Source organism: Schistocerca americana, chromosome 1, assembly GCF_021461395.2.
Source record: "Schistocerca americana isolate TAMUIC-IGC-003095 chromosome 1, iqSchAmer2.1, whole genome shotgun sequence".
NCBI lineage: Eukaryota > Metazoa > Arthropoda > Insecta > Orthoptera > Acrididae > Schistocerca > Schistocerca americana.
In genome coordinates, this window is record NC_060119.1 from 1,075,101,611 (window position 1) to 1,075,678,326 (window position 576,716).

General features: G+C 41.2%; 5 protein-coding genes across 7 annotated transcripts; 1 reads left to right on the forward strand and 4 right to left on the reverse strand.

Moving 5' to 3' along the window:
- Positions 1–12,610: 12,610 nt before the first annotated feature.
- On the reverse strand, positions 12,611–25,143 carry LOC124617465 (U8 snoRNA-decapping enzyme-like). The gene is made up of 3 exons (XM_047145265.1): positions 24,636–25,143; positions 16,742–17,008; positions 12,611–12,946 (listed from the first exon to the last, which is right to left on the reverse strand). Exons 1-3 carry the CDS (start codon positions 24,843–24,845, stop codon positions 12,761–12,763), a joined length of 663 nt encoding a protein of 220 aa, XP_047001221.1. The 5' UTR covers positions 24,846–25,143; the 3' UTR covers positions 12,611–12,760.
- A 52-nt stretch (positions 25,144–25,195) lies between these two features.
- On the forward strand, positions 25,196–140,655 carry LOC124617449 (formylglycine-generating enzyme). The gene is made up of 5 exons (XM_047145264.1): positions 25,196–26,149; positions 93,773–93,944; positions 104,781–104,964; positions 111,532–111,732; positions 139,790–140,655. The coding sequence occupies exons 1-4, from the start codon at positions 25,579–25,581 to the stop codon at positions 111,706–111,708; spliced, it is 1,104 nt and encodes a 367-aa protein (XP_047001220.1). The 5' UTR covers positions 25,196–25,578; the 3' UTR covers positions 111,709–111,732; positions 139,790–140,655.
- A 47,709-nt stretch (positions 140,656–188,364) lies between these two features.
- Positions 188,365–189,213, reverse strand: LOC124596412 (histone-lysine N-methyltransferase SETMAR). The gene has a single exon (XM_047135546.1). The coding sequence runs from the start codon at positions 189,211–189,213 to the stop codon at positions 188,365–188,367; it is 849 nt and encodes a 282-aa protein (XP_046991502.1).
- LOC124617482 (traB domain-containing protein) lies at positions 189,213–305,408 on the reverse strand. Of its 3 annotated transcripts, XM_047145267.1 has the most exons (9): positions 304,860–305,408; positions 261,612–261,835; positions 261,361–261,475; positions 231,918–232,054; positions 224,901–225,040; positions 214,244–214,410; positions 211,567–211,817; positions 211,167–211,169; positions 201,344–201,354 (listed from the first exon to the last, which is right to left on the reverse strand). In XM_047145267.1, exons 1-8 carry the CDS (start codon positions 305,152–305,154, stop codon positions 211,167–211,169), a joined length of 1,332 nt encoding a protein of 443 aa, XP_047001223.1. In that variant the 5' UTR covers positions 305,155–305,408; the 3' UTR covers positions 201,344–201,354. The 3 variants fall into 3 exon arrangements, with proteins under 3 accessions (XP_047001222.1, XP_047001224.1, XP_047001223.1); XM_047145266.1 differs by lacking the exons at positions 201,344–201,354; positions 211,167–211,169 and adding an exon at positions 189,213–189,425; XM_047145268.1 differs by lacking the exons at positions 201,344–201,354; positions 211,167–211,169; positions 304,860–305,408 and adding exons at positions 189,213–189,425; positions 263,422–263,554.
- Positions 305,409–340,101: 34,693 nt separating this feature from the next.
- On the reverse strand, positions 340,102–456,255 carry LOC124549874 (S-phase kinase-associated protein 2). The gene is made up of 9 exons (XM_047125272.1): positions 456,132–456,255; positions 455,758–455,929; positions 449,592–449,781; positions 404,974–405,197; positions 400,980–401,073; positions 366,899–367,079; positions 358,985–359,112; positions 346,788–346,947; positions 340,102–341,252 (listed from the first exon to the last, which is right to left on the reverse strand). Exons 1-9 carry the CDS (start codon positions 456,221–456,223, stop codon positions 341,066–341,068), a joined length of 1,428 nt encoding a protein of 475 aa, XP_046981228.1. The 5' UTR covers positions 456,224–456,255; the 3' UTR covers positions 340,102–341,065.
- Positions 456,256–576,716: the final 120,461 nt, after the last annotated feature.

The following is a 576,716-nucleotide window of genomic DNA, read 5'->3' on the forward strand; positions in this document are numbered from 1 at the left end:
TGGTTTCAAAATGGGGTATCATTTTCATCAAGGCCATTATCATTATCAGAGTCATATACGCTTCCATGAACCTCATCAGAGCAGAAGTTATCATCAATTACATTTAAATCTAAAGAGGAATCTTTGGGATTGTAAGCTGTTTCACCATCCAATGCAGGACATAGTCACTGGAGTCACTTATTGAGGTAGTAGTTCAGATAGTGGTGTAGTACCACTTCATCTAATGTTGTACTTCATTTTTGTTTTCTTGTTACTGCAGCCCAGTAGTAGATGGATCCATTTATAACTAAACGTGCAGTGAAACATGATTACAGTGGCGCCCAGCCATAATTATTAAAGAAGACGAACAATAATGTATAAACAATATTTTGCTACATACTTTAAATCAGCTACTCTTGCCTGCTAGCACTAACAAATGATGATATATGTCTTTTCAAGCAGGTATTCTTGCCTGCTAACATTAAAAAAATGATGGTTTTTATACTTCACTGTCTAATAAGTGACATGTTTTCTGTAGTGTTTGGTGCTTACAGAGTGGAGTAAAACAATCGGGACACGAGGTGATCCTAACAACTGAAAACCAGCACAAAGAAGTGTTATCAGGTCACCGGTGGGCCAAACAGAAGCAATAACACATGTATTTGAATTCTTTATTTATAGCGAATAAAAATATATCTTAGAGACTTCTACAGCTTATAATTTCAGATAATAATTTTGGGATGTCATTGAAATTCATGCCGTTAGGGTGGAAAGAATTGCATCAGATAACTCGCGGGCTGAGCTGCAGGGAACGTATTATGTGCAAAATTTTCTCCCTTTTGCCACCCCTATTCTCCATAAAATTACCCTCCTGCTTGCAATGAATTGCAGCTAACTTTATTTCATGTTCTGAATAACTTGCTCTTTTCAAACTTAAGGTAGACATTTTTCCAGATCAATTTTTAGTGTTCCACATTTCTCAAATACTTAATGGCAGTCTTCTTTTTGTGACAGTACCTTTTTTTTCAATTTAACTCTTTCAATGAGACAGAATATCTAAAGACAAAAACAAGTGATCTGCTAATGGGAATACAATTTCAATCTTGGTTGTATCTCTGCCAAACAACAGTCCAGGAACTTACAGAATATTATTAAAACACCGATATTTTGCCTGTTACTTCCATCAGTTACCAGTTGTACAAGGGGCAGTCAAATGGAAAAGAGACAGATGGAAAAAAAGTGTGTAAAATGTTTCTTATTTCAAAATTAATCGCCAGAACTGTTAATACACTTATTGCACTGTGAGACAAGGCAGTCAATGCATTCATGGAAAAATTTTTGTGGTTGTATATGCAACCATGATTGTACCCAGACATGCACCTCTTCACCTGAAGCAAATCGATGGCCTAGAACGTTTCTCTTCAGGGCGCCAAAAATATGGAAATCGCATGGGGAGGGATCGGTGTCATATGAGGATCAAAAATTCTGCAGCATAGTCAATATTCAAAACATATGGGCCTTTCTACATGTTGCAAAAATTGTTTTGAGTACACTGCAGAAGTTTCACTGGGAAACGCTCACGCATCCTCCATACAGTCCCAATCTCTCCCCATGTGATTTCTCTACTTCTGGAGCCCTGAAGTGAGACATTCCTGGCTGTTGATTTGCTTCAGATGGAGAATTCCATGCCTGGGTACAATCTTGGCCCCATAGGCAACAGCAAACATTTTTTCACGAAGGCCATTACCATCTTGTTTCAAAGTGAGATAGCTGTATTAACAGTTATGACAATCACTTTTGAAATAATAAACAGTTAACTTACTTTTTTCCATCTGTCTCATTTCCATTTGAGTGCCACTTATACATACTCATATCCTGAAAGATCAGCAGTTTTCATTTCACTATATATAATGGAAGCAACTTCACTGGATGACTTTTTAGTTTGTTCTTCACTAAAGCTATACACTGAAACAGTTTCAGAGTTTGAAAAAATAATCCATTGATAAACTCTTAAAGCATTCAAAGTTGTGCCTTAAATAGCAGGCAACTAAATCAGGTACTTTTGTAAGCACAAGATTCTTTTGGCATCCTAATGGAAAGAGGACACACACTGGTAGTTTTTCACTCAGATACTTGAAAAATACTAGTGCTTGTTTATTGTGCAGTTGCAATTTCATTTTGACATCAAACTGTTCACGGGCAGTGCTGCAAAATGGTTCAAGTCATACCTTGCTAACAGGAAACAAAGGGTGTCAGTGCAAGGGACTAGTGAATTAAGTCATCAGTCATCATCAGAATGGGAAGAAATTACATGTGGTGTCCCACAAGGATCCATCTTAGGGCCATTGCTTTTTCTTGTGTACATTAATGATCTCTCATCAGTTACACTGCCAGAAGCAGAGTTCATTTTGTTTGCAGATGACACAAGTATTGCAATAAATAGTATGTCGAGTGTAGTTCTAGAGAGATCTGCTAATGATATTTTCATGGATATTAATAAATGGTTTAAAGCCAACTCACTGACATTAAACTTTGAAAAGACTCACTACATGCAATTCAGAACCTGTAAGAGGTTTCCACCCAGCATATGCATAAAGTATGAAGAAGAGCAGATAGAAGAGGTTGACAGTCTTAAATTCATGGAATTACAACTTGATAATAAATTCAGTTGGGAGGAGCACACCACAGAACTGTAGAAACGCCTTAACAAATCTGTACTTGCAATTCGAGTGTTAGCAGACATAGGCGACATGAAAAAGCTTGCATACTTTCATTCCATAATGTCATATGGTATAATATTTTGGGGTAAATCTTCAAGTCAAACAAAAGTTTTCAGAGTCCAAAAGCGTGTAATACGTATTATTTGTGGAGTAAATTCACGGATGTCCTGTAGAAACCTCTTCAAAGAACTGGGTATACTAGCTACTGCCTCTCAGAATATTTACTCCTTAATGAAATTTGTCCTAAATAAGATATCTCTTTTTCCAACAAACAGCTCAGTTCATACATACAGTACCAGGAACAAAAAAGATCTGCACAATGACTTAAAAGCACTTACTTTAGTTCAAAAAGGGGTCCACTACTCAGGAACATTCATCTTTAATAATTTGCCAGCAAACATAAAAAAATTTAGTTACAAATAAAGATCAGTTTAAAAGGAGCCTGAAAGACTTACTAGTGGCCAACTCCTCCTACTGCACTGACAAATTTTTTAATAGAAACAAATGATGCACGGTAAGTGCAATTTTACATTGGAGGCACGACTTTGGCCTCTTCTGCAGATTTTAACTAAGTGGTCTCAGCTTCTCATGTGCAACAGAAGAGAAAGAAGAAATTGAATGTAAATACTGCTGACACAAAACTTACCATGTGCACATTGTAAATGATGCTCTTGAGAGTTAGAGTGAGTCCATACTAGAATCATCAGAAGAAATGTCTGCTGCATCACGACTAGCTTCTAAAATCAAACGCACTTCATCTTTAGTTAGCTTTTCACTATCAGTTTGTAAACGGTAAAGACATGAAACAAACTGAAGGTGGAGTCTGCGCTCAACCTCATTCTTAGCGAGACTGCATCCGCATTAATGACTACATGTGGTGGTGGAGCTGATTCAAACTTTCAAAACTGCCACATTGTCATTGTCAGAGACATACATCTAACTTTTTCATGGAATGACAGCATTAAATCCTGATGTCACAACAATCACATGGTCTATTACTTATATTTTGCATCTGGGATGTGATACATGTATGTATTTTGGTGTGCAGAATCCAAATATACATTTCAAAATGTTCTAGCACGTACCATTTTTGAGTTTTTAAAGGTTTATTATTTTTCGTATTCAGTATTTTGGTTTTTGCTGTTCTGTTTTGATGTTTAATTGTTTGTTTTAGTTTGCAGAGGAGAGCTAGAAGATCTACAAATAGTCAGTAAATGGTTGGTGTGGTAATCCAGTGGTGTGAAAGAGATTGTCAGTGAGTGTTTACTGTGAAAGATAGTGCAAACATCTTGTGTTTAAAACTTACACTAAGAAAAATGGCAACTAGCAAATCCCATTGCTTTCTAAACCACCCTGACAACTTTTGTTATGTGTGTGGGAAATTCACTCCAAAAGCCCAAAGAAAAACAATCAATGACTTGGTTAAGAGGGCATATAAATTGTACTTTTATTGTCCTGTTGGTGATCAAGATAAACATTTTGCACCTCTTACTGCCTGCATAACCTGTACTACAATCTTAACTGTGTGGTTGAAAGGAAAACACCAAGCCATGCTATTTGCTGTTTCGGTGGTGTAGTGTGAGCCTAATGACCATTATTCAGACTGTTACTTCTGTCTTACAAATACATCAGGATGTTGTTGTTGTTGTTGTGGTCTTCAGTCCTGAGACTGGTTTGATGCAGCTCTCCATGCTACTCTATCCTGTGCAAGCTTCTTCATCTCCCAGTACCTACTGCAACCTAGATCCCTCTGAATCTGCTTAGTGTATTCATCTCTTGGTCTCCCTCTACGATTTTTACCCTCCACGCTGCCCTCCAATACTAAATTGGCGATCCCTTGATGCCTGAGAACATGTCCCACCAACCGATCCCTTCTTCTAGTCAAGTTGTGCCACAAACTCCTCTTCTCCCCAATTCTATTCAGTACCTCCTGATTAGTTATGTGATCTACCCATCTTATCTTCAGCGTTCTTCTGTAGCACCACATTTCGAAAGCTTCTATTCTCTTCTTGACCAAACTATTTATCGTCCATGTTTCACTTCCATACATGGCTACACTCCATACAATTACTTTCAGAAACGACTTCCTGACACTTAAATCTATACTTGATGTTAACAAATTTCTCTTCTTTAGAAACGCTTTCCTTGCCATTGCCAATCTACATTTTATATCCTCTCTACTTTGACCATCATCAGTTATTTTGCTCCCCAAATAGCAAAACTCCATTACTTCTTTGTCTCCTTTCCTAATCTAATTCCCTCAGCATCACCTGAGTTAATTCGACTACATTCCATAATCCTCGTTTTGCTTTTGTTGATGTTCACCTTGTATCTTCCTTTCAAGACACTGTCCATTCCATCCAGCTGCTCTTCCAGGTTCTTTGCTGTCTCTGACAGAATTACAATGTCATTGGCGAACTTCAAAGTTTTAATTTCTTCTCCATGGATTTTAATTCCTACTCCGAATTTTTCTTTTGTTTCCTTTACTGCTTGTTCAATATACAGATTGAATAACATTGGGGAAAGGCTACAACCCTGTCTCACTCCCTTCCCAACCACTGCTTCCCTTTCGTGTCCTGCAACTCTTAAAACTGCTTTCTGGTTCCTGCACAAATTGCAAATAGCCTTTCGCTCCCTGTATTTTACCCCTGCCACCTTCAGAATTTGAAACAGAGTATTCCAGTCAACATTGTCAAAAGCTTTCTCTAAGTCTACAAGTGCTAGAAACGGAGGTTTGCCTTTCCTTAATCTATTTTCTAAGATAAGTCGTAGGGTCAGTATTGCCTCACATGTTCCAATATTTCTATGGGATAAAAACTGATCTTCCCCCGAGGTCGGCTTCTACCAGTTTTTCCATTCGTCTGTAAAGAATTCACATTAGTATTTTGCAGCCGTGGCTTATTAAACTGATAGTTCAGGATATTCAAGCAAAACTAGACATAAAATAAAGTATCCAAATGTATCTTCAGTGCATTTGCCTGTGTCCCATGATAAGGGTTTGCCTGTTTCTGTCTGTATCTTGAAAGCCACGGAACCAGACACCATGTCAAGTGAATCAGAAAGTATTGAACATATAGAAGAGTACTGTCCTCAATATCATGACGCTGCACCTGCCCTCAATATCATGACACTTCGCCTCAGCTCTTTAATTAAAAGGAACTGAACGATTTGGTTCATGATCTAAAACTTTCGAAACAGCAAGCTGAACTCTCGGGGTCGAGACTGCAACAACGGAACCTTCTAGCTCTACGGACAAAAATTTCCTGTTTCAGATCAACAGGTGCTTCCCTTGCTCAATATTTCGATATGCAGAATTCAGTCTGTATATGTAGGGATGTCAATGGTCTGATGATGCAGCTAGGTGTAGAACTTAATCCACAGGAGTGGCGACTATTTATTGACTCCAGTTAAACCAGCTTGAAAGCAGTACTACTGCATAATGGCAACGCATTCCCATCGGTACTGTAGCGACGCTCCCGCACGCTAATTCAAGCTCGCCGGTGTGTGTGTGTGTTTGTGTGCTGTGCGCGTGTGTCAGTGCAGTGCTGTGCGGTTGTAATTACGTTACGCGACGTTTGTGTAGTTCCGCGCCCAGCCTCTAGAGGTGCTGTGTTTTCTAGCTTTTATATATGTTCTGTTATTATCATTATTATTCCTTGTTTTTTGAGTTAGTGAGTAGTTCCGTGCCTCCTGACTTGTGTGGACGAGTACTGTTTCCTCTCCTAACTACGGAAGTTTCCAAGGATTAAGGATCCTCTGTATAGGCCGGAAGCAAATTTTATAGCTCCGATCTGTCCAGGCATGCCGGGCGTCGTCAGGTACGCGCCCGCAATAAAGATATTGTTGCTCAACTGAAGGTCTTCATTCTTCTGAATCACGTTAAGTAAAGGTCAGACAGCCACCAGTTTAGCTGAACCCGACAAGTGGTGACCCCGACGTGATTCAAGCAGAGCCCGACGTGATTCAAGCAGAGCCCGACGTGATTCAAGCAGAGACCGACGTGATTAAGAAGAAGCAGCCGTGAGCTACGTAAGTAACGAGCACATAATGACCAAACAGCAGGCCGTCTCCAGGATTGCAGTCCATTTGCCGCCGTTCTGGCCCGACAACCCGGTACTCTGGTTCGCGCAGGCAGAGGCAAGTTTTAGCTGCGCTGGAATAACGGTCGAAGCAACTAAATTTGCGCTTATTGTGAGCCAACTCGACCAACGTTATGCAGCCGAGGTGCAGGACATAATCACAGCACCGCCCGAGGCTGGAGCTTTTGCCAGGCTAAAATCAGAGTTGATTCGACGGGTGGCCGTGTCGCAAGAGGACCGGATACGTCAGGTTCTGACACAGGAAGAAATTGGCGACAGGAAGCCTTCTCAATACCTGCGACATCTACGCAGCAAAGTTGACACCGTTACTGTGCCAGACAGTCTGCTCAGAACGCTGTGGAGCAGTAGGTTGCCACCGCAAATAAAAGCCATAATCGCCTCACAAACGGACATGCTGCTGGATGACGTGGCGCAGCTAGCAGACTGGATTCAGGACGCGATCACACCGGCTCCGGTCAGCGTAGTTGCGGCATTGGATAACAGTGCAAACAGTACCGCGTCTGTAGCACGAGCCGACCATGATACTCTCGCTGCCAAGGATGAGCTTTTGTGCGCCCAGGTCAGTGCGCTGCTGGCACGTGACGACGACAATAATAGAAGAAGCCGATACAGACGGCAGCGTTCGAGAAGCAGATCTTCCGGCGGTACTACCACTCCGCAAGGCGAGGTACCATTGTGCTGGTACCACCGATGATTCGGCAATCAGGCAAGGAAGTGCACATCGCCATGCTCGCACCCAAAGGCCACCGGCGGTCGACAATAGGCGCAACCGACTGCCAGTTATCTTCCAAGCGCCTGTTCGTTACCGATAGGAGTTCCGGCGTTAAGTTTTTAATAGACACTGGGTCGGACCTGAGTATCATACCACGAACAGCCATACATCGTTGCCAGCCGCCAACTGCCTTCCGTCTGACGGCCGCCAACAATTCTTCCATCGCAACATATGGCACACAGAGGATGGAGCGTAATCTCGGCCTACGTCGCGCGTACGAGTGGAATTTTACAGTGGCTGACGTCACAGAGGCGATCGTCGGGGCTGATCTCCTCGCACACTACCACCTGCTGCCGGATGTCGCGAACGCACGCTTGGTAGACAGCGTCACTGGCTTAGCAGTCACGGATTTCCGTCGCAACACCGCAACGCACAGTGACAAGTTGGTCCATGCTACGGAGGGTGAGTACACTGAATTACTGCTTAACTATCCGAACTTGACCAGGCCGCCCGGCGCTCCCAGGTTCATACCACATGACACGGTGCATCACATTCAAACGACTGATGGTCCCCCAGTAGCATGCCGACCTAGGCATCTCGCTCCGGACCGATTGAAGATAGCGAAGGCAGAATTTGACGCCATGATTCGCGAGGGCATAATGCGGCCATCTAAGAGCCCGTGGTCCTCCGCATTACATCTTGTTCCGAAGAAGGGTGGAGCTTGGCGCCCATGCGGTGACTACCGTGCGCTTAACGCGCGAACAGTGCCGGACAGATATCCCGTTACGTTACTGAGGGATTATAATCACGCTTTACATGGTGCCACAGTGTTCACAGTTCTGGACTGCGCTAAAGCGTATACACAGATTCCAGTGGCCAATGACGACATTCCAAAGACTGCAATAATAACGCCTTTCGGTTTATTTGAAAGCAAATTTATGACTTTCAGTTTACGCAATGCCGCTCAGACCTGGCCAAGGTTTATAGACTCGGTTCTCTAGGGGCTGCTGTTCTGTTTCGCCTACCTGGACGATGTGTTAGTGTTCTCTGCTGACCGCGATCAACACCGACAACATCTGTGAGAGATTTTCGAGCGATTGGAGTGTTATGGTGTCGTCTTGAACGTGGATAAGTGTGTTTTTGGGCAGTCAGAGGTGACATTTCTTGGCCATAAGATTTCTGCTGAAGGCTCTCTTCCTCTGTCCGAGAAGGTGGACGCTATCTTGCAGCTACCCCGACCAACTACGATCAAAGAATTACGTCGTTTTTTGGGGATGCTCAATTTTTATCGACGACACCTTCCTCACGCTGCAGAGCTGCAGGAACCTTTGACGGCGGCATTATCAGGCCCTAAAGTAAATAGCAAGTCTCTGATAGAGTGGACAGAGGACATGTGTTCTGCGTTCGAGGCAACAAAGAGGAGCATGGCCGACGCGGCGCTTCTCACACACCCACGGCTCGACGCGCCATTAGCAATTGTCGTAGATGTGAGCCAGACGGCGATCGGTGCCGCATTACAACAATGGTCCGACAACGCATGGCAGCCACAGGCGTATTATTCCCACAAGCTTTCACCTGCACAGAGAAAATGGAGGACATATGACCGTGAGCTCCTGGCAGTATACCAGGCAGTGAAATATTTTCGCCCCCAAGTGGAAGCGCGAATTTTCACGATATATACAGACCACAAGCCACTCACGTTCGCCTTCCGTCGGAGTAGTGTCAACTGCTCTCCCCGTCAATTTCATCACCTTGAGTTCGTGGTCCAGTTTACTACCGACATTAGACATATTTCTGGGATCGACAACATTGTTGCGGATTGCCTTTCACGGATCAGCAGTGTTTCCAGTACCATAGACTTTCCTGCACTGGCACAGGCACAGAGAGACGACGAAGAACTCCTTGCCTATGTTAAAGACACGGCTTCCGCATTGCAACTGAAACTCGTTGATGTTCCGGGGGAAGATACACAGCTATACTGCGAGTTTCTCGTGGCCGACCTCGTCCCTTTCTGACGCCGGCTTTTAGAAGACAAGCCTTTGATATAGTACATGGATTGTGTCATCCCGGGGTACGCCCAACATTCCGCCTAGTATCGCAACGTTTCGTGTGGCCAGGCATGCAAAAAGACTGCCACGAGTGGGTCCAATCTTGTCTTCAGTGCCAACGCTGCAAGATTAACCGCCATGTACACGCACCGATCGGCGATTTTCCGGATACCACCGCCCGCTTTGCCCACGTTCATTTAGATGTAGTCGGACCACTTCCACCTTCGAACGGGCAAAGATATCTGTTTACAATGATCGACCGTTTTACACGTTGGCCGGAGGCAGTGCTGGTGGATAATATCACAGCAGACACATTAGCTTCCGTTTTTGCAATGATTTGGTTGGCAAGATTTGGATGCCCACTACATATTACCACTGACCGCGGACGGCAATTTGAATCAGACCTGTTCTCACAGCTGGCCAAGTTTTGTGGTTACACTCACCAGAAGACCACAAGTTATCACCCAGCAAGCAACGGAATGATCGAACGCTGGCACCGTTGTTTGAAGGCCGCGCTGATGTGCCACAAAGAAACCCGGACAACCGCACTACCAGTGGTCTTGTTAGGCTTACGGACGACTTTCAAACCAGACCTGGGATCGACAGCGGCAGAATTGGTTTATGGAGAAACACTGCGCCTTCCTGGTGACTTTGTAGACGCTGATGCCACAGAGACAGTTGCTACTGGCCAGCCGGATTTCTTGCGATGATTGAGGGACCATGTATCAAAGACTTGCCCTCCGAAAGCCACACGTCATGGCAAGCCGCCCACTTTCGTGCACCAGGACCTGGAACAATGTCGTCACGTCATGCTCCGCACTGAGGGCATTAAACCGCCTCTACAAGCTCCTTATTCTGGTCCATATGAAGTGCTACGGCGCAGTGCCCACACCATGGATATCCTAGTGAACGGCAAAACCACGACTGTTGCGTTGAATCGGGTTAAACCTGCGTATGTTTTTCCTGACACCCCACTAGCGGCACCTCGTCGTAGGCATCCATCTACCGCTGTTCCAGACAATGACGCCACATCTCTGGTGCCGGCTCTTCAACATCTGCCGCCCAACGCAGCACAACATCCGCCTCCTGACATTGTTCCTCCTCCTCCGACGAGGACGACCCGTTCTGGACGTCGAATGCACTTTCCGGCGCGGTATTTCGACTCCGACGTTCCGCTTCCGCCCGGGGGGGCTGATGTAGCGACGCTCCCGCGCGCTAATTCAAGCTCGCCGGTGTGTGTGTGTTTGTGTGCTGTGCGTGTGTGTCAGTGCAGTGCTGTGCGGTTGTAATTACTTTACGCGACGTTTGTGTAGTTCCGCGCCCGGCCTCTAGAGGTGCTGTGTTTTCTAGCTTTTATATATGTTCTGTTATTATTATTATTATTATTCCTTGTTTTTTGAGTTAGTGAGTAGTTCCGTGCCTCCTGACGTATGTGGACGAGTACTGTTTCCTCTCCTAACTACGGAAGTTTCCGAGGATTAAGGATCCTCTGTATAGGCCGGAAGCAAATTTTATAGCTCCGATCTGTCCAGGCATGCCGGGCGTCGTCAGGTACGCGCCCGCAATAAAGATATTGTTGCTCAACTGAAGGTCTTCATTCTTCTGAATCACGTTAAGCAAAGGTCGGACAGCCACCAGTTTAGCTGAACCCAACAGTACCTTTGGCTTACGCAGTAGACATGAAAAAAGTTACGAAACCATGTCTTTGCTGCTAGAGGCAATCAAATATAAGGATCATGAATGGCAGCTTTGCTGAGATTTAAAAGTTGTTTCACTCCTTATAGGATAGGCTGGATTCATGAAATACTGCTGCATTTTGTGCCTTTGGAACAGTTGTGACGCCAAGAATCACTATGCAGTCCAGGAATGACCTATAAGGAAGTCATATGTTCCTGGAAAACGTAAATGTGAACAATACTCCATTGGTTGAGGCCGATAAAATCACTTTGCCTCCCCTTCATATCAGGTTTGGCCTTATCAAGAACTCTGTAAAAGCCCTGGGTAATGAAGGTGAGGCTTTCAATTGCTTAAAAGAAATGTTTCCCAAATTAAGTGAGGCAAAGCTGAAACAGGGTGTATTTGTTGGACCACAAATAAGAAAATTTCTGAAAGATCCAGCCTTTGATACCAAACTCACAGATATCCAATTAGGTGCTTGGTCTTCTTTTAAAGCAACTGTGAAGGGCTTTTTGGGTAACAGACAAAAACTATGTTACCATTGTGAATGAACCGTTGAACAACTATAAGAACACGGGGTGTAGAATGTCGCTTAAAATTCACTTTTTACATTCTCACCTTGATTTCTCCCCAGAAAATTTGGGAGCCGTAAGCAATGAGCATGGAGAACACTTTCACCAAGACATTCTTACCATGGAACACCGTTACCAAGGCCATTAGAACCCTTCGATGATGGGTGACTACTGCTGGGATCTTGTTAGGGAGAGTGATGAAACGACAAACAAAATAAGAGCTCTGTCGTCGTATTTTTAAAAAACCAAAGACAATTAAAGGTGAAAATATCTTCTGAACTAATTTGGACATTTTATTGGCATCATGCCCATGTATACATACAAAGCAGTATTGATTTCAAACGTTCTAAATGTGTATTTTTTTTATTTAAATGTGTAAATTTTCACTATTACCATTTTTTATTCTGCTGTGTATCTAGGAAATGTGATGTCATAGAGAACCCGATTTTACCAGTGTATTTCGCACCCCAAAATTAGGTAAATCCATCCATTTACAAACCAGATGCAGAAAAGAAGTTTAAATTTGTTAACTAGTGTTATTGTTCTATGGTTGAAGGAAGTTTGAAGTACACACTTACAGGCTTCTTTCAACACTAACAATAAGTTTCAAACTAAAACACTATGGTCCCAGGAAAACCTACTCTGGCCACCAGAGCAGGAAGGTTTGTCACCCACATGCGTATAGCAGAAAAATTCTAATGTCACCGACATATGACTGAAATGGCAGTCAAAGGCTTAAAATAATCTGTACATTACTGGGTTCACATCTACAGGAGACAACGTTTATTAGTTTAGCATGATATAACAGTCAAATATATTTATTAATCTTTATAAATACATAACAATATATGAACAATAACTTCTCATGTCACAGTTCACGGAATGTATAATTAAATCACATAATATTTCACTGTAGAATGGGATCTAAATAAATATCACATGGAATGATAAATCATGCAGAAACAGGTTTAGCATTAACTGCATTCTGTATCTCCTCCTCTGTCATCAAGCCCAGATGATGCAGAGAGTATAGCAACTGCTGTTTAGAGTTGCCACAAAATTTATTATTAAGAAAATTTGGAAATCCCCTATAACCATCACCCATTGTGTATAATGGTACTCGCAGAGTTCCAAGCACCTAATGCAACAGAAACAAGATTAACTAAAGTACACAGTATTGCACACTTAAGAGTGAAATGTTCTAATAAGCATGAATGAGTTGTATTACATGTGCTCTACACAGGTTTCAATGTGTAACTAAACCAACAATAATTACAGTAGAACTAAATTCAGGTTTATCAGATTGAAAATATGATGTTCATTCTATGAAAGGGGGGGGGGGGGGGGTTGGTCTTGTTAGAATCTAACAGTAAACCTTGAGTGGCAAATTATTGTATTTATTGTATCACACAAAATACTGCTGCAAATAACATTACTAGATTACTAGCTATTTCTACATACAGTATGCATTTCAAATCTTTAAGAATAATAATCACACATTTTTTTAATATGAAAGAAACAAAACAATGAAACTAATCCTGTATTACTGTGTGAGGGTAACACTATTCCTGCATACAAGTATGAAACCAGACACAAAATGATTTGTATTTTACAGACCAAATGTTCGTAGCTATTGTGCAATACGCTTAAATATATGAATGTATCTAAAAACAAAGATGATGAGACTTACCAAACAAAAGTGCTGGCAGGTCGATAGACACACAAACAAACACAAACATACACACAAAATTCAAGCTTTCGCAACAAACAGTTGCTTCATCAGGAAAGAGGGAAGGAGAGGGAAAGACGAAAGGATGTGGGTTTTAAGGGAGAGGGTAAGGAGTCATTCCAATCCCGGGAGCGGAAAGACTTACCTTAGGGGGCAAAAAGGACAGGTATACACTCGCACACATGCACATATCCATCCGCACATACACAGACACAAGCAGACATTTTCCCTCTATTATATAAATATATGAATGCCAAGATGACTTGACCAACAATGTATGTTTATACATGAGCATACTATCTTTTTTTTCATGTCTACATATTTATTTCTCGATGTAGTTACTCTGGCAGTAAAAACACTTCTCCCAATGAGAGACCAGTCTGTTGATGCCATCAATGTAGGATGTTGGACTTTGCTGACAGAGCCACAACCTCACCGCTGCTTGCACCACTTCATCATTATCAAAGTGAAGTGCTCAAAGGTGTTATTTAAGTTTTGGAAACAGATGAAAATCAAACTGGGCCAATTCAGGACTGTAAGGAGAATGGTTGTTGACAGTGGACCCAAGATGTTGGATTGTTGCAGTGCTCATATGTGATCCAGCATTATTATGCTGAAAAGAGGGTGCGCCATGTACGGACGAACTCTTCGATTCGAAACCTGATCACAGCACTCTGTTTCACATGCACCAACATAATTATGTTACACATTGCTTTGTTACCCTCTAATGACAGAGGGCTGCAAATACGAGGGCAGTTCAATAAGTAACGCAACACATTTTTTTTTCTCGGCCAATTTTGGTTGAAAAAACCGGAAATTTCTTGTGGAATATTTTCAAACATTCCCGCTTCGTCTCGTATAGTTTCATTGACTTCCGACAGGTGGCAGCGCTGTACGGAGCTGTTAAAATGGCGTCTGTAACGGATGTGCGTTGCAAACAATGGGCAGTGATCGAGTTTCTTTTGGCGGAAAACCAGGGCATCTCAGATATTCATAGGCGCTTGCAGAATGTCTACGGTGATCTGGCAATGGACAAAAGCACGGTGAGTCATTGGGCAAAGCGTGTGTCATCATCGCCGCAAGGTCAAGCAAGACTGTCTGATCTCCCGCGTGCGGGCCGGCCGTGCACAGCTGTGACTCCTGCAATGGCGGAGCGTGCGAACACACTCGTTCGAGATGATCGACGGATCTCCATCAAACAACTCAGTGCTCAACTTGACATCTCTGTTGGTAGTGCTGTCACAATTGTTCACCAGTTGGGATATTCAAAAGTTTGTTCCCGCTGGGTCCCTCGTTGTCTAACCGAACACCATAAAGAGCAAAGGAGAACCATCTGTGCGGAATTGCTTGCTCGTCACGTGGCTGAGGGTGACAATTTCTTGTCAAAGATTGTTACAGGCGATGAAACATGGGTTCATCACTTCGAACCTGAAACAAAACGGCAATCAATGGAGTGGCGCCACACCCACTCCCCTACCAAGAAAAAGTTTAAAGCCATGTCCTCAGCCGGTAAAGTCATGGTTACAGTCTTCTGGGACGCTGAAGGGGTTATTCTGTTCGATGTCCTTCCCCATGGTCAAACGATCAACTCTGAAGTGTATTGTGCTACTCTTCAGAAATTGAAGAAACGACTTCAGCGTGTTCGTAGGCACAAAAATCTGAACGAACTTCTCCTTCTTCATGACAACGCAAGACCTCACACAAGTCTTCGCACCCGAGAGGAGCTCACAAAACTTCAGTGGACTGTTCTTCCTCATGCACCCTACAGCCCCGATCTCGCACTGTCGGATTTCCATATGTTTGGCTCAATGAAGGACGCAATCCGTGGGAGGCACTACGCAGATGATGAGGAAGTTATTGATGCAGTACGACGTTGGCTCCGACATCGACCAGTGGAATGGTACCGTGCAGGCATACAGGCCCTCATTTCAAGGTGGCGTAAGGCCGTAGCATTGAATGGAGATTACGTTGAAAAATAGTGTTGTGTAGCTAAAAGATTGGGGAATAACCTGGTGTATTTCAATGCTGAATAAAACAACCCCTGTTTCAGAAAAAAAATGTGTTGCATTACTTATTGAACTGCCCTCGTATGTAGACATGAAGAATAAACATGTACAATGTTAATAATTGTTTTATTTAAAAAGTTTTAAGAGTTTTTCATACACAAAATTGGGAGGCATTACTTTTCAGCATGCCCTTGTACCACCACCACCACCACCACCACCACCACCACCACTATACATTAGCAGTGTTGGGTAGGTTCCCATCTGTGATTACACACACTATTTAAGCCATTGAAAATATGCTCTATGTAAATCGCTCTTTGCTTGGGACTGGGATTGCAGCAATTTATGTTACAACCTAGTCTGTATCATACTGACAACATGGTCGAGCCACTTAATCTGGTATGCTTGGAACCCACTTTTCCCACATTTTTCACTTCTCACTCTGTCTTTTAAGTTTATTCTGTTCTGGAATGCAATAATCTGATCTGTGCTCTACTCATACTTTTACACTTAAATTGCAAATACGGTTGTCCAAATACCAATATATATAAGGCCTGTTTCCTGTCCTAATGCTTTATTACTGCTTAAAATTTTTGCTCTTGAAAGACTCTTTTCAGCTGCCTAAATCCCTGATAAATTTCTATTGTTTCTATATATTTTGCACAAGTGTAACTTAATTTTGATGAGTTTCGATTGGAATAAACTTTTTATTGCACTGACTAAATCATTTAGAAATTGATAATTGTATATTTGCCAAAGCATGTGTCTTACGACTTTGTCTTTAGTTCTTCAGGGTCAAAAATAGCTAAATTCTTTTATGCTCTCTATAATCATTTACCTGTGATTTGTGTGTAATGACAATTTCAATCCTGTTTACGACTATCGACTGCTAAACACTCTAATGTATATTGAGATGTTACCTTTACTCCTTCCATTATTTGTATTTTCTCCAGGACTTTCCAGCAGCATAGTTACGTAATGTAATTTGGATAAAATGTCCCTGAGAAAATTTTATCCAGTTATGCTGCTGTTTAAGCCTCTGGTGACATATACCCTAACTTTTCACGATATTACACACACATGTTAATCATATGTCAACACGGATTGCGACAATGTGCACCCTATTTCCCCAGCAGTGTGTCAAGCGGATTTATTAAGCACTGTAGCTTTAAGAATGCCAAGTAAAAAATGGTCTTACCTCTGTGCCATAATCATGTGCAAATACAGAATTTTTTTCAATATGAAAAAGTTCATCCATTGTAACTTCCACAGCATAGAAGTTTAATACCAATTTTGTACTTTTATTCCAATGAGAAACTATGTGGTTTTCATCTTTTATTAAATTTCTTGTAGGAGAGATATTCATTTCTTCAACTAATTCTCTATTCAGTCCTGTAATAACATCTTCTCCTTCATCTATGAGTCCTCCAGGAAAGCCAATATATCCATCGAATCGCATCTGCATCTGCAGAAGAAGTGAAAATACTAAAGCAAAAGAATTTTAAGGGCAGAGTATAATGTGCGTAGAATGTTCAGAACAATTATATTATCACATGAAATTTATGAGCTGTGACCAGATAAGCAAAAACATCCGGGATAACTTCATATTTTTCCTGCATTTCTTTGAAAGTTCAATAAATCATAAATAAACCTACTTTCACACTACACAAGTTACTATACGGCATATAAATCCACTATCTTCCTCCTTTGCCACACCATTCACAGGTGCCAGGTGCTACTGCATCGGCATTAATCTCTACAACTTTAACATTGTAGCTATCACACTGTATGCATATAGAGAGAGTAATATGTTGTTAAATCCCCTTTGGAGACATGGTTGTGGAACTTTACAAGTACTTGTCAACATGGTGGACATCATCTTTGCAATGTTTTCCATACTGGAGCATCTCTGTAATGTAACACGACAAATCATACAAACCAGTCACAAACAGGACAGTATTTCTTCAACCTTTTTCTTCCTTTCAAATTTCTAAGTCTTATTAATTTGAAAAAGGATAATGGACAAACAAATAAAATTCAAAATTGAGTCACATGTGTCTTAAACTATATCTTATGCAAGAAGGTAATGCTTCAATAGAATTTGTGTAATGAAAAAAATTCACATTTACGTTTCGGTACAAGATTCATGAAGGCATTACTTCAACAACGTATGAAGGTATTTTCATCCACTGAATCCTCTTTCAATGTCAACATTTCATGGGAAATCCAGTGGCAGGAGTCATCAGAACACAACAAACTTCTAGTTGAGAACCCTTCAATGTGGGTATACAAGGACTTTATCTCCCACCATGTCAATGGAGGATTGTGAATTGGATTCAAACCAATCAAGGCAGATGTGGTTATCTACTGCTCATGTGAGGATGGACTAGTTCTGTAAACCATGACTGTGGTGCCACTTTACAGCCAATCCTCGGTATTGTAGCCAACTCTTCTCTTTGAGTGAACAAAGGAAAAATAATGGACATTCACCATGCACTGGATGATGCAACTGAATGGCTCAGGGAATTAGATATGGAGATCACAGATTCAAGACTTCAAATAAGACAACAGTTTTATACCTTCTAAAGAATATCTACACATGGTTACAATTTAATCATCACAGGAATAGGAGGTAGTCCAAAACAGAAAACAAAAAACAAATAATTGAGAAATGAATTTACCAGTACTGACAAATTCAGTTAAGATTGATGGAAAGTAAATCTCGGTACAATACTAACATTCTCCTCCACATTTTGCTATAGCACCAGTTTCAGTCACTTAAGCCACAACAAGTCTGTCACAAAGATGTGATGTAATTTAGCTACCAACACTGCAATGCCTCTGCCTTCTTGCTGAGTTAGTAATATTTCAACTCTGGTGCCTCAACTGAATATGGTGTTGTGTAATTGCCCGGCGTCAAAACAACAGTTCCTGTTGAATCAGCAAGCAGCCCCTGATGTAATAATGTTTGTTCAGCTGTGGTATGACTTGCTTATGTGGCCTCTTGCATTAACTGTGGAAAGTGCCTTAATTTTACTCAGCTGTGCCCAATCAACTATCTTCAGTGCCACAAAACTATTCCACATGGTGTGCAAGATATACGAGACAACTGAAATACCCTCAGACTTAAAAAAAAAAGTGCCCAAGGGGCGGGTGTTGGCAGGTGTGAATATCACCAAACCAACAGTTTAAATAAGTCACAGCTGCAAAATACTAACACCAATTGTTCACAGTAGAATGGAAAATGAGAGAAGCTGGTCTAAGGAAAGATCAGTTTGGATTCTGGAGAAATGTTGGAACATGCAAGGCAACACTGACAATTTGACTGATCTTACCCGATAAACTGAATAAAGGCACACTTGGATTTAGAGAAAGCTTTTGAAATGTTGACTGGAATACGCTCTTTGAAATTCTCAAGGTAGCAGGGATAAAATTATAAGGGACAAAAGGTTATCTACAACTTGAGCAAAAACCAGACATTGGTTAGTAGCCAAAGGCCATGAAAGGAAGGCAGTGGGTGAGACGGGAAGGAAGCAGGCTGCAGTCTATCCCCCATGTTATTCAATATGTACCCTGAGACAGCAATAAGGAAACCAAGAAGAAATTTGAAACGGGAATTAAAATTCATGGTGGAAGAATAGAAACTTTTAAGACTTGCCGATGACATTCTAATTCTGTCAGAGATGGTAAATGGCTCTTGAAATTTCAGCTGAATGAAATGAAAAGTGTTTTTGAAAGAAATTATAAGATGAAAGTCAACAAAAGTGCAGCAAGAGTAAAGGAATGTATTTGAATTAAATCAACCAATGCTGACAAAATCAGGTTATAAAATGAGCCCCTAAAAGTGATGCATCAGTTCTGCTATTTGGACAGCAAATTACTGAATTAGGGGGGATATACAGATGGTCAATAGCAAAAATGCATTTTTGAAAAATAAACATTTACGAACCAGGTTTTAAATAGTGAAGACATTTCCAGGGGCAGATGTGGACTCCAACCACAATATATTGGTTATAACCTGCAGATTAAAACTGAAGAAACTGCAAAAAGGTGGGAATAAACTGAAAGAAACAGATGTTGTACAGAATTTCAAGGAGAGCATAAGGGAACAATTGACAGGAATGGGGGAAAGAAATACAGTAGAAGAAGAATGGATAGCTTTGAGGGAAGAAGTAGTGAAGGCAGCAGAGGATCAAGTAGCTAAAAAGACAAGGGCTAGTAGAAATCCTTGGGTAACAGAAGAAATATTGAATTTAATTGATGAAAGGAGAAAATATAAAAATGCAGTAAATGAAGCAGGCAAAAATGAATATAAATGTCTGAAAAATGAGACTGACAGGAAGTGCAAAATTGCTAGGCAGGGATGGCTAGAGGACTAATGTAAGGATGTACAGGCTTATCTCACTAGGGGTAAGATAGATACTGATTACAGGTAAATTAAAGAGACCTTTGGAGAAAAAAGAGCCACTTGTATGAATATCAAGGGCTCAGATGGAAACCCAATTCTAAGCAAAGAAGGGAAAGCATAAAGGTGGAAGGAGTATATATAGGGTCTGTACAAGGGCAATGTACTTGAGGACAATATTATGGAAATGGAATAGGAAGTAGATGAAGATGAAATGGGAGATATGATACTGCGTGAAGAGTTTGACAAAGCACTGAGAGACCTAAGTTGAAACAAGGCCCCGGGTGTAGACAACATTCCATTAGAACTACTGATAGCCTTGGGAGAGCCAGTCCTAACAAAACTCTACCATCTGGTGAGCAAGATGTGTGAGACAGGTGAAATACCCTCACACTTCAAAAAGAATATAATAATTCCAATCCCAAAGAAAGCAGAAGTTGACAGATGTGAAAATTACCGAACTATCAGTTTAATAAGTCACGGCTGCAGAATACTAACACGACTTCTTGGCAGACGAATGGAAAAACTGGTAGAAGCCGACCTCGGGGAAGAGCAGTTTGGATTCCGTAGAAATATCGGAACATGTGAGGCAATACTGACCTTATGACTTATCTTAGAAGCTAGATTAAGGAAAGGCAAATCTATGTTTCTAGCATTTGTAGAGAGAAAGCTTTTGACAATGTTGACTGGAATACTCTCATTCAAATTCTAAAGGTGGCAGGGGTAAAATACAGGGAGCGAAAGGCTATTTACAATTTGTGCAGAAACCAGATGGCAGTTATAAGAGTCGAGGGGCATAAAAGGGAAGCAGTGGTTGGGAAGGGAGCGAGACAGGATTGTAGCCTCTCCCCGATGTTATTCAATCAGTATATTGAGCAAGCAGCAAAAGGAAACAAAAGACAAATTCGGAGCAGGAATTAAAATGAATGGAGAAGAAATAAAAGCTTTGAGGATTGCCGATGACATTGTAACTCTGTCAGAGATAGCAAAGGACTTAGAAGAGCAGCTGAACGGAGTGGACAGTGTATGGAAAGGAGGATATAAGATGAACATTAACAAAAGCAAAACGAGGATAATGGAATATAGTCAAATTAATTTGATTGATGTTGGGGGAACTAGATTAGGAAATGAGACACTTGAAGTAGTAAAGGAGTTTTGATATTTGGGGAGTAAAATAACTAATGATGGTCGAAGTAGAGAGGATATAAAATGTAGACTGGCAATGGCAAGGAAAGCGTTTCTGAAGAAGAAAAAATTTGTTAACATGAAGAAAAAATTTGTTAACATCGAGTATAGATTTAAGTGTCAGAAAGCCGTTTCTGAAAGTATTTGTATGGAGTGTGGCCATGTATGGAAGTGAAACATGGACGACAAATAGTTTGAACAAGAAGAGAATAGAAGCTTTCGAAATGTGGTGCTACAGAAGAATGCTGAAGATTAGATGGGTAGATCACATAACTAATCAGGAGGTATTGAACAGAATTGGGGAGAAGAGGAGTTCGTGGCACAACTTGACTAGAAGACGGGATCGGTTGGTAGGACATGTTCTCAGGCATCAAGGGATCACCAATTTAGTATTGGAGGGCAGTGTGGAAGGTAAAAATCGTAGAGGGAGACCAAGAGATGTATACACTAAGCAGATTCAGAAGGATGTAAGTTGCAGTAGGTACTGGAAGATGAAGCTTGCACAGGAGAGAGTAGCATGGAGAGTTGCATCAAACCAGTCTCAGGACTGAAGACCACAAGAACAACAAACATATGTTTACACTAATTATAAGTTTACATGTTAGGAGGTATTTTCTGGTGTGTAGCTTTATGGCGTACAGGATGTTTCAGAAGTGATGGCCAATATTCAGGGATATGAAAGGAATTATCATGCGAAATAAAAAATGTGAACTAAACATGGGCTCTAAACTGCATACCTTAAGAGCTACGAGCAACTCTTGATCTTCAATACTGTGAAACAAATCTCTTTGACTGCTCTTTGAACGCACACTCTTTGCTTTCCATATTTTTGGAAGTGGTAGTATGGACCATAATAAGAAAAAATGCCCAGTAAATATGTGTTCTAAACTGCATACCTCAAAAGTTATGAGCACTTGTTCATTAGAATAGTTGTGCTTCAAAGCAGTGGAGATGAACAAGTGCTCATAGTTCTTAAGGTATGCATTTTAGAGCACATGCTGACTTGGCTTTTTTATTTCGAATGATCATTTGTGTCATATTCCTGAATATTGACCATTACTTCTGAAACACTGTATAAAAAGTTCCCAGACAAAAAAAGAACAGAAGCTTTTGAAACATAGTGTTACAGTAGATTGCTGAACATTGGATGGGTAGACTAAATTACAAATTAAGAGGTACTGAATCAAATTAGAGGTAAAAGAAGTGCATGGTACACCTTGACTAAAAGAAGGGATTGCTTGACCACACACATCTTGTAACATCACGGAATGAAAATTAAGTTTGATAAAGGAAAAAGATATGTGGAGAGTAAAAGTTGCAGAGGAAGGCCAAGGATTGATTCTAGTAATCAAATTTAAGTGGAAGTTGGTTGCAGTACTTATGCAGACATTAAGAGACTTGCACAGGACAGACTAGTGTGGAGTGTTGCATCAAACCAGTTTTTACATGAGAGATACAACTCTCTCTCTTCTTCTTCTTTAAAAACGAGATCACCTTCACTTTTAGCCATAACTGTCTTACTGTGAAACTTGTTGTCATACAGGTCTACAAACTAAAAAAAAAAATTTAAATGATGTGATGTTCGCTTTTAGTGCAGTAAAATAGTTACTGATAAAAGTGAACATGACATCATTTAAACAACTTGCAGAGGTTGCGGACCCGTATTACAAGAAGTTGATACACACAACAACTATACAGTGCATCTTCTACTTACTATGGAGTCTAAGATTTAGTAAAAACAATAACAGGTGTAGCAGAAAAAAACATACAGTTTACACTTGTTCATAAAGATCAGAATACAGGAGATAATTTACAAGCAGAGACAGACAGACAGACAGACAGAGAGATAACATTTTCACTAACTGCCAGTATACAGAGACTAATCTATATCAGCAACTATTAAATAAATGTACTGATTAAGGCAGAACATTACATAATATTGAGGATGCAGAAGCACATGAAGACTGTCTCATGAAATTTCCAGGCCATTCCCACTACATAAGTCATGGAGTACATGCACACAGTGCAGAAAGGGTCTAGAACAGGCAATACACTGTTCTTTATCTTTACATGAATGGCCAATCTACTGCAACACAAGTATGTAAGTCAATTTTAAAGAGATGTAGCAGCAACATATGCTTGCTCTGAATGCACTCTAACGCAACATCTCTATTGTTAACATTGCAACAATCTTGCTGTTAATGCATGTGTTGATAATAGTAAAAGTGAGCTGAAGTCGTGGACAGCATGCTGTGTTTGGTGAAAACCATTTGGATTGTAGTGGACCTCATTCTAGCCATTCAGGTAAGATACAGTGCTCCTAACTTACAACTGAATGAGGTTCTGCCCAGTGATTCTCCTATGTTAAGAGGGACCCACCACAGAGTTTACTTGAAGCCTGCTGTTTATTTCACCCGATGAAATGAATGTGTTTCATATGGACACTCTGGTTTTACTGATACTGTGACTGATTAATGGTGTGAGCACACCATGCTGGTGTTCAGGTGTTCAGCTGAGTTGCACAATATTATGACGACTAACTCAGCCATTATCTTCAGATGTGGTGAATTGTGCTATTATGTATTCTTGCTATCTTGGACTCCAGTAATAGCACATGAAAGAAACAGCAGAGTCAGTCATCAAAATACTGTGCATAAAATGGAAACTACAACTCAGCTGAACATCTGGCATAACACCATCAATGTGTTACATATTTCACAACTCTGCATAATTTCTGACATCTTCCCTATATTTATGAGCATGTGAGTTTTGATTGTCTTGGTCACTGCATTTACTTAATGTGCGTGTCAGCCACAGTATTTTGATTTATTATCCAAGCTTCTACACCTGCATCTGGTATTAACTGAAGCATTAAATACCACGTTACACAGTCACAACAAAACAGCAGTCCTTTATCCCAACATAGACCACTAGGTGAGCTTTATCTTCACAGTCTCTATGAAGAAAATCTGTAGTTCCCACATTATTTTCTTTACAAGGTTCTATCCAATCTATGATCTTTTTAAAGCATCTACATCCTACTAGCCAAACGAAAAAGTGAAAATTTATACCAAGCGTCCCTTTGCAAGAATGATGTGCTATGATATTCTGAAATGATATGGATCATACATACTAACGTGCGATATTTGAAATCATATTAATACTTGTTCCATAGAACATGTGCATGACATTGGTGTCAGTTTAACAGTGTGAATCCTATGGTCATATAGTAACCACCTTCTTTTTTAGTGAAACTAGTTTCCTAGCACCTGACTAAAACTTTATGTACAACTGTGGGCATGTGACCTTTCACTTTATTGTTCTACACTTTGTTACTTCCAGGTATGTGTGTGTGAAACCTGAATGTTGACACAACTAAAATAAGTTTTTGTCTGTTTTAACCTTCGTGACGTGCCCAAGTTGGTTACCAGTCGGAGACACACGGTGAAATGGGTACCTTGTCCTGAGAAACCTACCCTATAGAGTTATTCTGTGTACTTACCAAAACTGCAGCCCTAGCGCTGTATAAATCAAAGATCCGCTGCGTGTGTGTACAGTATATCATACAGTGAGCAGCCTGTGTACACGTAGCATACTTGGATTCCTTTAGATTCTCCTTAGTGAGAACAGCGTAATCCGTCGTACTAGAAATCCTTCCGAAATATTCTGTATCTTCAAGATGTCCCCATGACCCATCGCCAGTTTCTGTCATTTCTGTTTCTAAATAAATATTTTTCCAAATAAAAGTTCAGTGTAAACTCAAAGCTGACAATGTTTAACGTTGTCACATTTCAACTGTTCGTTCGACGCTCAGAACTTATTCTTCAGCTGGTCACTGAAATTAAACGTTGCTGAAACATGAAGCAGTTACACAGCTGGAAAAAACTACATGTCCGAGGAAAAAATTAATCAGGAATTGTATATACACATCCTGTGCCAGTCACTTATTTTACAACCAAAGCAGAATACGACAATACGCAGCTGTTCCAAAGATTCCATGAATAAGTGCTGTGTATTCATTTCTACCAAAAATATATGAAACTAAATATCTCTGATTTTAAATGTCCTGCAAGTAGTGATTTTCTGACAGAATCAGCTGTAAAGTAATGGAAACAATATTACCATCATTATACGCATGTAAAATTCAATTTGAAGAAGCAAAGAACCGTATTTCTTTCTTTCTGGGAAAACGAGATTTTCTTATCAATACATCAGTTGTGATAATTTTACGATATCGTAGATTCCGACGTTGTTTTCTACCTGTAGTTCCCTGCTGGCACAGACACAAACAAGGTTGGCTGGGGGAGTGACGGACGTGAAGTACTGAATAATTGAGTTTGCTACAATTAAGAACCCGGGGAATTTGAACTTACTCGGGTTGAGCCTTGCGTGTTTCGTACTTATCAGCGTCTGTTGGTCGATATTTCTTAATTAATACGGCAGTAATGTTTTGTAAATGGGTGATGTTCGTGTTAGTTTTGTCTTTCCATCTCATCCAGTTATGTGAAAGTGAAATAGATGTACAGAAGGATACTGACACTGGAAGTTGCGGTTGCGGATCAGCTGACAGAAAGACAATTAAGAATTTGGAAAGGTCTGACAATAGCTTGGATGCATCTGAAATGGATGCAAGAGAGAAATATTTTGCAGCGTCGAATGTGCAGTCACCATACCCCAGAACAAATAATATGGTATTTATTAAAGGTGGAAGTTTTACCATGGGTACTAATAAGCCACTGTTTGTAGCCGACGGAGAAGGCCCAGCTAGGGAAGTGAAGATCGATGATTTTTTCATGGATGTTCACGAAGTTAGTAATGCAGAGTTTGAATTGTTCGTTAATAGCACAGGGCACAAGACAGAAGCGGAATCTTTCGGTGACTCCTTTGTATTTGAGTCATTACTGAGTGAAGATACAAAATCAAAAATAACACAGGCAGTCGCTGCTGCACCTTGGTGGCTCCCCGTGAAGGGCTGCAATTGGCGCCACCCTGAAGGTCCAGATTCGGATATAAGAGGTACGTTTTACTAAATTTTATGTATCAGATACGTAAATACAACTTCGCGCTACATCTGTCTCTCTCTCTCTGCATTGTTTGTGTTGTGCTTATTCTACTTATGGTATAATTTGTAGCACAGATTTGTAGAAAATTGCGAAATATTAACAAATCTCCTCAAACTTTGCTGTAGCATCTTCCTGTTGGAGATTCCAGCATTCAAGTAGGTCTGCATCATATAGTCTTAAGAGCTTTAAACTTAGATTGGTGTCACTTATGAAATAAGCTTCACTATGGCCTGCGTAGTTGCGCAGTATCTAGCTCTTTCATCTGAAGCTGCTTTGGAAACTACTACCCTAGTTGAATCATTTATTTCAGCTGCTTTTGAGGAAAGTGGAGATTCTAGTGCTGGACCTGTTGTCAGTGATTGTTTCATTTTCTTGTTGGAAATTTTCAGTTGCTGTGTTTGGTGGTGAAAGTGGTATGGTCATGCTATGCTTGTCCTTAACAGCCTTCACTGAATTAAAGATTTCTCAACTAATGAATGATTTTCCGAGTTTATTTCTGTGAAGCCCATGCTCTGGTAAAATGACTTCTCTCTGTAGATGGTATGTCCACATATGTGGCATTTGGGAGGCTTCAGCAGATTTTCTCAAATTTCCTATTGGTAACTTGCCAATTCATGTCACATGTGCGCAAACAGAAAGAGAACTGAATTTTGACAATACTTGTTTTGTATTTCTCTTACTTTTTTGAATGTAGGTTGTGATGACATACTGATCTGTAGTGTAACCCAATGTCTAGGTAAAGTTGAAAGTTGACACTTTGACTGTGAATTAACAAAGCCTTATGCCTTATGGAATGCTTCGATCAGCCCTGTTTGGGTACTATTACTGATAATGATATATGTAATATAGATTCCGCAATTATAATAAAATGGAGGGTGTCTTGTAGATGATCATTACTCTGTTGCAAATACTAAAAAGATTGTAGCGGCTTGATAATAGCTGTTGTGTGTAAATAAGTCAAAACACGCAATTTCATTTGACTACAACATATCTAATCAATCACGCGGATCAGTAAGAAAGTCAAAAGCCCAACATAGAAGCCCAAAATAATTTTAAGATGGAGCAACCACATAAATCTCAATGTAAGATAGTGCTTATGGTCGCGGAATACTCTTTTATGGAGGCATAATTCCTTGGAAGAATCTTAAAGAAATATAATTCATTCAAATAGCAGTGACTTTAACTCTAATTGACTGATTCTTAAGACTAATTGCCTGTGTGTGAAGTTGGGTTAGTGGAAGAAATAAATAATATTCAGAGAGAAGCTGTGCAATTTCATTAGACCCAGAATCCAGATTTTTCCTTCTTTGTTGTCCCATCTGCTCCCTTACTTTCCTCAGAAATAATATTGCTCATTTAATCCACAGTCCATGTATAGCTATGTTGCTGGCCTTGTTTTATTGGCCTTTTTCCTATTTTCAGATCTATAGACTATATCCAGGTCGTATTGCATTGTATTTGGATGTATAAATGAAATGAGAAGGGGATCTGTATAGTTATTTACTGTCACATCTCCCGCAGATACACATTTTTGACCGTAATTACCATATACTTCTCATATTTTCTAGCAGCATTCCACCCTGTTTCAGTTACCATTGTAAGGAATCGTTTGATCAGGCTTCCATGTGCTCATGGCTGTTCAGACATCTCGTACCTACAAATTTAGTAGATCTGTATGTCTTCAGCTGAGTGCTTCAGGTGAGACATATTATTCAGAAATAATTTCAAAATATGAAATGTTTCTTCACTATTGGAAACGAATGAAATACATTGGTAGAATAATACAGACTGAATCCTGACAGAAAATCAATATTTTTTGGGACAAGTGATTTATGTTTTCTACAAACATGACCAATTATACAGACAAATAAATATTTTATCCCATTTAATGTTGATGTAAGAACTTTCAACATTGACATGGCATACACTTTTAGGCATAGGCTTCAATAATATGTGTTTGTTGCCATACCGTGAATGAAAAACATTCTTGTAGGTAGTTGATGTCAAAAAAGAAACCAGTAAAAAAATCAAAAAATTGATAATGCATTGAAAAGATCATATCGACCAACTTTGTACTTACAAATTTATGTCGTTATTGTGGAACTGTAGACAAACACTTTAGTTTTCTTTATGTACACTGATCAGGGAAATCCATTGACGTAAGTGACTTTAGTAAAGAGAAAACTGTTTGCTATTCGTGAGTTTAGAAGAGCAAAGGGCACTGGCTTTTTTGGAATAAGGCATTTGAATCCTGAAATTCTATGTTTATCCTTTACTTTACAGAAAATAAATGTTTCCTGAACATTTTAATGCTCTAATTCACAATTTCCTTGTTGGAAGACACATAATGGTGCCCCTTTTGGTGAATTTTACTAGAGCTGAAAGTGCAATAAAGTTGAGAATGGCTTGGACTATTACACAGTGTGCCACAGGTCAACTTAAAGAGACTTCAATGAGGAGAGTGAAAATACACTAATGAACCGAAGCACTGTTCCATACTTCATTTGACTTCGCTTGCTTAAGTTTGCTGTAAATGTAATCTACATTGATGCCCTTACTCACTTACATTTTCAGAAACTACAAATTCAACTTTGAACTTATTACAAGTGTCGGTCATTTATATAATCAGTGATTTTAAATTTGTTATATTCTGATTTACATATTTTCATGTGTTTTTTCTGCATTTAATTGTTAAAGCACATCAGCACAAAATACCTTTCTGTATTGGCCATAACATTGTGCATTTCTCGCACTGAGAACTTATCACTGTTTCTTACTCTGCTCTGATGACACTATTATTTGGTACATATCAATGTTCTCCCTCTCCTCCCCTTCCCCCCCTTTTCCCCTTGGGACAGTGAAGTTTCCCAGTTGACATTCGTGTTTGACTGATCTTTGCTTTTGCATGGCCATGCTACAACGCCATACTTGACAAGGCGCACCTAATAATACACCATAATACAGCTACAGAGTCCAGTTTGACACTTTTATCTTAGGTGATGCTCAATAGTTTTGTACTCTATAGCAAAAAAACAGTTGCACATTTTGAACACTAAAGCTGCCTGTTTCCCAGAATGTCATAAAAGTTTACTCATGCTCGTTTCATCTGTGTTTCAAAACATTTTGGAATGCAATCGCATTGTGGTCAAACAGTGTTCTGCTGCATAGGACTGCTTTTTACTTTTATTGCGTGTCAGTTCTATGCTTCATTGTGTGCAATATCAGATTCCTTCATTGTGCACGATATCAGAGTCCCTCTTATCTTTTTACTCATTACGTCTCTTTTAATGACAGATTGATTACAAATTCTGCGATTCCATCACCCATTTCTCTCTATTGTCATCAACAGCACAAACACAACACTATGCTCTGTGTTCACCCAACTGTTACCTATATTTCAGATGCAAATTCACTTCTTGTGAAGGAAAGGTGTGTGAACTTCTGCAAGAACGAAAAACTTTCCAGTTAATGGGTGAACTTATACTTCCAGACCTCACATTTAACAAAGCCATATAACTTTTTTAACTTTGTACAGTAACAAAAATAATGTATAATGAAAGCTTACTGGTTTTGTCATCTGTATAATGCAATAGTTTCATACCCAAACGCATGACAGAAAATATTAGACAATAAGTTTTTGTTGTAACAATATGTCTTGTATATGAATTTATTATTGTGAATGTGAAATATGAATCTGTAACTGAAATGAAAACTTAAGTAGTATTGAAGCAGTTAGGTCATGTGCAGTAGAATTCTGATAATCATCATTGTGATTGTTTTCAATATTAATAAAACTGTAATCTTCACACTTTGTAGCATACCATTTCCTAGCCGTCCCTGTGTGCTTGTTCTGTGGCTATTGATGTGCTACAGGGTCATATTACAATATCTTGAGAAAGGGGTTTCTGTTTAGCCACATGTTGATAGGTTGGTCATTCCGTAATCATCCAAAACATGTAGTGGTCTGGGCATAGGAGGCCAGTTTGAGGTTTAATGAGTTCCCAATTATGATCTGTATATTTCAACACCTATTTCAGAGAAACTTATGAATGTCTTGGAAGGCAGTTGCACCTTGTGTAAGTGGCAGTAGGAAATGTACAATGAAAATATATACACTGTGCTCCTAATTCTGTGAGACTGAAAATCCTAAATGTTGGCTAATTTCATGGAGCGGTTTGGAGTTTGGACAGTCAGCCGGCAGCCCTTGTGGGGCCTCTGGCACAGAGTTTGTGTGTTAAAGTGGTTATTGCTTTGGAAGTCCAGAATTGATCTTTTATGATCAGCATGGCTACTTTTCTAGCTTAAAAAAAGCCTACACAGTGTTCAAAACTGGTTTCCCATACATGGAAATGAAATTCAGCTTAGGCGCTTTCCTATTTTGTCCGACAAGTGCTGTGATTTAATGAACATAGATTTATTCACTGGGAAGAGGCTTCATAGCATGGCATGAAGCCATTAGCTACTTAGAGGTGGTGTTCAGTCAATGAGACTTTGCAAGGGTTACTCGAAGCAAATAAATTATATATGTTTTGATGGAAAATTTAAGTGTGGTATCTTTGTGTGACTTTTACCCTGTTGTCTTTGAATGGTATTTCTGTTTCTGTGTGAGGATATTTTATTGGTGAAAGTTGTTAGGAGCTAATTGGAGGCAGTGTGTGAACTGTTACTAGTGTATATTTTCCATTCTAGTGGTGGGTCTCCAAATTTTTCTGTAAGTAGTTGAATCGCGCAGGGCTTTTAATTATTGACATTGGAGTGATGAGAAGTTTAACCCTGCTTCGTGGATCAGAGTGATGCTGGCAACCATCATTCAGGCTGATTCTTCGTCTGTAGCACTACAGAGTATTAATCGGAAGGTGCCAGTAAACATTTCCAATGAGATCTGTGAAGCAGTAGATTGCGTAATTTGCCCACAAGTGATTAATCAGCAAGAGTGCAAAGATTTTAGGTGCGGCCAAAAATGTGAATCCACACAGTGCTACAGAAGCCCCGAGGCATGAATAAAAGGAATGCTTCAGTTTACGGTATAATCACTGGGAAAGCACAAAACACCCTCTTGGAACACATCACTGTGGTTTTCCTGTAAGCCTCATGAGACACTTACAGTTGAGATGTATACCATATTATGTTGAAGGAAATGAAACCTTCTGCAGCAATAAATGGCTCTGTTTACGAAATAGTGTAGAAATCAGCACTGTAAGGCTCATCATTGACCTTCTCCAAGTCACTTTATTTAGTCACACAAAAATTATGATCTAAAGATTGGAGGATATGGAAACCTAACTTGTAACAACTATCTGACAGATGCTAAATAAAATTAATTGTGTATTTCAGGAGTTCATCCAAGGTGTTGATTTCATTTTCATACACAATATTTAGAGAAGTTACCCAGTCATCTTCTTTAGGCACTGTGCTTCATTATGTGTACTCACCGCTTGGAGACTGGTGGTCTTCGCATTCCAGTCAGTTTATTCATTCATCCTGGAGGAACGTTTAGTTTGAGAATGGGCTTCCCTGGATAGTGATGAGAGGCATTCAGACATCTGTTCACAATAACAACCTAAAACATAACTGACCCTTCCTGTTGAACCTGTGGGACTGCTTGCCTGAGATGTGCATTGGTGATGCTCACACTCTTCTGTGGTCGCCATTAGGTTTTAGATAGAGCCTGCACCCATCAGTGAAAACTCTATTGATCTAGATTGCTTTCCAGGTGTTCCTTTTCTCTGTGCACCAGGCACAGCAGCATATGTTTGTAATGGATACATATAGGTCAAATTGATCATGTGAGGACAGTTGCCTACTATCTAGATTGATGCAACCATCCCAGTTGCCTCCAAGAAGTCAGTGCATAGTTCTGTTGTATTCTCCTCAGAGTAAATATGAGTCATAAGTTGTAGGTAGCAGGCACCAATTAGTGTTGTTGACTGAGGATGAGACAGACCTTCATGTTTTAGTATCAGGATTGTATATTTGGATGGTGTCACTGGTGTACACCACTTCGGTGGAAAACGTCCCATAGTGACAACCTAGACAAGTCACTGTCCCATTCACAGTTGGATTCAAAGCTCGCTCTGCTGCGGTGCACTGAGAGTGCAGGTTTACTTCCACTTCTCTTACATTTAAGTGACAATATGCAACAATTTCCTTTCATCAAACGAACATTGAAAAAGAGTTTTCCAATCAAAAAATGCTAACTATACAAATTATGAGGGTGATGTAAAACTTACTTTGTGCAGTTTGTGTGTGCTATATGACATTTAGTGTTAATAGATCTTCAAAAGTTAATTACATAAGTGGCTCCACTAGAAGTGAATTAGTGATTCCAAATTCTTGCGTGCAATTGAAGTTGTGCTGTCTTATTACATCCCAACACTAAGATCAGGGTTTGGTCACGCTTTTGCACTAAATCTATCCATCAGTGAGACATGAAGATAAATTAAATGAAAATTCTTGGTAGAGGCCAATATTACCATTACCACTTAACATTAAGCTAAAGTTTTACTTGTAAGTAAAGTCAATATAATTTAAAGTTTTCCCAGAGAGATACTGAAGTTAGAACTGGGAGAGGGGAGGTGAGATACCTACATCTTCTTCACTGAGGTCTTATTCCAACAATCACAAACTTAGCTGCATCCCACTCCCACACTAGCTCACTACAAAATTTTAGGATATTTAGCTAATCAAATTGAATATCTCTTCAGCATAAATGGCAATTTGTCCTTTGAAATTTAACGATATGTCTCATACACTCTGTACTATGCAGCCATCACATGTTGTAAGAATATCATTATCAATAAAATGTCAAATACCATCCTTAGTCGTTATCCTACTAAAACGATACTCTTCCAGTATCTGTTAGCCACATTTGGAAACACTGAAACTGGGTTTTCCACAATTTCTAGATTTTCACGGTATAGGTCAGTCAGTTTATTGACCAACGTGGTATTCCAACCTAACACCTGGGTTATTTGTTGAATTTATTCTCCATGTACTAGAAGTTTCCTGCTATTGTTGTTAAAACTGATAGCTAATTTCAGCATGTTAGACAACTGTACTATGGCATGCTGTCTTTATGTTGCCATCATATAGCAAGCATACTTAAACACATACATCCACATCTAATGAATGACTACATAGCCTAAGAATTATCCTATGTGCCTTGGTGTACTGAACATTTACATGTTTTGTAAGAAGTTATTTATTATCTTTCAAAATGAAAATGTGTTTAAGTTTTCACCCATAACGACCATTTCACTTGAGATCAGTGGAAGGGTGCATTAGTGTGTTTATTTCTCTCTGTAAATATGTATCGTGTATTCTTGTTTTTCTGGCATGTTCTACATCCTGGAGAATCTCTTCACTGTGGATCTGTTGGAACAAAAAGTAAATCTAATCTATACTCTGCTAACAACTGTGAAGTGAATGGCTTAGGGCATATCTCATTGTATCAGTTCTTAGGGGGTTTCTCTTGTTGCACTCTAGCATAGAATGCAGCAAGGATGATTGTTTAAATGGCTGCGTGTGCACTGTAATAAGTCTAATCGTGTCTTCTTGATCCCTGTGCGAGCAATACATATATTTCTAGAATAATCGCTCAAAGTTGATTCTAGAAACTTTACAAGTAGGTTTTCATGGGATAGTTTGAATCTATCTTAAAGTGTCTGCCAGTTCAGAGCTTTCAGCATCCTTGTGACTCACACCTATGGGTCAGTCAAACCTGTGACCATTCATGCTACCCTTCTTTGTACCCATTCAATATCACCTTTTAGTTCTATTGGTACATGTCCCACACACTTGAGCAATATTCTGGGATGGGTCGCATGAGTGATTTGTCAGCAATCTCCTTTATAGACTAACTGCATTTCCCTAGTATTCTACCAATGAACTACAATCAGCAACCTGCTTTACCTGTGACTGAAACTATGTATATTCCATTTCATATCCCTACAACTTGTTAGACCCAGGTATTTGTGTGAGTTGACCGATTCCACCTGGGACTCATTGATATCACAATCATTGGATATTATGTATTTTTTCATTTTGTGAAGTGCACAATTTTACATTTCTGAACATTCAGAGCAAGATTTCAGTGTTTGATACCTTATCAAGGAGTGAGCGAATATTTGTGCCGCTTCCTGCAGACGGTACTTTGATCTACAAAAAGTATGAAGTTACTATTAATATTGTCTGCTGGTCATTAATATCTAATATGATCAGCAAGGGTTCCACCACGCTTCTGTGGAACATCATCTAAGGCAGTGGTTCCCAACAGGTGGACCACGGACCCCCAGGGGTCCGCGAGCTATGCCAGAGGGGTCCGCAAGATGCTATTAGAATAAAAAATATATTAAACATACTTCGTATGATAACAGATTTTTTTTGTTTTGGCCGCTTCATGCATGAGCAGAGCTTTAGCGAATGCTAACTTCTGACTCTTAATTTGGCTTTTTTAGGTGCTTGATACTGTGATGTGACAAGGTACCAATCATGAGGGGGTCCTTGAGAAAATTTTGTTGGGAAGCACTGATCTAAGGTAACATCCTGTGTTATCTCCACCAAGAAATCCCCATCCAGTCACAAATCTCACTTGATACTCCTTATAATTTTACTTAAGGTAGATGTTATATGAGAAAAGCACGAGTTGGATTTCACAGGATTGATGTTTTTGGAATCCATGCTGTTTGGTGTGTAAGATGCCGTTTTATTATGTTTGAGCTCAGAATATGTTCTATGATTATACAACAATTGGATGTCAAGGATATTAGACTGTAGTTCTGTAGATTTCATTTGCTGCCCTTCTTGTAGGTGGATGTGACCTGTGCTTTCTTCCAACCATTGGGCACAGTTTTTTGTTAGAGAAATCTTCGGCATAGTAGGGTTAAAAAAGGAGCTAACTTGGCTACAAATTTGGTAGAGAATCTGATAGGGGTCCCATCAGATCCTGGCACCTCATTCAGTTTTAACGATTTCACTTGTTTCTCAGCGCCACTGGCACTAATATCTGTGTCATTCATATTTGCAGTGGTACGGGAATTAATTTGAGGCACTGCTCCTGGGTTTTCCTTTGCAAAGGATCATTTGAAAACAGAGTTAAGCATTCCTGGGTTTTCCGTTTCAGTTCCTGTCTCGTCCATGAATGTTTGGATACTGATTTTGGTACTGCTAACAGCCTTTACATACAACCATAATGTCATTCTGGTTTTGTGAAAGATCTTTCAATAATATCTTGCTATGGTAGTTGTTGAGGGCTTCATGAATTGCCCTCTTGGCAGCCAAACACATTTCATTCTCTCTCTAGCCATATGATTTGTTTTACACCTACTGCACAGTACTCTCCATTTCTTTAGAAGTTTCTTTACAGAAATTGTATCATGAACATGTTCTGCGGGGCACATGTCTACACAGTGCACAATCAACTATTCCTTTAAACTTGAGCCATTGTTTCTCTACATGCTTCTGCCCTGAGCTAAAAGTTTAAAGTTCCTCATTGAGATATGGCACTACTGCTTCTTCATCTACTTTACTGAAGGTTTGAATTCAACTTGTTTTAATTTCCTTGTGTGCTTTGGTGATAGTTGTTACTACAACTACTTCAGAGGCACAAATACAAGTTTCGGTGTTGACATTGTCATAGAAGTCAGGCCTATTTGTTGGCCAGAGACTCAATATATTTTCATCAAGTGTGAGATTCTGCTCTACCTGTTCTAGGGAGTTGTCAGAGAAGGCATTGAGTAATGTTTTGTCATAACCACCACTAACAAAACTGTAACTATCCCAATAGGTTGTTCAGTGTTTTAAGTCATCTCTGATGACTGCAATATGATTTGGGAACTTGAGCATAGGTTTCCTTTAAAGTTTTTGGTTACACGTGGGGAATCAGTGCGGATGTTGATAGAAGGATACAATTATAAGTGTGTGCCCACCCTTGATAATAAACCTTGCAACTTCAATTTACGAGTATATGTTGATGGGTTTCAGTTTCTCTGTAACAAATACACCACCTTGTTTTCCCTTTAGGCTATCCTTCTGATACACATGTAATCCCCCCCCCCTCCCCCTTTCCTCCTCCCAAAAAAACCATTACTGTTAATTTCTGGTGTTAACCAGCTTTCTTACTACTTCCCAGGAAGTTTGTTTCAGCCAAGCTTCTGACAGAACCTTCAGTCTCTGGTTCAAGCCTTCCCACTCAACTCAGAACCAGGACACACGGTCTGTTGTGAGAACAATGCTGCCGATTGAGAGCTTCGTGAAAAGTGCAAGGCTGGTCTTCTCAACCATCTCTGCTTGTCAGTGGAGTGATCCAAGTATGACTTTGTAGCCCAGAAGACAGGTATTGTTGGTACCGAAGTGTGCCACAGTTTGCAGTTGGTTGCACACTGTTCCCTGAAAGGCTGCCCTAGTAGCATTTCCGACTTGTTGAATGAGACCTCCAGGCATAGAAACTAAATGCACATTGTGTTCCTTATCATCCCTTCCTGCCATTTCCCAAAGGGATACCGTTAAAGTTTTATTCTCGTGAAAAAGCTTGCACCCTCCCTCGAGCAGTATACACCGGAGGAGTTATTGATTGGTTTAAAAGAAGGTGGGAAGGGACCAAACTGCTAGGTCATCTGTCCCACTGAAGAAGTGAACAATCACATATTCACCAATGAAATCTTCTTGGGTCATTAACCGGTCGGCGAAGATGAACAAGTGTTAATAGCCCTTATGGTATGCATTTCAGAGCCATGTTTACTAGACATATTTTCCTTGTTTGAGTGTAAGGAATTTGGCCATAAAGGTTGTCTTGTCTCTTTTTGGGACCGGGGGGGGGGGGGGGGGGGGACAAAATACTCGCGCTCATGAGGGCGAATCAGGTTTGTATGAAATATTGAAATTACCTGTTATTGCATTGCAATTATTTTCTCGCCCAGAGACCGAGGTTAGTTTGCTGTTAGTATGCGCAGTAGCAAATGTTTTGTAATGGAAGTTGGCGCCTAAACACCTGGAAATCATATACATTAAGATGTGTATAGAAGAATATAAGTGAGATATAATAGATATATAGGATGAACAGAACGTTCGTAGTACCGATCCCTGTCGTAGTCTTGAAAGCATTCTCTTCAAAGATGACTTTATTGTTCCACGGGTAAGACGATTCTTGATGGCTGCTTTGATAATGCGTAAACCGCGTAGCGTACTCTGAAAAATTTAGCTGTCTCATTCTTAAAAATAATGAATCAGAGCTGATAGTATAAAACAGTAATGTATGTTATTCACGTAAGCTACTGAACCACTTCATCATGCTACTCGAAAAATTTAGCTGTTTCATTTTTAAAAGTAATCTCATAACACTGCTGTGTGTTGCTTAACTAGGAGTCGAGCCACTTCAATGCGTTATTGGGAAAAATAGCTGTTTCATTTTGAATAGCAAGGCTGACAATATCAAAACAAACACCCAACGCGTTATCTGAGAGTATAATTGTTTCATTATTACTTGTAACTGACAGTATCATACTTTGAAGCAATCAAGAACAGGCGAAATGATAGTTTGGTGATTATGTAAAGTTAGTCACACGCAATGGTCAGTCTGCGCACATCACACGTGGAAGTTCGATGTTCAAACTAAATTGCACAAATGTGTGTGCCCACACGCAAATAACTTAGACAGTCGTCACGTTAATCGCGAAGTAAATAATATCTGAAAACTGCCTCTAACTCTTTGTTCGCATTTTGTTTATTTATTTATTGTATGACTTGGTGCAAGCACGGGCTGCAGATGATTTTTCTACATTACGAGTTAGTGTGCCAAACTCAAGTATCTTTAGATAGTATGTAAGCGCTCATCGCAGAAGATTCATTTCTTGGCAGGACCAGCAGCAAATTGTAACTGTGTGGTGTGGGCACAAAGATCTTTTGCACAGGTAATTACTCTGACACCTGGAGAGATGTATGGTTGCGAGTGGACAGGCCATATGTCGTATTATAGTTAATCACTGTAGATTTTGAAGTATTGTCTGCTGTTTAGAAAAGTCAGACTGGCACGTACCGAATAAGTTGTTGATTCTGTTGAGTCAGTCAGAAAGAAAAGGTGTTTAGGCTTAATTAACATCGTCCGCGCCATCCGTCAGCATTTCGCCAGCTATGAGGTCGATAAATTTTCAGTAATTACCCTCTTCCACTATACTGCGCTCATCGCAGGAATAAACCTGATGTAAACATTACACGAAGTATTTACACTAAATATTTGTCGTAATCTCATTGGATTTCATTTTACGTGAAGCGGAAGCCAAGCTGTTTCGAGAACGGTGAAGTACGATCATAGAAATCCCTTTTATGCTGTACGTTACGTACACAACGACTGAGCTGTAACACGTGACAACGGCTTTGCTGGCACGGGACAGGACAGGCCATCCAGCTGGTCCAACTAACTTGCAGTGATGTGAGCAGCTGCAGTTGAGACGTAAAAAAAGACGAACAGAGAAACAGTATAGCTTCGAATTTCATTTAATTTTCAAACAGATTGAAAGAATATTCAGCAAATTTCCAGCAATACCAACGCTTCTCTGCGGACCCGACGTAAAGCATAACACGCTCTCCTTCTTAGCGAAAATAGTACCTGTAATTAAAAACGAGAGTAATGAAAATTCCTAACTTAAACACACGGTAATTTTTCTGCGCGAGCTGTGTGTGACTCAAGGGATTTGATCGTATAGTTAAATATTGAAGCTACTGAATGTATTACTTACAGTCAGTCGTCTGGTGATTCTGAACTCTTCCATATCAGAATCCAAAAAATATATTTCAGTACTGGAACTGTTACACGCCACGTTGATAACGAGTCGATCAACAATAAAATCCTCGAAGCTATCCACGCATCACATTTGCCCCCCCCCCCCTCCCCCCACATTCCTTTTATGAAGTCCCGTTCTGTATCGCGCCAGCGTTCGGTAATGACGTGTTACAAGGCTTCGCGCATTAGTTCCAATACGTCTGGCACCTTATGTGCATTATTATTTCTCGCGACAAATCCCCCACCTTGGCTCCATATAATTTCTTTTGGGTTCAAGCTGCAATGGTACTGTGGCAACTGTAAAAATGCAGCATTTGTATGATGCCCGATGCCGTGAAACTTTCTACGACGCATACTCAGGCTCGTGTGACACCACTTCTGGGTATAAAACAATGGATATAGTTGAAATAAAGAACATCTGATTGTTCATTTTTGTCTTTAAAAATTTAATTTATGTTTTCTTAATTTAAATAATCTTGGATATCAAGAATGTATACTTGCAATGGAAGCTGGAATTTTGCGTTTAGTATGTAATTAGAAAGAATAATACATGTATTTTTCTTTTTAACGAGCGGTTGATTAGACACCTGTTAATTAGCATATATTTCATGAAGTTAATATTTAAAAGGTGTAGGTATCCCGAATTGAACGAAAAAAAGAAAACTAATTCGAGATTTGAACCAGCGACCAAGGAACTATCGCAGATTATACGAGGGTCGGTCAAAAAGTAATGCCTCCCATTTTTTTTCTACTTAAAGAAATTAAGTTAAGTGAAAAATTTGAATTTGGCGCCATTCCTCAAACCTTCTTCTGCAATCCACTGCAGTAGTAACTTTCTGTGTCAACAGGTGGCAGCACAGCAGAAGTTTGTAAGATGGCCGACATCGATGTTCGTTTGAGACATCGTTGTGTGATTGAATTCTTGAATGCAGAAGGTGAAACGCCCATACGCATTCATGAAAGACTGAAGAAGGTGTATGGTGTTGTGACAGTGGATGTCAGCACTGTTAGACGATGGGTTCGTCGTTGTAAGGAAGCTGAAGGGCAAACACCGTTGACTGACGAAATGCGGAGCGGCAGGCCGGTGAGTGCAGTGACTCCACACAACATTCAGCAAGTTGATGACATCATTCGTGGTGACCGTCGGGTGACTGCAGATGAAGTGTGTCGCATTATTTCTCTTAGTAAAGGCAGTGTGATCACGATTATTAAACAATTGGGGTACTCAAAAGTTTGTGCACGGTGGGTTCCAAGAATGTTAACTGATCAGAATAAAGAGGCAAGGAAAACAATAGCCTCCCAACACTTGCAGCGCTTCCGTTTGGAGGGAGATGAGTTTCTGAAAAAAATTGTGACCGGGGACGAAACATGGGTGCATTTTTTTGAACCCGAATCAAAGAGGCAGTCAATGGAGTGGCGTCACACAAGCTCGCCGAGGAAGAAAAAATTCAAAACTGTGCGATCGGCAGGGAAAGTTATGGCAACAGTTTTCTGGGATACAGAGGGTGTGATTCTGGTTGATTTTTTGGAGCAGGGATGCACAATAAATTCTGTTCAATACGTCACAACCCTCAACAAACTTAAAGCACGTCTTCAGCGAGTTCGCCCAACAAAATCAATGGCAGATGTTCTTCTTTTGCATGACAATGCAAGACCACACACCAGTCGTCACACCTCTGACGAGATTGTCAAAATTGGATGGGAAGTTTTGCCTCATCCCCCATACAGCCCTGACCTGGCACCATCAGACTTCCACCTGTTCGGGCCACTAAAAGAAGCTCATCGTGGGATTCATTTTGAAGATGAGGAGGCCGTCAAAACATCCGTGCGTCAATGGCTTAGGAAGCAGAGCTGTGATTTTTACTGAGCTGGGATACATGCCCTTGTTCAAAGATGGACCAAAACTGTAGAGATGGGCGGAGATTACATTGAAAAATGACAAAATGATCCTCAATGTTGTGGTTTTCAACCTATGTAATTGCATTTAAATTTCCTGACAATTAAACGTAGAAAAAAAAATAGGAGGCATTACTTTTTGACTGACCCTCGTAAGTCTGTTGCACTATCGATTCAATTGCGCATAGAGTTTACAAACCCCCCCCATAAAAAAAGGCACTCTGAAAACTTCATCGCTGATTTTTTTTTTCTGTAAACTTGCGAAAAACTTTGAGAATAATCTGGTTCTTGTCACATTTCAAAGATGTACCACACGCGCCATAATCACAATTCAACAGCCCAGAGATTGCTACTGTACATGATTTTTGAAATATAAACTACATCGCTAAAGTATGATTGAGTAAAACGTTTATGGCTGTTAAGACATTAGAATATCTTTGTTTCATTTACCGTAAAACAGTAACAACATATCTAATAAATAAATAGGAGGTATTGCCAAGAGCGTAACACCACTGTGCTACGGCTGTTGACCAATCATTGTGGTTTGTGCTTGTTTGCGTCGGTTTCATTCGTGAGATGAACAAAATATCAAAGTATAGATATTCTCGTTCACCACGGTAGCTCCGTTTTTGATTTCCACTTGTTAATGTGGAAAAGATTTCCTCTATGGATTTATCGAACATGTTTAACCAAGAAATCTAACGTATTATATTTCATCCATGCCGTACCCAGGTAAATTCGCAGTCAGTTAATTGATATCCTCTTCTTTAATTCCGATACTGCTGACACGTTAGATTACATAAAAAACCACTCCTGGTACAACTTTTGGGACAAATAATTTCAGCCAATTTTTTGGCAGCACTTTTCCTCATATTCTTATGTCCGAAATTCGTTTAGGTGCAATACACCCAACGTACGAGGGCAGTTCAATAAGTAATGCAACACATTTTTTTTTCTCGGCCAATTTTGGTTGAAAAAACCGGAAATTTCTTGTGGAATATTTTCAAACATTCCCGCTTCGTCTCGTATAGTTTCATTGACTTCCGACAGGTGGCAGCGCTGTACGGAGCTGTTAAAATGGCGTCTGTAACGGATGTGCGTTGCAAACAATGGGCAGTGATCGAGTTTCTTTTGGCGGAAAACCAGGGCATCTCAGATATTCATAGGCGCTTGCAGAATGTCTACGGCGATCTGGCAATGGACAAAAGCACGGCGAGTCGTTGGGCAAAGCGTGTGTCATCATCGCCGCAAGGTCAAGCAAGACTGTCTGATCTCCCGCGTGCGAGCCGGCCGTGCACAGCTGTGACTCCTGCAATGGGGGAGCGTGCGAACACACTCGTTCGAGATGATCGATGGATCTACATCAAACAACTCAGTGCTCAACTTGACATCTCTGTTGGTAGTGCTGTCACAATTGTTCACCAGTTGGGATATTCAAAGGTTTGTTCCCGCTGGGTCCCTCGTTGTCTAACCGAACACCATAAAGAGCAAAGGAGAACCATCTGTGCGGAATTGCTTGCTCGTCATGTGACTGAGGGTGACAATTTCTTGTCAAAGATTGTTACAGGTGATGAAACATGGGTTCATCACTTCGAACCTCCCCCCTGCAGGTCCGGGGATTAGAATAGGCCCGAGGTATTCCTGCCTGTCATAAGAGGCGACTAAAAGGAGTCCCTCCCCCTCAAGGGGGTAGTTAGCGCCTGCGTCCGGAGACGGACGGTTCCACGACCTCTATTTGCGGTCATTTTGCTTTTTCACTTCTCGTTTCTTCCTTCCTTTGGTTGGTTCCTTTCTTTGCTCTTCTCCATCTCACTGTCTTCCTTACTCTTTCCCTTGTCTTCTTCTCCTTGCCTTCTCATTGCCTTCTTCTCCTTGCCTTCTCTGGTCTCCGCCTCGGCGTTTGAGACAGTCTGTCCTCTCTCTCCCTCTCTCTCTTCTTTTTCCTCTTCTTCCTTCCTCCCTGTGCGCGCCTGAAGGCCGACCCACGCGTTCCCACGCGTAGCCGGTGATGGGGTAACGCGTAATTCCCCACCCTGGGTAGACATGTAAGGCACGCACGTACCCCCTGGTAAAGGCCAGGCCCAGGGAGGGGTGATTGCCTGACACCAGCCCCTTCATCAGCTTCTGCTAAGACGAAGACCCAGAAGTCAGATGCACGGGCCTTCAAGAAGGAACCGTCCCGTGCAGACTTCCTACGTACCTCGACCTCCCAGCCATCGACCGGTACTTCCACCAAATGTCCTTCCAAGAAGGCTCATAGGAAGCACAGTTCTCGTTCTCCGCCATGGCGCATTTCTTCTCCTGCGCCACCCAGCGGTTGCCGCCCCAGGTCATCATCCGTTTCGCCTGGCCGCACCGCTGGTAGCCGAACATCTGGCCGTTCACCGGCGGAGGAAGCTCCCCCTCCCGGCCATCTTACCAAGATGGCCGATGAACCTATAGAACCAATGGACGATGACTGTCCGCCTACTGATAGCGGCGGCAGTGCTCGCTCGAAGCCAGGCCCTCAGCGGCCTTCGTGGTGACCCCTTCTTTCATCTTCCTTTTCTTCTTACGATGGCACTTATTCACTGGAATATTCGCAGCATTCGCTCCAACCGAGAGGACTTGAAGTTGCTGCTCCGCTTGCACCGTCCGCTCGTCGTAGCCCTCCAGGAAACGAAGCTACGCCCATGCGATCAAATTGCCTTGGCACACTACACCTCTGTGCGTTTTGACCTACCCCCTCTGGTAGGTATCCCGGCTCATGGAGGGGTTATGTTGCTGGTCCGGGATGATATTTACTACGATCCCATCACGTTGCACACCGGCCTGCAGGCAGTTGCCATCCGCATTACTCTCCCCACTTTTACATTTTCCATTTGTACCGTTTACACTCCATCGTCGTCTGCCGTCACCAGGGCAGACATGATGCAACTTATTGCTCAGCTATCTGCACCATTTTTGTTAACTGGAGACTTCAATGCCCACCATCCCCTTTGGGGCTCTCCAGCATCCTGCCCGAGGGGCTCCCTGTTAGCAGACCTTTTCAACCAGCTCAAACTTGTCTGCCTCAATACTGGCGCCCCTACTTTTCTTTCGGACACATCTCACACCTATTCCCATGTAGACCTCTCTATATGTACTCCCCAACTTGCACGCCGGTTTGAGTGGTATGCACTTTCTGATACATATTCGAGTGACCACTTCCCGTGTGTTATCCATCTCCTGCAGCATACCCCCTCTCCGTGCTCATCTAGTTGGACCATCTCCAAAGCAGACTGGGGGCTCTTCTCTTCCAGGGCGACCTTTCAGGATCAAACCTTCACAAGCTGCGATCGTCAGGTCGCACACCTCACGGAAGTCATTCTCACTGCTGCCGAATATTCCATCCCTCACCCTACTTCTTCTCCACGTCGCGTACCGGTCCCCTGGTGGACCGCAGCATGTAGAGACGCTTTACGTGCTCGTCGACGTGCTTTACGCACCTTTAAACGCCACCCTACAGTGGCGAATTGTATCAATTATAAACGATTACGTGCACAGTGTCGTCGTATTATTAAAGAAAGCAAGAAAGCCAGCTGGGCTGCTTTCACAAGCACCTTCAACAGTTTTACTCCTTCTTCTGTTGTCTGGGGTAGCCTGCGCCGGCTATCTGGGACTAAGGTCCACTCACCAGTTTCTGGCTTGACAGTCGCGAATGACGTCCTCGTGGCCCCTGAGGCTGTCTCCAATGCCTTCGGCCGCTTTTTCAAAAAAAATGGTTCAAATGGCTCTGAGCACTATGCGACTTAACTTCTGAAGTCATCAGTCGCCTAGAACTTAGAACTAATTAAACCTAACTAACCTAAGGACATCACACACATCCATGCCCGAGGCAGGATTCGAACCTGCGACCGCAGCGGTCACGTGGTTCCAGACTGAAGCGCCTTTAACCGCACGGCCACACCGGCCGGCGGCCGCTTTTTCGCAGAGGTTTCGAGCTCCGCTCATTACCACCCTGCCTTCCTCCCCCGCAAACAGGCAGAGGAGGCTAGGCCACCTAACTTCCGCTCCTCGAATCGTGAAAGTTATAATGCCCCATTCACCATGCGGGAACTCGAAAACGCACTTGGCCGATCACGGTCCTCCGCTCCAGGGCCTGATTCTATTCATATTCAGATGCTGAAGAACCTTTCTCCTGCGGGTAAAGGTTTTCTTCTTCGTACTTACAATCGCATCTGGATTGAGGGACATGTTCCCGCATGCTGGCGCGAGTCTATTGTTGTCCCAACCCCTAAGCCGGGGAAGGACAAGCACTTGCCTTCCAGTTATCAACCCATCTCGCTTACCAGCTGTGTCTGTAAAGTGATAGAGCGAATGGTTAACTCCCGTTTGGTTTGGCTGCTCGAGTCTCGACGCCTACTTACCAATGTACAATGTGGATTTCGTAGGCGCCGCTCTGCTGTTGACCATCTGGTTACTTTGTCGACCTTCAGTATGAATAATTTCTTGTGGAAGCGCCCGACCGTGGCTGTGTTCTTTGATTTGGAGAAGGCTTACGACACCTGTTGGAGGGCGGGCATTCTCCGCACCATGCATACATGGGGCCTTCGCGTTCGCCTCCCTCTTTTTATTCGTTCCTTTTTAATGGATCGACAGTTCAGGGTACGTGTGGGTTCTGTCCTGTCAGACACCTTTTGCCAGGAGAATGGGGTGCCACAGGGCTCAGTTTTCAGCGTCGCTCTCGTCGCCATAGCGATCAATCCAATAATGGATTGCCTCCCAGCTGATGTATCAGGCTCCCTTTTCGTGGACGATTTTACCATCTATTGCAGTGCGCAGCATACGTGTTTCCTGGAGCGCTGTCTTCAGCGTTCTCTTGACCGTCTTTACTCCTGGAGTGTCGCCAATGGCTTCCGTTTTTCTGCCGAGAAGACGGTCTGTATTAACTTCTGGCGCTACAAAGAGTTTCTCCCACCATCCTTACGACTCGGTCCCGTTGCTCTCCCATTCGTGGAGACAACAAAATTTTTAGGTCTTACATTTGACAGGAAACTTAGCTGGTCTCCACATGTGTCATATTTGGCTGCCCGTTGTACCCGTTATCTAAATATCCTCCGTGTTCTCAGTGGTATGTCGTGGGGAGCGGATCGAACCGTCCTACTTCGCCTATATCGGTCGATCGTCTGCTCCAAGCTGGATTATGGGAGCTTCGTATACTCCTCTGCACGGCCATCCATCTTACGCCGCCTCAACTCCATACAACATCGGGGTTTACGACTTGCGATCGGAGCGTTTTATACTAGTCCCGTCGAGAGTCTTCATGCTGACGCTGGTGAATTGCCACTCACCTACCGGCGCGATATACTGCTTTGTCGGTATGCCTGTCGGCTACTGGCAATGCCCGACCACCCGTCTTATAGTTCCTTTTTTGATGACTCTCTCGACCGTCAATACGGGTTGTATGTCTCTGCCCTGCTACCCCCTGGAGTTCGCTTTCGTCGCCTCCTTCAACACCTTAATTTTTCACTCCCTGCAACCTTTCGAGTGGGCGAGAGCCACACGCCACCTTGGCTCCAGGCTCAGGTTCGCGTCCACCTTGACCTCTGCTCGCTCCCAAAGGAGGTTACCCCCGGTTCAGTCTACCACTCCCGTTTTGTCGAACTTCGTTCAAAGTTAATTAATATGAGCTTCATTTATACAGATGACGGGGTCGGGTGTTCTTTTATTGTCGGGGCACAAAGTTTCAAATACCAGCTCCATGGCCATTGTTCGGTCTTCACAGCTGAGCTCTTTGCCCTCTACCAGGCTGTTCTTTACATCTGCCGCCACCGACATTCTGCTTGTCATCTGCTCCGATTCCCTGAGCGCCATCCAGAGCCTCAGTGATCCGTACCCGGTTCACCCTTTCGTGCACCGGATCCAACGCTCTCTTCAGCAGCTGGTGGATGTCGGTTCTCCGGTTAGCTTTATGTGGGTTCCTGGCCATGTGGGAACGAAGCTGCAGATGCTGCGGCCAAGGCTGCGGTCCTCCAGCCTCGGACAGCTTCTTGTTGTGTCCCTTCGTCAGATTGTAGCAGGGTCATTTGTCAGCGCATTTTATCGCTGTGGCATGCCGATTGGGCTGTACTTACAGACAACAAGCTTCGGGCTTTGAAACCTCTTCCCGTGGCTTGGACGTCCTCCTCACGCCCTTCTCGGCGGGAGGAGGTAGCTTTGGCCTGGTTACGAATTGGACACTGCCGGTTCAGCCATTGCCATCTGCTGACGACTGCGCCAGCGCCGTTCTGCCCATGTGGGCAATTGCTGACGGTCCGCCACATTTTAACGTCCTGTCTGAATTTTAACACACTGCGTCTTGATCTTGGCCTGCCATGTACTCTAGATGCCATTTTAGCGGATGACCCACGAGCAGCTGCTCGCGTTCTTCATTTTATCAACTTGACAACCCTCTCTAAGGACATTTGATTATGCTGTTTTTTTTAATCCTATGCCTGTCCGTCTGTCTTTTATCGTGTTTTCCGTTTCGTTGCTGTTATAAACTTGCGACTCGCGGTGCATTCCTAACGTAGTCTGGGTGCTAATGACCGTTGAAGTTGTGCGCCCTAAAACCACAAAAAAAAAAAAACTTCGAACCTGAAACAAAACGGCAATCAATGGGGTGGCGCCACACCCACTCCCCTACCAAGAAAAAGTTTAAAGCCATACCCTCAGCCGATAAAGTCATGGTTACAGTCTTCTGGGACGCTTGTTTCGCTTGCTATGAGTTCCATTATTTTTTTTCGTTTCTGCGTGGAATCCTCAGAGAAATGCCTTTTGGAAATGAAATGAAATGATCGTATGGCATTGTTGGCCGGGAGGCCCCATGCGGGGAAGTTCGGCCTCCGTAAACCTCTTTAGTTGACGCCACTTTGGCGACTTGCGAGCCAATGATGATGGGACTTACTTAGGTAGATTTCAATGTACAGTCCAGACGTCTGTGACGTGCAGCTGTTGGGACCTGTAAGATGACAATCTTGATGGAGTGCTTTACGGTGAACAAATTTGGATGGACTGTTAAACAGCCTGCACAGAAACAGCTTGATGAGTCGATGCTACCCTCTCGATTTAAATGTATGAGGAATGACGAAGACAACAGCAAAATGACGACTTTGGAAGGAGATTAGATACTGCCTCGTGATCCTTTTGCAAAGTAGTCGTGTTACCCCAGGGATATGTGATTTAGAAGCACTCTGGTCTGAGTTGAAGCTGGTCTGATTTAAGCTCTGTCGAAATATAACACTGGCCACGTGTCTCGCAAAAATCCTTGCGGTTCCCACAGACTTATTGATGTTACAATGCCAGATAAGTCTTTCATCTAGACTGTTGCGCCTGCAATTACTGAAAACGCTGTTCTCCCATCTACGAGAATAAAGTTTTAATTATCAGCTAGAAAAAAATAAAGTTACGTGAAATCACACAATGGAAAATCCAGTATGGAATAATGACAGTATTATGAAAAGGATACATTGCTCACCATGTAGTAGAATGTTGAGTTGCAGACAGGCACAACAAAAAGATTGCTAAACAAGTAAGCTTTCAGCTAAAAGGTCTTTTTCTGAAGTATAAAAGCAAAGAAACACGCACACGTACGTTCGCCGTTTCTGGCTGCCGAGGCCAGACCCTTAATTTTTGTTTTGTTTACAGATATATTTGTGCTCTTCTTGTGCACAGTGAAATCCCACCGCCACAGCACTGTAAGACGCCGCCATGAAGCCAAAATGGCATAGCCCGCTAGAAAAGTGGAGTATCGAACTGTAAGTCGTTTTCGGCAGCAGCAGAAGAGTTGGAGCAGTGTAGGGCTAACCCAAACGACTAAAGAAATTCTCTCTCTCTCTCTCTCTCTCTCTCTCTCTCTCTCTCTCTCTCTCTCTCTCTCTGTGTGTGTGTGTGTGTGTGTGTGTGTGTGTGTGTGTGTGTGTGTGTGTGTAAAAAACAATTTCTGAGTCTTATTTCATAGATAAGAACGTGATTGTTCAGTGTTGAAAATCTTGGTGAGGTTTTAGAAAGCACATCCATTCATAAATGTATAGGCCAGGAAGCGGCATTTTTCAAATCCATTTAAGTTTTTCTGTGAGGAACTCCTTTTATAATATTCTGTTAGCCCTTTTTTTAAAAGTATGAAAGTATCTTACGCCATACCCGTACTTTCCCCTTGAAGTTAACTCCGTTATCTAAAGAAACTGTTCATATATGCATAATAGACACACAACAATGATTCACTGCTGCAGCAGTCCCGAAGCATTCTTCCGTACATTTACTTAGTTTTTTGTCTTAATCCATCCATATGATTAGAAATCTTGCGTATAACATTTGCTCAATAGTGCAGTTCCATAACTCAAATTACTTTTGATATCACTGATATTCATCCATACCCTTCATTATTTCTGGACAAAGCGTTAGCCCTGAACTATTTTCCCGCCTCATTCATTCTCATAGAGACTGTCTTACATAGATCATCCTCCGTTCATCCTTGTAGAGGGTGAGTCATGTAAGACATAAAACCCCTTTAATTTCGTGAAAGGTGTCACGTGTCGAAATGCAGGTTATTTGGAAATGTTAGAGCGTCAAGGGGCTCATATTATTCTTTTTGTTTCTAACGCGGGTATCAAAGGAGATACTAAAGTAAGTTAGTTCTTTTTATAAATGGAACCGTATACGTTTTATAACTGCATTCGGTAGCTCTCGAGAAGACACAGTGATATACCTTTTGTTAATGTTGACGTTTAAACCAGTTGTAGAAAAATTTGCGAAGTATGATAAAATTTGACAGCACGGCGGCCGGAATCACCATTAGCGGTGCAAACAATGCCAATCGGAGCTCTCGTGCTACGCTTTCAGAATGGCAACACAGTTGCCTGTTTACTTGTCTGCACTTCAGGCCGCTCATTTCTGCTTCAACATTCGTTGCAAAAAATGGTTCAAATGGCTCTAAGCACTATGGGACTTAACATCTGAGGTCATCAGTCCCTTAGACTTAGAACTACTTAACCCAAACTAACCTAAGGACATCACGCACATCCATGGCCGAGGCAGGATTCGAACCTGCGACCGCACCAGCCGCGTGGTTCCAGACTGAAGGGCCTAGAACCACTCGGCCACCGCGGCCGGCCATTCGTTGCCTGCAGACATGTATGCCAATAAGCAGAGGCTGGATATACTACTTTTATATGGTGAGTATAAAAGAAATGTTATAAAAACGGTACAGCGGTATAGGGCTATCTATCCGAATTATTAAGACGCTCGTGTGGACAGGCTGCTTGAACGTCAAAAAGAGGACAAGAAAGAAGACTGCAGCTGACACGAGAACGCGAACAAGCTGTTCTGGCTCCGACGCTAATGAATCCATGAATCCGCACAGCAGTGGTTAGAGGCATATTAACAAGGAATCAGCCAGACAGAATTTCCATCCATGTCGTCTGTCACTGCATCGGGCACTCGACTACCGTGATTTCGAACGTCGTTCAGAATTTTGTTGATTTGCCCCTCAGCAACCAAGAGACGACCCTACGTTTTTCCAACGTGTCCTCTTTACCGATCAAGCAATGTTTACTATCCGAGCTTATGTAAATTTGCGTAACATGCACTATTAGGCAGCTGAAAATCCACACTGGCTTTGTCAGGTGCAACATCAACCTCCGTGGAGCGAAACATACTGTATGGTGTGGCATCGTAGGAAACTACGTTGTGGGACCTTATTTCATCTCAGGCGTCCTAAATGGCCATTCGTATATACATTGACGAACATTCTGCTGATTCTTGTAGCATAGGTACCGCTGGATGTTTGACAGTTAAGTGGCTGCAACACGACGGTTGCCCAACCCTCTCGTCCCGTGTTGCAACGCAAATACTGAATGAGAACTTTCCTGGACTTTGGATAGTACGAAATTCTGTTGTTAAATGGCCTACGAGGTCTCCCGATTTGACACTTCTTGATTTCTTTCTTTTGGGAGCACTCATAGATGCTGTCTATTACGAAGCCTCAACTACGTCACACGGCATGGGTCGTCGAACTGCCATTGCATCGTTTACCATATCTACTTTAATTACATCTGTAAGTGTGTCTTTCAGACCATGGTAAACAATAAAGGATAAAGTCAATTTTTTGGAAGACAAAATGTATTTTCTGTGATTCGGGTGGTTACCAAATAATTGTTAGTAAATTGTTTATTGAATTTAAGTGTTTACGAAATTTCATTGCAATGTCGAATAAGTGCCAATTAGCATGGATTCCGGAAACATCGATCATGTGAAACCTAACTCGCCCTTTGCTTACACGACATTCAGAAAGCTGTGAATCAAGACAGACGGATAGATGCAGTATTTTTTGATTTCCGAAAAGTATATAACTCAGTACCACACCTACGCTTATTGTCAAAAGTACGATCGTATGGGGTATCAAGCGAAATTAGTGATCGAAAACTTTTTTAATAGCGACGACGCAGCATGTTATATTGGATGGAGAGCGATCGTCAGATGTGTACTGGGACCCTTGCTGTTTAGTTGTATATATCACCTTGCAGACAATTTTAACAGCAACCTCAGGCTTCTTACAGATGATGCAGTTATCTATAATGAAGTACTGTCTGAAATAAGCTGCATAAATATTCAGTCGGGCCTTGATAAGATTTCAAAGTGGCGCAAAGATTGGCAACTTGCTTTAATTGTTCAAAAATGTAAAATTGTGCACTTCACAAAACGAAAAAAACATAGTACCCTATGACTATAGTATCAGTTAGTCACAGTTGGAATCGGCCAACTCATACAAATACCTGAAATGATCACATAAGCTAAGTTGCGGGTAAAGCAGGCGCTAGAATTCGATTGATTGGTAGAATACTTGGGAATTGCAAACAGTCTACAAAAGAGATCGCTGACAAATAAGTCGTGCTACTGGTTCTACAATATTGCTCAAGTGTGTGGAACCCTTACCCAATAGGACTAACACAGGACATTGAACATACACAGAGAAGGGCAGCGGGAATGGTCACATTTAGTTTGATCTCATAGATACTGAAGAAACTGAACTGGCGGACCCTTGAAGATGGATTTAAACTTTCTGAGAAAGTTACTAACAAAGTTTCAAGAATCGGCTTTAAATGTAAGTCTAGAAAAATACCACAACCCCCTATATATCGCTCGGATAGGGATCGTGAAGATAAGATTAGAATAATTACAGTATGCACAAAGGCATTCAAGCAATCATTCTTCCCGCACTCCATACGTGAATGTAATGGGAAGAAACCCTAATGACTGGTACATTGGGACGTACCCTCTGCCATGCGATAGTTTGCGGAGTATAGATGTGGGTTCGATAAGCATATATGTCATCTGCTGTAGAGTGGTTTAGCAGATCATTCACACAGCGCGGTCAGAAACAGTCTGAAGAGCTTGTAAGAGTGTTGCAGGGGAGGTTGTGTTGAGGAATAATTGTTAAGAAAAAAATTCGATACGTTGCGCGGTTGTTTCAGAGTTATGTAGCTTTGAAGTAAGCTAATCAGGTCGTCGCGCGCGCAAATTCAAGTGCGGTAGTCTGTCAGGCAGAGGCGGTGCTGCCAAACGCGTTCTACAACAAACGCAGCTTTTGCTCGCATAGCTTAAATTTATCACTTCAGAAAAAGGCACAGTTTAACTGGTAACTAGCATTTAAACAAATGGTAACTGATAGATCCACAGATGACTGTGCAGTACCGCATTTTGGCTCGTGTAAGTTTTAGAATTTGCACGCCCAACGACCTTATTGGCTAACTTCAATGCGAAAAAACTGAAATAGCGCAACGTTTCGAATTTTTCTTAACAATTATTTCTCAGCACAACCTCCTTTACAAGCTTTTCAGACTGTTTCTAACCACCTTCTATATACCAAGAGGACCAACAGAAGGCCTAGCACGGAACCCTGGGACACTCCACAGCTAACACTACTTTTTTTAAAAATTTATTTGAAAGGTATTCCCTGCCTCGATGACATATTTGTACTCTCCTCCTATTAGAAAGATAAAACTTGAACCATTTGCAGGCAAATCTCTGAATCCCACAATAAACTAATTTTCGTAGGAGTAAGGCATGGCTGATTATCTCAAATGCCTTGGATAAATCTAAAAATAGCCAGTTGATAAGTCATTCCTCTTGAAGGCAGTTAGGACCATTGTCTTTAAATAGGACTGCTGTTTCTGTTGATCTGTTCTTCCTAAACCCATTCTCAGCATTTTCTTTTGATTATTACCTTAGGCTTTTAGACATTACTTTTTGATTATTTTAGAATGCTTATCAATAGTGTCACTGGTCTACAGTTATTTACGTTTGATGTACTGTCTTTTACTAGGGATAGTTTTAGTTTTGTTCGAAACACCCTTGCACCGGGGGAAGTATTAATGGTGTCAGGAAGCTGAGGATTTGTACTGGTTTTATTGCCTTGTCTTATTTGGCTGAGAGACTCCGAGGGATGGATTCAGTCGCTTAACTGGAAGTGTTTTTCATCCTTCACAATAGGGGTACCCAAGGCCAGGTGAAACGACGATTACAAGAGCATAGAAGTGTCTGGGAAGGCAAGCTTAGAGTCAGTGAACAGAAGTTACGAGACTCACGACATGGCAGATAACTAGTCAGCAAAAAGCCCTCTCCAGAGAAAACAAGCCATGATGAACAAGATAAGGCGCGAATAACAGCTAAATCACTAGAGTTGCAATTCCAGATTCTCGTAGTGGACGATGACGAGGGTGACAGGCAGGAATCTATAACCCTTTGAACGGAACATCGGTCTGAGATACCGCCATAGTTGACATTAACAATGCTAACGGCGCTGCATTGTTCGTGAGGGTGGGGAGAAGCCCAGTAATCTTCAGTCGGGTCCCGAACCGCAGCTGGCCAACAACGTATTGTCGGCGCATGCATTGTTTTCAAGTAAGTAGAATTTTTGTTACGTATTGTCGGTCTGTGAGACCGTGTTCCGAAAAAATGCATTCCCCTCCCGGTCTGACAGACCGGGTGTTCCTAAAAGTGTCAAATTTTTGCCGGTCTCCCAGACCGGTGTTCCTAAAAGTATCACGCATTTGTCGGTCTGTATGACCGATGTTCCACTCTTTGAACTCTTCTGTTTTCTGTGTAGCAACATTTCATCTATTTGATTGAAATTTTTGCCACCACACGATGCTTAATACTTTTGTGTTCATAGAAGAACGAGAAAAAAGTGTAACAACTCGTATTTAACGTTTTAATTTTTCCTCTTTCCGTTTTTCACAGACATTCTCCAATTTACCGCGCAAACTTATTACAGCGATAGAATTATCCCCATTAAATTTCGTTAAAACTCATTTTTCCCTTTTTCCTTGCAGGTTTACAATGGAAGGTCCGAAATATGTTTCAAATCGGTCGAAAAGAATTGTAGCCCTTGCACGCTCTCAAAATTACCTTGAAGAATCAGACTCGGAAGTGGATTCAGATGAATCATGCATTCCAGATGAGGACCTTACTATCCAAGATCCTCGCAATGAAACAGATAATGACGATGACTCTCCCAATGATGATGATCGCGATGATGAAACTATTCGAGAAATATTTGAAGTCGAAAATACCGCAGTTCGCGAAGAAACTGGAGAGCAACCACAGTCTGACATAACTTCTGGTGGAAGCAGACTAATCACTCCACAGAAGCCTGCTGATGTTGCTAGCTCATCTACGCGTTCTGATGACACTCTAGATGAGAGTCGTCTTCCAGTTTCTTACTACGGAAGAAACAAGTGTTTCACATGGTCATCAACTCCTGTTCGCTCTAAGACGCGAACAGCAGCATCCAATATAATAAAGGTACGGCTATCAAAGATACAAGGGCCTGCTCTTACCGTGGGGAAAAACCCACTCCCAGGTGAAGTGTGGCGCCTTTTGTTTACTGACGACATGATTGAGACGATTGTAAAGCATACTAATGAAAAGTTGGCCAAAATTCGTTCTGTTATTGAACTAAAAGAAAGTGTAGCTTACAGAGACACTACTGTGCAGGAAGTGAACGCTGTGATTGGAGTCACAGTTCTTTGCAGCATATTCAAATCTGCGAGGGAGCCTATGACCTCGCTGTTTTCCACTTCGGTCTTGGGGAGGCCAATTTTTCGATCAATAATAACAGAAAAGCGATTAGGAATATTGCTTAGGGCATTTAGATTCGATGACTCGAGCACGAGGGAACAGAGGGAAAAATATGACCCAGCTGCTGCCATTACAGACATATTTAATAAGTTTATTTGGAACTGCCAACAAATTTATAGCCCTGGAGCGCATTTGACAGTTGATGAAACTTTGGTGCCTTTCAGAGGGAGGGTTAAATTTCGTATATATATGCCGAATAAACCGGCTAAATATGGCATTAAGGTCATGGGTCTGGCAGATGCACACAATGCATATATTTACAATGCCTACATCTACTCCGGCAAAGGCTGTGATGGAGCCACACTTTCTACAGCAGAAAAGAAAAAGAGCATTCCCACGCAGTCTGTAATCCGCCTATCTAAAGGGCTGTATGGCACAAACAGAAATATTAGTTGCGACAATTGGTTTTGTTCTGTGGAACTTGCCCAGGAGCTACTAGCTCACAATTTGACATTAGTTGGGACACTAAAAAGAAACAGACCCCAGATACCAGCAGAATTTCAAGCAAGAAGCGATCGTGAAATTGGGTCCAGCCTTTATGGCTTTACGAAAGAAATGACTCTGCTTTCTTATGTCCCAAAAAGGAATAAGGCAGTCCTACTTCTTTCGTCAATGCATCATTCCAATTACACTGACGTTTCAAATGATAAACCTGAAATCATATCTTTTTATAACGCCACAAAAAGTGGAATAGACACGCTAGATATGAAGTGCAGTGTTTATTCTACTAATCGCAAAACAAGAAGGTGGCCGTTGGCTATTTTTTACCACATGGTGGCCATGGCTGGATCAAACGCAAGTATACTTTATGGACTTTTTGGAGAGAAGAAAACCGTATCACGTTTTGATTTCCTGAAAAGAGTTTCTCTATATTTGGTCTACGATTTCGTAAAATCCCGACTGGCAATCTCCAATCTGCCTCAAGAGCTACAAAGTATTATTTCATCTTTAGAAGAAGAGGCAGCAAAAGAAAAGCAAATCGTTAGCCAACGGAATAAATTTGTTGTTCGAGTTGATGAGTGTCCGACGGACACACTTGGTAAAAGAAAAACCTGTCGATTTTGTCCATATCAAAAAAAGAGGAAAACTGCCTACAAGTGTATTTCTTGCGAAGAACCAACGTGCTTGGAGTGTTCACGAAAAGTGTGCAAGACTTGTGCAATTAAAAATAAAAGTTAAATTTTTTCTTTGCATTACATTTTAGTATTCATTTTCTTTGTGTTGTAACTATAATAATGTAAAAAAAAAGTATTTCTAAAGGAGTAATGTGTAAACAACAAAACACTGCAAATTAAAGTTTTTCCTAGTAATAAACTTGAATTTACTGGTATTTTAACAAATATTATGGTTCAAAAACCTATTATTATGTTTAATTACACCTTAAAGAGAGAGAGAAGCAACGTAGAAGTGCGGAAAAGTCATAAAAATAGAGAAAAATACACTTTAAATGTCCTAGCGGTCTAGCAGACCGATGTTCCATCTTACCGCCGAGTAAAAGATGTTCCGGTTAGAGGGATAAGAACCGGATGCGTGGCGCAGATGAGGGGCGATGGTCCCATTAGTGAGCCAGCAGTTTATGCCCTAAACAAGCGCGAAGGTAATCAGAAATCCCCTGATCATTTCTCTGCTTAAACACCTCCCTCCATGCGCTTTAATGTATCTGACACGCGTTTACCATACTTGTCTGAAGCTGACCTACTTCCCCTCGGCGTGGAAAAATGGGCGAAGGTTTTTACTGTCTCCGATCCTAATAGAAACCTACTCGTTCTAGAAAAGTATCGTCCCGTCTTCCTGCTAACAGGCAACAGCAAAATCTGAACAAACAACCCTTACTCCTTTTCGAAAATTCCTCACAAACTACAACAACACTAAACCTAAGCAAATTTTGTTACTGAGCGGAGCATTCCATTACCCTACAAACCTACTTTTGGTTAAAGGCTAGGCCAAGGAGAGTGTGTTTGCACGTACGGCATACCTAAACAGGTCAGCAGTAATTTTACACTTTGCGCTGACGACACTGCGCTCAAAAAGAGCCATCGAAACCCTCTTTTCATCCGTATAAAACTTATGTAACATTTGGAATATATAACCCAGTGGTGCAATATTTGGAAAATAAAATTACACACAATCGAGTAGAAACTCACTGACCGCCAACTCTCCACCGGTGACGGGATTTGGCTTGGCGTGATTCGGTAACATTAGCTCACTGGGCAAAATATTAGTCAACCTCTAGAATACAACGGTCGCTCTGAGGTGCTGTAGATTTTGTAGAACTGGTACTACCTGGTCTTGTGACCCTCCACCGTTGACGTACATCACGGCGGTACACGAGGTCTGTTCAGAAAAATACCTGAACATTCGTAATTTCATGCCAGTGGTGTTTTGCAGCGAAATGCGGTTGGCATCCTTGCGCATACCTGTGTTTAATGTGTAACTGCCGAAAGTTTCATTGTTGTAAGTCTGTTAGTTATTGTTCAGTGCCGTATTGAATAGAATGTTGTGTCGCACAGTTTGCGAATCTCGAGATGGCAGAGTTAGAGGAGCAAAGCGTGTGCACTAAATTTTGCGTGAAACTCGGGGAAAACCATGACAGACACAGACCAAATGATGCAGGAACCCTACGGTGATGAGACATTAAGCCGCACTCGGTGTTACGAATGGCTCACACTGTTTAAAAGTGGCCGGACGTAAGTTAAAGATTACCCTTGTCCATGACGCCCTTTGACGTCTACCGACGAAGCTCGTATCAGGAACGCCAATGAAATTCTGCATGCCAATCGAAGATTGATTGTCGGAGAGATTGCAGAAGAATATAACATTTCAATTGGACCATCTCATGAAATCCTGACACAGCGTCTTGGAATGCATCGTGTTGCCTCCAAATTCGTCCCACGGCTCGTGAATCAAGACCAGGAAGACCTTCGCCTCGCAATATGTGAAGAACTTTCAGATCGCGCAGTTGAAAACCGAGATGTTTCTTAAGAAAATCATAACTGGTGATGAGACAAAGGTTAGGTCTTCAGAATGGGTTGGGAAAGGTCAGGTCAAAGCGATGCTGATAGTTTTCTTTGACTTTGAAGGATTAGTTCATAGTCAATTCGTGTCACAGGGGCAAACTATTAATTGATGGTACTACCGGGATGTGTTGCGACACCTGTAAGAAAATGTGAGAAGGAAACAGCCTGAAATGTGGCGAGACAATTCGTGGCTCTTGTATGATATTCATCCCTACTGGTGCGTGACTATTGCACATAAAACGAAATCACTGTGCTGCCTCATATTCCGTACTCTCCAGACCTGGCCCCTGCGGACTTTTGTTTATTTACAAAGTTGAAAACCCTGTAGAAAGGACGAAGACCTGCAACGACGAGATAAAAGAAAATCCGATGACGATGCTTCGCGCGATCCAGCAAGAGGCGTACCAAGACTGCTTCCGGAAGCGGAAACGGCGTTCGGAGAGGCTGGAGGAAAGTATTTCGGACATCATGCACAATAAGTAAAAGGTAAGCGCCGAAAAATTTTGTGGAGAAAGTTCCGGAACTTTTTGAATAGACCTCGTATAGTGTTTGTCAGTCAGTTGTGTGGAGTCAGTAAGATGGGTCGACGTGGAGATCTAACAGAATTCCAGAAAGGAGCTATCGTGTTATGACGTACTCATGACCATATCGGAAATGAAAGTGCAGATTTGTTGCTGTATCAACACGGAGTGTTCAGCTTTTGTAGAAGGTATGATATACCTCTCCCCTGTCCATGTAATACTAGTTAAGAACAGAAGGCGTAAAAAGCTACTAACCGACAGGGAGCGGAGTGGAATGTTATAGTGTTTCAGTGACAAGAATTGCTGCCGTCAGTGAAAGCAGGCCCGTCTCAACCAGAAACAGCGAACATCGTACCTCGCCGAAGACCATTGGTCCATTTCCGAAAACAGGTGAATGTATCGTGGAACGTTATCCCACAAGACGACGCCTGACGTCTGTGATCGTCTTATACTGCATTTTAGCTACAGCAGCATATGCGAGATATTGAAACTTTTGTTTAAGACAGCCTATTTACAGATGTAGGACCTTGGCTTTATTACAATATATAGTACCCAATCCTTAATTTGTGTTAAATCATTGTTCCATAGTGTTGGATTTTCATTTTCCAACATTTTTTTTTTTTTTTTTTTCCAACAACAGACCATGTTGTTGACGGAAGCAGAGATGGGTACACGCACAGTGATGAGAAAGACCAGACTCCCACTTGAAATAACCGGACAGAGAATGTACAAATTCTTGGTGGCGTTTGTTATTGCCCGCCATTTCATTGTCTCCAACAGTCATACATACCAGTGAGAAGCAATAACACCAGACACACGAACCCGTAGAGAATAAAAAATTCGATGCGTGTGTTTGAATGAAGACACACTTCCTCTCCTCCTTTACCCCCACTCATAATTTCCGTTAGAAGTTAATAGACCGTTACTTCGGTACCTATTCGTCAAAGAAACTAAAAAAATCTAAAATGCCACTAAGTCTGTACTTCATCAGTTTATTTATAGCGGAAAATATAAACTGAAAAACGTCAATTCTTATCTAGATAGGCAGCAACTAGCTATTGGACAGGTACAAATCGAATTAAAACAGATTGAGGCAGTGCATGAGTAGTAAGAGAAAGTTGCTGAGACGTGAGCAGACAGCGTTGACAAAACTGGAACTGAACAACGCACCTGCCTGCAGATAGGTAACATTTCTGACGACCTAAAGCAAACACAATCAGTAGTTGCCTGTATTCAAATTGGTGAAATTACGAAAGAAGTTGACGACAAATACAAGTCAGCTTTATAACAAAGAAATTAAGTAGGTAACCATTGGAATGCAGTAACCAAGACTTGTCGTATACGTGTGTTCCATTATGAGCCATCTGTTCAGGTTCTTCTCATTTTCCAGCACTATGGTATTTTAGAGCCTGCTTGTACTCTGTTCTGGACAAAAGAGGCTGAAGTGCTTTCAGTACTAAGACGAAATCAGCTACAAAGGTAATTAAAACATATTGGCGATTCTGTTTTGTTATTTGGTGAGCGTTTCGCAACTGTTCAGTGTGGAGTACAACACTTTTGTGATTTGACGACGTAAAATGAGAAAACACCTCAATGTTTTGTCCGCCAATAATTTACACGCATTGCAACTTATTCGCTCGCTTATTAATATCTGTTGATCCTTCGGTAGCTGTTACACCGATGCGGCTCTGAAAAACCAGAAAGAGATTTTCACCTATTTAATGCATGACGCCACTCCCAGCAGATCCTTCTGAACTTGACCACAAACCGCACAAAATTTTAATGGCGGTCGCATCTCTTAGGCATAAAGCGATAGTGCAAAGACAGGACAAATGTAATAGAAGTTAGTATTTTGTGCAAACGCTCATTTATTTGACATTACTACTAAACAGATTTTCACACGGACTAGGCATACTAACCGTCTTGTAATTCAACTTCGGGTCACACAAACGGCATAAGTATTGGTTTCGACTTATTATCAAATCAGCCGTCGTCACATGATTTGAATACATTATGTTATAAATCCTCAACACACTTGTGTGACGTGAGACTGTAATATATAATTAAAAAGTTTATTTCCTAAATAAATGCAAAGTCCTAAATAATTTGCTCGTTTGGTGTTTTCAGTGTGATATCCAAATATGGATAACCATGAGCTTGGGATGTCAATTACTAGTACAAGAATAATTGAAAAGAGAGCTGATGGCACTGCGGCTCTGAGAGAGAGAATTCCTACGCCTTTGTCCGCGCATTCTCTCCATGAGTTGCGACCACATGGACTTGGATGAAAATTCCTTCAGCATAAGCGTTGCAATGTTGTTATTGGTTAAAGTGCGCCCACGTACACACATAGTTAAGGAGACTTTGTCGTGGTCAGTTGACTAGCTGTTATGGAAAGCTTGATCTATAAGGAAGACTCCTTCTGAACAAAAAGCAGTTTCTCGCCTCTTAGCTGTGAAACCAGCAACTGCGTCACGCTCCAGATGTGTTCAGCTCTCTCTCAATCTGAGTGTCTAGTCTTGGGCGGGCTACTTCCTTCCACGACTCTCAGCTTCATTCTGTTGTAGCGTCCACGAACCGTTGTCGATTATGAAATCATTTATACAGCTCATTTTCGGAAGCTTATTAACTATTCCCAAAAACGTTTCTGAGTGGAGCGATCATTTACAACCCAATGAATATTTATTTTGTTTGCGACACTGTAATGTGGCAGTAAAAACCAGTAGTCGTGCGGTTGTAGCCGCGCGGTATTGGGCGCCTTGCACGGTTCGCGCGGCTCACCCCCGTCGGAGATTCGAGCCCTCCCTTGGACGTGTGTGTGTGTGTGTGTGTGTGTGTGTGTGTGTGTTGTCCTTCGCGTAAGTTAGTTTTAGTTAGATTAAGTAGTGTGTAAGTCTAGGGACCGATGACCTTAGCAGTTTGGTCCCATAGTGTTTACCACAAATTTCCAGTTTCCAAAAAAAATAGATAGCAGCATGTGTGGATCAAGGGTCGCCACGTCCTCTCTTGGGGGTGGCCTGGCAGAAAAAGCAAAGCAATTTCTTTCTCTTTGCTTTGTATCTCTGGGTCTTGGGGGTCCAAAAAATATTCCCCTGTGGATTGCACTTTTCGCCCTTAGTTCACTCAGCTTGCCATACCGTATGGAACAGACTTCGTTCTCTTTACTATTATACCAATTAAAATTTGCAAGAGGCCCCATTCAAATGATCTGCTTAAAATTTCAACGAATTTCCAGTTTAAGAATGTGGATATTAAAATAGAAGTAATGTGCAAGCACTTATAGATTTCATCAAAGTGCTTTTGAGCAACATAAACTATAACCCTTTCTCCATATTAATTGTAACTGTATGTATGTCTTAAGTTTTCAAGCTGATAGTTGTTCATCCTTCTGATGGTATGTTAGCGTGTTTGTCACAGTGAGCAATAGCTAATGTGATCGAAAATATGATCACCACAACTGGGAATTGACCACATTCATAGAAGCTGTTGAGGGCAGAATGTTAAACAACTTTAACCAGGACATCAGGTTCAATTACCTCTAGTGTGACACGAAAGGTGACACAGTCCCACTAACATGGGGAGGGCGTGGGATGCGTCTTACTGATTAAGGCTCAATCTGTGTGAGTAGAAGGAAGTGTATGACCCTACGAAGTTCATAAAATATTCTGAGTGGGCCGTAGGAAAAGAGAAAACGCTCTTGTGAGCGATGTTTGAATTACAGTTGTATAGCTAGTGGTGTGGTGCAGCCGTAAAGCGTACAGAGTGATAATTCAGTGGCTAAATTAGATTACCTCTATTACCCAATTTTTTTATTCATTGTATTTTACTCCTTGCAGTGTCCAACTATGAGTTAGAATACTCAAATATAGTTGAGCAGTTCAGTTTATACACATAAAATAAATATGTACAATTTACAATTAATTATGATTACTTTAATTCCAATAATGAATACAGTTAAACAGGAAATTGTTTTTAAATGTTTCGTTCCTGACAGTTGATGACTGCCGCTGTTTTCCAAGATATTGTAACAGACTCTTCAGTTGTGAACAGCATTTCATTAAGTGTCTGCAGTGCTTTTTGTAAAATTTTATTTTATTGGATAATGGAAATCAAGCTAGTATTTTCTACCAGAGAAGTGACTGGTGAAAACATCCCAACTAAAACTTTTGATGAAGATTTAAAAAAAATGATCAGTGCTTTTTGTTAATGTGTATTTGATTTATAAAGAAGGCCTCATACCTGACAATTCTTATGTCTTCGTGTGTCCTGCAGCAATAGCTATAGGTCAAGCAATTGTAGATCAGGTTATTGAAGTTATGGCTGATAATTTCACAGTAAATGATAAAGAGTTAATATTATACACCGACCCTGATCAACAAAATCTTTATGGTGATGTGTATAGATTTTCTCATTCTCTCTTTCTCTCTGCGCCGACAAGCACTTCTGCTAATATGCAGTCCTATTTTATTTGTAACTGGTTCTTCTCCAAGTACACATGCAAACAATGATGATTATGATCCATACAACTATTCTTCTCATTCTATGGTGCCCCTGGCCGATAATAATAAAGTGGTCAGTTTTACTGATGCTCATCCAAAATGGAAGTTCCAGTCACAAAAATCATAATTCCCAGTCATAAAAAAGATTATCTTCAGATGCAGAGGAAAGAAATAAAACAAAGTGGAACTAGAAATGTCAAAATATCATTAATAAGTTCCAAAACATGGGAAAGATTTCAGAATGCACGAGGCTATTCGGAACAAGTGACGATGACAAGAGAATGTTACAATAGTGGGCAAAGGCAGTCGCATTCCCATATTTATCAGAAAAAGTTCAGTTTATTGCTAGTGATACAATCAACAGGGGTAGTTCAGCCATATTTGTTCTTAGAACCGTAGCAAATATTGGGGAGAGAGAAATCAGAAAGTTGACATATTTTTGCTTATTTTCATTCAGTAATGAAGAAGGTCTTCATTTCCCAAAAACGAGCTGTACGAATAATATATGGTGCTCACTCACAATCATCTTGTTGACATCTGTTTAAGGATTTGGGCATTCTTGCTACTGCTTCACAGTATACTTATTCCCTCATGAACTTTGTTGTAAATAATCCACTCTAGTTAAAAAGGAACAATGAGGTACATGATTACAATACTAGAAGGAAAATCGACTTTCATTACTCAACATTAAGGTTGTCTCTATCACGGAAAGGGGTGCATGATGCTGCAACAAAAAATTTTTACCACTTACCCAGTGATATAAAATGTCTAACAGACAGCAAGGTAAAATTTGAAAATAAATTGAAAATGTTTCTCCTTGATAACTCCTTCTGTTCTGTAGATGAATTGCTATGTTTGTAATGTGTAAAAGGTGGTGGGTTGGAATTGCTAACTCAATCTGTATATCTTGTTTTCATTTCGCTGGGTGGAGGGGCAATAATTATATGGTGATGTTTAGAGTACAAATAGATGTACAAATTAATTTGTAATATGAATATAAAATGACTCATTCCACATCATGATGATTTATTGTGCACAATGATCCCTGGAACATGAAAGTAACTAACCAACCAACCAACCTTATGATGTAGAAGGCTTACTGACCATGTCAGTCAGTAATCCTTCTTCTGCAACTATGTTTCCATCATCAACTACAATAGTGTTTTTGACAAGCTCCAAGTGATCAGTCGTACTTCTGTTCACATCTAGTTCAGTGAGAATAATGCAACTTTTAAGGAGCAACTATAGTACATTACCTTTATTCAAAGTTCTGAGTGTTCCAGCACGAGTCCTTATTTCCGGTCCTGATCTTGGGCATAATGTTCAGGGTCTCATAAACTCTAGCTCATCCCTTGATTCATTTTCTTATTCTCATAAAATGCTCTAAAATCTTCTGCAGACACACACTTACATGGTTCTATGTGCAACTTATACTTTTGACCAGCTTCACATTCAGGTCCAACTGTCGTACGATCTCCAAATATTTCTGGAATTCAGTTCCCACACTTCACAAAAGGAGATTCATTGCTAGCATTATCTGGGTGGCATTGTAAGATATCACAGTTAACAGAATACAGTCCACATTTCTTAAACCCATTCATTAAATTTTTAGACGGTGTCTGTTCACCTGACTGCAAAGTCTTCGCCAGTAGGTCACTAAATGTGCCCTTTGCAAGACATTGTTTCTTCTTTTCTTCTGGAGTCTTTCTCACTGAGAAAGAACTTTTCCAGTTTATCTTCAGGGAAGAAAGATATGCCACATCTAGAGGCTGCTGGAGATGAGTAGCGTTTGGTGGCAGGTAAATGAACTTAATGTTGTTTTTCTCACACAGCTCCAAAGTTATTATTGAGATGTGAGAAGAGAGTTTATCTCCATTAATTAGTCTCCTTCCTTCCTTCCTTCTTTCTTTAAGGCAAAGGGGAGGAAGTGAGTTTGAAACCAACTGTAAAGTCGGACACACACTGTTCTAGCCATCCACTCTCTGACATCTTCATTCGTGTTTGATGAGATGAATTATAAATCTAATCAGTCCATTTTTGCCTACCTTTAAAATCAAGATGCAGAGGAAGGAATTCTACATTCCCACAGAACATGGCAGTAAAGTATGATTTTGAGGTTTCTCAGTTTTCTCATGTCTGCCAAAACAAGAGCTTTCCTTTCACTGGTATGTTATGAAACCCTGTTACATCAAAATTGCAAACATTTTCAGCAGGAACAAATATGCCTTTCCCCAATCACATCCAGGCATCTTTTACAGGGGTTGAGATATGATTTAATTATGCACCTCTTAAGTCAAGCACTGATATTGGAAAAGCGTGTCACTGACTGATGCAGTGTTCTACAAAAGATCTTTCTTCAGTCTCTGTAAAAACGGTGGGCCTTCCAACTTAGCAGATGTGCTTGATTCTCAATTTGTTCACAGTGGTTTGTGTTGGAATGTCGTATTTCCTTGCAGCTTCTCTCTGACCAATTTGTCCAGAAGTAATTTCTTCTAATATCGACCTCAGGGTTTCATTCGAATATCAGGTTTTTGTGCCATATTCCTGAGTACCTGGTTTGGAATTTCCTGCCATCCCATGGTCTGTAGAAGAATAACATAGTAAGCCTACTGTACTATTTATCTTCATGGATTAATGGCGGCTTATAATAAATATTTAAATTTATGTAATACTAAAACTACAGTAATTTTCGAATCATTTAGAAGAGTGATATCAGAAGTTGTGCAGTTGTCCGCTTGTGATATCAGAAGTTGTGCGGTTGTCTGCTCAGTTTTCTCAATTTAAATATTATAGTATCTTGATCTATTATTCTAATTTTAGTTTAGTAAACATTGTACTAAGATCCTGGTAACTTTGTACCTGTACAGTGTTATCCTAAAATGAGCATGACTCTGCAAGTAGCTATATCATACCGGTTACATTGATACAGCAAATAATAATTTCAGATCAGATTACCTCACTATAAACTGAAAGAAATATTTGAGAATGAAACATTATGAGCAAGGTCATTATTTGTACTTACAATCACAAATTGAAATCGCTATTGTCAGAAGCACTCTTTCAGAACAGCAGCAAAGCCAAAGGGCTTATTGGAAGGTGGAGAGATAGTTTAAATACAAACTATAAATCACAGAGATACTAAAATTCTTATTTTTACTACAAAATGACGCCAATAGGTGGATCACCAACCATTTGAAACCCAAGTAGTATGTGGTACAAAGATACCCTGAACTGTAAAACATTACCCTGATTATCAAAATATCCACGGGTATGCTGCCGGTCTATAGTGTCCAATGGGCACAATATTTCGGCGATCATACATGTCGCCATCATCAGGTGAACTGACGGACTGAGCTCCTGTGGACGTGCCGGCACGGAGATCCGTACGCTAATGCTGCTCAGAGGGAACTGGGTTCGGTCGCGGCGGCGGCCGATTTAAATACCCTCCGCCCGCGGCGCGCTCCCTCCGCCGTCCGCGCCCCGCGCCACGGTCGCGCGGTGGAACAGATTGCGACGGCGTCTGAGATGACGTCGGTGTGATGGCTCTGTCCGCCGTGGTCGTCACAACTATACGTTTGCTCGATTTACTCTTGATTAACCCGATCGCTGGTTCCCAAGCCTTGCTAAGATTATAGCCACAGTCACGGTTTATGAGGCCGTCATTGGTGCGAATTTCGATGGCCTCTCTAACAACGCTGTCCCAGTATCTCGACGTCTGTACCAGAATCCTCGTGCGGTCATACTCCATGGCGTGATTTTCCGACAAACAATGTTCTGCGACCGCCGACTTGCTCGGATACATCAGTCGCGTGTGCCTCTGCTGTTCACGGCATCGATCCTCGACGGTACGCATCGTCTGACCAATATATGACTTGCCACATTGACACGAAATCTGGTACACGCCTGCCTTCCTCAAACCGAGGTCATCTTTGGCGCTCCCCACCAGTGCACGAGTTTTATTTGGAGGACAAAACACAGTTCCGACCCGGTGTTCCTTCAGAATGCGGGCTTGGGAACCAGCGATCTGGTTAATCAAGAGTAAATCGAGCAAACGTATAGTTGTGACGACCACGGCTGACAGAGCCATCACACCGACGTCATCTCAGACACCGTCGCAATCTGTTCCACCGCGCGACCGTGGCGCGGGGCAGTCGAGTTGTGGCAGCCGTAGCGCGCAGGTCACTGTTGCACGCGGCGCTCAGCTCCTGCGGGAGAGTCAGCGAGGAGATCGTACTGTGCGCGGGTGGCAAATTGTCGTGTTGCTGTTTTAACGGCAAAAAAAGCAAATTGTCAAACCTAGCGCGCAGTATGGTTAAGATGAGCAGCGTGGGACGTGATGTCGCAAGAGGCGGCAATTCGGCGACAGAAGAAGCAGCTTCCCCCGCTCCCGCCCTGTACATCAAATGCAGGGAGGTCGAGTGGGTGGAACTCTATGATGAGATGGGGCGGAGCTGCGATAAGGAGGTCGTCGTTGAGTCCGTTGACTCCGACGAAACCATCAAGCTCCAGGCCGCTGACTGGAACGACTACGGGGCCCTGAAGGTCCTTGTGGCCGCTCACACGGTGGACGCCCCGGGAAGAGGTGCGATGGGTGCGATGAGTAAAAAGACCCGTCACAAAGAAGTCACCAAGGCGCTCCTGAGGGGCCTGCCTTGGATCCTCACGGAGCGAGCGGTAAAAGAGGGACTGCGCCGCCAAGGTTTTGTTGAGGCAACCGTCAGGTTGCACAACAAAACCAATAGGAAGAAACCGCCTCTGTTTATTGTCGCCACACCAGCGGCGGACAATGGCGGGGGCATTCTTGACATCCGGAAGCTCTTGGGCTTCCACGTGCAGCCGGAGACTCTCCCCCCCCACCTGGACACGAAGCCACAGTGCTTCAAGTGCCAGGAGGAAGGACATGTGGCAAAACACTGCCGCAACGCCGCCAGGTGCGTCAAGTGCGGACGTCACCATGACACCCGCACCTGTACCAGCACCAAAGACGTCAAACCGACGTGCGCCCGCTGCGGCGGTGAGCACGTCGCCAGCTGGCGCGGATGTCAGGCCTTCAACGGCTGAAATCCCGCCACTGCAAAGGAGACGGCGCCCCAGACAAAGAGGCGACGCCGCAGGAGAAGGAGGCGACAACGTTCTGCAGCCGCGGCGAACAACAGAGGGACGGAGGAAACAGCGAGAGGAGGAGGCAACGCCGCGGGAACAACGGCGGCAACCGGAGGAAACTCGACGACGGCCACCGCTCACGTGCGGCCGCCTTCCCCCGCCACCTGTGGCAAGGGTGGTGGAGGGGGGCGGCGGCACGACGCAGCAGGTGGGAAGACGGCGGCGACAGCTGGTCCCGACATCGAGTCGGCCCTCCGAGAGGCGGAAACACGATTCCGCATGGTTCTCCATGCAGAGATGGAGGCCGCCTGCCTCACCCTCCGTGAATCCCTCCGCCACGACACCACCAAGGAGACGCAGGCGCTGCAGACGGATGAGCTGCATAAAGACGACCAGGCCACACAAACGGCCTGGCCGAAGAAGTTGACCATCGGTCGAGCCATACAGGTCTCGTCAGAAGGCACGGGAGCACTGGGAGCACGTCAGGACCAAAGCGTCCAAACCAAGGAGTTCGTCAACCACTGGAAAACCCTAGTGGACAGCGAAATCCTGGACGACACCATCCCAAACTTGACCGACTGAGATGAACACCAAATGAGCTTCCTGCAAAGCAGGGAGCTCATAAGAAGAAAGGAGGAAGCCCTAGAAGAGCAGTTCCGAAGACAGAGAGACGAGCAAGAGGCGGAGCGTGACAGAAGACGCGAAGCCCGCCGTGATCGCCAGCGGCAACGCTGGCAACACGGAAAATAAAGAGAAGGCAAGACACAAGCAGTTCTGGCCGGGTTTTGCAGGTTTTCCTTGGCCGCTAAGGTAAATACCGGAACTGTCCCCTATAAACTCCTGCAAATAAATTCCCAATTGGGAGAAATGCCCCCCCCCCCCCCCCCCCCCTTCCTTGCACCCCAGCAAAAAAGAATAAACAGAGCCAAAGCAGAATAACCAAACCAAATGGCTGAAAAGAGCATCGCGCGCTCTCAAGCAGCCCGCCCTTCTCCATCTGAGAAGGGAATGAAAAGTGCAAAAAAAAAAAAAAAAAAAGGCGACCGAACCCAGTTCCCTCTGAGCAGCCATAGCGTACGGATCTCCGTGCCGGCACGTTCACAGGAGCTCAGTCCGTCAGTTCACCTGATGATGGCGACATGTATGATCGCCGAAATATTGTGCCCGTTGGACACTATAGACCGGCAGCATACCCGTGGATTTTTTTGATTATCAAATACGCCGGGAGAAACTCAAGAATCACATTACCCTGATTGATTGTACCTGGGTAAAAACCTAAAAATTAACATTCTGTAAAACAGTGGAAAATCACCAAATTCGTCAGCAGAAATGATGTTTCAAGTTTGAAAGAACGAATGGAAGCGCTTGAGAAGTTTTGTGTACAGACAAGACTTAATTCCAGACTTAAACCTTGATTATGTAATTAACACTGACGGCAATACGAATCAATATGTAACAGGACGCTGGTTTGGAATGGTGCGAAAACCATTTCGGTAAAAAAAAAAAAAAAAAAAAAAAAAAAAAAAAAAAAAAAACCCCTCCATATCTCGAACACCACGTAGCACAGAACAGTTCAGTTCAACTGCTTCAGGTAAACTGCAACCGTTTGTATCTTTTTGCGTGCAAGAGCCTGGCAATAAATTTGACCTTCAAGTTGCTGTTACCATCAAGAAATTATAAGAATATAAGAACATTGTCGGCACTTGTTGCAAGTTGGCGAAACTAAAAGGACAGATTTACGAAAAAATTTTGGAAACATCGTTAAAACTGTGTTACTAGCAACAAATTCCTTCTATCGGTCCCCTCCCCCCAGGGCACTCATGATTCTTTTGTGAGTCTGTGCTTGGCTACCACAGGGCACCAGCCTGTGCAGCATTACTTCCTTTCTGTGTGGCAAACTTATGCTTCCACTATCCTCCCCTCCCCCCACTCCCTCCCACCCCACCCCACCCCCAGTGTTTTCTAGAACTTTTCACTAAATAAATTGTTCGGTTTGACCTGCCACCAATATTCAAAATTCTCCAGAAGTGTGGATTGTGCAGTAAATTTCGTCCAATGCGGTGTATGCTCCACATTTGTGCCTTTCTATCTTCGCATCCTTACTTTTAATAAGGTAGTAAATCCAGAACCCAGCAAAGTAGCCATCCTGTTGGGGGGGACGGGGGTCATCAAGTACTTGCACAATGGTAGTCCCTTGATCACACAGGGATCGTACTGTTGGTGCCAGAGTTGAAAACTCCCCACGTATGCCAAGAAATATGTGCCTGTCATGACAGGGGCACGGGAACTTCGAGCAGTGGATTACTGGCCAGGTAGCCGTTGCTGAGACTGAATGATGCCCACAGGGAGACACCCATAGGAATTGGGTGGCACCATGGTGAATGAGCCACAGGTGAAGTTATCTTCTGCTGTTGGCCTTATGGCCCCCGCAGTCTCTATGAAAGCAAAGTCCTCATTTAATGTAGAGTGGTACAACCCTAAAATGTTCCCTTCCCTGGCTATGCCATGTGAGGAACTCAGGGTTGAGTGGCAAACAGAGAAATGCTCCACCCAATACTTAGTTTGCACAAGGACTGATGGGAATTTCTTCCTGGTCGCAAAACCCTTTTTCTTTGTTGAGAATAAAGAAGACAAGTTTGGTGAAATCTCTAAAATGAAAAGTGAGTCAATTTTGACAAAAGCAGCATCCCTTGCCCAGTAACAGCTGGGTGACATACCAGTGACTGTCACTCCCCATAATAGGCCAAATACAGTCCAGGAAATCATTTTCCACCAAGATCTTCTCTTGCAACCTGATAATGAGCTATGTGCCAACTTGTCCGTCATGTCCATATAGGACCAAAGGACAATAGGGTTGCTGCTGGTGCCTTCATCTTGGCCTTGCAGGGTGATTTATAGCCTGAAAAGGTCAAGGTGGTGGTATACTGATTTGATGTGAAACCATATGTCCCACTCACCCCCACTCCTCTCCCCCCACATCATGCGTTTTTTTAGCATTCGAAATTCCAGTTCATGTCTTCACATTGCAATGTTAGCCCAATCTGTAGAGATTGTGGATGACTGCTGTGTGCGAATGCTCCTTCTACTGTTCCCCCAGTATGTGTCATCTGTCGAAAGCACTCATACCAGATCGCACTGTTTTCCAGAGAGAGAATACAATGCAAGAATATAAGACTCTGGACAAACTAACTTGTCAAGAGGCCAAGTAGTAGTCCAAGCAGTTGCACCCAGCATGTACAATGGTGTCCTACGCTACAGCTTTGACGGCGTTGCCCCCTTTGGCAATGGTACTCACACTCAGTACACCTGCTGCAGTGGGCCCTCAGAGCTGCTCGACCATGCCTGCCCCTATGATAATTGGGGACTCTCCTCTTGCTACTTCCCCCACACCTACTTTGGGATTGTTGGCTTCCCATTCATCAGGGACTTTGGTCCCCACCTCCCAGCCAGAGACAAACCACCTTCTTCCAGCTTCTCTAGCCAGGAAAGGGTCCCTCAGGACACTTCCTTCCAAGGTTTCTGCCAGTCTGAAGTGTACACCAGCCAGTGGCTGAAGGAGCCACAGACTGCTGGTCCCAGGGCTTCGTGATCATCATCCTTACCTGGAACTTATTTTGAGCAGCCCTCGCAATCATCCCAATTCTCTAGGGAGAGGAGATATAAAAAGAAGTCAAGGAGGAGATTCCCTGATGGCCCCCACTCCGTGATCAAGGCAGAGATTCTGGTGGCCTCTGATGTCCCAGGTCGCACGACACAAGGGAACCCAGAACCAGTGTGTGTTGTCATACCCTGTAACAAGTGGTAGCAGATGACCCTAGGGCATAACCTGCATCTGTGGTCCCTTTACGGCCTCACAGCACATCAATGACATAATTCTCCAGTGGAATCGTAGCGGTTTTTTCTTCCACTTGGCCGAACTGTGACATCTTTTAAGCACCTCCCCTGCCTTCTGCATTGCCCTTCAGAAGACTGGTTTTCGGAAACATAGACCCTGGCCCCTCATGGATACCAGTGATGATATAAGAATTGTGCTAACTATGACAGGGGGTCCAGCAAAGTTTGCACATATATTCTGGACACTCTGTATAGGAAACTCATGCCTCGTAGTACACTTTTTGAGGCTGTGGCTGGGGGGAAAAGGCATTTCAGAATATTACCATACGTAAGTTTTACCTTCCTGCTGATGGTGACATGTTTCAGAACATATCATTTGCATTGGTTTCTCAGCTACCCCCATCTTTCCTAATGTTGGGTGATTTCAAGGCCCATAACTCTGTGTGAGGTGGAACAGCGACCATTGGCCACGGAAAGACCATGGAAACTTGGTGGCACAACTTGACCTTTGTGTCTTGAATACTGGTGCCTTCACATGCTTCATTGTGGCACACATATCTTCCTTGGCAATTGACCTTTCTATCTGCAGCCCTTGTCTTCTCCCATCCATCCACAGGAGTGTCTATGATGACCTGTGTGGTAGTGACTACTTCCCAATCTTCTTGTCCCTCCCTCAGTGTCACTGCCCTGGATGCCTGCTGAGATAGGTTCTCAGCAGTGTTAACTGAGGTGCTTTTGCCTCTGCTGTCACCTTTGGCTCCCTGCCCCATGGTGATATCGATGACACAGACCAAAATACAACTACAGCCGTTCTTTCAACAGTTGATTTAGCGATCCCTGGTTCCTTGGGATCACCCCGATGGAAGACAGTGCCTTGGTGGCAGTCAGAAATTGCAGAGGCCATTAAAGATTGTAGGCAGGCTCTCCAATGCCATAAGTGGCATCGGTTGATGGTGCACCTTACTACCTTTAAGTGGCTCTGTGCCTGGGTGCACCACCTAATAAAATGACTGAAGCAAGAATGCTGGGAGTGGTACATTTCAACAATCAGACGACGTACCTCTCCTTCACAGGTTTGGGCTAAGGCAAGATGTCTCTGTGGATACCAAACACCTGTAAGTGTATCTGGTATTACCTTGAATGGTGCTGTCTACACTGATCCAGAGGCAGTTGCAGAACTTTCTGCTCTGCATAATGCTCGAGTCTCTGCGTCTGAGAATTATCAACCAGCATTTTGTGTCCTAAAACAGTGGGTGGAGCGAAAACAGTTATCTTTCACTACATGTCGTCTGGAGCCATATAATGCTCCATTCAGCGAATGAGAACTCATCATTGCCGTAGCCCACTGCCCTGATACAGCCCCAGGGCCAGACTGCATCCACAACCAAACACTCAAGGCAAGAAAGCATCATCATTCCATTACTTAAAGTGGGTAAGCACTATCTAGAAATGGACAGTTACCTTACATGAGTGGAGTCTAGAGCTTCTTGTCTCGTTGTATTTTTCAGGTTCAAGTTGGTGGCTCCCACAGTTCTCCCCACATCCAAGAGAAGGGGTCCCGGAAGGCTCAGTACTGAGTGTCCATCTCTTTCTTGTAGCAGCAGCTGTGGTGTCCTCAGTGTCACCCTCCTCGTATACAGACAACTTTTGCCTCTACTATTGCTCCTCTAATGTGAGTGTCACTGAACGTTGACTGCAAGGTGTCGCATGAAAGGCTGAGGAATAGACCCTTGCACACAGCTTTTGGATTTCACTGTACCGCTTACCCACAACCAGAATTTTACCTTGATAACCAACTACTCAATTTGGTAGAGACTTACACTTTTTATGGCTGGGCTTCAATGCTCGGTTGACATTGATTCCTCTTTTGCTAGCTTAAGGGGAAGTGCCGGCTGCACCTTGATACCCTTCACTGCCTGAGTAACTCCAGCTGGGATGCAGATTGTATTATCCTTCTGCAGTGTTACAAAGGCCTGATACAATCTTGTCTTGATAATGGGAGCTGGCATACAATTCGGTATCACTCTCAGCATTTCGGATACTGGATCCAATACACTAATGCAAGGTTCGATTCGTGACCAGGAACATTTCAAACTATCCCTGTGAACAGCTTACTCATGGAGGCTGGGATCCCTCCACTGCAGTTCAGGTGCCAACAACTGCTTGCCATTTATGCTACACAAGTTCGTAGCTCCCCTAAGCATCCAAACTACCATCTCCTCTTTCCAAACATGGAAATCCATCTCCACAATGGCGGCCCAGATTATAGATTATGGCCACATCCACACTTGGTCCTTCATCTCTGAATACTAGTTGTTTCCTCTACCAGTTCTCCTCAAGGTGCACCCACATACAACCTCCATGGTGCATCCCTCAGCCACAACTTTGTCTTGATCTATCATAAGGTCCGAAAGACTCAGTTAATCCCAAGGCCCTCTGCCACCAATTTTTTCTGTCCTTGGTGCATCCTGGGGTTCAGACAAAATCTAATGGCTCAGTGGTTGCTGGTCACATAGACTTTGCTTAAACTCATGCAGAACATGCTGAACTGCGTTCCTTGCCGAATGATTGTAGTGTTTTCACTGTGCAGTTAGTAGCTATCTCTTGTGCTCTTCAGCATATCCGTTCCCACACCAGATGTGCTTCGACTCCAGCCTTCTGCAAGCTCTCAACAAGTGTTACCCTTGCCATCCCTTGGTCGTGGCTATACAGGCTTCTCTGTATGCCCTTGAGCGATATGGACACTTAGTAACCCTTGTGTATCCCTGGGCCACTTTAGGATCCAGGGAATGAACTCGCTGATAGCTTAGCCAAACTGGCTACCAGTAAACTGACTCTTGAGATTGGTATTCTGGGAACAGATCACTGATCAGTATTATGCCGTCAAGTTTTAGGGATCTGGAATAAGGAATGACTCACTCTGACTTCACCAAACCACAGGTGATAAAGAAAACTACAAATCTGTGGAGGTTTCCGTGCAGTCCTCTCACAAGAACTCTACTGTCCTCTGCCGGCTCTGCGTCAGCCATACTTGTCTGGCTGATGGTCATATCCTTCGTCATGAGGATCCACCCATTATTGTTGTGGTTCCCATTTGACAGTGGTTCACATTTTGATGGGCTGTCCCAGCTTAGCCAGCCTGTTAATCTCCCTGACTTGCTACCCCTGGTGTTACAAGATTATGCCTCAGTGGCTCACTTAGTTTTACATTTTATTTGTGAAAGGCCTTTTACTGCTCTCTTTAAAGGAGGGCCACTTAACGTTATCGACCAATTGTGGAGTTGACAGAGCACTCTGTTGCCTCCTCTGTCCAGACCAGGCTGTGGCTGTGTGGGCTTGGTGGTCCAGCCCGGTCCTAATCATACCTGCTCTTTTCCTCTTCTTCCCTCCTCCCCCATGGTCTGTTAGACTCGTTCATCTTTTGTCTCTCTCTGCTTGTCTTGCTCTGTTCGTGCTGCTAGTCTTTCCTAGGCAGTTTCTCAGGGGGATACCTCTGGTAAGTGGCAGGGGGGTGGGGGATATATGTCCCCTCATTGCACTCTGCTTTTGGGGTCTTCCGGCTGCTTCCTAGATGGGGCACCTCACCTGCCTTTTTTCCTATGTCTTCCTTTCTCCTCTTTGTTCCTTATCTAGTCTTCATTGACATTTGGGTTTCCTTCCCCTGGGTTTTGTACAGTAGGCCATCTCTGATGCACAGCTATGTAGAACTATCTGTTAGAGGAAAAAAGGACTGATGACCTAGTAGTTTGTTCTCTTTAATCATACAACCAACCAATACAGAGATAAAAGCCGTTATAGATGCAGCAATAAGGAACAGCTCAGTATGCATTACCGTTGAAGAGGAGTGGACATCTCTAAAAAGGGCAATCACAGAAGTTGGAAAGAAAAACATAGGTGCAAAGAAGGTAACTGTGAAGAAATGATGGGTAACAGTAGAAATATTTCAGCTGATTGATGAAAGAAGGAAGAACAAAAATGTTAAAGGAAATTCAGGAACGCAGAAATAGGAGTCACTGAGGACTGAAATAAATAGGAAGTGCAGGGAAACTAAGGTGAAATGGCTGCACGAAAAATATGAAGAAATTGAAAAAGAATTGATTGTTGGAAGGACTGATTCAGCATATAGGACAGTCAAAACAGCCTTCGGTGAAATTAAAAGCCAAGAAGGGAACTTTAAGAGTGCAATAGGAATTCCACTGTTAAATGTAAAGGAGAGAACGGATAGGTGGAAAGAGTACATTGAAAGTCCATATGAGGCGGAGGACTTGTCAGACAATGTGATAGAAGAAGAAACATTGGTCTGTAGAAAACATATAGGATCCAGTATTAGTCAGAATTTAAAAGAGCTTCGCAGGATTTAAGATCAAATAAGGCAGAAGGAATAGATAACATTCCACTGGAATTTCTAACATCATTGGGGGAAGTGGCAACAAAACGACTTTCCACATTGATCTGTAGAATCTGAGAGACTGGCGATATGCCATGACTTTAGGAAAAAAATCATCCACGCCATTCCAAAGATAGCAAGAGCCGACAGATGGGAGAATTATCGCTCAATCAGCGTAACAGCTCATGCATCCAAGTTAATAACAAGAATAATATACAGAAGTATGGAAAAGAAAATTGAGGATCTGTTTGCTGATGATCAGTTAAGCTATAGGAAAGGTAAAGGCACCACAGAGACAGTTATGATGTTGCAGTTGACAATAGAAACAAGACTGAAGGAAAAATAAAGACACATTCATAGGGTTTGTCGGCCTGGAAAAAGCATTCGACAATATTGAATACTGCAAGATGTTTGATATTCTGAGGAAAGGAGGGTTAAGCTATAGGCAAAGAGGGGTAATGTATGGTATGTACTAAAAGAACCAAGAGGGAACAATAAGATTGGGAGACCAGACCACAAACCAAGTGCTCAGGCTAAAAAGTGTGTAAGACAGGTATGTGGTCTTTTGCCCCTACTATTGATTCTATACATCAAAGAAGCAATGTGTAGACATAAAAGACACATTCAGGTGCGAGATTAAAATTGAACGTGAAAGGATATCAATAAGATTCACATAAGATTCACTGATGACATTGCTATCTTCAGTACAAGAATTGCAGGATCTGTTAAATGGAATGAACAGTCTAATGAGTACAGAATATGGATTGAGAGTAAATCAATGAACAATGAAAGTAATGAGAAGTAGCAGAAATGAATCAACTAGAAACTTAACATCAGAATTGGGGATGATACAGATGAAGTGGAGGAATTCTGTTATCTAGGCAACAAAATAACCCATGAAAGACAGAGCAAGGAGAACATAAAGAGCAGACTAGCACTGGCAGAGTGGGGCATTCCTGGTCAAGAGAAGTCTGTTAATATCAAACATAGGTCTTAATTTCAGGAAAAAAATTGAGACTGTACACTTGGAGTATAGCATTGTATGATAGTGAAACGGGGACTGTGGGAAAACCGGAACAGAAGAGAATCAAAGCATTTGAGATGTGTTGCTACAGAAGAATATTGGAAATTAGGTGGACTGATAACGTAAGGACCAAGGAGTTCCTCCACAGAATTTGTGAGGAAAGGAATATATGGAAAACACTAACAAGAAGAAGGGACAGGATGACAGGACACCTGTTAAGGTATCGGGGAATAACTTCCATGGTACTAGGAGGAGCTGTTGAGGGTAAAAACTGTAGGGGAGCATGGAGATTGGCATATATCCAGCAAATAATTGAGCATGTAGGTTGCAAGTGCTACTCAGGTGGAAAGGTTGGCACAGGAGACGATTTTGTGGTGGGCCCTGTGAAACTAGTCAGAAGGCTGATGACTGAAAAAGCTTTTAGATGTCTCTTGCTTTCATTGGAATCTGAATGAAGAAACCTAGCAGAGCTTTATGTGGTACAAACTAATTAGTAGACTATGTTCAGAACTGTAATACTCACGTGTGCTTGCTCCTCTCTTCTTTGCAAGAGTTATAGCTTGCACACTATACCCTAGACCAACATTTCTCAAATGCCTCCTTTGACGGAACACAGTGGGCTCTTGGTGTTCTGATGGAATGCCTTGTTGATTTTGAGGGGTTCATGAAATTTTACAAAATCGTAAAAAACTGTTTTCTTCCATGATTACTTCACTTTTAAACCATAACTAATCACACAGAACAAACAATAAAAAAAATTAAAAAATAAGAATCTTGTTTTATTCAGTATTTTCTTGAATTTTAAGCTATAGCTAAATACGCAGAAATCGTGATAGAAGTTTTATAAAAATTTAGTATCGTGGCAATGTCAAAAAAAACATGATATTAATACTTTTTCAGCCTTGCTCTTGACATTCGTTGGTGATTAGTTTCCCCGTAGTTCTACTTTATTAATCCATATTGTGTATGTTTTACAAAATTGCATAAGAGTTTTTAAGCATATGATTTGCTGAACTCTGGTATGCTGTGCATTATTACCAACTTGCGCAACAGGATTGTTAACGGAGACAATTTTGCGATTTACGCTCCCATCCCTGCTGTTTCGCAGTAGTATATCCCTTAACTCATGAGATGACACTTCTGTAACATATAGTAAGAGAGGGGGTCTATAGAACCCATATGTTTAAACCAAGGTTTAAGGCACAAGTCAGTTGAAATTTTTAATTTGTTGTATAACACTTATTTTTACAATTATTTAAGTATTGTTTCAATGCCCCTTGTTTAATTTCTGCATTAAATGAAGCCTGCAGCATTTTGCTATGTACCACACAAAATCACATACCGTACATTGCAGTTTTTTAAATAGTACACATAAATGGACTGTTCAAACTCGGCATAGGTAAAACTGACACATTCCTGCTGATACATTCTGTATGATACAGTACCTTACTGAAGAAAACAGGTTCGTAGTTCATGAGGCGCTGGCAAGAAAATTCTAACACCTATGTGTAACACGTATCAGCAACAAACAAAAAATGCAATAATGCAACCGACAGCAAAACATTGTTGGGATGTCAGTCTAAGGAGGGTAGGGGAGTGTCAAAGCATTCCATCACAACTGACCTTGAGTGAGTACAAAAATTTTCACACAGTGTGTGAGACCACACCTCGTGAGTTGAGGGATGTTTATCATGTTTCATTCAATTTCTGTAAATTATCATTTATGCTGAGTCACTGAAAAATTTTCTATTTTATCACCAGTTTTCATAAGAATGTTGAAGTGGGTTGTTCAGTAATCGCCTTTACAGTTTTAAACTTTTATTTCAAGAAAGAGTTTGTGGACACATTAGTGCGATATGGTATTTTCTGTGAGAGTGTCAAGACACGAAAAAAATTCCAAAGATGCAGAATCCAATGATTTCATCTCACTTTCCTTTATACATATAGACAATGAGGTGACAAAAGTCATGGGATACCTCCTAATATCATGTCGCATCTCCTTTTGCCCGATGTATTGCAGCAACTTGATGCGGAAACGGGCCCAACAAGTTGTTGGAAGTCCCCTGCAGAAATATTGAGCCATGCTGCCTCTATAGCTGCCCATAATTGCAATAGTGTTGTCGGTGCAGGGTTTTGTGCATGAACTGGCCTCTCGATTATGCCCTAGAAATGTCTGATGGGATTCATTTTGGGTGTGATCTGGGTGACCAAATCATTCACTCAAATTGTCCTAAATGTTCCTCAAACCAGTCGCGAACAATTGTGGCCTGGTGACATGGTGATGGAACATGAAGTCCATGAATGGCTGAAAATGGGCACCAAGTAAGCGAACATACCCATTTCCAGTCAATGATCGGTTCAGTTGTACCAAAGGACCCAGTTCATTCAGACCGAGCGAGGTGGCGCAGTGGTTAACACACTGGACTTGCATTCAGGAGGACGATGGTTCAATCCCGTCTCCAGCCATCCTGATTTAGGTTTTCCGTGATTTCCCTAAATCGTTTCAGGCAAATGCTGGGATGGTTCCTTTGAAAGGGCACAGCTGATTTCCTTCCCAATCCTTCCCTAACCTGAGCTTGCACTCCATCTCTAATGACCTCGTTGTCGACGGGACGTTTAACACTAACCACCACCACCACCACCACCACCACCCAGTCCATTCCCTGTAGACACACCCACACCATTATTGAGTCACTAGTAGCTTGCACATTACCTTGCTGACAACCTGGGTCCTTGGCGTTGTTGGGTCTGCACCACACTCGAACCTCAGTCAGCTCTTGCCAACTGAAATTGGGACTCATTTGGATAGGCTGCAGTTTTCCAGCTGTTTAGGGTCCAACCAATATTGACATGAGCCCAGGAGAGACACTGCAGACGATGTTATCCTGTTAGCAAGGGCACTCATGTCATTTGTCTGCTGGCATAACCCATTAGTGCCAAATTTTGCTCCACTATTCTAATGGATAAGTTTGTCATATATCTAACATTGATTTCTGCAGGCCGGCGCTACAGTTTGGAACCGCGCGACCGCTACGGTCGCAGGTTTAAGTAGTTCTAAGTTCTAGGGGACTGATGGCCTCAGAAGTTAAGTCCCATAGTGCTCAGAACCATTTGATTTCTGCAGTTATTTTGTGCAGTGTCGCTTGTTCGTTGCCACTGACAAATTTACACAAACGCAGCTCCTCTCGGTCATTAAGTGAAGGCCATCAGCCTGTGCATTGCCCCTGGTGAAAGGTAATGCCTGATATGTGGCACTCGTGGCACATTCCTGATGCTGTGGTTCATGGAATATTGAACTCCCTAATGATTTCCAAAATGGAATGTCCAATGCGTCTAGCTCCAACCACCATTCTGTGTTCAAAGTTTCTTAATTCCTGTCCTGTGACTATAATTATTTCAGAAACCTTTTCACCTGAATCACCTGAGTACAAATGACAGCTCCAACAATGTACTACCCTTTTATAGCTTGTGTATGTGATAATACCACTGTTTGTGTATGTGCAGATCACTGTTCCATGCCTTTTTGTCACCTCAGTGTACTGGGCAATGGTTTAATGTTTTTGGTTAATTGAAAATACAAATTAATGATGCAGTTGTTTTGTTTAATGTATGTTGTTCCATACTAGCCACATTTCCTTCACGTAACCAGTTCCCAACTTTACACATCTGATTGTTGTGGGTGTTCTTTCAGTGGTCCCCTGCTCAACAACAAGTAAAAACAGCTGATAGGACACGAAAGGCACTACATAATAGGTGCACAGTGTGAAACCAGCAAAGCATATCACAACATAATTTTCAACCTCCATGAGACTGTACAAAAGTAGCCAGTGCAAGGTAGGTTCCATAAGTTTTCAGCCTGACCTTGAATATGAGTGTGAAGATTAAAATCCCTTGGAGGATAGTTAATGATACCTGTCAGTAGATGTGCACCTGAATTATAGCCCACTGCTAGCCTCAGTAGAATGGTGACACTCGTTCGAGTAAGACAGTATATGCTGTGCTATTGCAGTGGATGAAATTGAGTATTATGCAGTGATAAAGTTCCTGACAAAAGAAGGATTTTTCACCAGCTAAAATCAAAGTCCACTTACATAGTATTTATGGCGATGCTCTCCCTTCATACTCCACAGTGAAGGAATGGTCTAAACAGTTTCCTCTAGGTGGATAGAGCATTGCTGATAATTCATGTGTCGGTCGACCTGTTGCGGTGGTGACTAAGGAAACCATCTCTGTTGTCAAAAGTGAAGTTCTGTGTGACAAATGATTGAAACTCAAGGAAATGCAGTAAGGTTAGACTTACATAAAACAATTGTGTTTTGGCTCGTGCATGATTACTTGCACATGAAAAAGGTCAATGCAAGATGGGTGCCTAGACTTCTCTGCTGTGCAAAAGGAGCAGCATGTGAGTTGTTGCACCAAGTTTTTTGAGCTGTGCCGTGACAACCAGAAATAAGTACTGGAATCCATTGTTACAGGGGAGGAAACTATGTTTCTTTATTATGATCCTCTATCCAAAAGAGAATCTTTTGAATGGCATAAACCAGGCGAAGCTCCGCCAAGAAAGGCGAAGGTGACTCGGTACACAAAGGGGCCATGACAACAATCTTCTGGGATTCCAGTGGAATTCTCTTACTTGATATCAAAGAAAGGAATGCCATTGTGAATGCACAATATTATGCTCCACTTCTGCACAAATTACTCCATCAAACTAGAGAGGCAACAAAGGTTGTCACATGGTGTTCATCTCCCCATGACAATGCACCCCAGCACAGTGGCAGTTGTGAAGGCTGCTATAAAGGAATATTGCTTCCAGGAGATTGACTACCCACACTATAGTCCAGATCTAGCCCAAACTGAAGAAAGATCTTTGAGGAATGAAATTTGATGAAGACGAAGAAGAAGAAGAAGAAGAAAGCTGCCGTAATGGTACATTTTGCCGATAAACAATCACACATACACACACACACACACACACACACACACACACACACACACACACACACTCTAAATGGGTGAGCCTCAAATCTGTCCGTGCTAGACAGTCACAAGTATACAACACAGTGCCGATCTACCCTTCAGGACCTCGTGACCAACCAGGCAATACAGCTTTTTTTACAGCTGTTAAGATTAGTTTGGCCATGTATGCAGCCTCCGAAGGGGGGAGGTAATTTGGTTATCGAGCAGGACAACATACATCCGTTGATAGGAAATTGACGTGCACTTTGAATAGGAAAACATATGTCCTTCGATAGGAAAACACTTGTGGGATATGGTGAAGTGGGAATTCAGTTGGTCTCCACAACCTGCAAGAACCATTGCTGAATTGTAAATAAAGGTGCAAGATGGTTGGGACAGTCCATAAATACTAACTTTTCGGTTCAGAGATATAGGTGTCAAAAGTGGGCTCCGCACCAGTGGACTACTTATGGAAAGTGAAGCTACTGGGAATCAAATACTGAAGTGGCCAGAATGTTCCGTCTAGAATATTCATGAATACTCTTGAATATTTAATTATTCTGTCACAGTGAAGATACTTTCCAGCTCAGAAGGGTATCCAGGAGGAATGGGGAATCACATATGTCAGTATAGTGTTGGAAATTGTTTAGAGCAGATCAAGGAAAACTGAAAGTGAGAATAGGTGAAATAAATTCAAGTGAAATTTATTTGTGTAAGATAGTGAATGCTGAATTGAGTGGACTTTTGTGTGTTTATTTTTATGAATTTGTGTTATCTGGAATGTTCTGAGGAAGAAAATAATAAAAAAAAAGAGAAAGCTAAACAGGTTTTCTGGCCAGTGTGGCCGTGCGGTTCTAGGTGCTTCAGTTTGGAACCGTGTGACCGCTACGGTCGCAGTTTCGAATCCTGCCTCGGGCATGGATGTGTGTGATGTCCTTAGGTTAGTTAGGTTTACGTAGTTTTAAATTCTAGGGGACTGATGACGTCAGAAGTTAAGTCCCATAGTGCTCAGAGCCATTTGAAGCATTTGAACCTAAACAGGTCTTTTCAACTAATATATCCGATAAATCAGCATTCATTGAAGTAACAACAGTTGTATTCGTTCAATGGTATTCTAATGTTAATTTTTGTTTGAATGTAATGTTCATGCTTACTAAAGCTGATGTATAAGGGGCATTCAAAAACAAACAAGTCGGAGGCATAACTACAGTAACCACTGCCCATATGCTAGAAGTATTGACCCCGACTGTTGAGACACAAGGCAGTGAATGGCTCTCTCATAAAATTCCCGGGGCTCTGATGTTAACCAGTTCCGCATGTACAGCTGGACATCGTTGTGAGAGGTGAATCGTTTGCCCCTCAGAGCCTTTTTAAGGGGACCAGAAATGGCATAATCACAGGGAGAGAGGTCTGTACTGTATGGAGTGTGGCCGAGAACCTCCCATTTGAATTTCTGCAGGAATGCCACGACTGTGTTGGCCGTATGAGGCTTTGCATTGTTGTGGAGCAGAATGACACCACGGGTGAGATTGCCTGGGCATTCACTGTTGTCCCATGCTGCAGGAAGTGAATCAGAAGGGGGCCATCTTGATCAACGAAGAAGTCGGCATAGCCTTTCCTGCACTCATGTGGGTGACCTTGTCTTTTTTTGGTAGTGGTGACCCTGGATGCTTCCACTGGAGACTTTGTCATTTTGATTCTGGTTTGAAGTGATGACACCATGACTCATCTCTAGCCTCCACTCGTGCCAGGAACGCATTCCCTTCCTGAACATAGGGCTGCAGATGAGCAAGACAGTGGGCTATTTGACATGCTTCCTGGTGTGGTTGAACACTATGGAGCACCCATTGGGCACTCACTTTGGACATGTGCAGTCGTTCCTTCATGATGGTGTGAACACTTCCGATGCTAAATCCGACTACGGCGGCTATGGCTTTCACTGTCACCCAGCAGTCCTGGGCAATGAGTGCATCCACCAGCTGGATGATGTCATCGGTAATGCAGTGTGATGCTAGAGACATGTACATCATCAGCTGCCCTGAAGCGCTTGTGCCACACCTTGACCCTGGCAAGGGACATGCATTGTTTGCCGTAAACTTCTGACATTCATCGATGAATGTCCGTTCCTCCTACTCTTCCACTGTCAGAAAATGAATAACACCTCTATGCTCTTCTTTTGACACCTACATGTCATTGTTCGCAATGCAACTGGCAGTGTTGAACGATTGATGCATGCTGCTGCTAGCTGTGTGTAGTCACGTGGCATGCACGCATGCCCTCTAGCGACGAACTGTGAACTTCCACACTGTGGTCGGAACCACACCTCATTAAACACGCCACAATATTATCGTCCTGTCACTGGTTTTGCACATTCCAGACTCCAGCTCTTTCTTTTTGAACGCCCCTAATACATTCAAAGATAGACATTCATATAATATACCATTATGCACATGTGATAATATCAGGAAAATGTTTACTGGTTTGCTTTTCATGTGAGAATAGTACTGCAGCTCTTTATTGTTGAAATTTGTTGCAATAATGTTTAATGTTGGAAATTATAATTTTTGTGTTAATTGTCTAGCAACATTGCTAAGTTTCTTCCAGTAGCACTTACCAGGGATATTTCCTCCTTAATTAACCAACAAATTGCTTCAGTCAGAGCAAAGGAACTTTCTGTATTCGGTAAAAAGGAGCAGCTCCTTTCCATTCACAATCATGCATATATTTGGTATTATACACGAAGACTAGTCTTGAGTTGCTACCTTCTTGTAGATGCACTGCTACCTCCTTGTTAATTTGACGACCAGTGATTCTACGTTCTAAGCATCTGATTACATTAATTCTTATTATGTCTCTATTGACTGTTTATTTTGAGTAAAGTGACTGAATCTCTGCTGTACCTGTCAGTAGTTTTCCTGTTCTTTCATTCTCCTGCAGGCTATGGAATGTGACTGACTTGTTAGTAAAGTGTGGTATTTGTGTATCACTTGTGTGTGTGTGTGTGTAGTATGCTACAGCAACAGATTATTTTTTTCAGTAGAAATTCTCTTAAGAATGAGGACGGCTATTCTTGGATTTGGTGCAGCATCATTGTTACAGAATCATCCAGTCATTCATTTCGTTTCATTGTTGTTGCTGAGGGTTTTCGGGAAATGCACACACATTGAGCCAGTTCCCTGAAGGCTTAACAATTTGATGTTGTTGTTGTGGTCTTCAGTCCAGAGACTGGTTTGATGCAGCTCTCTCTGCTACTCTATCCTGTGCAAGCTTCTTCATATCCCAGTACCTACTACAACCTACATCCTTCTGAATCTGCTTAGTGTATTCATCTCTTGGTCTCCCTCTACGATTTTTACCCTCCATGCTGCCCTCCAATGCTAAATTTGTGATCCCTTGATGCCTCAAAACATGTCCTACCAACCGATCCCGTCTTCTAGTCAAGCTGTGCCACAAACTTCTCTTCTCCCCAATCCTATTCAATACCTCCTCATTAGTTACGTGATCTACCCACCTTATCTTCAGCATTCTTCTGTAGCACCACATTTAGAAAGATTCTATTCTCTTCTTGTCCAAACTATTTATCGTCCATGTTTCACTTCCATACATGGCTACACTCCATACAAATACTTTCAGAAACGACTTCCTGACACTTAAATCTATGCTCGATGTTAACAAATGTCTCTTCTTCAGAAACACTTTCCTTGCCATTGCCAATCTACATTTTATATCTCTCTACTTTGACCATCATCAGTTATTTTGCTCCCCAAATAGCAAAACTCCATTACTTCTTTGTCCCCTTTCCTAATCTAATTCCCTCAGCATCACCTGAGTTAATTTGACTACATTCCATAATCCTCGTTTTGCTTTTGTTGATGTTCACCTTGTATCTTCCTTTCAAGACACTGTCCATTCCATTCAGCTGCTCTTCCAGGTTCTTTGCTGTCTCTGACAGAATTACAATGTCATTGGCGAACTTCAAAGTTTTAATTTCTTCTCCATGGATTTTAATTCCTACTCCGAATTTTTCTTTTGTTTCCTTTACTGCTTGTTCAATATACAGATTGAATAACATTGGGGAAAGGCTACAACCCTGTCTCACTCCCTTCCCAACCACTGCTTCCCTTTCGTGTCCTGCAACTCTTAAAACTGCTTTCTGGTTCCTGCACAAATTGCAAATAGCCTTTCGCTCCCTGTATTTTACCCCTGCCACCTTCAGAATTTGAAACAGAGTATTCCAGTCAACATTGTCAAAAGCTTTCTCTAAGTCTACAAGTGCTAGAAACGGAGGTTTGCCTTTCCTTAATCTATTTTCTAAGATAAGTCATAGGGTCAGTATTGTCTCTCGTGTTCCACCATTTCTACGGAATCCAAACTGATCTTTTCCGAGGTCGGCTTCCACCAGTTTTTCCATTCTTCTTCTGTAAAGAATTCGTGTTAGTATTTTACAGCCGTGACTTATTAAACTGATAGTTCGGTAATTTTCACATCCGTCAACCCCTGCTTTCTTCGGCTTTGGAATTATTATATTCTTTTTGTATCTGAGGGCATTTTGCCTGTCTCATACATCTTGCTCACCAGATGGTAGAGTTACGTCAGGACTGGCTCTCCCAAGGCTATCAGTAGTTCTAATGGAATGCTGTCTACTCCCGGGATCTTGTTTCAACTTAGGTCTTTCAGTGCTCTATCAAACTCTTCGTGCAGTATCATATCTCCTATTTCATCTTCATCTACATTCTCTTCCTTTTCTATAATATTGTCCTCAAGAACATCACCCTTTTATAGACCCTCTATATACTCCTTCCACCTTTCTGCTTTCCCTTCCTTGCTTAGAACTGGGTTTTCATCTGAGCTCTTGATATTCGTGCAAGTAGTTCTCTTTTCTCCAAAGGTCTCTTTAATTTTCCTGTAGGCAGTATCTATCTTACCTCTAGTGATATACACCTCTACATCCTTACATTTGTCCTCTAATCATCCATGCTTAGCTATTTTGCACTTCCTGTAGATCTCATTTTTGAGACGTTTGTATTCCTTTTTGCCTGCTTCTTCTTCTTCTTCTTCTTCTTCGCGGATGGATCACTTAGGACAACGCGTAATCAACATTTGTTGGCCTTCCTTTTCGCCCAGTATTCCTTCATAAACAACGAATGGGCTAGCTTTCGTTGCGTAGACCATGTACGTCGGTTAATTTTTCTCTCTTCTTCCTCAAAACCCCGTGTGTTTGTGATTTTTCTGATTTCATTTCTGTCATGTAGATTTGGAGACCCTAATTCTCTCAGGTCTTTTTCCGTCTGTTTGTACCAGTTCGGTCTTGTAGTTTTGTTCTTTAAAAATGTATGGATTTTGTGCGTTAACCTGTTTGAGTCCATTCTTTCTAAGTGCCCCATGAATTGGATTCTTCTCATGCGCATTGTGTCTGTTATTTTGGAGATATTTTTATATATTTCTGCATTGGGTTTTGGATAATGTACCCCATCTTTAGTTCTTGGTCCTAGGATTTTCCTCACTATCTTACGTTCTTTCACTTCTAATTCCTCTTTTAGTGTTCTGTGTTGAAGGTTTAGTGTCTCAGATGCGTAGAGAGCTTCGGGTCTAATTACTGTTGTGTAGTGTCGTATTTTGCAGTTCCACGTGAGACTCTTTTTGTTGTAAATGTTTTTTGTTAATTGAAATGCCGTCTCCATTTTCTGGACTCGTGATCTGACAGATTTCTTTTCATTACAATTTTCTGCAATCCATTCACCTAAATATATAAATTCTTTTACTCGAGAGATGTAGTTATTACCAATTTTGAGATCAGAAGGTGCATCTTTGACGTCAGTCATAAATTTTGTTTTTTCAAATGAAATTTGTAATCCTATTTTAGCTGCCTGTTCTTGTAATAATTCTAGCTGTTTCTGTGCATCAGTAATGTCTTGGGCGATCAGTGCCATGTCATCAGCAAATGCTAAAGAGTGTAATTCTATGCCCTTGTGTCTTGGTCCCAGTCTGTGTGCTGGTGCACCTGCTTTTTTCCATTCTCTAACAACTTTTTCAAGAGCACAATTGAAGAGCGCTGGGGACAGTACATCCCCTTGTCGTACTCCTGTGTCTATTTCAAATTCTGTGCTCAATTCTCCCATAAATTTTACTTTGGATTTGGTCTCTGTGAGTGTTTCTTTTATGATGTTTGTTGTCTTTTGATCTAGTCCAAATTCTGCTAATACTTCAAAAAGAGATTCTCGGTCTATACTGTCATATGATTTTTTAAAGTCGACAAACGTGATGACATAACTTTTGTTTGAAGTACTATGTAAATATTTTACTGTTTTTTTCAAGTTAAGGATTTGTTCTACGCAAGATCGACCTTTTCTGAACCCACCTTGGTATTCGCCTAGTTTTGAATCCAGCTGAGGTTCTGTGCGGTGTAGTAGGGCTCTAGACAGAATTTTGTATGTTATTGACAATAAAGAGATTCCACGATAGTTGTTGGGGTCTGTTTTACTTCCTTTTTTGTACAGAGGATGTATGATTGCAGTCTTCCAATCTGTGGGGATTTTTTCAGTTTTCCAGATTTCATGTATAATTTCTTTGAGTTTTGCAATAAGATTTCCTCCTGCATTTTTCCATAATTCTGCGGTGATTTGGTCTTCTCCTGATGCTTTGTTATTTTTCAGTGACTGAATTATCTCTCTAATCTCTTGTAAACTTGGTGGCTTTGAGTCTGGGTTTCGTTGTGTACGATGGAACTCAAATTTTTCTGCAGGCTTTTCACAATTCAGTAATTTAGAAAAGTATTTTGCAAGAATTTCACAGTTTTCGGTGTTGGTATGAGCAATTTCCCCATGGTCATTTTTGAACTGGAGTGATGGAGGAGAGTACTTTGTTAATTTTTGTTTGAATACTCTGTAGAAATTTCGGGAGTTGTTTTTTTTTTAAATCATTTTCTATGTCTTGCAATTTTTTGTCTTCATGTTGTTTACGAACTGTTCGTATTGCTTTTGTGACTGTTTTCCTGGTAACTTTGAGATCTTCCAGCGTCTTTTGATTTTTGTTGCACATCCAATTTTGCCACGCCTGTTGTCTGAGATTTATCAGTTGGTCACACTCATCTGTCCACCATGGGTGTTTACGTGTTCTTGTTTGTGGTGCTACAGTTTCAGCTGCATTTAAAAGTCCTGCTTGCAGTTGTTGCCAATTTTGTGGTTTTAAATTTTGCATTTCTTTTGTAAATTGTTCATTGCCATTTATCTTTTGTACATCATATTTACGGTGTGGAGATTTCTTAGTGAATTTTCTTTTTTCTGGAATGACATCTAGGGAGAATTTTGTTGGGTAATGGTCGGAATCTAGGTCTAGTCCATTAAGGACTTTAAGTTTCATGATTTCTACTGTATTTACGCGGGAGATCATTACATGATCCAACTGATATTCACCTAGTCATGGATTAGGTGAGATCCAAGTTTTCATTTTCGAGGCTCTTTTCTTGAAAAATGTTGATTTGAAAAATAGGTCATGGTTTTTGCAGATTTCAATGAGTCGCATGCCATTCCGGTTGGTCTGTGTATGCCCTGACCATTTACCTACCCAATATCGATATTTCTTTTCTTTACCAATTTGTGCATTGAAATCGCACATAAGGATTTTGACATGGTTATTTGGGATTTTTTGGAGAATATCATCTAATTGGTTCCAGAATTCTTCTACTTCTTCTATTTTGTTTTTGTTAGTGATGTTAGTTGGTGCATGTCCATTGATTAGGGTGTATATCTTATTAGCTGATTTTATTGTCGTCGTGGAGAGCCAACCCGAGTAAGATTTGAAAGTTGCGACTGAATCAAGTATTGATGTATCTACTATAAGTTCAGTTCCAAATTGTGGACAATTTGCCATGGCTCGTTTTCCAGGTTTTCCTTCGTATATCCTGTATCCTTCTGAATCACAAGGATTTTCATCTGTTTATCGTGATTCCTGAAATGCAATAATTTTGATTTTACGTTCTCTGGATTTGTCCAGGATGTTTTTTAGTTTTCCCATTTTTAAGAGAGAATTTACATTAAATGTCATTAGCCAAATTCTAGATTTTGGTTTGATTTTGTTATTACGGGCTTTTGAGGTACTCAGATTTACCTCCATGCACACTTCTGTGGTCTCCCCAGAATCCGAATAGACCACTTGCGGTTTTTCAACCGTGGGATTTGACCCACTGGGGTAATTTGTCTTTGAAGGTGCTGTATCCATGTTGATTTAATTGGACTGGGTTTGTGACTGAAATGGAGATTTCAGTCTGGTAAAGCTCAGAGTTCCACTTCTGAGTTTTATAGATCAGCCGCCACTAACATGTGGAACAGACGCTGTAGGGTTACCGCCACTAACCTGCTTCATTTACTGCATTTTTATATTTTCTCCTTTCATCAATTAAATTCAGTATCTCTTCTGTTACCCAAGGATTTCTACTAGCCCTCATCTTTGTACCTACTTGATCCTCTGCTGCCTTCACTATTTCATCTCTCAAAGCTACCCATTCTTCTTCTACTGTATTTCTTTCCCCCATTCTTGTCAATCCTTCCCTAATGCTCTCCCTGAAACTCTCTACAACCTCTGGTTTAGTCAGTTTATCCAGGTCCCATCTTCTCAAATTCCCACCTTTTTGCAGTTTCTTCAGTTTTAATCTACAGATCATAACCAATAGATTGTGTTCAGCGCCCACATCTGCCCCTGGAAATGTCTTACTGGTTAAAACCTGGTTTCTAAATCTCTGTCTGACCATTAAATAATCTATTTGAAACCTGTCAGTATCTCCAGGCTTCTTCCATGGATACAACCTTCTTGTATGATTCTTGAACCAAGTGTCAGCTATGATTAAGTTGTGCTCTGTGCAAAATTCTACCAGGCGGCTTCCTCTTTCATTCCTCACTCCCTTCCATATTCACGTACTAAGTTTCCTTCTCTTCCTTTTCCTACTATAGAGTTCCAATCACACATGACTATTAAATTTTCATCTCCCTTCACTATCTGAATAATTTCTTTTATCTCATCATTTATTTAATCAATCTCTTAATCATCTGCAGAGATAGTCGGCATATAAACTTGTACTACTGTGGTAGGTGTGGGTTTTGTATCTATCTTGGCCTGACAAAAAGGTTGAAATGTTAGAGCAGGAGGTTCTCTAACAGTAATATGGTACCAAAAGTTTCTCTTTGCAGATGTCACAAAAAAAAAAAAAAAAAAAAAAGAAAAATTACAGATGGCCACACTCAAGTTTCAGATTTGAAGGTAATCCCTTCAAAAGGCAAGGAAACTTAAAAACAGCAAACTTGATGAAAAATGTATGGAATTCTGCAACCAGCACAATTTGAATAAATCATTTTGATGATTAGTCTGTATTATTCTTTAGAATTAAGCAATAAGTGTACAGCAAAATATGATACACCCAGTTGAAGAGGAGATCTTTGCTGTAGCAACATTTTATGTAATGCCATTGGGTGAATGTGTTTGTCAAGAGATGGCGTGATGGTATTCCCAGTTGCACCAACTGAGTTAATGGCTTCACAGCAATTTCCTTATTTCTGGAGAACTGTTTCTGCAATTCATGATGTATTCCTCCTGATCAGCACAATGAGCAGTTATCCAATTTCTTTGCTTCACAAAGTTGCCACAGGATGAAAGAGGTGCACAGAGGGCAGTGTCTTGCAGTATGCACAGTATTCTGGTGTTGGCAGCATTATGAACAGGACTTGTAAACATCAAGGACATGATGTATCCTGGGCAGGTGCATGTTGTCACCATCAGCACCATGATTTTGACTGGAGAACGAATAGTCAGATCATCACATGTGACATTGCTGTTGAACTGTTGATAAGCAAAGGTACTGTGCATCGCATAATCCATGAAAAGCTTTGTTATCGTAAAGTCGTGTACAGTGGGTGCCCAAATATCTTTCAGAAAATCAGAAGATGGCAAGAATGGGTGCCTGCCAGATCCATCTGTTGAGATTTGTGGAACAAGAAATGAATTGCGTTGCTTACGTTGGGGCATGTGATGAAACATGCTGTCATTACTTTGACCCTGCCTCCAAACGGATTAACATGAAGTGGTGGCACCCCAGCTCTTCTCATCCAGGAAAGCCCACTCTCCCCTGAAGGCCAGAAAATGCTCAGTTTCCTTTTCGGTGAAGAAGGACTTATACCCACAACTGACTAAAACAGGATGCAACATTTGACACATGAGCAGTTTTGCAACATGTTGCTCAGGCTGAAACAGGCCATTAAGGACAGGCTCAGGGGAAAGCTCTCAAATGTAATATCGCTTCTCCAGGACAACACTAAGCTGCGTGTACCAAGGACGACCCTTGAGCTCTTCCCAAAATTTTGTTGGGAGGTCCTTGAAAGTCCTCCTTGCATGTCTGTTTTCTCCCCATGTGACTTGGGTATCTTGTACCCATTAAAACAATAGGGTCAGAGGTTCACCTGTGAATAGGAAGTGCAGGACACCATGGAAAACTGGATCCATCACCAACCCAGAAGTTTTTATACTGAAGTCATCCACTCAACTCACTCCCGAATTGCTGTGATCTGCGTACCAGTGTCAGTGGCCATTATGTATAGGTGAAATGTTCCACATGAACGGTAGTTATAATATTGTTAGTAAAATTTCTTTACAAATAACTGTAGTCACCTTTTCATTTTGGGAGACCATATATATCGATTTGGTCAACTTGCATCACTTTTATTCGTTGTGACAAAACTGCTGGATTCAGAAGATTACCTTCCATATATGTTGAATTATATTTTGATTGGCAGGTAACAATTAAAATCATTGTTATATGATATCAAGGAAGCATCGAGAGTGAAAATGGCAGGGGATGGGGTTGGCATATGGGAGGCTATTGCTTTTAATACTCAGACAGCAAAGAAATCACAGCCAAGTGGCAGCTTTCTTGTGGCCACTTGTTTATTCCATTTCACATGAGTATTTTAGAGCATCTTCCTGTTATAAAAACATGGATACTTGGACTGGAAAGTCTGAAAATCACATAACCCATGATGCATAACCACCCTTTTTTGTCATTTTTGTTAGGACATTTAACTGTGGCCCCTCTTATTTTCCACTTCTGCCTGCAGTCTCACAAAATCAGTTGGAAAATCTTGGATGACACACAGTCCATTATAGTTCTCATTTAGCTTACAGAATTATTCAGCCTAAATCCCTAATTTATTTATTTATTTATTTATTTTTTAATTTTCAAGAAACGGGTACTTCTAAAGAACTAATGAACAGGAGAGAAATCGTAAGCTTAGACAAAATTTACCTGATGTTTATATACACCCACTGAGTTGTATAGCTTGGGGACACACATCATGCATATGCATGTGTATTGTGATTGATGCTTTTATTTCTAGTTTTAGTGCTTCATTCTTAGAAGTAATTTTCAGTTTGTATGTTTCAGACCGTATGGATCATCCGGTGATCCATGTGTCCTGGAATGATGCTTCAAAATACTGTTCTTGGGCACAGAAAAGATTACCAACTGAAGCTGAGTGGGAATACGCCTGCCGTGCTGGACTCAACAATCGTTTATATCCTTGGGGCAACAAGATTCAGCCTCATGGTGAGCATCGGTAAGTACCAAGCTGTTTTTGTATGTCTGTAATGAAAGGAAAGAAAATGTAACTGTTGTGCTGTTAGTGAAGATAAATCATCTCCTTCTTTGCAGTGTAAAGGCATTGTATTGTTATTTGTCTGTGTGTAATTTTTCATGGTGAACATTTCATGAGCGAGTTACTGAGCCACAGTCAGAGATGAAAAAACAAGACAGCTGGGTTCTCTGAAGAAGAGATCTGTTGGACAGAAAGTGGGCACATATTGTGTAATGGTAAGAAAAGAGCTGTATGAAAAAATACAAAGATATTCATTACCCTTTGGCTCTTTCTGTACGAATGGAGTGGGGAAGGTAGCTACCATTAACCATATTATACAGCTTGTATTCTGTTTACTGTCAAACAGTAATCTACAGCTTACCAACATAGAAAAAGTTGAAAAATACCAAATTAAAGGTTTATCATCATTTGAGAAATTTGTTGTAGTTAATACTGCATTGCAGTATATCCAAGATTTCTGTATACTTGTGTTCCATAGATTCTGAAATTAATGGGTTATTTGTGGAAGGTCATACAGAGTAGCTAACATGTCACTTTCCAATACTGTAGAAGACTTGACACCTGTAAATGTTTGTGGCAAAGTGCAAAGGTGCTCCTATCATTCCCTACAATGTACTTGTTTCCCGGTTTCCGTTGTTTTTTGTTTCTCCAGTCTCCATATTGCAAATCTCTACTTCGCTTTCCTTCATCTACATCCTGTTTCCATGGCCTGTTTATCTTTTTGTGAAGGTATCCACTGCCATATATGTTTCAGCCACCTTGTACAATCCATCTTTTAAAGATGCCCATACCAAAGTAGCCTTTTTGTTTCAGTTGTGTATATGATAGTCTCTAACTGCAATTTCCCTCCATATTTCCACATTTCTTATGTGATCCAAGCTTGATATTCATCTAACTACTTCCCCAGTAGTCTATTTCTGTTGCAGGAACCTTTGTTTATATCTTTTATTAATTTCCCAGATTTCTGACACATATATTGCAGTACTTTCCGTAGTTGTATGGTATATTACTTTTTTAATTTTGATTGTTAGTTTTTGTTCCATGAAATAGAATTTAACTGTCTGATTGTCTTCTTGCCTTGTTCAACTTCATTTGCGTTCTTTCCACCAACAGATAATGTTACTCCAAGATATTTAAAAGATTGACTTCTTTTTTTGCCAGTTTCCAAATCCATTGCGTCATTTTTTCCCCAGTGCAAGATATTCAGTTTTAGCAAGATTTATTGAACAACTTTTTTAAAGAACCATCATCTATGGTATTAGCTCCTCACAGGAATACCCTCTAGAGTCTGAAAGTATAGAATGGGACGAGTTTGTTTTTCAGTGTCCCATGTTACTTGGAGCATATTTCCACTAAGATCCACTTGTAAATGGACTCTTTGCTCATGCATGTGTCACTTAATGTTACTGTATGTTTGGTGCACTTTGGGCAAAATAATTCTATTCATGGAGAGATCACCAAAGAGTTAAAATGATTCTCATGGTTATACCCCCAAGGGAATTTTAATTCTCATCATGCATACTAGTTTTCTATTTAGTTCACAGAGGTGTCAACAGTTCAAGACTCATTCTGTCAAAACACGTATGTACGATGAACTGAAGCTATACAGTGTACTTAAGTTGAGCAATAGTGTTATCTTCCTTCGTAGACAATTTTGCTTGTGCATTTTGCCCTTCTATACGTTCTGATTAAAAAGTTGGTAATAATTGTCATTTTACTGACATTTCAAATCTGAGTGCACCTACAATAACAAGAAACCTATAGAAAAATCTGCGAAAATTAATATTAATCAGAGTGAGTTGATTATTGTGCAACTATTTGGCTACGTTGAAAAACAGAGGTGATATGCATGATATGGTGAACCATATAATGAATGTCATTCATCCAGTCATTGAAACATTCATCTTCACAATAGTAAACACGGTCTCCCGTGGTAGAATGCTGAACTATGCTCGACAGCTGAAGGCAAGATGATCACATATTGTTTCCAAAGAGCCCTGCATATTAGTATTTCTTCATGATTTACTACTACTACTCCTCCAGTTCCAGAGACTTAATTAAGGACATGTTTCAAGCATCTGACTTGAAAAACTCTAGCATGTAAAACAATGTACCAGGCTCCTGGCAAAGATGTAGTAGTCTTTTATTGACACATAGTGAAGCATTACCCAGTGACATGGAGAGACAAAGATTTTTTTTAACAGTTGAATAAGCTAGTTAGTCTAGCTTTGTTGGTATTAAAATATTAAATCATTGTGCACAAGTAATTATCATTGGATAAAAACCATTCTTTGGAGATAATTCTCTCATAAATCTCATGTTAGCAACATTAACAGCACCTGCCTACTTATGACCTGTATAACTGTCATGTGTTGTGCTGCATATATACAAGTGTGATTTTCTTTCTTCTTAAATGCAAGTAATAATTTTAAATAATTGTTTCTGCTGAAATGAAACTTCTAATTAACAGCAGACTTAACTTATTTTTCAGCAGAAACTCGTAACAGGTGGGGCCCCTTTTAACAAAGGGTCTTAGTGATCCTATCTTTTCCAGCCTCCATCAACCAATCACTCTTTCGTTCCTGAAGAAGGAATGCATTGTTCTGAAAGTTCAAAGTATTATCTTCTGTTTTAATTGTTTGTGTGATCAGTACTGGGAATTGTGCCTCCTGGAGGAAGGTACTGGCTAGCTTTTCTGACTCCTGCTGATTTTAGTAATTTTCTTTGTTGTACAGCACATTCATTTTCATCACATTACAGAATCATTGTTAATAATTCCTCTGTTAAATTAGGAATGAGATTTAAAAATATGAACTATAAACACACATTGTTTCAGACATCATAGAATAATTTATATTTACAGAATAATTTACATATTTGGGTTAACATTTTGTTCAGTCCATTATTTTAAACAAATGGAAAAAATTAATTGATAAAATATTGAAATACTCATGAATAGATTATGCAGATGTGAGTTAGCAGTGAAGCATATAGGAATGAAAAATTAATTTCAACATGCCTCATACTTCATTGTGTGACGACTCCTCCACTCGTGTTGCTTGTGCTGTATTGATGTTTGTATGTTACATTTTAATGGAATGTATTTGTGAACAAAATAGCAGCTCCTAGCCTACCTGTGAAGTTGATCTCTCATTTAGCTGAGACTCAGAAATGTAAGTTATGTGCAGCATTTGTACTTTTCACAGGCAGCTGTGGAGAAGATTTTACTGGTTTAACACATTGGCTAGATTACCCAGTTTCCTCAGAGCAACCAGTAGGCATAGTAGTTATACATAATTAACTGAATTTTCTCACATTATTGTTAGGGAGATTCTAATAATTTTGCTGTTGAGCACCCAAAAGTCCCAAACCAATATTGGTTTAATGTTAAATGTTACAGGAAAGTACTTGTTGAATGTGACTACATAAAAGTTAAAAGAGACCACTCACCAAAAGACAGAAGCATTGAGTTGTTGATAGGCACACACAAAAGGAGGAAAATCTGCTAGCTTTCGGACTTATCCTTTGATTAGCTGGAGTTCACACACATGTGCCTATGCCCCTACATGATGCAGGCTATACTTCAAAGTCCAGAACTAGCAAGTGTCCTTTGGTCTGCCATTATGTATGTTTCAGTGACACTGCTTAATAATAAGTATGTATAATTTTGTTTTGAATCATCCACATTTATACTCGTGTGAACATTAACCCGAATGGTAACATTTATTCTTTTCTTTTTCCTGTGTAATTAGCCTGTAAATGTATGTAGCTTGGTTGATACTGATGTATTATAAGAGAAAATAATATTTATGTAATCAGGTCACCTTGCTTTTTGAAGATGTGGAAGTAGCCAGTAATATTTAACTAATGAACACAATTGTTGCTACTACTTTTTATCTGGGAACAATATGTTGCTTAGCTAGAGTGTCAAAATTCAGTTCAATTAAAGAGCAATTGGATAAAAACAAATGGTATGTAGATGGGAAAGATAGTCCTCAAAACTCATTCACATGTACTGGCATGTACCAGCATGCTCATATTCTAATGAGAAGGTAGACGACATCTACTGACAGTTACAGAAGATGATAAATAACAGCAAATCTCACTGCAAGAAGACAATGGGGGATTCTAAAATGAAAACTAAACTAAAAACAAATTTTACAGTCGAAAACTTCTGGCAAGAAATGTTGTGCTCATGCAATAGATCCTTGGAAACAGCTAAATGAATCTTAAAATGAGGTGGTTGTTGTTGTCGTCAGTCATGAGACTGGTTTGATGCAGCTCTCCATGCTACTCTCTCCTGTGCAAGCTTCATCTCCCAGTACCTACTGCAACCTACATCCTTCTGAATCTGCTTAGTGTATTCATCTCTTGGTCTCCCTCTATGATTTTTAGCCTCCACGCTGCCCTCCAATCCCTTGATGCCTCAGAACATGTCCTACCAACTGGTCCCTTCTTCTTGTTAAGTTGTGCCACAATCTCCTCTTCTCCCCAGTTCTATTCAATACCTCCTCATCAGTTATGTGATCTACCCATCTAATCTTCAGCATTCTTCTGTAGCACCACATTTCAAAAGCTTCTATTCTCTTCTTGTCTAAACTATTTATTGTCCATGTTTCACTTCCAGACATGGCTATGCTCCATACAAATACTTTCAGAAACGACTTCCTGCCACTTATATCAATACTCGATGTCAACAAATTTCTCTTCTACAGAAACGCTTTCCTTGCCATTGCCAGTCTACTTTTGATATCCTCTCTACTTCGACCATCATCAGTTACTTTGCTCCCCAAATAGCAAAACTCTTTTACTACTTTAAGTGTCCCATTTCCTAATCTAATTGCCTCAGCATCACCTGACTTAATTTGACTACATTCCATTATCCTCGTTTTGCTTTTGTTGATGTTCATCTTATATCCTCCTTTCAAGACACTATCCATTCCGTTCAACTGCTCTTCCAAGTCCTTTGCTGTCTCTGACAGAATTACAATGTCATCTTCTCCATGGATTTTAACACCTACTCTGAATTTTTCTTCTGTTTCCTTCACTGCTTGCTCAATATACAGATTGAATAACATCGGTGATAGGCTAAAACCCTGTCTCACTCCCTTCCCAACCGCTGCTGCCCTTTCATGCCCGTCGACTCTTATAATTGCCATCTGGTTTCTGTACAAATTGTAAATAGCCTTTCGCTCTCTGTATTTTACCCCTGCCACCTTCAAAATTTGAAAGAGAGTATTCCAGTCAACATTGTCAAAAGCTTTCTCTAAGTCTACAAACGCTAGAAACGTAGGTTTGCCTTTCCTTAATCTAGCTTCTAAGATAAGTCATAGGGTCAGTATTGCCTCACATGTTCCAATATTTCTACGGAATCCAAACTGATCTTCGCCGAGGTCGGCTTCTACCAGTTTTTCCATTCTTCTGTAAAGAATTCGCGTTAGTATTTTGCATGCGTGACTTATTAAGCTGATAGTTAGGTAATTTTCACATCTGTCAGCACCTGCTTTCTTTGGGATTGGAATTATTATATTCTTCTTTAAGTCTGAGGGTATTTCGCCTGTCTCATACATTTTGCTCACCAGATGGTAGAGTTTTGTCAGGACTGGCTCTCCCAAGGCCGTCAGTAGTTCTAATGGAATGTTGTCTACTCCCGGGGCCTTGTTTCGACTCAGGTTTTTCAGTGCTATGTCAAATTCTTCAAGCAGTATCGTATCTCCCATTTCATCTTCATCTACATCCTCTTCCATTTCCATAATATTGTCCTCAAGTACATTGCCCTTGTATAGACCCTCTATATACTCCTTCCACCTTTCTGCTTTCCCTTCTTTGCCTAGAACTGGGTTTCCATCTGAGCTCTTGATATTCACACAAGTGGCTCTCTTTCCTCCAAAGGTCTCTTTAATTTTCCTGTAGGCAGTATCTATCTTACCCCTAGTGAGATAAGCCTCTACATCCTTACATTTGTCCTCTAGCCATCCCTGCTTAGCCATTTTGCACTTCCTGTCAATCTCATTTTTGAGACGTTTGTATTCCTTTTTGCCTGCTTCATTTACTGCATTTTTATATTTTCTCCTTTTCATCAATTACATTCAATATTTCTTCTGTTACCCAAGGATTTCTACTAGCCCTCATCTTTTTACCTATTTGATCCTCTGCTGCATTCACAACTTCATCCCTCGCAGCTACTCATTCTTCTTCTACTGTATTTCTTTCCCCCATTTGTGACAATTGTTCCCTTAGGCTCTCCCTGAAGCTTTGTACAACCTCTGGTTTAGTCAGTTTATTCAGGTCGCATCTCCTTAAATTCCCACCTTTTTGCAGTTTCTTCAGTTTTAATCTACAGTTCATAACCAATAGATTGTGGTCAGAGTCCACATCTGCCCCTGGAAATGTCTTACTGGTTAAAACCTGGTTCCTAAATCTCTGACTGACCATTAAATAATCTATTTGAAACCTGTCAGTATCTCCAGGCTTCTTCCATGGATACAACCTTCTTGTATGATTCTTGAACCAAGTGTCAGCTATGATTAAGTTGTGCTCTGTGCAAAATTCTACCAGGCGGCTTCCTCTTTCATTCCTCACTCCCTTCCATATTCACGTACTACGTTTCCTTCTCTTCCTTTTCCTACTATAGAGTTCCAATCACACATGACTATTAAATTTTCATCTCCCTTCACTATCTGAATAATTTCTTTTATTTCATCATGCATTTCTTCAATTTCTTCGTCATCTGCAGAGCTAGTTGGCATATAAACTTGTACTACTGTAGTAGGCATGGGCTTCGTGTCTATCTTGGCCACAATAATGCGTTCACTATGCTGTTTGTAGTAGCTTACCCCCACGCCTATTTTTTTATTCATTATTAAACCTACTCCTGCATTACCCCTATTTGATTTTGTACTTATAACCCTGTATTCGCCTGACCAAAAGTCTTGTTCCTCCTGCCATCTAACTTCACTAATTCCCACTATATCTAACTTTAACCTATCCATTTACCTTTTCAAATTTTCTGACCTACCTACCTGATTAAGGGATCTGACATCCCGCGCTCCGATCCGTAGAACACCAGTTTTCTTTCTCCTGATAACGACGTCCTCCTGAGTAGTCCCCGCCCAGAGATCCAAATGGGAGACTATTTTACCTCTGGAATATTTTACGCAAGAGGATGCCATCATCATTTAACCATACAGTAAAGCTGCATGCCCTCGGGAAAAATTACGGCTGTAGTTTCCCCTTGCTTTCAGCTGTTCGCAGTACCAGCACAGCAAGGCCGTTTTGGTTAATGTTACAAGGCCAGATCAGTCAATCGTCCAGACTGTTGCCCCTGCAACTACCGAATAGGCTGCTGCCCCTCTTCAGGAACCACACGTTTGTCTGGCCTCTCCACAGATACCCCTCTGTTGTGGTTGCACCTATGGTACGGCTATCTGTATCGCTGAGGCACACAAGCCTCCCCACCAACGGCAAGGGCCATGGCTCTTTGGGGTACCCTAAAGAAAATGTTTGTATAATTCAAGAAATGAATCAGAAATACAGGCATTTAATAATTAAAATATTGACATGTGTCATTCAAAGTATGGAGAAAAGAGAGACATTTGTAGGTGATGGAGTTTTGGTAGAATCGATGCTGGAACAAATTCATACAACAGGCTACTATACTAATCGGTCTCCTATCTGTGATGCACAAAAATTCTTAAAATGGTCACTAAGCACATAGGAAAAAATTGGATTTTTAGTCTGTAAAAGGAACAAGATGATTTCAGAGTTAGATACAGCAGAAATTACCATTTACAAGCCATTACCAGAGTTATGGATTGGAACAATCAGTACAAATTACCACTTCATCTGAAATTCATAGGTTTTGAGAACGTTTGTGATTCACTTTGAACAAAATCTGTAGAGAAGACCTTTTAGGAACGAGCTATTAATTAAAAATTGGAAGAGGAATCAGCAAGGAGGTTCTCTATCCCCCAAAAGTATACTCAGCAGTCTTTTTAAATTCATGAGTTAATAATCAATAAAGGTATTCATGTTAATGGATCATATCTGAAACACCTTTCTTTGCTGATGATATTGTACTGTTTGGCTCAAGTGCAAGTAAACTTAAGCATCAGATAAAAAAAGTGATAGAGCAAGTTTGAAAATTAGTTATAATAAACTAAAATAATGTACAGTGATCAGATCAAAAAGAAAATAGTAGAATTTTATAATAACTGGGTGGACAGAAAAAGAAAAATAGGGGTGCTGAGCAAGTAACGAGGACATTGTTTGGCATTGCCAAGAGCAACAGGACAATGAACAAGTGGATCATGGAACAGACTTGAGTTGAAGACATAATTATAATTGTAATGAAAATGAAGTGGATCTTTGTAGGAAATGTGACTCTTTGAGCTATGCAAAAGTATGGCAGTTACTTCAGATGAAATCTGAGGGTATTCTGTTTATTGTATGACACATAATATACACAAAGTAATAAGGCCAGTGTTCAACTAAAATTAAGATACAGAAAAAAACTTTAAAGTGACATTTTAGTTCACATCCACTGAAAGATGTCATGCGTGATATTGCTGAATCTTCTTTCTCACAATGTGCCGTTTCCACCTGCTTTTAATTGTTTTGGTTGTTGTCTTTGGTGTTGACGTACTGTGTTTCTACACTGGGTGAAAAATGGGGTTGTGGATTCCGACGCTGACTACTACAAATTATGTAGCCGATAGGTGCACAGTTATGTTTCATTGTACTTTAATTTTCACTTTGCACATCCCCCAATACTACATAGTTATATGGCCAGTGCACAATTATTTAGCCTTCGATAAGCCTCATTATTAGTTTGCAGGCGAAACCCCCACATACTGCTACAATAGTTTCCTGTTCAACATCTACAAGCAGTAAAAGTCTAACCACAAAGTTCACAGTTGTTGAAGAACACTCAGGTACATATGGAGCAGACACTGTCATTGTTTTTACACATGGCCTAATTGTTTAACACTTGTTCCACAGTTAACACGAAGCATTGTTGTTGTTCTAATCAGCACAGGTTACTTGTCTGTAACTCGGCCATGGACTGACTGTATCGTGACCAAAAATTGGGCCCTTACATATCATCACAATAATCGGTGCTGAAACTACACATTGTTTACAGAAATTACAATTAACAAATATAGTTACACAAAAAATACTTTTGACAAAACTGTTAATTACTTTGGAATTAATGAAGGGCTGGTTTTGCTGACATGTTTTTGAATAGAGCTAAGTAGATACATTAAGATTACTAGTGCTCCGTCTTCCAAATAATTACAGTCATTACAGAATTTATATTTGTTTATACATCAACAATAGAATTTAAGTTATGAAATAGTTACTGATTTCACCCTATGAGTGGCCTATCGGGACCATCTGACCACAGTGTCATCCTCGGTGGAGGATGGGTATAGGAGGGGCATGGCGTCAGCACACTGCTCTCCCGGTCGTAAGATGGTATTCTTGACCGAAGCCGCCACTGTTTGGTTGAGTAGCTCCTCAATTGGCTGCACGAGGCTGAGTGCACTCTGAAACTAACTAGGAATAACCAAAATAAATTAGAATATCAAATACATACATAAAACTAAGTGCAAAATTAGGTCTGGTGTTATATTCTTTATCACTGAGGGCCAATCTTTCTCTTTCATGAAAATGCAGATAATGCTCATGTATGTTAATAGTAAATAGTCAAAAATGAAAAAAATGAATTTTAAGGAGGTAGATGTCAAAACAAGAAGGGAATTAAAAATATCCCAGCTTGCTTCGTCACAACATGGATACCTCCTGATGGAGACATTCGAAGATAAGTGCAACACTCTGATTTTCAGTTCCACAGCCAAAGGCAGCTGATAGTTGAAAATCACATTTTACTGATGAGGCAACACAGCATCCCTGGTTTGGGTATAATTTACTGAGTCTGGGAAAATGCAAAAAATACTCAAAATTCAGTGTATAAATGGTCATGGTTGTTGCACAGAGAGTATGAAGTCCTGGAGTGTCATGCTGCAACATTTACTAGCATTAAAAATGTGCTCACAGACAATTGAAACTATGACTTATTTATTCCCAATGTGTCAACTTAATCTTCTCTGCAATCCGTTACATACTCTAAACTTCAGTTATTTTAGATGAGTTGCTGGTCGGTCTGCACTTCCCACTACCAAGTTTTGTACAGGGGCCATTGATTTCTGCTTAGTGCAGTTGATTTTTTTTTCATATATTCCACAGTTTGGCACTCCTGTTCTTAAACCATGTGGCATACAATAAATGCCATGTAATTGGCATAAATCAGACATAACATGTCATTTAAACATGAATTCTGTCAAATTTGTTTACTGGATTTCAGTCTCTATGGTTAATACTGCTATAAATTTCTGTGGAGTTATGGGGCAGTCTTTCTGACCTGATCTAGTGGTACGTGTCATTGAAGTCACATCAGCTGCTACTAACTACTGCATTTATTCTCGATGCTGTGACAATCTATCTTCCTTGTGAATCTCCATTTTTTTAATGAATTTTATTAGCTTTCACACCTTGAGCTTGGAGCAGCCATGTTTATACCAATACAATTTATAATTTTTCCAGATATGCACAGTAGTACTATCTACATTCTACACGGTGTTCCTTGCAAGACTGCCAACTTACGGGATTGTTGCATGATATTAGAAACTTTTATTACAAATACCCTCTTTGTCATTGGTCTTCCTGTTATGAACATTTGTATTTACACAAATTACAGTTAAACTGTAAAAAATGGGTATTAAAATAATGTTCCAGGGTAAATATCTGGCAGGGGGAATTTCCAGAGCACAATACTGGGGATGATGGATATGTCAGCACTGCACCTGTTACAGCATTCCCACCAAATGCTTATGGACTACACAACATTATTGGGAATGTATGGGAATGGACAGCAGATTGGTGGCAAACAAAACATTCCACAGAACCGGCCACAAATCCAGTAAGTTCTGTGAACTAGATAAGATTATGAAACATTTCAATAGGATATGTCATTTTGCTATATTTTATGTTTATAATTTTTTGTTTCATAATGACGTTATGTATGCCCAAACATCAAAGTCTTCAGCACTCTGTGTAGCAAAATGCACACACAAGTCACTTGTAGTTGAGCGTGTTGATGTCCTCCTTTCAGATGTTACTCTAGCATAATCCAAGCAACACGTAATGTTATGATCTGAACAGTATAAGGTTTTTTAATCTTCCAGTAATTTCTTGTGCTTTCTAGCAGGTTTATTAAAGTACACAGGGATTTAGTGCTCTTCATAATTATCTTGAAATAATTTCTAATTTTATAGATAATTACAAAATGGTTTTCGTTATTTTACATTTTTACACATGTCTAATAGTTTTGACATACATGTGATGTAGGTGGTTCTGTCACTATCTGTCTGCTTATTAATTATGTTCCTTTGGTGTTATTGGAAGAATACCTGCTGGTTATCACCTTAGCTGACCTATTACTTTATGTAGTTGTCAGATTATATTCTTTATGTTAGTATTTTAGTGATACCTTATTTGACAGATAATCCAGCGATATTGTATGGTTACAGCCAGTTCTGTTTATCATTGCTGTTATGTAGATATTGATCATTGCTACTGTTATATTTTTTCTTCTTCTTTGTGTTATATCTGTATCTACATACTTCCTTTTTTATAGTTCTACATATTTTTTAACTTTTGAGTATCAGCAATATAAGGAAAAGATAAGATCACTGCTTACCATGAAGATGCCATGGTAAGCTGCTGACAGGCACAATGAAAAGACCTTACACACTGGCGTTTACCCAAAGACTTTGTCAGAACAGAACACACACACACACACACACACACACACACACACACACACACACACACACACCTTCATTCACACAAAGAAGCACACCTCATGCACAAATGACCACCATCTCCATTGGCTCGGACTCGACTGCAACTTTCACATAGAATGAAAGCAGCAATCTGGGAAGGGGAAGGGATAGCAGCATATGGGTAGATAATACAGAACAAGCTACCCAAATTTTACATACAGTGCCTAAAGGGCCAGTAATAAACATGCTGGAAGAGATGGAAATCTGTTTACATACATTCATACACCCAGAGAGAATACTGAATGAGCAAATTGAACTTAAACACAAACAAAACATAGGAAATTTCATAAAAATTATGTCAGGACAGTGGATAGATACATAGAAACAAATAATATCAAACAGCCAGAGATTGAATTATCCCTAAATTCACAGCAAGATGCAGATTAAAATAAGTGATACTGTAACCATAAAGCATTGTTGGGAAACGTGTCAACAAGCAGAAAAAAAAGATGCACCTGCAAAAATTAAAAAGGACATATTGCACAAAAATTACAAGAAAGAAATGTTTAATTTCATTTGTAATTTATTACAAATGAATAAGTAGGACTAAACATAGCGTCTATCAAAACTTGTCCACAAAAATAGATTACAGTGACAATATCTACCAGTCTCATGTGGACATGCAAGTAATAAGTAAAGTAAGTAATAAAAAAATAGGACTAACAAAATTTGTAAATAACATACAGGAAAAGGAGAAATATAACAGTAGTAATTGCTGGATTATGTCAAATAAGCGGTCACAAAAATACTAATACAAAAAGATAATTTGGCAACTGCATAAAGTAATAATATAATTGTATGGACAAAAACATCTACTCACCAAGTGGAAGCAGAACACACACATAAATGATGGTTATAACTAGGCAAGTTTTCAGTTCCATTGGCTCCTTCTGAAGCAGGATGGTTGAAGGGGAAGGAAGAGGGGCAGAGGAAAAGAACTGGAGAGGGGTAGATTTTGGGAAATTCACCCAGAACCCCAGGTCAGGAGAGACTTACCAGATGGGATGATAAGATCAATAAGTTTTGATAGATGCTATGTTTAGTCCTACTTATTCATTTGTAATCAATTACAAATAAAATTAAACATTTCTTTCTTGTAATTTTTGTGCTATATGTCCTTTTTAATTTTTGCAGGTGCATCTTTTTTCTGCTTGTTGACAAGTTTCCCAACAATGCTTTATGGTTACAGTCACATTTATTTTAATCTGCATCTGACTAAAAGAACATATTTGACAAGCAAATAGATGTGACCGAATCACTGATATCACATGGATATCAAAACCATTGCATGTTTGTAAAAATATATAATAATGAAAACTATTTAGTAATTACCTATAAAATTAAAAATGGATGAAAATCAATGTGGGTTTAGGCCTCTTAGAGGTTGTCAGGACCAGATCTTTAGCTTACGGCAAATAATGAAGTAGTGTTATGAATGGAACAGGGAATTGTATCTACGCTTTATAGATCTAGAAAAGGCATATGACCGGGTTCCTAGGAGGAAGTTATTGTCTGTTCTATGAGATTATGGAATAGGAGGCAAACTTTTGCAACCAATTAAAGGCCTTTACATGGATAGTCAGGCAGCAGTTAGAGTTGATGGTAAATTGAGTTCATGGTTCATAGTAGTTTCAGGGGTAAGACAAGGCTGCAGCCTGTCTCCACTGTTGTTCATATTATATATGGATCATATGTTGAAAACAATAGACTGGCTGGGTGAGATTAAGATGTGTGAACACAAAATAAGCAGTCTTGCATATGCGGATGACTTAGTTGTGATGGCAGATTTGATTGAAAGTTTTCAAAGTAATATTTCAGAGCTAGATCAGAAATGTAAGGACCATGGTATGAAGATTAGCATCTCCAAAACGAAAGTAATGTCAGTGGGAAAGAGATATAAACAGATTGAGTGCCAAATAGGAGGAACAAAGTTAGAACAGGTGGACAGTTTCAAGTACTTAGGATGCATATTCTCACAGGATGGCAACATAGTGAAAGAACTGGAAGCGAGGTGTAGCAAAGCTAATGCAGTGAGTGCTCAGCTACGATCTACTCTCTTCTGCAAGAAAGAAGTCAGTACCAAGACTAAGTTATCTGTGCACCGTTCAATCTTTCGACCAACTTTGTTGTATGGGTGGATTCAGGGTACCTTATCAATACGGTTGAGGTAACGGATATGAAAGTAGCTAGGATGATTGCAGGTATTAGTAGATGGGAACAATGGCAGGAGGGTGTCCACAATGAGGAAATCAAAGAAAAACTGGAAGTGAACTCTATAGATGTAGCGGTCAGGGCGAACAGGCTTAGATGGTGGGGTCATGTTACACGAATGGGAGAAGCAAGGTTACCCAAGAGACTCATGGGTTCAGCTGTAGAGGGCAGGAGGAGTCAGAACAGACCAAGGAGAAGGTACTTGGATTCGGTTAAGAATGATTTTGAAATAATAGGCTTAACATCAGAAGAGGCACCAATGTTAGCACGGAATAGGGGATCATGGAGGAATTTTATAAAGGGGACTATGCTCCAGACTGAACGCTGAAAGGCATAATCAGTCTTAAATGATGATGATGATGATGATTAGAAATAATGTACCAAAATTATTTACCCTGACTTATAGATAACTTGATGATGGCAGCTCAGCTGAAATAGGCCTACTATAAAAAAAAAGGGGGGGGGAAGAGAGAGAGAGAGAGAGAGAGAGAGAGAGAGAGAGAGAGAGAGAGAGAGAGAGAGAAGTCAAACTTAGCAGCGTACTTTGACTTATAATTATTACAATGTTCTTAAGTATATAATGTATCTACAATGTCCTTGACTATATATAACTCAGAAGAGATTTGGGCAAATGCAGCACATGTGTATGTATACTGCTACTTTTTCTAAGTTGGTTGGACGCTGTTCAAGGGAGAAGCACATTTGACATGCTGACAACACAACCTGACACTAGTCTTTTTGATTCAGTGGTTGTAGTTAGAATTTTCTGACCACGAAGCTATTATAACATAATTGATCACTGGTCATGAACACAAAGTTGATGACGGTAAGAATCTATTTCTGCAATTAGGGCAACAAGGAAAGAACTGCTTGAGCAGCCAACAGCAGACATTAGTACTAGCAGAGGCTTCAACAACAACTAGTAATGATAGTTCAGTCAATTTGAGTATGTACAGGACTGTAGTAATCTGTTACCATCCTTTTAAAATGTGATATAAAACATTGGCAAAGGAGTGTGGCTATAACAAAACTCATAAAGACTTCTTTGCACTTGAATTTTTCAATAAAACAATGGAAATTTTTCAGTAATCTGTATTGTCTGTGATGACCCAAGGTCTTCCCATTCTATACTCTACCCGAGCGAGGTGGCGCAGTGGTTAGCACACTGGACTCGCATTCGGGAGGACGACGGTTCAATCCCGTCTCCAGCCATCCTGATTTAGGTTTTCCGTGATTTCCCTAAATCGTTTCAGGCAAATGCCGGGATGGTTCCTTTGAAAGGGCACGGCCGATTTCCTTCCCCATCCTTCACTAACCCGAGCTTGCGCTCCGTCTCTAATGACCTCGTTGTCGACGGGACGTTAAAACAACACTAACCTAAAAATTCTATACTCTAGTGCTGTGATTGTGGCACTTAAGGTGAACCCACATATTATTACAGGTGACTGCACAGGTCAAAAATGAGGCATGTTCCCTTTTGAAACAGTTGAGTAAAAATTGGCAGAAGTAAACTGTTTGACCTCGAGTTTTTCAGTAAGCTGTCTTGATACCCACTTTCCAAAGTTCGTTGTTGATGATTTGAAAGTCAGAACAATGACTGATGTCGAAAGAGATACTACCATATTGTTGGTATCTTATCTATCCACTAAAACTATCTTTTGAGGTTGCTGAATCTTTTGGACCATGGTGGACATTGACAGTTGTCCGCTCCCTCTTCATCTGTTGCACTTATTGAGCCACTTTCAAACACCCTGATCCACAAATGAAAACTTTCTGTGACATGACACTATTCCTGTATTATTCTGAAAGTCTTCAGAGAATTTCAGCTCCTTTCAGATCATGGTTGAATGGAAGAGTGAGCTGATGAGCTGAGTCAGCCAGAGTTCAACATTGGTCTTTGGTTGAGTCTGATTGGTAGGGTTGGTGGCAAAATAGTGTTGCCACTGTGGGGACTGGGAGAAGGAGGGAAGGTCTTTAACATCCTGCATGACTGAATTTGGGAGGGAGAGGTGAGGCCATAAAAGGACCGATGATTCTGTGGGGCTAAGGCTTTTGGAGGAAAGGTTCACAACTGGGTTTCAGGTCTGTTTAGCTTCTGTATTCTGTGGGGTGGTTAGAGGGAGTTTTTGAAGGAGGGGTAAATGTAGTTGGCTATGGAGGATGGCTTGGTGAGGGGGGGGGGGGGGGAGGGGGGAGGGGTTGGGCATTATTGTAGAGAGGTGATGGATAGTGATAGTCCATGATGTGAATAGAAGGTGAACAGGTTGGAGAGTTTTTTGAGGTGGCATAGTGCCTGCTGCTCTAGTTCCTGGAAGGCAAGAGTTTGTGTGAGATATTATTCCAGGAATTTTGTATTGCATAACAGGTGAATTTTAAGACTGGATAGGTGGTATCGCAAGGTGGTTTGCAGCTGATTGACATGGTTTTGCAGGACTATGTTAGGTCTCACAGAATCTGAACAGATGGAGGTCGTTGTGGAAGGAAGGGGAGCAGCAGGAGATGGGTGATTGGATGGTAAGTCCATTTGGAGGGGTTCCATAAGCCAAGCAACCGTGCAGGAACAATATGTGGGACTGGGTTCTGGCTAGGCATAAGGAAACTTTTCTGAATTGACACAGATGGAAGGAGCAAGGATCCATGCTGGATGATACAAACACTTAAAAATATGTAAATATCATATAAATACAGGTGAAAAAATCACAGAACTATGCCAAAATATGTGGTAAAAATCACAAAAAGGATGGAACAGGTGATATATATGGGGAAACAAGATGAAACCTGTGAGAGTAGACAGATAATGAAAGGTGAAAACCAACCGAAATTGACGTGAAAATGCAATGAGACAAAAAAGTAAAAAAAATAAAAAGATTATATTGTGGGTCGCAGGCCTATGGATGGATAAGGGTGGGGGAGTTGGGAGAAGAGGTAAAAGGTTGGATGGCACAGGAAGGTATGGAAAATAAAACACAAAAATACTTGAGAATGATGCAGGAAGAATGATCAGTTTGAAAATCTCAGATTAATGATATTGGCAGGAGTAGAGTGGGACATTCTGGCCTCAGCAATCAGATTTTGTGGGCGTGTGGGTGTGTGTGTGTGTGTGTGTGTGTGTGTGTGTGTGTGTGTGTGTCGAGAGAGAGAGAGAGAGAGAGAGAGAGAGAGAGAGAGAGAGAGAGAGAGAGAGAGAGGGGGGGGAGGGGGAAGGGGGAGTGTGTTTTGTCTAATGTCACTGAAGGCCTTTCTTGCCAAAAGCTAACTTATTTGATTGTCTTTTTGTTGCACCTATCCGTAACTCAACATCTCCACTATATGGTGAGCAGCAGTCTATCGTTTTCATGATATTGTCACTAATAAATCTAGTGGTTATAATATTGAAAGTCTGTTCATACACAGTGTCTTCTATTAACTGGTTATGGATTCCACTTTTTCAGACGGGTCCTGAGTCAGGAACTGACAAAGTGAAAAAAGGTGGTTCATATATGTGCCACCACAGTTATTGCTTCAGATACAGATGTGCAGCACGGAGCCAGAACACTCCGGATAGTTCTGCTGGTAACCTCGGATTTCGCTGTGCTGCAACCGCACTACCTGAATACTTAAAACACTAATGCTTAAAAATGTTGCTACAAAAGGTAAGAAAAGTGTTAGATTTTAGAGGCTAGCATATTAGTACTTCTAATTAATTGAGAGATAGTATTGTTAGCTGGTACTTAACTTCAGTTGTAAAATGTTTATTACCAATTATGGACACATTTAAATTAAAAGGGACACGTTATATAGCTTTCAGAAATAATGATTTCTTCACTCGGGAAGGGAGAAGAGGGGTATGTTGTGGAAGTTTAAAAAGGAAGGGATGGTTACTCAGACCCCAGGATGAGAGAAACCTGCCTCAGGTGGATGGATCTCTTTCAACCTGAGGCCTGACGACTTGCCCTGCCTTTCTAAACTCCCCCAACAGATCCCTCTCTCCACTTTGATGACAAAACTATTAGTTCTGCTGGCTACGTAGTGTGTTGCCCTTACTTTCTTATTCGTCTATAAGTGACACAGTACCTTTCACTTCCTGAAATTAAGTAATTCATTGTCACAAATTATTAGTTCCCTCAGCTGAATTTTCCTTGGTTACTATCAGTGTTTTCTTCCATACATCAGTTTTTAAATAATCTGGGAGGAAATGTGATAGCTCACTGAAGAGTAGAAATGTTGAGTCGTCGAAAAGCATGCAAACAAAAATACTAACTTCACTATCTTTCAGACAAATCTTCTTTTTTGAGCTAGAGTACAGGCACATACTAAGTTCCGCCACCACCTCCCCCCCCCCCCCCCCTCCCACTTATGCCAGCTGACTTCACAATGCAGGAATTGCAGTAAGGCAGGTAGACTTGTGTGCGAGGGTTTGTGCCCCAGATGGAATGGGTGGGGGGGGGGGGGGGGGGGGGGGGAGAAACAGGCAGGGAGTGAGGGGGAGGACTGGGAAAGGGTGTCTGGTGAGGCGAATCGGAGGGAGGCAGCAGAAGTATGAGAATGGAATGTGGAAAGGAGAAGCAGTATGTGCACGAGTTACAAACGCAACACCTGGGCACCATAGCCGATGAATTTGTGCATCAGACAATGACAATGACACAGAAGACTGTTCAGAAGAGGGTGTGACTGCAAAGGGTTAGTAGAGATTGTGGCCAGTATTACGGCAATTAAGTATGTGTTACAAACCTGCCTGACTCGGTCCCTTGCAATCAGGATCCACCCCTACTGGCCCACATATCACCTCTGTTAACGTTCCAAACTTTCCTAACCTCGACCATTGCCTCCCGTCATTCCCCAAATCCCTCAGCAAGGAAATAAACGTGATGTCTGCAGAAAGAACTGCAATCCACCTAAAAACTGACCCCGATCTTATAATCCTACCTGCTGACAAAGACTCCACCACTGTGGGTATGAAATGCAGGAATTACACAATGTAGGGACTCGGCCAGCTGTCAAATATATCCACCTACAAGGTCTGTCTCAGTAATCCAGCAGGATCTGCAGCCCTTCCTCAAATCCTTAGGTCCAACTCAGAACACTCCCCTGAGTTTCTTTCTCTTTCCCCATGCCCCCCCCCTCCCCCCCCTCCCCCCCCCCCCACCCCCCCACCACCACCACCAGTACTTGCACTCCTACCGTCTACATGCTTTCTGACATTCATAAACCTAGTTACTATGCGCAGAGAGAGAATCTCTGCACTTGTGGGCCAACACCATCTGTGTGTTATCCGTGTATGTGACACAACATGCTGTGGACCATTAGCGAGTGCATTGCTGAAAACCACCTACAACAGATAGTTCAGAACCTCACTCATGATGGAAATATATTACAGCTAACAACAACAAATAAACCAGAGCTCTTTGAAAATGTCCACATCGAAACTGGTATAGGTGATCAAGAGGCAGTTGTAGCAACAATGATTACCTAAGAACAAAGGACAATTAAAACACTTAGAAAGATTAATGTATTCTGTAACAACAATATGAAAAAGGTAGATTGCTAGTCACCACATAGAGAAGTCATTGAGTCACAGAAAGATACAATGAAATGACTGCTAACTTTAAAGCACACTTGAAACTTTTGGCACAGTGCAGGATCATGTAGAGGTACTCAGGCTCAAGTTTAAAAGAATAATGGACTATGCACTGTATAGATAAGTTCCCAGTAGAACAGTTTATTTTGGGAGAGGGCCCTCCGTGGCATACACTCACTGTAGTGAAACTTCTAAATGAATTGAGAATACTGCAAAATAGGTGTAAAATAAAGCAAAAGGCTATAAATAGAGAAATACTGAATGAAATGTGTTTGGCAGTCAAGAGAGCAGTGATTGAAGCCTTTAGTGACTGCCATAGCAGAATACTGTTGGAAGGTCTCTCACAAAATCCTAAAAATTCTGATCGCATGTAAAAGGTATTAGTGGCACCAAAGTTAGTGCCCAATCACTCACGGATGAGACAGGAATTGAAACTGATTGTCGCAGAGCAAAAGGAGAAATATTTAACTCTATTTTTAAGTGTTCTCTTAGAAAGAAAAAACTCAGTAGTATTGCCATAATTTAATTGTTGTACCTCTGAAAGATGAGTGAGAAAGATATTAGTGTCAGTGGTGTTGAGAAACAGCTGAAATTGATAAAACAGAAGCCCGAGAGTGTGATGGAATCCCTGTCTGATTTATACTCTATGTGCTATTGAAATAGTCCCTCCTCTAACCTCAATCTATTGTAGATCCTGTGAACAAAAATCTGTGCTCATTAGTTGGAAGAACGCACAGGTTACACCTGTCTACAAGATGGGTAGTAGAAGCTATCTGCAAAGCAACTGTCCAACATCCTTGGCATCCTTTTCTTGTAGAATCTTAGGACATATTCTGAGTTCAGACATAACCAGGTATCTCGAACAGAATGACCTTCTCCATGCTACCAGCATGGATTCTGAAACATTGACCATGTGAAAACAAACTTGCACTTTTCTTACATAATATACTAAAACCCATAGATCAAGGAAGTCGTGAAGATGCAGTATTCTTGATTTCTGAAAAGCATTTGGCTCAGTGCCACATCTACACTTTTCATCAAAAGTATCAAGCAATATTTGTTATCAGAATGATGATTTCTTAGTATGGAGGAGACAGCATATTATCTTGGATAGAGAGTGGTGAATATATGCAGACGTAACTTCGGGAGTGGCCCAGGGACATGTTTTGAGTCCATTACCATTCTTGTTATATATTAATGACCTTGTGGACAACATTAATAGTAACCTTGGTTTTTTTTGCTGATGATGCAGTTATCTATAATGAAGTACTGTGTGAAGAAGCTTTATAAATATTGAGCAATTTAAAATATAAAATATTTACTCATCAATCAGTGGCAGGAGAACATACATATATAAAAAAAGGGAGAAGGAAGAGAGGTGAGGGAAAAGGACGGGAGAGGTTTAGGAAAAAAGGGCAGAGTTCAGAAAAGTCGCCCAGAACCCTGGGTCAAGGGAAAATTGCCAGACAGGATGCCCTCTTCATCCTGAGAAAGCCTATTTACAACATTTACAGAGCCAGCCTTAAACAATGGCTCTAGTAACATGCTACACCCCCCTGCTTATGGCTCATACAGGGATTGTGAGGACAAGATTATATTAATTACAGTGTGTATAGAGGCATTCAGTCAGTCATTCTTCCCGTGCTCCATTCCCAGATGGAATGGGAAAAAGCTCTGGTAACTGGTACAATTGGGTTGTACTCTCTGCCTTTCATTCCAGTGGTTTGCAGAATATAAGATGCAGATTTCGCATTCCTGGTGTAAATGACACGAATCATTTCTTCCACTGACAATCTGCAGTTCCTGTTCTTTTAGCACCCGATGCTCTGCTTGTCACTATCATAGCCACCGCCCTCTACACCGGGCTGAGCCCTTAGTTACAGGCTCTTAGGTGGAGCCACTAGAAAAGACATTTCTCAATAATGGATTACAGGATTTTAATTATCAGGACACATTTTGAATATTTCCCATATGAATTTACATAATGACAGTCAATGGTTTGGAACTGTTGATATCAACTGATGTTTTTTGAACAGGTAGTAGTTAATGCTGCATGTGGAATGCTAGTTAAGCTCTATGTAGCAGAGGTTGGTGGGGATGGCATAGGTAACCTCCTGAAGAATCGTTCACTTCAGTCCCAGCAGTCTCTCTCAATGGAAAGGCCTCATATAATGCAACAAAGTATGATCCCAATATGTTCCTTTACCTGGCTACAACATAGGAGGAATGCAATGCAGGACTAGACAACAAGGAGAAAAATCCCCCCCCCCCCCCCCCCCAAGTCCTTGGCCTGTACTTGGAGCGACAGGGACATCTTTTCAGCCACAAAGCCTTTATTTTTTGTTGAACACATTGAAGACAAATATGGGGAAGTTGCAACCATCTCCATCTCTCTAAGATGAGTAGAAGTTCCTTCCTGATTAAAACGTCATCTCCTGCACAGTCACGGGCACTGCTCTCTTGTGAAAAGTTAGGTTACATTCCCATGACTGTCACTCCCCCCAAGGGTCTTGATAAGGTCCAGAGCACCATCTTTCACCATGATCTTCTTTTGAAATCTGATGGTGAGCTGCTGGCCAACTTAAGAGTGACAGGATGTGCATTTCACCTGTTGTGAAATTTCCTGGCGGATTAAAACTGTGTAAGGCAAAGGTCCCAAATTTGTCTTGGTTCAGCACACAGTTTTAATGTACCAGGAAGTTTCATATCTGCGCACTCTCCTTTGCCGAGTGAAAATTTAATTCTGGATTCATACATAGTGCCCATAGGGGAGCAAGGGAGAACAGAATTGCTACTGAGGCCATCATCTTAGCTTTCGAGGGTGATACATTGTCTGTGAAAGTCAAGGTGATGGTGTACCGGTGTGACATGAAACCAATGTTCTTCCTCCTAAGAGATGCTTCAGGTGTATGAAGTTCATAAGGAGGAAAGCTACCCCAACAGAGAAGTCGGCAATGTAAGATGTAGCGTTCGATGGTTAGATTGTGTCATTTATATGAGACTAAGACACTCATACTTTATTTTTCTTTTGCTTCTTGATTTGTGAGCTTTTCCAGACATCTTAGAAGACATCTACCCAGTGCATTACTACCCCTGTCTGCAGGAATTATGGTCATCCTTTTCATGTGATCATTCCTTGTGCTGCTCTTCCCCTACCAAGTGAATTGGCGCATTGGGGAGGACGACGGTTCAAACCCGTCTCCGGCCATCCTGATTTAGGTTTTCCATGATTTCCCTAAATCATTTCAGGCAAACGCTGGGATGGTTCCTTTGAAAGGGCACGGCCGATTTCTTTCTCCATCCTTCCCTAATCCGAGCTTGTGCTCCGTCTCTAATGACCTCGTTGTCGATGGGACATTAAACACTAATCTCCTCCTCCTCCTCCTCTTCCCCCTGTGTAAACTGTAGCATGCTCTATCCTGCTCACTATATTGCTCCACTTTTAAACAGAAGAAATTCCGAGAATATAAGACCCTGGAAAAGCTCACAAATCAAGAAGCAAAAGAAAAAAAAGTATGAGTGTCTTAGTCTCATATAAATGACACAATCTAACCAATCTAACGCTACATCTTACATTGTCGACTTCTCTGTCGGTGGTGCTTTCTTCTGTTGCATCTCTTAAAGTGGGCCCTCAGAGCTGCCCCCTAATACCTGCCCTCCAAGCAGTTGGGCCGCCTCCTAGTGCTTCCATCCCACCCCCTTCGAGAACATTGGTCCCCCACCTAGTGCTTCCATCGCACCCCCTTCGGGAGCATTGGCCCCCCACTTGCCAGGGACACCAGTCCCCATCCCGCAGCCATAGGGGTCTCATCCTCCTCCGGTTTCTCTAACTAGGAAGAGGTCCCTTGGCACTCTTCCTTCCATGGTTCCCGTTGGGCCATAGCCAGATGCCAGACTGTGGCTGAAGACCATTGGACTTCTCGTTCTTCCTCTGTCACTGAAACCAATTCAGGGAAACTTTACAAGTCCTTATCTTCGAGGAGGAGGAGGAGGAGGAGGAGGAGGAGGACAGAAGGACAGAAGGAACCCTTCTAAGACAAAGGAAACTCCAGTGACTCCCATGCCACCAGACTCTGCATGTACTCCTCCTGTGCTCAAGATGGAGGTCCTGGTGGCCCCTGAGACACCAGATCTCCACAGCCAATGTGCCATAGAGCCTATGTTAATGGATCCCTGATGTCTCAACCAGAGGCAGCACATAACACTGCATCACAACCTGCCTCCCTCCCCTCCGCCCAGTTGTTTCATGCTCCCACAGTGTTCAGTCAGTCTGAAATGGGTTTTTCAACCATCTGGCTGAGCTACTGCAGCTATTAAGCACCCTGCATTCTGTATTGGCATTCAGGAAAAGTGGTTTCCAGCAACTCAGAACCCTGCCCTTTGTGGATACCAATGTTATTTTAAGAATCATAGCAACTAAGAGGGTATCAGGTGCTGGAATGTATATAGTGACCTTGTGTGTCTTGATACAGCTTTGGAGGCTGTGGCTGTTCAAGCAAGGGCACTTCACGATTTTACCATCTGTAATGTTTATCTCCCTCCTGATAATGTTGTGTCCTAGGATGTACTGTCTGCATTACTCTCTCAGCTCCCCTCACCTTCCCTAGTCTTTGGTGGTTTCAACACCCATAACCCTATGTTGGGTGGAATAATGAATATTGCCCATGGTAAAGACATTGAAAATTTAATGGCACAGATTGATCTCTGTCTCTTGAACTCTGGTGCCTCCCCACACTTCAGTGTGGCACATGGAACTTATTCGGGCATTGATCTCTGCTTTTGCAGCCCTGGTCTTCTACCATCTATCCACTGGAGAGTTCACGGTGTCCATTGTGGTTGTGACTACTTCCGGATCTTCCCGTGTCTCCCTCAGCATTTCCCTCCTGGACTCCCACCCAGATGAGTTCTCTGTAATGCTGACTGGGGTGGATTCACCTCTGCTGTCATCTTTAGCTCCCAATTGCAAGGCAGTATCGATGGTGGCTATAGAGCAAACAGCAGCAGCATTCTTTTGGCAGTCAGCCAAGCAGTTCCCTCTCCCTCGGGATCATGACCGCTTGGCAGTCTTCCGTGCATGCTTCTTGCAAGAAATCCACCATCCTCTGTCGACTCAGCATTGTCCACATGTGGCCGACCCATGGCCGTATTCCCTGACATGAGGATCTCCCTCACAGCCGATGCAGAGCTCACCTGACGAAGGCCCACTTACTCGTAGACTGCCCTAATTTGGCTGCTTTGAGGCCGCATCTTAATCTTCGTGACACACTACCTCTGGTGCTAGCAGACAGTGCCAGAGTGGCTGGCCTGTTGTTTCACCTGCAAAGGTGATTTCTATTCATCCCTGTGATGTAGGGCTTTTTGATCTCCTTGACTATCTGAGGGATTGGTGGGGCACCCATCATATGGGGCCCTGGTGATCCCTTAGCGGCCCTTGCTTGGTGGCCCAGCCTGGCCTCTACCGTTCCTACCCTTTTATTCTCTGTATTCTTTTTCATTTCTTGGTTTTAGCATAAACAGTGTGGATTGAACTCGACCTAAACTTAAACATCTCGTGTTTGGAATTGAAAACCCAAAAAACATTAAGCATATAGCAAAGCTAATATTTGCAGCATTAAATATCTCTCCAGATGCAGCTTTTAGTGTGACTTGTTTTGATAAAGTGTCGGGAAATGTGACACTGGGAGAGTTTTCTTATCTTGGTGTTAGCTTTTGGTGCTATTTAGTAGTTGATAATAAAACGGTGGTGACAAACCAATGTGGAACATAGCCCAAGATCTAGTTTAGTTCCAATCGATAAATACTGCAACCTTCCCCAGTATGGATGCAACGAGCTGTGCCTGCTCTGAAGTAACATCCCCAGTGCCCAAGGCCTTGCACTATTTCCAACATCCGACTCCTACAACTACAACTACTTCATTCCTGGTCACCATGACCAACTATGTCCTTACCCACAATTGTTTCTCCCCATCATCTACAAATGAATTCGTGCCACAGCAATGGACATTTGCAAGGCACCTTTGTATGACAACCTATTCATGGGTCATCTAGAGGAATCCTTCTTAACCACGCAGAATCCCAAACCACTCACCTGGTTCAGATTCATTGATAACATCTTCATGATCTGGACTGATAACACTCTGTTGACATTCCTCCAGAACTTGCTCCCCCAGTTGCTCCGCCTGGTACTCTGCAGCCCAACAAGGATGGCTGCATTAGTACCTCTGTCGCCATCACATTTCTCAATCATGAGCAGTACCTCCATTGTGACAGCCGCCACCCATTCCACTCCACACTAAAAGTGCCCACCCATCCAGCCTAGCCACCCATGGCCATCACATCTATAGTGATGAGCAGTCCCTCACCAGAGGTGCCAAGGGTTTTGCTAAGGCCTTCACAGACTGCAGTTACCTTCCCAACATTGCCCAGAAACAGGTCCCCTGTGCCTTGTCTCACCAGTCACCTACCATCCCTCACATACCCATTGACCAGCAACAAAGGAGCAGTCCACTCATGACTCAATACCACCGTGGACTGGAGCAACTGAATCACGTTCTCCGCCAGGACTTTGATCATCTCTCACCCTGTCCTGAAGTAAAAAACATCCTCCCCACAGTAGTAGTCCACTGCCTGCACAACCTATGCAATATCATTGTTTGTTCCTGCTCCAAGCCTTTTCCTCATGGCTCATGTCCCAGAAGTAATCCTAGATGGAAGACGTGTCTCATACATCCTCCAACTACCACCTGCTCTAGTCCTGTCACTGGCCACCCTCCTACCCCATCAAAAGCAGGGCCATCTGTGAAAACATCCATATGATACACTAACATAATTGCTACTACCCTGCTGCATTGTATGTGGGCGTGACAACTGACAGGCTGTATATCTCCATGAATGGCCAATACCAAGAGACAGCAGGACCATCCAGTTGCTGAACATGTCACCCAACATAATGTGCTTCACTTTAATGACTGCTTAACAGCCTGTGCCATCTGGATTCTTTCCACCAACACCAGCTTCACTGATCTACACAGGTGGGAACTCTTCCAACAATATGTCCTTCATTACTGTAACCCTTCCTGGCCTCTACCTTTGCTAGTCTCTGCCCTCCACCTGGATATCCCCTTCCTTGCCCCCACTCTAGCACTACACATGCCTTCTGTCCCACCAGTACCCCTACATTTCTTCTTCTGTTTTCTACTCTTCTTGCATCTCTCCTTTTCCACTTCTCAGACCAGAGACAAGGGTTATGCCTTATCAATGATAATTTGTTTGAAATCTGACAGGAATTGAGTCAGTTCCATCTGCGTGCTTCACCTTGTCCTCCGTATCCCGACAAGGATGGTTGCATCAATACTTTTCTCCACAGCAAACCTACCAACCAGTAGCAGTGACCCTTGCATATTTGGAGTCAGCTACCTTGAGAAAGGCAATTTCTCACAGCAGCATATAAAGCTGAATATCTTCAGTTGGTCAAACATAAAACTGCTCATGAGTTGACTGGAGGCATGTAGTGTGGTCTGATGAATTGTGATTTTGCCTATCTTCAAATGGTGCAAGGTGCAGAGAACACTGACAGCCCAATGACGTATTTAACCTACAGTATGTGGAGAGTGTAATTCAGGCTGGAGCAGTTCTGTAACCTTTCAGAGGTGTTTTTCATGCCATGACTTGAGCTCACTCATTCAGGTTACTGTAACACAAACCGGAAGATTATTTCAGTATTCTCAGTGACTGCATGTTGGCCTTCCTTTTCTATATATCTTCACGATGATTATGCTGTGGACACACTAATAAATTTCCAACTCATTTCTCCAACTAACAAATGTTGTATTTCATGACATTTTGGGGGTTCTATCAAGATGACGTTGACTTCTTGCTATAATATTTCAGCCAGCAATGGTTGTCAGCTGAAGTATCATTGCAAGAAGTCGACGTCATCTGGCTGCAGTCGTGAAACTTCATGGGATGCTCTTTACACCAGGAAAATTTCAAGAATCACATCAGATACTTCTTAGGGAAGGAAATGGCATCACACGTATACAGTGGTTGGCTAAGTTACATAAAAGCGAGTGAGATTTTTAAATTCTTTGTGTTTTTTACTGAAGAACTAGGACAATCACCTCATTCAGAAGTTTGCCAGAATGACACATTTTAGCAAGACCACCAGTGTGAAGTTCATCACATGTATGGCAAGCGTAGCACTAGTGAGGGAGAGGATTCATTTTACTCACCCTAAACTGGATACCATTAAAAAAAAAAAAAAAAAAAAAAAAACTTTTTTATGTGCTCCTGGAGATTGTTGCCAGTCTCCTATCTCTCTCCTGGGAATGGTTCGATGGGATGATCTGGGTAAAATTGGACTAGGTCTTTATGAAGTCTACTTCAAGACAATCTTCAAAGTTTGCACACATGTCGGTAACATTACTGCAAGGAGAGGTTTTGGACAGTGTGATGTCTGTTGGTGCTTGGGAAAGGCTTGAACTTTGTGCCTACACCTAGAACCTTGCCTTTAACTGATTTCATTAGTGCTGTTAGACAGTGTTGCTGCAGAAGAAGTAAGAAATGATACGCATTATGCACTTACAAAAGCTCCACCTCAGAAGACTAACGTTTCCTCCATGTAAAGGCCTGCACTATGCAAGCTACAAGCAAAGCCTTAAGCGTTTATCCTTCCAGCGGATAAGGGAAACGCTGCTCTGTTGTTACCATGTGAGATCGATGACCATAGAACTCTGTTCTACCAAGGTTATACGGTCATCCAAGGAGTCACAAAGATCATCTTCCGTTACGTCTTATTGTGAGCAATATTGACTCATTGACGTATGACTTGACTTGACATCTTGTGTCTTTACTGAGACCTTAGGTGGGGATGTGCTTGCATCATATTCACAGCTCTGGTGACTTTATTAATAGACTGAAGTCACTTTGCCTCAGTGAATTAGTCTGATTAGTGAGCTCTGATGTTACTGGGTGACAAATATCGAAGTATATGAAGGGAAAAGAAAGACATAAATTAGTTACAATCTGGGCCACGCACACAATTTATTCAACATGTAACTGTCACTACAGATATTCAGATTTAAGTTATGACATGTTTGATATGCCTGCCATCATTGGCGATGATGATGATGATGATGATGATGATGATGATGATGATGATGATGATGTTGTGGTCTTAAGTCCTGAGACTGGTTTGATGCAGCTCTCCATGCTACTCTATCCTGTGCAAGCTGCTTCATCTCCCAGTACCTACTGCAACCTACATCCTTCTGAATCTGTTTAGTGTATTCATCTCTTGGTCTCAGTCTACGATTTTTACTCTCCAAGCTGCCCTCCAATACTAAATTGGTGATCCCTTGATGCCTCGGAGCATGTCCTACCAACCGATCCCTTCTTCTAAGTCGGGTTGTGCCACAAGCTCCTCTTCTCCCCAATTCTATTCAATACCTCCTCATTAGTTATGTGATCTACCCATCTAATCTTCAGCATTCTTCTGTAGCACCACATTTCAAAAGCTTCTATTCTCTTCTTGTCCGAACTATTTATTGTTCATGTTTCACCTACATACATAGCTACATTCCATACAAATACTCTCAGAAACGACTTCCTGACACTTAAATCTATACTCGATGTTAACAAATTTCTCTTCTTCAGAAATGCTTTCCTTGCCATTGCCAGTCTACATTTTATATCCTCTCTACTTCGACCATCATCAGTTATTTTGTTCCCCAAATAGCAAAAATCCTGTACTACTTTGTCTTATTCCCTAATCTAATTCCCTCAGCATCACCCGAGTTAACTCTACAACATTAAATTATCCTCGTTTTGCTTTAGTTGATGTTCATCTTATATCCTCCTTTCAAGACACTATCCATTCCGTTCAACTGCTCTTCCAAGTCCTTTGCTGTCTCTGACAGAATCACAATGTCATCGGCGAACCTCAAAGTTTTCATTTCTTCTCCATGGATTTTAATACCTACTCTGAACTTTTCTTTTGTTTCCTTTATTGCTTGCTCGATATACAGATTGAATAACATCAGGGAGAGGCTACAACCCTGTCTCACTCCCATCCCTTTCATATCCTTCGACTCTCACAATTGCCATCTGGTTTCTGTACAAATTGTAAATAGCCTTTTGCTCCTGTATTTTACCCCCGCCACCTTCAGAATTTGAAAGAGTATTCCAGTCGACATTGTCAAAAGCTTTCTCTAAGTCTACAATTGCTAGAAACGTAGGTTTGCCTTTCCTTAATCTTTCTTCTAAGATGGAATTATTATATTCTTCTTGAAGTCTGAAGGTGTTTTGCCTGTCTCATACATCTTGCTCACCAGATGGTAGAGTTTTGTCAGGCCTGGCTCTCCCAAGGCAGTTAGTAGTTCTAATGGAATGTTGTCTACTCCCGTGGCCTTGTTTTGACTTAGGTCTTTCAGTGCTCTGGCGAACTCTTCACGCAGTATCATATCTCTGATTTCATCTTCATCTACAGCCAATGATGTGGCACAGACAAATAGCAAAATTCTCCATGACCCGCTGGAGTGTTGGTACATCGATGCCGTCAATGACCTCCTGAATGGTTTTTTCAGCTCAGCAATGGTTTTGGAGTTATTGCTGTACACCTTGTCTTTAATATAGTCCCACAAAAAGGAATCACGTGTGTTCAGATCCAGAAAATATGGCGGCCAATCGAGACCCATGCCAGTGACCTCTGGGTACACAGAGCCAGACTGCACTTCCCAAAGTGGTCCTCCAATACATCAAACACTTTACTGCCTTGATGGGATTGAGGTCTGTCTTGCATGAATCACATCTTGTTGAAATCACTGTCACTTTGGGTAATGGGGGTGAAATCATCTTCCAAAACCTTCATGTACTGTTTGGTAGTCACCGTGCCATCGAGGAATATCACACCAATTATTCCGTGACTGGACATTGCTCACCACTTTGTCACCTGATGAGTGTGAAGAGACATCTCGATCACAAAATGCAGGTTCTCAGTCCCCCAGGTGCGTCAATTTTGCTTATTGATGAACCTATCCAAATGAAAGTGGGCTTCGTCGCTAAACCATACCGTATTCACATAAGTCCTGTTTGTCAATTTTGTGGACAATAGCATTGGCAAAACACAACCGCTGTTCCATTGCCCTGAGGCTTAATGGCTGATGGTTTGAATTTTGTGTGGGAAGAGATGCAGGTCTTCAACAACAATTTGTCACAGTGTCTCACAGTTGGTTCCTACCTGTTGTGCAGCTTGTCTGATCAATTTCCTGGGGCTGGTTTGAACACAGCACGTGTCTTCTCAGTTTTTTCAGACATTTTCACTGTTTCTGGATGATCAACATTGCCGACACTGTCATCATGAACACTACCCATCATCTCAAGCTTGCGAATCAAAGTCTCGATTGTCAGCATACTTGGACTGATTGTCTTCAACTTGAACTCGGTTGCAAACTTCCTTTGAGTAACAGTTAGGCTGTTATTGCTTGCATAGTAGGCCTTCACAAAGTCTATATGCTCAGGCATACTGCACTGTGACATTTTCAAGTGCAAATGGCCAAAAACAACAAGGCATGTGCACATGTGCATAGTAATTCCCATCATGTGTCGTGGCCAACCGCACAGTTTGAACATCCTAATGCAAACCATTCAGAAGTTATGACAGTTTTATTTCATATAGTTCAATAATTTTCACCCTGTATCTCACTCTTTATTAGAGTCCCTCTCATGGACGCATTGTCATCTCATCAGCAGTAAGTTCAAAGCTGATATAACAACTATATTTCATCATACTCTTTCCTAAACCTACTCTTTACTAAACAGTGAATATTTTGAACAAATTGAGTGTGTTGCCATGGGTAGTCCTCTCTCCCCTCTGGTAGCCAACTTCTGGAAGGCTTTGAGGAGAGGGCACTTCATTCGGCAGAACTTAATGTAAAAGTCTTCTGATGACATGTAGATGATATTTTGGAAATAAAAAAATACAGCACGTACCTGGTTGCCTTGATCCAAAGCATTCAGTACGTCATGTGAGAAAAGTGCAAGTTGAATTTCACATTATCAATGTTTTCACAGAGGAGATCATTCAGTTAGAGTACCTCATTATGTTTGAACGCGGAATATGTTCTGAGATTCTTCAACAAATAGTCATTAAGGATATTGGATGGTAGTTTTGTGGATCACATCTACTACCCTTCTTGTAGACATGTGTGACCTGTGCCTTTTTCCAAGAACTGGACATGGTTTTTTGTTCGAGGGATCTGTGACATACTATAGTTAGAAGAGGAGCTAATTCAGCTGCAAATTTACTACAGAATGTGACAGGGATTCCAACGTGCTCTGGAGCTTTGTTCAATATTTTTTTTTTTTTTTTTTTTTTTTTTTTTGTGTGTGTGTGTGTGTGTGTGTGTGTGTGTGTGTGTGTGTGTGTGTGTGTGTGTGTGTGTAATCTAGCAAGTCACATGGAACACCCCAGAGCCTCTGCTGCTGAGGTGCCTTGCAGTGTACCCGACATGGGGACCTGCACTCATCACAAAGTGAGTGGCATGTGGTAATGCATTCACATCCCTTGAGGCAGAGTGTCAGTGTCGAGGCTGGCTGATTGGCCTCGCCCATACACCCTGTGAATGGACAGGTGGCCAATCCTTCAGCATGGTCTGAGCAGTCACACAGAGAGGGGTTTTCTAGTTATTGGCAACTCCAGTGCCAGGCACATTATGAAGCCCTTTAAGGAAATACCAACCAGGGCCAAAAATAAATTCAATGTACTCTTAGTACATCTGCCTGGGGACCTCATCCGAGTTGTGGATGAGGCACTGCCTGTAGCTGTCGAGCATGCATGTTGCAATTGTCTGCAAGTTGTGGCTCACATGGGCACCAGTGACGTGTTCCTAGCAGAGCATCCACGGAGTGTGTGACATTCTCCTTATCTATAGTCTGTAGTTGCACTCTGTTTTGAAGAATCTTAGTCTCATATGTAGTTGAACTGAAATGGTATCCTGAAAACTGGGGCCATGTAGGGTAGATCCAAATAATGTAGAGTGGATGTGAAATAAGTTTTAAAGTGATACATCCCAATATATTTGCACTCTAGCCAAGTTGGTGGCCAGTTCTGGTTTCACATTTCACAGTTTCTACAGGTAAACAAAAGTGCATGTCCTCCCTAAAGGTACGTAAGGAAGGAGAGTCATCTGATTTCTAGAACAGGTTACAGTTTTAGTTGAAAAGCAGATCAAAATAATGTCACACCAGAAACTGTAACCCCGGCATGAAACTCAAATTTGCAATTCATTAGTACTTTTTAAGTTGAGCATTTACTAGGTTGCCTTAGATTTTAAGATGCCAAGGTATTACACAGTTTCATATTCTTTGCAGGCACACTTTTTGCACACTTACATGAAGATGCAGAGTTCACCTTAATCGATACAAAATTGTGAGCACCAGGCTAGCAGTATTTAGACTTTCTTATCCCTGTACATGGCTAATGTGGTAGACGCGGGGGCACTGGTGTGATGTGTATATGTAATAAAACCTTGGAATTCTGTTGGGTTAGTTTCTACTATTTGGCATGGACTCAAAGAATTTACTACTGTTTTTTTATAAAAAATGTTTCAGGTTAATAATCCACAAAAGTATACAGAGCATTATTATTATGCATCATCGGAAATCCCCTATTTATAAGTATGGCATCCATCTTGCAACAAATATTTCATGATAAAATTATTCAAAATGTTAATTACTGACTGAATTAAGTAGCAAGTGGTGATGTCAGATCCAGAAAAAATCAACAATAAGATTATGTTGTCAAAGTTCAGAATCTTGCAGTCATTAAAGCAAAATGGTGATTGAAATTTTGAGGGTCTGTCTGTTTAATATGAATTATTTTGTGATTTAATTAATTTCAGATAATTCTAAGTACATTCTCAGAAAGTTGGAATCATCTGCTTTCGAAAGAGCGATAATGATACCTTCTCTGCTGCTTATTTGCTCACAGTGTTTCTCCTGTAATCTGACTTTGTTGTAAATTTTATTAGGTGTCACTTTTAATTATTCAGGCTCACAGGAAAACCAATTGCATTGTTATACTCATGCAGATAAATATAAACAAATGAGCTATAAGTTTGAATGAGATTTGCTGTAAATAACAATTTTACATGTATATTAAAAGTCCACCTGCATTAGATATAGAATGAGAAGGCAGGGGGAAAGGGTGGGGAGGGGAGGGGGCGACTCTAGTTGTTCTTGGGAGCAGGAAACATAACAGATGGGCTAAACCACAACTTATTACATATCAAGAGCACATGTATTTTTTTTAGGCTATGCAGTAGTTTTGGATTCTCCAGTGAACACTCACCAGTCGAAATGCAGAGTGAAATCAGGTCAGCTAGAAAATAAAGACACTTCAACTATGAAAATTTTAACAGAAGCTATCAAAGTATTCATAAGAAAGTTCCTGAATTTACTGTCTTCAGGAAGGATGTCATGTCCAAATTATTCTTGGAACTGAGAGCTGGCTGAAATCCAAAGTAGAAAGCTCTGAAACATTTAGTGAGGCATGGAATGTATATTGTAAAGACAGAGTAGATGCCACAGGAAGGTCATTGCATTTGACAAAAATATTGTGTCTGTCAAGGTCGAAATCGAGTCTGCCTTAAGTTACCTGAATGCGTGTAACAGTTCTAGGGAAACTCAAGGTAATTATCAGACATTTTTACCAGCCCTCTGATTCTACCATGGCAGTTCTCAAATATTCAAAAAAAGTCTACATTCAGTAGTGGCAAAATACCGAACTCATACAGTATTAGTCACCATAAAATAAGGGAAATCATTGCTCACACGGAAAGATTTAAGTTTTTTTTTCTCCTGCATGCTGTTAGAGAGTGGAATAACAGAGAATTATTGCAAAGGAGGTTCAGTGACGCTCTGCCAGACACTTATATGTGATTAGCATAGTAGCCATGTAGATAGAGGTGGAGATGTAGTTGGAGGCAACTTTCACTTATCATGTGTAGGCTGGGACATCTAAGGATTCATTGCAGATGGTACAGACAGACAGTCTTGCGAAGTACTTCTGAACACAGTTTTCTGAAAACGCTCTTGAGCAGAAAGTTCAGCGGCCTACCCACAATGAAAATATTTTATATCTTGTAGCTACAAACAGTTCTGACCTTATCAGCAATGTTAGTATAGAGACAAGGATTAGTGACCACATCTTCAGAGGGACAATGGTTACTAAATCTATCAAAAAGGCTAGGAGAGCATTTTTGCTAGAAAGAGCAGATAAGCAGTTGTTAGCGTCTTACTTAGACAGTGAATGAACATCATATATTTCCAATATGAGAGGTTTAATGACAGAATTCGGAAAATGCTGAGGGAACAGAGACTGTTGCACACTTGATTTAATAAAAGGACACGCAAATGATGATGGTCAAAAGTTAACAGAAATTTGTGTATCTGTAAAAAGATTGATGCGCGAAGCATACAGCTACTACCACTGTCGTACATTAGCAAAAGATGTTGCCAAGAACTCGAAAAATTCTGGTCCTACATAAAGTTTCTAAGTGGGTCAAAGGCTTCCATCCAGTCATTCGTTGACCACTCTGGTGTAGCAATAGAAGACACCAAAAGGGTAGAGGAAGATTTAAATTTTGCATTCAAGGGAGCATTGGTGCAAGAGGCTCTTACAAGCTTACTGTCATTTGACTGTCACACAGACACCTGTATGGAGGACATCACAATAGGCATCCCTGGCTTCCAGTTTGGTTTTACAGAGAGTGCTCTGTCATTGGCTCCTTATTTAAATTGCATTTATTGTGAATCTGTCCCCCAGCATGAAGTCCCAAGATTAAGGAAAAAAGTACAGGTGACTCCTGTACATAATAAGGATAAAATAATGGATTTGCAAGTTTGTATACTAATATCCTTAACAACAAATTGCTGCAGAATTCTTGAATGTATTCTCAGTTCAGATACAATAATGTTACTTGAGACAGAAGAGCCTGTGTCCACAAATCAGCACAGCTTTAGATAACATCAGTCATGCAAACTCAATTTCCTTGTTCCTTGCATGATAATCTGTGAGCCATAGATGAAGGAAAGGCAGAGTCTATATTCTTAGATTTCCGGAATGTGTTTGACACAGTGCCCCTCTACATATCATTAACAAAGATGCTTGGGGGAATATGCCTTTGATATATGAGTGGCTTCAAGCTTCATAAGCACACAATTTAGTACATGCCTCAACGACAAGCATTCATCAGAGAAAATATATTGTCTGGAGTGCCCCAAGGAAGTGTGACAGGACTGCTCTTATTTTCAGTATACATAAATGAACTGATGGGCAAGGCAAGCAGCAATCTTTGGCAGTATGCTAATGATGCTGTGGTGCACAGGAAGGTGTCATAGTTGAATTACTGGAGGGGGATACAGGATTACTTAGACAGAATTTCTAGTTGGTGTGGTGAATGGCAGCTAGCATTAAATGTATTAAAAATGTAAGTTAATGCAGATGAGTAGGAAAACAATCCTGTAATGTTCAAGTATGGCATTAGTAGTGTGCTGCACGACACACGCATCGATTAAATATCTCGGCATGACATGGGAAAGTGATACAAAATGGAATGAACACAGGATGGTAATGGGGAAGGCGAATAGCAGACTCTGGTTTCTTGGGAGATTTGCTAAAAAATGTAGTTATTCATAAAGGAGACCACATATAGAACATCAGTGCAACCCATGCTTGAGTACTACTTGAGTGAGTGTTTGGTATCCCCACCAGTTCAGATTAAAGTAAGACAACAAAGCAATTCAGAGGTGGGCTGCTGGATGTGTTATTGGTTGGTTCAGTCAAATTCTCCAATGTGTGTTTCACCTAAGGTCCATGAAGATAAGAGAAATCAGGAATTTATGGAGGCATGTAGAGAATTGGTATGCCCTTGCTCTGTTTGCAATGAAACACACAAAGAAATGACTAATAGTAGTTTCAGGTACCAAATTAATGATTTCTTCTTGCCGTAGTATTTTTCCTTTCCACATATTATCTACTTCAGTCATCATCAATTATTTTACTACCCAAATAGCAAAATTCATCGTCTGCTTTCAGTGTGCCATTTCTTAATCCAATTTCATCAGCATAGACACTATCCAATCCCTTCGACTGCTCTTCAGAGCCCAGAACCATGTGACAGAATGTTATCAGCAAACGCCAAAGTTTTTGTTTCTCTTCCATGAACACAATTCCTTTTCCAAATTTCTCCTTGGGTTTCTTTAGTGCTTGCTTAGTATGTAGATTGAATAACATGATGGCTAGGCCACAACCTTGTCTCACTCCCATCTCAACTACTACTTCCCTTTCATGTCCTTAGGCTCTTGTAACTGTAATCTTGCTTCTGTACAAGTTGTAAATAACCTTTTGCTTTTTGTATTCTATCCCTACTAACTTCAAAGTTTCTAAGAATGTGGTTCAGTTAAGTGTCAATAGCCTTCTCTAAAACAGTAAGTATTATGAAAGTAGGTTTGTGGAGGTTAACTGCTGTTTTGGGGGTGGCATTATGTGGGGCCAACGTACACCACTGGTGGTCAAGGAAGGCACTGTAATGGCTGTATTATACGTGAATGCCATCCTCCAACCAATTGTGCAAGTATATTGGCAGCGTATTGGCGAGGCATTTGTCTTCATAGACAACAATTCACATCCCCATAATGCACATCTTGTGAATGACTTCCTTCAGAGTAACGACATCACTCAACTAGAGTGGCCAGCATGTTCTCCAGGCATGAACCCTATCAAACATGCCTGGGATAGATTGAAAAGGGCTGTTTATGGATGACATGACCCACCAACCTCTCTGAGGGATCTACACCATATTGCCATTGAGGAGTGGAACAATCTGGACCAGCAGTGCCTTGCGGATACTATGCCACGAAGAATACAGGCATACTTCAATGCAAGAGGACCTGCTACTGGGTATTAGAGGTATTGGTGTGTACAGAAATCTGGACCACTGCTTCTGAAGGTCTCACTGTATGTTGGTACAACATGCAATGTGTGGTTTTCATGAGCAATAAAAGGAGCGGAAGTGATGTGTATGTTGATCTCTCTTCCATTTTTCTGTACAGGTTTTGGAACTCTTGGAACAGAGGTGATGCTAAACTCTTTTTGATGTGTGTATGATGATGATTTCAATTTGATTCCCTTATATGGATCCATGATATATTACTTACGCCTTTTCCCTTCTTCCCTTAGTACAGGTTTGCACTCTGAAATTTTGTTATAAATACAGCTACTCCTCTTTTCTCCATAGGTCTTGTTAATTTTACTATAAATGGCATCTGACTTTCCCCTCATCATGCATGGTTCCACAGACTTTCATTTGCCCTCTAGCCATTCCTACTTAGCCATTTTACATTTTCTGTCATTCAATTTTCGACTTTTGTATTCCCTTTTGCCTGCCTCATTTGCTGCAGCCTTGCATTTCTTCCTTTCATCATTTAAACCCAGTATCTCTTGTGTTATCTAAGGATTTCTATTAGGCCTTGTCTCTTTATCTATGTGATCCTCTGTTGCTTTCATTATTTCATCTCATAAAGCTGCCCCTTCATCTTCTGTTGTATTCCTTTTCTCGGTTTTAGTCTCTTCCTTGTAAACTTTCAACAACCTGTGAAGATTCTATCAAATCTAGAGGTCCCTTCTCCTTAAATTCCTACCTTTTTGCAGTTTCTGTAGTTTTAACCTGAAGTTCATAACCAATAAATTATGGTTGGAGTCCGCATCAATTCCTGAAAATGTCTTACAGTTTAAAATCTAGTTTCAAAATTTGTCTTGATGTTATATAATAAGTCTGAAATCTTCCAGTGTCACAAGTCTGTTCCACATAAGACCGCCTTCTTTTGTGATTCTTAAACCAAGTGTTAGCAATTATTTAAGTTAAGTTCTGTGCAAAATTCTGTGTAGCAGCTTTCTCTTTCATTTTCTCCACGTTTTGCAGCTTTTTCGTCTCTTTCTTTTCTTAGTATTGAATTCCAGCTCCCTATCACAATTACATTTTCATCTCCCTTATCTGTGTGAATCATTTCCTTTGTTCAGCATACATTATTTCAATGTCTTCATCATCTGCAGATCTAGTTGGCATATAAACTAGCACTTCTGGGGTGGGTGTTGGCTTTGTGTCTGTTTTGGCTATGATAATTCATGGACTCTTCTGTTCACAGTAGCTCACCTGCATTCTTATTTTCTTATTCATTATCAGGGCTACATCTGCGTTACTCCAATTTGATTTTGTGTTGATAGCTGTGACTGACCTGACCAGAAGTCAATTCTTCCTGCAGCTGCTTGTAACCTCAACCTATCCATCTCCCTTTCTAAATTGTCTAACCTACCTACTGATTAAGGGAACTGATATTCACATTCTCTTCTGTAGAATGCTGGTTCTTGTTTTTCCTGATGACTACATCCTGCTGAGTAGTCCCCACCCAGAGATCAAAATGGAGGGTATATTTTAACCAAGAAGATTCCATCATCATGAAGGTGTGCAGTAGAGGTGCAATTTCACAAGAAATATACTGGCAGTAGTTTAACCTTGCTTTCAGTCTTTCACAGTACCAACATAACAAGGCCTTGTTGGCTAAAGTTACAAGGCCGGATCAGCCATTCATTGCCTCCCTCTTCAGGGACCACAGGCTAGCCTGGCCTCTCCACAGATACCTCTGTTGTGTTTCCACTTACAGTACAGCTGTCTATATCACTGAGGCACGCAAGCCACCCACTTCAGAAAGGTCCGTGGTTCGTGAGCGTGGGCAGTACATTTTATTAAAATGTGTGATGGCTAATAATATCTAACCTAAGGCGAAGCATCCACATACTACAAGAGGAAAAACTGGAATGCAACTGATGACACAACAAACATATACAGTGTAAAGGAAAAACAGTTGAAGCTTTAATTTTTAGTATGTCCTAATTGTCATTCAGCAGAAAGAGACTCAGGAACTATACTGTAATTACTCATGGAAATTTTTCCATTAATAAATTTCTAAAATTATTAAGATGAAACAAATGCAAGTGATGATGTAGGGAGAGAGAAAAGATAAAAGCCATCACAGAGCGAACAGAAAGAGAAGATCTGCAGATGTTGGATGTAGTGAATGCTGTATTAGAAATGAAAAATGGCAAAGCTCCTCGAGTAGATGCCATCACAGAGGAAATGGTCAAAGCCGCAGGACTACAGAAATTTGGTGGTTGTCTAGAATAATTAGGATAGTATGGACATGTGGAAAGATTCCTCATGATTGGACAAAGGCAATTATTGTACCTATCTTTAAGAAGGGCAACAACATGCTCTGTGAGAATTACAGCAGAATAGCACTGTTGTGCCAATGCATGAAGATTTATGGAAAGACAATTTTACAGAAAATCAGAAATAAGATAGAACCACAATTAAGAGAACAACAATAATCCATGTGGAAGATATACTGTAGATGCCATATTTACAGCCAAACAAGTTGTAGAAAGGAAATGGGAAATTGAGAAAGACATTGTAGTTGCATTCATAGATGTAAAAAAGGCTTTAGACATTGTTTGAAGGGAAGAGATATGGCGAGGTGGTAAGTAGATTAAAATTGTCAAAAGGAATCTTTATGGAAACTCCAGGTTGGAATATCGACAATATAATGAAAAAGTTAGATGGCTACTCACTGTAAAGATGACACATTGAGTTGCAGGCAGCACAGTGGAAAGACTGTTACACACCTAGCTTTTGTTTTGGTGAAAGTCTTCTTCAGAAAAGGGAAAAACACATGCCAGCTGCCCTCATGCGTGCCACACACACACACACACACACACACACACACACACACACACACACAAAAGCAAGCACACCTCACACACATATGACAGCCACCTCTGGCAGTTCGGACTCGTCTGAGCTTCCGATGGTGAGTAGTAATCTAACTTTTTCCTTACCTTGTTGAAAAAAATCATAATTGTTTAGAATGGACACAGAGGTTTGATGGTTTGGCAACGAAGTGTGCACACACCAGTTCTTTCTAATATAATCATGGACAGTATCATAAGGAAAGTTCGCAAAGAGTCAACGGCCGATGATATGGAAAGAAAATCTAAATCTACATCTACAGCCATAATCCGCAAGACACCTGACTGTCTGTGGGGAGGGTACCTTGAGTACCTCTATTGGTTCTCCCTTCTATTCCAGTCTTGTATTGTTTGTGGAAAGAAAGATTGTTGGTATGCCTCTGTGTGGGCTTTAATCTCTCTGATTTTATCCTCATGGTCTCTTCACAAGATATATGTAGAAGGGAGCAATATACTGCTTGACTCCTTGGTGAAGATATGTTCTCAAAGCTTCAACAAAAGCCTGTACCGAGCTATTGAGCTTCTCTCATGCAGAGTCTTCCACTGGAGTTTATCTATCATCTCCGTAACGCTTTCGCGATTGCTAAATGATCCAGTAACAAAGTGTGCTGCTCTCCGTTGGATCTTCTCTCTCTCTTCTATCAACCCTATCTGGTACGGATCCCACACCGGTGAGCAGTATTCAAGCGGTGAGCGAACAAGTGTACTGTAACCTACTTCCTTTGTTTTTGGACTGCATTTCCTTAGGATTCTTCCAATGAATCTCAGTCTGGCATCTGCTCTACCGATGATTAATTTTATATGGTCATTCCATTTTAAATCACTCCTAATGCCTACTCCCAGATAATTTATGGAATTAACTGCTTCCAGTTGCTGACCTGTTATATTGTAGCTAAATGATAAAGGATCTTTCTTTCTGCATATTCGCAGCACATTACACTTGTCTACACTGAGATTCAGTTGCCATTCCCTGCATGATGCGTCAATTCGTTACAGATCCTCCTGAATTTCAGTACAATTTTCCATTGTGACAACCTCTCAATATACTACAGCATCATCCGCAAAAAGCTTCAGTGAACTTCCAATGTTATCCACAAGGTCATTTATATATATTTTGAATAGCAACACTCCCCTGCGGCACACCTGAAAACAATCTTACAAGAGTAGAAATAGGAAGAAAACTTTGTACGTGGTAGAAAGTAATTGAAGAAGCAGGCATGGAAATAAGCTCAATGAAAAGTGAAGTAAAGAAAACCAGCAGGAAAAATGAAGGCTGCAACTTGGAGTGGAAAAATTATTGAAGAAGTAGGTACTTTCAAGTATATAGGAAATAAATTAACCAAGAAAGGAAACATCAAGGATGCAGTTTCAGAGAGAATAGAAAATTGTTCATGTTTTTTTTTATTATGTATCGGACATAATTAGAAATTGGAAAATATTTGCCAAAGGAAAGATCATGTTATAAATGTCATTTGGCAATTTTGATCTGTGGATCAGAATATCGGACTTGGACAAAGAAAGATCTGAGTGGAATACAAGCAACAGAGGTGCAGTCTTTGAGGGATCCTGAGTAAGATGAGGAGGGGTAGGATAAGCAATGAAACATTATGCAGATCAAGCACCTAAAATAAACTGTGGAGAGAAACACGCTGAAATGGTTTGGCCACATCAAAAGACTGTGACCAGAAAGACTTTCAATAAGAGCCATAGAATGGACAGAATCTGGACAAAGACCAATCGTAAAACCACAAACAAGATACAGAGACCATGTGAATGATGATCTGAACCAAAGAGGACTGCAATGGGAGGAGATGCTGAATGATAGACAGTGAGAGAAATCGGAAGCTTGGAAAAGACTCTGTGAATGACCTGTGTAAGCAGAAACATTTCAGGAAGAAGAAGAAGAAGAGGAAGATTATGATTAGTTGAATTTTTTGAATAATTTGCAAATATCAATGACCATTATTCTAAACGTGTCAAGATAAAATTGACAAAGCAGTCTGTCTTCTCAACAACTTCCACTTACAAAAGTTAAAGACAAATAATTCGTGTTAAACAGCATTTCTTATCTTACATTTTGGCATGGAATATCTACATGTAATCATTTTATTCAGATAGTGAAGGGAGACGAAAATTTAATAGTCATGGGGGACTGGAACTCAATAGTAGGAAAAGAAAGAGAAGGAAACGTATTAGGTGAATATGGAATGGGAGTAAGGAATGAGAGAGGAAGCTGTCTGCTAGAATTTTGCACAGAGCATAACTTAATCATAGCTAACACTTCATTCACGAATCATAAAAGAAGGTTGTATACATGGAAGAAGCCTGGAGATACTGGAAGGTCACATATAGATTACCGGTATATAATGGTAAGACAGAGATTCAGGAACCAAGTTTTAAATTGTAAGACATTTCCAGGGGCAGATGTGGACTCTGACCACAATCTATTGGTTATGATCTGTAGATTAAAACTGAAGAAACTGCAAAAAGGTGGGAATTTGAGAAGATGGGACCCAGATAAACTGACTAAACCGGAGGTTGTAGAGAGTTTCAGGGAGAGCATTAGGGAAGGATTGATAAGAATGGGGGAATGAAATACAGTAGAAGAAGAATGGGGAGCTTTGAGTGATGAAATAGTGAAGGTAGCAGAGGATCAAGTAGGTAAAAAGACAAAGGCTAATAGAAATCATTGGGTAACAGAAGAGATATTGAATTTGATTGATGAAAAGAGAAAGTATAAAAATGCAGTAAATGAAGCAGGCAAAAAGGAATACAAACGTCTCAAAAATGAGATCGACAGGAAGTGCAAAATGGCTAAGCAGAGATGGCTAGAGGAGAAATGTAAGGATGCAGAGGTGCATATCACTAGGGGCAAGATAGATATTGCCTACAGGAAAATTAAAGAGACCTTTGGAGAAAAGAGAACCACTTGCATGAATATCAAGAGCTGAGATGGAAACCCAGTACTAAGCAAAGAAGGGAAAGCAGAAAGGCGAAAAGAGTATATAGAGGGTCTATAAAAGGGTGATGTTCTTGAGGACAATATTATAGAAAAGGAAGAGAATGTAGATGAAGATGAAATAGGAGGTATGATACTGTGTGAAGAGTTTGACAGAGCGCTGAAAGACCTAAGTCGAAACAAGGCCCCAGGAGTAGACAGCATTCAATTACAACTACTGATAGCCTTGGGAGAGCCAGCCCTGACAAAACTCTACCATCTGGTGAGCAAGATGTATGAGACAGACGAAATGCCCTCAGACTTAAAGAAGAATATAATAATTCCAATCCCAAAAAAAGCAGGTGTTGACAGGTGTGAAAATTACTGAACTATCAGTTTAATAAGCCACGGCTGCAAAATACTAACACAAATTCTTTACAGATGAATGGAAAAACTGGTAGAAGCCAATCTTGGGGAAGATCAGTTTGGATTCCGTGGAAATGTTGGAACACGTGAGGCAGTTCTGACTCTATGACTTATCTTAGAAAATAGATTAAGGAAAGGCAAACCTACGTTCCTAGCATTTGTAGACTTAGAGAAAGCTTTTGACAATGTTGACAGGAGTACTCTCTTTCAAATCCTGAAGGTGGCATGGGTAAAATACAGAGAGTGAAAGGCTATTTACAATTTGTACCGAAACCAGATGGCAGTTGTAAGAGTCGACGGGCATGAAAGGGCAGCAGTGGTTGGGAAGTCGAGGGGCATGAAAGGGCAGCAGTGGTTGGGAAGGGAGTGAGACAGGGTTATAGCCTATCCCCGATGTTATTCAATCTGTATATTGAGCAAGCAGTAAAGGAGACAAAAGAATAATTCGGATTAGGAATTGAAATCCATGGAGAAGAAATAAAAACTTTGAGGTTCGCATATGACATTGCAATTCTGTCAGAGACAGCAAAGGACTTGGAAGAGCAGTTGAACGGAATGGACAGTCTTGAAAGGAGGATATAAGATGAACGTAAACAAAAGCAAAATGAGGATAATGGTATGTAGTCAAATTAAATCGGGTGATGCTGCAGGAATTAGATTAGGAAATGAAACGCTTAAAGTATTAAAGGAGTTTTGCTCTTTGGGGAACAAAATAACTGATAATGGTTGAAGTAGAGAGAGTACGAAATGTAGACTGGCAATGGCAAGGAAAGCGTTTCTGAAGAAGAGAAATTTGTTAACATCAAGTATAGATTTAAGAGTTAGGAAGTCGTTTCTGAAAGTATTTGTATGGGGTGTAGCCATGTATAGAAGTAAAATGTGGACGATAAATAGATTAGACAAGAAGAGAATAGAAGCTTTTGAAATGTGGTGCTACAGAAGAATGCTGAAGATTATATGGGTAGATCACATAACTAATGAGGAGGTATTGAATAGAATTAAGGAGAAGAGGAGTTTGTAGCTCAACCTGACTAGAAGAAGGGATCGGTTGGTAGTACATGTTCTGAGGCATCAAGGGATCACCAATTTAGTATTGGAGGGCAGCATGGAGAGTAAAAATCATAGAGGGAGACCAAGGGATGAATACACTAAACAGATTCAGAAGGATGTAGGTTGCAGTAGGTACTGGGAGATGAAGCAGCTTGCACAGGATAGAGTAGCATGGAGAGCTGCATCAAACCAGTCTCTGGATTGAAGACCACAACAACAACAACAATCATTTTATTATAACTGATTCATCATAACAGTTTTTACACTAATATGGTCTGCAGTGGATATTGCTATGAAACATTCTTTGCTGCATCAACACCCCTCTTTCTTTAGCCTCCTCTGTACACAGTAGTCAGTCACATGTAACATAAAACCAATCGTTATGAATATTTCACTGCACTTCTTTAGCAGTTATACAAAAATATTCTTTTACACTCTTTATTTCATTTTATGTTTACAGCCAAAGTTCACTTTGTTGGAAACAATTATCATGTTTACTCTTGCAAATTTGAACGTGGAATGTATGTATACTTGCAATATATACTAAAGTAAAAGTACAGTTCACCATCCTCATCCTGAAGCAGCAAGTGTAGGAACTTTCACTTACATGTCTGTCAGCCTTGTAGCAGTTATTGTTTTGTTGGCTGGTAAATAGTTGGGCCCTTGTGTCAGAAATAATATAAGGTATTCACTTGTCACTTTTAAAAATTTGATGTATTTGCCCAAAAGTGTAATTTTATTCGCTCCTGGGCAAAATGTTCCACACTGAGTAGTATTAAAACACATGACCCTGTAGGCACACACATTGCTTAATGTTGTGCTATTAATAGGTTCTCATAGTTCTGTTGTGTGTTTCAGATGGAGTTTAGAACCAGACGGGCACCGCACAGGGCAGTGGACTTAAGTGAATGTTACGTACTTAATATTCGGACATGTGATGGCATATATTTTTGTATGTGGTTTATAGATGTTTAGCTTTGATATTGGGATTTTTGTTTTCTGGTTGAGTCCAGTTTTTATTGTAACGATGAGAATGGTGTGTAGATATGATTTGGGTTATGCTCTCTCACAGCTTAAGAAACAATGCAACAGGGACCAACAAGGAGGGAACGATACGTAACTTCTGCAATGCAGGAAGTGACCACTATGGAAAACCGTGCTTTTCTCTGTATGTATGTATGTATGTATGGTATGCATGTATTTATGTATGGAATACCAAGAACGTTTGGCCTGTAATTATGAAATGCCACTCATGAAACTAAACTAAATAGTGCACTACAATACTCAATAGTAACTATCAGTCTTATGCCATTGAAGTGCCTTCTGAAAGTGAACGTTTTAAATTTTGTTTGACTGTGACAAAGAAGGCCACTGCAGGTGAAATTTGTATCTGCATAAACACACACACACACACACACACACACACACACACACACACACACACACAGACAGAGAGAGAGAGAGAGAGAGAGAGAGAGAGAGAGATTGCAAGAGTTCCATCAGTGTATTCATGTTGAAAGGGTTATTTCTCTAAGACAATAAATGAAAATCCTGCCACATCTAGAATTCTCAAATTCTGTAGCAGAAAATGATGTATATGTATTTTATTGGTTGATGTTCCTTGGTATATATTGTACTTAAAAGTTTATGTTCCTGATACAAAGTCTTCCAGACGTATATGTATGTTCATTTGTTATGAAAAAATAAAATATTATTGTATGCCATGCTATTTCTTTTACATGTTCTAAGTAAAATTAAGCTTAACACAAATGACACCAAATCAGCCAAGATAAATGTTGATTTTTCAATACATATGAAATACAATTTAGTCCTGACATTCTTACATTACCAGGAAAAATCTTAATCATTTCAAATCGGAGACACACATTGTTCAATTCAGAGGAAACATGGCTATATTTCCTGACCATGGGGGTATAATAAGGAAAGTTGTTACGGCTTGAACCCAATGTCCGCCATGTTAGTTGCACCCAAACATTAACGTCTGATGGAAGTGTTTGGATCGAAAAATGGCAGCTTGTGTCATTTACAGGTGTATTAATCTTTCTACTTTTAGCCTAAAGTCTATAGGAATCACACAGCATTTGTAAGTGGACTCATTCAAACAATATTTGCTTTTAACAATCTAGGGAAAGACAGATTGCTAGTTACTGTAAAGAAGACATGTCAAGTTGCAGACAGGCACAATTAATACACTAACATATAACTTTTGGCCGAAAGATGTGAGTGTCTTTATTTGTACTTGTCTACAACTTGACATGTCTTCTTTACAGTAAGTATCAATCTGCCTTTTCCTATATTGTTGATATTCCCACCTGGAGCTTCCATTGTTTGATATTTGCTTTTATGTAGATAAATTTTGGTTGTGCTGTTTGCTTTTACTCTAATGGTTTTATTTATGTCATCTGACTTGAAATATCCTACCAGTGCAGCTCAGATAGCTCTCTCTGAGAAGAAGATTGAAACAGATCAAACATAACAAAATATGTTTTTAGCATTTTCAGGAAGAGATCGTAGCCCTAACATCAGTTTCATCAGTCTGTATTAAGGAAAAATGATGGTTTATGAAAGCGGCCTTTTCACATCACGTACTTGTCTTCTTGGTAATTCACAATGTATAACAAAAAAAAGTTACATTTTCAAGGCAAAATGTGCCATATTATCATATCAAATATATATTCAAGACCAGAAAAACTCTAGAAATGTCTTCCTCAAGCTGTGCTATTCACAAAAGCACTTTAACATTTTCTATTTGAAACAAATGTTGTGTGCACATGACAGAAATTAAGAATAAAGCAATAGTAAACAGTAGTCTGCTAGTTTTGGTGCTTCTAACATGGCAGCATCAGCATCAAAGCAACGTACAGCGTAATTTTGTAGCACCATCTCCCCTTATTATAACTCTGTGGTCTTTACTATCCTGTCCCACATCATCATCATCATCATCATCATCATCATCATCATCGTCGAGCAGAAATACATCTATGTTGTCAAGGTGATGTAAACAGCATTCAAATTTTGCTGATAGTTTTTGTTTAAGTGTCATTCAAGCTTTCAGTGAGGAGAAATAGTTTTTTAAGTGTGTTTTGGTCTGTCCCGAACTTTTATTGTGGAGCAAGGAAATGTGACAGCGTAGCTTAGCCTATCTGAATAGGCAGATTACTTAGCAGCACACACTGATGTGTATGAGTAGTTGTAGGGAAGGCAGCCAGAATAACACTACCTCCAAAACACCACAACTAGCAAGAAGTACAGTTGAAGATAATAGTATTCCAACATTCGATATCAAGAGCCTGCCTATCAGCTTCTGGTAACACCACCAAAACAGCACCAGGAATGACTGTAGTCTGGTCAACTGAAGAATGGGACACAAAACATTATCTTTGACTAACAACATCATATTTCAAGTCATAGATGATAATATCCTTATTTCTGAGTCATGGAGAATAAACTGTTATCATGGGAAATGAAGCATCAAATTGTAAGTTTAATAATGAATAATTCAATAATGAATGTGGCACTGAAAGAAACAAATTGTGTGTGTGTTTTGTTGTTGGTTGTTGTTTTAAAGAATTTATGTAAATGTTTTAATTTATTGGTTGTCATTTGATCTGGTAGTGAGTGTTTGTAGTATTTTAGGTAATACTTTATAAATTTTAAATTTCATTTTGAGCAGTTTTCAGATATTTGGGGTGAATGAATAAGGAACAACCTGACTGGCATAGGTACGTTATCTATAGTTCGTTTTTTACAAATATCATGATTAACTGCTGAATTTGTTCGATGCTGTGTGGCCACTGATGAGTGTGTCATCATGGTGCACTAATGATTTATATGTTTGTAGATGTACCAAGAGAGATTGTGGACTTCCTTTAGAAGCAAACATGGTTTGAAAAATTTAAGGTGGCTTTGAGAGACATTACGAAAATTACTTATTGTTGATGCATGAGGTATCCTGTGCAGTTGTGTGTGCATGAATGCCAGTGGGTGTACTGTAATCGACAAGTACTCATTTTGTCGAGAAGCATGTGGGCAGCATTTGAAGTACAGTGGGTCTTTGGGGGGTGCGTGACAATGTAGAAATTTATGAGGCTGCTTTTGGGAAAACCAAGTATCGAAGGGCCAGCCTGCAGTGGAGTTTCGGGTTTGGGGGATGTTATTTCGGGGCAGAAAGTTCTGAAGCTATGTTAAAGTTTTTTTATTTTAATTTTATTGTTTTCTGTTGTTATTGGGTTTGTTGGTGTTTAATATTTTGGGTAATAGTGGTTCTGCATTATTTAGTTGACCGACATAGGTTAACTGTATTACAGAACACCCATGTTGGAGTTGTCATCTTATTAATTTTGCATAAAACTGTATCCTGTTTTTCATTTGATGTATATGGGTCAATTGAAAACCAGGATACAACTGATTGCGTCTGTTGTTGTTTCTGATAGGGATACAGAATAGGATTGTCATTCTTTCAGTATATGGATCCGCCTGTCACAGAATGCAATAGGACCGCTCCCTTGGCAACACATGTTGATTTCTTTTGTGAAGTGACCGTTGGTGTAAAGGGTTAAACAGTTTGAAGTTTTCTGTATGATGGCTATTGAGAAGAAAGACTGCGTACTGCTGGTAAGTTGTATTATCAGCACGGCAGCAATAGCAGTGCTGCAATGTGAGAATATCCCAAACAGAAACAGTTGCGAAGAAGCCCCATATCAGAATGTGATGATGAAATTGAAGGAGAAGGTGATTTATGAGTGCAACAGGGAGAGGGAGTCAGCGCATTCCCACTGCAGTTGTTGATGAAGACACTGCAGCTATAGCCAACCATGCAGCATGTGCCTCAAATTCTGCATCCAGTGCTCGAGCTGTGTCACCGGTATTGTCCCTCCACTGATCAGCAAGTTGAAAGATTTTATGGCACATTTTACACTCGTATCCCTAAAAGATTCGTAATGTGCACCATATGAAGCCTCAAGGTAGGCTACAATGCAGTGACTTTGCCTTTTGCTTTTTGGCATGCATGGAAATGGACGACGGGGGGGGGGGGGGGGGGGGGCAAATAAAGGTGGCACTCTCATCTCTACACAAGATGGTTTGCCTTGCACTGCCAAGGGAAGAAGGTACACATTTTGTTTCATTACTATGTGAAGACAATGTTTTTCCACCATGTATTTACAATGGAGATAAATTGTAGGCATTATAAGCAAATGGGTCATACTGCCGATAAGTGTTGGGCTGCTTGTTGCACCTATTGTAGAGAGATCCAGATGGGGGCCCATTTTACTGAAGTGGGTGCCATAGCCATTAAGCCATACAGTAAAGCTGCAGTCCATCAGAAAAAAAAAAAAACAAATACAGTTTTGTACGTAAATATGTTTAAATGCCAAACGTAACTGGGTGTAAATATGTAATTCCAACATTTTGTCAGTAATAGGACCAGCAACTCAAATGTGATTATTATTTATTCAAGTTTCTGTCACAGTAGCATCAAATTTCTTGATGGTGACTGGTTTTAAACAGTAACATTCATTCTCAGACCACTACCTAATTTCAAGTGTTTGTTAGAGCTTACTTCTACTGATACTGTTGCAAGACGTCTTCATAAAACAGAGCAGCATGATAAATGTGGTATGATCATAATACAGAAGCAGTGCATTCAAGGGACTAGGTTTTACTGAAGGGCAGCACTAGTAGTGGTAACTTCTGTGACACTACAGCACTACTTGTTTTTCTGCTGTGGGGATAGCCTTGTGGTGACAGAGCTGGAAGAACTTACAATTATTTCAAAGGTTATTTAGTAAGAGTTATGCATTTATGTTTACGTATCTGAGGTAAAGGTAGCCTTATTTTCTTATTCATTTATTGGTAAATGAAAAGTATAAAGTTAAAAAATAGGTATTTATGTAACATAAGGAATGTTATGTGTTCAGTTGTTTTTGTCTGCCACAGCAGAAAGTCTTGTGAAGCTGGCTCAGTAACAGAGTCTAGAATCAAAGTTAAACAGCTGTCAAACTGAAGAAAGGCCTAAAGTTTAAAGTTGTAGGTTGAAATTTTGTTTGCTTTTGTTACTTACCTGAGGCTCTATGGCTTTATTACCTGTTTATTGAATGAGTAGTTAAAGATAAAGGAGAGGTCGTAAATTACAGGATGACCAAAGTAAGTAGCACCTACAGTTGTCAAGTGTCAGCTGACAGGTTAAGGGGATACAGTGGCAGTCTTGCACTGTCTTTGCAAACCGATATCTCTGTCATTTTTTGTTCAATCTCACTGAAGTTTTGCATGCTTATGTATAGGGATCCAATATACTCTAAGTAATTTTTACAGACTTGCTAATAAAATTTTAATGCTGTGAGAAAATTTTGAATTTTTTGTTATGTTGTTATTTTAAGATACACCTTTTCATTATTTCCCCGCAAACTGAACAAATTTTTTCCATGGTAAAGTAATCTACACTAATAAATGTACAATTAAGTGCAGTAACTTTTCAATAAATTATTTCTGTTATATTCCATGATTTTTGGATTTGAACATTTTTTATGGACAAATTTTCCATTTATTATCAACCATAAAACTGTTTACAATGTCTAGATTAAAATTTTGTACCACTTAAACATTGCATCCATGCAAAAGAATAGGTGTGCCAAATTTCATCGAAATCCATCCAATAGTTTCTGATATGTGTGTGTTTCCTGAAAGGAGAAAACCTTAAGTTGCTGAAACATCATTTGAAAGTTTGGGTGAAATATTTTAAAGTTTTTTTAACACCACCTTAGCTAATACTGACCATATCCATATTCCAGTTCTTCCTCATCATCCTCTGCTGCTTTTTTAGTTCCTCTGCTCCTTTACCTAGCAATGTTTCCTATATTTTGTACTGAAGTCTCCACTTTCATAGTTCATAGTTCATTGATGATCTGCAGTTATCTGCTCAGTGAAGACTCCAGGTGTAAAGCCCAACATGCCAAAGATGTGAAATCTTGCCACGATTGCAGCTTCCAGAGTAAAAATTTTCATTACAAATTGGAAACAAACACAGTCTTTGGACATCTATTCCAAATAAGAGTATTGAAACATTCTTTTGGGTCCTGTGTTTTTGCCTGCAGACATTTTTCTAGCAGTTCTGGTGAAGCCAGTGCTCGAAAAGTTAGTTTTATGGCTATTCCAACCTCATCAAGAAGGTTATTTTTGTGAATTTTTATGACTGTAAGCTTCCCACTTTCCTTGCTTTTTTAGACACTTGCACCATTCATTAGAACATAGGCCTTGTTGAGGTGTTGTGTCTGTCAACAAGTAGTGAAACCAAATGGCCCATACTGCCTTCCTCATACTATCAAAATCTATGGGGTTATTTCTAATTGCAGCACCGTAATAGACTTGCAGGCTGTCAATTCTCTTCTTTGTTAGTCTGTTTTTACCTCCCAATGGCTTTCTGTGCTTTAGTAGATTGCCTTTATTGTCTACCATATTCTGAATATGGCCTAAGCACTCTAGTTTTTCAATAGTGCAGTCTTTTCTGCAGGGCTGACTCAACTACATTCTTGAAAGCACTTAAGTCTCCATCTCCTAAATACAAACATCTTTGTGAGCTTCTTGCCATTCTGTTTTTTTACCTGCATCATTATATTTCGTGTGCAAGGGATATGCAGAACAATATTTAGACACCGCGTGTAAGTCTACTACTTTTCCTGTGTCAGCACTAATGACTGTTGAAAATCCATGTGGTGAAGTATGGCCCCTCTTCATCCAGGATCTGTCACAGGGGACTGCTATATCTTTGATATTAATGGCATCACAATTTTGTTTAATTGTGTAAGCAGTAATAGGGGTGAAAATATGTGCATGCAGATATATTCCAGAGAAATGTTGAATTCCCATTGTAAAACATCTCCCTGGACAGAAAATTTAAAAAATACCAGAAATGATGTATCAGATGAAATCTAGACCTCTGCCTCACAGCCAGGATTTTATATGGGGACACAAAATAAAAACTCGAAGGTAAAACACAAAAATATGAACTTTATTCTTTTTCACCAAAATGTGCAATCACTAACTAGTAAAACAAGTGAAATCCAAATTGTATTAGAAAACAAATTAAAAAGTATCTCATTACTGTGTCTCACAGAACATTTGCTTGATTAGGACAAGTTACATATTGTGTCCCTACCTAACTTTGTGCTAGGTGGTTATTTCTGTAGAAAAATTCTTGAACATGTTGGCAGTTGTATATTCATAAGACATAATATAAACTTTGTAAATATAAAATTTCCTGTTGAAATAGTGAAAGAAAAAGATGTAGAGCTATCAGGAGTTGACATAGTAGACATTAAACTAGCTGTTATTTGTTTATACAGAGCTCCAACTGGTGACATATCTCTATCAGAAGGGGTGTTCCCAGAAAAATTGAAGATAGCAAAAGTAAAACCCGTGTTCAAGAAAGGGATAAGTACAGGCCAATCTTACTGTTATCTGGTTTTTCCAAAATAATTGAAAAAATCTATTATAAAAGACTAATCAGTTTCATAGAAAAGAATAATTATTTCTCAAATACTAAACATGGATTCCGAAAATCTAAATCTACTGAGACACCTATCTGTGCACTCCTAAATGAAGCCTTAAATGCAATAGACAATAAAGAACATACCTCAGCCATATTTCTAGACCCCTCTAAAGCATTCAATCTCATCAGTCACAACATCTTGCTTTAGAAACTTGAATCTGTAGGTATTAGGGGCCCGGCCTGTGAATGGATAAAATCATATTTCCAAAACAGAGTGCAATTTGTTGAGCTTACTATCCAAGAAGGGAACAAGATAAAGTCCTACTGCTCAGAAAAGCAGAGCATCAAGTATGGTGTACCCCAAGGCTCCATTCTAGGACCAGTTCTGTTTCTACTCTTTGTAAGTGACTTGGAACCGACTATCCCATGCCATAATTACATAAAATTTGTGGATGACACAAATGTGATAATAAAAGGAAGGACCAAAGAAGAATTGCTACATGGGATTAAAAATTGTACCACCCACATTAAAGACTGGTTTTCTAGAAACAACTTAGTAATAAACACAGAAAAGACAGTTATAATTCATAAACACACAGTGCAAAATAAATGTCCACTAGCACCAGACATAGAGTTGTTTACTAGAACCCTCGAAAATGTAAGCTGTACAAATTTTTTTGGGATATGGATCCAAGAAGATCTAAGATGGGTCCAACATGCAAAATACATTACAAATAAATTAAATACCATCAAAATACACTATCAAAATTCTTTCTGATTGCACATCAAAAGAGACAGTAAAAGATGTATACTTCGCCCAGGCAGAATCCTTACTGTGATATGGCATAATCTTTTGGGGAAACGCATCTGCTAGCAAAAGTTGTTTTATATGCCAAAAGAGAATTGTAAGAGCCATAGAAAATGCTGCTTCAAGAAGCTCATGCAAGCCCTTATTCAAGAAACTACATATCCTTCCACTACCATGTTCGTACATTTTACAGGTAATCATATTTGTAAGGAAAATCTTAGAAAATAGTAACAATCTTGTGTCAACTAACCCCAGAATCCACCTGTATAACACAAGGAGAAAGCAGGACGTACATGTTCAACATGGACACACATGATGCTAAAACAGAATGGACCACTGCAAACAGGAAACAGACTATACAATAAGCTACCTACAAACATTAAAACAATAAAAGACACTTCAAAATTTAAAACTGCTGTCCATAAATATTTATTGAAAAAATGTTGTTATAGTATAGATGAATATCTTGAAACATAAAAAAATTATTGCCAGATACTTAAAAAACATTGAATTACTTGGGTTAAATATAACATATGAAAGCTGAACCTTCAGTTGTGATAATATTAAGCCTAAATCAATGTAAATATTCTTGTATGACTTAAAAACATGCATTGTAAATCACAATGCCTTTTCCAATATCCTACTGTATACCTTGTACAACAAAGAATCAAAAGGACCAATAAAAATGTAATGTAAGATTACGGTTGGGTTTGTATGACTCTTTGTGTGGGAGGTTACCTATCAGTCAGTAGAAGCTGTGTGGAGATATGACAATAGGAGGACATACATATAATAACAACAACTCTATTTCCTACCTTCATGCTAATATTAGTAGTATGTTAAGATCAATTTTCAGGAACTGTACAGGTGAAGCCAAGACAGGTCCTTTCTGTAGGGTATGCTGAACATTCATCATCTTCCAGCATCTTAGTGAAGAACTCATCATGGAGGGGATCCTGGGATGGCAGAGGATATGGGATTCTCTGTTTGGGGCTGTATCATCATTCTTTCTTTGATCCTAACAAAACTGTTCTTAAATTTCTTTACTTACTTCTCCAACAAGAGTACCTATTCTGTCGTCCCTCTTTAGCCACATTCGTACATTTCTTTAGCTGAAACCGTTTTCTTCTGCAGACCACAAAGTGGTATTTGCAATCTACCAGAGTAAGAAAGCAGGTAGAGCTAGCACATGCGCAATGACCAAAGACATACGTTGTTAAGGGAGTCGGACATTATGTTTGTGGTTCATGGCATATTGGCAACGTCATGTGGACAGGAAAGAAAACCAGTCCATAAGAGGAGGATGACATGCTAACATGCAAGCGAAAAAGAAATAATTTGACACATCAATTATTTTGCCACTGCACCAAAGACTATGGTTCTCTGGTTAAAGCCCACTAATGAATTGTTTAACAGCTGATGCCTAAAAATAATACAAAAGATTAGAATTGTATCTTATGAGAGAGTGCTAGTGAATAAGTGATTTGAGTACTTGAAATAAAAAGGTTATGTTTACTAATATATTATGTTGAGAGACATAAATTGAAGGATTGATGATCTATTAAGTAGATGACAAGTCCATATAAATGTTGGAAAGATTAAATAAGACAACCTTTATCTGTTGGAAGGTGAAGACTTCTCAATGTTAGTAAAAGTGTAGAATGAATGTAGGAAGAATAACATGAAAGAAAGCTTATTATTAGATGATTTAATAGAATATATATATAAGTTATGGGCATTGCCAGAAGCAAATGTAAAAATGTACAAAAGGTGTTGGGAAACAATGATTTGGAATGACTGTGTAGAGTCGATAGGCTACAGAGAAAGATAAGGGTCAGAGGCTGAGCATATTGGTAAAGACATAAGATGGACATACTCAATCTTATGTAGGTATAGGAGGGGGGGAGGACAGTTGAGCCTAGAAAAGGGATGACCCTTGGTCAGGTGAATCTGTAGAGAGAATGACCTCAATCCCCCACCCCAATTAAATTTGAGAAATGTTACTGTGATCATTTAATTCGATTAATTAAAAGCAAAGTAAGTGCAGCTACCTTTAAATAAGAGTACTGTAATAATAATATAACTTGATATAACAGCACAAAATTCTCTCATGTTCTTAAAAATTGAAAGGGAACAATACAAGTACAAAATAATGGGATGATAGTGCAAAGGGAATCAGATACAAATAGAGCAATAAATTGCAAAATGAGAAAGTCGTTTACAAGATTATAGTATCCAATGCAAAACTGTATGGTTGAATAGACATACACCCATATTTTGAATGAAGTGAGTGGAGTGTGAAAAGAAGCCATTAAAGAGGCCTTCTACCTTTCAACTAAGCAAGCTGAATTACATGATAGATCTTTTTTCCAAAGTGAAAGTGCAAAAGGAAGAGCTGAATTCTCATAAATTCTGAAAAAAAGGGGGACGTAAGAAATGGTGAGTCAAAACATATGTTACAAATGGAAGGAATAGTAAATGTGGTGGGGATTTTTGTAATACTGTGTGGTTATACGAGGACTATCTAGAAAGTTTTGGTCTACTGCAACAGTATGCAGTGCTACAGCCACCATCTTGAAGCCATAACGTTCCTAGACTCATAACGCATCCAGCGGTGGTAGCGTGTGGTCTGTGTCTCTGCTGCTTTGCATTCTGTGAAGTGTTAAAATATGCACCGCAATAGAAAATCCTGCCACTTGGGAGGTGCGTTTTGTGATTAGTTTTTGGTGGCAAAAAGACTGCAGCAACTTTCGTGACATGTACAGAAAAGAAATACTGAGTGAGGCAATGGTGCACTGATTTTAAAAATGGTCCTATAAATGTTCACAACGAGAACCACAGTGGCAGGCCTAGCCTTGTGACTGATGAACTAGTGATGAAAATTATCAATAAAATTAATGAAAGTTTTTGTTTCACAATTACAGAACTTTCATAACATTTTCTCCAAGTTTCTTGGAGTTTGCTGTGTGAAATTGTGGTGGAGAAGCTCCGTTACCACAAATTTTGTGATAGGTGGGTTTCCGAAATTCTAATGGAAGACCACAAGAAACAGACTGGCTGCAGCATTGACATTCCTCAAATAAATGGCAACAAAGTTATCGATTGTATTATAACAGGGGACAAGACTTGGGTGAAGGAAGTTAATTGTGAGACAAAAAGGCATTTGGTGGAATGGGACACACAAATTCTTCCAGGAAACGAAGGAAGCCTTTGCAAATGCTGTTGGCAAGAAAGATCATGGCTAGTGTGTTTTGGGACTCAAAGGGTGATTCTCGTTGATTTCCTTGAACATGACACAACAGTTATCTCGGAGAGGTATTGTCAAATACTGACAATACAAAATGGGCATCGGAGAAAACTTAGCACAGAAGTTTTGTTTTTTCACAATGCATATCCACACACAGCCCATCGTATCTGAGAGTTCCTATGGGGTTTTGGACGGGAGATGTTTGATTATTCACTATACAGCCTAGATTTGGTTCCATGCAACTATCACCTCTTGCCAGCTATGAAGACATGACTCACTACACAGCATTTGATACTGATGCCGAACTGCATGCTGGTACAGACCAATGGTTGCAATTTCAGGCGACAGATTTCTATAGAGACAGTATTAAAAAACTTGTCATGGTATGATAAGTACAGTACCTCAATTTGAATAGCAGTTGTGTAGAAAAATAGCTTAAGAGTGTACCTTTCAAGCGTATATAACAAAATTTGTTTCTTTTTTCCATATTATTACTTTTTTGTTTCAAATCATGTTACCCTCTAGATGGCCTGTGTAACAAAAGTGCAGCTACTTGTGGAGGTTCAGCGTGGGCTTTAACTATAATATGGCTGTCAAACTTGGTAGATATGCTAATGCGTTAATGTGGTATCGATTTATGCTGGAAAAAAAAGGTTCCAATTTTGCTCACCATGTGCAAATATGGTGCATGACGTGTGTTATCCACACTGTCATTTGACAGGCCACTCCATGAGTGAACAGTATGGCTACTAAGAAAAAGACGTGTCATTAGTAAAACTATTTAATGTAAATGGCAGCAATTACAGTGCTGCATTGAGAGAGTATTGCTGACTAAAGGGTCTGAGGAGGTGCCCAATGTCATTAAACATGGGTGAGTTTGGTGTGGCACCCGGAAGAGGAAGGCGCCCAATCCTGGTGGAAGTCATTGATGAGATTGTTGTTGCTATAACTGACCATGCAACTCGTACCCTGAGTAGTGCTAGTGCTTGTGCCATGTCACGAGAATTGTCTATTCCATGGTCAACTGTATGGAAATTTTTGCAGTCTATTTTTCACTGGTACCCATACAAGATCCACAGTGCAGCAACTGTAATCTTACGAGCTGCAGCAATGCATGTTCTAAATTTTCTCTTTGGCTTTTGGCACAGATCGACACTGATGACATGTGGCTGAGCAATATTCTGAGGAGCGACGAGACTCATTTTACACTGCAGGGTGCAGTGAATACATAAAACTGCCAAATTTGGGGTACTGTTAAACCACACATTGTGCACAAAGAGCCTTGTGCCATTCCAATTGCCATATGTGACTGTGTGGTGTGGATTGATATGCACCTTTATTTTTGGTCCACTCTTCTTTGAACAGAGTACACCCGGAGGGTCTATCAGGTGTACTGTGACATCTCACGTTATCAAGATCTTGTACAATATGTGTTTCCCACTTTGGAACAGTGCAACTGTGTGGGAACTTTTGTTCTCATGCAAGATGGGGAACACCTTACGTCACTCACCCAGTGAAAGATCTGCTTAATGCAACCTTCCATGAAGGTGTTATCTCCAGACGTTTTCCAGGTGCATGGCCTGCAACATCACCTGATCTATGAGTTTTGGTTCTGGAGATGTCTAAAAGAATGCAATTACCAGGGACATGCTCAGTCTTTAGCTGAACTGAACCCCAGTACACAGGAACACATTGCTCAATTGCACTGGAGCTTCTGCGAGCAACTGTTGATCACGCCATTTTATGGACGCAGCATTTCATCATCTCCAGTGCTCATACTGAACAAATTGTGTAAGTGGCAGTTAGGCATAATGTACATTTTATTACTTTCTCACTTGTTTGACTTTTTCTGCCCATGTCCTGTTCCTATCCATTACATGTGGAAACATTTCTATATATCTTTCTTGCTTTCACAATGGCGGATTTTCATATCTTAGTCAAAATTGGAATGAATTTTTTTCCCGTGTAAATAGACATTAACATATGTAACAAGTTCTGCTGTAATACAATAGTTTAGCCCAGACTGGATCTCCGTGACCAGCTGCATTTTAATTACAGCCACCTGATGTGTACAGATAAAAGTAGAGAGACTGTGGTTGATGAAACTTCCCTGGCAGATTAAAACTGAAACCTTTGCCTTTCATGGGCAAGTGCTCTACCAACTGAGCTACCCTAGCATGACTAAGAGCTTTAAGTCTACTGTACCAGTACCTCATCTTCTGCCTTCCAAAATTCACAGAAGCTCTCCTATGGACAGTAACCATCAAATTTATCCTGGTAAACCTAATGTTCATTCATTACAAAGACTGAAATAAAAGAAATATGTTTATGTATGTTTTTGGTTGTTTAGAGAAATAAAAATGAGTATGGTCTTAAAGGACCTTAAATGCCCAGTGGAAAATCCTGGATGGAATGTAACAATTGTTGCATTTTTAAATGCAGACAGAATATTATGATGATGGTAATCAAATGAAAGTAAAAACTATTGTTACTTAGTGAATAATTTTCAGTGTTATGCGGTGTTGCAGTTAGTCAAGTAAGCTGAGTTACACAACACCTTTTGTCTCAGTATCTGCATTAGGCTGATGAAAGATGTCTGTGAAAAAGGGGAACGTAGTTGTTATCCTGCTGGGTACTCTCTAGTTTGCCTTATCTGCAGATCTGATGTAAAAGACATCAGCTCAGAACATCGACAAGGCATGACAGAGTGTGTGCCTCTCCACCTGCTGTGGAGGCCTGTGTATGCTTTGATGTCACAACTTGGCTCTGCCCTGGAAGATACGGAGTGAACACCACGAACAATGACATCAATGCCTGAACAACTGAAGGTCATAAACAAGAACTGCCATTCAAGCAATCTGTTCTGAAATGTCAAACAAGTGGACAGGACATGTTCTGATCTGTTTGGAGCTACGAGTTGTAACTGAAGCACTACAGGAAAACTTTCTGTGTAAAATATAGAAGATTTACCGCTAAATAGTTAACGTCATTTAGTAGCTTGAATACACTCCTGGAAATGGAAAAAAGAACACATTGACACCGTTGTGTCAGACGCACCATACTTGCTCCGGACACTGCGAGAGGGCTGTACAAGCAATGATCACACGCACGGCACAGCGGACACACCAGGAACCGCGGTGTTGGCAGTCGAATGGCGCTAGCTGCGCAGCATTTGTGCACCGCCGCTGTCAGTGTCAGCCAGTTTGCCGTGGCATACGGAGCTCCATCGCAGTCTTTAACACTGGTAGCATGCCGCGACAGCGTGGACGTGAACCGTATGTGCAGTTGACGGACTTTGAGCGAGGGCGTATAGTGGGCATGCGGGAGGCCGTGTGGACGTACCGCCGAATTGCTCAACACGTGGGGCGTGAGGTCTCCACAGTACATCGATGTTGTCGCCAGTGGTCGGCGGAAGGTGCACGTGCCCGTCGACCTGGGACCGGACCGCAGCGACGCACGGATGCACGCCAAGACCGTAGGATCCTACGCAGTGCCGTAGGGGACCGCACCGCCACTTCCCAGCAAATTAGGGACACTGTTGCTCCTGGGGTATCGGCGAGGACCATTCGCAACCGTCTCCATGAAGCTGGGCTACGGTCCCGCACACCGTTAGGCCGTCTTCCGCTCACGCCCCAACATCGTGCAGCCCGCCTCCAGTGGTGTCGCGACAGGCGTGAATGGAGGGACGAATGGAGACGTGTCGTCTTCAGCGATGAGAGTCGCTTCTGCCTTGGTGCCAATGATGGTCGTATGCGTGTTTGGCGCCGTGCAGGTGAGCGCCACAATCAGGACTGCATACGACCGAGGCACACAGGGCCAACACCCGGCATCATGGTGTGGGGAGCGATCTCCTACACTGGCCGTACACCACTGGTGATCGTCGAGGGGACACTGAATAGTGCACGGTACATCCAAACCGTCATCGAACCCATCGTTCTACCATTCCTAGACCGGCAAGGGAACTTGCTGTTCCAACAGGACAATGCACGTCCGCATGTATCCCGTGCCACCCAACGTGCTCTAGAAGGTGTAAGTCAACTACCCTGGCCAGCAAGGTCTCCGGATCTGTCCCCCATTGAGCATGTTTGGGACTGGATGAAGCGTCGTCTCACGCGGTCTGCACGTCCAGCACGAACGCTGGTCCAACTGAGGCGCCAGGTGGAAATGGCATGGCAAGCCGTTCCACAGGACTACATCCAGCATCTCTACGATCGTCTCCATGGGAGAATAGCAGCCTGCATTGCTGCGAAAGGTGGATATACACTGTACTAGTGCCGACATTGTGCATGCTCTGTTGCCTGTGTCTATGTGCCTGTGGTTCTGTCAGTGTGATCATGTGATGTATCTGACCCCAGGAATGTGTCAATAAAGTTTCCCCTTCCTGGGACAATGAATTCACGGTGTTCTTATTTCAATTTCCAGGAGTGTAGATCGGAGCTGTCTTATAGCACCTGCCCGAACTGCCAAGTCTCGTGCCATGGTCTAATGACACTTAGCAGGTCTACTACAGCGAATAACTTCAAGACTAATTGTAAGTCCAGACATATGCATGATCTGGCAACACTGTAGGATGTGGAATTGTCTGGAGGAAGTGTTGTCTTCTTCTTGAGTTGTTATTGTGCTTTATCAGTTAGTGGTAAATGTTGCACAGTGTAGACACAGACTCAGGAGTGGGTACCCTCCTTCCTCTAGTTTTTAAACTGTATTTCAGCTATCTGGTAAAACTATCAACCTGATGGACCTTCATTTCACTTCCTAACCCATTAATAATAGCGAAAACTTCTACAAACAATTCCATAAAATGGCTTATGGCTGCTTCAAGGTCAGAATAGACACTATATTGTTGATGATTAATTTCTCTCTTATGTTTACTGTTGTGTCCAATAAATTAACTAAAAAGCCATAAAATGGATTTTACTACTGCAAATGAATTACAATTTGCCACAACAACCTTAAGGACAAAAGTCTATTTCAATGAAACATGAAGTATCTGTACCACACGCAAGACTATATTGATACAAATTAACTAAGGTATTACTCATTTTGAGCTTTGAAACAGTCTGTGTTTACTTGGTATCCTGTGTCATACTTAAGTAGTATGGAAATGTGGCTTTTCATAAATAAATAGTATGTTCACAAAAACCAAAAATTATGTCAATAGAAGCAGAAAGAGGCATTATCAAGTGTGCAGTATCATAATTTTTCGGTGTTACACTATGAGGTACTGGATGTAGCTCAATGACTTTTGGTGAAGTTTCCAGAAGATTTCCGTATTGATTTTCAGTGTGCCGCTTCTAGCTCTTTAAGATAATAACTAAAAACCTGGCCTTCAGTGAGACTGGGACCATGATCCAAAGCAGCCTCCACTTTACAAGTGACCACATTACCTCAAATCTAGTGAAGAGCTGCAGTATTTGTCTCTTACTTATTATCCCAATGGTTGCTAGCACAGATAAATCACAACTTGAAAGATGAGATTAGTCACAATATGCAGATGGAATGACTTTCCTGGACTGAAAACCATAAACTGATGCTCTTATGTCACACCTTATGTGAAAATTACAGTGATTGTTCAATCGAAATATCACAAAAAATCAAGTGAATTTAACAGGATAATTCTGTGCCATCCAGGACGTAACTTGTTCCATGCCAAACTTATTCTGCATTGTTGCCAAGATACAATTACACTACCAGCGGGAAGAATACCAACGATGAGTTCCTTGAGTGAGATTGTAAGTGACAACAACTTGCATATTAAAGATATGGCTGCTGAGGATCAGAATACCAGAATTATATATCACTTAGTTTTATTCCAATTTCTTTTACTAGGTTTAAGGACTAGAGTGCAGTTACTACAAGACTATAATGTTCCCTTGTTTTTCTAGTAATGCTCAGGTGCAACTAACTCTAACTGTAACAATTATTTTTGTTTTTCTGTTGTAAGTGTACTGAAAACAGATGGGATTCACATTTTTGGAGCATTCCAGTGGTTATACTGTAAACTTTATGAACAGGTAACATTTTGTTTGATTATTATAGACTTTGGATATACTTTTCTCAAGAGTGCTGTCATTGTCAGTACCCTCAAAACAGAGGAGCACAAATGAAGAGATAACAAAGCAGAGTTGATGGCAAAATGTAGACATCTATAGAGTGACTTGTAAGCTCTGAATAACATAAAGTTCCAAATAAAGAAAGGCTACTATGCATAAAAACCATACACCATGACCGAAAAAGCGGGCTCAGAAAAAGTAGAGAAAATCACACCTGCTTATGTGAAAGCACAAGCAGTTGTCATCAGGAACACAGAATGATGACAATTATGTCTAGAATAAATCATTGAAGAGCAAAAGTGTCGTACAGTTTATAAATACTGGAAGAATGACAAAAATCATGTACTCTTTTTGATTACAATATTACCACTTCTGATGCTTTGTCAATAAAAGCAGAGTGTCTGAGTTGAAGAGCTTTTCAAGGTGCAGCATATGTAAGACAGATAGAACCTAACTGTGCATGGTGCTAATTTTCTATGCAGCGCTTCACAGTCAGATGAATTTTCTTAACAAAGAACGTTTATACCGTGTGAGCACAATACATAAGAAAAATCTGAAAAGAAAGTGGGCCTGGAGAAGCTTTGATGGCATGGTTAAGAATGAAACACGCTACACCCTCACACTGAAAAACTGAACATGCTCAGATGTGTCAGTCATAAATCATTTCAACAATCGAAATGACAAAAGGCTAGACAGAGCCAGGATCCATATTAACACTCAGCTCAAGAGAAAGTGTATGATGGAAAGGAAAATCCAGACTATAATAAATGAGCTGAAAGAGAGAAGAAGTGAGTTCAGGCAATGCATGGATAAGCAACTACCAACAGAAAAGTTAGATGGAGCTGAATGAACTCTTGACGGAAATTACCATCAGTATTCAAACAGCAGTAAAAAGGTCAGTGCACTCCGAAAACAGATAGATCCAAGATTCAGCCTCGAAACAGAACACTTAAAGAAGAAAGGTGAAACACTGGCAGAGACACACCCAAATAAAGAAACTTCAACAAAAATGTAAGGAAGCTGATCAGAAGAGATCAGTGAATGTAAAACACAAGGCTGATCAAGGAGACCATCAAAATAAATATGAAAGTGAGAGTCCTTCATTCCAAACAACAAAAAGACATTCAGAATGGCCAAGGGGAAGTTTTTACTGAATGACATGAAATTAAAAAAATTGTTGCGTACAATCATCAGAAGCTCTACAGACAATCATTTTTAAGCCAAAGCCTGCATGTTGAATTATGAAGAGTTGTTATGGATGTGGGATTGGAAGAACTGGAACCTATCAATGAAAATGAAATGGAAACAACTCAAGAATTGTAAGGCATTAGGAGAAGATCCCATCATGAGCGAGATGCTTAAAATTTGGAGGAGAGATAAAGAAGCATTTCTAATTCTATTAAATATATACTTCGAGGAAGGGAAGATTCCAGAAGCACGGAAAAATGCAGAAGCCGTTCTCCTCTTCAAAGAAGTTGCCAGCACAAACATGGAGACTTACATCTATATTTTACAAATGCTAGTAAAAATTATTACAAACCATCGGAGTCTGAAATTTAACATTTACCAGCCAGTCAAACAGGTGGGACTGACAAAATGATTCAGAACTATTGATAATATCCAAGCAGGCTTCACACTGATAGAGAAATATACAGAGGATAATGCCCCACATCACATCACATCACATCGCATTTACAGACTACCAGAATTCGTTCAACATAATTGAAACCTGGGCAGCATTCAGACGAGGAAAAACAAGTGCTCATACAGGGCAGGGTTACAACACCCTGAGCAGATTGAGGTCTTATCAGGATCCTGACAGGGAACCACCTACTACCACAGCCGTCACATTACACCTTGATAATTCTTATGCAAATAGCATGGTCACCTAGAGGCATCATTCATATAAGCCATTAGCGAGTAAAACTTAAAAACACTCTACACTGACTGTGAAGCGCTGCACACTTTGCTTTTCTTGACAATCCACAGAAGTAGTAATATTGTAATCATTATGAGCAGATGTCTTTCAGGATTTATAGACCGAATGACAATTTTGGTAAATGATGACATATTCTAGATACTATTGTCTGCATTCTCTGTTCCTTGTTCCAAGTTCTGGTGATGACTGCTTTTCCTTTCATGTTAGTAGTTTTGATTTTCTCCACTCCTCTCTGAGCTTGCTTTTTCAGTCTTAGTTTATGGTTTCCATGCACAGTAGACTTTCCTGTTTTGGAACTTTATGTTATTCATAGCTTACACAGTCACTCTGTAGACTCAGTAGCAGCTCATATGTATAAATTCTGAGTGTTCACAAATTTTTAAATTCAGATGCATATGAGTGTGTGAAATCAATGGCATCTCCTGTGTAACTGTTTACTTATCAGCATATTTATACAACTTCAGCCACTGTCAATAATAATAATAATAATAATAAACCCCGTGGAGACCTGGGAAAAGAATAGGCCTCCGGTATGTTCTGCCAGTCATAAAAGGCGATGAAAAGGACAAACCACTAATAGGGCTAACCCCCCTTTTAGTGTGATTAGTTGGTTCAGGACAGAACTAATGAAGCCTCAGACAAACACTGTCATGGTCGGGGACGACGCTTAAACCCTATGCCCGTCCACAATGGTAACGACACTGCTAGCCACACGGAAAATGATTTAAATCCAAATAGAGGTGTTTTGCAGGACATGATTCCTGCAACCACCCTAGAAGGAAAACAAAGACAGAGGATGAGATGGTCAGATGAAGTTAACCGACACCTCATGTTCTGTTATTACCAGGCAACAAACTTAGGAACCAACACAACTGGATACAGATCACAAGTATACACAACATTTATTACCAGATACCCAGAATTAAAATTTTTAACAGAACAAAGACTAGCTGATCATATCCGTGTAATAATCAAAAATAACAGGATACCCCAGTCAGAATTAGGAAACATCAAACAACAAGTACAACAAATACTGGAACAAAATAATGTACAGTCAGAAGAAGAAAATACAGTAATGGACTCAAACATCCCAGAGCAAACAAACCAAGAACAACACGCATCAATTAAACAATCAGAGGAAAACGAAATCTTAAGACAGCCACCAGAACAAGCACAAATAGAACACGAAGTGACACACATGTTAGATATAGAAGAAAAATTTCAGCTGACAAATATAGAATACATAGACCCCCAAATAACCCACAAGTCGAAACAATAATAACAACTATCAACACAATCACACACAACAAAATAAATGAAAATACAACTATGGAAGAGTTACAATTACTGGTTTATATAGGAGCACTCACTACACTAAATATACACACTAGGCAGAGATCAGAACCAACCAACACACAGAAGAAACCCACAAAACCAGCATGGCAACACAGGCTACAGATCAGAATAGAAAATCTGAGAAAAGACATTGGACAGCTAACACAATTTTTAAGACATGAAATATCAGACAAAAAATGAAAAAGGTTAGGTAAAATCTCACAACAAAAAACGACAGAGCAATTAGATGAAAAGAATCAGAAATTACAAGCATTTGCCAAACGACTTAGAAGATACAAAAAAAGTGAAAATAGAAGGAAACAAAACCAAACATTCAACACAAACCAAAAGAAATTTTACCAGACAATAGATAACACACACATTAAAATAGACAATCCACCAAACATAAAAGACATGGAACACTTCTGGAGCAACATATGGTTGAACCTGGTACAACATAACAGACATGCACGGTGGATACAAGCAGAAACAGACACATACAAGATGATACCACAAATGCCTGAAGTGATAATCTTGCAACACGAAGTCACCCAAGCAATTAATTCTACGCACAATTGGAAAGCCCCTGGAAAAGATAAAATAGTAAATTTCTGGCTAAAGAAGTTCACCTAACACATTCACATCTAACTAAATTATTTAACAGTTACATTGCAGACCCATACACATTCCCTGATACACTTACACATGGAATAACCTATCTGAAACCTAAAGATCAAGCAGACACAGCAAACCCAGCTAAATATCGCCCCATAACATGCCTACCAACAATATACAAAATATTAACTTCAGTCATTACACAGAAATTAATGACACATACAACTCAGAACAAAATTATAAATGAAGAACAAAAAGGCTGCTGCAAAGGAGCACGAGAATGTAAAGAGCAACTGATAATAGATGCAGAGGTGACATATCAAGCTAAAACTAAACAAAGGTCGCTACACTACGCATACATTGATTACCAAAAAGCTTTTGATAGTGTACCCCACTCATGGTTACTACAGATATTGGAAATATACGAAGTAGATCCTAAATTGATACAGTTCCTACACATAGTAATGAAAAATTGGAAAACCACACTTAATATTCAAACAAATTCAAATAATATCACATCATAGCCAATACAGATTAAGCGTGGAATATACCAAGGAGACTCATTAAGCCCTTTCTGGTTCTGCCTTGCTCTGAACCCACTCTGAACTAAATAATACAAATTATGGATATAATATTACTGGAACATACCAACACAAAATCACACATTTGCCATACATGGATGATCTAAAACTACTGGCAGCAACAAATCAACAACTCAACCAATTACTAAAGGTAACAAAGTATTCAGCAACGATATAAATATGGCTTTCGGAACAGACAAATGTAAGAAAAATAGCATAGTCAAGGGAAAACACACTAAACAAGAAGATTACTTATTGGATAACCACAGCGATTGTGCATAGAAGCAATGGAAAAAACAGATGCCTATAAATAACTAGGATACAGGCAAAAAATAGGAATAGATAATACAAATATTAAAGAAGAACTAAAAGAAAAATATAGACAAAGACTAACAAGAATACTGAAAACAGAACTGAGAGCAAGAAACAAGACAAAAGCTATAAATACTTATGCTATACCAAGATTGACCTATCCATTTGGAGTAGTGAAATGGAGTAACACAGAACTAGAAGCACTCAATACACTTATATGATCACAATGCCACAAATATAGAATACATCACATACATTCAGCAACAGAAACATTCACATTAAGCAGAAAGGAAGGAGGAAGGGGATTTATCGACATAAAAAACCTACATTATGGACAGGTAGACAATTTAAGAAAATTTTTTATAGAACGAGCAAAAACTAGCAAAATACACAAAGCAATCACTCATATAAATACATCGGCTACACCATTGCAATTTCATAACCACTTCTACAACCCTTTAGATCACATAACATCAACAGATACAAAGAAAGTAAATTGGAGAAAGAAAACACTACATGGCAAGCACCCGTATCATCTAACACAGTCACACATCAATCAAGAAGCATCCAACACATGGCTAAGAAAAGGCAATATATACAGTGAAACGAAAGGATTCATGATTGCAATACAGGATCAAACAAGAAACACCAGATATTACAGCAAGCATATCATTAAAGATCCCAATACCACAACAGATAAATGCAGACTTTGCAAACAACAAATAGAAACAGTAGATCACATCACAAGCAGATGTACAATACTAGCAAATACAGAATACACCAGAAGACATGACAATGTAGCAAAAATAATTCATCAACAACTTGCCAAACAACATAAACTAATAAAACAACACATTCCCACATACAAGTATGCACCACAAAATGTACTGGAGAATGATGAATACAAATTATACTGGAACAGAACCATTATAACAGATAAAACAACAACACATAACAAACCTGACATCATACTCACCAATAAAAAGAAGAAATTAACACAACTAATCGAAATATCCATACCCAATACAACAAATATACAGAAGAAAACAGGAGAAAAAATTGAAAAATACATCCAACTGGCTGAGGAAGTCAAGGACATGTCACATCAGGATAAAGTTGACATTATACCAATTATACTATCAACTACAGAGTAATACCACACAATATCCACCAGTACATCAACGCAATACAGCTACATACAAATATATATATATACAACTACAAAAATCTGTAATTATTGATACATGTTTAATTACCCGAAAGTTCCTAAATGCAATGTAACACATACCGTACAGTTAAAAGGAAGTCACGCTTGATCAAGGTCCATGTCACTTTCCATTTTTAACCAGACATAATGTCTGAGAAAGGAAAGAAATAATAATAATAATATGCTAAACTATGGAATTTTGTTGTTTTGTATGTAATTAAGTACAGTTTATGGTAAGAACGAAATAATGTTTTAACTTACACTACTATCTGTTTCACATTTTTGTGTTATGTGGAAGTTTCTGTGCTTTTTTTGTTTTGTCGGGCAAATGTACAAGATCCGTAACACATACATTAGTTAATTAATTAACTTCTGGACTGAAAATCAGACATTCTTATGTTGCACTCACACTGCAACTTATGCTTATTATACAGTTCTTTGTTTAATGTTCACTTGTAGTCACACTTTTTTGATTTCGTGACTTTCTCAGACATCAGGTCTGGTTTGAGTGGCCCTAATTCCTTCCCAGCTAACTTTTCAGTTTTATTTTTTTTTTGTTTTTTTGTTTTTTAGAGCGGAGAGCGCTTAAAACAGATTCAACAGAGTTCCGGTTGATGCTACACAAAAAAGCTGATTCCTGCACAGCAAACAACCAACTCCAAACACAAACTGCAATTTGCAGAAATGATTAAATTCTAGTAGTACTATCTACTAAAAAGGTCAATTGAGTACAATACAAATGAGTTGCTGATAGCCATAAGGGCCAAAAGCACATCGTCTTTGACCCCACATTTAAGTGAATATCAGAGAAGGCAGTGAGACAGCTTTTCAAGAATGTTCATATATACGTACAACATGGGCCTACAGTACAGGTAAACCTGACACATACCATAAGATCAACAGATGTCAGAAGCAGGAATGCATGAATAAATGCTACAGTCTCACAATTGACAATGATGTGCTTCATGGTTCTCTGCACCTCTAGTGATAAAATCCAAAACTTAATATACTTATATCCCAACCAAAATACTACAAAATAAGTTTTTTTTCTATCAGTACAACTATAACATATATTAATGTTCGATCTAATTTTACTATATAGTGAGTGAATTGGCATATTTGATGAATGTGCTACCATCTAGTGGGATTTATGCCAAGCAAATGGCAATGAAAGTCTGCTGCAGTGTGCTACCACCTAGTGTCACTGACATAAACCAGTACTGTGTGGTTAGGGGCTAGCTGTGCACACTGGGAACTGTGCATGTTGTTTATCAAATCAGAATGTATTTGGCCCATAAGGCAATTACATCATGCCAGTTGCACATGTGGAAAAGCTCCTTCAAACATGCACAACTGATGACATGCTCGTGATCCTGATGCCAAGTTTCACTGCGTCTAGAGGAACAATGTAACACAGAGTGGTAAATTTGCTGCTGTGTATTTCAGATTACCACATCTCTGTTGCTTTTAACAGCACTGCAGAGAAAAATAACCAATAAATCCAAAAGGTGTCGAAAGTTAGGTTGTTCAAATGTTCTTATACAACAGTTGTCACAGGCTATGTTGATATCTTTTCATTTGTGCTCCTGTGTTTCGGAGATAGTGCCAACGACAGTGTTCTTAAGAAAATTATTTACAAAGTCTATAATGGTAAAGAAAAGTGTTGTCTACTCATAATGTTTACAACATAACAACTGGAATGCTCCAAAAATTTGAATCCCGTATTAAGAAAAGCTTTTCAGTATGCTTAAGACAGAAAAACAAAAATAATTGTTGCAGTTATTGATTTAGTTTGCAGTCAGTGCAGCAGAGTATTACTATAAATATCTTTACAATTAATATTAGTATTATTACAGTAACTGTACTCTAGTCCTTAAACTTAGTTACACAAACTGAGACTAAAACTTAGTGACAAACAATTTTGGTATTCTGACCCTTTGCAGCTGAGTCTTTGAGATGCAAGTTGTTGTCACTTACAGGCCTGCTCAAGGAAGGCGCTGGTTGATATTCTTCCTGCTGGTAGTGTAACTGAATCCTGACAAGAACACAGAATGAGTTTAACAACATTGTAACCGAGTTACTTCATGGATGGCACAGAACTGTCCTGTTAAATTCACTTGATTTTTCATGATATATCCATTGAATAATCACTGTGATTTTCACTTAAGGTGTGACATAAGATTATCAGTTTATCGTTTCAGTCCAGGAAAGTCGTTCCATCTGCAGACTGCGACTAGTCTAGTTTTTCAAATCGCGACTTATCTGTCCTGGCCACCTCTGCGATGATAAGTGAGAGATGAATATTGCAGTTGTTCATTTGATTTGAGGTAACATGGCCACTTGCAAATTGAAGGCTGCTTTGGCTCATGGTTCCAATTTCACTGAAGGCCAGGTTTTTAGCCATTACTTTACAGAGTTACAAGCAGCACACTGAAAATCAATAAGGAAACCTTCAGAAAACTTCAACCAAAGTCATTGTGCTACGTCCAGAACCTCACAGTGTAACGGCGAAAAATTATGATACTGCACAATTGATAATGCCTCTTTCTGCTTCTGCTGACATAATTTTTGGTTTTTGTGAACACACAATTTTATTTATGAAAAGCCACATTTCCACACTACTTAAGTATAATGCATTCATGACGGTACAGTCTTGCTTGTGGTAAAGATAATTCATGTTTCATTAAAACAGACTTTTATTGCAAGGTTATCATGGTGAATTGTATTTAATTTGCATTAGTACAACACATTTAAACATTTAGATGTGAGGTATGAGTTCACAATCAATCTCCTGGATTGGTTTGTTTGTGAAATCAGCAGAGTGCAGTATGGTGAAGAAGTACCATGAAAGTAGTTTTGTTGGTCATTTTTCTTAGAATGAGACTGAAAGGTGTCCCAGTTGCTGTCAACTTTTTCATGTAAGGCATGTGGCTGGTGTAGGCGAGTAAACTCTTGAGTGTGGACTATTCTGACCCCGAAGCAGCCACAGGCTGTTTTGCTGAATTGTTTGTGGAAGTTTTTGCTATTACTGGTGGGTTAGACAGTGTTGCCAAAATCTGCAATAGACTGCACTTTGAATTGTGAGGGGCAGTTGGTTTTATAGGCTACCTTAAGTGAACAACTATGACATAGTCTCTGTGCAGCCAAGTTTTATGCGTAAGACTGTACATTGCTAATGGTACAAAGTCTGACATTTAACTGTTTCATCATAAGTAAGACATTTAACTGTTTCATCATAAGTAATAGGATCATAGAAGTTTAAAGTAGTCCAGCAATTGATACATCTATATGTTGAATAGCATTTTTACAGCACTGAAATCAAAACGTCTTCTCTCTCAGCAAGAATTATGAACTTATAAACTGTACAAACTGATGTTTGTATCTGTCATGCTTCATCATTCTCATGCTACCATTCTTTTCCAGTCTTCTCTCAAATTACACAGAATTAAGAAATGATAGTTGCAGGAATACAAGCATGGCGACTGAGGGGAAATTTGTCACTCATAATGCAGTGCACAATTTTTTTGATGCATTTACAAAAATATAGCCTTTACAGCATTTTTATTTAAATATTATCTCCCTTCTACAGAAATAAAAATAACTTAGTCCAGGTTAAGTACCAAGATACAGTTCTGACTCCATACTTTCTACTACTAATACCCGAAAAGTTAGTTTCTTATGTTATTTATCCAGTACTATAATTTGCAAAGCTAGAAATATATGAATTTTGCCTGCTGTGAACTGTACTGCAGGCACAGGGTGCTGTCTTATCCTAGAGCTTTACAGGCACTGTACACTGTCAAATCACTGTTTGCTGTGTGACTGCAACACTAGATGACAGGTCTTGAATTCGTGGCTTCAAGAATTCCATGCTCATTGTAGCAATGCTGTGCTGTTTCATATTTTAACTCCCAATTCACACCTGTCAGAAACAGTTCCTTACATAGGAAAATTTTGTCATTTGCCTCTTGTTAGTTATTTGTTTAGAGGTAATCATTTTGTGCTGTTGAATTTCCATTAGAATTTGATAACAAAAAAATTTCGAGTCAGAAATAGTTCTATCACATATTTACATTGTCAGCATATGACTTCGATTATTTTTCTTGTATCTACTTATACAATAAGCAACAGAACATATAATTTCAAAAAATGAAGTCTATTCGTTAATGATGTAATGGGTGTCTCATTACTGAATGTAAACTAGTCCAAATAGAACTGATGTAATGTTTAAGAGACTATTAGTAGAAGTTAGTTTCAAAAGATAATTTTCTTAGTAAATTAAATAATCATATGGCATTATTGCCTGGGAGACCCCACCAGGGACTGTTTGGCCCACTGGTGCAAATCTGTGTAGCTGCATAAAAGTACTGGAAAGTGTCACTTTATAACCACGGGAAGATCACTTCCAGAGGGCAATGCTACCTCATGAATCCAGACAAATTGCTCTCACATAAATTTAGCAGCACAAAAAGTGGTGGCAGTAAATCGTAGCCACAGTCCAGCACCAGTGCAGCCCTGCCAGAAATAAAATGCTACATGTCATTTTTTTCCATCTTACGTTGAGAATACACAGTAAGGAATTAATACTTGAAATATTAGGCACAAGTGGTCTTGTCTCTATTGTAGACCTTTTCCAAGTTGACATAAATGCTTTTCTGCAAATAAAACCATGTTATTAGCTATTGATATACTAACTATACCTTTAACAGGGAAAGTTTTGCTGTAGTCACTGTAACTGGATGGTCAACCTGTAGGCTTTCTGAGTAAAGGGGTAGAGGTTTGATTCCATGTTAAATTGGAATAGTTTTTTTCTCTCTCTATTTCTTCGCTGCAGTAAGAGACATGTACCACTGAAAAATATCCCTCTGTTACAATGATAGGCAGTTCATTTTCCATGCTAAGAGGGACAGTTTTAGACTGTGAATAAACTTGTGGTACAAAGTATTACAAAACTGATGACAACATTTGCTGACTTTGCAAGGAAGTTATGATAATACCAGGTGTTTGAAAATGAATATTGGAGTTTTAAGACTTTGTAGCATTTATTATATTCAGCTTACAGTTATAAATAATACACCAAAAGAAAGAGCAACTCAAAACAGTTTTTCTTACAAGTATTCAATGTGAGCACCTTTCGTTTGTTACATTGCACACATTGAGTTGATAGGCGAATTCTTCCCAGACCTTGATTAGTGTATCTGGAGTAGTTGTTGCAACAACATCTTCAATCCTGTTTCTTACGTCGGGTAGATCAGCTGGTAGCAGAGGCACAAACACATGGTCCCTTAACTCCCATAGTTAAAAATCACATGCCGTCAGATCGGGTGAATGTGGGCACAAAAAACATTCACGTTAGTGGGGTCTCGTTTCAACTGTGCCATATCATGGGGATTTGCTGGCCACCAGATGCATACATTGTATGTGTTTACATTTCTACTTAGGTGAAATGTCGATTCACCAATGAAGAGAAAATGACCCAGAAAATCTTCATCATCATGCAGCACCATTTTGTTTGCAAAGATGGCTCATACACTATGGCCTGTAGGCTTTAGAGCTTGTTACAAATGCAAATGAGAAGCATCTAGTTGTAAGCATTGCCTTAAAAGTCTTCACACAGACATCACAATAATTGCTAATTCACGACTAGCCTTCCAAACTGATTTCTTGAGGCTATGCATGAAAGACTTCCTCACTCATTCAGAATGTTATTCGGTCACTCCTGGCCATCTTGTACTCTTCCCTTTGAAAACACAGCTGGTGTCTTCTGACTGATGATACCATCTACAGATGTTGTTATCACTTGGAGGATTAGAATGGAACTTAATAAGGAAAGCATGGTGCACTGCAACAACATTGCTAAGCTGTAAAACCTAAAAACTTTCTGTTCACTAGTTGCTAGTTTTGTTATTAGCACTTTCTAAAGGAAGACGCAGGAAACAGTGCATGCACACAGGTATAGGCATTGCTCTTTCATTTGATGTATTATTTATAGTTGTAAGTTGAATGTAATATATGCTACAAAGCCTTAAGAGCTCAATAACACCTGGTATAACAGGAATAAATTAATCCCTCACAGTCTAGCTCCACATCTTCATTCAACAGGAATCGTCAACCCTTCAAGGCATTTTTAAGGGACCGAAGGTGTGATAAACCCATGGAGAGAAATCAGGCTTGAATGTCCCACTTGTAATCCGTAATGACTGAGGCTGGCCTCCCAGATCGACCGGCATTTTACATCGAATCACGACCAGCACAGAATTTTGTATACCATTCCACAATGATAGATGTGAACAAAGCTGACCATCCAGTCTATACAACAGCAAAAGCATGAACACTGAGGGAGGATCTATTACGATTCTAATACTGAATTATGGTGAGGGGAGGCTACACTCACCAATTTCAATGCAGTTAAAAACAGTGATTGGCAACCACTCAAAAGCAAGTCTTTTAATAGGGTTGAGGACACTGGGCCTTAGTTTTTGGGAGAAAAAAATAGCAGTGCTTATCATTTCATATTATTATCCAGGCTGTTTCTTCCTGGACTTTGTATTGACAATGTGTCAACTGACAAATGACATAAAAGCATGGACTTTTACTTTGCATTATAGTTGCTGGAAGAGGAACATGGATTATATTGATGAAAACACTTGCATTAACAATTAGTTACTGATTAAAAACTGCCTGAAGGATAAATACAAAAGTAAAACGCATTAAGATTATATGTAGCTGCAGAGTATTTTATCCCTACCTACATTATAAACGTTTCTGTTAGAAGCCCACAGTGTCCAGAATCAGTACGCCAATCGGGCAAAATTGCTGTGAGCGCTGGGGCAATCATCTCACCGATACACCAGAGTGAAGACACCAATTTAGTAAAACACCATGTCCTGCTGAGTGAACAAGTCCTAACTGTCTTCTGTACATCCTCATCCGACAGGAAACATTGAGCCTTCAAGGCCTATTTAAGAGACTAAAGGTGTGATAAACACACGGGGAGAAACCAGGTCTGTAGGGTACGTGCTCGACTGTCCCACTTGTTATCTGTAATGAGTGAGACCTGCCTCCCAGATCAAATGGTGCCTTACATCAAATCACAAACAGCACAGAACTTGACACACCATTCCACAATGAAGGTTTTTGATGGATGTGCTACTCCGTACACATTCTTCATTCTCTGATGGATATCTACCGGTGTGTGTCCTTTGGTAACCAAGAAAAGAATAAGCCAGTAAGTAATCACAGTGCCGACTTCCATATAATAGTACTAGAATGCTCCAATGTGATGACTGTTGACCTAGGGGCCTAAATGCTAGTGGACAAGGCTGGAGAAACTAAACTACTTAACTTCTTTGTAGGACCAATATACTGAAATGGGAAAATCATCCAGGAGCAATTTGTCACATCAGACATTACCCCAAATGCAGTGGCAGTATTCTGCTGCAATGGCTGACAGTTTAACAAGGCGAGTTATGTCTGTGGTGGCACCATTTGTTCTGTAACAGCCAGTTAAAGTGCAGGTTTGTCAAACACTTGGAGCATCCTACTTTGGGAGTCCAGCTATACCGTATTCACAAGTCATGCCCCATCATCAACAATAGACTACTTGTGACTGCTTCATTGCTCTTGTGAAGGAAGGAAATTTTACAGTGATGGAGGGAACTGGAGAATCAAGTAGGCACTGATTTGAAAGTAGTTAAGTTTTGCAATACCACTTTAGCTTGTTTCAATGTCATGACTTAAAAATCCTTTTCTGCACCTGAAATCCGACAACTGACATGGATAAATTTTTTATTTATTTATTTATTTATTTATCCTGTGGATCACATATTGTACAAAGTACACATGATATAAGACAAGTAATTTTTCTTAACAAATATGTAGTTTGGAGAAAAAAAATAGGCAATGGACTGCCATTTAAAAAAATGTACATAAAATTGTTCGTTGATGAATATAGTAACTTCACATACAGAGAATACAAACAATTTACATGGGGAACTAAGAAACATGTAGGCAATGTAGTGCTACTTTAAATTTACACAAATAATCACTGAGATTACAGAATAGTGAAAATGTCAACTGGAAACACAACAGAAGGACAATGTCATTTAATTTAAAAACTACATTAAACATGAAATTAACACTGAGATTTCACAGACAATTAAGTCTTAATACTAATAGAATGTGTACTTGTACATTCAAAAGCGAGTTGAAAAATTTTGGGAAGTGAAACTGAAACATAGTTGTGTATAGTAGAAATTAGGTTATTATTTTGCCTACAGAATGTTTTACTCTAATCACAGTATTTTACAAAGGAACTTTATAATTTTTCATTTCCAGGAATTCTTGTACTGAATAGAAACACTGCTTTGTCAGAAATGCCTTTAGTTTATTTTTAAATATTGGATCTGGAGCAGTTTTTATTTGTTCTGGAATTTTATTGTGTAATACGACACCCAGATGAATGATATATTTTTGGTATGATGATGTCCTTGAAAAAATTTGATGGATATTAGATTGCCCTCTGGTATAATGAGCATGTATATCATTGTTTCGGATTAATTTGCCTGTTCTTGAGAGGTATTCACTGGTGAATAGGATTGTTTCTTGAATGAATAGGGATGGGATGCTTAGAACATTAAGTTTTATAAATTGACATTTACAGGATTCCAGCTTTTTGAGGCCACAGATTATCCTCAGTGCTCCTTTTTGTAGTTTAAATATATTTGTTCTGTGAGTTGAATTTCCACAAAAGATGATTCCATAGCGGAGCAATGAGTGGAACTGCGCATGGTATGGTTGCATTAGTGTGGATTTACTTGTAGTAGATTTTAGTATTCTTAGTCCATAGCACAATGATGAGAGTTTCTTTGATAAGTTGTTTATATGTGTGTCCCACTTTAAATTTTGTTGGACCCATAGACCCAAAAATTTTGTTGCATTTACATTTTCAATTTTATCGTTATTTAACTTTACTTGGATAGTTTTTTGACTGGATGTGGGAATTAGATGGAAGTTGATACATACAGTTTTCCCACTATTAACAATTAGGCCATTTTTGTTAAACCACTCAGAAAGTTTTTCCATAGAGTTATCAGATATTGTCTGAAGGGATTCAGGGCTAGATCCAGTCAACACTATGCTTGTATCATCAGCAAACAGGATAGTTTTTTGTGGGCTCATACGTTCAACAAGATCATCTATCTAAATGAGGAAAAGTAATGGCCCTAGAACAGAACCCTGGGGAACACCATATCTTATTGTTCTTTCCTCCGAGAGGAAAACTGTGTTATTTATTTTATTCTGTACATTAATATCGTATTGAAGTGATACCTTCTGTCTGCGGTTTTGTAGGTAAGAGCATAGCCAGTTGTGAGCCACACCTCTTATTCCTCTTCTTTCCAATTTAGCAAGCAGTATTTTATGATCTAGTACGTCAAAGGCTTTAGAGAGATCTAAGAAGATACCTGCAGCTGTATTATGTTGGTCAATTGATTTCAGTATGTGGTCCAACAGTTCAAAAATTGCTGTCTGGGTGGATAAAGATTTACGAAAACCATGTTGTTGAATGCTGATTGGTGCGTGGTTTTTTATGAAATTTATAAGCCTGTCATAAAAAAAGTTTTTCCAGGATTTTTGAAAAGATGCTTAATATGGATAATGGTCTATAATTGGATACTAAATCAGGGGAACCTTTCTTTAGTAATGGTGAGACTTTAGCTATTTTGAGAGCATCTGGAAAAATGCCAGTTTTTAATGATTGGTTGTAGATGGTTGATAATGGCTTTACTATATGGGGAGCACACACCTTTAATATGAGGTCAGGTACTTCATCATAGCCACTAGAGATTTTATTGCGTAACAATTTTATTGTGTTCATAATTTCATTAGGGTTTGTTTCATAAACAAACATTGTAGCATTAGTGCTGTTTGACGTATTGGTGGAATTGAAGAACGATACCTTGCAGTTTGGCTGAATGAGATCTTCTGCTAGTGAGGTGAAATATTCATTGAACTTGTTTACAACTGTGTATGGATCTGTGACCTTGGAGTCATTAAGTGTTAGAGAAATGTTTTCCTTTTTAGGTGTTGAACTACAAGTTTCTTTTTTAATAACTTTCCACATAGCTTTCATTTTGTTTGAAGAGTTTCTTATGAAATTGTCATTCCATAAACGTTTTGCCTGTCTAATCACTCTAAGATAAGTTTTTTTGTAGGCTTTACAATAGTCAGAAAATTCTTCAGTGACTCTGTATTTTTTGGAGCAATATTGGAGAAATCTGTTTCTCTCACTAGAAATTTTGATTCCTTTTGTTACCCATGACTTTCTATTTTGATTGCTTGAAGTTTTTGTTTCAAAAGGAAATGCTGTATTAAAGTAATAAAGGAAGGTGTTATGGAAGCTTAAGAACATATTATCAACAGTTGTTTGCATGTAAACACTGACCCAATTTTCCTTAGCTAATAGGAAGTTAAAAATCCTAATATTGCCATCTGAAAAGTTTCTTATTTGAAATACTTTTTTGGGGCTGATTTTACTATTTTCCATGTCAACGCTCAGTAGCTGAGCATCATGGTCACTGTATCCCATGCTCAGTACTTCGCCAGTGAATTTGTAACCAGTATCAGTTATGAAGATTTGATCAATTATTGAATCAGTATGCTCTGTTGATCTTATTGGAGAGTGTATTGTGGGGATCATATTAAAGGATTTGGTCATGTTTAACAAATCAAGTTTAGCATTACTGTTTTTTGATAAATCAATGTTAAAATCGCCACAAAGTATTATTCTCATATTTAATGAGCCGACACTATTCAGCAGAACTTCTAATTTGGTCATAAAATTTGGAATATTACTACTTGGTGCTCTGTATACATTTATAATTATATAATTTAGTTCAGGAAGCTTAACCATAGAAACCTCAAATTCCTTATCTTCAGATAATGCAATCTGTTCATTTAGGCCTACCTCACTGAATTTTATCTGGTCCTTTACAAATATAGCAGTACCGCCATGTGTGGAGAAATTCCTACAATAGAAGCTTGTTAATGAGTACCTTGGAATAGAGGTTGACTGAATGTCTTCTTTAGACAGCCAGCGTTCGGTAATACATATTACATCTGGATTTATTTGAGACTGAAGCAACACTTCCAGCATTTGAATCTTCTTTCTGAATGACTGGACAGTATGGTGTAATACAAGAAATGATGAACTTTGTGACTTTTCAGTTAAGGGTTTAATTAATTTCTTTTCTAAAGGTATTTCGGACACAGCACTTACCCTAAAAAATTGGCCGAGATTTTATTTTGTGTGTGGCTTCTTGCACACAATTTTCAGTAGCAGAGATGGTTTTGAGTGGTTGACACAGTTCTGCTTCCATCAAAGCTTCTGTTTTTGGCCTAAACCATTTTGTAATTTGTGGTTGTTTGGCGATCTTGATACTTGGGGCTGATTTCTTCAGGATATGATTTCGGAGTTTTTCTACTATTTGGTCTTTTCCTACCATATTTAAATGTAGTCCATGAGCAGTATGAAATCTTCTTCCTAAATTGTATGTATCAATCATCTCTACGTTATGAAATGTAGAACATATTTCTGATATCAGTTTGTTTGCAATGCAAATTTCTTGGTTGACACGGGACCAGGAAGGCAAATCATAACGATGAGGAATGTTAACAATGAGTACATTTGTATGTAATAGGTTGTTTAAGCATTCCTTCATTTCTTTTGCAAACCCTTTTGTTTCATTCCTATATATATCGTTTGAACCACCTAGAAGCACGACAAAATCACAATTACTTAAGTGAGATACATCAGTAGAGTTTGTTAGTTTATTTACCTCACAAAACTGCGCTCCTGGCTTCACAAAACCTGTTACCATTAAATTACATTTATCTTTCAATAGTGCTGAAATTCCACGTCCATGACTGTCACCAAGCACACAAATTTTTTTGTTCATCACAGTTTTCGGGCTAGAAGGTTTTGAAACGTGTTTTTGCTGTGTAGATATATTCTGTTTTTGCACATTCGGTAACCTTTTTTGATAACTATGAACCTGTGTTAACTTTCGGTCTTGGGAGCAAGTTTATTGTATGCAGCAGAAGTTTGTTTTTCACAATGACCATCGTTTTGTAGTAGGATATCGAATTTGTTTTTTTGAGCTATTACTGAAGAAGGAACGCTATTTACGATATCTGCACACTTTATTTTACACGGACTCTGTTGTGTAGGTTCCACATTTTTCACAGATGTGTGCTGAGTGTCAATAAGGCAACACACTCTCAATATTACAAATATCTTTTACACTTATGAACAGTGCTGTACACACTGTAAGGTGTTTGGCTCCTACATAACACAATGAGCAATTCAAATTTCAGTAGCTACCAATTTTTGTCCAGTCAAATACACATCAGATCTGGGTAATTCACTTCACTAGCTACAGTTCCTTTTTTTTCCTTTCCTCCAAAAGTCACATCTGAATCTATACCCCATAAGTGACCTTATGGTGTGGTGGAGCGTACTTTTAGTAACACTATATTTTCTTCCCTTTCTTGTTCCACTCATGAGCAGCATGTGGGAAAAATGACTGTGGGTAAAATTCTGTATGACTTTCTTATTATAATTTTCCAATGGGTACGTGGGAGAAAGTAACATGCTGCCCAGCCCTTCTTGGAATGTAAGCTCTCAAACTTCCAACAGTAAACCTCTCTTGTGATGTCTGCACTTAACTTTGTTGGGCACATGTTACTCTCTCCCACTGAGTAAACAACCCTGTGACGAAATGTGCCGCTCTGCACTGGAGTTTCTCTCTGTCTCTCTCTTTTTAATAAAGAGAACAATACTAAAGAATCGGTCCTACAAATCTTTTGTAAGTCACTTTGTTTGTGTATGAATTACTTTACTTGAAGATACTCCCAACAGATCACAGCTCAGTATCAGGTTTCCCTACTATTTGTTTTATGTGGTCAAGCCAGATGGTTACTCCAAAGTATTTTACAGCAGTTGTGTTACCAGTAATTTGTCTCCAACAGTGTAACTAAATGTATCACTTCAACTATTTATGCACAACATGTTATACTTATTTACATTCAGTCCACCAGTCATCAAGCTCCTGCAGGTCATCCTACCTTTCACCAGTCTTAAGGCATTGAAGCCTTCCTATAGACAACAGCATTGACCCCAAATAGCGTCCAACATTATGCACTACAATCCTACATCATTAATATAAATTGCAAACAGTAGCAGCCTGGTAACAACTCCCTACAGGTATCTCATCCAGAACTGTTGCCAGTTGAGTAGTTTTAGTTGATTTTCTGTTCCACAATTGCTTAGCTCAATACCTACCACTACAGCTCTCATGCAGTAATCGAAAGGAGGAACTGTATTACACCATTTTACGGCAAAATAAATTCAAGTGACCACATCCAGTATTTCGACCTTTTCTGTTTCATCCTGTTTCGGTGAACTTATGCCTCAACAGTGAGGATATTGAGTGTAGAATGACTTCACACATTGTCATTGTTATTGTTAAGGTAGGTTATGTGCAGATCTACTTTGTTGCCAGAGCCATCAATTCATTGCCCACATGTCCAGATACTCATAAAAATACCACCACCTTCCCTAAATGAGCCATGTGAAAAATAGAATTCTTGACTGGATTCTGTGGTGAGTGCGACACTGGATGGCTTCCAGTATATCTAGTGTCCAGATACTCATAAAAATACCACCACCTTCCCTAAATGTGCCATGTGAAAATAGAACTCATGACTGGATTCTGTGCTGAGTGCAACACTGGATGGCTTCCAGTATATCTAGTGAATTGGAACAAATGAGAATTTGTAGTCCAAATACATCTAATCAACTTCACTGCCTTGATGCATCAAAGACATTGAATTCATTTGGAATGTTGATGATGAGGACACAACAGGTACGAATCACAGAGAAGCTGAGGTTGCTCCCCACATACATGCAGCACTCAAAGTTGCCACTTGAAGTTGAAGTGCTGGTATGGTAGATATGATGTACATGTACAGACAAATAAATGATTACAATTTCAGAAAAAAACTAGATGATTTATTCAAGAGAAAGAACTTAAAAAACTGAACAAGTTTATGAAATGTTGATCCGCCTCTGGCCATTATGTAAGCACTCATTTGGCTTGGCATTGACTGATAAAGAGTTGCTAGATGTCCTCCCAACAGATATCGTACCATATTACTTCCAATTGGCAAGTTAGATAATCAAAATCCCGAGCTGGTTGGAGGGGCCTGCCCATAATGCTCCAAACATTGTTAATTGGGGAGAGGTCAGATGACCTTGTTGATCAAGGTGTGGTTTGGCAAGCACAAAAACAAGCACTCTTGCTGTGTGCGGGCGGGCATTACCTTGCTGAAATATAAGTCCAGGATGGCTTGCCATGAAGGGCAACAAAAGGAGGTGTAGAACATTGTAGATGAACCACCAAAACTTGCTGTAAATGACAATCCGAGGGTCCTGCTGTGAAAAAAAAAAAAATGACACTGCAGCCAATCACTCCTGGTTGTCGGACTGTATGGCAGGCATCACTTAGGTCGGTAACTCACTGCTCTGTGGCATCTCCGGATATGTCTTCACTTCTCATTGGGGCTCAGATTGGGATTCCATGTCAACAATGTGTCTGGAGATGCTCCAGACAGTGGTGGCATACAACTTGATTGTTGGCTGCCATATGACCCAATAATCAGGAGTGATGGTCTGGGTGCCACTTCTTTTCATAGCAGCACCATTACTGCACAGTGGTACATCCACAATGTTCTATGCCCCCTTTTTATTACCCTTCATGGCAAGCCATCCTGGTCTTACATTTCAGAAAGATAATGCCCATCCCCACATGGCTTGAGTTTCTAATGCCTGTCTTTAGGAGAACAACCAACAACTCTATCAATAGGTGCCAAGCTGAGTAATGCTTCCATACGGACAGAAGATGGACCAAAGCATTATTGACTTGACCAGCTTGTGAAGCTCTTTCTCTTGAAAAAATCATGCAATTTTTCTGAAACCAATTTTTTTTCTTCTCCTCTACATGTTCATCACATCCACCAACTTCTGCCCATTCAGATAATGCCTTCATAGTTCATCATTTGAATGTACTTTATAAAATTTAACTCGAAAATGTGACTTGAGCTACCTTACCATTACAGTGCAGCAGATTAAAAATAGCTCTCCAACCCATAGAATCTTGGGTGTCAGTTGTCTCCACCATTGATGATGAACTGAGAACCTGTCCAAACAAAGAGCCATGTCTTGCTTCACCAAAATGCAGATTACTTTATAGTGTGGGTGATTAACAAGTTCTTTTCTTGGTGTTATGAGGTTCTTTCCCAAGTTCTATGGTCAACAAGATGCCTTGGTGGTTTCACATCAGCAAGAACCTGTCTCATAATGAAGAACTCCTTCCAAATGGCTAGCAGCAGCACACAGGCAGGGTATCTGACTGGTTCTATATGCACCTGTTGACAAACTAGCTCCTCGCGGAAGTTAATTTCAATAAGTTGTCTCTTATAAACAAAAGCATTTCTTGTCAAATGCTTGGCCCTGAAACCTCACTGAACTATTCATTTTCAGAATGGCGTTTCTCTTGAACTGTGAATGTAAATGCATCTTGAGCATTGGAATATGGACATTTATGTTTCTTTGGTTACAACCTATAATTAGTGTATATTGCCCACTCCTTCAAGCTTTTAATAAGTCAACTCCAGGGCTATGAAGAGCAAAATTGTCGATGAAGTGGGTTCTTCTACATGATGAAACTGAAAGTGATAATGCTTAGGATGGTCCCCTGACAAACACTGTGTCCTTGCTTAAACCTGTCTGACTGTTAGAAAAATAGCGCTGAGGCAAGAGCAACAATACAATGATTAGGAGATGGTCACTAAAGCTCCAACAGTGGAGCTGTATAATGATATGCATCAAAATGGTAACATAGATTTTCTCAACATTGAAAAACATCTATTGTAAGATATTGGCTTTTGTGGGAACGTTGGGTAGGCTAATAGCTTTCTTCCATATACTGCTGTGAAGAATGAGGGTGGTTTCTTTTATTGGCCTTGTAAGGTGCCAAAACATGGTGTAATGTATTTTATTGTGACAATGCACGACATAACAAGCCGTGATTCAAATGTCAAACAGGCAGTTTTAGAAATACTTGTCGTCGTTATAATCCGAATAGCCTTTCTTGTCTAGTATCTGTGGTATCAGGAGGATTAATCCTTGCTTGTGTTGACAACAATTCAGTCACATGTCCATCACTGTCTGCTGAATGTCTCTCTCACTGGATGGACAATCCATGGCATCTTACACCTGTAAACTAGGCACCACCCCAGAAATCATCCTTATTGGTCTCCTACACACGTGTAAAACTTTGTTGTACAGTTGATGGTGTTGAACCAGCTCATTCTTCTTAATAATTCATGGCATTTTGCTATAGCTACATGAAAAGCTGTGATTACTGAGCATAAATTGTACAGCTTCCTTTCCGTTACTACTCGATCCATTTGATGTGCCTGGTTTGGCAAGTGGTTATCCTTTTCTCACTGAGTAGTGACAGTAATAGCAGGAGAGCACATCAAGAGACTGATGACACACGTTACACACTATTATGTTGCTTGCAATGCCTGACCTCACAGCAGCAATAAAGTGTGTGTCCTGCACTGTGTTTAGAATGCATAGTTATACCTTTATACACTCAACTGCTTGACTAACAAATAGCATGTTTAGTGGATAAAAATCTCTATTAAGAAGAAATAGTCAAGATAGTTTGGATCGTTGGTGGTTAATGGAGTAAACAGTCAGGCTTTTAATTAGATGACGCAATGTTCCAGATGTTGAGTTGAGAGTACATCATTCGATCCTTGTAAGAGAACCAGTGCAGCAGGGTCCAATGGCTTAAGACTTAACTTTATTATTTTCTGTGGAAATTTTCATTTTGCTGCCGATGACTTTTTTTTAACTGTATGTGGGATGAAATGTATGCCTTGGTTTTTGTTTTCTGAAGCACTTTCTACTAACAATGTAGGCAAGTGTTTGCCTAAGGTCACAGACAATGGGACTAATTTATCTTTGGAGCCATACTTGCAGTTTCAGGTACAGGTGTCAGTGTCACCTGCATATCATTATGTATAGAGCCTTATCTTTTATGTCAATTTCTTCCACTGTTGCTGCAAGACAGGTTGTATTGGTAGTTACCTGTAATGCTTTGCATTCCCTCCACACACTGAATAGTCTTGATTCCGTAATTTTCTGTACACCTAACTAAACCAAGCATGTGCTGCTCCAAAAATGGTAATTATCATTACAATTGACACTAGTCAGCACAGACTAGCGTGAACATGTTTTGTTCGTCCTTTACATGTCAGTAGGGATGGGAAAAATCAATTGGTTAAAATTGATACCAGTGTTTTCGTTCTGAATAACTGATATTTTTTAGTATTTGTTTGGATTTGGTCATAAAAGGTGCTCCTCTTTTTTTACTAGAGCTGGGGGAAAAACACCAGCATATCAACTTGTCAGAGCAGCAGTGTTAAATCTTTTGTTTTTAAATAATACTAAAAAAATGAATAATCTTTATTCATGAAAAATTCCCACCACTTTGAAATATTTGATTATTGTAGAAAATGGGAAAAGTGATCAGCACTATTTTAATAGAAGGCCTATGATTAGAAACCAGTGACAAACACTATCTAAGAATTGGTACATCATTGCAGTGACAATAATTTACCTGTTGCCATGTAGTGTAGCCTATTAGACGGTAAATGTGAATGAATTGCCACCACCTGGTATATTTGGTGTTTTTTATTAGCACCCTCGGACATCTGTTGTGTTGCAGAATGGTACTACCCGTAGATTGGAAGTGTTTTATGTAATGTGTTAGCAATGAAGTACAGTGAAACCTCGCATAGTGAGCACAATTTGACCCAGAATCTTATTCGTGCTGTGAAACACTCATTAAGCGAAACAACTTATCCTGTATAAATTAACGTAAAATGCGATAATGTGTTCCATGCAGTATTTTGTGCTTTATTAGTCACAATACATAACTAATTCTTATTTTACTACGATTATCTATAGTCATTTATTTCTGCAAACACTTCAGTACTTGCTGAAAATACAACACAGCATTACCATCAAATAAATTTGTAGTGTGCATAGCCACTGCTTTAATGGGGCGATGATTTTCGGTGTATGATGCAACTGATTCCCACGCTTTCGGCATTTCTCTTATTGCGTCATAAGACTACTGCTTTGCTTTCACCACCTCCTCTTCTGAAGAACTCTCCACAACTTCCTGCAGTGAAACACACTACAGCTCTATCAGCTCTTCGGCGGTCATTTCTTGCTGTGATCTCCCACAGGCTCATCGATATCATTGTTATCCACTTCTAGTCCCACACTCTCGGTCAAAGACACAATATCACTGACTTTCCACAGGTACTAACTCAAATGCCTCAGAGTCACATTCGACAACACACTCCAGCCAAAGCTTCTTCCAAGCAGAAGTGCAAGTTCTCTTGGTAACCCCTTCCTACATCTTTTTGATCATCTTAGCGCAGGCAATGACACTGAAGTGGTATTTCCAAAACTCTCTGACAGTGAGATTGGTAGCTACAGTCAACTCAAAGCAAAGCTCGAAGAGTCCTTTGGTGTAGAGTTTCTTAAAGTTAGTAATCTGCTGATCCATAGGCTGGAGTATCAGAGTGGTGTTGTGAGGCAGAAATTGGACCTGGATGAATTGAAATTCTTCAAGGGGTTGGTCTTGTAGGCCTGGAGAACGGACACAATAATTGTCTGTATCAAGCAAGACATGGAGTGGCAGATTCATCTCAAGCAAATATTTTTTTCACTGAACGATCAAACACTTCATTGATCCAATCTCAAAAAAGATCACATGTCATTAAAGCCTTGTAGCTGGACCTCCACATCACATTTAACCTGCTCTTCTAGACTTCACTTCTTGAAGGCATGTGGAGTTTCTGAATGGTAACAAGCAGCGGTTTAATTTTCAAATTGCCCCTTACACCAGCACAGAATAGCAGCATGAGACACATCTTTCATTGGCTTGTAACAGGGCAATGCATTCTCCTCTGCTATAAACATACGCTTTGGCCGAATTTTCCAGGAAAGATCCGCCTCATCACAATTAAAAACCTGTTGCAGCAGATAACACCTAGAATGTATGAGCATCTTGAAGATGATGATAAAGTTCTCTGCTGCCTTCGTGTTGGAGCAGGCTGCCTTGCTGCGATTCTCCAGTGAAATTCCTTCTCACATGTGATGTTCTTGTCAATAGTGTCACCTTGCAATAACTTTTCATTTACCTATATATGGATCAACCTTTCGACATCGTTCAGAATACGAAACTGTTGTTTGGATACTCTTGTCACTCCCTTTGAAGCACCCATCTCCTTAATATTGTCCTTGTTCTTGAGGATAGTGCAAATAGTTAATACAACTGATTGTATGTGCTTGCTAAATCAGAGATGAAAAGTATCGGTGTAACCGAAAACCACTTGTTTCAATGATAACAACCATCCTAACATATAACAGTAGTATGACCTACCTATTGAGAATAGATTAGTGCTTGCTCATGGTGTAGCACTTCTATTTGACAAAAAATGGCTCTGAGCACTATGGGACTCAACTTCTGAGGTCTTCTATTTGACAAGCAGCGATTCATATGCACATTATAATTATTGTATATGGAGTTTTTAACACTGTGTTCCTGATTCCAATGATTTAGTTAACTTGCTTCCACAGTTCTCTATATCATTCTATCCAACCATCATTTCATGTTGTGGATTTTGGGCAGTCAACTTCTCCTTCCCCTTGTTGCCTTTTCTCTCTATTCTCTAAGGAACCTTCTGAACTGTATGCAAGTGATACCGGGGATCAAAATGTGCACTCACTTTGTTTTGTACACTGTTAAACTCAGATACAAACAAATTAGAGACACTTACCTAGTAGCATGTAGCTCCACTTTTACTCCAAAGATGTTGGCAGTAAGCAGTAACAAAGACTATACAACACAGTGAAAGTGTTTGGGAGCCATCTTGATCCATCAATGCTAAACTGTAGTCCACAACTAAATGACAGTTGTCAGAGCAACCTTCAAGTCACCAGAAATTGTTAAAATTGACTGATGAAAATTCCAAGTTGGGGGAAGTGTACTGACTTGCTGAATAATTGATTGAGGGAGGTTATAGGACTAAATGGTGAGGTCGTTAGTCGTGTGATTCGAAAGTTACTTGCACAAGATAGAGGTCTGCTAAAAGTGGGTGGATCCTGTCAGAGGGGTCAAAGGAGTTAATTTCTGAGAGCAGTAGTGGGCCAGATGTCATTCCACTTTTGGACAAGAGAAATCTGATGTGTACCTGCACATTTGCACCTCGAATCATGAAAGGGATTGGGGGTACGCATGTACCTCTCTAGCCAAATGGTCAACCAGTTCATTCCCTGGGATGCCAACATGGTTTGGGACCCAGAGGAAGACAATGGATGGGTGGCACAGACACGGGCACACCGAAGGTCATGGATAGCAGAGACCAAAGGGTGATGACAACAGCAACAGTCCATAGTCTGCAAGCTACTCACTGAGTCGCTATATATTGAAACACTGTGGAGGGAGGCTTGAGAAACAAAATGGAGGGACCTGTTCATGGCCAGCAGTTCTGCTATGAACACACTGCAGAAATAAATGGTGTTCATGCCAGTAGGAGATGTAAAAGAGTATCCCGCTTATCTATCATTTTAGACCATCAGTGCAGAAGGTTGTAGCACCCAGGAACACTTCACGGATGGAATTTATAAGACACTGGAATAGCATAGGAGCGACAGAGACCTTAGGACCCTGGGATAGGTCGGTCCTAAACTGTGATTGAGGCACTATCCAAGGGGGGTGCAGGAGGAAATACACAGGGCTCATTCCAGTGAGTGGAGATACCCTAACGGAGGGAAGTGAGTTGCATTCCGAGCTGCATTTCAACCGGCAATCCCACCCGAGAGCGGGTATCAGGAAAGAGGCATCCGTCATTTGCAAACAGGACAAGGTGCATGGGATGATCAGTGTATTGTTGAATGGCAACTGAGTAAGAAACCAAGAGTTAGCTCTGTCGTATTTATAGAGGAGGAATCCCCACTTCTATGAAGAGACTGGCGGCAGGACTAGTGCGAAAGACACCAATAGGCAGATGCACCGCTTATGATGATCAGGGTCAAGTAGTTTCAGAGTGGAAGGAGCTGCCGGGCCATAAACCTGACAAAGATAATCTAGTCTGGACAAAACAGGAACATGATACAGTTGGAGAAGAGTGGCTAGGTCTGCGCCCCAAGATGTGTGGGCCATGAGGCGGAGAGCATTAAGCTTCTGCGTGTGGGTAGTCTTCAGGTGGTGAATATGGGGCAGCCACGTGAGCTTTTCATCAAAACTAAGGCCGAAGAAATGAGACTGTCCTACATCATCTAGGCACTGGTTGTCTTAATAAAGTTCCGCATCAGAGTATGCTGTGGGTCGACGGTAAAAATGCATAACCTGGGTTTTGGAGGGAGAAAACAGGAAGCCATGGGAGAGGACCCACATAGAGGCCCATCAGACAGCGCCTTGAAGCTGCATCGGATGCAAAATTCACGGACATACAATGTCTGAGCAACCAGAGGCACAACAGAGGTTACAAGACCATTGATGGCAATGAGGAAGAGTGTGACACTTAACACACAACCCTGTGGCATACTGTTCTCCTGGATCCAAGGACTACTGAGTGAAATGCCAACTCAAAGCCAGAAGAGCCAGTGCGATAAAACTTGGAAGGGGAGGGGGGGAGGCGAAAGCCCCGGTCATGGAGAGTAACTAAAATATGATGGTGCCAAGCAGTGTCATATGCCTTATGTAGGTCAAAGAAGAAAACAACAAGGTGCCGGTAATTAGTACAAGCCTCTTGGATTGCTTGTTTCCAATCAGAGTAAATTGTCAGTTGTGGATTGTCCTTCCCAGAAGCCACACTGATACAGGGACAAAAGGCCCCAAGATTCGAGTACCCAATATAATTTAAAGATAACCACCCTCTCAAGCAATTTACAAAGTACATTGGTCAGGCTAATTGGGTAGTAGGAGTTGAGAGACGTTGGGTTCTATGCCGACCTACGGACGGGGAAAGCTACCCTGTCTCGCCATTGCAATGGGAAGGCATCTGTGAGCCAAATGCAGTTGAAGACGCTGAGGACATGTTGCCACTGGAGGAGGAGGAGGAGGAGGAGGAGGAGGAGGAGGAGGAGGAGGAGGAGGAGAGGTTCTTTGAGGGGAAGGGACAGGAGTCACTGGGGGGAGTGGGGGGGGGGGGTGAGGGAGGAAACGAAGGGCAGCAGGACGGGGGAGGACTGAGGAAAAGGTAGATGAGATATTCACAGGGTGAAGTCTGTCAAACTTCTTCCAGGCCTCAAAATCGCCGAGAGGGTCAAGGATCTTTATTTCCTGGATTCTTTTTTCCTTGGTATATGCTGGACACATTGAGGACCAGAGTAGTTTATGCAGTTACATGGTCGGGTACAAGGGCTCCCCCCATGAAGAGGGTGGCCACGGCCACCACAAATGGGAGTGGCACTGTATTGTGACGGCATGTGGCCAAACTTGAGGCAACAGAAGCAATGAGAGGTGGAATGTATGGTTTGACATCCCATATGTACACCAATAACCTTGACCTTCTCGGGCAGGGTGCCTCCCTCAAGTGTCAGAATGAAATCACCGATGTCTACATGATGGTCCTTAGGGCGTCTCTGGAAATGGCAGACAAAACAAATGCCATGTTGTTCCAGATTAGCTGTAAGTTCATCATCAGACTGGAGAAGAAGTTCCCTATGAAAAATAACACTGAGTCATACCGAGAGACTTGTGAGGAGTGAGATTCATTGGCACATATTCCAAATGGTCAGAAGGCACGGAGGGAGGCTCACTAACTGGCAGAAGTTGTCTTTATAATGAAGGAGCTAGATTTCATCTTGCTTAAGGACTCAAACTCGTCCTTGACATTTCCACAAAGAAACGGGGTTTGGTGGTGGCAAAAGTCTCCCTTTCATTTCTGGTACAGAACAGGAACTGCGGAAAGCATTTAGCCCCAAGCCAGCGGTCCTGGCCCTCCTCCCAGTGGTGTCCAAGAGGGGAAAAGCCGGGAAGGCAGAAACAGGAACACAGACAGAACTTTTCCTAGGAAGAGGTGCAGCTGTGGAAGAGTGGCCAGAGAATTTTAACACCTTTCATGTGCCAAATGTTTGTCCTGATTCCACCCACTCAGAACAGGGCTCGCCTAGTGGGTGCCATCCAACCACAGCAACCGGGCAAGACAGTCGTTGCTGGGAGTTCCGCTCCCTGAAAAGATGGGCAACCACTCCTAAGCTTGCACGAGGCGTCCAAGGCGCAGGCAATAGCAGTGTGATTCCTATGTGTCGGGGGAGGGGGCAGCCAGATGGGTACATAACAGCCCCACTACTGGATGGCTACTGAGCTGGTGGCCTAGGTGAAAGGGTTATGGCAGGGAGGGAGGGGAAAAGGGAGATGAACCCACACCAAAGGTACTAGGGAAGGAGCTCTTCCCCATCTGGCTCACACAACAGATTTCAAATCTAGATATGGAGATCTAAACCCTGAGGGGGACCAAAATGGGCAGGCCAAAAAGGAGGAAGAAAAGCAAACAAACCAAAACTGCAAGACAAAGCAAAGTCAGGAAGATAGCTGGGCCTATATAAATAACATCACCATCACAAAGATAGGAAGGGCAAAGGTGAAGGAATAAAAATACAGGGAGGGAGAAGGAAAGGGAATGTAAGCCAGCCCAGACAAGAAGAAAGGCTGTAAGGACCCATGTACTCACAAAAGAGTTGGGGGACTCGGAAGGAGGGAGGGGGGGGGGGGGGGGGGGTCTTGCTGAAGGAACGGGTTACTTCGCAGGATGCAATTGGATCCATGGGATCTGATAGTTTCTGATGGTGACAGATAGTGGTAGACATTACCAAGGGTTCTATCTATTAGTAAGTAAACATTTGATGTATGAAAATACCTCCATGCCCTACCTCTGTTGGCAAAAAGGGCATACAACCTTAACATAGTTTCCAACATATTTGTACCCTGACACAGATGTGTACTAATGTTTAACAGGACATATCTCTAAAAATGGCCCTTTCCCACTTTCGAATCCTCCAATAGTGTGTTTCAGCACCCACACTAACTCTGTGCACTGTCAGAATAAGTATGCAGTGGTAAAAATGTGTGTGTACTTAAATTGCACATGATACTTGCTGCACTTGACTGTCACATGAACTTACAGTGAAACATCCCAGTTACATGGCATGGGAATACCCGTTTCCCTGTAATGACAAGCTCTCTCTCTCTCTCTCTCTCTCTCACACACACACACACACACACACGCACGCACGCACGCACATCACAATCCTGTCAAATACAAAGTTGCTATGGTTCAATGTCAGGAAAATTGCTAAAAAATCCTCTTAACTCTATTCTCAGAAATTTGAAAATATGTAAAATAAAAGGCCATTCATTGATTGTACATGTATATAAAATATAGCTTCATGACTATTTTATATATAAAAGAGCTGCTGTACTCTATTATACAAATTTGCATTAACTGATACTTCATATTTAACAGTAGCAGCAGTTTGCACCATTATTCCAGAGATACACTGAAATTGTCAACAATCTTAACACATTACAATAACAGTACATTCCCTCATTCTTAATGATCTAATGAACTACATTTAAAACTTAAATCCACATAAGTGTATGTATATTACATTTTCACTCTAAATACAACAAAGCATCATATGGAAGATACTTTTTACAATTAATAGAACCACAAAGGCAAAGTTTGTTGCTCTTTACATTACATTCAGCACTGCTGTTACCTCCATAATCAAATGTTATTTCTTCACCAGGCTGTATCACATCTGCAGCAAAGATACCAATTTTAGGAATTAGTGTGTTTGTTCTCACTGGGATGACAACTGAATTCGGCTGACAAGAATGATTGATATAACGGCCAATGTTTCCAATCACTGTAGGGTCAACACAGGTTTTTAACAAATTACCATTGGCTAAATGTTCATTCAAAACAAATATATAGTTCATGTCACTGTCACTTTGTGACTGTGCTCTACGTTTTGCTTCCTCTATTCCTATTATTTCTCCAGCATATTCACAGATAAATGAACCTACAGCAATTTTCTTTGTTGTCCTGAGTCCCATACCTTTCCCATTACCTGTCATACATATCTCCAGACCATCCGCTGGACCAAGTTGACAAATTCTATTTCCACATCTGGACTGACGTCCACAAAGACACAAGGAGTTGCACTCCATAATACAACCAACAATCCTCTCTGGCAACAAGCACCCGTTTCCATCATAGCTTCTGTTGTAAGATCTTATACATTCACAATCCAATTCTGAAACACAAATACCATTTCTGCAGCTGCATCCCACAGCATATTGTGTTTCAAAGTCTTCAATATTAGCTCCTGGGCCTGGTATGTTACATGGTGTATAAATTAGACCTTCAATGGGATGGTTGTAATTGTCAGCCACATTTTCTTCATCTCCAGTTAGGATCTCACTGTCCACTGAGCTAGATAAAACATTGTCACACATAATCATAAAATGTCCACTTTATTTATTTTAAAAACATCATAATTTTCATTGTCAATATGTGTAGAAGCATTTCTCACACACATGCCACTTTGTGTGGTGTTGATAAAACAGTTTCGTTCATATGAACAAATTTTTAAAATATCAGCACTGCTTTTTGTAAAAAAATAGAATCATACAACTATTAATTTGCCTTCATTGCCATCTTCTCATCACTGTAAAAGAAAAGAAATAAACCTGATATTAGAAAAATGAGGCTACGTTATGCAGCACTATAATGAGTGTGCAACAAAACAGCACTTAATCGAACATACATGCATATTACACGCAAAGAGTAGCTGAAGCAAAATTGTCAGTGTACTTTGACAGTAATAATTAATTTATCTTACAGTAGATAACTGAACAACTGTAATAGTTAACATTTTCTGCATAACAGATGAAATGAGACAGTGTTGTTAGTTTACCTGAAAAGGTACATGGCAATACAAAGTACAGCCATTCAGAAATGCCACAGAAAACATGCAGCAAATAGCTGTTGGAAAGGATAGCAGCAACTATGAATATACAGGGCATTTCAAAAAGAATGACTCAATTTTGGACCGCAATAATTATGAAACACAGGATGTGCTGGCACAAAAATGTGAACTGTTTGAATGGGTGTGGCCTAGAGTTTCAGAAAATCGGTGTTAGATGTCAGTCAATACATCTTCTCAGTTTGCAGTCAGTCAGAAGTAAGACGGTGTCTTATCTCACAGAAGGAGTTGATTGTGTTGCAGCTTGCAAAGACTGAATCAGTAATTTCGGTCCAGTGTGTTTTTTGTTGGTGTTTTGGCACTGATACACCTGCACCCAAAAACATTTCTTTGGTATCACCAATTTGCATAGACCAGATGCTTATGCAAAGGCCGACCTTTCACTTCTGATGAGATGGTGGAAAGAATTCCTTTCTTTTTTGAGGAAACTGCAGTGACTGGTATAAACTACCTTTAAATGATGCAGAACTGACTTTTTCCACAACTTCAGAACGACTATGCTGACATTAATTTTACAACAGGATGGAGCTCCACCACACTGACACAACAAAGTACACGAGTTTCTCAACGACACACTGCCTCAACGCTGTGTGTGGTGCACGGGTCTCCACGACACTGCCCTGCATTCTTGGCCTCCAAGATCGTGAGGCATGACCCCATGCAATTTTTTTCTCTTTGGGATATGTGACAAAAAGTGTGTTCATCTCTCCTTCACCTGATGACGTAAAAGAAGTGAAGAACAGAACAACAACAAGGGCCAAAACTTGTGTAAATGCAGATACCTTGTGTGAAGTTTATGATGAATTTAGTTATCATCTAGATGTTGTTCATGCTACTGTTGGTGGACACACAGAGCATTTGTGATAGCTTAGTTTAAACTTTTAAGGTTTTGTGAGAATTTCACAATTGATCTCATGTTTGTAGTATGTTTCTATCAATAAATATGGAGTTTTGAAATTAGGTCATTCTTTTTGAAACACCCTTTGCATTCAGGACCACGGCCATATCACAAGTCTACAACAAAAGAACATGAATAAAGAGCAACTGTGTCATAATTATCATTAAATAACACAATTAACACTGTGAGACCTGATAATTATTACTGTAATTATTACAAGTCAAGGAACTTGGTGCTTGACCCATGAGAAAACTTCTTGCAGTAACTAACAATCAAACAATTTTTAAGAATTGTGTGTTGTTTAAGCTGAATAAACTTTAAAAATTTTCCCAACAAATGAGCTACATAAGTTTACATTTTGTAGCTTTGGACCAAAATAACACAGTGAACCCATTTATTAAATGCCTCACCAAATTACATGAATCTTAATGAAACACAAAGAACAATAACGACAATGTGACTATGTAAGATGTTAATTCAAAATTATTGACTGCAAGCAGAAAATGGTGTATGAGCTGCTTACAATCTGCTGTCAGGAAGCATCCCAATATTTGTAGGAATGATATGGGAAAACACACAAATTTTGTAAGATAGGTGAGTAGTAAACCACAGTAGTCATTGGTTCTGTGCTAGAAAAACTTGCAAATATTTCAACATTAGGAAAAATATTAAAATGTAAATACACAAAATGACAAGATAAAATCATAATAGTACAATGACATTAACATTTTGGCACTTCCCCAAGAAAAAGGTTTGCCCTCTAAGCCCTACAATATAAACATCTAGACCCATACACACACAACTATATTTTGATCCACCATTACAAAGTGGTACATCAACATCTAGCTCTATACTCTGAAAACCACCGAAGAGTGCATGGCAGAGGATACAACGCATTGTGAATTACTTTAACAAACAAGCAATGTGGTGATATGTTGCCAAGCAGACTAGCTAAACAGTAAAAATTCTAACCCCTGATGTTAGGAAACTTGAAAAATAACACACAACATAAAACAAATGTGTATCTACAAGTTATATAGTTTGTGTGCAAATATCTTTACACTAAAAAGGGGGGGGGGGGGGGGGGACAATCTTCGTGCCCAAATGTACGAATGGGAAGCGTGAAACAGAGTTGCTGAATAACTTGTGTGTGTGTGTGTGTGTGTGTGTGTGTGTGTGTGTGTGTGTGTGTGTGTGTGGGGGGGGGGGGGGGGGGGGGGGGGGGGGGGGAGAGAGAGAGAGAGAGATGACAAACTGGTGCAGAATTGATATTATTCAACTGAAGAGGTCATGAAAGATGATTGAAAATTTGAGAAGGAGAAAACACATACTTATGATTACAGCTTGTCATTTTAATTGAAATCATGAACTGTGTATCAGTTACGTATCCAGTACAGTATATCATATTAACGATATTTTAGGGGGAAAAAACATTACACCAATTTTTGTGTTTTGACGAGTCTATTGTACATTAAAGTCAATTCTTGCATGAGACAATAAACTTCCGATATACTGTAATAGGAAATAACTAAAACTGAGACTGCAATTTGATAAACAGTAAATGAATGTAAAAGCACTGGATAAACGAGACTTAATAAATTTGTCTTGAGTTTAGCGACAACGTTCACTTTATCGTAGTATCATGTACTAAAGCAACTTAACATTTAACAGACCGCTTTTACAAGAAGAAGCGTGAGTACTGTGGCGTTAAACAACGATTCATTAACAGTAGTCTTGTGTTATTATTCTACAGTTTTTTTTGGTTTTTTTTAATTGAACTCCACATTTCTGTGATTGACTTCGCCGCCAGCACACACCACTGTACACGATAACTGGCGGGTGTGCAGGTGTGAAAAAGCAAATATGCAGAAGTTGCGAGTCTCCTACTATACATGACATTTCAGTGTTGATTTTACTCCCTGTAGCGGTTGTGTACCGTATATTCCACGCTGAATACAAACGTAATTATTTACTTATTTCACATGGTTTTGATGACATTATGGTTACGCACATTCAAATCATATATACCGCTCAGTAATTGGGAAACACGGTTTTACTGTGTAGTACTGTAAACTTCAGTCTTAGTCCAGACGAAAGCAACGCAAGACACCTCCTCGTCCGAATGATCTGTCAACTTGAACACTGAAGATAAAGACGGCGAAACAGCTGATTTATAAGAGTGGAATATCTTTGAAGTGAGCATTCAAATGCGCAGAATAGATTTCGTGTTCGTTCGAAAATGCCAATACACATTGGCCGGCCTCGATCGTTTTTTCGCGGTAACTGCGGTTTTTTCATGGAGGTAAAAGAAGGACAGAGGTGGGTGGCACTACACACTTAAAAGTGTGTACACGACTTCGACCAATATCTATGGTCGAAAGTACACGACGATACACCGCGATCGATACTGGTTAGCGCCACAGCCATCTAGCGGTTAGACGGGTGAAACTACGAACATAAAGCAGACACATCATCCGAGCGCCAGAATCAAGAGCAGTTCTGAACTGCTGTCAATCAGCGCATGCACACTTGCGCAGAAGGGGGAACCGGAGTGTTTTCCGCTAATTATTTGCTTATTGTTCGGTGACTAGTGGCAATTTTCAGATTTCTTTCCACTGGTTGCTTCGTATTCTAGAAATGGAATAGAGTTAACAGGCTTTTAGGGGTGTAATTAAGACATACACCAAGGGAAGGTGTATATATGACCCGCTGTATCATAATAAAATAATTTATGAGTAATATGCATATAAGGTTACACGGTGATTTTTGATTTGTATCGCAATGCCTTAGCTTACGAAACATCATGTTTAATTTGATTGCATCTCTTGCTTTATTGCCGGCCGGAGTGGCCGAGCGGTTCAAGGCGCTACAGTCTGGAACCGCACGACCGCTACGGTCGCAGGTTCGAATCCTGCCTCGGGCGTGGATGTGTGTGATGTCCTTAGGTTAGTTAGGTTCAAGTAGTTCTAAGTTCTAGGGGACTTACGAACACAGCAGTTGAGTCCCATAGTGCTCAGAGCCATTTGAACCATTTGATCTTGCTTTATTTCAGCATGCCAGGGACGAGAAACTGGCAATGATAGGCGAGAAAGTCCGTGCAGTTACGCACAGTGCTCAAATGGATCTAAGCACTATGGGACTTAACTTATGAGGTCATCAGTCCCCTAGACTTAGAACTACTTAAACCTAACTAACCTAAGGACATCCCACACATCAACAGACGAGGACTGCAAAACTCTGAGTAGTACTCTGAAAAATAACACAGGTGCACCTTTAAGTAATGGTCCTTAAGGAGTTGCAAACCACTGCAATGCAACATCCACAACAACTTTTGAAATGGGCTGTGCTATTCTGTGGCTGAAAGTCAGATATTGCCCAGTCGACAGGAAACAATGTTACACCCAGCCCGCAACACAACAGGGCACGTACCGGTATTTTATCAGTGATCTAGGCTGGTATGATAACGAGACATATAAACGTGTGATTTAATTGTTACTTTTGAGAAGCCGAGGTAACCTCCCTTATGACTGTGTCACACTTGCTAATTCCATCTTCTATCATAGACAGCAGGATATCGAAACAGGCCATGACCAGTGGTGGCTCGTGAGAATACATTCTAGGCGTTCACAAATTTTTAGATTCAGAAAAATTTGACAGAGTGAAATTAATAGCATACGCTGTACAAGGGTTATGCTACGCTTACCACAAAATTTATAAATCTGCAGCCACTGCCAACTACAACAACATTAATAATAATAATAATTATAATAAGATGCAGCTGGCTGCTGTGGACGAGCGGTTCTACGCGCTTCAGTCTGGAACCGCGCTGCTGCTACGGTAGCAGGACCGAATCCTGCCTCGGACATGGATGTGTGTGATGTCCTTAGATTAGGTCTAGGGGACTGATGACCTCAGATTTTAAGTCCCATAGTGCTTAGAGCCATATAATACGATGCATAACTTCTCTGAGAAAAGAGTTGTTTGGTGGAATTTTGTTGTTTTGTATATAATTATGTACACTTCGGGGCAATAACGAAATAATGCGTAAGCTTTCACAACCGGCCGTTCCGGATTTTAGCGTAAGTAGGAGTTTTTGTGCTTTTCTATTTTTTCGGACAAATATGCAAGATCCCTAAGAGATGTATTAGTCCACGAATTTACTTCCGGACTGAAAAATCAGATAATTTAACGCTGCACCCATACAACAACTTGAGCACGGCTCGTCCTCAAAGCTGTACTTTTCTGTTACCATTTAAAATAGATTCAACATAGTTCATGTTAACACTTCACATGAAAGCCAATTACCGCCCAGTAAACAACCAACTCCAAACACAAATTGCCGCCGGCCGGAGTGGTCGTGCGGTTCTAGGCGCTACAGTCTGGAGCCGAGCGACCGATACGGTCGCAGGTTCGAATCCTGCCTCTGGCATGGATGTGTGTGGTGTCCTTAGGTTAGTTAGGGTTAATTAGTTCTAAGTTCTAGGCGACTGATGACCTCAGAAGTTAAGTCGCATAGTGCTCAGAGCCATTTGAACCATTTTGAACCACAAGTTGCCGTTTGTGGAAATGGTTAAACTCAAGTAGCAATGTCTACCAACATGGTCACTTGATTAGAATACAAATGAGACGCTGAGATTCATATGGGTCTAAGGCACACCGCTGTCAGTCCCACAATTAAGTGAATATCAGAGAAACCATTGATACAGCTTTTCGTGAATTTTCATGTATGCAATGTGGACCCACAGCACAGATAAATCTGACTCACCATAAGATCAACAGATTTCAGAAGCATGAATAAATCCTACAGTCTTACAATGGACGGTGATGTGCTTTACGCCCCAATGTTTCTCACAAGGGAAACTCCCACGCACCCCCTTCAGATTTAGTGGGAAGAAGTCTCGATAGCCCGTCTGAAACTGGACGAAGATCAAGCATGAAAACAGGAAGACAGTGTACTGAATAACACCAGGTGATCAAAAAGTCAGTATAAATTTGAAAACTGAATAAATCACGGAATAATGTAGATAGAGAGGTACAAATTTACACACATGCTTGGAATGACATGGGGTTTTATTAGAAACAAAAAAACACAAAAGTTAAAACATGTCCGACAGATGGCGCTTGATCTGATCAGAATAGCAATAATTAGCATAACAAAGAAATGGAAATGCTCAATATGTCCACCATCATTCCTCAACAATAGCTGTAGTTGAGGAATGATGATGTGAACAGCGCTGTAAAGCATGCCCGGAGTTATGGTGAGGCATTGGCGTCGGACGTTGTCTTTCAGCATCCGTAGAGCACAATACACTTGCGTCTTCAGGTAACCCCAAAGCCAACAATCGCACGGACTGAGCTCTGGGGACCTGGGAGGCCAAGCATGACGAAAGTGGTGGCTGAGCATACGATCATCACCAAACGACGCGCGCAAGAGATCTTTCACGCGTCTAGCAATAAGGGGTGGAGCGCCATCCTGCATAAACATCGTAGTTCCAGCAGGTGTTTATCAGTCAGGCTGGGGATGATGTGATTCTGTAACATATCGGCGTACCTCTCACCCGTCACGGTAGCAGTTACTGATGTTTTGCTGTCCAGCGCCATCTGTCGGACATTTTGTGAACTTTTTTTTTTTGTTCCAATAAAATGTCATTCCAAGCATGTGTGTCAATTTTTACCTCTCCATCTACATTATTCCGTCGTTTATTAAGTTTTCAAATTTATACTGACTTTTTGATCACCCGGTATAAAAAAATAGAAACAGTGAACAGTCCCAGTTAACAATTGCTATATTAAGCCCGAATTCAGAGGCGTGTCATCACGGTGTTGTACAGTGAATCGGGCTAGCCGTGTTCAAAAATCCTTTGTGCCATATGTTTTTATTTTATTTTTCTTTCACAACATTATGAACTGTCCGTCCGGTCACTGAAATGTCTGTTCTCTTCCTGTAGTCTTGGCAGTTGTCAAGCTACACACTGGTAACAAAATATGAGTCATGTGGTACGAATAGGTTACCGTCGCAAGTAAATATGGTTCAAATGGCTCTGAGCACTATGGGACTTAACATCTGTGGTCATCAGTCCCCTAGAACTTAGAACTACTTAAACCTAACTAACCTAAGGACATCACACACAAGACCGTAGCAGTCGCGCGGTTCCGGACTGCGCGCCTAGAACCGCTAGACCACTACGCCGGCGCAAGTAAATGTGATGAATGGTGAGAGCAGGCGAGATACCACATAGACATCACACAGAAATGAAAACAACGAATAAACGGATGTAAACTATGTTACAACAAAGGAATTCAAGAGTCAAAACTTCAAACTTTGACAGAACACAGATAAAGTGTGTGATTGATAAACGGTTGCGTTCATTTTTTTGCAGCTTGTGTTTTCATCAGTTCCTTGGGAGTGATCATCACATTCATACGAACACCTAAAGCGAGCAAGGAGGCATACCTCACTCACCAGGAGTGCAAATCAGTTCCATCAGTAAGTGTTTCCTATCATATGACACACGTACTGTCACTAATGCTGTGTATGACACATCAGGCGTGTTTACCGGTGGAGGATGCGGTTGAGTTTTCACCAACAGCTTGTGATCCTCATTCAAAAGCCACTTTTCTTTTCGGCTGCTAACAGAGCAGTTGTGCAGAATGAACTGTCATTATAGGTCCCTTCCTTACACCTCGCTTTCGCAAACGGACGACACAGACCAAAATTTGAATACAGCGAACAACGGAAAAAAATTGGTACCCTGGGTATTTGATCACGAGTCGCCTGCTTAGTAGTCGAATACCGTGTGAGCTTGCTCATATTGACTGCTTTTCCTTGGACCATTCACAAGTTTTTCTTTTTTCCAGTACACCTTCTTCCTGTTTTCATACTTGACCTGTGTTCAGGTTTTGACCTGCTGTCCACTGGGCCCTCTTACCACAAAATCGGAGGGGGTGCGATTTATAGTTCCCCTTGTCAGCGACTCAAGTAGATTACAACTCATTCAGAAACCTACAAAATGTGTTTACTGTCAGTACAACTTTAACATATCCTGACGACCAATTTGATTTTACAGCAGTATGTAACAAGCGAATTTGCGGATCTGAAGTGTATGCTATCATCTAGCAGTATTCATGCCGAGCTAACGGGAATAAGTCTGTCGCAGTGTGCTACCTACCACCTGGTGGCACTGACATACACTTGAGTGGCAACGGCTAGCTGTGCACATCGTGAGCCGTGCACGTTGTGTTGCGCATGTGCAAAAACTCCCTAAAACGTGCACAACTGAGGGTGTGCTTGCGACACTGTTGCCAAATTTCATGGAGTCTTGGCGCGGTGTATATTAAGTACTATATCTTTCAGATTGCAGCGTCTATGTTGCGATTAACATCGTTCAAAGAAAAATAACAAATAAATCCGCTAAGTGTCGGAAGTTTGGGTGCTCTTATAAAATGGTTCCGAGCATTATGGGAATTTACTTCTGAGGTCATCAGTCCCCTAGAACTTAGAACTACTTAAAACTAACGAACCTAAGGACATCACACACATCCATGCCCGAGGCAGGATTAGAACCTGCGACCATAGCGGTCGCGCGGTTCCAGACTGTAGCGCCTAGAACCGCTCGGCCACTCCGTGCTCTTACAAAGCAGCTGCCACTGGCCATGTTCGTCCTCACGAAGTTCCGAAATTCTTGCGGATCTTCGGGCTTCACGGAAATAATGTCAACGGATGAAGTTCCAATATGTCACATGGTCTCCCTTGTGTTTCGTGCGGTAGAAAGAACGGCTTTACAAAAGATATACAGGTCTATTTGCTTTTTGCGCGTTATTACCATCTACTGCGCATGTGCGCCAGGTGCATCCCGCGTGGACGGTGTAATATGTCAATGTGAAAACCGACGTGTGTTATTGATACGCCCGCTTCGAGCGCTGGTGCATAGGTGTACGGTTTAGGCGCATCGTGTATAGCTCAAGGTGGCCGATGAAACCGACCAGTTTTCGTCCAAAAAAGAGCTGGTAGAGTAAATTCCTTTGTCAGAAAAGGGGAGGGGAGGCGAAGACGGGCATTTGCCGCCTTTCGGCCGGTCGGCGATGACAGAATCGACCCGCACGCCCTGCAATCTTTCTCAAACGATTTTACAGGACCTAATCGGTAAAAAATTTCATTTTTGCTTTACCTGTAGCTTTACACGTCAGGTTCATTATGATGTGCCCATCACTTCGTTAATGCTCATAGTTATTGGGACATTTATGTGGAAGTAAGACACTTCACGAAATTCGAGGATGTTTGCAATGAAAAATAGGGGTCGCTATGATTTTACATCTGGTGGATATTATGTAATATGTTGCTGCGTATGCTGTCATATTGAATTTTTCTTTAGACTTAGTTGGAGGTTTCTATCTGTCATCAATCTTGAGAAAATTGATCTGACGTAGCTCACCGCGTCAGCGATAAAGCCAGAATGAAATATCCACAACATTCCTCTATTTCATAAAAGGTTTGAGATATCGAAATGAGATTTTGGCAAATGACAGCACACAAATGGGACAGTATTTTCCTGTATGGTTATCATGCAAAACGTCATTATCTACCGTATTATTCCACTAACTACCGACTTTTCCGATGAAAGAATGTAATTTTTATGGGCCACCGATAGCTCGTGAAACGAGAAATACTATGGGTTTTGGAACAATGTAAGTGAAGTCATTACAAGTTTATTTTGTCCCTAGAATGCCCTTTTTCATAAGATGCTCACCTTACTTTTCCTCAGTTCGTCACTTATTAAACTTAATAAATCACTGTTTCAGAATTCTCTCGCAATTGCGTCTGCGCAACACTTTTGTGGGTAAGACTGTGTAAACTTCGGTGAGCTTTGGCGAAAGATACTAATTTAAATATGGCGACATGATAAATGTGTAGGTTTTACTCAAAACTCCCCACTCTTGACTCTTCTCTGAAAGTTACAAATGGTTAACAAACCAGGCGTAAATAAATAGCTGAATTTTCGCGGTATTCTTTTTAGGTACTAATCAAAGAAGAGGTGACAAATCATTCTGAATGGTCACCATGCAAGTGTGGGCGTGGAGAGGCCCCGTTCAATATTTACCAAAAATGTGAGTGTAGGCTTCAGTTTAGAACAGCTTTTCCCGAACAGCGCTCTGAGCGTGGCCCCCCCCCCCCCCCCCCCCCCCGCCCTCGCAGCACTGATGCTCTCGCGTCGCGCGCTTCCCCAGCCGACTGCGCATCTTAGCGGCCACGGCATTTTGCGCGCACTGTAATAGGGGCTTATTATGATGCATTCACGCTTGTCGTCACGTAACCGTCGGTTTTCGAGCGTCGACGTACAGAAGAATTCCTGAGCATTCACTCTACATTTCGCAGTTCATGATAGATCGTCATAAGATGCCGAAATTTAGATAAAGCAGCTTGCAGTGATTGCTGTTGCACTTGATGATGAGGAACAAAAAAAAAAAAAAAAAAAAAAAAAAAAAAAAAAAAAAAAAAAAAAAAAAAAAAAAAAGACTGTGAAGAAGAGTTCCATAGTCTTTACAAGGAGCTGGAAAAAAAGGGGTCATCATTCTATAAATATATATATGAATTTCTAAACAAGTTTTTTTTACCTTTAAGCAAGAAACAAATAAAAATTACTAAGAGAAGTTCAAGATTTAGGCGTCCAGTATCATCACAGCAGAAGTTGACTGTTTGCCTATGATATGTCTACATGGGCAGTTTACTGAACTAAAAGACCGAACGAGGTGGCGCAGTGGTTAGCACAGTAGACTTGCACTCCGGAGGACGGCGGCTCAATCCCGCGACCGGCCACCCTGATAAAGGTTTTCCGTAATTTTCCTAAAGCGCGTCACGCAAACGCGGGGATGGTTCCTTTGAAAGGGCACGGTCGCCTTCCCTCCCCATTCGTCCCTAATCCAACGAGACCGATGACTTCGCTGTTTGGTCTCTTGAACCAAATCGATCCTGAACTAAAACAAACATGCAGGTGCTACTCCGTCAAGTGTGAATCCAACTTTACGCTGCACGTTGTTTTGAAGCCAGAGTGGTCGGAGCCTGCCGCCAGTTTAAGTAGCCCGTAACATTAGCAGACTACTGTTTACGATCGCTGCTTGTTCACTATTTCAGTTGTGTGAGCACAATCGTTTTAAATACTGAAAATCATAGAGTTTACTTGAATAACGTACTGTCAGGACGGCAATTTCGAACGTTTATTTTATTTTATTTTACAGTGTGTATTTGCTGTAGTAATGCGACACATTTGGCCACTTTAACGTAGTGTAATTTGTTTTTTGCTGCTATATTTCGGATAACTAGAAACGTAAGGAAGTGATGCGAGTAGCATGCTTTCGTAGGCCATTTAATTCCACTTTAACTGTATTTTTATCGACAGCAAATGAAACTGGAACTCCGAAACCAATGCTTGTTTGCCTGCTGGTATCGGTACTGCTTCTTGTTCGTTAAATTTTTCAGCTTTCAACTCGTATGCACATTTTGAGTGTTCACGTTTGCAGAAAACTTACCTACATGTTCTTTGCTAGCCCATAACCGTGTGCAATGAGGAAACAAGCAAGGGATTCTATCGTATCTTGTGCATGCCAAAAGTGAATGATTACTGAAATGTCAAAGAAACAGAACTACATGCGATAAAGAGTTCTCGTTTTATTAGATTGTCAGTATATTAGTCTCGCTGTAGTTTACTCATCTTCTCACTTCGAAATCTTACCTAAGATGCGTCATTCAGCGTGTGTCCAATAATAGCAACTTACAGGTTTGAAAACGATAGAATTTTTTAAGTATCTTCCACCGTTACTGGATGCTATAAATGTAATTAAGGGACTGGTCTCAAACGCTTAAAACCCCTTAATGTGGATATTTTGCTTTAACATGTATGTGAGCAACTTTTTGGTAATGATAGCCTAATCTGTGTAAGATGTAGGCCTACCTACACAAGAGTAGCCTATTTGCTTTTTTCCCGGGATAGGGATATTTCTCCGCAGTAACTCTGCAAGATTTTCAGGAATAACAAAACACAGTATAACTAGAATGTACGTCTACTTTGGTCATCTGCTTGATTTTTCTTTTGAATTTCACTATGAGGAGTTCAAAGTATTTAACTCTATACCATGCTTTGTAATATGGCAATAGTTAGTTCATGTTCCATGAATCATTTTCAAGATAAATCGTAGTGATATGGAACGAGCCATGATAAACTGGCAATTTTTTTTAATAAATGTTTCCATGCTGATCGTATATTAGTTTTTACATTTTTTTAAAATTAAAGACAGACAGATATTAGTAATTTCTACCCATCACCTTTTACACATTAATAGATAATCTTAAGCAGCATAGGAGTTATCAGGGAGATACGTTTTCAGTTTAGTTTCGAATTTTACTTTGCTGTGTGTCAGGCATTTTATGTCAATGAGTAAGTGATCAGAACTTTTGGTTGCAGCATTGTGAACTCCTGTTTGCGCTACAGATAACGTTAATGTGGTGTAATGAATGTCATTTTTTTTCTTCTAGTATTGCAATTACGCACATCGCTGTTCCTGTTGAAGTGCACTGGATTACTTACAACATACAACAAAGTTCAGGAAGGAATAACTATATTCTGAAATGGATGGATTGCTAATCACACACCGAGCACGGGGCAGGCACACGAAAAGACAGTGCATATGAATTTCCAGCCAAAGCCTTCTTCCGAAAGGAAGCACAGCACACTTACACATTCAATCACACCTATTAAACTCATGTACACATGACCGCAGTCTCCAGCTGTTCTAGCCAGAATCTTTTTTCAATTGGGAGGAAGAGTGAACAATGAATAACAGTTATCGGCGAGCGGAATTTAGGCCATCAGATGCTGCCCCAACAATCAGCGCGGTTGCGTAGCCTATGTTATGCAGGGACGAAACCATTGATACAGTGTGGCCCAAATGTCGGAGCATTTGCGACTTGGAAGGCATGAAAGACATATGAAAGAAAGGACACTGAGTAAAGTAAGGCAGATCTAAAGTCAAATGAAAGAAATAAAACCATTACAATAAAAATTCACTTCTACAAAAGGAAATATTGCTTTAATTGCAATACTTACGAATGAAATGTGATTCCTTTATACTTTAGACTGAACCAGCGTCTCCACAAAAGCACCCAACACCTCAGAGTGACGTCACGGAAAAGTATCACCGCGGTGAACCTAATGTTTTGGGCTATTAAGACGGTAGGCGTCGGCTTCAAGTTTGTGACGTAATGGCTCGTCCCTTCTTTTTTAATTGCCATGTCCCCCCCACCCCCCCCCCACCCCCCGCAAGAAGATTCTCAGCTCTTTTACGCGGAATTGCACATATGTAGGGATCGCTTGTATATTAGAAAAGGAAGACAGAAAAGCGAGAAAAGTCACTACAGAAAAGTCTCATTCAATTAAGAATTACTAAAGAGAACAGAATGTTACTAGCTGCCATCACACCCCACAAAAAAGGTTTATTTAGGCTTAAGTTTAGCTTCCACTCAAGTGCAGTTTTTTGTGCAATTTTATCAGTACCTTTCCCTTCAAGATTTATGGGTTTTCTTTACATTTTTTGTTTTTGGTTTTTGTAGTTCACATACCTTATTTGTACTTCGGTTCGCTGGTGAAACTACATAAATATTGACCACTGATGCTTGTAAATCTGTTTACATACAATTCTGAGAGCTACTTATCAATAAATAAGGCTGCCACAAACACATATTTAAACAAATAACCCTAATACATTACTTGATGTACACTTCACAAAAAAAAACATTTTGTACTGCTGCTGTGTCTGAAGGTTTCAGCCATTTCTTTATAAAACGTTAAATACAAATAACTTTCTCTTAATAAACTGTTTTAATAATCAACGGTCTTAGCGGCAGAAGAGGAAGCAGTATATTTCCCAATAGCGTTGAGAGTGGAAGAACCGAGGGGAGCAAACTCCATGATGAAATCATATTAAACCCAGGTGCAACGGTTCCCGTATCGGGCGGCTTTCTGGTCAGCGTCTGATTCCATGTTAGGGACGGCTGTTCTAGTTACTTCAGGTCTCGCCAACTTGGTTATATTTTTGGGTAGGGTTTCTAAACCCGCGCAACTACCATGATGGCACAACGTACGGAAACTAGTACACCAGCTGGTTCAATCCGGGGCCAAAATTTTGGTTCAAGTAGGGCAATGGATTCTGTGGGCCCTACACCATCATGGTTGGATCAGTCGGAGGATCCATCACTTAGCAAACTCACAACGAAGGAGAAACATTTCCTTGGTACACTTAACGTGAACACCCTATTGAAAATTGGAAAACAAAAGGAACTGATCAAAGTACTTGATGAATACAAAATCAAACTTCTAGCAAGCCAAGAAACAAGATTCACAACAGATGAAGTGTCAGCTATGGGCAATTGCAGGATATAGAAAGGTCGACCAGCTAACAAAGTTAAGAAAACAGAGAAAACGAAGAATGCAGCGTTAATCCTTGGAACTGCCTCCTTCATTCATAATTCTATAACTGAATCTATAATAGAGTTCATACCTCCATCCCCTAGACTGTCTATAGTAACTCTTGCAAGTGGAAACAAATTATTCACCATACTCAATGCCCATGCGCCAATCAATGAAGACAATAGAAAGAACCCAGAGAAGGTAGAAGAATTTTGGTCACAACTCGAAGAAGAACTGTTCAGAACCCCAGACAAGCATGTCAAGATCCTCATGGAGGACTTCAATGCACAGATTGGAAAAAAGAGAAATTTCCGGAGCATTATGGGCAAATATGTAGCTCACAGAAGGACAAACAGAAATGGTGAAAGATTGATTGATGTTTGTGAATCATTTGGAATGAAAATTACGTTCGCCCAGTTTAAGACGGCTCCAAAGCAGATGGAAAAATGGCGATCACCCAATCCCATGTTAGAAGAATTTCAGATTGATCATGTAGCGACTACCAGCCCGAAGGAAATAATGAACGGCAAAGTGCAGAAAGTTGCTAATTTTGATTCCGACCATTATCTGACAAGGGTCAAAGTGAAACAAATCCCTGGCAATCGGAGAAAGAAAACCCTCAGAATACAGAAGTACAGAATTGAAGAACTGAAAATCAGTGAAGAAATAGTTGTGAAGTATCAGTATAATCTTGACACGTTAAACTCCAACGAGTGGAATAAAATGGCTCAAAAGATTCAGGAAGCAGCGAAACAAACAATTTTCCTTGCTAAGAAAAAGAAATATCCATGGTGGGATGATGAATGTGAAGATGCCCTACCGAAGCGTTCTGAAGCTTGGCACAAGTGGAATTCTACCAAACAGAACTTCGAAGAATTTAAAACCCAAAGGAGGAGGACAGAAAAAGTATTTAGGAACACCAAACGAAGGTTTAAAAGAGATCAATTAAAGGAGCTAGAAGAGAATTTCCAGAAGAACAACACCAGAAGCTTCTATCTGACACTTAAATCAAAACTAAAGAGGTTACTCATCACCCAACATCTGTTTCAAAATTGATCAGGGCAAATTGATTATGAACAACAAACAGAATTGTGAACACTTGGCTAGATACTTCAAAGAGTTGCTCAGCTGTGACCCACCACCAGACAAATTAAACTTCCAGAAACCATAAAACAAACTTCCTGATTCCACCCCACCAGATAAAAAGGAAATACGAAAGATCATCAGGGGCTTGAAAAATAACAAAGTGTCTGGCAAAGATTCAATTGTTGCAGAACTTTAGAAGTAAGCAGGAGACAGTTTCCCGGAACGACGACTTGAAAGACTTTCAAAAAATCTGACTCATGGGAGAGATCCCAGACGAATGGAGAGATGCTGCCATCCATCCACTGCACAAGAAAGGAGACAAATCCAAAGTCAGGAGATCAACAATTAGGTGAATATCAAGCCGGCTTTAAGACAGGAAGATCGTGTGCACAGCAGATCTTTACCATCAAAACCTTAATCAAAACAAAGACACTAGCAGTTGATAAAGTTATAATGACATTTGTGGATTTTAAAGAATCGTACGAGTTTGTTGATAGAGACACATTAATAGAAGTGCTGAAAGAATTTAGGATTGGTGATAGAACAACGAGGCTTATTCAGCAAACACTAACAAACACCCGATCACAAATTAAAGTTTTAGAACTGTCAGAGCCCTTTGAAATCAAAACAGGTTTGAGACTAGGAGACGGTCTCTCTCCGATCTTGTTCAACTGTGTTTTACAAAAGTTATCAGGGAATGGCGAAAAGAGTGTTCAACTTTCCAAATAGAATTAGGCTAGGCCGCAAACAGTCTGGGCTTACATTTGAATGCCTCGCGTTTGCAGATCATACATTGTTTTTTGCAGAGAATCAGCAAATTGCAACTAAACAGACTGAAGTCCTCAAGGAAACAGCAGTGAAAGCACGATTGCAAATATCTTTTGAGAAGACACAATATATGAACATAAATGCCACTGATCCAGTCTGGACAATGAGGACCAAGTATGACGACATCAAAAAGAGTTCAAAAGTTCAAGTACCAGATTTGGACTCCAAACAACAATGAAAAGGCAGCAATTGAAGAACGGGCAAGAAAAATGGAAATAGCATTCAGATTGTGTCAGAACACATAGAAATCTAAATCACTCTCATACCAGGCCAAATTCCAACACTACAGCACAGTCGTCAAACCTGAATGTTTATATGCATCTGAGACAACAACCAGGAAGGTACTTTCAGACTTGGAAAAGAAAGAAAGGTAATTCCTTGGAAAGATTCTTGGGCCCAGAAAAATATCTAATGAATATCAAGAACTTCATCAACGACTTGAAAATATCACCACCACAATGAAGAAAAGAAGACTGTCTTTCTATGGACATATTAAAAGAATGGTATCAGAGAGGCTCGCCAACAAGGTTCTTCTCTTCCAGGAGAACAGGAAGACAAAAGTTCCATGGGTGAATGAAGTGCACTGGGATCTAGAAAAATGCGGGATCACGGCAGAAGAAATTGTGAAAAGGCACATCTTTAGGGAAAAGGTTGCGGAGATGAAGGATTTCTTCGAGGAGAAAACGAGGAAGAACAGAGTATTCTCGGCAGAAGAACGTGCACGAGTGAGCCAACGGATGAAGGAGTACTGGCGAAAGAGGAAGAAAGAGAACTTTAGAAAGTGAGGGAAGTTGTGTAAACGTAGCCCATAGATGGCTGTAACGAAAATAAATAAATAATAACCTATCAGACACTTCCCGCAGTGCTTTTTTCAGTTCAAGTTGCAGCCATGTTGCAAACCATTTCACTGTAAAATATTAAATTCGATTCCGGTATGTATCAAAATCCACTTTATAAATGTAGCAGAGGGCAAGTAATTTAATGTCTTACAATTCAGACTGCTGCCTCACTGCTTCTATGGATCTTTCACCATTCATTATAACAAATTTTAACGAAAGGTAACAATTTATCACAAATAACAAAAGTAACGAATTACAACTGATATCAACAAGGAAAAGCACGACGAAATGAAGTATGGACATGTGCGCATTATTATGTATCGGCAAAGGTTATTAAAAGGTACGTTAGGTCCGAAGCGAAGCGGATTCCGATTGGCTGGCATACTGACGTCACTATAGGACCAAAGCGAGGCAGCGGCTATTAAGCACAAGTAACTCGTTATAACTGCAATGAGTAGCACAAAATTATTTAAAACAGCTAATTTACCTGTTTAATTATTAATAGTGGGTAAAGAGTGCCACTGCTGGGATTCTCTCTTTTGTGTTGCTGCCTTTTGTTATTTTCAGCTTCATATTGAGGAAGCGCATACGAAAGGAAAACCTTCTTCTGACATATAGTTTGAGAATTTCGGATGAAAAATCGGCATATTTGGTTTGGACAGCAGCACAGATTTGTTTCACCACATTTTTTTCCTTCGAAATACTTCGCAAACCGTTGAATACATTAAAAATGTGTTCAAACTGCGACCCTCTACGCAGCCAGTCACCTGTCGGTATTGTACGCTCACCATGAGGTGCAACTTTAATACAGCCAAAATGTTCCACAGCTATGGCATAAGGCCTTAAAATATCACTATATGGTGTACCCAGTGTGTCGCCCACTATGCGCAATGTAGTCATCCATTTATCTGAATCCTTCTGCAGAGCAGTCAGATCCATCTCTGACATCTGATTCTTTTGGTGCAGGTAGTAGAGGAACAGTAATACCCTGCAGTTCTCTTTCACCACCTACCTTTTCTAGTGCGTCGCTCATACTGGGCAAAATTCCTCTGAACTGATGTGACACCAAAAGTCCATCACTGTCATCTGCCTCTAACGAAGTTTCATTCTCATGAGTATTGTGCCCCAAGAGTAGCAGTCGTAATCGATGTTGTTGGGGAAGGATTCAAGTGGAAACTCGGCTACAGCTAGAACTTAAACACCTGCCGTGTGATGTTTGGGTGATTATAGTTATACAGAAAAATTATGTCTCGTCGACTTCTGTTTCTGTAAAGCTTCACGACTTTAGAGATCTACAGCTATGATTAAGTCAATGTTTCGACTAATATGTGCATGCTGTTTTTTACGTCATGAAGAGAACGCAATCCGCCCACAGAAGCTCACTGACAACATAAGAGCTTGCCTTCGAATTAGTATTACTCAAAAAATGGTAGCACACGTTGATCCTTTAAAATAATAACTGACATTCTGCGTTTTTATGTATAACATTTAAATAAAATGGTAGTCATCATAAGACTCCAATAGTCGTAAGAAATACCACCTTATTTAGCTGCCCCCTCCCCCCCCTCCTGCCCACGGCTCTTTGCATCATCAAAATATTAAGAGAGATATTCACCATTTGGATTTGCAGCTACTTGTGCTTACCGTGTTTGCAGTTAAAATTGTAGGATGTAAGGTCCGCCAGTTATGCAAAACACCGTTTTTTCCAAGTTCCCAAACATGTTTCAGCACAAAGCGTAATTGTCAAACAATTACACTGGGTTTTGGTGAAGTGCAAAGTGTTGTTACGACGTTATTTCTGAAAATACGTGTTATATTTACATGTTGCTGAGACTAAACGGCTTGCCACACGAAAACATGACAAGATACCTGTAATAAATAATACACAGATGATCCTGAAAAATATTGCACACCAAGTGTAAAGATTAAATAAAATGGAAACCCACTGATGATAGCACAGTGGTGCTGAAACATGTTTGGGAACTTGCAAAAAAAAAATTGTGTTTCGCAGAAGTGGTGGACCTTACATCCTACAATATTAAAAAGAGATGTTGAATTTCATTGCCATTTCTCATTATGTTGAATTTCACTGCAATTTCTCGTTAATATAACAGTCTTAAAAATAAATTTGCCACGAAACACGTTGACGAGCCATCCCTATGCGGTACGTGGTTACTCACTGCAGTGGTGTGAGAGCGAGCCAGCTTGCACAAGTAGCTGGGCTGAATTATTAGACTTCTTAGTGTTCCTGTACCTGTGAAAGCCGGTTAGCCCGGCAAGAACCCCGAGTTCCTCCTTTAATGTGAGAATCGGATTTTTAACACACCTCAAAGTACGGACCTACTCGAAATCTGTTTTGCTGAATTTATTTAACGTTGTGGAGGCGTACGTCAATAAACCTTCAGTGACTCATTCAGAATACGTGTGAAAGACAAACACAAAGCTTAGTGTAAGATACTCTGAACGCCTAAAGCACTGAAAAGTGGAAACATATACGTGCACATTTGCAAATTACTTCATGTAACAGAATCACCACGCTATAACAAATCCCGACCATACTGCCGGTAAGCAGTAACAATAATTTATAGACTGTTGATGTCTACCTACCACAACGCAAAAAGATCCACTGCAGTAACTTCAAGCAAACGTAAGCCATCCTTGGCACTTGAACAAATTATTTTTCCGCGTTATAATCCACACCTAAAATTTCTGATAAAGATTTTACCCACTTGAGGTTTCCAATAAACCTGGTATTTTGTCCATAGATTTCTAACTTTATGTCAATTATGATTTTTTATGCTCAGGATGCCACAAAGTCCGACTTTGAGTAAACTTATCAGTTTCGTTTTGGAAAAAAATTAAAAATAAATTCTATTTCTTGGGTTGGCGATCTCCGTCGTCAGTTTGTGGCAGGGTCAAGGAGGTTAGGTTAGGTTAGAATCTGTTATTCATAAGACGTATAGGTCAGATTTTAACCTCCAAAGGTGCGATTGATACCACGATGCCTTTGTGATTGGAGAAGAGTGCTTCAGTGCGGCGTTTGCTATAAAAAAGATACCGAATGCATGTAAACAAGTTATATCTGCTTCGAAAAGATCGTCGCGAGTACTGTACGTTGTCATCAGTTATTGGAATTAGGCGACAAATTTTATGAAAATGAGGTGAGGAGGGAAACGCCTTCATGCAAGGGTTAAAGCAGTGGCTGAAATGCAATTATTGTAGCTCAGTAGACTCAGAACTGTAAAAGTTTCATTCAATGGCTACAGTGGTTCCTGAAATACAGGGAAGCAAAGTCACTAAATTTAACATTGTTGGGATAGGGCCCTCCAACCCCCCTTAAATATTCAAACATAAAACTGTATATTTCATAAGAAAAGTAATACCCTATGTCTGTAATATCAATGAGTCATCCTATATCTGTAATATCAATGAGTCACTGTTGCCCGTCTCATATATTTACCTGGGTGTGACAGTTTGCAGGGATACAAAATGGAATGATCAAAAAGGCTCAGTCGTGGGTAAAGCAGGTAGTAGTCTTTGGTTTATTTGTAGAATAATGGAGAAGTGCAATCAGTTTACAAAGGAGATCGTTTAAAAATGACTCGTGCAACTGGTTCTAGAATACTGCTCAAGTGTGTGGGACCTGTACCAAACAGGACTAACGGGGGGTATTGAACGTATGCAGAGAAGAGCAGTGTGAAAGGGTCACAGGTTTGACTGATCTGTGGGAGTCTGTCACAGAGATACTGAAGGAATGGAACTAGTAGACTCTTGAAGATAGATGAAAATTATCCTTAGAAGTGTGTTAATAAAGTTTCAAGAAACGGCTTTAAATTGCGATTCTAGGAATATACTACAATCCCCATGTATCACTCACATAGTAACTGTGAGGATAAGATCTGAATAATTACTGCACGTGCAGAGGAATCCAAAACAATCATTTTTCCCACACTCCGTATATGACTGGAATGCAAAGAAACCCTAACAACTGGGAACAGTGGAATGTACCTTCTGCCATTTTCTTCACGGTGGTTTGCTGAGAACTGATGTAGATGTTGATATCATAAATAAATATATAGGCAGAAAGGATCAAGGGCAGTGATTTTTTTCTTTCTCTCTCTCTCTCTTTTTTTTGGGGGGTAGGGGTGGGTGGGTGGGGGGATGGGGTGGGAGCTGGGCAGAGCTAAACTGGGCAATTAACGTTAAAACTGATTTCACAAGAAACACACAGTTCTTGAACAATTGACTATAAACAAGCACAGATGGCCATTTTTGCTATTTATCAAGCAGCAGCACAGGTAAAAAGGAAAAGTACTCACTGTTACTGTTTTCTTTTTATTTCTTCTTGCTCATTTCCTTAACAAATTCCTGTCTTCTATTACCCTTCTTTACCTGATTATTTTCTCTCTACAATTTGCTAATAGTTTCATGTATCTCTGATGTTGCACATTTTTGTCTTCTTTCTTTATACTATAATTTTCAGACAGCACCTAACATGTGACTTGTCAAACAGTCTATCTGTGAGTTATAACTGTTAAGATTTCCAAATCTGGCCTGCTGTTTGTCTTTCACTGTTTATTTCACCTTCTAATAGTTTTTTGATTAATGTCCTTTAACCTTTTCCTCTCTTTTGTGACATGAAGGAACCTCTGTCTCTGAATGCTGCAAAACATCTTAAGAAAAGAGATAAAACATAAAGACACTTTGGCACATACCTTTGTAAGGTTCTGCAGGCTGGCCTTGATTGAATTTAGGCCAGGGACAGGTACAAATCTGGAACAGCCCCAAATAACAAGACCCACCACTGAGGCTTTCACAGTGAATTTGAGGACTCTACTTGTTAGTGTTGGAGGAGGAATGCGCATAATTGGTGGAATGTCTTCTGGAGATACCTTTCCCCAATTCTGTACAATACCTGGCACATGACCAATGCCAACGACACCTACAACTCGTGATGGTGTAATACCTGTAATTAAAGAGAACCAGAGTCAATTATGCTACGTGAAAGTTAAACAAGACACTCTTAAAATTCATAAGATATGAATTTTAGTATCCATGGATTTTAGCATCTCTTGGGATGTGATGTGGAGAAAGGGGATGCAGAAGGTGTCGCAAAGGAGTAAGTGAAAAGAATACACTAGAATGATAACATGGTCAATGTTAGAAATCCAACCATGATATTCCTCTCCCAGTGTGTGTGTGTGTGTGTGTGTGTGTGTGTGTGTGTGTGTGGTGGGGGAGGGGGGAAAGGTGAGCACACATTTGTGTTTGCTTTGAGAACTAAACTCAACACTAGCTACACCACACAGTGAGTGCTGTTTCTTTAGTTAAATATCTGCTACACGGCTGTGTTTTACGTCATAGAGTTAATTGTGAATATGTTTCATAGAATATATAGCTTTCTACAACTTAGGTCACTCAAAAGCCACAGAGACTGACCGACTGACAGCATAGAAGCAGAACAGCATTATTAGTGTAAGCTTTTTTTCAAACAATGGAAAGTCCAGTTTAGAATATCAACAATACTATGAAAAGGCTGGAGCAGCCAGTCATGTGTGTGAGGTGTACTTGCTTGGATGAATGTGTGTGTTGTAATCCCCCTCCAGAAGAAGGTTTCAGCCAAAAGCTTATATGTAACAGTCTTTTCATTGTGCATGTCTGCAACTCAACACATCACCTTTACAATGGGTAGCAATCTGTCTTTTTTATAATTTTTTTCTTTTCTTAAGCCCTATTACACCAGAAGAATGGAAGTGAACACAAGCAAACTGAACATTCTCAGAACATTCCATTTCACTAGTGTTCACTACCATTTGCATTTGAGTATAAACAGAATACTAGTTATGGTCAAAAGCATGATGGTAGAGCACTTTTCATTTAGTTGCGATTCCAGCCTTTCTTGTTCTCATTCCAAAACTCTGTACATCAGTCAGCAGTGTTCTTTCACTGCCTGCTCACTGTTATTGTACAGAAAACTAGAAGCAATATCAACTAAGGAAAGGCTAGCACTTACGTTATGGTTCTTAGCAACTGGAAACAGCTGTGCTCATAAGTATTCGTTTCACATTTCACCCATTCCCAAGCTTGTGTTCTTTTGACTCCCTTCCCACTTGAAGTGAGCAACTAATAATTTTATTCCTAACTTCTCCAACATTGGATTGTTGAGTGCTTTTCCAATTTTCAATCAAGCACAATTTTCTTGTTTAGCATTTTGTGTTCTGAACTTCTTGGTTTCCCAAGCATCTGTGAAATCTATATTCTTCTATTATCAACATTATATTCTCTTCTGAATCGCTCCATTGCTTGTGCAACTCTTATTTAATAACAAAAGGAGTTCATGGAAGAAAAACATAATACTGTGAAAGCAAATGCTCTTGTTGCTCACAAAAGGCAAGAGTCAAATTGGAGTGTGTTAACTTACTTTGAAGGACTGGCAACCAGAGGAACACGCACCACCAAGTGTGAAATGAACATGATCCAATGATGTCTGCTAATGCCTGTCCATCATTTACATCCAAAAGAATGTTTTATTTGCTGATGTTTGTTCACTGGTGTTCACTGTGGCTTGTCAGGTTTACTGGCAGTATAAGAAAACACAGCTAAGCAGCAAGGATGGTGTCAGGGTCCCATTTGATCTCTTGCAACTGCCCCATTCCTGGCCTGCCATCATTCTTCCAACTGATATAATGTGGTCCCCACCATTTCCTCTCTAATGCTAATATATTTACCTGAGAGCAGCACTTAACAGTCAATGTCCTCAATTATTTGTTTTATATTTTTCAACCTGTGCTCCCCTACAGTGCTTGTCCACTGCACCCCGCTTCTAGTACTATGCAACTATTTTCCTAATGTCTTAAAATGCATCCTATCAGTCTATTCCTTCTACTAGTTTTCCCCATATATTCTTTTTCTTGCTAACTGTGCAAGGAACATCCTCATTTTTTATATCAGTCCACCATTCTGTAATGACACATCTCAGATGCTTTGATTTGCTTCTTTTAGTTTTTCCGTCTCAACCACACAAGTTCACAAGATTGCAGCTGTTGTTGCCATTCAGTCTTACACCTTTAGGAAGCTGAATTTCTTACTTGCTCTCCAAAACCTGGTGTCAGTGCAGGTCATGCATTTTTGTGATTGACACAATCTGGAGTCTTTCTCTTACAAAAATGGTGTTGTATGAGGAAGAGTATAATTGCTTTCCATATTATATCACTTACACTGAATGTTGCCACCTCATAGTAATTTACAAATGTGCATATGCTCTTCTGATTGCTAATGTTGTATACCACTCAAATAAAGTACATTCTTTCAATAATTTTTGAATAAAGACAGTATTGTTTAACAAAACAATGCATTACAAGGAAAAAAATAATTTAAAACTTTATACACAACCTGCAGGTGTTGGCTGCTGAAGATCTGCTGCTAACTGCAATGAATGTGTCAAATAAATATCTCTCTCATTTACAAACACTGTTGAAAGGGCGGGAAATTCCCCTGTCATTTCTGCCAACATTTCCTCCAACAAATCACGTTGTTTACAACGTTCGACCTCTTCTTTACTGCAAAAGATACACACAAAACTCTTTGTTACTTACAATATATTAGAAGGAATGTTAACTGGAAACATGAAATCAACTTAAAAATTCAAAGACTAAGAAAACTTTCTTCCTTTTTTATGTCTATCAATATAGACCGTTATTTAATGCAGTAATTAATTTTCTGAAGATTCTCATTTTTCTTTCTTTACTTCAGTGCCCTATGCACCTGCTTAAGGTCACCCTGTATGGCAAAAGCCTGATATGATGTATTTGCAGGGGGACATGGACTACCCCTGCATTATTGGTTGGTTCTTTTGCGGGAGGAGACCAGACAGCGAGCCCATCGGTCTCATCGGATTGGGGAAAGAAGTCGGCTGTGCCCTTTGAAAAGAACCATCCCGGCATTTGCCTGCAGCAATTTAGGGAAATCACAGAAAACCTAAATCAGGATGGCCGGACGTGGGATTGAACCGTCGTCCTCCCGAATGCGAGTCCAGTGTGCTAACCACTGCGTCACCTTGCTCGGTCCTGCATCATAGTGCATGCAAGTGGAGAGTGAGCAGTGGAATGATAAACTATGCATGAAAAGTTTGGAAATGGACATAATGCAATGTTATATTTACTATATATTTCAATGTATTTAAATTTAAAGACTATTAGAAGTAAAACATTAAAAAACTTGGTTAATGTAGCAATCAGATAAACTTCACTCAAATGGTGACCAAAAATAACACAACAGTAATTCCAAATAAAATACTCTACTGAACTATGGACTATAAAAAGCATAACTGTAAGGCATTGTCTGCAAGCTACTGTAGCTTCATTTTCCCACTGCCTTAAAGAAGTCAGCTAGGTTTTTGTAGCAAGTCATTCCACACTTTTTCTTTAGCGCCATGCTCAAATAAGGTTTGGTTTACATTGTGTCTTTTCATCAATTTTACCTCTGTCAGATTTACAGCTCTCATTTTGTCCTGCATCAACAATGTCTTTTATCACTTTGGCTATTGTTTTCAGGGCTTGAAGGTCACAAGGGCAAATCATATTACCAAAATGCTACAAGCAGATTGTAGTAAGGTTCTTACAGTCTTACATGTGAATACATAGTATATCAGGCTTTTACTGAATTATTTAATATATTTTATTAATAATACAACTCAATGACGCATTACACCATAAGCCATTTTTAATATGTTTTCCCCATCGCTAGCACTGGCCTTGAAAATCATAAAACTGTAACAAGTGAATGTACAAATCACCAGCAAACAAATACATGAGAACAAATTTGGTTTTCCAATTCAACAGCAGATAAAGAATACATTAGACCCAACTTTTGTCATTTTAAGGCAATATTTTACAGTCACAAAGCAGCATTACTATGATTAACAGCAAAACAAATTATTTACATCACAAAAACACACTGCTAAATATAGTTCTGCCTTTTTTCTTAGTTTTAATAAGATTTGTACTTACATAAAAAATAAAAGCAAAAAAAAAAAGATAATTCCAGTTTTCCGTCCAACATTGCACTGTTGGAAGAGGGACTGAAGCTACAATACTGTCACAAAACAGGTTTGCAACAAAGAGTACAAGGGTTTCAAAATGCTTATTATACCCATAAAGTGCTGGTGTAAGAGAAAAAAAGAGGCGAAATTTTGCACCAAGTTTGTCTTCTGTATAAGGCACACGCATGTACGGTTAGTCCTATCTGATTCACAAGTGGTACAGTATCTCACTGTTAATGGTAACCATGACAGTACCACTTTGTCTTTGAGATTATACAAAACCTTCAGCCGTGAAAGCACATAAACAATATCTTCAATATGTGTGCAAATTTGTTGATTAAGATGGAGCAGACAGACACACTGTTGAAAATCAGTTAAACATTTTTAAGGGCTTCAGTCCAGCAACTATTATAACTGATCAATGCAGAGGAATAGGTTTCAGTCCATTAACTACCCTGCTGTAAAATTAAGGCAATTTTCTCTGCTATACCCTTTATATCAGATGTCATTTTTCAGGGTTAGCATGAGAGCAGTTCCTGTGTTTGAAAACAACACATGAAGCTGATCACAGATGAACATAGTGATGTGTCTTTATAACAAACACATTCAGAATTACAGAGAAAAAATTTCCTTCATTCTTTTCAAAACTTTTCAGACTGCTCTCCTTTGAAGTGAATGTCCGGCCATATCATGAATGTACTCCTGTAGAAAAAAATACCACTCATAAATGATGTTTCAGGTGAAAAACTGCATATACAGTTATGTATGAACCAAATATAAATGGGAGGAAGTAATGTATTCCTTAAGTCTCAACACATTAGGTGGAGGGTGAATTTTAAGATCAATCTTCTTCATGATGCACAATTACTTTTTTTAGAATATTTCACTGATGGTACCTGTGACACACTCATTCCTTGAATCTATTTTGTCTCTTGATAACCCTGTTTTATAAGAATACCACATCTAAGATTAACATTCAATAATGAATCATACCCTTTTGATAGAAGCCTTATATCCGATTCCTCTGTCAATGTCTTTACCTAGCAAACCATAACTACTGTCCATAATGTACATCTGTTTGTTTGCCTGCAGGACATCACACATGACCTTTACCTTCAGCTAGGCAATGCATCACACCATCTCTTCCAAATTTTGTTGGAATTCTTCACAAAAACTCTGTACACATGAAGACCCTTGCGTAGTCCACCAATTCATTTGACCTCAATCCTGTTGACCAATACTTGCATCCATCGCTAGCTAATCACTATCTTTGGAGAATCCATGCTATGACATGCAGCTACCATGAGGTGAAGCAATCAGGTAGGTGCCTGTAATTCAATTGCTTGATTTTGTATGTGTGTGTTCGAGAGAGAGAGAGAGAGAGAGAGAGAGAGAAGTTGAGTATCACCTAGCACTTTTATTTTCTGAAATTATCAATGACATGTACGGTTCTGCTAAGAAACTCATTGGTGTCATAGGAATTGCTCACTAGTAAGTCCTTCTGGCTCTTCCTAAACTCTATTAGCAGCTAAACTTCTCGTGGTTGCTGGCAAGACATTAAAAATATAATATGGTATTGTATAATGGCCAATTTATTACACCTAATTCAGTGCTTTTAAGTCTTCATGCAGATTGCTCTGACCACTAGTATTTTATTTATGAACTGAACTACTGGTTAAACAAAAGGGATTTTTTAATTTTCAATAAACTCTAAGAAGAAATACATACACCTTGAAGCTGTATTTAGTCCTTACAATTCCTTGAATGGATTTCAGTAGGGTGTCCTTGAATTTACTCCACAAATAATTATCAGCATGTAGTTATTGCACGATGAGTTATCCCAAAAAAGAAATGTAATGAAGCATACTTTATGACCTTATGGATATACATAAAGCTACCTTCAAGAATTTTTCATTAAAGTTCTATGTAAGAAAGCAATAATCAGTTTTTGGATTCAGCTATAAGTGTTTTAATTCATGTAAATGGAGCCACAGAATATATAAGGAACTATAAGCCCATTCATTTTTTGTCAATGTTTTAAAATATTTTTACTAATCCCCCCATCAGTGCTCTACAAACTGGAATGGGGAGGGGGGGTGGGGGGGGGGTGGAGTGGATGGGCAAGATCTGGGCCTTCACAGTTGGTAGGATTATTGGCTGTTGGGAGCTCTATTGTCACATGTGTAATGGCTGCCAAGGAGGAGAAGACTCCACCTAGAGTCATTCCAGACGTGGAATGAGTGCTACCAGATATCATGAAGAGTATATAGATAGCGCTGCCCCCCCCCCCCCCCCTGCCTTCCCCGAGATTTAAAGAAAGAAAATACAGCGACTGTCTGCAGCTCGCACTTATTTTCTGATGAATGTGCAATACACTCAGAAATACAGGAGGAGCGTTGTTCCCTGGTCCAACCAGGAGAACTTACAGACAGGTTCGCTTTGATTTTCTTCATACTTAGAGGATTTGAACATCAATGCCAACACATAAAGTTTCTAATGCATTACTGAAGATTAGATGATTTTTTAGGGCTGTTAAGTACTAAAAATTTTGGCATATTAATGTGATTGCCAGCAGACCAATATGTGATAGGATTGTAATAATAAGGTCACTAGTCCAAATATCTGTAGTGCCATGCTTTTTGTGCTTTTATTTCAATTCCATATTTATTAATAAATAGAAATTTTACTCAACTAATACTGAAGCATTTGATAATGAAAGTCCTGATAAAATGAAAATAATTTCAGAGCAAAGGTAATAATCTTACTGAATAATAGCTCCTTTTGGATTAACCCTGTTTCAAGCTACAGCCCCCCCCCCCCCCTCCCTCAATATAATTCGCACAGCACATGATGTTGTGGAGTAGTAGACTGGGACTATGGAAGTTTCCCTGAAGGAAATGTACAATTATCATTCATGTTACATATCATATACTGAATGTGTTTAATACGTCAACCACAATTTACTAAGCTATATTGGTTGTACACTACAATATTGGTGGCCTTCCTGCCACCATGTTTCTTGCCACTCTTCATTCCATACATTGTTATACTTACATGCATTTGCACATGGTTGCCTGCACTGACATCATTGTGCCTTGTGTCTTTTATGGGGTACACGTACTCATTTTGTTGGTGTGATGGAATTCTGAGAAAGTTCTAAGATATTTATCTTAATCTCTATAATCTTACTACTACACAGGAGAGCGTATTCATTTGAATCAAAGGTGTAGGAAGTAACCAGCTGTTTCAACAATGCAGGAATATATCAATGGCAACCAGTACTGTGGTGTCACTTCAATTCTCTTGCCAACTATTGTCTTAACCTGGCCACTCGACTTAATTTTTCCTTTCTGTGGATGTGATTGGTTATTTTGTAGCTGTCTTGAATTGGGTTTTAGATTAGACTGTTCTATTAGAAAGTAGAGGAGTCTTTGTTTGTCATGGCAGCTAGCCTGTCACGCTCCTCTCCAATAGCAAGTGCTGTCACGTTTTTCCCGTTGCTGAGCCTAATCACTCATTTACCTGCTGCATTCGTGCAGCTGTGGTATTTATCATACTATTGTTTTTGCCAATCATGGAGACTGAACTCTGTTGTCTGCTCAGCTAAGTGACTCAAGTACTGCCGCCACCTCCTGGCAAATGGTGCCTCCCCGAGTCCAGTCTAGCAAGGCCAGCATGCCTCCTTAGCTGTCAACTAAATTGAATGCTCTGCCGTGCCTCCTTTCTCTGCCACAACAAGACACACATGCACAACTGCATCTGTTTTTTAAAGTTCTGGTGCTCAACCGTATTTCACTGAGACCTCATAGTCTGCAAAGTCTTTCCAAGTATGCATGACTGTTTTTGGGACAGTTGTGGAAAACGTGGTCCAGTGTTTGTTCCAATGTTCTGCAGACACACTGGTCATCATCAAACATTCCTGATTTACGTAGTGTTGCTTTGGTCATGGTGAAGTCACTTCTGACGTGGTTGAGAGATCTGCATATTTTTATTGCTTGGTTTGCTTCCGGTCGTTGGGTGGTCAGTTTTGTTTTGCCTATAATCTCATGCACATTCTGCTCCTAGACCACAGCTTTCTGGGGTTGGCTGTTTACTCAGATAGGTTCTCTGGAGTTTAGTTGAGTGCATGGTAAACTGTTCAATGTTTCATGAATTGTAAGTCTCTGGATCTTTTTTTGAGTTTCACTCATTCATGTGTTATCACTCAGAGATTTACATGAGGCAATAATGGAGAGTACTCACAGCCTTGGTGTTGTGGGACTAAAAATTCCTATCATGATCCTCATTGCATCATGTAGATGGATATCTATTTTGATTGCATGGTTACTTCTTCTCCCAATAGGAGAACAGTATTTGGCAACAGGATACACAAGTGCATGTGCCGGGGTTAGCACAGCATTTGCATTATATACCCAGCTAGCACTACACAGTTTCATTAATATATTACTTCTTGACTTTAGCTTTTGTCCTGCTAGTTCTAGGTGTTTCCTAAATGTCAGGGATATGTCAAGGTCACAACCAAATATCTGGGATTTCAACGAAGTCATAATTTTTAATTGTAGATTATATTTAGTTCTCTGTTTGCCATTCTGATGGTCAGGTGGAATAAACTGACTTCTGTTTTATTAGAGTAAGGGCAAAGTCTCCACTTTTTGTAATACTGTTCAAACTTTCCTAGATCTTTAGCATGTATTTGTTCACTTTCTTTGAATATGCTGCTTTGGGTTACTATCCACCATACAGCGGAGATGCTGAGTCGCTGATAGACACAAGACTCTCGCAATTAAAGCTTTCGGCCATTAAGGCCTTCGTCAACAACATTCCATCCTGGATTTTCCATTGTTTGATCTGAGTTACTATTGTTAGATCGCCAGCATAGCTAAACATTAAAGAGTCAGTGGAGACATATGATGCTAGTGTAAAAGCTAAATAAATGAGGGAACAAAACTCAGTCTTGTGGGAGAATATTCTTTAGTGTATATAATTTACTTGTAGTTTCTCAAATGCTGTATCGAGTGACATTTCTTTTCATAGTAGGACCCCTTTGGTTGTCAACCACGGCACCCTTACAGCATAGCAGCATATTGATGGTATTCTACGGTCCTTTTTGTTGCCCTTCAAGGCAGCTGTGCACTAATATGCAACAAAAAATAATTCTCTAACAATGTAATCAGCCTCGTTTGATTTGTTAGCCATAGTATTCATGAGATGCTCTATGTGCATTGGAAAATAATGTAGCTTTGAGTTGTGCATAGAGATATATATGGCTATCTTTGTTGTCCATGAAAGATGAGAATTTAGATCAAATCCTAGTTTGGCACACACTTTTTATCTTTTAGGTAATTTTAAGGCACTGTTAGCCACAATAAACTGTGTTAGCATACTGTATACTGGAAGTGAACCTGTTATAAAAATAACTGGTTAAATATGACACACTGGCTGACAAATGTACATTTTCCGTCAACTGTGGAAAACATTCTCCCAGCACAAATTAGAGTGTAGACGACAGAACTTTTGCACATTACTGCCTGACTGTCCAACCCCAATAAAATTTCATTTAGAAATTCTGTAAATCGCAGATATCAAAGCATTACTAAAAAACTGAAAGCATATCAACACTATCTGATCAAAAGTACTCAGATAACCCTATGTATTGTGGAATTAACCACTTAATGTCAATAAAGGCAGACCCACCAGTATCAAAGGAGGTGGGGAGTATTGTGTTGTCAGTAGAGAAGCAGTAATAGCAGGCCAATCGGGAGGGGGGGGGGGGGGGGGGGCGCCTCACTCAGTGACTAGTCACTGGACATCAATTGTGTAACAAATACATAATACATTTCAACTCCTTTCAAAGCTGCTCAAGTCGACTGTTGGTGATGTGATTCTGAAACGGAAATGTGAAGGAATGACCACAACTAAACCAAGACCAGGCAGATCTCATGTACTGACAGGTAGGGGCCATTGAGCACTAAGGAGGATGGATGCAAAAAATCGTGTTTCATTATCGGAAGTAATCACCTGTGAGTTTCAAAGTGCTAGCATCAGTCCAGCTAGCATGATGACTGTGCATAGAGAGTTAAAAAGAATAGGGTATAATTGTCCAACAACCCTCTCACCAGCCACGCATTTCTGTAAACACTGCTAAGTGTCACTTGAGGTGGAGTAAAGTGGGATACCGCTCACACTACAACTTGTGGCAATCCAATGGAAGGATCTAGATTGGTGATTGGCTGGAGAACATTACCTGCCTTCATGTTTAGTGCCAAAGCGAGGTACGGGAGAGGTGGTACAATATGGGGATGTTTTCCATGGTTGTTGTTGTTGTCTTCAGTCCAGAGACTGGTTTGATGCAGCTCTCCATGATACTCTATCCTGTACAAGCCTCTTCATCTCCCAGTACCTACTGCAACCTTCATCCTTCTGAATCTGTTTAGTGTATTCATCTCTATGATTTTTACCCTCCACGCTTCCCTCCAATACTAAATTGGTGAGCCCTTGATGTCTCAGAATATGCGCTACCAACCGATCCCTTCTTCTAGTCAAGTTGTGCCACAAACTCCTCTTCTCTCCAATTCTATTCAGTACGTAACACCACATTTCAAAAGCTTCTATTCTCTTCTTGTCTAAACTATTTATCGTTCACGTTTCAATTCCATACAAGGCTACACTCCACACAAATACTTTCAGAAACGACTTCCTGACACTTAAATCTATACTCGATGTTAACAAATTTCTCTTCTTCAGAAACGCTTTCCTTGCCATTGCCAGTCTACATTTTATATCCTCTCTACTTCAACCATCATCAGTTATTTTGCTCACCAAATAGCAAAATTCATTTACTACTTTAAGCGTCTCATTTGCTAATCTAATTCCCGCAGCATCACCCGATTTAATTCGACTGCATTCCATTACCCTCGTTTTGCTTTTGTTGATGTTAATCTTATATCCTACTTTCAAGACACTGTCCATTCCGTCCAACTGCTCTTCCAAGTCCTTTGCTGTTTCTGACAGAATTACAATGTCATCAGCAAACCTTAAAGTTTTTATTTCTTCTCCATAGATTTTAATACCTACTCTGAATTTTTCTTTTGTTTCCTTTATTGCTTGCTCAATATACAGATTGAACAACATCGGGGAGAGCCTACAACCCTGTCTCACTCCCTTCCCAACCACTGCTTCCCTTTCATGCCCCTCGACTCTTATACCTACCATCTGGTTTCTGTACAAATTGTAAACAGCCTTTCATTCCCTGTATTTTACCCAGGCCACCTTCAGAATTTGAAAGAGAGTATTCCAGTCAATGTTGTCAAAAGCTTTCTCTAAGTCTACAAATGCTAGAAACATAGGTTTGCCTTTCCTTAATCTATTTTCTAAGATAAGTCGTAGGGTCAGTATTGCCTCACGTGTTCGAACATTTCTATGGAACCCAAACTGATCTTCCCCGAGGTCGGCTTCTACCAGTTTTTCCATTCGTCTGTAACGAATTCGTGTTAGTATTTTGCAGCCTTGGCTTATTAAAATGATAGTTCAGTAATTTCACATCTGTCAACACCTGCTTTCTTTGGGATTGGAATTATTGTATTCTTCTTGAAGTGTGAGGGTATTTCGCCTGTCTCATACATCTTGCTCACTAGATGGTAGAGTTTTGTGAGGCCTGGCTCTCCCAAGGCTGTCAGTATATCCAATGGAATGTTGTCTATTCCAGGGGCCTTGTTTCGACTTAGGTCTTTCAGTGCTCTGTCAAACTCTTCACGCAGTATCATATCTCCTATTTCATCTTCATCTATATTCTCTTCCATTTCTATAAAATTGTCCTCAAGAACATCGCCCTTGCATAGACCCTCTATATACTCCTTCCACCTTTCTGATTTCCCTTCTTTCCTTAGAATTGGGTTTCCATCTGAGCTCTTGATATTCATGCAAGTGGTTCTCTTTTCTGCAAAGGTCTCTCTAATTTTCCTGTAGGCAGTATCTATCTTACCCCTAGTGCGCCTCTACATCCTTACATTTGTCCACTTGCCATCCCTGTTCAGACATTTTGCACTTCCTGTCGATCTCGTTTTTGAGACTTTTAATTCCTTTTTGCCTGCTTCATTTACTGCATTTTTATATTTCCTCCTTTCATCAATTAAATTTAATATCTCTTCTATTACCCAAGGATTTCTATTAGCCCTTGTCTTTTTACCTACTTGATCCTCTGCTGCCTTCACTATTTCATCTCTCAAAGCTACCCATTCTTCTTCTACTGTATTTATTTCCCCCATTCTTGTCAATCGTTCCCTAATACTTTCCCTGAAGCTCTCTACAGCCTCTGGTTCTTTCAGTTCATCCAGGTCCCATCTCCTCAAATTCCCACCTTTTTGCAGTTTCTTCAGTTTTAGTCTAAAGTTCATAACCAATAGATTGTGATCAGAGTCCACATCTGCCCACATCTTCCATGGTTAAGATATAATAAACTTATTGCTCTTACAAAAACACTAAATGTGGATGGATATGAACATACTTTACAGCGTTGTGTACTGCATACATTAGAGGAACAGTTCAGAGATGATGATTGACTGTATCAGCATGACAATACACGCTGTCATAAAGCAACATATGAGGCAATGGTTTGTGGACAGTAACAATCCTGGAATGGAGTAGCCTGCCCAGAGTCCCGTCAAATGCACAATGGAACATCTTTGGGATGAGGGGATGAGTTAGAATGTCAACTTCACTTCAGACCCCAACATCATTATCTTCTCTGGTTTTAGTTTTTGAGGAAGAATGGGTTGCCACCCTCCACAGATATTCAGACATCTCATTGAAAGTGCCCCCCCCCCCCCCCCCCCCAAAAAAAAAATTCTACACATCATAAAGGTTAATAGTGGACACACCTCATATTAATGTCCACTAATAGGTGCCTGGATAATTTTGACCAGATAATGTACTACTTACAGAAATATATTTGAAAGAGAAAAGCTATGAGAGACGACACATTATTTACCAAGTTATTTGGCACTACTATACCTGATAGGTTCCTTCGAAGTAAGCAAATGCCACGTCAAACGGAGAGTTTGCCACCATGATAAGGCAGCCAGCGCACGTTGCAAGGTTATGTGAATTGGCCGGTCCCCCATGTGCAATATGCAGTGTGGAACTTTTTGTGCCTTTGAAGAAAAACAAGAAAAATCTATCAAAATAAAAACTTTTCTTGAGTCACACTAACAAATTTTACTAACTATAAATAAGCAAAAGCATGGTAGCTTCCAAAATCAAATGAAGTAAGCAACAAATCAAAACATGTGTCAGACGATAGTAAATACTAAGTGGAAGCCAATGCTTCATTTTAGAAGGCTCTTTTGGCCTAAGCTAATCATGTAATGATAATACAAAACAGAAAGGTCTTACCATCAGAAAGTAATAACCAATATGAAGAGATGCTGAGTGCTCATGTGATTTTAAAAATAAACTGATGGAGGCAACTAGTACGTGCTATACTATAGAGTTCTGTCTTTCAAGGTTTCAAAAATTAAGAACTGATACAAAACTTTAGAATTCTATCCTCTTACTCTTTCATTGAGGGCAAAGAAGGCACAAGCAGAAAGAAAACACATCGAAAAATAGAAACATACAAAAGAAGAAAGAAAGCACATACCTAAGAGACGGCCAGAAATATAAAAAAAAGAAATTAGGAAGCAAAGGACAGTCCCATCTGCTAGCTTGGAGATAAGGGCATTATGGGGGCAGAAAGAATGAGAGGGAACATCCAATGAAGCAAATAAGAAACATATTTGGAACAATGTTTTAATGGCACTTTCACACAACTGTTTCAGTTTTAATTTGATTTGTTTCTATTTTTAAGTAATATTACAGTACTATGAGATTAATAACAGCAAATGAAAGAAGATAAGATTTTTGTGTCGCTTCAAATCACAGACAGTCCAAGAGCTCAGATTGTACAAGAATGTGGCAGGAAAGATATAACCTTTTTTTTTCTTGGAGGAGGGGGGGGGGGGGGGGGGGGGGGGGGTGGTTAAGCTGGAGTTCACTTTATGTGATGTAGGGAAATAATACTTAAACATAATCTGGTTATCTGGCTGCAGATTTGAATCCTACACCTCCCATGTATGACTCCAGTGTCCAGTACTTTAATTACAGCCCAGATTGGTGAATAAATCGGACAAGGCTTAACTCAGCTGACTGGTGAAGCATATCATAACCACACTAGCTTCCCAAGAAAGCATATATCTGTACTTATACTCAACATCATTGGATGTCTGGTTAAAGTGCCACTCACTATCTCCTTTTTGTACTATAGATGCTAAAACTACACACACTTCAGAAAATTTCAAAGTTCCAAAGTGCTTTATATACAGATGACACTGAAGAGGAATACCGATATGTGGCTAAAAATTATTGCTACATCTCTATATTATAGAATATATCTTGTACTGATAAACAATGTACATGTCTAAATTCCTTCTACATTAAAGCACTCACAGAATGCATTGTGTACGTAAACTGACTCTTTCCACATGATTATGATTTATGATGCAAATGATCCAAGGAACATAAAACAAACTAACTAGGTAAGTGAAAGCATTAGTTTGCTTATGAAGAATACGAAATACACTAAGTAATAATGAGTATGTACAAATATGCCAATTTCTGGTTATATCTGAAACACTAGCACCAGTTTTAAATTTAACATAACTTTCTAACATGGACTTTAGCTACGATACACCCCATATACTACTGCTGCAGTTGCTCTCTCTCTCTCTCCTCTCTCTCTCTCTCTCTCTCTCTCTCTCTCTCTCCTCTCACACACACACACACACACAGAGAGAGAGAGAGAGAGAGAGAGAGAGAGAGAGAGAGAGAGAGGGGGGGGGGGGGAGGGAGGGAGAGAGGGAGGGAGGGAGGGAGAGGGGGAGAGAGAGAGAGATGGAGAATAGCACCTAACACTATTTTATCTATCTTAGAGAGTTTATGAAAGTGCATGAACTATAGAGCCCCACACTCAGATTTCTTTTTTGTGTAATTCCAACTAACATTTTATATATAAAAACAAAGATGAGGTGACTTACCGAACAAAAGCGCTGGCAGGTCGATAGACACACAAACAAACACAAACATACACACAAAATTCAAGCTTTCGCAACAAACTGTTGCCTCATCAGGAGAGAGGGAAGGAGAGGGGAAGACGAAAGGAAGTGGGTTTTAAAGGAGAGGGTAAGGAGTCATTCCAATCCCGGGAGTGGAAAGACTTACCTTAGGGGGAAAAAAGGACAGGTATACACTCGCACACACGCACATATCCATCCACACATACAGACACAAGCAGACATATTTAAAGACAAAGAGTTTGGGCAGAGATGTCAGTCGAGGCAGAAGTGTAGAGGCAAAGAAGTTGTTGAAAGACAGGTGAGGTATGAGTGGCGGCGACTTGAAATTAGCGGAGATTGAGGCCTGGCGGATGACGAGAAGAGAGGATATACTGAAGGGCAAGTTCCCATCTCCGGAGTTCGGATAGGTTGGTGTTGGTGGGAAGTATCCAGATAACCCGGACGGTGTAACACTGTGCCAAGATGTGCTGGCCGTGCACCAAGGCATGTTTAGCCACAGGGTGATCCTCATTACCAACAAACACTGTCTGCCTGTGTCCATTCATGCGAATGGACAGTTTGTTGCTGGTCATTCCCACATAGAATGCGTCACAGTGTAGGCAGGTCAGTTGGTAAATCACGTGGGTGCTTTCACACGTGGCTCTGCCTTTGATCGTGTACACCTTCCGGGTTACAGGACTGGAGTAGGTGGTGGTGGGAGGGTGCATGGGACAGGTTTTGCATCGGGGGCGGTTACAAGGATAGGAGCCAGAGGGTAGGGAAGGTGGTTTGGGGATTTCATAGGGATGAACTAACAGGTTACGAAGGTTAGGTGGACGGCGGAAAGACACTCTTGGCGGAGTGGGGAGGATTTCATGAAGGATGGATCTCATTTCAGGGCAGGATTTGAGGAAGTCGTATCCCTGCTGGAGAGCCACATTCAGAGTCTGGTCCAGTCCCGGAAAGTATCCTGTCACAAGTGGGGCACTTTTGTGGTTCTTCTGTGGGGGATTCTGGGTTTGAGGGGACGAGGAAATGGCTCTGGTTATTTGCTTCTGTACCAGGTCGGGAGGGTAGTTGCGGGATGCGAAAGCTGTTTTCAGGTTGTTGGTGTAGTGATTCAGGGATTCCGGACTGGAGCAGATTCGTTTGCCACGAAGACCTAGGCTGTAGGGAAGGGACCGTTTGATGTGGAATGGGTGGCAGCTGTCATAATGGAGGTACTGTTGCTTGTTGGTGGGTTTGATGTGGACGGACGTGTGAAGTTGGCCATTGGACAGGTGGAGGTCAACGTCAAGGAAAGTGGCATGGGATTTGGAGTAGGACCAGGTGAAACTGATGGAACCAAAGGAGTTGAGGTTGGAGAGGAAATTCTGGAGTTCTTCTTCACTGTGAGTCCAGATCATGAAGATGTCATCAATAAATCTGTACCAAACTTTGGGTTGGCAGACTTGGGTAACCAAGAAGGCTTCCTCTAAGCGACCCATGAATAGGTTGGCGTACGAGGGGGCCATCCTGGTACCCATGGCTGTTCCCTTTAATTGTTGGTATGTCTGGCCTTCAAAAGTGAAGAAGTTGTGGGTCAGGATGAAGATGGCTAAGGTGATGAGGAAAGAGGTTTTAGGTAGGGTGGCAGGTGATTGGCGTGAAAGGAAATGATCCATCGCAGCGAGGCCCTGGACGTGCGGAATATTTGTGTATAAGGACGTGGCATCAATGGTTACAAGGATGGTTTCCGGGGGTAACAGATTGGGTAAGGATTCCAGGCGTTCAAGGAAGTGGTTGGTGTCCTTGATGAAGGATGGGAGACTGCATGTAATGGGTTGAAGGTGTTGATCTACGTAAGCAGAGATACGTTCTGTGGGGGCTTGGTAACCAGCTACAATGGGGCGGCCGGGATGATTGGGTTTGTGGATTTTAGGAAGAAGGTAGAAGGTAGGGGTGCGGGGTGTCGGCGGGGTCAGGAGGTTGATGGAGTCAGGTGAAAGGTTTTGCAGGGGGCCTAAGGTTCTGAGGATTCCTTGAAGCTCCGCCTGGACATCGGGAATGGGGTTACCTTGGCAAACTTTGTATGTGGTGTTGTCTGAAAGCTGACGCAGTCCCTCAGCCACATACTCCCGACGATCAAGTACCACGGTCGTGGAACCCTTGTCCGCCGGAAGAATGACGATGGATCGGTCAGCCTTCAGATCACGGATAGCCTGGGCTTCAGCAGTGGTGATGTTGGGTGTAGGATTAAGGTTTTTTAAGAAGGATTGAGATGCAAGGCTGGAAGTCAGAAATTCCTGGAAGGTTTGGAGAGGGTGATTTTGAGGAAGAGGAGGTGGGTCCCGCTGTGACGGAGGACGGAACTGTTCCAGGCAGGGTTCAATTTGGATGGTGTCTTGAGGAGTCGGATCATTAGGAGTAGGATTAGGATCATTTTTCTTCATGGCAAAGTGATACTTCCAGCAGAGAGTACGAGTGTAGGACAGTAAATCTTTGACGAGGGCTGTTTGGTTGAATCTGGGAGTGGGGCTGAAGGTGAGGCCTTTGGATAGGACAGAGGTTTCGGATTGGGAGAGAGGTTTGGAGGAAAGGTTAACTACTGAATTAGGGTGTTGTGGTTCCAGATTGTTTGCCAAGGTAACCCCATTCCCGATGTCCAGGCGGAGCTTCAAGGAATCCTCAGAACCTTAGGCCCCCTGCAAAACCTTTCACCTGACTCCATCAACCTCCTGACCCCGCCGACACCCCGCACCCCTACCTTCTTCCTAAAATCCACAAACCCAATCATCCCGGCCGCCCCATTGTAGCTGGTTACCAAGCCCCCACAGAATGTATCTCTGCTTACGTAGATCAACACCTTCAACCCATTACATGCAGTCTCCCATCCTTCATCAAGGACACCAACCACTTCCTTGAACGCCTGGAATCCTTACCCAATCTGTTACCCCCGGAAACCATCCTTGTAACCATTGATGCCACGTCCTTATACACAAATATTCCGCACGTCCAGGGCCTCGCTGCGATGGAGCATTTCCTTTCACGCTGATCACCTGCCACCCTACCTAAAACCTCTTTCCTCATCACCTTAGCCATCTTCATCCTGACCCACAACTTCTTCACTTTTGAAGGCCAGACATACCAACAATTAAAGGGAACAGCCATGGGTACCAGGATGGCCCCCTCGTACGCCAACCTATTCATGGGTCGCTTAGAGGAAGCCTTCTTGGTTACCCAAGTCTGCCAACCCAAAGTTTGGTACAGATTTATTGATGACATCTTCATGATCTGGACTCACAGTGAAGAAGAACTCCAGAATTTCCTCTCCAACCTCAACTCCTTTGGTTCCATCAGTTTCACCTGGTCCTACTCCAAATCCCATGCCACTTTCCTTGACGTTGACCTCCACCTGTCCAATGGCCAACTTCACACGTCCGTCCACATCAAACCCACCAACAAGCAACAGTACCTCCATTATGACAGCTGCCACCCATTCCACATCAAACGGTCCCTTCCCTACAGCCTAGGTCTTCGTGGCAAACGAATCTGCTCCAGTCCGGAATCCCTGAATCACTACACCAACAACCTGAAAACAGCTTTCGCATCCCGCAACTACCCTCCCGACCTGGTACAGAAGCAAATAACCAGAGCCATTTCCTCGTCCCCTCAAACCCAGAATCCCCCACAGAAGAACCACAAAAGTGCCCCACTTGTGACAGGATACTTTCCGGGACTGGACCAGACTCTGAATGTGGCTCTCCAGCAGGGATACGACTTCCTCAAATCCTGCCCTGAAATGAGATCCATCCTTCATGAAATCCTCCCCACTCCGCCAAGAGTGTCTTTCCGCCGTCCACCTAACCTTCGTAACCTGTTAGTTCATCCCTATGAAATCCCCAAACCACCTTCCCTACCCTCTGGCTCCTATCCTTGTAACCGCCCCCGATGCAAAACCTGTCCCATGCACCCTCCCACCACCACCTACTCCAGTCCTGTAACCCGGAAGGTGTACACGATCAAAGGCAGAGCCACGTGTGAAAGCACCCACGTGATTTACCAACTGACCTGCCTACACTGTGACGCATTCTATGTGGGAATGACCAGCAACAAACTGTCCATTCGCATGAATGGACACAGGCAGACAGTGTTTGTTGGTAATGAGGATCACCCTGTGGCTAAACATGCCTTGGTGCACGGCCAGCACATCTTGGCACAGTGTTACACCGTCCGGGTTATCTGGATACTTCCCAACAACACCAACCTATCCGAACTCCGGAGATGGGAACTTGCCCTTCAGTATATCCTCTCTTCTCGTCATCCGCCAGGCCTCAATCTCCGCTAATTTCAAGTCGCCGCCACTCATACCTCACCTGTCTTTCAACAACTTCTTTGCCTCTACACTTCTGCCTCGACTGACATCTCTGCCCAAACTCTTTGTCTTTAAATATGTCTGCTTGTGTCTGTATGTGTGGATGGATATGTGCGTGTGTGCGAGTGTATACCTGTCCTTTTTTCCCCCTAAGGTAAGTCTTTCCACTCCCGGGATTGGAATGACTCCTTACCCTCTCCTTTAAAACCCACTTCCTTTCGTCTTCCCCTCTCCTTCCCTCTCTCCTGATGAGGCAACAGTTTGTTGCGAAAGCTTGAATTTTGTGTGTATGTTTGTGTTTGTTTGTGTGTCTATCGACCTGCCAGCGCTTTTGTTCGGTAAGTCACCTCATCTTTGTTTTTATATATAATTTTTCCCACGTGGAATGTTTCCTTCCATTATATTGATACAACTAACATTTTATTATGTTTAAGCATTTACTGTAACCTACAACATTTCAACAATACTGTAAGGAATTTGTAATGGTCAGAAGGCAAATGAATAAAAGGCTGTAAATGTTCCCTCACACAATTTCATTAATCCAACAAAAAATAGGTGACGTCCTGTCATTCGTAAACTGCTTACCTCAGCAAAAGCTCGTCGAAATTCACCACCTGGAGCCATTCCCAGCTGCTTTGTCAAGTGTGCCGACATGCTTAACAACAGTATGTACATCAGTCCATGAAATAAGCCATTTTGCTTAATAGTTGACCGAATTTTTTCTGTAAAACATATAGACAAAAATGTTTGCATTGTGTTACCATGAAGCAATTGTACTTATAAACAATTACGTCACTAAAGTATAGCTTTCAATTTCTGACTCTTAACTTCATTGTCAAGTAATACTTACATAAGTGTGAAATGTGCTTGGTTCAGTCACTTAGGGCTTAATCGTTTTCATTATATACTGTAAATAATGATGGCAGCATACTGCAGGTGCCTTACGGATAATTTATGCCCGCACTAACATTAATATTATAAAAACAGAAATAGTGGGGGAATGTACCTCTGAAAAACTTTATGAAATTCGAGGCCTTAATGTTCACTTGTTTTTGAATGCTCTTTAAGTAAACATACACATCAATGGTAGACAATTGAAACCTCCATCTGTCTGTGAAAGTTCGTAATTCCAGTAACTAGTCACTCCATAAACAAAGAGAGATTTGAAAGTGCATGGATTTCTCCAATCTGTCAATAACTACGCTTCTATTATACGGTTACACATGTAGCGACTTTCTATATAACTTCATTATTTTTTTTAAGAAACTGATTCTGCTTCACCTGCAAAACTTAACAAAATGGAGTTACGAGGTTCCCATCGATATATTATTAAGCTGTACTTGTTACTGTCTGGTTAAAATAACTTGGTAATTCACAGTGAGGACAAATGATCATATAAACAAACATTAATGTATGGAAATTATCTGTAATCAGAATCAAGTCTTGGCTCGTTTAATAGTAACATATTACAATTACAGACAGGACACTTTCAAACTAAATATGTTTTGTCAAAATATATTAATGGGAAAAAAAACCACAACATATCTTACCCTTAAAATAAAATTGCAATGAACTACTTGTAATATGGATCTACAGCCTTCATAATTTTTTAAGATGACACTATGTTTGCTTTTAGCTTTTACAGTTAAACATATGATGTCATTAAAAAATAAAAAAGCAAATGCAATGGCTATTATTTTAATACACAGGAATTTACAGAAATTCATTAAGCAAAATTGTTTGTCTTGTTTCCTGAGAGATAAAACACTAACACAAGGAGGGCAAAGAAAGCTATAGAAGGTACTATCAACTGGCTATGTAGATGTGAAACTACAAAATTTTACTATTAATACCTCATGGGGAAGTCATTAAAAACTAAAAAGTTAATTCAGATATCCAATGAAATTCTTTCTTAGCAATGTACAATTTCCATAAATTTGGCAAGGATTTCCTCTCTGAAAACAAATTATTGAAAGAAGCATGAAATCAAATAAGAAGAGAATGAAATTTTTTTAGTGAACTGTACTAAATATTTGGACAACTGTGGAGCTAGCATACATAATTAAATTGTTTAAGTATTAAAGACTATTAAACAATAATTTTAAAAAGTTTGAAGATGGCCCATATAATGACAAAGACAATAAAAGAAATACTGAAATTCAATTAAAATAATTTTGTGTCTGACATTTCAACTAATCTAGCACTGGGAATAAATATTCCAATAATTTCTGTTTTTATTGAAATGTGCATGTCTTCTGTAGAGAAACATATCTCATTGAAAATGTAGCAGTTTGGTACACTGTGCACCATATGCCAACCTCACAATATCATGCTTCAAATTCATAATGACAAAAGTTATTTCAATCATATTACATGATCAATATAATAGAGGGAAACATTCCACGTGGGAAAAATTATATATAAAAACAAAGATGAGGTGACTTACCGAACGAAAGCGCTGGCAGGTCGATAGACACACAAACAAACACAAACATACACACAAAATTCAAGCTTTCGCAACAAACTGTTGCCTCATCAGGAAAGAGGGAAGGAGAGGGAAAGATGAAAGGAAGTGGGTTTTAAGGGAGAGGGTAAGGAGTCATTCCAATCCCGGGAGTGGAAAGACCTACCTTAGGGGCAAAAAAGGACAGGCACACACTCGCACACACACCCACATCCACCCACACATACAGGCACAAGCAGACATATTTAAAGACCAATGTCTGCCAGCACTTTCGTTCGGTAAGTCACCTCATCTTTGTTTTTATATATAATATTACATGATCATTATCATAAAATAACCTTGAATTATATCTTACACATGCATATTTATAAAAAGTAGCAAACCTCATTAAAGCATAATTTGTGTATGAAAACAGATCAGAGTTGAACAGATGAATGGAATGGATGAGCACTCTCATCTCATAAACAGCAAACTTCCTCAAATACACACTGTACTATAGTGTGGAATGCCAATCAATGAATACTTCAGAGAGAGAATTATTATTATTATTATTGTGTGTGCCCAAATTTCAGTCATTTCCATAGCTATGTCTATTTCATTTCCTTAACTGACACATATTTGAAGATATGGACATTTTATTAAATTCAAAAATTAATGTCTTTTAAAGGACTGTGTAAAAGTAACCAATCACTACTGCACAGCTGAAGCACTTTCTCTCACTCCCCCATCCCCCTTGCTACAGTCACTCAGCCAACTGCAGCCCCACTGGCATGGTGAGAGGACCAAGGAAGTTTGGAGGGGCTGAAGAGGAGACTGACAGTTGGAAGGGAAATACAATAAGTGATTAGGATAGATACGTGCCAACAGGATGACCCCTCCTCCCTCTGTAGAGGTGGCAGGGGAGTTCTGTATGGTGCATGATGGAATGAAAGAATGGGTTTGGGAAGCGAATACAACAGAGAAAGTGTGTGTGGGGTAGATTAATGTTGAGAAGATGGACGCATGAGAAGAGAAGTGGAAGTGGGTATGTAACTGGCTTAATAAATATTGAGGCCAGGGGTTCTGAGAAGAAAGACAGTATTGTAAGAACAATTCCTGTCTACATAATTCAGAGAATTTGGTATTGGTGGTGAGAGAGAGAGATACGGGAGAATGGTGTGGCAGGAAATCCAGATGGCCTGGTTTATGAAGCAGCCACTGAAGTCAAGTGTTTTTTGATCAGCAGCATTTTCTGCCACTGGTGGTAAACTTCCCTTTTGGCCATAGTTTAGCAAGGGTCATTCATTAAGGAGGAGAGCTTGTTGTTGGCCATGACCACATAAATGGCTGTGTAGAAATTAAAGATGAGCTGGTATATACACAATTGCCTTCACGGTATAGTATAATAAAATAATGGAATAGATGATAATAAAATGCGTGGCTTTTTAAAATGTATTGAATTAATGAGATTAATTTTTCGGCGTGAATGACAAGCACAATAAGCTGAGCTATGCCTGGAAATAAGTCCGTATTAGTTCATATTATTTTGCAGGGCGGAGTAGTTTCTTTCTCCGCTGTAGATTTGTGCTTACCATTCTTTATAATACTACATTTGGTCGCCGCGTTCACCTTTGAAGTCTTGACCGTGTTCCTATTAAGCTTATCGGATCTTCGTAATTTTCCAAAGTACACAGGTGGGCTTCAGTTATTGTAATTATTGTACTATTTGAAATAACAACTCACACGACCTTTCTGTTAATAAAACAATACTGTATTTTTCTAAACGGTGCACATATGAAATCCACACTCCTCACTTATTCATAGCGACCCCAAAATGGCGGTCTACAATTAGTCGCTAAAAAATTGACGTGCTTCTCACTCTTTCACTAGCTGAGCGCGAATCCCTCCTTCCTCCTACCGGTACCAGAAAAAATCCTCCGTTTATTAACAACTGAAAGTCAAAAAATACATGACGGTAGGCATAGGCTCTATGATGGGCTACCGCTTCATCTTGCCTCTTTGCCTTTAAGGAAGACGAAAACAAAGGAAATGCAAAAGGTTTATCACAACAGGTACCTCTGCCTCTGATACCACACAAGTCCTCAGGTCAAAAGTAAACCGTCTACACTGACAACATCCAGCCGAGCATGCTGCAGAACATGAGATGAACCCACTTTCATGTCACACATATTGTACCACTAGTATCTCCTCTCAATACACATTTACTTGGAAATGGCACCAGCTGATTTAATTTATGCAGGTGTATTACCTTTTGACCTTTTGGCTGTTCCATATTCCCCTTCCAATTGACCCCTCCCCCCTTTTTTTTGCAATGAAATTCCTCTTGCCTTGTCAGCTAGTGTTCCACATTGAAGAGCATGAAACAGCATGCGCTATCAACATTTTACAAAATGCCGCACATAAAAAGGGATTTTTCTGGGGATCATAACTCTTGTTCTATTGGTAACAGGGAGGGTCAAGTGTTTTGGATAGCCCTTGGGATAGGACCATTTGTATACCCAACATAACGATCATCTTACTGCTAACTATCCTACCGTACAGACTCAAAGTTTGAATATTACACACTTCCTCCAGCTTACGCAAATGGAGCAAATCAGTTGGTTCTTCTTGCATTAGAGGCGATCTATGGTATGTTTTAAAGACCTTGTGGGGGCACCTTTAAGTTAATGGTGGTTCCTCAGAAAAGCCTAGAAAAACATTTGTCACAATTTTTTTCTTTTTTTGCTGTCAGTGTTGAGTATCTAAAGAACTAACTGCAACAAATTGCTCAAATTTTAATGGTATATTCTCTAAGCATTTATTTAGAAATACCATCGTCTAGTTTTCAAAAATATTATCTACTACTGAGAAATACCCCAAAAACACGTTTTGGGTACCAAAACTGAGCCTCGTATTCTGAAACAGCTGTGTACAGAAAATGGTTGACATTTTTATGATACCGTATTTTAAAGACTATAAGACGCACTTTTTTCTTTGAAAAATTGCCTCCAAAATTCAGGTGTGTCTTATAATCAAAATTAATATGAAAATGTCCAATGCTTGATTTAAAATTCCTACCAGTCTTAAAAATGGCCATATATTCGCTCCCACGGGAAACCTCTCTTTATCAGGCATGTTGGATCCAATTGGGAGCTGCAGTGCACCGACCTGATGAACAAGAGCTGCAGGGATTCACAAGCTTGCTAACACTGTCTCCCTCCTTCCTGCGATCACAAATCCAGAACACTGTTTACCCTATGATGCGTTATTGCAGTCTACGGTGCCAGTGAATTTGAACCGAAAGTGATTTGTGTTGTCAGCAACAGTACAATATTTTTGTTAGTAGCTAGTTTCTAAATGGGAAAAAATCAAAGGGTATTTTTATGATGCGAGCTATAAATCTAAAGTAATAGCATACACAAAAGAACATGGGAAACAGAACAGCTGAGTGACATTTCGGCCGTCCACCATCAGCAAAAATCTTCGTGATTGGTGGGCTAGAGAAAGAGAGGGGTGGGGGGTGGGGGGAGACTAAATGTGCAAATAGAGGACTGAATGCAAAATGGCTGAATCTAGAAGAAGATGTATTGAAATGGATCCACAGACACCATCAAATTGGCATTGGAATTAACACAAAAATGTCAATTACACACTCGTAAGCTAGTGCTGCAGGTTTATGATATGTCATGGACTTGACATGCAAACCAAAACCAAATTATCTCAGAAAATGCCAAAAGACTATGAAAAGAAAATCCATTAATTTTTAGACAACATAGTTGTGTGGAGATAACAGCTTACTTATAATCAATTACCCAAAATGACAGTCACAATCGCATTCTTTATTTTGCCGCCAACTGGTTTCAACCCGCGATGGGGTCATCTTCAGGGCAATTTACACCATTTGGTCGCTCACTGGAGTCGTCACCCTGCCTGTGCACGGTTGGTAACTATGCCCTGAAGATGACCCCATCGCGAGTTGAAACCGGTTGGCGGCAAAATATATAACGCGATTGCGACCGTCATTTTGAATAAATGATTATAAGAAAATCCATTGCTTTATTATTCAACAACAAAAGAAAACCAGTGTGGAACTAAGCCTAATAGTGAATATGGACAAAACTACCCCGACATTTGATGTGCCGAGTAACAGAACCGTTGGCACGAAAGGTGCTAAAATTTTAACTGTAAAAAGAAGTGGACACAAAGAAATGTACTACACTGTTGTCCTTTCAGGTTGTGCTGACAGTACTAAACTTAATCCAATGATCATTTTTAAGCACAAAACTAGGCCAAAATCTTCTGAAACACTGTTAGGGGGTGGTATTCATGTACATGACAAGGGCTGGATAGACAAAACTGGTATGAAATTATGGATTAACAGAGTGTGAGAGAGAAAAAAAGGTGCTTTATTGAAGAAGAGCTCTGTTCTTGAGCCAGAACAGTTTAGTAGTCATTTGAAAAATTCTGTGAAAGAGAAACTGAGACAGGAAAATACAGGGTTTACTGTTATTTCAGGAAGACTTACTCCACAATTGCAACCTCTTGATGTCTCAATAAATAAACCACTGAAAGTGTATATGAGAGAGAAATGGAACAAGCAGACAATGGCTGAAACCCAAAATGAATTCATGCTAAAGGGAGCTTTACAACGACCTACAATCAAACAACTGTGTCAGAGGGAGAGAAGATGTTATTTTTAAATCTTTCAAGAAGTGCAGTATAAGTAACATTCTTGGTGGCAGTGAAGACCATCTTATATATGATCATGACGAAGAGGAGGAGGAGGAGGAGGAAGAGGAGGAGGAGGAGGAGAAAGTTCAGATGATGATTTTCAGGGAATTTATAGGTCACTTCCGTTTTATAAACTAATAATTTTTTTATCTAGTCTGGTTTTGCAATCCATTATAAAAGTGTTGTTTAAAAAAACAAAAATATGCTTAGTAATTAAGGCGCATCGTGTAGTCTGTAGCATCTTATAGTCCATAAAATACAGTATACTCCGACGATTAAGATCTCAAACAATGTAGAAAATTTTCTACATTGTTTCAATTTCACATATGTAAACTATCAAAATTTTATTGACCCATAAATTCCCTTTCATATAAGTGACATGCCCTACTGCAGAGGGGAAAAGAAGGGAACCAGCAGAAAAATTCTCCTATTGGAGCACAAGAAAGGCGAATATGCTCCTGTTCACCTCTGAAAATTTTCCCAAAAATTATGGCATGTGAACATATTTGCACTTTTTTATTCTGAGAGAGAAGAGGACAGAAAAGTAATAAATACTGGCAGACGGTAGACAGTAATTGTGGTAATAGTGAAGGAGACAATAACAGTGGATGAGAGAGAGAGAGAGAGAGAGAGAGAGAGAGAGAGAGAGAGAGAGGGGGGGGGGGGAGCAAATGGGGGGGGGGGGGGGGGACACAGCAGCAGTGGAACACAGAGCCAGAACAGTGACACGAAAAGATTGAAGGAGAGTTCCAGTGGCAGAGGAGTAAAGAGAAAGTGGAAGCAATAATGAGAATCTTGTACAACAACAATGAGGAAGAGAGAGATAGGGACAGTGAGAAGAGACAGCAGCAGCGAGAAGGAAATGAATGAGATATTAGCACCAAGAGGGAGACAGTGACAGTGAGAGCGGGAAGTAGCAGAAGCACACAATGAAGCAGATTGTGGATGTGAGACAGGACACAGTGACAGTTAAAGAGGCACAAAGAGATAATGACAATTAATTGGGCTGAGTGAGTGAGTAAATATGGGCAAGTGGGGTAATGGGTATGAGCGACCTACAGTGATGGACTAATGAGTGTGAGCAAGTTACAGTTAGGGGACCTTGTGAGAGTGAGAGATGATTTACATGTTAAAAAGAGCACTAATGTGTTCAGATGCCAGCCTTTATGGGAAAATTTTTAAAAGTGCTGAGGAAGATAGAATGAACATATTTATTATTGTTTCTGCAGTATCGATAGCTGCGATACTACGCCCACCACGAGACGAAACGCAGGTTGGCAGCAAAGTTGCTGCGGGCCGCCACGAGGGCGCCCTGCCACGAGGCAGCCAATAGAAGAAGAGCACCTAGTCTTCCTGCAGAGAAGACGACGAGCCATACAGCAGACGTACACCAGCTAGCCAGCAGAGAAGAACAAATTATCTATGAACATTGTATCCTGCACTTTCCTTCGCTCAACATATCAGAAGTTATGTAATCTGTTTATTTCTCTTAATACAAGTTATTACTAATAGTTTGCTTGGTGTTGCATATACTCACATGTAAGGATGTAGAGGCTTATCTCACGAGGGGTAAGATAGATACTGCCTACTGGAAAATTAAAGAGACCTTTGGAGAAAAGAGAACCACTTGCATGAATATCAAGAGCTCGGATGGAAACCCAGTTCTAAGCAAAGAAGGGAAAGCAGAAAGGTGGAAGGAGTATATAGAGGGTCTATCCAGGGCCGATGTTCTTGAGGACAATATTACGGAAATGGAAGAAGATGTAGATGAAGATGAAATGGGAGATATGATACTGCGTGAAGAGTTTGACAGAGCACTGAAAGACCCAAGTCGAAACAAGGCCCCGGGAGTAGACAACATTCCATTAGAAATACTGACAGCCTTGGGAGAGCAAGTCCTGACAAAACTCTACCATCTGGTGAGCAAGGTGTATGAGACAGGCGAAATTCCCTCAGACTTCAAGAACAACATAATAATTCCAATCCCAAAGAAAGCAGGTGTTGACAGATGTGAAAATTACTGAACTATCAATTTAATAAGTCACAGCTGCAAAATACTAACACGAATTCGTTACAGACGAATGGAAAAACTGGTAGAAGCTGACCTTGGGGAAGATCAGTTTGGATTCCATAGAAATGTTGGAACACGTGAGGCAATACTGACCCTACGACTTATCTTAGACAATAGATTAAGGAAAGGCAAACCTATGTTTCTAGCATTTGTAGACTTAGAGAAAGCTTTTGACAATGTTGACTTTCTTTCAAATTCTGGAGGTGGCAGGGGTAAAATACAGGGAGCAAAAGGCTATTTACAATTTGTACGGAAACCAGATGGCAGTTATAAGAGTCGAGGGACATGAAAGGGAAGCAGTGGTTGGGAAGGGAGTGAGAAAGGATTGTAGCCTCTCCCTGATGCTATTCAATCTGTATATTGAGCAAGCAGTAAAGGAAACAAAAGAAAAGTTTGGAGTAGGTATTAAAATCCATGGAGAAGAAATAAAAACTTTGAGGTTCGCCGATGACAATGTAATTCTGTCAGAGACAGCAAAGGACTTGGAAGAGCAGTTGAAATGAATGGACAGTGTCTTGAAAGGAGGGTATAAGATGAACAACAACAAAAGCAAAACAAGGATAATGGAATGTAGTCGAATTAAGTCAGGTGATGCTGAGGGAATTAGATTAGGAAATGAGACACTTAAAGTAGTAAAGGAGTTTTGCTACTTGGGGAGCAAAATAACCAATGATGGTCGAAGTAGAGAGAATATAAAATGTAGGCTGGCAATGGCAAGGAAAGCGTTTCTGAAGAAGAGAAATTTGTTAACATCGAGTATAGATTTAAGTGTCAGGAAGTCGTTTCTGAAAGTATTTGTATGGAGTGTAGCTATGTATGGAAGTGAAACATGGACGATAAATAGTTTAGACAAGAAGAGAATAGAAGCTTTCGAAATGTGGTGCTACAGAAGAATGCTGAAGATTAGATGGGTAGATCACATAACTAATGAGGGGGTATTGAATAGAATTGGTGAGAAGAGGAGTTTGTGGCACAACTTGATTAGAAGGGATTGGTTGGTAGGACATGTTCTGAGGCATCAAGGGATCACCAATTTAGTACTGTAGGGCAGCTTGGAGGGTAAAAATCGTAGAGGGAGACCAAGAGATGAATACACTATGCAGATTCAGAAGGATGTAGGCTGCAGTAGGTACTGGCAGATAAAGAAGCTTGCACAGGATAGAGTAACATGGAGAGCTGCATCAAACCAGTCTCAGGACTGAAGACCACAACAACAGCAACATCCTCACATCCTCGAAAACTTCCTCGAATTGAACCCACACTTTTGCTCTGCTTATCCACTAAGGATACATACAGCAGTTTCTTACTTCTTGTGTCCACCTCCATAGCTGTGTGGTCAATACAACAGACACTCACACACTCTTGCAAGGGACCATGGATTTAATTCTCGGTGCTGCCAGGGATATTTCCTTGGTGGGAGGACTGGACCCTATACAGCACCTCCAAACTGCATCTGATGATGAATGACTGAGGATGAGATGGCAATTGGTCAACTATCGCTTGGTCTTCAGGGCCTGACCTTTTTTTATTTTTATTTTATTTTTTACAGAATTTCCTTTCATATGCATTTTCCTTACCTTTGTGCACTTATAAAGCATTTCCCAGTGCAACTTATTATTTACTTTGCACTTGGTTATTGTATTTGACCTACAGAATATCAAAGTTTCACTGTCATTAGTAAGCTGGAAATTACATCTCAGCTGTTAAGGCCTAATGCTACCTTTGCATTGCTAGCTGCCACTGTTTCTACAATGTTCAGAGTCACTTCTCCTTCCATACTGTCCACAAATAAGGAATACTAAAAGCTAATGATCCATCTGTAGCATTAAATTTGGGTGTTTTGGAGCCTGTTACAACTGTTTGTTTCAGCAGCTGGCACCCTCTACCGTCCAAGTATAGTTCTTTTATTTTTTGTTGATTTAAACATTGTACTCACAACTTCTCATTCCAATGCTTATTACATATGAGCAGTTTTTACAAGGCACTTTACAGTATGTGACAACAAGTACATTGGGTACCAATGTTATTCAGCCTACCATTACTGCTTCATTTATGAATTGTGCAAAGATATTTTATAAGAGATCAATATGTCTAATTTTATTATCGTGGCCATTTTATGACCTACTTGTGAGGTAAGTAGTATGTTGCTCAACTCTTCTTCTTGAAATATGCATTCTCTGAATTTCATTAGTGTGATAGGCAACACCTCTCTTTTACTATTTGCCACTAGATTTTTTTACAGACATGCCTGTGATACATTTGCAATGAGTACCTAATATGTGATGAAATACATTTGAATCATAACTAACTGGTAAAGATACTGCAGTGGCAAAATGTATTAAAGAATCTGTAAAACTAGGGTTTTGTAAGCTGCCTTGCTTGTATACTAATTACATTTTCTTAGTATTCTTCCAACGTATTTCAATCACCCATGTATCTTGCACACAATTAATTTTAAGTGATTATCATACATAAAAATGATCAGAAAGGCAGTTCCCAGATATTTTAAGGTTGTGACTGTTCCCAGTGATTGATCATTACTAGTGTAATCAAACAATAATAGATCTCTCTGCACACTTATACACAATAAGTTACTTTCACTTTTGTTCATGATCAACTGCCAATGGAGCACACCCCACTACTTGGTGGGTTTTCAGATCTTTCTTGCATTACACTACAATTTCAAAATTGTTGCAACTACCCCAAGTATAACAACAGTATTCATAAACTGTCTAGTGGAGCTTCTGATGACATCCATCAGGCCATATTATACATTTGACATCAACTGCACTTCTTTTGTACCTCTTGGAATTCAGCACATTATGTCCTTGGTCTATTACAATACAATTACTTGGCTGTGTGTCTAATCCACCAACACATCATTTTCATCATGGTCTTAGTCACATACACTAATTCTATGCATGCCCTGATCAATTTGTTTATTATTGTGTCTCTCTTTAATATCATATCTCTACTGCTTGGAGAGCAAACGTCAGTTTTTTAATGTACAGGTTAACTCTTACATAGAAGATTACAGTAACCAGACACTTCTTACAATGCTGTTTATTTATTTAAACAGTGCATTTACCAGTTTCTAACCGACTGGTTCATCTTCAGACGGCTAGTTCACATTTTACATTAGATTTCATCTTTTGTTTCCCCACCTGATGAAATATCCTTGGGGTGGTGGTGGTGCTCCACAAGCAAAACAAGATGTGAGGCAAAGTCTTTTTAACCGTATTTGTGCCTCACAGCGATTTTAAGTAATGCAAACAAATTATTATTCATTAAAGGGAAGATGTTTCAGTTACTTATGATGAAGAATCCACGCCACTGTGTGGCCAGTGTAGGCTGCTTATCATCTTGCAGCATTGAAAACTATAAAATGCACTTTTTTACAGTTTAATGCATTTTTTGTGTATAAATATGCACATAAGGTAAAGCACCACTCACACACCAAGAAGTGTCATCACATGGAGGTATGTATACAAAGATGGCAATTTTACAACCCTAACAATGCCAAAGATCTCCACTCTCAGAGATATTTCATTATGTACGTGTATATGACAGTACTAGGAATTTACAAATTGCTAAAGTTACATTACTTACTATTTAAATTGAAACAGAACTGCTCAAAATTAAGACAAACAAATAAAGCAGTCAGTTATAAAATATTAGTGCAGTGATATTACGCAAATATTATGGTATACATTGGAACAAAAGTACATGATAAGGGCCAGGTGTACATAAATATTACAACTATGGACATATTATGGCATACATTGAAAGTACAGCAAATGAGTTGGGGTGGATGTGCGTATATAAATATTAAAACAGTGGATACTGCATTGAATGAAATTTTGAAGAAAGGCTGCACTGGCTAACTCAGTTTGTTCACTGACGAGATTTTGTGGTAATTTGCTTTTATATGCTCCTTGAATCATACTTGTACCAAACTTTGATGCCATATATTAGAACAACATTTCAAAATCCATATTTGCCATGCACACAACTGCCATGTAAAAGTATTACACCATATTAAGACAGATAGCCTTATGAATTTGGTTGAGGAAATTGAAATATATGTACATAAAAGCAAATCACCACGAAATCTCTTCAATGAACAAACTGAGTTGCCAATGCAAACTTTCTTCAAAATTTCATTCACCTGCTTTCCAATTAAAATAAAGAAGAAAGAAAAACATAAAATGTCCACCATAGAAATATTTATATATGTACATCCATTCCAACCCATTTACTGTGCTCCCAATGTCTGCCATAATATGTTCACAGTTGTAATTATTATTTACGTGCATCTTGCCATTATCATTTACTTTTGTTCCAATGTATACCCTAATATTTACATAATATCACTACACTAACACTTTATAACTGACTGCTTTATTTGTTTATCTTAATTTTAAGCAGTTATCTTTCAATGTAAATAATATGTAATGTAACATTAGCAATTTGTAAATTTCTACTGTCACATACACGTACATAATGAAATAACCCTGAGAGTGGAAGTTTTGGCATTGTTATGGTTGTATTATCACCATCTTTCTATACATACCTCCATGTGATGAAACCTCTTAGTGTGTGAGTGGTGCATTACATTATCTGCATATTTATACACAAAAAATTGCATTATACAGTTTTCACTGCTGCAAGATGATAAGCAGCCTGCACTGGAACATAACGGCACAGATTCTTCATCGTAAGTAACCAAAACATCTTCCCTTTAATGATAATAATAATAACAATAATAATAATAATAATAATAATAATAATAATAATCCCCGTGGAGGCCCGGGAAAAGAGTAGGCCTCCGGTATGTTCTGCCAGTCGTAAAAGGCGACGAAAAGAACAAACCACTAATAGGGCTAACCCCACTTTTAGTGTGATTAGTTGGTTCAGGACAGAACTAATGAAGCCTCAGACAAGCGCTGTCATGGTCGGGGACAACGCTTGAACCCTATGCCCGTCCACAATGATAACGACACTGCTAGCCACACAGAAAATGATTTAAATCCAAATAGAGGTGTTTTGCAGGACATGATTCCTGCAACCACCCTAGAAGGAAAACAAAGACAGAGGATGAGATGGTCAGATGAAGTTAACCGACACCTCATGTTCTGTTATTACCAGGCAACAAACTTAGGAACCAACACAACTGGATACAGATCACAAGTATACACAACATTTATTACCAGATACCCAGAATTAAAATTTTTAACAGAACAAAGACTAGCTGATCATATCCGTGTAATAATCAAAAATAACAGGATACCCCAGTCAGAATTAGGAAACATCAAACAACAAGCACAACAAATACTGGAACAAAATAATGTACAGTCAGAAGAAGAAAATACAGTAATGGACTCAAACATCCCAGAGCAAACAAACCAAGAACAACACGCATCAATTAAACAATCAGAGGAAAACGAAATCTTAAGACAGCCACCAGAACAAGCACAAATAGAACACGAAGTGACACACATGTTAGATATAGAAGAAAAATTTCAGCTGACGTATATAGAATACAAAGACACATTAGACCATTCTTGCATAGACCACCAAATAACCCACAAGTCGAAACAACAATAACAAATATCAACACAATCATACACAACAAAATAAATGAAAATACAACTATGGAAGAGTTACAATTACTGGTTTATATAGGAGCACTCATTACACTAAATATACACACTAGGCAGAGATCAGAACCAACCAACACACACAAGAAACCCACAAAACCAGCATGGCAACACAGGCTACAGATCAGAATAGAAAAACTGAGAAAAGACATCGGACAGCTAACACAATTTATAAGAAATGAAATATCAGACAAAAAACGAAAAAGGTTAGGTAAAATCTCACAACAAGAAGCGATAGAGCAATTAGATGAAAAGAATCAGAAATTACAAGCATTGGCCAAACGACTTAGAAGATACCAAAAAAGTGAAAATAGAAGGAAACAAAACCAAACATTCAACACAAACCAAAAGAGATTTTACCAGACAATAGATAACACACACATTAAAATAGACAATCCACCAAACATAACAGACATGGAACACTTCTGGAGCAACATATGGTCAAACCCGGTACAACATAACAGACGTGCACGGTGGATACAAGCAGAAACAGACACATACAAGATGATACCACAAATGCCTGAAGTGGTAATTTTGCAACATGAAGTCACCCCAGCAATTAATTCTACCCACAATTGGAAAGCCCCTGGAAAAGATAAAATAGCAAATTTCTGGCTAAAGAAGTTCACCTAACACATTCACATCTAACTAAATTATTTAACAGTTACATTGCAGACCCATACACATTCCCTGATACACTTACACATGGAATAACCTATCTGAAACCTAAAGATCAAGCAGACACAGTAAACCCAGCTAAATATCGCCCCATACCATGCCTACCAACAATATTAACTTCAGTCATTACACAGAAATTAATGACACATACAACACAGAACAAAATTATAAATGAAGAACAAAAAGGCTGCTGCAAAGGAGCATGAGAATGTAAAGAGCAACTGATAATAGATGCAGAAGTGACATATCAAGCTAAAGCTAAACAAAGTTCACTACACTACGCATACATTGATTACCAAAAAGCTTTTGATAGTGTACCCCATTCATGGTTACTACAAGTATTGGAAATATACAAAGTAGATCCTAAATTGATACAGTTCCTAAACATAGCAATGAAAAATTGGAAAACCACACTTCATATCCAAACAAATTCAAATAATATCACATCACAGCCAATACAGATTAAGCGTGGAATATACCAAGGGGCCTCATTAAGTCCTTTCTGGTTCTGCCTTGCTCTGAACCCACTATCCAACATGCTAAACAATACAAATTATGGATACAATATCACACATTTGCTATATATCTAAAACTACTGGCAGCAACAAATCAACAACTCAACCAATTACTAAAGATAACAGAAGTATTCAGCAATGATATAAATATGGCTTTTGGAACAGTCAAATGTAAGAAAAATAGTATAGTCAAGGGAACACACACTAAACAAGAAGATTACATATTGGATAACCACAGCGACTGCATAGAAGCGATGGAAAAAACAGATGCCTATAAATATCTAGGATACAGACAAAAAATAAGAATAGACAATACAAATATTAAAGTAGAACTAAAAGAAAAATATAGACAAAGACTAACAAAAATACTGAAAACAGAATTGACAGCAAGGAACAAGACAAAAGCTACAAATACTTATGCTATACCAATATTGACCTACTCATTTGGAATAGTGAAATGGAGTAACACAGACCTAGAAGCACTCAATACACTTACACGATCACAATGCCACAAATATAGAATACATCACACACATTCAGCAACAGAAAGATTCACATTAAGCAGAAAGGAAGGAGGAAGGGGATTTATCGACATAAAAAAACCTACATTATGGACAGGTAGACAATTTAAGGGGCTCTGGAAAGGCTCAAAATCATGAAAAGTTCAATTTTTACTTTTTTGTGTTTTCTGAATCTGCAGACTATTATCTTTTAATAGATATATAATTTATTCAATTCCGAAGACTACAACTATTTGTAAATTTTTTTTGAAATGTGTTCTACATGGGCGTGACCCACTGTGGCGCTGTTAAACTGCTGTCAAATGGTGTTATTATTAACGTCCGTGTTCATCAGGTAAATTTTAGTGATGTGAGATAAAGTATGTGTTGTGGCTAACCTGTGATGGTTCAATATATATCGCTGGTGTGATTGTTGATTGTTTCATGTTTATTTACTCTGTCGTTATCTCGAAAATATTCGTAATTAATTCTGTTTCTTGAGTCTCTGTTTTGTTGAAGTATAATAATGAGTAAAAGTAAAGTTATTAGAAATCCTCTGAAGGCTTTTAAGAAAAGGAGAAATGTTGGAAAGCCAAAGGTATGTGTTATTGCTGTAAACAATAAAGACGATAACCAAGTGAGTGAACCTAACCTCTCAAGTACACCTGCCCATAGCAGTCAAAGTGGGAAAGAAAATACTTCACAGAAGAAGCTTGGTTCAATGAGTGAAAACTATGAATGTTTTATGGGCGAATCGGATGTGAATGAAATATTTGATATGTCGGTTCCCAAAGAAATTTTTTCAAACTGTGTAAGATGTATTCATTGTAGTGAAGTTGGTCTGGAACTCTCCATAATAAAGCACATAGGACTTGCTAGTGAAATACAACTGAAATGCGATAAGTGTTCATACATGACCACCTTTTGGAACAGTGTTGCAGTAACTGCAACTGAAGCAAATGGTAGCAAAATCTACGAACACAACAACGAGCGATGCTTGCTTTAGACAAGGAACGCCTTCGAGCTGCAGACAGGGCTGTAAAGAGTCTAGAAATACAAGCAAGAGTAAACAGGAGGAGGAACAAGAGGAAGCTGGAGGAGGAGTTTGCAGAGGATGAAGATAATCCATCCTATGGACCTGGAATGCACTAAAAAGTTAATCCAATCTTTGTCGCTCGATTCCCAAAACTTATTTTCTCATACTAATTACATGTTTTCTAAGGATCTTCCAAACATATTTGTTTCAAACTTTCAGTAAATGTTACACAGTATCTTCTGCATAATTTAACACAGCCTTTTTCCAAAAAACTGTATATTTTTGAATATATAAATAAAAAATTGCAAAAAAATGTTGTGAATTTTCATTACAATTGAAAAAAAAAAAATCATCTTTAATAGCTGAACTAAAATTTTGTAAAATCCCTGTGTTAAGTTGTAGCCCATATTCCAATAAATAATCTGTAAAAAGTTCAACTTCCTACCTCAAATACTTTGTGAGGAAAGATGTAATTTATAAGCGTTATTTTAACATTGCAAGTATAGGGCGTTCCGGAGCCCCTTAAGAAAATTCTTTCTAGAACGAGCAGAAACTAGCAAAATACACAAAGCAATCAATCATATAAATACATCGGCTACACCATTGCAATTTCATAACCACTTCTACAACCCTTTAGATCACATAACATCAACAGATACAAAGAAAGTAAATTGGAAAAAGAAAACACTACATGGCAAGCACCCATATCATCTAACACATCTTTTGTTAGCCAACACATGGCTAACAAAAGGCAATATATACAGTGAGAGGGAAGGATTCATGATTGCAATACAGGATCAAACAATAAACACCAGATGTTACAGAAAGCATATTATTAAAGATCCCAATACCACAACAGATAAATGCAGACTTTGCAAACAACAAATAGAAACAGTAGATCACATAACAAGTGGATGTACAATACTAGCAAATACAGAATACCCCAGAAGACACGACAATGTAGGAAAAATAAGACATCAACAACTTGCCATACAACATAAACTAATAAAACATGTTCCCACATACAAGTATGCACCACAAAATGTACTGGAAAATGATGAATACAAATTATACTGGAACAGAATCATTATAACAGATAAAACAACACCACATAACAAACCTGACATCATACTCACCAATAAAAAGAAGAAATCAACACAACTAATCGAAATATCCATACCTAATACAACAAATATACAGAAGAAAACAGGAGAAAAAATTGAAAAATACATCCAACTGGCTGAGGAAGTCAAGGACATGTGGCATCAGGATAAAGTTGACATTATACCAATTATACTATCAACTACAGGAGTCATATGACACAATATCCACCAGTACATCAACACAATACAGCTACATCCAAACGTATATATACAACTACAGAAATCTGTAATTACTGATACATGTTCAACTACCCGATAGTTCCTAAATGCAATATAACATATACCGAACAGTTAAAAGGAAGTCACGCTTGATCAAGGTCCGCGTCACTTTCCATTTTCGACCAGACATAACGTCTGAGACGAGAAAGAAGAAATAATAATAATAATAATAATAATTTGTTTACGTCACTTAAAATTGTTGTGAGGCACAAATACAGTTAAAAAGACGTTGTCTCACATCTTGTTTCGGTTGTAGGGCACCACCACCCTGAGGAAATTTCATCAGTTGGGGAAACAAAAGGCAAAATCTAATGTAAAACGTGAACTAGCCGTCTGGTGATGAGCCCCTCTGTTCGAAACTAGTAATGGCGCTGTTTAAATAAATAAATAAACAGCTTTGTAAAAAGTGGCTGGTTGCTGTAATCTTCTGTGTAAGAGTCAACATATATTTTGTACACAGCAACAGGCTCAAAATGTCCGTTTCTGACAAAATAGCATTCATTTTTGAATGGTTTTCATACTAAAGCCTCCATATCACCAGAATACATACTGGCAGTATTTTTTCCTTTGGATGGCAGACTTGAGGGACACAAGATTATCAGTGACAGAGAGACCCAGGCAGAAGCCGCCCTGGCACGGAGCCAGTAGGCCACGACTCCAGGACCCAACCCAACCGCTGACACATCATACGTTCCAGCAGCTTACAAAGAATGTTGGTGAGGCTGATGGGCCAATAGCTATCCATATGGAGTGGGTTTTTGCTGGGTTTGAGCACTGGTATGATGGTGCTCTCCCACCAGTGTGATGGAAAGATGCCACTGCACTAGATCTGGTTGAAGATCATGAGGAGATGTCGCTTGCAGTCAGACGAAGAGTGTCGGTTAGCCCGTCAGTGAGAGAGCACCATGAGTTCCTGCTGCTAATAAGGCAAGTACACCGTTTGTTTATTACATATCTTTATGAGTTTCAAACAAGAGTATGTTCAGAAATAGATAGGCACTGTGATTGCTGTGTACAGATGCGAGCTGAGTTGGTGACCCTTCACTCACAGCAACAGGCAGTGTTGGCTTCCATCAGACAGCTTGAGGCTGTTGCTAAGGGGCATCACTGTGGGGGGTCGGATGCAGGGATGCCAGAGGTGTCGAGCATTATCCATGTGTCCCCCAATCGATCCACTGCTGTGTCTGCCCCGGGTACTGCCTGTACTGAGGTTGACCCCTCACCCGTGGCCGTGTGGGAGATCATTCCGAAGTCTGGCAGGCAGCGAAAGACTTTTCATGGGTCTGATCGTAGGGCCTCCCCGGTTTGGTTGATGAACAGGTTTCGGGCATTATCTGTGACTGACGAAGTCTCTGAGACAGATGCAGTTGTCCACCCTGTTCCAGAGGAAGCTTCTCAGCCCGCAAGGTCTGGGCATTCACAAAGGGTGGGTTTGCTGGTAGTTGGGAGCTCCAATGTTAGGTGCGTAATGGAGCCCCTTAGGAACATGGCTGGCAAGGAGGGCAAGGAAGCCAGTGTGGACTTCGTGCGCACACGGGGGGAAGTCATTCTGGATATGGAAAGGGTGCTTTTGGATGCCATGAAGAGTACAGGGTGCAGCCAACTGCAGGTGATAGCCCATGTTGGTACCAATGACGTGTGTCACTTTGGATCGGAGTTCTTCTCTGGTTTCGGGTGGCTAGTGGAAATGGTAAAGACTGCCAGTCTTGCTTCCGAGATTAAGGTGGAGCTCACCATCTGCAGCATTGTCGACAGAACCGACTGTGGTCCTTTGGTGCAGAGCCAAGTGAAGGGTCTGAATCAGAGGCTCAGGTGGTTGTGTGACCGTGTAGGCTGCAGATTCCTTGACTTGCACCATTGGGTGGTGGGTTTCCAGGTTCGCTTCCACTAAATGCAGGAAGCGGCTACATGGGTAGCGGGGGCTGTGTGGAAGGGACTGGGCGGTTTTTTAGGTTAGAGGGTTTCAGCAAACCACAGAAAGGGCATCCGTCTACAAGGGGGCAGGTAAAGCACAGTAAAGTAGTTGTAGAAACGATCGGTATTGTAGTTGTAAATTGTTGTAGCTGTGTTGGGAAAGAACCCAAGCTCCAAGCCCTAATTGAAAGCACTGAAGCTCAAATAGTTATAGGAACAGAAAGCCGGCTAAAGCCGGAAATAAGTTCCCCTGAAAGTTTTTCAAACAATCTAATAGTGTTCGGAAAGGATAGGTTAAAGACAGTTCGTGGTGGAGTATTTATTGCTGTCAGAAGTAGTTTGCCTTGTAGTGAAATTAAAGTAGATAGTTCCTGCGAAATAGTATGGGTAGAGGTTGTACTTGACAATCGGAATAAACTATTAATTGGATCATTTTACCGATCCCCCGACTCAGAAGATATAGTTGCTGAACAGTTCAAAGAAAACTTGAGTCTCATTTCAAATAGGAACCCCACTCATACAATTATAGTCGTTGGCGACTTCAATCTATCCTCGATATGCTGGAAAAATTATACGTTTAAAGCCAGCGGCAGGCATAAAACGTCATCCGAAATTGTAGTGAATGCTTTCTCAGAAAATTATTTTGATCAATTAGTTCATAAGCCTACTCGAAGCGAAAATGCTTGCGAAAGCATACTTCACCTCTTAGCAACAAATAATCCTGGAAAAACAGGGAGTATCATGACGAATACAGGGATTAGCAACCACAAGGCAGTTGCTGCTAGGCAGAAAACCATAACACCCACAACCATCAAAAAGAAACACAAAGTACATCTATTTAAAAAAGCTGATAAAAATGCTCTCAACATCTTTTTAAGAGACGGTTGGTGGTTGGTTTAAAAGAGGGGGAAAGGGACCAAAATACGAGGTCATTGGTCCCTTGTTCCTAATAAAACAATGCCACAATTGTGAGAATAAAACAGATGAGATATAACACAAAACGGAAAGAAAGGAAAGACCACAAAAATGAAGGAAAGGCAACAAACACTAAAAGGAACAAACAAATAGAGAGATGCAAGGAACAGTGAGAAGAGAATAAAACAAGGAAGCAAATTACAGTGACTAGCCGAACCATGATAATAAAAAGGAAGAGCCATTCTCCCAGCAACACATTAAAACCTCCACCCTAAAAGCACTAGGGTGAAGGACACAGACGAACAAATGACATGCGCTAAAACTCAGATCGAATGATAAAACCCACCCTCACGGATGAAATGTAAAACCAAATCAGCCGATGAGGTGCTGTTTGTTAAAATCAATGATAACGAGTCCGGCAACCGAAGATGAAGTCACAGGGCAGCCAAAGAAGGACAGAGTAGAAGAATATGGCCCACTGTCAACCGGGCACTGCACCGACACTGAGATGGATCTTCACAGCGCAGGAGGTAGGCATGGCCAATGTGGAGCCGGCAGAGAACCATGGAGTCCATGCGAGAGGCCCTCATCAAGGACTTCCACACATTCGTGGTTCCCTTAATGACTCGCAGTTTGTTGTGCGTACTGAGATTTTGCCATTCCGTCTCCCAAAGCTGAAAAACCTTGCGGCGTAATAACGAACGTAGGTCAGTTGCGGCGATGCCCATCTCCAGAAGTGGTTTCCATGTAGCCTGTTTGGCCAGCCTGTCAGCAAGTTCATTTCCTGGGATTAAGACATGACCAAAGGACGAGATGAACACCACTGAATTACTGGACCGTTCCAGGGCGTGGGTGGACGCTACCAAAGGATGAGAAGGGTAGCACTCGTCGAGAGCTTTCAGGCTGCTCAAGGAGTCAGTACATAAAAGAAAAGACTCCCCAGGGCATGAACAGATATACTGTGCATGAGAAATGGCCACCAGTGCTGCAGTGAATACACTAAAGCCATCGGGTAAGGAATGCTGTTCAATATGGCCGCCATGAACGTAGGCAAAGTCAACGTGACCATCAGCCATCGAGCCGTTGGTGTAAACCACTTCAGAGCAACAGAACACGTCAAGAATAGAAATGAAGAGACAACGGAGTGCTGCAGGGTTAATGGAGTTTTTAGGGCTATGTGAAAGGTGCAGACGAAGCTTAGGCTGAGGTGTACACCATGGAGGCGTACATGAACGGACTGCAAGCAGAGGTGGTAAAGGGAAGGACTCTAGTTAGGAGAGAAGGGACCGCACGCGAACCGCAATTGTTAGCCATGACCTGGGCTGCCGATGCGGGAGATGGACTGCCGTGGGCGGAAAAGGAGACGGTAATTTGGATGTTCAGGAGAACTATGAATGTGTGCTGCATAGCTGGCGAGCAGTTGTGCACATCTGATCTGCAATGGAGGTACCACAACATCCACCAGTACGCTGGTCACCAGACTTGTCCTAAAAGCTCCTGTCACTAGTAAAACCCCGCAGTGGTGCAGAGGGTGGAGTAAACGCAATGCTGAGGGCAATCCCAAACCATAAACCACACTACCAATGTCATTTCGGAATTGGACAAGTTCTCTGTAGAGCCACAGCAGCATAGAGCGATATGCACCCCAATTGGTGTTGCTCAGGTGGCGGAGGGCATTGAAGTGCTGCCAGCACTTCTGCTTAAGCTGACGAAGATGAGGAAGCCAAGTCAATTGAGTGTCAAAAACCAGTCCTAAGAATCGATAGTCTCCACTACAGTGAGGGGATTGTCATGAAGGTAATGTTCTGGGTCCGGATGAACGGTACGATGCAGACAGAAGTGCATGACACACGACTTTGCGGCTGAAAACTGGAGGCCGTGGGCTAGAGCCCATGACTGCAAAGTGTGGGTGGCTCCTTGTAGGTGACACTCAGCAACGCCAGTACTTGAGCAGCAGTACAAAATGCAGAAGTCATCTGCATACAGAGAAGGTGAACAGAGGGCCCTACAGCTGCTGCTAGACCATTAATGGCCACTAAAAATAGAGAGACTCTCAATACAGAGCCCTGCGGGACTCCATTCTCCTGGATATGGATGGAACTATGGGAGACACCAACTTGGACACGGAAAATACGGAGCGACATTTATTTTGGAGAGACATCGGGTGCAGGCCCCGAAGACCACGCTCATACAATGTGGCAAGGATATGATGTTTGAATGGTAGACTCGAGGGACACAAGATTATCAGTGGTAGAGCGACCCTGGCGGAAGCCACCCTGACATGAAACCAGTAGGCCATGTGACTACAGTACCCAACCCAACCGATGACATATCATACATTCCAGCAGCTTACAAAGAACGTTGGTGAGGCTGATGGGCCGATAGCTATCCACATCAAGTGGGTTTTTACTGGGTTTGAGCACCGGAATGATGGTGCTCTCCCACCATTGCGATGGAAAGACGCCATTGCACCAAATAGTGTTGAAGATGACGAGATGTCACTTGAAGTCAGGTGAGAGATGCTTAATAATCTGGCTGTGGATCCAATCAGGCCCAGGAGCTGTGTCGGGGCAATGTGCAAGGGCACTGAGGAGCTCCCACTCTGTAAGTGGGGCATTATAGGATTCACTGTGGCGTGTAGTGAACGAGAGGATGTTCCCTTCCAGCCGCAGTCTGAGAGTGCAAAAGGCTGGGGGTAATTGTCTGATGCAGAGGCTCAAGCAAAGTGCGCGGCAATCGCATTTGTATCGGTAGATAACACGCCATTTACGGTAACATCAAGAACACCTGTTGGGGTCTGGTACCTGAGAAGGCGTTTGATCTTTGCCCAGACTTGGGGAGGTGACGTATGGCACCCGATGGTTGAGACGTATCTCTCCCAGCACTCCTGCTTCCGTTGTTTGATAAGTTGGCGAATGCAGGCATGGAGCCGTTAAAGGCTATGATGTGCTCCAGGGAAGGGTGCCGCTTATGCCGCTGTAGAGCTCGCCGACGCTCCTTAATTGCTATGGCAACTTCCGGCGACCACCAAGGGACTGTCTTTCGCCGGGGGCACCCTTAAGAATGAGGGATCACGTTTTCCGCCATATAAACAATCGCTGTAGTTACCTGCTCAACCACCACATTGATGTTACCATGTGCAGGAGATTCAATGGTGACAGCAGAGGTGAAAGTTTCCCATCCGACTTGTTTAAAGCCCACCTGGGCAGGCACCTGTGGGCTTGACACCAGGGCAGTGACAGGAAGATGGGGAAGTGGTCACTACCACACAGGGAATCATGTGTTCTCCAGTGGATAGATGGAAAAAGACCAGGACTGCAAACCGAGCCATCAATGGCCGAATACGTGCTATGTGCCACACTGAAATGTGTGGCAGCCCCAGTATTTAAAAGGCAGAGGTCGAGTTGTGACAGTAAATTTTTGACATCTCTGCCTCGGCCAGTAAGAACTGCACCACTTCACAAGGGGTTATGAGTGTTAACATCTCCCAAAAGTGGGAAAGGTCTAGGGTCTTGAGCAATCAGTGCAGCCAATGCATTCAGCGGTAGTACACCATCTGGAGGAAGATGTACATTGCAGACAGTTATTTCCTGCATCGTCCTTGTCCTGACAGCCACAGCTTCAAGAGGGGTTTGAAGGGGCACATGTTTGCTGCATACTGAGTTCAGGACATAGACGCAAACTCCACCTAACACTCAATTATAGTTGCTACAGGTTCCTGTAGTATCCCTTATAGCCGCGGAGGACAGGGTTCCACATTGCCGAGAACCATGTTTCCTGGAGGGCAATGCAAAAAGCAGGTGTGAAGCTTAGTAGTTGCCGTAGCTCAGCCAGGTGGTGGAAAAAAGCACAGCAATTGCACTGGAGGACGACGTTATCATGAGGGTGGGAAGGCATGAAGCGTGCAAGGAAGCAGGTTATGCCTCAGGGTCACCTACTGCCTCCAACTGAGTATTTGTAGCCATTTCTACGGTGGATGAGGCATCAGTGAGATCCAGGTCCACAGGGGACGCTAATATCTCTACTGCATCCTCAGATGCAGAATTGATAGGGAGTGGTGGTGTTGGGGCCAGCAGAGGGTCCTGTTTCTTAGCAGACTTCTTCTTAGTTTGCTTGCTCTCTTGCTTCTCTTTAGGGGCTTGCTGGGAATATTTCTCTGAAGCAGCTTCAGGCATGAAGCAAGACAGTGAAGCTCTTCGTCCAGCAGCTTTTGGCTCCTTGAGCCAACTGGCAAGTGTCCACCATGGCATTAGTAGAGACCTTGGAAGAGAGGGCCCCAAGGGACCCTTTCCTCACAACAGGAGCAGGAGGAGGCTGTTGCTTCTCCGGTAGGGGGGAGGGAACCAATGTCCCCTGCATTTTTTTTTTTTTTTTGGGGGGGGGGGGGGGGGGGGGGGAGTGGGGAATTGCTCCTGAAGTAGGTGCTTTGGGAGCATCGGAGGAAGATTTGCCCCCTACCACCAAGGGGGTGGATGTATTCTGGTGGCCCAGACGGGCCACTATTCGTAGCATAGAGTGAGGAACCACTGGCACTTGGGACGGCGATGGTGATGAAGCTGAAGCATATGCCGACATCAATTGAATGGGGTGTAATCTTTTGAATTTATGTTTAGCCTCTGTGTAAGTCAACCGGTCCAGGGTCTTGTATTCCATAATTTTCCGCTCCTTTTGGAGAACTGGGCAGTCGGGCGAGCAAGGGGAGTGGTGTTCTCCACAGTTGATGTGAGTGGGAGGTGGCGCACATGCAGTATCTGGGTGCAGTGGACATCTGCAGTCTCTACATGTGGTGCTGGAAGTGCAGCGGGAAGATATGTGCCCGAACTTGCAGCGCTTAAAGCACCACATTGGGGGAGGGATTATGGTTTAACGTCACAGCGGTAAGCCATCACCTTGACCTTTTCAGGCAATGAATACCCTCAAAGGCCAAGATGAAGGCATCGGTAGCAAACCTGTTGTCTTTAGGTCCCCTGTAAATGCACCGGATGAAATGAACACACCGTCATTCTAAATTGGCACGGAGCTCATCGTCAGACTGCAAGAGGAGGTCACTATGGAAAATAATCCCCTGGACCATGTTGAAGTTTTTATGGGGAGTGGGGATGCTGTCTGAATCAAGAAAGCGCCGTTTCGCATCTTGGACAGTGCTGTCACTCCTCCAAACATATCCTAAAGGCATTCAACGAAAAACTGAAGCTTCGTCGGTAGAAAAGAGTCCCCGTCGGTTCTGCTACAGACTAAAAACCAAGGCGAATATGGCTCTCTCCATTCTGTAGCTCTACATTCCTCTCATGGCGTAGGGAGGGAGGGAAACGATTTAGGGTCATACCTATCAGCATTGTATTCTATCTTGTCCGTCTTAGAGGTTGCTGGTGCCATACAGTCAACAGCAAGAGATGACTTAGTCTGCTTCATTGTGGGTCATCCGCCCTGATGCCACCCACTCCAACCAGGGGCTCTCCCCACGGGTGCCACCCAGCGACAGCAAAGGCCAACTGGCATGATGGCCATTGCCGGGAGTCCTGATGCCCCAGGAAGACAGGCAGTATGTGGGTGGTTTACAGCTCAGGCATCAGCAGTGAGATCCACATGTTGTCAGGGGGCTACCATCAAATGGGTACATGAAGGCCCCATCACAACAGACTGGCTACTGTGCTACATATTGGGTGCAGAGAAATCCAATATTGTCATGAAGGCGAAAGAGGACAGGAGACAATGGATGATGACATACCCCGGAAAGTGTCCTCACCCAAATAGTTGAATCGCAGGTGGAGATGCAAAGCCACGACAAGAGATTCAGGAGATCGAATCTAAGGGCAATCGTGCTCCATGTAAGGCATCCTTCCTCATATGGCCCGCACTTCTGTAGAATTTGGTAAGTGACAGGTCAAACCATAGAATGGGACCTGAACTCATAGGGCAAAAAGTGTGAGACTCCTTTTAGTCGCCTCTTACGACAGGCAGGAATACTTCAGGCCTATTCTAACACCCGGACCCGCAGGGGGGTTACAGAAGTGGTCAAAATATGTATGGTGAATTATTTAATCGACAAGAACTGGATTTCACAGGAACCACTGACAGCAGTCTGATATCACAATGTGATTTCTAATCTGTTTCTGCAGAAGAGGGTTCTGGAAGTTAACATCACATTTTACATGATGATCTTACAGCCTCTCTCCTCTTCCTGCACTTTTCAACTGAAGTAATACTGATTGCACACTTTTACTTGGCCCCTTAGTGGAGGATTCTGGGAGCAGAAGGTTGCTATCAGCTCGTAGTCCAATGGCTACTGAGACAAGCCAAGTTTCCTTTTCCCAGAGCAGCCAGCTCATAGCTTAGAAAAGAAATGAACATGTAATGGACTGATGCATTGCAGAAGTGACGCAGAAGTTTGATCATTTTTGTAAATAATATTAGCAATCACTATACACAACAATGCACACAGAACAACACTATGTTCACAATGGCTACTTATTGTAATGGCACACAACACTGTTACACAGCTATGGTTGGCAAAGAGCGCAAATATATTGGAGCACCATGAATACAGTCACCTTCCACCAATCAGAGGGGCCCAGTCAAAATGTGCAAGCAGTGTATAATCTGCCTATTCATTAGAGGACCTGAAGATGATGAACTACTTATTTGCTGAAAAACTGTGTAGTTTCCACAACAGCATACAACATTATACCCGAGAGCCTTTCAAACAGTTATTACATGAGGAAACCCTATAACAGTGCCTTTTCTGGTTGTTGCAAAACAATTTGTTGGACTAAGTCATTTATCTTCTATCCAGTAACATTTTTTTCCTTCCTTCTTTGAAAGAAGACGGGTCGAACTATTTTAAAATTGTTTTAATCCCCTCCTTGTGAGTATTTATTACAGTCAATAATTTGTGTTTATAACCACATGATTTCACTAAACACTTCATGTCATTGTGTACATTAAAAACAATAGCATTTATATCTCGAAAAGGATAGTTGCTACTCACCATATAGTAGAGATGCTGAGTTGCAGATAGGCACAACAAAAAGACTGTTGGAAGTGAGCTTTCAGCCAACAAGGCCTTTGTTGATAATACACACACACACACACACACACACACACACACACACACACACACACACACACACCTGACCACAATCTGTGGCAGCTGAAGCCAGAGTGCCTTCTGAAGCCAGAGTGCCTTCTGACTGACTGACTGCCAGAAGGCAGTTTTGGCATCAGCTGGCTGCCAGTGTGTGTGTGTGTGTGTGTGTGTGTGTGTGTGTGTGTGTGTTTTGTTGTCTATTTTCAACATAGACCTTGTTGGCTGAAAGCTCACTCTTGACAGCCTTTTTGTTGTTTCTATAACTCCGACTCAGCATCTCCACTATGTGGTGAGTAGCAACTATCTGTTTCATAATACTGTTACATTCCATCCTGGATTTTCCACTGTTTAATTATGATGTTTGGACAAAGAAGAAAAACAATTCAAAGAAATTTTATATAGTTGCATGTACTTAAGCATAAAAACAAGAAAAAGAAAAGAAAAGCAATATTACATTTGTCTTTAAGAACAATTACCTTCACTTTCAAAGATGGTACAGCAAGCAATTTAACAATCTCTAAAAGAAAAGAAAAGCAATGTTACATTTGTCTTTAAGAACAATTACCTTCACTTTCAAAGATGGTACAGCAAGCAATTTAACAATCTCTAGATGGTACAGCAGGCAATTTAACAATCTCAGTATAAGTAGAAGCAGAATTTGAATTGTGCCAACTTCATAAATATTTTAAGGCACAAAAACTACTTTTAAAGCACTGGGAAAGCTTTGCAAACATGTGAACACCCTTCCAGAACAGTGAGATACTGCCCCACTATGATTCACAATTGGAGGTGTGTACACAATGTGTCAACTTTATACACTTTTAAAACTGTAAATGCAGAAAATTCTGCACATCTGATACTTACTTTTATTTGTCAGTTACTTCTGTGCGTAAATGGTTGCAGATGGATTCTGGCATCACAATTACAGAGAATATTTAGATCACCACCCCCAGTTTTAAAGAAGAAAGACGAAAAGCATTTAATCTAGGGTGAGTGTATTAATTTATGAAGGGAAAAAAAGAATAAGAGTAATTTTTGGAAAGTGTTTTCCACAGTAATAGTAAAGTCCTGCATACTGCGGAAAAGAATATCTTACCAAAATTTATATTTTTAGCTTCTTCTAAAATAGTCTTCTCATCCAACTGTAAAATATTGACACGTGCTCTACATAATTCCACTAGAACGATGTGGGGCTGCACAGCTCTTATTATCTACAGTATAAACAAATCCTTATTAGCCAAAAATTAAAACAAATTAACAGTGAAATGTGTAACTGTAACGTATTCTGATAATCATGACAAGGACAGAAAAAAAGAGAGATTGAATTTCACAGAAGATGTAGTTTACCTTCGAGACATCTTCCTGACTTTCCACACTGAAGTGTGCAGTGCCAATCAGATATACTTTGGCGCCAGCAGGTGTTGTCAATAATGTTACTGTATCAGGCAGATTTTTGTCAATCGACGTGTCATATGCTGATAGAGATGTTGGAAGTATTGGTATTTTCTTAGTGTCCAAATCAGAATCATTGTCTTCTATATCTGATTCCAGTCCAGATGCTACACTCTCTTCTGCAAATGATTATCAAAAATTAGCTTGTCATCATTTTAAGGTAAGAAAGACAGCTGCAGTAGTCATATATAGTTGACAAAATTCGCCCAAGTACATTAAAGAGGCTGTAAAATAATCATCTGAGCAGCTTCAAAACAAAGATGGATGAAATCACTACCCTGCATCATTGGCTTGTACTTCTCCTAAAAAAACAAGAGCCCACTGTTCATGCAAATACATTACTTCTTTTTGAGCTTATTACTGTCTCTCTTTGGTTTAAAATCTTATTGACAGAAAGTTAAACTTCAGCACGTTAATCATCACTTACAACAATTACTTTTAATAAAATTCTTGGTGTTAATATAACAAAATAATTTCATGTAATTATAATGCAACATTTCTCTGTAACTCTCAAGACTATTATTCAACTGGCCAAACTCTACGAACCATTGAAATACCAACATTACCCTCATACTTCATTTTGTAATCAATCTAACAAAATGAAAGTATATGATTTTTTGTCAAATTTGTGTACATAAAGACAAATGGTGGCAACACTCATAATGAAAACCAAAACACCATCCATTTTCTCTATTTATCATCACTGAAATACTTACCAAAGAATAGATAACATTTCCCATTCTCAGCTCACTCACTTTATGAATAATCCGAAACTGTATATGGATGGGAGCAGGTAATCTTATAGTTTTCTTTTACTTGGTGAACTGTGTGCTACAATCATTTTGGCTCTACAATGCATACTGAAATGATTCACTTCTGGGGAACGAGACCTACTGAATCAATGCGCTAGATTAGGGCACAAAAAGAATCTCTGGCTTTCACAGCCATTCTATCTACCTCAGAACATCTGGAAGGGCAACATGAAGTCTCACTCTGCTGCTGCCAACCCCTCCTCCTCCTCCCCCACCCCCAACTTTCTTCCAAAGTCCATGATTATGTTCCTTCAAATCATTTTGCAGAATAACAGATAGTCAGAGAAAGGCTTATGTGCAGCTTAAGATCTGTTCCAGAAGAAATACATTCACTTTGTGGCAAAGTATCCACTGCAAATGACATAGTAATAGCATGTACTGGGCATGGAATGAAAATTGCTATTTCATGATGATTTACTGTCGCATCTAGGTCATCCCATGTATCAAATGCACCAAGATAAGTAATATATTCTTGACAAGTACAGTCAAATAACATGCTGTGTATTCCAAAGGCCAATCTGGTCTTGAAAGCAAACATACCAAGAAGAAGTGCTACAAGGATATGTGGTAATGAATTCTTGCTATATGCTTGGACACATGGGGTACAGAGGAAGTTGATATGCAGCAGAAATAAAAATACTACACTATTCTTAAGCTGGTTCCAGTTTACCTGAAACTATTTTTGGAAATGTTGGATATTCTTAAACAAAAGGTTGTGACAGAAATACACCAACTAACTGTACAGACAGCCTTTTTTATTTTTTGTTTAAAAAACAACTTCGTTAATACATTACTTTCACACAGTTTTCTGAAATTTACAATAGACTTCTAATACCATACAGGGTGAAAACTACATTCAGTACATAAATTAATACTTTAATTACACTTTTTACCCTTGATATGAAATTTTGCTCTTCTCTTTTTAAGCACCAGTGGCATCTTTGCTGGATTAAAGAGAAAAGTGAGCTCGCCACTACATTCAGTAAAACGTATGCAGGTATCCCAGTTAAGCCATGGAAGCCTTACAACTTCTAAACAGCTTACATCTATCTCACAGCCATGAGCTTGTATTTCTGCGTGGTTTGCCTACACTCACTCAACTATTATGTTTGGAAGCTTCACCACACGGTAATATTTAAACATTATGTAGATTAGGTCAAACTTTTGCATACGAGAAAGAGAGAGAGAGAGAGAGAGAGAGAGAGAGAGAGAGAGAGAGAGAAAGAGAGAGTTCTAATTATGTTACTGGATTACTTCTGAATTGATACAGAATAACCTAGACAACATCTATTTCTTTTCAAGAGTATGAACCAAAAGTTTATGTCATATCAGAATCCTTTCATTATCTTAGCCAGTGTCTTTCTAAGGCCGATGTAGGCCTATGTTCTTGACCAATCTCTCACTTTTCACTCCTTCAAAATTTAATTTTTCTTCAGTATTCTCTAATTATATAGAATTTTGCAGGTCAGAACCTTATTCAGAAATTAATGAAAACATGCTGATTGTTACCACAAATTGGTTAACGGAAAAAAATTTAGGTGACATAGGTTCTAGGAAATTTCTGTACAGTTTAGATTAACCCTCGCAATACAAAGGGTGGGGGGAGTACTTTAGGTACACATTTTGAAAATACTGAAATCTAATTAGTTTTTTATATTTTAAAACTCTTAAAAAATAATGTTTTTAATGACTTCTTCTACCAGAGACCAGAAATTTTTCAGTTAAACTTAACACAAGAAGTGAAGTATTAGTAGTAGATGTCACTTTTTCCAGTGATGTCATATACAATATTTTCAGCTTTAGGGCTTTACTTACATGCTAATATTTCTTTAAAAAGTATGCTGAGAGTTAAAATTAACAAAAATTAATGAAACTTGTATTTAAAATTTTTTGTGGTTGCCATAGAACACTTCATAGTACATGTTACTGAAAGTACTGTGATACTACTGAGAGTGTGCTAAATGATACTTTTAGTTTTTGTGCCCTACTTTCGCATCTGTAACTCTTTGATACTTGAAAATTCAAATCTATAGGGTCCTTTCTGTTGACCTAGAATTGTGCAGTGTGGCAAGCAGCAAGGTTTCACAGTACAAGTACAGGAAAAAATCAAAAAATTCTTAATTTGTTATTAGATCACACAATATATATTTTTTTGTCATTTTTAGCTGCCTGTCTGGCTGTTCATCTTATAAGACTTCTTTTTCTTTCAAGTAGATTGGTGTATCAAGTTCAAATTTATGTCATGTACTAAACTCTATGGCCCCTTGGCAGAGTAAAAAATTTAAGGTTATAAGTCAATGCAATCAAAAGATTCAGTCATTTATGTCACATATTTTGGCACTTGCAAACTCACTCATCAAAACCCATAAGGTACTTCTCACTGACGCCGAATCATGAAATTCGGCCAGAAGCAATGCTACTCAGTACAAATAAAGTAAAAAAAAAATCTGATACTCATTAAATTGTTATTATATCAAATAAAAATATCTTTCTGCCATTTAAATTTTAGCAGTAACACTACACAAACAGATGTTTGGATATTGCTTTAAGCAGTTCTACAACTTACTGGAGCTATTTCATTTACTTAAGTTTGTGCCTTTTCCTGTAAGTCTTCAGGTTTAACAGAAGTTGATAGACAGGCAGAATATTTTCTCCAGACAATTTATATGAAAGTGAAAGGCATAGAATATCAAAACTCAGCGGCAGGAATAAATAATTATGATGCACTACAAAATACGTCAGAACGATTTTCTAATTCTACATCCTGCACTTCTTTTATTCTTGTTAGTCCATTCTATTATATGAAAATATACATCGTGTTGCAACATTTTAGCCTTCCTAATATGTAAACCAGAGTCTTGGTGCAGTTTCAATAGATCCTTCATAGATCTGCAAATCTAGTTACACCTACTTTTTGTAAACGGCAACTTGACCAAGGGCTCCATATTTCTGGACTGGCTGAAGATGTTACACTACAGGCTATCTGTGTTTTGTGACAGTCAATATTGGCAATCTCAAAATCCACTACATATGTCTACAACAGCCATTATGAAGTTGCAGTCATGTTATGCTGTGACAAAGCAGTAAGCATATGTGTAGGCCCAGTAATGCGTGACAGAAGTGCAACTTGTTCTGTCTGTGCTTCCACTCTCTCATCAGTTGTCTATGTTTTGCGTCTGACTGTCAGGACAACATTAACAAGAAGTAGTTCATTCACAATTAACAATTACTTTGTTTCCAGGTATTCCCTCAAATCAGTCTTCAATATCAATATTTCAATTTTCTATTTTAGTTCAACACATTTCGGAGCTATAATTCAACTTTGAAGGATTGATCTGTTTCGAGAATCACAACTGCTTCAATTTATCATAATTTAAATCAGATTTTCCACATAACATGCTTCACGTGAAAAAAATTCTCTGGTTAGATACTATGGAAGTAGACACTTCTCATGACATATTTAGGATAAATTATACAAAAGGTACAGTCAGTGATTTAACAACTCTCTGGGCTTTTTGTTAGTTGGTTTTTCTTTATGGTTGGACTGGCTCCTACTGTTCAAGCAAACAGTAACATCCTTAATTAATAGTACTGGGGAATACAATAATACTCACAAGACAAGGGCTACCAGAATATTATTGCTGCAGCAAAAACACAAAAATATTTTTAAAAAATGACACTTTGTGCAACACCTAAAGACAAATATACAAGACATACAGGTCAACATAATCACAGAATTCATCTCAATAATCCGATACCATTTCGGAAAAAAGATTTTTGCTGAGGCTGTTCTCCTCATATTGAAGTATGCTACTAAAGATAAAGGAACCAGTCTTTGTGCAAGTGAAGTCTACCTGTGATCAAACTTATCATGTGACTACAATAGCCCAAGAAAAAGTTCTGCATACAGTAAACTTGAGAATTTTTTAATTGTAGCAACACGGGCACAATCATTTATTCTACGAGACTATCAGATGAAAGGAATACGAGGTGGGTAGAATTTGCATCAGTATAATGTCTTCCACACACTTATCCATGCCTAGCAGGTAGGATTAAAAATGTTGCTATACTGCACCACAGTACATGATGCAAGGCTAATATGACACAATCAAAAGTCTGCTTCTACAAGGGGAAGTCATAAAATAAAGTCTCATAAAATTTAATATTTTGTTTGTCTGCAGGTACATTTTTTCCATTCTGGTACACACTGAAATTCCCATGCTAAGGTAGTGCAGCCATGCTAAGGTAGTGCAGAACACACTAGAGGAGGCAAAACATAGCACCACAGCCCATCTCCAGTTTATCAGTTGCCTGCCCCATTCTGTCTTGCTCCTCTACCAGTGTACTGCAGAACTGGGGCACAGTGATGTCAATGTGTACCAAAACTACAGACAAATAACTACATTACATAACTTGAGATTTTTGTAAGGATGTAATTAAAGCTTTATGATTATCCCTTGTATGTGTTGAATGGTACTAAACTTTTAAGTGCCCACCACAGTACAAGAAGCTAAATAACAATTTCTTTGCAAAAGATGATTTGTTTTCAACCATTATGTCACTGTCTATCTGCAGCCCCATGTCAGTCAGAGACGTTGGATCACTGGAAATAACTACAGTCAAGGACATACACTAATTCCATGCAGGAGATGAGAGAGAGAAGTGAAGGCAACAAAATGAGAAAAACACCCCTTGCTGAAGAGGTCATTTGAAGTAGAGTACCTTCTCAAATGAAACTATCGACCTGCCCTGGCTTTGCACAGATAGCACTAAGTATCTATGGTTGGATGACTTGTGTGGCATAGCAGTAATAATGGACAATCTGTTTTACTCTTTGATTTTTGTAAGTATTCTTTGTATTGACTCATGTTGTGCAGTTGATTCGTGTTCAAGCTTTAGTTAATAAAAAATTATTGCTTGACTACTACATTGTATTTCTTCAGCGGACATAGATAAGCTGTAGTGACCAAAGTAGTGACCCCGACACAGCTCTACCCCAGCATGTCGAAGGCCACAGGAAGCCCCCGAGCTTCTTCTCCCGTAAGCTTACGCTGTCACAAGTGATATGGAGTGCTTACGATAAGGAATTGCTGGCAATTTATGAAGCTGTCAGACACTTCCGGCCACAATTGGAAGTCAGGCCATTCACGGTTTTCACAGACCACAAGCCGATTACTTTCGTCTTCAGTAGGAACAAGGATGCCTGCTCACCACGACAATTTAGACAACTTGAATTCATCGCTCAATTCACGACTGACCTGCAGCATATAAAAGGAACTGAGAATATCATGGCAGATTTCCTGTCTCGGTTGGATTCAATCTCTCGGGCTACTGACTACAAGGAGCTAGCTGCTGCGCAAGATACAGACCAATAACTCGTCGAATTCCGTTGTGACAGTACATCTGGGTTATGTCTACGGCAGAGACAACCTGCTGGTGAACGTCTGAGAGTACCCACGAAAGTGCAATGGCAATTATTGGCAGCGTCCATGGGCTGGCTCATCCAGGAATAAACACCAGCGTCAAACTGATGACGGACAGATTTGTGTGGCCCTACATGAACCATGGACCTAGCCGTTAGTGGGGAGGCTTGCGTACCTCAACGATACAGATAGCTGTACTGTAGGTGCAACCACAATGGAGGGGTATCTGTTGAGAGGCCAGACAAACGCGTGGTTCCTGAAGAGGGGCAGCAGCCTTTTCAATAGTTGCAGGGGCAACGGTCTGGATGATTGACTGATACGGCCCTGTAACACTAACCGAAACGGCCTTGCTGTTCTGGTACTGCGAACGGCTGAAAGCAAGGGGAAACTACAGCCGCAATTCTTCCCGAGGGCATGCAGCTTTACTGTATGGTTAAATGATGATGGCTTCCTCTTGGGTAAAATATTCCACAGGTAAAATAGTCCCCCATTCGGATCTCCGGGAGGGGAATACTCAGGAGGACGTCGTTATCAGGAGAAAGAAAACTGGCATTCTACAGATCGGAGCGTGGAATGTCAGATCCCTTAATAGGGCAGGTAGGTTCGAAAATTTAAAAAGGGAAATGGATAGGTTAAAGTTACATATAGTGGGAATTAGTGAAGTTTGGTGGCAGGAGGAACAAGACTTCTGGTCAGGTGAATACAGGGTTATAAATACAAAACAAAATAGGGGTAATGCAGGAGTAGGTTTAATAATGAATAAAAAAAATAGGAGTGCGGGTAAGCTACTACCAACAGCATAGTGAATGCATTATTGTGGCCAAGATAGACACGAAGCCCAAGCCTACTACAGTAGTACAAGTTTACATGCCAACTACCTCTGCAGATGATTAAGAACTTGATGAAATGTATGATGAGATTATTCAGGTAGTGAAGGGAGACGGAAATTTAATAGTCATGGGTGACTGGAATTCGAGAGTAGGAAAAGGGAGAAAAGGAGACATAGTAGGTGAATATGGATTGGGGCTAAGAAATGAAAGAGGAAGCCGCCTGGTAGAATTTTGTGCAGAGCATAACTTAATCATAGCTAACACTTGGTTCAAGACTCATAAAAGAAGGTTGTATCCGTGGAAGCAGCCTGGATATACTAGAAGGTATCAGATAGATTATATAATGGTAAGACAGAGATTTAGGAACCAGGTTTTAAATTGTAAGACATTTCCAGGTGCAGATGTGGACTCTGACCACAATGTACTGGTTATGAACTGTAGATTAAAACTGAAGAAACTGCAAAAAGTTGGGAATTTAAGTAGATGGGATCTGGATAAACTAAAAGAACCAGAAGTTGTACAGAGTTTCAGGGAGACAACAAGGGAACAATTCACAGGAATGGGGGAAAGAAATACAGTAGAAGAAGAATGGGTAGCTTTGAGGGATGAAATAGTGAAGGCAGCAGAGGATCAAATAGGTAAAAAGACGAGGGCTAGTAGAAACCCTTGGATAACAGAAGAAATATTGAATTTAATTTATGAAAGGACAAAATATAAAAATGCAGTAAATGAATCAGGCAAAAAGGAATACAAACGTCTCAAAAATGAGATCTACAGGAAGTGCAAAATGGCTAAGCAGGGATGGCTAGAGAACAAATGTAAGGATGTAGAGGCTTATCTCACTAGGGGTAAGATAGATACTGTCTACAGGAAAATTAAAGAGACCTTTGGAGAAAAGAGAACTACTTGTATGAATATCAAGAGCTCAGACGGAAACCTAGTTCTAAGCAAAGAAGGGAAAGCAGAAAGGTGGAAGGAGTATATAGAGGGTCTATACAAGGGCGATATAACGATATACTTGAGGACAATATTATGGAAATGGAAGAGGATGTAGATGAAGATGAAATGGGAGATATGATACTGCATGAAGAGTTTGACAGAGCATTGAAAGACCTGAGTCGAAACAAGCACCCGGAGTAGACAACATTCCATTAGAACTACTGACAGCCTTGGGAGAGCCAGTCCTGACAAAACTCTACCGTCTGGTGAGCAAGATGTATGAGACAGGCGAAATACCCTCAGACTTCAAGAAGAATATAATAATACCAATCCCAAAGAAAGCAGGTGTTGACAGATGTGAAAATTACCGAACTATCAGTTTAATCACAGCTGCAAAATACTAACGCGAATACTTTACAGACGAATGGAAAAACTGGTAGAAGCCGACCTCGGGGAAGATCAGTTTGGATTTCTTAGAAATGTTGGAACACGTGAGGCAATACTGACCCTACGACTTATCTTAGAAGAAAGATTAAGGAAAGGCAAACCTACGTTTCTAGCATTCGTACACTCAGAGAAAGCTTTTGACAATGTTGATTGGAATGCTCTCTTTCAATTCTGAAGGTGGCAGGGGTAAAATACAGGGAGCGAAAGGCTATTTACAATTTGTACAGAAAGCAGATGGCAGTTATAAAGAGTCGAGGGGTATGAAAGGGAAGCAGTGGTTGGGAAGGGAGTGAGACAGGGTTGTAGCCTATCCCCGATGTTATTCAATCTGTATATTGAGCAAGCAATAAAGGAAACAGAAGAAAAGTTTGGAGTAGGTATTAAAATACATGGAGAAGAAATAAAAACTTTGAGGTTCGCTGATGACATTGTAATTCTGTCAGAGACAGCAAGGGACTTGGAAGAGCAGTTGAACGGAATGGACAGTGTCTTGAAAGGAGGGTATAAGATGAACATCAACAAAAGCAAAACGAGGATAATGGAATGTAGTCAAATTAAGTCGGGTGATGCTGAGGAAATTAGATTAGGAAATGAGACACTTAAAGTAGTAAAGGAGTTTTGCTATTTGGGGAGCAAAATAACTGATGATGGTCGAAGTAGAGAGAATATAAAATGTAGACTGGCAATGGCACAGAAAGCGTTTCTGAAGAAGAAAAATTTGTTAACATCGAGTATAGATTTAAATGTCAGGAAGTCGCTTCTTAAAGTATTTGTATGGAGTGTAAACATGGACGATAAATAGTTTGGACACGAAGAGAATTGAAGCTTTCGAAATGTGGTGCTACAGAAGAATGATGAAGATTAGATGGGTAGATCACATAACTAATGAGGAGGTATTGAATAGAATTGGGGAGAAGAGGAGCTTGTTGCACAACTTGATTAGAAGAAGGGATCGGTTGGTAGGACATGTTCTGAGACATCGAGGGATCACCAATTTAGTATTGGAGGGCAGTGTGGAGGGTAAAAATCGTAGAGGGAGACCAAGAGATGAATACACTAAGCAGATTCAGAAGGATGTAGGCTGCAGTAGGTACTGGGAGATGAAGAAGCTTGCACAGGATAGTGTAGCATGGAGAGCTGCATCAAACCAGTCTCAGGACTGAAGACCACAACAACAACAACATAAAGAAGGACTGCCGTAGTTGGGCAAAAACATGCTTAGACTGTCAGAGGGTCAAGATTGGATGACACATGCACAAAGCATTTATGATGCAACGTTTCACACATGTGTACCCGGACGTCGTGGGACCTCTATTGCCGTCGGAAGGGTACCATTACCTCCTCACTGCAGCGGACCGCTGCATCAGATGGGCGGACGCGGTTCCATTACCGGTGGCACGGGTATTTCTTTTGACATGGATCGTACGTTTCGGCTGTGGCAGGGGATTTTAAATCATTTTAGTTCAGTCAATTTGCATAAAACATTAATAAACTATATACACTCCTGGAAATGGAAAAAAGAACACATTGACACCGGTGTGTCAGACCCACCATACTTGCTCCGGACACTGCGAGAGGGGTGTACAAGCAATGATCACACGCACGGCACAGTGGACACACCAGGAACCGCGGTGTTGGCCGTCGAATGGCGCTAGCTGCGCAGCATATGTGCACCGCCGCCGTCAGTGTCAGCCAGTTTGCCGTGGCATACGGAGCTCCATCGCAGTCTTTAACACTGGTAGCATGCCATGACAGCGTGGACGTGAACCGTATGTGCAGTTGACGGACTTTGAGCGAGGGCGTATAGTGGGCATGCGGGAGGCCGGGTGGACGTACCGCCGAATTGCTCAACACGTGGGGCGTGAGGTCTCCACAGTACATCGATGTTGTCGCCAGTGGTCGGCGGAAGGTGCACGTGCCCGTCGACCTGGGACCGGACCGCAGCGACGCACGGATGCACGCCAAGACCGTAGGATCCTACGCAGTGCCGTAGGGGACCGCACCGCCACTTCCCAGCAAATTAGGGACACTGTTGCTCCTGGGGTATCGGCGAGGACCATCCGCAACCGTCTCCATGAAGCTGGGCTACGGTCCCGCACACCGTTAGGCCGTCTTCCGCTCACGCCCCAACATCGTGCAGCCCGCCTCCAGTGGTGTCGCGACAGGCGTGAATGGAGGGACGAATGGAGACGTGTCGTCTTCAGCGATGAGAGTCGCTTCTGCCTTGGTGCCAATGATGGTCGTATGCGTGTTTGGCACCGTGCAGGTGAGCGCCACAATCAGGACTGCATACGACCGAGGCACACAGGGTCAACACCCGGCATCATGGTGTGGGGAGCGATCTCTTACACTGGCCGTACACCACTGGTGATCGTCGAGGGGACACTGAATAGTGCACGGTACATCCAAACCGTCATCAAACCCATCGTTCTACCATTCCTAGACCGGCAAGGGAACTTGCTGTTCCAACAGGACAATGCACGTCCGCATGTATCCCGTGCCACCCAACGTGCTCTAGAAGGTGTAAGTCAACTACCCTGGCCAGCAAGATCTCCGGATCTGTCCCCCATTGAGCATGTTTGGGACTGGATGAAGTGTCGTCTCACGCGGTCTGCACGTCCAGCACGAACGCTGGTCCAACTGAGGCGCCAGGTGGAAATGGCATGGCAAGCCGTTCCACAGGACTACATCCAGCATCTCTACGATCGTCTCCATGGGAGAATAGCAGCCTGCATTGCTGCGAAAGGTGGATATACACTGTACTAGTGCCGACATTGTGCATGCTCTGTTGCCTGTGTCTATGTGCCTGTGGTTCTGTCAGTGTGATCATGTGATGTATCTGACCCCAGGAATGTGTCAATAAAGTTTCCCCTTCCTGGGACAATGAATTCACGGTGTTCTTATTTCAATTTCCAGGAGTGTACATAAACCTTTCTGGTGAACCAGTTTACCTATTAAAACAGTAGTTTCTTGAGGTGAATGTTCACATACATACAGAAAAAAGTGGTGGGGATGTTTATTTAGTAACATCTATAGATAAAAACATGGCCCAGTATTAGCTGCATCCTTTCCTGGCATTGTCCTTAGTTTATGGAAAACATAGGAATACCAAAATTTGCCGTCTGGGTAGGAATTTGACATCCGCTCCTAGTAAATGTTAGTCCAGTGTTTTTGACCACTGTGATGCTTCACTCAGCAGAGATGATGTGATGTAGATGATACCAACTGAGAAGCAACTGCAATGTATATCCTGCCATTCAGTCATCTAGTAATACGGTTCTGCAGCTGGAAGCTCATATGTATCAGAATCTGGCAGCAGAACAATCCCTTATAGTCACATCCAAACGACCATACAATATTCAAACTTGATTAGGTCTTTTGTAAAGCAATGGGTCAATGAGACACAATACCAAATGGAAAACACAATAAAATGAAGAGACAGAAGGTTTTGCAAATATTAGGGCAGAGGTGCTAAAAACTACAGCTGAAGAGGGGTGAATGGAAGAGTTGCAGTGGCAACAAGGCATGGTGTGACGTAGCATATAGCTCTATAGCATATCTGAGCATTCATATTTCACTGCTTAAAGCTTGTTTAATGTGAGGCAGCTATGAACGGCCACAATGAAACAATTCAGGGCCCACATTTGCTGAGTCATGAGCAATACCACACAGATGAAATCATCTGGAGCCCCTATTGCTTCAACCTAATTCAATATCTGAATGATTTGGATTCTTTGCCCAGCCAGAGTGTCGATATGGAGAGCAGGTCAGAGATATTTGGGCTACATACTCCAGCCACAGCTTGCTTCAGGGTAAGGCACTGCCCCTGTAGCAAGCATATCACATGGAGCCATCCACTGATGAGAGACTCGCTGTAAACACCATGGCCTGACACTTGACCGTCTTTGAAGCCTTTAGTTACGCACCTCTGAACAGTAATTCTGATCTTCCTACATTACATTTGTGATTTTGACAGCTCCATGAACTGCTGAATGCACTAAAGATGCTGTCATAGATCTAAGGAATGGCCTTTTGGTTCCATTGGTCTCTGCATTACCACCAATGTGAGTGGTCATAAACTGTTTCTACCTATGTAGAGTAAAACAGAAAGGTGGCGATAAGAACTTTCCATACACAAATGAAATTTTCAACTCATCCACATATGACGAATGTATAGCCCCCTTTTCTTCTAACTGTGCAATTATTCCAATGAAGCATGGATTTGAGTTTCTAAAGTTGTGGCAGCAGCAGCTTCAGCTGCAAAAGCAACAACGACTGTAACAGTAATTAAAACAGGGACAATTTACCCAGCAACAGCAGATATTCCTGTTACAACTGCTGCAAAACCACAATAGTAAGCAGCTGCAGTTTCCTCACCTCCCCCTCTACCATATGCTTGCTTAAATGAGGCAAATGAGACTCGGGAGGTCTATGTACCTCACTTTATCTTCACTGCAAGACAAGTCAAATAACTGAGCCTGAACATAAGTGTATACTCTTACTGTCTTTTAATAATAAATTTCACAAAGTGGTGCAGAAACTGCACCCACTCTCAAATCCTAGAAGTTAAGAGTTTCTCTGAGGTTTGTCGTTTGCGCCACCGCAGCTAGGCTAGTTTAATCAAAGTCTTAAGCGATGTAAGCAATCCTACACAGCATGAGCTGCTCACTTGCAAGGCATGGCACACAAGTATGCTTTTACCTTTAAACAGTGTGCTGCATTGCATGCAGAATCGTTAATCTGCGATAGTATTATACATCTTGATGCTGTCAGAGAAGTTGGTGCGAAGGCTTTAGTCGTAGGATGCAACCCTGTGTGAAATATTGCATCAGCATAAGCTATCTTACACGATTCCTCTGGTATCAACATTGTTAGTGGTATTAGTCACCATTGTGCTCTACAATCAACTTACGACTTCCAATCAACCTCATCATTCGATTTTCCAAGTATCCGTTTGTTCGGTAGTCCAGCTACACAAGATTCAGTAGTTAGTACAGTAATTAGGGGACCACCGCCCTCTTTGTCACTGGACGCACAGAAACAGAAGCGCTTTGTTTACCCTCAGCATATCCCAAAGCGAGCAGAGGCTCATGCACAATTTCCTCCTCACCATCGTCAAAAGGTCCCAAAAAGTTATTGCCATCAAATTGTATTCAGATTGTGGCACATGGCATCAAAAAAGTCACTGTCCTTTACATGACATCACCCGTTTTGCATGCTTCAAACTGGAGCACCTAGCAAGTATCTGCCTTGGCCACAACAACATTGACTATTAGTGTGCTGCAAGCTATATTGCTGGTGCCCATACCAGCAGCAGGGAATGCAAAGCTCAAGCTGCGACTGGACATCAATGGAGCAAGGGTCAAATATTGGTTTTGGAATGAGACTTATTGGTAAGGTTGGTGGAGAAAAAGTGTTTCCACTGCACGGATCAGGAGAAGGTTGTCAACAAGTCAAGCACGTATTAAACTTGGGAGTGGAGCAAAAAATAAGACTTTTGGAAGTGACTGATACTTCTGTGGGACTAAGGCTTTTGGAAGAAAGGTTCATGGCTGTGTTTCGAGTCTGTTTAGGTTCTGGATTCTGTATGGTGGTAGGAAGGAGTTTCTGAGGGTGTGGTAAATGTAGTAGGCTTGCGAGGAAGGGTTTGTCGGCTATGAAGGGAGGTGAGGGAGGTTTGGAGTCTCTCCAGAGGTAGTGGATAGTTGTAATTCAAGGTGAGAGTAGGAAGTGAACAGGTTGGAGATTTTTTTTGAAGTGGTGTAGTGCATGTTGCTCCTGTGTGAAATATTTCTTAAATGTGAAATTTAAAATTTCGGCTTTACCTTTTGCTACATTCTACCACCACACTAGACTGGTCAACAAGTGACTGATTAACAGCATAACTGGCTCTAGAATGAACAGAAGCTCCATTAAACTTGTTTAATGACAGATTGTACTGTCAGTTATCCCTTAATTCTTTTTACTCAGTTAATGAATTTATGAATGTGAAAATGTGATAGCCTAGTAGTTATTGTCTGGTAAGTGTACCATGATTTCTTTAGTGTTGTTAGTGTAAGACATCTTGGTCAAATTGTTTCAGCTTAAATATTGTACTTTATTGAAAATTAACTCATTAAAGTTTTAGCTTTTATGAACTAATCTTCTTTGTGTATGTAATGTATATTTATATGCACACATCAAAAAAAGTTTTGCATCATCTTGGTTCCAAGAGTTCCGGAACCTGTACAGAAAATTGGAATAGAGATCAACATAAAAATCATTTCTGCCCATTTTATTACTCATGAAAACCAAATACTGCATGTTGTACCACCATACAGCGAGACCTTCAGAGGTGGTGGTCCAGACTGCTATGCACACTGGTACCTTTAATACCTAGTAGCACGTCCTCTTGCACTGATGCATGTCTGTATTTGTCGTGTCATACTATCGACAAGTTTATCAAGGCACTGTTGGTCCAGATTGTCCCACTCCTCAACAATGATTTGGTGTAGATCCCTCAGAGTGGTTGGTGTGTCACATCGTCCATAAACAGCCCTTTTCAATCTATCCCAGGCATGTTCGATAGGGTTCATGTCTGGAGAACATGCTGGCCACTCTACACTCTTGTCGAACGATGTCATTATCCTGAAGGAAGTCATTCACAAGATGTGCACGATGAGGGCGCAAATTGTCATCCATGAAGACAAATGCCTCGCCAATATGCTGCCGATTTGGTTGCACTATCGGTCGGCGGAAGGCATTCATGTATCATACAGCCATTACGGTGCCTTCCATGGCCACCAGTGTCGTGGTTGCAAAGATGGTTCTCACCATGGGCGTCGGGATTGAAGTTGCGCATCATGTGGCCAATTGCTCACAGTTTGAGTCGTAACACGACGTCCTGTGGCTGCACGAAAAGCATTATTCAATGTGGTGGCATTGCTGTCAGGGTTCCTCCAAGCCACTGCAGTAGTAGCCCTTAGGTGGCCTGAGCGAGGCATGTCATCGACAGTTCCTGTCTCTCTGTATCTCCTCCATGTCCAAAAAACATCGCTTTGGCTCACTCTGAGATGCCTGGACACTTCCCTTGTTGAGAGCCCTCCTGGCACAAAGTAGCAATGTGAACGCGATAGAACTGCGGTATTGACCGTCTAGGCATGGTTGAACTACAGACAACTTGAGCTGTGCACCTCCTTCCTAGTGGAATGACTGGAACTGAATGGCTGTCAGACCCCTCCCTCTAATATGCACTGCTCGTGTATGGTTGTTTACATCTTTGGGCGGGTTCAGTGACGTTTCTGAACAGTCGAAGGGACTATGTCGGTGATACAACATCCACTGTCAACGTCTATCTTCAGGAGCTCTGGGAAACAGGATGATGCAAAACTTTTTTGATGTGTGTACATTTGTAACTTGACAATCTACTGCTTTAGCAGTTTAACAACAATAAAATTTAATTAATGTATTTTATTTTATACACGGTGTCACACACAACTTGGATACACCTAACATTTCATAAATGGTTCATATCATCATGTTTTCAAAAATTATGGGAGGCATTAGGAATTTGCAGGTTTTTTATCATCATCTAATGCTATGGTATTACAGTGTTAAGCAAAAATGCCCGTTAACTTCTGCAGTTAAATGTTTCTCAAAGTTAGTCATAAATCTGGACATAACTAAGTTTAAGCAATGCTATATTTGTTTACATATTAATGGCTGCAAAATTTCACTGTGCTGATAACTTTAGGCTTCACTTTTCTTTACACTCCCACTTATTTTAGAAGAAACCAGACCAGTACACAACTCTACTTGAATTTCTTGGCAGAGCTTCGAGCACGTACAACACAAAACGCTGGTCCCTGCACGTGACAATATTGTCAAGGCATAACTCGTATCACTTCAGGCAGGGGGGTTACCTTCACAGTCTCTGATTTATTGAATTTAGCACATGTTAAAATTCAGGAGAAAGCAAGCAACGTGCATGCTTTCTCCAAAAAAATTCTTGCCCCGAGATACAGGCCACCAAAGATGACACTGCGAACACCATTTTGATTATGCGAATTTCAGAAAATTTTTTCAAATGCTGTATTTGTGTAACAGTTCTAGACATTCTGTTGGAGGTTTTTTTTTTTTTTTTTTTTTATTTGAAAGATAATTGCTTTATGATTACAACAGTATCCTCTGTTTGGACATAACTGTCAAAGTTCTTTTAGTGTCGCCTTTCGAATTTTTTTTGTAATTCACAGAAATCTTTTTTTCTTCAAAAATGCCAATCCAAAAAAGTTCAATTTTTTCTGTGGATTAGTATGATGTAGTACTATATTCTCTATAAAGGAGAGCTTCCATTTCCACGCTGAACAGGTTTTATTTTAAAAAATCTTTTTTTAACTTTCAAGGGTAATGTATGTCTTCACTGAAGTTGTTTGTTACTAATTTCTTTGTTACAATGTTTATTTCTATTGTCTTTGTTACAGTTATTTCTTATCTCTTTCTTTGTTGCACTTATTGCTTTTCACTTTCATTGATGCAGATATATCCTACACTTTGTTGTAGTTTCTTGTCAGTTTCTTTATCGTTGTTCACTGCAGGTTTCTGTCTTGTATTTGTTCAGTGCTAATTTGTTCACTGAAGAGGCTTCTAATAAATCTGAGACCATCCGGTGAGTTATGCATTTTCATGAGGAATTTGCCAGTTGACACAGTAGCAATGTGTTTTGTGGAAAGGACTGTTTGAAATGTCTTCTGACTGGGACCACTGATTGGGGCCACAGGAGAGTGAAGAGAGCTGACTATTTGCGTATCATTAAAAGAGCAATATATAACACAGACAAAAAAACAGACTTTGTTCAGGTTGGGAATAAGTGTTCTCATTTGAAGACTGTTTCAAAGTGAAGATGTTTTCAATGACGGCTTTTCAGTTCTAAATGTTTTGACAGAATAACAACAATGATAGTATGTGAACAAGGTGAAGCCTCCCATGGTGCAGATGATGAAGATTTTGCATCAATAGAGGAAGAATTAAATACCCTGAATCAGTCAACTACAGAGGTAGGTGTCAGTCCTGTTAAAAACCATAGTCAGTGAAGTCAAGTCATTAGCTCTATCCATAAAAACAAGTGCAGAGAAATTAGTAAAGCTATGGATGAATACACTACAGCAAAACCGACCACACTCTTCAAAGTAGAAATTCCATTTTCAGAAGAAAATGAAGCAAAGCACTCTTGCATATCTTGGCAGGAAGTTTTCACAAATATCAATTCAGCTGTTGAATACTGTACATCCTACAGTGAAAAGGTGCAAGTTTTAATTATTATTCCAGAGATATTTTCAAAGAAAACAATTTTTAAACCATGTTCCATCAGTATCAAAGTGCATGGTAGACAAATCAAGAAATGTGGGGTCTGTAAAAGGGGTCTTTGGAAAACCAGAACCCTATTATGGTCATCCTGTAGAAGCAGCTCAAGTGCAAATAGTGTAGTCATTTTATCTGGAAGATAAATGGGACTGTTCTTACCTGAGTGCCAAGAAAAGAAAAGACCATATAACTGTAACAGTTGAAGGTCAAAAAGTTGTGGAAGTGAAGTGGTACATGACTCGCAGTATTAAAGAAACTTTTGCAATTTATAAGAGCAACTACACAACTTCATATATTGGAAGATCAAAATTTTATGCACTACGACCTAAGTGGATAGTTCCACACCTGCCTAGGGATGTCTGTTTACGTGTGTACTGCATGAATTTTGAACTATGTGTGGTAACTTTGAAGAACTTACTGGAGCACGTGACATATGACACCGTGGTTGGGCGTGTGAAGTCATTGGTAGTCTGTGACGTAAAGCGAGAGACTTGTTTGTTTCAAGAATGTGGTGACTGCCCTCGAAAGGGAGGACTGTCTTTGCATACAGTTGGCCTGGAAGACATAGCAGATAACTCTGTAGAAATTACATATGCAACATGGGAGGAAAATAAACTAATTAATAAAACTGTTGCCTTTGACAGTTTCATTGAGGAACATGGTAAATGGTCAGTGAAAGCAATAACACACCAGAATCTGAAGAAATTGCAACAACAACACATTGCAGAAGTGAAAGGCTGTACAAGCTGAAGAACTATGTTTAGTGCTTCACTGTGATTTTGCTGTGAACTTGTCTGTAATTTTACCACAAGAAGTACAAGGGATGCAAGGGATCATTGGAGCAATATCAGGTTTCAATTTTTACAGGAGAGACATATTTTCAAAACAATACCACAAGCGTTGCAGTTATAAGTGATGACACAAGACATGACTCGGCACATGCTTTGCTGGCAATGCGCAAAATTCTTCAACTGCAAACAGGGGCAGAGAAGATCATCATTATTTCTGATGGTGCTCCTAGTCATTTTAAAAATCATTACCAGCTGTTTGAATCGAGTAAGTCGTTTATGCCAACTGACTGGGTATACAGTGCTACTGGTCAGGGAAGGGGCCTTACAGCTGTGATTCAGAATGCTGAGGATTTTACGAGAGTCGTGAAATCTTACACATCCACAGCCCTCATTCTTTTGTCCAAAGAGGAAATTGAAGAATTCCGTGAGAAGAAAAAAGAAGAATGGTCCATATAAACTACTCCTGTGAAAGGAATTCAGAAGACACTTTGTGGACTCAAAAGTGATGGGCGAACTCATATTGCAAGCACTCGAAAGAGCAAGTTTGTTCAGCCAACACCTCAGAAACAACAGGATAATATTCAGATTCACAACCTAAGAAGGGGGATGTTTGTGGCGAGTGTGTATGACTGTGACTGGTGGATTGCATAGATTACAGACAGCAGTTATGAGTTAAACAAAATAGTAGTGATCTTTATGCTATCACATGCACCAGCTGCTGGATATAGGTTTCCAGCTGAAGGACAGCAACGACACCATCAGTGCTCACTTCCTGTCGCAATGTTTTGAAGATTGTAAGTGCTCCAGTTCCTACTGGTTCAACAGGAAGGCATCGCCCTATATCATAGAAAGATACTGCAGCAGTGGAACACATTTTTAGTTCATTAACTGGCTAATTTCAGTACAAAACAGAGTGCACAGAAGTTGCATAAATTGAAACCTTTAAGTCTTTGGACCTTTCACATGCATTTTGGAACCATTTAAAATGCTTGAAAAGTGGGTCTCTTACGCATCCTTCAAAACTAAAATTATGTTAAATAAGGCTAGGTTTTGATTTTTATGAGCCTGTTATGTTATAATAAAACAGGTTTTATGTACGGCAAAAATTTCAACAGTTTAAAAAACCTGTTCAACCTAAAAGTGGAAGCTCTCCTTTTCAGGGAATGTAGAACAATATAGTACTAACCAATAGAAAAAAAGGAGGATTTCTCTGTAATCATAAAGCAAAAAGCAATTATCTATAAAAAAAATAAAAATAAAAAAAAACCGCCGCCAATACAACTGTTCCAGATATACAGCATTTTAAATTTTTTTTTCCAAAATTGCATCTTCAAAATGATATGCGTAGTGCCGGGGGGTGGGGGGGATGTGTTCCTTACTTAGTCTTTCATTTTAACATATGCTAAATTCAAAAACATCCAAGACTATTAAGGTAAGATTTTTTCCTAGCCTGCCTGAATTGATATGGACTATGCTTCAACATTTTTATTTATTTTTAATGAAATAACAGGTGTGTCCATCTTACGTGCAACACACACAGTAATACCATATGACCAAGAAAAAGCAACAGAATCAGTTAGTCAAATGCACATGGTTGTAAATCCAATGTTAACACTTCTTTATTCTTGTTCTGGCTATTTTGTTATATCAACGCCAGTTTAAGTGAATCTTAAGTTTTCTGCTGGAAAGAAAGAAGGAATGAAGGTTAGCATTTAACATTCTGCCAACAAGATCTTTAGAAACAGCTCAGATTGGAGAATAATGCCACTTTCAAGGGACAATAACTTTAGTCATGTGGGTCTCAAAGTTCCCTGATTAGTTGGCAGAACAGATACTGGAGATGTTGTTTTACCTTATGCTGGGCAGCAGCATGTTAACTAAATAGCCAAACCACTTCCTTCCTATAGAAAGAGCATTTCAGTACAGCATGCCTTGTATGCATTAACATTATCTCCAGAGGGCTTTAAGTACCTCCCATTGTCACCAGTTCACCAACTTGTTTTGGTCCCCATCCTCTTTTTCCACCATCTAAGTACAGGTGTTGCATTGCCCTTACTACCACTTCTTTACCAGCTATTAACTTGTTATGAAGGAAATAATCTCTTTTATGACACACAGCACGGCTTTCATTAGGGAAATTCAACAACAACAGCAGTACTTGATTTAGTTACAAATTAGGCTGATTGGTTGCTTTAAAGAGGGGGGGCACCAAACTGCGAGGTCATCGGTCCCCTGTTCCCAGTAGAACAATTCCAAGGAAAAGTAGAAAACAAAGCCGTACAGTACAATAACAGGGAAAAGGAAGAACCAGGAGAACGACAGAAGGACAACAAACACTACAGTGGCCAAATAGGACAAGAAAACCAGAGACATGCAATAAACACGAAGAAGAGATTAAAAACAAGAAAGCAGTATTACCATGGCTGACTGACCATGAGAATAAAAAAGGAGAAGCCAGCCACTCTGCAACACATTAAAGCCTCCACCCTAAAAGTCCTAAGGTGAAGGACACAGAGGGACAAAGGACATGCGCTAAAACTCAGATCAAATGATAAAACCCACCCTTACGAATAAAACGTACAACTAAAGCTGCTGTTGAGGCACTGTCTCCGAACACCGAAGGTAGGGTGCTGGGAAAGTTAAAAGTCCCCCCCCCCCCCCCCCAAAAAAAAAAGCAGCAAAAAGTGGGCAGTCCAGCAAGAGGTGGATGACTGTTATTTGGGGGCCACAGCGACAATGAGGTGGGTCCTCACCGGGAAGGAGGTAACCAGGTGTGAGCCATGTATGGCCAATGTGGAGCCGACAAAGGACAACTGATTCCCTGCGAGAAGCCTGCAAGGAAGACTTCCACACATTCACAGTCTCCTTAACGACACGCAGATTGTTGTGCATACTGTTATGCCACTCCATCTCCAAAAGCCGAAAAACCTTAGGGCTAAGGTCAGTTTCAGAGATGCCCCTCTCCAGAAGCAGTTTCCGCGAAGCCTGTCAGCAAGTTCTTTGCCTGGGTCCACACACACACACACACACACACACACACACACACACACACACACACACACACACAGAGAGAGAGAGAGAGAGAGAGAGAGAGAGAGAGAGAGAGAGAGAGAGAACCGGAATTGTAAGCCTTGATGACCTGGACCGTCAATGCGGGAGATGGACTGCCGTGGGTGGGAAAAGGAGACGGTAATTCGGATGCTCATGAGAACTATGAATGTGGGCAACATAACTGGCGAGCAGTTGTGCATGTCGAATCCACAATGGAGGGACTCCGCCCGCCACCAGGACAATGGTCACCGGACTTGTTCTAAAATCTCCCGTCGGAGATAAAGTTCTGGTTCCGGATGAATGGTACGATGCCGAGATGGTTCCGGATGAATGGTACGATGCCGAGATGGTTCCGGATGGATGGTACGATGGCGAGAGAAGTGCATGACACACGACTTCGCGGCTGAAAACTGGAAGCCGTGGGCTAGAGCCCATGACTGCGCCTTGTGAATGGCTCCCTGTAGACGCCACACCAGCAACAGGACCAGCAACACCAGAACTGGAGGAGCAATACGAAATGCAGAAGTCATCCGCATACAGAGAAAGGGAGACTGCCGGCACTACAGCTGCTGCTAGGCTATTAATGGCCACTAAAAATAGAGATACACTCAATACGGAGCCTTGCAGAACATCATTCTCCTGAAAATGGGGGGAACTATGGGAGGCACCAACAAGGACACGGGAAGTACAGAGCGACAGGAAGTTTTGGATAAAAAACCAGGAGCAGGCCCCGGAGACCACACTCACACAACGTGGCAAGGATACGATGTCGCCAGGTTGTATCGTATGCTTTACATAAGTCAAAAAAGATGGCAACCAGGTGTTGGCATCTGGAAAAGGCTGTTTGAATGGCAGACTCGAGGGACACAAGATAATCAGTGGTAGAGCGACCTTGGCGGAAGCCACCCTGACGTGGAGCCAGTAGGCCACGTGACTCCAGGACCCAATCCAACCGCCGACACACCATACGTTCCTGCAGCTTACAGAGAATGTTGGTGAGGCTGAAGGGCCGATAACTATACACATCAAGCGGATTTTTACCAGGTTTTAGCACCGGAATGATGGTGCTCTTCCGCCATTGCGATGGAAAGACACTATTGCACCAGACCCGGTTGAAGATGATGATGATGAGATATGGCTTGTAGTCAGATGGGAGATGTTTAATTATCTGACTGTGGAATCGATCTGGCCCAGGAGCTGTGTTGGGGCAATGTGCAAGAGTCATGAGGAGCTCCCACTCTGTAAAGTGGGTGTTATAGGGTTCACTGTCGCGTGTAGTGAACGAGAGTATTTCCCTTTCCATCTGCCGTTTGAGGGTGCGAAAGACTGGGGGGGGGGGGGGTAGTTCTCCGACACAGAGGCTCGAGCATAGTGCTCAGCAATCGTGTCTGCTTCAGTAGAAAGCACGCCATTGATGTTAACGCCAGGGACACCTGTTGGGATCTGGTACCCAAAAAGACGTCTGATCTTCGCCCAGACTTAGGAAGGTGGCATATGGCACCTAATGGTTGACATGTATCTCTCCCAACACTCCTATTTCCATCGTTTTATAAGCAGGTGAACACAGGCACGGAGCTGCTTAAAGGCTATTAGGTGCTCTAGGGAAGTGTGCCGCTTATGTCTGTAGAGCTTGCCAATGCTCTGTAACTGCCTCAGCGACTTCTGGCAACCACCAAGGGACTGTCTTTCACCAAGGGCACCCTAGAGAAGAAGGGATCGCGTTTTCCACTACAGAAGCGATTGTTGTAGTGACCTGCTCAATCACAACATCGACGGCACCGTGTGTGGGAAATTCAACGGTGACAGCAGAGGTGAAGGCTACCCAGCCTGCCTTGTTTAAAGCCCATCTGGGTAGGCGTCCATGGGCATACGCCAGGGGGAGTGACAGAAAGATGGGGAAGTGGTCACTACCACACATGTCGTCATGTGCTGTCCAATGGATAGATAAGAGAAGTCCTAGGCTGCAAATTGATAAATCAATGGGCGAGTAACTATCATGAGCCACACAGAAATGTATGGCGGCCCCAGTATTTAACAGGCAGAGGTCAAGTAGGGGCAGTAAATTTTCGACATCTCTGCCACGGTAAGTGAGCATGGTGCTACCCAACAAGGGGTTTTAGCTGTTAAAATTTCCCAAAAGTAGGAAAGGTTTTGGGAGTTGATCAATCAGTGTAGCCAATATGTTCAGGAGTACCGCACCATCCGGAGGGTGGTATATGTTGCAGACAGCTATTTCGTGCATTGTCCATATCCTGACAGCCACAGCTTCAAGAGGAGTTTGAAGGGGCACACGTTCACTACATACCAAGTTCAGGACATAAACACAAATTCCACCTGACACACTATTATATTAACTACGGTTCTTAGATTATCCCCTGTAGCCACGAAGGTCAGGGGTCTGGATCAGGGGAACCAGGTTTCCTGGAGGGCAATGCAGAAAGCAGGTTGCCATAGCTCAGATAGGAGGTGGAAAAAACCACCGCAATTCCACTGAAGGGTAACCCGTGATCATGAGACTGGAAAGGCATGGAACACTCAATGAGGCAGTCTACGCCTCAGAGTCACCTGCTGCCACCGACTTTTTGCCTAAGCAGTCTATATCCATTGTGCCTGAGGGTCTGGTGAGATCTAGGTACTCAGCGGATGCCAGAATCTTCACCTCATCCGCAGACGCAGAGCTTGTAGGTAGTGGTGGTGTGGGTGCCAACACATTTCCCTTGGTTTGGATTTCTCTTGCTGCTCCTTGGGTTTCTCTGGCTGGGAGGGCGTCCATCTCCGGGATGGAGGATGATCGTGAAGACCTACGACCAGCTGCTTCTGGGCTCTTCAGCCACTGGGGGGTGTCATCTTACCCACTGGCATAAACCTGGGAAGGGTAGTGACCCAAGGGACCCCTTCTTAGTGAGAGGAGCCGAAGAAGACTTACGCTCCTGCAGCTCAGAAGTGGGGACTAGTGTCCCCGATGGTTGGGGGGACAGTGCTCCCAAGGTAGGTGGTGCGGGAGGAACAGGGAGGGAACTGCCCCCCACCATCAAGGGGGCAGGTGTAGGCTTCCGGCCCTGAGAGCTGACAGGAACTCGTGGAACTGAGGAGGCTACAACTGTTCTCACAGCGGCGGCATAAGAGGAGGTCATAGCCAAGGATGTAGACACTCATATTTACTCTTAGCCTCAGTGTAGGTCAGTCGGTCCAGGGTCTTGCATTCCATGATTATCCTTTCTCGCTGTAAAATTCTGCAGTCTGGTGACCAAGGGGAACAACACTCTCTGCAGCTGACACAGATGGGAGGCAGGGCACTTGGAGTATTGTGATGGGATGGGTGTCCACATTCTCAACATGTGATACTGGAAGTACAGCAGGAAAACATATGGCCGAACTTTCAGCACTTAAAGCACTAGATTGGGGGAGGGATATATGGCTTGACATCACAGAAGTAGACCATCACCTTGACCATCTTGGGTAATGTGTCACCCCCAAAGGCCAAGATGAAGGCACGGGTGGCAACCTGATTATCCCTTGGATCCCAAGAGATGTGCCAGATGTAATAAACTCCTCATCGTTCTAAGTTGGCGCACAGCTCGCCGCCGGACTGCAAATGAAGGACCCTGTGGAATATAATACTCTAGACCATATTTAAGCTCTTATGAGGGGTGATGGTAACGGAAACATCCCCCAGCTTTTCACAAGTGAGTAATACCCGTGACTGGGCAGAGGATGCTGTTTTCATCAAGACTGAACCTGACCGCATTTTGGACAAGCCCTCCATCTCCCTGAACTTGTTCTCTAAATGCTCTACAAAAAACTGAGGCTTCATCGAGACAAAGGAGCCCCCATCAGCTCTCGAACATACGACGTTCTGGGGCGAATAAGGTTCGCTGCCATCCATAGCCTAGCCTTCCTCCCGTGGTGTGGCCAGGGAGGGAAATGATTTAGGACCATGCTTCCTTGCATTGTACTGAGACTTGGAATGCTTAAGAGACCGCTGGCATTTGATCACCACCAAGTGGTGATGTCGTACGCTTCATCCCGCGTCACCTGGCCTGATGCCACCCACTCTGACCTCCCCACAGGTGCCACCCAGCCGCAGCAAAGGCCACCTGGCAGGATGGCCATTGCCGGGAGTCCCGATGCCCCAGGAAGACAGGCATCTACTGCTTGGCGTACGAGGGGAGTTAATGTTGCAGGCATCAGCAGAGCAATCCCTGTGTAGTCAGGGTGCTACAACCAACAGGGTACATGGTGGCCCCAATACAATGGACTGGCTACAGTGTTTGGATATGAGGTGCAAAGAATTCCATGGCCATCGTTGGCACAGAAAACGACTTTGCATACTGGATGGAGGAAAATGCACCCGTGACGGTGTCCTTGCCCAAGAAATGGAGGGTGGGCAGGTCTGCAATGCCTCGACGAGAAAGTGGGCTAAAGACCTCAATGCATGATGGACATGATGCATCACGTTAGGCACCCTTCCCCTACTGGTTTGCTCTTCGGGACATATTGAAAAATGGAGATCAAACGTTGCAGGGGACCATCACACAAAAGCTGAAAGGTGTGAGACTCCTTTTAGTCACCTCTTACAACAGGCAGGAATACCTCGGGCCTATTCTAACACCGGGACCCACAGGGGTGTTAGTTACAAAATAGTCTGCATCTTTGAAGGCAAGGAGTCTATAGCAATGGCATTAAGCGACCTTAATACGGCATTTGATTGTTCTCAAATAAGGCCCTGTAGTCGGGCCTGGTGATCTAGCAGTAACCAAGAGGTTGTGGGACTGAATCCCAGTTGGGCCACAGAATTTTCAGTCTGTGTTTTACCTAGCTTTCACCTCTCAATGATGTGAGGAGTCACATGAAACAACACGTTGGTTCGGTTTCCACGTTAAACTGTAGGTCTCGTTTCCGCAACTGGACAACTGGGGTGGATTCGGGAAAGACAATTTAATAATAACTGAATTTTATCTAAATAACAGACAACATATTGTATAAGTGCAAGGAGACGAACAGACTCAGTTGAAGTTAAAACTCGGTATGCCACATGGACCAATAACAGTGCCTCTCTTGTTCTTAATTTTCATTAATGACATAATAAAGGGGAGAATGTAGTTCAGGCTGTCAGTCGAAGTCCTATTCTGTAGCCTTGTTTTATTATGAACAAGGTGAAAGATAATGAAGGCAAAACACTGAGGCTGGTACTGAAGCACAGGGTTACAGCAGATTTTAAGTTTCTGGGCATTTTTGCCAATACAAATACCCTGGCAACAACACACTATATATGAATGTTCCAAACACTTACAGGTTCTATACCTTTCAAGGAAACTAAAGAATATAATCGAACTTAGGTAACGTAAGCATTTAGTTTTTTCAGTAACTGTTAAAATTTTGCCAATAGTGATAAGTGTGGCCTTTGTCGTAGGTTTGTGAGTAGTGGGTTATGGTGTTGGATGTGTTCAAAGTATTTTCATGGGGGGGGGGGGGGAGGGTTATGCAGTGGGGAAGCCAGTGGGCATTCTAGCGAGATCCTCTCTTGAGAATGCAGAATCTGTAGTAGAATTAAGTTGATAGAGGAGCGGGGGTGTAAGATCTGGACCTTTCAGATGCAGTTACACGACACAAAGGAGGAACTACATAGGTTGAGGAGGGTCAAGGATGCTGGGGAATGGAAACTGGCACTTGGTAACTAGGAGAAGGAGATATTCACACAGTTGTACTTTGTGTTTATGCAATAGATTTGACTAACTGTCAGAGTTAAGAGGAGGTGAGCCTCGTGTAGGTGTAGGAAATATGCAACAGTCCTCAGAAGTTAGGAAGCATAGTTGCAAATTCTAACAGAAAGAAGAAGATTCTGCTGCTAGATAGTTCGCACAGTAGAAGTGTGGGATAGCAGTTGGCAGGAAGTGTTGGGGAGTGAGTACCAGGTCACCAGCATTGTGAAGCCTAGTGCAGGGTTGGCTCAAGTGACTGACAGCATATGGAAGTTATGTAGGAATTTTATGAAAGAGGATCAGGTAGAGATTGTGGGTGGAGCAGGGAATAGTCTTGGTAGGGTCGGGGAATATGGTGTATGTGGTGACCTGGTAAAGATAGCTACTCAAACTGGTGACACTATGTGCAACTGTTTCAGCACCATGATCAGCATCATCTTAATGTTGCAGGAAGAGGTGTTAACATGAGGCTGGAGAGAGCACTAATGGTGGAGGCCGGAGGGCATGGCTCACATTGCAGTGATGCTAGCTGAGTATCAATAGGTCGAGTTTCACCAGGCATGGCTTGCTCCTCGGTATGTGTAGGAAGGGAAGGCTGGCAAATCTTATAGGTGACAGTGCAGTGGGTGCTGGTGGGATCATTTAGGAAAAATTCCTGCAGTAATTGGTGTTAGACTGCACCTTTTTTTTTAAAGACAGAAGTCAGCTAGGTATATCTGCTTAAAGGAAGTCCCTCTAACAAAGAAATCACCTTCAGAGGAGGTCAGGTATCCATGTAGAGAAGGAATCAGCACATTTTATCAAAATATAACAAGTATTAGAGAAATAGTGAACTGCTTATAGATGTTGACTCAGGCATTACCGGTTTATTAGAGCACCACTTAAGTATCCAGAATGAGAATTTCACTCTGCAGCGGAGTGGGCGCTGATATGAAACTTCCTGGCAGATTAAAACTGTGTGCCCGACCGAGACTTGAACTCAGGACCTTTGCCTTTCGCGGGCAAGTGCTCTACCAACTGAGCTACCGAAGCACGACTCACGCCCGGTACTCACAGCTTTACTTCTGCCAGTACCTCGTCTCCTACCTTCCAAACTTTACAGAAGCTCTCCTGCGAACCTTGCAGAACTAGCACTCCCGAAAGAAAGGATATTGCGGAGACATGGCTTAGCCACAGCCTGGGGGATGTTTCCAGAATGAGATTTTCACTCTGCAGCGGAGTGTGCGCTGATATGAAACTTCCTGGCAGATTAAAACTGTGTGCCCGACCGAGACTCGAACTCGGGACCTTTGCCTTTCGCGGGCAAGTGCTCTACCAACTGAGCTACCGAAGCACAGCTCACGCCCGGTACTCACAGCTTTACTTCTGCCAGTACCTCGTCTCCTACCTTCCAAACATTTCAGAAGCTCTCCTGCGAACCTTGCAGAACTAGCACTCCCGAAAGAAAGGATATTGCGGAGACATGGCTTAGCCACAGTCTGGGGGATGTTTCCAGAATGAGATTTTCACTCTGCAGCGGAGTGTGCGCTGATATGAAACTTCCTGGCAGATTAAAACTGTGTGCCTGACCGAGACTCGAACTCGGGACCTTTGCCTTTCGCGGGCAAGTGCTCTACCAACTGAGCTACCGAAGCACGACTCACACCCAGTACTCACAGCTTTACTTCTGCCAGTACCTCGTCTCCTACCTTCCAAACCTCACAGCTTTACTTCTGCCAGTACTTCGTCTCCTACCTTTCAAACCTTTGGAAGGTAGGAGACGAGGTACTGGCAGAAGTAAAGCTGTGAGTACCGGTGTGAGTCGTGCTTCGGTAGCTCAGTTGGTAGAGCACTTGCCCGCAAAGGTCCCGAGTTCGAGTCTCGGTCGGGCACACAGTTTTAATCTGCCAGGAAGTTTCACCACTTAAGTAATTTGACAATTCAGAGGCTTCCTGTACCAGGATACAGATTAGCTGGCTGTTTTTCAAGTAGTTCTTTGCAGACTGAGGGAGTAGCCTTGAACATAAAATAAACAGTATTCCATTTGAGTCCATAGAAGTATCACAGCACTGCACTGAACAGGTGTTTGAATGTTGTGCAAAGACAGTTGAATTTCGTGAAACTAAGCTTCTAATTGTTTTTTATAGGTCCCCTAACTCTGACTTCAGAGCATTTCTGCTCCAGCTAGAGAGGGTTCACGGTTCACTTTATAGGAAGTACCAAAAATTAGCTATATGTAGTGACTTCAATATTAATTTTGTATATGATTGTGCAAGAAAAATGATGTTGGTAGATCTCCTAAACTCATATGATCTGATATAGATTGTGTTTTTTTCCAACCATGAAGCAGGGGAACAGTAGCACAGCCGTAGAAAATATTTTTATTCATTCTTCATTACCAGATGGGCATTTTACTAGTAAAAGGGTGAATGGCCGTGATGCACAAACTTTAACACTAAAAGGCTTTTGTACTCAAGCAAATGTTATATATGATAACAATCTATGTAGGATAGCTAATCAGCAGCAACAGAGTGCTTTTAAACCTCGTTAATGAACAAGAGTGGCAAGATGTTTATAATACCGATAACAAAGATGACAAATATAGTGCTTTCCTTAACACATTTCTCATGCTCTTTGAAAATTGTTTTCCAGTAAAATGCTCTAAACAGAGGACTAGCAGCATGAGGCAGGCTGGGTAGATGACTAGTGGGATATCATGTAGAGCAAAGTGGGAATTACATCAAAATGTTAGAGAAGTCACAATCAAGCTACCATAGCCATTACAAACAGTATTGTAAGGTACTTAGAAATGTTATTAGGAAGGTAACGAGTGTGTGGTACACACAAACAATAGCTAATTCACAGGATAAAATTACAATTACACGGTCAGTTACCAAGAAAGTGTGGTTAACAGCACAAGGTCAATGATATAGTCAGTTCGTAGTAAAAATACTACTGTTACCAACAAGTCAGATATATGTACAGCATTTAACAATCATTTTCTTGGTGAATTAAATAAAAGCTCAGTTTTTACAGGCAATCATAGAACACTCTTGGAAAATGCCTTTCCAAGACTGATGTCTGTAATACTCCTCTGTGGTACTGGCAAGGGGGAGACTGAGTCAATAATTAAATCACTGAAGACTAAAGACTCTCATGGATATGATGGAATGCCTTGCAGAATATTAAAGTATTGTGCTCCACTTGTCAGCCCTGTACCTAGCCGAATTTGTAATGTTTCCTTTAAGAATGGTCAGTTTCCTGAACAATTGAAGTACTCAGTAGTAAAGCTGCTTTACAAAAAGGGGGAGAGGGGTAATGGGTCAATCCATTTAAAATCACCCAATATGAATAAAATTTGTTGCCCAACATTTTTGATTTTCTTAATTTTTTTATCATGAGTTCCCTATAGGCAGGCATTCACAAAACACTGTTTTAAAAAATTTTATAAGTCATAGTTTTTTTCTGGCAGCAATTTTTACAATGGCAGTTGGGCAAATTTTAGTGGAAATCGACGTTTGCGGAAAGTTTAATTGTCAAGTTATTTTAAAAGATATCAGAATAATTCAAAAACCAGTGTGCTCAGCATGAAATGAACTTCAGGCATAATTTTTTTTAAATTTTTCTATCATGCAAGACAGTCACTCAAACTCTTTCTGTAAAGACTCTGATAAAATTTATCGATCTTCACTTTTCAAGGTCTTCAGTTTTCATGAAGGAAGAGAGACTCACTAATAATGTGTTATCTCTGTGTAGTATACTTACATAACTACCTGCAGTAAAAGTTGCAGTCCTGAGAATGCACTCCTGTTTTTTCTAGAGCTTTAAAAAATGGCCAAAACCCTTATAATGTCAATTTTCGCAGGTCAATATCTAAAAAGGGACTGAATGAAAACAAGTGAAAATTTTACAGAATGTTCTTTATTCTCATGGGAATATCTCACAAAAAAATTATGACTGAGACTCAACTACATTGAGAGTAGTAGAGCAGCAAATTTCAGTAAAAACGCTACCCCTCTACATGCTCATGCAGTGCCAAGTTAGCAAACAAGGGCTTGAAATTATTACAGTTGACATTGGTCAAATGATGTTTAAATCATTACATACAATAAATGATGAAATATTTCTACTTTTAAATAACAATGGGCAGAGATAACAATTGGTAAGAGTTCTATTTCTTAAAATTAACGGTACATTTGTTGTACTACACTTGCGTACATTATACACATAATAATGTTTCTCCATGTACACAGATTTAAACCTTCAGTTGTAACTACTTGCCAGCTGCAGGGAGTTAAACAAACATGATATTTCATTGCATAGTTTATCAGTTATGTTGTGTGTTTTACCAGACACTGTTGTGAGTTTCAGTGGAGTGCAAAATCACCAATCACTAAACAGTGGGTTTCTTTCAGGTTTTCTTTCGTTTCCTTAAAATACTGGGCTTGAGCTTTTGAGATAAAGTGATGGGATTTTAAAAGCACCAGCTTATCGACAAGAGACGGTAAAAATTCCTCACTGGGCATTACCTTTGTAATAAGGTCAACTCTATCAGTTTGTACCCATTGTTTGAAAACTACTTCATCAGGCAAGATGTGAAGTTCATTTTTTAAGATAACAGGTAGGGTATCTGGTCCAGGACATCCTGCACATATGTCAGGCATACATTTTTCATTATCAATATCACATACCATGAAAGCTATCAGGTCTTTATAATTTGCATTAAGCTTTGCTCCTTCCATCATAAGCTTTGCGTTTTGATGATGTTTGCAAACACATACAGTATGAGTTCCTGATGAACCCAGAAGAACACACCACTTTGGTCATAGAACACAAAACATAGAGCGGCCAATTTTGTTATCTGGGTATTTTTGTTTATAGAGGCTATAGAGCTCATTCAGCGAGAGAAGAATTAACCTTTTCTGCTTCTGCACTTAAACATTGTCAATCACAGTTGAAACACATTCCTTTTTACCAGGACACATGCGACCATTGTCATCATCCTCGTAAAATTCTTTAACACTGTTAATAACAACCTCACTTATTTTGTTGGCAAATTGTCTTTTCGAAAGATGTGGTAAGATACCTTGATCCATAACTAGCTGCCTAGTTAACTTCACCATGTATTTAGATGCACCAAATTCCTCGATTATTTTTTTCTTTGACCATGATCTTGGCAAGAGGCTAATTATCTTTATTTTGTCATCTTTACTGGAAACTTTGAATTTTTCTTTCATTTTGGTAATAAATATATCATACTCACTTTGTACATTTTCTGTACTATTTCCATTCTGAGCATCTAAGTCATTATGGAGAGATTCTTCCAATTTTCGCTTGACAGCACTTGTAATTTTATCAGTTTTTCTTTGTAAAGCTGATAGTCGCTGGTCTCTGTTGAGCTTTATTATTTTACATAAAGGAGATAATTCCAAAGTTTCACAGATTGATTCTACTTGATGCAAAGGATCATCCTCAACCAATTCAAAAGGCCCAGGAAGAAATTCAGGATCATTCTCAACACTAATTGCCACTTTTTCAGCTGGTTTATTTACAAATATTCTTGATGTGCAAGTTGGGCATAGAGCTTGTCCAGGAATTAGGTTAATATCCACATTTTGTTTTGTTTAGGTGTTCAACTAGTATTTTACGCAAACCATTTCTAACTGGCTTTTTGTGAGTACCAAATGGGTCACAACACTTTTTACCAAAAATGTGGTTGTATTTGTCTAAATATTTATCTTTGTGATAATAACAAATATTAGAAATTTCTTTCGAAATTATTAATTTTAACAAACATTGTTCTTCAGTGTTGTTTATGGCACTGTTCACTTATTAGTTCACTCACAAAACAACTCATTTCAATACTTGAAAAATCTACTATTCTTGAAAACAGTTGAAGATTGGAGACTTCAGATCTACACTTACAAAACTATTATTCACTTATTTATTGTCTTGGGTCCTGCAAAGAAAGTAATATGAAAAGTAACTCCAAAGGAATTCACAAAGTGTCTGGTAAAACACACAACATAAATTATGCAATGAAATATCGTGTTTGTTTAACTCCCAATGAAAATTGCAGCTGGCAAGTAGTTACAACTGAAGTTTTAAATCTGTGTACATGGAGAAACATTATTGTGTGTATAATGTACGCAAGTGTAGTACAACAAATGAACCATTAATTTTAAGAAATAGAACTCTTACCAATTGTTATCTCTGCCCATTGTTATTTAAAAGTAGAAATATTTCATCATTTATTGTATGTAATGATTTAAACATCATTTGACCAATGTCAACTGTAATAATTTCAAGCCCTTGTTTGCTAACTTGGCACTGCATGAGCATGTAGAGGGGTAGCGTTTTTACTGAAATTTGCTGCTCTATTACTCTCAATGTAGTTGAGTCTCAGTCATAATTTTTTTGTGAGATATTCCCATGAGAATAAAGAACATTCTGTAAAATTTTCACTTGTTTTCATTCAGTCCCTTTTTAGATACTGACCTGCAAAAATTGACGTTATAAGGGTTTTGGCCATTTTTTAAAAGCTCTAGAAAAAACAGGAGTGCATTCTCAGGACTGCAACTTTTACTGCAGGTAGTTATGTAAGTACACAACACAGAGATAACATATTATCAGTGAGTCTCTCTTCCTTCATGAAAACTGAAGACCTTAAAAAGTGAAGATCGATAAATTTTATCAGAGTCTTTACAGAAAGAGTTTGAGTGACTCGTGCATGATAGAAAAATTAAAAAAAAAAAAAATTATGCCTTAAGTTCATTTCATGTTGAGCACACTGGTTTTTGAATTATTCTGATATCTTTTAAAATAACATGGCAATTAAACTTTCCGCAAACGTCGATTTCCACTAAAATTTGCCCAACCGCCATTGTAAAAACGGCTGCCAGAAAAAAACTATCACAATTTTAAAACAGTATTTTGTGAATGTCTGCCTATAGGGAACTCAAGATAAAAAAAAATCAAGAAAATAAAAAATGTTGAGCAACACCGCCTGGGTGATTTAAAATGGACTGACCCTAATGTAGATAATTTTTAGACCTATTTCTATGCCATCAGTGTTTGCTCAAGTTATTGAAAAGTAAGGATAACTGATCATTTTTTTATATCACATAATTTGCTATCATATGCACAGTTCAGCTTTAGAAGTGCTTTAACAACTGAAAATGCTATATTCACTTTTCTCCAAGATGTATTGGATTGGTTAAACAAAAAGTTTCGAACGCTAGGCAGATTTTTTTGATTTAACTATGGTGTTTGATTGTGTTGATCACAGAATATTGCTCCAGAAGTTGGACCATTATGGAATACGGAGAGTAGCTCACAATTGGTTCACCTCTTACTTTAACAACAGACAGCAAAAGGTCATTATTCACAGTGTTGAGAATGGCTGTGATGTGGAGTCTGGGTGGGGCACGGCAAATTGGGGATACACCAGGAATCAGTGTTGGGCCCACTCCTGTTCCTTATTTATATAAATGATATGCCCGTAATACTAGAGTATCACAGGTAATTGTAAAATATTTCTGTTTGTTTAATGCACCAGTTTGGTAGTAAAGGATGCAACAATGGCTGTGTTTCAAGCAGGGTAGTTCGTGACCTAAGTACATGGCTTGTAGAAAATAAACGAATGCTAAATCACAATAAGACCCAGTTTTTACTATTTTTAGCACACAATTCAACAAAACACGACATTTTAATTTCACAGAATGGGCATATGATTGGTGAAATTGAAAAGTTCAAATTTCTAGGTGTTCAGTAAATTGTCAAGGAAAGCCCATGCTCAAGATCTTGTTCAAAGACTTAATGCTGCCTCCCCCCCCCTCCCCCATTCAAACAATATCTGAAGTTAAATGATCACAAGGCACAAAAATTAGTCTACTTTGTTTATTTTCATTTGCTTATGTCGTATGGTATTATATTTTGGGTAACTCTTCCCATTATCAAAGAATATTTTTGGCTCGGAAACGGGCAGTTCGACCTGCATTAGGATCGAATTTCCTTGACTTGTGCAGAAAGGTGTGCAGTATACTGCCGCATCCAATTTCAATAAGCTATCACAAGAATTCAAAAATCTTAGCAGTAATCCACACGCTTCAAATGAGACTGAAAAATTTCCTTCTATTCTGTCTAGGAGTTTCTTGAAAATTAAGCTGATTCCTATGTTATATGGTTGATAGTGTTTACTTAAACTTATGGCTTGTCTTTTCTGGCTGTTGTAATTTCATGTACTGACACATTTGATGACCTTGGAGATTTGCTCCTCAATTTTGTCCTATGGAACTAGATGTGTAGAATAAAAAATTAAAATAACAGTATCTACCAACAGTAGCCCAAGCAATGTTCCACAGTTACATCAGCTGTGGCTGTTACTGTGCAGCCATCTGGAGGCTGCAAGAATTTGCTTTTATTGAAAAAGAAAGCAATGGGGCGAGCATTAAAAAAAAAAAAGTCCACTGCAAACCAGTTTAAGAGACCTGACTGTTTTCAGTCAATATACTTTCAGTTGTTTTGTTCACTCAAAGACAAGTAATAAGACCCACAGAAAGAGAAAAGAAGTTCATCAATACAGCACTCACTGCAAAGGCAGTATAGACAGGTCAACATGCCACTAACATTATTCGTCCTCTACTTAACAATATTCATTCATTACTCATCAAACAATTTAGAACTTTTTTTTGCATATTAAAAGAGTAACCATTGTACAGTACTGAAGAATGCTTCTCTGGCAATAAAACAGTGCCTATCTGAGCTGGAACTCTAGTGATTATCAAAACAGCAATTCTGATATTTTACTACACTGTGTTCTAATACTGATTATCTTTTTACTGTAAAGTATACTGTAATCTAATTCTTAACTTTATATTTTATAGTGTTCATTTTAATGTCATAGTTTGAACTGCAACATTATATCATTTTATTGTACTATTATTACCGTAAACTTGATGGTGTCTGTCCAGCTATGGCTGGTGAATGACACAGAATGGGTAATTAGAAAATACAAGAGATCTGTTTGACTTTTTCTGTTTCTTCTATTACTGTCACTTTATACTTCACTAATTAAGCCACACAATTATTTTGATTGCAGCTTAAGTACTTCCAAGCTGCACCACAGTCTTCCTCTGCTTAAGCTAAAACAGCTTCAACAGTCTTTCAGGAAATGTGATGTCGGTGCTTAAAAATATTAGCCAAGTGACAACTAAAACTGTGTGTAAAGACATAGCATATATTTAACATGTCTGCCTATTCACTTTAAACAGAGGAGGACCAAACTTCACTATCTCACATTTGTTATAAACAGAAAAACTATGTATCTAACTACAACTCACTCACAAAAATTTGAGGTTGTCATTTGTGATGTAGAGGCAGAAGGGTTTGGCATTCCCTTACCACAATAATATTCATATATTATTACACAGTAGGTAACAAAATAGGCACTAAACACGATGATACTACATGAACATTTCTTATGTCAACATACAAATCTTTGACACCCGTATTACCAAGATGAGTCATGCAAGGCAAGTATAAAAAATGGAATCATTAATTAACTGCACTAAATGAAATTTGCATTATTGATGGCTTCTTTACGAAAAAGGCTATGTACCTAGCTATGCAGTGAAATCGGTCATGGGTAGGTCACTAGCTCTATGTTACATTGTCAAAGATTTTTGACAGACCTTTTATGAAAGCTAGGACAATGCTTCAACTTTTAAGAAAGTTATGATAAAAATACTCCAGTACACTGTCAAAGATGTTCTAAAGTAAAGGGTAAAGTAAATTAATCCTTTCCAACTTATCAAACAGTAGGGCAGAAAATGAGAGGAAATGGCATAAACAGTAGTGGCTTCCATCAGCAAATTCACTTTCATATGAAAAATATGAAAGCTTGCGTCATCAAAACACACACACACTTGTTTTTCATACAATACAATTTGGTTTGTTTGTACTTACCGAATGCAATTTTCCATTGACTACAAAAATAAAACCATAACAAACTAGTAAACTTCCACCTGATCTGACATTTAATTTCATTTATTTGGTCCATTTGATTCATTACATATTTAAATGGTGTACTGAATATAAGACAAGTCAAATTTATTTGTGTGTGGGTGTTTATATTTAAATATATTTTTATGTTGCTGCAATTTTAACTCATTAGGCAGGCTGCTGAATAATTTGGCTGTTGGATGAGGAATCCTGCCTTATGCAAGAGACCGTAAGAATATTGTCTCACCCAGACATGTTGCATCACTTTTTTGGGCTATCTTCGGTGGATAACTTTGTTTCCTTTCTTACATGAAACTACTCAATGTTTATGTTGGTAGCTGTGGTCTGCTGCACAATCTACAACTTGTAATGGCTTTGATGTTGGGTGTTTGTCTCCTTTCTTTGAGGTGTGATAACACGCCGAGTTTTACTACTGTTGTTGTTTCCCAGTCATTTTCTGTGATTTTTTGAACTTGCACAGTGTCTTCACCACCATTATGTAAGATTTATTTTTTCACTTTAATGTCATTTAAATCATCAATACAAAGAAGGAAAAATAAAGTTCTTAGCAAAGAGCCTTGTGGCACTCCACATTTTATTGATGATTTATTGGATAGATGTGATGTTGTTGATATAATGACATTTTCTTTAATGTTATTATGCCTTAAAATCACCATCTGCTGCCTGTCTTCTAGGTAAGATCTTATACACTTATTTGGGATCCCTCCGACACCATTTTGAGCAAATTTGCGACTAAAAAAGGTAATGGTCAATTATGTCAAATACTTTTGAGAGACTTACAAAAATATGAGCATCCAGTGCTTTAAAAAGAGCTAAGTACTCATACATAGCTGTTAGGCTGAATGAAGATTTGGACTTGCTGAAGCCATGCTGATTTGGTGACAGTAATGAATTTTTTTGTAGTGTAGCTTTGAAACCTACTGTTGAGAAAACAATGAGTTGTGATGCTGTAAAATAGTTTTTCACATTTTCAGTGTCCCCTTCTTTCTGAACAGAGGAGTTACTTTAGCTGCTTTTACACTTCCAAGAAAGATTTCAGTTGATAAGGGTATGTTTACAACATACATTAGTGGTTTTATTGCATAATGAGAGGAGATTTTGAGTATGCAATCTGGCACACCATTCAGCCCACAAGAATATTTGTTTTTGAGTGACCTCAGTATTTGCTTCATATCTCTCTCTCTGACTTCTTGAAGGAACACAACTTAACAATAGTATTTAAATAAATTTGGTAGCCACATAGGTCTGTATTCACACTGATTTGCTATAAACATAAAATACATGTTAAACTTATGAGCTACATCTTTTGGATTTGAGGGTGAGTTATTTTCAATTTGCAGAGATATATTCTTTGACGAAGACCATTCTGTGCCAGCTTCTGCTCCAATAGCCTTCGAGACAGCTTTCATTTTATTTTTTGCACTTGAAATGTGGTTCTTATTTGCCATCTTTTACTACCTTGTTGAATATTCCCCCCCCCCTCCCCCCCCCCCCCCCCCCACACACACACACGCATAATTTCTATATTCTGATGTAGTATTCTTGTGTTCGACAGAGTGGAGAATTTTTCCTCTTTCTACTGGAAGTTGTAATACCATTTTTATACAAAATTTGTTTTTTTACAATCTTAAGCTTTCTTTATAATTATAAATGCTATGCGAAAATAATGCAGATGGGTCATTCCATGTAAACGAGGAATCACAACCAAAAAATTAATTTTTCTGTGGGAATATTTTCCCCCCTGTTACATATGTAGGTTGGGTATTGAATTTTGCTGGCAAGATTGGTTTTTCCCTCCAAGACCTATTGTTTACTTGTGGGAGCCATTGTTTTGAAGACTATTGTTGAGTCTGTTCATGCAGAAGATCTGATCAATTTGAATGTAAGAAAAAAATCATGAAATTTATAATAATTTTTTATGGTTTGTATATAACTTTAAAGTGTGTAACTTCTTCTGTTTGGTATATTTCTAGAAGCAAACAATTTAATCACGATAAACATAAAAAAATTTATATAACCTAACCCAAAATGTGTAACATGAGTTACCAAATGCCAATTTTTTTTTACGATTTTCACAAAATACATTAAAGTATAGAAACTTACATGCCATGCTGTCATTCACACGAGTGTACCTGATAATTTGGGATCTCAAATAAATTTCCTCCTGGAAACCTTTTCCTGGTATAGGATATTTAATTCACGTAACATGAGTTATCTTTACTTACGTAATGTGAGTTACAATAATTTTTGTAGGATTAGTTATAATTTTGAGCTGTCAGATTGGTTCTGAATTACATGCAACACAACTAACAATATATTTCAACATACTTAATGTATACTTAACTCCATATGCCACATAAAATCGCATAGGGAATAGCTATTTCTACTTTACACCAATTTGCAATTTTTTGCAGAATGCCTTTCAGTGTAGCTAAAAAGATGAGAAGAAGAAGGCAGAAATTGAAAGACAAAGGCAGATATGAAGAGTATAAAATCAAACACAAGAAAACTATGAAAAAATTCAGGGAAAAGAAGCAGGAGCAGGAAAAATGTTTGAGTACAAGAGAACAAGAAAGGATTGCTGCAGTCAAGAAACGGAATGTTAGAGAAAGAGCTGCCCAGTACACGAAGCGGCTAAAGGAAGCATCTTCGGCTACACCAAATAGTTCTGCTTCTCCACGATATAAAAATAGGTCTTCAATGGGAAAAGCCATATCAAAAGTGAAACGTGTACTTCCCGCATCACCCAGAAAACATAAAGGTGTTATTAGATCACTGTATCATACATTTGTTGAACCTTTAGAAGTAGAAAGAATCTCTAAACAAAAAATAAGTGATGAAATAGCAAGCGCAGTGAGCAAATTCTATGAAAGGGATGACATTAGCAGACAGGCCCCTGGATGCAAAGACATTGTATTTGCAACTTACTCTTATTTTCATCTGCGCTATTAACTCTCTTCATAGCCCAGTACCTCAAATACCAAAGTACACCAGTAACTTGCCAGAATTTTTTCTATGTGCACAGCCTACAGTCAATTGTTGTATGAGAAAGTGAATGAAATGTAAAGATTTATTGGCAGTCAAACTTCTTGATTTATATACTGGTGTACAAGAGTACGGCGTGAAATAGTATGTGTGGCAGGAGAGTGATGGCAGAATTTTTAAAGTAGAGGAAGAAGGTACATTACAGAATCTTAATGATAATATTCTTACCATGGGACTTAAATTTTTAGAGCACAGCTACTTTAAGAGAGAGCAATCCAAGAACTATCAGAGTGATAAACAATGACTGCCTTCTGCGATGCCAACTGCCATGATGCAAATCTACTTTTCTGAAAAATTTACATGTGTAAGTCAAGATGAAATTCAATGTGCACATTGGCAGCAGAATCAAATTAGTATTTTTACTGCCATGATTTGGCAATCAGGTACTTCTCACCCCTACGTGATGGTATCTGATAATATGGACCACACAAAAAACACTGTTATTCCTATGTTGATAGATTTCTTGAAGAACTGCCAAAAAATATTAGAGAAGATACAATGTGGTCAGATGGTCCTGCTTCCCAGTTTAAAAAAAAGATATATTGCAGAGGCTATAAAAGTTCTAAGTAAGAGTAAGAATCATGCCAAAAGAATTACATGGAAGAGCTTTGCAACTTCTCATGGGATGGGGCCAGTGGATGGAATTGGTGGGGCTGTCAAATGCCAAGTTTGGTCTAATGTGAAAAGCAGGACATGTGTTGTAAACAATGCAAAAGATTTCTATAAAAGCATTGTTGAATTATTCTTCTAATTTGATAGCAGTTCTTATGGGTGAATAAGACTTTGGCCACAGAAGCAAAAAACTACATCTCTCTGACTTAATCAAGAACTGCAAACCTTTCTTGAACATTTCTACAATTAATCACTAGGAACTCTATAATAATTAAGTTGTAGGACACACCACTACATCAGATGCAGAGGAAAACACTAACAGAACATAAAAATCACTAGATATACAAGTAGATGACTGGGTGGTGGTAAAATGTGACAATTCATATTTTCCTGGTAATGTTACTAAAATTGGAAATGGTGAGTTTATAGTTGATGTTATGATGAAAGACGGGAAGTTTTGGAAGTGGCCTAAAATTATAGATGAGATATACTACACTAAAGACAAGCCTGTCAGAAAAGTGAACACTCCAAGTGTTGTAAATTCCCATTGTTATTTCAAGTTTGACTGATCTGTGACAATGTAATGTGAGTTACCATATGTTGCAATGCGAGTTACCTGTTCATTATGTTTTAATATTTATTTTATTGGAGATTAAATGTTTGGAACTTTGATAAAACACTTGTAAGATCTTCTGGTATTGTGTGTAAAACTTACAAGAAATGTATCATATGCAAAAGCCATATCTTGGAAATGTAACTTGAGTTACCAAGAATAATTATAAGATATGGTTTTATAAATGTAGTAATGTAACAATTATTGTGATATAGGTTTATAGAGCATTCTGTATAGGGTATGTTTTGAGGTGTAAAAAATATTTACTAGAAACATTTCCTTCTGTTAATCATCCAAAACCTATAATATAAACATCACTTTGTAACATAAATTACCACGGAATGACCCAGATACACATTGTGGAAACTGTCAAATACGCTATTCACTTAAGTTTTACAGTGGATATTCCTCCCATGTTTGCCCTGACAGCATAAAATTGAACACACTGATACTGTCATCACTGAACTCACACCGATCAATTACTTTAGTTCTTGGCCCGCATTTACTGTCAGTGTTTAGTTCAAAGCACAGGAGCTTTGTGATCACTGTATGGTGTTATAGTTAAGGTCACAGTCTTACAAAAATTTGGTCAACAGCAGTTACACTTTTGACAGCAATTCTAGTTGGAGAGTTACTGTCTGTATAAAACCAAAACTGCTGGCTACATTTAACATCTCATTTCTATAATCGGAATCTTGCAAAAAGACCACATTTAACTTCCACACACAACTGATTTCATTTCATCACATTTTATATCACTTAGCTACAGATAGTTCACACACTTATTTCTTGTCAGGTTTTGATACTTTTCTACTGCTGTAAAATTTTTCAAAAATAGCTGTTCCATCACACTTACTATTGGTTCTGCAATAAATAAATGGCAAGTTTGCATACAGGGAACATAGTTGACCTAACATAGTCTTTGCGAAGCCAACGTTCGGTTACACATGCAATCTCGGTATTCAGTTCACAAATTCAGACGGTAGTAACATTTTTTTTCACCGAGACTTAGTATCATGTCCAGTAGCAAATTTGCCACCACTTACATGACTTAGATGTACATTCCTATTATTTAATAAATTATGTTATTTTCCCACCTTTCTTAAAAATAGTACTGGTCAAGAAATTGTCCAGATTTCACCTTGGAGTTTTACTGTCTGTATTCCATGCTGTCATTGCTTCCTATTCGTTGTAGCATTGGTTTTAACTATCTTTAATTTTGTTCTGTTTTCTGCTCAGATTCTTTTATGCCAAGCAAGAAATTGTCATTTTGGTTTAGTATATTTCAAAGGCTACCTATTAATAACAAACATCGGTAATCGTATACGTAATTTGTTGTCAGACAGCGGCGTCTTTCGCTTATTAATGTCAACTTCGATTCGTTTCACATTCTTGAATGATCTTATTCGTTACGGGCGTTAACAATAATCACAAAATGTTCACTAATGTAGCCAAGCCCAAACATGTGCCCACTTCCTAACAACCGTTATGGTGTAATACCAGTTCTGAATGAGAAGTGTCAAAAATATATACTTACCTTCCCCTTCTACTTCATCAGCATTACTTAAACTTTCTGAACTATTATTACGCTTTCTTTTCGCACTTCCTAAAGCATCTGTTGTTGCACTTTCCTTTTGAATAAACGCGGCATTTATGTCTTTCGATGGTTTTCCGGTGGGATTCCGATTGTTGTCACCCTCTGACAAAAGAATATTGTCCACATTACTTGTCGGAAGACTATTTTCCGTTCTGCCTTCTATGTTAATTCTCACATCTGGTGACACACTTGGTACACCACCAGCTGTTCGCTCGTGTTCCAGTAAATTTTCCATGCCGTATACACTATACTTCCACAATTCTGTTGGGCTCGTTGAGGCCAGTACCTTTCGAGACAAAAACTTTGTAGTTTTCGGCCTCTTACTATATTAAGCGCTATACAGCCCCTCGAAATAAAAGACAAGGAAACACAGAACTATTTAAAAACTGACAACACCCATGCTTCCGTTCCAATTTTGTCCGTGAATCACTATACCTGACACTGACGTGCACGGTTGGCACACGCATTGAACCACTATCAACAAACACTTTCAGCAGACCTAACAACCAAAGATATATATTTTTTGCTGTGCAAAGATCTTATTATTTTATCATTACACAGTGCTTAAGTACAGACCTGGAAAGTTTGTTTTATTTTCGTCTATTATTTTCTGCAAATAAGGCGTGAACTTAATATACAAATAGCCATTTACCTACAATGGGATAGTAGTTTAGAGAAATAAAATAATTATTGATAGATTCACCAAACCATGTTTGTCTAATTAAGCATTTATAGCATCAATCCAAGTTATTTATGGAACTAGAAATCATCAATACCCCATATTACAAAAAAATGTTATACTAATGCAAGATATCTTCAGTATGCTACCTATAGGGGGAAAAAAGGAAGGAGTTGAAAAGATACAAATATATAGTAGTTTTTATAGTATTGTAGAATTGTGTGTGCACTGCCTTCATACACGAATAACTTTACACTGTTTTAAATAGCGCGTATGACATTTCATACCCTGTGGATCCATCTGCAGATTCTATGGTCTCTACAAAATCTATGTAGATCCTTTTCTCTTCTTGTATCTAAATGTGGTTACAAATTTCCTAAACATCTACTTTGGCAGCAGTTTCTAAACATATTTTATACTGGTACAACCATGAGTAGTTTTCAGGGGAAAGGGGATGACGGTCACAGATGGTCATGAGCCCCCATCCCACAATGCAACCCATTGAATATTTTATTAAAAGCATTTATATTTCTCTACATATCAATTACAAAACTTCTTTACTGACATGCAGTTAAATTAAAAGTAAGTGTCATCAAAACGACAAGAAATTCTAAAAAATTACAAGAACATTTTAATAAAGTTAGCTGCCTGAAGTCTAGTCCAAGTGAGGGCTTGCAGCCTAACAGCCTGCAGAAAATAATCAAGCCAGGTAAAGGCACCCTCCACAATGTGACCACACCTGGTCCTGAGAATAAACCTGGCATCGTTACTATGACCATACATGGTGAACCAGCAATTCACAGGAAGTTCAGTAAGGTGAGACAGTAAGGGAAAAACAGCAACTCAGTAACAGAAAGACTGATTTTACCTCCATTTACATGGCCTCATTGCCTTAATATGCATGTCTGTGTTGGCAGTCTTAACGCTAAGTGAAATGTTGCTAATTATGAGAGTACGCAATGATTTTATATCATGTAAGTCATGACGACATCAAAGTTGAGTGTGTTTGTAGCTATTTTAGTTCTTAAATCAGCATCATGACAAACATACTTCTCAACTTTATTTGTACATGGCATGTTATGGTGCTCTAACCCCTCTGCCCCAGGGGTTTTTTCTAGACATGGGATGCACTGTGTGTTTCAGTATTCCTATGGGGTTGTCATCTATCATTAATTTCAAATTGGCTCTCCAGCTCTTGCAGTTTCTTCTCAAAGGAAAGTGGAAAACTATATGCACACCTGTGCCAACTTCCCAACCTAGAATCACCAAACAGACTGAACAGTGCCCGAAAGGAAGTCACCAAAATTGGCAAAGACAGAGAGACTGACTTTTGGTTAAATTAGGAGTGTGGCTCTGCAAATAAGGACTGGCATAATGCTATGATTTTATTAAAATGCCGATTAACTGGAGAAAATATTGCAGTTTATCTGGTAGTTACAGCCAAATTATTAAGAGCAGAAAGAGATTGTGACGTGACTTGCTTAACACCAAAATCATATCACCAAGTCCACCACTGCATGGGTAACTATGAGGAACATTTCTGAACATGGTGGAAAGTGCCCAGTTACTGAGCCAATTTGAAATAATAGTCTACAGTTGAACGTGAGAAACAACACAATCACAGAACTTTTAACCAGAGAGACACAGCTGGCACAGCTGGCCAGAAATCACTTTCACAGGAGCACAATGCCGTAATTGACAAGGCAATAGATGTTTTTGTTCTGCGAATGAGGAATTTCTTAACTGCTCCTTCTTTAACTGGAAGCTGCAGTCAGCATAGTAGACTCATCATGGCAAGGTATCTAGTTACAATAAAATATACGAGATAGTAAAGTCAAAACAAGACAGACAGAAAAAAAGTAAGTAAACTGTTTACTATGTCAAAAATAATCTCCATAACTGTTAATACATTTATTCCACAGTTAGACACAATGGCCAGTGTCTTCATGGAAAAATATTTGCAGTTGCCTGCAGAACCATGATTATACCCAGGCATGCACCTCTTCATCTAAAGCAAATTGACAGCCATGGATGTCTCTCTTCAAGGCTCCAAAAAATATGGAAATCACTTGGGTGCAGAGATCAGGACCATATCGAGGATGAATAAGTGTGTCCCAGCAAAACATCTGCTGCATACTCTACACAAGTGTGGCAACAAGTGGGTTGGCCCAGGGTTGTTTCAACTATGCTGCAACCTAATAGGGGGACACAGAACCCCTTTCCAACACACTGAGGGATGCAGTCTTAATGCCACTCCTGGCACTAGGAGGGCACTGTATTTTTTGTAGTAGTAGTAGTAGTAATAGTACCTCACATGGGGAAGTTCTGGAGTGAATAGGGAGCTGCCATTTGGTCTACGTTTTTTGAAACCAGACAATTATTTAGTCTGCTTCCAATTGTGGTTAAAGAGGTATCACATGACCAATGATAACCTGAATACTTGATACAGCTATACAGCAGGCTTTCCTATGCAGACATCACCTAGTCTGTGTATTTTTCAATCTTTAGAAGGCCTCTAATGCCACTTGGGGAGGTGCAACATCCTTGGAAAACAAAATCAGTATTGGTGCTGGGTAAACTTCCTCACCTTTTTATGGTCCTTCCTATCTTTTTGATACTCCAGATATTGTGAGGTAAAGTTGTTCACATTCATAGCATTCTTTAAGCAACACATGATTCCTGGCTAGTGATAAATGAACAACGGCGATACTGGAACCCAGACCATCCTCTGGATCTCTCAGGAGGTGCACACAATGACACATCAACCAAACAGCAGAAACAGTTCTTCTCAGAGATCATTAATGAGGAACATGGGACCAATTAACCAACCCCCCAAATGAACTTCAAAAGTATTAGTGAGGCAAGGTGTCACTACTTGTCAAAATTCTTGCTGGACAATGATATTGATATTGTCACCATTCAGGAAACACTTGCTTCAAACGAACAATTCTGAAGTAGATGTCAAATTCCTGGTTACACTGAGCTTGGAGTAACATACCATAGGTCATATGGAGTTGCTATATATGTCTGTAGAAATACAAATGAGGCTTTCCCCAATTAGTGAAAATGTGTAGACAGAGATTTATACTGTTGTCATAAAATTCTGTTGTATCATATCAAAAATTTTTACATACAACCTAAGACAATTCTCCGATTTTGTCATTCAGACTATACAACACCCTGCCATTATGCAAGACACTTCAACAGTCACAACAACTTTTGGAAGTACTCCATCAATGGTGCATGCTTGCAGAAAGGTTTTTTGAGGCAAACAAATCAAGGTACTTTCAGGTCAGCTGCTTAGAGCATGAACTCAACTTCCACAATATATTTTGTTAGATACAATGAAAAGGGCTTTCCCATAAACATCACAAGACAAGTGATACATGCCTTTCCTCGCAGGCAGCAACAAATGTTTATTACTAAAGTTTGCATCACAGCCCCTGTCATCTGATCAGCTCCACATGCTCAAAGAACTTCCAAAAATATGACTGGAAGAAATTTTCTGTAGAAACTCGACAAGTGTATTTGCGGTAACCTTCTATCACAAAACAACTACCAATGCATCATTGGGTTCAATCACGGCAACAGGTGGAATGTTTATGCCAAGAGGATATCGAAAAGACTAAATTCTGGGATAGAAAGTGAAACACTGTATCAATACTTCCAGCAAAGTGGGGACCTGGGATAGCAACTGTACTTTTATCTAGCTTGGACCTATCTCCAAGACAAAAGTGGGCAGTACAGTCAGGGATATGGACTTTACTCACTTGAGCAGGAAAGCAGAGTCTTTTGAGAAGAGAAGATCACGAGAAAGTGGACCAGTGTGCAGAAAATTTCCTAAGTGACAGCAGATCACATTGATTCCCACATCATTACTGCACACCAATTGGATTAGATGTCAGTTTTATGATCTGGAAACATCTGCATCTCCATTAGAATATGCAAGGCCCTCACAGATCCAGACATTGACTTAGCACAGAAGGACTTCAAACCTTTTAAGGCTACTTGATCTCATGGCATACACCCTGAATTCCTGATTCATATGGGACGATAAGCCAACAAGCAATCTGACAGAATTCTTTACTGATGTCCTAGTTACTTGTTGCCTTCAATGGAGTTTAAGAAGGTGAAAACAATATATAATTTGGAACCTGGTAAACCTAGCAACGAGGTAGAAAGCTATTGCCCCATAGCCCTTCTTAACTGCTGTTACAAACTTTTTGAAAGGCTGGTCTATAATGGAATAAATAATGCTGTCCTAGGGAACATTCCAATTGTTCATGCAGGCTACAAACCACAGTGCAGCTGCTGTGACCAAATTTTGTCTCTTACATAACTCATGGAGGCAGGGTTCCAAATAAAGCTAAAAATGTCCATGGTGTTTGGTCTCGCTGCTGTCTTCCACACAGTGTGGAGGGAAGGCGTAATCTATAAGCTACTTCAAATTATATGCTGCATAAAGTTGGCATGACTTGTTAACAGCACGCTAAGTGAGCAGAGATTCCAGGTAATCACTGGAAGCAAGATAAGCAGGGAGAGTAAGTTCAGCAACAGACTGCCCCACAGAGCAGTTCTCTTACTATTACTGTTAAACTTGTACCTGTCTGGACTTCCTGACACTGTCCAGACTAGAATATTCTGCTATGCCAATGACATTGCTTTTGCCATACAACATGAGGGAGTGGAACAAACAGAAAAGATACCGACCAAACACGTGTTTATTTTAAAATCTAGAGTCTCCATCCACAAGTGAACACAACAGAGATGCTTCACTTACTTCTGTATAATTATCTGGCAGATGTGAAACTGAATGTAAGTTTTAGAGGCAGGGTTCCTAATCATAACTCTAACCCAAAATGTCTACAAGTCATCTTCAGCCAAAGCTGTCCTCCTATGGACACCACCTGAACCTAGCCCAGAAACTGAAGACTCTTAACAATACCCTCCCCCCCATGAACCATAGACCTTGCTGTTGGTGGGGAGGCTTGCGTGTCTCAGCGATACAGATAGCCGTACCATAAGTGCAACCGCAACAGAGGAGTATCTGTTGCGAGGCCAGACAAACGTGTGGTTACTGAAGAGGGGCCAGCAGCCTTTTCAGTAGTTGCAGGGGCAACAGGCTGGATGATTGGCTGATCTGGCCTTGTAACACTAACCAAAACGGCCTTGCTGTGCTGGTACTGCGAACGGCTGAAAGCAAGGGGAAACTACAGCCGTAATTTTTCCCGAGGACATGTAGCTTTACTGTGTGGTTAAATGATGATGGTGTTCTTTTGGGTAAAATATTCCAGAAGTAAAATAGTCCCTCATTCGGATCTCCGGGCGGGGACTACTCAAGAGGACGTTGTTATCAGGAGAAAGAAAACTGGCATTCTATGGATCAGAGAGTGGAATGTCAGATCCCTTAATCGGGCAGGTAAGTTAGAAAATTTAAAATTGAAATGGGTAGGTTAAAATTAGATATAGAGGGAATTAGCGAAGTTCGGTAGCAGGAGGAACAAGACTTTTGGTCAGGTGAATACAGGGTTACAAATACAAAATCAAATAGGGGTAACGCAGGAGTAGGTTTAATAAGAATAAAAAAATAGGAGTGCGGGTAAGCCACTACAAACAGCATAGTGAACACATTATTGTGGCCAAGATAGATACAAAGCCCACGCCTACTACAGTAGTACAAGTTTATATGCCAACTAGCTCTGCAGATGACGAAGAAATTGAAGAAATGTATGATGAGATAACAGAAATTGTTCAGATAGGGAGACGAAACTTTAATAGTCATGGGTGGCTGGAATTCGATAGTACGAATAGGAAAAGAAGGAAACGTAGTAGGTGAATATGGATTTGGGGGGGGGGGGGGGGGTAAGAAATGAAAGAGGAAGCTGCCTGGTAGAATTTTGCACACAGCTTAACTTAATCATAGCTAACACATGGTTCAAGAATCATAAAAGAAGGTTGTATACATGGAAGAAGCCGGGAGATATTGGAAGGTTTCAGATAGATTATATAATGGTAAGACAGATTTAGGAACCAGGTTTTAAATTGTAAGACATTTCCATCTGAACACTATCTATTGGTTATGATCTGTAGATTAAAACTGAAGAAACTGCAAAAAAGTGGGAATTTAAGGAGATGGGATCTAGATAAACTGACTAAACCAGAGGTTGTACAGAGTTTCTGGGAGAGCATAAGGGAACAATTGACAACAGTGGGGGAAAGAAATACAGTAGAAGAAGAATGGGTAGCTCTGAGGGATGAAGTAGTGAAGGCAGCGGAGGATCAAGTAGGTAAAAAGATGAGTGCTAGTAGAAATCCTTGGGTGACAGAAGAAATACTGAATTTAATTGAATAAAGGAGAAAATATAAAAATGCAGTAAATGAAGCAGGCAAAAAGGAATACAAATGTCTCAAAAATGAGATCAACAGGATGTGGAAAATGGCTAAGCAGGGATGGCTAGAGGACAAATGCAAGGATGTAGAGGCTTATTTAACTAGGAGTAGGATGTAGAGGCTTATTTAACTAGGTGTAAGGTAGATACTGCCTACAGGAAAATTAAAGAGACCTTTGGAGAAAAGAGAACCACTTGTATGAATATCAAGAGCTCAGATAGAAATCCAGTTCTAAGCAAAGAAGGGAAAGCAGAAAGGTGGAAGGAGTATATAGAGGGTCTATACAAGGGCGAGGTACTTGAGGGCAGTATTATGGAAACAGAAGAGGATGTAGATGAAGATGAAATGGGAGATACGATACTGCGTGAAGAGTTTGACAGAGCACTGGAAGACCTAAGTCAAACAAGGCCCCGGGAATAGACAACATTCCATTAGAACTACTGACAGCCAGGCCTCACAAAACTCTACCATCTGGTGCGCAAAATGTATGAGACAGGCGAAATACCCTCAGACTTCAAGAAGAATATAATAATTCCAATCCCAAAGAAAGCAGGTGTTGACAGATGTGAAAATTACCGAACTATCAGTTTAATAAGTCACAGCTGCAAAATACTAACGCGAATTCTTTATAGACGAATGGAAAAACTGGTAGAAGCGGACCTTGGGGAAGATCAGTTTGGATTCCGTAGAAATGTTGGAACACGTGAGGCAATACTAACCTTATGACTTATCTTAGAAGAAAGATTAAGAAAAGGCAAACCTACGTTTCTAGCATTTGTAGACTTAGAGAAAGCTTTTGACAACGTTAACTGGAATACTCTCTTTCAAATTCTGAAGGTGGCAGGGGTAAAATACAGGGAGCGAAAGGCTATTTACAATTTGTACAGAAACCAGATGGCAGTTATAAGAGTCGAGGGGCATGAAAGGGAAGCAGTGGTTGGGAAAGGAGTGAGACAGGGTTGTAGCCTCTCCCCGATGTTATTCAATCTGTATATTGAGCAAGCAGTAAAGGAAACAAAGGAAAAATTCGGAGTAGGTATTAAAATTCATGGAGAAGAAGTAAAAACTTTGAGGTTCGCCGATGACATTGTAATTCTGTCAGAGACAGCAAAGGACTTGGAAGAGCAGTTGAACAGAATGGATAGTGTCTTGAAAGGAGGATATAAGATGAACATCAACTAAAGCAAAACGAGGATAATGGAATGTAGTCGAATTAAGTCGGGTGATGCTGAGGGAATTAGATAAGGAACTGAGACACTTAAAGTAGTAAAGGAATTTTGCTATTTGTGGAGCAAAATAACTTATGATGGTCGAAGTAGAGAGGATATAAAATGCAGACTGGCAATGGGAAGGAAAGCATTTCTGAAGATGAGAAATTTGTTACATCGAGGATAGATTTAAGTGTCAGGAAGTCGTTTCTGAGAGTATTTGTATGGAGTGTAGCCATGTATGGAAGTGAAACATGAACGACAAATAGTTGCAACAAGAAGAGAACAGAAGCTTTCGAAATGTGGTGCTACAGAAGAATGCTGAAGATTAAATGGGTAGATCACATAACTAATGAGGAGGTATTGAATAGAATTGGGGAGAAGAGGAGTTTGTGGCACAACTTGACTAGAAGAAGGGATCGGTTAGTAGGACATGTTCTGAGGCATCAAGGGATCACCAATTTAGTATTGGAGGACAGCGTGAAGGGTACCATAGAGGAAGACCAAGAGATGAATACACTAAGCAGATTCAGAAGGATGTAGGCTGCAGTACGTACTGGGAGATGAAGCAGCTTGCACAGGATAGAGTAGCAACAACAACAACAACAACAACAACAACGACAACAACATCCTCCATAAGTTGTGTGTAACTATCTGGCGATCATCAGGAACCACACAACCATCTTCAGCCTTGAGTTTGGTGACAACACCCAGCTGAATACAACCATGTGAATATATCTGGTGCTTTCAGATCTTCCAATGTTAACAGGTATTAAGTCACCTGAATTGTACAGAATTACTGCTCTTACAAAACAAGCCAACAATATCTCAAGGAATCCTGATCTGCCCACACATAGTGACCTGCAACTTTTAAATCTTTGAAGACTACAATCATGACATCCTACTCTGCACAATTCTTTTGACAAGGTTGCCAGAGGTTGTAAACCACTTGAAGAATCAAAAGGTTGGTGGGTAGTAGTAACAGATGTGTAACTGTATACCATCGTCTCTGGTGCTAAACTCCCAAGTGGACCTCACCTGTCGCACAAGACTTTGACTACCCTGAACTGAATCCAAATGGGCCATGGCAAGAGCAGTGGTGCACCCTACAAGTGCAAAACACTGCCCACTCCAGATTGTGTCTGTGGAACTCCATACCAGACTAAGTGACATTCTCAGCAATTATTGGACTGTCAGGGACCATCAGATTTGAGCATATCACAGTAATGAAGATTTCCCACAAGCCACACCACATGATGCGCACTGGATTGAAGAACTGGACATTCAGTTATGAAACACATGTAACCTTGTCAAGTTCATTGTTCCTTATTTGCATAAATGTATACATCTGTAGACCACTGTGTTTATTATCTGTATGCTAAATAAATAATAAACTCCAGGTACTGGGTTAGAGAAGTTATGAGAGACAAGTTTGAGTAGGTGAATTGTACCTCAGTGATGTGTCCTGAGCTTTGGCGCCTCTGCCATTGTTATTAACAGCATTGTGTCCACAGTTACGGAGCCAGTACAGGCATCCCTATTTTTGGACGATTTCACAATATTTTGCTCTTTCAGTCCTGCACCAATAGTCTGACAGTGGCTGATGACCATCACAGAATTTCAGAAGTGGATGGCACACACTAGTTTGAGGTTTACACCTGAGAAAAATGACTGCTTATTTACACTGTTCAAGGCACACCTACAATCCAGCAACACAAGTCATGTGGCACAATTATGGATTGCTAGGTATATGGATCAGCAAAACGTATACACCTAAATATTTATGGTGGTGATGAATGATGTCTCTAAGCGACACGAAAGTGTCACTATTAGTCTCTCTAACCCATGATCAATGAGCCAAATTTCTCCGCATCATACCCTGCAGAACAATGGCTCGACTGATTAACAGCATGCTAAGTGATCGGAAGTTCCAGGTAATCACTGGAAACAACATAAGTGAGGAGAGGAAGCTGAACAACGGATTGCCTCAAGGGTCAGTCCTTTCACCCTTATTGTTCAACCTATATATATCTGATCTACCTGACACTTCATCCAGAAAATACTGCTATGCCGATGACCTGGCTCTAGCCGTAAAACACCAGGAAATGAAGACAACAGAAGAGATTCTAGCCAACGACCTGTCTGCATTAGATAATTACTTCAAAATCTGGAGACTCCAAACCAGTGTGAGTGAAACAGAAGTGTGTTGCTTCCATCTAAACAACCAGTTGGTGAACATAAAACTGGAAGTAAGTTTCAGAGGCAGAATTCTTCGTCATAACTGGAACCCAAAATATCTTGGTGTCATCCTGGATCATACACTATGCTTCAAACAACACCTTCTTAACTTAGCTCAGAAGTTGAGGACTCGAAACAACATCCTCCATAAGCTATGCGGAACTACCTGGGGATCTTCAGCTCTGGGCTTGGTGTACTCAAGTGCTGAGTACTGTTCACCTGTTTGGATGAACAGTCATCATACAAGGCTTGTTGATACCCAACTGAATTCGACAATGCGCATAATATTTGGCACAATCAGATCTACTCCAGTTTATTGGCTTCCACTGCTAACCGGTATAATGCCTCCTTATCTACGCAGATCTACTGCCCTTATGAGAGAATTCCATAAGATCTCCAGGAATTCTAACCTACCCGTACATAGAGACCTGCCACTTTTAAATCACAAGAGGCTGAAATCACGCCATCCAACTCTGTGCGATGCTGCTGACGTGGCTGCTAAAGATTTCAAACCTCTTGAAGAATGGGAAGGTCGGTGGGAAGCAGTGACAGATGTGCACCTGCATAACATCATCTCAAGTGCTAAACTTCCAAGTGGATTCGACCTACCACGCAAGACCTGGACTACTCTCAACAGAATCCGTACCTGCCATGGTCGATGCAGGAATGCTCTCTTTAAGTGGAAGAAGCTGCCTGATCCAGCCTGTGACTGCGGGGCTCCGTACCAGATTGTTCACCACATTGTCAGTTAATGCAGGATTCGAGCCTATCATGGCGCCAAAGAGGACTTCCTGCTAGCAACTCCAGATGCAGTGCACTGGATTGAAGGACTGGAAATTCAGTTGTAAAGACAAACTTATGTTTCTTGTGTGTCAATATGTACATAATATGTATATGTAATTTAATTTCATGATATGTCTGTATTAGCCATACGCTACATAAATAATAATGAGTTAACAGTTGACTTCTGCGAGTAATATAGGATAGAGTGGGGTCAAAAGCTCTGATGATGTCACACGAAAGGACTTATGAAGAACAGAGAACAGAGTATCAATAAAAGACGACTTAGGACATGAGCAGATGAAAGAGAAGCTGGAGAATGTGTATGGGGACAGGTTCCCATGAAACAGAAAACCTGTAGATTGATGCCACACTCCAAAAACCTTTTATAGTGTTGACTTTATTGTCAACAGAATACTCAAGAGTTCCTTTTATAATAAGCAGAGTGCTTAATGAGGTTGTTATTGTCTGCCAGAAATTTTTGATTTTCTTCATTGCTTAATAAACATTTTTCTTTCACATTAAATTGTGACTCTAAAAAAATTCTATTATAAATTTTAAAATGACTGCTGTTTTTTCAACAGCGAATAAGAATAATCATCACAAGGCAATATATGTATTGTAAAGCTATTAGCATATGTAATTAATTAAACAGTCATCTACATCAAACATTAGTATGTAACGTGCTGTTATGTACCCAATGGTTTGTATGAAAATCACAGAGCTTTGCCACACTTGGCCCTGTGGGAAATGGTATACCCTTGCCTTTCTCAGACCTTTGAACCAACTTGTCCTTCCAATTATCAGGGACCTAGGGGCAAGTCAGCATTTTTCACATTATCAGGCATTGCCAAAGCTGAAAGAAGTGATAGCTGACAAAAAGCATGGGGCTACCTGAAGACCAATCCCCAGATATTTGGATCCATACAGAACTTTAATTTTTACTGCTCATTGTTCTGCAATGAATGCTATTTATTTAAGAAGAAACGTCTGGGGTGGAGAGGTTTGTTAGTTGCTTGGTTGATTCAGGAGAGGGGACCAAACAGCTTGGTCATCTGTCCCATTGGATTAGGGAAGGAAGTTGGCCATGCACTTTTGAAGGAACCATCCTCGTATTTGCCTGAAATAATTTAGGGATATCACAGAAAACCTAAATCAGGATGGCCGGATGTGGATTTGAACCGTCATCCTCCCTCACTCGGTGGCGACGGAGAGAAGAGCTCGGGTGATTTTAAAAATAGATTATGAAGGCAACAAGGTTCTTAGGTACAGAATTATGAAAACTAAGATCTTATTAAAAATAGTAAAGATGTCACCATTTGCCCTTTCACCTAAAACAAATGGTGCAAAAGTAAAGTGATCTGTTGGAAAACAGTACAATCTGAAATAGAAAATGGAGCGAGGATAGGGAGGGAGGGAGGGAGGGAGGGAGGGAGGGAGGGAGGGAGGGAGGGAGGGAGGGAGGGGGCACAGTGAAGGAAATGCAGCCAGGGAAGGAAAAATGGGCTGCAATAGCTGAGGGCCTCGTGTGCCATGCACGAACTCACTAAAGAACCACGAGTCCCTGGGGGGTCCAGACACAGGGGCCTGCCACAACTGTCAGCACATAGAAAGCATACTTAAACCATCAGGATCATCTGGTCAGTAAGTCATCACAACTGGATCATCCAATGATGCGCAGTCTGTGTCAGTCTTTGTGGCTCCTATGACACTGCTTCCGTTTGGCCGCAAACCAACGACCGCTGCCTGAGTGTCCACTTGTTGCCACGCCACATCCTTGCGGCCATCAGCTGCATGTGCCAGCACGCTATGGTAGCTGGGCCACTGCTACCTTCCACAGGGAATATCTGGATCAGCACATCCACACTGATGTGTTGAGGTCCAAGGGTCACCCCCTCTCATCTGCAGTCTGTCTGTCTTTCGGATCTGCTGAACAATTCCTGTTCATGTCTGTCAAAGTGTTCTGTCAGCTGATTGGCCACCTTCTTCTCCCGCTCCATCACTAAGCTCCAGCAGAGAACCACTTGTCCACAACTTTCCGTACAGATGACCTGTTACCATATTGGTGTCAGAATACCTGCTGGGGTTGGAATTGGTTGTCCAAAGGAGCCTTGAGGAGGAGGTGGTGCAGCAACATTGGGGTTCAGAGCATGTTTTCAAGCAAGTACCGGCAACCAGTGTTTTGTTTTGGGCCTGTCTTACTCTTGCATATATGCAGACTAAAGTGTCGAATTAAAATTTGTACCACATCTGCGATTCGGACCTGGTTGTCCTGCTCACAAGTCAGATGCCTAGTGTGTGAGTCTTTTCCCTTCTGTCTTGGGTATATTATATGCTTGTGGTGGTTCCAATTGAAATGAATGTCCCTGGGAAAGCAACAACCCAGAAGACAGTTCAGTATCTACTAAATGAGGTAGCTAAGGTTAGAGCTGACAATGAAGTAATGTGTAGAAAAGCGAATCATTTTAAGGATGAAAGAAAGCAAGGGCAATCTTCAGGCATGCCTTCACCTATCATTGATGACACTGTTTTCCAATAAGTCTGGGGAAGATATTTTTGTATTGGTTAGTTTGGATACAGCTGAAAAATTAGGGAACTGGAGTGATAAATAGTTGTTAAGTATAGCTCTTCTTAGATTGGTAGGGGGTGTCAGGACATACCTGATGTGCATAGAGAACTTGCGGGACACTTGGTCTTGGTGTAACGTAAAAGCAAGAAGAATGAATAAAGAGTTTTGTGGACCGCATCAGGAAAATCAGGGTCAGTATGTACAAATTAATGAATGGTAATCGTGTCAATAAAGCCATTGCACAGGAGGCAGAACGAAGGACACTTACGAGTTTTTGTGGGAACTGTCACCTGAAATGTCACGGAATGTACAAATGAAGTTTCTGAGAACCCTGGGCGAGGTAGTGGCAACTGCAGTAGCTTTGGCTGAAATTGATTCTATAACTGAAAATGGGTAGTAGTTAACGCAGAGATTACATGTTATAGGTGTGGTGCTCTAGGCCACATTCAACATTTCTGCATGAAGCCACAATGTCAGAAGTGCAAGCAAGTGGAACATTCTATTCAGAAGTGTCCACAGGTGCATAGGTGGTGCAATCTATGAAGCACATGGGCTCCTGGGTTAAACGGGCCAGGAGGGTGGTGTGACACTGTGTAATGCTCCCAGAAAGTTCAATTATGGGACACCTGGTGCAAAATAAGTTTGTTTATTTGCAGTATAAAGGGTAAGTCATGTAAGATGATGATTTTCAGCCCACCACATTGTAGGTTAAGTGGTATGGGTGGTGAAAGTGTGAATTCTCTCAGTTCCACATGTGAGTTTTCGAGTGAATGTGTGTGGTAGTTCTGCTTTCCATGGGTGTTAGCTATGACATTCTGTGTCTGGACTTCCTGAGTAAACGTCATGCCAAAGTCGATCTGCACAGCCCACAGTAGAGCTGGATGAGACATTGTACTGTCTTGATTTTATGGGTGAAAGAGCCAAACTTTCGCAAAGAACACCTGAGACTTTGGGTAAGCCCAGTGCAAAAGAGTGTATCTAGATAACATAACAATACACTAAAAGGTCATCCAGGAGCACATGGTGCAACTGCGAGAAGTATTTGAATGGATTCATGCAGCACATCTGACTCAGAAAATTATCGCTCTATATTGCAGGAAGTCTGCTATTTTGGTCACATTATTGACCAGTACAGCGTGTGTACTGACCCTCAATTTTACAATGCCTAGCAAGGTAAAAGAAGCACAATTGTGTATTGGGATCACGATTTTCTACAGAAAATATATTCCAAAATATGGGGAAGTAGGAAGATCCTTTAGAGATTTGCTAAAGACGGTGTAAAATTTAACTGGATTCCATACTGTCAAGACACATATCAACGGTTGAAGGTTTACTCACCATGATTCCAGTTCTCATTTTTCCAGACTATAAAAAACAGCTGGATTTTGTCTTATGATACAAACAACCATGCCCTCAGCTGTGTTCTGAGCCAAGAAGTGGATAGGAAGAAACACCCCATAGGTTATGTTGCCAGGCAATTGAATTAAGTAGAAAAGAACTATTCAACAACAATAAAGGAAACATTGGTAGTAATATTTGGTATCTCATTTTATGGTTGCTATCTGCATGGGAGGCGTTTTGAGGTCATAAAAGAACATGCTGCACTAAAATGGCTTCTGGAATTGAAGGATACAGCCAGTAGGCTGACATGCTGGGCCTTAAGGCTCAGTGAGTTCAATTTTGAGGCAATACATCATCCAGGGAAGTCTCATATCAGTTGACAGGTTAAGCTACAAAGTACATGCGATGGAATGCATTGGAATAAGCACAGAGGAATGGCACAGAGCTCATGCTGCCAACCTCTATTGTCAGCGGTACACAAACCATAAGCCGTTCAGCTCTGGTGACAGAGCTTTACAAGCAAAAATGGTATAGCCGTCACATTGTGCTGCCAGCCTGTTTACAGGACAAAGTATTATGGAAAATTACTGTTTGCTACAGAGGAAACAATACATTGAATGTTACTTAAGGAACTGTATCTCTTGCGCTCAAAGTGCCGAGCTGAGCTGACAGTTAATCCCATTGCAAAGACTGCCTGTGGCAGAGAAACCTTTCCAAAGGGTCGGCCTTGACGTTCTTGGCCCTTTTGTACAAACACTAGTGGGAAACAGATGTGTTAACTACGATTGATCATTTCTGACATCACTTGGACATGATCACAATACCATATCAACTAGCAGGCACTGTGACTCATGCTTTCATTAACCACTGGCTACTGGAATTTGGCACACCAAAAGCAACGACAACAGGCTAAGGCACGAACTTTATGTCAGAACTTTTTAAGCAGCTATGTTGACTATTGCACATCAAGAAGTTACTAACCAGTGTCCTTCACCCACAAGTGAATGGAAGAACAGAGAGATCTCATAAGACACTGCGTAAAATGCAAATTTGTTATGTGAATAGTAGCTGCGATGATTGGGACACCCTATTACAGTATGTTGTCAGCACATATGATTCACAAGTCTACAAAAACATGGGTTTTTAGTCCTACAAGGTCGTTATTGCTCAGAAAATGCCCTCAGCTTTTGTATTACATTGAACTACTACAGGGGAGGATGTATCCTACGTTCATGATTTTCTAAAAGGGTAAAAGGAGTATGATGTCGGGTCAAAAAAAAAAAGGAACACAAAGACTCTAGAAAGACAGGAAAACAATCACAATAAAAAAGTGAAATCAATTATCAAATTGGGCAGTAGATTATGATATCTAAACCCTATGTTCCAAAGAGGAAAACAAAATAGTTAATTCTGTAGTACCAAAGATCCCACCAGGAAGCCAAAGCAACATCCCCAGTTAATACTAAAATATGACTCCCAACCCATACAATTGTCCATTTGAGTAGAATTCACCCATTCCAAGGTGAACCAGAAGCACCGCCTCAACTAAAAGCTGAATTGCTGTATCCATTTATTAGTTATTGGATTTTTCGATTGTAGCTATGTTGTGTTCTTCCTATGAGAAAGATTATTGGGGAACATTTGTATGCAAGTAATATGTTGGAGAACTATTATTAGAAAATTGGTGTGTGTAATTTAAATCAGTTGTTGTGTTTTGTATGATAAGTGATAACATATGTGACCAACTTTGGCGTGTAACATTAAGGTTATAGATTCTTTATAATGGATCTTTCCTAAGTCAATTCAGTCATTTAAGATAAAGGATTTGAGGAAGTACTACTCTCCACCATGGAGTCACTGCAGTGCCAAGCCAGTACAAGTCTTTGTTTGTCCCATAAAGTGAATACAAAATGTATCTGAGTCATGCAAATACACTCAGTTTGATTCTGTGAAGCCTGAGACAAAGGGCCCAGGGAGGTCATTAAAAGTGAAATCAAATTATCCCAGAACATAGGGTCACACTGATTGTGCTCAGTGACATCAATGAATGTTAACTTAGTGAGCAATTGTCTCTTATGTGCCAGAACATATCTGGTGTATTTCCTATGTAAATTATCCCAAAAGTGTCTGGTTATTATGTATACACAAAAAATAAACTGCACTGTTAATATTGTGCATTCATGTAGATAGCTCATTTGGGCCAAGAAACTGTATCATGAAGGCGAGAAAACAATAATATTTTGAAAATATGTTTAGTAGGGCTACGAGAATTCTAAGAAGCTTTGTTACATGCCTGACAGTTGAATCTGGCGCTACAAGATCAAATACAGTGTAGTTTTCAAAAATCTGTCTTTTAGAGGATGTGTGAAGATATATTGAAACCTGACCTAGATAAACAACTGATAACAGTAACAGTATGAAGATAAAACAAACTTCTGTTGAGAAGACCCTACTTCATCAGTTTAGACAGCAAAAGACGCAGTAACAAAATGAATGTATGTTATAATGCAAATGATGAATCAGGAAAACAGGTAATTTGTAGTGAAAATAGTGCCATTCTGGAAGTAATGCAAAATTACAAGAAACAAGTTATTCCAGGTAGGACTAAAATGGGATGGTATTTCAACAGAAATGTTAATACCTGATGGTAAAGTAATATGAAAGGGACTTGCAAAATTATTTACAGAATATCTATGAAGTATTAGGGAGCAAATCTATAACTGTTCTACTTCAGAAGGAGAAGAAAAGACATGACAAGAAGAAAGGTAAGTAAGTAAGTAAGTAAGTAAGTAACACGTATAACATTTAGTTTGATGAACAGCAGAGAGAATAAAACTAATACAGAAAACTTTAATCAAATGTAACACAGAAAGTATTTCTGGGAAAGCAGTTTGTATGAACAGACTATAAATCTCAGTTTGCAAGAGTACAGTTGATATCAAGAGGTATTAGGAAACTTCCTGGCAGATTAAAACTGTGTGCCCGACTGAGACTCGAACTCGGGACCTTTGCCTTTCGCAGGCAAGTGCTCTACCAACTGAGCTACTGAAGCACGACTCACGCCCGGTACTCACAGCTTTACTTCTGCCAGTACCTCGTCTCCTACCTTCCAAACTTTACAGAAGCTCTCCTGCGAACCTTGCAGAACTAGCACTCCTGAAAGAAAGGATATTGCGGAGACATGGCTTAGCCACAGCCTGGGGGATGTTTCCAGAATGAGATTTTCACTCTGCAGCAGAGAGTGCGCTGATATGAAACTTCCTGGCAGATTAAAACTGTGTGCCCGACAGAGACTCGAACTCGGGTATATCCGCAATATCCTTTCTTTCAGGAGTGCTAGTTCTGCAAGGTTCGCAGGAGAGCTTTTGTAAAGTTTGGAAGGTAGGAGACAAGGTACTGGCAGAAGTAAAGCTGTGAGTACCGGGCGTGAGTCGTGCTTCAGTAGCTCAATTGGTAGAGCACTTGCCCGCGAAAGGCAAAGGTCCTGAGTTCGAGTCTCGGTCGGGCACACAGTTTTAATCTGCCAGGAAGTTTCATATCAGCGCACACTCCGCTGCAGAGTGAAAATCTCATTCAGGTATTAGGAACTCAAATAGTTCAAATACATTTGTTTTCATTAATTTCATTGGTAACTAGCCATGTTTACTTACAAGGGAAGTAGATGATAAGGTACAAAAGCATACAGAACCACAAAATGAGAATAAAACAAATATAGATTTTATGTCAATGTGTTCCCTCACAATCTGTATTTTGCATTTACCAAATTCTGAGTTTTCAAGCAGCAGTCCATAGTTAGTGGAACACAAAATGACATCACACAACAGAACACGAGACAAACTACTATGCATCCAGCTGCCTTTCGGATGGCAGAACTGGAGGAAGCTGTAGTACCGAAATATGCAACTCCAGCACAGACCCATAAGACTGTTTTAATTATTACTTTTTTTTTTTTTTTTTTTGCACAAAAAATGTTTAGTTAGTATAAAATGTTCTGAACAGGTAAATTATAAAACCACTGTGATTGGCAGCTTTATTTATAAACAAGATAAAATATGCATGTAAATGTTTAAATATGGATTTAAATGACAGGATCTTTTTTATGAAAAAAGAGGATCAAACACAGTGAAAGAACCTGTTTAGAGGCACGAGGTTCCATTCAACAAATGAAGAGACAAGTCTTAGAAGTTATAGTTTTAAATTAATTTCCAAATTATGCACTGAAAGTGCTTTGGAAGTGATCTCTGTAAAAGGAATGATTTAGCATTAAAATTTTTAGTAAGTTTTAGAAGAATCAAACAAGATTACTACCAAATATGCCTCACAAAATGACTGGAGGAAGAGTGAATGGTAAACCACCTTAGATTCTTGAATATCTCTCATTAGTGTCAGGGCCAATAAGATGGCTTGTGCAATGTAAACTTAGATGTAGCAAAAGTAGTTGAACATAATTGTGCCAGAAGCACCAATTATTATGAAATCTGATTTAAGTTTTATCAGCTCACATGGACAAATATGTGGTTCACACAAGGATTTTCAGGGCATTTCTCCTTTTAGAAAATTAATTACAGACAACCAGCACTGAAATGTGGTTTTTATAAGTTTATACAAGTTTTGAATTTGATTTGTTTGAGTTGAAAAACACTCTTGATACAGCCGTACATATGAACTTAAGCAGGCACAAAGTTGGCAGGACTTAGTAAATTTCGAAATGGAAGGGGGACTTTTAATATATGCATTCAACCAAAGTGTGAAATAACAGTTTCTCTACGCACTTGGAGATATAATCTTGAGGTAATAGTTTATAATCTGGTAAATTTCAGAACATGCCTGGAGAGAACATGCCCTAGAGTTGGGTACCAAAATGTGCATCAGCCAATACAAGCTTGGATGTAATTGATATTAGCAGCCATAATGAAAATCGCCTAACAAACAAGTCAAAATTAGTCTTGGGTCACAATGAATCTTGTAAACTATGTGAAGTCTATTCCTATTTTGAATTTCTGAAACATAGTCAGCCATGTCTGTTCCACAGTTGACTGTGTTGTTTACAACATGAATAAGAAGTATATTTAGCAACTGGTTTAATTTTTTTTTTTATTTGCAGTCTTCAAACTTTCTTGCCATATCTGGATTCAAATGTATCTTACCTGGCACTGAGATATTTGAAAAAATCAAATAATTGAAGTTATGTCCCACACCACAACCACTGTGGTACAGAAAACAGATGCATCATAGTGCACAACACAAATGGCATGCCAACTGGAAATGTACTCTAAAGTTGAAGTATGCAAGACTGTATAATTCTTCTGGGCACAAATCTACAGTGCACACAGATTCAACACGGAGTACTGGCAGCATACGGACAGAATGCAATGTCACATCCCATAGTGAAATTCCGCCAACAATGTGCTGCACAGATGCAGCTATGCTTATTGGGAAGTTCACTTCCTGCACGATGTGATTTCCAACCTTTTGGCATGCTGAAAGAAGACCAATACGAAAAATATTTTCAAACAATGGTATTCACACAGGTGTTATCGAATGGCTCCAGGACCAAGGAGCAGATTTCTATTGTAGATGAACTGAATGATTGGTAAAACATTCTGACTCATTTACTATTACTTGACTTAATCTCTGAAGTCCCCTCATAGTGGTTTTGTTAATTTTTCAACCACAATTTTGAAAAATACTCCAACCTATCAAATCTAATAAACGAAAGTGCTGGCAGGTTGATAGACACACAAACATACACACAAAATTCAAGCTTTCACAACCAACGGTTGCTTCATCAGGAAAGAGGGAACGAGAGGGAAAGACGAAAGGATGTGGGTTTTAAGGGAGAGGGTAAGGAGTCATTCCAATCCCGGGAGAGGAAAGACTTACCTTAGGGACACACACACACACACACACACACACACACACACACACACACACACACACATACAAGCAGACATTTGCATAATGACTTGCATCTTCATTTTTCAACAAGTAGCCATAAGCAGATAAACTGTGATATATGTCCACACACAGTGTGGCTATTAAGAATCACTGCGAATTCCATGCATGGAAATGAGGAAAATGTTGTCTTAATAAGCTCCTGATAAATTAACGGGGGGGGGGGGGGGGGGGGGGCGGCAGTGAGTATGGAGGGTGGGGTAGCCTGCCACAGTAACGACTTTCCTCTCTTCTCAGCTGAGATGTACTAACCATGAACAGTAGTTTAACCTCAGTTTTTAAACATCAGCAATTTATATGGAATAATATTCATATAATTTACACACTTTGAAGTATTATGTATTTTAAAATTTGTGATTTATAAAACTAAAAATCAAATTTCAATGCTAGGTTGGTTGGTTGGTTTTGGGGAAGGAGACCAGACAGCGAGGTCATCGGTCTCATCGGATTAGGGAAGGAAGTCGGCCGTGCCCTTTCAAGGGGACCATCCCGGCATTTGCCTGGAGCGATTTAGGGAAATCACGGAAAACCTAAATCAGGATGGCCGGACGCGGGATTGAACCGTCGCCCTCCCGAATGCGAGTCCAGTGTCTAACCACTGCGCCACCTCGCTCGGTTCAATGCCAGGTTAAATTCCCTAAGATTTTATGAAATTCCCAGATATTTCCCCGATTTTTATAGGTATAATTTTATTCACTGAGAATTCTAGGTTTTCCAGAAGACTCGCCATCCTGGTACACAAAATAATGCTGTTTTCATGATTTAATTCAGATAATAATTCTGTTTTCTTTCCTATAAACATTCTTTACTGAGCAGTTATAAGTAAGATAAAATATTATAAATATTACTCCAAACAATTGTGATACTGTTCATGTACAAAAAACACTATCACATGAGTGAAAGCCACATGCTCATGTACCGGTAACTACGGCAGCACATTATAATAGATGAGATACTGTCATTCCACGCTACTGCAAAGTTGCATTATTAGTTGGATTTTAACAATTAATTTTGTCCATACTACATAGTAAATAAATGTATTTGTGCCTGTTCCAGTTCAGTTCATAATAAAAATGTTGCATGTTTGCAGCTGTATTATCAATTAAAAAAAAATTCATTAGAAGGAAAATCACATGCTCAGGCTAAAATTTGTTTATTAAACATGGGTTAAAATTCATTTTCATTTATTTATTTACATTTCACATTTATTTACATTTCACATTAAGTAACAAAACCCTTAGAGTTTATAAACAGAAGTTAATGCAGGTTTGATTTTGGTCAAGTTTATGTAAGTTTACTCACTGTTAAAAGTCACGACCTTTAGGCATAATTTGTTTAGAGGGATCAGTCAGTGTAAACACAACCGTAACAGGTCACTAATACATAAAAACAGCTACCAGTGTAATTAATTATAATAGAACAACCAAGGGGGACAAATGTGCATGTTGCATCACTAATACACAAAAACAGCTATCAGCTTAATTATTGATAATGGTACAACTGCAGGAGACAAATGTACATGTTGCAATAGGTTAGTTAATAGTTTGAGATTAGTGTGTGGAGGCTGAATAATCGTTTCACTGAGGTGACTGCAGTGTGACAGAAGGTGGGATTCATAGTGAGGCTGTCCCATCGATAAATAGGTTATTAAGATGAATAGAAAGAGAGAGGTCTTGCTGCTAGGTAGCAGGTAGGATAGGTGTATGACAACATCTGCAGGATGTACTATGTTCAAGGTACCAGGTCACAATTATTGTAAAACATAGCACTAGCCTTAGCCAGGTAATAGAGGATATTGAGGCACATTCTAGGGATCTGAGAAAAGAGAACCATGTCTTGACAACTGAGGGAGCAGACAACAGCCTGGTCAAAAATAGACAATACAGTACCAAGAATGATCTTGAGAAACTACGTGCAGCAACATCACAAACAAGCGTGGGATCCAGCAGTGAAACAATCAACCCTGGATGAACAAAGCCATCAGGAGCATTTACCAGGAACTGACAAATGAGGTCACATTGATGCTGTGTCAGCTGCTGCTAGTGGGAGGTGGGACTACACAAGACATTGCCTACAACTTAACAGGAAGAGGCAAGACAGATTAGCCATACTGATGGCTGGAAACAAAACGGGGTAGAGGGTGGGGCATACTGTCACCAATGGTAGAATTTATGTGATTAAAGGTGAGAGAGGTAAGCCTTTTTTAGGTTAAACATCTCATTCATTAAAAGGCATCCTGGTAAATAAAATGCCAAAAACAAAGAAACTTCTTTGAATGACTTTATCACTATGCATAAGATCATTAGAGAGCTATGTATTATGTCTATAAGGACCGTGCAAAAACAGGAATCCATACGTTGAAATGCAATGTCGTGTGGCGAGGGCCTCCCAGCACGTAGACCTAAACGCCTGGTGCAAGTCTTTTGAGGTGACGCCACTTCGGTGACATGCGCATTGATGAGGATGAAATAATGATGATGAAAATGACACAAACACCCAAAATCTTCAACCCAGTCAGGAATCGAACCTGGGCCCTCTTGCACGAGAAGCCGATGCACTGCCCATTCAGCTACGGTGGCGGACATCCATATGTTAAACATAGGACTATAAATTAACACTCAATTCTGTATGAAAAATGTGGAGAAATGAGAATTATTGTGTATGTAAATTAATGTAAAGTTAAATTCTACTGATATCAGCAGTTTCTGCTTAGAAAAACAATTGGAAGCCAGTGATTGTTAACTGATACAACCAGAAAAGTCGTCGATAATTATTGAAGTATGTAATACCCCCACTGAAAAACTTTCAAATAGTCTTACAAAAATGTGAGTTGTCATTATGCCACCAAGCAGACAAAAGAAAGGAAATTATAGTCTGGGGAGATATTCAATATTAATTTCCTGGAATGTTCAGATAAAAGGAATGATTTGGAAACATTACTTAACACTTATAACATGTGTTCTGTTAATCTTCCTACAGTATTAAACAGGAAAGCAAAAACTAATAGACAACATTTTTGTATGTGATCTTAATAACATGTGGTGACATAGCTCCGTGGAGTCGCCCAGAACAATATCGCTGCCCTGAGGCTGCTAAACTAACTTCTCTGGACCTGTAGTTAGTTAGCTCTGATTGATGTTTGTGACAACATGCTTTGTACCTTGTAGGACAATAAAATATATCTGTGTGGAATAGTACGACCTGTTAGCTGTTGTTACATGTAACTGCTATCCCAAGTGTCATACTTCCTATAGTGGTGCCAGAAATTTCAACCGCGCCTTGTTTAAAATGTAAAATCTCTTGCACCAGTCCATTGTAATGCGACAGCTACCTCCAGCTCAACCTTTGTTACTCCGAGGGAGGTCACACTCGCCTCTTCATCAGAGCTTCTGAACTTCACTAATTTTCCTTAGTTTGGTACAATTTCGTCAAAGCTGAACAAAACCTCCGATTCAGCAGCGTGAAGTGAACCAACGAAAATGCTTCCACTGTTTCCACGTCTACCGTGTCAAACTCTTGCCACTTCACACAAAACCGGCCGATGATGTGTCTCGAATTCTCAACGTGTCATTATCAGTGATACCACTGTAATGGCTGGGTGACTATTTACCTAGCATTTCTGCGACAACGAATTAGATTCTGCATGAACAATGGCTTCCTGCCACCCCATTCCTCAGTATACATAGTGCCCTGAACTTTCACGCAGGAAATAATGGCATTTATTCCCATGGACATTCCTTTGGTGCCAGTGAATTAACGTGCATTAACATTCCCAGTGTTTTGCAAAACTACATGGACATCCACCAGAATGCCACAACAGTTGGTCAACAATGGCCCCGCTAAACAATCCTCAAATCGTTTCCAACTATTTACCACATCCCGGACAAAATAACGTGGGTTCGAGAGGTCTTCCTGGCTGTAAAAGTGAATTATCCAACACGGACTATATCATCAAGCAACATTCGCAATTGTCATCTGTGTCGTGATGGCCAATACATCACCTGAGTGACGTCACAACTCCGCCACCCACACGATGTTTGCTTGCAGCTGCCACCACTACACACAACGCACAGGCACTCTAACTACTCCTCCTCGTGTAATGCCAGGATTCAATGCAACTGCCTTACTAGATTCATAACCTCATGAGCATATCACATACTCACTGCATCCAGCAGCTCCCGTGGACCAGCACTACAAATCACAACTGCTGATCATGTCTACCTTCATGCTTGGCTCGCGTCTAACATGCTGCACATGTCTGTTTCAGTATGATGCACTCCACCCTGATCCTTCTGCATTTCTCTACCATTTGACAAAGCGCCACTCCCAATGCTTCCGCGCCTGCTGTGTCGCAATCTCTTCACCACTTTATAATGCACTGATCCACAATGCCTCCTCTCCTGCCACATCTACTATGCTGGGCTATGCTTACATCATGATGGTGCAAGCCTAAAATAACTGTGGCCCTTAGCATTCTGCACTACCTCGGTCGAAACGCCCCCTGTTGGACATGGACTCGCCTACATATGATTCGCACCTAATGAGTGCCTAATGCAGTCTGCAGGCGTCACTAAGGATAATGACAAATTTGCAGTACTTCTCAACCACCTCGGTGATATCATCGATCTCATTAGCTACTTTCTGCTTCCTGTGCACACACAAACAAACAATTATGAGACTGTCAAAGCACTTCTGGTCCAATGCCTATCCTGTTTACCAAAGCAAGAACTTCATATAGTTATAAGTGAAACCTCACTGTCACAGTACGCCTTCTGCGCTATGGTGCTAGCTTTGCCTGCAAATTGATACGAGCCTACACCCGGATCGTGCCCTGTAAACCTTATGGCTATTATAACTGCCAGAGGGCATTCAAATGGCTATGTTTAAGTACAAGGACGCTCAAGTAGATTTCAAACTACACCTGGCTGACATAATGCTAGCACTCGAACAGCATCACTTGTTTATTAATTCTCTTCATAACTATACTACAGCTGACAAAGACCTCAACTACAATGCTGACAACATACGACCCCGGGCGGGCCTAGACAATGACCTGGCTGCAGTCCCAGCCACTACATTGCACCTCCTACCGCACAGACTTTGGCCATCTGATGTCGACCTTGACTTGCTGAACCTAGCCAATCTGGCACCTGATACTGCTCCATGGGGTTTGCCAGCTGACAAACATAAACTAACACCTACAGTGCAGACTAACATCAGTGTGCCTCCACCCAGTCACTGACCCATACCTGACATTCAAAACAATGCGAGCCGGCCAGGCACTATGCCTAACCATGCGCACTGCCTGTGCTGGTTCCACAATCGCTTCGGCTCCAGTGCACTACATTGTAGACAGCCTTGCTCATACACAAAGATCTCTCAGTCCGATACCAGTGCACCAGGTCACTTGTCCTCTTTAGACCGCCACAGATCACTACTTTGTGATAGTGCTGCAGGTCTCATTGCTGATCGGATGGCTCTCACTTCTTCGCTTACGACACACAACTGAATTCTTACCTTCTGGTTGACAATGGAGTCAATGTCAGCACGATTCCACTGTCTTTTGCTCCCCCTACACTTCTCTCGTCCATGCAACTGTGCGCAGCTGACGACCCCCTTGATACCAGTGCCTGGCAGCACCTCCATCACTTTTGGTCTCAGCAACCACGCACATATGCCCTGGATGTACTTGGCTGATACGGTGGAACCCATGGTTAGGAGCCAACTTCCTCAGACACTATCATTTACTGCCAGACCTGAACAGAGCTCTTCTCCTGCAGCACTATGACCAGGTTTCATCAGTGGTAAGATTAGCAACTCCCTCCTTGCCAATGATACACCTCTGTCTCTTACTTCGTAGTCAGAGATGCCTCTCAATCTTATCTGGAAGTGTCAAACGCTTCCATATGAGCTCCGCATGACACTACCACGCACTCTGATCTCCAGCATTATAACTCTGATATGTGAGCAATGAATGACCACCTCCACTCATGCATCGCCAAGACATGTAGTCAGCTTCAAACATTTCAATAGCAACTCAGCGTTCTAAAATATCTACATCCACTGCCCAACAACGAAGACATAATGTCAGACTCACGACATGTCAGTCAAGTGCCATTACCTAATGGTGCTCGCCCTATCACACCCGGTGTTATTGATGGTGCCTCCGTGACTGGTTTGTCTGCTGACTATGGTGTTACAACACCTGTTGCTATGCCCTTGGTCCCAACTGCAAGCCAGCCCATCCAGCCATAGACTATTTGTACCATCCGTGACGGGATGCATCAACACAATCCCAGGCACGCCGGTCCGCTGTTGTCCTCGCACCTACCTCCCACAAACTTAAAGTGGCAAAAGCCACCGTGAATGAACTCTTGCATGCTGGTATTGTACGGCCATCTGACAGTATGTGGGCTTCTCCTATCAAGCTTCTATTCAAAGAGGATAACACTCGGCGATTGTGTGGTGATTATCGGTACCTCAATGCCCAGACTATAAAAGACAGTTACCCGGTATCAAACTTACAAGAGTTCACTCACAAACTTGTTGGTGCCACTATATTCCATGTTGTTGACTGTAAAACTGCCTATTTACAGATACTTATGGCTGATGAGGATATATGAAAAACTGCAATTATCCCACCATTTGGTCCGTTCAAGTTTTTATTTCTGTCATATGCGTTCAAACACGCAGCTCAGACCTGGCAGAGATTCATTGAACTCCTATTTAATGCATCCTTCTGTATTTACATAGATGACATGATAATTTTCTTGCAGTCTCCCGATGAACACAAGATTAATTTTCGTACCGTGTTGGACAAGTTAGGGGCACACAGAATCATAATTAATAACAATAAATGCCAACTATGGCAATTCTGTGTCATCTTCATTGGATATTTGGTTGACACTTTGGGGATATGCCACACGTAAGAACAAAAGGGAACAAATCTGCCTCTCTCCCTCATCACCACTGCCCCTGTATACGTTGCTCCTGCCACTCACTATGCTGTATCTCCTGCCACCTTGCGAGCCTCTAATCGTCATGGCTGGTATACTACCCCCTCCTCTGTGCCGATGATGTCTTGTCTCTTGCTGCCTCACCGACTGCAGACCAATATTCCACCATATCGCCATCCCCCTCACCTCAGTCTCCGGCGGCTCCACCCAATTCACACTTTGGCTGCGCCTTATGCCCACTGGTGCACATTGCAGGTTACAGTATTTCAGTGATTAACACCTCCACTGCACCAACATCCCACTAGCGCACACAGCTTTCTCTCACATGCTCCACACTATGGGTGGGAGGGGGAGCTGCCAGTGTGGGGACGTAACTCCATGGAGTCGTCTAGAAAAACCTAGCTGCCTTGAGGTAGCTCAGCTATCCTCTCAGGACCCTCAGTTAGTTCACTATAATCAATGTTTGTGACAATATGATTTGTATCTTGTACACAATAACATTTATTTGTTTGGAATTGTACATGTTAGTTACTGTTATACGTAACTACTACACCGAGTACTGTACTTCCTACAAACATAGAAGTTTATCCCGTAGAGAATCATCTCTGACCATGATGCACAACTAGTCATACCAAACAACTTACCCGATTAAAATGAAGTGGTATCATGGGAAACAGTAACTAATGAACAGACAACAGAAAGTTTCAAGGCAGCCTTACAAGACACTGACTGGAGGTGTGTGTATAATGGAATACACACCAATCACAAATATAATATTTTTACGTACAGGTTACTATCAATCTTTAACAGCTGCTTTAGGGATTAAAATCATGTGCAAGTAAAATGAAATTGAAATAGTCAGGACAACCAGAAGTAGGATTAATTTCATATTAAAGGAAATAGTGTGCTGTCTCAAGAAAACTTATTTTTAATCCTAAATCTCTGCACAATGTCTGAAATCAGTAATTCAGATAATTAAATTAAATTTATATGGCTTAGTTAAAAGGGAAACATAACAGTTAAGGAATGTGAGGACGTCACTATTAATGCAAAAGCCAAATAATAAATCATAATGATTAGAAGGTAATCATATTTAAAAATCATTTCCTTGAAGCAGCTCAGAAAATGGACATCGACAGTTCAAGAAATAAAGTAATAGAACGTCATATAGCATCACTTCTGGGGTAACTCATCACTGAGTGAGGGGGGGGGGGGGGGGGGGGGGGGGAAAAAAAAAAAAAAAAAAAAAAAAAAAAAAAAAAAAAAAATCAGGCAAGTGCAAGCAGAATCAGCATTCTGAGGCTCCCATACAAACTTAATTTTGTATACAAACACTTCATTAATATGTTTTGATGGGTGGTGATATCTTCTCATTGCACTGACTTAGAAGCTTAATTTTTTTTTACATTACCAATGGACTAAAGACCTTAGTATTTGACAAATTTCAATGTAATATCTATCAGTTCCCTGTGAAAAAAAGGGGTCTTCACAGATGGACAGACAGATTGACAAAGCATCCAATAATGGCCCTACTTTTACTGATTGAGGTATGGAACCCTGAAAAGTTATTGTTCCACAGAAGCAGAAGGATAATGTGTTGTGTCCACTCTAGAATCTCTTGTAGACACTTCTTTTAAACAGTTGGGCATACTGACAGTACATTTATTCTCTTCTGTAGTTTGTAGTCAACAAACATTCAATCACAGCTTGGAAACAACAACATTCATAAAAATAATAGCAGGAAAAATGGTTTACACTATTAACCACTAACCCGCAGTGTGGCACAGAAAGGAATGAGGCATTCAGCCATAAAAAAGTTTTTGCCATCTAATGAGCGATGTAAGGAACTTCACGGGTAATAAAACTATCTTATTTCCCAGACAATGAGCCAACCCTGAATATAAGATGACCCTTTTTTGAAGAGGTTGCTTTAGAAATTTTTATTTCTCACATCAAATTTGTAAACCATTTTATTAATAAGGTGTCTTAAGAACACCTAAAAACATTAACACTACCTATTTAAAAGAGTCATACTGTTTTCTTAGATTATACAGTGTAGGACACAGACATGCATGTAGTTTTTCAGTAAAAACTGCAAGAAGTTTCTGATCTAGAGTAGTTATGCATTGTAACTTAATTCCAGCCCTCTTCATCATCAGGCATCAGCTTGTACTTTTTAATTCCCAATTTGGTCCTCAAAGCATGGCATGTAGAACTACCAACAATAAATCATTCTTCATTTGATCCTATCTACAAACTTTTGCATCTGTGAAATCAAATTTTCTTCCCACTGCATTGTTGTTTGTCATCTGTGTCAAAACGGCCACTAACTTAAAATTACTTTTGTATTGTTTGTTTAAGTTGTGAACAGCACACTCTTAGATCAAAATTTCTCAATAGAGTGACAGCTGTGATTTGCATCTATTAGCTATCGCCACAATTTACTGTTCCTACAGTATTAAGCAAAGGAATAACAATAATATGTTATTCTATCAGCTCCTCACAGCTGAATTTTCAGAAATTTAAGACTTTGGGCTAAGAGTGCTCCACATCATTTGTTGCCAACCTTGAAAGTCAACAATGGTGTCAAGGAATAACTGCTCTCGCACCACTTTGAACCTCTTGTTTCATTTATGATCCCATGTTTCGGCTGTGCTGTGTGAATCTAACTATGTCAAAGTATATATAAAAACAAAGATGAGGTGACTTACCGAACAAAAGCGCTGGCAGGTCGATAGACACACAAACAAACACAAACACACACACAAAATTCAAGCTTTCGCAACAAACTGTTGCCTCATCAGGAAAGAGGGAAGGAGAGGGGAAGACGAAAGGAAGTGGGTTTTAAGGGAGAGGGTAAGGAGTCATTCCAATCCCGGGAGCGGAAAGACTTACCTTAGGGGGAAAAAAGGACAGGTATACACTCGCACACACGCACATATCCATCCACACATACAGACACAAGCAGACATATTTAAAGACCTGAAGTACCGAAGCACTGTGTGTGTGTGTGTGTGTGTGTGTGTGTGTGTGTGGGGGGGGGGGGGGGGGGGGCACAAGCACACAGGCACTCACACATAAATGAACAAGTGTATTAACTTTGAGAGGAAAGTCTTTGGGACTTTCCATTTCAATTAGAGGTCATAGAATTTAATCTGTTTTTGCAACACACTGATTACACGAATAGATTTGATGTTTTGTCTTTACACCTATCAAGAATGTAACCAGCATATTAATTTGGATGTATTAACATGTTAATCATTCTAGCTGGAGTGAATAAGGAAAAACAGCATCTTGTGATTGACCAATCAGTTTTCTTCAAAGGAACTACTACTTCACAAATAAAATATATTTACAATAACTCTGGGAATAGAAGTGTCACTGGCAAACAAATTATCTTAACTGTAAGGAAAAAGTGGAATTATAAATACCTCTACCTTCGAAACCTGGGTTCAAATCAAATTCCTGCATGTTTCTTCATTGGAGGACCTATGTCATTTCACAGGTAACCCGAAAGTTTCAGAAATCAATTTGCATCAAAGCTTGACATGATTATCAAGACTGAAGTACCTTGCAACACAGAATGAATCTTTCACTGCTTCAGAGTGAAAGTTTTTAAAGAGTACTGTCTGTTGAAAGAAGGGATTTGAGTCTGAGCCCTGATCCATTGGTAAAGGGTAAATATAAGATTGCTGTTTTTCTGACTTGTTTAATAGTTGACAGGACATGTTCTGTCAGGTATACTTACAACAGAATATTAGGGCTAAAAAACCAACCCAAACACACACAACATTAATTACAGAGATGTATCATAAATCTGATGATAAAAATGTGTAACACACAGAACTGTATACACAGTGGTGATAAGTAAAGCTTACTGTGTATATTAAGAAGCTGGATACTGGTAAGACTATGCACATCAATCTCAACCATAAACATATAGTCTTATGGAGATATTAAGTATTGGAGCAAGACTACAATAAAATTTGAAGATGGAAGCTACAAGAAATACTTCAAGGGAATTCAGAACAAAAGATAACAGAAATTTTAAGACCTATGGCAAGAAAGTTATAGAAGGAAGGGGGTCCATGAGTGAGAAGTTACAAGCAGTTGGAAACTTCAGATAGCCTGCTTTTTTTTTCAAGCTGGTTAACTGAAATAAAAAACATTAAGTACAAATATGAATGGAATATAAATAATTTAACACTATATTGCTGAGGTCAGGATAAACGTTGGTTCAACACGTGGTCAATCTCTGCTAGTCCCTGCTTATTTTTCCCTGTGGAATCTCCTCCCCACCAGACACCTCAGTCATTCTACACACTCATACCCTACTCTTCCCAGCCATCACACCGCTGTGTGCAATATGCACCTATCCCTGCCAGCAGCAGAATTAGCTCAATGGTAACAATGTTGTTATCACATGTATTTGCTGCCTCTGCCTCCCAGCAGCCAGCCAATCTTATCTCTAATTATACTTACACCTACAAATATATTTCATAAGTCATTACACAGTGCCTAATGCAGGTACCTTGTACTATTGCTAGTCATTCTCTTTCCTGTTCCATTAACAAATGGAGCGAGGGAAAAACAACTACCTGTATGCTTCTGCGTGAGCCTCAATTTCTCATCTTGTTCTTGCAGTCCCTACACGGAATGTACATTGCTGGCCACCGAACTCCCCAGATATCAACTTTGAGCGTTTGTGGGATGCCTTGCAATGTGCTGTTCAGTAGAGATCTCCACCCCCTTGTACTCTTACAGATGTATGGACAGTCCTGCAGGATTAATGGTGTCAATTTCTCCAGCACTACTTTAGACATTAGTCAAGTCCATGAGACATCGTGTTGTGGCATTCCTGCATGCTTGTGGGGCTCTACAGGATATTAGGCAAGTGTAATAGTTTCTTTGGTTCTTCAGTTTATATGAGCCGCACTTTTATAGAATTCTCCCAATAAACCAAAGTCGTTCATTCACATTCCCTGCAACCAACCTTCTGCACCTATCCCATTGTGTGTCATTCAGCAAGTTATGTCCAAATATTTAATCAATGTGACTATACACCACTAATGCTATAGTTAAACATTACAGGACTGTTTTTACTACTCATCTGCATGAATTTGCATTTTTATACATTTAGAGCAATCTGCCGTTCATCACACCACCTAAAAATTCTGTCTTGACATCTTGTCTCATCCTACAAAAGACAACACTGCCCTGCAAGCGACAGCAACATCAGCAAACAGTCCTGATAGCTGTGGCTTCAGCTGCCAGAGGCTGCAGAGTGTGTGTGTGTGTGTGTGTGTGTGTGTGTGTGTGTGTGTGGAGGGAGGAGGAGGGGGGGGGAGGGGGGGGCGTGCAACTCAACACCTCCCACTATATGATGAGTAGCAAGTTTCTTTTTCGTGTATTGTGTACTGTTACATTCCATCCTGGATTTTCCATTGTTTGCACCCCCATCTGTCAGAGCGTATATGTATGTGTGAAAAAGAGCAGTCATATCACATTTCCTTATGGTACCTTTGTCACTGATGAACACACCGCAGAACAATATACTGGGTTTGATCACGTAAGAAGTCTTTCAGCCACTAACATATCTGAGGATCTATTCTTTTTGCTCAGACATTGTTTAACAGTCAGCAGTGTCAAATGCTTTCCAGAGATTTAGAAATATGGAACATAGCCTGCTGCCCTTTATATATGGTTTGTACGCCATTGTGAAAGAAGAGAGTAAGCCGAGTTTCACACGAGCAATGCGGTCTAAATCCGTATCGATATGCAGATTGGAGCTCTTCTCTCTCAAGGATATTTGTTATACTCAAACTTTTAATGTGCTCAAGAATTCTGGAGCACACAAATGTTAAAACATATTGGCCTGTAATTTTGAGAGGCATGTACTTTTACCCTTTTCCTGCATGGGATTGACCTGCACTTTCTTCAGTCTCTTGGAACTTTCCACTTGGTGTGACTTTTCCGATACATGCAAGCTAAGTAATGGCCAACCACAGAGTGTAAAACTGAATTGTGGGTTCCATCTGGACCTAGCAACTTATTTGTTCTGAACTCTTTCATCTGCTTTTCGGCACCAGGGATGCTACTATTATGCCCTACATGTAGGAGGTGGCCAAACGATGTTATGCCTGTACAACCCTACGTGTATGATTTTCTAAATACAAAATTTAGAATTCCAGCTTGCCCTTTGCTGTCTTCTGCCAAATCAGATTGGTCTAGAAATGATTGCACAGAAGGCTTCAACACACTTAGCGACTTCATGCAGGAACACAATTTTCTAGGATTCTCAGCTTGTCATTTTGGTAACCTATGACTGCGGAATTTGTCTTATGCTTCTTTCATGGCTCTTTTCATGAACAGATGAATTTCTAACTTTCACCTGCTGACGTTTGTGTCTTTTTGAACAGAGATTGCAACAATCTTTTTTTCTCGGTAATTTTGTCATTAAACGTAGGTGGGTCTTTTTCATCCATAATTCGCTTACTTGGCACATATTTCTCAAGAGTACGATTTACACTTTAAACTTGATCCGTTATTCCTGTATGTTCATCATATTAGAACTAAATCACATATGTTCGTTAAGTGAGATGTTAACAGCCACTTATTTGCTCTATCCAGGGTAAAACCTCTCCTAGCCTTCTTGATGGATTTAGTAACCACTGCAGCCCATACCTTTCTCCTATAACCAGCATCACCCAATACAGCCACTCAACCGAAGTGAACTATAATGTCACTAGAATGTAGCCAGCTGTGACAGTGTAGTCATGCAGGTGGATGTGTGTTCTGTTACTAGTTTGCTCAGGAGGGGGACACTGTCTGGAAGTTTAGAAATGTTCTGTGTTGTTTATGCAACATTAAGTACATTCACACATGAGAGTGTGAGAACAGGCAAGGGGTATCACTCGTAATGCACGTCCAGGAAGTGTCTTATATGGCCCATTTGTGTAACATTGTAGATATGACACTGTAGTCTACACTTTTCACACTGTTCTATTGCCCAAGTGACCACTGAAACTATGTGGACTGATGGGGACAAAAATTTGATAAACAAAAATTCAAAATAATGGTTTTATTACAAACATACCACAGACTTTATGATCAAATGATCACCCAGTCACATAACATAGATCCAGTTCTATTTACACTAACCAGTACAACACATCTGAAATTTAACATAAAAAAATGTTACAACCAATAGCATAAAATGAGGGGTTGTTGCAAATACTCAGCTGATAATTATGCAGTTAACTTCAATATTACACTTTACAAACATATTACACAGCTGAAAAGAATATTTCTGGAAGGTTTGCAACAAATTTATGTAAACTTATTCTTAAAAAAACACACACACACTTACAGATAAAACAGGTCTAAAAAATATGACAGATTTCATATCCAATACGAAAATGTTTTTAACAACATATTAACAAAAATAAGCTGCAAAAATATTGAATTAAAGTCACTCTCGGGGAAAAAAATTTTCCAGATAGTATGCAGCAAATATACAATGTTAAATTTATCACAGATACTTTAATTTGGATTCTGTTTGGTTAAAAATCGCCACCAACGTGCAAAATTAAAGAATACCCCTGCAGAAACAGGCTTCATGTAAATCACAATCTCTTAAACTTTGTTATGTCCGTACAAACAGTAAATACGAATAAACCTTTGTACAAGCTTCTGGCACTAAAGGTAAGTTAATCTGATATTATGACTTGTGGAGGAAGGGACCTTAAATTCAAACCACGCACATGTACAATCCTCAACCGCAGTACAACAAATATTAACTTAAACTAAATAACAATAAATAAACATACTGTCATTTCAAAATGCAAATTCTTCATTTTCACGACACCTTATGAAATACTTTTGCTTTTGAACTATTATGTATGAACACATTCTTAAGCTGTTTCACAGAAACTGAGATCATAGACCTTTCAATTCAATACTTGAGCATATTTCACAACTACTGTTCTATGAAAGTACTACAATCCAAAATCACAAGAATAAGCAGCATGTTAGTCACGTACACGTAAGCCCCATATACTAGTGCGACGTATACCAACCGTAGGGCGGGCAACACTTGAGAAAAGGAACTTGTTTATCTCAACATTTGGTAGTTTTAACTGTATTGCTGCAAGTGCTGGCTTTTGAAAGAGGTTGAATATATCCAGGTATGCCAGTGAAGTAACTGATGCTAACTGGCTATATGAAATAAAAAACACAAAAATATTAGTCCATGAAAGTACTTTAACCAATATTGAAGAGTAAACTTACTTTGTTCAATAATAAAGACAAGTAGCACCATCCTAATAATAGTATTTTGCATGAACAGAACATTAGGGTATATATGAGGTTTGTCCAAAAAGTATTGGACCTTTGGTTGGCAGAAATACATTTATTGGTTTGAAAGAACAGAACTCTCATCCGTTTCAAAGCTCCTTGGTATCATGCACACTTCTAACAAGCACAGACACCATTGTTGGTAACACTCCTGGGAACGTCTTCTGGAATAAAGATGAGTCAAGGCCATTATATTCTGCACTATGTCTTCTCCGGACTCAAATTATGTTCCTTTTAGTGACTTTTCAGATTGGGAAATAGAAGTCACACAGAGGTATGTCATAGGAGCAGACAGCCTGAATAACAACACGAATGTTTTATTTGGCGAGGAAAGTTGAAATAGATGCCCAGAAAGGATGGGTACCAAGTTTTTGTGCCTACAGATCTGACCATTTGCACTGTATAGGACCAAGATGGTGAATAATGACCTCATAAAACATTACTTTGTGATCATTTGGCATCATACTCATGATGCACCACCCCATGAATGTAAGAAAATGGTTGATTTGACCTCAATATTTCCACAAAGTTGCAATTTTTATTATTTGTCCTTGGGAATGACAGATGTGTCCATTGTGATGACTGCATCTCTGTTTCTTGGTCATATCCACAAACTGATGTCTCATCACCTGTGCTCACAGTATTCAGAAAGTTGGGGTAATTGCATTTTCCAACATGTCCTATGGTATTTCCAGATGGCATTGCTGCTCCTTCATTGTCAGTAACTTTAGTCCAAGTTCTGCAGATGCTCTCCTCAAGCGCAAATTGGTCATAATTGAATGTAGCAGTTCAGCACTTATCTCTAACTCATTCAAGTTCTCCTATTGTGATACAGTGTCCTCCACAACCAAAATCCATGCTTGTTACACAACATTGCCTTTTAGGCTTGTTGGCGATCAGCCTAAATGATGTTTATTGTCCACAGATGGTGCCATCTTTGATGCGGTTACACCACTCCATTACCCATTAGTTGCTCTCGGCAACCTCCTTGGAAGGCAGCTGAATATTGCAAATAGTTGCAGCTTGTGTATAACCAAGCTTTTGGCAAAATTTAATGCAATATCGCTGCTCTACTTCTTTCCGTCGTATTACAACTTACTGAAAACTGACGAGTGCTCACCACGTAACATTACTCATAGGCTGACTTCCTGCAAGTAGCACATTCTGCTAGTGAAAAAAATTCCCAACTGCACGTGAATATCCATAACTACACCTTCACCACACAAAGCATCGCTTTACGGAGAAAGAAGCAAATTCAATATTTTTTGAACAAACCTCGTAGTTGTCAAAATGTTCTGGTATCACAAATGCCTTGGAAACCACCAAATTTTCATTTGAAAATCACACCTATTGTATCCACAATAAGACTTAAATTATTTTCCCTTTTACAGGGATTTCAGATGGCATTAACAGACTGCATTCAGTTATAACCTCTGAGAAATTACAAACAGATTTTACTTGCAGGACTATGACAATTTTGCAATAAGCACAGGACATGGCTCTATACTGAGAGAAGAATAAATACAAAAAATGACATGTTTGTTTAAGATGTCAATATCAAATTACTAATAATGGGGATAGTAACAGCTAAAGTTGACTGATGATAACTGTCACAGCACTCACATGGAATGATTTGGGAGAGAGAAATCAAGATAACTAAGTAGCATAGCTGAGTTATTACGCAAATATTATGTTTGAAATTTCATTTTGATAACATGAAGTGGGCTTTAGCAGAGAAAAGAAGTTAACCATGAGAAAAGCATTCACTTGGTCTTGAAAACAAGATTGTTGTCAAGGACAAATGGCGAATAATGTAAAAGCCCTCTTTAAAACATATGCTGTACTATCTTGATAGCAAATAAAAACTCGGGCAGCACATATAGATACCTCCGAGTCATTTTCAGATTAGCACTTATTAACAAATCTCATTGGAGGAAGATGTATAGTGATCACGGAATAAGTGTCACCAGCTTGTGAAACAGTCATCTACAAGAGTTTCATATATTAATGCCACATGGGCCCAAAAGCAAACTTTTAAACTAAAAATGTCATGTACAACTATACTGGTTTACCCCAAAATATGTCGTATATGATTTAGGGAAGGGAGTATGTGAAGTAAGTCAGTTTACATGTATCACAGGTAAAGTGGAAAATATTCTAATTAAAAAAGGGAATTGCATTAAACTTATTTTGGAAAATGTGTTTCTATCCTCAATCATTAAAATAATTCACTAACCTTCTTTGTAGATAAGTAAAATGTCATCCACATCAGACAGGTGTGGAGCTGAATGTAATGTGTTTTATGTATTTTAATGTCAGCCTATTAGGCATTAACCAGGAATGGATTTCCAACATACATTTGGGTATTATTGTGGCCCAGCATCATCAAACATATGAAGACCTGACATGTAAGATTCACTACTTGCTTAATATGTACTAGAGTTCTTGTGAAAGAAATTGTTCCAAGTAAGTGAGACTTGGGGGGGGGGGGGGGGGGGGGAAAGGGTAATTTTTTTTATCAACTGCAATTATGCGAGCTGAAGGATGTGAAAGATATGCAATAGTTCAGAAAGTAGTGAGACAGGGTTGCAATCTATCCCTCATGTCATTCAGTTTATAAACCGAGCAAACAGAATGAAACCAAGGAGAAATTTGGAAAGAAGCGAAGTTCAGGAAGAAGAGTATTTAAGCTTTGGTAATAATTTCATAAATCTGGAAAAGACTGCAACAGACTACGATTAGTTAAATGGAAATGAGACTAAGCAGTAGGTAACTTTGGTATTGGGGCAGCAAACAACTGATGACAGCAGTAAAGAGGATACAAAATTTGATTGCCAATAACAAGGAATGCTTTCCTGAAAAAGTAATGTGTTAACACTGAATATAACTTTAAATAGTAAGAGACAGTTACAGCCCAAATCATAGTTTATTTTCATTCTACTGGAGGTAACTTCTTTCAGTTATAATAAGTAGTCAGATTATCTTGGTCCTTTGATAATATAACCAATACCAACTGCCTCCAGCAGAATGAAAGTAAATTGTGATTTGAATGTCATTTTTATACTGTGTACAATCACTGAAGCACAACGCCTAGTATTCATGAAGTTGAGTGTTAAGAAGTCTTTTCTCAAAGTATTTGTTTAGAATGTGGCTGTATGTGGAAGTTAAACACATAAGAAAACAGAACCTTTTGGAATATGGTGCTACATAATGCTGAAGAACAGACAGGTAGATCAAATAACCAATGAACAGGTACTAAAGCAAATGGGAAGAAAAAAATGACAGGTTGATAGGGCACCTCCTGAGGCAGCAAGAAATAGTTGATGGGATGAGAAGGATCCCATCTCGAGTCTCCTCTGATTAGGGGTTCCGGATGACATTTCCAAACTCTAACCATTTCCTAAATCTCTCCAGACCTTTTCCTTCACTCCTCTCTTCCTTCTCCTTCAATCCTCCTCCAGGAGGATGGAAGTTCAGGTTCCTAAAGCTTGTACATGTAAAACCTTTTCTGTGTGTGTTCTCCTGCTGCCACTTTGTGAGTAGACTATCCAATTACTTCAATTACATTATAAATCAAAGTACCAGTAATGGTGAGCAAATACAAATAACAGTTGTTTTAATGCATTAAAAGATGGCTGCTTTTATCACGAGAATCTTTCTTCTAACATTGTATAGTCAGGCTCCTGGATCAGCAGTTCCTGTATTAAAAACAGCTTTTGGAATACTTGCAGAAGGACACACTGTGTGTATTGAACATTTATTCACAAACACTGGTGATATATAAACATTATAAAAATTAAGAGTGTGTAATGTAATGTAATTGTATGGGTAAAAAAATCTACCCAACATGCAGCAGCAGGAGGAAAGACACAAAAGGTAAGGAAATATGCAAGCTTTTGGACCCAGTGGCTCGTCGTCCTGCAGAAGGATTGAAGAAGAAGGAAGAAAGATGAAGGAAAAGGACTGGCAAGGTTTAGGAAATTGGGAGAATTGCTAAAAAGTTGCCCAGAACCTCAAGTAGGGGGGGGGACTTACCTGATGGAATGAGAAGGAAAGGTCGACTGTTGGAGACTGCAATGGGTAAGATTTGAAAACATGAGAGCTCTGATGTGGAAGAAGGGTAATAAGCAAGACAAAGATTTTGACAAAATATCATGCAAGATGTAATAAGAGTGGGAAGCTAAGAGAAGGGTAATAAGCAAGACAGAGATTTTGACAAAATATCATACAAGATGTAATAAGAGTGGAAAGCCAAGTGTATTATATGTGGTAGACAGATGGAGATGGGGGCGGGGGCAATGAAAAATAGACAAGTCAGAAGATAAAATATATAGAAAACTAAAGGCAGGGAAGAAAGCAATACTTACTGAAAATAAATGCCAAACCGAAGAAATTTACGTAAACGGAGGCCAGGTGGGTGGCGAGAACCAAGGACAGGTTATAACGCCAGTTTCCACTTGCAGAGTCCTGAGAAACTCAAGTCTGTGAGAAGAATCATGTAGGGATTTGTAGGGCACCCCTTGATAGGTCAGCAAACTGTTTTAGTATTAATAATAAAGTTATCGAATTTACTGCCCTCCAGGAAAGTTTTCATGCTCAAATTATTCTTGGGACCAAGAGCTGGCTGAAACCTAAAGAGGAAGGCTCTGAGGTATTTAGTGAGTCATGGAACATACACCGGAAAGAGAGATTAGAGGCCATACGAGGGGGAGTGTTCATTGCAGTTGACAAAATTATTGTCTCTAGTGAAGTCAAAGCTGAGTGTGACAGTGAAATCATCTTCTTGCGTATAACAGGTGAAGGTGGAACTAAGTTAATTGCTGAAGGTTTTTACCAGCCACCCAATTCCACTATGAGCATTCTAGAGTCATTCAAAGAAAGCTACAGTCAACAGTGTACAATTACCAAAATCATTCAATACTAGTTGGAGGCGACTTTAACCTGCCGAATATAGACTGGGATGTCTGGATTCATTGTGGGGTGGGGGGTACAGACAGACAAGTCATGTGAAATACTTATGAACATGTTTTCTGAAAATTGTCTTGAGCAGCTAGCTCGGCAGCCCACATGCGTGTCGATGAAAAGCCGTTCTGTTGGGTAAAATGGACCTCTTATCAGGGCATGATTTTAGGAAGTAATGACCTTGTCGAAGTAGCTTATTAATACATTCGAGACGAGGATAGCACAGAGTGGATCAGTAGTACCAGAATATAGCCACTTATAATAAATTTTTTAAAATTAATTGTTTTTGTTGACATATTAGTATGTGTAATGTCTACTATAAATCCAACAGCATTGCTTTTTGAGAGTCACATTTTATAGTACTGGCACTAATTCTACCTCAAAAGGATGGCACATAGAACATGTTATAATAAAGAATGTTGTGTAATTACTTACTAATATCCAGCTGGTGTTATACCATAACAACGACTGCAAGCAACATACTCTATTTTACTTAGTTGACAAACGGCTGTTAATGTAGCATCGGTCAGGTTAATACAATCACTTAAATCCAATTCTACAAGATCTGGGCACCTGTTAACTAACTGTTCAACATCTGGAAAATAAAAGCAATCAATCAGTTAAAAAAATTGTAGTATTTTTGGTTTACTTGCTAAACACATTTAAAAAGCAAGTGTGTATGTATGGCGGCAGCGACGAGCACATGTGATCATTGTAAACCTGAACCAATGAAACCCACAAATGTAGTTAGTCTCCTATGAACCGAAAATGAGCACACAAACCACTCTAACACAATTAAACTTCTAGCTTAAAAGGTAAGGCTGATGTCCAGCATGTAGATGGGGAGAAGGGGGGGGGGGGGGTTGTTCTGGTGCAATTTTATGTTAATGGACAGTGCTCTAGTCAGAAAGAGAACAGGCTGACTGCATTGCACAATAGTGTTTGGTATGATGAATGTGATGGCTGGACCTCACCATGCATGGCTTATTACTACCCACTGTTAGGCACTCCCGCGCGCGCGCGCGCGTGTGTGCGTGTGTGTGTGTGTGTGTGTGTAATACCACACTCATTTCCTAGCAATGAACCACCAGTTTCTAGATAAAAAGTCAATATAACATCATCCACCTTAGTCATTTGATATATCAGCTCCTGAATATTTTCTCTTTCCGGTACTTAAAACAGGGTGTGACTCTAGAAGATCCAGGAAGTTATGATCTACAAATTCTTAATGAAAAGAAGCTTCCGACAGTGACACCGTAAGTTTGCAAACTAATACTGCACCAATTATTGCTTCTAATGGATTCTATTTTGTGGAAGCAAACATTTAAAACAGTTAGACCTTTGATTTTGAATTTGTTAGACTAGAAACTTTTTGACAGCACTGTGCATATGGTCAGTATCAAGTTCAGTTAGAATAAATATTCAGTAACTATCAGCAACAGTCAGGATGACGATCACCATGTTCTCTATGTTCTGAGTAAGGGGTAATCCAACAGCAGTTTATTTGATATGAAAGGTTTGGAACTGCTCAGGGTTGCGATCAGTTGATAACAGTAAGAGACAGCAAGTCTGCAACAGGATATAACTAACACAAAAACATATCAGTAATCTTCTGTGCGTGTTAAGGTTTGTACGAACATTCAGCAACAATTGACTTTTGCCAATGATTTCCTGCTTTGACATCACATATATGGTGGGTACAGACTCATTTGCTGTGCAAACATAACCAAACCAAATGCAGAGTAGTTTTTTTTTTCTCCTACTATTCATGTTTTGTGCCTGATGAATTTTAAAATATATCAAACACAATGATCAACCATTTTAGAGCTCCTTCAGGTGAGGCAACTAGGGAACCTACTTATTGAAAGTAAGGCCCAGAGAACCAACTGAATCTTTCAAATATGACATGGTGTCATATTCAAGTTTCAGGAAGATTAACATCAATGTCACTGTTAAGAAGAACACACACCGATTTCTCACACTAAAATTTTGAACTGGTTTTCCTTACACATCCAGCCTGCTAGTTGCTAACTACAACTGCCACGCAAATGCTGAGGGAGTACAAGAAGGGCAGGAAATTTAAAAATCCTCATAAACTAGGATCATTTAATGGGATGCCCACTGTATCTTACAATATTTACAACCATTCAAGAAATTCACAATTAAAGTTACTTTAGGAATACAATTCTTTGTCATGAAATGAAATCATAAAGATGCTATCAACTTAGTAATTAAACAGGGATCATAAAAAGGGATGATGTCCCTACAACTTATGAGGATATTGAGCCTCCAAGCAGAGCCATGCCGCTTCTCGTGCCTCTTTTAGAAAGCATTTTGCAGAGGCATATCCAGCAGAGTCAGGTTATGCCTGGTGGTCTTCTGAATCTACACTAAAAGTGAATAAGAAACTGCTCGATTCCATGATCCAGACAAGGCTGCAATTGACAAACCAACCTAAGGCATTACTCCAAACAAATAGCAAAAGCAACACTATTCACGATGCAGATATGGGCCCTTCCCAAGTTTTAATTGAATAGCATGTTTTGCCTCCTTGTAAGGAAATTGTGCTCCATGATAGATTAAAAAGAATTCTCGGTGCAGAGAGGGATGTCACAGACAGTGTTAAATTCCCTATCACGTAGAGAGAGAGTAGTTTTAAACTATTTAAATTATTTTTTCCCCACTAAGAAAAAGACACATACAGTAGTAAAAATAATTTGAATCCTATTGTTCCTCTTTCAGTAATAGGTAAGTACACACTTTGGAAAGTCCAAATTGGTATACAAACAATATTATAAAAAGGATAGACTGCCGTTCACTATAAAGACACATTGAGTTGCAGACATAACAAGCCTGTTACAAATTGAGCTTTTGGTCAAAGTCTTCTTCGGGGGGGGAGGGGGGGGGGGGGGGGGGGGAAATGCACCTGTTAATGTCCTTGTGAGACCTTTGGCATACTAGCCACTCACAGGTGGCAAGGCTGTATGGGAGTGATTTTTTGATGCGGAAAGGTTAATCACAGGTGGTTGGTGGGTTTAATGTGGGCAGAGGTGTGGATGGAACCATCAGAGATGAGGTGGTCAATATCCAGGACCGTGACATCCAGGGTGAGTAGGACCAGGTGAATGGGACAGAAGGTGTTGAGGTTGTGAAGTAATGAGGGTAGGATGTCTTTGTCAATAGCCCAGATCATGAAGATATCACCAATGAACCTGACCCAGAGCAGGTGTTTGGAGTTTTGGGAGACTAGGAAGGTTTCCTCTACATGGCTCATCAACAGGTTGGTGTAAGAGGGTGCCATGTGGGTGTCCATGGCTGTGCCACATTTTTTTTGTATTCCTTCGCTTCAAACAATAAGTAGTTATTTGTTAGGTTCATACAGTTAGTAAGGCATATGAGGAATGTGATGGCGGGTTTGGGGTCTGAAAGACACTGGAAGAGGTAGTGTTCAATAACAGCAAGATCATGGGCATAAGGGATGTTGGTGTGTAAGGAAACGGCATCAACAAGATGAGTCTGAATCCAGGAGGTAAAGGGTTGGGGATGGTGAAGATTCAGTGAAGGAAATGGTTGATATCATTGACATGGGAGGCTAGATATCAGGCAATTTGCTTGAGGCACTGGTCAACGAGGGCCAACATTCTTTCAGTGCCGTGTGTGTGTGTGTGTGTGTGTGTGTGTGTGTGTGTGTGTGTGTGTGTGTGTGTGTGTCACGGAGGGGGGGGGGGGGGGGGGCGGCGGCGGCACACGCATTTCATGAGGGTGAGGAGGTTGGTTGAGGGTACAAAGGGATCAAAGTACAAGGACACCAGTCCCTTTTTCCTGGCGTAAGCAAGGCTCAAGGTACAAGGTACAAAAAACACCCAACACCCAACACCAAACAAACTGAACCAGCCACTCTGCAACACATTAGAATGTCCACCCCAAAAAGACAAGCTGAGATGAACACATGTAGGGAAAAGATAACCACCAAGACAAACTGATGCAAAGAAAGTGTGACAGTTAAAATGGAGGGAGGGTGGCTACCTTGGAGAGTTGGCTAAATGCTCACCCTTAGATGGTACAATAAAAACCCTCCCACACGGATAAAACTTAAAACTAAGTCTGCTGTTGAGGCATTGTCACCGAACACCGAAGGTAGGGTGCTTGGAAGGTTAAAAGTCTGCTGCAGAACAGCTAAAAGTGGACAGTCCAGCAAGATGTGGACGACAGTCATATGTGAGCCACAGTGACACCGAGATGTGTCATAGCGACGGAGGAGGTAGCCATGTATGGCAAATGCAGAGCCAGCAGAGAACCACAGAGTTGAGAGGCCCGCATGGAGGTCTTCCACACATTCATAGTCTCCTTAAGGGCACGCAGTTTCTTGTGCGTACCGAGATTATGCCATTCAGTCTCCCAAAGCTGGAAAAACGTTGTGGCGTAATAATGATCACACATCAGTTACAGCGATGTCTATCTCCAGAAGCAGTTTCCACGTACCCTGTTTGGCTAGCCTGTCGTCAATTTCATTTCCTGGGATTCCGACGTGGCCTGAGGACCACACAAACACCACCCTGGACCGTTCCAGGGCATAGATGGACTCCTGGATGGTCGCTAGCAAAGTGGCGGGGGTAGCACTGGTTGATAGCTTGCAGGCTGCTCAAGGAGTCAGTACAGAGGAGAAACGACTCGCGACGACATAAGTGGGTGCGCTCAAGAGCACGAGAAATGGCCGCCAGCTCTGCAGTGGCAAGGAGTGCTGCTCAATATGTCCTCCATGAACATACACGAAGCCAACGTGACCATCAGTCGTTGAGCCGTCAGTGTAAACCACTTCATGGTCGCGGCACACGTAAAGAATTGAGAGGAATCGACAGCGAAGAGCTGCGGGTTTAACTGATGTGAAAGGTCCAGGTGAAGCTACGACCTAGGTGTACACCATGCAGGTGTATGTGAATGGACCTCTAGTATAGGTGGTAAAGGCAAGGACTCCACTTCGGACAAGAGAGATCGGACGCGAACTGCGATCTTAAGCCCTGACCTGGGTGTCCAATGCAGAAGATGAACCACTGCGGATGCTCAGGAGAATTATGAATGTGTGCAACGTAACTGGTGAGCAGTTGTGCACACCTAACCTTCAATGGAGGGACTCCAGCCTCCACCAGGAGGCTGAGAGCACTGCCGAAACATAAACCAGACTCCCAAAGTCAAGACGGAATTGAACAAGAGCTCTGTAGAGCTGCAGCAACAGAGGGCATTGAGGTGCTGCCTGTACTTCCACTTCAGCTGACGAAGATGAGGAAGCCACGTCAATTGGGTATCGAAAATCAGTCCTAAGAATCAATTGGTCTCTACTACCATGAGTGGACCGTCATTAAGGTAAAGTTCTGGGTCTGGATGAACGGTATGACACCGACAGCAGTGCATGATACACGACTTCACGGCTGAAAACTGGAAGCTGTGGGCTAGAGCCCATGACTGCCTTGTGGATGGCTCCCTGTAGGCACCGCTCAGCAACACCAGCACTGGAGGAGCAGTACAAGATGCAGAAGTCGTCTGCATACACAGAAGATGAGACCAACAGCCTGACAGCTTCTGATAGACGATTAATGGCTACTAAAAATAAAGATACATTCACTACAGAGCCCTGCAGGACCCCATTCACCTGGATATGGGGGCAACTATGGGAGGCACCAACTTTGACATGGAAAGTACGGAACGATAGGAAATTTTTGATAAAAATCTGGTGTGGGCCCCGGAGACGGCACTCATATAATGTGGCAAGGATATGACATCACCAGGTCGTTTCTTAAGCTTTTCGTAAATCAAAAGAGACAGCCTCCAGGTGCTGACGCCTGGAAAGCTGTTCGGATGGCAGACTTTAAGGAAACTAGATTATCAATGGTAGAGCGACCCTGGCAGAAACCACCCTGGCATGGAGCCAGTAGGCCACGTGACTCCAGGGTCCAACCCAATCACTGACGTACCATACATTTTAACAGCTTACAAAGAATGTTGGTGAGGCTGATGTGCCAATAGCTATCCACATCATGTGGGTTTTTACCGGGTTTGAGCACTGGAAGAATGGTGCTCTCCCGCCATTGCGATGGAAAGACACCATCCGGTTGAAGATGACTACTAGGAGATGTCACTTGTAGTCGGACGAGCGATGTTTGATTATTTGATTGGATCTGATCCAGCCCAGGAACTGAGTCAGGGCAATGTGCAAGGACACTGAGGAGATCCCACTTTGTAAATGGAGCATTATAGGGTTCACTCTGATGTTCAGTGAACGAGAGGGCTTTCCTTTCCATCCCCTGTTTGAGGGTGCGAAATGCTGGGGGATAATTCTGACGTGGAGGCTCGAGCATAGTGCTCAGCAATTGCGTTTGTGTCAGTAGATAACATGTCATTGAAGTTAATGCCAGTAACACCTGTCGGGGTCTGGTACCCACAAACACGTCTGATCTTTGTCCAGACTTGGGAAGGTGATGTATGGCACCCAATGGCCGAGACATACCTCTCCCAACACTCCTGTTTCCATCTTTTTATAAGCTGGCCAACGCGTGCACAGAGCTGTTTAAAAGCTATTAGGTGCTGTAAGAAAGGGTGTTGCTTATGTCACTGTAGAGCTCGCCGACGCTCTTTAATGGCTTCAGCGATTTCCAGCAACCACCAAGGTATCGATTTTCGCTGGAGGCACACTACAGAACAAGGGCGCGTGTTTTCCGCCACAGGAATGATCATTCTAGTGACCTGCTCAACTATCACATCAATGATACCATGTGGGGGAGATTCAACTGTGACAGCACAGGTAAAAGCATCCCAGTCTGCCTTGTTTAAAGCCCATCCTGGTAGACGTCCAGGGGAATGGCGCTGGGGGGTGACAGGAAATGGTCTACCACACTAGTCATCGTGGGCTCTCCAGTGGACAGATTGGTGAAGTTCTGGACTGCAGAGGGATAAATCAATGGCAGAGTAACTACCATGAGCCACACTGAAATGTGTGTTGGACCCAGTATTTAAGAGGCAGAGGTTTAACTAGACAGTAAAGTTTCGACATGTCTACCTCGGCCAGTACGCACAGTGCCACACCACGAGGGGTTATGGGCATTAAAATCTCCCAAATGTAGGAAAGGTTTAGGGAGTTGACGAATCAGTGCAACCATTGCGTTCAGGGGTAGTGCACCATCTGGAGGAAGATACACATAGCAGACAGTTATTTCCTGCATCATCGTCATTCTGACAGCCACGGCTTCAAGAGGTGTTTGAAGGAGCACAGGTTCACTACAGACTGAGTTTAGGACATAAATGCAAGCTCCACCTGACACACTATTATAGTCACTATAGTTCTTGTAACATCCGCTATAGCTGCAAAGGACAGGGGTCTGCATTGCCAGGAACCAGGTTTCCTGGAGGGCAATGTAGAAAGCAGGTGTGAAGCTTAACAGTTGCCGTAGCTCAGTCAGGTGGCCGAAAAAACCACAGCAATTCCACTGGAGGATATCTTGAGACTGGGAAGGCATGAAGCATGCAAAGAGGCACGTTACACCTCAGGGTTACCTGCTGCCACCGACTGAGTATTTGTATCCATTCCTATTGTGGATGAGGAATCAGTGAGACCCAGGTTGTCAGGGGATGCTGATATCTCCACCTCATCTGCAGGTGCAGAATTGGTAGGTGGTGGTGGTGGTGCCACCACTGGAGGATCCTTTTTCTTAACAGATTTCTTTGTTTGCTTGCTTGCCCTCTCACTTCTCTTTAGGGGCTTGCTGAGAGGACTTATCTGGAGTAGCTTCAGGCACCGAGGAGGATTGTGAAGCTCTTTGTCTAGCAGCTTTTGGGTCCTTTAGCCACAGGCGAGTGTCCACTGTGGCATTAGTGGAGACCTTGGGAGAGAGGGTCCCAAGGGACCCCTTGACCCCTTCCACATGAGAGGAGCCAGAGGAGGCTGTTGCTTCTCCGGCTGAAGAGGAGGGACCGATGTCCCCTGCTTGCGGGGGCGGGGGCAGGGGGGGGGGGGGGCAGGGGAGATTTGCTCCCTAAGTATGTACTTTGGGAGCAACAGAAGGAGATTTTCCCCCTACCTCCAAGGGGAAGACGTGTTCTGGAGGCCCAGTGGGCCGACTGTTCGTGGCACAGTGTGTGGTACAATTGGTAATTGCGATATGTGGTCATCAACCAAATGAGATATAATCATTCAAATTTGCATTTATCCTCTTGGTAAGTCAACCGGTCCTAAGTCTTTCACTCCACAATTTTCCACTCCTTTTGGAATATGTGTAGTCTGGCGAGGAGGGGGAGTGCTGCTCTCCGCAGTTGATACAAGTGGGAGTAGGGGCACAGGGAGTATCTGGATGCAGTGGATGTCCGCAATCTTGACGTGTGGCATTGAAAGTGCAGCGGGAAGACAATTGCCCTAACTTCCAGCACTTAAAGCTTCACATAGGGGGAGGGATGCATGGTTTAACATCACAGCGGTAAACCATCACCTTGACCTCAAAGGCCAAGATGAAGGCACCAGTAGCAACCCTGTTGTCTTTGAGTCCCCTGTAAACGCGTCGAATGAAATGAACACCCCACCGTTCTAGATTGGTGTGGAGCTCATCATCAGACTGCAAGTGGAAGTTGTGATGAAAAATAATCTCCTGGACCATTTTGAGGCTTTCATGGGGAGTGACAAACAGGAATGTCACCCAACCGGTCACAAGCGAGTAACGCCAAGGATTGGGCTGGGGATGCTGCACCACTTGTCATCTTTGACAGCACTGTCATTTCCTAAAACTTATCCTCAAGATGGTCAACAAAAAACAGACTTCATAGGTATAGAGCAGTCCCTGCCCATTCTGCTACATACTAAATACTGAGGCAAATATGGCTCTCTTTCTGTAGCCCTACGTTCCTCCCATGGTGTAGCAAGGGAGGGAAACGATTTAGGCTCATATCTGTCAGCATTGTACTCGATCTTGCCCTTCTTAAAGACTGCTGATGCTGTACGGTCACCAGCAAAAGATGACTTAGTCCGCTTCATTGCAGGTCATCCGCCCTGATGCCACCCACTAAAATCAGGGGCTCTCCTTACGGGCGGTACCCAGCCACAGCAAAGGCTACCTGGCTTTATGGCTGTTGCCAGGAGTCCTGATGTCCCAGGAAGACAGGCATCTACTCCTTGGCGTACATAGGGAGTTTACAGCTCAGGCATCAGTAGTGAGATCCCTGTGTTGTCAGGGGGCTACCACCAAATGGGTACATGACAGCCCCACTGCAACAAACTAGCTACTGTGCTGGACATTGGGTGAAGAGAAATCCAATACTCATGGTGGCAAAAGAGGACAGGAGACAACGGAAGTAGATGACACACCCCGGAAAGTGTCCTTGCCCAGATAGTTGAATTGCAAGGGGAGATGCAAAGACATGAGAAGATGTTCAGGAGGTCAAATCTAAGGACACTATGGATAATCCATTCACCACTTGAGGCATCCTTCCCCATATGGCCCACACTTCTGTAGAATTTGGAAAGTGGCAGGTCAAACCATAATATGGGACCGGAACTTATAGGGCCAAAAAGTAAGAGACTCCTTTAGTCACCTCTTACGACAGGCAGGGACACCTCGGGCCTATTCCAGCCCCCAGACCCACAGGGAGGGGGGGAGGGAGGGAAATGATTCCTGGAAGGGGAGGTTCTGGGAAGGATCTAAAGCTTTAAGCAGGGATTGGAGGTTATGTTGGTCTTCTGAGGTGGGACCACTCTGGCAGAATTTATAGGTGGATGAGTCAGACAACTGGTACAGGCTTTTTGCCAGGCACTCAATGCCTGTTGGAACCTTTGTCTGCTAGTAAGATAATTAGGTGAGGATCTGTTTTGTGACTGTCCTTTCTTCTGCTGAACTGTTCGTGTTCTCAGGAAGGAAGCTGAGGAAGGATGGTGAGGCCAAGATGGATGTTAGGAAATCCTAGAAGGTTACCAATAGTTGGCTAGGTGGGAGGGGAGGAGGTACAAACTGGGAGAAGCAGGATTCAATGTTAGGATTAGATTGTCTTTGGTTGGAGGGATTGGTTTTCATTGTTCCTTTTTGCAACTCATTTATGATGAGTAGCAACAGCAAAGGGTCATGTCAGGCAGCCACGATTCAATCTAATACAGTCTATTGCAAGAGCTACCATCAGTGATATTCTGTTTCTTGGATTTTGATCCGTCATTTTACTTGGACTTCCATGTTCTCAGAATTTGCTTTCATTGAGTGTTCTCTTCTCAACAAACCTGGCTTTAACGATTATGCATATGTGTCTGAGGCAGACAAAAGTGAAAAACAAGCATGCCGTCGAAGAATCCAATTCTGGAAGTGAACACACACTAAGTGCAAGTAAAAAAAGCAAAATAGCAGGCTACTAGTAAGTACAATGAAAGCTACTTAAGCTATGGTTTCACTTGGACTGGGAGTGAAGATTATCCTTTCCCACTATGCTTAGTATGTGGGCACAAAAAAGCAAATTAATCTCTGCTTCCTAGTAAACTGAGCAAGCACTTTAAAACAATGCACTGACATTTGCAAGGTAAGCCCATAATGTATTTCAAGAGCTTGTCTGAACAGCAAACAAAGGAGCAAATTGTTTTTAAAAGTGTAATGTCAGTTTCTGATAAAGATCTGATCACTTCCTACCAAGTCTCTGAACTAATAGCAAAGAGTGTGAAAGCTCGTACTATAGGCGAGTCACTTATTTTGCCTGCTTGTAAACAAATGGCCATGACAATGCTAGGAAATGAAGCAACTATGAAAAGCAAGATTCCTTTGTTGAATGATACAGTTCACAGGCATATTATAGAAATATTACTGATTTTGAGAAAACTGTATGCAGTAATAAACTCAAGCACTCAAACTTTGCATTGCAAGTTGATGAATCAACAGATATTACCAACCAATCGCAATCTTTAGCATTTGTCCATTTCATTAATCAAGATCAAATAGTAAATCAGTTTCTTTTTTTTTTTTTTGCAAAGAATTAAATGTGTCTACTAAAGGTGAGGAGGTTTTCAACATTTTAAAAGATTATCTTAAGTGGCAGTTAACACGGAAGTCATGTGTAGTCATTTGTACAGATGGCACCCCTTCAATGGTAGGCTGTGTTAAATGCCTTACTACTTTCGTAAAAAAAACAAAATGAAGGTGTTATCGTAACTCACTGCTTTCTTCATACGGAGGTGTTAAAAGCAAAATCATTGGGAGAAAAACAGAGAGATGTCTTCGAGCAAGTTGTTCAGATGGTAAACTTTATTAAAACAAGACCTGTCAAAACCAGTTTATTCGAAAAACTTTGTATCGACATGGAGTTGCAACACAGATGATTGCTTTTACACACAGAAGTCAGGTGGTTGTTGAGGGGGAAGTACTTACCTGTGTGCACGAGATACAACAAGGACTTCGTGGTTTTCGAAGAAGTGGAACATTTACATTTTTGCAACCTCCTTCAGAGTGAATTTTTTATTGCCTTTGTGCAGTATTTGGCCGACATTTCAGCAGTTCAATATTTTGAACACTAGCATGCAAGGGAAAGAAGAAAATATCCTCACATCCAACACAATTAAAGCATTTCACAGAAAACTACAAATATGGAAGAGAAAAGTTGTTCACGGTAACTTGGAAATGTTCCCATTGGTAACAAGCATGTGCATAAATGATATACTTCCAATAGTAGTAGATTATTTAGTAAGTTTAGAGGAGAAACTGAGCTCATATTTTTCATCCCTCAACACTGAACAGTACAATTGGATTTGAAATTCATTCATGAAAACTTCAGGTGATTTTGGCTTAACATTAACAGATGAACTGGCAGCTACATCTACTGACTATGGACTGATGATTAAGCTCAAGGAATTGTCTCTTTAAGCCTTTTGGATTTCTATAAAAGAATAATACGTGTCAATATCTAAAAAGTCTCAACATTTTACTTCAATTTTCAATGTCATATTTATGTGAATTGGGATTTTCTGCCCTCACCACAATTAAATGTAAAAAAAGAGGAACTTTTGAATGTATTGATGAGGAAATGAGAGTTTTGTCTTTAAAATATATCTCCAACCCTTGAAGAAATCGCAAGGACATATCAGGCCCACGTTTTTCATGATCACTAGAAAGAGTAGACGTAAGGTAAGTTTCATTTGTATTGCATTATTACTTTTCTCTATAATCAGAATTAATCGTTAGTTTTATTGCATTATTTCATTTCAATATGCTTCACTTAATAGTTTCTCTTGCCTTTTGTCTTGGCAGGGTAGGAGGCAAAATGGCACTCGGCAGTCGCATTTGGGTAAAAATTGTGCTTCATGACTATCTCTCATTTTTTATTCAAAAATTATTTGTTCATATTGTGATAATGCGTGGTTTTTATTGATGTAAGTTGTATTTTCTGTAGTCTCTGTGCAAAATTCAAAATAAAATGCCTTAATTGTTATTTTATCACAGTATTTTTTCTGTATTGACTGTTGTAAAATATTCCTCAGAAATGTGTGTGTAGTGCACCCACAATTATTTGCGGCCTTTTGAATGCACCCAAAGCTCAAAAAATTTGAGAACCACTGCTCTAAATAAATAGTATTAGTTTTTTTACTACCACAATATTAATCTCAAAGCTCTACAAGGTTAATCACTTACTTTTATCCTCCATTGTTTTTTTGCAGCCACTTATATTCAGTCTTTGGAGTGATTTTGGTACTTTAGAACACAACATTTCTAGTGCACCTTTACTGAGATTAGTCCAGGCCAGATTCAGTGATGATAATCTATGGCAAGAAAAGAAAGTCTTAATATTAAAATGTGACATCTATAAAAGCAACAAAACTTGTAGAATTACACATCACTCTAGGGGAGTGAGGTGTATCCCTACATGTCACCAATGAATGATACAACAGTAATTTATGTATTAAGAAAATAGCAACTTAAGGTAAGACATGCAATATCAAGATTCAGCTATCTTGCATTATCTTATTTTGTTGTGCATATGGAGAGCTATATTGAGGAACAATGCACATCTTCAGCATGAGACAGCGGCCATGGGGATTTAGCAAGAAGAAATATCTGTAGGACGTGGAAATAAGCATCTCACGAATTGCCACCCTGTTCTGGAGATACACAGATTTCACAAGAAAAAATATAGCAACAAAACAATCATACTGAAAAGGAAACTAGACAAACTTTTGGGAGAGAGAAAGCTATTTAACTGTGAAATAACATCTCAGCTTTGTTTGAAATTGTTAATGTACCTTACATATTGACAAATACATCCAATGTTAGATTACAATTGGTACAGAAATTTAATTTTGAAATTTAGTGTCAAAGAAACAACTTTTTTTCGTATAAAAGAATATATACAGCTCTGGTGATGGAGTCCAGAAGATTGACATGGAAGTATGTGATCAAACTACTGCCACACATTACTAGCAGCAACTCATGTTAGGGGGGAGGAGAGAGAGAGAGGACGAGAGGGGGGGGGAGAGAGGACGAGAGGGGGGGGGGAGAGAGGACGAGAGGGGGGGGGGAGAGAGGACGAGAGGGGGGGGAGAGAGGACGAGAGGGGGGGGAGAGAGGACGAGAGGGGGGGGGAGAGAGGACGAGAGGGGGGGGAGAGAGGACGAGAGGGGGGGGAGAGAGGACGAGAGGGGGGGGAGAGAGGACGAGAGGGGGGGAGAGAGGACGAGAGGGGGGGGAGAGAGAGGACGAGAGGGGGGGGAGAGAGAGGACGAGAGGGGGGGGGAGAGAGAGGACGAGAGGGGGGGGGAGAGAGAGGACGAGAGGGGGGGGAGAGAGAGGACGAGAGGGGGGGGAGAGAGAGGACGAGAGGGGGGGGAGAGAGAGGACGAGAGGGGGGGGAGAGAGAGGACGAGAGGGGGGGGGAGAGAGAGGACGAGAGGGGGGGGAGAGAGAGGACGAGAGGGGGGGGGAGAGAGAGGACGAGAGGGGGGGGAGAGAGAGGACGAGAGGGGGGGGAGAGAGAGGACGAGAGGGGGGGGGAGAGAGAGGACGAGAGGGGGGGAGAGAGGACGAGAGGGGGGGGAGAGAGGACGAGAGGGGGGGGAGAGAGGACGAGAGGGGGGGGAGAGAGGACGAGAGGGGGGGGAGAGAGGACGAGAGGGGGGGAGAGAGGACGAGAGGGGGGGAGAGAGGACGAGAGGGGGGGAGAGAGGACGAGAGGGGGGGAGAGAGGACGAGAGGGGGGGAGAGAGGACGAGAGGGGGGGAGAGAGGACGAGAGGGGGGGAGAGAGGACGAGAGGGGGGGGAGAGAGGACAGAGAGGGGGGGGGAGAGAGGACGAGAGGGGGGGGAGAGAGGACGAGAGGGGGGGGAGAGAGGACGAGAGGGGGGGGGAGAGAGGACGAGAGGGGGGGGAGAGAGGACGAGAGGGGGGGGAGAGAGGACGAGAGGGGGGGGAGAGAGGACGAGAGGGGGGGAGAGAGGACGAGAGGGGGGGGAGAGGACGAGAGGGGGGGGGGGAGAGAGGACGAGAGGGGGGGGGGAGAGAGGACGAGAGGGGGGGGAGGAGAGAGGACGAGAGGGGGGGGGGAGAGAGGACGAGAGGGGGGGGGGAGAGAGGACGAGAGGGGGGGGGAGAGAGGACGAGAGGGGGGGGGGAGAGAGGACGAGAGGGGGGGGGGAGAGAGGACGAGAGGAGGGGGGGAGAGAGGACGAGAGGGGGGGGGAGAGGGGACGAGAGGGGGGGAGAGGGGACGAGAGAGGGGGGAGAGGGGACGAGAGAGGGGGGGAGAGGGGACGAGAGAGGGGGGGAGAGAGGAGGGACGAGAGAGGGGGGAGAGAGGACGAGAGAGGGGGGAGAGAGGACGAGAGAGGGGGGAGAGAGGACGAGGAGAGGGGGGAGAGAGGACGAGAGAGGGGGGAGAGAGGACGAGAGAGGGGGGAGAGAGGACGAGAGAGGGGGGAGAGAGGACGAGAGAGGGGGGGAGAGAGGACGAGAGAGGGGGGGAGAGAGGACGAGAGAGGGGGGAGAGAGGACGAGAGAGGGGGGAGAGAGGACGAGAGAGGGGGGAGAGAGGACGAGAGAGGGGGGGAGAGAGGACGAGAGAGGGGGGAGAGAGGACGAGAGAGGGGGGAGAGAGGACGAGAGGGGGGAGAGAGGACGAGAGAGGGGGGAGAGAGGACGAGAGAGGGGGGGAGAGAGGACGAGAGGGGGGGGAGAGAGGACGAGAGGGGGGGGGAGAGAGGACGAGAGGGGGGGGGAGAGAGGACGAGAGGGGGGGGAGAGAGGACGAGAGGGGGGAGAGAGGACGAGAGGGGGGGAGAGAGGACGAGAGGGGGGGGGAGAGAGGACGAGAGGGGGGGGGAGAGAGGACGAGAGGGGGGGGAGAGAGGACGAGAGGGGGGGGAGAGAGGACGAGAGGGGGGGGGGAGAGAGGACGAGAGGGGGGGGAGAGAGGACGAGAGGGGGGGGAGAGAGGACGAGAGGGGGGGGAGAGAGGACGAGAGGGGGGGGAGAGAGGGACGAGAGGGGGGGGGAGAGAGGACGAGAGGGGGGGGGAGAGAGGACGAGAGGGGGGGGAGAGAGGACGAGAGGGGGGGAGAGAGAGGAGACGAGAGGGGGGGGGAGAGAGGACGAGAGGGGGGGGAGAGAGGACGAGAGGGGGGAGAGAGAGGACGAGAGGGGGGGAGAGAGGACGAGAGGGGGGGGAAGAGAGGGACGAGAGGGGGGGGAGAGAGGACGAGAGGGGGGGAGAGAGGACGAGAGGGGGGAGAGAGAGGACGAGAGGGGGGAGAGAGAGACGAGAGGGGGGAGAGACGAGGACGAGAGGGGGGAGAGAGAGGACGAGAGGGGGGGAGAGAGAGGACGAGAGGGGGGGAGAGAGAGGACGAGAGGGGGGGACGAGAGAGAGGACGAGAGGGGGGGAGAGAGAGGACGAGAGGGGGGGAGAGAGAGGACGAGAGGGGGGAGAGAGAGGACGAGAGGGGGAGAGAGAGGACGAGAGGGGGGGAGAGAGAGGACGAGAGGGGGGGGAGAGAGAGGACGAGAGGGGGGGGAGAGAGAGGACGAGAGGGGGGGAGAGAGAGGACGAGAGGGGGGGAGAGAGAGGACGAGAGGGGGGGAGAGAGAGGACGAGAGGGGGGGAGAGAGAGGACGAGAGGGGGGGAGAGAGGACGAGAGGGGGGGAGAGAGAGGACGAGAGGGGGGGGAGAGAGGACGAGAGGGGGGGAGAGAGAGGACGAGAGGGGGGAGAGAGGACGAGAGGGGAGGAGGCGAGAGGGGGAGAGAGGACGAGAGGGGGAGAGAGGACGAGAGGGGGAGAGAGGACGAGAGGGGGAGAGAGGACGAGAGGGGGAGAGAGGACGAGAGGGGGAGAGGAGGACGAGAGGGGGGAGAGAGGACGAGAGGGGGAGAGAGGACGAGAGGGGGAGAGAGGACGAGAGGGGGAGAGAGGACGAGAGGGGGAGAGGAGGACGAGAGGGGGAGAGAGGACGAGAGGGGGAGAGAGGACGAGAGGGAGAGAGGACGAGAGGGGAAGAGGACGAGAGGGGGAGAGAGGACGAGAGGGGGAGAGAGGACGAGAGGGGAGAGAGGACGAGAGGGGGAGAGAGACGAGAGGGGGAGAGAGGACGAGAGGTTTAGTGTTTAACATCCCATCGGCAACGAGGTCATTAGAGATGGAGCACATGCTCTGATTAGGGAAGTATGGAGAAGGAAGGCGGCCATAACCTTCAACCATCCTAGCACTTGCCTTAAGCAATTTAGGGAAACCTCAATCAGGATGGCTGGACCTGGGTTTGAACTGTTGTCCTTCCGAATGCGAGTCCAGTGTGCTAAAACTGAGCTACCCCACTCACTCAGTAACTGAGTGGAACCCAGAAACAAAAGCTAACTTTGATTTGCTTTCCCATTTACTATGCCTCATCCAGTCGGGAAGGTGTTTTAGGATATGGAAATAAAAGATTCCCTCCCCAATCATCAGGTTTGAAAGCTGTAACATCAGCTTTTGTCTACATATACCAGTCTGTGATTTTCAGTCACCAGGTATTTATCATTTAGAAAAATGTGGCAGACATACAGCAACCATTGTTTTTTTGTTTCATCTCATTATTTCAGTACTGAGCGAGATTTGAGAAAAAATGACTGCTTTTTCACTGCAGTTGTAATGCTACAGACACTGAAAACTAATTCAAAGTGATTCAGCTGGTATGTGAAACCACATTACCTGGAGGAATGGACAACAGACTGCAAAATAACACCACATGTTCCAGCCTCTTTTAATCTGCATAAGGAAGTTCCTGATTCAGCACCAACTCAGCCAACCATGCTGGTCGGGTGATGGCAACACCACTTACAGAACATGTTCCTGTCATCAAATTAAAACTGGCACATACTTCGTTCATTTGGAACCTACAGATAATAGACCGGCAAAGCTACTTCAATAAAACGATACACAGAGTTCTCAGAATATCATTAATGCAGTGGCTATGGTTACTGTATTGCAATTTAGTGACACAAGGAGTCTGACAAACATTGAAGGCCGCCAAACTGCACCATTCCGCTAGTATGTGCTGGACAGTTTCTGATCCACTCAAGGGCTATCACACCAGACAATTTCCAGACCAGGCCAACATTATCTCCATAAATTGAGCAATATACAGGAAAGTTGCTGGGATGATAGACATGTCTAATATTTCTTCCTGTCAGTGGTGTAAGAGGCTAATCAAACACTAAATATAAACAAAACAATACAGCAAATATTCCTTACTTGCCGTTGCTGTTCCCACAATAACAATAAAGCAATACCTTGTGCAAAACCACAACCCTTTTTGGGATTCTGTATCCTATTCCAGTCTCACGAAGAGGACGTATGTAGTATCAGTCATTTACACCAATGTAAACTGCTGCTTTGATTTTGTCTTTTCTGGTTATCTGGATTTAAATACACCGAAGATTCTTTTTTGTAGAAAAATTAGTAACTTGCACTAATTTAAGCTATTGTTTTGACATTGTTTACATTGCACCTCACCAGTAGTGGAATGAAGGAAACATGTCACAGTAAAGGGTGCCTAAATAGTCTTATTGACACATAGTGTACCCTCCTCTCTATAACGGACGCATACGTATATTCTTGTATGCAAACTATCATGAAGGTGTTAAACGGCATCTTGTTATAAATTGTTCCTAGCAGCTCGCAACTTTTGTTGGAGTAAGTCCCCATTTCATCATGTTCCATATGTGACCTTGCTTGTCAGGCCAGTTGTACATCATAAAGGTCATGCTGTGGCACAGCAGCCGTATGTGGATGTTCATTGTCCTGCTGAAAGAATATGTCACCTTCCTGTCGAAGAAATGGCAGTGGCGTGGGGCTAATAGCCTCTGCAAAGTAACAGACACTGGTTAGTTTACCCTGTAGAAATATCAATGTGACTGCAAGTTGTAATGACGGCACCCCACACCATAAAGTCTGATATCAGACCTGTGTGTTTTGGGCAAATGCACTCTGGAATAGGCAGCTCACCAGGTCTATGGCATACAAGGTATGTCCATCATTCGCATACAGACAGAACCTACACTCATCAGTGAAAACAGCAGCACACAATTCCACTCTCCAGTCAACTCTTTCACAACACCAGAATAGCCATCCTTGGCTGTGTTGTGGTATGAGTGGCAGCCTGGCCAGAGGCACCCTTTACCTTAATCCTGCTGCAAGCAGATGGTTCCTAATGGTCCCTGATGACATAACAGGTGAAACATGTGTCCGAATTACATCCATGGATGATTTGTAGGCCAGCATCATGCACACAATGCAAAGATCTTTATATGCATCTGTACTACACAGATGTTCAGAACCTGTGGACCAGGTGTGGGAATGTTCCGCAGACAACTGTTGAAAGCAGCGACACCACCAATACACTGTGCTCAATATGTGCAGCAATCTATTGATATGTCTCTCTACAGCTTCCCACATGCTCACTATGGGACCCAGTTTTAGTGATTGAAGCTGTTCAGCAGGAGTATCTACTTTTTCAGTGGGGTATAGTTGTAGCCTACAATGAATTATGCCAACACTGTTCACCTCTAACTTGGCAGAGTTACTGCCTGCAGAGCCCAAACTGAAGGTGCTGAGACAGGCCCCCTGAGCACCATCTGACTGTTGATGAATCACCAACACGAACTCTTCAGTATACACATACTATACCTCCGTGCTCCTGACCACAGTCCTTGAGCACTATTTTTTTCCAGCAGTGTAAATTAGTGTTTTCTGACAAAGTTTTATGATGTCAGTTTCTGACAGAGTATGCATTACAAGACATGCAGAGAGCCAACACTCAAATGCCATCTCATTATCATCATCTTAGTTAAAAAACTACATTGGATGGGTAACCTTAAAACGCAAATGTTACTTTTCATAAATTTAAAATTATTTAAACTTTAAAGTAAGAAATATATTAAAACAAAGAATAAAAATATGAATGACAGTGGTTGTGGTACCAAATACACTCAAGAACATGTCCTTCCATGCAAAATGATGGCAATTTTAACATAAAATATTACTTTGTGAAATTAAGGTTAGTTGGGCTCAATCTTTCCTGGGGGCACATGTGACTAGCTGACTATAGATATAAAAAATATATGAAGTAACTAGCCAATCAACTGCTAAATCTGTTCCCTAACAATTTGAGGCAAGCCCTGATTCCTAACAAATTTTAAAACCCGTGCTGCATTCTTAATCATTGCTTCAAGAAGAGAGTATTTCCAGTCAAACCATTTAACGCTCTCAGTTCAGCAAACAACAACTTTCAGTTAAATATGGTGCAATGTTATAGGAACACCTTGTGTTACATTCTGAACACATTTTGCGACTTAGGTGGAAGCTATGGATGTGAAAGTCAAATATATTAATAAACAAGTGTAGAATAGAACAGCTTTATTTTTCAGCTAACCAGGTACAGAGGAAATGGGCTCATTCTAAATGCCTATGGCTGACTGAAGTCTCACTAAGCGACAACGTCCAATACTTTCAAATATGAGCTAGCAAAACATTCACATCCTTTCCTCTCTAAGGTTTCACTTAAAAGCTAAGAAAGCAAAATATTTAAATATAGTTATATATAAAAACAAAGATGAGGTGACTTACCGAACGAAAGCGCTGGCAGGTCGATAGACACACAAACACAAACACACACACAAAATTCAAGCTTTCGCAACAAACTGTTGCCTCATCAGGAAAGAGGGAAGGAGAGGGAAAGACGAAAGGAAGTGGGTTTTAAGGGAGAGGGTAAGGAGTCATTCCAATCCCGGGAGCGGAAAGACTTACCTTAGGGGGGGAAAAAGGACAGGTATACACTCGCACACATACACGTATCCATCCACACATAAATATAGTTAACTTTATTACTTTAATTTCTTGTGCTGTATTGATTTAGTGCTGGCATACAAATTCTCTTTTGCTTCAGATTATAAAATGATGGTTGAAAAGAACCAAAACACAGTTTATGATCTACTGCTGTGGACAGGCAAGGGAGAATATTAAAGTTAATGCTTACTTATATCACTGATATACAGTCTATCTACACAATGCTAAACAAACGTACCTGGAGCAACCAGTGATTATACTGGTAATTCCTCCCTCATTCACACCTTCACAGCCAGACATGTTAAGGACTTCCAAACCAGAATTCTCACCAATGGCTGCACAGCAATCAGCATTCAAAACACAGTTCTCTAAACTAAGTTTGCGCAGAAAGTGACATGCTGACAGGAGCTGGGCCATTCCTAAGGAAATACATACAAATCAATTTACTATTGTGAGAAGTGTCACATAAAAATCACCATAGTTAACAATGGGGAAGACAGATTCTTAATGGCTGTAATTTCAATGTAACAAATAAGGTAATAGATAATGATGTAAGAAATTCACTTTTCTTTGGTTGGAAAGTTGTAAGGGAAAAAAAAAAAAAAAAAAAAAATTAATAATAGCATTTTCTTCCAGGGAATAACAACTTTATCAAAAGGGTATTAAATCTACTCTTCCTAATTCAAACCCTGATGAATCAAATTCCTCAATAAATTCACTAATTGCTTGTGCTTTTGCAAAAAAGCCCTAATAAATCAAAGAAATCATGTGTTCTGGTGCACTCAAATTGAAATGGTTGACAACACATCACTAGAAAACAGAAAATACTTATTCAAAGTCAGTACCTATCTAACACTTAACTGTTCTGGTAGTCTTTCAAGCCACTGCAATATCCCTTTGCTTACTCAACAATATGTAACATATCACAGTACATAAATTAGTAGTAAAGCTATCTTCAAAGAAGTTAGTCTATCACAGAAAAGCAGTAGTTTATTGGGCCCGTAGAACACAGAGTGGCAAAATATGCCTATTGGAGGTTACGGTATATGCTTATAGATAAGGCTAAGTCATTCACCGCTAGTGAGGGGTCCTTGTTAAGAAATAAAAAGAAAAACAATTTTTATGATGCTTTATGGTGAGAATGCGAGCACTGATGACAGTTTATTTAGCATGGAAAAATCAAGTAATTTGGCTGCTGGCAAAGATAAGATCTGTGTCATTCTACAGGAAGGGAGAAAACATGACAAGGAAGGTTAGCACTGTTGCTTATAGTGAACATTGAATGGTGTAAGAAACTGATGTGTCTTGTGGTAATAAAAGCTGGTAACTTTAGATAGTTCATGGGTATTAGATGATTTCCTCTGTTATTGCTCCCACAGTCGCCCTTGAACCTGGACAAAAATATGGGGAAACAGATGTGGAAGTGTGCATTTTCTAGACAATTTTGCAGTTTACAATATCCCACCACCTCCAGGTAATGTGATACTTACTGTTTAGCCGAGAACCCCTCCTTGAAATTACAACTGCTTGGCCACAGACTAATTCAGAATTTTCAAACTTTGTACTGCAAAGAAGTTGAGACAATTGTGTTGGATGGTGTTAAATATGATGTTGAACATAAGTTTTGGCAGTGATTACCATTACTGGTAAGCATGGAAACAAGCTACTGTGACAGTTTTGTACTGATCCAATAAATGTTGATCATCAATGAGCCAAAGAACCAACTGCCACAACAAGAGAGCAGTGAAATTGATTCACTTAATCATGACACCTGGGACCATCCTTATGATGGGAAAAAATGTGACATTTGACAATTCTGTACACTTTGATGATTGTATGAAAGTCTGCAGTGCCCTGATTGACACTGAAATTTTGGTTGCTCCATATGACAAGAATGAAAACACGAAGAAGCTGATCAAGAGAAAAGGCAGAGTAAAGTCTGACTCCAAAATGGACAAGATGGTCATTGGAAATGTTGCGCAGCCTTAGAATGTAAGTAGAAGGATAATCTTCACTGCTGACCATCAAAAATGCAACACCAAGAATGACCAGAGATATCACAGCCAGTCAGATTTGGGGGATAACACACTGTACAAAGATCACAGTTGAAAATACAGTCCCACATGAAGTGAGTAAAATGATGAAATCAATACTGCCTGTTACTGCCATTGGTGGCTATAACTACTGCTGCACACCTCAGTATTGACTCAAATGGGCTTTGGTTGTGCTGATGCAGTGTAGCAATTCATACTGCTTCCACATATTGACAAAGTTGACCTGATGTAGCATTCATTCTGCAGTCATCAACCAGATAGGGAGGAAAGGGAAGCCAAGACAGCAGCACAATCCTATGAGTGACAAAGTTATCTTGAACGTTGCATGCCACATGTGATTGTGCATTATCCTGTTGCAATGTGGCTGTCAGCAAGCTCAGGCTCCAGCATTTCAGAGCTGGTTAGAGTACTGGCAATGCGTACTAGGGGGTGTAGGAGTGGAGTCAAATATGACCCCAGATAATACCGACTGCAGGACCAGTGTGGCAACGCATAAGGCAACAGTTCAACAGTCTCTCACCACAATCTGTCAAGAGACTAATCCGACCATCATAGTGGTGCAGGCAGAGTTGGGATTTGTCAGAAAAGACAACGTTGTTCCATTTTCTTGTCCACATCTGTTATTCATCGCACCATTGCCAGCACAAATGTCTTTGGTGTTGACTCAGCTGTAAACATGGCAATGAACATCCTGTGGACAGTCTGCTCTACTACAAACAATGCTGAATGGTATGTGTGGACATTGCTTGTTGTGCAATGGACTGGATTTGTTTTGATACGGTTCATGATGTGGCAGAGCAATCCATCAATGCCATGCACACAATATGCTTGTGGTCACGTGTACTGGTGCAACAAGGAGGTTCCATTGGTCCCATCAGTCTGTCATTCCTCCCGGCATCTAGCAGTTGCTTGGTTCTGTCTGACACTATCGCCCATGTCTCTGAAGGATAAACCACAATCCCTTCAAGCAACTATTTCTTCTCGGTCTAACTCCAAAACATGCACTAATGATGCTTGCTGTCTTCTGTGAGGCATACTGAAGCTGCTTATGCAAAACAACTGCATGAAAGAACAATTCCAGTATGTCCACATGCCCATCTATTTCCTCTATGAAGAGCTTGAACCTGGCATTACTGGCACCCATGATGTGTACCTTCACTGAAATGATAATCACGTGCAGCTCTCACTGCCAGAAACACGTGCTGCAAATTTCACCAGATTTGGTTGCTTCCTTCAGAATGTTGCATTTTGGGTGGTCAGCAGTGTATTTTTGGTTTTGGTGACAACAGAAAATGCATTTGACCAAGCACATGGGAGGTCACTGAAGCAGAAAGAGAACACTAACTTGTTTGCAAAAATAAAAAATTGTTTGTTGAACAGCTCATCTGATACTTCTACAGCCAGAAAGCTAAAGTTTTCTCATGTATTTTCGGGAATTAGAACGTGCCTTTCACTAGAAATGTGAAGATAAATAAATACTTATGAAACAAGCTGAAGTTAAATTAGTTATAATTTAACAATAATGGAAACTCCTGGATGGAGTAATATGTAAACAGAAGAAAGGCAGTCACCTTAGACTGATGCATAGAGCATAGACACATGTAACAGACAACAGCATTAACACTTTCATGCATCTTTTTCTAGCAGAAGTACCCACCGTCACACACAGTCTCTCTCACACTCCTGTGGCCATGGCACTACTGATTATTGGTACCTGATCAATAAAAACAGTTGCCTAAGCTGAAGGGAATGAGGAGGATACAAAAAGGGGGCAGTGGGAAACAGGCAGTTCTTTGGACAGATGACTCCACATTTGCATAACAAGATGGAAAGAGCACTGAGGATAGGGAAAAACATCATGCGCACCGACATCGCAGGGGAGATTTAGGCCAAGGGGATTGAGAGCACACAGGATTTGATAAAGAGAGAATTCCCATCTGCGCAGTTCAGAGTAACTTACGCTAGAAAGGAGTATCTGTAGGGCCTCCATAGTGAAGCAGCTGCTGAAGTCATTTGTGCTATGGAATTCAGCCTGTTTGGCAACTGGATGGCCAAGTTTGCAGTTTGCTACTATTTGGTGGTGGCCATTCATGAGAGTAGAGTATTGGTTACGTGTCATGCCACCATAGAATGCTGTACAGTAATTGCAGCACAGGTGATATGCTTTCACACATATCCCTGCCTTTTATTGGAAAGGCAAGTCCATGATTGTACTGCAGTAACACGTGGCAGGTGGGGGTGCGACAGATTCTGCACTCGGGCCGACCACAAGTGAGTGACCCATGGAATGCAGCATTGGAACAGGTATGGACAAGGATGGTCTCTAGGTTGCGTGTGTGGTGGAACACTACTTTGGGGGATGTGAGTGGGCTATCCCTTATCTCAGGGGATGACAAAAGGTAGTCTAAACCCTGGTGGAGGATATGGTGAGCTTTTCAATGTCACAGTGATGCTGGATGATCAGAAGAATGCTGGTTGGAGGCTAGTTAACAGGTTTACTGGTGTCAGAGGAGCAGATGGCACAAGAGATTTGTTTATGGATGAGCCGACAGTAAAGGCTCTGGTAAGGTTATCAGTATATTTCAGCATCACCTGCTTTCCACTGCAGACTATGTCCACAGATGGCAATGCTGTAAGGAATGTAGCGCATAAACACTACATCATTATACGGAAGTCACTATACAAGAAAAAGTTAAACCTTACCTCCCACCTCACTACAGACAACACACCCACACATGTCGAGTCTGAGCAGCCCAAACATTTAGCTGTGTATCCAAAACTGTTTCACCAGTTGAATATTCATATCAAGAAACCACTGAAGGATGTTTGCCATGCTTGTGATAAGCTCCACATGTAAATTTCTCAAGCATCAGACCAACAGAAGTCAGACCCTCTGAAAGAAATGACTGTTCATTAAGTATTGACTGACAGCATACAAACTGAATGCGATTAATAAGGAAAGTGCTTAAACTGATAGCAATAAAAGAACTGTTACTTGTGCCATGAATCAGAGTTTTTATCACTCTCTCAAAGTAGTACGGCATTCTACAAACATGTTCTATAGACTTTTATTATGACTGTACACTATCCCAAGGAGGATAACCATACAGTTAAAAGTGTAGTGAAGGAGGCCAGCTGAGGAGATGACTTGGTGGTATTGTGCTTTGTAACACATCTAAGCGACTTTGCTTCAAAATTCAAGCAGTGAATTACTTAATCCAACAAGTATTCCAACAAGTGGTGGTCGGAACAAGAACTCTCACGTAACTAATACCATTTTAAGTTGTTGAAGATCGGTTATCACAGGAAGTTTTTGATCACAATTTTTTAGCAGATCGCACACTTACAGACTGTGACATAGACCACTAACTGAAAACTAAATGAGAAGATTTAGGTCCTACTTAGGTGGTAAACAAGAAACAGAAGCCTTTTAGACAATGAAATGAACAAATTTTTATTCTTTTTTCATGACTTTTCAAGCACTCATCACAAAGTAAGAAAGCTAATGATGGGGAAAGATTCTTACTGAGAAACATGAACTAGACGGGAGTTACCTTTTTTACTTTTTGCTTCCATATCACTATCAGTGGTCCCCTAACTTTTTAACTTTTGTGTCTTCCATTTGTATTACCGTAATGTTGTATTAACAGATGTCAGGAATCTCGGCCTGGTGACCCATTAGACAAATCTGAAAATAATTTAAAATTTTTTTCTTATATGTAATGCGATAAAACGTCAGTGGATGAGATGGATGCCTTTCTGTGAAGCCTTCCAGTGGTGCAAATATGTCCACTCCTCCTCGAAATGCCCCTCGAAGTTTAAAATGAGATCTCTCTGGTCTTGAATAAAATAGTGCAAGTTTTCATACAGTCAGTCCAAAAGATGGAAGACAGTTGCAGGAACTCAATCATATTCTTTGAAATGATCGGAAATGAATGGTATGCTATGCAGTATCCTACTATCGAATTCCAGTCCATCAGCTTCCTCAATTATCTAATTTCTTTTACCTCATAATACATTTTTTCAATCTCTTCATCTGTTGGGCTAGTTGGCATGTGTGTTCCCTATGCTGCTCATACTAGCTTACCTGCATTTCCTATTTTCTTATTCATCATTAAACTGACTCTTGCACTACTCGTATTTGTTTGTGTATTTATAACCCTGCATTCACCTGACAGAAGTCCTGTTCCTCCTGCCACCGAACTTCACTGACTTCCACTATAACTTTAACCTATCCATTTTCTTTTTAAATTTTCTAACCTCCTGTTTGATTAAGTGATGTGATGTTCCACATTCTGATCTGTAGAAATCCAGTTTTGTTTCTCTTGATAACAACATCCTCCTGAGTAATTCCCACCTGGAGATCCTAATGGGGGACTATTTTACCACTGGAATATTACGATGATTTGAGGTGAGGGGCACTTGACATCATGCTCATCAGCACCCTGACGTAAAGTCAGCATGCTAATCTCACGGATGGGGATGAAGGCTGTCCCTGCATGCGGAGCAGTTTATAATGTGTTAAAGTCTGCCTCCTTTCCCCACCAATTTAGGGAGGAGCCCTGACAGTTCACAAAATTTCACCACTCTCTTTAACACTGGACTCAGTATCTGCGAGAATGGTGGGCAGATCTCCATCGAGACTAAGGGCTGCCCTAATATCAGTATATAGGACACATGTTGCCACAATGTGATGAGCTGAAAGTGGCATGCTACAAACTTCACGGAGTGGTGGATCCTCAGCACCCCCCCCCCCCCCTACTGGCCCCTTACTAGAGGCACTTACCAGTCCACAACTCTGGAACCCTGGCGTTGCCAAGCCCGTACTCAGCAAATCAATGCTGAGCCCCTGAGGGAACCTCAGGAATATTTCACTCACGATATTGCCATTATCGTTCAACCATACAGTATAGCTGCTTGCCCCTTGGGAAAAATTATGGTTGTAGTTTTTCCTCGCTTTCAGTCATCCACAGTACCAGCACTGAATGGTTGTTTTTATTGATGTCACAGTGTAAGATCAGTCAGTCATCCAGACTGTTGCCTCTGCAACTACTGAAAAGCTGCTGCCTCTCTTCAGGAACCAACTGTTCGTCTGGCCTCTCAACAGATATGCCTCTGTTGTGGTTGCACCTACAGTACAGTTATCTGTCTCACTGAGGCATGCAAGCCGCCTCACCAACAGCAAGGTCCATGGTTTTGTGGGGGTAGGGGGTGGGGATGGAGGAGGAGGAGGAGGAGGAGGAGGAGGAGGAGGAGGAGGAGGCGGCGGCATAGTTGTATCAACATAAAAAGCTGTAACTAGATATCCACCAGGTTGAATGGCCACCGCCAAACTTGCCAAGAACAATGTTGATCACCTGGTGGCACAACATTGTAAATTTCAATGGCTTGTTTCACAACCCAAGCCATCTGGATCTTTCCTCCACCACTAGCATCACTGAACTATGCAGATGGAATTTATTCTTAAAACACATCCTCCGCTCCCATAATCACCCTGGCCTCAATCTTAGGTAACCCATTGCTCCTGTGCCCTCCACCCAACACTTTCCCCTTCCTACATAGTCACCCCCTGCCAATTCATGTCACCTTCAGCATGCACCACATCCCACTGGCCTCTACAATCATGCAGAACATGCCTAGCCCATTTACTTGCTCTCCACCTCCCTCTCTCTACACCTCTACCTATCCCACCCATCACTACCACCTGCCAAAATACAGCACTGCCACCGTTAGTCCAGCTGGCACCATGCACGGGCACGCACCCTCACACTTCTTGTATGAGCTGGTTTCCTCCTATCAGAGTACTCAACATCTACATCTACATCCATACTCTGCAACCCACCATACGGTGCATGACGGAGGGTACCTCGTACCACAACTAGCATCTTCTCTCCCTGTTCCACTCCCAAACAGAACGAGGGAAAAATGACTGCCTATATGCCTCTGTTCAAGCCCTAATCTCTCTTATCTTTGTGGTCATTCCGCGAAATGTAAGTTGGCGGCAGTAAAATTGTACAGCAGTCGGCCTGAAATGCTGGTTCTCTGAATTTCCTCAGTAGTGATTCACGAAAAGAACTATTCCTTTCTCCTAGAGACTCCCACCTGAGTTCCTGAAGCATTTCCGTAACACTCGCATGATGATCAAACCTACCAGTAACAAATCTAGCAGCCAGCCTCTGAATTGCTTCTATGTCCTCCCTCAGTCCAACCTGATAGGGATCCCAAACGCTCGAGCAGTACTCAAGAATAGGTCGCACCAGTGTTCTGTAAGCGGTCTCCTTTACAGATGAACCACATCTCCCCAAAATTCTACCAATGAACCGAAGGCGACCATCCGCCTTCCCCACAACTGCCATTACATGCTTGTCCCACTTCATATCGCTCTGCAATGTTACGCCCAAATATTTAATCAATGTAACTGTGTCAAGCGCTACACTACTGATGGAGTATTCAAACATTGCAGGATTCTTTTTCCTATTCATCTGCATTAATGTGTAATGATTGTATTAAAATAAATTTTATTTCAAATGTAAATCAACTTTTATTAAGCAAAAATTTTACATTGTATTATTTTTTAACTTTAAGTCCTATGTCTCATATTTTACAAGAATATGTAGTACCTTACCTTGGAATGCTACACGATTACAAAAAAGGCTTAGATTAGAAAACCTAGATATACTATGGAGTTTCTCATAACTTCCCCTTAACATAGATAGATAATCTCTATGCCATCAATCAAACTAAAATAATGAAAACAAAACATGGAAGTGTCCAAATGTTATCTATATCAGTACCTGAACTAAGAATGGCACTTGGTACACAATTTTTCTGCGCGTCTTTTACAGATGAATTTAAGACATCTGTCACATTTTTGTGATTGTTTGCTGTCAGTTGTAGGACCACATAAATAACATCTTCCTCTTTTTCATGAGCCACTTTGATTACAAGGTGAATTTTCTAGTCTTAGGTCATTTTGTGGTTCATCAGCTGCCCCTAGAAAGTTATCTATCCTACTCTTCAAATTTACTGAAAATGAAGAAAGCTCCATCTTCCTTTCAATACTCCATCTTCCTTTTGGTGATAAATGATATTATCAAATTTAGTCCAATTTCTTTTATGTAATGATAATGTTTCATACGTTTTCCACCATTTGATGCCTTCTAGAATATGAATCCATTTGCGCAACATTCAATATTGCTGAAAAAATTACACATGGCCTTCGTCGAGTTGTTCTAGAGACTGAATAATTGGTGCATTTCTGATCTAATGTATCAACACCACCTTTTGTTCTGTTGTAAAATTCAACCATCTCAGGTTTTCCACTGTTTTCATTTACTGAACTGTCACAGTGCATTGATGAGATCACCACTATGCTTTGATTCTTTTTGGGATATAAGATGCCAATGTTTCTCTCTTCACGAAACCAAATAACAAAGCGAAACATTGTTTATTGGCTAAAAATTCTGGTGGTATTTCCCTTTTATTTTTGCACATCATTCCAACATTAAGTCACACCATTTTCAATCAGTTTGTCAACCAGCTCCACAGAAGAGGACCAGATATATTTCTGTTTGTTCCAAATAAAGGTTCTGCAAGCTACAACTGAAAGTTGGCTTGTTTTATTAGTGATTGCTTTGCCTGTATAGATAAAAGCATTGTATAAATAGTGTGTTTTAGCATCGCAAAGGCACATAATCTTGATGCCATATTTAGCAGGCTTCGATTTCATATAAACCCTGAAAACACATTTCCCTCTAAAAGTGCAAATCATTTCATCAACTGTCAAATATTCTGAGCAGCTATAGATTTTTGACAGTTCTGAATAAAATTTCCAAATATTTCTGAGATGAGAGCAGTGCGATCATTATTATTCTTTCTTCCATAGAATTCACATCATCAAATCTCAAAGCAAATAACAGGAACATAAATCGCTTTACCAACATTGTTATTCTGAATATACCTCTGCCTGTCCCATCAGTTGCCCATAGACTAACTATATCTTCATTGCCAGATTTGAACACACCTGATAATAGCAATCACCCAACAAATGCTTTCATTTCCACGATACTCACATGGTTAGTGTAAGTAACATTAGTTTTATAGTTTTCTGAATATTCTGTTATTTTCTGATTAGTGTGAGTGCAAATACGTGCACTCATTTCATCTGATATCAGCAATTACCATGATTCACTTTGTGACATGTTTCGTTTTTTACGAACTGTACCAATGAGACCAGGCAGGTGAGTGATGATGTGGCTTCTGACTCTGGACCTATCTGGTACATGATTAGACCACTTTAATCGCTTTTTACCTCGAAAATATGCACTACTTGACAGCCGACTATCTCTACTGAATCATCAGACGATGAATTACTTGAATCAGAAGAAATTCCTTGTGTATTTTCATCGTCACTTATTTCTCTTTGTCACAAGGTTGAAAATCACTTACATATTCTGCGTGTGAATAATTTTCATCCAGTAATAGTTCATATTTCTTTATCAGTGAGACCCAGTTGCATTGTGGCAATAAAGTGCCTGAAACACCACAAAGTAAGTCAATATACACTGACAAAAAAAAATCCTGTATCTGGAATCGCTGGTCAAATTAGACCCTGGGATGGCACTTGCCTCCACTTCCAGTAAATTTCAAGCAGCGAGCTCCCGGTCCCTGGTGCACCTCACAGTGTACTGAGATGTCACAGGTGCGCGAAGCTGAAACTCCGCACATTTCCATTGTTAGATGGTTTTATTATTGACGGTGGGTCCAAAATGACCCACGATTCTGGTTAAGGGTTAATCCTACAGCAGCTCCACACCTTATTGAATACAGATTTTAAAATTTTTACATGGGTAATTAAAAACATGATCAAACCACTGTTGCTTGAAGTTATTGGACATTACTGAATGAATGCAGTTACGAATTGTCACGTTAAACACTTTAGCAGAGCAAAGGGATCTTAACATACTTGTTAAACCAAGGCAGCACTTGCCTTGCCTTCATTTTGACAAGGCTTTTGATTGAGTTACCCATATGTTTCTACTGTAACAAGAATGTGCTTCAGCAAGAAAGCAACCAAAATAACTGAACAATGCATTACTGGCACCCATTCCAAAATAAAAATAGACTGACATTTAATAGAACCCATCAAGATGAAACAAGCCATAGAACAGAGATGCCCATTATCTGTGACACTTCACTTCATGCAATAGCTGCAGAGTTGTTGCAAGCACGCACTCATGCTTACTAAGTACACCACAGCAAGTGAAGCAAAAGTGAGTGAAAAGGAAACCTATCTGTTAATTTTAGGGCCGCACAAATAATACATTCAGTCCATCTGGTCGCAGCAGACTGACACGAGAAAGCAACTGGGAATGGTAATCACTTAGAACCCCAAACGACGAACACAAATCAATGAGACGCTCAATACTATATGGACAGCTTTCTAGGATCATACTACCAGAACCTGAACTGTATAGAGAAAATTTCAGTGACCAATATTTGTGTGTATAGCAGATTATATTTCACTGCATCCCATACCATATGTCACTACGAATCCTTGTTTGCACCACTTGGTATTTGAGGCAAGGTAATACCTCCTATGTTGCCTTCAAAACTACACAACTCAGATGTTCACAAGGACTACTGGTGTGTAAGTATCTAACAACAGTGCGAGGCTTTATTCCTCTGCAGAACCACAGATACAACACAACAACCACCCAACGGCACAGAAGAGAGAACTGTTTACCTGAGAGCTGCTAGATAAGATAACTCCAATAAATCCTGCCACTATACATCAGAACTGGACCATGTATCTAAGTTCTACTTACAATTAATGAATTCTGATACATGTTGTCACCACAGCCAAACTATCTGCTATGCTCACAATGGAATCCACACAAAACCCAACTGAGCACAAGCATCCACATGTAAATTGAAAAAATCTCTGGCACAATATAAATAATCTAATTAGAGTAGCGTAGTTACAGCAGTCTCATATGATACAGAAAATGACTTCCACTACAGTGCATGCAATGCCAGCATTTTGAAAACTTGCCACATAACTGTATTTTATGGACTATAACATTGACTATTTCCTTCGAAAAACTGTCTCCGAAATTCAAGTTGCATCATACTCTAATATAAAAATGTCCAGTGTTTGATTTTAAATTCCTGTCACTTTTTAAAAATGGCCATATATTCAATGATGTGTAAAACCAATCTTTATCTGGCAACATTGGATTCAACTGGTAGCAGCAGAGCACCAATGCGACCAACATGAGTTGCGGGGATTCACAAGCTCGCTAACAGTCTCCTCCTCCTGCACCGCCATCAAAAACCCAGAACACTATCTAGCCTATGATGCATCATTGCAGTCTACAGCACCAGTGAAATTGAACTGAAAGTTTACGTTTATCTTTCAAGAGATGGTTGCAGGACTCAGCTGTTTGATACAGGATGTCACAATAAACACCTTTCAGCCATCTAGTTTCCAACTTTATTTTATTTAGCAACCAGATTCAGCATTTTAATATGCTATCTTGAGGACTGAAGTGATCACTATAGCAAATCTATGAATACCAGTATTGCTGGCCTATTTTGATCACAACCGAGGTAGAATCTTCCTACACGCGAGTCAGGGACCTGAAGATGGTGTATCAAAAAGCTGAAACTGGTTCCCAAGTAAAAAAGGTTTGGCTGAAAGGTTTTTAATTTGGCATCCTGTATTGAAAGTGATAGTAGCTACTTTTGTAATGGAAAAACAAAAAACGGTATTCATATGATGTGGGCTACAAATTTAAATTAATAGCATGTGCAGAACACGGTAACAGAGCAGCTGAGTGGGACTTCAGTCCTCCACCAACAGAAAAAAACCATTTATGATTGGTGGGCTAGCATAGGAGGATTGAAAAAATTTAGGAAGACTAAATGCGCAAATAGAGCACTGAATCCGAAATGGCCAAAACTAGAAGAGCACGTATTGAATGGATTCAAGCATACCATCAAAATGGCACTGAAATTAATTAAAAAATGATTCAAATACACGCTCTTAAGTTAGCACCATAGCGTAAGGGTGGAGTTAGAAGTTGGTACAGGTTTACGAAGCGTCATGTACTTAGCATGCGAACGAAAACCAAAATCTCAGAAAATGCCATATGGAGTATAAAGAGTAATCTGTTTGTCACTTTATTATTCAGCATCAAAAGAAAATCAATGTGGAACTAAGCCAAATAGCAAATGTGTACTTCTGACATTTGATGTGCTAAAACTATTACTACGAAAAAAGTGGACAAGATGAAATGCACTACACTGTTGTCCTTTCATGTTGTGCTGATACTAATCTTAATCCAACGATCATTGTCAAGCACAAAACTATGCCAAAACCTTCCAAAATACCACCAGGTGGTGTTCATGTACATTACTAGTACTGGACGGACAAGGCTGGTATGAAATTATGGATCAACAGTTTGGGAGATAAGGAAAGGCGCTTTATTGAATAGAAGTTCTCTTCTTGTGCTAGATCAGTTTACTAGTCGCTTGAAAAATTCTATTAACGAGAAACAAAAAGGAAAATATAGAGCTTGCTGTTATTCTGGGAGGACTTACTTCACAACTGCAACCTCTTGATGTCTCAATAAATGAATCATTTAAAGTGTAAACAAGAGAAATGGAACAAATGGAAGAAACCCAACATGAATTTGTGCCAGAGGTAGCTTTGAAACTACCTACAATCAAGCAACACAACAATGTAATTGGAAAGATAAAGCCTACTCATCAAGTGATGGCAGCACACGCACACACATGAAAGTTATACTTACAGAAGCTTTCGGAGCCAGTGGCACCACCTCCTGGCAGAAGGGTTGAAGGGGAAGGAAGAGGGGTGAAGGAAAAGGGGTGGATTTCTGAATAGTCGCCCAGAACTGCGGGTCAAGGAAGACTTACCGGACAGGATGAGAAGGAAAGATCCAGTAAGACTCCCCTGACGCACGGTTCTGGGTGACTGCGTGTGCGCACATGACTTTCCAGGATTTTAAAGGTCAGTTCAGTTTTATGACCTAGGATTTTTTTATCTGGTTTTGTAATCAAATAAAAATGGTAAAATTTTTAAAAATGCCTGAAATTAAGATGCATCTTATAGTCCATAACATCTTACAATCCATAAAATACAGTAAATACTTTAATTGAACTCAAATTTTCCCATATTAGTTCTCAGAATTTTAGATAGCAGGTTGTTGTTCGACATGTATTTTTTTTTTCCATACAATATAGTGTGTTACAAGAAAACTTTGTGGACATGTTCCACACATTAAAACAAAAATGTCATAAATATGGGCTCTAAATTGAAAACCTTAAGAACTATGAGCACTTTTTAATCTTTGCTACTGTGAATAATCTCTTATATCGAAGTGCCCCAAAGTAAGTAAAATTTTTTTGAAACATGCTGAATTTTAAGCCTACTCTTCCCACTGTTCCTTCAAGAATTTCTATTTTTTTTTTCTGCTGTTTCACTGTCATGACATGGAACTGCCAGGTTGTCTGAAAAAGCTGAGCATTCTATCCTAATATTGTCTTGTTCCTAATTTGACTGGTTCATTCATTTTTAACTGATTTTAGTTTCTGCCAGACTTGGATTATCATGTTTACCTGAATATAAGACAATGTTTTTTCCCCAGATCCGTCATTTGAAGAATACAGGGTCATCTTACATTTGCAGATTAAATTATTGCTGCGGATGCTAACATTTTTACGTAGTTTAATAGAGTATATAGGGATTGTCTTACATTTACAGATGAAGCTTTGGATATTGAGGTCATGTGCAGCTTTATTTTGAAGATATCTGAAGGGCTGGGCAAATGATACTTGTGTTCCAACAGGCTCAAGATTTTCTGAAGTGCTTGATACAATATCGATGTAGCTCGAACAGTCACACGACATTTGATTCTCACGCCATAGTACACACAATACACAAGAAACTATGAACTAGTCACTACAAAAAATCTATTGATCTGCTTAAAATTCGACAGTTTTGTGAGGCACAGGAGGAAATAGCACTAAATTCTATCTCACAAACTCTTGTTGTACCTGAACAGGTTTGGAATACAAGTTCATACACCTATGGATACCATGTACAAAAATGAATGCTGCTTTTTAAGAATAAGTAACATTCAAAAGTGGAAATAATGTCCTTCAAGAAATATTACTTTATTCTGAATCCAGACTGTAATAATTTATTAAGTAGGTTGCAAATAAATTCAGTCGCTGTTCACATATTAATATCAGGTAAAAATGCTACCAGCTTTGAATCAGCTTTAGAACATTATGGTGACATTCAGATGAAACCATAAGGAAAATTAATCTATAACACATGTTTAAAAAACACAAATCCTATTAACTGCGATTGTCACAAGAATAAATTGCAGTGGAAAGACCCGTTGTGGAGAAAGTACCACTCATGAGTAGCTCAAAGAAACGAACAAAGTACGAGATCTTATTTACGTATTAGTTGCTGTTACCTATGACCTACAACCTAGAAGATGTTGCAGTTCATGTTTCACAGTTGCTCAAGCACAGCACTATAGAAGGGTTGGAGGAGGAACACTGGTTCCAGTTTCGGCTAAGAAGTAGATGAGTGGGTAGAGGGGAGCAGTGAGCTGGCAGCAAATTATGTCATATTACTAACTGTGGGAATCTACACCTGTACTTTGGCTTTTGGGAACATTTACCATGTTTAAACTGCAGTTTGCCTGAATCCATTTATAGTGTGAATTGACTTTAAAATTGGACAAATACTCAACGTAGTTTTCATGTGTTCAGGAGACTGTGAAAATCTAGATAGGGGCCAGTGGTGTGCTTGTGTGTTTCGTGCTGCAATGCTGTCGACACTCAGCTGACATATGATGGAAACTAAAGTCGTGTCAGCTGCTGGTTCTATGGAAACAAAGAGAGTGGTGAGCAGACAATACATTTGGAAGCAAGAGCCACTAACATTCTCATGTCAGTATAGTAGCAAAATCTGATGTGTTCAAATTAAAATAGCTGTGTTCTCTGGTCCCACAGAAACCACAACCTCGGAACTCAACATTCAGAAGAAACAGCCAAAGATATGAAAATCAAAGATATAAATTTCACACTGTGCTATTTGCACAATGATTAAAAATTGTGAAACCACAGATAGCAGGATTAGAAAGCAAAATATGTAGGAATGAAAATGGTCTGCAAATTAATGTACACTGTTTCTCTTTGTTTATTTTATTTCTTATTGTATTATTAATGTAGACAATAAAGGGGACAAATTTAGAACAGGTATAATGTTGACTTTTTAGGCAGATACTTTGTCAAAATTTTGTAACATTGGTCAAAATACGTTAAAAATAGAATTTTCTCAAGAAGCTTCTCGAGAAAAAGAGGGTCGTCTTCTACTCTTTAAATACAGCACTACCACTAAGACACAGTTGGAAAGCAATGGAGGGAGTCCATCAGCTTGTATCATTCCTGTTTCAATTTCAAAATGTTCTGAAATTTCACCCTGAATTTTACCATGGATTTTGTACCATTTAGTGTTTCAGTAAAAGATGAAGCATTAATTATCAAGGTCAATGTTTACACATTGTGTAACAGTTGTTCCGGCATTGGCCTCAATCAGACAATTGCAACCTGCAAGGGTATGCAAGGCCAGCCACCTATATAATTCTGCAGCTAGGCCCTACAATAATGCAGCTGTAGCATTCTACAGTGTGGTATCCTACCATCAGCAGTGTGCTCTATTGCTACAAGCTGTGGCACAGTAGTCATCAAACGGCAGCCTGTGGGCTGCATGTGCCCCAATCCAGTATCCTTGTGGCATGTGGATCTCAATTGTATTTTGTACTGACATGCATCTATCAACTTTTACCCCACTCCAGAAACGTCAACTAACACTAACAGCTTATTAAAATCACAGTTTTCCCTCATTAAGTGCAATTTTCCTTCTCAGTAACAAACAAAAATACTTATAGAGAGTAATATTTCACAACATACTAAATTTTAATTGACGTTAGTGAACTCTGCCATGGGCTATGTAAAGCTGGCCGCTTACCTCAGGGCTGAGGGGTAAGTAGCTTGGCCACTGCCAGTTTAGAGTGTAAGAGAGCAGGAATGTTTTGTGGTTTGTCTTCCAGTAGATATCACGGGTGTGCGCGCATAATACAGATTTCGTGACATGGTATAACTTTTGCCACAGAAGTCACATGGATTCATGAATGCGCATTACACAGAGTTTTTTTTTCAAATGCAGTACTAATTTGTAGCAAGGAACATTAAATTAATAGAGGTTGTTGCAATAAAATGCAATGTGTAGAAGAAAAATAACATTCAAGGCCTTTAGAAAACATCTGTGACTGTTTCATACTGCATAATCAGTTTAAAGATAAGTACAGTTATTATTCTTATTGTTGTTGTTCCTAGGTATCATTTGTAACACTCCTGCAATGGCTAAATGTACCAGTCACAAATCTTGCTGCTCTTCTTTGGACCTTCTCAATCTCTTTGAATCAGACCCAACTGATAAAGGTCCCATACATACGAACAATATTCTAAGACTGGACAAACTAAAATATTGTAAGCAATTTCCTTCGTTGAAGGACTGCGCAGCTTCAGGACTCTACCAATAAACCACAATCTAGAGTTCGCCTTGACCGTTACTTGTGTAATCTGATCATTTCATTTGAGATCATTTTGAATAGTCACACCCAGATACTTGACGGATGTTACCACTTCCAAAGACTGGGCATTTACTTTGTACTCTTACATTAATAGGGATTTTTGCCTTGTTATACGCAGTAGGTTACACTTACTAATATAGAGAGATAACTGCCAGTCATTACACGGCACATTTATTTTCTGCAAATCCTCATTGATTTGTTCACAACTTTTGTGTGATACAACTTTCCTGAAGACTACGCCATCATTGGCAAACAGTCTAATGCTGCTGTCAATACCATCAACCAGATCTTTATGTAAATCATAAAAAGCAGTGGACCTATTACGCTGTCCTGGGGCACACCTGAACTTTCTGTTGAAGTCACCCCATTCAGGACAACATACTGCTCTCTGTTTGTTAGAAAACTTTCTATCCAACCACATATGTCATCGGACAGACCGTAAGTGCGCACTTTTTGGAGCAAGCGAAAGCGTGAAACTGAGTCGAATGCCTTTTGAAAGCTGAGAAACATGGCATCAACCTGGGAGCCAGTATCTAGAGCCTGTTCTATATCATGCACAAAGAGGGCCAGCTGTGTCTCGCATAAACGCTGTTTCCTAAAACCGTGCTGGTTCCTGCAGATGAGCTTCTCAGTCTAGAAAGGTCATTATGTCTGAACACAAAATACTTTCCATGATTCTTCAACAAATCGATGTCAGTGAAATTGGCCAATAATTATGTGCATCCGGTTTTCTACCCTTTTTATAGATTGCTATGACCTGGGCCTTCTTCCAGTCCCATGGAACTTTCTGCTCTTCCATTGATCTCTGATAGATGATGGATAAGAATGGTGCTATATTTGTAGCATACGACGTGTGGCTAGAAAAAAACCGGACTAGTACTGGTGAAACAATAAAACGAATGCAATAAGGCTGAAAGTCGCGTGGCCTGTCACGTGACTCTCGCTCCGCCTACTGCTCGAGTTTCATCTGCCTCCTGCACTCAGTCTGCCCGTGGCGTCTGTTTTAAGTAGTTGACGTTTTGTCTGTGCGTCGGAAAATGTTGAGTGTACAGAAAGAACAGCGTGTTAACATCAAATTTTGTTTCAAACTAGGAAAATCTGCAAGTGAAACGTTTGTAATGTTACAACAGGTGTACGGCGATGATTGTTTATTGCGAACACAAGTGTGAGTGGTTTAAACGATTTAAAGATGGCCGCGAAGACACCAGTGATGACACTCGCACTGGCAGACCATTGTCAGCAAAAACTGATGCAAACATTGAAAAAAATCGGTAAACTTGTTCGACAAGATCGCCGTTTAACAATCAGAGCAGTGTCTGAGTTAACAGGAGTTGACAAGGAAAGTGTTAGGCAGATTCTTCACGAAAGTTTCAACATGAACAAAGTGTGTTCAAAAATGGTTCCAAAGTGTCTCACAATTGAGCAGGAGGAACGCCGAAGAATGATTTGTTCTGATATCCTGGAAAACATTGAAAGTGATCCCACCTTTTTACAAAATGTTATTACTTGCGATGAATCGTGGTTTTTTACTTACGATCCCGAAACTAAACGCCAATCGATGCATTGGAAAACTCTTGGTTCTCTACGACAAAAAAAAAAAAAAAAAGCACGAATGTCAAAATCGAAATTCAAGGCAATGATGATTGTTTTTTTTGACATCAAAGGGATTGTGCACATTGATTGGGTACCAGAGGGACAAACAGTGAATCAGCATTACTACATTAGCGTCCCGGCTACCCTACGTGAGCGAGTACGGAGAAAACTGAACGATTTGTGGAGAAACGAGTCATGGATCCTTCAAGACAATGCCCCAGCTCACAGTGCGTTGTCAGTGAAGACGTTTTTGGCAAAACACAACATTCCCATCTTAGATCATCCACCCTACTCACCTGATTTGGCCCCCTGTGACTTTTTTCTTTTCCCTAAAGTCAAGTCAGCTTTGAAAGGAACTAGATTTGAGATTGTTGAAGCAGTAAAAGAAAAAGCGACGGAAGTAATGTATGGACTTGCCGAAAATGATCTGCAGCATTGCTATGAACAGTGGAAAATTCGTATGTAGCGGTGTAGAGACCGAGGAGGAGAGTACATTGAAGGAGATAACATGAAATTGTAAATAATTCTAAATAAATGTTTTTTCCAGCATCAGTCCGGTTTTTTTCTAGCCGCACCTCGTAGTCAACATAAAATCTTATGGGGATACTGTCTGGGCCTGATGCCTTCCTGGCGTTTAAGGATATTAACTGTTTTACAATCCCAGATACACTAAACACTACGTCAGCCATTCTTACGTTTGTTCAATAATTGAAAGGGGGAATGGTGCTGCAGTCCTCTACCATAAGCGAGTTTTTGAAAGCTAGGTTTAGAATTTCAGCCTTCTGTTTATCATCATCCGTTACATTACCCGTACTGTCAGTAAGAGAAGGTGTTGAATTATCTGTAGTGTTCATAGATTTTAGGTAGGATCAAAATTTTTGGGGGTTATTTTTAAAATCTGCAGATAAAATATTGCTTTCAAATTCATTAAAAGAATCTCCCATTGACCTTTTGACAGCTGCTTTCACTTTACATAATTTCTGTTTGTGAGCGGGGCAGTGACTACATTTAAAACGACTGTGCAAAATTCTCTGCTTTCTCAGCAACTTCCTAATATGTTTGTTGTACCAAGGTGGTATATTTTTGCTAGGCACATACTTCTCTAGCACGTGGTGGACAATACCTTTAAATTCCGACCAAAAATGATCAATATCTTTGTGTCCTGCAGTGAATGCATGAAGCTGACTATGAAGACATTCATTAATGACACTGTTTTCCCAAACAAGAAAACTCTACACTGTTTCTTTGGTTTTTTTTTTCTCTCTCAACTTCCACTGACATAGAAGCCACAACGACATTATGGTCACTAATACCTTCTTCTAGATTAACTACCTCAAAAAGGCCAGGTCTGTTAGTTGCCAAGATATCTAATATTTTCCCATCTCGAGTTTGATTTCTAACAAATCGCTCAAGGTTGTATGTTGAGAGCACTCCTAGAATAACTTCATGTGAGTCTTTGCTTCTGCCCCCTGTGATAAACTTGTAATTTTCCCAGTCAACAAATGCCAGATTAAAGTCTCCACCTATAACTAATGGATAATTTGGATACTTATTTCCTATGCACTCAAGGCTTCCTCTGAAACGTTCTGTGACATTTGTTGCAGATGCTGATGGTCTATAGAAACATCCTAATACAATGGCCAATCCTTGTCTGATTGACAGCTTTATCCAGACTATTTCACAATCCGACCCAGTATCAATCTCAACTGCATTTAAACAGCTCTTAACTGCAATGAACACATCACCGCCCATAGCATCAGCCCTATCCTTCCTAAACATTGTTCAATCCAAGTCAAAAATTTCACTGCTATTTATGTCTGGTTTCAACGAGTTTTCAGCACCTAATACAATATTGGCATTACTACTGTTTATTTTGGAGAGTAACTCCGGGATCTTACTAACATGAGATTTAGCATATTTAAATCCTTTGGAATGACTTGTTTAGGTGAACTAACAATTTTTACAGTTGGCACACCCACATCAGTGTCATGAACTGGTAATTTTTCAGGCCAACAGTTTGTTTCCCATGGGGAGGAACCTAATCTAAAAAAAAAAAAAAACATGTGCGCACCAGAAGTACTGTGCTACCCATGTGTAGTGCACCCCTGATCTATCGAGGGGTATCCTGCAATCTTCCACCCCATAGCATAGGTCTAGGAATTTTTGTCACAGAGTCAATGTAGCCTCTGGTTTAGATTCTCCATTCGACTTCAAACCAGAGGACCCTGGTCCACCCTGCATTCGATGCTGCAGATTGTCAGCTTGGCTTCCACTCCTCGAGAGATGGAGGCTGCCTTCCCCAACTTAGCCAGCTGTCTGAAGGACCCAGGATTTCCTCGGAGCCCCGGCGACAGGCATCATTGGTGCCGACATGCGCAACAATCTACCGCTGGCTGCACCCTGCAAGCTCAATAGCCGCTGGAAGACCCTCTTCCACATCTCGGACAAGGCCCCCCCAGCAAGCACACCGAGTGAATGTTGGACTTCTTCCCTGCCCTAGCCACTATGTTCCTGAGGTGCTCCATGTCATGCCTAACATGCTCCCAGTAACTAACAAACCCCAACCCCCATGTGCCTATCTGGACCTTGCTGAAGGAGCAGCCACTATCCTGGCAGAAGGTGCATTCTGATCCGGCTCAGCCTCCCCCCAGCATCAGATAGCACACTGAATCTATTTGCAAAGTTCATCGGATTTGGAAGGAGCCTGTATCCCCATGCACCCTTTGCCTTGAGGCTCGAGACCTCGACACAGTCCTCCACCCACACTGAGGAGAGGGTGGGCTTGCCGGCTCAGTCACACCTGAGGTCAGCTCTGTGACAGAGCTGTGACATCTCTGCATTGCCTGGTCACAAGCCAATGAAAGACCACCTCACACTGCTATTCTGTGCCAATGCAAGTGGTGATTTGGAAATTAAACTACTGCTTGTAACCATTCAGAAACTCCATGAGCCTTGAAGTGTAAAGTCCAGAAGAGTTGGTTAAATGTGATGTGGAGGTCCAACCACAAGGCTTGAATGACGTGATCTTTTTTGTGATTTGATCAATGAAATGTTTGGTCCTTTGGTGAAAAAAATATTTGCTGGAGATTAATCTACCACGCCATGCCTTGCTCACTATGGACAACACTCCTGCCCATTCACCAAGCCTACAACACCACCACCTTGAAGAATTTCAATTCATCAAGATCCCATTTCTGCTTCCCAACACCACTCTGTTCAATCAGCCTATGGACCAGCAAATTATTTCTAATTTTAATAGGCTCTACACTCAAACACACACTGAGCATTGCTTTGAGTTGACTGAAAAGCTACCAATTTCACTCTCAGAGTTTTTAAAATTATCATTTCAATGTTGTTGACTGCATCAAGACTATCAACAAGGTGTGACAAGGGGTTACCAAGAGGACTCTCACTTCTGCTTGGAAGCAGCTTTGGCCTGGGTGCACTGTCAAATGTGACAGGCATTTGAGTCAGTACCTGTGGAGCGTGTAGTCTACAAGATTTTGTCTTTACCCAAGATCATGGGACTAGAAGTGGATAACAACGATATTGATAAGCTTGTGGAAGATCACAGCCAAGAAATGATCACTAAGAGCTTATGGAGTTGCAGTGTGTTTCACAGCAGGAAGTTGTGGAGAGGAGTTCCTAAGAGGCAGCGGCAGCAACAGCAAAGCAGCATCGTCTGGTGCAATAAGAGAAATGTTGAAAGCATGGAAATCAGTTGCTTTGTGCACTGAAAATAATCATGCCAATAAAGCAGTGGCTACACATGCTAAAAATTTATTTGGCAATAATGCTGTGTCACATTTTTGACAAGTGTTGAAGTGTCAGCAGAAGCAAATGGCCATAGATAGCTTCCCAGTACACAATAATTAGTTATGTATTGTGAATAATAAAGTACATAATACTCTATGTATAATCTTCTTTGAATAAATAGTATGAATAAAACAAAAATTCTAGTACTTTTTCTGCATGGAACGCATCATCATATTTTACATTAATTTATATGGGATAAACTGTCTTGCTTAACGAGTGTTTCACAGTATGAGTAAAATTCTGGAACGAATTATAAACGCTATACAAGGTTCTACTCTACATTTTATTTGCACATTTTGAGACAGTCTGTTCACAATTACATAACTAAGAACATATTAACATAGCTCCCAAATCAAGTATTTGTAAGGACTCTTGTCTGTTATTAATTTTGAATATTCTATAATTTCCAAAATCCACAGTTCTCTCATCTGGCGATCTTGGGGCTTTGGCCTGATACAGCTGACTCAAATAACTGAACATGGCAAATGTGCAGATGTATTGCACAAGGGAGAGAGAACTAATCTCACCAAGGAAGCAGCTATGGTTGCTTAATTTAAAAATAAATTATATTGCATATGTGCTCTTTAAATACTGCAATGCTCTTCAAGAAACTTAGGATACATCCAACTTTGAATATTGGAGACATTAACTGACACTGTTTTATGAGCAATACATAACAGGGCAAGCAAGTACTGTTTTACACACACTGCTAAATCCGTGTAACGCAAAAAGAAGTTCTTCCTGTTATAAACAAAAGGAAGGGATTTATCTTTGAATTCTTACAAAATTTCATTACACTCTGGAACAAAAGAGGTGGATATCTGTACAAACACAATACTTTACAGTAAAATTTAAGAAAAAATAATGACTTTATGACATGTTTTGTAGCCTTATTTAACATTTTAAGCATTTAGAGCAAATTTTACTTCAAACTCAGTTGTTTTAATACTGAATAAGTGGAAATTACATATTTCTGTGATTATTTTAGAGATTTTGTAGTGTAAGTGATTATTACTGCATAAAATCTGTTACCTACTAGCTACGCAGCTCACAAGAAATTCCTTATGTAACAAATAACTATGTAGAGAGTGCTAAGAAAGGCTGTTTGGATAGGTGCTAATTAATCCAAAAAATATGATAGCAGTATAGTGCCACTACCACTTCATGGGGAAACCTGCGAGTTTGTGGTGGAGAATTTCACTTACAGCAACAAAGCTGTTGAATTATAGCAGGACAGACCAAGCTCACTTGGTGAAATATGCCAGTGCACTGGTCATGCACGGTTCTTGCAATACAGGCAAGGGAATTTCTCCACCAACAGGTTCCAGTGGTGTTGCCAAGAACATGACTAGAAGTGGAACATTGGTGTAACAGCTGCACTGCTGTCATTTTTGCAGCAGTTTCATTTGTAGACCAGCAATTCTACCAGGGCATGGGGATTACACCAGATGAGGAGACCACATGGAGCTGCAAGCAGCTGTCACGTGTTTGGATCTCCACTGCAGTACCACCTTCCTGCTCTAAATGCAACTTTCGAACTTACAAGAGGACCATGCCTACTGATAATCATCAATCTCACCTGAATTTATGGTGTAGGCAGAGCTTGACCAGGAATGAATGCGGCAAGTGGAAGCTCTAGACAGCCATGTGTTTAGAAAAAACAGCATTTTTGGCACTGTTCGGGCAATGAATGAGCATTTGTGGTAGAGTACTCCCAGGTAGCACTCGGGGCAGCGGAAAGAGTACAGAATGGTAACTCAAGGGTCATGGGCTTGAGTTCATCTTATTTTTATTTTCATGTTACTTACACCACAAATAAACCTTAGTAATGCTCAGTATATGGTATTTATACATTGTGTCATAAGAGGCATGAAAAGGAAAGACAAGGGAAAAATATGGATTGCAAATAATTTTCCAGGGAGGGAAGTTAAGGCATACATGAGAGAGCTCCATAGGTAAAATCAGACACACATTATTTTACAATTGTCAATTTATACACACTGTGGTGATATTCATCATAAAAACAGGGCAAGCAGTAATTTTCTCAATATCTTTAACGTTACAAACACCACTTTTATAACTATAAGTTTTAAGTGCAAGCACCTCTTAGAACATTATTTTTAGAGTAATCGTGGACACTTTAAATATAACCTTTCTTGAAAAATTTATTTGAAATTTAAATTTTCCTGTTTCTTTCCTTTTTGTGTGTATTATGAAAATAATAAATATAATATACTGGGCACTATTTTGGTTAATTTGCAGAGTAAGCAACATAAAAAAACCGAAAATAAAAAACAGAAGTTATCACATAACCTAACGATTAACATTCTATACACTTCCTGCTGCGTCAACTGCTGCATTGGAGCTCCTGACTCGCTTGACTCATGTCAGACATGCTATTTTTTCTCAATGCTTGGTCATCCTCAACTCCCACGTCAATCACATGCATATACCACAAATTTGAATTATATCGGTGATGGTGTGCAGATGCGGTTCCCTGGTTAGTGCCAGGGTACAGTGGGACACCCCAGGCACACTCCATCAGCAACCTGGACTCTTGCCCACAGGGGTAGCACGACAGCTGTCTTCCACTATTGTGGTGTGTGTACTGCACATTGCTGGGACATTGTCATTCACCACAGCAAGTTTGTCAACAGCCTTTTTGCACTATGAGCTGTGCAATGGGCTCATGCATCACACACACCAAGCACAGACATAAGCAAAGCTGTGGGTAGATGTGCAGCCAGCTGTCTGAAAGCTGGCTGTCACCTCGCTGGCCACCAGGTTCTCCCCAGGTGGAGTGGAGGCTACCAGACACCGATGCACAAATGTACAAGTAAAATACAGTGTTAATTTTGACAGCCAGGTCTCTGGGCCTTCACTGGTCTGCTATCCTGCATCGTAGCCATCCCTCAACCCCCACATTGGCTATAGCAAAAAGGCAGACCCTCTACCTCAATTTAGTAATTAAAGAACTTGTTTGGGAACAATACTTGGTCAGATTCTTATCAGCGAGATAAGATACCAACACACCATTCATGTAATAACAGTATCAGTACTTAACCATGCAACCGTTCTCCACAAGAAAGCTGTATTTTTTAACCATTCCGTCAATCCGTGTTTAAGTGCTCATACATTCAAATTAAAGAACAATATTGTCATACAGGGTGTACACGGAGACAAAGAAAAAAATCCCTGATTACTCCCAGAATATTCCCGGATATCCCATTTTAAAAAATATGATTTTTCCCGGGCGAAAATACACTTTTTCCGTGCTATGTGACAGTAGGTTTTCTGTAGATTTTCCTTCGGAACTGTAAAACTTATAAATACTTTCAATGGTTAATGTTATACACACACGTGTAGAACTTCCCGGAAAAATAAGGAAATGACAGGGGAGAGAAGTTTTGGAAAGACCTTTGATCTGCAGCAACATATACACTGCATATTTTCGTATTACGAAAGTATAAATTCAAATTGCACCAAACACAGCGCGTCAGTTTCCAAGAGAGTTGAAACCAAGGTTGTGATGTCCTTTTGTAAGCCAATCATATCTCATGGCACGTGATCTTGCTAGCCGATGACAGCAGATATTCAGAGCATACGACACGTCTTTTAGTCCGCCAATAGCAAGATCACTGGTTACGTAGCGTGAACACACAAAGAGGAAAAGTTAAAGGTTTATATAAATATACATAGTATAGCTACAAGAAAAGCTAAGCTTTCACATATAATATTGGTCTCTACAATTAACAAGCTAGAACAGAAGCTAAGCTTTCACATGTAATATTGATCTTTTTTGCGAGTGTTATACTTTAAGATACATCACACAAATGTGCCAATAAATTTAAAATTATGACAAATGTCTGGGCTCGAAATTCTTGTAAGTGGCTGGTCCTCAAAGTGTCCAGTTTTAAATGCTCTGTGATTTAAAAATTCATCACACTTGCTCACATGTAACATAATTCATCTTGCGTAAAAAGATATTTACTTTGAAAGTAACACTTTTTGAACCACTGTTTGCAATACTATCTGGAGACTGTTAGAAATAGGTTCAATTTACCAGTTGCCAGAGAGCGCCAGAAACAGACATTATTGCGCGTGTGCAGCTGCAGTGGTGTAGGAAGCCCGCATGTTTGTATGCATAAAGCACTAAGAGAGCTTATATTACACCATAAAAGAAAAAAGGCATCAGAGGATACTCCCAAGGGCATCGTAATTTCGTAAACCATACTAAAAGGCATAATTCGGCTTGAAGTGCACATTGGTTTTTTCCAGGTTCACACTGAAGCAGGTCCCATCTGATACTCTACAATCTCATTTTTGGTTCTTTATTATGGCATAATGCCATACATGGCAGAAGATGATGATGTGCACTTCAAATTCAGCAAACAGTTTGAACTATCCAATGCTGTGGAATGAAACACTGTTTCAAATAAAATGTTGCCTCAGTGGAAAGATTAATAAAGCCAAATTTCTTTAGCAAACTTGCAAAAATAACTTTACTGTTCTGCAAGGCGATTAATGCTCGACTGCTAGTAACTTGGAAATAAAATAAAATCAGAAAACTAATGATATATTTTTCCCCTCTGTAATATGAGAATGTATTTTAATTCACTTGATAGCTCCCAGTCACAGAAACCCATTTTGTTTTCATTTGACGTGGGAGCTGTTAACCAAGAGAAGCAGTGAAATCACTAAACGACACTTAACGCAAATACGGGTCACGAGGAGACTAACCCCCTCCCCACTACAAATCTGACAACTCTACACATGCGCGAATCTGGCAGCTAGGGCGCGCGGGAAAAATTTCTCATTTGCATCTGGCTGTTTACTGCTACTGCCCATACAGCTAACAGCCACACTTCAAGTAGCAGGAAGTGGGAGAAGGTACTGCCCATATGTGAGTCAACTACGGATGCGCATCAGCCCGCTGGCAAGTGGTCAAACAAACCTAATGTGAACAGTTGTGATGTCATGCTCACAGCAAGCAGTTTATTGTTGCGAAGAATTACATAATCTTCACCCTACAGCCTTTGACATATTTTTGCTATTCACAGACGCTTGTGCATGCACAGTGTTTTTTGTTTAAATTGAGCATTTCCACTGCCACTAAAGTTTTATTGTTTTCCTCCCTTATATTTTATTGCTGCAGTATCATTCTCCAGTGGCAGGATACAGTAACATTCTTTGCTAGAGAACCAATTCTTACTAGTCAAAATTGCAAAAATTTAACTGAAAACTAAAACAATGAAAAATTCCCAGAATTACAAAAAATTCCCAGGTTTTTCGTGGTTCTCAACTGGATGAAAAAATTCCCGGGTTTTTCCCTGATTTCCCGGGTCGTATACTCCCTGTCATACTACTTCCATAACGAGTACTTTGAGTAAAGTAGATAATGTAGCTTATATTAACTATTTTGTAGGAGAGGGGAAAAGTTCAGATATCTTTATCATGTCACAACAAAAATTAGTAAATCCCCATTGAATGGATCATTTTACGACCACAGTAGGGAGTATAGCTCGAAGAAAGATTTATGCTGAGACTGACAGTCGTGCATTTTCCAAAGTGAGTGGTGCAGCTCAGCTGCACTGGAAAAATAGTAATCCACATGCACAACAGAAGATGGCACTGAGCAGCCATAATGACATAACTCATTTTTATGTTATGCCTATCTTGTCTCATTTACATTTTTATCTGCATGACTTAAGGGACCTTCCAAATACTTCACAAACTTGCAAAATTGAAAGATTATAGATATGAGATTTTAACAATTATTTAGCTGTAAGCCAGGTAACATCAGATATGTGTGAATACAACCTATAATAATAATTTTTGTAGATCTTAACAATTGCTGGTGCAGAAAAGGGGAAGAACCACAATACGAAGGAGAAACTGAAAATGAACACACCACATGTGTGTGATCGCAGTGCACATACTTATTGCTACAAGATGACTAGTTTCAACAGTCTTATGCTGCCATCATCTAATCTAAGAAGAAAAAGGTGTAATGGAGGGGGGTAGAGAGGGACTACAGTACATACACCGGATATATACAATATTCCATGTACCTTCTGGAATTTGCTATAAAATTACCATGCTACATTACATGAATTGACTTATGATTTGCCTTCATGTAATGTAACACGATAATATTACAGCAAGTTCAAGAAGGTAATGGAAGATTGTATATTTTATAGATTCATCATATGAATCGTAGTCTCCCTTCACTCACCCCCCCCCCCCCCCCCCCTCCCACCGGTTCTTATTTGTTTTTCCCCTTAGATCAGCTGGTGACAGGTTAATACTGTTGAAACTGGTCATCTTGGAGCAGTAAATTTGTCTGCACTGCGACTGCAGAGTACGAAGTGTGTTCACGGTCAACCATATTGATCACCCCACAGCACAGCACAAGTACACATGTACCCTCCAAAACAGAAATGCTACACTATGTTTTCAGAACCCAGAGTCATCTACTCTTCAAGTAGATGGAAAATAACATTGAACAACGAATTAGGTTTCACAGTTCTGGACGAATTATTTGCATACACTAGTTACTACTGAACATCTATTTTTTGTTCTATATTTAGTCAAACTTAGATGGAACTGATACAATCGCCTGTGTGGCAGAATAGGATCCAAGTTTTGTTTATGAAGATTATAATTTCTTCTTAGGGAGGGGGAGCTGCCATCCCCTGTCCCTTCCTGCATATAAGCTTGGTTGGTGCCATCCCTCTAACACTATTCTGCTCCCCACAGCAGCTTAAGCACAGGCTTCCCAACAGCCTTTGCATGAAGAATGAACAAACAGTACATGTATACTAATTCAGCAGATGAAGATAAAGAAAAGATGTATGATGTGATAAAAGAAAATCAGTATATAAAAAGAAAAATTTAATTGTAATTGTAATTTGCTAATGCGAAAAAGACAAAGAAGAGAAAACCTGAACTACTAGAAAAAAGAAGGGAAGCAGCAGCCAGCCAGTAGAATTTTTCACATAAAAAAATTAACCATGCTGCAAATACTTTAAGAATTATGAAAGAAAGTTGAATATGAGGAAGGGGCCCAGGCACCCTGAGAGATTCAGAAATCAGGTTTTACACTGCGAAACATTTCCAAGTGCAATGTGGACTGCTCGTACTTCCGAGCTTGAACTACAGACTGACCACCTCGAAGATTGCTACACATCAGTACCCCCTTACATATCAAACAGACCAACCACCAGCAATACCACCACGTCGTTAGCTGCCAGCCTTCTATACCAAGAAGTCCCTTCCATACAGCCTAGTCACTCAGGGCTGTTGCATATGCAGTGATGAGCAGTCCCTCTTTAAATATACTGAAGCCTTCACAGGATGTAATTACCTTTCCAGCCCAGTACGAAAACAGATCTCCCGTGCCTTATCTCTCCGGTCACCCACCACCTCCCAAAGTCCCACCATCTGGCCACAGAGCAGTATTTCCCTCATGACTTGGCACCACCCAGGAATGGAGCAACTGGATCACATTCTCTGCCAGGGTTTCAACATTCTCATCACGCCCAGAAATGAGGAATGTCCTACCCATTATCCTTCCCACCCTTCCCACTTTGGTAATCCACCACCCACTGAACCTTCACAATATAAATGTCCCTGCCTACACAACCTCTGTTCCCAACTCCTAACCTCATGGTTCATATCCCTTTAACAGGCCGACATGCAAGACCTATCCCTACCACCACCACCACCACCACCACCACCACCACCACCACCACCTATTCCAGTCCTGTCACAAGCATAATCTATCCCATAAAAGGCAGAGCTACCTGTGAAAGCAGTTCTGTGACCTATGAGTTAAGCTGCAACCACTATGCTGAATACTACATGGGCATGACAACCAACAAGCTGAGCACACTCCCCAACATCACCATCATCTCAATGACTGCTTCACAGCCTGTGCCATCTGGATCATTCTCAACAACACTAGCTTTTCTAAATTGCACAGGTAGTTACTCTCGCTACGGTATATCCTACATTCCTGTATCCTCCTGGCCCCCAACCTCTATTAGTCATTGTCCTTTATCCACCTATCCCCTTCCCTGTTCCCATTCCAGCACTACACAGCTGTGTTTTCCATCAATGCACCTGCAGTCTTTACCTCTTTTCCACTGAACCCTCCCTCCACTCTCCTAATTGCACCTAGCTACCCTACCCTTGCGCCACCTTATGTCCCTGTATGCTCCCACAAACAGCGCTTTACTGTCCCCCACCCCGACTCTACTGTCCTTGTCCTCCTCACCCCATCCTCTTCCTTACAACTCCACAACCCAGCATGCTTCTCCCATCACGCACTGCTGCTCACAGTCTGGCCTTGACAGCTAGAGATTTATTCAGATGAAGGCCTGTTTGGCCAAAAGCTTTGACAGCCTTTGTTGTGCCTATCTGTGACTCAGTATCTCTGCTACATGGTGAGGAGCAAATATCTTCTTCATAATATTGTCACTATTCCATACTGGATTTTCTATTGTTTGGATGACAGATTGAAACTGAAGAAACTGCTGCAGGAAATTATGGTGACTGGACTATACAATAGAGAATTACTGAGTGAGGCAGTACAGCTGTTGACCTCATATTTGGGAGGATGGAGCTGTTCCGTTTAGCCATCCTGATTGGGCTTTTTCCTGGTTTGCTATGCAAATGTCGGGATGGTTCCTTGATCAAGACCACAGCTGACCACCTGTCCTAACCCCACAGGCTACCTGTCCTATCTTCTTAAAGCACATTATGTATGTATGTATGTATGTAGCAGCATCATATTTTGGTCAATTAACTGGCACTGTATTACCTTGACAAACCCTGTATCATTGTGAGGGTCCTTGGATGACGAAAGATAAATAAATTCAGTAAAATTAGAATGGGTAGTTTCAAGAGATAAAATAGTGAAGGCAGCAGAGGAACAACTAAGTAAAACTAAAATGTGCAATAGAAATCCTTGGTTAAGACATAGGACATTGATTTCAACTGATAGAAGAAGAAAATACAGAAGGCAGGAAATGAAGTAAGTAAAACAGAAAACTGATATCTAAAATACGAGATGAAAGAAAGTGCAAAATTGTATATCAAGGACAGTGAGACAACTAACAGAGGACGATAGAAGCACACATGACTATGGGAAAGATGGACAACACATGTAGAAAAATTGAAGTCATCTTAAAAAAAAAAAAAAATAATAATAATAATAAAAGGGCTGCATAAATATAAAGTTTTCAGATGGCAAGCCAAAACAAAGCAAAGCAAAGCAAAGAAGGGGAAGATGGAAGGTATATATTAAAGGGAAAGGTAATGAACTAAGACAATATTATGGAAAGGAATGAAGATGGGATGGGAGATGTGAAAATTAGACAAAACACTGAAACTGCTAAATTAACACACCAGTGGCCGGCGACACCACAGCGGTGTCGTGAGCATAGTATCGCACAGTGGCCGGCGACACCACAGCGGTGTCGTGAGCATAGTATCGCACAGTGGCCGGCGACACCACAGCGGTGTCGTGAGCATAGTATCGCACAGTGGCCGGCGACACCACAGCGGTGTCGTGAGCATAGTATCGCACAGTGGCCGTCGACACCACAGCGGTGTTGTGAGCATAGTATCGCACAGTGGCCGGCGACACCACAGCGGTGTCGTGAGCATAGTATCGCACAGTGGCCGGCGACACCACAGCGGTGTCGTGAGCGTAGTATCGCACAGTGGCCGGCGACACCACAGCGGTGTCGTGAGCATAGTATCGCACAGTGGCCAATGACAGCACTTTACTATCTTTTGCATTCTGTTGGTGTTCTGTTTAGGTAACACTAAGTTACATACATCAACAAGTTTTTTGTTTTTATAAGTATTTGTGCACTTTCATCGTGGCAGACTAAAGAGATGATACAATTATTTACGATGAATGCACAGAGCATAACTTGGAGGTTGCCACTGCATCGCATACGTCTCATGATCCAGTTGACAGACTTTCCAGTAACAAAGCAACACCAACTAATAGGCCTACATATTTCCGAAATGAAAACGAAGACACTGCCATACATTTTCCAGAAACAAAACAGAGAACAACACACTTACAGTGCAAGTCTTGTGGAGTTGCATTACATCTTGGAGACTGTTTTGTTGCATATCATATAAGAGAGAAATACTAAGTACCAAAGACAATGCAAATAAAAATATGAACCAAGTTTTGTGTTTATTTGCGTATGTGTATCATTGAAATTTCATGAAAGTGGGGAACAAGGTTGAGAACTTAATTTACAATCTCTCAATGTCAAGAATGGCTGGCGACAAACCAAGTAATCCAAATTAGCGCTGCCAGCGCCAAGCAAATAACTTTGTATGAGACGCACTGAAAGAGAGTTAAAACAAGATACCTGGAGCAGATATTCACTCTGAACTATTTAGATCCTTGGGAGAATCAACTGTAAAACTGTTCCACCTGGTATGCAGGATACATCAATGTTTGATAAGTAAACTGTGAGTCCAATTTGCATTGTTAGGCCTACTAAAAAATACATAAAGGGAGAAAGTTAAACTGAACAGCAATGGCAGGTTGGAGAGACAAAAACACATTTATAACATTTGCAAATTAACAAAAAGTTGTCAATGTTGACTGGAATTCACACTTCTTAATTCTGAAGTTGTTATAAAATTCTAGAAACAAAAATTAATTTTGGTAAGGTGAAATGTTTAGGGCACAGTAATACACTTGTGCACAAAAACTAAAGAACTGCATTTAACTTTAGACAACAGTGTACACAAAAATGCAGTTTGGATGATGGCTAACGTTTTTTTATCCCACAAATAATGTATGACAATCACTTTTATATCTGCAGGAGTCTATTCTTACAATATTTTATGTTTTAATATAACACAGGAAACCAAATAACTCAAAGTACATAAACTCTCAAAGCTCTCAATAATGGCTTGCATGAAGTTTCAGTGCCACTTGACATTATACAAACCATCTACACAAAACACCTTACATTGCATAGATAAAGGATTTAGTGCATTTCTCACTATAAGCAATGAAATATCGCAGCAAGTTCAGCAACTATCAAAAATATTTACCATACAAACAGTTCAAAAAGTCACCAAATGTAACATCCAAACAACCACAAGCTGGCTTTACCTTTTTCAGAAACACTAGCCATACTAAGGTCTAAATATTGTAGTCTGCATTCTTCTGTCAGTGGACTGCTGGATAGGAAAACTGGGTCAGGAATCTGAAAAAGAAAAAGGAAAAAATTAAGCTTTTAAGATACAAAAACCATGATTAAATACTTGGCAAAAACTTCAATAGTACTATCTTGATCAATTTATGTCAACAGCAATGAACTTTTTAGGAAATTGTGAGTGGGCACAGTAGAAAAACTTGCAAACTATTCTAGTTTCACGACTGAGTATGTTTATTTTATAAACTGAAATGTAGTCACAATTGGTATCCGTTAGAAAGAAATGGACCTTCCCACATCCAAAGACACTTCATCCATATCAACTTGAGCTTTCACTTTCAAAAACAAGGCAAAAAGGCAAAATTGTTAAGTTTTCATAGCCACTTCTTGGCAAATTGCCTTTGGTTTCTGTCTTGGGTTCTGTGGGCAATGTTTGATGATTATTCTGACATTTCAGCAACATGAGTGGCTGGCAATGTTGAAGTTTCACTGTCCGCTGATAGTGGTGGACTGCAGTAAAGCTTATGGCTTTTACATGGTTGTTACTGCTGTGGTTCCTCCCTTGCTACCTGCAATGGTTGTTCACTTCAGCACAGCAATCCAAGCTCAATTCACCTTGAGGATTTCCTCTTGTTGAAGCTATTCATGGCAAGAACTTCAATGTCGGCAAATTTTATTATGTGGTAAGCCTTACAAAGCACATACCCTGCCACAACTGACTTCACTTGTCCCAACCAGAAGCGCTGTTTATTTTCGGTGATCCTGGTGTTGATTGATCATCCAGTCATTCCAACAGACTTTACCACATGTACTTAGTATGCAGTATACTCTCAACATTGCAAGTGGGTCCCTTTTGTCCTTTGCAAAATCTGAGACCTCTTTGATCATCTTTGACATTATCTTTATGCCTTGTTTATGCAATAGACTGCTGAATCTGTATCTCCGGGAATGTATGGCAGGCAGTTGGTATGCAACATTTCTTCTTCCAATTTGTCATTGCCGAGTAATTCCATGACACTTGTTTCATAACTAATGGAGTGCCCATTGCTCTTCAGAACGCTTTTCAGGTGTCGCATCTCACATATAAGGTATTGAGGCTCCCACATTTATATTTTGAGATTTACAAGTGTATTAATCATCCCTAATGATGATGATGGTTGATGGGGCACTCAACATCATGGTAATCGGTGCCCTGACAAAAAACCGCATGCAAATCTCGTGGGTGAGGACAAAGGCTGTCCCCACATGCGGAGCATTTTATAATGTATTAAAGTCTGCCGGCCTTCCCCACCAAGTTAGGGGTGTTAATCATCCCTCTTGTCTGGCTCAGGTAGAGGATGAGAGATTATGTAGGCATCAGTCGGTGTGTGTTAGTTTTCAGTACACACTGTTCCAGGTTTTCACCATCCCTCATCTAAAAAGTTTAGTTGTTGGTCCTTTTCTATCGCAATAGTAAATTTTATATTGAAATCAAGATTGTTCAGATGTCTCAGGAACGCATTGAGCTGTTCCTGACCATGGTTCCCCACAATGAAGGAATCTTCAATGTATCTATACCACAAATTACTTTTATAACATCTCAAGTCCAGTGCCTGTGTTTCAAAATGTCCCATGAAGTAGTTTGCCACCACCTGACTAAGTGGACTACCCATTTAGACACATTACAGCTATTCGTAAAGTTGCCATTCTACATGAAATAGCTCTTTCATGCATGTCTCATGATGAGAGACTGTAAAATTAAGGTGTGGAGCAGCTACGTCGATGATAACTTCCTTGTGTGAAGTGATGGTGAGGATCGGCTTGGTGACTTCTTGCAACATCTGAACAGTCTTGATGTCAACAAAATTTACTTTGGAGGCAGAAAAGGAGCAACAGCACTCTTTCTAGATGTGCTTATGTTGAATGATGAAAACCGGAACACAAAATGTATCCAAAACTGATACACACAAACCAATACCTGTACGAGCTATCTAATTACCACTTGAGCCAGAAAAAGGGATAATTAATATGTTTGTAATGTGCGGAAGACAAATATGTGAGCTTCAGTAGCTCATACACAGGATACAACACCTGGAAAACATTCCGAGGAACAATGGGTTCTCCACCAGCTACATAAGAAGTTTCATAGAATCACAAATATAGTGAAGAGAGAAATCACAAAGAAACATGTCGGGTACAGCCTTTCTGTCTTACATTCCCAACATCACAGAATCACCCTCCAATCGGCAAAGGATAAAATGGAGACACTTTCGGTGTCTGGAATATACTGCGTATCACATACATGTGGAAAAGCTGTGTTGGAATGACTATACGATCAACCAAACTAAGGATCACCGAACAGAAGTGGCACTGCCATATGGGAGAAGTGGAGAAATCAGCTGTGGCACAGCATGCACAGTGTCCAACCAACCACATAACAAAATTAACCAAACAATGGAAAATCCAGGATGGAATGTAACAATATTATGAAAAGGAAAGTTGCTGTTCACCATATAGTGGAGATGCTGATTCACAGATAGGCACAACAAGAAGACCGTCACATAGCTTTCGTGGCCTATCTGCGACTCAGCATCTCCACTATATGGTGAGTAGCATCTTCCCTTTTCATTATATTGTTAATAAAATTACTCTACACAGAAGTTCTTGCTGTAGGTAAGAGCTAACACACTCACTCACTCAACGTAGCTATAGAAATCCATACATGACAACAATAAAGAGAAAAGCCTCAAGGAGAATTGATCTGGATTACCATGCTGCAGCAAATGTTTATTTCAGGTAGCACAGAGAACTACAGTGGTAACAACCACAGAAAAAACCTCAGACATTGGCATTCCAGGGACTTATCTGCAGTCACAAATTCGACTAGTCTGCCATCAGCAATGGAAGGTGAAGCTTTGACAATGTCAGCCACTCATGCAGGCGGAGGACAGAAAATTTTTCTAACTAATGTCTGCTGAAGAAACAGGCAGAAGTGAAAAGGCAATTTGTCATGGCAAAGATATGTGGAAAAATATTAATGAGAGGCCATTTAAGAACACTGAAGGTTCTTCCAGCCTAATGGTTCTAAATAATATTTTGATCGTAATAACTGAATTTTGTAATGACTACAGAAAATCTTATCTCTGTAATGGAGGAACGTTGAAGCGCTTCTGCAACTAAGTACAAATTGTTCAGCATGTCTTATTAGAGTGGAGGACCACACATTTCACTAACACATTCTGGCCAGATATACTGTCTCCTTAAAATGTTATATACACATGATCAAGGTTGCAGCTTCTCTCCAAACTCTGAATTGTATGGTAGAGAAATGTTAACAGATACTTATTTACGAAGTGTATTTCTGTCAAGCATTTATTCACCATTAGTCATTATGACAGAAGAGGGGGGAGGGGGGGGGGGAGCACAACATAACTGCTCACCACTACTTTGTCAGTGCTTTACCTCTTGCTAAATAATGAACAGCTACTGCAAAGTTGACAGATTAGTTCAAGCACTTTACAATAATGAATGTACAATGACAGCTGATATGACTAAAAATAGGTTTTAGCATTTCCATCAGGAGTGTCAAGAGTTTAGAACTTTTCAGCATCCTACATATTTTTCTGCCATGCTACCTCAAACAGATCAGAAAACAGAGCTCGATTCAAAAACAAGCTCACATATCATCTTGAACTAACTTCACGTTTCATTACACTGAGCCTTTCTATTGTTAGCAACAATACTGAAGAGGAAGTGGATACATTTACCAGCTACAGAAACAAACAACTGCAGCAAAGATAAATGAAAACTTGATGATTCTTTTGCACATGTCTGGTGCGTATTTCTTTAACATGGGAAGAGCTTTATTGTGTAATAAATGTATAGGCTACGATTTTCAAACAAATTATTGTTCTGGTAATTCTGAAGTATAGAGCAAAAAATAATGAAATTGCAAGAATATTAAATACTTACAACTGCCTGTGAAAGACGAAGAATCAGGACACCTCTTTTCATGATATGCTCCATACTTCCAGGCTGTAAAACGCGGGATCCAAGATCTATACGAGTCCATAATGCTTCATCTAAGGAAATCCTTTTCCATCTCTTACAGACACGTGCTGTGAGTGCAAGTGTCTTTTTTGGTAGCCAACGGAACACCATTAAGACCATCTCATCTGATAGTTTGTTGAACATATCTACAGCAAAAGCACACACTTCAGGAATATCTGTCAAGGCTCACTTGATACATTACACATTAGACATAATCCGATTCCCAAAATCTTCACTAATTCTAAATCACAGTAGATAAGGACAAAGAGAAAAATCTTGTCTAACAAAGTTAATCAGCATAGTGTAATTGGATAGGTAAAAAATCTACTCACAAAGAAGCAGCAGAACACACACATAAAAGAGATTGTAATCAGGCAAGCTTTCAGAGCCAGTGGCTCCCCCTTCAGGCAAAACTGTTGAAGGGGAAGGAAGAGAGGTGAAGGAAAAGAACTGGAGAGGTCTAGGAAAAGGGGTAGATATCGGGAAAGCCACCAAGAACTGCAGGTCAGGGGAGACTTATGACACGAGATGCGAAATATAAATAACTGCATTTCTTCCAGTCAAAATAAGCCAATCGCATTTAAACTGAAGGGTTACGCTTCAGATTACTCTCTAGCACATCTTCAGGAAGTGTAATAAATCAGTGTACCTCTATCTAAAACATGGCCATTTTAAAATGGATTACCTTCTCATTGTAACAGACTTATGAGCTACCTTCTTCAAAGAAACCATCTCCCTTAATAGTTTGGGAGTCTATACCTAGAAACAGTGCAAGGACAACATCTGATGGTTTTTGACTTTACTAATAAACCTTTGATCAAATTCCACAGAAGTGCACACGAATACTACACCCATGATTTTTGGATCCATAGCATGCCTCCTTGATTCAATACAATTAATACTGCAACAGCAGCAATTCTTTTTATGGTAACTGCATCAAAAAGTGTTTCTTAAACTGTTTTACACTGAACTCTGGGTTCCATGGAGATTACACAAGGGTCCTGTGGAAGTCACATGCCCTTTTATAACACTCAATAATGTAACTTCAAAAACAAAAATCAACACCTCTAAAAAATAGAACAGCTAACCCTCACATCCACTTACCAATTTGTACAGTTGGTATGAATCATAATACTGAATAAGGGTGTATTTTTCAGAGACCAGGTGAATTATGCTTTGTAAACCTTAATTATAAATGATGAGTGCTTGTATGTTTGTTATCAATTCCTATAAAACTCCCCCTGATCCACCTCTTTAATGAAATCATAAAAGTGAATGCCTGTATTAATAGTTCCCTTTGAGTTTTATATTTCTGCTGTTAAAAATATTGTGAATGAGACCCTTTAAATTTCATTCGATCTTAAAATGTAGCTGCGACTATAGTTTGTTGCAGGATGGAGAGGTCTCTAAAGCATTCTATTGTAGAACATAATGTGTACTTCAAACCTTATACCTAGCTCTTTAACTAAAGAGAACTATGGTAGTAATGAAAATGACCCCAATGGATGTACCTCAACAGCAGTTATGCCAGTTAATGCTTGTATGAGTAGTTACCCTAAGGCAGATACTAAAAAAACTAGGAACCTGCTCACGGTGAGCTTACAGGAAAAAGTTGAATCCTTCATTTGAAAATGTGACTTTACATTTAAAATTAATAATGTTTATGGTTCAAACCGCAATCAAGGTGTTTTTTTTTTAAGTTGGCTATAAGACAACTCAATATGGTGAAGTCTACTCTGCTGCAGAAAATGATATTAAACCTTAACTTACAGAGACAGCAAAATGTATTTTAGCTGAACAGTCTGCAAAAGAATCAGATAGAATCCCCCTTTAGGAAGACATGGCAGCCCAGTGCATCATAAATTTAGCAACCAATATAAAGTATGAACCTACTTTACTTAAAAATTCATGAAAGTTTCCTTCACAAAAGTGTAGTTAGTCTCTCAGTGTTAATTGTAATTGTTAGGTACCACCAAGACAACTCATTGCTGGAGGTTGTTCTATGCTAGTCTCACAAACATTTAATACTGGAGGTGAAATATTTGATTCCCTAAATCCTTTCCTCGAACAGAGTAAAATACCACAAGGCAACTGAATTGCTGTACCAGTGGAACTAAGAATGTGAGAGGCATAACTAATAATGTTGCACAGAAAATTAAAATATTACCAAACAGTGGAGATGCTGAGTCACAGATAGGCACAATAAAAAGACTGTCACAAATAAAGCTTTCAGCCGTAAGGCCTTTGTCAATAATAGACTACACACGCACAACTCACAAACACGACTGCAGTCTCAGGCAACAAACCAAACTGCGAGCAGCAGCACCAGTGCATGATGGGAGTGGCGACTGGGTGGGGTTAATGAAGAGGCTGGCGCGTGGAGTGGGGAGAAGGAAGGATAGTATGGTAGGGGTGGCAGACAGTGAAGTGCTGCAGAAGAGAGGCGGAGAGCAGAAGAGAGGCGGAGAGCAGAAGAGAGGCGGAGAGCAGAAGAGAGGCGGAGAGCAGAAGAGAGGCGGAGAGCAGAAGAGAGGCGGAGAGCAGAAGAGAGGCGGAGAGCAGAAGAGAGGCGGAGAGCAGAAGAGAGGCGGAGAGCAGAAGAGAGGCGGAGAGCAGAAGAGAGGCGGAGAGCAGAAGAGAGGCGGAGAGCAGAAGAGAGGCGGAGAGCAGAAGAGAGGCGGAGAGCAGAAGAGAGGCGGAGAGCAGAAGAGAGGCGGAGAGCAGAAGAGAGGCGGAGAGCAGAAGAGAGGCGGAGAGCAGAAGAGAGGCGGAGAGCAGAAGAGAGGCGGAGAGCAGAAGAGAGGCGGAGAGCAGAAGAGAGGCGGAGAGCAGAAGAGAGGCGGAGAGCAGAAGAGAGGCGGAGAGCAGAAGAGAGGCGGAGAGCAGAAGAGAGGCGGAGAGCAGAAGAGAGGCGGAGAGCAGAAGAGAGGCGGAGAGCAGAAGAGAGGCGGAGAGCAGAAGAGAGGCGGAGAGCAGAAGAGAGGCGGAGAGCAGAAGAGAGGCGGAGAGCAGAAGAGAGGCGGAGAGCAGAAGAGAGGCGGAGAGCAGAAGAGAGGCGGAGAGCAGAAGAGAGGCGGAGAGCAGAAGAGAGGCGGAGAGCAGAAGAGAGGCGGAGAGCAGAAGAGAGGCGGAGAGCAGAAGAGAGGCGGAGAGCAGAAGAGAGGCGGAGAGCAGAAGAGAGGCGGAGAGCAGAAGAGAGGCGGAGAGCAGAAGAGAGGCGGAGAGCAGAAGAGAGGCGGAGAGCAGAAGAGAGGCGGAGAGCAGAAGAGAGGCGGAGAGCAGAAGAGAGGCGGAGAGCAGAAGAGAGGCGGAGAGCAGAAGAGAGGCGGAGAGCAGAAGAGAGGCGGAGAGCAGAAGAGAGGCGGAGAGCAGAAGAGAGGCGGAGAGCAGAAGAGAGGCGGAGAGCAGAAGAGAGGCGGAGAGCAGAAGAGAGGCGGAGAGCAGAAGAGAGGCGGAGAGCAGAAGAGAGGCGGAGAGCAGAAGAGAGGCGGAGAGCAGAAGAGAGGCGGAGAGCAGAAGAGAGGCGGAGAGCAGAAGAGAGGCGGAGAGCAGAAGAGAGGCGGAGAGCAGAAGAGAGGCGGAGAGCAGAAGAGAGGCGGAGAGCAGAAGAGAGGCGGAGAGCAGAAGAGAGGCGGAGAGCAGAAGAGAGGCGGAGAGCAGAAGAGAGGCGGAGAGCAGAAGAGAGGCGGAGAGCAGAAGAGAGGCGGAGAGCAGAAGAGAGGCGGAGAGCAGAAGAGAGGCGGAGAGCAGAAGAGAGGCGGAGAGCAGAAGAGAGGCGGAGAGCAGAAGAGAGGCGGAGAGCAGAAGAGAGGCGGAGAGCAGAAGAGAGGCGGAGAGCAGAAGAGAGGCGGAGAGCAGAAGAGAGGCGGAGAGCAGAAGAGAGGCGGAGAGCAGAAGAGAGGCGGAGAGCAGAAGAGAGGCGGAGAGCAGAAGAGAGGCGGAGAGCAGAAGAGAGGCGGAGAGCAGAAGAGAGGCGGAGAGCAGAAGAGAGGCGGAGAGCAGAAGAGAGGCGGAGAGCAGAAGAGAGGCGGAGAGCAGAAGAGAGGCGGAGAGCAGAAGAGAGGCGGAGAGCAGAAGAGAGGCGGAGAGCAGAAGAGAGGCGGAGAGCAGAAGAGAGGCGGAGAGCAGAAGAGAGGCGGAGAGCAGAAGAGAGGCGGAGAGCAGAAGAGAGGCGGAGAGCAGAAGAGAGGCGGAGAGCAGAAGAGAGGCGGAGAGCAGAAGAGAGGCGGAGAGCAGAAGAGAGGCGGAGAGCAGAAGAGAGGCGGAGAGCAGAAGAGAGGCGGAGAGCAGAAGAGAGGCGGAGAGCAGAAGAGAGGCGGAGAGCAGAAGAGAGGCGGAGAGCAGAAGAGAGGCGGAGAGCAGAAGAGAGGCGGAGAGCAGAAGAGAGGCGGAGAGCAGAAGAGAGGCGGAGAGCAGAAGAGAGGCGGAGAGCAGAAGAGAGGCGGAGAGCAGAAGAGAGGCGGAGAGCAGAAGAGAGGCGGAGAGCAGAAGAGAGGCGGAGAGCAGAAGAGAGGCGGAGAGCAGAAGAGAGGCGGAGAGCAGAAGAGAGGCGGAGAGCAGAAGAGAGGCGGAGAGCAGAAGAGAGGCGGAGAGCAGAAGAGAGGCGGAGAGCAGAAGAGAGGCGGAGAGCAGAAGAGAGGCGGAGAGCAGAAGAGAGGCGGAGAGCAGAAGAGAGGCGGAGAGCAGAAGAGAGGCGGAGAGCAGAAGAGAGGCGGAGAGCAGAAGAGAGGCGGAGAGCAGAAGAGAGGCGGAGAGCAGAAGAGAGGCGGAGAGCAGAAGAGAGGCGGAGAGCAGAAGAGAGGCGGAGAGCAGAAGAGAGGCGGAGAGCAGAAGAGAGGCGGAGAGCAGAAGAGAGGCGGAGAGCAGAAGAGAGGCGGAGAGCAGAAGAGAGGCGGAGAGCAGAAGAGAGGCGGAGAGCAGAAGAGAGGCGGAGAGCAGAAGAGAGGCGGAGAGCAGAAGAGAGGCGGAGAGCAGAAGAGAGGCGGAGAGCAGAAGAGAGGCGGAGAGCAGAAGAGAGGCGGAGAGCAGAAGAGAGGCGGAGAGCAGAAGAGAGGCGGAGAGCAGAAGAGAGGCGGAGAGCAGAAGAGAGGCGGAGAGCAGAAGAGAGGCGGAGAGCAGAAGAGAGGCGGAGAGCAGAAGAGAGGCGGAGAGCAGAAGAGAGGTGGAGAGAGGATAAGGAGTAGTGGAAAAGGAGTGAAGTAAAAAGACTGAATGAGATGGTGGAATGACAGCTGTGTAGTGCTGGAATGGGAACAGGGAAGGGTCTGGATTCGTGATGACAGTGACTAATGAATGTTGAGGCTAGGAGGGTTACAGGAACGTAGGATGTATTGCATAGAAAGTTCCCACCTGGTGTTGGTGGGAAGGATCAATATGGTACAGGCTGTGAAGCCGTGACTGAACTGAAGGATGCCATGTTTGGCAGCTTGTTCAGCAACAGGGTGGTCCATTTGTTTCTTGGCCACAATTTGTCGGTGGCCATTCATGCAGACAGACAACTTGTTGGTTGTCATGCCCATATAGAATGCAGCACAGTGGTTGCAGCTTGGCTTGTAGATCACACGACTGGTTTTGATGGGATAGGTGATGTTTGTGTCTGGACTCGGGTAGGTGGTGATGGGAGGACATTATATTGTTACATTCCGTCTAGGATGTTCCATTGTTTGAAAATATTACCAAAAACTGTTCTCGTATCCACAGAATGACCCATAGGCAGGAAAAGTCTCGTATCCACAGAATGACCCATAGGCAGGAAAAGAAAGTGCTTGATGTCATCAACATCATAAAAACTACAACATTATAATCCTTTATTCAAGATCGTAATGAGGACATGGGAAAAGCATCTGTTGTACCTAATGAAATGGGATCTGCCTGAAACCACAGAAGAAATTGCATCTCACTTTCCATACTGAAGGCAAATGGTTATCTCAAGAATTGATAACTCACTTTTAGATGAGGGATGAGGTATGTGGTTTTTAGTGCACAGTTTCAAATTGAAAGATTATTTGGTAGAAATTGTCCCCTTCATGTTACGTCTTTAAGCAACATTTTTACAAATATCAATGCACTTTTTTTTAACTCTTAAGACAAGCAAGTAAATGTATTTACAGCTCTCAAAAAACATTTGCTTTCAGGAAGAATATCTAATTTTGGACAATGTATGCATTCTAGTGAGAGGAAGAGGTGGAAATAAGAGAGAAATTTACTGAAAAAGTTATTTGGCACATGAAATGTTGAAATGAAGTTTTTAATTAGTATTTCCAAATGAAGAGTAGATTAAATGTTGCTGTTGGGGGTCTTCAAAGACTGGTTTGATGCAGCTCTCCATGTTAATCCTGTGCAAGCCTCTTCATATCTGAATAACAAGGCAGTTAAATCTATATTTGGCATTAAATTTATCTTTTTTGCAACTGCTAGTCTACATTTTGTATCCTCTCTGTTTCAGGCGTCACCAGTTATTTTGCTGCCCAAATACCAAAACTCAACTACTGTAAGTGTGTAATTTCCTATTCTAATTCAGTCAGCATCACCTGATTTAGTTCGACTACATCCCATTTTCCTCATTTTGCTTTTGTTGATGTTCATCTTATATTCTCCTTTCAAAACACTGTCCATTCCATTAAACTGCTCTTCCAAGTTCTTTGCTGTCTCTGGCAGAATTACAATGTCATCAACAATCTTGAAGTTTTTATTTCTTCTCCCTGAACTTTAATTCATGCTCCAAATTTTTCTTTGGTTTCCTCTACCACTTGCTCAATATAAAGATCAAGTAAAACTGGTGACTGGCTACCCCCCCCCCCCCCCCCCTCACTCCCTTCTCAACCACTGCTTCCCTTTCATTTCCCTTCCTCTCCTTCCACTCTTGTAACTGCCACCTGGTTTCTGTACAAGTTATAAATAGCCTCTCTCCCCCTGTGTTTTACCCCTGCTACCCTCAGAATTCAAACAGAGCAGTCCAGTAAACATTGTCAAAAGCTTTTCCTAGTTTACAAATACTATAAATGTAGGTTTGCCTTTTCATAACCTACCTTTTATGTGAAGTTGTAGGGTCAATAATGCCTTACGTTTTCCTACATTTCTCCAGAATCCAAATTGATCTTCCTCGAGGTTGGATTCTAACAGTTTTTCCATTCTTCTGTAAATAATCTATGTTATTTTGTAACCATGACTTATTAAACTGATAGTTCGGTAATACACCTGTCTGCACCTGCTTACTTAATTGGAATTATTATATTCTTCTTGAAGTCTGAGGGTATTTTGCCTGTCTCCTACACATTGCACACCACATGGAAGAGTTTTGTCATAGGGAGCTCTCCAAAGGCTGTTAGTAATTCTGTCCATGTCATCTACCACTTTTGCCTTGCTTGGACTTAGGTCTTTCAGTCAAATTCTTATTACAATATCATATCTTCCATCACATCATCTACATCCTCTTCCAGTTCTGTAAAATTGCCTTCAAGCTCCTCTCTCTTGTATATATCATTTATATACTCCTTCCACCTTTTCCTTCTTTGCTTAGGACTGGTATTCCATCTGACTTAATATTCATACAGCTGCTTCTCTTTTCTCTAAGGGCCTCTAATTTTCATGTGGGCATTATCTATCTTTCCCTTAGTGAAATATGCTTCTAGATCATTTGCTCTCTAACCATATCTGCTTAGCCATTTTGCACTTCCTGTCAATCTCATTTTATACACATTTGAATTCCCTTTTGCCTGCTTAATTAGCTGCAATTTTATATTTTCTCCTTTCACCACTGAATTTAATATCTCATATTACCCACACATTTCTATTAGACCTTACCTTTATACCTACTTGATCCTCTGCTACCTTCACTATTTCCTCTCTAAAAGTTAACCATTTTTCTTCTGTATTCTTTTCCCCTGTTCTTGTCAATGCCTCCTGAATGCTTCTGCTGAAACTCACAACCACCTCTGGTTCTTTCAGTTTATCCAGGTTCAATCCACTTAAATTCCTACCTTTTTCCAATTGCTTCAATTTTAATCTACAGTTCATAATCACTAAATTGTGATCAGAATCCACATTTGCCCCTCGATGTGTCTCCAGTTTAACATCTGGTTCTGAAATCTTTGTGTTAACAATATGGAATCAATTCGAAAGCTTCCATTGTCCAGGTCTCCTACGTATACATCCTCCTTTCATGATTCTTAAACCAAGTGTCAGCAACAATTAAGTTCTGTGTTACCGAGCAGTTTCCTCTATCATTCCTTTGCCCCAGTCCATATTCACGTACTATTTTTCCTTCTCTTCCTTTTCCGACTATCGAATTCCAGTCCCACACCACTATAAAATTTTCAGCTCCCTTAATCACCTGAATAATTTCTTGTATCGCATAATATATTTCTTCAATCTTTTCATCATCTGTGAGGGCAGTTGGCATGTAAATTTGTACTGCTGTGATGGATGTGGGATCCGTGAATGTTGGTTACAATAATAAGTTCACTATGCTGTTCATAGTAGCTTGCCTGAACTCCAAGTTTCTTATTCATTATTAAATGTACTCCTGCATTACCACCATTTGATTTGTATTTATAACCCTGCATTCACGTCAACAGAGGTCCTGTTCCTCCTGCCACCAAACTTAACTAATTCCCACTATAACTTTAACCTAACCATTTCCCTTTTTAAATTTTCTGTCCCATCTGCCTCATTAAGGGATCTAAGATTCCACACTCTGATCTGCTGAACACCAGTTTTGTTTCTCCTGATGACATCCTCCTGACTGTCCCACCTGGAGATCCAAATGGGAGACTGTTTTTCCCCAGAATATTTTAGCCTAGAGAATGCCATCTATCGATATAGTAGAGCTTCATGCCCTCTGGAAAAACTATGGCTACAGTTTCCCCTTGGTTTTCAGCTGTTTGCAGTACCAGCACAGCAAGGCTGTTTTGGTTGATGTTACAAGGCCATATCAGTCAATCATAATGTGCTGATGTAATCTGTCACCAGCACACTGGTCAGCAAAGATGTAGCGAGAAGATTGGTAGTAGGCACTGGATCAAACTCGCTTATCAGGAGAGAGGCCAAAGAGAGGCTCGCTAGTAACATGCCATGATGCCCTCTCAACCGCAAGTATTTAGATTGACCGCTGCTGCAGACCAGATGGCTCAGTCAGTCCGTCTCAGATACTAGCTCAGTCTCAGGCACTTGTGCAGTCGTCGTCACTGGCACACTAGCTCACATTCTAGTTTGAAGTCTGTCATTCATCATATAATGGGACTTTTACTTCACCAGCTGTGAGGCTAATGTGGACTAATATTGAAGTACTTGTACCACAACACATGGACACTTAAGACAAGTAGCTTCCTGTTAATGTGAATAAAGAACCCTGTTAATACATGTGTGTTGTAGAAAGAGGATACCAGCCACCAAACAACATCTTATTCCTTGCTTTGCTCCTATGGTACAAGCCCAAAAGTGGCGATGAGGATAATTCAGTAGTGATTGAAGTTAATCAACTTGGCCAAAGATTTTGCTTGCTTCTCTTGTGTTTTAGCCTGCAGGCACCCTCATTTCTATTTGCTCAATTGTTGTTGTGTTCTTTCTTTGCTTACTCGTGCCATGTACAAACAGTTAGGCTCACCAGGCCTTTCTAAATTTAGCAAGCAGCTCACTGCTGACAGACAGGAAAGCCCAGTGGTCGGACATTGTCGTTTGCCTGCCACTAACAAATCACACTACGACAGTGAAGTTTACTGTGTTGAAATTCAGAGACGGTGAGAACATTTTTGGTTTAGATTTGTTTGGCCTTAGCATCCAAGACAATGTACTTTCAGTGTCAGCTTTTGATGCAAAAGACAATGTCGCTAGCTTGTTTAAAGAATCTCCTGGAATATTTTCAGCAGGAATGGGAAAAGTTAATAATTTAGTAGTGCGGGTTACACTGAAAGACAATGCACAGCTTAATTTCTTCCAGGCCCGCCCCATTCCAATTGCCTCTAGAGAGAAAGCACCCAGTAAATTTAGAGAACTGGAAAATAACAGTGTAATCGCTCCCACTCAAGCTAGTCAACGGGCAAGTCATCTTGTTTTGTTGTCTAAACCTTCTGGTCGCATTTGTATTTGTGTTGACTTTAAGTCTACAGTCAACCCACAGTCAGTAGTGGACACTTACCTCAACCTGAGGAACTCTTGGACAGGTTTGGTGCCGGACATTACTTTTCTAAGATAGTTATTTGTGTGATGCCTACTTGCAAATTCCATTGGATGAAGAATCACAGAAAGTGAGTGTGGTAAGTACACACTAAGTACTCTTCAAGTTTTGTGTGTTTGCCCTTCGGCAGAGCTTCTGCACCCGCCATTTTTAAATATAACTTGAACAGCAAAAGTGCCATTTTGTTCAAACTACCTTGACACTATTGTCTCAGGTTGTACACCAGAGGAACACATTGCCAATTCGCGTGTTCTTTTTTGAATGTTGTCAGAAGGAGGACTCAAGTGTTGTCTCGAAAAGTGACTTTTCAAACTGAATTACACTACTTAGGTCATGTGAAACTGTTACGGTGTGCACCCCGTCCAATCTCATTTGCTTGCAATCTGTGACCTGCCTGTTCCTCGCAATATGTCTGAACTGCAGTCAGTACTAGGCAAGATGAAATACTACATTTGGTTCATACCAAATGCCACTCAGATTGTGGCTCCACTGCATGAAAAAAATGTACCTTTTGTGTGGACTAACGAGTGTCAAAACTCATTTCAGAAACTCAAAAATGCTTTGCTTAGTGACAGATGTTTAGTGCATTTTGACCCTGCCCAGCCAGTATTTTGCAAGTCGATGCTTCTTCCTACAGAACCGGCACTTTGCTTTTGCACAGAATTGGTGTACAAGACAGACCCATTGCTTTTGCCTCAAAATTGATCACTCAAACTCAGTTCAATTACTCGCAAATAGAAAAAGAGGCTCTCGCTATTGGATATGGTGTGACAAAATTCCATTACTATTTGTATCGTCAGAAGTTTTATTTAGTGACCAATCAAAAGCCTTTGCAGTCCACCTTTCATCCGTCAAAGCTGGTTCCTACACGCACTGCTCAAAAACTGCAACGATTGGCTTTGTTGCTTTCGCAGTATCAGTATGAAATTTTATACTGACCTAAGGCAAAGCATGTCAATGCAGATGCCCTATCTCACCTTCCAATTGGCCCAGACTCTGAGCTTGATGCATCTGCCACATCTTGTTGCCAAGATGCACAGGACTAAGTGCTGGAACCTTTTCCCCTTGCACTACAGAAAAATTGCATAGGCCACAGAAGCAGACCCACGTCTCAAAATTTTGTTGCATTATATTCACACATCTTGGCCTTGTTCATTGAACAGCATCCCGAACTCAGTTGAACACTGATATTTTGCACGTCGGCATATCCTTGCAGTTGTGCATGGTGTGATTCTAGTTCAAAATGACAGTGAACAATTGCGTGTGCTTATTCCCAAAGTGTTGCAAAAAGATGTGTTGCAGTTGCTCCACCAAGGACATTGGGGAATTGCTCGCACTAAACGATTAGCATGATGGCACTGTGCTTGGCAGAGCATGGACACCCACATTGAACAGATGACATCACAGTGTCAAGTGCGCGGAAAACAAATCTGCTCCACCACACACATTCTCAGCTTTGCCCAAGACTCAATCGTCATGGCAACAAGTGCACACAGACTTTGCAGGATAATTTTGGAACACTCGTTGGCTCACAGTGGTAGACTTCTAGCAAGTTCCCATTTGCAGTGCCTATGGCTTCTACCACATCATGCAGCACCATTCATGCTTTGTCCTCCATATTTTGTATAGAAGATTTGCCAGAAGTACTTTTGTCTGACAACAGACCACAGTTCACTTCACACGACTTTGAACAGTTTTGCGACTGAGATGACATTCATCATCCAACAAGTGCTCCATTTTAACTGCAGTCCAATGGAGAAGCAGAACGTTTCATACACACTGAAGTAACAGACGGCCATGCTTCGCATCACCCACACATGGGAACAAGCGCTGCAACTCTTGCCTCCTATCGCTCACATCCACGAGACAGACTATCACTGGTGGAACTTCTGCATGGCCACCACCATCGGACACTGCTATACTTGCTATACCCACCACAGCATCTGGCACCCCCAATTATCCGAAAGTATCGCTTCGTGCTGCGTGATCTTGTTCGTTTCAGAGTTTATGGCAACCATGGGTGCTGGGAAACAGGTGTGATCCAGGAACACATTGGCTCTTATGAACTCTATTGCAGGTCCCGATGGTTTGCAACGCCGCCACCAGAACCAAATTGGTGCGTGTTATTTGCCCTGTGATTCTGCTGCTTTTCTTACCCCAGATTCAAGGCCTCATGGGTCCATGCGGCCTTCACAGTTGCCCGCTGGTGCCACCAGGGCACCCCAGGAGGAGTGGATGAACAATCTGCCCTTACCCCCCCCCCCCCCCCACCATCACCACTTGCCGACAAAAGGAATCTGGGCCCACCAACGCCATCACGGTCATTGCCCCACAACACGCCCTCAGGCCTGGATGTGTGCCATGGCAGCAGTTTTCTGGATGATGTCCCTGTTGCCTCGCAAGCCAGATGGCAGGGTACAGTCAGGAGTACACTGTCCTCCACAGTCACGGCTCATCTCTACGTCCAGTGTCCTGCCTCCGTCTCCATTGTCGTTGAGATCTTCCCTACACAACAGTTTAAGCTGTCACCAGTACACTGGTCGACAAAGATGTAGCACTAAGATCGACAGTAGGCACTGAATCAAGCTTGCGTATCAGGAGAGAGGCCACAGAGACACTTGCAAGCAACACACCACCAACGCCCTCTCGACCACAAGTATTTAGATCACCTCCGCAGAACGGAGGGCTCAGTCAGCCAGCCTCAGTCTGGTCCAGTTTCAATTACTAGCTTAGTCCCAGTCAGTCTGTTTCAGTCTCAGTCAAGCACAGAGTTGCTGAGTCATTGGCGCACTAACTCTCATTCCATTTCGACGCCTGTCTCATCGCATAGCAGGACTTTTACTTCACCAGTAGTGAGGTTAGAGCTTATACCATAAGACCTGGACACACTTAAGATAAGCAGCTTTCTGTTAATGTAAATAAAAAACCCTGTTAATACATGTGTGCAGTTGTGCTGCAGAAAGAGGATACCGGCAACCAAACAACATCCCCTCCCTTGCTCCTGTGGTACAAGACCCAAAACATCCAGACTGTTGCCCTGCAGCTACCGAACAGGCTGCTGTCCCTCTTCAGGCACCACACACTGTCTGGTCTCTTAACATATACCCGTCAATTGTGGTCACACCTATGGTACAGCCATCTGCATCACTGAGGCATACAAGCCACTCCACCAACAGCTAGATCTATGGGTCAATGGGTGGTGGTGGTGGTGGTGGTGGTGGTGGTCAGATTAAATATCAAAATAAATTTTAGGTTAAAAACTGTCAATGCACAACCTTTGACCACAAAAGCAGAGGAATATGAAATTTTGAGCAAACAGATGTCCAATTCATGGTTGAAAGAAATATTTAAATCAATGTTGTTAGCAGAACTCCAATGCAGTTTGAAGGATTTATATTCATAATTATTTTAAAAGTTATGTTGGTACTTTTACCATTTGCAACTACATTCACACTATCAGAAGTGTCTAGACACATCTATGGAACACAGAATTGACCACTAGATGTCAGAAGTGGACCCACCAGTATAAAAGGGGGCAATGCATACTGTGTTTTCAGTAGAGAAGCAGTAACGGCAGAATCAGTTGGTCAGGAATGCTCAGTGACTTCAAACATGGACTAGTCATACAATGTCACTGGAGTAATAAATCCATCAGTGGCATCTCTAACCTTCTAAAGTTGACCCAAGTCGACTAATGGTGACTGATGAGCAATTTCATCTCAAATGATAGTGGTCAAGAGGTCAAGAGTGAATGCATCACATCACTATTTTAAAGGTTGCTGAAAAAATATGTATTGAAGTTCCACATGATACCTCTCCAAAACTACAATATTTTGATTTTCTGATGATTTGTTAAAACATTAAAGACCTATCAATGAGAGTATTTGTGAAACTGTCGTAACGAAAGGGAAAAATCGAAAAATTTTAATAAAGAAACCAGAAGTGATACAGAGCTGAATTTATTTTCAATAAATACTTTGTTCCCAATACTATGAGGCGTGATTAATACATACACACTTCTGACCTTTTTCTAAAAAATCTATGAAAATCTGTAACTTTTGTGAATTTCAAAATTATGTTCTGAAAATATGAAGTCACAGGATGTTAACTGTCTTGGGAAATGATAAAGTGGAAGGATTACTGTCAGCTATATTAATGCATGAAATTCTTAGGGGGAGCCAGAGGTGCCTATGCTGCCCATGTTAAAATCACTAAGTTTGAGGAACATTTATGAATAAACTACCAAATAGCAAACTTTGAATTTTTTTACATATAGAGTGGTTTAGTATTGCAGTTATGACAGAGGGATTTTGGAGTATCTTTTCTAGTTTCCTTCCAATTATTTTTTTATTAATGACCCAAATTTTTTTTACAAATAATTGCTTTATAATTAAACTGAAATGAAACTACTGAACATGTTGCCAAATGGCTGTGTTACAATGTAAGTTTGACCACTAGGAGTGCTGTATAAAAATTTCATCTCTCTAGCTTGAGTGGATTTTGAGAAAATGTTCCTTATATTCGAAAAATTATAATTTATGGGAAATGGTTATCACAGTTTCTCAATACATTCCTGCACTATAGGATGGATTATCAGGTTGTTCTTCATCCTCCAAAAGCTTCCTCTTCCGTCTTTTTTTCTGGCCTGCTGTTCCATCATACGTCGTATGCCTTTCTCTTCTTTCTGTTCCTCTTACCCTTTCTCTGTCAATATTTCTTAGTGCTCGTACAGTGTTCACCCCAGCTGTAAATCCTAATGCCTTCAGAACTTCACACTGTTCCCTTGGTTGTAGGTTGCTATTGCATCATAAATGCGAAAGTGCAGTGTTTTTATGCTTACAAACACCCTTTTAGGAATCACTTTCCAAATAAAATTGTTTACGCTCCCACTAGGATTCTGCGTCTTTCCGTGTAGACATTTTTGTAACAATTCTGGCTGTGCTAAGTCATGAAAAATTGGTTTTATTGTTCCCTCCTGATTCTTGTACATACTGCATATTACCCGCTTTACACAAGAAGTATAATACTACCAACAACAGGTGCAACACTGAACCAATTCGAAACGGTAAACAGCAAAGAGACAATGTTCCGCGCTCTTATTCATTGTAGTATCGCAACTTGGTATTAGTGTTAATTTTCTTTTCCCTACGTTCTTCCTCTTCTTATATACACGGTTACTAAAACGTGGCATTGTAACCAGAACAAAAGTGTACGACAATATTAAATGCAGCAAGATGTTCAAAATTCTGAGGAAAATAGGAGTAAGCTGTAAGGTAATACAGGTAATATTTGTCACAGAAAACAATGTAGCCAACCCTTGCACACTCTCTGTATGCGTAACATAAGGCGCTGTATGCGTAACAGGCCGAGAAAATCCCAAGCAGTTCGCCAGGAAGTCACGAGAGGGTGTTAGATGCATTCAGCGGCTGCCCATTTCCTCTGCAGGCGTGGGGGAAAATAGTAATAACTCCAGTTCTAGGGCGAGTAGAACAATAATTCAAAGTTTACATTAAAGAGGGATGTTGCAATTAATTTTCAGTAGCAAAAAAATATCTTAATTTTTTGGATTGGACCACCTCCAGCTCCCTTTAAACTATGAAAATATTTGTACATAAAGATGAAAGAATCTGAAATTTTTTTGGTTATTTAGAAATTATTTTCTTCAAACCCCCCATCCTAAAGGTTCTAAGAATTTCATGGTACATTAGTTGGTCATTGTACCAAGGAAATGTACCACCAGAGTGGGCAATACTTATCCGTACAAAATGCGAGAAATTTTTTAGATGGACCTAACTACTCTCAAGCTCAAAAAATCTGACACTTAAATACTTAAATTTATCGCTGATTTTAAGTAAATGTTGTGCAAAACTGGTATTTCTGAATCAAAATAATTGCTTTACAAAATTATGATTAAATGGGAAGACAATTCACAATTTTGTTCGAAGGCATTTCATAACAAAAATGAAATACAGAATATTTATACCTATTCTTCTTTTTGATATTATCAAATTATTATAGTCTTCTGTCATGACTTTACATCATGACTTTCCATGAATTAAAATGATCTACAATGTAACAATCAACATAGCACGGTAGAAGAGTTCATTTGCTTTTTTTATCTGCTTCTCATTGAACTTGTCTAGCTGAGCTGAATTTGCACGTGGACAAGGATGATCCAATAACAGCAGTACTTGGGAAATGAGAACTGCACACTGATCTTTGGTGATAAGTCATTTGAAAGCATTAGCAGGACCATGAGGTGTCAAAGGGGAGTTATACCTTGCAGCTCATGAGAGACAATTATCTGTCCCACCCCCCACTGGTTGTCATACACACAAGAAATGAAGTGGCTCACTAGATGTATACTTCTAATGTATACTGTGGTCTCTGAATTTCACACACAGTTACAGGCTGCATTTTGTGAAGAACTGTTCTTGCAATATATGTGCCACTCCAGGATGCAACGATTGAATTCCTGTCACAGGCTTCATAGCAGACCACCCTCCTCTCTAATACAATTCCCTTACTGTACTTTCATTTAGAATTAAGAGTTTCATGTTTGTTACTAATGTTCATATGGTATGAACAAATTCAGTAGCATTTCTTATAGCATCAACAGGTTCATGCTGGAGATTAAATCTTGTTGCAAGATGTTTACAGAGACCTACACCATCACATGCACTTTTTGCATGACTTGTTGCTGAAAATATCCATTTTTTGTTTTAATCTCTGCACTAGTGTTGACCAAGCTCATAAATCTGAAAGCAGTTTTTGAAATGAGATGCTGCACTGTCTCTCACATATGCATGTTTAGGAAATGCATGGCCTCTAGATGCCATGTTATCAATTATCACGCTGACAACGTAGCATGCTTGTACACTGTCATGAATGAGATGATCACTGACAATAGCAAAACTGTGTGATATGTTCTCTATTCCTTTCATGACCCAATGCCTAACTTCTAACGAACTTCTCTGCGTCTACTGTCTCCTCCAACTCTCCTCTCTCCCACAATGCATAGGTTACATCACTGTCAGTATCCTGAACGTGTAATGCTTTAACACTAATCACTTTATCACCAGGACACATTGCACACTCCTGCAACCAACACATCTTGTGGATATTGACGTATATGCAAAGAGTATCCAGTCCATCTCTGTGCACTTCTTTACTGCCACTATGATTATGACAAAACAAACTACTTTCAAATTAGTGCAGCAAATACATACTTCCTTCACTTGTTGGCATGTTACCCATTTTGGTCATAAGGAGTAGAATTTTGTGACACCAATTTTTAAATTCAGGTTCTCCTTTTTCATTACAAGACATGCTTCTCTCATTGATCTTATATATCTTAACCTTTTGACCTTTTTTAGCATTTTCATTAACAGAGATAAAGCCTGATTAGGACTTTGCCTGCTGCAATCTTTGTCATCACTTAGGTAATATTCCACAGCAACAGTAAGTGTATCACCTTGCAATGGATGCCCACAGAATCAGGGCATGCCCAAATACTGTTCTCATTCTGTATTTTACGAGCTGTTGAAATCAAATTATGTGAGAAAGTGGGTATGTATTTCTGTGCCTGCTGCTTAGAGTAGCTACCTGGTATTAGTAACTAACTTCTCAGTATAGGTGGCTCCTGAGATACCATTATTTAAGGTTTGAAACCACACACCACATTTCGTGCACATATCACTATCTTCAGGTTCTGCACCAAGTGCATCTACATTATGCAATGCACAGAGTTTTGTTGTTTCTATTTCTTTTTACACACCGTTTTCTTCTTGTGGTTATCTTTCCTGGACATTTAAGGGCAGGGGGGCAGGGGGAGGGGGGGGGGAGGGGGAATATAGTAGGGGCTACAGTAAAAATGCTAACACAACTTCACACCCAGGAATATAAACATCTGCAGTGTCATCTTCAGTTTCACATTCAGATGACAGTTCAGGTGGGTTGTCCTTCACAATGGATGTGATGCTAATACCATTACTTGAGGACCAAGATCTTTCTGCAATACCTCAGGCAGATTTCCAACAACTGATGTTTTTTCACTTTTCTTAAACATCACCTTCTTGTGTCTTTTCATAGTACACACTCCTCACTCTTTTACTACTGTATTTCCTCACTGACATTATCTAAAAAAAGTTCAAACCAAACACAAAACTCTCTACAGAATGGTTTCTGTGCAAGTTCTCACTTGTTTGTTATAAACAGAAGAGCACTGGAAACAGTGTTGCTAATACCAAAAATACTGACCACCGTGTTTGCACTGACTACTGACATATTAACCAAACAATATTTTGCTTAATTCTCAAAAGCTTTTGGATTGGAGGTTTTCGAGTAACTAATTCGTAAAAATGCAATTTTTTACATTTTCAGTAATTAATATTTACATAACAAATAGCTGGAGCAGAGAAGACACTGTTTATAATTATGTCAGTAGAATCTGGTAATATGACAAAAGATAGTATTCTCTGACTTTCCAAATTAGGAAAAAAGTGGAAAAATTACCTCAAATTTAATATCTTCGTCTTAAATTTGTAAGTTGAAGGAAGCCCATAAGTGTGTGGTTGGCAACTAAATTTCAATACACTGAGTGGGAGCTTTAATGCAAAACATCTACCAGTTCCCCAGTACTTTTGGTTTATTAGTTAAATTTATTTTATTTCTCTACTGTTAAGAATTATTTACAAAATACACATTTGCAATCACCCTGTGTGTGAACATGAAGGTACAACCAGTCAAACAAAAACCACTCGGACCCCATGTACTGATGGGCATGCACTATTGAATATCGCAGAATACAGTTTAAAAAACCTCATGAAATCAGCAGAAGGAAACACTTGCGAGTTCAAATTGCTACCAGCAATCCAGCTATCACAAATGGTGTGCGTAGGGAATTAAATGGTTACAATGGTCATGCTGCTCCTCATACACCACACATTTCTGTAGTCAATTCTACTTGACACTTTAGGTTGTGTAAAGTGCGAAGCCACTGAACAGTTGACGACTGGGAATGAGTGATTTGAAGTGATGAATCACACTATACCCTGTGGCAATCTATGGAAAGATTTGGGTTTGGTGAATGCCATCACACAAAGGCCAGTAGCGAAGCATGGAGAAGATGGCACTATATCACTGCAGTGTTTTTTGTGGGTAAGACGTGGTCCCCTTACGGTACTTTACGAGATGCTGAATGTTGGAGGATAGGAACACATTTAACAGCACTGAGTACTGCATACAGTAGAGAGTTCAAAGATAATGACTGATTTTATTTGCATGACAATGCACCCTGTCATAAGGCAAAATTTATGAAGCAATGGTCTGTGGACAAAACATTTCTGAAGCAGAATATGCCTGCTTAGTGTGGCTACCTGAACCCAATGGAACACCTTTGAAATGAGAGAGCACTGACTTCACTCCAAACCCCAGCCGCTGTTGGATAAGCAGCTGAGCAGCAAGTCGTATACTCCTAGCTCACTCATTTGTTACATAGTTTAATTCTTAATTTCTTTGCGTGTTGTTGGTACTTGCATTGTTTAATTCATAAATTTCGGGTGTATTATAGTATTTGAGAGTGTAGCATCGCGTTTTAGTACCTGAGTAGTGTAATTTCGCTTAGTCTCCTTCCGCCGCCGAGCAGTGTCAGCAGTGCGCAAGTAGCAGCATTACTGCATTTATTAGGCAATCTTGTATTTTAATAACCGTTTAAATTTTGTCGATTTGTTTGCGCTCTCTGTAGATTAGTTCAAACGTTCTTTGCAAAACAGTTTTTAGCATGGATAGGGACTGCAACTGCTGTGTTCGGATGCAGGCTGAGTTGGCATCCCTTTGCTCCCAGCTTCAGGCAGTGTTGGCTTCGGTCACACAGCTTGAGGCTGTTGCCAATGGGCATCACTGTGGGGGTCCGGATGGGGGTTTGTCGGGGACGGCCAGCTCGTCCCACGCATCCCCTGATCGGACTACGACTGTGGTTGCCTGGGATACTGCCCGCATTGAGGCTGATCCCTCACCTGTGGTAGAGTGGGAGGTCGTTTCAAGGTGTGGCAGGGGGCGAAAGACATTCCGGAGGGCTGAACGGAAAGCCTCTCCAGTTTGTCTGACGAACCGGTTTCAGGCTCTGTCTCAGGCTGATACTGATCTTTGGCCTGACATGGCTGCTTGTCCTGTTCCAGAGGTTGCCCCTCAGTCTGCAAGATCCGGGCAGTTGCAGAGGGTGGGCTTACTGGTAGTTGGGAGCTCCAATGTCAGGCGCGTAATGGGGCCCCTTAGGGAAATAGCGGCAAGAGAGGGGAAGAAAACCAATGTGCACTCCGTGTGCATACCGGGGGGAGTCATTCCAGATGTGGAAAGGGTCCTTCCGGATGCCATGAAGGGTACAGGGTGCACCCATCTGCAGGTGGTCGCTCATGTCGGCACCAATGATGTGTGTCGCTATGGATCGGAGGAAATCCTCTCTGGCTTCCGGCGGCTATCTGATTTGGTGAAGACTGCCAGTCTCGCTAGCGGGATGAAAGCAGAGCACACCATCTGCAGCATCGTCGACAGGACTGACTGCGAACCTTTGGTACAGAGCCGAGTGGAGGGTCTGAATCAGAGGCTGAGACGGTTCTGCGACCGTGTGGGCTGCAGATTCCTTGACTTGCGCCATAGGGTGGTGGGGTTTCGGGTTCCGCTGGATAGGTCAGGAGTCCACTACACGCAACAAGCGGCTACACGGGTAGCAGGGGTTGTGTGGCGTGGGCTGGGCGGTTTTTTAGGTTAGATGGCCTTGGGCAAGTACAGAAAGGGCAACAGCCTCAACGGGTGCGGGGCAAAGTCAGGACATGCGGGGACCAAGCAGCAATCGGTATTGTAATTGTCAACTGTCGAAGCTGTGTTGGTAAAGTACCGGAACTTCAAGCACTGATAGAAAGCACCGAAGCTGAAATCGTTATAGGTACAGAAAGTTGGCTTAAGCCAGAGATAAATTCTGCCGAAATTTTTACAAAGGTACAGACGGTGTTTAGAAAGGATAGATTGCGTGCAACCGGTGGTGGAGTGTTCGTCGCTGTTAGTAGTAGTTTATCCTGTAGTGAAGTAGAAGTGGATAGTTCCTGTGAATTATTATGGGTTACACTAAACAACCGAACTAGGTTAATAATTGGCTCCTTTTACCGACCTCCCGACTCAGCAGCATTAGTGGCAGAACAACTGAGAAAATTTGGAATACATTTCACATAAATTTTCTCAGCATGTTATAGTCTTAGGTGGAGATTTCAATTTACCAGATATAGACTGGGACACTCAGATGTTTAGGACGGGTGGTAGGGACAGAGCATCGAGTGACATTATACTGAGTGCACTATCCGAAAATTACCTCGAGCAATTGAACAGAGAACCGACTCGTGGAGATAACATCTTGGACCTACTGATAACAAACAGACCCGAACTTTTCGACTCTGTATGTACAGAACAGGGAATCAGTGATCATAAGGCCGTTGCAGCATCCCTGAATATGGAAGTTAATAGGAATATAAAAAAGGGAGGAAGGTATATCTGTTTATCAAGAGTAATAGAAGGCAGATTTCAGACTACCTGACAGATCAAAACGAAAATTTCTGTTCCGACACTGACAATGTTGAGTGTTTATGGAAAAAGTTCAACGCAATCGTAAAATGCATTTTAGACAGGTACGTGCCGAGTAAAACTGTGAGGGACAGGAAAAACCCACCGTGGTACAACAACAAAGTTAGGAAACTACTGCGAAAGCAAAGAGAGCTCCACTCCAAGTTTAAACGCAGCCAAAACCTCTCAGACAAACAGAAGCTAAACGATGTCAAAGTTAGCGTAAGGAGGGCTATGCGTGAAGCGTTCATTGAATTCGAAAGTAAAATTCTATGTACCGACTTGACAGAAAATCCTAGGAAGTTCTGGTCTTACGTTAAATCAGTAAGTGGCTCGAAACAGCATATCCAGACACTACGGGATGATGATGGCATTGAAACAGACGATGACACGCGTAAAGCTGAAATACTAAACACCTTTTTCCAAAGCTGTTTCACAGAGGAAGACCGCACTGCAGTTCCTTCTCTAAATCCTCGCACAAACGAAAAAATGGCTGACATCAAAATAAGTGTCCAAGGAATAGAAAAGCAACTGGAATCACTCAACAGAGGAAAGTCCACTGGACCTGACGGGATACCAGTTCGATTCTACACAGAGTACGCGAAAGAACTTGCCCCCCTTCTAACAGCCGTGTACCGCAAGTCTCTAGAGGAACGGAGGGTTCCAAATGATTGGAAAAGAGCACAGATAGTCCCAGTCTTCAAGAAGGGTCATCGAGCAGATGCGCAAAACTATAGACCTATATCTCTGACGTCGATCTCTTGTAGAATTTTAGAACATGTTTTTTGCTCGCGTATCATGTCATTTCTGGAAACTCAGAATCTACTCTGTAGGAATCAACATGGATTCCGGAAACAGCGATCGTGTGAGACCCAACTCGCTTTATTTGTTCACGAGACCCAGAAAATATTAGATACAGGCTCCCAGGTAGATGCTATTTTTCTTGACTTCCGGAAGGCGTTCGATACAGTTCCGCACTGTCGCCTGATAAAGTAAGAGCCTACGGAATATCAGACCAGCTGTGTGGCTGGATTGAAGAGTTTTTAGCAAACAGAACACAGCATGTTGTTATGAATGGAGAGACGTCTACAGACAAAGTAACCTCTGGCGTGCCACAGGGGAGTGTTATGGGACCATTGTTTTTCACAATATATATAAATGACCTAGTAGATAGTGTCGGAAGTTCCATTCGGCTTTTCGCGGATGATGCTGTAGTATACAGAGAAGTTGCAGCATTAGAAAATTGTAGCGAAATGCAGGAAGATCTGCAGCGGATAGACACTTGGTGCAGGGAGTGGCAACTGACCCTTAACATAGACAAATGTAATGTATTGCAAATACATAGAAAGAAGGATCCTTTATTGTATGATTATATGATAGCGGAACAAACACTGGTAGCAGTTACTTCTGTAAAATATCTGGGAGTATGCGTGCGGAACGATTTGAAGTGGAATGATCATATAAAATTAATTGTTGGTAAGGCGGGTACCAGGTCGAGATTCATTGGGAGAGTGCTTAGAAAATGTAGTCCATCAACAAAGGAGGTGGCTTACAAAACACTCGTTCGACCTATACTTGAGTATTGCTCATCAGTGTGGGATCCGTACCAGATCGGTTTGACGGAGGAGATAGAGAAGATCCAAAGAAGAGCGGCGCGTTTCGTCACAGGGTTATTTGGTAACCGTGATAGCGTTACGGAGATGTTTAATAAACTCAAGTGGCAGACTCTGCAAGAGAGGCGCTCTGCATCGCGGTGTAGCTTGCTCGCCAGGTTTCGAGAGGGTGCGTTTCTGGATGAGATATCGAATATATTGCTTCCCCCTACTTATACCTCCCGAGGAGATCACAAATGTAAAATTAGAGAGATTAGAGTGCGCACGGAGGCTTTCAGACAGTCGTTCTTCCTGTGAACCATACGCGACTGGAACAGGAAAGGGAGGTAATGACAGTGGCACATAAAGTGCCCTCCGCCACACACCGTTGGGTGGCTTGCAGAGTATGGATGTAGATGTAGATACATTACTACCTTCTCTGGTTTCAGCTCCTGAGAAATAACAGGCTGCCTTTCCTCTACAGACAGACAGTTCACTGAAAGTATTCCCAGCAGAGCTCAAGCCACGATAAAGGTGAAAGGATGGACACACGACATATTGATGTCCACTAATAGGTGTCCAGATACTTTTGAGCAGATAGCATGTGTGTGAAACAGAGTTCTCAGCTTACATTTTGATAAGGAAGTAACACTGGAAAACCCTTTATGCTGAACAGGTCACAAAAATTTTCATCTATAAAGCTTAATATTAGGGCAAAACTGCAAAAATAAAAACCATCTCATAAAATTTAAAAGACCCATTTAATGACTGTAAATTCAAGTTATTTTAAGAACTTTTGTTAATTTTGAGATTAGTTTTTGAGGTGAACAAACATTATTTGAAATGATTGCAATTTTTGTCGTGAATAATCCCACTGCAGAACTAAAGTATCCTGCTGAGTGTTGTATTATGGTGGTGGCAGCAGTGGTGGTTACACATGCTTTGAGAAACACTGTTGGTTGTCAAAGATTTGAGGATTAAGGTCCACACATGAAATCAACTGAAAAATTCTCCTGCGATTATGCGAGGATGAAGATGCACACAAGAATACACTGAAATGTTATTCTGTGCTGATGCATAGCAAGTGCCCACTATGATGAAGTCCATGATTGTCAGTAGTGGCAATGAGCTGAGGGGGCGGGGTCTTCTGAAATGACTGTCAGACAACAGCGACTGGGATCCTGGTGAAGGCAGATATTGTCCATAGTGTTGGCTTGAGCACTGCTGGCGATCAATGTGGGTCCCCACAACTGAACTGGCCATTGAGGAAATGAGCAGTGGCCTAAGTAGTGGCCAGTGGAGGGATACATAGGTGGTGTCACGTGGACAAGTGACAACACGGATGCAAATAGATGCCTGTAATTGTAGTGTTGTTTACTGCGATCTGCATGCAATCTGTCAGTGCATCTTGCACCCTCTCCAGATGCTGTGGTAGCTGCAGGAGGCTTGGTGGTAAACAATGCAGCAATTTTTGTTGATAAAAGTATTCTATTTGTTATTTTTACAGATGATTGTACTTCATACATATCAGTCTATTCTTTTTAGAAACAGAAGTGATATTGCTTCTGTTTCTTAGTGTTTCAGTTGGTGGAAACAGTCATGAAATAGGATAATAGAACAGAGTTTGTTCATCAGTGACTTCATAATCATTTCAAGAAGACTGTTATCATCCATGAACAAAGTTCACAGGGTAAACCAGAGTAGAATGGTAAAATTTAATGTGAAATCTTATCTATTGTGGAAAGTGCTCATACTATAATACTCAATTCTGGCCTTCCACAGACCCTTTGTGTAGTCTATACATTAAATCACTGTTCATGTAACTTTAATTGTGATAAGATACCACATGAGAAATTATTTTGGGAGGAAACGTCATTAAAGCCTACGACAAGATTTGGAGCAAATGCTTCATGCATGCTCCTATTCAGTTTTGATCCAAATTTCAACAAAGAAAATGACTTTCATAAGATATGGTATTTAACAAAAATATCAAAGTATATCCTACAGAAATCAGGACAACAACATTCCCTATCAATACAACTTCCCAACAGATGCAGGACGAGATGGAGTTCAACAACATGTTAAAAATGATTAAGTTGCACAAGACCAAGAACCCTGTGCTACCAATATGGTTGTTCAACTAGGAAATAATCATACAAACAGATTACCTTCACCCTCCAGTTTCTTTCAAAACCTATGTGGTTTGCACAGCAGTCACTGATCAACCAGAAACTTTCAAAGGGGCAATGACATCCACAAACTTTGAAAAGTAGTATGAAGAAATTAAAGTTATTAGTTAGATAATTTCATATTCCACATATCATTAAAGATGAAATGTCTCCACTGGCCCAAAATAACACCCTGACCTACCTCTGAATCATCAGGCTGTTGGCTGTAAGTGGATTTATACAATTAAATTGAAACCAGATGGTATAAAGCTAGATTATGTGCGAAAGGATATTCCCAGAAAACTTACAATTGGTTACAAAGAAACTTTTTCACCTGTTGGGTATGAATCAGCTCATTCTTTTGGCTTTGGCTAGAGTGTATAAGATGGACATAAAGCTATTTGGTGTGAAAACTGCATTTTTCAGGATTCAGCAGAGAAATTTAGTCTGGAAATTGAAGAATGCCGTAATGGACTGAAGCAGTTTCCTTGATGTTGGAAGGAAAACATTTACTTTATCAAATTTTTGGATTTCAAACAGATTCATTCAGATAATTGTGTGTTTCGTGCTTGCACTGATGACCAAGAAGAATTTTAACTGTTTTTGCTGATGGATTAAATGTTGCAATAAAATACCTGAAGAACTCAAGATTCCTTTTTAAGTTGTAGTTGATGATTCCTTTCATTTAATAGGATTCAAATTCAGGCAAACCTGTGGAAGTGAAGAACTGTTCACCAGCCAAGAGGGCTTTTATTAGTCTCCTCTTCGAAAAATTCGACATGAATAACTGCAGGCTCTATGCACCACTGATTGGTTGCACTTCACTGTTGCATTTGTGACAGCCCCAGCTAATGAAGACAAGAAATCCATAGAAAATGTTACATTTTGTTTACGACTGATACCACACTGAAAAGACTTGATATAATGTTTTCTATTAGTCTAGCTGATTCCTCAGCTATCTGTGAACTGTCCCACTGAGGACTATTGATGGAGGTCCAAGCATATCTAATACGTTCCTAGATATGCGAGTGGCTTGAAGCCTTTTGAAGTAACAGAACCAGTACAGTGTTCTTGATGGCAAATGTTCAGATACATGGGTAGTCTCAGGAGTGCACCAGGGAAGTGACCTAGTGGACAGGGTAAATAGCAATGATGGCTGTTTTCTAGTGATGCTGTAGTGCATGGGAAGGTGTCATCCTTGAGTGACTGCAGGGGGATACAGAATTACTTACAATTTCTCATGGTGTGGTGAATGGCAGCTTGCTCTAAATGTAGAAAAATATAAGTTAATGCAGATGAGAAGCAAAAACAACACTGGAATACAGTATCAGCAATATGCTACTTTACACGGTCACACTGATTAAATATCTAGGTGTAACATTAAAGTGATATGAAACAGAACAAGCACATCACATTGACAGTCAGGAAGGCGAATGCTCAGCTTCTTTTTGTGGGGAGAATTTTGGAAAAATGTAGCTCATCTACAAAAGGAGACAGTGTATAGAATGCTAGTGTGACCCATTCTTGAGTATTGCTTGAGTGTTTGGGATTCCCATTGGTTTGGGATAAAGGAAAATATCAAAGCAATTCAGAGGCATGCTGCTAGATTTGTTACCAGGTGGTTTGATCAACAAGCAAGTGTTACAGAAATGCTTCCTGAGCCCAAATTGGGAACTCTGGAGGGAAGACGACGCTCTTCTGGCCCTCAAAGCTTTTCCATGAGTGTGGTGGCCTAATATGCAGGGGCCTAGCACTGTAAATACTACATGAAACAATAAACAAACATACCATAAAAACAATCTTGGGGCTTTGCAATAAAACAATGCATTAAAAAGTGTTCCACTGATTGAAAAGGTTATGAAACACTATAATAGAGAATAGTACTCAAGACTGAATCCTGTGGAAACCCACCTTTCTGTACACATTTATTACGAAGGGCCATACCAAATCTAACTCCGAAGTGTCCATGGGAAAAGAAATTTTTAATGAAAGTTCGTAGGCTGTGTCAGTCATTCTAACAACGTGGCATACCTAAGTGGTGTCATGTTGTATCACAAGCCTTTGTAAGTAGAGGTAAACCGCTACTATGTGTTGAACCATAAATGCCTCCCCGTCAGCATATTCTAATCATTAAAAGTGGTTGCCTCGGATCTGGACCTCCAAATCCATATTTAAATGGTGAAAGTAAATTTGTTTCTGGACACCAAGACAGTCTGACTGATCATCCAGTCCATGAGTTTGCAAAGGGTCACTGTTAAATGGATAGGTCTACATCTAGATCTATTCCGCAAATCACAAATTAATGCCTGGCAGTGTGTTCATCGAACTTTCAAACTATTTCTTTACCACTTTGCACTAACAGCACAAAGGAAAAACAAACACAAACCTTTCTACACTAGCTCTGATTTCTCTTACTTCATTACAATGATCATTTCTCCCTATGTTGGCGGGTGCCACCAAAATATTTTTGCATTCGGAGGAGAATGTTGGAAATTAAAATATCACAAATAGATCTCTCTGCAGCAAAAAATGCTTTTGTTTTAATGATTGCCACTCAAACTTGTGTATCATATTCATGACCACACTCCCCATTTTGCTGTGATACAAAACAAACTGCTGTTCTTTGGAACTTTATTGACGTCCTTTGTCAATCCAGTCTAGTAAGGATCCCCTACTTCACAGTAGTACTCTAGCAGAGGATGGACATGTGAAACATAGGCAGTGTCTCTAGTTTGCTTCCTAACAGCTTTATCTATCATTTAAGTTAATCATAATTGTAATTCTTATGTATGTAACTGAACTAACAGCCTTTAAATTTGTGCAATTTATTGTGTAATCGAAATTTAATGATTTCCTTTTCGTACTTATGTAGATGACCTTGCACTCTTCATTATTTAGGGTCAATCGCCACTTTTCGCATCATACAGGTATTGTGGCTAAATCATTTTGCAATTGTTCCCCTGACAACTTTACTAGACAATAAATGACTGCATCATCTGCAAACAATCTAACAGGATTGCTCATATTGTCTTCCAGTTTATATTGTGTCTCTTATCAGGCTTCAATATTGGTACAATGGCACTTTCTGTCCACTGACTAGGGAAAATTTCCTTCTTGGGAATTCCTGTTAAACACCATCAAGATACTGTTTGCCGTAATCACTAAGGTGGTGAAATACTTTGCTCCACAAAACTTGAGGACAAGATAGATAAAGTAACATAACATAGTAATTACACTGTGGAAACGAATGAAAGTGCGGGGGCATGTTGCCAGAAGTCTTCTAGTCATGCACAAGAAATTGGACGTCAGCATTATAGTAAAGCCAAATGGGCTGGCCCACAACTCAATGCAGCTTAAGGAATGGGGAAAGACACGTGAGTCAATCAGTAAGCACTCATGGTGCAGTGTGGTGATGGTGGAGGTCATTACAACATGGTCTCGCAACAACATCCGGAGCATTTCACATGGGGAAGAATTATCAGGAGACTGGAAGAACTAAGTGTGACAAGGAGTTTGGTACTGCTCACAGGATTATTTCACATGCATGGGAAGCCTTTCAAACCACAAGCACTGCTGCCTAGAGAGGTGTTACTCAACCACACTCAACTACAGCAGCAAATAATCACTACAGTGGGCAACAGGCAAGACAGGACACACGTGAAACAGTAGGTGCAATTGTGACATTTAACAAGACTGCAAGGCATGCAATCTCACATTCCACAGTGGCATGGTGAGTGCACAGCAGTCGTCTCCTTGCTCCGCACCTGCACATCAGCAGCACTGTTTACAAGGGTTCCATGAGCAAAGGGACTGGACCAATGAGAAGTGGAGTTACGTACTCTTCCAGTATAAGAGTAGATTCAGTCTGCACAGTGATTCTTGACATCATCACAGTGAGGCAGAAACACACAATGCACCCTGGAACACTGTCAAACATGAACATCTTGGCAGTCCACATGTTATGTGGGGAAAATGTTGCATACATATACTGACCTCCAAATCTTTGAACACCATACACTCACTGTTCAAAGTTATTGTGACACACTGCTTCTTCCTCTTTTGCATCATTTCAAATGTGTATTTTCATTTTTATGGTTGACAATATGTGACCACATTGAATTGCACAGGTAGAGGGCTTGTAATGATATTTGGCAAATGGACTGGTCTGCTCCTCCCCCTGACAAATCCCACCAAGCACGAGTTGGGGAGAAACAATCTACATGAATCAATGACGCGCCAGCAATTTACTGCACTGGAGAAGGAATGGAATGCCCTACCACAAGAATTCCTTACCAACATTGTTGCCAGCTTGGAAACACATTGCATCCATAGTGATCACATACCCTACTAAGACATGTTATGTCCTTTGAAAGATCCGCAGGAGCATAATGAATTATGGTGACTTCAATGTAATTATCTTGGAATAAAAATGTCCTTTCTGATCATCTCACTAGTTCCCAGTACATAAGAGTGGCACTTCTCTCTGTCGGTCAGATGTTAGAATTGAATTGGACTGGACTGGACTGATAGGGTTCAAGGGACCATCCTACAAGGTCATCAGTCCCTCCATCTTAAATGTGTCAAGCTAGGAAGAGTACTCAGAAGAGGGACACAGAAGACAAATTCTGGTAAACCTTATTGAAACTGAGCATTAATAAAGCAAAGAGACAGAAGCAAGGAAAGAGACATGGGTAAGAGGCTGTTTGATTTGGGGGGAGGGGGGTGGGGTGGGTGACCAAAGAGAGATGCCATTGGTCTCATGATCTAAGATGGCAGTAATCAAGGAAGGAACAACAAAGAGCGCAATCCAGTCAAGAGGAAGGGATAACAGGCAAAGAGAGGAAATGGACATCATGGCAACAGGAAGATGAAAGAACAGGAGGGAGGTGGATGCAAGTGGGAAGAGCAGGAGCACCCTAGAAACACTACACACAGTGGAGCACCAGCACCGACCCATTCTGACACCCACACCACACCGTACCACGATATAACAGTGACAACACTAGGAAAAGACACAAGACAAGGGGAAACAAAACAGTACAACAGACAAAACAAAATGTACGGAAGAGATGGGGAGAATCAGATTGGTGTGGAGCCAAGTTCAAGGTCTCCATAACTAACACCCACACTAATTGACAGACTCAAGTTTCAGACGAAACTTCAAGGACATATAGTGAGAGGACAAACCACTTTCACAGATGTAATCATTCAAAGGTCATCCACTAACACCTGAGACAAGGAATGTGGGAGAGCCTATTTCGAACAAAGGGCCAAAAGGTGGGGCAGTCCAGCAAAATATGGATCACCATGATGGGAACCCCAGAACTACGAAAGGCGGGGGAGGAGGGGAAGGGGCGTAGCTCATTGCAGAGTAAGAAACAATGGGTAAACCTATTGTGGCCAATATGAAAACAGAGGATGGTGGATTCCCACCAGGAGAGGCAAAGGGAAGACCACCACATGGTGGGAGTCTGCTTGATAGTGCAAATTTTATTAGAGGGGCACCCTCCTAAGGATCAGCTCACAATTGAGCAAAAAGGGATTTGATGTAAAGCTGCACATCTGGCTCCAGAGAGGGTGTCTATTCTGGATTAATAGTACAACGCTGACAGAAGTGCATAACACGACTTTACGGCCAAGAACTAGAAACCATGAATGCGCCTTGTGGATGGCTCCCTGTAGGCATCACTCGACAACACCAGTACTGGTGGATAGTACGAAATGCAGAAGTTATCTGCATACAGAGAAGATGAGACGGACGGGCCTACAGCTGCTGCTAGACCATTAATGGCCACTAAAAATAGAGAAAGACTCAATACAGAGCCCTGCAGGACCCCATTCTCCTGGATGTGGGGGAGGGGGGCACTACAGGAGGCACCAACTTGGACACAAAGTACAAAGCAACAGGAAGTATTGGATAATAATAGAGAGCGGGCGTCTGAGACCCTACTCCTATAATGTGGCAAGGATATGAGGTCACCAGGTCATTTCTTAAGCTTTTCGTAAATCAAAAGATACAGCATCCAGGTGCTGACACCTGGAAAAGGCTGTTCAGATGGCAGACTCGAGGGACACAAGATTATCAGTAGTAGAGTGACCCTCGTGGAAGCCACCCTGACATGGAGCTAGTAGGCCATGTGACTCCAGGACCCAACCCAACTGCCGACACACCATACACTCCAGCAGCTTACAAAGAACGTTGGTGAGGCCAATGGGCCGATAGCTATCTGCAATCAAGTGGGTAAACCGGGTTTGAGCACCAGAATGATGGTGCTCTCCCACCACTGCAATGGAAAGGCGTCATTGCACCAGATCCGGTTAAAGATGATGAGGAGATATCGTTTGTAGTCAGATGAGAGATATTTAATCATCTGACTATGGAACCAATCTGGCCCAGGAGCTATGTCAGGGCAACGTGCAAGCGCCCTGATGAGCTCCCACTCTGTCAGTGAGGTGTTATAGGATTCACTGTGGCGTGTAGTGACCGAGAGGATTTCCTCTTCCAGCTGCCATTAGAGATTGTGAAAGGCTGGGGAGTAATTCTCCGACACAGAGGCTCGAGTATAGTGCTCAGCAAAGTGCTTGGCAATTGCGTTTGCATCGGTAGATAACACGCCATTTCTGTTAACACCAGGAACACCTGTTGGGGTCTGGTACGCGAAAACATTTGATCTTTGCCCAGACTTGGGAAGGTGACGTATGGCACCCAATGGTCGAGACATCTCTCCCAACATTCCTCCTTCCGTCATCTGATAAGTTGGTGAACAAGGGCGTAGAGCTGTTTAAAGGCTATGAGGTGCTCCAGGGAATAGTGCTGCTTATGCTGCTGTAGTTTGCCGACACTCCTTAATTGCTTCAGAGACTTCCAGCAACCACCAAGGGACTGCCTTTCACCGGGGGCACCCTAAAGAGGGAGGGATTGTGTTTTCTGGGACAGCAATGATTGTTGTAGTCACCTCCTCAACCATCACATCGATGTTATCATGTGGGGAGATTCAACGGTGACAGCGCAGGTCTAAGTTTCCCAGTTCGTCTTGTTTAAAGCCCATCTGGGCAGGCATCCGTGGGCCTGATGCTGGAGCAGTGACAGGAAGATGGGGAAGTGGTCACTACCACACAGGTCATCAAGTGCTCTCCAGTGGATAGATGGGACAAGTCCTGGGCTGCAAATTGATAAATAAATGGCTGAGTACCTACCATGAGACACACTGAAATGTGTGTTGGCCCCAGTATTTAAGAGGCAGAGGTCAAACAGACAGTAAAGTTTCGACATCTCTGCCTTGGCCAGCAAGCATGGTGCCACCCCACAAGGGGGTTATGAGTGTTAACATCTCCCAAAAGCAGGAAAGGTTTTGGGAATTGAGCAATCAGTGCAGCTAATACATTCAGGGATACTGCACCATCTGGAGGAAGATACACATTGTAGACAGTTATTTCCTATGTCATTCTTATTCTGACAGCCACAGCTTCAAGAGGGGTTTGAAGGGGTACAGTTTCACTACAGACTGAGTTTAGGACAAACGCAAACTCCACCTGACACTATTATAGTTGCTACAGTTCCTGTAGTCTCCCTTATAGCCACGGAGGGCAGGGGTCCGCATTGCCGGGAACCAGATTTTGTGGTGGACAATGCAGAAAGCAGGTATAAAGCTTAACAGCTGCCACAGGTCAGCCAGGCGGTGGAAAAAAACCACCCCAATTCCACTGGAGGATGATATCATGAGACTGGGAAGGCATGGAGCATTCAATGAGGCAGTTTAGACGTCAGGGTCACCTGCTGCCACTGACTTTTTGCCTGAGCAGTCTATATCCCATGTGGCTGAGGTTCCAGCGAGATCTAGGCCCTCAGAGGATGCCAGCATCTCCACCTCATCAACAGATGCAGAGCTTGTAGGAAGCAGTGGTGTGGGTGCCATCGCAATTCCCTTGGTCTTTGGGACCTCCTTTTTGGATTTCTCTCACTGCTCCTTGGGTTTCCCTGGCTGGGAGGACTTCACTGACTGTCTCCAGGACTAAGGATGAGTGTTAAGCCCTACACCCAGCTGCTTTTGGGCTCTTCAGCCACTAGCAGGTGTTACCTTTCCCACTAGGAGGAAACTGGTAAGGGAGTGACCCAAAGGACCCCTTCCTAGTGAGAGAAGCCGAAGAAGACTTACACTTCTCTGGCTCAGAAGTGGGGACTGATGTCCCAGATGGTTGGAGGGGTGTTGCTCCCGAAGTAGGTGGTGCAGGAGCAACGGAGAGAAGTGCCTCCACACCATCAAGGGGGCAGGTGTAGTCTTCTGTTTCTGAGTGGCGACAGGAATGCGAGGAACTCATGGGGCAACAACTGTTCTCGTAGTGGTGGCATAAAAGGAGATCATAGCCACAGGGTGTAGGCGCTCAAATTTCCTCTGAACCTCAGTGTAGGACAGTCAGTCCAGGATCTTATGTTCCATGATTTTCCTCTCTGTAAAATCGTGCAATCTGGCAAGCAAGGTGAATGAAGCTCTTCACAGTTGACACAGATGGGAGTCAGGGCACATGGCGTGTTGGGATGTGACGGGTGTCCACAATCTTGACAGTGGGAAGACATATGGCCGAACTTCCAGCACTTAAAGCGTCGCATTGGGAGAGGGATATATGACTTGACGTCACAGCGGTAGATCACCACCTTGACCTTCTTGGGCAATGTGTCACCCTTGAAGGCCAAATGAAGGCACCAATGGCAACCTGATTATCCCCTGGACCATGATGGACGCGCCACGCAAAATGAACACCTCACCGCTCTAAATTAAATTGGCGTACAGCTCGGTGTCAGATTCCAAAAGAAGGTCCCTGTGGAATTTAATACATACCCTGGACCATATTTAAGTTCTTATGGGGCGTGATGGTAACAGAAATATCCCCCAACTTGTCACCAGCAAGTAATGCCCCTGACTGTGCAGAGGATACTGTTTTTATAGCACAGTTTGGACAAGCCCTCCATCTCCCCAAACTTGTCCTCCAAATGCTCCCCAAGAAACTGAGTCTTCATGGACATGAAAGATTCCCAATCAAGTCTTGTACATATGAGGTACCGGGGTGAATAAGCTTCACAGCCATCCTTAGCCTGGTTTTCCTCTCATGGTGTGGCCAAGGAGGGGAACGATTTGGGGTCATTTTCTTAGCACTGAAGTTAGAGACTGCTGGTGGCGGACCACCAGCAAGAGATTACATACTATGCTTCATGGCGATCATCCGCCCTGATGCCACCAAGTCTGAACAGAGGCTCTCCCCATGGGCACCACCCAGCCTCAGCAAGGGCCACCTGGCAAGATGGTCATTGCCGGGAGGCTCGACGCCCCAGGGAGATGGGCATCTACTCCATGGCATGTAAGGTGAGTTAACGGCGCAGGTTCAGTAGAGCGATCCCTGTGTTGTCAGGGGGCTACAACCAACACGGTACATGAAGGCCACAACAGACTGGCTACCGTGCTGGATATGAGGTGCTAAGAAGTCCATGGTCATTGTCAGCACAGAAAGTGACACTGCATAGTGCAGGGTGGAGAATGCTCCCAGGAAGGTGTCCTCGCCCAAGAGATGGAGAATGAGCTGGACTGAAATGTGACGACGAGAAGCGGGCTAAAGATCTCAATGTACGATGGACACGATGCACTATGTAAGGCGCACGTGCCCAATGGGCTCGCTCTTCGGCAAAATTTAGAAAGATGGAGGTCAAACCCGACAGGGGACCATCACATAAAGGCCAAAAGGTGCGAGACTCCTTTTAGTCCCCTCTTACGTCATGCAGAAATACCTCAGGCCTATTCAAACTCCGGGACCTGCAAAGGGAGGGGGGGGGGGGGGGGGGGGGGGGGGGCAGCAAGTGGGTAATGGCCCAAAGACACAAAAGAACAGGATAGAAGGGGTGAGCAGGGGAAGAGCAGATAGTGATGGCATATGAGCACAGGAGCTGGGACAGTCGAATCTAAAGGGGAGGGATCCCAGCAACAACCAGAAGACTATTGACAAGGCTAGTGTGAAAGGCACTGGTGGCTAAACGGATTCCATTATGGTGAACCAGGTCCAATAAGAGCAACTGATCCTTAAATTTGACAACTGTAGTCCAGACAAGAGAGAACTAATGCCTAGTGTAGGAGGAAATGGGTTGGACAACCCGTGTGTGGCCAAGGAAGTGAGGAACATTGAGTTTACGAAAACAGTTAACCTTCAGATGACTGATATGGGGCAACCCAGTAAGCTTGTTGTCAAGAAGACTCAAACGGAACTGGGGAATCACAACCAGGTGCTGGGCATTGAGCTTGTGCTCCAAGTCAGCATGGACTGCAGCATGTTAAATGCACCACCCTTGACTTAAGGGGAGAGAATTGAGAAGCATGCAAGTGTGTCCACGTGGAAGTGTGCCAGATGGTACCTTAGAGCTGTAGTGCTGCTGAAGCCATTGAGTGGGAACTATCCCAAATACAGAAATAATCCACATACAGAGCAGGGGTGACCAGTCCGGTAAAGGCTACAAGTCCATTAGGAAAAGGACACTTAATGTAGAGTCCTGGGGAATGCCATTCTCCTGGGTCTGCTGAGAGCTGAGAACAGTGCCAATCCCAACTCTCAACAACGGGTCTGACAGTAACTGGGAAATAAAAAGTGGAAGGTGGCTCCACTCGTGCAGCATAAGGGGGATATGACAGCACCAACCTATGTCTCACACCTTATGAAGATTTAAGAAGACAGCAACAAGATGGTGGCAATGAGGCAAAACCTGCCTAACTACGATTTCGAGCTGAAGCAGATAATCAGTTGGAGACCATCTCTCCCGAAAGCCACACTGGTAAGGAGATAAAAGGCCCCAAGATTCAAGGACTCAATTGAGCAGATGAGCCACCATCCATTCTAGTAACTTACAGGCGACACTGGGCAGGCTGACTGGCCAGTAACTATCAAGGGACAATAGATCCTTGCCAAGCTTAAGGACAGAAACCACATTACTGTGTCTCCATTGAAGGGGGAAATGCCCTGGAGCCAAATATGGTTAAACACCTGGAGGACATATTGTCATTGTGGAGGATTGGGGTGTTTCAGCAATTTGTTATGGATGGAATCTGGGCCAGGAGCTGAATAGTGGGAAGAAGAGAGGGCCAGAAGTAGCTCTCATTCAGTAAAAGGTTCATTGCAGGATTCCTCCTGACAAGGTGTAAAATACATGGAGGAAGCTTCACGTTGCTGTTTCCAGAGGAGGAAAGCAGCTGAGGACGACAGGGTGAAGGTGGGCAAGTTGCTCCAACCAGAAAGCTGCTGGATGTCACTGGGACATGTCATGCACTGGGAGACACACCCTCTGGATCCAACCAATGTTTCCTCACTCTCCATTACCACAAGAAAACTAACAACATGGTCGAGTTGATAAAACCTCAGGAAAGAGAATGACAATGATACAGTAAACAAAAGCCAGGTGTAAAAAATAAAAATAACTAAAATGATGGGAAAGGCAGGAGCCAGTCCGAACCACAAAGCATTGGTAGCCATGGGCATCTTGGATTAGGCAAAGAGGCATCTTTTCAAGCCATCAAGTGGCTGATGAGGCCTGTGTGTCCTACCTCACCAGGATGCCTGGAAACCACCTTCGCAAGTAAAATGTAAAACCAGGTCAGCTGCTTTGGAGTCACCCGGTAACATCAGATGCAGTGTGTCAGCATGATAATTTGCCACAAGGTGATCAAACTGGAGCGGTTGGGCAAGATATAGACCACCAACAGACAGACATCACAACAGCTATAGGATGTGGCCAGCCATGGTCAGCCAAGTGCAACCAATATAAAGGTGACACAGGATACTAGATTCCCTGTGAGAAGCACAAAGGGAATACTGCCACATGGTCATGTTCCCCTTCATTGCTCGTATTTTATTCGGGAAACAAGGGCACACCAGTCTGTTCCAAGCCTCCAACAACATACTGAAGAGTCTACTGAAGATCCAGTTCTGATCCAGTTGTATCTCCAATGTCGGCATCCTGGTAGCCTACCTGGGGCGCACACCACTGGGCATCAGCAATCACTCCATGACAAGGTTAACAATAAGGAAAGTTGCAGTTCAGAGCAGAGACACTGTGCAAACTGATCGCAGTCCTGGGCCATTGTTATGACAAGTGGATCTCCCTGCTAGGAAAAAGGGCACTAGTTCAGCTGCTCAGGGAAGCAATAAATGTGTACTGCATAGTTGAGCAGCATTTGCTGGCACCTGGCCTATAATGAAAGAATCCCAGCTTCTGCAAATAGGCTGTTCATGGGACTGGGCTGAAAGGCACCTGGCACAAGTTGGACCCCCAATGGTAGATTGGGTCCAGCATTCACAATGGCACCATATGGCACCCTGCAGTCCATGTTCAGTAACCTCTCAGTGGAGAAGCAATAGTAAAGGCAAGGAACATCAGCAGACACAGAGAGCAATACTACAGAAACCACAGCACCAGCTAGACCATTGACAGCCACTCAATAAGACATATTCAATACAAAGGCCTGCAGGACCACATTCTCTTATATATTTAGGTGAGAGGAGGGTATTGTGGGAAGCACCAACTTGAACCCAGAAAGTACAGTGTGGCAAGAAGTTCAGGATAAAAATTGGAGTGGTTGCTGGAACCCCACTCACATATGGTAATGAGACTGATCACAACATTTGGTTGATGTTTGGTTTGTGGGGCGCACAGTGGTGCCGTTATCAGTGGTCGTACAAATTCCCAACTTTTGCTCAGTCCAATCTCAGCACTTCCATGAATGATGAAGACAACACAAACACCCAGTCATCTCGAGGCAGGTGAAAATCCCTGACCCCACCGGGAATCAAACCCAGGAACCCATACACAATTTGGTGTCGTAGTAGTAGTAGTAGTAGTAGTAGTAGTACGGTATTCAGCCTTACGGCAGGTCTTGTCATGGGTTAAGTCTCTTCCACTTTTGTCTGTCCATAGCCAGTCTTCATTTCTGAATATTGCCTTCTTTGATATTGTCCAGCATTTGATATCTTCTTTTTCCTCTTCCCCTTTTTCCCTCCACCATTCCTTCTATTCCTTCCTTCAATAAACAGTCACTCCTCAAACAATGTCCAATCCAGTTAAGCTAGGTTCTATGCTTACAAGGTGAAAGAGAGGCATTCCATTTTAATATCACAGTCGACAAGAAATTTCATGCCTCACCATGGCCCAGCATTGCATATACACCATGTTAAACATTTCTGAAACATAAATAGTATTATGTTGACGATGGTGTCATAAGCCTTTTGCAAGTCAAAGACAGTGATATGGTGTTGATACCAGGCGAAAGCTGACCAGATAATGGACTATAGGCAGACCAAACTGTCAGCACTAGAACAGCCTTTGTGAAAACCACCCTGGAACAGAACCAAAAGATCCTGAGACTCAAGATACCACACCAATTTGGCAATTGCTGTCCATATCAAGTGAGAGTTTATCTGGTTTCGATGCCAGGGAAATCACTCTCTTGCCTCTGAGATGGAAACCTACCCTTGCTCCAGATACAGTTGTAAAAGGCAAGGACGAGACACTGGCACTCAACTGACAGGTCAAATGAAACTATAGTTAGAGACATTTTCAGGTCTCTAACATCTATGATTTATATATGCAGTTTGAAGCAGTCTGCAAATTTGTGGGAATATGTGGTGGAGTATTGCAGCAGTCACTGGTGGCTAGCAAGCACAGGGTATTGTCTTTTCACTTATAGGAACAGAGCTGTTTAAATTTTGCAAGGTGGGCCCGGTTCACTTGGCACAACCAGCCAGTGCAGCAGTAATGTACATTTCTCACAGTAAAGGAAGGGATTTCTTTTCCACTGGGTTTCATGGGTGCTGCTGAGAACATGACTAGAAGCAGCACATTGGCAAAGCTCCCATGTTGCTAACTTGTATAAATAGCTGTTATCTTGTTAGCAATTTCATTCACAGCCCAGCATTTCTACAGGATATGGGGACTGTCAGATAAAGAGACCACACAGAGTCACCAGCAGAAGTTGCAAATTCCGGTCTCCACTGTTGTACCAGCTTCCTGCACTAAGTCCATCTTCCACACTTAAAACCACAGTGCAGCAGGCCATTCCAGGCTCAGCCCATCATCAAACTGCACTCCCTTCCAGGGCTCAACGATATATCCCATACATGGCAGTTATCTTTGTCATTGCGGGCACTGGGAAGCAGACATACATTGCAGAACTGTCTACCACAGCAAGATTCCCAACTGTCTTTGTGTGCCACTAACACAACAGGATCACCTGTAACACACTGAGCACAGACATCAGTAAAGTTTGGTGCATATGTGCAGTCAGCTGGCTGGTTGCCACCTCACTGATCATTTGGCTCTCCACATGCCCAACAGATGAGTGTCTCTGGGCCTTCACCGACTTCCTATGCCACCTCAAACCTCTACCGTCTGCCACCCTGGATTGTAGTCACCCCTCCACAATACAGCATAGCTGCACCTATACTCTCAGGGTAAGACATGCAATGGCTGATCTTACCAAGACGAACTGTGATTAAACATTAAAAAGAGGAAAAAAGAATTGCTCTGACAACTAATCTGAAGGTAACAAAAATACACTTGTTTTATAAATCAAAGAATTAGTGCAAGAAACATTTTCACACAAAAATCTCAATCTCTGCTGTTTTACACCACAGAACTCCAGAGAGGATGTTAAATTTGTCAGTGGTATTCTGATGTGTGGCATGATAACTTGTCCTAAAACATACTGACCAAAATAATGGCTCATTGCAGTGATCATTCTCATGACTTGGTTGACATATTGAAGAGCAACTTTCAGTTCATACACTCACTAGTCAACACTATACATATACATGATACTAGATGTTAGTTAAAACAAAAAACAGTTGAAGTAAATGTTCTTTCTTATTATTTATGAATAATGAAAATCTTTCCTGTACTCATTATTCATAAAGATTTTGCACAATTTTGCTCTCAGTCCTGGTAGCTTAGCACCTTCCATCCTACCTAAGACACCAAACACTTACTGGAATGTCAAGCCCATTCCTACTTCCCTACACATCTGTGGTCCATCACAGTCACTGCTGATGCAACCCAAACTAATATCCCACATACACATGGCCTTTCAACCCTAAAATACTGACTCAGTCAATACCCACCCAGAAGTGTGTCTACAATATCTTATTACTCAGCCAACTCATACTTACTCTAACAACTTCACATTTGAGAGCCACACCTACAGATCCAGCAGAGATATGCTATGGATATCAGGATGGTTCCTTTTGTACTAACCTTTTTATGGGCCCCAATGAAGGGACATTCTTAAACAACTTGCTGCCAATTAGGGTGTAACATCCCATCAACATCGAGGTCATATGAGAGAGCATAAGCTCAGAATATTTCAAGAATGGGTAAGGAAATTTTATCCTTTCAAAGGAATAATCATTTTTATGGCATGATTTAGGGACACCATGTAAATCTAAATCTGGATGGTTGGATGGAGATTTGAACCACTGCAGTCCAAAGTGAGAGTTCAGTGCTAACTACTGCACCACCTCACTCAATCTAATCTTGTTCTCATGATCCCTACAAGAGCAACATAGTATATTCCTATGGTTGTCATTTAAAGGTAATTCTTGAAACTTTGTAAGTAGTCTCTCTCAGAATAGTTTGCATCTATCTTAAAGAGTTTGCCAGTTCAGTTTCCTGAACATCTCTGGACACTCTCCCATGGGTCAAATTTGAACATTCTTATTGTCATTCTCTGTATACTTTGATAATTGTCTGAAAATAAAAAATTAAACTTTTCACTTGAGAGAAGACTTGAACCAAGGACCTCTCGTTCTGCAGCTGCTCACACTAACCACGGGACCACGGCACTTCTGAGCTCACACTCTCCTTGATGTTGCCTATCTTGTGCATGGACTACTCAGTTTGTATATTTTGCTTACAACTTATAACTAAATCTGAAGGGGGTCCGATGGGGAGGTTCCCTTGTCAGTGGTGTTGACTACTGTGACGAACACCACCTCCATTTACCATTAGCCTACACTATGTGATCAAAAGTATCTGGACACCTAGCTGAAGATTACTTACAAGTTTGTGGCTCCCTCCATTGGTAATGCTGGAATTCAATATGGTGTTGGCCAAACCTTAGCCTTGATGACAGCTTCCACTCTCACAGGCATACGTTCAATCATGTGCTGGAAGGTTTCTGGGGACTAGCAGTCCATTCTTCACCGAGTGCTGCACTTAGGAGAGGTATCTACGTCGGTCGGCGAGGCCTGACACGAAGTTGGTGTTCCAAAGGTGGTCTATGGGATTCAGGTCAGGACTCTGTGCAGGCCAGTCCATTACAGGGATGTTATTGTCGTGTAACCGCTACGCCACAGGCTGTGTATTATGAACAGGTGCTCGATGAAGTTAAAAGATGCAATCGCCATCCCCGAATTGCTCTTTAACAGTGGGAAGCAAGAAGGTGCTTAAAACATCGATGTAGGCCTCTGCTGTGATAGTGCCATGCAAAACAAGGGGTGCAACCCCCTCCATGAAAAACACGAATATACCATAACACCACCACTGCCGAATTTACTGCTGGCACTACACAAGCTGGCAGATGACGTTCATTGGGCATTTTCCATACCCACACCCTGCCGTCAGATCACCACATTGTGTATCGTGATTCGTCAATCCACACAATGTTTTTCCACTGTTCAGTCATCCAATGTTTACACTCCTTACACAAAGCGAGACATCGTTTGGCATTTACCAGCGTGATGTGTGGGTTATGAGCAGCCGCTCGACCGTGAAATCAAAGTTTTATCACCTCCCGCACAACTGTCATAGTATTTGCAGTGGATCCTGACGCAGCTTGGAATTCCTGTGCGACGGTCTGGATAGATGTCTGCCTATAACACATTACAAACCTCTTCAACTGTCAGCAGTGTCAGTCAACAGATGAGGTCGGCCTGTACGCTTTTGTGCTGTACATGTCCTCCGCATTTGCACTTCACTACCACATTGGAAACATTTGATCTAGGGATGTTTAGGAGAGTGGAAATCTCACATACAGACATGACACCCTATCGCCTGACCATGTTCGAAGCCCGTGAGTTCCGCAGAGCACCCCATTCTGCTCTCTCACTATGTCTGATGACTACTGAGGTCACTGATATGGAGTACATGGCAGTAGGTGGCAGCACAATGCACTCAATATGAAAAACGTATATTTTTGGGATGTCTGGATACTTTTGATCACATAATAGTTTATCTATTCAATATATGTGTAAGCTTCCCCCAAAATACCACTGTCATGTATTTCAGGTTCTAACCCGTTTCCTGTACCTAGTACAAGAGTGGTTTAATAAATCTGAAAAATTTCCATGAAATAATGGAGTGTTATTGTAGCACCTTCATGGTAAGCAAGCTTGATTATTCCAAGGATCGTACAAAGAATTTCAACACTGTAATACACACTTTATTGTTGATAGCCATCTGAATTGTTTGGTGTGTTGACTGTGATAGAAAATGGAGAAAACCTACTTTCGTGTTGTTATTAAATATTTTTAAGAATTGGTCTGCTGCACAAATCAAAACAGAACTGTATCAAGTTCACAGGGACTATACCATCATTTAAGACCATTTACTTTGGATAAATGAATCTAAACATGGTTGTACGAACACCTAAGCCGAAGTGCATTCCAGTTGTCCAACTGAGGTCACACGAAGGGAATCATTAAAATCCACGATATGGTAATGCAAGACTGTCAAATAATTATTGCCGAGACTATAGGCACCTCAAATGAGCAAGCGCATAATATTCTGCGTGGAGAATTGGCTGTGAAGCTGTGGGAGGGGTGGCTGCCACAATTTCTCAGTCGACTAGAAGCACATCTGGCATAGCATCTCAACACGCCAGGCAATGTTTAATCGCAATGCATGAACGTTTTTCTGCCAATTTGTGATCGTTGATGAAATCTGGATCCACTATTACACGCCAGAGTCAAAACAGCACCCAAAACAATGGTCAAAGGCTAGTGGAAGTTCACCGAAGAAGGCAAAGACAATTTTGTCAGCTGCCAATATGATGGCTACAGTTTTTTTAGAGATTCCCATGGAATAATCCTCACAAATTACTCAGAAAAAAAGCAGAATCATAACTGGATCCTTTCATGCATCATCATTGGGTCATCAAACTTTTTCAAAGAAAGGTTGGTGTGAGGAAAGGTGCTATTTCACCAGGGTAATGCACCATCCCACACAGAACTAATGGTGAAAGTTCTCGAGTTAGGCTTTGAATTGGTTCCTTATCTACTCTATTCACCAGACTTAGCTCCAAGTGACTCCTTCCTGTTCCCTAACTTTAAATTCTCCCTTGCTCGGAAGAAATTTTCAACAAATGAAGGAACGATAATTGCAGTCACGAGTATTTTGCACAGCTTGACAGAACCTGTTTTTCCAGTGGGCATTAGAATCACTGGAACAAGTGTGTATCACCCAAAGGAGACTATGTCAAGAAAGTGAGTTCATGACAAACATTTTTCTAGCATTTTTACCAGACTTATCAAACCACCTCCCATATGTGAGCTCCACTGCTTTCTAGGAGCCCTTCAAACCCTGACACTGTCAGTTCTGCAGTTGATCACTACAATTTTAATACATATGACTATAGTGGCTTTGGCTGACTAAGTAATAAACCTCCCCTCGTCAAGGGTATCTTATCTGTCAGTCACATTGCATTTTGCTCTATTTACTACATGTGAAATAGCGTAACTCAGTACGAAAATTTATTTGTGTTCAAATATTTTTGCCCATGACAAATCTGCCCTGTGCCTCCTCCCACAAACGAATACCTAAAGCTTCATATAGTAATGCAAATACATACAAGAAACTTAACTAGCAATGATGCAAAACAAAATGTAAAATTGTTTCTATTTAGATAAACTATACATTAATTGTGACAATTTGTGAATCAGCTATTCTAATTTTACTAGTACTTTTGAGGACCTTACCTTCACCTTCAATGGCAGAAGACCGAGCTCTTCGATAGAGAAAGAAGTCACTGGAAATGGCACCATCATCGTCAGTTTTAACTTCGTCCATGGTGCACACTTTTTTGCTATGTGCAGGAACTTCAGAACTGTTTTCTTGCACTGTACTTTGTCCACCACTCACTGCATTATCAGTACTTCTCTTATTAGACTACCAACAGAACCATGATTCAGCTATGTTAGATAAGACATGCCAATTAAAGATCACAATAAGAAAATAAGTTTAGGAAAAAGCTGTAGAGAATGCTGAGATACTGCCAATCTGCTTCGGCAAGTGATAATGTTGGTTCTGTTGTTGTGACAATTATCTGTGCTGTAGTCCAGGGTGTAAGTTAGGTTAGAACACAAATTTGGAAAGAACAACAAGTGTTTAACAACAAGTGTTTAACAACAAGTGTTTAACAACAAGTGTTTAACAACAAGTGTTTAACAACAAGTGTTTAACAACAAGTGTTTAACAACAAGTGTTTAACAACAAGTGTTTAACAACAAGTGTTTAACAACAAGTGTTTAACAACAAGTGTTTAACAACAAGTGTTTAACAACAAGTGTTTAACAACAAGTGTTTAACAACAAGTGTTTAACAACAAGTGTTTAACAACAAGTGTTTAACAACAAGTGTTTAACAACAAGTGTTTAACAACAAGTGTTTAACAACAAGTGTTTAACAACAAGTGTTTAACAACAAGTGTTTAACAACAAGTGTTTAACAACAAGTGTTTAACAACAAGTGTTTAACAACAAGATACATTTTTTAAAAAAATGTTGGGTAATGCTTGTCTTTAGCATAACTCGACGTCTACATAGGGTGGAAGGCTGCTGTTTTGTTAAGTTTGAAAAGCCAAGAAATGTGTGACAATATTTTAAAATATTCATTGCATATGCTACACTTATTTATGTCCCCACTGAAAACCCCTTATTTTACTACTGTGGCCAGATATTTTCAAGTTTTTAATGCCTGAAGGCTTCAATAAAATGTGTCAACCATAAACTGACTTATCCTCCACAGAGGTACCAATACTTCAATGGTTAAAATAATCTTAACTGAATTACAACATTCATAGAAATGTTACCATAAGGCTACAAAAGTTGCCATGTTGCAAAATAATGGAATAATGGTATCACCACCAGCGAGAATTTACGGTTTAGAACTTCCTGGTAGAACATATCCAGCATATAAAAATTGGGATGGAAGATTACAAATGAACAAGCTAAAGCCAAAATTGTAGGTTTAACACACTGTTTCCTGGCCCTACTGTCCACCTATCAACAACTCCCACCTGTTGCTGCAGTATTGGGCTCCACAAGATGAAAGCAGGACTTTAGGGATTACCAAAAGTACCTTTTCCATCTGCTTGCTTTGACCAGTGATGTAAAGATAGTGGCCAAGCATAAGTTTAGCATATCCAATATGGCAACCCATCACCACGCATTACATTCGTGAATAAACAAAAAACACACTTGAGCAACAAAATGAAACTAATGGGACAACAGAAAATAGGGTATAATAGGAGGGGGCAAACTAAACATACTACAATAAAAATGACCCTATTCCAAAACAAGAATGAACCAAAAAATAATGCATATTAAATCCTTCAAACCTAAACCAACCAAAAATGCAAATGACAAACAACTGTAATCAAATAGTTTGCTTCAGCTATACAGCCTCTGATATCATTAATACCTATACAACCTAAAAACGCGGTACTGCAAAATTCACTTGACCTATGTAACTCAACCAAAAACCACAATACAACCACCCCCACAAACTAATGCCACCAGACCACACTAATATAAACCAATAAATATGTTCAAAGTAATATCAAACTGAATGAACATAAATTACAAAAAAGATGCGCGCGCGCGCGCTCTCTCTCTCTCTCTCTCTCTCTCTCTCCCCCCCCCCCCCCCCCTCCTCCTCCACACTTTACCACACAGATTCATTTATTTCTACCCACAGCCCTCAGAAAGACCCCCCCCCCCTTTACGTTAAAAACTAACTACACACTTCATGGCAAAATGAATACCAGCCCAACACACCAATCATACCAATCTAGTGCATGCCGCCAAAGAGGATACTGATAGCACCAACTGTAAGTAAACAACAGAATATTACACAAGCCAACTGAGATTGCTCAAACCAGGAGCCTCTCCTATTTGCTCCTCAAACATTAACTCTGACACCACACAGAGCTCCCTGGAATGAGAAGGAACTTTAGGTAACTTCAGTTCCTTACACTGGCAGCAACTAAAACATTCAGCAAACAAACCAAGTAACTAGTAAATTTAATGACACCAGCTAAATCACAGAGTTTCAACATTATTTTTTATTTTGAAGGATATGGAAATGTTGCATACTCATTTCTGAAACCTTTGTTTACTTGAACCTCAAAAGGGATCCTTTAATCATGTGGTATGGAGCAGGGCTTGATTGGGCTAGAAATTGGGTATAACATGGCTAAGAAACATTGATCACGAGGTCAATAGAATTTACATAGTGCCCATTCCCCCACACATTTTTCTTTGGTGATTTGTAATGTATGTACATAATTCCTATCAAAATATTCAGATTTTCCTATTATGTAATACAGATTCTGAAATTACATTGCAGCTTCAGTTTTCAGAATGAAAACTGCATTAAATTTCTAACAAACAAAGAGCAAGCTGGATTACAGATCAGTATTGCCAGAACTTTTAGGGATATTCCACGTAAAGGAGTACATACAATATTTAAATGTTTAAAATTTGGTACTTTATATATAATCTTGTAGAGGCTGGACTTTTTACTGTATGGTAACTGGTTTGTCACTCATTATTGCTTTCCCTCCATAATTTGTAGCCCTTCATATAATATCGAATGTTTTTCATGTGAAGAGAGAGTGAGTAATTGGAGATTTTGGACTTTCATTTCAATTAACTGGCAGGTAAGAATTAGCATATCATTTATATTACTGTCACATACCCTAATCTATTGGATAAAGAGTATAAACTGAAGTAGGTAAACTATAGGTTGGAGTAAACAATATAATACAACAGCATGAACTTTCGTGTATGCTAATTAAGTTTTTAGACCAAGAGATATTAGAGAAAGTTATCTTGTTCAGTAATTTACTTCTTAATGTGAATGAGTAACTACTACCACTACTACAAATTTCCCAATTTCAACCAATACTGTAAAAACAGAAAATTAAAAGTGTAATGTGGCTTATGCAAGTTTGTCACCCTATAAGTCACTTAGTGCTCTGGATAAAGCCATGGCTCGAGTGCTACAATTGCTTACATTAGCAAGGTACTGTCAACTATACCTGAAACTATGAAGGTAGTTTCAATCTGGTCAGAGGGACCTGCCAATTTAAAAACAAATATATTATTGCTGCTGTACCTCAATTTCAATCATTTCATAATGTGGAAATCTATTGGAACTTATTTACTACATCCCATGGTAAAAAAAGCCTTAGATGGAATTGGTGCAGTTGCATAACGGCTTGTGAGGAATGCAGTAAAAAAAGCTAAAATTCACAGTAGGTAATGCATCAACTTTCACTCATGTAGCTGCAGGTACCACAACTATGCAGGCTTTTCATGTGTCTTGATGAAATTCAAGGAATCAATGTGAAACTTAATCTGGCTCAAATATTTTCAGCACCATCAGTACCAAACATAAAAAGCATTCACTGTACTACAAACATATCTGCTGTCTCCAAAGAATTTTGCTCCTGCAGATCATACTGAACAAACTATAGAAAGTGGGAAAATTGGAGACTTGTGCAAAGTAGGATATGACAGTAAATTCAATGCTGGAAAAGTATGCGCAGTCTTTGGAAATTCGTACTTAATCAGTGCAATGGAGTGTGCTGGTCACTATTGGAAATAGCCTGTAAATGTGATGAAATTATAAAGAAAATTAATCCACTTGATGTCAATGCAAGGGGATATTCTCAGTTCTGACTAATTGAATTTACAGTTCATTATCTAAGATGTGAAGTTCTTATAATTTTTCATAGTGCTTGAAAAGTGAAATGTTAAGTTTACCTTATTTGGCACATGTCAGTTTCATTTCTCTACTTGCAGGAAAAGTTTTTCCAACAAAAAGTAGCAAGTAACATGAGTCACGTATCATTGAGTCATGCACTTTTTTCAATCTATTACAATATTTCACATGGTATAAATACTTTTAGAAATTAGTACCTGACATTTGAATGCCAATCTAATGTGTATTTTTTGTGATAAAACCAGATCCATACTCCCAATAGTCTGAAGACACTTGACCTAAAATGCACATTAGGAATAGGATGTCCCAAATTTGTAACATGAGTCACAACATAAATCACATTCTTATTCTTTAATTTAAATGCTCTTTCCTGCTTAAATAACACTTCAACATCTTTGCCTGAATAACAGTTTACAATGATTATTTAAAAAATAAAATAGGGGTTTATACATTGATAAGTCAACCTAATAAAACACTGATTTCAAAACGTAACGAGCCACTACAGAATGTCCCTTTATCTCACATTCACATTTGTTGGCTTTGACAAATCTCTAGCAACCTCACCTTACAATGAAACCTAGACCTACAGCTACATTATCAGTTTCACCAAACCAAGATTTCAGGAAAAGGTGATGGGACACTACCACCACACACACTATTGCATAATGCCTTATTCACTACACTGCTTATTAAATCAGACTCACATGACACTAGTGGTACCAGTTGTCAGCTTTGGTCTGAAGTATTGTGAGGTGTGACATACATGCAGGCAAACAATGATAGAACAGGACACACACAACATTTACCTTGCTTCTATGTTACGTAATTGGAATTAATGTGTTATAGATTATACATCATGCACACTTCATTATGATTATATTAAAGCAAGCAGATTCAAGATTTCTAAATCACTTGCTTAAAATTATGACCTAGCTGTGGCTATTGCTGAGCCATTGCTGTCACAAGCAGACACATTGCAACATTAATGTAACTGATTAGCAAAGCTCGGCAATAAGCTGTCTATGATGAAAGTTTACCAGCTCTGTCACATCTTTTGATTTTAATGGTTCAAAAGTAAAATTATAACCAGGATACAATTAAGAAACCTGGCGATCCAAATACTCGCTTCCTAGTCTAACAGGATACGTTGGTTACTGAACTATTCATCAGCACATGTAACATGAATGTTTATCTGAGTCTAGTCAAGCTCTTTAATGTTGTAATCAGGATGGCACTGCGCTGCAAGATAAGACATGCAATGGGCAGCCAACATACTAGTAGGACTATACATAACTGGCATTCTCATCATTTAATAAGTGATATGTGCTCAGTGTTTGAAGGGTGGGAACGGTATGATGAGCAGAAAGTGGCAGACATCAAAACCACCTTCAATTTATAGACTGACAGAGCAATCAACAAGTCCTGCTTAATCCATACAGTACAGCTATTACTTCTGTTTAGTGGGTCACACTGAACATAACAAAAGTAGTGATGAAAAACATTAACATTTCTATCCTGCGGCACACACATTACAAGAGATGTCCTCAACACAAATCGCTTATGTACATAATTTTAGGGTAACTTAAGTACTGAATTACAAGATCCCACCTGTTGGTCAGTGGGCTCGACTGCACATTTGAAATGATACGTAGTAGCCCCTACCGATTTACGACCTATATGCATGCATTTTAAAAGTGATGGAGAATCTGTAAAATACACTCTTTTACTTTAAAATGCATGAAAATCAACGGTAACAAGCAGGAGGTTACAAGGTTTAACAACGCTGACACTTTTCTCACAGTACTTCACTACATGTTTCTATGCGAACGACATTCGCTGTCACATGTAAAACGCCGAGAGATCATTGGTACACGGCCATAACGCCCTCAATTTATAAGAAGGAATTTACCAAATGAAACTTCGAACTGCAGCTGAAAAATGACTATCGATAACTTTCAAAATAAACCACGCAATCCACTATTCGCTTATAACGTTACATCATTGCCACACAGCTAATCTTTAGTCTAACAGTAAGAACTGTATTTTGCTGAAAGTATGATCAATCAACATGTTATACAACGTTCTAAGGCCAAGTCTATAATACTCAAGTTTACTGATTGTGACGTTCGTACACACCTTAGGGGCTTGGCTGGAGTCACTATTTGGGTCTTCTGTAAGTTCACCGACTCCCATTTCTTCCAGAATGTCCTGTCCCATCGAATTAATAGCTGACCATGTTTCATTCACACTGCTCGAGCTGTTTTGCGAAACACTACCAGTACAGGTTTTCCGCCTTTTCACACGAGCCCTACAAAAAATGAAATTACCTGTTATGTTCAAACAATTTTCAATTCAGTCATACGTACGAGCATAGTTAATAACAACTCAGTGTAACAGGTATCACTAAGGCCAAGACTTCTAATTGAAATTTAAGATTATTCACATAACATGAATGAAAGTGATTATATTAATGCATTCCAAAGATAGATCAGAAAATAATGTCATCACACCTTTCCACTATATGCGCCTCATTAGTAATATCTACAAGATTTTCATGTAAATTCCCATTACATGAAGCTCTTGTCCTGCGGTTCTGTTTCATTTTTGGCGGAATCTCCCACCACGTACACTCTACAGTCGATTCGAAATGTTTCGATAATCGCATCCAAAGTGAGCCAAGTAAGAAGATATTCTACAGCCCTGTCCAATGCATAAAATCAACTTATTATTAATTTGGTAATTGGCAGGATGAATATTGTAGTGCCATACGAGCTGCAAACCACAACATTTCAGATAATGAAGAATAAAAACAGGAAAGCACAGTAGGCAGGTACGAAACTAGCAATAAACTGTCACCAAGTACTCGGGCCTGAGTAACATATTTGGTGTGGGATACCTTTTAGGATAGCGTACAGTACCGGAGCAGGTTGCACAAGTGCTATTGGATCATTTTAACTCCTTCCGGTCTAGTGGTCTCAACCTGAACACACATTTTTACTTTGCTTCTATATGCGGCCCACTGGTTTTATCTTGAAATCAACCCCACACACTGATTTCTGGTGACACTTAACGTCAGTGATAACTACTTGCAACAGAAAAGTGATTGCCGAACGTTGCCTGCCTTTCCAGTGTAGTGTTGCGCTGAGTAGAAGCATAAGTTAGTAATGTACTCAATTTGTGACATCTCTACAGCAGACTTTTGGAATTTAAGGCAACGCTTTTCCTTATGTTTTACTTAATGATTTTTGGAAGAGTTTTTATTAATTAATTGTAATAGGTAGTTTTGTTACTTGGTGGTTTCATCCTGAACCACCAGAACATAACAACCTTCAAATGGTAAATCTAGATGCAGACTTTTTTTACTTTATGGAGAGTCAGTATGGATAGTAAACCCCTAGCAAGGGGAAACCAACGATTTAGAGCTTGTGACCTCAAAATAGATATGTTGATGGACATACTTGCTGTAATGCCAAGTTATCCAGAGTTAGCTGCTTTGGATATTAACTGTGAATCAGATGAAATTGATGAATAGCCACCACAACTTATTCTACCTGAAGAGAACATAGTTGAACTTGACGGGGATTTGAGTGAAATTGTTTGTGTTGAGAGTAACAATTATATGCATAATGACAATGCAGAACTAATGGAGCATATCGAATGGGGGCAAGAGGTACTTGCAGAAGAAAGTATTAAATTTTCACATAATTATGATTCAAATATCCTTTGTGACAATGCAGACCCCATTGACATATTTGACTGTTCATTAGATAATGATTTGTAGCTCATCTAGTACTTCAAACCAATTTGTATGAAACTCAAAAGTTTGGAGGTTTCACAGTTTTCAAAGTAACTGATATTGACGAAACGAAGAAGTTTGTTTCAATTAATTTATTAATGGGTATCAAGAAATATCCTTATGTGGGGATTCCTGGTCCTCAGGCCCAGCTCTCTGTGATTCCTATATTTCAATTCTCATGCCTCAGAATACATTATCGTGGTTGTTAGGGCATATACATGTAAATGACAACGATCAGCAGCCAAAAAAGGGGGGAGGAAGTCTGTGATTAACTGTTCAATGTACACCGACTGCTGGATTATTGTAGCGAGAACTACTCTGAATGTTGTGAGCCAGCAGAACATCTTACTGTGGATGAATCGATGATTCATTTCAAAGGTAGGTCATGGCTCAAGCAGTATATGCCACAGAAACCCAAATGTGTTACTGGCAGATGAAATTGGCTATGTTTCCAAATTTCAGCTCTATGCTGGCAAAATTGGCCAGTACACAGAAAACCGCTTAGGTTCCCAACTTGTAAAACACCTTAATTCAGAACTCACAGGACAATATCACAAGCTGTATTTTAATAATTATTTCACTTCTGCGCCCCTCATGCTCGATCTGAGAAAACAGTTAATATACACTCCTGGAAATTGAAATAAGAACACCGTGAATTCATAGTCCCAGGAAGGGGAAACTTTATTGACACATTCCTGGGGTCAGATACATCACATGATCACACTGACAGAACCACAGGCCCATAGACACAGGCAACAGAGCATGCACAATGTCGGCACTAGTACAGTGTATATCCACCTTTCGCACCAATGCAGGTTCCTATTATCCCATGGAGACGATCGTAGAGATGCTGGATGTAGTCCTGTGGAATGGCTTGCCATGCCATTTCCACCTGGCGCCTCAGTTGGACCAGCGTTCGTGCTGGACGTGCAGACCGCGTGAGACGACGCTTCATCCAGTCCCAAACATGCTCAATGGGGGACAGATCCGGAGATCTTGCTGGCCAGGGTAGTTGACTTACACCTTCTAGAGCACGTTGGGTGGCACGGGATACATGCGGACGTGCATTGTCCTGTTGGAACAGCAAGTTCCCTTGCCGGTCTAGGAATGGTAGAACGATGGGTTCGATGACGGTTTGGATGTACCGTGCACTATTCAGTGTCCCCTCTACGATCACCAGTGGTGTACGGCCAGTGTAGGAGATCGCTCCCCACACCATGATGCCGGGTGTTGGCCCTGTGTGCCTCGGTCGTATGCAGTCCTGATTGTGGCGCTCACCTGCACGGCGCCAAACACGCATACGACCATCATTGGCACCAAGGCAGAAGCGACTCTCATCGCTGAAGACGACACGTCTCCATTCGTCCCTCCATTCACGCCTGTCGCGACACCACTGGAGGCGGGCTGCACGATGTTGGGGCGTGAGCGGAAGACGGCCTAACGGTGTGCGGGACCGTAGCCCAGCTTCATGGAGACGGTTGCGAATGGTCCTCGCCGATACCCCAGGAGCAACAGTGTCCCTAATTTGCTGGGAAGTGGCGGTGCGGTCCCCTACGGCACTGCGTAGGATCCTACGGTCTTGGCGTGCATCCGTGCGTCGCTGCGGTCCGGTCCCAGGTCGACGGGCACGTGCACCTTCCGCCGACCACTGGCGACAACATCGATGTACTGTGGAGACCTCACGCCCCACGTGTTGAGCAATTCGGCGGTACGTCCACCCGGCCTCCCACATGCCCACTATACGCCCTCGCTCAAAGTCCGTCAACTGCACATACGGTTCACGTCCGCGCTGTCGCGGCATGCTACCAGTGTTAAAGACTGCGATGGAGCTCCGTATGCCACGGCAAACTGGCTGACACTGACGGCGGCGGTGCACAAATGCTGCGCAGCTAGCGCCATTCGACGGCCAACACCGCGGTTCCTGGTGTGTCCGCTGTGCCGTGCATGTGATCATTGCTTGTACAGCCCTCTCGCAGTGTCCAGAGCAAGTATGGTGGGTCTGACACACCGGTGTCAATGTGTTCTTTTTTCCATTTCCAGGAGTGTACATTTGTGGGATGGTGAGGAAGGGAGAGTTGAATTCCCAAAAGACTTTGAAAATGAAAAGAACATGTCTTGGGGAGAATTCCAGTATCTATGTAGCAGTCAAGGTATTGCAGCAATCGTTTGGAAGGATCGCAATACAGTTTCTTTCAAATTTCTGCAATACTGAAAACATGAGCACAACATTTCGGAAATGTGAAGATGGTCCTCATCTAGAAATGTTGTGACCAGATAGTTTAAAAGATTACAATGCCTATATGGGGCTTGTAGACAAATCAGACATGTTAAAATCAGTCTATGAGATCGACAGAAAAATCAAAAAGTGGCGACACAGGATTTTCTGGCACTTCCTTGATGTCACTGTTGTAAATGCCTTCATCATTTATAAGGTACATTGCAGTGACGCGCAAATATCATTAAAGCTATTTAGACTCTCTGTAATTGTTGGTCTAGTTGGAGCAATAGGTGTCAGATCCAGCGGAACAAATCCAAGCATTTCATCGCAACAGATAAGCTCTATGACAATGCATCCCATATGCAAACAGAAGACAATCCCGAAAATGTGCACACTACAGTACTGCTGAAGTACTGTATCACACAAGATCAATGTGTAAAATATGCAATGTGGGTTTGTGTTTAACGAAAACAAAGAACTATTTCACTGAATTTCACAAAAAAATGTCACCATGAAAATCATCATAACGATCAGTGGTTTCACATTGAAAGCACACAAAATACTTTATTATGAAATTGAAATTTTGTTGTTATTATTTCATATTATTGTTTTTTGTGACAATGAAGATAGATTTATAAAGAAATTATTATATTTTACTTACTATTTACTCATGTGCTGCAAGGGGTTAAATAATATAACATAGTGTGTAAACAAATCAGAAGATTTATAAACATTCTTACATTCTAAGTTGAATCGAGTGATCTACAACTGAATAAAAATTACTGTTTTTGCCTATTTGGAAATTCTTATCCAGAATGAAAACAGTCCTTTATTAGCAATGTCTTTAGTTTTCTCTTAAATACTGCCTCTGATGTAATTTTTTCTTCTTCTAGTGTGTTATTTATAATGTGATCCCACAGTGGATCATACTTTTCTAAACGATGATGTTTTGAAAGAAAAAACATTTGGTGGATGTTCGACTATAAACTGGTACTGTAATTGTGTACACCCGTGTTCTGGATTAGTTTACTAGTTTTCATGAAATAGTTTCTAGTGAATCACATTGTTCCAAGAATAAATAATTGTGGGGTGTTTGTTACACCACGCTCAGTAAAACTAGGTTTACAAGATGCCATTATTTTCTGTTACAAATTATATTCAGCTTAATGTAATGCCATAAGCTGTGGTACATGCAGTGTGGCATAGTGGTTAGCATCACAGGCTAGTGTGCTGCCAGTCACCAGTTCAAACCCAACCCCCAGCAGTTATTTGCTATTGAGTATTTATCATTTCTGGAAGATTCTTGAAATATCCCGTGTAGTGTCTGTACATCTGGAATATTCGATGTTTCTATAGAGAGTTGTATTCTCCATTCTGGGAGTCAGTAATCGTCCCCCTCCCCCCCCCCCCCCCCCCCGTCCTTAAGTTCTAAGACACCTTCAAATTTTTCCTGAGTGTATGCAAGCATGTGATAGTGGCCAATGACCTTAATTCAAAATGTGGTGCATGCGGCAACCATATTGTGAATGCCAGCAGTAGGAAACAGAGCTGATTTGTTGAGGGATGTGCTACTGTGTGTATTGTGGCACCTACTGAATTGACACATATTCCTAGAAATCCACTGCATAGGCTACATGTTCTGGCTCTTTATGTGATGGAAACCTGGATTGCTGGGCTCTGATTTGGTGTACCAAAAGCTTTGATCTGACCATAATTCAATCATCCAGGAAATTACCAGAACTGAAGACAATACTGAAAGGATAGTTCTGCTTACTTATGTCACAAACTGGGAGAACTATAACAGTCTGTTTGGGCAGTGCATGAAGGAACTTCCATCAATGCATACCAAAAGAGAGACTGACTCAGCTGTTGAATATTTTATATAATTCCTATATACCTGTGCTTGAGATTGTAGCACCAGACTGGCTACTGAATCTGGTGCTAGGGATCTCCTCCTCTGATGTTAATGATCTCATAGCTGCTAAGTGCAGAACTCAGCTGTAGAGGCAATGCTTCTGCAACCATTTTGCCTGGCGAATGCTAAGATCACTTGAACCATGCGTAAAGAATGCAATGGAGGAGCAGAGAGTCCACTGTTGGAATGAGAAAGTTAGTTACGCTGGAATGGCTGACAACCCTAACCAGTTTTGGGGATTCATTAATCAGTGGAAGAAGTTCCGCGAGCTAAGTAAGGACACTGTACTGTGTAAAAGGTCTAGCCTATTCCAATGAAGAGAAAGTGGACATTAAGACCAATTCCGTCGAATTACAATTCCTAACTCAATTCTTTGCCGATGTCGAGAAAGAATGTCAGGAGATGATAGTCCTTGGACTTGTAACTCATTTGAGAACTGAAAGGCCAGAAGAAGCGTTTCCTGCATTGGATGAGGGCACTGTATATTTCTTCAGCCAACATCAGAGAAAATGTAAGGCCTCTGGTCCCAATCACATTCAGCTCCTCCTCTAAAAGTCTTCCTCCCCAGTCATAACATACCTTACACACCATTACAAGAACTGTCTGTCCCTCTCCTACTTCCCCTCGGCGTGGAAAACTGCTAAAATCATCAACCTGCCTAAAACCCAGAAAGACCGATCTTCCTCGAAACTACCTCCTGGATTTCTTCAGTAAAATTCTGAAGCATATTATGTTGCACTCACTTCAGAAAATCCTTGCTGATCACCATCTCTTTCTCTGTGAACCGTCTTGATTTCGTACTCAGCACTGCAACGTTTACTAACCTCCTCATTTGGTATGGTATGTTTGTACAGAAAAGTATCGAGGAAATAGCATTTGGGGTGTCTTCCTTGACCTGCAAAAAGCTTTTGATTACGTCCAGCTTAATGACCTGTTTTGCAAGCTAGCTGTTGTGGGATGTTCAGGATATTTGCTCAAGCTGATTGCTTTGTTCCAGATGAAGGGGCAATTCTTCCTCGGAGCGGCAGTCATTGCAGTGGCATAAAACTGGTAATGGCTATTCTGCTGCAGTGTTAGGTTCTGGGAGCTGTGCTCTACTCTGTCAACATGAATGTTATCTCCAGGCAGGTGGGAGAAGAAATCAACTTGTGCGCTAATATCACAGCGCTATTCAAACCTTACTGCAACCTGACTTATAATATTAGGCAGAAAATTAATGTTAAAAAGAGCCATACCATTATGCTCAGTACCATGCTCAGGCTCCCTAACGCCATTTAACTTATTATGGCGAGTACTTGACTTGGTATGACTCATTTAGCTACCTTAGGCTTACAAAAGATGAGCAGTTGACATGAGTGTGTAGGGAATCAGTCTACTCACGCCGTATAAATTCACATGTCTTTCCATTGTATGCCAGACAGTCCGCTGTAACTAGCTCTGATGTCATAAATGTTGTGCAATTCTTTAAAAATCAGGTAAATAACCTGAAACGTTTCTAGCATGTCAGGAGTAATACTAAATCAATATTTAGCCATTTTCGAAATTTGGATGTTTTTCTGTAAAAATCATTGGCGCAACAGAAAAGAGCTAGAAACTTATAAATTTATACTTAGATTCCTTCTTCATAATAATGTAGTAGAAACAGTATTCTGGATCTCACAAATTAAAATTTTAGTTGAAATTCATGATTTTCTGGTTTTTGTCTTAAAAATTAAGGAAGCAAGATAGATTAAGTAGGCGAATAAATAAGACTAGGATGTTTAAATTTAAGTAGAAGGGAGATCCGCTATAATCATAAAGATGTGAGAAGTTTCAACTGAATAACTACAAAACTATAGCGATAGCGTATCTCCAAAGGGCAAGTTCAGAGCTCGTCTACTGCGTGTAGTGTAATTAAATTAATCCTCTCGCCTAAAATATTTTACTTAGCCACGTCAGACTTTTATTATGATTACTTACCTGTGTGCTGATTGCACATTTAAATTGAGAGGTTCACTGGCCATCAGCAAAGGAAGCAATGATTTATTCGATAACTTAAAGTGGTGCATTACTAGCCCAGCGGCTAGTCGGGAGAGCCGATTTGATCAGGCGTTCTCTTAGCCGTCCGCACCGCGGCTTTATATATAAGAACGCTGCGCGAGGAAAAAAGGCCCCAGTTCTCTCCAGACGCTGATTAGCGCACGATCTGTGCCGGGAGTCGCGTCGCATCGGTATCATTGCTATAAACAGCCTCGGATGCCGTAATAAGTTACTCGGGATACGCGCAACCATGAAATCGTTTTCGAGTGAAGTGTTAATTCTGGGATGACTTTAATGATCTATCTTCAGTTTGCGTATGTCGTATTTTCACGTGCCGCCGCGGGACAGACATTCTACCATTATTTAGCATGGCGTTTGATGAACATTATCATCAAATTATGGCGAGCATTCACTTAAACCTTTTAATTTGAACAGTTATAGTTGCATCAGCGCATTAGACTCTGAACTGCTCTGGTAGTTGGATTGTGTGGATTCTTTTTTGGTCTGTGACTTTCAGAATATAGTGAACATTTTAGAGAGAATCGTTTTTGATTATGAATCCCAGAGAATCTCCTAATTACTCAGAGCTATAAGCTGTAGCTATAAGTGTATTTGTTAGATGAAGTGGGCACTAGGAATTCTAATTACAGGCTTCACGTTTTGCTAATCACTTTCTGGTTGCCAATATTGTAGTTAGAGAGCCAGTGTTGAGAACGGCAAACAACAGCATTAAATAAATAATAGGAACATTTTGTAATACCAATTATTCCACACACCGCCCCACATATGTTGCTAATCGGCCGGGAAATGCATCTTTTCTACATTACATTCTACATTATAACAAACAATTACTCCACCCGCCGCCCCACAAGTGTAACACGCTACCAGTGAGGGCAATAAACATTGCAGCTTATTGTATGAATCGTAACTGCTTCTTCACAGCAATGTCTGGCATTTCATCATACTCACGGCTGTTTTATATGATTTGGAAGTATGGTACAATGGGTGCTGAGAAACATATTCAACATTTGTAGATGTTACAAAATAATTTATTCAGGGTTATCCTGAACGTTCCTAGATACTCCTGAACTTCTGATATTAGATGACACTTAGCGCAAACATCCATCTCTCATCCCTTTCAAGAGAAATCCATCTCGTTTTATCGGAAACCTACTCTCTGTCCTTAACAACTCATCCAAAAATTAGGCCAAGAACCCATAAATTCGCTTCACAAAAGACTAAAAATTACCCTCACACGACACTTTGGAGACTAACACATTTACAGACAATGCAGATAGATACACTCTAGACTATCATCTCTCTCATTTTCTTTTCATCTCTAGCGTGTCGGAAGAGGATGGATGAAGGACCCTATGGCCTTTACAGTATTCTTATGGACTATTGGTCACATTGACAGGAGGCCAGTTCTGTTCTGGCTGTACATTGGTGTTTGTAACAAACGTGCTTCGAGGGATAAGCATTGCAATGGGTGATCCTGCTTTTGGATGTAGGCTTGAGGGTAGATATGATGTGACATTGTTTCGTGGAGAAATCATGCACTTCAGAATATCTGTATCGCCATGGATCAAATCAGGAAACGTAAAAGCCATCACCTGCAAGGGCAGGACAATAATACAAGCAATAATCATTTCCACAGTCTGTGTATTCAGGAGACGAATTGACTCCAAGTTAATAGTAAGTCAGCTGCACATCAAGGATCCATCAGTGTTCTCTGGAGATGCTGGTCAGGACCTGACGAAACAGCTGAAACGATTCTACCTAGTCGACAAATACAGCAGGCAGAATGATATTATGTCTACTTTTATTTGGATGGCACACCCCAGCAATGGTTTGAAAACAACAAAAAAAAGCTCAATCTCTGGAAAAAAAATTCCAGGCCGAACTAAAGAAAACGTTTGACGACGATCAGCAACAAGTCCACTTAGCAGAAGAACAATTGAAAAACAGGGCCCAGCATCTTGATGGAACCACACAGCCCTTCATACAGAATTTGTGGCCTTACAGCAACATCATGAATCCAAATATGACAGAAGCTGATAAATTCTGACACTTGTGAAAGGAGTTGCAGAAGACATGTACCAAACTCTTCTAGTAAAGGATGTTACAATAAGCAAGGAGTTCGTCAAATGGTGCAAGACATGGAAGAAATGCGACAGCAAAGAATCAGATCAAAGAAACGTGACTGACTTCTGAATGTTGTCCCTACGGAAGTTGTAGAAGGCCATCACGATCTCGCATCTCTCGAACGACAGATGGCGGGGAAAGAGATACAGTATTTTATGGCAACCAGAATTGTCTGACTGAGTAAACAGGGGATAGTACCCATGAATGTCGACCTGAAATTGCAGGAGGTAATAAAAATGTTGAAGAAGAGGTGTATCGATCTTTAGCACCAATCTCTATCATTAGCCAAAAGCGTCAGGAAGAATGAACTCAATCAACTGGGACTTATGCTCCAGCCATCAAACAACCCAGCACACGACCATGCTTGTTCAACCAACTACTACTCATAGAAGAACAGACATTTTGAGGACAGAAGACAACACAGTCATGTGTTCCCACTGTGGACGCCCTGGGAACTTTGCATGCTTTTATGAGAAAGAAGGTGAGTTTTCGCTGACTGCTACACTGCAAGACATCAACCATCGCAACAGTTCTAGTCATACCAGTCAACTGTAGACGATCATAGCTGACCTGCAGGACGAAGCCCATCACTGTACCCTGGACTAAGTCACACCCCAACATGCTGTAGGCAATCCCTCTCACCATACACAGATATTGGTACCAGCCACTCGCCTAGCTGTCAACTTCAGGAAAACTAAGCATGACGACTATCTACGTAAGTGAGGCCACTATAGATGCAAATCCTCCATGGACAACAATCACTAAGATATCAGGTAATCTCGTAGATGTCAGCATCGATGGCCAACCTATCCAGACGTTAGCTGAAACATGGGCCTCCTCTTCTATAATGTTGGGTGCTTATCTTCTTCAGCTAAAGAAGACTGTGTTCTGTGATACGAAAGCGACAGTGTTATGGGTAGCAAACGCGAAATACATCCAACTGAAAGGACATGTATTGCAAGAATACGTATTAATGACAGAACATAGCCCTTCGAAGTCATTGTTTTAACAGAATGTAATAACAATGTTATTTCTGGATGAGATTTCTAAAAAACATCTCAAGCAGTCATAGGCTTTGGAAGACTAGAGCATCAGATTGACACAGCACATATAACAAGATTTCTCTGGGCAGTTTTTGCCACTGAAGATGTTGTTGTCCACCATCATCAATGAGACGAATTTCAATCGTCAGTCGAGATGCTCAACTAAACTGTGAAGCTTTTGTCGATTGCAAAAAGCTACTCACACTCACAAAAGAAATCTAGATGCCAGCGACGATATAAGCATTGTAGGCAATCAAGGAGAGCTTTCGGTCGCTGGTTGTCACGAGTACCCACAACTCATCCCTAAAGGTATGTGCATAGCGTCAGCTTAAGCTGTCCGCTCATGAGATGTGAAAATGTAATCGGATGAGGAGATGATGACGTTACAATGTGGAATTATATGTTCCACAAAACTGTGAAGTGTGAAATTTTTGCCTAATTGAGGGGAACGTGGCCAAAGAAATGCGCTATCGCTATTGCACCACTTGCATAACTTAGGAGCGCCAATATAGTATGGAGTTGAAATCTGTATTTGGTGCTTTTGTCATAGAGTATGTGGTATGAATATAAGATATTACAAAGCATCATCACATTGAGAATCTCTCCAGAACATGTCGTTTTAGGTACGATTTATGATAATAAAATGACAGGAAACGACATATTGGTGGAGAAAGGTTTACTGTATTTGATCTTTTTAGTGTTATAATTTGTGTGTCGTGAAAGTATACCGTTTCAGTGTTATGATAGAATGATGATCTACCAAAAGCGCATCGTTTCGGGTATAACTAGTCATAGTTAAATATCAAATAATGACATTTGTAATACAGCCATTAAATTGTGTGTACCACACAACTGATACACCACAGTCATGTTGAAGCCATAGCATAATTGATAGTGTTGTGAACTTTAAATGGAAAGCTATCAGGTTTGTGATTAGCAACTTACTAATTTTTTTCACCAGTTTTCTGGAAGAACCTATGTCTTTCTTATTACTTTAATAGAAGTATTATCTGCAATAGCCAATTTCATTTACTTTCACTAAACAAACACTGTTTTTTAGAATTGTTTCACAATTTATTATTAATGTTATTGCACAACCTAGGTTTCGGGATATAAACTCATTTTCAAGTACATTACTGATTCTCAAAGATGATAATGCATAGATAAACATGATGACAAGTCAAAGATAATTTCAGCTTCTTAAGGTATCGATCTGTAGCTTAGTATACAATTACATCAATTACCATTTTTTAACATATTACATCCATTATGACCCAACTAAAGTTATGCATCAGCCAAGATTTTTTCAACTATGATGGGTTGGGGTTCAAAGTTTTGCTTCTATCCTGGGGTTGTGATCACTTCTAAAAGAGGTGAATAATAAATTGTGAAACAAGGCTAAAAACAGTGTTTGTTTAGCTAATTTACAATGTTTCACCAAGAACTCACAGTTGATTCAATTAAAATAAAAATAATTTACTTTAAATAATGTATTAATTGCAATTCTTGTTTCGTAGGCCAATGACAGGGGTGTTTCCTCTGTGTCCAGAAATCCTTAAGTGACTGCCAGTTTATGTCAGAACATTAATATAAGTTACACACTAGAAGTGATTGCACGCCACTCCACGTCAGTTACGGATGTACGGAGCTGCAGAGGACCAAACTGTGATTCAGACCACTTTCTGATAAAATCAGTCTTGAGAGAGAAACTGTCACTAACAAATGGCAACAGAATGGGAAAGATGATGAAATGGAATACAGACAAACTGAACATCCCTGATGAAGTAAAAAAATACCAAGCAACACTAAGCAGAAAGTTGAGCAATGAAGAGACCACAGAAGGAGTAGATGGAAGGTGGAACAGGTTTGAAAAAGCCATTAAGGATGCTGCAGAGGAAATAATAGGCATAAGAAGGAACAGAAGAACCCAGGAGTGGTTTGATGAAGATTGCAGGTCAGCAATAGAGGAAAAGAACAGGGCAAGAACAAAAATGCTACAGAGAGAAACCAGAAATAATGTGGAACAATATAGAGAATTAAGGAGAAGAGCTAACAGACTGTGCAAGAGAAAGAAAAGAGAGTGGAATAAGAAGAAATTTCAAGAACTAGAAGAACTAAAGGAACAGAGTGAAATAAGAAAGTTCTATCATGCCATAGGCAAAATGAAGAATAGATTCCAACCAAAAACAATGGCCTGTTCCAGTAAAGATGGGAAAATGATAAGGGAGGAAGAACAGATAGTGGGAAGATGGGCAGAATATTTCAAAGATACACTAAGCACCAGCCTAGAAGATGAAGAGACAGCTGCACAGGAGGGAAGAGTGGAGCTGGAAGTAGACAATGAAACCAATGAGGCAAGAAAACCAACACTACAAGAGGTCTCCCAGGCTGTGCACAAGTCAAAAAACAATCGAGCCCCTGGGGAAGACAGCATAATTGCTGAATTAATAAAAACTGGTGGTGAGGCTGTAATAAAGGAACTGCACACATTAATATCAGATATATGGGAAACAGAAACTATGCCAGATAATTGGAAAATTGGAATAATAGTCCCCATTTATAAGAAAGGGGACAGAACAGCGTGTGAAAACTATAGAGGTGTAACACTCCTAAGTACAGCTTATAAGATCTTCACAAGTATATTAAACGAAAGGATACGGAAGTGTGCAGAAGGCATACTAGGGGAATATCAGTGTGGCTTTCGACCGGGCAGAGGAACAACTGATCAAATATTTGTGATAAGGCAAATGATGGAAAAGTTCTATGAATATGATATAGATCTGCATTTCTTATTCATCGATTTCAAACAAGCCTTTGACAGCATAATTCGGCAAGAACTATACAGAGTACTGAAAGAAGTTGGTATATGTGCTAAATTAATAAGACTAATCAGAATGACAATGACAGAGACAAGAGCAAAAGTAAAGGTCCTTAGCAGAACAAGTGAGAGCTTTGACTTTAATAAAGGTGTGAAGCAAGGGGATAGCCTCTCCACTGTCCTATTCAACATTGCCCTGCATAGTGCAGTAAATAAAATCAACAAAAGAGGCACCATATTTATGAAAACTAGCCAGATATGTGCATACGCTGATGACATTGCTATAGTAGGAAGAAATACCAATACACTCCTAGAAACATACCGGGCAATGGAAACAGAAGCCTTAAAAATTGGCCTCATAGTAAATGTAAACAAAACAAAATATATGGTAATGTCACAATCTGAGGCCAGAAGAACCCCTAAAAACCTAAACATCAATGGGAAATGCTTCAATGGAGTGTCCTCTTTTAACTATTTGGGAGCCCTAATAACAAATGATAACAGTATTGGAAAGGCTATAAGGGAAAGAATACAAGCAGGAAACAGAGCTTACTTTGCAAATATGCAGCTTTTCAAAAGTAGCCTTGTTACAAGAAAAACTAAATTGCTAATATATAATTCCCTAGTCCGCCCAGTTATCACATACGGCTCAGAGGTATGGACACTGACAGAACACGATAAAAATGCTCTAAGAAGCATTGAGCGGAAAAGACTACGCAAAATCTATGGGCCAATAAGGGACGAAGAAGGCTGGAGAATACGCTACAATGCTGAATTACAGGAGTTAATACAAGGCAGGGACATAGTAAAATTTGTTAAATCACAGCGAATACGATGGCTAGGACACTTGGAGAGAAAGGTATGATCCATTCAGTTAGGCGAAAAGGGAGATCTAGAAGAAGATGGATCGATGAGGTAATAATGGATATCAGCAATATGGGAGTCCGGGGGTGGAAAAGAGCAGCAAATAACCGAGAAGTGTGGAGGAAGATTGTTGAAGAAGCCAAGGCTCACCAAGGGCTGTAGAGCTACTGAAGAAGAGAAGAAGACTAGAAGTTTTTGATATTATGAAACTTTGCGAAGGACTGACTCATGTTTGTATCTTGTCGGTAAATATCTTTTTAATTATATGAACAACTGTGATAAAGTCTCCTCTTCCAATGAAATGCAATTACGAAACCTATCCTGATCATGAAATCTACAGGGTGTTACAAAAAGGTATGGCCAAACTTTCAGGAAACATTACTCACACACAAATAAAGAAAAGATGTTATGTGGACATGTGTCCGAAAACGCTTAATTTCCATGTTAGAGCTCATTTTAGTTTCGTCAGTATGTACTGAACTTCCTCGATTCACCGCCAGTTGGCCCAATTGAAGGAAGGTAATGTTGACTTCGGTGCTTGTGTTGACATGCGACTCATTGCTCTACAGTACTAGCATCAAGCACATCAATACGTAGCATCAACAGGTTAGTGTTCATCACGAACGTGGTTTTGCAGTCAGTGCTATGTTTACAAATGCGGAGTTGGCAGACGCCCATTTGATGTATCGATTAGCACGGGGCAATAGCCGTGGTGTGGTACATTTGTATCGAGACAGATTTCCAGAACGAAGGTGTCCCGACAGGAAGACGTTCGAAGCAATTGATCGGCGTCTTAGGGATCATGGAACATTCCAGACTATGACTCGCGACTGGGGAAGACCTAGAACGAAGAGGACACATGCAATGGACGAGGCTATTCTTCGTGCAGTTGACGATAACCCTAATGTCAGCGTCAGAGAAGTTGCTGCTGTACAAGGTAACGTTGACCGCGTCACTGTATGGAGAGTGTTACGGGAGAACCAGTTGTTTCCATACCATGTACAGCGTGTGCAGGCACTATCAGCAGCTGATTGGCCTCCACGGGTACACTTCTGCGAATGGTTCATCCAACAATGTGTCAATCCTCATTTCAGTGCAAATGTTCTCTTTACGGATGATGCTTCATTCCAACGTGCTCAAATTGTAAATTTTCACAATCAACATGTGTGGGCTGACGAGAATCCGCACGCAATTGTGCAATCACGTCATTAACACAGATTTTCTGTGAACGTTTAGGCAGGCATTGTTGGTGATGTCTTGATTGGGCCCCATGTTCTTCCACCTACGCTCAATGGAGCACGTTATCATGATTTCATACACGATACTCTACCTGTGCTGCTAGAACATGTGCCTTTACCAGTACGACACAACATGTGGTTCATGCACGATGGAGCTCCTGCACATTTCAGTCGAGGTGTTCGTACGCTTCTCAACAACAGATTCGGTGACCAATGGATTGGTAGAGGTAGAGTGTGCGCCCTGCCGCTGTTGGATAAGCAGCTGCCAGCAGCAAGTCGTATACTCCTAGCTTACGTATTTGTTACATAGTTTAATTCTTAATTTCTTTGCGTGTATTGGGGTACTTGCATTGTTTAATTCATAAATTTCGGGCGTGTTATAGTATTTGAGAGTTGTAGCATCGCGCTTTAGTGTTTACTTCGTAGATTCTTACTTAAATTGCGTGTGAGTTTCGTAAAGGAGGTGTAATTTCGAGTTTTAGTCACTGTAATCGTAAATTCAGGCAGATTGTAGCGCAGTCGTTAGGCATTTGTACAGGTTAGTTCATACATTCTTTGCGTGTTTCCCTTGCGTTATCTTCCCTTGCGTTATCTAGTCACGGATTCGTGTTTCAGTAACTGTTGTTCAACATCGATTAGAATGGACTGGGACTGTGATTGCTGTGTTCGGATGAGGGCTGAGTCGGCATCCCTTCGCTCACAGCTGCAAGCGGCGCTGACTTCGGTCGCGCAGCTTGAGGCTGTTGCCAATGGGCACCACTGTGGGGAGCCGGACTTGGGTACCATGGGGATGTCAACCTCGTCCCGTCTGTCCCCAGATCGGTCTGCCGCTGTGGTTGCCCCGGTTGCTGCCCGCAGTGGGGCTGAGCCCTCGCCTGTGGTTGATTGGGAGGTCGTTCCAAGGCGTGGCAGGCAGCGAAAGACGTCTCTGGAGGCTGACCAGAAAGCCTCCCCGACGCGTCTGACCAACAGGTTTCAGGTACTGTCTCTGGCTGAGCCAGATGCAGCTGCCTGCCCTATTTCAGAGGATGATTCTCAGCCTTCAAGGTTCGGGATATCACAGAGGGTGGGCTTATTGGTAGTTGGGAGCTCCAATGTTAGGCGCGTAATGGGGCCCCTTAGGGATAAGGCGGCTAAGGAGGGAAAGAAATCCAGTGTGCACTCCGTGTGCATTCCGGGTGGAGTCATTCCTGATGTGGAAAGGGTCCTTCCGGATGCCATGAAGCGCACAGGGTGCAACCAGCTGCACGTGGTGGCACATGTCGGCACTAATGACGTGTGTCGCTTTGGATCTGAGGAAGTTCTCTCTGGATTCCAGCGGCTATCTGATTTGGTGAAGGCTGCCGGTCTTGCTTACGAGATAAAGGCAGAGCTCACCATCTGCAGCATCGTTGACAGAACCGACTGCGGACCTTTGGTGCAGAGCCGGGTGGAGGGTCTGAATCAGAGGCTCAGACGGTTTTGCGACCGTGTTGGCTGCAGATTCCTTGACTTGCGCCATAGGGTGGTGGGGTTTCGGGTTCCGCTGAATAGGTCAGGAGTTCACTACACTCAACTGGCGGCTACACGGGTAGCGGAGGCTGTGTGGCGTGAACTGGGCGGTTTTTTTTAGGTTAAAAGGCCTCGGGAAAGTATGGGGTGCTTGGCAAATACAGGACATGCTTGGATCATGGAACAGTCGAAATTGTAGTTGTAAATTGTTGTAGTTGTGCTGGGAAAGTCCCTGAGCTTCAAGAGCTAATAGAAAGCACAGAAGCTGAAATCGCTATAGGTACAGAAAGCTGGCTAAAGCCTGAAATAATTCTGCAGAAATTTTTACGAAGTCTCAGACGGTGTTCAGGAAAGATAGATGAGGCAGGATTGGTGGTGGAGTGTTTGTGTCTGTCAGTAGTGGTTTATCGTGAAATGTCCGCCCCGGTAGCTGAGTGGTCAGCGTGACAGACTGTCAATCCTAAGGGCCCGGGTTCGATTCCCGGCTGGGTCGGAAATTTTCTCCGCTCAGGGACTGGGTGTTGTGTTGTCCTAATCATCATCATTTTCATCCTCATCGACGCGCAGGTAGCCGAAGTGGCGTCAAATCGAATGACCTGCACCAGGCGAACGGTCTACCCGACGATAGGCCCTAGCCACACGACATTTCCATTTCCATCGTGAAATGAAGTCGAAGTAGATACTCCGTGCGTATTGGTATGGGTGGAGGTTATACTTGACAGCCGAACAAAGTTACTAATTGGCTCCTTCTACCGACCCCCAGACTCTGATGATATAGTTGCTGAACAGTTCAGAGAAAATTTGAGTCTCGTAACAAATAAATAACCCCACTCATACGGTTATAGTTGGTGGGGACTTCAACTTTCCCTCGATATGTTGGCAAAAATACTTGTTCAAACCCGGTGGTAGGCAGAAAACATCTTCCGAGATTGTCCTAAATGCTTTCTCCGAAAATTATTTTGAGCAGTTAGTCCACGAACCCACGCGAATTGTAAATGGTTGCGAAAACACACTTGACCTCTTAGCCACAAACAATCCAGAGCTAATAGAGAGCATCACGACTGATACAGGGATCAGTGATCACAAGGTCGTTGTAGCTAGGCTCAATACCGTTTCTTTCAAATCCACCAGAAACAAACGCAAAATAATTTTATTTAAAAAAGCGGATAAAGTGTCACTAGAAGCCTTCCTAAGAGACAATCTCCATTCCTTCCGAACTGACTGCAAATGTAGACGAGATTTGGCTCAAATTCAAAGATGTAGTAGCAACAGCAATTGAGAGATTCATACCTCATTAATTGGTAAGAGATGGAACTGATCCCCCATGGTACACAAAACAGGTCCGAGCGCTGTTGCAGAGGCAGCGGAAAAAGCTTGCGAAGTTCAGAAGAACGAAGTCCCGAAGATTGGCTAAAATTTACAGACGCGCGAAATTTGGCACGGACTTCAATGCGAGATGCCTTTAATAGGTTCAACAACGAAACATTGTCTCGAAATTTGGTAGAAAATCCGAATAAATCCTGGTCGTATGTAAAGTACACAAGCGGCAAGACGCAGTCAATACCTTCGCTGCGCAGTGCCGATGGTACTGTTACCGACGACTGTGCCGCTAAAGCGGAGTTACTGAACGCTGTTTTCCGAAATTCCTTCACCAGGGAAGACAAATGGAATATTCCAGAATTTGAAACACGAACAGCTGCTAGCATGAGTTTCTTAGAAGTAGATACCTTAGGGGTTGCGAAGCAACTCAAATCGCTTGACACGGGCAAGTCTTCAGGCCCAGATTGTATACCGATTAGGTTCCTTTCAGATTACGCTGATACAATAGGTCCCTACTTAGCAATCATATACAACCGCTCGCTCACCGATAGATCTGCGCCTACAGATTGGAAAATTGCCCAGGTCGCACCAGTGTTTAAGAAGGGTAGTAGGAGTAATCCATCGAACTACAGACCTATATCATTGACGTCGGTTTGCAGTAGGGTTTTGGAGCATATACTGTATTCAAACATTATGAATCACCTCGAAGGGAATGATCTATTGATACGTAATCAGCATGGTTTCAGAAAACATCGTTCTTTATTCGCACGAAGTAATGGCCGCTAGCGACAGGGGATCTCAAGTTGATTCCGTATTTCTAGATTTCCGGAAAGCTTTTGACACCGTTCCTCACAAGCGACTTCTAATCAAGCTGCGGGCCTATGGGGTATCGTCTCAGTTGCGCGACTGGATTCGTGATTTCCTGTCAGGAAGGTCGCAATTCGTAGTAATAGACGGCAAATCATTGAGTACAACTGAAGTGATATCAGGTGTTCCTCAGGGAAGCGTCCTGGGACCTTTGCTGTTCCTGATCTATATAAATGACCTGGGTGACAATCTGAGCAGTTCTCTTAGGTTGTTCGCAGATAATGCTGTAATTTACCGTCTAGTAAGGTCATCCGAAGACCAGTATCAGTTGCAAAGCGATTTAGAAAAGATTGCTGTATGGTGTGGCAGGTGGCAGTTGACGCTAAATAACGAAAAATGTGAGGTGAACCACATGAGTTCCAAAAGAAATCCGTTGCAATTCGATTACTCGATAAATAGTGCAATTCTCAAGGCTGTCAATTCAACTAAGTACCTGGGTGTTAAAATTACGAACAACTTCAGTTGGAAAGACTACTTATATAATATTGTGGGGAAGGTGAGGCAAAGGTTGCGTTTCATTGGCAGGACACTTAGAAGATGCCACAAGTCCACTAAAGAGACAGCTTACACTACACTCGTTCGTCCTCTGTTAGAATATTGCTGCACAGTGTGGGATCCTTACCAGGTGGGATTGACGGAGGACATCGAAAGGGTGCAAAAAAGGGCAGCTCGTTTTGTATTATCACGTAATAGGGGAGAGAGTGTGGCAGATATGATATGCGAGTTGGGATGGAAGTCATTAAAGCAAAGACGTTTTTCGTCGCGGCGAGATCTATTTACGAAATTTCAGTCACCAACTTTCTCTCCCGAATGCGAAAATATTTTGTTGAGCCCAACCTACATAGGTAGGAATGATCATCAAAATAAAATAAGAGAAATCAGAGTTCGAACAGAAAGGTTGAGGTGTTCGTTTCTCCCGCGCGCTGTTCGGGAGTGGAATGGTAGAGATATAGTATGATTGTGGTTCGATGAACCCTCTGCCAAGCACTTAACTGTGAATTGCAGAGTAGTCATGTAGATGTAGATGTAGAGGCGGACCAATTCCATGGCCTCCACGCTCTCCTGACCTCAACCCTCTTGACTTTCATTTATGGGGGCATTTGAAAGCTCTTGTCTACGCAACCCCGGTACCAAATGTAGAGACTCTTCGTGCTCGTATTGTGGACGGCTGTGATACAATACGCCATTCTCCAGGGCTGCATCAGCGCATCATGAATTCCACGCGACAGAGGGTGGGTGCATGTATCCTCGCTAACGGAGACATTTTGAACATTTCCTGTAACAAAGTGTTTGAAATAACGCTGGTACGTCTTTTGCTGTGTGTTTCCACTCCATGATTAATGTGATCTGAAGAGAAGTAATAAAATGAGCTCTAACATGGAAAGTAAGCGTTTTCGGACACATGTCCACATAACATATTTTCTTTCTTTGTGTGTGAGGAATGTTTCCCGAAAGTTTGGCCGTACCTTTTTGTAACACCCTGTATATGAAGTATGTTGCTTTAGATTGATGATAGTCAGTACGACATGCAGAATGTGGATATGATGCAGGACTGTTGCTAGGTATTTTGCCGCCCTAGGTGAAAACTGAAAAATGATACCCACTCTTTTTTACTACCATCAGTCTCCCTGATATCCTCCCCTCCACCACTACCTACAACCAATTGCACAACAAGGCAAATTCCTATTATACTTTTAATCATTAAACTAAGGTGACCAGATGGCCTTATTTTTTAGGGACAGTCCTCAGTTTTCGTGCTTTGTTCTCAATTCCTTTAAAACTGATTCAGGACAAGAAATGTCCATAGTTTCTTATTTTTTATTTTCAATTTCTGAAATTTCCCAAAATAAATGAAATAAGAAGAATATGTTGAACATTTGAAACTAGATCTCAACTGAATAAACCTGAGCAACGAAATTTGGTATCAGTTACTTATTTTATTTAATTGCAAGAAGATGGATTAATAAAGTTTTGTGACTACTTTTTTGGTACAAAAGAATTTTTTCTTGAATTTAAAAGTTATGCTAGTGGTATATTGATGGGAGACATGCCACAGCGTTTAACTAGGTCATATGGATAATCTGGTGTTATTTATTTCTGTTTCAATTGAAATATTTTTAGAATGAGGAACAAATCTCATCCTTTCAGCATACACTTTCCTGAAAGTAAGGCTTAGCCCACCTGGCTAGCCGCATGGTCTAACGTGCTGCTTCCTGAGTGGGAAGGTGTGCTGGTCCCTGGCACAAATCCTCCTGGTGGATTAGTGTCGAGGTCTGGTGTGCCAGCAATCCTGTGGATGTTTTTTTAGGTGGTTTTCCATCTACTTCAGCGAATGCAGGCTGGTTCCGCTTATTCCACCACAGTTACACTATATCGGCGACGGCTGTGCAAACACTGTCTCCATGGGGTTACACTCGTCTGGTATGAGATGTTCCCGGGGGGGGGGGGGGTGTCCCTTGGGTGCCGAAGCGCACAATAATCCTGGCTTTAGTGTGGGGTGGCAGTGAGGTGGGTGGACTGCTGTGACCTATTGTGGGATTGTGAACCACTGAGGGCTACGACGGGACGAAGCCTGTCTGTCGTTTCTAGGTCCCCGGTTTCATACACATTTTCATACACAAGTAAGGCTTATTAAGTAACTGTTCCATATGCTTTTGAAAACATTTCAGTTTTTCTCTTTATGACTTCTTCTCCTTATTTTCTCAGTATTTTCGCTGTTTGAACTGAGATTAATTTTTTCCATCCTTTGCTGCCCTAGCAAACTGACATTATATGCTATACTTTAACTACATTCAATTTAAATACGAAAATGAAATGGTGATTCAATTGAGTTAATAAATAATTTCTGCTAGTAGTTGTCTCAGATCTTTGTAGAGCATTATGTAACGTTCGACTACCAGAAATTTTCTGTTCAAGTCATCAAAGAGTCCAAAATTTTCCACGCGATTTTCTCCACTCTTCTTCGACAACCACTAACAGAGATAATGCAGCTATTTTATGTCCGTCCATTTTCGTATAGAAACTGTGTGATTTTCGCGCCATATGCAGCCAAAGACTGCCGCTAGAGAGCGCTGAGGTCGCAAATCACAATGACGAGGACGTTCCCTGAGATGTAGTAGGTAGTTTCAGAATGTACAGCAACCAAGATGGACACCACATCTGGAGTGCTTCGCAATGAAAACACGTCCCATGTAAGCACGGCTTTAGTGTCACACATGAAGAAGCATACTCCACTACACAGAGGAAGAAGGAACTATCGAACTGCCAATAGGATCTGACCTGACCAAGGAACGATGTCGGTGAGTGATAGCCATTCTGCATCAATTTTCAGGTCTTTTAAATCCGAAATGGAGAAAAACAGAACAAATGATCAACACTAGGGATCATCCACAAATTAGTCAGCGCTCATAAAGAGTGTCGCCGGCTGATTAAGGGATAATCTGGGAGGAAGTGGAGGAGATGCTGCAAGAGGATATCATTCAATCTTCATAGAGTCTATAGCCCTCTTCTGCGGTCCTTGCGAAGAAGAAGAACAGCATATGGCGTTTCTGCATCGACTACTGACGACTGAACAATATCACAAAGAAAGAGGAACTTGCCTGTCCATTGCCAAGCATTGATGACACCCTAGACTGCTTGAAAGGAGCAAAGTATTTCTCAGCTACAGACATACAGACATGCTACTAGCAAATCGAAGTTGACAAGAATGACTGGGAAGAGACTGTCTTGACAACTTTTGATGGCTGCTATGAACTTCAGGTTATGCCATTTGGACTGTACAACGGTCTAGCCAACTTTGAACATGTCATGGACAACCTGCTTTGGTGCATTAAATGGGCTCTTTGTTCTCAGGATTGCACCATCGTTTTTTTCGAATACACATGAAGAACATGTAAGGCACCTAACAACCGTGTTGAAGTGTAATCAGACTGCAGGTCTCACCCTGAATCCGAAAAAAGTGCCTTTTCACTGCTCAAAAAATAAAAATCTTGGGACAGCTAATGAATGGCGATGGATTTCGTCCTGATCCGGAGGAAATAAGAGCAGTCACAGATTTTCCAGCTCCTCAGTACATTCGTGATGTGAGAAGTTTTCTCAGGATGTGCTTGTACCGTTGGTGATACATAAAGGGTTTAGTAGGAGCGCCCGCATCTCGTGGTCGTGCGGTAGCGTTCTCGCTTCCCACGCCCGGGTTCCCGGGTTCGATTCCCGGCGGGGTCAGAGATTTTCTCTGCCTCGTGATGGCTGGGTGTTGTGTGCTGTCCTTAGGTTAGTTAGGTTTAAGTAGTTCTAAGTTCTAGGGGACTTATGACCACAGCAGTTGAGTCCCATAGTGCTCAGAGCCATTTGAACCATTTGTTTAGTAGGAGAATGTCGAGATAGAGCTTCACCCTGATGCTAGGACAGGTGAAGTTTTTCTGCAAATTCAGCAAGGTACTCAGATGGTGACAGCCTGTGCTTCCAAAGTATTCTCCAAGTATAAGAAGAACTACTCTTAAGCCGAGAAAGAGTGCCTTACATTTGTTTGGGCCATCAACAAGTTCCAACCCTATTTAATATCCAAAATTGTACTAAATGTTTTCACTGAAAATTATTTTGAGCAATTAGTTCAGGACCACACTCAAAGTGTAAATGATTGTACAAACATATTTGACCTCTTAGCAACAAATAATCCTGAGCAAATAGGGAGCATCATGACGCATAGAAGCCGTTGTAGAGGGACTGGAAACCTTATTATCCAAATCCATCAAAAATAAATATATCTATTTATAAAAGCAAACAAAAATTCTCTTGAAATGTTCTGAAGAGACAGCCTCAACTCCTTCAAAGTAACTATGTAATCATACACCAGATATGGTTCAAATTCAAAGAAATAGTGTAAGTGACAGTCAAGAGATTTCGTATTTGTACTAGATAAATTTATAAGGCACGGAACTGATCCCATACGGTACACAAAACAGGTCAGAGCATTGTTGCAGAAGCAATGATAAGAGCATTCCAAATTTAAAAGAATGCAGTATCTCCAAGACTGGCGATGTTTACAGTCGAAATTTCTTGTGATGATTGTAATGTGAGTTGCTTGTAATTGTTTGCACAACTAAATCCAGTCTCGAAATCTGGCAAAAAGTTCAAAGAGATTCTGGTCATAAGTAAAACTCACCAATGGCATGAGACAATCAATACCTTTCCTGTGCGATAATAGTACCAGATAACTTGAGTTACTGACAAAGGCTTTTCGAAATTCTTTCACCAAAGGAGTCTAAGTAAATATTCAAGAATTCAAACCAAGAGCAGCTGCCAGCATCAGTGACTTGGAAATAGATATCCTCGGTGCAGCGAAGTAGCTTAAATCATTTGATGAAGGCAAGTTGTCCGTTCCAGACTGTGTACTAGTTACTTTGAAGATAAGACCGCTTCAGCAGTAAGTACTTTATTTATAAACAAGACTGGTTTCGCAGCATTTTAGCTGTGAAACCGGTCGTGCTTATAAACAAAGTATTTACAACTGAAGCGGCATTACCTTTAAAATGATATAGCTTATCAAAGCTGTCGCTGCCGTGACTACAAAGCCTTCTGTGCAGCAGTTAGTTTGCTTTCTGAGTATACTGATGCAGTAGCTCCTTATTTGACCATCTACGGAAGATTCGCACCTAAAGACTGGGCAGACCACCCAGATGGTCTGAGGAAAGGGCCGAAACCGGTAGCTAATAAATAAAAAAATCTGAAAATGCGGTCGAGACTGCTTTTACTTGATTTTAAGCATTTTATACCGGTCGCTGTGCTCCAATTACAGAATGCTTTCTGAAATTTTACAGAACCATTTGCAGCAGGAATTTGGAATATCTTCTGTTTTCGAACATTGTGAATTACCTTGAACAAAACATCTATAGACAGCTAGCACGGATTCAGAAGATATTGCTCTTGTGAAACAGAGCTAGCTCTATATTCACACTAAGTAATGAGAGCTACCGCCAGGAAATGTCAAACTGATTCCATGTTTCCAGATTTCTAGAAGGCTTTTGACACTGTTCCTGTGTGTGTATGGAATATCGTTTCTGTTGCACTGCTGGATTAATGTAATAGTTCTAAGTAACTGACGAAAAGTCATCCAGTAAAACGTAAGAGACATTTGACATTCCCGAAGGACGTGTTATAAGTCCTGTTCTGTTCCTACTCTATACAAATGATTTAGGAGAAATCTGAGCAGCCGTCTTACATTGCTTAGAGATGATGCTGTCATTCATCGTCAAGTAAAGCAGTCACAAAATCAAAGCCAATTGCAATGTTCTTTAGACAAGATAACTTATGGTACAAAATTGGCAATTGACTCTAAGTAATGAAAACTGTGAAGTCATCCACATGAGTACTGAAAGAAATAGGTTAAATGTCGGTTACACTATAAACCACACAGATCTAAAGGCTGTAAATTCCACTAAATACCATGTCCGACAATGCTGGATACACCCACATGTGGAGAGAGGTGGGAAGACAAAATGCATCTAGAAACACTGTCGAAGATGATCGTTTTGGCGGTCCATGTGTTTGGTAAGGGGAGGCATAATGTTACAAGGGCACACTGACCTACAAATCTCTGAAAACAGTACACTCACCAGTAAACACTGTTATGAGGCTGTGGTCCAGCAGTGTAGCAGTGGGCATACGGGCCGGAAAATAGTGGACATCAACAATTGTGTTCATTACATTCAAAGTCTCCCTTGGGGAAGTCGAAAGGAGAGGAAGGGAGGGGAGGGGAAGGGAGGTCAATCAATAGCTGGAGGTGTCCCACTGTCCTTGGCCAATAGGAATCATTCAAGATCTTTGCTCTGTAATGAAAGGACCAGCAGGTCTGTCTGTACTCTGTAGTGGAAGAATAAGCTTTGTTTTGGTATCTGTTTATAAATAACAATATATATTGCTTATTAACAACAATTTCTCAACTTATACTCTTTTTCCCTCTATTGCAACTGCATGAGTGTAGTCATCTTAGTCAGGGGACCACAGTATTTTTGCTATAAACAATTTATGAATTATTAACTTTTTGCTCTCTCTAGAGCAATTGGTCATTTGTGTGTAACGCAATGTGAGGATCAGGATGGCCAATAGGGATCATTTGAGGTCCACTCTCCATAGCGAACAACTAATTTAGTCGATTGGCATACAGTAGTACACCTGCCCGATTTGTATAAATGTGTCCATTCTTGTAGAAAAAATGCATGCAATGCAGATGTAACTACACATTGTAAATAATAGCTGCCTGACGTTAAGATGACAAATTAATTCCAACACCTTCCCCCTTTTTTTGAGCAAGTTTATGAATCTGTAGTGAAGTGTAAATAACAACAATGATATAAAATATTAAGGTTGAGTTTGTCATTAACAATAATTTTTCTCTTTGTTAGCTATTTTTTCCAACTTTTTCTTTTAATATTGCGATTTACTTACAAATATTTGTAAAGTTAACTAACAATAAATAATATTTTTTACTTCTTTAAAGATGAGTATATACAACTGTTTTGAAATTTATTTGCTCTACAAGACATGCACAACTTCCCTGGCCAGCATGATTTCTGGACTGGTCTCGAGCCAGGCATTTTTGGGATACAATGGAACGAGAAGTGACTTGTACGACTTAGCAACCAACAACTCTTATGAAACTACATGCACAGGTCAAGCAGGTGTGGCATAATGAATCCCAGGACATAATTCGCCATCTCTGCAATCGAGTGGATGCCCGGGTTAGTGCCTGCATTACTGCTCTTGGTGGCTACACCACATATTATTATGGGTGTTTCAGCATGGTCGATACTTGGTACATCATAAAATGGTTTATTATTTTTCCCAACAGTTGTGTGTATATACAGGGTGTATCATAATTAATGGAGTAAGCACATACAGTTGAAAGTACACGATATTAGAAGCTCAAAATGGTTCAAATGTCTCTGGGTACTATGGGATTTAACATCTAAGGTCATCAGTCCCCTAGACTTAGAACTACTTAAACCTAAGGACATCACACACATCCATGCCCGAGGCAGGATTCGAATCTGCGACCGTTGCAGCAGCGTGGTTGCGGACTGAAGCGCCTAGAACCGCTCGGTCACAGCGGCCGGCGATATTAGAAGCAAAAAAGTCTCAGTAAACGTAGGGTCGAAAACGCATACCTTAAGAGCTACGAGCAATTTTTTATCTTCGATACTGTGAATCAAATCTCTTCTTCTGAAAGCTCTTTGCTTTCCACATTTTGGGAAGTATTGACCTGGACCAAAACAAGAAAAAATGTCCAGTAAACATTTGCTCTAAAATGCATACCTTAAAAGTTATGAGCAATTGTTCATTAGAAGAGCTGTGTTTCCAAGTAGCTCTCAAGGTATGGATATTAGAGCACATGTTTACTGGACATTTTTTTGTTGTTTTGGTCCACATTACCATTTCCCAAAATGTGGAAAGCAAAGAACTTTCAGTAGAAGAGTTCTGCTTCACAGTATCGAAGATAAAAAACTGCTCGCAGCACTTAAGGTATGCATTTTCGACGCTACGTTTACTGAGACTTTTTTGCTTCCAGTATGGTATATTTTCAACTGTATGCGTTTACGCCATTAATTATTATACACCCTATAATACATACATGATGTCTCACCTAACTCTGCCACCTGAAATATCTCTGGAACAAATATAGATATTCAAAAACGGTTTTCAGCAGCATGAATGTACGGCAGGGGCTTAGGAAACCAAATACTATTCAAAATTTTAAAACGTAAACAAATACTAATTTCAACACAAACTTGTGTATTTTTAAATGGACACCTCCTGTATTTCGTATGCAATCAATAGCATGAAAAATCACAAACATAATAGCGTTGGTTGCATCCCAATAGGTCAATTACATCCCGCGAAATTGCGAAGCGATGTTGACGCTTGAAATAAATGAAGCGCACAGCTAGCAAATGTCCTGAGACTCAAGCGTGCACCTCACGATGCCTGTAATCGTGATGTGATTGACGTACTACGAGTGTTAATGTATGGTGTGGTATTGTATGACAACACAGCATTGGCCCATATTTCATTGATGGCACTCCTAAAGAGATTGTTTAGCCCCTTCTTGAATTGTACCTTACTTGAACCGGTCCACCTCTTATAATGTGTCAAATAATGCGGTCTCAGAATGATGGATGTCCTGCGCATAATGTTTATTGTTGCGAAATGACAACTAGAGGTACAATTAGTGGTAACACACTTGGTTTCACGTTTCTAAATCTCATAAACTCTGAAATATGTGGCTTGTAAAGGATAGCAACGGCATCACAGTTTCTGACGTAACGCATTGGATGTAGTACTGTGCTCAGGACAGGTGTTGCTTTGCTCTGGCGCCTGTATCCTGCCATAAACATATCAATATCACCACAACACGGTCTACCTTCAGTGTACAAGTGTCTCCCAATCTGGCCTGCTGAACTGTTCTCATACTGTAACGTAATTCACATACGTTGTCACGTTAAAACCTGTTCTCTTGTGGCTTGTTACATTTGCCGTCATCTAGTCGATATGCCGGCCTTCAGTAATGAAGAAAAACTAGATATTATATTAATTTATGGCAAATGTCACAGAAATGCAACTGCAGCTGTGACAATGTGTGCCGAACGCTACCCAGAGTGTCCGTCACGCCGAACCACTGGCAACATCTGCAAGACACTCACGGAACAACAAAATGTCGCCGTACAGCGCCAGCGACTGGCAATGGAAACGAAACTGCTGTTCTGGCTATTTATATAGAGATGGGGCCCCTCCACGCCCGCACCAACGTGGTGACCAAACCAAAAGTTCTACTGTCACCTCCGTAAACATGTTAGTTGTCTAGTATGTGGATCACAGGATGCTGGGCTGTGACGTTGTCCGTGCGTCTGGGTAAGGCTACGCATTAACACGGTCCATCAGGTGATAGATAGTGGACGAAACGCGAGTGAGGGTAGCGATTTGAAGAGCAGAGGAAAAAAAGTGCCATGGCTCGTGCCGTGGGAAAAAAACCTCTGCGACAGTGGGATGGGTAGTAAGAGCAGTAGTGGCTTACTAGCTGCGATAGTTCATGCAAGGTTGGATTTGTTAGTATAGGTATCATGCATCATTACCATGACAAGCGATGGCTGCTGTAGCGCACAATCCTCAGGTGGGTGTACGAGAAATTGCACGAGGTGTAGGAATAAGCCACAGTAGTGTGTGCAGAATCTTGCGTCGGCATTGGTGTCATCTGTGTTCCATATCTGACTGCACCAAGAACTGTACGGGAATGACTTCGAATCCCGCATTGCATTCTGTCGTTTTTCACTCCAGCAGTTGCAAGGTAATCCAGTATTCCTAAGCAATACGTTGTTTGTAGACGAGGCTTCATTTACAAATCATAGTAATGTGAATCTGCGCATCATGCACTACTGGTCTGTGCAAAATCCCCACTGGATTCGCCAAGTTGCTCATCAACGACAGTGTAGTGTCAATGTTTGGTGCGGTATCATTGCTAACTGTATTGTAGGTCCATATTTTTACTGTGGAACATTGAATGGATAGCAATATGCATCATTTCTTCAACACACACTAGCGCTCCTCATGGAGGATCTAGGATTGGAAACTCGCCTATCAGTGTGGTTACAACATGATGGATGTCCCGCACACAATGCAAAAGTTGCCAGAGACTTTCTAGATGCGACCTTTCCAAATATGTGGATGGGGCAGGGAGGTACTGTGCGATGGCCAGCACGGTCCCCTGACTTGACGCTATTAGACTTCTTTCTCTGGGGAGCAGTGAGAGACAGAGTGTATCAAGAACCCCTAATGACAGTAGAGGATATGCAACATCGTATTACTGCGGCATGTGCTACAACATCTGTAGAAACTCTACAATCTGTGAAACACTCTCTCGCTACCCGTCTGCAAACGTGTATTGATGCAAATGGAGGGCACTTCGAACATACGTTGACGTGACACAGTTCCATTGGTCAAGATGTGGGTGTATTTTCTATGTTGGGTATAATGCACAACAATACAGTTTCTGTGGGCGACAGGCCACTAGTAAATGTGTTTAGGAATGTGAATTCAAGTGTGCTATCTCTAATTGTAGCTCTAGTTGTCTTTCGCTAGAATAAACATACATTTACAATGTCAAAAACGTAACTTTGCATTGGACGTGTTACTTGTTTATTTTTGTGGATTGTGCATACCTTCCCATTGTGTGAGCCCCTGACACAGGCAGCGTGAGGTCCACGCTTGAGTCTCAGGACGTGCGTTAGCTGTGCGCTTTATTTATTTCAAGCGTCAACTTCGCTTCACAATTCCTCGGGATGTAATTGACGTATTGCGATGCAACCAACGCCATTATGTTTGTGATTTTTCATCCTGTTGATTGATACAAAACAACAGGGGGTGTCCATTTAAAAATACACAAGTTTGTGTTGAAAATTGTATTTGTTTAAGTTTTAAAATGTCGCATAGTATTTGGTTTTCTAAGTCTCTGCCGTACCTTCATGCTGGTGAAAACCGTTTTTGAATATTGACTATCTATTGTTGTTCCAGAAATATTTGAGGCAGCAGAGTTAGGTGAGACACCCTATATATATATATATATATATATATATATATATATATATATATATATATATATATATATATATATTCTTGGGAAAAATAATACACCATTTTATGATGTACCAGGTATCGTCGACCCATGCTGAAGCACCCATAATAACATGTGGTGTAGTCACCAAGGGTGGCAATGCAGGCGCTAACCTGGGCATCCACTCGATCGTACAGATAGCGAATCCTGTCCTGAGATGCATTATGCCACACCTTCTTGACCTGTGCATGTAGTTTCATAAGAGTTGTTGGTTGCCAAGTCGCACAAGTCGCTTCTCGTTCCATCGCAACCCACACGTGCTTCGCTGGAGACAATTCCAGAGAACATGCTGGCCAGGGAAGTTGCTGCATGTCTAGTAGAGAACGTTGAGGTTCACAGCATGTGGTCAAGCATTATCGGGTTGTAAAAACACTTCGTATTACCGTTGCAAGAACGACAAGAGAATGGGTCTAACAGCGGTCTACAGATACAGAGAATGTGAACGACAGTTGTAGCTTGTTGCACCCCAGACCATAAGGCCTGGGATGGGGCCAGTGTGTTTTGGATGGAGCACTCTATGAGACAGCACTCACCAGATCTATGTCATATATGCAAACAACTATCACTTGCATACAGGCAGAATCTGCTTTCTTCACTGAAGACCATGGTGCGCCATTCCATGTTCCAAGTGATCCTTTGATGGCACCAGTCAAATCGTGCATGTTGGTGGTGTGGGATACTGGAAGACAGGCTACAAGTGTGTGTGCTGTAGTCCCACTGCTAATAACTGGTTTGCAACAGTTCATGTTGACACATCTGGGTTCACAAGCTCTCTTATCTGTGCTGTGGTAGCAGTACAATTTGCCACTGCACACTTACAATACAATAAATCTGGCAGGCTTCTGTGCTGCATGGACATCCAGAACCTCCTCTATGGATGTGAGAATGTTTGTGTGACCAATGATGTGATCATTATTGCATGACTGATGCTGCATGTCCAAGTTGTGTGGCAATTACCCAAAAGGACCATCCTGCCACTTGGAAGGCCACAATTTCACCCATTTTAAACTAGTTGGTTGTAAGGAAGCATGAGTGCGTCTCTGTAGTATTGTTGCCCACTTGCTACGCATGTTTGCACCAAACTGAGTTTTGAGCATTCCCTATTAAAGGGTACACACAGATGGTACCACTGATAGCTATGACACTATGCTATCTGTTAGCAGACAACACTTAAACCATTATCAGTACATCTGCTATTCCCCACATGGCATATGCCATCATTTGATCAAAATTGACATCGTCTTTCAATTTGTACTATTTTTTTTCCAGAAGCATGTGAAACTATATATAACATTTCCCATTACCTCACTGATTTTCTCGATCAGTATACTGTTTAATACACTATTTATATTTCATCATTACTATCTGACTTATTTTTGTAGAATATGTGGGAAACAGGTGGACCAAAAACAGCAGGTGAAGAAAAACCATGTACACATACAGACACAATCAAAGATACATGCACACATAGTGTGCATAGGAACACACATTACGTACCAAATCATAGTGTGCAATCATTCACACATATGCATAAACACACCTGTGACAAATGATGCATCCAGCTATTCCACATACATTCACACACCCAATCACTGAGGTGCAAGAATGTGAGGATCCTGATCCCATCCACACAGATGAATTACTTGTGATTACGATATGCCAGACCGATTTTCAGCTGCAGTACAAAATGGACCTCATGACTGAAAGACTACTTGGCAAACCGTATGTGGAGGACCACCAAAACCCTCGAGACCCTCAAAAAAATGGTTCAAATGGCTCTGAGCACTATGGGACTCAACTGCTGAGGTCATTAGTCCCCTAGAACTTAGAACTAGTTAAACCTAACTAACCTAAGGACATCACAAACATCCATGCCCGAGGCAGGATTCGAACCTGCGACCGTAGCGGTCTTGCGGTTCCAGACTGCAGCGCCTTTAACCGCACGGCCACTCCGGCCGGCTCGAGACCCTCGAGCAGGCACTTCATAGAATCTTTGATCTTGAGAGGATTTGAGGTCACATGATGCACTCCCTCAGCCCATCATTGGGCTGCATCTGCATCTATGCTGTATGCATACATTTTAGATCTGAGCCTCAGAAACTTGCCGGCCGCTGGTGGCCGAGCGGTTCTGGCGCTACAGTCTGGAACCGCGCGACCGTTATGGTCGCAGGTTCGAATCCTGCCTCGGGCATGGATGTGTGTGTTGTTCTTGGGTTAGTTAGGTTTAAGTAGTTCTAAGTTCTAGGGGACTTATGACCTCAGCAGTTGAGTCCCATAGTGCTCAGAGCCATTTGAACCACCTCAGAAACTTGATAATATGTGACCAATTGCCATGTCTTTTATCAGGCCTATGGCCTTCTTGTTCTGATGTGTTACGCCATGAGCATTATCGGTTGCATATTCAGAAGTGTCGAATGTGTCAGGACTGTACTTAATTACTTCATAGGGATCACAGCCTTTCAGGTAGTAGATGAAACTATCTGCATCCATATAAAGTAACTTGGGATCAATGAAGTCTAGCTTCACGAACTCATAGTGGAAACGGTATGTATGGAGTTTGGAAAGGTCCAGAATACACATACCGATATAGACAGGCTTTGTGAAATGCACTGAAACATTAGCCATTTCCAAAATGACTAGTCCTTCATTGAAGATTGTGGTCGACTTAATATTTGGCCTGGCAATGTAATCTCTTTTGCTGCAATGCCCTTCCCAACAGTAAACTAAATGATTTATAATATTTTCTGTGGTTTTGTCGAATAACTATTCATTAATTTATAAAATACCTTTTCAAAGTCAAATGTTGCGAGAGCTCTCTTTTTGGTGTTATTATGATTGTACTCCTCCCCTCATGAACTATGGACCTTGCCGTTGCTGGGGAGGCTTGCGTGCCTCAGCGATACAGATGGCCGTACCGTAGGTGCAACCACAACGGAGGGGTATCTGTTGAGAGGCCAGACAAACGTGTGGTTCCTGAAGAGGGGCAGCAGCCTTTTCAGTAGTCGCAGGGGCAACAGTCTGGATGATTGACTGATCTGGCCATGTACCACTAACCAAAACGGCCTTGCTGTGCTGGTACTGCGAACGGCTAAAAGCAAGGGGAAACTACAGCCGTAATTTTTCCCGAGGGCATGCAGCTTTACTGTATGGTTAAATGATGATGGGGTCCTCTTGGGTAAAATATTCTGGAGGTAAAATAGTCCCCCATTTGGATCTCCGGGCGGGGACTACTCAAGAGGACGTCGTTATCAGGAGAAAGAAAACTGGCATTCTACGGTTCTGAGGGTGGAATGTCAGATCCCTTAATCGGGCAGGTAGGTTAGAAAATTTAAAAAGGGAAATGGATGGGTTAAAGATAGATATAGTGGGAATTAGTGAAGTTCGGTGGCAGGAGGAACAAGACTTTTGGTCAGGTGAATACAGTATTATAAATAACAAATCAAATAGGGGTAATGCAGGAGTAGGTTTAATAATCAATAAAAAAATAGGAGTGCGGGTAAGCTACTACAAACAGCATAATGAAAGTATTATAGTGACCAAGATAGACACGAAGCCCATGCCTACTGTAGTAGTACACGTTTATATGCCAACTAGCTCTGTAGATGACGAAGAAATTGAAGAAATGTATGATGAGATAAAAGAAATTATTGAGGTAGTGAAGGGAGACGAAAATTTAATAGCCATGGGTGACTGGAATTCATCAGTAGGAAAAGGAAGAGAAGGAAACGTAGTAGGTGAATATGGATTGGGGGTAAGAAATGAAAGAGAAAGCCGTCTGGTAGAATTTTGCGCAGAGCATAACTTAATCATAGCTAACACTTGGTTCAAGAATCATAAAAGAAGGTTGTATACATGGAAGAATCCTGGAGATACTAAAAGGTATCAGATAGATTATATAACGGTAAGATAGAGATTTAGGAACCAGGTTTTAAATTGTAGGACATTTCCAGGGGCAGATGTGGACTCTGACCACAGTCTATTAGTTATGAACTGTAGATTAAAACTGAAGAAATTGCAAAAAGGTGGGAATTTAAGAAGATGGTACCTGGATAAACTGACTAAACCAGAGGTTGTACAGAGTTTCAGGAACAGCATAAGGGAACAATTGACAGGAATGGGGGAACGAAATACAGTAGAAGACGAACGGGTAGCTCTGAGGGATGAAGTAGTGAAGGCAGCAGAGGATCAAGTAGGTAAAAAGATGAGGGATAGTAGAAATCCTTGGGTAGCAGAAGAAATATTGAATTTAATTGATGAAAGGAGAAAATATAGAAACGCAGTAAATGAAGCAGGGAAAAAGGAATATAAACGTCTAAAAAATGAGATCGACAGGAAGTGCAAAATGGCTAAGCAGACATGGCTAGAGAACAAATGTAAGAATGTAGAGGCTTATCTCACTAGGGGTAAGATAGATACTGCCTACAGGAAAATTAAAGAGACCTTTGGAGAAAAGAGAGCCACTTGAATGAATATCAAGCGCTCAGATGGAAACCCAGTTCTAAGCAAAGAAGGGATAGCAGAAAGTTGGAAGGAGTATATAGAGGGTCTATACAAGGGCGATGTACTTGAGGACAATATTATGGAAATGGAAGAGGATGTAGATGAAGATGAAATGGGAGATACGATACTGCGTGAAGAGTTTGACAGAGCACTGAAAGACCTGAGTCAAAACAAGGCCCCGGGAGTAGACAACATTCCATTGGAACTACTGACGGCCTTGGGAGAGCCAGTCCTGACGAAACTCTGCCATCTGGTGAGCAAGATGTACGAGACAGGCGAAATACCCTCAGACTTCAAGAAGAATATAATAATTCCAATCCCAAAGAACGCAGGTGTTGACAGATGTGAAAATTACCGAACTATCAGTTTAATAAGTCACAGCTGCAAAATACTAACGCGAATTATTTTCAGACGAATGGAAAAACTGGTAGAAGCCGACCTCGGGGAAGATCGTTTTGGATTCCATAGAAATATTGGAACACGTGAGGCAATACAGAGCTTACGAATTATCTTAGAACAAAGATTAAGGAAAGGCAAACCTACGTTTCTAGCATTTGTAGACTTAGAGAAAGCTTTTGACAACGTTGACTGGAATACTCTCTTTCAAATTCTGAAGGTGGCAGGGGTAAAATACAGGGAGCGAAAGGCTATTTACAATTTGTACAGAAACAAGATGGCAGTTATAAGAGTCGAGGGACATGAAAGGGAAGCAGTGGTTGGGAAGGGAGTGAGACAGGGTTGTAGCCTCTCCCCAATGTTATTCAATCTGTATACTGAGCAAGCAGTAAAGGAAACAAAAGAAAAATTTGGAGTAGGTATTAAAATCCATGGAGAAGAAATAAAAATTTGAGGTTCGCCGATGACATTGTACTTCTGTCAGAGACAGCAAAGGACTTGGAAGAGCAGTTGAACGGAATGGACAGTGTCTTGAAAGGAGGATATAAGACGAACATCAACAAAAGCAAAACGAGGATAATGGAATGTAGTCGAATTAAGTCTGGCGATGTTGAGGGAATCAGATTAGGAAATGACACACTTAAAATGGTAGATGAGTTTTGCTATTTGGGAAGCAAAATAACTGATGATGGTCGAAGTAGAGAGGATATAAAATGTAGACTGGCAATGGCAAGGAAAGCGTTTCTGAAGAAGAGAAATTAGTTAACATCGAGTATAGATTTAAGTGTCAGGAAGTCGTTTCTGAAAGTATTTGTATGGAGCGTAGCCAAACGTGGACGATAAATAGTTTGGACAAGAAGAGAATAGAAGCTTTCGATATGTGGTGCTACAGAAGAATACTGAAGATTAGGTGGGTAGATCACGTAACTAATGAGGAGGTATTGAATAGGATTGGGGAGAAGAGAAGTTTGTGGCACAACTTGACTAGAAGAAGGGATCGGTTGGTAGGACATGTCCTGAGGCATCAAGGGATCACAAATTTTGCATTGGAGGGCAGCGTGGAGGGTAAAAATCGTAGAGGGAGACCAAGAGATGAATACACTAAGCAGATTCAGAAGGATGTAGGTTGTAGTAGGTACTGGGAGATGATGGAGCTTGCACAGGATAGATTCGCATGGAGAGCTGCATCAAACCAGTCTCAGGACTGAAGACCACAACAAGAACAACAACAACATGATTGTACTCCTTCAACAAGGGACGCTGCTTGAAGGAGATGCCACTGGTGATTCTAGTAAGTTTCATCCCCAAAATGAGACATTGCTGAAGGTTTCTATGGTGTGGATTGTTTGTCTGATTATTCGCCAGTGTGAGCAACAACTTGGGGATAGAACCTTTGCGCAGGTCTAGGCGTTCTAGAAACAACAGCAAGTGGCTGTGTGTGTCAGGCAAATGGGTAGGATACGTCAGGTTTGCCTCTCAGACTTATCCTTCACCAGAATCCGCAGCCACATCTCGGATTTTTTCTCGAAGCTGATGATTCCCTTATTGAACAGCCTTAGAAACCCTTCAAGAGTTCAGAGATTGTTGCACGGCATGTCCATAGAGATTGTTTACTACCAAGTAAAGTATGTAACTCCAGTCGTCAGATGGCTCACAATCCTCCTGCTCATTCGCGGGATATTTGCATTGGCGTCGTACCTGTGCACGCACTGGCAAAGCATTCGCAAATTCCACGTTCGAAGGTTGTGAGCAGGCGTACGTCAGTGTCCATGTAAACTCTAGCACATTCCCCTTATTCAGAGATACTGAACTCTTGCCAAACTTTTTCACTGCATGCTCATACTCTGCATCCATTATGGCAGTGCCTGTGAGTATACTGATAAATGCGGTAATGTCAGGAAATGTAGTTTTGTTGTGTCTCTCCTTTAAATCCAGGTATTCGTAAGGAAAGACCCTTTCTTTGTCACAAGCAGAAACTTTGCATCATCGGAGGTGGAGCTCTGGTGACATACGTATCCTCCTGATACATTGTTTCAGAAAGTTGCCGAAGAGATACTTGCATGAAACATAATGAATCCAGCAAGTGGAGCCCTGTTCTTGGCGCGATTCATTTGGAAAATCAGATGTAGTTTTCAACATCGTTGGGTATGACACTGACCTTATCATTTTTCAAGCTGAAATCGTCTAAGTTCTCAACAAGAAGGAGCGCCTCATATCGCTTCAAATTATGGAAGGAAACGGGTATACCTCATGGCACTTAGTATTTCAGGTTGCGTGCAATGTGAGGTGTACCACCGAACTTTCCTACTACATAACAGCTAGATAACAGTCTTCTCTCCTTGGAGTTTCCGCTTTTCTATCCAACAGCAGTACGTAAGTATGACAGTCAATGGCCTGTTCGTATAAGTCCTGCAATTTAGTTCTGGGAATGTTTTTCCTATAAATAACGTCAACGCATCACGAAAGTTTTTCTCGCTCAGAAAGCAACCATATGACAGGATTATCCCTCCCATGTGATTCGAATTGAGTGATATTAGAGTTCTATGAGTACACAACTTGATACACTGCCACACACTGTACACATCTTTCAGTGCAGTGGATCACCTTGGCAATGTACCACAGAAGCAAGTAAGCAATCACAGTCAGCGTGCACGATAAGGGGCAGCACAGTGCTTCTGGTGGTGGGCATTCTTGAACTTTAAGATCCCTTTATCCTCTGTAAACTTTTCCACACATAACGGTTCCTGGCTCGAGCAATCAGTGAGATGCCTTTCTAGATACTAGCTCTTAGGAAAAGAACTAATGCATCTACGGCAAAAATACCGTGCACCATGATGTTTTCGTAACTGGGCTGAAAGTAGGCAGGGCACTTTTTTGATCCAGATGAAGTGTTGCTTCTCACCCTTGGAGAATAGCATCATATCTACGTGTTTGGGATACTGAGCAGCTACTTTGGAGATGTAGAGGGGCCCAACTACTTTATGCTTTACTTTCTGCATAGTGTGCGCCGGCCGCTGTGACCGAGCGATTCTAGGCCTTCAGTCCGGAACCGCGCTGCTGCCAAGGTCGCAGGTTCGAATCCTGCCTCGGGCATGGATGCGTGTGATGTCCTTAGGTAAGTTAGGTTTAAGTAGTTCTAAGTCTATTGGACTGATGACCTCAGATGTTAAGTCCCATAGTGCTTAGAGCCATTTGACCCATTCTTTTGCACAGTGTGTTCTTCATGTGGCTTGCTTTAATCTACAACCAGACTGTAAACATGAAGTGAACAGTCATGGTTCTGCCCCTCTAATTATGGTACATCCTGGATTTTGATGGGGAATGAGATGAAACTGACGCTGTAATGCCTGTAGACATTACATGTGCTGTATCTATCTGTAAGATAAGATTGTTGTGGGTAATTTATATTGCAAGTCAGAAGCTACCATGTAAAGTAATCCCCCTCTTCTAGATTCTGGACTTTAATACATGTCTCTTTAGCGGCAATATCTTCTGGAAGAAGGATGAAACTGCACTCCACCCCCATTAAATGGGTCAAAAACATGTGAGTAAACATCGATGTGGAGTACGTGGCTGAGTACCTTATCAGACCTTTTTCCTACATCTACATCTACATCCATACTCCGCAAGCCACCTGACAGTGTGTGGCGGAGGGTACTTCGAGTACCTCTTCCAGTCTCGTATTGTTCGTGGAAAGAAAGATTGTCGGTATGCCTCTGCGTGAGCTCTAATCTCTCTGATTTTATCCTCATGGTCTCTTTGCCAGATGTACATAGGAGGGAGCAATATACTGCTTGACTCCTCGGTGAAGGTATGTTCTCGAAACTTCAACAAAAGCCCGTACCGAGCTACTGAGCGTCTCTCCTGCAGACTCTTCCACTGGAGTTTATCTATCATCTCCGTAACGCTTGCGCGATTACTAAATGGTCCTGTAACGAAGCACGCTGCTCTCCTTTGGATCTTCTCTATCTCTTCTATAAATCCTATCTGGTACGGATCCCACATTGGTGAGCAATATTCACGCAGTGGGCGAACAAGTGTACTGTAACCTACTTCCTTTGTTTTCGGATTGCCTTTCCTTAGGATTCTTCCAATGAATCAGTCTGGCATCTGCTTTACCGACGATCAACTTTATATGATCATTCCATTTTAAATCACTCCAAATGCCTACTCCCAGATAATTTATAGAATTAACTGCTTCCAGTTGCTGACGTGCTATATTGTAGCTAAATGATAAAGGATCTTTCTTTCTATGTATTCGCAGTACATTACACTTGTCTACATTGAGATTCAATTGCCATTCCCTGCACCATGCGTCAATTCGTTGCTGATCCTCCTGCATTTCAGTACAATTTTCCATTGTTACAACCTCTCGATATACCACAGAATCATCCGCAAAAGGCCTCAGTGAACTTTTGATGTTATCCACAAGGTCGTTTATGTATATTGTGAATAGCAACGGTCCTACGACACTCCCCTGCGGTATACCTGAAATCACTTCGGAAGACTTCTCTCCATTGAAAATGACATGCTGCGTTCTGTTATCCAGGAACTCTTCAATCCAATCACACAATTGGTCTGAGAGTCCATACGTTCTTACTTTGTTCGTTAAACGATTGTGTGGAACTGTATCGAACGTCTTGTAGAAGTCAAGAAACACGGCATCTACCTGGGAACCCGTGTCTATGGCCCTCCGAGTTTCGTGGACGAATAGCGCGAGCTGGGTTTCACACGATCGTCTTTTTCGAAACCCATGCTGTTTCCTACAGAGCAGATTTCTAGTCTCCAGAAAAGTCATTATACTCGAACATAATACGTGTTCCAAAATTCTACAACTGATCGACGTTAGAGACATAGGTCTATAGTTCTGCACATCAGTTCGACGTCCCTTCTTGAAAACGGGGATGACCTGTGCCCTTTTCCAATCCTTTGGGACGCTATGCTCTTCTAGAGACCTACGGTACACTGCTGCAAGAAGGGGGGCAAGTTCCTTCGCGTACTCTGTGTAAAATCGAACTGGTATCGCATCAGGGCAGCGACCTTTCCTCTTTTGAGCGATTTTAATTGTTTCTCTATCCCTCTGTCGTCTATTTCGATATCTACCATTTTGTCATCTGTGCGACAATCTAGAGAAGGAACTACAGTGCAGTCTTCCTCTGTGAAACAGCTTTGGAAAAAGACATTTAGTATTTCGGCCTTTAGTCTGTCATCCTCTGTTTCAGGACCATTTTGGTCACAGAGTGTCTGGACATTTTGTTTCGATCCACCTACCGCTTTGACACAAAACCAAAATTTCTTAGGATTTTCTGACAAGTCAATACATAGAACTTTACTTTCGTATTCATTGAACGCCTCTCGCATAGCACTCCTCATACTACATTTCGCTTCGCGTAATTTTTGTTTGTCTGCAAGGCTTTGGCTATGTTTATGTTAGCTGTGAAGTTCCCTTTGCTTCCGCAGCAGTTTTCTAACTCGGTTGTTGTACCATGGTGGCCCTTTTCCATCTCTTACGATCTTGCTTGGCACATACTCATCTAACGCATATTGTACGATGGTTTTGAACTTTGTCCACTGATCCTCAACACTATCTGTACTTGAGACAAAACTTTTGTGTTGAGCCATCAAGTACTCTGAAATCTGCTTTTTGTCACTTTTGCTAAACAGAAAATTCTTCCTACCTTTTTTAATCTTTCTATTTACGGCTGAAATCATCGATGCTGCAACCGCTTTATGATCGCTGACTCGGAAGAACGGGTCATTAATACACTCTTGATAAAAGTTCTGACCCACTCTGCAAGTGACTGACCCCATAATATCACGCCATACGTTGTGACAATGCTTCTCTCCTCAACATCAATGCATTCTTTGAGGCAGTGCATGACCTCACAGTATACAACTGCTTTGCATCTAACGGAAAGATAGTGGGTGTCACTGACGATTTTAGGCAGCCTCTTTTCCAAAACGACTTGACAGTCGCTGATGAATGTGGCAGGACGCTAGCAGCCTGCATTAGTGATACCAATGTGAGCTTGTAAGATCCTGTCCCAAAAGCGTCAGTAAGCAGAAGCACTCCAGTGCAGTAGTGTGATTTACCCGGTGATCCATAACAGACAAGGTCATAGGGTATCCGTCAATAATAATTATTTCTGATACATTGAGATTCATCGATGTTGCTGTAGCCAATAAGCGATTTTAGCCATGCATCATCATTATCATTTGGCATTTTATTTGTGAATTTCAAAATTTTCTGGTTCAATTCAGTGTCAACGTATTTTTCTATATTCTTGTCAAGCAAATCTAGAAGAAAAAAAGGAGCAAACATCATAAATATTGCTACCAAGCGTAAAACTATCTGTAATAGTAGTAATAGTAGTAGTAGTAGCAGTAGTAGAAGAAGAACAACTTACATATCTGATTCTCCACAATTGGACAACTCCATGCAGTTTCAGTTGAGAATTGCAATGGAACAATTTCATCCAGCGCATATATAAGATCACTAAGCTCACTTTCCCACCAATAATCCATTACGAAAGCCTTAGTTCCATCGTTAAAGAGTGATACGCTGTTATCCTGCTCACGCAAAGCATTCAGATCAACTAGAAAAGAAAAGAAAGCATCCTAATAAACATTGTAAACCAGTATTCATAACAGAAATACATACATGAATAAAAATATGTTCATTTAGATCCATCTTCCTGCAAATCATTTATAGCAAAAGCCATAGTTTCATCATCAAAGAATGGCGACGGTATGCTTGCGGTTTTGCTGTCACCAGCCAGCAAACAAGGAGTGTTGCCCATCACAATTAGCAGAGTCAGACAGACGTTTTGAAGCAGTAGCCAGTGGACGGGCTGAAGTGAGCAGGTGCTGCTCAGCGCTACTTATTTGTAGCCAGCGTCATCACACCTGTTGCAACTTGCAACTGTATTTCACCAGCTGTATGCATGAACAGAAGTCAGTGCTGGCCTTGACGCACAAGGTGTTGCAGTTGCACTGAGTTTTGCAGCTCATGCATTTTTTGCATGGAATAAGAAACTGCTAGCCTAGGAACATACACACATGTAGTGCTACATTGCTTTGAAATCCGATGCGCGATGGAAGTACATGCAGTGTACGAAAGCTGGCGATGTCATCTGAGCAGTTGCATCGGCCGTCACCTTAGCACCAGCTGCTGTGCTTGGCTTACAGCTCGCAAGGCAACATGCGATGAATACTTACTCTGTAAGAGATACACACTATCTGGTTAAAAGGTTCCGGAGGACACCCCAAAAAACATACTTTTTTCATATTAGGTTCACTGTGCTGCCACCTACTGCCAGGTACTCCGTATCAGCGACCTCAGTGAGAGAGCAGAATGGGGCGCTCCGCAGACTCACGGACTTCGAACGTGGTCAGGTGATCGGGTGTCATTTCTGTTATACGTCTGTACGCAGTTCACACTCCTAAACATCCCTCGGTCCACTGTTTCCGACAGTGGAATGGAAACGCGAAGGGACACGTACAGCACAAAAGCGTACAGGGCGACCTCGTCTGTTGACTGACAGAGACCGCCGACAGTTGAAGAGGGTCGTAATGAGTAATAGGCAGACATCTATCCAGGCCATCACACAGGAATTACAAACTGCGTCAGGATCCACTGCAAGTACTATGACAGTTAGGGGCGGGAGGTGATAAAACTTGGATTTCATTGTCTAGCGGCTGCTCCTAAGCCACACATCACGCTGGTCAATGCCAAACGACGCCTCGCTTGGTGTACGGAGAGTAAACATTAGACGATTGAACGGTGGAAAAACGTTGTGTGGAGTGACGAACTACGGTACACAACGTGACGATCCGATGGCAGGGTGTGGGTATGGCGAATGCCCGATGAACGTCATCTGCCAGCGTGTGTAGTACCAACAGTAAAATTCGGAGGTGGTGGTGTTATGGTGTGGTCGAGTTTTCCATGAAGGGGGCTTGCACCCCTTGTTGGTTTGCGTGGCACTATCACAGCAGAGGCCTACATCGATGTTTTAAGTACCTTCCCACTGTTAAAGAGCAATTCAGGGATGGCGATTGCATCTTTCAACACGATCGAGCACCTGTTCATAATGCACGGCCTGTGGCGGAGTGGATACACGACAATAACATCCCTGTAATGGACTGGCCTGCATAGAGTCCTGACCTGAATCCTATAGATCACCATTGGGAAGTTTGGAATGCTGACTTCGTGCCAGGCCTCACCGACCGACATCGATACCTCTCCTCAGTGCAGCAGTCCGTGAAGAATGGACTGCCATTCCCCAAGAAACATTCCAGCACCTGACTGAACGTATGCTTGCGAGAGCGGAAGCTGTCATCAAGGCTAAGGGTGAGCCAATACCATACTGAATTGCAGCATTACCGATGGAGGGCGCCACGAACTTGTAAGTCATTTTCAGCCAGGTGTCCGGATACTTTTGATCACATAGTGTAATTGGAGCTGAAAAAATAAACACACTGGTTTAATACACTTTCACTGGTGACCTAGAGCGGCCACAGCTTTAGCTTTGAAATAAAGTAGGACATGAAGGAGAAGAAGAAAGCTCGTTTTCTGGATGAAGAGCGTACATCAAATCTCTTGGCAGCTTACATCATTTCACATATTAAATCATTGGGACTTCTGTGTATATAGAGAGGCCTGCATGGATCCCTGGCTACAGGCAGCCATCAACAGCTGCTGTTCCCAACATTATATAGGCAAGGATTCTAAAATTGTATCTCGCGTCCTTGGTGAACTGCGTAGGCAATGTGTGACGATGAAAAGAGCTATAGGAGGAGCTGAATAAATAAATACACAGTTATAAAAGACAGCATCATGTATTGATAACTCGAATTAAAAGTATTTGTGCACTATCTCAAGCGCACATACAGTGCTGTTGTTGTCACCAAACATTTGATTGAGTCTTTAAATTGGTGGACAGTTATATTCTTCGAGATTTTGCATTGATTCAGTCTTGAAGACGTCAAGCAATCGCAACGCCTTTTCATGGCATTTGACATAAACAATGCTGTCTGTGTGGTCACAGGAGCGTTGTCGCCACATTTTCATGCAAAATTCCCTCAACATCCCAGCGCTTGACATGATGAAAGCAAGTGGACCATACATCGGTTCGTGAAGTCTTAGTACACCGTACAGTGCTGAACGCTTTGGGTGAAGCGACCATTGTGTAATACCTCGTTAATACTCACCCAGCATTGGAGAATCCAGTGCAAACAACATCGTTTACATAAACTGTCCACATTTCTCATGAAATCCCTGTGTACCCAAGCTGATGTTTGCACTCTGAGGCATCACCACGAGATACTTCGCACGTGGTGCAATACCTCTACATTTATACAACACATTGTACAATTCCTGTGAGGGATGGGTGGTTTGCAAGACAGTCATGGTGCAATTATGCATATGCTGTGGCGTCTGGAGGAAAGTTTTGTAATGATTCAAATTCAATATGTACAACTACAGTTTCAGTTTTTACTGTCTCGTTTTGCTTTGAACAGTCTATCACCTCTGTGGGTTCTAATTCTTTGAACTTCTATGGACTGAACATGCATCCAAATTCATCATTCCCTTAGTAAAAATAGCTAACTCTTGTGTATATTTCATGCAGTAGACTGACACTAATATTGCCCCAGCCGTTCTGTAAGTTATCGTTTGGAAGAAACTCGCAATTTAAGTACTCTCTAACACTGGTTAGTTTACGGTTGTCAGATATGCTCAAAGCCTCTTTTAGCTTCCCCTTCCTGTCTGTTTGCAGCATCAGAATAATAAATCATGGCATTTCTAGCTGAACTGGTGTCTTAATCACACACGTTTGTTTGTATGTCATTGGAAGAATTCGATATTTCTAAAGTTCCCTTGAAAAGAAAGTTAATGATAGCTGAGCATCTGAATTCAACACCATAAAAGCTTCAGATGCTCTTTGTCTGATACAGATGTATTAGGCACTTCCCACACCAATTTATCCAACACAATTTTATTTTAGTTTTCTTGTGCTTCTTCTTGCAATAAAGTTTGACATGAGCTATAGCCACTTGTGGCCCGACTTCAGTACCAGTCCAGCACGAGCTAGATATTCTGTATGCCTTTTTTTCTGCATTTCCCAAGTAACACTGCTAAACCACACAACACTGGTAAGAAGCACACTCTTGTATGCACGATCGGTACAGAGCAATCTCACAACAAGTTATGGAGGACCTTCTGCCATGCCACGTTTGTAGGATGTAATCTTTGCCACAAAACACTAGTATGAAGCACCATCTACAAGGTAACATTGGCATGAAGCGCCCATTGCAACATAACTTGGGTGGGGTGCACCAGGTATGAAACTCGCTGTGCCACACAACGCTGGTATGAATCACGCTCTGACAGGGAACACTGTTACGAAGCAGTGTCTGCCATGCAATATCAGCAGGCTGCACACTCTGCCATGAAATATCAGTATATAACACTCTCGGCCACAGAACATTGGTACAAAGCACCCGCTGCCACGCACAAAGAATCCTCTCCAACGAACATGGCTACGAGCCACCCTCTTCAATGCAGCGTCGCTAAAAAGCATCCTCTTTCACACAACACTGGTAGAAAGTACCCTCTGCCAAGCAACATCTGCAGGGTGCACCATCTGCTACGCAATATTGGTGTGAAGCTTCGTCTGTCACTCAACATCGGCACGAAGAGCCCCCTGCCACACGACATTGGTAGGAAGTCTCTACGCCACGCAACATTTGTACAGTGCATTCTTCACTATGTGGCATCGTGACAGCGTACCCTCTGGATGAAACACCGGCGCTCTACACTCTCTGCCACGCATCAGTAAGAAGCACCATATGACACATAAAATTGGTACAGAACACTCTCTGCCACACAACATCAGTATGAATCAGCTTCTATCACACAATAGTGCCAGGTCGCACGAGATACCAAGTAGTTCTTCCACTCACTGCTGCATGACGATGGCACTATTTTCACAGTGGCTGGGGATATTAATTCATCATAGTTTAGCAAGTTTGCACGACATATTTATGATTTATAATACACAAAGTTCCTTGTACATAAGTTTATCTATCAGCGTAGACCACATCAAAATCCATACAGGAATTCCTGCTATTCCTATAACTTGTTTCCTTTGATTGTTCTACACTAGGATGCTACATGCGGAAATTTCTACATATTTTACTGTTGCGACTGTTTCCAGCCTTTTATCGCCCATAATATAATCGAACAGTAATGGTTCTCTCCACCTATATTACATTAACTTACACTAATGGTAACTCCAGTCTCCGTGAACTCTATTGATCCTCTGTAGCCCTTCCTGCAAATTTCGTGGCATGTAACTTTCCTATACATTACAGATTCATTCAGAAACAGTCTCATATAGTGTTCTACATTATCCACCAGAACATTGAGATGATTTATGTACACTGCCTGACAAAAAAAGTCAAGCATCCAGAAGACATCGTCAGATGTCAATGTAACTTCGCACGTACACCATCGGTAGGAATGTAAATGAGAAGAACTGAAATTCTCTGTGCCAGGTAGAACGCGCAGAAGAGTACATTACTGTTGTTCTTATTTAGTGTAGTTACCATGCCTTCCTCCCCACATGAACCATGGACCTTGCCATTGGTGGGGAGGCTTGTGTGCCTCAGCGATACAGATGGCCGTACCGTAGGTGTAACCACAACGGAGGGCTATCTGTTGAGAGGCCAGACAAACGTGTGGTTTCTGAAGAGGGGCAGCAGCCTTTTCAGTAGTTGCAGGGGCAACAATCTGGATGATTGACTGACGTGGCCTTGTAACACTAACCAAAACGGCCTTGCTGTGCTGGTACTGCGAACGGCTAAAAGCAAGGGGAAACTACAGCCGTAACTTTTCCCGAGGGCATGCAGCTTTACTGTATGATTAAATGATAATGGCGTCCTCTTGGGTAAAATATTCCAGAGGTAAAATAGTCCCCCATTCGGATCTCCGGGCGGGGACTACTCAAGAGAACGTCGTTACCAGGAGAAAGAAAACTGGCGTTCTACGGATCGGAGCGTGGAATGTCAGATCCCTTAATCAGGCAGGTAGGTTAGAAAATTTAAAAAGGGAAATGGATGGGTTAAAGTTAGATGTAGTGGGAATTAGTGAAGTTCGGTGGCAGGAGGAACAAGACGTTTGGTCAGGTGAATACAGGGTTATAAATACAAAATCAAATAAAGGTAACGCAAGAGTGGGTTTAATGATGAATAAAAAATAAGAATGTGGGTACGCTACTACAAACAGCATAGTGAACGCATTATTGTGGCCAAGATAGACACGAAGCCCATGCCTGCTACAGTGGTAAAAGTTTATATGCCAACTAGCTTTGCAGATGATGAAGAGATTGATGAAATGTATGATGAGATTAAAGAAATTATTCAGGTAGTGAAGGGAGACGAAAATTTAATAGTCACGGGTGACTGGAATTCGACAGTAGGCAAAGGGAGAGAAGGAAACGTAGTAGGTGAATATGGATTGGGGGTAAGAAATGAAAGAGGAAGCCGTCTGGTAGAATTTTGCGCAGAGCATAACTTAATCATAGCTAACACTTGATTCAAGAATCATAAAAGAAGATTGTATACATGAAAGAATCCTGGAGATACTTGAAGGTATCAGATAGATTATATAATGGTAAGACAGAGATTTAGGAACCAGGTTTTAAATTGTAAGACATTATCAGGGGCAGATGTGGATTCTGACACAATCTATTGGTTATGAACTGTAGATTAAAACTGAAGAAACTGCAAAAAGGTGGGAATTTAAGGAGATGGGGTCTGGATAAACTGACTAAACCAGAGTTTGTACAGAGTATCACTCAGAGAATAAGGGAACGATTGACAGGAATGGGGGAAAGAAATATAGTAGAAGAAGAATCGGTAGCTCTGAGGGATGAAGTAGTGAAGGCAGCAGAGGATCAAGTAGGTAAAAAGATGAGGGCTAGTAGAAATCTTTGGGTAACAGAAGAAGTATTGAATTTAATTGATGAAAGGATAAAATATAGAAACGCAGTAAATGAAGCAGGCAGAAAGGAATAGAAACGTCTCAAAAATGAGACCGACAGGAAGTGCAAAATGGCTAAGCAGGGATGGCTAGAGGACAAATGTAAGGATGTAGAGGCTTATCTCACTAGGGATAAGATAGATACTGCCTACAGGAAAATTAAAGAGACCTTTGGAGAAAAGAGAACCACTTGTATGAATATCAAGAGCTCAGATGGAAACCCAGTTCTAAGCAAAGAAGGGAAAGCAGAAAGGTGGAGGGAGTATATAGAGGGTCTATACAAGGGCGATGTACTTTAGGACAATATTATGGAAATGGAAGAGGATGTAGATGAAGATGAAATGGGAGATACGATACTGCGTGAAGAGTTTGACAGAGCACTGAAAGACCAAGGCCCGGAGAGTAGGCAACATTCCATCGGAACTACTGACGGCCTTGGGAGAGCCAGTCCTGACAAAACTCTACCATCTGGTGAGCAAGATGTATGAGACAGGTGAAATACCCTCAGACTTCAAGAAGAATATAATAATTCCAATCCCAAAGAAAGCAGGTTGTGGTGTAACGACGTATTTAGGTTTGCGTTTGATATATGACCATGTGCAGACTTCGTCACCCACGTCAGTTACACTCACTTCAAAAATGATTTATATTCTTTTTAAATTGTCATAGAATGGTTCTTGAACGAAACTGTAAAACATCAGTTGAGTCGGGTGCAGAGAATTACATCACTTGGGCCAATTGGTTTTCGTAACTTTTTCGAATTTAAATTTCGTTTGTTTCTCCTCAGAAAATTATATCGACACACGTTATCTTGATCTAATCGATATCAGAATCACACATTAAATAAACTTTTTAGATTCAAAGTTTCGGCCAACGCTGTCTGAATCAATAATCTTGTCAAATATATTATTAATCTGTTCACATAACTCTTCATAAATAAATCTTCAAGACACGTGTTTAAACTTTAGTAGCATACACTATTTTATTAGCTTCCTACACATACAGATGTGAACTTGAGCGTTGACAGACAGTGACTAACTTTTCAATAAGGTTAAGATCATTATGAGGTCATTGTTGTACAAAAAGAGTATAAAAATTCATTTTTAATTTTTAGAAACACGACGCAACAACTCGGTTCCAGGATCTTCTGTTGCTCCTTGGCTGTCGACCCGCGATGTATAGCGGCCAGCAATTTCCTCTCTGGTCGCGGCAACGAAGATGCTGTCCCCGTTCGCTGCGCCGATCTCTCCGTACATGAAACACATAAAAAAAATACAAAACTTTTAGATAATTCACATTTATTACAAATAATAAGAAAACACATAAACAAAAACTAAATTAAACTTATAGTCACCTGCAAACTGGGCTGACTTGGTGGATGGGTGACGTTTAATTTCGTCCCACTACATACCCCACCCACAAGCTCAGTTTGTCAGGTTTTAACCGAAATTAAAACTGTTCAATATACAATATTTAACTGTTAATACATTTTCCTCACATTTTACGTAACCTAGAGTCCTTGCTATTAGATAGATTTAATCCTTTTAATACGATATCGTTGTGACTATTTGTCATTTACTCTTAATTGTGCTCTTATGGTAATTCGTAACCGAATATAGGGAGATTGCTCCTCTTCAGTTAATAGTTGCTAATAAATACTAATTTAGTACGTTCTTTAACGTTGTACATTAGGACAGAGCGTTCAAATTGTGATAGATTAGTTTCAGTTTCATTTATTTACAAGAGTTATTCTTTTCAAGAATGTACATTACTAATAAGTTTCTCACAATAACTAATAGTACTATTTACTTTACGTCATTCTCTTCCCTAATGCCTTATTTATGCCTGAGGTCAAGAAGAAATCAAGCAAACTTTCTTTAGAATCTCGGCACGGCTTTCTTTACCTTCGGACACCTTGTTGGGTAATGGCCATTTATTTAGGAGAAACAAGCGAGAGAGCCCCGTTTGGTGTGTTCTATATTAACACTATTGCAAACCTCTATTAAAGGCACTCTGCTATGTTCTCGTGAGCCATATAGCTCTGGACGCCCATGGTCCCTAAAACTATTAACCATCCCCTTTGGTTCCTACTATCCGAGTAAATTTAAAATACGCAAAATTCCTTTAGACCTAAGAGCAAAGTTTCCTCCATATAAATCCCCCTTTTGGTTATCTTTCTCTTTTTGAAGTACCAGTAGATTATTGTAGAACACATGTTTAAGCTTTCTGTCATTTATTTAAAATAACACGTAACTATCACGAAAAACTTCACATGAATAAACTATGAACGCTCTTCCGTATGTAACATATACTAAATATTAACTTATTTAGGAATGAAGGGTTTCATTTGATCAACACTATATAATCCTTTAATTACACCTGATGAAGGTTCCATAAGAAGTAATGCTTTGGGATGTACAATCTTATGTACAACATATGGACCTTCAAAGATCAAGAAGAATTTTCTACATTCCTTATCGATCTTAGAACTTTTAGGATGAGATCGTACTAACACAAGATCTCCTACCTGAAATGAGGGTTCTACAGCCTGTTGATTATAACTTTTAATTCTCCGTTCGGCATTTTTTACAATCTGTTCGCAAACTTTTTCGTCTGGAATATCTTGTTGTATCTCATTTACTGGTGGCCAAGGTAAAGCAGCTAGTAAAGGCTCACCTATAATTCGTTTGCCTAAAATTTCTATAGGTGATAATCCCGTCGTTAGGTGAGGCAATTCATTTAATATCTTTTCGAATTCAGGCATTAGTTTGGCCCACCGAGTATGTTTATGTGCACAATAAGTTCTACATAATCGTCCTAATTCTTTCATGACTCTTTCTACTAAATTACTTTGAGGGTGATATTTCGAAATTAAGATATGTTTGATTCCATATTGTCTTATCATATCTTGAAATCTTTGACTAATAAAGGCACTACCGTTGTCAGACATAAGTCGTTTAGGAATGCCCCAGTTAACAAAGTAATTTCGGGTGAGGCAGCGTATAACGCTTGCTGTATTCGCTCGTTTCAAAGTATATAGTTTCACATGTTTGGACCAACATTCCATTACAACAAACACATCTGTTAATCCTCCTGAACTCCGAGGCAGAGGGCCGAAAAAATCTAATGACAGTAGATCCCACAAACCTCGAGGAATTACAGCATATAATTTATAACGCTTGGATTTGTTATTAACTTTAACCTTTTGACAGGTTTCACAAGCCCTAATAATACTTCTCACAATACGGGACATATTTTTGAAATAATAATACTTCATTAGATGTTTAATACATTTATGAATTCCAAAATGCCCGTAACCTTCATGAATATGAGTAATTAACTCGTCCACAACAGTTTTCGGAATGCAGATTTTCCATCTCTGGTGTTCCCACTGTGCTTTCCAATACAACAAGTCGTTAAAATATAACCACACACCCCGGGTGTTAACTGTTTCGTCCCCATTATTAAGGTTTTGTATAAGGTCCCTATATTGATCGTCATTTCTTTGATTGCATCTAACAGCAGTTACTATCCGTTTAACCTTACGTTCGTTCTCCTTAGTCAAAAGGAAGTAAACATGATAATTTGTTCCTGGTTCTTCTGCAATATTAATATTCTCCATTCCTACGGGAAGCCTTGACAGAGCATCTGAAATTACATTCTGAGATCCTTTTATATACCTAATTTCGTACTGAAATTCTTGCAAGTATAATACCCAACGTAATAGCCTACGGTGAAGTAACCGGCAATTGTTCAAAAAGATTAAAGCCTGATGATCAGTATATACAATTGTTTTTCTTCCCATTAATAATCCTCTAAATCGTTGAAAACCCCATACCACTGCGAGAGCTTCCTTCTCGGATACAAAATAATTTCTTTCATGTTTATTTAAAGTTCGACTAGCGAATCCAATAGGCCGATATAATCCCTCTTCATTGGTCAGATCACCTTGGAATATTACACAAGACACACCATAATCAGAGGCATCCGTACACATACCAAAGTCCTGATCGAAATCTGGGTGGTATAACATTTTGGCTTTGGTTAACGCTCCTTTTATCTTATTAAAAACTTCCTCTTCCTTTTGTCCCCAGAGCCATACTGACTTCTCTTTCAATAAATCTAGTAATGTAGGATTAACAATATCCTGCCCTGGAAGAAATCTTCTCAGAAATCCTACCATTCCTAAGAATGATTTCAATTGTTTCCGATTTCTAGGACTCGGGCATCGAGCAATAGCTTCAATACGTGCTGGGTCTGGCCTAATACCTTTACTGTCCACTATATGCCCCAAAAATCTCACTTCCTCCTTTCCGAAGTAAGACTTAGATAATTTTAAAGTAATTCCTCTGTCAATTAAACGGTTAAACAATTCCCGTAATATCGTTACGTGTTCTTCCCACGTTTTAGTAGCTACCAAAATATCATCTACATATAAAATAATCTTTTGTAACAATTGCTGACCCAAAGCAGAATCTAATGCCCTAATGAAAGTTGACACTGATATATTAAGTCCAAAAGGTAAAACTCGGAACTGATATGATCTGCCTTCAAAAAGAAAAGCCGTATATTGCCGTGAATCCGGGTGTAATGTTACTTGATGGTAGCCAGAGGTTAGATCCATTGTACTCATATAACGAGAACCAGCGATCTTAAGAAGTACGTCCTCCATAGGAATAGGTCTGTCTCTTTCCATCTCTATAATTTTATTTAATTCACGGGCATCCAGAACCAGTCGTACCCCACCAGTAGCTTTCTTAACTACCCACAACGGACTGTTAAAAGCGCTACATGATCGTTCGATAATGTTTTGTTCTAGCATCTTACTTATTTCTCTACTAGCCGGTTCTTTGAATTGTACTGGAATAGGATAAGGTTTCTTAAAGAATGGTTTCTTATCTTTAATCTTAAGTTTACAAACGTAATCTTTAATTCTCCCCGGTTCATCTGAGAAGACGGCTCTAAATTCTAACATCAAAGATTCCAACTCTTCCTTTTCTTGCTCGGATAGACAATTCGTAGATAAACATTTTTCTTTCACTTCGGTTTCGATACTATTACTAGCCTGACATTGGTATACTGCATACCCAAGATCACTAAAATCTGTTAATAGATTCATGGTCGGTGCGTACTTAATCTGTAAGGATTCGTAGCAATTTTCAGGTACTTGACTGTTAGAGAACCTCACCTTAAAAGTACATGCCTCCTTATGGATGGTTAAGGAAGAATCTTTAAAATCTAATATAGCTTTATATTTACACAGCCGATCTATACCTAAAATTATGGCCACATTTAAATTGGCTACGACGAGTACAGAGTGAGCAATTAATTGTTTAGCAATTTCAAAAGTTACATAAACTTCCTCAGTAATATTTTGACTTCTTTTACCAGTAACTCCTACAATTTTCACCCCAGTTACAGGTAAAGTCGGGAAATTCCAATATTTTCTTTTAAGCTGAAATAATTCTTTGGATAAAATACTTACTTCACTACCCGAATCAACTATAATATTTACTTCGGTATCTTTAATATAACCTTTAATAACGGGTTTATAAGTTACATTCTCCCTTATCTGATTGTCTTCCTGAAGTAAATCTTGTTGCCAGTCACCGTCCTTTGGGCAGCTTAATGATAAATTGCAATTGGGTCTTGTATAATCTTGACCAATAGTTCCCTTTAGTTGACCCGTACTAAAGGACTTTACTAGTTTTCCGAACGTTCTATGATGACGTCACCTACCACTTGACCTTCATTAATTACTTGAGGATGATTTATCTCATGATCGTTATTGTGTAATTTCCGCACTTTAGAGTTATTACCACGATTTTGTTGGCTCTCTTTATCTTTAGATTGACGTTTTATATAACAGAACCGACTATGATTGTTGTTATTAGCTTTTCGTGGTTCTGAATTATTACTATTGTTTCGAGGATTGTCATTTCTACCAAATCTAAACTTCTCGTCTTCTCTTTCTCTATTAAGTATATCTAACTGCTCTAAATATCCTAACAATTCGCACGGCTGTGACCATTCTCTTTCTATCATTCTTTCCTTTACGTAATACGGTAACCTACTAATTAGGACTCGTATTAAATGACTTTCAATAATTGGTTCTTCAATTAATTTAGCACGGTTTAAATGCCATTCAAAATAATTCCTATAACCTCCCCACCGTTTAGAATATGGAGGAGGGTCTAACAACTCTAAAGTTAAGTGTTGTTGTTTTCCTCTTGACCAATAATTTTGTTTAAACTGCTTAACAAAATCATCCCAATCCCTGAATTCATTTCTATGCAGTACTGCCCATTCCGCAGCTTCTGCTTCTAAATGTCCTATTACAAATTGAATGCGTTTTTCATTACTCCATTTAGGAGATAATGAGGTTTCAAAAGCTTTTATAAAGATTATAGGGTGAAGTTCGCCTCCTGGTTTGAATACAGGAAATCGACTTGCTACATTTGAATTTGTTGTTATGTCATCCAGACATTCTGCGAGAGAAATAGTCGGATTTTGTTTAGCTTGCAGAGACGGAGTTGCATCGGATTGGCTTGCCGTGATTGCCTTATTCATATTGTTGTCGTCCGTGCTAGCAAATTCGATGCGACTGTTGTCTCTGATTATGTTATTACCTCTGCTACCTGAAATGTCCTCGTTATTATCTAATTCCGATAACCGTTTAGTAATTTCCTGTATCCGCATTTCTGTATTGGATACGCGATTAGCTAATATCGATTCTTCACTGTGTTCACGATGTGAACGCTCTGTACCTTCGTCAATATTATTATCTTTGGCAGTCTCAAGGTTACTGCATATCTCAGTAATTAAAAATTTCATGTTTTCGATTTCGGTATGGTCCTTTTCTACTTGATGAGTTAATGTCTCTAATTCTACATTATCTATTGAAGAAATCTCTACAGGTTTGGTAGAGACCTCTTTAATAGATTTCAATAATTCTCTGCGAACAGTTTCTGTTTGCATAGAAAATTCATCTCGTAACATATCGTTATTTTTCTGTATTTCATTTACAACTAAGATATTGACACTATCTAGTCTCTCGGTTAAGTCAGTGATATCGTTTCGCATGCGAGCTTTTTCCTCGCGCGATTCCTGGATATGTTCTTCTAACCTTTTACAATTATCAGCAATCTTATTACTAAGTCCTACTAGTTTTTCCTGCATTTCAACTTTAGAAGCCTCTATTTTATCACTTAATTCTCGACTGGTTTCATTAAGATGTTCCTGTAACCTGTCTGTCGATTTTGTTAGCTCCCCTTTAAGTTCCTCTTTTAATCTAGCCGTCGATTCGTCGTTAGACTGTTTTAATTTAGCCATAGATTCTTCGTTAGACTGTTTTAATTCCTCTTTTAATCTAGCAGTAGATTCTTCGTTAGATTGTTTCAATTTAGCCATAGATTCTTCGTTAGACTGTTTTAATCTAGCAGTAGATTCTTCGTTAGACTGTTTTAATTCAGCTAGGAAATCCCCGTTAGATTGTTTTAATTTAGCGATCGCCCTAAAAAGGGATCTCATGCTCCTATCGGACATGGACTGCTCTTCGTCTGACATTTCACTTCCCGACATTATTGTAAGATATTAACTATCTACACACGCAGACTTGTAATCAACAATCCTGTAAAAGCACACTCCCTATATACAACACTCCACTTCCAACTTGAAACAAACTCACCGGACACTTAATATTGTAATTTGTAGTTCTCGATGATCAGTGTGCTGCTATGGGCTGCAGATGTAACAGCCGTCGATGCAGCCGCTGAGATGCTGCGACCCCGTTTCCGCAACCGGCAGGACGCTGAGTCGAACACCGGAAACGTCGCTGGCTGCAACCACGCCCGGCACCGCCGTAGACAGGCGAAGCCCTCAGCAACACCTCTAATACCAGCCGGAGGAACGCCCCGCAGCTGACGTACTGGGCCTATTAGTTTAGGGAGAAAAAAGGTTGTCGGGGTTTGCAGCGTTCAGCTGCTGCCCAACAGATGCGCCTTCTCGTGGAACAACTGCGTGACCGTACTGCTTGGCTGCGGCTCCGTCAGATGCCCCCACCCACGAAGTCGCCGCTGGCTGGTGAAGGCTCCACGAAAACTCGCGTTGACTTCCGAAGGACTCTTGATGCTTTGTTTCGTACCTGTGTGCCTTAGTTGCACACAAGTCCTGTTTCTAAGGTCGCCACGGTGTGGTGTAACGACGTATTTAGGTTTGCGTTTGATATATGACCATGTGCAGACTTCGTCACCCACGTCAGTTACACTCACTCCAAAAATGATTTATATTCTTTTTAAATTGTCATAGAATGGTTCTTGAACGAAACTGTAAAACATCAGTTGAGTCGTGTGCAGAGACTTACATCACTTGGGCCAATTGGTTTTCGTAACTTTTTCCCAATTTAAATTTCGTTTGTTTCTCCTCAGAAAATTATATCGACACACGTTATCTTGATCTAATCGATATCAGAATCACACATGAAATAAACTTTTTAGATTCAAAGTTTCGGCCAACGCTGCCTGAATCAATAATCTTGTCAAATATATTATTAATCCGTTCACATAACTCTTCATAAATAAATCTTCAAGATACGTGTTTCAACTTTAGTAGCATACACTATTTTATTAGCTTCCTACACATACAGATGTGAACTTGAGCGTTGACAGACAGTGACTAACTTTTCAATAAGGTTAAGATCATTATGAGGTCATTGTTGTACAAAAAGAGTATAAAAATTCATTTTTAATTTTTAGAAACACGACGCAACAACTCGGTTCCAGGATCTTCTGTTGCTCCTTGGCTGTCGACCCGCGACGTATAGCGGCCAGCAATTTCCTCTCTGGTCGCGGCAACGAAGATGCTGTCCCCGTTCGCTGCGCCGATCTCTCCGTACATGAAACACATAAAAAAAATACAAAACTTTTAGATAATTCACATTTATTACAAATAATAAGAAAACACATAAACAAAAACTAAATTAAACTTATAGTCACCTGCAAACTGGGCTGACTTGGTGGATGGGTGACGTTTAATTTCGTCCCACTACAAGGTGTTGAAAGATGTGAAAATTACCGAGTTTAATAAGTTACAGCTGAAAATACTAACGCGAATACTTTACAGACGAATGGAAAAACTGGTAGAAGCCGGGGAAGATCAGTTTGGATTCCGTAGAAATATTGGAACACGTGAGGCAATACTGACCCTAAGACTTATCTTAGAAAATAGATTAAGGAAAGGCAAACCTACATTTCTAGCATGTAGACTTAGAGAAAGCTTTTGACAATATTGACTGCAATACCCTCATTAAGATTCTATAGGTGGCAGGGTTAAAATACAGGGAGCGAAAGGCTATTTACAATTTGTACAGAAACAAGATGGCAGTTATAAGAGTCGAGGGGCATGAAAGGGAAGCAGTGGTTGGGAAGGGAGTGAGACAGGGTTGTAGCCTCTCCCTGATGTTATTCAATCTGTATATTGAGCAAGCAGTAAAGGAAACAAAAGAAAAATTCGGAGTAGGTATTAAAATCCATGGAGAAGAAATAAAAATTTGAGGTTCGCCGATGACATTGTAATTCTGTCAGAGACAGCAAAGGACTTGGAAGAGCAGTTGAACGGAATGGACAGTGTCTTGAAAGGAGTATATAAGATGAACATCAACATAAGCAAAACAAGGATAATGGAATGTAGTCGAATTAAGTCGGGTGATGCTGAGGGAATCAGATTAGGAAATGACACACTTAAAGTAGTAAAGGAGTTTTGCTATTTGGGGAGCAAAATAACTGATGATGGTCGAAGTAGAGAGGATATAAAATGTAGACTGGCAATGGCAAGGAAAATGTTTCTGAAGAAGAGAAATTTGTTAACATTGAGCATAGATTTAAGTGTGAGGAAGTCGTTTCTGAAAGTATTTGTATGGAGTGTAGTCATGTATGGAAGTGAAACGTGGACGATAAATAGTTTGGACAAGAAGAGAATAGAAGCTTTCGAAATGTGGTGCTACAGAAGAATGCTGAAGATTAGATGGGTAGATCACGTAACTAATGAGGAGGTATTGTATAGAATTGGGGAGAAGAGGCGTTTGTGGCACAACTTGACAAGAAGAATGGACCGGTTGGTAGGGCATGTTCTGAGGCATCAAGGGATCACAAATTTAGCATTGGAGGGCAGCGTGGAGGGTAAAAATCGTAGAGGGAGACCAAGAGATGAATACACTAAGCAAATTCAGAAGGATATAGGTTGCAGTAAGTACTGGGAGATGAAGAAGCTTGCAAAGGATAGAGTAGCATGGAAAGCTGCATCAAACCGGCCTCATGACTGAAGACCACAACAACAACAACAACAACAACAACAACAACCATGCTTTGTGGGGTATATAAAGGGCGAAATAGCGTCAAGAGTGATCACTGTGAAGGACACAGTGATGCTGCGTACACGTGTGTGACAGAGTTATCACCATCATATAGAGTTAGAAAGGGTCCTCATTGTGGGTCTCCATTGGCTGGCTGGTTGAATCACACAATATGCAGATTTGTGGGGCATTCGGTCGCTTCAGTGACCTCATGTTGGACAACATGATATGTGAAGTCAGGCATACTCAGCTTCACGGTTTTGGTCGATCACGTCCGACCTCCACAAGGGACCGTCTCCATATTGTGCACGAAGCACATTGTAACCCCTTCACATCTGCATCTACTATCCGAGAGAGCGTTAGGGAGTACCTGCAACTTTCTGTGTCGTCCAGAACAATTGGTTGGAGAACAGCAGCAGCGGCACTTAATTTGATTAAGTCATACCTAAATAGCATTCAATAGTCAGTGTATGTGAAATTTGAAAGGTCAGATTTAATGAAAATTATGATAAGAATTCCACAGGGTTCCATTCTTGGACCCTTCCTCTTTATTATCTATGTTAATGACTTCTCAAACTATATAGCATGCAAAAATGTTTTATATGCTGATGATATGACCATGATCTTCACAGCTGAGAGTATGAAAGATGTGGTAAACTAAAATAATGAACTTTTTGAAAAATGTAGGTTGTGGTGTGTCGCTAACGCGTTATGTATAAACAACACAAAACAGAGGAAATTTATTTTAATCTGAAGGTACGGAAAGCAGAGAATCACAGTCTCAAACTACTGAGACTAAAAATAGACCAAAGGCTCTCGTAGGATGACCATATAAGCTATCTGACAGGCAGACTTGCATGCATAATATTCCTGCTGTATAAACTAAGAAATTCTGTCCATAAAAGTTTACTGATGCTTTGCTACTATGCATTCTTTCAGTCACAGCTACAATATGGGATTCTGTTATGAGGTAATTCACTAGGCAGAAACTGTGCATTCAAATGAAAAAAAAAAAAAAAAGAATTAGATGTTTACAAGGATTGGGTCCAAGAGAAAGCTGTAAAGAGCACTTCAGTATATTAAACATAATGACACTCCCAAGTCTCTATATGTCTAACTGCTTAATATACGTAAAAGAAAATATACAACAAGTTACACAGAGAATGAATTAACATTTGCACAGCACTCAAACAACTGCATGCTTGATATATAACGTATTCTAGGCTGTCACTGACACACAACAGTCACAAACACCTAAGTCTAAAGTTATATAATAAACTGCCACAATCCCTCAAAAGCCTCAACCACTTTAAATTTTAGGAGGTATTAGATACATGGCTCAAAAATAAAGCATATTACTCAATTGAAGAATACCTTGGAAGTAATTTGAAAGGAATTTATAAACAATGAAATAATGTAACTATCATCAACTAAATAACACCGCATAATTAATTCTTGAACCTAAACTGTATAATGATTATTGCTGAAACTGTCTGATTAGTAAGAAGTTTTGTATTTATATGTATTTATGTATATGTATATGTAAAATGATGATGTGAGTAAAATGTACAAAGTACTAACTACTAAAAAGATGTATGTATGTGTATGCATAATGTATAATGTAAAAATTAGTAACAACTGTACATATATGAAATATGTAAACTGTATTTTGATGAAGCCAATTGCGTGGTAAACATGCTGAACGGCTAATAAATAGACATACGAACATATGAATTATTGTCCCAAACGTAGGCTGCCGTTAACACCACAACACAAATGGCTGCTTTTGGAGTGGTGCCCTGACCTGGAAGAATTGACTTCTGATGAATGATGTCCCCCTTGCGTTCAGTGATGAATCGTGGTTCTGCACTACACGACGACCATCGTTGTCGCGTATGGCGGCGACCTGGGGAGAGGTTCCATTCTTCCAATGTTTTGAAGAGACACAGCAGTGTCATGACGTGAGGAGCCATCAGATATGGTTTTAGGTCACAGTCGTTAGAGATTGAGGGAACTCTAATGGCACAACGTACGATATGGATGTCCTGCATCCTCACCTGTTACATCTCATGTCGCAGTATCATTGTGCCGTTTTATAAAAGGATAGTGCTCGTCCACAGGTGTGTCTATGAACTGCCTGCGTGGTGCTGAGATATTCCCATGGCCAGGGAAGCCCCAGGTCTGCCCCCAATAGAATGGATGTGGAACCAGTTTGGATGTCAAGTCCGCCTCAGATAGGACATCGAGGACCAGTTAAAATGTTTTGGGCCTGACTGCCTCGGTAGAGGATACAAGGGCTTTATATTAACCTTACCAACTAAATCCAGACCAGAGAGAGTGCAACGTCATACTGATAAGTGGTCTCATAATGCTGCATTCTTTGTAAATTTGATTTATTTTGTAATCACTGAAATAACATGACATACACTCTCAACCTGTGAAGTTTCATTTCCTCCTTTTCTGGCAGCTTCAGGCCTTTATTTTGACTAATAGTGTATGTGGGATATCTCTCATAGGAGTCGTCAGGTGCATTTTCTCTGGATGTTTCAACATACTTTAGTAGTTTCGTTTTTGCAATGCGTGAGCAGTATCGGCTCAGACAAAAGCTACTCTATCACGTGTTTCACGTGGTTCATAGTTTCAACGGAAAAGTTTGTTTCTTTCGTGTTACAAACACAATCATTTTTAAAGTGGAATATTATGTGCCCATTCGATAGAACAGTCCTAGATTGCCTTGATGCAATATTTTCATTACTGTGTGACAACGGAGATAGCGAAGTACGAAGAATATCCAGTACTTGTACCCCAGCAGCGATTATGTAGCACTACTGTGTGGCGGTAGTATTACAGCGCAGCGCTTGCCAACACACGAGGCAAGGCAGTTGAAGCAAGGAAGACATTGTGAAGAGGTGTATACCGATATGAAATATGCTAGCAGACACTGGAGTTATATGCTTTTTGTCTCAAAACAGTGTAAAATACCCTAGATAAATTATGTTAAGGAGATGGGAATTGAAACACCACACTGTCTGAGAATAACATCTTGAAGATATCAGACTGTTTTAGCACTATGCAGTATGGTTAGTTTCTAGTCCAGTCGATGACAGTGATAGAGATTCACAGATCGATGAACATTTGCACACCCCGTCTTCCTTGCTCACTTGTCCCTACTCGTTACGTGTGTCAGTCAGTGCCGCGTTGCCTGGTTTGCTATTTTGCTCTCTTAGATATTATAAATATCGCTCCAGTATGATATGATTCTCCGTAGTTTTCGAGACATCGAGGTTCAAAGTTTCACAAGTGTGTTGAACACCTTTCCTGAAATGGACTTGCCTGCTGGAAGTTCCGACCTGAACTCAATGAAATACACCTTCTGGATGAGTTATAAGATGGAGTTCGCTCCAGAACCCAGCGTCCAACATCAGTAACTTCTGTGGTTTCAACTGTTGAGGGAAGAATGGGTTGCCAGTCATCCATAGACACTCAGACACCTCATTGGGAGTGTCTGCAACAGTGTTCAAGAAAGCGAAGACCGGACACGCCCCATTTTAATATCCATAAACAGATGTCCGAATACTTTTATGACGTAGTGTGTAACGCTTCTTGAGCCTCTTGAATACCTTATGAGAGCGCCAGTGCTCGAGCAGCGTCGTTAGTGCAATCGGCCACGTAGCAGACTAGAAGTCTACACGTACTGCATTTTAATCTAGTCCCTTTTTTTCCCTTCTCGGATGGGCCAACAAGGACCACGTGCCAATTTCAATTCTTTATTCGTTCTTCTCTTCTTTTCTTCCAACACTCTTCCATGTCTTCACTATGTTTTTTATTCCAGCATCTGACTCCTGTAGACCAGTTTCTTTCACTCTCCCACCTTAGTTCAATACTTCTCTGTCAGTTGTTTCTTCAGTTTTTGTACTATTTTTTTCTAAATCCCTTATTACTTCATTCATCCAACTTGTTGTTAACTTCTTATCCCACAAATATTTAAAGACCTTCTTGGTTAACCTACCATCTTGCAATCGATATACACTGAAGAGTCAAAGAAACTGGTACACTTGCCTATCACCGTGTAGGACCCCCGCGAGCACGCGTAAGTGCCGCAACACGACGTGGCATGGACTCGACCGATGTCTGAAGTAGTGCTGGAGTGAATTGTTACCATGAATCCTGCAGGGCTGTCCATAAATCCGTAAGAGTACGAGGGGATGGATATCTCTTCTGAACAGCATGTTGCAAGGCATCCCAGATATGCTCTATAATGTTCATGTCTGGGGAGTTTGGAGGCCAGTGGAAGTGTTTAAACTCAGGAGAGTCTTCGTGGAGCCACTCTGCAGCAATTCTGGACGTGTGGGTTATCGCATGTCCTGCTGGAATTGCCCAAGTCCGTCGAAGTGCACAATGGACATGAATGGATGCAGGTGATCAGACAGGAGGCTTACATACGTGTCACCTGTCAGAGTCTATCTAGACGTAGCAAGGGTCCTATATCACTCCATCTGCACGTGCCTCACGTCATTACAGAGCCTCCACCAGCTTGAAGAGTCCCCTGCTGACATGCGGGATCCATCGATTCATGAAGTTGTCTCCATACCCGTAGACGTTCATCTGCTCGATATAATTTGAAATGAGACTCGTCAGACCAGACAACACGTTTCCAGTCATCAACAGTCCAATGCCGGTGTTGAAGGGCCCAGGTGAGGTGTAATGCTCTGTGTCGTGCAGTCGTCAAGGGTGCACGAGTGGACCTTCGGCTCCGAAAGCCCATATCGATGATTTTTCGTTGAATGGTTCACACGCTGACACTTGTTGATGGCCCAGCACTGAAATCTGCAGCAATTTGCGGAAGGGTTGCACTTCTGTGACGTTGAACGAATCTCTTCGGCCGTCGTTGATCCCGTTCTTGCAGGATCTTTTTCCGGCCGCAGCGATGTCGGAGATTTGATGTTTTACCAGATTCCTGATATTCATGTTACACTCGTGAAATGGTCGAACCGGAAAATCTCCACTTCATTGCTATCTCGGAGATGCTGTGTCCCATCGCTCGTGCGCCGACTAAGACACTACGTTCAAACGCACTTAAATCTTGATAACCTGCCATTGTTGCAGCAGTAACCGATCTAATAATTGCGCCAAACACTTATTGTCTTATATAGGCATTGCCGACCGCAACGCCGTATTCTGCATGTTCACACATCTCTGTATTTGAATACGCATGCCTATACCAGTTTCTTTGGCTCTTTAATACAAATGTCCAACAAATATAATTTTTCTTTTTCTCATTACTTCTAAACGTCTTCGGCTAGGAATCTTGCTGAGTAGTATTCTCTTCAGTGATGAGTCCCAATGAGCCTCGATGACCATCGAAGGAACTCCTGGAGGCACCCCTGACAGTGGTGGGATACCAACCTGTCGCCCGCCATATTTCCCGACAACCAGGAGTGATGGTCTGGGGCGCCATTTCATTTCCTTTGGTTATCATCCACGGCACCCCTACAGCAAAGCGAGAGGTTTTGTTGCCCTTCATGGAGAGCCTTCCTAGGCTTACGTTTCAGCAAGATAATCTCCGCTCGCACAAGGCGAGAGTTTCTACTACTTGTCTTCGAGTTTGCCAAACACTACCTTGGCTGGATCTCTCCCCAACTGAAAACATTCGGAGCAGTATGGACAGGGCCCCCCAACCACTTGGGGATTCTGGCGATCTAACGCGCCATTTGGACAGAATTTGGCACGGAATCCCTCAGGAGGACATCCAACAACTCTATCAATCAATGCCAAGCAGAGTAACCCCTGCATAAGGGCTCAGTTTGTGAAGTTCTTTCTCTCGAATAAATCATCCAAATTTCTGAAATTCTAATGCTTTATTTGTCTATGCATATACAACACTTCTACCGATTTCCGTTCCATTAGGATAATTCCTTCGTGGTGCACTTTTTCTTGTCATAGAGTGTTTGTGACAGAAAGAGAAACTCCCCCTTCAACGAAAGTAGTTGCTTGCACGCCAATTATACAGCCTCATCACAGGGACAAACAGGATTAGGCAACACTATGACAAAAATTATAACAACTCAGATTACCAACGGTTTGCAATAATTTATTATAAGGGGTGGTCAAGAAGTTTCCGTTTGAGAGCGTTGCTGCAACAATATACAGGGTGTCCACAGTGAGACTCCAACATTTGAACTCATAAAATCTGAGAGGAAAAACAATTTATTGACGAACAAATACAGGGAAATCATACAGCAGCTCATCAAGTTTTCATACACAGGTGGACGGTTCAGTAAACTTGAACATGGGCGCCACGGATAGCGCGAAGAATACCAAGTCTATAATCGATTTCGTGCCATGTGTTGCGGAGCATCTGTTCTGTGACAGAGTTGATGACAATTCTTATGCGCTGTTTCAAGTCTTGCAGGTCCTTTACTGGTGTGGCGTATACCCGGTCTTTCACATAACCCCACAAGAAAAAATTGAGGGGGATTATGTGGGGCGAACGTGGAGGCCAAGGAATTCGACCTCCACGGCCAATCCATAGTTGCGGGAATGTGTCATTTAAAAATTTTCGGATATCAAGGCTCCAACGGGGTGGTGCACCGTCCTGTTGAAACATCACATTTGGCTGCAGGTCTGTTATCTGTGGCACGGCAAATTGTTCAAACATGTCCAGGTAGATGGCTCCATCCACAGTCGGCTTCTGAAAGAAAAACGGCCCAACAATGCGATTTATCATCAAACCACACCACACATTAACTTTCGGATTGTCGCGCATGTGTTCCTTAGATGCATGTGGATTTTCGGGCCTCCAGATGCGCACATTGTGACGATTGACAGCCCCTGACACGTGAAAGGTTGCCTCGTCAGTAAACATCACGCGTGATAAAAATGTCTCGTCCGCGGCAATGCGACCTAACGTGACACATGCAAATTCTTCTCGCTTTGGTCGATCATCAGGCTTGATTTCTTGCACAACCTGCACTTTATATGCGTACAAACGTAATCGCTGATGAAGCACTTTGTGCACTGTTGAACGTTTCATACGAAGTTCTCTTGCTGCCTGTCGCGCTGACTTCTGTAGACTTTGTTCGAAAGACCGCCGCACTTGTTCCACATGATGTTCACTGATCCCAGGATTATAACCACCCTGCCCTTTCGCAACACTCCCAGTAGCCAAAAACCGATCACACCACTTCTTTATAGTCTTGAACGACGGGGGCGCTTTGTCGTAAACTCGACGAAAGTTTCTTTGCACTTGGGTCGCCGATTTTGTCTCTGCATACCACCAGACCACTTGTGCACGCTCCTTCATATCCTCCATTTTGCTAAAACAATTGATTGCAGCTCCACTACGGCCACTTGGTGTATATCAAATTTGCACACCACGAACTTGTTGAGTTGCTCTGTCTGCCCCTTCAGGATTCACAGGTCCACCATCTCAAATGAGAAAGATATAGGATATCAAAATGTTGGAGTCTCATTGTGGACACTCTGTATAACCCACCGCGACTCCGGTGCAGGTATATAAGCAAGGACATGTAGGCAAGGGGTTAGTTTGGCCTTGGAACGAAAACTTTTCAATCGCCGTTATAAAATAAGTTATTGATAGAAATGTTAAAATACTTAACTGTAGTATGAAGATAGGGCACGGCAATAATTCATTGCTCACTTTCTCTCGTCTGTTTGTAACACTGGTCTAGCCTTGAATTCAGTGAACGATAACTACGGTGACTTGTAGAAAGTCCAATTTGGCTCACCTTGATGGCAACTATAGACACGGCGCCGATGCCGACTTCAGATGCTGCTGGTATTGTGCTGATACCGTAGCTGATACTGCCTGAGTGGAGCCGTGCATCGGCTTGTATCCACGTTTGACGGATGGATGTCCACTTGCAAACTATCTGTGTGACGTACAGTGGAAGCACAAAATAGTCTTTCCCTTCTTGCATCCTCTGTTGGAGGCTATCCTTTCATTCAGTTGCACCTGAATGTATGCAGCTCGTCGTTCTTCTGTGTACGGCTGTGTTCCGTATCATCTGGAGGGCACAGCAGAAACAGCCAGAGAATAACTGTGCGGTAACTGAAGCATATTTCTAGGCTTTATACATGACTTGGAGATACCGCGAAATATATTTAATTTCTCTATGGCTTATAGATTTCCCAATTACGAGTGATTTTAAACGGTGTGAACCATATGTGTTATAAGAGACAGTCAAATGAACAAGAGACAGATGGAAAAAGTAAGTAGATTGTTCATTATTTAAAAAATTAACACCATAGTTGTTAATACATTTATCTCATTGTGAGATCAATGACTTTATGAAAAAATGTTTCAGACTGCCTACGGAACCATGATTGTACCCACGCGTGCACCTCTTCGTCTGAAGCAAACTGATGGCGACGGATGTTTCTCTTCAAGATTCCAAAAATATGGAAATCGCCGGGGGAGGGGGGAAGGGCAACAGGACTGTATGGAGGATGTGTAAGGACTTCCCAGCGAAATTTCTGCAGTGCAGTCAAAATAGCCTCGGTATTATACAATCCCGATCTCTCCCCACGCCGTTTCCATATTTGTGGAGCCCTGCAGAAAGACATTCGTGGTCGTAGATTTGCTTCTAACGAAGAGGTGCACACCTGGGTACAATTATAGTTCCGTAAGGAGCCGCACATATTTTTCCACGAAGGCACTGACTGTCTTGTCTCACTGTGGGACCAATGCGTTAACTGTTACGTCGAGTAGTATTGAAATAATGAACAGTTTACCTACTTTTTCCTTCTGCCTCGTTTTCGTTTTGACTGTCCCATGTAGCGTATAAAAGACGAGTGAATCGTTGCTCGCTCACTTTACATCCAGATAACTTAAAATGTCGATTTCGCGCCACCAATCTTAACTATTCATATTTACTCCCAACACTCATACTGGTTACTGTATTCTGCTGTAGGACACTTTAACATACTTCTAAGTGATCGCAGAGATGGAATTTAATAAAACTCGTCATGTGGACTCCAGCAAGCGAAATGAGCAGATGAAGACTTGTTGCTTGCTTGTGACATACACTATGTTATCAAAAGTATCCGGACACCTGGCTGCAAATGACTTACAAGTTCGTTGCGCCCTCCATCGGTACTGCTGCAATTCAATATGGTGTTGGCCCACCCTAAATCTTGATGACGGCTGCCACTCTTGCAGGCATACGTTCAATCAGGTGCTGGAAGGTTTCTTGGGGATTGGGAGCGGAGTGCTGCACTGAGAAGAGGTATCGATGTTGGTCGGTGAGGCCTGGCACGAAGTCGGCGTTCCAAAACATCCCAAAGGTGTTCTGTAGGATTCAGGTCAGGACTCTGTGCAGGCCAGCCCACTACAGGGCTGTTATTGTAGTGTAGCCACTCCGCCACAGCATGTGCGTTATGAACAGGTGCTCGATCGTGTTGAAAGATGCAATCGCCATCCCCGAATTTCTCTTCAACAGTGGGAAGCAAGAAGATGCTTAAAACATCAAAGTAGGCCTGTGCTGTGATAGTGCCGCGCAAAACAACAAGGGGTGCAAGCCCCTCCATGACAAACACGACCACACCATAAAACCACCGCCTCCGAATTTTACTGTTGGCTCTACACACGCTGGCAGATGACGTTCATGTCCCGTGATTCGTCACTTCACACAGCGTTTTTCCACTGTTCAATCGTCCAATGTTTACGCTCCTTACACAAAGAGAGGCGTCGTTAGGCATTTACCGGCGTGATGTGTGACTTATGAGCAGCCGCTCGACTATGAAATCAAAGTTTTCTCACCTTCCGCATAACTGTCATAGTACTTGCAGTGGATCCTGATGCAGTCTGGAACTCCTGTGTGATGGTCTGGATAGATGTCTGCCTATTTCACATTAAGACTCTCTTCAATTGTCGGCGGTCTATGTCAGTCAACAGACGAGGTCGGCCTGTACTCTTTTGTGCTGTATGTGTCCCTTCACGTTTCCACTTCACTATCACATCGGCAACACTAGACCTAGAGATGTTTAGGAGTGTGGAAATCTCGCGTACAGATGCATGACACAAGTGACACCCAAGCACCTGACCACGTTCGAAGTTCTTGAGTTCCGCGGAGCGCCCTATTCTGCTCTCCCACGATGTCTAATGACTACTGGGGTCGCTGATATGGAGTACCTGACAGTAGGTGGCAGCACAATGCACCTAATATGAAGAACGCATCTTTTTGGAGGTCTCCGGATACTTTTGATCACATAGTGTACAATGATGCATACGTTACTCATTATCGGCAAAGGGTGAAGGAAGAAATGTGTTTAACATCATACAATGAATGAGACTGGCGCCAGTGATGTCCAGACAGTACGGCAGCATTTCACGATAAAAAAAGTAATACGAATCATTGCGAATTTCGGACTATTGAGTCTGAATTAGTGATGCTTTTTATTATATGCAAATATGGGCAACAGATCCGTTTTATATGAGTGACAGGCCTCTTCCTGTCAGGAGACACAGCCTTACCCTCGCATTGCCCGTGTGGGCGGGGGGAGGGTTCGCGTGTTTAAATGAACTGGAGGGGTATACCCGCGGCAGCGTAGGTGTTAGCAGAGAGTCCCAAGCCGGTCCGGCCTCTGCGCAGGAGCCATCGCGTCTCACGACGTCCCATCTTTCCTACATGCAGTACTGATGCTTCCTTTCCTTGATTTGTCGGGTGGGCAGAGCTCGAACCCCTGGGAAGGCGGTCTGCCTAGGGCGTGGCAACCCGAAATACTGTCCGGTTCGCTAGGCGGGTGTCGAATCGTTGGGCCACCTCACCAGTATTCGTAAAAATTATCTCTTGGTTCTAGATCTCAGTCAGAAGCCTCGGAAAAATAGTGGGGTTGGATCCTCTCCCTTGCTTCCCGTGGTACAAAACTCTACAGTGTCAACAGCGACACAAAATCTTACATGTGTAGGAAGTCGTTAGAAGAACATAAGAAGTAGGGTTTGAAAATTAATTTGGAGAAGATTTAATCTCTACGTTGTGGAGAAGAGGAGTAACCCGGACATTGACGGACATCTTAGTAAAGTACGTAAAGAGTTTAAGTGCCTGGATAGTATCCTATCATGTGACAGAGATAGCCAACAATGGAAAAGGCAGGGAAGGGTGGCTATCCAAAAAAAACTATATTTTGGTCCTAAAAAATGAGTTTAAAGGTTAAAATTCAGTTATACAAGTCCATTGTGGAACAAATAACAATGTATGGTAGTGAATGCGGGGCACTCACAGAAAGAATCAAAAAGAGACTTAGAGCCTTAGAAATGGACCACTTGAGAAGGGCCTGTAGACTTTCCCGACTTGATCATGTAAGAAATGAGGGAATAAGAGAAAGGACACAAAGTTCAAAGCCGCATCCTCAGCCGCCAAAGTCAGGACGACGGACTTCTGTATCTCATGGTGCAACGAGCAACTAGGAAGTGTGTTGTGCTACCCTCAGGAAACTGATGGAACGACTTCAGTATATTCATCGTCAAAAAAATATAAACGAAAATCCTCTTCTCCGTGACAACACAAGGCCACGTACAAGTCTGCGCATCCGAGAGTAGCTCACAAAACTTAAATTGGGATGTTCTTCCTCATCCACCATACAACCGGGACCTCTAACCTTCCGACTTTCACTTGTTTGGCCCTATGAAGGATGCACTCAGCAGTAAGCAGTACGTGGATGATGGAGAGGTCATTGGTGCAACAAGATGCTGGCTCTGACGTCGACCAGTAGAGTGGCGCCATGCGGGTGGCGTAAGACCGTCGAGTTGAACGGAGATTATGTTGAGAAATAGTGTTTTTAGCAAAAGAGAGGGGAATAAAATGATATATTACAATCCTGAATAAAGCCAACCTACTTTCAGGAAAAAAATTGCATTACTTATTGAACGCCCCTCGTATTATCTCTGTTGAATTTGTCTTGGTCACTTTGTGTATTTAAAGTTAATTTAGACGGACCCAGGAATTATATTATCGGAAGCAAAGGAAAATAGCAATTCTCATGACTTCAGCGTGGCAAGAAAAGGTTAAAGTATCTTTACATTTATTATTTTTATCTCGAGACAGACAGCAAAAATCTACTTACTATACAATACGATTTTGAGCAAAACCATACGCATAAAGAGATGGAAGTATTGCTACACCACGAAGATGACGTGCTACAGACGCGAAATTTAACCGACAGGAAGAAGGTGCTGTGATATGCAAGTGATTAGCTTTTCAGAGCATTCACACAAGGTTGGCGCCGGTGGCGACACCTGCAACGTGCTGACATAAGGAAAGTTTCCAACAGATCAACAGATTTCTCATACACAAACAGCAGTTGACCGGCGTTGCCTGGTGAAACGTTGTTGTGATGCCTCGAGTAAGGAGGAGAAATGCGTACCGTCACGTTTCCGACTTTGATAAAGGTCGGATTGTAGCCTATCGCGATTGCGGTTTATCGTATCGCGACATTGCTGCTCGCGTTGGTCGAGATCCAATGACTGTTAAAAGAATATGGAATCGGTGGGTTCAGGAGGGTAATACGAACGCCGTGCTGGATCCCAACGGACTCATATCACCAGCAGACGAGATGACAGGCATCTTATCCGCATGGCTGTAACGGATTGACGGATTGTGCAGCCACATCTCGATCCCTGAGTCAACAGATGGGGACGTTTGCAAGACAACAACCATCTGCACGAACAGTTCGACGACGTTTGCAGCTGCATGGACTATCAGCTCGGAGACCATGGCTGCGGTTACCCTTGATGCTGCATCACAGACAGGAGCGCCTGCGATGGTGTACTCAACGACGAACCTGGGTGCACGAATGGCAAAACTTCATTTTTTCGGATGAATCCAGGTTCTGCTTACAGCATCATGATAGTCACATCCGTATTTGGCGACATCGCGGTGAACGCACATTGGAAGCGTGTATTCGTCATCGCCATACTGGCGTATCACCCGGCGTGATCGAATGGGGTGCCATTGGTTACACGTCTCGGCCACCTCTTGTTCGCATTGACGGCACTTTGAACAGTGGACGTAACATTTCAGATGTGTTACGACCCGTGGCTCTACCCTTCATTCGATCCCTGCGAAACTCTACATTTCAGCAGGATAATGCACGACCGCATGTTGCAGGTCCTGTACGGGCCTTTCTGGATACAGAAAATGTTCGACTGCTGCCCTGGCTAGCGCATTCTCCAGATCTCTCACCAAATGAAAACGTCTGGTCAATGGTGGCCGAGCAACTGGCTCGTCACAATACGCCAGTCTCTACTCTTGATGAACTGTGGTATCGTGTTGAAGCTGCATGGGCAGCTGTACATGTACACGCCATCGAAGCTCTGTTTGACTCAATGCCCAGGCGTATCAAGGCCGTTATTGTGGCCAGAGGTGGTTGTTCTGGGTACTGATTTCCCAGGCTCTATGTACCCAAATTGCGTGAAAATGTAATCACATGTCAGTTCTAGTATAATATATTTGTCCAATGAATACCCGTTTATCATTCGCATTTCTTCTTGGTGTAGCAATTTTAATGGCTAGTAGTGTAGTTCGGATAGTATAGCGCTGCCACTAAAGCGGAAAAATACTTCGAATATTTCATAAAAATTCTTCGTTGTATTTAGGCTTTCATTTTGAGACAAGTCTTCTAAAAAGTTTTTGCTCCATACTTCCACACTTAAAATTTACAATTTCGTCATTACATCCTGACAAGCAAAAGAGGGATAGTAATATCAGCAGTGATTACAAACAGCTGAAATGGTTACAATTGAACGAGGCTCCAGGACTCGACTGTATCGTCGTCAGACTCGTCATAGAATTTGCAAGTGGGTTATCCCCACGTTTAACAGCAATGCAGCGAAGATACCCAAACAAACAACCTTTGTCTAAAGATTGAAAGAAAGCACACGTTACACCGGTCTATAAGACTTTGCATAAAAAATGACCCTCATAACTACCATCCGACTATTTTTTCTAGAATCTTAGAACAGATGCTGAGCTCAAAGATAATGAGTTATCTCAAACAGAATCACTTCCACGCCAGCCCTCTATGATTCCAACAATATTGGTCGTGCGGAACCAAATTCACGCATTTCAAACATGATATTCTAAAAATGGATCAACGCAGGTCCGTAGATGTAGTATTTCATGAGTTCCAAAACGTCTTTGACTCAGCGGCAAACCAATGTTTGTTAACAGGTATCAAACGAAACTTATATGTGTTTGAGGATTTCTTGTTGGGAGGGCGCAGTTTGCAATCTTCGCTGGAGAGTCAACGGCAGATGTAGAAGTAGCTTTATAGTTGCAACAAGGAAGGGTGAGACCTGTTCATTTTGTATCTTAGAGCCAAGCATACGATGTTCGTGGAAACCAAAGACATTTTGCGAATGATTCATATATGTGTAAATAAGTATTATTTGAAAAAAGCTGCACAAGTATTTAATCCGATTTCGATAAGAATTCAAAGTGGTGCAAAGATTGACAAGTTGTTTTAATGTTCAGGAAAATAAAATTGTGTTCTTAATAAAACGCAGAGATGTAGTAACCTATGAATATAATATCACTGAGTCGTAATTCATGGTGTAACATTTTTTGGGGGTAGGAATTGGAATGATCACATAGCCACAGTTGTAGGTTGTGCAGATGGTAGGCTTCGGGTGCATTCCGAGGTAGCCGAGCGGTTCTAGGCGCTTCAGTCTGGAACAGCACGACTGCTACGGTCGCAGGTTCGAATCCTGCCTCGGGCATGGATGTGTCTGATGTCCTTAGGTTAGTTAGGTTTAAGTAGTTCTAAGTTCTAGGGGACTGATGACCTCAGATGTTAAGTCCCATAGTGCTCAGAGCCATTTGAACCATTTGAACCATTGCTCGGATACTAGGAAAATACAGACATTGTATAAAGAGATATGTCACAAAACACTAGTGCACCCGATCCTAGAACATTGCTCAAAAGTGTGGGATCCATACTAAATAGGATTAACAGACGATTTGAATGTGAGCAAAGAAGAGTAGAACGAATGGTGACAGGTTTGTTGGACTCACGAGAGATCATCATCGAAATGCTGAAAACCTGAACTGTGGCGCACTTGAAACCAGACGTCGACTATTACGCGAAAGTCTATTTCCAAAGTTTGAAGAATCATTATTTATTCATGTTAGAGGCAGTAAGTTGTATCTCAAATAATTTTCAGTATACGAATTTGGAAAGTGATAAAGCTGCACTTATAAAGAGGACAGTGTAATTCCACGCTAAGATCTTGGGCGTGTGGCAGTGATATTTTTCATGTTTGTTTGTACACAAAGACTTATACAATTGCTCTCACGTAATGTTGCGAACAGACTCAGTCAAATTGCCTTTACAACCACCATATACGGGCCCATTTCAGGTACTGAGTAGAAATAAGCATACCGTGGACATAATGTACAATGGTGTTCCGACAAAGATCTCGATTGAACGTGTCAAGCCAGCATGGGTTTTACCCTCTCCGACCTCTGACACCACGCCTGTGCATTAACACATGATGGACGCAGAGCATACCGAAACACCGCTCAGTACATCGTCCGAGACAGGTGAATCACCACCACAAACAACAACATCACCGCCCCCGAGACACCCGACGCACACCAGAGCTGGACGTCGAATAAAATTCAAGTATCAAAATATCCCTGGGGCTCCCCACTTTTAAGGGGGGGGGGGGGGGGCTGTGTGGCAGTGATATTTTTCATGTCTGGTGCAAAGTGATATCAAAAGTGCGCGAGAGTTTTTTTTTTTTGATCATGTGTTGTTTTTTATCTTTGCCGTAAGACTATAGAGTCTCCTAGTCTTTGTTACTTCTCTGTTGTTTTCTTTTAGCTTCTTCTCATTGTGAGAATAAATATTTTTTTCGTTAACTCATTATACCGGTCGGCTATGCAATTATTTGTTGTAGGCAAGTCGCCTACAGGCATATCATTCACTGTCGTCACCCTTTGACGTCGTAGTTCATCAGATTCTGAAAACAAACTGTTTGCAAAGCTGAGAAGAGCAGGAAAGGAATTTTCTCAGAGACTAAATTTCAATAAAGCAAGAAGAAAACGATTCCAGCACTGTTGCTATACTCTATGATGTTCTCATCGTATGTAAAAACTCATATACCAGAAAATATTCTGAAATTTTTAGTGCTAGTCTCAAGTAGTTAAAGACAGTATGAGGCTATTATGTGGGCAAAATGTCGAATTTCTCCAGATGCACTGATATTTGGCTTATATGCCGTTGTGATAAATGATTGTCGTACTAAGCATTGTTTAAAATGTTGCAAATAATTCAAAAAGTACTTTAAATACTACGAAAATTGTTCTTCTGGAATTTCAAAGAAAAGACTACATAATGCAGGTATAGTCTTCACGTGACATTGTTATTCAAGAGAACACAAGAAGTTCGTGGTAGATATTATCGGGTTTCAATAAAAACTGTGGCAGTGTTTGTGTACGGACGTATTATCTCTGATTTTTAGCGTCTTCACTGTCCATTGGCCTTTCGAACACCAGCATTGCGCGCGCAGTAGAAGCTGTTGCAGTTGAGGTAAGAATCGATCAGTGGTGCTGTGAAACCTAACGAGTAGTATCCATTTATCTGAAGTTACGTAAGGAACTGATATTACACCAAACGCAGAGCTGTTCACTGTGACTAAATTCTTCAAACTCATTTGCTTGTCATCATTCCAGATTGCTGTGCTTCTAATGATAAACTGTGCATGCAACGCTATCTCTGTCTCTCTCTTTCCTTCCTGCTGCGTAAGCATTTGCTTACATCAAGACATACTATTCATATCGCATATCTTAAAAATATATCGGTTGGAAATAAAAGTCCAAGGTTCAATACAGACTTGCTCATGACCAATAAGGATGCCTAACGATGAGAGCTGCATACTATTCCCCCTCCTCTCTCCAACCTTCATTCTAAGTAATTACGTAAATTCAGCCTTTCCTCACAAGTAAAATACATGACTAAATGACCAACGAATCAAAACAAGTTGCGTGTACAGTACCAGTTCTAAACCGATTCTGAACTTAGCCTAATAGGACACCGCTCGAAAAGTCAAACTCGAAAACCCATATTCGTTTAGGAAGTTCGCAACAGTCGATCTACAAATTTCATATTCCATTTGCTAGAATCCTGTTGTTTCTTTAACTTGTTCGGAACCAATCTTTTATGTAGTGAAAAGTCTGTAAGTATTTGATTACATTTATTCTGTAATTCACTAGACGTTGTATATGTTAATAACTAACTTACCCACTTACTCTCAGCAGGAATAAATCAGGACTTCCAGAATTTTGTACTCCTACCCAAAGATGTGGAGATCATGTTGTGCATTTCCCAAAATGATGATTAATTATTCATTATTCATATTTACTGACAAGAAGTAGCAACAGGTGCTTCTACGAGAATTTCCTGTACTGTGAAATAGCTCTGGCTCGTGATTTCTTCATTTTAAGCGTTTCAGGTTTAAAAAAAGACCGTTCTATAGCCTCTTCATTAAAATTCTAAAACAAATATTTAACAAGTAGCTGTTATCGGAACACTTCAGGAAATAAAGAAATCAATATGGTATACCTAGGCCGGCCAGTGTGGTCGTGCGGTTCTTAGCGCTTCAGTTTGGAACCGCGTGACCGCTACGGTCGCAGGTTCAAATCCTGCCTCGGGCATGGATGTGTGTGATGTCCTTAGGTTAGTTAGGTTTAAGTAGTTCTAAGTTCTAGGGGCCTGATGACCTCAGAAGTTAAGTCCCATAGTGTTCAGAGCCATTTGAACCATTTGGTATACCTATCACTAACGCCGGCCGTTGTGACCAAGCGGTTCTAGGCGCTCCAGTCTGGAGTAGCGCAGCCGCTACGGTCGCAGGTTCGAATCCTGCCTCGGGCATGGATGTGTGTGATGTCTTTAGGTTAGTTAGGTTTAAGTAATTCTAAGTTCTAGGGGACTGATGACCTCAGATGTTAAGTCCCATAGTGCTCAGAGCCATTTGAACTATTACTAACTTCTGCACAAAAGAATTATGCACAGTGCAAGTTATGGGAATATAGCAGAAATCAGTATAATGAATCTGTAGAAAAAATTCTCTTTGTTATTAAGTCACAGGTGAATTAGATTGAACGTTAGTGTTCTCTCGTGAAGTGAAATGTAAATATAAGCATAACAGTTGAATTATGGCTACATGATCTGTAAATTCCAATCTAATCAATTGTAATCCAACATAGATCTGCGATAAAACTTGTTTAAATCCCAATCATCAACTTCATACTCGTGCATACATGTAGAGGAAGACTTGTATGGCCTAAATGAAAAACGTAAAAATTCATTCGTTTTGCAGTAGCAGCAGCAATTGATATTATCAAATAAAACACGATCACAGCTCAATTTAGTACAGAAATTACTATCTGAATTTTGGGCTATCTGAACCATGGTTGTAAATTGGCATTCTCGTTTCATAAGCACTGTCTCCAAAGTCCCAATCCTCACATTTCACTGCACGTTGGAGGTTCTCTAAAAACTGCTTTTGTAAGAATAATGGAGGAATCAAATCACGGCATTAGTTATATAGTAAGGGTTTCACCACGGTCGCAAAAGACGTATAGGCTCGCCAAATTCAAGATTGTGATCATGAGGTCGCTTTTGTTTCCCATCGCAAACTTTTACAATGACTCCACAACGAAGGAAATAGCCTACTTGTGCAGTTCCTGAGCCTAAGACGGTGGAAAAATGTCAAATGCACTACTTAACAGTGGCTGATCAGTTGTGGTGGACAGATGTCCTCTTCCGTCATACATCAACTTGTTGCCATCCCATGTTTATAAACAAGCTTCTTAATTTTTTCGGCAGCTGATCAGTTTGTGTAAAGGACGCTGCTCGCGATAGCGCAAATATTTTTAAAATGAATTCTAGTAAGAGCAAGCGTTTTGAGGTGGATATGTCCTTGGAATCTCATTTCACACCGGTGGTTATTTCTGAAAGTTCTCGATACAGCGACGGGTTTAGTGGCATTATCCGCAGTTTACTACTGTACTGTTGATGTGATACTGTACGATTACAAGCTATTCAGAGACCTCTGCGACAGTGAAAATATACACTCCTGGAAATGGAAAAAAGAACACATTGACACCGGTGTGTCAGACCCACCATACTTGCTCCGGACACTGCGAGAGGGCTGTACAAGCAATGATCACACGCACGGCACAGCGGACACACCAGGAACCGCGGTGTTGGCCGTCGAATGGCGCTAGCTGCGCAGCATTTGTGCACCGCCGCCGTCAGTGTCAGCCAGTTTGCCGTGGCATACGGAGCTCCATCGCAGTCTTTAACACTGGTAGCATGCCGCGACAGCGTGGACGTGAACCGTATGTGCAGCTGACGGACTTTGAGCGAGGGCGTATAGTGGGCATGCGGGAGGCCGGGTGGACGTACCGCCGAATTGCTCAACACGTGGGGCGTGAGGTCTCCACAGTACATCGATGTTGTCGCCAGTGGTCGGCGGAAGGTGCACGTGCCCGTCGACCTGGGACCGGACCGCAGCGACGCACGGATGCACGCCAAGACCGTAGGATCCTACGCAGTGCCGTAGGGGACCGCACCGCCACTTCCCAGCACATTAGGGACACTGTTGCTCCTGGGGTATCGGCGAGGACCATTCGCAACCGCCTCCATGAAGCTGGGCTACGGTCCCGCACACCGTTAGGCCGTCTTCCGCTCACGCCCCAACATCGTGCAGCCCGCCTCCAGTGGTGTCGCGACAGGCGTGAATGGAGGGACGAATGGAGACGTGTCGTCTTCAGCGATGAGAGTCGCTTCTGCCTTGGTGCCAATGATGGTCGTATGCGTGTTTGGCGCCGTGCAGGTGAGCGCCACAATCAGGACTGCATACGACCGAGGCACACAGGGCCAACACCCGGCATCATGGTGTGGGGAGCGATCTCCTACACTGGCCGTACACCACTGGTGATCGTCGAGGGGACACTGAATAGTGCACGGTACATCCAAACCGTCATCGAACCCATCGTTCTACCATTCCTAGACCGGCAAGGGAACTTGCTGTTCCAACAGGACAATGCACGTCCGCATGTATCCCGTGCCACCCAACGTGCTCTAGAAGGTGTAAGTCAACTACCCTGGCCAGCAAGATCTCCGGATCTGTCCCCCATTGAGCATGTTTGGGACTGGATGAAGCGTCGTCTCACGCGATCTGCACGTCCAGCACGAACGCTGGTCCAACTGAGGCGCCAGGTGGAAATGGCATGGCAAGCCGTTCCACAGGACTACATCCAGCATCTCTACGATCGTCTCCATGGGAGAATAGCAGCCTGCATTGCTGCGAAAGGTGGATATACACTGTACTAGTGCCGACATTGTGCATGCTCTGTTGCCTGTGTCTATGTGCCTGTGGTTCTGTCAGTGTGATCATGTGATGTATCTGACCCCAGGAATGTGTCAATAAAGTTTCCCCTTCCTGGGACAATGAATTCACGGTGTTCTTATTTCAATTTCCAGGAGTGTATAACAACAGTGATACCATTCCAGGAACAGACATCTAAGAATTTGATGTACGTAAGCTAAGGTAGTTAGCGCGTGTTGAATGAAAAAAAAAACCGACTGCTAACCTTATATGTGCTGATTCTATGAGAACTATAGTCGGAGGGTGCAGAGCTGACGCGACAAGAAATTTCGCAACAAAGTGGCTTTTGTGGTTCAGCATTTTCATGCAATAGTACCCATGTGCATAATAGCTCTCAAGAACTGTGCCCATCGTAGTTGTAGAACTACAAACACACGTAATCTAGCTTTTGCATATACCCAACTTCTACCAGAACAGTGTCGTGGTCTTTTCTTATATCTTAGAATTCATCAAATTTATTTGTTTGTATCTTTCGATTTTCGTTCACTTGTTGTCTTCAGCTACTACAAATCAAAACAGTAATATCTATACTTTGCGAATCACTGGGAATTGTATGACAGCGAGTACTTTTTAATGTGCCACATACAGGGTGTTTAAAAAAGCGATAGTATTGGTCAGAAAATAGAAGAAAAGTTTTTATAATGATACGCCTGGAACAGCAAATAAACAATATATTTTTTTTTTTTTCAGCCTTCAGTTGCAAGGTAATTTTAATCGTTTACCTAGGTTTCGATTCCAGTAATGGAATCTTCTTCAGAACCTATAAATTAAACCACATACGGACATATATTACTCACTAAAATGCATTTTCTGTCTAATGATTGAATATTAAAGAAATTGTGATACTTACAAAAAATTAAATTATTTTGTGAGCCAAACACTGGCCATGTCACAGAGTAAAAATTAAAACATTAAAGACGCATAATCATAAAATTATGTCAGTCAAAATTAAAACCATTAAGGCGAATGTAGACGGAGCTACGCCGGCCAAAAATCAGGACGACACGTAAGCGGCTCGAAAACTAGGCGTTGTGAGCAGTTACGCGACGAGGCTCGGCCGCGGCCAAGCGCATGCGCAAGCGCAAGCGCAGGGGCGAGAGACAAACTGTCTCAAAATTACTTAGAGCAAATATACATATAAACAAAATGTGACTAAAGCCGTCTTACAATTGGACAAACCTATCTATTGGTATAGCAACATTAAACAATTTACCTGAGAACAAACAACAAAGCCAAGGTATTTTTTTTTTTTTTTTTTTTTTTCAATATTATAGTAAGAGGGCGTAGCCCCGCTACAGTAACTAAAAGTTAGTGTCAAAACCATGCGTGCTAAGCCTAAAATGTCTTTAACGTAAAAACGCCTTAGCAACTATGTGTCATTACCAGGCATATAACGAAATGCAAAGACACACATGTACAATCGCATATATAATACAGGGACAAAACAGATGGGGAACAGCATCGGCCATTCGAGGCGGACTGTTGGTTAACTCCACTGGAGTAAAGGTTGAAATCCTTCGAAATAACTTCTATTTTTTAATTGCAGCTGATCATTAAGTAAGTTGTCTCTATCAATACTAAGATGTTTAAAAATTTGCAATTCTTCGAGGGTGTCTAGCCTACATCCCTTTACTTCATTATGCAACAGCTCTGCGTCTTTTAGAGGCTTGGGAGCATGCGCCTTTTGGACCAGATGTTCAGCAAATGTAGAGCCTCGAGTTCCATCACCGCTTTTTGTCGGCAGATGCTCTTTAAACCTAACAGACAGGGCCCTTCCTGTCTGGCCAATGTAATAAGAAGGACATTCAGCACACGTGATTTTATACACACCTGACAGCGATGATTTATCATTACCTTTATCCAGGGAATGAACTAAGTTCTTTTTGAGGTTGTTGGTGGTAGAGTATGAAACTTTACACCCTAGGTTTTTTAATAAACGACCTACCTTATAGGATATGTTACCTATAAAGGGAACTGATATGTATTTCGTTGCCTGGTGTTGATTGTGAGTGTCTGAACTGGAAAGGGTGGTAGTCTTCTTTCGTGTTTTTTTATTGAACAACTGTCTCACTATACTGGGATTATATCCATTATTCTGAGCGATGTTTTCGAGGACTTTTAATTCGTTCTGTAAGTTGACTGGCGAAAGTGGAATGGAAAGAGCTCGATGGATACTCGAGTGAAAAAAGGCCATTTTTTGGGCCTGAGGATGGGTGGAATCAGCTGGGATGATGATGTCGGAATAGGTTGCTTTCCGAAAAATTTTGAACTCTATTTTGTTGCCAATAATGGATAGAGTCAGATCGAGATAGTCTAAGGTCCTATCAGCTGTCTGATTTTCTTGCGTGAAACTGATTTTTTCATGTAGGTTATTGAAAGTGGTAAATAACAGTTCTAGCTCTTCATGGGAACCTTCAAACACAAACAGCAAGTCATCTACATGTCTCGCATAGAATATTAAATTATTTGCCAAATCTGGATAATTCCGAAAAAACATCTGCTCCATAGAGTTTATAAAAATATCTGACATGATACCAGCTAACGGGCTGCCCATCGCTAGACCACAGGGTTGCGAATATATTTTATTATTGAAAGAGAAATAATTGTACTTGAGGGTGGTGCGCAACAGAACCATTAGTTCATCGATCTCAGGGGCCGATAATTTTTTATAGTGTCGCAAATTGGTTTCTATAATGTCCATCGTCTGTTCAACGGGTACATTAGTGTATAAATTTTTAATATCAAATGATACGAGTTTTGTGATGTCAGAACAGGCTAAAGTTTTAAGTTTGTTGGCCACGTCTACCGAATTTTTGACGGAGAAATTTTTTTCAAACACAAAATTCTCTTTCAATTTACGATGTATTAACCTAGCTAGTTTGTGGTATGCACTTTTGGTACTGTCAACGATCGGACGGATAGGATGGGAATTTTTATGAACCTTAAACTGGCTTCTCAAAATAGGTGGTTTCGGATTCATGTTTATAAGGCATTTTTTATAAAACTCGCCGATTAACTTTTCTGTACTGCTAAGAGCCGACCTTATCTCTTTTTGGATCACGGGTGTGGGGTCCACCTCGATTGGCACGATGCCATTTTCCTCAAAAAACATTTCCGTTTTACGGATGTATTCGCTTTTGTGGGCGATAATTAGGGAATTGCCTTTGTCGGCCTTAGTTATTAGTGCTTCATTATTTTTAAGCTTAAGATTAATGCTCTTCAACGTTTGATGTACAGTAGAAACAGGATTTTGAACAGAGTAATCTTTTTGGACGATTTTACAGGCAGAATAAGCTATTCTTGTTTGCGCATTTTTTGCTATTTTAGAACAATCAAGTCCAACTTTGAGGTCGACAATTAAATTTTCTACACTTTGAGAAGTACATTTAGGTTGTACATTAAACTTTAAACCTTTACATAACAGCTCGTTCTCAGCTTTGGAGAAACAAATATTAGTCTTATTCACTACGCGTTCGTAAAATTGGGTTAGGGCGGCCGCCCCTTTGCATGTGTTATGAACGCCAGAAACCTCAACACATTTTAATAATTTGGCTAGCTTTCTTTATGTCTAATACTAATTTCGGTTTTACGGTTTGCTAACCATAAACTAATATGCATCCAAAAACAATCAATTTGAAAATTATAGGTAGTCTTAAAAATTTTTGAAAGTTCAAGATACAGTTCATAAGCTTCTTCATTCAGGCTGTCTTTCTTGGAGTACAACTCAGCACTTCTTTCATTTAAAATCTGGTGTACGAGTTTCCTTTTAAGACCAGGGGACTTATTACAAACCTTGTTATTAATATAGCCTTTTACAAAATCAGGTACTACATTTGACAGCTTGCATTGCTTAATGAAAGATATTGCCATACCTGTTTTCAGTATTTTATACACTATGCCCATATATCTGTTAGCTGCTTTACTTGCCTCGGCAGGTACAAATTTACAAATCTTTAACATATTGCAGCGTGTCAGCAACTGTGAAATGTACAGCAAATAAACAATATTTTTTTTTTTTTTTTTTTTTTCAGCCTTCAGTTGCAAGGTAATTTTAATCGTTTACCTAGGTTTCGATTCCAGTAATGGAATCTTCTTCAGAACCTATAAATTAAACCACATACGGACATATATTACTCACTAAAATGCATTTTCTGTCTAATGATTGAATATTAAAGAAATTGTGATACTTACAAAAAATTAAATTATTTTGTGAGCCAAACACTGGCCATGTCACAGAGTAAAAATTAAAACATTAAAGACGCATAATCATAAAATTATGTCAGTCAAAATTAAAACCATTAAGGCGAATGTAGACGGAGCTACGCCGGCCAAAAATCAGGACGACACGTAAGCGGCTCGAAAACTAGGCGTTGTGAGCAGTTACGCGACGAGGCTCGGCCGCGGCCAAGCGCATGCGCAAGCGCAAGCGCAGGGGCGAGAGACAAACTGTCTCAAAATTACTTAGAGCAAATATACATATAAACAAAATGTGACTAAAGCCGTCTTACAATTGGACAAACCTATCTATTGGTATAGCAACATTAAACAATTTACCTGAGAACAAACAACAAAGCCAAGGTATTTTTTTTTTTTTTTTTTTTTTTTTTTCAATATTATAGTAAGAGGGCGTAGCCCCGCTACAGTAACTAAAAGTTAGTGTCAAAACCATGCGTGCTAAGCCTAAAATGTCTTTAACGTAAAAACGCCTTAGCAACTATGTGTCATTACCAGGCATATAACGAAATGCAAAGACACACATGTACAATCGCATATATAATACAGGGACAAAACAGATGGGGAACAGCATCGGCCATTCGAGGCGGACTGTTGGTTAACTCCACTGGAGTAAAGGTTGAAATCCTTCGAAATAACTTCTATTTTTTAATTGCAGCTGATCATTAAGTAAGTTGTCTCTATCAATACTAAGATGTTTAAAAATTTGCAATTCTTCGAGGGTGTCTAGCCTACATCCCTTTACTTCATTATGCAACAGCTCTGCGTCTTTTAGAGGCTTGGGAGCATGCGCCTTTTGGACCAGATGTTCAGCAAATGTAGAGCCTCGAGTTCCATCACCGCTTTTTGTCGGCAGATGCTCTTTAAACCTAACAGACAGGGCCCTTCCTGTCTGGCCAATGTAATAAGAAGGACATTCAGCACACGTGATTTTATACACACCTGACAGCGATGATTTATCATTACCTTTATCCAGGGAATGAACTAAGTTCTTTTTGAGGTTGTTGGTGGTAGAGTATGAAACTTTACACCCTAGGTTTTTTAATAAACGACCTACCTTATAGGATATGTTACCTATAAAGGGAACTGATATGTATTTCGTTGCCTGGTGTTGATTGTGAGTGTCTGAACTGGAAAGGGTGGTAGTCTTCTTTCGTGTTTTTTTATTGAACAACTGTCTCACTATACTGGGATTATATCCATTATTCTGAGCGATGTTTTCGAGGACTTTTAATTCGTTCTGTAAGTTGACTGGCGAAAGTGGAATGGAAAGAGCTCGATGGATACTCGAGTGAAAAAAGGCCATTTTTTGGGCCTGAGGATGGGTGGAATCAGCTTGGATGATGATGTCAGAATAGGTTGCTTTCCGAAAAATTTTGAACTCTATTTTGTTGCCAATAATGGATAGAGTCAGATCGAGATAGTCTAAGGTCCTATCAGCTGTCTGATTTTCTTGCGTGAAACTGATTTTTTCATGTAGGTTATTGAAAGTGGTAAATAACAGTTCTAGCTCTTCATGGGAACCTTCAAACACAAACAGCAAGTCATCTACATATCTCGCATAGAATATTAAATTATTTGCCAAATCTGGATAATTCCGAAAAAACATCTGCTCCATAGAGTTTATACGCCTGGAAACCAAAGCCTGTAGAGGTATGGACCGCTGTTCACGCCCGGCATTTTATTTACAGATAAGATAGGATTCACAAGAAATGACATAGTAAGTTACTGCGATACGACCGTGCAGGCAGATGCAAATATTCGAAAGATCTTGGAGGTGAGGATTAGGATCGCTTCAGTATCAATGTTTGGGCAAGAATTGTCGGGGGCGAACTCATAGGGCCATACACTTCGCCAAACAGATCAACAAGTGCTGTGTATCACCGATTTCTGCGCCGTGATTTGCCAGCGCCATGTGAGAACGTTAGCCTTGCACAAAGATAACGAGTGTGACTTGTGTACGACGTGGCACCACCCAATTTTCTAGGCATCGTGCGACGATACCGCAATGCAACGGTTCATGTGCGGTGGATTCGTCGAGGTGGGTACGGTAGCGTGGTCTGACCGTTCACTTGACCTGAATCCGTTGGATTTCTGGCTACGGGGAAATTTACAGCTATCGCTGTACTCCCAACCTATCAGCAATGTGCAGACCTTACATGAACGTACAACGAACGCACGAGAATCGGAATGGAGTCAGATTTATTTGAAAATGGGTGTGATTCACTGCGAAGAAGCGCTGAAGATGTGTGAGGATGGGCGGTAACCACTGTAACCACATGCAGCACTGCCCATAGTATCTACGTCTACATAACAGACAGATGGGAATGAAAGGACAGATTGGCTCATATCTCAACAGATATTGGCTTCCGGACATATCATTCTAGGTACTTTTCTTCTAGTATTGACAAATACTACGAGTACTTCCTATAGGAATATGCGGCACTTTTTTTTACAACACTCTGTGTTAGGGTCTCTTTCCCTTCAAGTAGCATTGCATGGACCTTGGAAAGAATGGCTACTTGTAAACCCATGTGCTAGCTGTTATTTCTCTAATTTTGTCGGCGCTATCTTTACTGGGCCGATACGAAGAGGTCAGAACAATGTTCGTAGTTTCTGCCCTGAAAGATGAACCTTGAAGTATATTGTTCCGAAACATACGACGCCTTTCTTCTTGTACCTGTCAATTAAGAGTTTCAACATTTCTTTCACAATTTCTCGCCTAGTAGTGCAGCCCTTCTTCATACACACTCGATGACATCCTGTTAACTCAGCCTGGTATGAGTGCTATAAACCCGAGCAGTAGTTCAGTACGGGCCGTACATTTTTTTAAACAATCTGTATTATATACGAGCTACAATTCCCCAGAGTCCCGCTAATGAATTGAAGCGTGCCACTTATATTACCTACAACTCAGCCTGTTTGGAAGTTTCATTTCATATCCCTACATACTGTTACTTTCAAAATACCTTTATCGTCCGACTGACTCTATTTGTTACTCATTAACCTTGTACTCAAATGGAGCCACACTTTCACATTTCGTGGAAAGCACAACTTTGAATTTCTCTACATTGAGATCAAGTTGCCAGTTTCTGCACCTGGATGATATTTTGTCGAGTTCTAACTGGATATTACTGCAATTTTTATCGGACAGAATGTCCTCACCTCGTGATGACTGGGTGTTGTGTGATGTCCTAGTTAGGTTTAAGTAGTTCTAAGTTCTAGGGGACTGATGACCATAGATGTTAAGTCCCATAGTGCTCAGAGCCATGTGAACCAGAATGTCCTCATATATAACTGTATCATTTGTGAAAATCCAGAGATTGCAAATAATGCTATCTGCTAAGTCGTCTGTGCACAGGGGCCGGACAAAAATATGGAATCACCGTGAGAAATACTGCTTTGACATAAATTCTGATGTTAGGCAAGAGGGCAGGTTGCGCTACTGTATTTGACCACGACAGCGCAATGTTGTCAGTAGGTTTCAAGCCCCAGTTGTGGTCAGAACTGTGTTCTGAGTATTTGTGACGATATTTAGTCAGAACTAAGTGAATACGAACGTGGGCAAGTAGTTGGTGCTCGTATGGTGGGTGCAGCCGGAAACAACATAACCGAAGTGTTTGGTGTTTCTAGAGGCACCCTATCGAAGTTTTAGACCGCATAAAGGGAAAGTGGAAAATAATGATCCGCTAAACACAACGCGGACGAAAGTTTGTGTTGCTTGATCGTGGCGGATGTTTATTGAAGAGGATTGTGACGAAAAATAAGAGGATGTCAAGTGTAAAAGTCACTGTGGAACTGAATGTTACACTCTTGAATTCTGTCGGCACCGAAACAATACGAAGAGACCTCCATAAGCAGAGAATTGCAGGGCAAGGTGGAATTCCAAAACTACTCAACAGTGACACAAATACCTGCAACAGGCAGTTAAGATATACTGGAAAGATCAAGCAGGTAACTGAAGCAGCTTTGATTATACAAAGTAATTTTTTTAACACAAGAGAACTCAGAGTAACTGAAATAAAGGAAAATGGGGCATGTGAGTAAGAAGGGAAATTTAGAACATGTCTTGGATAGAATTATGAGTAGTATCTGTAGTTAGAAGTCGCGACTGGGTGAACTGTGTTTGGTCATTCAGCACCAAGCTTGGACTGATGAACATACGTTTATTAATTTCCATTATTTCAAGATAAAACATCTTCTTTCCTTTATGTATGCTATGTAATACTTCACGTTTAACCTTGTAACTAGGCCTTCTTTAAGCAGATGATCTGCAAAAGTAGTCTATTTTTTTACAAAAATTTGTTCAGATAGGTACTATTCAGTCTTACGATAGGAATCTATTTATGGGCACTAAAGGAGATGCTCGATGTGATGACTCATTTTTTAATATTCTCCAGCTCTCCGCAGAGAACGAAGAACTCTGGGAAGACACCTGGTTGCCCTCTGATTTGGTCGCATGCAAGGATCACACACATCTATACGGAATGCACCAAAACCTTTAAACATGTATACAGCCAGAAATCTAATTGATTAACATCAGATAGCCGGCCGGGTGGCCGAGCGGTTCTAGGCGCTACAGTCTGGACCCGCTCGACCGCTACGGTCGCAGGTTGGATCCTGCCTCGGACATGGATGTGTGTGATGTCCTTAGGTTAGTTAGGTTTAAGTAGTTCTAAGTTCTAGGGGACTGATGACCTCAGAAGTTAAGTCCCAGAGCCATTTTGAACCTGCAACAGGAAAACGTGGTGCCGAAGCCATATAACCTGGACTATGGAGCAATGGATGAATGTTGTTTTATCGAATGAGTCTTGTTCTATACTGTTTAAAACTTCTGTCCTAGTTTACGTCCCAAGACTGAAACATGGTGGGGGTTCGGTGATGGTTCGGGCAGCCTTGTCGTGGCATCCTATAGGCGCCATCGATACTCTGCATGGTTGCATTACTACCAAGTGTTATGTAACCATTTTGGGGAATCAGGTCCAGCCCATAGTAAAATGTTTGTTCCCCAATGGTGATGGTGTGTTTCAAGACGGCAGCCGCGCTGTCTGGGACGCTTTGCGACGGTTCGCGCGGCTCCCCCCGTTGGATGTTCGAGTCCTCCCTCGGGCACGGGTGTGTGTGTGTTAGGTAGTTTAAGTTAGGTTAAGTATTACGTAAGCCTAGGGACCGATGACCTTAGCGGTTTGGTCCCATAGGAACTTACCACAAATTTCAAAAAAAAGAAAAAAAATCACAAGATGACAGAGCCACCTTTCACATAGGTCGCATCGTCTAGGACTTGTTTTGTGAGCACGTGGATGAATTTTCGCATCTTTCCTGGCCACCACAGTCACCAGGTCTCAATATTATTGAGCTTTTGTGGTCCACTTTGGAGGGAAGCATGTGTGACCGCTATCCATCTCCATCACTGGTGTCTGAACTTCCCACTATTTTACAGAAACAATACCACACAGGACCTGTTTATATCCATTCAGAGAGGGCAGGAAGCAATTTTGAATGCCAACAGTTTTCCTACTCCGTTTAAGTCATGATAATGTACTATGATTTTGGTGTTTCCACATTTTTGTCCATTCTCTTTATCTTCTATATACATACAATATTGGCCATTAAAATTGCTACACCACGAAAATGACGAGCTACAGACGCGAAATTTAACCGACAGGAAGATGATGCTGTATTATGCAAATGATTAGCATTTCAGAGCATTCACACAAGGTTGGCGCCGGTGGGACACCTACAACGTGCTAACATGAGGAAAGTTTCCAGCCGATTTATCATACACAAATAGCGGTTGACCGGCGTTGCCTGGTGAAACGTTGTTGTGATACCTCGTGTAAGGAGAAGAAATGCGTACCATCACGTTTCCGACTTTGATAAAGGTCGGATTGTAGCCTATCGCGATTGCGGTTTATCGTATCGTGACATTGTTGCTCGCGTTGGTCGAGATCCAATGACTCTGAGCAGAATATGGAATCGGTGGTTTCAGGAGGGTAATACGGAACGCCGTGCTCGATCCCAACGGCCTCGTATCAGTAGCAATCGAGATGACAGGCATCTTATCCGCATGGCTGTAACGGATCGTGCAGCCACGTCTGGATCCCCGAGTCTACAGATGGGCACGTTTGCAAGACAACAACCATCTGCACGAACAGTTCGACGACGTTTGTAGCAGCATGGACTATCAGCTCGGAGACCATGGCTGCGGTTACCCTTGAAGCTGCATCACAGACAGGAGCGCCTGCGATGGTGTACTCAACGACGAACCTGGGTGCACGAATGGCAAAACGTCATTTTTTTCGGATGAATCCAGGTTCTGTTTACAGCATCATAATGGTCGCATCCGTGTTTGGCGACATCGTGGTGAACGCACATTGGAAGCGTGTATTCGTCATCGTCATACTGGCGTATCACCCGGCGTGATGGTATGGGGTGCCATTGGTTACACGTCTGGGTCACCTCTTGTTCGCATTGACGGCACTTTGAACAGTGGACGTTACATTCCAGATGTGTTACGTCCCGTGGCTCTACCCTTCATTCGATCCCTGCGAAACCCTACATTTCAGCAGGATAATGCACGACCGCATGTTGCAGGTCCTGTACGGGCCTTTCTGGATACAGAAAATGTTCAACTGCTGCCCTGGCCAGCACATTCTCCAGATGTCTCACCAATTGAAAACGTCTGGTCAATGGTGGCCGAGCAACTGGCTCGTCACAATACGCCAGTCACTACTCTTGATGAACTGTGGTATCGTGTTGAAGCTGCATGGGCAGCTGTACCTGTACACGCTATCCAAGCTCTGTTTGACTCAATGCCCAGGCGTATCAAGGCCGTTATTACGGCCAGAGGTGGTTGTTCTGGGTACTGGTTTGTCAGGATCTAGGCACCCAAATTGCGTAAAATGTAATCAAATGTCAGTTCTAGTATAATATATTTGAATAACCGTTTATCATCTGCATTTCTACTTGGTGTAGCAATTTTAATGGACAGTAGTGTAAATTAATGTCTGTCTGTATGTGTGACCTAGCCTCGGGAGCTACTGTGCAGATACTGTTTTCACTAACAGAATTTGTAATGAAGAATTTTGTGTACAATTTACAAATATTTCGTGCAAACTGACTACTCTCCCCTGTTGTGAAAACGATGCTATTGCCACTTAGCGGTGAATGGCCCATACAGGCAGCACCAGGCACGCACCAGCTACCGCTGCTTGGAGGCCTGGACGAGCTACCGCCGATGCAGGATGTGGCAGATGTTAATTGATAAGAACAGAAATGTTGATAAAACGTGAATGTTAAAAGTGTGTGAAGCAAATGGGCCACACAAAAAAATGTAGCTCACACCGTACTGGCGCTGAAGTTGGACGGTGGGCTAGCTCTCATCTCCCATAACTGCCACGAGATGTCACTCCAAATGCCAATAAATATGGAACATGCAACATTTGTGCTTCGTGAGAACGTTCCTGATGCGTGCCGCTTAAATCGTTTAAGTTATATTAAAGCGATGATATTTAGTTACCTAGCGCAGCTCTCTGAATTTTTATCACAACTGTACATAGTCAGCCATAAACAAAATTACTGCTATGCCGAACAAGTAGTGCGGCCGTAGATCTTAGTGTTACCCTGTAAGTAGGTTGTTTACGTTTTTGTGTTGGTAACGTGGTAACGTCACGTAGCGCTCTGCATGAAAATCACTGGCTGTGTTGTGTGCAGTCCGTGGCTGGTTGGCATTGTTGGAATATTCGCTATTGTAGTGTTGGGCAGTTGGATGTGAACAGCGCGTAGCGTTGCACAGTTGGGGGTGAGCCGCCCACAGTGGTGGATGTGGAGAGAGATGTGGCGGAGTTTTTGAGAGCGGATGATCTGGACGTGTGTCCATCAGAGACAGTAAACTTGTAAGACTGCATGTCATGAACTGATATATAATGACTTTTGAACACTATTAAGGTAAATACATTGTTTGTTCTCTATCAAAATCTTTCATTTGGTAAGTATGCCTATCAGTAGTTAGTGCCTTCAGTAGTTAGAATCTTTTATTTAGCTGGCAGTATTGACGCTCGCTGTATTGCAGTAGTTCGAGTAACGAAGATTTTTGTAAGGTAAGTGATTCATGAAAGGTATAGGTTATTGTTAGGCAGGGCCATTCTTTTGTAGAGATTATTGAAAGTCAGATTGCGTTGCGCTAAAAATATTGTGTTGATCAGAATAAGTAAAGAGCGAAATGTCAGAGTACGTTCAGTTCTGCTCAGCTGTTTGAAAATCAAATAACGTAAGAGGTTTATCACCACAGCAATTCATAAGTTTTTCTAAGGGGACGTTTCAACCCGTGCGAAGTTGGCAGGCAGCTAGTTAAAGTATAACATGAGCAGCAAGAATTCCATTACATTCCCTCGCTTACATAAGATATCACTTCCTTGTCTTTAGATGCTGCTCCATCCAAGATAATATTCTCAGATCTGCCTATGAGCTAATTTTTGATGAAATACATACTTGGCTATATATCTCACAGGAACATATTTTGTTTAGAATGTCTCGATATGGTACTGAATTAGTACATTGCGAAAATCCAGATACACCAAATCAGTCTTGTTTTCCCTATTCATAGCACTGAGTTTATCATCTGTGAAGAGCGCGAAATGAGTTTCGCACGATTGATTGTTCTGAACTCACTCTGATTTACATGAAGGGAGCTATTTTTTCCCAGAAAGGTCACAATGTTGGAACTGAGAATGTATTCTAGTACTCTACTACAAAAATATGTGAGTGATTTTCGACGGTAGCCTTGTAGATAAGCTACACTCTCTTTTTATAGTTCCGTAGTCTATCTGTAAGAATGGAACGGTTGTGGGATCACTTTGTTGTCCGTCTGTCTGTCGCTCTGTCTATCTGTCGGACTATTGAAAAATCCTTTTCCTCAGGAACGGGTAGACGTATCAAATTGAAATTTATTTCACATTTTAAGGTCTATGGTCCGTTGTTGGTGTAAAATACTGAAGCTTCTAAGTCAATGCCGTCAAAAGAAAAGGACATTTATGTCACATATTTTGACACTCGCAAACTCTCTCAGTGAAATCTATATGGTATTTTCCGCTGTCCTACAGCCATGAAATTCGGCGGTGTAACCAAAGGAAAAAAATACAAAAACTGTAAATTTGTAGTTATATTGCAAGAAAATAAATTTTCTCATTTGTTATCTCAGTGTTTGTTCGTCCGTCTGTTAAGACCCCTTTCTCTTAGTAACAGGTAGATCTATCAGATTGAAATTTTTTATCAAAAGAAAAGGTAAACATATGCAAGTCAATGCAGTCAAAAGCTACGGCCGTTTTATGTCACATTTTTTGATACTCGCAAACTCGCTCACCAAAACCTATAGCGTACTTCCCGAAGGCCTAGAATCATGAAATTTGGCAGAAAGCAAAATTTCACAGTACAAGTAAAGGAAAAAATCCGAAAACTGATGATTCATAATAATATGACACGAAAAGGGAATTTCTTTTGTCATTTTTTATCCACCGTCAAACTTGAAATGAAACACTATCAGTAGGTCTGGATTCAGGCAGACCGTATTCCAATGGTAAAAGTTAAGCATCAGGTAAGGAATGACTTTATCGCTCATATAACACGTTTCGCAATTTATCGAGAATCAGATATCCAGTAGCGATTATTACACGTAGATATTGCGTTTCAAATTTTCTGTGAAAAGCATTCAGAGACTAGTCTATATCTACGTGCAGTAATCTCTCGTGGATATCTAGCAATGGATAAATTCCGAAACGCGTCATATGAGCAATGAAGTAATTCCTAGCCCCATGTTTGACTTTTACTATTGCGACCCAGTCAGCCCGAATGCCGAACTGCTGATTACGATAATATTGGCCGCTTGCCTCCCACATGATATTATGTCGCATTTATGTTATTGAAATTAAAACACTCTCGAAAATCTTAGAATCCCTAGGACTGATATGTTGTCAATACCAATGTCGATAAAAGGCAAAAATGGCCGAGATTCTCGATTCCCAGAATGAAGGAACTATCTAAATACATAATTAAGATTTTACAGAACCCTTAGTGCTTGAATTGACCATCCATTTGCGTATGGATATGATCTGCGTTGTTTTTTAATCATGGTGAACATATTTCTGTAGAAGCGAGATATTATGGTTAAGAGCTGAGCTAAGTCACTCGTTAACACCGTGCAGAATTTGACAGGGATTCCATCAGGCCCTGAACCTAATTGAATTTTAGCAATTTAAACTGCTTGTCTCTTCGATGTTTTGATAATATAAGCCTACAGGAAAAAAATTATAGTCACCTCCTTAACAGAGCACACCCATCGCTTTGGAGCGAATGAGTGGTTTTATAACTGGTACCAATCAGTCACCTGCCCCTCCAACGCTGACATGATGACAGAATGGTCTGTGTGTGCCAGTCAGTTCTGTGTAGTCAGCGCAATGAGATGGGTCGACTTAAAGATGTGGCAGAATGACAGAAAGGAGCCATCGCGTTTCGACGTGTCCTTGACATTTACAGTGAGAGGCGTTCCCGGATTCGCTGCTGTATCAACGCGGATTTTGTCTGCAAGGAATGGTGCATCACTCGCAGCGATGATACAGGCGTAAGTACAGCGGCAGTAAAAGTATCCCAATCGACTGGGAGCAGAGACAAATGTCACCTCTTGTTAAAGACAGTCGGTCTTAAACACGACAGAAATAGGTGCTGGATGAATGCACGTTCAGCTCAACCAGTTGTATAGGGAAACTTTGCGATATCAACTGTATGCAGTGGACATTTAGGCTCGGAGACATCAAAAAAGACTTTTTTCTTCACAGTAGTATACAAAAATTAATGTTGTTAATGAGTCAAACAGTAAAGAAAGTGGACAATTTAAATATATGGGCATAACGTTAAAAAGCGATATGAAATGGAACAAGCATGTGAGGATTGCGGTAGAGAAGGCGAGTGGCCGACTTCTGTTTATTGGGTCGGCCGCTGTGGCCGAGCGGTTCTAGGCGCATCAGTCCGGAATCGCGCTGCTGCTACGGTCGCAGGTTCGAATCCGTCCTCGGGCATGGGTGTGTGTGATGTCCTTAGGTTAGTTAGGTTTAAGTAGTTCTAAGTCTAGGGGACTGATGACCTCAGGTGTTAAGTCCCATAGTCTCAGAGCCATTTGAACCATTCTGTTTACTGGATGAATTTTGGGAAAGTGTAGTTCATCTGTGAAGGAGACCCCAGCCGGAGAGGCCGAGCGGTTCTAGGCGCTTCAGTCTGGAACCGCGCGGCCGCTACGGTCGCAGGTTCGAATCCTGCCTCGGGCATGGCTGTGTGTGATGTCTTTAGGTTTGTTAGGTTTAACTAGTTCTAAGTTCTAGGGGACTGATGACCTCAGATGTTAAGTCCCATAGCGCTCAGAGCCATTTGAATCATTTTGTGAAGGAGACCCCATACAGGACACTACTGCGACTTTTTCTTGAATACTTCTCGAGTGTTTGAGATCCGCACTAGGTCAGATTAAAGGAAGACATCGAATCAGTTCGGAGGCGGGCTGCTATTTTTGTTACCGGGATATTCAAACAACACACAAGTACTACAGAGATGCTTCGGTAACTCAAATGGGAATCCCCGGAGGGAAGGCGATGTTCTTTTCGAGGAACACTATTGAGAAAATTTAGAGTACCGGCATTTGAAGCTGACTGCAGAGCGATTCTACTGCCGCCAACATACATTCGCATAAGGACCACGAAGATAAGCTACGAGAAATTAGGCTTTATACATGGGCATATAGACAGTCCTTATTTTTTCGCTCTATTTGCGTGTGGATTTGGAAAAGAAATGACTAGTAGTGGTACAGGTACACTCTGTCATGAATCGTAGGGTGGCTTGTGGAGTATGTATGTAGATGTAGATACAGAGTAACTGTCTGAAGGCCTGTAATGTGGTCCGACGAGTCGAGATTTTGGCCCCTTTTTAAATGATGCAAGGTGTTGGGTTGGGTTGTTTGGAGAAGGAGACCAGACAGCGAGGTCATCAGTCTCATCGGATTAGGGAAGGACAGGGAAGGAAGTCGGCCGTGCTCTTTGAAAGGAACCATCCCGGCATTTGCCTGGAGCGATTTAGGGAAATCACGGAAAAGCTAAATCAGGATGGCCGGACGCGGCATTGAACCGTCGTCCTCCCGAATGCGAATCCAGTGTCTAACCACTGCGCCAGATGCAAGGTGTCTAGATCGCGGGGTAGACCGGTGAAACGTTTAACCAAAAGTGTTTGGGGCATGCAGTTGCGGCCGGAAATGGCGCTGCGATGTTTTGAGAGTGTAATTCGCAACGTAACTTCTGCCCACTCATTGAGATTACAGTGATTATGAACCGTAAAGTTTAATATGAACCGTAAAGTTTTTTTCAACATTGTCTGTACCAGCTGTTGTCCTTCCTTCTATATCATCATGAAGAGTATGAAGTGAACACTCCGTCTCACAAGATGACACAAGGCTGCACACATCCGCCCTGGTTTGAAGATCACTTAGGCAGCTTATCGCACTTCGAATGGCTCGCTGAGTCATCCGATTTCAATCGCACGGAAAACTTCTGGAGCTATTTGAAACTATGGATGATGAAACGTAGCAATCGACATTCCCGGAATCTGGTAGCTCTATAGGCTGTAATCGTCACTGAATGGCTTCAGTTTCTAATAACCCTACCACAACAAAGGTCAAAAATTAATTATGATTGTAGTGTTGCTCACGCTGCTAAATATTGCATTTTCGGGCAACAACAAGTTATATTATGTGGCAGGTGTCATTAGAGCACAGTTAATAAAGTCATTTCTCGAAATAATGGATAAACTAGGCACTCATCTTTTCGTGTTTCCCACGCTGGTCTAGTTGTGAATTCATGGCTCATACGTCGAAAATCTAGGTAGTGATGATTCCAAGCTCGGATGCAACGAGGCCTAGGTGTTATTCTGCGATATTCAAATGTTTTATAGATGTGTTTCATAAACCATTCTTGAAGATTAAACTTTTGCAAGTTAGGACAATGGTGATGTAAAAAAGTAATCAGCACTCCGAATTTAAGTTACACTTCTTTTTTATTACTTTTGTTGCAATATCACGTAACTCGTTCCAAAACATCACACTATAAAACATGCTGGAAAATATCTTCCTCACTGTTAAAGTTCACATTTCATAAACTGACTACAATTTGCGTCTTTTTAACATGACAACCAAAGCTTGACTCTCTAATAACCGCTTACGCGCGCAAAAATCAGAGTTACAAGTACGTCAAAGATCATAGTGACAAAAGAAAGAATACACATAAGAATAATATCAATGTATCGAAGTACTTCTACATTAATGAAATCAAATCTGAATGTTGTCACACAAATATGTTAACTATTTTACAGAAACACAGTAGAATATTGCTGGTATCGAGAGGTTGAGGTGAGGTGCCGTAATGGTTACGTAATTCAAGTACCATTACAAGTTGAATGCGGCATAGCTGAAGGAACTTGTGATGACAATGATGATGAGTTTCGTTTGTGGGGCTCTCAACTACGTGGTTATCGGCGCTCGTACAAATTTACAGTCTTTTGACTGTCCAGTCTCGTCACTTTCCAGAATGATGATGAAACGATGAGGACAACACAAACACCCAATCCTCGGACGGAGAAAACCCCCGACCCGGCAGAGAATCGAAGGAACTTAAGAATTCTCTTCTTCGCCGAATTGACGTCGTTATGAATACTGGAGGTGATGTTACCAAGTGTTAGCGTTATGCCTTCTGTGGATGGCGAATTGATTGTCTGGTATGACTATTTTAGTCTTATTATAAATGATTTTAGGGTCATTTTCAAATTTGCTTGTTGAGTGACTCCATTAGTTGTTAACGTCCATTTGTAGTAGAGCCAAAAGCACAATGTAGTCGGCGAAACGAAGGAGGTTTAGGTGTGTTCCATTAACAAATATTCCTTCTTCATTTCATCCAACTTAGCAGTATGTAAATATCCTCTACGGAAAAATGAGAAATTTTTACGTTGTATGGAATTACATAGGCTATATGTGCTTTCAGTTCTGAATTTTCTATTGTCCCTATACAATCTAATATTGAATAATATTCAATCAAATATGTTGCCAAAAAGAATTATCCCTGCGTAGCCTCTGCAGTATGAGTACATGTAAAGGAGCATAACAAAAATATTCAGTCTAGATCGCAACTAACATTTATTCTAGTAAGCGGCTTCAGTCAGACATGACCCTCTTCAGACCACTAACTCTGAAGATAACAAAACGAGCCAAGTATAATGCAGGTAATCACCATACAGACTAACATACAGCAACATAGTTACAAGATAAAATATGTTTTTATCCTTGATGACGTGTGAAGCCGGTGTGCGGAGCTGCTGGAAATACTACAAGGTACGAGTCAACAACCTCTAACCAGGATGTAGAGGCTATATTTCTCCCACGGTGGACCAGTTTGTTGATATCATCATTGTGGAATGTTTGACTTTGTTGACGGAGCTACAACCTCACTTCTGCTTGTACCGCTTCGTCACTATCAAACGAAGTCCTCAAAGAGGTTCTTACAAGTTTTTTAAACGGATGAAAATCAGATGTAGACAAGTCGGCATTGTGTGTAGGATGATCAATGGTGAATGCAAGGCGTCGGATTACTGCAGCTGTCGCAGTGCTCGTGTGTGGTCTAGCATTGTCATGCTGATGGAGAGGATGCACCATGTGTGGACGAACGTCCTTTGTGGTTAGAAATTCGATTACAGCGCGCCGTGTCTCAATCAGTGACAAAGTTACGCTACACAACGCCATGTTACACGCTACGATTCGGAGCTCTCTAGCGGCAGAGGCTTGCAACTTCTGTCAGCGAAACGGGGAAGTTGATCGAGTAATATGACAGGTTCAAATGGCTCCCAGCACTATGGGACTTAACATCTGAGGTTATCATTCCCCTAGACTTACAACCACTTAAACCTACCTAACCTAAGGACATCACACATATCCATGCCCGAGGCAGGATTCGAACCTGCGACCATAGCAGCAGCGCGGTTGCGGACTGAAGTGCCTAGAACCGCTCCGCCACAGCGGCCGGCCGAGTACTATACATGACACATAATACCTCAACCGATACAGAATAAAAAAATTCAGAGGCATAGCTTTTCAGTATGGCCTCGTATCCATAATTTTTTAAAGTACAGTAAAAACTTAAAAGGCCCATATTAGCGGGTAGAATCTAAAGTAACTGTCTTTTGCATCACAAATAACTTTTACATCGTGTACATCTTTCTAAAGAGTGCAGAATAGGCGATACGAACAGCCAAGAAAAATAGGTGGAGTAGGACACAAACTGTTGCCATAGAGGCACACGCTTGCCATTCATTCTTGCCATCCCAGCGATAACTCGTCCCGCAGGCCAGCCAGTAGTGCGAAACGTGTCCCACCTCATACTCAGCGCCGTGCGAGGTTTAACATCAAAACATCTACATCTACATGGATATTGTGCAAATCACATTTAAGTGCCTGGCAGAGGGTTCATCGAACCACCTTTACAATTCTCTATTATTCCAATCTCGTATAGCACACGGAAAGAATGAACACCTATATCTTCCCGTACGAGCTCTGATTTCCCTTATTTTGTCAACAAAATATTTTCGCATTCGGAGGAGAAAGTTGGTGATTGGAATTTCGTGAGAAGATTCGGTCGCAACGAAAAACGCCTTTCTTTTAATGATTTCCAGCCCAAATCCTGTATCATTTCTATGACACTCTCTCCCATATTTCGCGATAATACAAAATGTGCTGCCTTTCTTTAAACTTTTTCGATGTACTCCGTCAGTCCTATCTGGTAAGGATCCCACACCGCGCAGCAGTATTCTAAAAGAAGACGGACAAGCGTAGTGTAGGCAGTCTCCTTAGTAGGTCTGTTATATTTTCTGCCAATAAAACACAGTCTTTGGTAGCCTTCCCCATAACATTTCCTTTGTGTTCCTTCCAAATTAAGTTGTTCGTAATTGTAATACCTAGGTATTTAGTTGAATTTACGGCTTTTAGATTAGACTGATTTATTGTGTAACCGAAATTGAACGAGTTCCTTTTAGTACTCACGTGGATGACCTCACACTTTTCGTTATTTAGGGTCAACTGCTACTTTTCGCACCAATCAGATATTTTTTCTTAATCGTTTTGCTGTTTGTTTTGATCTTCTGATGACTTTATCAGTCGATAAACGACAGCGTCATCTGCAAACAACCGAAGACGGCTGCTCCCAAATAGTTTATATAGATAAGGAACAGCAAAGGAACAGCAAAGGGCCTATAACAGTACCTTTGGGAACACCAGAAATCACTTCTGTTTTACTCGGTGACTTTCCGTCAGTTACTACGAACTGTGACCTCTCTGACAGGAAATCACCAATCCAGTCACATAAATGAGACGATATTCCGTAAGCACGCAATTTTACTACGATCTGCTTGTGTGGTACAGTGTCAAAAGCCTTCCGGAAATCCAGAAATACGGAATCCATCTGAAATCCCTAGTCAATAGCACTCAACACTTGGTGTGAATAAAGAGCTAGTTGTGTTTCTCTGGAACGATGTTTTCTAAACCCATGTTGACTGTGTGTCAATAGACAGTTTTCTTAGAGGTAATTCATAATGATCGAACACAATCTATGTTCCAGAATCCTACTGCATATCGACGTTAATGATATGAGCCTGTAATTAAGTGGATTACTCCTACTACCTTCCTTGAATATTGGTGTGTCCACTGCACTTAAAGACAGTTAATCACGGAAGAATTTAAAAATTATTGAAAAACATTTTTTAGAAATAGAAACGGAAGTCCATTGGTCGCTTAGTTAATTAAGTTGTATTTGAAAACAGTCATAACTGGCATGAAAGTATGTCGGTAGCAAGCGCTAGGGAAATGACGGGTCATTGTAAGGCCTAAAAACATAACATTAATACATCGTATTAATAGACGCCTATGTAGTAGTATTTATTTTTGAGAAAATAAAAATAGAAATATACAAAAAAATATCTCACAGTAAAAATACGCTATGCCGGCCGGAGTGGCCGAGCGGTTCTAGGCGCTACAGTCTGGAACCGCGCGACCGCTACGGTCGCAGGTTCGAATCCTGCCTCGGGTACGGATGTGTGTGATGTCCTTAGGTTAGTTAGGTTTAAGTAGTTCTAAGTTCTAGGAGACTGATGACCTCAGATGTTAAGTCCCATAGTGCTCAGAGCCATAAAAACACGCTATGACCGTGTACACAGTTACTTAGATTCAAGCTCCACCTTTGGGCCTTTTAAGTTTTTAATGTCCTTTTAAATATTTTCATGGATTATAATCAATGTTGTTTCATGTTTGCCTGTACAAAATATTTTTTGGTGGTAAGTTCCTGTGGGGCCAAGCTGCTAAGGTCATCGGTCCCCAGGCTTGCACCCTACCTAATCTAAGTTAACCTAACTTGCGCTAAGGACAACACACACATCCATGCCCGAGGGAGGACTTGACCTCCGACGAGGGGAGCCACGCGAACCGTGATAAGGCGCTTGAGACCGCGCGGCTACCCCGCGCGGCCTTGCCTGTACAATATGAGGTTTCCTTCTATTGTTAATTTTTCTATTGGTTAATGTTTTCGCTCTTTGGTTTACTCTGCCGATCATGTGCCGAACAGTGGGCGGAGCTTCTCCCCCTAACATCTATATGCTAGTCACTAGTTGTTGGCTGGTACTTTCTGGTATTCACAGGAGCCCGCGTAAGGGTTTACACTTCACCAAGGATACGTACATATTTTGTCTTGTAAGTATGTTGCTGTACGTTAGCCGTATTACACTTGGCCCATTTGTTAATTTCAGAGTTAGTTGTCTAAAGGTGATCATGTTTGGCTGAAACTGTTTATCAGAATAAATGTTGGTTCAAATGGCTCTGAGCACTATGCGACTCAACTTCTGAGGTCATCAGTCGCCTAGAACTTAGAACTAATTAAACCTAACTAACCTAAGGACATCACACACATCCATGCCCGAGGCAGGATTCGAACCTGCGACCGTAGCGCTCACGCGGTTCCAGACTGAAGCGCCTTTAACCGCACGGCCACAACGGCCGGCAGAATAAATGTTAGTTCCGATCTAGACCGACTGTTCTTGTTATACTGCTTGAGAAGATCACTGTCGTCCCAATATGATTTAAAAATTATTTGTAAAAGAGCTTTTGTATCCCATAATAAGGAACCATAATAATAAATATTTGTCCAAAATAATAACCTGTCTGTCAATACTTTATTGCACCTTCCTACGAAACACCTGATATATTCATAGAATTAGTGTTAATGATGAAATGAATGAAGTTCCAACACAGCGAATTTATGTTAATGGTCTACAGTTCAAATGTGTGTGAAATCTTATGGGACTTAACTGCTAAGGTAATCAGTCCCTAAGCTTACACACTACTTAAACTAAATTATCCTAAGGACAAACACACACTCCCACGGCCCAGGGAGGACTGGAACCTCCGCCGGAACCAGCCGCACAGGGACTACAGTAAAAGTAAAAGAGAAGAGGAATTATGAAATATTTATTGAATCCATGGGATTTGTTGTGATTCGTCATTCAAATTTTGGTATATGGCTTTGACGACGTTCATCCATCCCAACGGATTGTCTTTGAATACGTTTATGTATTGTAAGAAACATTATTCCACTCTATACACGAAACGCTTCGAAATATTGTGTCATACATTGATGGTTTAACGTATACACCTACATCTACGGCTGTACTACATTCTGGTTTGTAGTGAAAGGTACTTCGTGAATCACTGTCAGCTCCCCCTTTCTTGTACCAATCGTGAATCGTCCGCGGGAAGAATGACTGTTAGTTAATCTACATCTACATCTACATTTATACTCCGCAAGCCACCCAACGGTGTGGCGGAGGGCACATTACGTGCCACTGTCATTACCTCCCTCTCCTGTTCCAGTAGCGTGTGGTTTTCGGGAAGAACGACTGCCGGAAAGCCTCCGTGCGCGCTCGAATCTATCTAATTTTACATTCGTGATCTCCTCGGGAGGTATAAGTAGGGGGAAGCAATATATTCGATACCGCATACAGAAACGCACCCTCTCGAAACCTGGCGAGCAAGCTACACCGCGATGCAGAGCGCCTCTCTTGCAGAGTGTGCCACTTGAGTTTGCGAAACATCTCCGTAACGCTATCACTCTTACCAAATAACCCTGTGACGAAACGCGCCGCTCTTCTTTGGATCTTCTCCATCTCCTCCGTCAGCCCGACCTGATATGGATCCCACACTGACGAGCAATACTCAAGTATAGGTCGAATCAGTGTTTTGTAAGCCACCTCCTTTGTTGATGGACTACATTTTCTAAGGACTCTCCCAATGAATCTCAACCTGGCACCCGCCTTGCCAACAATTAATTTTATATGATCATTCCACTTCAAATCGTTCCGTGCGCATACTCCCAGATATTTTACAGAAGTAACTGCTACCAGTGTTTGTTGCGCTATCATATAATCGTACAATAAAGGATCCTTCTTTCTATGTATTCGCAATCTCCGCGTGATGCTCCACGGTCTCTTCGCGAGATATACGTAGTAGGAAACAGTACATATTTTTACTCTTCTGGGAACGTACGATGTCGAAATTTGAGCGGCGAACCACGCCGTGATGCACAACGCATCTCTTGTAGCATCTGCCACTGGATTTGGCTGAGCCTCTCCGTATCGCTTTCGTGCTTGCTAATGAACTTGTAACGAAACGCGCTGCTCTTCTTTGGGTCTTCCCTATTTCTTCTCTCGTTCTATCTGCCACGGAACCCAGACTGAGGAGAAATTTTCAAGTATTAATCGAACGTGGTTTTTGTAAGCTGTCTCCTTTGTGGATGGACTATACTTCCCGAGGATTCTTCCAACGAATCTCAGTCTGGCATCTGCCTTATATGTGATTAGTTTTATGTGGTCGTTCCACTTCAGGCCACTTCGTACGCATGCTCTTAGATATTTTATGGATGTGAATGCTTCCAGTGACTTTTCTGCAGTCGTTTAACCAAACGATAATGGATGTTTCCGGCTATTTGTGCACAATATCTTACATTTGTTTATGTTGATCCATGCAACATGCATCGATCCTCTGCAATTGTTCCTGCATTTCGGTACAATTTTCTGGCGTTGCGGCTTCTCTATATACAACAGCACCATCCGCCTAAACCCTCACTGAACTTCCGACATCATCTACTAGCCCACACACTATCTGGTATCAAGTATTCGTACATGTATCAGCGCGCTTCGCATTTATGACGGCCTGAACTCTGATGACGACACTTTCAGGAAAGTGTCTAAATGTTTATGGAGGTACGGAAGCCCATTCTTCCTGAAGAGCCCAAACCAGAGAAGGTAGTGATGTTAAACGCTGGGGTCTGTAGCGAATTCCATGTTCTAACTCGTCCCAAAGGTGTTCCTTTGGGATCAGGTTGGGACTCTGGTTACCCTAGTTCAATTCAGGAATAATATTGTTCATAAACCAGTGCCTCACCGATGTTGCTTTATAACAGGGCGTATTGTCTCTGAACTATTCCTCAATTGTGTGCAGTACACAATGATGTAAGACGCGTTCATATCCAACCGCAGTTAGCAGTTTCTTGAGCACAATAAGGGGACCACACCCGATCCACGAAAAACACCACTACAGTTACGCCATCTCGTACTTCACTGCTGGCAATACACGTGATGACAGGTAACGTTCTCGAGGCATAAGCCAAACCCAAGCTCTTCCATCAGATTGCACGGGGTATAGCGTGATTATAACTTCAAATTAGTCTTTTCCGCTAGTCCGCTCCCGGTAGCCGAGTAGTCGCCGGCACAGTAGCTCAGCGTGTTCGGTCAGAGCGCTGGTTGGCCTCTGTAATAAAAAAAAACTGAGTGAAAGGATCAACAACGAACTTGAACGGATGTCATGTGACGTCCGCAACGACCAAACACAACGATCAACAACGAACAAAATGAAAGAAACGCGACAGAATGTCAATCCAAAGGGTCTGGGTTCGATTCCCGGCTGGGTCGGAGATTTTTTCCGCTCAGGGAATGGGTGTTATCTTGTCTTAATTATCATCATTTCATCCCCATCGACGCGCAAGTCGCCGAAGTGGCGTCAAGTCGAAAGACTTGCACCCGACGAATGGTCTACCTGATGGGAAGCCCTAGTCACACCACATCTACATTTTAGTCTTTTCCGCTGTCCACTCTTACAGCTCTTCACACCACACCAACTGTCGCTTAGTAATGCCTATAGAAGTGCATGGCTTATAAGGAGATGCTTGACCATTATAACTCAGTCTTTTTAACTGCCTTCCCACAAACATCGTGCTAACTCAACTGCTGGTAACACTTTGGAGTTCACGAGTGATTGCTTCCTCTAATGTGTTGCAATTTTTTTACAACTACCCTTCGCAATGCTTAACACTTCCCATCCGTCGCACATGAGGTTTGCCTGGTCTCCATTTAGCTTCCTAGGCGTTTCCATTTCACAGTCACATCTCTAACAGTCGACTTGGACAGCTTTAAAAGGGTTGAAATGTCCATTGTGGATCTATTACTCAGGTGACATTCAATGACGAGTCCACATTCGAAGTCACTGAGCTGTCCTGAGCGACCCATACTGCTGTTACTGCTTCTCTACTGACGACACAATTTTTTTTTCTTTATTGTTATTTTTCACCTCATACAAAGGTGGGCTGGCAGCGGACAATTCTACTCCGTTCTTCAGCCACAAGCATTACAATAAAAGAGACAAGGAAGACAGAAAAGTAACAGATTGGTGGTTAAAAACAGTAGATACAAAAATGAAAAACACGAAGCCATTCACACTCGACGAAAAAACACGAAAAACTGTCGGCACTGTGCACAAACACTGATGACTTAGACGGTACAAGTGAACAAAGGAGCGTCGCGGCGAAAAACACTAAATCGCAAACACGATGGCACACACACGAGAAACTGATGTCGATGATCTCTGGCGCGCGAATGTTCACTTAACGCGTGCGAGTCCGGGATCTGCCAAGAGGGGAAGAAAGTGGTGGGGGAGGGAGAGGGGAGAGCAAAGATGCCAATGGCACAGGAGAAGGTGGGAGGAATGAAGGTATGGGGGTAAGGGAAGCCCGGGGGAGGAGGGGGGAAAAAGGGAGGAGGGAGGGAAAGGGGAGAGAAAGGAGAGAGGGTGCCCATAGCAACAAACACAGGAAGTGGGAGGGGAGTATCAAAGTTGGTAGGAGGGGTATATGGAGGGGAGGAGGGAATTATCAGGGAGAGGGAGCTGGCAGAAGCCACCTTGGGAGAGGGTAAGGAGAGTGGAGAGATGGAGAGCCGGTGGGATGTGGAAATACAGGCGCGGCAGCGGGTGGGGGTGGGAGAGAATGTGAGAGACAAGCGGGTGAGGAGGATCGAGTTAACGGGAGGTGCAGAGGATCCGTATCCGGACGACACAAAACTCTACACTCCCTTTTATACTGGCAGATCCGCCTCTCGTGACATCTACTGGTCAATCCGCGTTACATAGCGATTTCGGAATACCTTTGATTGGATAGTACATTGTGAAAAGGAGTGGTGGTAAAGCACTGTCTTAGAGTACACTCGAAGTTACTTTTACATCTGAAGATTTCTCTCCATCAAGAATGAAATCCTGTAGGCTGTTTCCATTTAGCAACCATGTATCAGTGTCGTTACCAGACAAGACAAAGTCGTATACAGCCATTATTTTCGATGATACTGTGTGCGAGAAACTGGAAAAGAAGGAAGATTAGTTCAAATGGCTCTAAGCACTAAGGGACTTAAGGGGAGGTTTACTATCTTTGGCCCGAAAAAAGCATGTTATTTGAGAATTTTTTTCTCGGGATATGTAGTAGATATCAATGTCAAATTTGGTCAAAATGTTTATTGATATTTCCCCTACAAACTGGAATTTTTTCGACCGGAAATGTCGAATAGCAAAGGCGGAAGTGCCGTCGGAACGAAACAAAATTTCGATGTAGACCTCCACGCGCGGTATGTCACAGGTCAGCCTGCTCGTCTCAAATCAACATTGAGTTGACGTTAGTGAAGTATATAAGATTCTTTAGGAGTTGTACCTCGCTTAAGTTATTTAGACCTCAGGAAACAAAATGGCGGCCACTTGAAAAAATAGCGTTTTTTCATCGATTTTTCGACTTCGTCGGCCAAGTCAAAAAATTTATAGTTGATGGATCGGAATGAAAGTGGTACAACTGCTAGACAATTTAGTTAGCTTCGTCGGAAACAAAGAATCATTCCAATCGGTTCAGTAGATGTGAAGTTACCATACCGCGCGATACAAAACGTAATTTCGAGAAAAACACGTTTCAAGTTTTGACTACATATAAATGCAATATTATGCAACGTAAGTCCAATCTGCTATTCCGGGTCCATAAACTAGTCCTTCCTCTTCCTCATAGATGGCGTTCTGCTCGATCTGGGCCATCCTGCGCTGCTCCAGAGCCGCTCGTACGGCCGGTGACAAGCGGTTTTCGGCCGCTTTAGTCCCGTGGGTGTCCGAATGCTTGGCGAACTGCGTCGAATAGAGTCCCAGGGTGACGTCCATCGTTGTCATGGTCTTCAGAATTGTTGAATATCCTTCGTTGAAGCTGCTCACTGCCAGGAAAGTCGCAATCTCCACAGTCTTCGTACCAGAATGCAAATGCTTGGGGGCTAACATCCAAACACACGCGTTAAAATTTTCATTTAAATTTTGTGTGTTTCCTCCCAAGCATCGGTAAAATAACTCGTCCTCCGAAAGAAAAAAACTGCTGCGTGAAAAATGCCGATTTCAGGCAGGTGCATTTTTTTGTTCAACCACGAATAAGTACATTTCCGTTCCGTATTCGGAAAAACCGTTTCAGGGGTGGATTCTAAACACTTTTATGGATCCAAAACTCCAATTTAAAAAATCGATTTTTTAAACCAAAAGATAGTAAACCTCCCCTTAACATCTGAGGTCATCAGTCCCATAGACTTAGAAAAGAATGGTTCAGATTGCTCTGAGCACTATGGGACTTAACTTCTAAGGTCATCAGTCGCCTAGAACTTAGAACTACTTAAACTTGACTAACCTAAGGACATCACACACATCCATGCCCAAGGCAGGATTCGAACCTGCGACCGTAGCAGCAGCACGATTCCAGACTGAAGCGCCTAGAACCGCTAGGTCAAGTAAAATAATTGAAATAGAATACATCCAGGGCTCAGAGGCTCCTTCCTTGTCGCAATACATCATATATATAAGGTGAATCACCTAAAACTTGCACCGCAAATATTGCTAAATGGAAAGTTCTATTCAGGTGCTGTTTTCACAGAATTGATTGGTAGTCAGGGACTTGTATTGTTAGCAAAAATTAAATGTTCAAATGTGTGTGCAATCTTAAGGGACTTGCCGGCCGTAGTGGCCGTGCGGTTCTAGGCGCTACAGCCTGGAGCCGAGCGACCGTTACGGTTGCAGGTTCGAATCCTGCCTCGGGAATGGATGTGTGTGATGTCCTTAGGTTAGTTAGGTTTAATTAGTTCTAAGTTCTAGGCGACTGATGACCTCAGAAGTTAAGTCGCATAGTGCTCAGATCCATTTGAACCATTTTCTTAAGGGACTTAACTGCTAAGGTCACGAGTCCCTAAGCTTACACACTACTTAACCTAAATTATCCTAAGGACAAACACACACACCCATGCCAGAGGGAGGACTCGAACGTCTGCCGGGACCAGCCGCACAGTCTATGACTGCAGCGCCCGAGACCGCTCGGCTAATCTCGCGCTTATTGTTAGCAAATCAATGGATTGTAATAATATTCAGAAAGTTCATTTTTGTGCAAACATACACTTTTTAAATGGTACAATGCCTGTTGACATTAACAAACTAAAAGTAGAGCGAATTAGAATGTCAGTGGTGTTTGTTGTAAGATTCTAGTGCGAATCGTTTACGAGATATCATATTTTGAAAACTTTCCACACGGACGCTCGTACAATACCCATGGTCGCACACACTAAAGTGCGACACAAGTGCATACTCTAGTTATGTAGATTCTGTCCAGTAACGAGAAACTGACCATCACAGGTTGTGGTCAAAATGACCACCGGCAGCGGCAGTACACGCTTCGAGTTTGGTATGGAACGACTGCTACACACGTGCTAACATTTCTGCGGAGTAGGCTGCAGGCGACAAATTCGGGAAACGGTCTGGGCAAGGTATACGTCCTCTGTGTCCAGTCCAACGATTGGAAACAATCCGTGAAGACTTGCTGTAGTACTTCGTGCATTACGGGCTGGAGAGACATCATGTTGGTACCACAGGTTCCTCCTTGCCTGCAGGGGGACGTCTTCTAGCATCCGTGGAAGGCTGCCACACTTGTGCACTTTCATTGAAAAACGGGCCTATGAGCTGATGATTCGCTATCCCACACCAAACGTTCACATTCCATGAATGCTGACGTTCAACTGATAGAAGCCAACGGGGTTGTCAACAGATCAATAGTGCATGTTTTGGCGATTTACCTGGTCATGATTGGTAAATGTGGCTTCAACTTTGGGATAACATGTGGCACTGCCTAGTGGAGAAAAACAAAACAAGATACACGATACATATGGAGTATCCTGTCTTAATGTCCATGTACAGAAGTTCACACGCTTCTAATAATCGTTTCCATGAAGCTCTTGATGGACAGAGATGTGATAGGGATGGAACTTTTGTTGATGGCGAATGCGTAGGACGCTTGCCTGACTCCTGCCACTTCCTCGTGCGATTGCGCGGGAAGTAACATACACATCAGTTGTCTATCTTCACTTGCTTCCTTGTGTTACTTTGGCTATGTTTTACACTACCACTTTCAAGTAACTGGTTGAAGAGGTTGAAAAATAAACTGGTGTTCAAAATTAATGCGAGAAACCGCTGTTTGCCCGTCCCACGTCTAATTCACGATATATCATATAAATTGTCAACAGATCTCCGTGAGATCGTGTTCTGCATGGAAGATGGCATTCCAGTCAACGGACAACCACGTCAACGATCACGCCAGGGCACCTACCAAACTGGATAGCGTTTGTCGAATAGTCCCACAGCCACAATCGCTGTGTACACAGTCACAGACAGTGCAGTATGGCACAGAGATTACGCCTACCAGACTCTCTGTGGTGGAGGGCCATAGGGAGAATAGAAGCAGGACAGCCGCAAGCTGATGTGGCCCAACGGCTTAATGTGAATCGTTCTGTTGCTTCTCGGATGTGGCGACAGTTTATAGAGACGGAAATTGTATCCCGAAGACAACGGCAGAGCCGATCGTGTGTAACATCAGACAGAGAGGTCCGTTATTTGGCTACAAGCGCACAACGGTACCGCCTTAGTACTGCATGGCAACAGGCCTCTGACCTCGCAGCATCCACTGGACGTGTTGTATCGAGGCAAACGGTGTACAGAAGCTTCAGCAGAGTGGCCTATACTGTCAGAGACCTGCTGTAAGTTTACCTCTGACGCGTCTTCACAGAAGGGAACGTCTAGAGTCGTATCGTCGACGTGCCACCTGGGCGGTCGAACAGCGGGCCAATGTTCTTTTCAAAGAGTCCGTATTTGGTCTGGAAAGTGATTCTTTACGGATTCGCATCTGGAAGGAACGTGGAATACGATTTCGGGACCCAAACATTGTGGAAAAAGACCGATATCGAGGGGTTGTTGCGAGACGCTGTGGTCGCAGACTTCGCACTGATGGATGATAATGCTCGACCTGACCGATCACGGATTACGGATGTTTTCTTGAAAACGGAAGATATTGCACGTACGGCGTGGCCTACTCGCTCTTTCGATTTGAATCCCACAGAGCATGTCTGGGATGCACTAGGGAGACGGGTTGCATCACGTCACCATCCACCAATCACTCTCCAAGACTTGCGAGCAGCTCTGCAAGAAAAAACGGGCGTTATGCCTCAACGTGAGACTCACGACATCATTCACAGCATTCCCCGACGTTGTCAGACCTTGCTGCCAGAGGTGGTCACACCTCATACTGATTAGATTAACCAGTTGTCGGAACGTGTGTACACATCTGTTAAGTTGGAAAAGAACCAAGAACATTTTTGTCTACCATTATGCATGTTACAGCTGTTTACGTTTTGTTTTCTTTACATTGTTCATATAATACTGCACATATTTATACTGTTTCGTGGCAAAATAAATGAATCCTTGCAAAATTTTCGTTTGTTTCTATAATTTTGGACACTAGTATAACTCCCGAGATGGGTATTGGGATATCTTGCCGCATACACCGTACAAGAACGAACTGCATTTTTCTACACTCTCCATAAACCACGAGCATTTTGGCTTTTTCTGCATTGGTAAATTCCATCGTCCACTCACGACCTACTGCTTGGACTATCACATACTAACTGACTATCAAGTCGCACTGCACTTGAGGATCACAAACACACTGTAAGCAAACATAACAACATCGTACCTAGCAACTACGCACGTTGAATGGTACGAATAAGTATCGATGTGGAAACTTTTCAAAATAATGTAATGTCATAATTTAATATGAACCAATTTATTAGTGAAATGACTGTTTGACACTGTGCGATATATGTAGGAATCAAAGACGCTATAATCTCGAAGAGATATGAACAATACTATTATCTCTGATTTATATATAATTTTTGTTGTTACTTGGAATGTTACTTATTCTGACTATTGTTCTTCGGACTATTGTTCTCGTTAAGATTATCTTTAAACTACTACAGCTCTATAGATATATTGTATTGTCTCAGAAGAAATAAATGAGCTCATGTTAACTTATTAACAGGTGAGACTCGAAATTAATTGTTCTTCTACAATTACATTCTCATAAATATCTAGAGAGTTCCGCGTATCTACGCTGACGTGCATTTGGAGAGAGTCTGGAGACGTGGTGAACGTACCTGCAATCACATAGCGATTTTTTACAGACTCAAGAATCGTAATTTAATAGCATTAACAGCAATTTACCAGATTTAGTCACTCAACATATTAACCAAAGTTTAGTTAACAGTACACCACTTGAAAATAAACAGTACAAACCAAAGCCTCGTCCAAATAATATTCCAATACAACATAAAACAATATAAAACACCACAACAAATACAATAGTATTACGATACGATACCTCGTAAACGACTCGTACTAGAATCTTGCACTAAACGCCACTAAAATTCTAATTCACTCTAATGTTAGTCTGTTAGTACCAATAGGTATTGTTCCATGTAAAAAAGTGCATTTTTGCACAAAAAAGACACTTTCTAAGTGTTGTACAGTTCATATCTTGGTAAACAACACGAGCTCCTGACTACCAATCCATTCTGTGAAACCCGCACATCAATAGCACTGAAACATTTCGCAATTTTTGCAGTGTAAGTTTTATGTGATTCGCCAATTATACTGTCAAATTCCATACAGGAAGACGTGTCTAGACATTAATAAGTGCAAATAACACGTAGCAAAGCAGAAACACTATTTGAAAGTGCAAAGAACACGTAGCAAAACAAAAACACTATTTTGGAGCAAGTCTTAAAGCGTTATGGAGACCTTTGATTATGTAGATGAATAGATACGAGTTTGTTAGTTGTGTGAATATGTCCAGTGGTACACAAATTCTTTTGCGTTAAGTTCATATAACTTATACTTCGTACACATTTATGTAATCAGGTGACATGTCGAAAACATTGAGTGTAATAATTGCATTGCCAACAGCGACAAAATTTATACGTAAGTAACAGTTTCGTCCTGGATTCAGAGATAGAGGAAGAAAGGAGGGACAGAAGGAGGGCAAAGTTTTGGTTATGCCAGAGCTGTGGGTTTCTAGAGATTGTGTATGGTACGTTATAGGACCAAATAAAACTTGAGCTAATACGCTGATTGTAATTTAAGATAACATGTAGATAGATATACTCTTTATAATATAATATAAGCTAATATACGTATATTCTCAAGCTGACGAGGAGGGGGAGGGGGTACAAATGGTTGGTGTGTAGGTGAACCTGTTGCGTTTTGTGAGTCTAGGGTCGTCCCACTGTCCATTTAGCAAATATCATGGAAACTTGTAAATAATTTATTAACTAATGGTAATTACGAAAGAGAGGATGGAGGCAGTCTGTGGTAAGCGATGTGTGTGTGTGTGTGTGTGTGTGTGTGTGTGTGTGTACAAATCTAATAATTTAGATACTAGAGTCTAGACAGTGTCGCAGGTTACCCCAAAGTCGTAACACAACTCATACATGCCATTAAATTAATATACACAAATCCACTTGATGACGGAAGCTTAAACTCTTGAAACGAATTGTGGAACTAAATTAACAGTGAGTGATAAAAGTAACCTGTTGTTTTATTCGAAGACCTCTTAAATTAAGAGATGATATTACTGTGCAATAAAAACAAAGTAGAGGCAGTCTGTTCGAAAGCACACAACTTTGCACATCTGTGAAATCAAAATCTGCTGCCGGATATAATTGAAAACCGTGCTGCTCTGCCACCTGGATGCTCTTTGGGCCGCTGTCCACGAGGTGGTTGAGATGGTGCTGCACTAGCCTATCCCATTCTTCTATGGCGGGCCTGTTGAGACCATCCACCGTGTGAGGAAGCTCCTGCAAATTGCAGCTCATCCCAAACAAGCTCAATCGCATACGGTGTTCTTAGATATTGTACGCCATTCTATTTGGACGATTCATACCTCTTTCAGAAAGTGTTCGGTAAGCGGATAATGGTACACTAGTTCACTGTTGTTGTTGTGGTCTTCAGTCCTGAGACTGGTTTGATGCAGCTCTCCATGCTACTCTATCCTGTGCAAGCTTCTTCATCTCCCAGTACCTACTGCAACCTACGTCCTTCTGAATCTGCTTAGTGTATTCATCTCTTGGTCTCCCTCCACGATTTTTACACTCCACACTGCCCTCCAATACTAAATTGGTGATCCCTTGATGCCTCAGAACATGTCCTACCAACCTATCCCATCTTCTAGTCAAGTTGTGCCACAAATTCCTCTTCTCCCCAATTCTATTCAATACCTCCTCATTAGTTACGTGATTTACCCATCTAATCTTCAGCATTCTTCTGTAGCACCACATTTCGAAAGCTTCTATTCTCTTCTTGTACGAACTATTTATCGTCCATGTTTCACTTCCATGCATGGCCACACTCCATACAAATACTCTCAGAAACGTCTTCCTGACACTTAAATCTATAATCGATGTTAACAAATTTCTCTTCTTCAGAAACGATTTCCTTGCCATTGCCAGTCTACATTTTATATCCTCTCTACTTCGAATATTATCAGTTATTTTGCTCCCCAAATAGCAATACTCCTTTACTACTTTAAGTGTCTCATTTCCTAATCTAATTTCCTCAGCATCACCCGACTTAATTCGACTACATTCCATTATCCTCGTTTGCGTTTGTTGATGTTCATCTTATAATCATCTTAAAAGGTCAACCCGTCACCCAAATGTTGAGTGTGGGTTGGAGAAAAGTTTGGAGAATCCTGTTGGCATTTTGTTCCAATACTGCATAACCTTTCGTTAGCCATGAGAGGTACCCCACATCCATAAGTGATACTGGCACAAAATCTGGCTGATTCCTGTTCCCACTGAATCCGTGGCCTGGCCAAAACTCTGTCCGACTCCTGTTCCCACAAAGTCTGTGGGCTAACCAAAACTCTGGCTGACCCTTGTTCCGGCTGAATCTGTGGGCTGGTCCAAACCCAGCTGACCCTTGTTCTCGCTGAATTCGTGGGCTGGCTCAAAATCTGGGTGACTCCTGATCCCACTGAATCCATGGGATGGCCCAAAATCTGGCTGCCATCTGTTCCCCCTGAATATGTGGGACCGTGTGCCTGAGACGTGCATTGGTATCTTTTTCGCTTCTCGCCCTTCTATGACCATCATCAGGCGTGTGACAAATCATGTACTCGCTGCTGAACAGAATCCGAAGCCATCGAACCAGCTTCCATTAGAAGTGAACTCTCACCCATTTCTCCGCATACCACGATGCTGGAAGATTTCTGCTCTTGCTCGTAATGGACGTCCGGAGGCCAAATTTACTGTGTTGAAACGGTCGCGTCCAAATAGCCCTTCCCGTTGCCTTTAAAAAGATGGCACGCAGTTCTGTTGCTTCTCCTGTTCGTGATATCGCCACCTCTGGGGAAAGTAAGGCAGTCAGTCTCGATTTGCGCCAGTAGCGTTGTGGCGGGACCTTTTTAAAAAAGAAAAAAAATAGATTTCAAACCCGAGCTCATAACTTAACGTTTTGTAGTTTGTCTCGGATCAGCCACCACTTTGAGGGGCCTAAAATGGAAATACCCTGGAAATATTAATCTACCAGTATAAGAATCACGACTTTGGCGCTAAAATACGAATTGATTGCTGTTAATAAGGCTTCGCCACTCCAGGTGTGGTTAAGCTCCTAGGAATATTTCATGACAAAACGATAAATAAATTAATAGTGTGCTTCCGTATGTTCCGCCTAGTTATTGTTTTCCTTTACCTCAATATTTCGACGATCAACCCAGCCGTCTTCATCAGGCGCAGCGAGTTTTGCAGCTGCCTGGACTCCAACCAGGCTGTGAGCCAGTGTTGGTCTCATGCCGCTTTTTGTAGCTAAGTTCGATTTCCGACACCCACTACGTCCTTTGCTACTCTTTTCGTTTTTCGGATTTGGCACTGATATTCGGTGAACGCAATTTCTCTCAGCGTTTTCCTGATCTACACTCCTGGAAATGGAAAAAGAACACATTGACACCGGTGTGTCAGACCCACCATACTTGCTCCGGACACTGCGAGAGGGCTGTACAAGCAATCAAGCAGTGATCACACGCACGGAACAGCGGACACACCAGGAACCGCGGTGTTGGCCGTCGAATGGCGCTAGCTGCGCAGCATTTGTGCACCGCCGCCGTCAGTGTCAGCCAGTTTGCCGTGGCATACGGAGCTCCATCGCAGTCTTTAACACTGGTAGCATGCCGCGACAGCGTGGACGTGAACCGTATGTGCAGTTGACGGACTTTGAGCGAGGGCGTATAGTGGGCATGCGGGAGGCCGGGTGGACGTACCGCCGAATTGCTCAACACGTGGGGCATGAGGTCTCCACAGTACATCGATGTTGTCGCCAGTGGTCGGCGGAAGGTGCACGTGCCCGTCGACCTGGGACCGGACCGCAGCGACGCACGGATGCACGCCAAGACCGTAGGATCCTACGCAGTGCCGTAGGGGACCGCACCGCCACTTCCCAGCAAATTAGGGACACTGTTGCTCCTGGGGTATCGGCGAGGACCATTCGCAACGGTCTCCATGAAGCTGGGCTACGGTCCCGCACACCGTTACGCCGTCTTCCGCTCACGCCCCAACATCGTGCAGCCCGCCTCCAGTGGTGTCGCGACAGGCGTGAATGGAGGGACGAATGGAGACGTGTCGTCTTCAGCGATGAGAGTCGCTTCTGCCTTGGTGCCAATGAAGGTCGTATGCGTGTTTGGCGCCGTGCAGGTGAGCGCCACAATCAGGACTGCATACGACCGAGGCACACAGGGCCAACACCCGGCATCATGGTGTGGGGAGCGATCTCCTACACTGGCCGTACACCACTGGTGATCGTCGAGGGGACACTGAATAGTGCACGGTACATCCAAACCGTCATCGAACCCATCGTTCTACCATTCCTAGACCGGCAAGGGAACTTGCTGTTCCAACAGGACAATGCACGTCCGCATGTATCCCGTGCCACCCAACGTGCTCTAGAAGGTGTAAGTCAACTACCCTGGCCAGCAAGATCTCCGGATCTGTCCCCCATTGAGCATGTTTGGGACTGGATGAAGCGTCGTCTCACGCGGTCTGCACGTCCAGCACGCACGCTGGTCCAACTGAGGCGCCAGGTGGAAATGGCATGGCAAGCCGTTCCACAGGACTACATCCAGCATCTCTACGATCGTCTCCATGGGAGAATAGCAGCTTGCATTGCTGCGAAAGGTGGATATACACTGTACTAGTGCCGACATTGTGCATGCTCTGTTGCCTGTGTCTATGTGCCTGTGGTTCTGTCAGTGTGATCACGTGATGTATCTGACCCCAGGAATGTGTCAATAAAGTTTCCTCTTCCTGGGACAATGAATTCACGGTGTTCTTATTTCAATTTCCAGGAGTGTAGTAGATGTGATGGATGGCGATATTTTAATAAACTGAGTGCTGGGGCCCAACAGTTTTTCGAACTGTAACCGCCTTTCCTATTTATTAGGTTTTCTGGAACCTTTATTCCGGTGGAGTCCTCAGTTATGCTGTCCCAGAATCTTGGCGTTTGCACGATGATACTGTTCTCATCGTATTTCATTTTATGATTATATTCGACGCAGTGCTCGGCATTAGCTGATTTGCTTGGTTGTTTCAGTCGGGTCTGTCGGTGACGTCCCTTGCATCTCTCCTCGATCGTTCTGATAGTCTGCCTCCCGTAAAAGGACCCTTTACACGCTCAGGTTTGTTTGAGCAGACCGTATTTGCAGCGGCTATCTGCACATCTAGTCCGCAACACTCAGTTCGCATTTACACCTTCCGACAATATTGCAGCTTTGGCACTGTCCTGAGTAAGTAGTAAGATGTTGCAAAGTATTTTCTGGCCATGGCCACATTAAGTAAATTTCTTATAAAATAGTAAGTGAAAACAAGATGAAAAGTGGGAAGAAAAAAGTTCGGGACATAAAAACACGCTTATGTTTCGTACATAGAGCTTTAGTGCGACCTCCAGCTTGTGACCAGATGAGAGGAAACGCAGATGCCAACCAAAAACGCGAAAAACTGTAGGAAATCGAATTATTATAAAGAAAGAACCGTGAACTGTTTTATAATCTGTAAATACCACATATCGAAACAAGACCGCATCATTCTAGGTCCCGCTGATGTTGCCTTAAAGTGAGAAAAAGGCGAAAGGCGTATGGCAGAAATAAAACACAGAGAAGCAAGGGAAGGCGTTTTTTATTCGCAAAACAAATAATTATTCTGTCTAATGCTGTTATTTTGGGAGTTATAATAAGAAAAAGATAAGTGCGCAGAAGATGGACAAATGAGTGGCTTCCAAAACGTGTAACACTTTTGCGTGTTAACCTTTTGAAGGAGCTAAAAACTGAAAAAGAAGACTGTTTTAATTACCTTGAACGAAGAGACATTCTTTTTGTTGCTGCAGTATCTTGCAACGGATATAGGGAGAAATTACACTGTAATGAGAAAATCGATAAGTGATTATGAAAGACTTGTAGTGACACTGAGCTTCTTGGGAATTGGCAGAAGGTAGGCTGACCTGAATTTTTCTCCTGCAATTTCAAAAATGGTTCGAATGGCTCTGAGCACTATGGGACTTAACATCTGTGGTCATCAGTACCCTAGAACTTAGAAGTACTTAAACCTAACTAACCTAAGGACATCACACACATCCATGCCCGAGGCAGGATTCGAACCTGCGACCGTAGAAGTCGCGCGGTTCCGGACTGAGCGCCTAGAACCGCTAGACCACCGCGGCCGGCCCTGCAATTTCATCTTCATCGTTGAGCCACATCGTTGCGGAAACGTGTTGTGCCGTACATAAAGCACTTCATCTGGGCTGCACATTTGGTCTGCGCCAATTCGGGCGCCGCCAGATTTCGCACAAGCCGAGCACAGGCAGTAGCACAAATTTTTCGGTCGGTGATTCATTCACACGCAACGATTTGTCTGTACAAACAGTCTGTCCAGATAAGTCGACAGGTCGGTCCAAAATGAATACAATGCACTGACCGAGTAATATGTGATGTTAATTTTCTTGTTTCTGCACGGCCACAGCAGGTTGTAAACCCTGTCCGATCTGAATCATTGTTCCGCGTCTACACGACATGTGCAGCATTCTGGGTTCTGCGTCCGCCGGAACCTGAAGCTGAGTGGCGGCTAGGAAGTTCTTTGTCGACTACATGTAACAAATTTTCCCCACCTGTCGCGCTTCCCCCATCAATTAGCAACAATTTGAAATCAATATTTCCCTATCTTGTATTCGAAATTACAATTTTCCTACTTTACATATGAAATAAATACAGGGCGTTTCAAAAAGAAAGAGCAGATTTCAAACATTTATTTCTCAAAAACTACAAATGATAGAAACACAATTCCAACGGTCCTTCACTCAATATGAGTACCAAATGTTACACAACAAATATCAAAACTGTACCTCAATATGAGCACCATTTGTTACACGACAAATATCAAACCGGTATCTCATTTCTTGCCACACACGACGCAACTGGTCTTTAGTTACCGAATTCACGGCCGCAACAATTCGATGTCGTACCTCTTGAAGAGTAGCGGGCATAGGTGGGACATAAACACAGTCCTTTATGTACCCCCACAAATAAAAATCGCAGGGAGTAAGGTCTGGTGACCTGGGAGGCCACAGACGATGACATTGATCTTGTGCTCCTGCTCTTCCAATCCACCGTCCTGGAATGGTGTTATTTAGGTACCGTCGTACAGGTTCAGAGAAGTGTGGTGGGGCGCCATCTTGCATGAAGATGAAGTGATTTGAATCTTCCTGAAGTTGAGGAAATAGCCAGTTTTCTAACATGTCCAGGTAAATGGTTCCTGTGATAGTTTTCTCCATGAAAAAGAAAGGTCCATAAACTTTGTTTACCGAAATTGCACAAAAGACGTTAACCTTTGGTGAGTCTCTTTCATGTTGAATAACGTCCCTCGGAGTTTCACTCGCCCAAATTCGTACGTTATGCCGATTAACTTTACCAGAAATGTGAAACGTTGATTCATCTGAAAAAATTAATCGTTCGGCAAAATTGTCCTCTTCCATGTCCTGTAGAATTGCAGTTGAAAATTCGAACCTTTTGTTGTGGTCGTCAGGACGCAATGCTTGCAATAACTGCAGTTTGTACGGCTTCATGTGCAGACGCTTACTCAGAACGCGCCATACCGTTGTTTTAGACATGTTTAGTTCGTGACTTGCCCGTGTCGTGGATTTTCTAGGGCTCCTTTCGTAAGCTGCACGGACACGCTCGACATTTTCATCCGATGTGCGTGGACGACCCGTGCTTTTTCGCTTGCAGATGCAACCATCTTCTACGAATCTGTGATGCCACTCATAAATTTGCTTATGACGAGGCGGCTGTTTGTTGAATTGACGGCGGAATGCACGTTGCACACCAACAATGGACTCTAACTTTGCAAATTGCAGCACACAAAATGATCGTTCCTGTGGTGTCGTCGCCATTTTCCTACAAACAAACGCCAGCGCCACTGCGGATTTGCATGGAACTTCTGCGCGGACCATTGAAAAACTTTGAACCTTTCTCTGACAAGAAACGTTTGAATTGTGTTTCTATCATTTGTAGTTTTTGAGAAATAAATGTTTGAAATCTGCTCTTTCTTTTTGAAACGCCCTGTATTTTAGCAGGGAACAGAAAAATATATGTAGCTAGACCGTTACAACATTTGTGTACTTTTCTGCTATTTTAGCCTTTTCGATTGGCTGGACAGTTCTATTGAGGTTTACCTGTGCAGCCGACGCCTGTTAGACCTGATAAAATATCACTTTCAGGAGAAATTGGAGAACCAAGAAATGACTTATGTTTGTCCTGATTGTGAAACTGCGTAGGTATAAAAACGAAACATACGCGGGAGTATAGGGAGTATATGAAAGGCCCCATTTCTGTACTTGATATGTATAAATTATT

Coding starts and splice junctions, on each gene's coding strand:
- LOC124617482 (XM_047145266.1), bottom strand. CDS start 305,154: ATGGAAAATTTACTGGAACACGAGCGAACAGCTGGTGGTGTACCAAGT. Junction 261,836..304,859: donor TGATGAAGTAGAAGGGGAAG/GTAAGTATATAT, acceptor AATCATTTGCAG/AAGAGAGTGTAGCATCTGGA. Junction 214,411..224,900: donor ACTTCGAAGGAACCTATCAG/GTATAGTAGTGC, acceptor TATCTTTTGCAG/TAAAGAAGAGGTCGAACGTT.
- LOC124549874 (XM_047125272.1), bottom strand. CDS start 456,223: ATGAAACAGAACCGCAGGACAAGAGCTTCATGTAATGGGAATTTACAT. Junction 449,782..455,757: donor ACTCCAGCCAAGCCCCTAAG/GTGTGTACGAAC, acceptor TTCTGTTGGTAG/TCTAATAAGAGAAGTACTGA. Junction 346,948..358,984: donor AAAAACAATGGAGGATAAAA/GTAAGTGATTAA, acceptor TTTATTTTCCAG/ATGTTGAACAGTTAGTTAAC.
- LOC124596412 (XM_047135546.1), bottom strand. CDS start 189,213: ATGTGTGACAATGTTTTATCTAGCTCAGTGGACAGTGAGATCCTAACT.
- LOC124617465 (XM_047145265.1), bottom strand. CDS start 24,845: ATGACAGAAACTGGCGATGGGTCATGGGGACATCTTGAAGATACAGAA. Junction 17,009..24,635: donor GCGCTAGGGCTGCAGTTTTG/GTAAGTACACAG, acceptor CTTCTTCTGCAG/ATGCAGATGCGATTCGATGG. Junction 12,947..16,741: donor CACATGATTATGGCACAGAG/GTAAGACCATTT, acceptor CTGTTGCATTAG/GTGCTTGGAACTCTGCGAGT.
- LOC124617449 (XM_047145264.1), top strand. CDS start 25,579: ATGTTTTGTAAATGGGTGATGTTCGTGTTAGTTTTGTCTTTCCATCTC. Junction 93,945..104,780: donor CAGCCTCATGGTGAGCATCG/GTAAGTACCAAG, acceptor ATAATGTTCCAG/GGTAAATATCTGGCAGGGGG. Junction 104,965..111,531: donor CAGAACCGGCCACAAATCCA/GTAAGTTCTGTG, acceptor CCACTTTTTCAG/ACGGGTCCTGAGTCAGGAAC.